Consider the following 518,527-nt stretch of genomic DNA (forward strand, 5'->3'; position numbering starts at 1 on the left):
TAGAGGGAACGACTGCATGGGGGATTAATCTGTTTTAGCCAGCTCCCTGTGAATGAACGTGGTACCAATGGAACAGAAGAGGCCTCCACTTCTACGCCCCTCCCAGATTTCTCTCACATTGGGAGACTTCTCAGCGCCGCGCCTGTAACTCTCCCCGCCCCCCACCTCCATGAATGATGGAAGCGGTCCTGTAGCATGAAATATAAATCTCGTATTTTGCTTTCAGTGTGTACAATATGCAAAATTAACCAAGTTTTTCTTCTTTCCTTTCACGTACTTAACCATCCGAAAAATAAAAATTAAACGAAAGATCTAAGTTTCAAGAGTTAAATAAAATAAAATAATCTTCAGTATTCTAAACTAGACATTATTTACACAATTCTATTATTTACATTCTAATTCTCATATTCTGAGTTCTATATTTTCACCTATCATTTCCAATGGCCTTTCTTATTCTGACTCTCAATCTTAATAATTGTTACTACTAATAAAAATATTCTAGTTTGTTAACATACAATAGTGCCCAGCAGTTCACCCAGGTGTGGACATTTCAGGCTTTTGATTATTTTTAGGTATTGTAAATCAGTTATAAATGTCCTCCAAAAATTAGAAGTTTAAGAAAATTTTTGTATTATAGTAGTTGAAAGGTAAGATTGCCAGTTGAAATGGTATAATAGTTAAGAATTAATGTGTTCTTGGATCTTGAAAATGTTATATTTAAGCAAAGCTCTTGGTAGGGGTTGTATGTGGGTGTTTTGTCTTTTTTGTTTGTTTGTTTTTTGTTTTTTGTTTTTTGTTTTGGTACAGGGGCTCACTCTGCTGCCCAGGCTGGAGTGCAATGGTGCAATCTCAGCTCCCTGCAACCTCTGCCTTCCCGGTTCAAGTGATTCTCCTGCCTCAGCCTCCCGAGTAGCTGGAATTGCAGGCGCCTGCCACAACACCTAGCTAATTTTTGTATTTTTAGTAGAGACGAGGTTTCACCCATGTTAGCCAGTCTGGTCTCAAACTCCTGACCTCAAATGATCCACCCGACTCAGCCTCCCAAAGTGCTAGGATTACAAGCGTGAACCACTGCACCCGACCAAGCAAAGCTGTATTTAAACTTCAGAATATATCATCATCTTTTTAAAATGTTCTCATTATGAGAAGATTTAAAAAAGATTATGGTATATCATTAATAATCTCATTTAATCTCATTAATCTCATTTAATAAATGTAATTTTTTTTTAATTGCAAGGCTGTATATCTCTGACTGCAATTTTTTTTTTTTTTTTTTTTTTTTTTGAGACAGAGTTTTGCTCTTGTTACCCAGGCTGGAGTGCAATGGCGCGATCTCGGCTCATCGCAACCTCCGCCTCCTGGGTTCAGGCAATTCTCCTGCCTCAGCCTCCTGAGTAGCTGGGATTACAGGCACGTGCCACCATGCCCAGCTAATTTTTTGTATTTTTAGTAGAGACGGGGTTTCACCATGTTGACCGGGATGGTCCCGATCTCTTGACCTCGTGATCCACCCGCCTCGGCCTCCCAAAGTGCTGGGATTACAGGCTTGAGCCACCGCGCCCGGTCTGACTGCAATTTTTTAGACAAGAAACATCTTCCGGGCCGGGCACGGTGGCTCAAGCCTGTAATCCCAGCACTTTGGGAGGTCGAGGCGGGTGGATCACGAGGTCGAGAGATCGAGACCATCTTGGTCAACATGGTGAAACCCCGTCTCTACTAAAAATACAAAAAATTAGCTGGGCATGGTGGCACGTGCCTGTAATCCCAGCTACTCAGGAGGCTGAGGCAGGAGAATTGCCTGAACCCAGGAGGCGGAGGTTGCGGTGAGCCGAGATCGCGCCATTGCACTCCAGCCTGGGTAACAAGAGCGAAACTCCGTCTCAAAAAAAAAAAAAAAAGAAAAGAAAAAGAAACATTTTCCTTAAATACTTCCCCATGATATCAGGAATTCTTATTGTATTTCCTAATGTCCTCTTGCATATAGCATTTTCTATTACTGAACCCCCACTGGTATTATATTTGAACCATTATAGTTTGTTTACTACTATAAAAACCAAAATACTTTAGAATTAGAAGAATGTATTTAAATATATAGTAGTATATATTAAATATTTAGTAATATATATTGACTTCAGAAAGGAAGTTTTTACCACTCTGGTAAAATCAGAGAAACTAAATGACTTACCCAGGATCACACATCATTTAGTGATAAAACCACTAACATATTTCAGTGATCAGTGATCTTTACATTTTGTCTTTGTGTTTTACTATTAGTTATGTTTTAATTACACTAATTCAGGCTGGGCACGGTGGCTCATGCCTGTAATCCCAGCACTTTGAGAGTCTGAGGTGGGTAGATAATCTGAGGTCAAGAGTTTGAGACCAGGCTGGCCAACATGGCAAAATCCCATCTCTACTAAAAATACAAAAATTAGCTGGGCATGGTGGTACACGCCTGTAATCCCAGCTGCTCAGGAGGCTGAGGCAGGAGAATCATTTGAACCTGAGAGGCAGAGGTTCCAGTGAGCGGCGATCATACCGCTGCACTTCGGCCTGGGTGACAGAGTGAGACTCTGTTTCAAAAAAAAAAAAAAAAAAAAAGCATAAAAAAATTAATTACACCAATTCGACATAATGAAAACCAATTAGTACCTCTGAAGATTAGAAATATTAACATGTTTCATAAATAAGAGCAGCTAATTAGTACATTTCACACATGGAAACCCTTTATTTCCCAGAAAACTGTGTTTGTATGGGAAGCATGGATGAGTATGGGACACAGGATTTTGTCTGTTGCTCTGGCATTGCTTTTTGTTAACAAGTACTGAACCAAATTGGTACCATTTTTAACGAAAGAATGACATCTTGTGGAATAATGCTCTAATTACAATAAAAAAGTTTATTATCTGAATAGCTGTAAGTAAGAGACGCTCCAGAGACCATGCTTCGCTGTCACTGACATTGTTCCCAGAGTAAAAAGTAAGGGCACTTGGATGTACTATGCAATATCAAAACAGAGTTGTTTTTTTTTAACCGTGGTATAACATGTATAACAAAATTTGCCATTTTTACTATTTTTAGGTGTACTCTTCAGTGACATTAAATACATTCACACTGTTGTGCAACCATCATAGCTATCCATCTCGAGAACTACTTTTTGTCTTCCAAAACTGAAACTCTGTACCCATTCCTCCCTTCCCCTAGCCCCTGGCAACCATCATTCTACTTTCTGTCTCTATGAATTTGACTACTCGAGGTATTATATAAGTGTAATCCCACAGTATTTGTCCTTTTGTGATCGGCTTATTTCACATAATGTGTTCAAGGTTCATCTATGTTATAGCATGTGTCTGAATTTATTTCCTTTTTAAGTCTGAATAATATTCCATTGTATGTATATACCACATTTTGTTTACCCACTTACCTGCTGATAGACATTTGGGTTGCTTCTACCTTTTGGCTATCGTGAATATGAACATTGGTGTACAAATACCTGTTCCAATTCCTGTTTTCAATTCTTTTGGGAATAAGGCTAGGAGTGAAATTACTGGACCACATGATAATTCTATTTTTGACTTTTAAAGGGCCATACTATTTTCCATAGTGGCCGCATCATTTTACATTCCTACCAGCTGTGCACATGGTTCCAATTTTTCCGCATCCTCACCAATATTTGCTATTTGTTTTTGTTTGTATTATAATAGCCATCCTATTGGTATGAAGTGACATCTTGTAGTTTTTATTGCATTTCTCTAATTATTAGTGATGTTGTGCATCTTTCCATGTACTTACTGGCCGTTTATATATCTTCTTTAGAGAAATGTCTATTCAAGTTCTTTGACACCACCGCACACACCTTTGTTTGAAGGGACAGAGTCTTGCTATGTTGCTCAGACTGGACTCAAACTCCTGGACTCAAGCAATCCTCCCACTTAAGCCTCCTGAGAAGCTGGGACTACACATCCAGCTCCTTTGTCCATTTTTAATCAGGTTGTATTATTAGTGAATGGTAGAAGTTCTTTACATATTTTGGATATTAATTTCTTATTGGATGTGTAATTTGCAAATATTTTCTCCCATTCTATGGATTGCCTTTTTGTTCTGTTGATAGTATGTGTGATGCACAAAAGTTTTTAATTTGATCCAATCCAAAGGAAATTAGTTTTTAAAATATCATGATGTGAGATGTGTGAGAAAATATAAAATACATATGTGTGTATATATCTGTATTTTACTATACTGCCCAGGCTGGTCTCAAACTCCTGGGCTCAAGCCCTTCTGCCTCAGCCTCCCAAAGTGCTGGGATTATAAGCATGAGCCACCATGCCCAGTGAAAATATATATGAAAGTTGCTAGGCCGGGCGCGGTGGCTCAAGCCTGTAATCCCAGCACTTTGGGAGGCCGAGGCGGGTGGATCACGAGGTCGAGAGATCGAGACCATCCTGGTCAACATGGTGAAACCCCGTCTCTACCAAAAATACAAAAAATTAGCTGGGCATGGTGGCGCGTGCCTGTAATCCCAGCTACTCAGGAGGCTGAGGCAGGAGAATTGCCTGAACCCAGGAGGCGGAGGTTGCAGTGAGCCGAGATCGCGCCATTGCACTCCAGCCTGGGTAACAAGAGCGGAACTCCGTCTCAAAAAAAAAAAAAAAAAAAAAAAAAAAAAAAAAAAAAAGTTGTTGTTTTTTTAATGTAGTTTGCATCAGCGATACAACAGATCTGTTTGGATTTCTACCATACACTACCAAACGCTTTATAATTTCTTGATAATTTTGGTAATTGTCTGCTTAGTCTTGCCCTGTGAATCTCACAAAGGAAAAACTTTACCGTAAGAAACAGTCTTTGTAGCACCTCTTTCCCTTCTTCCCCCAGATAAGGTAGCTGCTGCACCGGATACAACAAACTTCTGTGGCAGACAGGGAGGGGAGTTTCCTGCCTCTCGGTTTCTTAAGACTACGTAATTCTTCCTGCCTATAAAATTAGCTTTGCATTGTTTAATATTCATGTTTTCTTTGTTTCATGGGTATTAGCCTAATCTCTCAAATTATATTGTTAAACTTTTTAGACAAGGATCATTTTTTAGGCCTCTTTTGAACCTAATATAGTGCTCAAGGTGAAAAAAGTTGGTTGCTTGAACTCTCTTTACATTACTGATAGGAAGAAAAAAATAATACAATCATCTTGGAAAACTGTTTGACATTTTCTTATAAACTTAAATACACATCTACTCTATGATCCAGCCATTCTACTCCTAGGTATTTACCCAAAGTAGATAAAAACATATGACCACAAAAAGACACAGATATGAATTTTTATTTATTTTATTTTATTTACTTATTTATTTGTTTGTTTGTTTGTTTTTGAGATGGAGTTTTGCTCTTGTTACCCAGGCTGGAGTGCAATGGCCCGATCTCGGCTCACCGCAACCTCTGCCTCCTGGGTTCAGGCAATTCTCCTGCCTCAGCCTCCTGAGTAGCTGGGATTACAGGCATGCGCCACCATGCCCAGCTAATTTTTTGTATTTTTAGTAGAGACGGGGTTTCACCATGTTGACCAGGATGGTCTCTATCTCTTGACCTTGTGATCCACCCGCCTCAGCCTCCCAAAGTGCTGGGATTACAGGCTTGAGCCACCGCGCCCGGCAATTCCATTCTTTTTATACCCCATTTCCATTCTGGGGTAACCAGCATTTTATAAGTTTGGGGCAAATTATTTCAATCCACTTGTAATAATTTTATACTTTTAATCACACATATACAAAGTTCATGTCAAGTATAGTCTTATAGCTTTATGGATATTCAAATTGGAAAAACCTAAATATCAACCATCATGGAAATGAATAAATTATGTATTATCATGTAATAGAATAAAATCTGGAAATGTCAATAATTAATTTAAAAACCAAGTTTATAAAATGGTACTCTATGCAGCAAAATGATAACATGGACAGGAAGTATACATACAAACTTCGTAACAGTTATTTTGGGGAAGGTAGAGATAGGAATGAGGTTAAAGAGTAAAAGATGACTCCAATTACAATTTCTTGAAAATTTACCAGAAGAAAATACGAATAAATTTTTTCTTTTTTTTTTTTTTTTGAGACGGAGTTTCGCTCTTGTTACCCAGGCTGGAGTGCAATGGCGCGATCTTGGCTCACCGCAACCTCTGCCTCCCGGGTTCAGGCAATTCTCTTGCCTCAGCCTCCTGAGTAGCTGGGACTACAGGCACGCACCACCATGCCCAGCTAATTTTTGTATTTTCAGTAGAGACGGGGTTTCACCGTGTTGACCAGGATGGTCTCGATCTCCTGACCTCGCGATCCACCCGCCTCGGCCTCCCAAAATGCTGGGATTACAGGCTTGAGCCACCGCGCCTGGCAAATAAATTTTTTAAAATAAATTTTATTGTGTATATTTAAGGGATACAACACGTTATGGATACACAGAGTAAAAGGGTTACTGTAAGTGAAGCAAATGAACATATCTATCATCTCATATAGTTACCCATTTTTTATGTTTTTGTGGCAAGAGCAGCTAAAATCTACTCATTTAGCATAAATCCCAAATACAGTACAATTTTATTACCTATAGGCTCAGGTCGTACATTAGCTCTCTATACTTGTTCATTTACATATTTTCTAAGCTCTTAGCCACTTCTCCCCACTTCCTCCCAATTCTATCTCTATCCCTGGTAACCACTGTTTTAGTCTCTATCTCTGTATATTTTATTTTTTAAAGGTTTCACGTATAAATGAAATCATGTAATATTTTTCTCTCTGTGTCTAGCTTATTTCATTTAACATAATGTCCTCCAAGCTCATATGTATTTAAGCAAATGTCAAGATCTAGTTCTTTTTTTATGGTTGAATTTTCCTTTATCCATTCATCTGTCAATAGACACTTGGGTTGCTTCCATATCTTGGCTATTATAAATAATGCTGCAACGAACATGAAAGTGCAGACACCTTTATGAGGTGGTGATTTCACTTTCTTTGGTTATATACCCAGAAGAAAATGTGCTGGGTCATATGGTAGTTGATTTTGAATTTCTTTAGAAATCTCCATGTTTTCCACAATGGCTGTACCAATGTACATTCCCACCAAGAGTGTAACAACCCTTTCCCCACATTTTTGCCAACATTATCTTTTGACTTTTTGGTAATAGCCATCCTGACGAGTGTGGGTTTTGATTTACAATTCCCTGATGATTAATGATTTTAAGCACCTTTTCATATACCTGTTGATTTTTATGTTTTCTTTGGGAAAAGTGGATATTCATGTATTTTTGCCCATTTTTAAATCAAGTTATTTGTTTTTCTACCATTGAGTTTTATGAGTTCTTTATAAATTTTGGATAGTAACCCCTTATTTTATATATGGTTTGCAGATACTTTTTCCCAATCTGTAGCTGCCGTTTATTTGTTGATTGTTCTCTTGGCTGTGCAGAACGTTTTTAGTTTCATGTAGTACCATTTATTTATTGTTGCTTTTGTGGCCTGAGCTTTCAGTATGATATTCAAAACTCATTGCCAAGGCCCATGTCCAGGAGATTGTCTCCTACGTTCTCTTCTGGGAGTTCTATAGTTTCTGGTCTTACAATTAGATTATTTTTTCATTTTGAGTTAATGTTTGTGTATAGTGTAAGATAATGATCAAATTTCATCCTTTCCCATATGGAAATCTAGTTTTCCCAGCACTATTGAGACTACCCTTTCCCATTGTGTCTCTTGTCAAAAATTAATTGGCCATATATGTTTGAATTTATTTCTTGGCTCTCTATTCTGTTTCACTGGTCTATGTGTCTGTTTTTATGCCAGTACCATTACTGTTTTGATTACTATAGCTTTATAATATAATTTTTTTGAGACAGAGTCTCACTCTGTTGCCCAGGTTGGAATGCAGTGGCACAAAGTGGCATGATCATGGCTCAGTGCAGCCTCAAACTTTGGGCTCAAGCAATCCCCCCACATCAGCCTCCCGAGTAGCTGGGACTACAGACATGTGCCACAACACCTGGATAATTTTTTCTACCTTTTGTAGAGACAGGGTGTCACTATGTTGCCAAGGCTGGTCGCAAATTCCTGGGCTAAAGCAATCCTCCTGCCTCAGCCTCCAAAAGTGCTGGGATTACAGGCTTTAATATAATTTTAAATCAGGAAGTGTAATGCCTCCAACTTTGTTTTTCTTTCTCAGAATTGTTTTGGTAATTCATGGTCTTTTATATTTCCATACAAATTTTAAGATTGATTTTTCCATTTCTGTGAAGAATGCCTTTGGGATTTTTTTTATAGGGATTGTGTTAAATCTGCATATTGCTTTAGGTAGTGTGGATATTTTAACAATATTAATTCTTCCAATCCATGAGCATGAGGGAGCTTTCCATTTATTTGTGTCTTTTTCAATTTATTTTATCAATATGTTATAGTTTTCAGTGAAATTTTTACACCTCAGTTAAATTTATTCCTAAGTATTTCATTTTATTTTACTTTTTCATTCTATCATAAATGGGATTGTTTTCTTCCATTCTTTTTTCTGCTGGGTCATATGTATAAAAATGTGACTGATTTTTGTATGTTTATTTTGTATCCTAAAACTTAATTCATTTAGTAGTTCTAATGGGTTTTTGTGAAATTTTCAAAGTTTTAAAAAATAAGATAATGTCATCTGTAAATGGAAATAATTTTACTTCTTTTATAATTTGGATGCTTTTTATTTTCTTGTCTGATTGCTCTTGATAGTACTTCTAGTAATATGTTACACAGAAGTGGTGAGATTGGGCATCCTTGCCTTTGTCTTTTACCACATCTTAGAAGAAAAGCTTTCCGTATTTTCCTATTGATTATATGAGAAACTAACACTATATGTTAGCTGCGGGTTTTCAATAACAGCTTTTATTATGTTGAGGAACTTTCCTTCTATACCTAAATAATTGTGAGTTTTTATCAAGAAAAAATGTTGGACTTTATTAAATGCTTTTCCCAAATCAACTGAGATGACCATGTGGTTTTTATCTTTCATTCTGTTAAATGTATCACATTGATTGATATGCATATGTTACACCAGCCTTATGTGGCTCAGATAAATCTCATTTGGTCATGATATATAATCTGTTTTGTGTATTGTTAGATTTGGTTTGCTAATATCTTATTGAGGATTTTTGCATCAATATTTATCAGAGAGATTGCCCTGTAGTTTTCTTTTCTTGTGATGTCTTCCACTTAGGTATCAAAGTAAAGCTGGCCTCATAAGGTTTATCTGGAAATATTCCCTCTAGCTTTATTTTTTGGAAGAGTTTAAGAAGTATTGGCATTAATTCTTCTTTGAATGTTCGGTAGAATTCAGCGTGAAGCCATCTGGTCCTGGACTTGGCTTTTCTTTGTTGGGCAGTTTTTTGTTTTTTTGTTTCCTGGTTTTTTGAGATGGAGTCTTGCTCTGTTGTTCAGGCTGGAGTGCACTGGCTTACTGCACTGGCTCACTTGGCACATTTCAACCTCTGCTTCCCAGGTTCAAGCAATTCTTGTTCCTCAGCCTCCTGAGTAGCTGGGATTACAGGCACCTGCCACCACACCCAGCTAATTTTTGTAATTTAGTAGAGATGGGTTTTCCCCATGTTGGCCAGGCTGGCCTCAAAACTCCTCACTTCAGGTGATCTGCCCACCTAGGCCTCCAAAAGTGCTGGGATTACAGGCATGAGCCACTGCTCCCTGTTTTTTATTACTACTTGAATCTCTTTATTTGTTAGTCTGCTCATGCTTTCTATTTCTTCCTGACTCAATCTTGGTGGGTTGTATTTTTCTAGGAATTTATCATTTCTTCTAGGTTATCAAGTATTTTGGCATATACTTGTTCACTTGTTTATAATAGTCCTTTATAACCTTTTCTTTTCTTTCTTTTTTTTTTTTTTTTTTTTTTTTTTTTGAGACAGCGTCTTGCTTTGTTGCCAGGCTGGAGTGTGATGGTATGACCTCAGCTCACTGCAACTTTCGTCTCCCAGGTTCAAGCCATTCTCCTGCTGCAGCCTCTCAAGCAGCTAGGATTACAGGCATGTGCCACCATGCCCAGCTAAGTTTCATATTTTTAGTAGAGACAGGCTTTTACTATGTTGGCCAGAATAGTCTCGATCTCCTGACCTCGTGATCCACCTGCCTTGGCCTCCCAAAGTGCTGGGATGACAGGCGTGAGCCAATGCCCCTGGCCAATAGTCCTTTATAATCTTTTTTTTTTTTTTTAATTTCTGAGACATCTGCTGTAATTTCTTCATTTTGACTTTTTGAATCTTCTCTTTTTCTCTTAGACCAGCTAATGATTTATCAATTTTATTTATTTGTTAAAAAAAAACCAACTCTTAGTCTTATTCTATGGTTTTTCTGTTCTCTATTTGTTTTATTTCTGTTCTGATTGTCATTGTTTTCTCCCTTCTGTTAATTTTGGGTGCAGTTTATGCTTCTTTTTCTAGTTCCTTGAGACATAATGTTAAACTACTCTTTCTTCTTTTTTAATGTAGGCATTGTTACAAACTCCTCTCTTAGAACTGCATTTGCTGCAGATGTATTATGTTTCCATTGTTATTTGCCTCAAGATTTTTGTAAAGTTTTACAAATTTACCTCTAATTTCTTCTTTGATCCATTAGCTGTTCCAGGGCATGTTGCTTAATTTCCACATACTTGTGAATTTTTTAAGATTCCTTCTGTTATTGGTATAGTTTCATATCGCTATGTTCTGAAAAAATACTAGATATAACTTCATAAGCTTGTTAAGACTAGTTTTGTGGCCTAACATATGCTCTATCCTAGAGAATGTTCCATGTACGCTAGAGAAAAATGTGTATTCTGCTGCTGTTCGGTGGAAAATTCTGTGTATATCTGTTAGGTTAGTTTCGTCAAAAGTGCAATTCAAATCTAGTATTTCCTTCTTAAATTTCTGTTCAGTTGGCCGGGCATGGTGGCTCAAGCCTGTAATCCCAGCACTTTGGGAGGCTGAGGCGGGTGGATCACGAGGTCAAGAGACCGAGACCATCCTGGTCAACATGGTGAAACCCCGTCTCTACTAAAAATACAAAAAATTAGCTGGGCATGGTGGCACGTGTCTGTAATCCCAGCTACTCAGGAGGCTGAGGCAGGAGAATTGCCTGAACCCAGGAGGCAGAGGTTGCGGTGAGCCGAGATCGCGCCATTGCACTCCAGCCTGGGTAACAAGAGCGAAACTCCGTCTCACAAAAAAAAAAAAAAAAAAAAAAAAAATTCTGTTCAGTTGATCTATCTGTTGTTGAAAGTGGGATATTGAAGTCTCCTTCTATTGTATAGCTGTCTATTTGTCCTTTTATGTTCATTAATATTTGCTTTATGTATTTAGGTTTTCCAATGTTAGGTTCACATGTATTTGACTTGTTGTGTCCTCTTAATGGATTGACCCCTTTATCATTAAATCATGACCATTTTTGTCTCTTGTGACAGGTGTTGACTCAAAGTCCATTTTATTAGACATAAGTATAGCAACCTCTGCTTTTTTTTTTTTTTTTTTTTTTTGAGACAGGGTCTCATTCTGTTATCCAGGCTGGAGTGTAGTGGCACAAACATTGCTCACCACAGCCTGACCTCCTGGGCTCAAGTAATCCTTCCGCCTCAACCTCCTAAGTAGCTAGGACTACAATTGCATGCCACCACACTTGGCTAATTTTTAAATTTTTGTGTAGCAATGAGGTCTCCCTACAGTGTCTGGGCTGGACTCCAACTCCTGAACTCAAGTGATCTTCCCACTTTGGCATTCCAAAATGCTGGGATTGCAGGTGTGAGCCACCCCATGCCTGGCCTCCCTGCTCTCTTTTGGTTACAATTTGCATAGAATATCTTTTTTCATCTCTTTATTTTCAGCCTGTTTGTATCCTTAAAGCTTAATTCGATCTCCTGTAGATATATGGTTGGATCTTGTTTTAAAAATCTGTTTAGCAACTCCGTGTCTTTTGATTGGAGAATTTAGTCCAATTACATTCGAGATTATTATTAAGGGAAGGACTTACTATTTTTACTTTGTTATTTTATACCTGGTTGTTTTGTAGCACCTTTGTTTATTTCCTCCTCTCTCGTTTTCCTTTGCAATTTGATAATTCTCTGTAGTAAGAAGCTTTGCTTTATTTCTCTTTATTGTTTTCATAACTACTATGGTAATCATGAGGCTTATGTAAAACATCTTATAGTTATAGTCAACTGTTTTTAGCTGATAACATCTGTTGCATGAAAAAATTCTAGACTTTTCTCCTCTACATACTGGGGGTTTTGTTTCTTTCTTTCTTTCTTTCTTTTTTTAAAGGCTTGTTTTATTTTAATGGCTGATGTATGTAATCACGGAGGCCAGTATGTACAGACAAAGGGGGCGCTTTTATTTCTTGGTCTCCTCCTCCTTGGACAGAGTCTTGATGATCTCCTCCTTTTTGGCCTGGAGGCGCTCTTCACGGCGCTTTCGTGCTTCCTTGGTCTTAGACCTGCGGGCCTCAGCCTGGTCAGCCAGGAGCTTCTTGCGGGCCTTGTCTGCCTTCAGCTTGTGGATGTGTTCCATGAGAATCCGCTTGTTTTTGAACACATTCCCCTTCACCTTCAGGTACAGGCTGTGATACATGTGGCGATCAATTTTCTTAGATTCCCGGTATCTTCTGAGCAGCCGGCGCAGAATCCTCATTCTCCTCATCCATGTGACCTTCTCTGACATTCGGGCATTGGCTGTACCCTTACGCTTACCTATTCCCATGTGCCTGCCCTTCCGGCGGGCCAAGGTGTTTTTCCGGCAGCGAGCCGGGGAATGGACTGTCACAGGCTTGCGGATGATCAGCCCATCTTTGATCAGCTTCCGGATCTGCTGACGCGAGTTAGCATTGGCGATTTCATTGGTCTCATTCGGGTCCAACCAGACCTTCTTCTTGCCACACCGGAGGACACTAGAGGCGAGCCTCTTCTGAAGCCTAAGCATACTCATGGCTGCGGCCGCAGCAGCGAAAGGAAAGAGCCTTTCTTTCTTTTTTTAAAGAGAAGAGGTCTTGCCACATTGTCTAGACTGACCTTGAACTTCCAGGCTCAAGGGATCCTCCCATCACAGCCTCCTGAGTAGCTGAGTTTACAGGCACACACCATGTCCAGCTACACAATTTATGTTTTTGATGTCACAATTTATACCTTGTTATATTGTATATGATTATTATTAATTTATTTTTATTAATTTATTTTTGAGATGGAGTCTCACTCTGTTGCCCAGGCTGGAGTGCAGTGGCACCATTTCAGCTCCCTGCAACCTCTGCCTCCCAGGTTCAAGTGATTACCTTGCCTCAGCCTCCTGAGTAGCTGGGACTACAGGCACCCACCACAAAACCCAGCTAATTTTTGTATTTTTAGTAGAGATGGGGTTTCACCATATTGGCCAGGCTGGTCTCGAACTCCTGATCTTGTGATTCGCCTACCTCCACCTCCCAAATGCTGGGATCATGGGCATGAGCCACCACACCTGGCCCTTATATTGTATATTATTTAACAACTTATTGTAGCTTTTGTTATTTATTTTTTTAACCTATTTGATTTTTTACCTTTATACTAGAGATATGTATGATTTACATACCACTAGTACAGTACTGAAATATTCTGGCTTTATCTATACATTTATCTCTACTAGTGAGTTTTATACTTTCATTTATATTTATGATAATTATTATCATCATTTTGTTTACCCTAGAACTCCATGGATGGACATGGTGGCTCATACCTAAAATCTTAACACTTTGGGAGGCCAAGACAGGAGGATCACTGGAGCCTAGGAGTTTGAGACCAGCTTAAGCAAAACAGGAAGACTCAATCTCTATAATAAATAAGTAAACAAATAAATAAAAATTAGTTGGGCACAATGGTGTATTCCTATAGTTCCATCTACTTGGGAGGAATTCAAAGTGGCAGTGAGCCATGATTGTGCCACTGAATTCCAGCAACAAAGCAAGATCCTGCCGAAGGAAGGAAGGAAGGAGGGAGGGAGGGAGGGAAGGAAGGAAGGAAGGAAAGAAGGAAGGAAGGAAGGAAGGAAGGAAGGAAGGAAGGAAGGAAGGAAGGAAGGAAGGGAGGGAGGGAGGGAAAGACCTGTTAGGCGTTTCTTGTAGGGCGGGCCTAGTAGTGATGAATTTCTTCAGCTTTTGCTTCTTTGGGAAAAACTTTATTTCTTCTTCATTTCTGAAGGTCACCTTTGCTGAGTATAGTATTCTTAGCCAAGTTTTGTTTTTGTTTTTGTTTGCCTTTCAGCACTTTGAATATATGATCTTATTCTTTCCTGACCTATAAGGCTTTCTCTCCTGAGAAATCCATTGGTAGTCTAATGGAGATTACCTTATATGTGACTTGACACTTGTCTCTTGCTGCTTTTGAATTTCTTTTTCTTTAAATTTTGACAGTTTGATTATCATGGGCCTTGGTAAGGATGTCTTTGGGTTGTATTTATTGGGAGATCTCTCAGTTTTATGAATCTGCCTCTCTATATCTCTCAAAACTTGAATTTTTTTAAACAATAATTTTACTAAATAAGCTTTATTTTTCATTATCTCTTCTCCTTCTTTAATTCCCGTAATGTGAATATTTGTTAACTTAATGGTGTTCCGTAAGTTCCATAGGCTGTCTTCACTCTTCTTTGTTATCCCACTACTTCCTTCCCCACTGAAGCCTTTCAAAAGATCTATCTTCAACGTAACAGATTCTTCTGCATAATCTAGTCTTGATTCATGTTCTCTTTCAGATTTTTAATTTCATTAAATGAATTATTCAGCTTCAATATTTCTGTTGGTTCTTTTTATATCTACCTACCTCTGTTGAATTTCTCATTCAGATCATAAATTGTTTTCCTGATTTTATCAAATCATCTATTAGTTTTCTCTTCTATCTCACTGAATTTCTTTAAGGTCAGTATGATGAATTTCTTTTCAGGCATAAATTTTAATTAAATCAAAATTTAGTAGTACAACTAGTTTCATTTTCAACTCACAAATTTTATTTCATTTTATTTTATTTTTAGATAGAGTCTTGCTGTGTCACCCAGGCTGGGGTGCAGTTGCACAATCTTGGCTCACTGCAGCCTCTGCCTCCTGGGTTCAAGCGATTCTCATGCCTTAGCCTCCCAAGCAGCTGGGATTACAAGCATGCACCACCACAGCCAGCTAATTTTTTGTATTTTTAGTAGAAACAGAATTTTACTTTGTTGGCCAGGCTGGTTTCCAATTCCTGGCCTCAAGCAATCTGTCCGCTGCAGACTTCCAAAATGCTGGGATTACAGGTGTGAGAGCCACTGTGCCAGGCCTCAACTCACTTTAATAACGTCACTTTTTTCTTTTTTTTTTTTTGAGACGGAGTTTCGCTCTTGTTACCCAGGCTGGAGTGCAATGGCGTGATCTCGGCTCACCGCAACCTCCGCCTCCTGGGTTCAGGCAATTCTCCTGCCTCAGCCTCCCGAGTACCTGGGATTACAGGCATGCGCCACCATGCCCAGCTAATTTTTTGTATTTTTAGTAGAGACGGGGTTTCACCATGTTGACCAGGATGGTCTTGATCTCTCGACCTTGTGATCCACCCGCCTCAGCCTCCCAAAGTGCTGGGATTGCAGGCTTGAGCCACCGCGCCCGGCAATAACATCACTTTTATCATAAGTTTTAGCTTGCCTTTGTATTTGCTGATACCTGTTATTTTGAGTTATTTTGTTAATTTGCCTTCTCGCATTAAGTAAAATGTATGACTAAAAGATTTAGAAAGGAGCCTTTTCCTTTTCAGCTCATTATCCTCACTTATTTTGGTATGTAAAGATCCACAACTCATATCCATTTTTTAAAAACTTATTAGTTTTTTTTAAACTAGCATTAAACTAACATTAAATTTTTAACTAGCTTTAAAATTGTTAGCGAATTTGCCTGTCATCACTAGAAAACTTAAAATACTAATACAAATTCCTTTTAAGTTAAGCCATTATACTTTAGTTTACAGATGAGTTGTATGCAAATGTCAGCTAAAGAAACCCTAAGTCAGTGAGCAATTATAACATTTACAACTGTATAGCTTTTTGAAGGAGAAATACAGAACATTTTACAGACATTTTTAGGCCTCAGATGGATATATGATTTTGGCAGTTTACCAGGAGATTCTAATTTGCCCAGAGAATGGGAACTGAGTCTTGTTGAATGCATAGTTGCTTTGTGGCCCCAGACTGTTCCTCAGGTATGGGGAGAGATGATTTTTGGGAGGGGGGGTCAGTGTATAAGGGGAGAGATGATTCTTCTTAGCCTTATTCATGAATACGTTCTGTGAATATTTTTGTCTTCTAACTGAGCACTATAATGAACTAATGCTGTTACCTTGGTATTTTTAAACTCTTTTTTTTGTTGTTGTTGTTTTTTTTTGAGATGGAGTTTCGCTCTTGTTACCCAGGCTGGAGTGCAATGGCGCCATCTCGGCTCACCGCAACCTCTGCCTCCTGGGTTCAGGCAATTCTCCTGCCTCAGCCTCCCGAGTAGCTGGGATTACAGGCACGTGCCACCATGCCCAGCTAATTTTTTGTATTTTTAGTAGAGACGGGGTTTCACCATGTTGACCAGGATGGTCTCGATCTCTTGACCTCGTGATCCACCCGCCTCGGCCTCCCAAAGTGCTGGGATTACAAGCTTGAGCCACCGTGCCCGGCCTGTATTTTTAAACTCTTAACAGTAAATGGAGACAGCATGATATTTAACATATATATTTTAACATGAGAATGTCATAAAATTCCATAGTTTGGAGTCAGTTACTCAAGTATTATATTCCTTTTGTGGTATTATGTTTCATTGCTTCTTCGTGTTTCTTGTGTCCCTGTTGATGTCTGCAGATCTGGTGGTGCAGTCACTTCTAAACATTACAGAGTGGCTTTTGTACAGGGGATTTTCACCTACACATGGGCCTGAGGTTGGGCAGGGTGCAGTAATTTTGGTTCCATGAGGGTGCAATGCTGTAGTTTCCACACAGCTTCTACAGTTGTGCTCAATGTCAATGATGACTGTGGGTGCCTCAGTGGTCTAGGCTACAGGAGTTTGTGGCAGTGATGGTGGCTATGTAGATTATTAGGGCAAGTGTTTTAGGGGTCCTTCTGTTCTTGTCTTCTCCACAGTGGGGAATCTTAGCTAAGGGGATATCTCTTGGTGTTGAGTCTGACATGACCCACAGGCAGCCACAGGATCACTAGGATGGAGGGCAGAGGTGCTTTGAGCAGCTGTGAAGACAGGTTCCTGGGCTCAAGGTTTTGTCAAACTACTGTAGCATGTGAATCTTGAGGCAAGCACTTACTTTTCACTGCCTGAGTAGATGCAGTTTCTCTGTTAACCTGGGTCTGTTGCTCTGAGGCACATCCCAGAAACTTGGCTAGGATGTAGCTGTGGTTCTGTCCTGAGGAGGAGGGCACAGCACTGGCATGGCTCTGGGAAATAAGGGGTACTCTGGAGGCTCAGGCCCTGGAAAGAAGGGCACACCTGCTATTCTAAATTCAGAAGAATTATGGTAAAATATCCTTTTAAATATTATTCTACATCTTGCTTTTTTTTTTTTTTTTTTTTTTGAGACGGAGTTTCGCTCTTGTTACCCAGGCTGGAGTGCAATGGCGCGATCTCGGCTCACCGCAACCTCCACCTCCTGGGTTCAGGCAATTCTCCTGCCTCAGCCTCCTGAGTAGCTGGGATTACAGGCACGCGCCACCATGCCCAGCTAATTTTTTTAGATTTTTAGTAGAGACGGGGTTTCACCGTGTTGACCAGGATGGTCTCGATCTCTCGACCTCGTGATCCACCCGCCTCGGCCTCCCAAAGTGCTGGGATTACAGGCTTGAGCCACCGCGCCCGGCCTTACATCTTGCTTTTTTTAACTCAACTTATGATTTAGAATTTTGGCCATATTGATCTCTTGACCTCATGATCCACCCGCCTCAGCCTCCCAAAGTGCTGGCATTATAGGTGTGAGCCACCATGCCTGGCTGGAATTTTGGCCCTATTGATACCTACAGATTTAGTTTATTCACTTTACTGCCATTGGGTATTATTAGATGACTCAATTACTTTTTATTTATTCATTACTCTACAGATAGAAATTTCTATTATTTCCAGGCTTTCCAGATGATAAACAGCATTTTAGTGAGCAGATTTGTCGAGATGTTCTTATGTACAATCTCGTGCATCCCTAGATCAGTGGTCTCTGTATTTCTGAGGATAGCTTAAAACTTTTAAAGAAATGAATAGGCCTAAATAGTTTTGTTTGTTTGCTTTTAAGAATGAATTTCTAGATCCTGAACCTCCTCATTTCTTTTAACTGTATCCCTGAGTATAGTATTATGCTTGCGATACTATGTTGGTTATGCTTTTCCATCTGCTTTCACAATTGCCTTTCTCCCACTTGACTACAGAAAGGCATAGTTGTTCTCATCCATACCAAACTTCATTTGATATTTCATACATAAAAGTTAACAAATATGCTTTTTTATGTTGTTTTTATTTTTTCCATTTAACCTGTTAACCCACCTAAAATTTATTTTTGTATTTAACTGGAGGTGACAATATAAATATTGATCCAATAATGTTGGTGTAAAAGTCTAAGTAATTTAAATGGATAATCTATACTTTTTGGTCATATGAAAGTCTCTTTGATCATGTGAGAAGTATAAAATTAGAGCAAATGATATGGTTTGAATCTGTGCCCCCACCCAAATTTTATGTCAAACTGTAATCCCCATTGCTGGAGGTAGGGCTTGGCAGGAGGTGATTGGATCATGGGGGGGATCTCTCATAAATGGCTTAGCACCAGCCTTTTGATGCTGTCCTCAAAATAGTGAGTTTTCATGAAATCTGGTTGTTTGGCTGTGTGTAGCACCTCCCCTTTTTGCTCTCTGTCTTGCCCCTGCTCCTACCATTAAGGGGCTTCACTCCTACTTTGCTTTTCACCACGACTGTAAGTTTCCTGAGGCCTCCTCAGAAACTAAGCAGATACAAGCAAGCATCATGCTTCCTGTACAACCTACAGAACCATGAGCCAATTAAACCTCTTTTCCTTATAAATTCCCAGTCTCAGGTATTTCTTTATAGCAAAAGGGACCAGTACAGAAAGTATCACACTACTATCTTCCCAGAATTCCCTGTAGCTGTAGTGGATATGTGACATAGTTCTGGCCAATGAGATGTAAGTACAAGTCTGCTAAGAATTGATAGGAATATTTTTGTTCTCTTGAGGTAGACACAATCTCTTCTTCCTTCCTTTTCCTTCTTCTCCCTGGATTTGAGATGCCAGAGGTGAAGCAGCCATCTTTCTAGCTCTCTCAGTAAATCCCTGTTTCTCAGGGAAAGCTGACTCCTTGGTAGTTTAAGGACAATTCCATCTCCATTGCCAACGGATGGTTTAGTTATGGATATGAGCCAACTCTATACACTTTGAGAAGTTTAGTGTCAGCTTCTGAGAGAGTTATTCTCAGCTCTTAAAAGAGACACATGGAGGCCAGGTATGGTGGCACACACCTGTAGTCTCAGCTACCCAGGAAGCTGAGGTAGGATGATCCACTTGAGCCCAGGAGGATGAGACTGCAGTGATCTATGACTGCACTCCAGCCTGGGTGACAGAGTGAAACTCTGTCTCTAAAAAATACATATAAATAATGATACAAATAAAATAAAGAGATAACGAAAAGCCAGTCTTCCTCCCCCTTGTCTTGGATGTTTTCCTTATGCAACATGCAAGTTTTACAGTTTAGCGTGTTCAAGTTTATCTATTGTCTTTCCTTTTTTTTTTTTTTTTTTTTTGGAGGGACTGGTTCTTTATTTCAAAAAGACACTTGTCAATATTCAGTATCAAAACAGTTACACTATTGATTTCTCTTTCTCCCAATCGGCCCAAAGAGACCACATAAAAGGAGAGTACATTTTAAGCCAATAAGCTGCAGGATGTATACCTAGCAGACCTCCTAGAAACCTTACCAGAAAATGGGGACCGGGTAGGGAAACTTTAAAAGATCAGCAAACTGCCAGCCCACGGACTGCAGAGGCTATCACAGCCAGATGGGGTGGCCAGGGTGCCACAAATCCAAAGAAGCAGTTTCAAAATTATACAAAATTTTAAAAGTTTTGTACATAAGCTATTCAAGATTTCTCCAGCACTGACTGATACAAAGCACAATGAGATGGCACTTTTAGAGACAGCAGCTTCAAACCCAGAGAAGGGTAATGAGATGAGTTTCATATGGCTAAATCAGTGGCCAAACATAATCTTCTTTCTTTCTTTCAAGGAGGCAGGAAAGCAATTAAGTGGTCATCTCAACATAAAGGGGCACATGATCCATTCTGTGAGCAGTTGGGAGGGAGTAGAGATGGGACAAAAATTTGGTCTCAGAGATCTTACCATCTTAATTTGGTCACTTGTAATGAAAAAAATAGAAATAATGTTGTCCAAAGAGATCTTAAAAGCTGAAAACGTGAACAGCACACTTTTTTTTTTGTTGTTGTTGTTTGGCTAACTCCTCCTGGAATCACCTTTCTGGTTTAGCTGGTACTTTGTACAGAGCAATGAGGTTTCCCACAGTGGAGTCTTTCCCTGGGCTCTGTTTGGCTCTTAGTAAGGCAGGACTATACCTTTTCCTCTTCTCTATGGAGAGGGCAATATGCATTAAGCTGAAAAGTCACCTTCCAAAAGTGAGAAAGGGATTAGCTTGCTGCTTCAGGGCGTGGAATTATTTGGAATGTTTTACAAATGGTTGCTACAAAACAACAAAAAAGGTAATTACAAAATGTGTTTATCACGACATGCTTTTAAAGACATTATGCATTGTGCTCACATTCCCTTAAATGTTGTTTCCAAAGGTGCTCAGCCTCTAGCCCAGCTGGAATCTCCAGGAAGAGGCAGAGACAGTTTGGCGAATAAGACACAGGGGAGGAGGGGGCAGCGAAAGGAGAAAGCAGCCTTCCAGTTAAAGATCAGCCCTCAGTTAAAAGTCAGCTTCGGGCAGGCTGGCCTCAGGCGGAGTCAGGGTCAGAGGGAGAAGCAGCAGCAGGGTGGGACTGGGGCGTTCTACATCTCATTCAGGTCAAGCAGAGTCTGGTCCAGCATCCTTTGTGTACAGAGGTGCTCCTCTTTGGTGCATTTCAGTTTATCTTCCAAGTCATCAATTGTCTTTTCCAGCTTGGCTACCGATCTCTCAGCAAACTCAGCACGGGTCTCTGCCTCCTTGAGTTTATCAGTAAGAATCTTGATCTCTTCCTCATATTTGTCTTCTTTTTGAGAGTACTTTTCTTCAGCAGCACTCAGACACTTCAGGTTCTGGTCCATCAGTCTGATCTGCTCATCCATCTCTCGGCAACGGGACTCTGCCAGCTCAGCTCGTTCCTCTGTGCGTTCCAAGTCTCCTTCAATGATCACCAACTTACGAGCCACCTCTTCATATTTCCTATCTGCCTCTTCTGCAATGTGCTTAGCTTCTTTGAGTTGGATTTCCTGGAGTTCCATCTTCTCTTCATCTTTTAAGGCCCGGTTTTCAATAACCTTCATACCTCTCTCGCTCTCATCAGCAGCTTTTTCAGCTTCTTCCAGCTTTTGCAGGGCAGTGGCCAGGCGCTCCTGAGCACGGTCCAGCTCCTCTTCAACCAGCTGGATCCTACGGTTCAAGGAGGCCACCTCAGCCTCGGCCTGTTCCCGGGCCCGCCTTTCTCCCTCAACTTCTCGCTGGAGGCGCTCAGCTCGCTCCTCTGCATCATCTGCCTGCTGCTGCAGAACCTGGATCTTGCGCTTCACCGCCTCGATGGTGGTGATCCCAGCCATGGTGCCCACCCAGCTACTGCTCGCGCTCCGGCTCCTGCCTCCTCCGCGCGGCCTGTCTTTCCTTAATGTTAAAAATACCATTTTGTTCATTAAGAAATCCTTTCCTACCCTGAGGTCAAAATATTCTTCAATTTAGCCTCCTAGTAGTTTTAAAGTTCTGTTTCACATTTTTAGATCCTTAATACATCTGAGATATATTTTGGCATATGGTATCAACTAGGGATTTGATTTTTTCTTCCATGTAAAGAGCTGATTGTCCAACATTCTTTGTTCAACACTATATTGAACTGGACAACATAGTGAGACCCTGTCTAAAAAAGATTTTTTTAAAATTAGTTAGGCATGGTAATGAGTGTCTGTAGTCCCAACTACTTGGGAAGTCAAGGTGGGAGGATTGTTTGAGTTCAGTTTGAGGCTGCAGTGCTGCAGTGAGCCATAATTGTGCCACAGCACTCCAGCCAGGGTGACAGTGAAACTGTCTCAAAATAGTAACTGTAATAATTAATAATAATAGTTAATATTTAATAGTCTTTTATTGAATCATGGTCTCCCTCTGTCACTCAGGCTAGAGTACAGTAGCATGATCATGGCTTACTGCTACCTCGAGTTCCTGGGCTTAAGAAATCCTCCCGCCTCAGCCTCCTGAGTAGCTGATATTATAGGCACATGTCACCAACATCTGGCTAATAAAAAATTTTTTTTTTTTTGTAGAGATGAGGTCTCCCTATATTGCCCAGGTCAGTCTCAAACTCGTGGGCTCAAGCGATCCTCCCACATCAGCCTCCCAATGTGCTGGGATGACAGGCATGAACTACCATGTCTGGCTAATACTTAGTATTTTCTAAGGGTATCATGTATGAACTCATTTGATCCTTATGACAATTCTATAAGAACAGGTTCAGAATCTGTTATTTACAATTCTGAAATTGAAAAAGGTCTGAAAAACACACTTTTTAAAACTCACCTATAATCCCAGCTATTCATGAGGCTGAGATGGGAAGACTGCTTGAGCCCAGGAGTTCAACACCAGCCTGGGCAACATAGCAAGATGCCATCTCAAAAAATATATATTTGGCAGCAAATCCTTGCCTGAACTGGTATATGCCTATCTATAGTCTTTTACTTATTCCTCTTAGTATGGTTAGTCATACATTTTGCTGCAGCTCTATAAATATATTTGATTATAGAGTACTGCCCTAGAAGCTGTTGGGGTGTTGCATAATACAAGGTGTATTCATTGGATTACTTTTCAAAACCTAAAGAATTCTTAACTCAGAAAACCAGCTGGCAGGGGTGACGAATTGGTACAGACAAGGATAGTGAACCGGTAATATTATTATCCTCATTTCACAGCTGAAGAAATTGAGACTAGAAGTCATCATTTACTCAAGGTTACATTGTTAACAAAAACAATAAGCAATGTAGTTAATAATATTTTTGAGGGCTTCTTGTGGAAGTCACTTAGTTAAATGTTTTATGTGTATTAATTTAATCATCACCACAACCCTAGGAGTACTATTATTATCCTCATTTCCCAGATGAAGCTTAGAGAGACTCAAAAATTCCCCTGGAGATGCAGCAATTAAGTGTGATAAGAAGGGATTTAAAAACAAGTCAGTCCAATATCAATATATTTTATTATTACACTATGCTTTACAAATCTACACCATCACCCTTTAGACTATATATCCAATTATCTGATATAAACAAGATTTAAAAAATATAACTCAAGATCATTTTACTCACTTGCTTAAAACTCTGTGACTTTCTACTACATATAAAGTCCAAATCCCTTAAGGTGACCCCTTTCTACCTCTCCCATCTCATTTCTCAAGAGTAGACTTCCCTTAGGCCTTTGCACTAGGTATGCCCTCTTCCTGGAAGGCTCCCAGATCATCACACATTTAGCTACTTCTTGTCACTTAGGGCTCAGATTAAGCTAATCCTGTTTTTCCCTGATTTATCCAGTAAGAGTAGGTCTTTAATCACACCATCAATCCCATCATTCTCTTTACCTAACACATAAATATATCTTCAATGTTTATCTGTTTATTTTCTTTTTCCTTTCATTTGAATGTGAATTCAACCAGAATGGGCACCTTGTCTGTTCTGGTTTCTTCAGAAGTTCCAATCTCTCATATAGCAGGTGCTTAATTTTGGCTAAATAAATGAAGGTTGTACACAATCAGTAAGAAGTATCTGCTAGTTATTGAATGGTGGGAGATAAACTGAGGAGGCAGGTAGGTGACTACAGTGAAAATGTAAAGATACCTAGAATGTCAACTTGATTTGATTTTAATAGTATAAACACCACCAAGCAGAGTTTCTGATACAGAGAGATAGCAAACATTTGTTGAATGACTGGACAACAAATATTATTACTAGCTTGGATTTTGAGGCAAATTACTTAACCTTTCTGAGCTCAGTTTCTTTGTCTGTGATGATTAAAACTAACTTTACAGGGTTTCCCTACAAATTATATGTGATAATACATGTCATGTGCCCAGCACACAGCAGGTACCTGTTAGTTTCTTTCTCTTTACATACATAAATACTACTTTAAGGTCTACAAAGTTATTGTAAGCTCTTCTAGATTCATGATCTCATTTTATTCCCACAATCTTCTGCAATACTGCTCATTAGCCTCATTTTACAGATGAAAAACAGACTCAAGGATTGAGACACAGCCTCTGCAGGTAATGAGAAGCCAATGGGCATGCTTTATAAGCATAGGAGCAACATGATAAAAGCAGTGAGTTGTGTTTTTGTTTTGTTTTGTTTTAAGATTAATCTGTTGGTGGCCTATAAAAAGGACTGAATTGAAAATTGGAGAAATATTATTTTGACTACTAGCATAAAAATCAAGTTTAAGGGCCCGGCGCAGTGGCTCACACTGTAATCCTAGCACTTTGGGAGGCAGAGGCGAGCAGATCATTTGAGGCCAGAAGCTGGAGACCAGCCTAGCCAACATGGCGAAACCCCATCTCTACTAAAAAATACAAGAAATTGGCAAGGTGTGGTGGCACGCGCCTGTAATCCCAGCTACTTGGGAGGTTGAGGCACATTTAGAATTGCTTGAACTCGGGAAGCGGAGATTGCAGTGAGCCGAGATCGTGCCGCTGCACTCAAGCCTGGGCAGCAGAGCAACACTCTATTTCAAAGAAAAAGAAACAAGTTTAAGATGATAAGGGCCTGTACTAGGTAGCAGAAGTGTTTAAAAGCCTAATGAACTTAAAACTATTGAAAAGCCAGATAAGCCCCCCAAAAAGAACAAAAATTTAAAAACGTGAGTTTTCAAATCTGGCTGAGAAAATAATAGTATGAACAACATAAACAATTGAGAAATCCAACTTGGGAAAATCGTTGGTCAGAAGACCTTCTCTCCAGTACCTATACAGAACTTCTGGCAAATAATGGCAAACATCTAAGCCATTTCTTCAGCGTCACAGCAGATTCTTCTTTCGTTCACTCCACCCACTGGCTTCACCACCTGAGCAAGAGTATCTTAATTAAGGGCCTTCTGATCTCGCTTCCCTAGAAGCAGTTTGGTAGGAAGCAGACTGGTTGGGATGGAATTAGAAATCAAGGTTTTAAAGTTCCAGGACTTTGGCTAAATCGGCTTTTTCCTTCTCTGTCAAATAAAGGGACCCTTATTTCACCTACTTCCCTAGTTTTAAGACTGGAGATCCTCTCCATATCAGTACAAAGCGCTTTTACTTAGGCGCGTGTCACCAAACTGAAAACGCTCACGCAGAGCGGAGCCCCTGGCGGTGAGCTTACGTCACGTCCGGCGCGCTGACGCTCACTTCTGCGTGCCGACGCCTGCGTCAGCAAAGAGCGGAGCTAGGGGTACCCGGTTTGAAGTCGTGCGGGTCGGAGGACTGCCGCCTCCGCTACGGTCTTGGACCCCTGCTCCCTGGCTGCTGCGGGGAAGAGCTCGGGTAGGCGGCAGGGCAGATGCCCGAGGGCCTGAGCTGGAACTCCCCGCGCCGCAGCGGCCGCTCCCTTGTGCTCTGCGGCCTGGACCTTCACCGCTCCGCTCACTGGAAACTAGCGCCTCAGCTGCGCGGCGCGTAGGTCGCAGGGAGCTCTGAACCGCCGGCGCCCGGCCATGGCGGTTTCCAGGTGGGTCTTACTCCTGACGAGCGAACGGGAAGGCCGCTCAGGCAAGGCACGGTCTCCTCTCAGCGCCCTCACTGGTAGAGAGGAGCGGTTCTTATTGTCACTGGGCTCGGGCGCTTTCTTCAGTAGACTTCGGAGTTCGCCCCGTGGTTGGCGGGGGTTTGGGCTCGGGTTACCCCTGGGTAAATCGGCTCAAGAATGCCCCTTTTCTTGTTAAATAGACCCCTTGGCACGTTAGAGCTGGTTTTTCTCTCCTCACCATGTTTCAGTTCTCTGGTTTCTCTTCCCTCTTTCGGTTCTAGGAGAGTAAGTCTCTTATCTTTCTCTGTATTCTAAGGCTGGTCCCTAACCTCCATTTCATGGGAAAACTTGGTAGTTACTGTCGATTGAGGGGAAACCTGAATTACTGTTATCTAAGAGACCGTCTAATTATGTTAACAATTTTAATTTACTTTTTAGGGGCATGTTCTTTCCTGAGGTATTTTTAAAAATTAAGTATAATTTCTCTTTTTGTTTGGCAGTAAATATTCCAACGTCAGCGTTGTAACCTTAAGCAAATTACCGTATTAGCATCATCTTCCTTAGCTAAGGGATGAAAGATAAATCACAAATCTTGTATTCTTCGGAAATACTGCCTGTCAACAGGAAAGCCCAGGAAAACTATAGAAACTAATAAGATATTTATTTGTATAGCTATAGGAGAAACATTCTTTCTTCCAGTATGATAGAATGGTTGGAAAACTTTTGTAAGTGGATTTTGGTGGCCCTGTGTACATGTAATTAAGGGATAGTTCGTCAGTGATAGTGATGGGGTGGATTCACCAAGTTCTTTAGAGTTGATATGGTAACTTTTAATGAGAATTGAGTTCTTCTGTCACATAGACTGAAGGAATAAATGATGAAAACAAATACTTTTCATTCAATTTTTACGCATTCTTTGAGCATATTAAGTGCGCAAGTTTTATCTGTTTTGCAAGGGAAAGGATAACCCATTCCTTACAGACTCCCTCGATGATTGATGAAACTGTGTGTGTGGGAGAGGCCCATGAGAGTTGGGTGAAGGGGGTTGCTAGGTACCTGTAGTATGGGGCATCTGATTTTTATTTTATAGATTAATCTATTTAATGTGAGGAAATTCTTTTTTTTTTTTTTTTAAATAAAACTGCCTTAAGAATACAAGTGACATTTTACATTTTTGCAGATATAGAAAGGTACATATAGAAAGGTATATTTTCTTATTTATTTATCTGTTTATTTGAGACAGAATCTAGCTCTGTCACCCAGGCTGGAGTGCAGTGGCACAATCTCGGCTCACTGCAACCTCCACCTCCCGGGTTCAAGCGATTCTTCTGCCTCAGCGTCCCTAGTAGCTGGGATTATAGGTGCCCGCCACCATATCCAGCTAATTTTTTTTTTTTTTTTTTTTTTTGGTTTTGTTTTGTTTTGGTATTTTTAGTAGAGATGGGATTTCACCATGTTGGCCAGGCTGGTCTCAAACTCCTGACCTTATGATCCACCCACCTCTGCCTCCCAAAGTGTTAGGATTGCCACCAAGTCAGGCCGTATCTTCTAATTTGTTACCTCCTGTATAAATACGTGAATATATACATTGTAAATGCATTGATATATAAACTTAATATAACATTTATCATGTAATACAGTGTTTAAGGAGATGAGTACTTCCTTTCGTAGAGCAAGCTGTGTATTTTCACAGGATTGGATGTAGCTTTATAAAGACAAAATTAAAGTGTTTAAAGAGAACCTAATCTTCGTGTAACACTAATCTCTTTACAGAAGTTTAGGACACCTAATATTTCTGAATGACTGCATGGGTTTTGAAGGCACTGTCTTTTGTTCTGAATATTGTGTTTCAAAGAGTAGCACTTTTTCTGTAGATTTTTTTCCTTGTTCACATCTTTAAAAACCTGTCATGTTTTTATGAAAGAGCTATTTCTGTGCTTAGTTTCCTTGGGCTTACTAGTAAGCCCAAGGAAAACATTTTGAGACACTTTGTGTGTTTTGGGGGCAGTGTCAATTCTTGACTTTTCATCTGTGGATTTCTTTGAATGGCAAATTTTAGTTTCAAGCTGGCCTTCTCCATGCATGAAGCACAGTTCCGTGCTAACGAAACTTCCTCTCCTGTTGGTGTTTGCTTGTGGAATGCAGACTCATTTTAATACTATTTGTGTTAAATAGGTGGAAAATAGTCCAGGAGATAAAAATTATCTGGCAAAATCAAATCTAAAATACTTTTTGCACTGTTTATTTCATATGCATAACTGAAGAGAAACTATAATATTTTTAGGACATTTCCAACAGAATTTCCAACAGATGGGAAATAGTAAATTAGTACCATTATTGCCTCATCAAGAAATTTGAGATTGGGCACAGTGGCTCACGCCTGTAATCCAATTTGGGATTATACTCTGCCCCAGGCTGAGGGAGGCTGAGGCAGGAGAATCACTTGAAACGGGAGGTGGAGGATGCAGTGAGCCAAGATCCTGCCACTGCACTCCGGCCTGGGTGACAGTAAGACTCTGTCTCAAAAAAAAAAAAAGAAAGAAATTTGAGAATGTTCTTTGACTTCCCTTTTCCACCCTCTCACCATGTCCAGCCAGTTACCACATCCAATCTTGTCTATTCTACCTTTCTAATCTTTTTCCAGCTGATCTTTTTTCTTCCTATACCAGTTACTACAATCCTAGAACATGCCACCATCTCTAGTCCAAGACACCTTTATAGAGACACTTCCCTTTTGTCACTATGAAGCTACATCTAATGTTTTGAAAATAGACAGTCAATCCTAGGAAAGGAAGTACTCATTGCCTTAAAAATTGCATCACCTGATAAATCTCATATTAAGTTTATCTATCAGTGTATTTGGACTAGACATTTTTAGTCCAAGACAGAAACCTCTCTCCTTTTTCTGCCTTCCATGGCATCTTGTCCCAATCTGTTCTTTACTTCAGCCATATTATTTACTAATTTGCAAACTTGAACATGAACATGGTCATTTTGCTGATTAGTACCCTTTAGTTGTTTCCTACTGCCTTAGGATAAAGTCCACATTCCCAAACAAACATTTTACTAGATCCTTTGTGATCTGGTTCCTGCGTCACCTTTTTAGTTTCATCTTGTGTCAAGTTCCTTGGACTTCCCCTTCACTTTGTCTTTCCTATCCTCCACCCTCCCCAGAATTCATTTTCTTACCCCCTACTCTTCATCTTTGGAACACTTCTTAGCCCCATCTCAAGTACAGCTAGTTCTTACCTTAGTTTTTTGATCTAAGCATATGTATCACTTTGTTCAGGAAGTCTTCTCTGGTTTTACTTCATCTGAGCTATTTGCACCAATACATACCCCTGTCAGTCATAATATTTATATTTGTAATTGATTAATTGTTCTCTTGCTAGATTAACATAAACTCTGTGAAAGAAGGAAATGTGTTTTTGATTTTTCTATCCTCCAAATGCCTGGCTCCTAGTGGGTGTCAGTACATTTTTAAAAAAATGAATGAGTGATTTTGCTTCTTACTTTAATACCTTTCATGATTTTTACTGTAATTTGTATTTCCAGTGTTTTTCAGTGAGTGCTTTTGAGTTTACCTTTTATTTTTGCAGGAAGGAAAACTTTCATTATAGCTTTGAATATTGGCCATTTTCTAATTTTAAAAATAATCAATATTTTTTTCTTTTTAAAGTTATCTCCGACAGGAAGGAAATTATAATTTTTTAAAGTTTACAATGTAGTAAATTCTGTGATAGCATGACCATTTATAATGCAAATTGGATATGATGTATTTTGTGTGGTCAGATTTTTTAGACCCTGCTTAATATGCTTGGTTTTACTTTACTTTGAATTGTAAGAATATGGCAGATTATGAAATCTCTGGCCAACTCTTGATCTGTAGGTGAGTTAAATCTTGCAAAAACAACTTTGATACCCTGTAAAATTGCAAATACAATCATAGCATTTACAGTTCTCTGTAAAATGCAGTGAAATATCACTGGAAAATGTGTGACTCTTTTAGACCCCTAGCAAAAGACCCAAAATACAAATGTAGGAGTAGAGAACAATGTTGCCCTTAAGATGCAGATGCTGGAAAGTCAGCTAGTCATTCACTAGCTACTTGACTTGCTTCCACAAAGTCAACCTCAGCAAAAAACAAATTAGTATATGTTAAGAGGGTTTCAGTGTTTTCTTGTGAACAATTTAAATCATAATTGTTATCTTTGAATACCATTATTTTGCTTTATGAGTCTTTTTCTTAGTATCATCTGTTACTTATTTAGGGTTTTGCCACCAACAGTAAAAGCAACTTCAGATGGATTTCTTAGGCATATTCTTTTTTGTTGTTTGTTTGTTTTGGAGACGGGGTCTCACTCTGTCACCCGGTCTGGAAGGCTGCAGTTCAGTGGCACAATCAGTCTCAAGTGATCCTCCCACCTCAGCCTCCCCAGTTGCTAGGATCTGAGATGCATACCACCATGCCTGGCTAATTTTTTTGTACTTTTTGTAGAAATGGGGTTTTATTATGTTGCCCAGGCTGATTGCAAACTCCTGGACTCCAGCAATCCAGTACCTTTGCTGCCACCAAAGTGCTGGGATTAAAGGCATGAGCCACTGTGCCTGGTTTAGGTTTATTCATTGGTGGGGAATCTGTAGCTCTGCTGGGAACCATGACTTAATAAAAATTTTTAAACAGCTTGTTTTGCTGCATTAGCCTGTTTATGCCACAATTAATGGAACTGATTACTGTACATTGGCTAATTAATAGGAACATAGTTTTTCCTTAATCATTTACAGAAAGTTTCAAAAATAGAGAGTTTTCCCTCAGCGATCTATGCTCTAAAGGTCAAGTCTAAAATGTCTAGACAGTACTTGTGATATGACTGTTATAAAAGCCATACCTTAGATCTCTGACATATCTTTGCATTTGATAATGTTATAGTGTTTAGAAAGGATTCAGAAAAAAACAAAAACACATCCTCTTATGGAAGAAACAAATTGCTGCATATAAGCAGAACTGTGCTTAATTTTGTTCATTTTCTCTTTATTGATACTTCAGTGCAACGTTGTGTCAACAGGACTATTCTGTCAAAAGGTAGTTTCTTGATGTAGGGGATGTTCAGTGGATCCTTTCTATGGACAGGAAAGCATTAATATAAAAAAATTACCTTAATTATCAATAAAGGATAACACAGATTTGCTAGGCCTGTTCCTTTCTTACTGTTAATTTATTTTTAAAATACATATATTTTAAATAGAGATGGGATCTCACTGTGTTGGCCAGGGTGGTCTCAAACTCCTGCCTCAAGCATTCCTCCCACATTGGCCTCCTAAATGCTGGGATTAACAAGCATGAGCCACCTTGTGTGGCCCTTACTGTTAATTTCAATCCATTATAAAATGATAGAAGGGACTATTATAAATTATAATTTATCAATTATACTTAAAAAAAATTTTAGAGCTAAAGAAACCAGAAACAAGTAGAAGAGGCATTATCAGAGCTTTTCCACTTCGATCCTTATGGTAAATTCCTCCCCATTTCTTTGACTTATTTCTCAAAGTACTTGTTTGAAGTATTTTTTTTTTGATTTTTTAAAATTGTGGTGACACACACATAACAAAAAATAGACTACTTTAACCATTTAAAAATACACTTTAGAATGTATTATGAAGTTTACATATTAATACGTAATAAAACCACACATACTTCTGCGAAAGAACCTAGATTAGTATGTTTTGTCATTAAGATAAAAGTCATGTAAGAGGCTATAGGTTGTTCGATCAGCGATGGAGAGCAGAAAAAAATGTCTTGAAGGAAATAGCATAGCTTGGTTGAACATTTTCACCATTCTTCATTCATTTAACCAATATTTACTGAGTGCTTTCTATGTTATAGGTGCTAGAGGTATAGCTGAGAAAAAAAGTGTACTCTTCATTCTCATGGAGTTTATGGTCTGGTGTAGAGTGAGTTAACTTATCTAGTGTGCACCTGTCCTTACACCTGGCTTTGGTGTGGTTTCACATCTTCATATTGATTCTTAGTGTTCTGTGTGACATCTTTATGTTTAAAAGAACATAACATTAACGTAATTTCAAATTACCCACAACATGACCTAAAAAGTATATGTTTAAAAACACTAATCTAGAGAATTTGTTGGAAGTTGTTTCTTTTGACCGTAACTCTATTCCTTAATAATAATAAATGAGACTTAGTAGAGAGTATACACTGTGCACTGTACTAAGTTATGGCCATTATTCTCTTTTCTTATTTTCTAAGTAACACAGAAAAGTGAAAGTTCAAATAATCTATATTTAAAATTTTACTGTACTTTTGTGACATATTAAAAATATAACAAAACGAATACTCTTGACTGATCATGCTTTTTTAGTTAAGGCCACAGAACCATCTTTGTGACGTATTCTCTCAGTTGACCTTCTCCAATTTAGCAGAGAAGTTAAATTTATTTTAAAAATACCGGTGAGGTTTTCTCCATCCCCAGATGTTTTAGAGTGGAAATGCAGCAAGTATTTGTTTACTAACTATGAAGTAGTGATCTAGGACATGTTTTATTGTTCAAAATGCATGACATTTCTTTCTATTTTTGTGGCTTTACTGTTACGAATTAACATAATGCAAACATCTGGAGAAGAGAGGGGTTAGATTGCAACTGCAAGCATAACCTCTACACACTTCCATGTACTTTTTCCTTTTTCTAGGCACTGTTTAGACAAGTTGCCTGAAATCACAGGTTACATGAATCATGTCTTGTTTAGTGATTTCTCGGAATTGACATCCAGATTGAAAATGGACCAGACTTCTTATTCTCAATAAATGTATAACCAGTGGGTATTGTAAAATATAATTTTCTTATGTTTTACTTAAGTTATTCTTCTATAGTCTTTGGTACCTTACTTGCAACTTGACATCTGTTACTTTTGTCTCCTCCATCTGTCTATCAATCAGAGAATGAAAAATGTCATTTTTTCTTGCCTCATAGCTGGCTACCCTGAGATAACAGGTCAGACTGCCCCCTTGTCACATCCTTGTCTGCTCATCTGTTTGTTCTTCCTTTTGTGTGATATCCAATCTGCTGTCCTGGAGAGAGGAATGGAGAACTAGGAAAGGGGCTTTAAGTCAAGAGAACCAAAGAAGCATTTTTGTATCCCCATTCTTCTATTCAGGGAGGCAATTTTCGTTACCATCCAAGGTGGAAGAAGTGAGGATAAACAGGGTTGGAATGAATGAGAGAATGAGCTGATCTGCTACTCTAAGGGCATTTGGCTGGTGGGAGAGCAGAGGTGACATTACATGGCATTGGAATTAAAGGCTCTGCAAAAAGGAGAGGCAAGAGGGACTGTGTGGCTGTGGGACAGGATTAGCATTAGGTTAGAGAGGAGTCTTTGGGCAGGAGTTCTAAATGAAGCTGGGTAATGGGACCAAAGGAAAGTTGAGGCAGAATGGAAATTATTGAAGGAATACAGTGCCTGCTGCATGGCATTTTTCAGCTTGCTATTTGGGACAGGTATAACTGCCTTCTTCAGAATGCTGAAGTACTGCTGTGCTGGTCTTTTCACTTACTGAAACATTACCATACCAACTTGTTTTTTATGTAATACTGCTATCCCAGATTAAGCATGTCTCTCAAAGGAAGCAGGGGGAAAAAAGGTAATATAACATACTTTTTCTTTCCTTAAAATTGGTTCTTAAACTTGCCCCCAAGAAACTTGAACTTTTGCTTAACTATAGTTTTAGTTACAGTAAATATCAACTACATAACAAATATTTGAATATTGTGCAAAGTGTTGTGCTAGACAAGAATGATTGAAGGAGATGAAGCCTAATGAAGAAAATTAGGCATGATGTGACAAATTAATGTAAGAGATGCCACAAAAAATATAATAAAAAGTGGTTGTTCAAGATGAGAATTCATGTGGGTTTCAGAAAAGGCAGTAATTTCTTTCTTTTTTTTCTTTTTTTGAGACGGAGTTTTGCTCTTGTTACCCAGGCTGGAGTGCAATGGCGCGATCTCGGCTTACCGCAACCTCCGCCTCCTGGGTTCAGGCAATTCTCCTGCCTCAGCCTCCTTAGTAGCTGGGATTACAGGCACGTGCCACCATGCCCAGCTAATTTTTTTGTATTTTTAATAGAGACGGGGTTTCACCATGTTGACCAGGATGGTCTCGATCTCTTGACCTCGTGATCCACCCGCCTCGACCTCCCAAAGTACTGGGATTACAGGCTTGAGCCACCGCGCCTGGCCAAGGAAGTAATTTCTATTGCATAGTAGTTTGAAATGGTTTCAAGAAGGTGAAGGACTTCGCTGAATCTTGATGGATGGGAGCTAGCTGAAAAGTTGAACAAAGAGAAAATATTTTGTTTGTTTGCTGTAGCACATTTTATTCTCTTACAGAAAAGCAAGCTCAGGCATACCCGAAGCTCACCTCTGACAGTGAATCTGGTTAAATTCCAGATGGTATACCCATATTCTCAGCTGTTCCTTCCCCCGACATTTCCCAGTCACACACCTGGGGCCATTAAAATATCTGCACATCTGCCTGCTGTTGCAGTGAGGCAGAGTATGTACCCACCACAACCCCGACTGGTAACCAGTCTGGGATCTGTCAGAAACTGGCCAGGAAACCACCCCCTCGAGGAGGAGTGAGCCACTGTAACCCTACCTTGGAGGGGTATGAGAGACATTCTGAGTGGAGGAAACAGTATAGGCAAAATTGTGGAAACCAAAAGTATCCACATTTGGGAGATACATTTTGTTTTGGATTACTATCTGGTAGGTAAGTGTGAGCCATTGAAAGTTTTAGAGTAAGCTAGTGATTTAGTAAGAGGGGAGGGTGCTTTAGGAAGTTAATCTGGCAACAGGATGATAAGGCCGCTGGGAGTGTGGCATTGGCATTCTCAGATGGCCTAGATTCGGGGAATATTTGTTCTGGATATAATTTAAACAAATAACGGTATTCAGTTTCCTCAGGGAGAAACTGATGAGAGTTGAGCAGCCAAGGATTGAAAATCCATATTCTCCCAATATTAATATTAAGAGTAATAAGAATAAGAGAACTAAGGAAAGAAGTTTGGAGAACAGGGTGATATAATGTGCACCTTAGGAAGGAAAGTATTATAAGAATGGGGTGCTAGCTGGTTGCAGATGTCAAAGAAGTGTCAAGAAAAATTGGCCTTATAATAAAACTTGGATTTGGAGCCTAAAAATTCGTTGGTAACCTTCTGGTATTTCAGTATAAAAAGATGAAACCTTGATTTATGTGGATTAAATTGTGCTTAATGAGGAAATGTTATTGTAAACACTTGTTCAAGATGCTTGGCAATAAAAATAAAGTGTTCTAGAGAACGGAGATCAAGCAGTTTGTCTTTTCAGTAGAGAGAGAGCTCTGCATATTGGAAGAAGGGAATGGATTAGGAACACTGATTTGAGATATTGGAGAAAGGATAATTGAATGAGGATAGAAGGGGGATGGTATCAAGACAAAAGTAGATCAAGGAACCATTTTTTTGGTCCTACTATATGATTCACCATTCACCAATCCTATAGCAGAAACAAGGAATGGGTAAAGGCAAATGTTTAGATAGCCTTGAATGAGGAAGGAGAAATGTGTCAAAAAATGGGATATGTCTATGCACAGTGTATGTATATGTATAAAGTAAATCAATTTTGGCATGTCTTTAGAAATTAACTGTTTTATTACTCTCTTTGTGTCACTAGCTTCATAGTTTGAGTTCTTAAATTTAAGACTTTAATCTATTTTGATTGATTGATTGATTGATTGATTGATTTTTAAGACAGCGTGTGACTCTGTCACCCAAACTGGAGTGCAGTGGTGCAATCTCAGGTCACTACAACCTCTGCTTCCCAGGTTCAGAAGCAATTCTCCTGCCTCAGCTTCCCTAGTAGCTGGGACTACAGGTGGATGCTGCCACACCTGGGTGATTTTTGTATTTTTGGTGGAGACAGGGTTTCACCGTGTTGGCCAGGCTGGTCTCAAATTCATGACCTAAAGTGATCCTCCCACCTCAACCTCCCAAAGTGCTGGGATTACAGGTGTGAGCCACCACACCCAGCTGAGTTTCCTTCCATTTTATTTCATGTATCACACTGCTGCCAGATTAATCTTCCTACAGCATAGCTCCAGTTCCATTACTTTCTTGACCCAAGACCTTCATGGTTGCAAGTACATTAAAAGGTCTCCACAGTAGGGTTCCAGCTACTTCTGTAGCTGTATCTGCCACTCTTCTCTTAAGTGTACCCTGAATTACAATCAAGCTGTGTTATTCATTTCCGTAAATACACTTTCCCTTCTCTTATTGTTGTGTTCTTGTTTTCCTTCTTCCTGGTATTTCTTCTCCTTACCCTTTCACCACCTAATCTCCACCAGTGTTAAACTCCTTTTCTACCACTAAGATCCATCTCATATACCATTTATTTCATGAAGCCTTTTCAGTATTACATAGTTGGGGATATAATATTTGCTTTTTTCTTTCACAATCCTCAAAGCACTTTATTCTTTTTTTCTGCCACATATCTTACTGTACTTACCTGCTCCCCTCAACCCCAATAGCAAGAGTAGAGATTAGGTATCTCTTGTAGTCTAGCATAGGTCACTTTTTATTTTTGCAATTTAAAAAAAAAGTATTATTTTAGTTGACACATAATTGTACATTATTATGGGGGTGCAGCGTGATATTTTCATACTCATATACAATGTAATGATCAAATCAAAGTAATTAGCATATTATTCACCTCAAACATTTATCATTTCTTTGTGTTGGAAACATTCAAAATGCCTCTCTTCTAACCATTTGAAAATATACAGTAAATTGTTGTTACTTCTAGTCACCCTACAGTGCCACAGAACACGAGAACTTGTTCTTCCATTTAGCTGTAAATAGGTTAACTAGCCTTTCCCTATCTCCCCTGCCTCCTCTTACCCTTCCAGCTGCTTAGTAACTACTGTTCTGCTCTTGACTTCTATGAGATTAACTTTTTAGCTTCCATATATGAATGAGAATATGCAGTATTTATTTTTCTGTGCCTGGCTTATTTCACTTAATGTCCTTCCGGCTCATCCATGTTAGTGTGGGTCTTCATTCATAGCTTCTACTCGATACATTTATTGACTCAAACTCATACATATGAGGGAAAACATTTCAGAAAAACCACTGTATTTTTGTTATTTTAGGCTCGATCGCCTTTTTATTTTACTGGATACTGGCACTACTCCTGTTACAAGAAAAGCTGCTGCACAGCAACTCGGAGAAGTCGTGAAGCTTCATCCCCATGAACTAAATAATCTTCTGTCTAAAGTAAGAACTTTTTTTTCTTTTCGCATAATACAATTGTAGAGACTTATCCATGGATAGGAACACAAAAATAAAGGTAAACATCATCTTATTTTTTAAACATTTTTGCCCCCCCTTTTTTTTCCTGGTCACAAGACTTAAAATTCAAGTTTAGTAGTTTAAGGGATTTGGGTATAGATCGTTTCGCCTGTGGCACAGATTTGAATCTATCCCAATTTGGTAATGAACTAAGTTGTTAATCTGGTTTGTTAGTGGTCTAACTTGTTCTTAATGGCTAATAATTATGTCATAGTTAGTAGTCTTCAAATGGATGAGTACTCATGGGCAATGATTGAAATACATGAGACGCTAGAGTCTTATTAGTTATCAGCTGTTTGAAAATGGAGGCTTTCTACTTTGGTGGATCAGTGTTTTCATAATTCTAGTCCATTTTCTTCCCTTAAGCAATTGCTGTATTTTTACTGAACTCTGTGTGCTTATTAAAGTGTGTGTATATGGTAGTAAGTGGCAAATTCTACACATTTAATTTCCTGACATGCAAAGTAAAGCAGGAGTGCTCTGTGTAGGAAGAAGGGAGTTGGGGAGATAGAGGATATAGTAGGGGAGCAATATGATTGCCCAGATATTGGGAGCCCCAGGATATTGCTCTCCTTTCAGTCTGATCCCCTTCTTTCATTCCCATCTGTCCATCTCTGATGTGTATGAGTGGGAGTTCTAAACCCATTCTCAACATACACGGATCTGTACTGTGCGATTGCTATCCCAAGGACTAACAATGACTCTCTTTCCAACATAATTCCTGCTTAAATATTATCAGAACTTTCTAACTAGGATGTAGATGGAGAGACAGTGATTTGATACCTACAGTCTCCACATTCTTAGAATGAAGAAGGATGCATGTTAGGCAGTATTTGTGTGTAAGGTGGAGACAGAGAGAGGCAACACATTTCTTCTCCTCATCCCAAGGGAAGAAATGGAGGACTGAATGACCTGAAACTGGAAACAATGAACAGGCCCAATCTGTGCTGAACTGAGAAAAGTTTTCCAGCCTTCCAAGTGAGTTCTGGTCTTCTTAACTCAGACCTCAGCGTATTGGCTACCATCATCAAATCATTACCAAAGAGGCAAAGTTTGTCTTTAGCACTGTCTCACCTTCTTTCCTCTTTTTTCTGCTCTCAGTGTTTTTCTGTTGCCCTTTGGTTTTGTTTCTTAAACAGCTTTATTGAAATATAATTTATATACCATAAGTTTCACTTTAGTGGTATTTAGTATATTACCATTGTGTATAGCAGCCATCACCATACTCTAATTTTAAAACATCACCACAAAAAGAAACCTCATACCTACCAGCAGTCACTCTTCATTACTCCTTCACTCATGCTCAGATCCTCGACAATCACTAAACTAACTTTGTAGGAAGATTTGCCTTGCCCAAACATTTTATGTAAAATGAATGTGTAATCTATTGTGATTGATTGGTTTCTTTTGCTCAAATTAATGTTTTTATATTGCAGCATGTATATTCATTTCTATTGCCAAATAATATTCCATTGTGTGGATGTACATGGGTACGTCTTACTCATTTTTCAATTGATTAATATCTGGATTGTTTTCACTTTTTGGATACTGTATTATGAAACATACTGCTGTGAAAATTTGTGTACAAAATTTTGGATGTTTGTTTTCATTCTCCAGAGTATATATATATACCTTGGAGTAGAATTACTGTACTATGTGGTAACTGTATGAGGACCTGCCAAACTATTTTCCAAAATGGTTCCACCATTTCATTTTCAACAATAGTGTATGAGAACTCAGATTTCTCCACATCCTTGTCAATACTTCTTAACTGACTTTTTTTTTTTTTTTTTTTTTTTTTTGAGATGGAGTTTCGCTCTTGTTACCCAGGCTGGAGTGCAATCGCGCGATCTCGGCTCACCGCAACCTCCGCCTCCTGGGTTCAGGCAATTCTCCTGCCTCAGCCTCCTGAGTAGCTGGGATTACAGGCACATGCCACCATGCCCAGCTAATTTTTTGTATTTTTAGTAGAGATGGGGTTTCACCATGTTGACCAGGATGGTCTCGATCTCTCGACCTCGTGATCCACCCACCTCGGCCTCCCAAAGTGCTGGGATTACAGGCTTGAGCCACCGCGCCCGGCTCTTAACTGACTTTTTGATTGTAGCCATCCTACTGGATGTGAAGGGGTTTGGATTTGCAGTTCCCTGATGACTAATCATCAGGCATATGTATTTATTTTTCTTTTTGTATATCTTGATCTTAGCCAAAAAGCAGAGAAGCAATACATTTGTATATCTTCTTTGGAGAAATGTCTGCTCAGATCCCTTGCCCATTTGAAAATTGGGTTGTCATTTTATTATGGGTTGTGAAAGGTCTTTGTATAGGATAGTTCTTCATATACAAGTTATCCAAACTATACAAAGGTATATGATTAGGAATTAAGTATATGATTTGGAAATATACTCTTCTATGAGCTTTTTACTTTCTTGAACATCACTTCCTCTTTTGGTGTCATATCTAAGAAACCATTCCCTAATCCAGGGTGACAAAGATTTATCCCTAAGTTCTCATTTAAGAGTTTTATAATTTTAGCTCCTATTTATGGGTTCTGTTGTCAGTTTTTTAGCTAATTTTTATATATGTTATGAGGTAAATGTTCAACATCGTTGTTTTACATGTGGCTTTCCAGTTATGCCACCACTATGTGTTGAAAAGACTGTTAATTTCTCTATTGAATTGTCAACACCTTTGTTGAAAATCAGTTGACCATAGACACATAGGTTATTTATGAACTCTTAATTTTGTTTCACTTACTTGTATGTCTATCATTTTGCCAGTACCACACTGTCTATATCACTGCTGCTTTGTAGAAAGTTTTAAAGTCAAGAAGTGTATATTGCCAAGTGTGGTAGCACATGCCTGTAGGCACAGCGACTCAAGAGACTGAGTCAGAATTGCTGAGGCCAGGAGTTTGAGGCTGCAGTGTGCTATGATTGCATCGGTGATTAAGACACTGCATTTCAGCCTGGGTTATGTAGAGACCCTGTTTCTAAAAAATAAGAAGCGTGAGTCTACTAAATTTATTTTTTTTTCAAGATTGTTTTGGTAATTCTGAGTCCTTTGCATTTCCATATACATTTTAGGATTAGATTGTTCATTTCTGCAAAAAAAAAAAAAAAAAAAAGGCAAAAAAACCCAGCTGGGATTTTGATAGGAATTGTGTTGAATCGCTGGATTAATTTAGAGTATATTACTGTTGTAACAATCTTAAGTGTTTGAATCCATGAACACAAGGTGTCTATTTATTTAGATCTTTAATTGCTTCAATGATGTTTTTAGTGCTGTAGCTTTAATTGTACAAGTCATGCACTGCTTCTGTTGAATTTATTCATAAGTATTTTCTACATTCTGATGCTACTGTAAATGGGATGGTTTTCTTAATTTTATTTTCAGAATAAGTGTGAAAATACAATTGATTTTGTGTATTGATCTTATATCTTTTTTTTTTTTTTTTGGCATTAAACATGACACTGTTTACCAACTGAAATGATCTTATATCTTAGAACCATACTGAACTTGAGTTTTTGTAACTTTCAATTCTTCCTATTAAGTAATGGGACCTAATGAATAATATGTACTTTGCTTTTTAGTATGTTAAATGGGTATGTTATTTTTAAAATGCACTTAAACATTCTTTTATTACAAGTTTCTCTTTTTTTGAGACCAAGTTTTGCTCTTGTTGCCCAGGTTGGAGTGCAGTGGCACAGTCTTGGCTCACTGCAGCCTTTGCCTCCTAGGTTCAAGTGATTCTCCTGCCTCAGCCTCCTGAGTAGCTAGGAGGACAGGTTCGTGCCACCACGCCCAGCTAATTTTGTATTATTTGTAGAGGTGGAGTTTCGCCATGTTGACCAGGCTAGTCTCGAACTCCTGACCTCAGGTGATCTGCCCATCTCAACCTCCCAAAATGCTGGGATTATAGGCATGAGCCACTGCGCCTGGCCACAAGTTTCTTGAATCCTCTTTTTAAGATGGTAGTGATTTTTCTGTGAAAGATAGAATCTTGTAAATGTATTTAATAATTCTAAGGTTTTATATATATATATATATGTGTTTGTATGGCTGCTAAATTATACATTAATAACAAGTAAATTTGTATTCCTCTTTTCTGGCTACCTTGCGTAAACAATATTTCTGTATACGTAACTTTTATTTCATAATTTTTAAGGTGTTGATATATTTAAGGAGTGCAAATTGGGATACCCGGATCGCAGCAGGACAAGCTGTTGAAGCTATAGTGAAAAATATACCTGAGTGGAATCCAGTGCCAAGAACCAGACAAGGTGCTTTTAAGTGGAGAAAGTAGTTTTAAGTAAAAACCTAACTGTGGAATTAATTATAATATACATTTTATATTTTAATAATTTCCATTTTAAAGTCCTAATTTTCAGGCATTTAGGTACAGCTTTGTTAGAAATGATACTGAATACAGTGATTTCACCACACTTAAAAAATAAAACTACTTGATATACTAAATGTTTTCATATAAATTTTAAATTACAAATTCTACGGTGTGCTTGATTTACAAAGGTTATTACTTCCCTTCAAGTAATTGACATTCTAAAAAAAGAAGTTAAATCAGTACAATGTAAATATTTGAAAGTCTATTTTTTCTTGTTGTTGCTGGGAGAATAGTATAAAGCAGTTATTTTCTAAATTTAAGCACAATTATATAAGGATATTTAGAGTGGTAAGTGTAACTTGTTCTTTATGTGCCCTTTTTAAAGATTTCTTGTGGTGGAAAAAATGTGTTCTGATTGTAATTACAAATTACATGCTTTTGAAAAGCTGGAAAGTTGCACATTTTAATTAAATAAAAATTTAATGGTACAACTAGATCTCGTTTTAACTGACTTTAATTTATTTTTTGAGACGGAGTCTTGCTGTATCACCCAGGCTGGAGTGCAGTGGCACAATCTTGGCTCATTGCAGCCTCCGCCTCCTGGGTTCAAGCGATTCTCGTGCCTCAGCCTCCCAAGTAGCTGGGATTACAGGTACACATCACCACACCCAGCTAATTTTTGTATTTTTAGCAGAGACAGGGTTTCACTTTGTTGGCCAGGCTTGTCTCAGATTCCTGGCCTCAAGCAATCGGCTTACCTTGGCCTCCCAAAGTGCTGGGATTACAGGCATGAACTACTGTGCCTAGCCTCAACTCACTTTAATAATATCACTTTTATCATAAGTTTTAGCTTGCCGATACCTGTTATTTTGAGTTATTTTGTTAATTTTTCTTCTCTCGTTAAATGAAATGTATGAATAGAGAAGTTATAAGTTGTTTTAGAAAAGAGCCTTTCCTTTTCAGCTCATTGTCCCCACTTACATTGGTATGTAAAGATGCTATAACTTAGTTCCATTTTTAAAAGACTTAGTTGTTTTTTTTTTTAAGTAGCATTACATTTTTAACTAGCTTTTAAATTTTTAGTAAATGAGTTTGCTTGTCATCACTAGAAAACTTAAAATACGAATAGAAATTCCTTTTAAGTAGTTATACTTTAGTTTACAGATGAATTACATGCAGATGCCAGCTAAACAAATAATTAAGTCAGTGAGTAATTATATTTTAACATTTATAACTGTATAGCTTTTTGAGGAAAGAATACAGATCATTTTATAGATTTTTTTTAGACCTCAGATGGATATATGGTTTTGGTAATTTACCAGGAGATTCTTATTTGCCCAGAGTATGGGAACTGAGTCCTGTTCAATGCGTAGTTGCTTTGTGGCCCAGCCTGTTCCTCAGGTATCAGGAGGGATGATTCTTATTAGCCTTATTCATGAATACATTCTGTGAATATTTTTCTCTTCTAACTTAGCACTATAATAAACTCATGCTGTTACCTTGGTATTTTCAAACTCCAACAGTAAATGAAGACAGCATGATATTTAACATACACATTTTAACTTGGGAATGCATTTCTTTATCTAAATAATGTTTTGCTTTTGTGGTTGGACACAGTTACACATATACTGTACTCAGTAACATTCTGATGGTTTGTAGAAGAGGAGCCACCAACTTACTCACAGATAACTAAGAACTGATCATAAATAAATCCACAGAAGCTTTTCTACTTCCACTTTTACTTTTCTCAAAATATTACTGTCCAGGTACAGTGGCTCAAGCCTGTAAATCCCAGCACTTTGGGAAGTTGAGGCAGGAAGATTGCTTGAGCCCAGGAGTTTGAGACCAGCCTGGGGCAAGATGGTGAAAGCCTTATCTCTACAAAAATGAACACTCAGTTAGATGTGTTGTGTGCACCTGTAGTCCTAGCTACTCTAGAGGCTGAGGCAGAAGGATTTCTTGATCCCAAGAGTTCTAGGGTATAGTGAGCTGTGATTATGTCATTGCCTTCCAGCCTGGGCAACAGAGTAAGACTTCGCCTCTTAAATATATATATATATGTGTGTGTGTTTGTGTGTGTGTAACCCATGCAACCCAAGAAATGACATGCTATTTTCTTCATTCCACTCTTTGGCTATATGGTCAAATTAATATTTTTAAACCTCATGTAGAACCTACTTCTGAAAGTTCTATGGAAGATTCACCTACTACAGATCGATTGAATTTTGACAGATTTGATATATGTAGATTGTTACAACATGGTGCATCACTCCTGGGATCTGCTGGTGCCGAATTTGAAGTCCAAGATGAAAAATCAGGTATGTAGTGGTTATGTAGAAGAAAGTCTAAACTTTATTTTTTAAAACTAATTTGTCACTTGGTATGCTGTTCATTAGTCAAACGTAAACTAGTATGTCGTGAAATATAAATTAACTGAAGTTTGCAGATGGCGGGGGATGCTATGAGTGGAGAAGGTAACCAACAGTATTTAGTTTAAAGCTACAGTATGAGTATTTTTCTTCCTTTAAGTGAATATGTGCATAATTGATGCATACTAATATTTCAGCAATAATTTTTTTATGTAATACAGAAATTATAAAGTATTACCCAAGAATCCCAGTTTTATATATTATAAAGTCAGGATTAGTTCAGATTTTGGCAATGTTTTCGCAATTCTGGAAATTTGAGAGATTGTTTTGTTTTTATTACATGTTTCTGATATTATTGGGTTTACTCATGCTGGTGTCCAAAGCAAAAACTAAGAGTGAAAAATAAGACTTAAATAGGTATTATCCCAATATTTTTAAACTTACAGAATTTATCTGAATATAAAGTAAGTTTTTTGGCCATTCAAGATAATGGCCTGAAGTGAGGGAAAAAACCTTGATTTTTTAATGGATTTTTGTAAGTAAATAAGTTGCCTTTTTGACTAAAAGACGAAACAGAACAACACTCTGTTCTGTTGCTAATTAAATTAATAATCATTCAGAGCCTTATCTAGTTAAGTTAATAATACACTCACTTTTTTAATCATAAAAAATGTTAAATACCCATTTCATCTTGTTTAGTATGGTGTCTGTTAAAAGGTCTAGTTTAATTATTTTTGCAGAGAATTACGAGGATCATTTGCTTAAGTTTTAGAAAAGCATTTTCTCAAAATGAAGGTAAAACTCTTCAAAAACTTTGCATTTATATCACTAAACAGTAAGTTTACTAAGTTTACTAGTGTACTCATATACATTATCAGAGATCATTGGCTCTTATCCAGAGTAAAAGACAGTATTATCCCTGCCACTTAAATATATATATGTATGTATATATGTGTGTATGTTTTGTTTTGTCATATTCTGATTTCATAGATCTATGAAGAAGTTAAGATAATTGTATTTAAAATGAAAGTCTGGCCAGGTGTAGCAGCTCAACGCCTGTAATCCCAGCACTTTGGGAGGCCAAGGTTGGTGGATCACCTGAGGTCGGGCCAACATGGTGAAACCCTGTCTCTACTAAAAATATGAAAATTAGCTGGCATGGTGGCGGATGCCTGTAATCCCAGCTACATAATCCCGGCTATGTAGGAGGCTGAGGCAGGAGAATGGCTTGAACTCAGGAGGCAGAGGTTGCAGTGAGCCAAGGTCATGCCATTGTTCGCCAGCCTGGGTGACAAGAGTGAAACTGTCTCAAAAAAAGAAAAGTCTCATAGGTGATTCTGATAGGTAATGAGGATTGGGAACTGCAGTGTCTTAGGAAGTCAGTTTTTTAGTGCTAAGTCACAGTTTGCTGAACAGTGCTTCTTTAAACCCTGTAGTTAGGTTTTCTTTTCCTTTTTCTTTCTGCCTTTCTTTTTTTTTTTTTTTTTGAGATGAGTCTCTGTTGCCCAGGCTGGAGAGCAGTGGTGATCTAGGCTCATTGCAACCTCTGCCTCCAAGGTTCAAGTGATTCTTCTGCCTCAGTCTCCTGAGCAGCTGGGATTATAGGCTCCTGCCACTACGCCTGGCTAGTTTTTGTATTTTTAGCAGAGACGGGCTTTCACCATGTTGGCCAGGATGGTCTTGATCTCTTGACCCTGTGATCTGCCTGCCTTGGCCCCCCACAGTGCTGAGATTATAGGTGTGAGTCACCACACCCGGCCTAGGTTTTCTTTAAATGTCTGATCTGTGTTTGTCTCCTCATATATGTTAATGATACTAAATATGATTAGTATACGTATTGGTCTGGATTTCCTTTCTTTGCATCTGGTTGTGTAGGTTATTTTCCTAAATAGGACTTCCCCTGGAATCAGAGGACCAATTTTAGGCTCTGTGTAAGTGTATTGGGGTTGTGAGCAAGCAGTCTTTTGGATGCCTAGTGTTTTTCCCTCCTGGTTAGAGCAATCTTTGAAAAATTTTCAAACAGCTTTATTGAGATATAATTTATACATTGTATAATTCATCATTTAAAGTGTACAATTCAGTGGTTTTTAATATATTCACAGATACGTGTAACTATCACCACAGTCAATTTTAGAACATTTTCGTCACTTTAAGTTAAAGAAACCCCATATCCTTAGCTTATTACCCTTTTATCCTCCTACGTCCTTCTCTTCTCCCAGCAACCACGAGTCTACTTTTGTCTCTTTAGATTTGCTTATTCTCAACATTTTATATTTGGTCACATACTCCATAACAGCATTTCAGTCAACAAACTATATATATACAATGGTGGTCCCACAAAATTATATTACCATATTTTTATTGTACCTTTTCTACGTTTAGATATATGAATATTTACAGTTGTGTTACAGTTGCCTACAATATTTAATAACATGCTGTACAGGTTTGTAGCCTAGGAGCAACAGGCTGTGCCATACAGTGTAGCTGTGTAGTAGACTCTACAGTCTAGGTTTTGTGATGTTGACACAACCACAGAATCACTGAATGACACATTTCTTGGAATGTACTCCTCATTAAATGACATGTGACTGGTAAATGGAATCATACAATATGTGGTCTTTTATGACTGGCTTCTTTAACCTGAGAGAAGATTTTCAAGGTCCATCTACGTGATAGTGTATATCAGTACTTTTTTTCTTTTCTAAATTTTATTATTGTTATAGAATTTATCAGGTTTTTAATATTGTGGTAAAATATGCATAACATAAGATTTACCATCTTAAGCATTTTAAGTACAGTCACATTTTTGTGCAGCTGGTCTCCAGAAGTCTTCATCATGCAAAACTGAAACTATAGCCATTAAATTTCAAATCCCCATTTCCCCGTTTTCCCTGTCCCTGGCAACCACCATTCTTTCTGTCTCCATGAATTTGACTACTCTAGATGCCTCATGTAAGTGAGTCCTATAGTGTTTATCTTCTTGTGACTGGCTTATTTCACTTAACATGATGTCCTCAAGGTTCATCTGTGTTGAGTGTTTATCTTCTTGTGACTGGCTTATTTCACTTAACATGATGTCCTCAAGGTTCATCTGTGTTGAAGTATAGGACAGAATTTCCTTCCTTTTTAAGGCTGAGTAATAGTCCATTATATGTGTATAAATTTTGTTTATCCATTCATCCATCAGTGGACACAGGCTTATTCCACATTTAACTATTGTGAATAATGCTGCTGTGAACATGGATGTACAAATATCTGTTTGAGTTACTGCTTTCAGTTCTTTGGATTATATACTCAGAAGTAAATTGTTGGATCAGATGGTCATTCTATTTTTAATTTTTTGAGGAACTGCCATTAGTTTTCCCTGATAGTCTCATCATTTTACATTCCCACCAACAGCACACAAGGGTTCCAATTTCTTGCCAATTCTTTTTTTTTTTTTTTGGAGACGGAGTTTCGCTCTTCTTACCCAGGCTGGAGTGCAGGGACGCGATCTTGCTCACCGCGACCTCCGCCTCCTGGGTTCAGGCATTTCTTCTGCCTCAGCCTCGTGAGTAGCTGGGATTACAGGCACTCACCACCATGCCCAGCTAATTTTTTGTATTTTTAGTAGAGACAGGGTTTCGCCATGTTGACCAGGATGGTCTCGATCTCTTGACCTCGTGATCCACCCGCCTCGGCCTCCCAAAGTGCTGGGATTACAGGCTTGAGCCACCGCGCCCGGCCCCAATTCTTCTTATTTTCTATTTTTTGATAGTTGTCATCCTAATGGACATGATGTGGTAGTATTTCATTTTATAGCCAAATAATATTCCATTGTATGAAAACCAGTTTTTAAATCTTTTCATCAGTTGATGGACATTTGAGTTGTTTTTTACCTTTTATCTGTTTTGAAAAATACTGCTATAAAAATTCACGTACAAGTTTTTGTGTGGACATATGTTTTCATTTCTTCCAGGTGGATACCTAGGAGTGGAATTTTTGATTTACGTTTCCCTGATGTCTAGTGATGTTGAACATCATTTCATGTATTTATTGACCATTTGTATGTCTTTAGAGAAATGTCAATTCATATAACTTGCACATTTTTCATTGGGTTATTTGCCCTTTTATTATGAGTTGTAAGAGTATATATATGCTCTCGGCTGGGCACAGTGTCTCATGCCTGTAATCCTAGCACTTTGGGAGGCTGAGGTGGGTGCATCACCTGAGGTCAGGAGTTCGAGACCAGCCTGACCAGTATGGAGAAACCCCATCTCTACTAAAAATCCAAAACTTAGCCGGGTGTGGTGGCACATGGCTGTAATCCCAGCTACTTGGGAGGCTGAGGCAGGAGAATTGCTTGAACCCTGGAGGCAGAGGTTGTGTGAGTCAGATCGCACCATTGGACTCTAGCCTGGGCAACAAGAGCAAGAATCCATCTTCAAAAAAAAAAAAGTATATGCTTGCAAATCAAGCTTCTTACCAGATATATGACTTACACGTTTTTGGTTTGTTTTTTTTTTTCTTTTTCTTTCTTTCTTTCTTTTTTTTTTGAGACAGAGTCTCACTCCATCACCGAGGGCTGGAATGCAGTGGTGCGATCTCTGGTCACTCCAACCTCCACCTCCCAGGTTTGAGCGATTCTCCTGCCCCAGCTTCTTCCCACAGTAGCTGGGATTACAGGCACCCACCACCACACCTGGCTAATTTTTAAATTTTTTGTAGAGATGGGATTTCACCATGTTGGCTAGGCTGGTCTCAAACTCCTGACCTCAGGTGATCCACTTGCCTTGGCTTCCCACAGTGCTGGGATTTACATTTCCCTGATGTCTGGTGATGTTGAACATCATTTCATGCATTTATTGACCATTTGTGTATCTTTAGAGAAATGTCAGTTCATTTCTCTACAGGCATGAGCCACTGTACCCGGCCTGATTTACATATATTTTCTACTGCTCTATAGGTTGTCTTTTCATTTCCTCTGTGGTGTCCTTTGAAGCATAAAAGTTTTTAATTTTGATTAAGTCCAATTTATGTATTTTTTGTTTGTTTCTCAAGCTTTTGGTATTACATGTAAGAAACTTGCCAAATTCCATATCATTCATTTACCTCTGTGTTTTCTTCTGAGACTTTTATAGCTTTATTTTTTATTTCTTTTATTGATTTTGTTATTTTTTGTATATGTTTTGGGTCCAGCTTCACACTTTTGCATGTGACTATCCTGTTGTCTCAACACTTTTTGTATAAAATACTGTTCTCTTTCCCATTGAATTGCTCTGGAACCCTTATCAAAAATCAGTTGACCAATGACACATAGGTTTATTTCAGGACTCTTAAATTCTATTCTGTTGATGTCCTTTTTTACACATGTCCCACACTGACTTAATTGTTGCATCGTAGTAAGTTTTGAAATCAAGACACTTGAGCCTCCAACTTTGTTTCTATTCTTCAAGATTTTTTTGGTTATTCTGAATCTCTTGCATTTCCATATGAATTTTAGGACCAGTCTGACAGTGTTTGCAAAAAAAGCCAGCTGGGATTTTGATAGCAATTGTGTTGAATCTTTATATGTATTTGGAAAATATTAGTATATGAACAATACCTACTCTTACGATGCATGAACATTTTCATTTACTTAGTTTTTAAATTTTTTCACTATATTTTATAGTTTACAGAATACAAGTTGCTATCATAAATAGAATTTTTTTTTAATTTCATATTTGGGCTTTTGTTTCTTTATATCTTTTCTTCTCTTTGTTCTTTAGATTGGGCATTTTGTATTGCTTTAAGTTCACTTGCACTTTGTCCTGTTATCTTCCATTAAGCTGTTAAGTCTATCCAGTGGTTAAAAAAATTTTTTTTCAGATATTTTCAGTTTTAGAACTATTTATTATTTATTTGTTTTTTAATAGACTGGCTCTCTGTTGTCCAGGTTGGAGTTCAGGCTAACGTCATAGCTCACTGCAGCATTGAACTCTTGGGCTCAAGCAATCCTCCCATCTTGCTAGGACCATGAGCATGTGCCACCATTAAATTTAAATTTAATTTAATTTTAATTTAAAAATTAAACTTCTTCATTTAAAAAAATTTAATGTTTTTTCAATTTTTTAATTAAAACAATTTTAAGTTTTTTTTCTGTAGAGATGAGGGTCTTGCTGTTTTATCCAGGCTGGTCCCAAATTCCTGGCCTCAAGTGATCTACCCACCTTGGCTTCCCAAAGTGCTGAGATTACAGGTGTAAGCCACTATGCCTGGCCCAGAACCTCTTTTTTTAAAAAAAAAAAATTGTAGCAGGGTGCGGTGGCTCAAGCCTGTAATCCCAGCACTTTGGGAGGCCGAGGCGGGTGGATCACGAGGTCAAGAGATCGAGACCATCCTGGTCAACATGGTGAAACCCCGTCTCTACTAAAAATACAAAAAATTAGCTGGGCATGGTGGCGCGTGCCTGTAATCCCAGCTACTCGGGAGGCTGAGGCAGGAGAATTGCCTGAACCCAGGAGGCGGAGGTTGTGGTGAGCCGAGATCGCGCCATTGCACTCCAGCCTGGGTAACAAGAGCAAAAAACTCCGTCTCAAAAAAAAAAAAAAGAAAAAAATTGTATTGGCTTTTTTTTTGTTGTTTTTGTTTTGTTTTGTTTTGTTTTTGAGACGGAGTTTCACTCTTGTTACCCAGGCTGAAGTGCAATGGTACGATCTCGGCTCACCGCAACCTCCGCCTCCTGGGTTCAGGCAATTCTCCTGCCTCAGCCTCCCGAGTAGCTGGGACTACAGGCATGCGCCACCATGCCCAGCTAATTTTTGTATTTTTAGTAGAGACGGGGTTTCACCATATTGACCAGAATGGTCTCCATCTCTTGACCTCGTGATCCACCTGCCTCGGCCTCCCAAAGTGCTGGGATTACATGCGTGAGCCACTGCGCCCAGCTTGTATTGGCGTATTTTGTACATTATTTAATTCACTCTTTTAAAGTTTATAATTTTTTATTTTTATTTTTATTTTTTGTATGAATAGAATTTAGCCATGTTGCCTAAGCTGGTCTTGAACTCCTGGGCTAAAGTGATCCTCCTCCTGCAGCCTCCCAAACTGTTGGGATTATAGATGTGAGCCACTGCGCCCAAGCTGGTTCTTTTTTATAGTTTCTGTTTCTCTACTGAGGTATCCTGTCTTTCATTCATTGTGACAGTATCGTTTACATTGAGCATCATTATATTAGTTGCTTACGAATCTTGCATTCTGGCTGGGTACAATAGCTCAGGTCTGTAATCCCAAAACTTTGGGAGGCCAAGTGGGGAAGGAAGATCTCTTGAGCCCGGGAGTTTGAGACCAGCTTGGACAATCTAGAGAGACCCCACCTCCACAAAAAAAAGAAAAAGAAAGAAAAAATTAGCTGTGTGTGGTGGCACATGCCTATGATCCGAGCTACTCAGGAGGCTGAGGTGAGAGAATTGCTTGAACCTGGGGAGGACAAGCCTCCAGTAAGCCTAACCAGCACAGCAAGACCCTGTCTCAAAAAACAAACAAAAACCCTGAAACCTTCTAATTCTAACATCTGAGTCATCTCAGAGTTGGTCTCCGTTAATTGTCTTTCTTTTGAAAATGTATTGCATTTTCTTTGCTTTGCTTTTGTTTAATTTTGTCTTTTTTTTTTTTGAGACAGAGTTTCACTCTTGTTACCCAGGCTGGAGTGCAATGGCGCAATCTCGGCTCACCGCAACCTCCGCCTCCTGGGCTCAGGCAGTTCTCCTGCCTCAGCCTCCTAAGTAGCTGGAATTACAGGCACGTGCCACCACGCCCAGCTAGTTTTTTGTATTTTTAGTAGAGACGGGGTTTCACTATGTTGACCAGGATGGTCTCGATCTCTCGACCTCGTGATCCACCCGCCTCGGCCTCCCGAAGTGCTGGGATTTCAGGCTTGAGCCACCATGCCCAGCCCTAATTTTGTCTTTTATTCTGTACATTATGAATGTTACGCAGTGCAGACTAGATTCTGTTATATTCTTCCATAGATTGTTTTGCTTGTTTTTGCTTGCTTGTTTTAGCAGATACTTAATTTGGTGGAACTCAAAATTGCAAACTCATTGTTCTTTGCTGTGGGCAATAGCTCAAATCTCAATTTTAGCTTTTTAGATTTTAGCTTTAGCTGCATTGTTTGGAGCTGTGCATGCATAGTTCAGGGATCAACCAGAGATTTGGGCTGAGTTTACAAAGAATTTTGGCCACCTTCTCTGTGGCCTTCTCTTTTTGGGGTTTTCCTTTTCTACCTTCCTGGGGTTGTAATGGCCCCTAACTCTCTCCTCATTCTTCAAGCCAGAAGGACTGTGGGTTTTGGCCAGGTGCAGTGGCTCATGCCTGTACTCTCAGCACTTTGTTAGGCCAAGGCAGGAGGACTACTTGAGGCTAGGAGTTCAAAACAAGACTGGGCAAACATAGTAAGCCCCATCTCTAAAAATAAAAATTAAAAAAAGAATTAGCCAGGAACGGTGATGTGTACCTATAGTCCTGGCTATTCAGGAGGCTGAAGCAGGAGGATCACTTAAGTCCAGAAGTTTGAGGTTGCAGTGAGCTATGATTATGCCTGCTGCACTCCAATCTGGGTATTGAAGTGAGAGACCTTGTCCTTTGGTGGGTGGGTAAAAAAAAGACGACTAGGTATTAAATTCAAATTTTAGCCACCACATTTCATGAACTAGGTGTATCTTCAGGCTAAACACTACAAAAAGGGGAAACTTATATATATATGGCTGCTTTTCATGCCATTTCCATCTTTTTAAGTACTGACAACTCACCTAAGCAATGCCTTTTTTTTTTCCCTAGTGCGTTTAGGTAGTCTGTTTTTTCCGTTTTGGCCAGAGTTTGTTATGTGTAAAGGTTAGTCCAGTAGGAACTAACTTAGCCATTATCAGAAGCAGATCATTATTTTTTAAATGTCAAATTTTTTTCAATAAGGTATAACTGTCTTTTACAGCTTAGCTGTTTTAAGGCCAAATTTCTGTTTTTTTTTTTTTTTTTGAGACGGAGTTTCGCTCTTGTTACCCAGGCTGGAGTGCAATGGCGCGATCTCGGCTCACCGCAACCTCCACCTCCTGGGTTCAGGCAATTCTCCTGCCTCAGCCTCCTGAGTAGCTGGGATTACAGGCACGCGCCACCATGCCCAGCTAATTTTTTGTATTTTTAGTAGAGACGGGGTTTCACCATGTTGACCAGGATGGTCTCAATCTCTTGACTGCGTGATCCACCTGTCTCGGCCTCCCAAAGTGCTGGGATTACAGGCTTGAGCCACCATGCCCGGCCCCAAATTTCTGTTTTTAAATGCTCTTTGGTATGTCCTGTTTTATCTGTTTTGCACTGAAGGATTGAGGGTTTTACTTGAGACATTTAAAAACCTGTCTACTTTCATTCTCTTATCTTTATTATTTGGGATATTAGGGCTATATCAGCTCAGAATACATAAAGGCTATCCTTGGAATAAGCATTTGTTTGTTGAGCTCTTTTACTGTTGAACAAAATCTAGATGTTTTTTCAGCCAGGTTAGAGCTTTCATAGGACTTATAAGGTGTAGCTGTAAAAGGAAATTGATTTGTTTCCATAGGGATGAATTTTTTTTTTTTTTTTAAAGGACAGGGTGTCAATCTGTTTGTTTCCCAGGCTGGAGTGCAGTGTTTTGATCACAACTCACTGCAGCCTTGACCTCCTGGGCAGAAGCAAGCCTCCCACATCAGCCTCCCAAGTATCTGGGAATACAGGCGTGCACCATCATGCCCTGCGAATTATTTTTTATGGAGATGAGTGGGGGGGGGGGTCTCCATACATTGCTAAGGCTCGTCTCAAACTCCTGGACTCAAGTGATCCTTCCACCTTGGCCACCCAAAGTGCTGGAATTACAGGTGTGAGCCACTGCACCTGGCCTAGGAATGAACCTGAATCTTATTATTTTGTATATATTTACTAATTGACAGTTGGGGGACAGGGGAATCTCAGTGAAAACTTCCAGAATGTTTTGTTAACTAGAAAGAACACCGTTTTTCTGATGTGATTAGGTAACAGAGTTTATGAGATGTTCAGAGATTATCATGAATATGGTTTGTTGTATTGGCAGAAGGGTGTTTTAACAATGTATTTTTTTATTTTGATGGAGTCTAATGTGCACATATTAGAAAACTTCTTGGCCAGGCGCAGTGGCTTACGCCTGTAATCCCAGCACTTTGGGAGGCCAAGAGGGGTGAATCACCTGAGGTTGGGAGTTCAAGACCAGTCTGGCCAACATGGTGAAACTCTGCCTCTACTAAAAATACGAAAAATTAGCCAGGCATGGTGGCAAATGCCTGTAATCCCAGCTACTCGGGAGGCTGAGGCAGGAGAATCACTTGAACCCAGGAGGCAGAGGTTGCGGTGAGCCCAGATCACGCCATTGCACTCCAGCCTGGGCAACAAGAATGTAACTCTGTCTCAAAAGAAAAAAAACTGAAGTGATTTGGAGAAAATGTATTTCTTTTCTGTTGAAAGGCGAAGTGGATCCTAAAGAGAGGATAGCACGCCAACGAAAATTATTACAGAAGAAACTTGGCCTTAATATGGGAGAAGCAATTGGAATGAGTACTGAAGAACTTTTCAATGATGAAGATTTGGATTATACCCCAACTTCAGCAGCCCTTGTAAACAAACAACCTGTAGGTAAAACGTTTGGTTATTTGATTGCAAGTAATAATACAAAGGGTTTGCTTCATTTTGCTTATGTAATTATAGTTTAAGAAAATGTTATGCTTAGCTCTGCTTGTTGCCACTTAGTGCCACCATAATTTAACATCTTTTTAAACCGGATTTCTGATAACAGATTCTTTTTTTTTTTTTTTTTTTTGAGACAGAGTTTTGCTCTTGTTACCCAGGCTGGAGTGCAATGGCGCAATCTCGGCTCACCGCAACCTCCGCCTCCTGGGTTGGCAATTCTCCTGTCTCAGCCTCCTGAGTAGCTGGAATTACAGGCACACACCACCATGCCCAGCTAACTTTGTATTTTTAGCAGAGACGGAGTTTCACCTTGTTGACCAGGATGGTCTCGATCTCTTGACCTCGTGATCCACCTGCCTCGGCCTCCCAAAGTGCTGGGATTACAGGCTTGAGCCACCGTGCCCGGCCTGATAACAGATTCTATAGAGGCAAGCTCAACCCTCCTCCCAGACACTGGACTGTTGTAGTAGACCTTTTAGGAGTTACTGGTATTGAAAGATTCTAGTTGCTCCAATTGCTCTTTTTTTGTTTTGTTCTTTGATGTAGGGAAAAGGAATTTTTTTGGAAGAGTGAGAGATAGTAAGGGCCATCATAGTTATGGTAGTAGAAGTCTTTAGTGTTACGATCTGTTCTTTTTTTTTTTAAGTGAGAAATATAACAAGACTTGTGAACAGCAAGAAAGTAGTATACAATATGGAGTAAAAGGAAGTTTTTTGCCAATAGGACACACATTTCCATGCCCCATAGGCAACCCTTTTTAAGTTACTTGTGCATCATTTCTCAAACTTCTGTATACGTACAAGTGCGTGTGTATGTGTGTGTATATACATATATATATGTATACACTTTTTAAGCCATATTTGCCTTTTCTCACTTCATACAGCTTAATATATCAGTATATTCAGCTTGATCATATTCTTTTTGGATAGCTTCATGCTGTTTTGTTTTGTGGCTATACCATAGTTTCACTCTTTTCTTCCTCCTCTATTCCAGTTCTCAGTGGATACATTTGTGCTTCTTAACATTTTTGTATGCCACAGACTCTTTTGAAGCGCTAGTAAAAAGCTGTGGCTCTCTTCAGAAAAATGCACATATAATGAGATATTACATCTCAAGGGGTTCAGTACTCTTTTACCTGACTTCCAGTATTGTTTTAGGGGTCTATGGGCTGCATTAAAAATTCCTGCTTTGCAGTTATGAATTTCCTGTCTTGTCATTCTCTTGGCTATTTCCTTTGCTTCAGTGGAGAATGGTTCTATTTGCTTTTATACAAGAGGTACTTTAAACCATTAAAATTTGTAAAGTGTATTTTTTAGGGTTGGGGGCATCTGTGATGATGAATAAGTTCTGCAGAATAAAGGGGGAAAAAGGCAGATACTAGAAAAGGAAAAAGAAAGATTATGAACAGGCCAAAATATAGCAACACCCTGAAACAAACAAACAAATGGGATAAAAAGGAAAGCGTAACATGTAACTAGAAGATAAAGAGGAAAATAGAATAAAATAAAGCAGAATAAAAATGCAATCACATGATCACAGTATGGGTAATTGAACATGGTGTAAGAAAATGAATGGGCAGGTGTATTAGAGAAAATGGGCTGTACGTATCAGATTAATTGGGTGCGGGATAGGCAACGCCAACTTGAGGTTTGCATTATCCAGGTTTATTTGGGGTAAGTTGCTTAAGGTTTATTATTGCCATAGGTCATTATAGCTGCATTGCCTTGTATATGTCCAGTGGTTCTTAATCAAGACTGCAGCAGAACATCCACACCAGTGACCTTAACTGGTTGCAGAAGTATAGATTTCAGTTGAATCTTACAGTTAGGCACAGAAGGGATTTTTAGGCTTGAGCTTAAAAATCTAACGCACAGGCTTTATAGCGTCTTGTGAGAATGGAAAAGAGAGCAAATGGAATAGGCAGTAAGCAGTTAAGAGGAAAGGGGCATATGGGCTAAGTTGGACTGTAGCATGCTGGACCAATCACCTAAGACTATAATAATTTATTTCAGCAGATGGTGATGATCAGTTTCTTTTGTTGACATTTATTCTCATAACTTTTTGGTGATATTTTTATTTTGAAGTCTTACCTCTTCAAAGCCTTCTGTGGGTTAGGCTAATACATTTGTGTCTCATAATGTAGCATAAAAAAGTTAAGAAGCTTAGGTGTATCCATTGGGAGTTGGAATAATAGAGGAGGAGGAGGAAGAGACTGAAATTATGGTATGGTCATACAGCAGAAGAGTGTGAGGCTGCCAAAAAAGAATGTGATCGACATATATGTATTGAAATTTATACACTTGGTCGTCTTCTGAGGCTGATGGTATGTATTCTATTCAAAAATTCCAAGTCATCGTTCTTTTATTCTTTTAGACTCTTCAGGCAGCTGAATTGATTGACTCAGAGTTTCGAGCAGGAATGAGCAATAGACAGAAGAACAAAGCTAAAAGAATGGCGAAGTTATTTGCAAAACAGAGATCCAGGGATGCAGTGGAAACTAATGAGAAGAGGTAGTAAATTTTTTTCTGCTTATTCACTTAAAACAGTAGTGCTGTGTGCCTTTAATATGTGTCTGCTTGATTTATAGAAACATTCTGTTGACATTGTGTTTAACTGGGGAGTATTGTTTGGATTCTCTTACTCAGTTGTCAGAGAGTATTGTTACTACGGACTGAGACTACTGCCGCAGAAAATCCACATGTGCAGACTTTTTTTCCTTCTAATTATCAGTTTTGAATGAGGGCTGAGGATCTCCAAAGGGGAGAGCATTCCAGGCAGAAGGAACAAGTTTAATGCCTTAAACATGCAATATTCAAGAAACAAATAGAAGGGCAGTACAGCCTTCTATACTGGGATGGGTGCACAGCACAGTGGTAGAGAATGAAGTCAGAGAGATGTCTAAGGACCACAAGTTAAGAATACTGCATTAGGCAGGCGTCAGAACCGGCCCTCAGCTTCGGGTCGTGCCACTGAGGCTTTCACCATCATGGTGCGGAAGCTTAAGTTCCACGAGCAGGAGCTGCTGAAGCAGGTGGACTTCCTGAACTGGGAGGTCACCAATCACAGCCTGCACGAGCTGCGCGTGCTGCGCCGTTACTGGCTGCAGCGGCGGGAGGACTACACGCGCTACAACCAGGTGAGCCGTGCCGTGTGTGAGCTGGCGCGGCGCCTGCACCACCTGCCCGAGCGCGACGAGTTCCGCGTGCGCGTTTCTGCTGCGCTGCTGGACAAGCTGTATGCTCTCGGCCTGGTGCCCACGCGCGGTTCGCTGGAGCTCTGCGACTTTGTCACGGCCTCATCCTTCTGCCGCCGCCGCCTTCCCACCGTGCTCCTCAAGCTGCCTTCAGGCTGCCGTGGCCTTTGTGGAGCAAGGCCACATGCGCGTGGGCCCTGACGTGGTTACCGACCCCGCCTTCCTTGTCATGCGCAGCATGGAGGACTTTGTCACTTGGGTCGACTCGTCCAAGATCAAGTGGCACGTGCTGGAGTACAACGAGGAGTGCGATGACTTTGGTCTGGAAGTCTAGCGGCTCTCCCACTTTCCACAGCTGTCTTCTACAGATGGGAGAACTGAGACCTGATGCTGGAGATTCTCTGAAGGTGCTCTCCCCAAGGGTGTCAGACGGTTGTAGGTTCTTAAGAACTTGATACATCAAGGCAGGCCGTGCACAGAGCCACGGGAGGTGTGTCCTTGTTTTCCAGGAAATGTTCTTAGAACTTGGACTACTGATTTTTGTGCCTTGGGAAACAGTGGGAAGTAACTTGGTGCTGCTCTGGGGTATTGTTGGCTTCTTGTGTTGGAAACTTTGTAATGTAAAAGCAAAAACTGCGAATCCCCACGCTCTGTTTCCCTTCATTGTCTTGTAGCTGCTCGAATTGTTGCTCCTGGCCATGGGGTTAAGCTCTGTAGAGATGATGGGGAGTTTGGCAGGTTCGAGTTTTTATAAACTCAGTGAGACTAGTGTGTTCAGGATCTTCTTCCTTGTTTAAAGGAATTCTTTCCTAATGCCAATAAATGAGTCAGCTGCTTTATAAGTGCAACTTAAAAAAAAAACCAGAATACTGTGTTAGTAAAATGGGAGGTAATTGTCATGGTATTACCTCACCTGTTCCCTAAGCTGGGGATGTGCTAAATAGCCGTTGATAATCTAGGCTAGTTTCTGTCCTCCTGTTGAAGAAAAGAACTGTGGGTAAAATCACTGTTCTCAATTTCTTCATGAGTTACTAAAAGTGATCCTCTATGCATGGCTTAGAGCAGCATTTCTCAAAGGGTGGCTCAAAACTATTTTCTTCAGGGGTTCTTTGAGGGGCTTATAAAAAATATGCAGATTTTTTTTTTTTTTTTTTTTTTGGGGGGGATACAGTCTCTGACACCCAGACTGGAGTACAGTGGCACAGTCACAGCTCACTACAGCCTCAAACTCCCAGGCTCAACCAGTTCTCCTGCCTTAGCCTCCCAAGTAGCTGGGACTATAGGTGTGCACCACCATGCCTGGCTAATTTTTAAATATTTTGTAGAGATAGGGTTTCCCTGTGTTACCTATTCTGGTATCGAACACCTTGGCTCAACTGATCCTCCTGCCTCGGCCTCCCAAAGCATTGGGATTATTGTTAGCCATCAGACCTGGCCAAAAATGCATGTTCTTGGGCCCCACTCAGATCTGTTAAATAAGAATCTTTAATGGTGTTTAGGAAATGTTTGTGTAAATGCTGGATTAATTAAAAGCCTCTGAAAATAGGGTTTGCAGATAACAGAACTTTTTGTTTTATGTATTCAAATAAAGCTAAAAAGTGTTTAGTGTTTAAAAGCTAGGCACAAAGGGGGATAAATAAACATCTACTTGGTAGAAATTTCTACTTGGGGTTAAGTCTTTAACTGCAGACTTTTTATTTAGCTTGTTAATGACAAGATTTTTTAGAAGTTAACAGATCATTAAGATCATAGAGTAACCTAATAAGTGTTTCTACTGGTTTTTATTCATACAAGCACTTTTTTTTTTTTTTTTTTTTTTTTTGAGACGGAGTTTCGCTCTTGTTACCCAGGCTGGAGTGCAATGGCGCAATCTCGGCTCACCGCAACCTCTGCCTCCTGGGTTCAGGCAATTCTCCTGCCTCAGCCTCCTGAGTAGCTGGGATTACAGGCACGCGCCAACATGCCCAGCTAATTTCATACAAGCACTTTTAGCCGAAGATTTGAATGTTGGAAATATTAGACATTATTTTTCAGAGTTCATGAGTCATTCATTTCACAAACATTTATTAAATACCTTCTGTATACCAGATATTGTTCTAGGCCCTGAGGACACAAGTGAATAAACTAGATAAGAATTCCTGCCTTTGTGGGTTATAGTCTGGAGGGAGAGAAAGATGGGAAATAAATAAACAAAATATAGTATGTGTGTATGTGTATATATATAAAATATAGATCATGTTAATGATAACAGTTAAAGAAAAGAAGATAAAAGAAACGTGAAATATGTTTAGGGTATAGAGTTTGTAATTTTAGATAGGATGGTCTGGGAGGGCTTCATAGACGTGACTTTTGAGTAACAATCTGAAAGAAATGAGAGTGCTAGTCCTGTAAATATCTAGGAAAAGACATTACGAATAGAGGAAATTACAAGGACAGATGCCTGGCAGGGGAAACAAGCCTAACAAGTTCAGGGACTTAAGGTGACCTACTAATGTGGCTAGATGTGGAGGTAATTAAGGGAAGAGTAATAGGAGATGAGGAGAAGGAGGCTCAGATTTCTTTTATCACCTTATGGAAAAAATGGCTGACCGAATAAATTTCAGTATTAAGGTGGAGAGAGGGGAGATGTATTTGTAGAAAATAATGTTGTATGTGCTTTAAAATGTGCTAAGTTTTTCTTTTCTAAATACTGAATAAAAGTTGCTTCGCTTGTCCTCTCCTTTCCAATATTAGGCTAATCTCAATATTTTTGTTTTTTAAGTCATAATATAACATTTCCTCAAATTATGTGCTTTTTTCATTGGTCAATTGTTTATCTCTCCATATTTTTCAAGAACTGGTTAGATTATACTGTATTGTTTAGTATGTTAGTTTTCTCTAGTATGCAAAAGCCTATGAAAGTTAGTATTATTCTGGGACAGATTTAGGTTATAAAAAAGATAAGCAGCTGATTAAGAGGAGGGAAAAATGGCCTATTAAATTCAAGATCCAATTTGAAAGAAATAATTCACCAACCTATAGTGTTGTTAGGATATATTTTGCTCAAAAAATTTTAAGCAGTGAATCTTAGTCATTTGATACATGGGATTTTAAGTAAATCATATAAGCAGAATATAGTGTAAAACATTTGTTCAAATGATAGATTCTCTTAAATTCATCATGATTCATGTTATCTATTGTGGTTCATATTATGCTTTATTCATTTTCTAACTGGCGACTTTTATTTTTTAGCAATGATAGCACTGATGGGGAACCAGAAGAAAAGAGACGAAAAATAGCAAATGTTGTCATTAATCAGTCTGCCAATGATTCCAAAGTCTTGATTGATAATATTTCAGACAGCTCTTCCTTAACTGAAGAGGTACTCTTGAAAGGCTCTAAAGTATCTATTAAAATTGCTTATAATCTTTTTCAAACTAATGTATCAGAAGAAAGTATTGAATAATCTGTTGATTGAAAGAAATTTTATTAGTAAAAATGTATCTTCGTTAAACTTAATTAAAATTTTAAAAGCTTGATTGCTACTACTAGACCCACAAATAAAATTTATTGAATTACTTAAATTGTTAGCATAAAGTAGACCTTTTGAACTAGTAATAATTCTGTTTTTCTTATTCAGACAAATGAATGGCCTTTGGAAAGCTTTTGTGAAGAACTTTGCAATGACCTTTTTAATCCCTCCTGGGAGGTAAGATTTCTTCATTACAGTTTCTCTCAGCTGTATTTTCTGTCCTAATGAAGGGAACAGTGTCAAGAGCAATATGCTTTGTCAGAATCCCTGTTCTTCTGTATTCGTCTCAGGACTCAGGGCATGTCATATTGACCTAAATAGAAAACTATAAATTAATTTTCACCTTTCATATCCTTTCAATCATATTCTTTAGTGAATTATTTCTTTTTGTTTTTCCTTTGTTTATAATCCAAAGGCTTGCATATCTCTCCCAGGCAGTAAAAAATACTTCCTTTCCTTTTGGAAGTGGACCATTTTTATTGATCAAGAGCAGTAGTTTCCAAACCAGCTTTTTAGCCACTGAAATCTTTAGAGAACATCTTGAGCAGGTCCCAATATGTAGAAGAGGAGAAAGAGTGAAGTCCCTATGCTTGACATTGAGGATTGGTAGTTTCAAACCATTGTCTCTCCCTTCTGTTGGCCTCTGTGTAATTTTTAAAAAATTTTTCTTTTCTTTTTTTTGAGATGGAGTTTCATTCTTGTTACCCAGACTGGAGTGCAATGGCACAATCTCGGCTCACCGCAACCTCCGCCTCCTGGGTTCAAGCAATCTCCTGCCTCAGCCTCCTGAGTAGCTGGGATTACAGGCATGCGCCACCATGTCCAGCTAATTTTTTGTATTTTTAGTAGAGACGGGGTTTTATCATGTTGACCAAGATGATCTTGATCTATTGACCTCGTGATCCACCTGCCTTGGCCTCCTCCACCTGCCTTGGCCTCCTAAAGTGCTGGGATTACAGGTGTGAGCCACCGCACCCGGCAAAAAATTTTTCTTTATAATTCTTTTAGTTGCCTTTCCTTGGTGTAATTCTGTCAAAGTTCCTCAAGTCATAACACATGGAGTCTTAATAAGTGGGCACAGTGTCAGTGGCTTGTTTTTTTCCAGATGACACCGTAGAAAGTATCCTCACCTTCTCAAAGAAAGGTGATTTATCCTTAGGAGTACATTAAGTGATAACATTAATCATGAGACATTTTATTTGTGTTGTCTTCTTTTGGGATTCACTTGTCATTGGTAGCTTTGGAGCTAGGTTTTTTGCTTTTTGTTTTTTTTTGAGATGGATTCTCACTCTTGCCCAGGCTGGAGTGCAGTGGCACGATCTTGGCTCACTGCAACTTCTGCCTCCCAGGTTTAGGCAATTCTGGTGGCTCAGCCTCCCAAGTATCTGGGACTACAGGCACACGCCACCATGCCTGGCTAATTTTTTGTGTGTTTTTAATAGAGACCAGGTTTCATCATGTTGGCCAGGGTAGTCTTGCTTAGACTCCTGAGCTCAAGTGATCTGCCCACCTCAGCCTCCCAGAGTGCTGGGATTACAGGTGTGAGCCACCACACCCAGCTTGGAGCTCAGTTTTGATACACATATTTTGAAAATGCATGTATTAGGATTATAAAAAACACCTTGAGCTGGTTGCAGTGGCTCATACCTGTAATCCAAGCACTTTGGGAAGCTGAGGTGGGCAGATCACCTGAGGTCAGGAGTTCAAGGCCAGCCTGGCTAACATGGAGAAACCCCATCTCTACTAAAAATAGAAAAACTAGCTGGATGTGGTGGTAGGCGCCTGTAATCCCAGCTACTCGGGTGGCTGAGGCAGGAGAATCGCTTGAACTTGGGAGGCAGAGGTTGCAGTGAGCCAAGATCATGCCACTGCACTGAAGCCTGGGCAGTAGAGCAAGACTCACTCCCCCCCCCCCCACCCGCCGCCAAAAAAAAAATAGAAGAATATATGATACTTTCTTTTCTCTTCCTTGCTATGGATAGTGCTAAATGAAGGTAGAGGGTTAGAGAGTGACAACAATGTGGATTTATATCTCAGAAGTATTTTAGAATAGCTGTTTTCTTGCTTGATTTTTTAAAAAAATTCCGTATAACCAAAAACAGTCTGAAATTTATATGTGTAATTCTTCTGTTGAATGTATTTTGAAGAAAAATACATTCTTGTAAAGTACCACTTAGTTTATTCTAATTTCCTAAAAACCCAGTATCCCTATTTCATATTGAAGAAAAGTTAAACAACTTTTCTTAAACATTTAACCACTGACATTTGCTTCTTGGTTCTTTTCAGGTTCGACATGGTGCCGGCACTGGACTAAGGGAAATTCTTAAAGCTCATGGGAAAAGTGGTGGTAAAATGGGTGACAGCACTTTAGAAGAGGTAAGTGTATTAATGCAACAGTTATTACCAAGTATTAATAGCTGGCGTCTTTTTCCAATGTAGAGAAGTAATGAGTATGTGCCATGAAGTAGGAATGAGAGGTAAATAAGAGGAAGAGATATGAAAAGGTAAATATCATACAATGGATTGAAAAGTAGAGTAAGATGAATAAGAGGCTAGTTGAGAGGTCAGTGAGCAACATAATTGGTATAGCCTGGAGACGCTGGTAATAGGATAGATAGTAGATATGTGACAGGTGTATTTGATAGGAGAACAACGTCAAGTAATTAGTTTCTTAATTTCTCTTGGAGTGCAAGTAACAATATAATCCGTAAATTTTAAGAATTTTGATATATCTGAATTAATACTCAAATGGTATATGGGATATGTTTAATATTAAAAACATTAATTGGGACTATTCTACTTTTTGGTGGTTCGTACAACTAAAGTAAACTGTCCCAATATTTTATTTTTGATTTTGGACCTAAGGTGTCCCCCCAGACCCCAGTACAAAGTGTGATCTTTGTTTTTAAAAAAAAAAGTTAAAAAAATATATATTATGTTTTAACAGATGATTCAGCAGCATCAAGAATGGTTGGAAGACTTGGTTATTAGACTCCTTTGTGTTTTTGCATTAGACAGATTTGGAGACTTTGTTTCTGATGAAGTAAGTATCATTTAAGGGAGGCTTTGCCCAGTTAAATTTCAGATTCTACAAAATACGTTTTTTGCAAATACAAGTTTTCTTCCTTTTTCATCTGTAGGTTGTGGCACCAGTTCGTGAAACTTGTGCTCAAACATTAGGCGTGGTTTTAAAACACATGAATGAAACAGGAGTTCATAAGACTGTGGATGTGCTGCTAAAATTACTTACACAAGAACAGTGGGAAGTTAGACATGGTGGTTTGCTGGGAATAAAATATGCTTTGGCAGTCCGTCAGGTAAATACTTCACGTTTTGAAGCGTATGTGGGAGAGTTTTTTCCCCTCGTAGCTTATTTCACTAATTAGATGAAATGGCCTTAGATTCTTACTGTTAACAGAGAAACCAGTCTTGAAAGATTTACCTTCTTGAGACAGTATCGTAGAGATAGGTGGTGCTCATAAGAATTTACATATAAATCAAAAGATGATTAGTTATGTTGTTTGCTCTTAAGGTCAAAGATTATTTTACCTTTTAAATTCATTGCTACAGTTAATTCAGTGCTCTTCATGATTTGGTTTCACTGTTGTAACTCATTTAAGTATTGAATACATGTTCTGAGGGCTACACGACATGGTGCCAAGTTATGCAGTATACGTACAGCAGTATACATCAAAGTGTAAATCAAGCAACCTATAATATGGCCATGCACTTTTTACATAAACTGTTTTTTCTTTCTACCTTTATGTCAAGGCTTATAAGAAGAAAATGCATGTAGTCTTATTCTTTTCATATAGGGAAATAAGTTCTGAAAAATTAGATGCCTTGCTGAAGGTCACAAACTAGTTAGGGTTAGTACTAGAACGAGAAACTAAATGGCATGTCTTAAAGAACAGTGTGTATTGTAATGTTATACGTCATCTAGGATGAAAACACCTACATATGTACATAATCTCCTACTTAGAAACATTTATGTTTCCTTAATGGGTTATTAAAAACTCTGATACATTCTGGCTAGGAATTTGGTTCTTAGGTTGGCCCACAAAAGCCTATTTCATATATAAATATATCTAAAGTCCTTTACTAAACTAGTAAGTGCTGTGTAATCTGTATATACACACACACATAACGTTTTTGTGGAAAAATTGATTATGATTTCCAATATGAGATGCCAGTAAAACATCTCTTTTCTCCTTCTCCCTACTTGCCCACCATAGATCTAGTAACAGAATTGGGGATTTCCACAAACAGTTGTCTTGACTGAGGATAATGGGTCAACAAAGAGTGAGTGTTGAGGAAAAAGAATAGATGTAAAAGTAAAGGAGAGGTTATGAATGAGGAGCCAGAGAGAGACCAGGACCTTTTCTTACCAGTTTAATTTCCCTGAATAATTTCCAGTCAGGACCAGCATTGTCAGAGTGTTAGGCGTTGGCCTATGCATTTCACTATCCATTATGGCTACTTAATGCTCTGTTCCAGCTTTTCTTCTGTTCCCTTGCTCATGTCTAACAGATTGGAACCTCCCTTTCTGTCTCTAAAGGCAAGCCCAAAGGCCTTTTGAAATTTTCTGAGATTGTCTCTTTTTTTTTTCCTTTCTTTAACTGCCAAATAACAAAACATTCTTTTGTGACTGCTCATAGACCTGAGCTCTCTTTCCAACTCTTTTCTCCCTCTGCTCCCTTCCCTGCTTTTCCTGGCCCCTTTAGTTCTCTTCTTCCCGTGGCAGCCACCCTCCCCACCCCCAACAAAACCTTTTTTTCTGTGTTCTGCGCTCTGGCCTGTGTAGATGACAGCAGAATTATATGAACACAGAAAACACCTTACTGGTTTTTGAAATGTTATCTCTGTTTCATAGTGAGACCAGTTCTCAGTGAGATTCCTAGTATATGATCACAGAAGTAACCTTTGGGGGCTGGCTCTGTTGGGGGAAATGAAAAGACATTGAATTGGAATAATGAGAAGCAGGAAGATAATGGCTTTTCTTTCACTCTCATTCCCCCTTTGGTTTTTGGCGGCACTGAATGAGATAATGGAGGCTAGGGTTTAGCAGAGGGGTTTGTATGTGTGTGTATTCACACAGAGAATTCATAGTTTTACCTGTAAAACATGTTTTGATGTATTACATCTCATAAGGTACTTAATGCCCTTGTAGTCTTTTTCAAGAGGGATTATTTAGGCTTCTGTTGATGTTACATTTTTGTTTATGTGATTGTTTTCTAGAAGGTACAGTCATAACAATGTTTCGGTCAATGAGCCATATATGAGATGGTGGTCCCATAAGATTATAATTATTTTTATTGTACTTATAATACTTACTGATTATAAGTATTTTTATTATACCCTTTCTATATTTAGGTATACCAACACTTACCATTTTCTTAATAGTTGCCTGCAATATTCAGTTCAGTAACATGCTGTACAGGTTTGTAGCCAAGGAGCAATAGGCTGTATCACATAGCCTAGGTGTGGTGTAGGCCATACTGTCTAGGTTTGTGTAGGTACTCTCTATAATGCTGACACAGTGACAGAATTGCCTGATGTACTTCTCAGAATCTATTCATATCTATTCATTGTTAAGCAGTGCATGACTCTAGGTATTGAAATTTAGCTATCATGTGGCAAATTTAAATTTTAAAATATTTAAGCACAATACAACATACTATAGAAAATTAATTTATTTTCATGTACTGTTTTGCAGGATGTAATTAATACTTTATTGCCTAAAGTTTTAACTAGAATAATTGAAGGACTCCAGGATCTTGATGATGATGTCAGAGCTGTTGCTGCAGCGTCATTAGTGCCTGTAGTAGAAAGCCTTGTCTATCTTCAGACACAAAAGGTAAATTATTTTTACAATTTCTTCCTATAGAGTTTGTTTACATTTGAGATATATAAAGTATTATATATATAAAAAGTACATTGAGTACTTTTTCCTCCTTCATCTTCAATTTTTTTTTGACCAACAGCCCTCTGATGGATGCAGTCTTGATTATATATTGTACTTTGGAAGAGTGAATTGTATCCGTTTGTCTGCTTTCCCTTTATGTACATAATATATAGGGAACTTCCTTGGGAAGAGAGCAGCCATGTCTTCCTTATTTTATTTCTGATTTTTAGATTTATTGGGTGTTTGTTTATTTCTATTTTAGTTTTTGGATTTGATTTTTTAATCTAGTTTCCTTCCTCCCCTCCCATCCCCTTCCCTCTCCTCCCTTCCCTTCCCCTTCCCTCCCCTTTACTCTCCTCCTCTCCTCCCTACTCCTTCTCCCCCTCCCCCCCTCTGCTGTCCTCTCTTCTCTTGCCTCTCTTCTTTCCTCTCCTCTTCTCTCCTTTCCTTTTCTTTTCTGTCTTGTCTTCACAGTTCTGTACTATTCTCTTTTCTTTTTCACTTCTCCTTCTCCTTCTATTCTTCTTTCTAGGGTCTCACTCTGTCACCCAGGCTGTAGTGCAGTGGGTGACATGTAGCCTCACTCTCCTGGGCTCAAGCAGTCCTTCCTGCCTCAGCCTTCCGAGTAGCTGAGATGACAGACACATGCCACTGTGCCTGGCTAATTTTTTTTAAATTTTTTTTTGTAGTGATGGGGGGTCCCCCTGTGTTGCCCAGGCTGGTCTCAAACTCCTAAGCTCAAGAGATCTTCCCAGTCTTGGCCTTCCAAAGTACAGGGATTACTCGTGTGACCCTTCATACCTGCCCCTCTAGTCTCATTTTTTGAAATGACTTTTTTAAGGTCTAGCGGACTTTTCACCTTACTAAAATCAGAACACATAGTTGGAAATACACCAAGCAGTATTTTAAGAGCTTAAAAACTAAATTTTGGTTTTTTTTTAAATGATGATTAATGTCATTTTAAATGCAGTAGAATTACATAGAGTGGCATGTCTTGTGTCTCCATGCTCTGTTGTTTTCAGAGTTTAGTTTTTTACATGAAATAGTTTTGGCTATTTTGTTTTCTGAATTCTCCTACCCATTATGAGGCTGATCAGGAAGGAAAGTAGAGTTGAATGGTGTTAAAAAGAGGGAATAGAGAATTGTTAAAGGCAAACAGTGTTGTCTCCTTAACCTTGCTCAAAACTGACACTGTCCAAGGTCATTGGAATTGCATATGTTGTTGAATCGTAGTAACCCCTGAGATACCATTTGGCAGGGCTTGTGAATATCTTGTGCAAAATTAATAACTTTTCTTGAAAACTGATCTTATAGGTACCCTTCATTATAAATACATTATGGGATGCTCTTCTGGAATTAGATGATCTAACAGCTTCAACAAATAGTATTATGACTCTCCTTTCATCCTTGCTAACTTATCCTCAGGTCCAACAATGCAGGTAATTATTTCTAAATAGTGGAATAAAGTGAAAAGCCTTTACATACCTCTCCAGATAATTCAGACTAAACATACAATATTTTCGCACCTTTAAGAATAGTACTGTGTAAGTTGGAGATGCCAAAGATTGCTATTTTCAGAAGGCCTTGTCTTTTTTACTCTCTAGCCATTTGGAGTAGGAGCTTACAAAGATCATTTTCTTTACCCTTGAATTATTTCAGTTATATAATTCATCATCTTTTTCTTTACTTTAGAAATATAATTATTGAATAGTATTTCCAGTTCTAGTCCTGGAATGTGGAATTTTAGCTTTATTTAGTAACATTTAGTTAACAGAATTATCATTGAACATCAGCTTTACATTTTCTAAAACTTGCTTCTCTGTGAACTTTTTTTTGATAATGTTCATTTCTTCAACTCTTGTTCTTGATTTCATTAATTACTCATGAGGAAGGGAATACATGATAATGTAATGTCCAAAGGCAGAGATCAAATGAAGCCAAAAACATTTTTCAAAAATTTAGTGTCACCAATTTTTCTGTCCTGATACATGAAGCTCAGCTAAGCTGATTAACACATTCTCTACCTTTTAGAGTGGCCCTTAAATATTATTAGAGATAAGTGTCCTTAAAGAATAGTTTCCTTAGAGACAGAAAAGAAAAAATTATTATGCAACTTTAAAAATTCACAGATGAGAAAATTAATTACTGTTCTTACCCTAGTGAGGATGTTCAGTGAATGTTCATATAATTATGCTTATACATGGTTTCTGGCTCTGAGTATCCCCCATGAAACCCCTAGATGTATAAAAAACCTGTAGAAAATGTTTCAAATAATGACTGACCTACTGGTGGTAATTTAATGCTAAGTTTAGATTAGTTGGACAGCCCATAAGAAGGAATACCAAAATAGATGCTTATAAAAGCAAAAGAAGAGAAAAATTGAAGTGGTAGTACATTTATAGGGTTTCCTAATTGTCAGTGCTTCATTACTAATGAAAGTTGCACAAACTAAATGATTTAATCTATGTGAAAGCCCTCTTTAAGTTGCAAGATGAAGGGGTTTTTAATTACCGTAAATCAAGGATGGGTAATCTTTTTCTGCAAAGGCTCAAATAGTGAGTATTTTTATTTTGTGTGCCAGACAGTCTGTCAAAACTACTAAGTTGTCACTGTAGTGTGAAAACAGCTATACGTAGGTAATGCATAAGAGAATGAATGTGCCTGTGTACTCATAAAATTTTCACCTAAAAACAAAAATGAGTAATGAATTTGGCCTATGGGCCTTAGTGGACAGTGTCAGAAAAACTGGATAATATAAGAAAGAATATAGTGAAAATTCTATTAATGCATTGTGAAATAATGTAGTTTCCCATCTTTTTTGTTTCATATTTGCTTCATATATTGTAATACTTGGCAGATACTTTCTTCTAGCTTATGTAAGAAGAAATGCAGCATGTTACCTGGAGCATGAACAGTTACGCACTTAACAAGACTTTGTTATAATGCTTTTATGTATTTTGTGGTTTTTTTTATATCTGTGTGTGCATGTATTTAAGTTAGAATTTTATAAATAAATTTGCTAAATATGAAAATGAATACAAGAAGTAATGTTCATACAAACTTGCAAGTAATGAAAATAGTGTTAAAAGATAGGCCGCTGGGGAGGAACCACAAAAGACCAAATAGTTAAGGGTGGCTTATTATTTTTTGTTCATGTCTTTTTCTATAGAACCATATATTTCAAATGCTGCTTATGAATCATCTCCTAATTCCAAGTAACTTTTACAAATAGCTCGTGAATGTGACAGGAATCCTATGGCCCAAGTTAGTCTAGACTTGGCTTTGTTTGCTTCCCCATTTAAAACTTAGTCTGTGAGAAGGAAGAAATTTGAGTTTTCCTAACTTAGTAATGCTACACCAGGATAATAAATTTCAAAGTTGCTGTCATATCACCACTTGCTCATTTAATACATGACAGAGATGGCCCCAAAAGGGGATGGAAATTATATATATCTGCCTATTGGGATTAGCCATGGGGAAGGAGTAAGGATTAGCAGTCCTGATCGTATGTAGGCTGACTGCCAGCTGGGATACATGTCCCATTTTCCTAAGAACAATTATATTGGAAAGTTCTAACTTAATAAAGGTGACTCATGGCAATAGTGCCATAGAGGAACCTGATGTTAGTATATCTACCCTTCTTTTTGACTCTATTTGCTCTCACTCTTCTAGTGCTACAGTAACAGTTATGAAGGGCATTGTTACATGAATGTTCATTTGAAAACTGTATTATAATCTTCTAAGAATTTATTCATCAAAAAAGTCGCATGATGTCAGCATCACTGCATCCCATGAGAATGATATTTAGATAATGTATCTACAGAGTTTCAACTTAGAATAAGTGAGATTAATTTGTGTCTTCTTTATTAGTATTCAACAGTCACTCACAGTTTTAGTTCCACGTGTCTGGCCTTTTTTGCATCACACTATATCATCAGTTCGAAGAGCAGCATTGGAAACTCTGTTTACATTATTATCAACACAGGACCAGGTAAGAACTGATAAATAATAGCTATCGTGAAACTTATACAAATTAATTTTATAAAATAAATTTGATCATTAGCTTACCCTTGTTGTATCTGTATCCAAAGATCAGCACAATGTTGGGCCTAGTGGTATGGTAACCATGTAAATGAATATAATCACTGTGAGAGCAGAAATATTTTAATATTTTGTTCTAGGTTATATTCTCAGCACGTGCTTATCACATAGGAAGTTCTCAGTAAATATTTGTTGAATGAATGAATGATTGAATAGTCTTTTCCTGCCAGAGACCTGTTAGTCTTTGCATGCCCTTTGTATGGTTGACAGTTGGGTGGTTGGCAGAACCCATGGCCCAGCTTAGAAGGCTGCATTTGAAGCTCTAGATTACAGCTTTTAAAGACTTACCATGGAATTCCCAGGCTCTTGCCTTTATTTAAAGATTTTTTAATCTTAAGAGCATGCTATTTTCAAGGATAGTGTACTTAAGGAGTCACACACTGAAATGCCTACAGAGATCATTCAGTTACTATCAGTGTGTAAATGAACCTCTGGTGAGCTGAGTCCTTGCCCTGTTTTTACACGGCTTCACATAACACCCCCCCTGCCCCCCCCCTTTTTTTTGGGGGGGGGGAACAGAATGTTGCTCTGTCACTCAGGCTGGAGTGCAGTGGTGCGATCTTGGCTCACTGCAACCTTTGCCTTCTGGGTTTAAGCAACTCTCCTGCCTCAGCCTCCCAACTAGCTGGGACTACAGGTGCACACCACCCTGCCCAGCTAATTTTTTACATTTTTAGTGGAGATGGGGTTTCACCATGTTAGCCAGGATGATCTCAACCTCCTGACCTCGTGATCTGCCTGCCTCGGCTTCCCAAAGTGCTGAGATTATAGGCGTGAACCACTGAACCTGGCCTGCACATTCCCATTCTTTAAATAACCTTATAGGTCAAACAAAATACCTAGATTTAGGGAGCTATCAAGAAGAAATTCATTCTTCTAGCATGCTGTTAATACATAGGTACTAAACTTTGGGCCTGTCATCTTTTAAAAATAGTGACTAAGTAGTTAGTAAGTGCCTCGTTTGTGTTTACTAACCACACATTCTCATGTGAATTAGGAACATTTTGTGTAGACTTGCTTTAACATGCAGCATGATACATACTGTGTTGAACTTCTGTGAATAAACATCTGTAAATTTTTTATGCATTAATTATCCTTTTGGTTTTGTCTAATCCACATCTCTGAGGAACAACCGTCAAGTCTGTTTTATAATTCTCAGTTGATCAGGCGTGGGCTGATAGGACAGTTGGCGTGGGTTATTCTTAATTTTCATTTTATTTTTTCTTTAATTTTATTATTTTTGCCTAAACGCTTGTGAATTCTTTTTTTTTTTTTTGAGACGGAGTTTCGCTCTTGTTACCCAGGCTGGAGTGCAATGGTGCGATCTCGGCTCACCGCAACCTCCGCCTCCTGGGTTCAGGCAATTCTCCTGCCTCAGCCTCCTGACTAGCTGGGACTACAGGGATGTGCCACCATGCCCAGCTCATTTTTTGTGTTTTTAGTAGAGATGGGGTTTCACCATGTTGACCAGGATGGTCTCGATCTCTTGACCTCATGATCCACCCGCCTCGGCCTCCCAAAGTGCTGGGATTACAGGCTTGAGCCACCGCGTCCGGCCTTTGTGAATTCTTAAAGTCATTTTATATAGACCTCTTGAAGTTACCAGATTTGTTCCTTTCATGTGGTTCTTTTAGTATAAATGGACTTTATTTTTAATAGCAGTCTTAGATTTACAGGGAAAAATGAGGGAAAAGTACAAGTTCCTATATACCCTTTTATCCCTCCTACTCACACATAGTTCCCCTTAATAATATCAGACATTAGTGTGGTACATTTATTACAACTGATGAGCTAATACTGATACATTAACTAAAGTCCATACTTTACAGTAGGGTTCATTCTTTCTTCTGTAGATTCTATAGGTTTTTCAAATGTACAATAATAATAATGTATCCACCATTACAGTATTATACAAAGTAGTTTTACTACGCCCCAAATCCCGTATTCCACCTATTCATCATTCCCTCTTCCTGAACCCTTAGCAGCCACTGATCTTTCTTACTGTCTCCTTAATTTTGCCTTTTCCAAAATATCACATAGTTGGAATCATATATGCTGCCTTTTCAAATTGGCTTCTTTAACTTAGCAATATGAAATTAAGGTTCTTCCATGTCTTTTTATGTCATGGTAGCCCATTTCTTTTTATCACAGAATGATACTCCATTGTCTGTACCAGTTTATTCATTTGCCTTCTAAGGACTCTTAATTGCTTCCAGTTTTTGGTAATTATGAAAATAAGTTATAAACATTAATGTGCAGGTTCTTCTGTGGGTGTAAGTTTTCAGCTCACTTGGGTAAATACCAAGGAGCACATCTGCTGAATTGTATGGTAAGAGTATGTTGACTTTTATGAGAAACTGCCAGCTGTCTTCAAAGTGGCTGTACCATTTTGTATTTCTGCCAGCAGTGAGTGAGAATTTCTATTGCTTCACATTCTGGCCAGAATTTTTTGTCAGTATTTCGGGTTTTAGTCATTCTAATAGGTGTGTAGTAGTATTTCATTGTTGTTTTAATTTGCGGTTTCCTAGTGACACATGATGTTGAACATCTTTTCATATCCTTATTTGCCATCTATCTCTCATCTTTGGTGAGGTGTCTGTTCAGCCTTTGCCTATTTTTATTTATTTACTTTATTGTATTTTTGCGACAAGGTTTCACTCTGTTGCTCAGGCTGGAGTGCAGTGGGCACAATCGTAGCTTATTGCAACCCTGAACTCATGGGCTCAAGTGATCTTTCCATTTCAGCCTCCTGAGTAGCTGGGACTTACAGGCACACATCACCATTTTGGACTAATTGATTTTTAAAAATTTTTTTATGTAGAGATGAGGTCTTGCTATGTTGGCCCAAGCTAGTCTTTTGCCTATTTTTAAATTGGGTTGTTTTCTTATTGTTGAATTTTAAGAGTTCTTTGTATATTTTAGATACCAGTTTCCCATTGTTTTTTTAAAGCCCTTTTATTCCTTATAGTCTGCCACCTGCAGACTATATTTAACTTGTAACTTTATTATTTATTCAGTAACATCAACTTTATATTACTAGAAAATAAGGTATTCTGTGTAAATGAAATTTTCAAGTAATTGAAATATACTTTTTTTTGGCCATAAAAAATTTAACTATTAAAATGATTGCCACAGTAGATCATCCTTTTAGAGTATATTAAACATAAGCTAACATTTTTTGGTGAATTAGTCACCAATATTATTTGTTGGTTATTAGTTTCTATACTGTATTTATTATGGCATACTATGGGACTATTGAGATACATGAGTCACTGCTAATTTAACTGTTCTTTTTCAGTGGCTTTTGCCTAATTTTTATCTCCTCTCAGCTGTCAATTGTGACTTCTCACTTTTGTTAGTCTTGTGATGTGATGCCTCCTCCCTTGTCCTAAAATTTTTACTATAAATAAGATTCCAAGATTGTTATAAATCCCCATCTGGCCTGGTGCAGTGGCTCAGGCCTACGATCCCAGCACTTTGGAAGGCTGAGGCAGGGAGATCACTTGAGGCCAGGAGTTCGAGACCAGCCTGGGCAACATGGTGAAACCCTGTCTTTACCAAAAATACCCAAATTAGCTGGGCATGGTGTTGTGTGCTTGTAACTTCAGCTGCTTTGGAGGCTGAGGCATGAGAATCGCCTGAACCTGGGAGGCAGAGGCTGTAGTGAGCTGAGATTACAACACTGCACTCCAGCCTGTACATCAGAGTGAGATCTTGTCTCAAAAAAAAAAAAAAATTCCCTTCCAATGTTTAGTCCCTCAATGTTTATGAATGCTGACTATTAAAATTTCCTGGTTGTGAAAACATCTCTGTGTTCTTTGATGTTGATTTTCATGTCCAGGGATTGATTTTTTTTTTTTTTTTTTTTTTTTTTTTGCCTTTTGAATTTGCCTTTGCTGGCTCATAAATGAAGGCTTTGGTACTAGCCTTCATTTGTTTATCATTTAATAATTACCTTTTATCATTTCCTATAACAGAATGCCATTGTCTTTGTGTGTAGTTTGTGGTATGTCAGCCACCTCTTAAGCATAAGCCCTCAATGTTTTTTAAGTAAATTAGTGTGAATTCTGTGCCAGGTTTTATGGGAAATAAAAAAAAAAAGAAATCCTATTTATTAGTCTGTTTTCACACTGCTGACAAAGACATATACCCGAGACTGCGCAATTCACAAAAGAAAGAAATTTAATTGGACTTACAGTCCCACATGGTTGAGGAAGCCTCACAATCATGGTGGAAGGCAAGGAGGAGCAAGTCACCTCTTATGTGGTTGGCAGCAGGCAAAGAGATAGCTTGTGCAGGGAAACTCCGGTTCTTAAAATCGTGAGATCTTGTAAGAATTATTTATTATCATGAGAACAGCACAGGAAAGACCCATGCTGTGATTCAGTTTTCTTGCACTGGGTCCCTCCAACAACATGTTGGAATTATGGGAGTTACAAGATGAGATTTGGGTGGGGACACAGAGCCAAACCATATCATCCTAGATGTTTCTTACCTTGGAAAAGTTTACAGTGTGGATGTTATAAGACTATTACATGGTAAGTTTAATAACCTCTGCGGAGAGTTAAATAACAGGAGACCAGTATGTGAGAGGTGTCAGACAACAGCATTAAAGATAAACCAAGCTGAAAGGTCAGGAAGATTAGCTAATGTGGTTAAAAAAAAACTATTACTCCCTCACTTCTCTTTGATTCATATCTAGTATCTTTCATGTGTACATTTACAAACATCTCATTTTATTGAATGTCAATTTCAAATTAGACAAGTGTACAGAATGTTTTGAACAAAAGTGCTTTTCTAGTCTACTCCTTTTAGACTTTTAAATACATTCTGCTTCCATATTTTTCTTCCAGTTATTCTGACATATTTGTGGTCCTTTTTTGTTGGAGTCTCAATATTTATTGTGTTGTATCCTTTTGTGTTGCTTGTCTATGTCTTTAGCTGCTTTTTCGTAACTTTTTAATGGCGTCATTCATGAAATTTCACTTGTGTCTACCCTTATCTCTTTGCTGAAAGAGATGCTGTCAGTGAAACTTAATATTGATGCTTCTAGATTTTGTACTTGGTCACTGCCCTGATCCTTGCTGTTTATTATCCTCACCACCACAGACTGTGATTGTGGCATTAATCACCCATTCTTAGCAGGTTCTTAGCTCCAGCCTCCGTGACAGAGTGAGACTCTGTCTCAAAAAAAAAACAAAACACCAAACTAGTTTTATTTCATAATGATTTATAATCAAGGTGTGACTTTTTTTTTGCTAAACTAGCAGCGTGATAATCAAAGTGAAGGCATTTACCATTTGTTTGTCCTTTCTATATTGTCTCTTTAGCCAGTATGTTTGTACATGCTAGAGTATACCTATTAATGTATATGTCTATCAGTGAACTGCTGAAATACCCAGATTAACTAGTGTGGATAACTGGTAACTGTTGTTGCCAGACGAACTCCTAGACATGAATCTCCTATTTTGCCTTGTTTACTGACTGGGTCAACTTTTCCATTCCATTGCATCTCAGTCACTTTGTGAGTCATTCCAAAATTTCGATTACCAATATATTGACTTTTGTTTGAAGGGCAGGCTTAGTTATTACGTGAAGATATACATGAGATTGAGTTGAAATCTGAAGCATAATTTAGAATATTAGAAAATTTAACATACACAAATAAGTAGGAAACAAAGACCAAAAGAATAGACTAAACTAAGATTTTGGCCTTAGAGAATGTTAGCATAATTGGGTATTGCCAAATTTTATAAAAATATGAAAAGGAGAGAAAGAGCAAAGTTGAAATATTTAGCTGACCTTCAATAAATGTTGGTTGGAGAAATAAATAAAACTAGGCATTATAAACTGTCTACATAAGAAAATTTTCTTGTCCTTTGGCTTGGATCAAAATAGGATTTCAGACCAAATTAGTAAAAGAAGTCTATGTGATTCATCACTGAGTATTAGGTTCTCTCCTGATCTTTTTTCCTGCAGTCCGAGAATATTTGATATGCTGGTAGAAATGAATTGGTCTGCAGGCAAGAATCAGATGTTTGTGGAAATGATCAGATTGCTCCTCTTTTTGAGTGTACCCATTTTGTGGAAGATAAAAGAGGGAGCATAACAAAAGGGTATGACAAGATCTTATCCCCCCTAAGATGCCACGTCTGTCAGTTAGGGATCTGTTGCTGAGCTATTTTTACAATACAACATTTTCTGACACTAAATGTGTCGGTTTTTTTCCCTCACACCAACCAATTCTCCAACTCCCTGGACGACAACTGGGTATCATACAATTCAATTCAATTCCGATAGTCTATCTGGAGTTAGTGTCAGCTCCCACAAGTTAGAGGGCCCAGCCACACAACAGATACGAATTGCAAGTCTTGGCCCTTCCAACTTCTGACTTGCCATCTGATATTGGGTTCCTCTGACCCTCTTCTCAGGTTTGATAACTGGCTAGAATGCTTCACAAAACTTAGGCTGTTAAACTGGTAATTACAATTGCCAGTTTATTATAAAGGATACAGTTTAGGAATAGCCAGGTGGAAGGAGATGCACAAGGCAAGGTATGGGGATGAGGTGCTTGAAGCTTCTATGCCTTCTTTAGGCATGCCACCCTGAGCACCTCTGTGTACTCACCAACCCATAAACCCACAAATTTAGGGTTTTTATGGAGGCTCTGTTGTGTAGTCATAATTGATTAAATTATTAGCCATTAGTGGGGTGATTAGCTTAATCTCCAACCCCTCCAGCTCTGGAGGTGGGGAAGAGGAGGCAGGCCTAAAGTTCTAGCCTTCTAATCACATAGTTCCTCTGGCAACCAGCCCTCATTCTGAAGGTGTCTTGGGGCCTACCAAGAGTCCCTTCATTAGCACAACTAGATTTTGGTTATTGTGAATAACCCCTATCACTCAGGAAATTTTTTGGGTTTTAGGAGCTCTGTGCCGGGAGCTGGGGACAAAGATGAAATATGTGTTTCTAAGACCCTGGACGAAATGCTGAAAAAAAATTCTTATATTACAATATCACAATTTTTGGAAATTTTGCATATTGGCAGCTATTCCTTATGATATAACTTCGGATCATTTCCAGTGGCCAAGATGGATTTCAACAACTATTTAAGTGCCTGCTATGTACTTGGAACAGTTTTCTAGATAGTAGTAAGAGAAAAGGTCATTGCCCTCCTGTAGTGCTTAAAATAGGAAACTGACAGGAGAAGACAAAGAACTAAAGGAGAATAACCTAATGAGGTAACTATCTGATATGGGCGGTAGAAGACACTATTCGATCCCTAGTGAGATGGATGATGGACCGGGAAGGCATCTTATTAGAAGTGAAGTTTAAGCTGAAACCTGTAGGATAAGTGGAATTTCACCAGGTGAAAAGAAGGGTAAGAGTCAGAGGAGGGAATATAGTATGTGTACTTCTGGGGGCAGGAGAGAGTGGGATGGCACTAAATTAGTAAGTGACAGGAAATTGATTTGGTGGAGGGCAACATGGAAAGGGGGTATAGATGATTAGAAGTTTTACCTTGATTTTCAGGTACAGTGAAATGTCCATTAGTCTTTTTTCTGTTTGCCATCAACTCTCTTTATGCTAAGTCTCAGAAAGGCAGATGAGAGGAGGAAATACCATCCATTGATCTACTGAAGGACGTCTTGCTTGTTTCCAAGTTTTGGCAGTTATGAATAAAGCTGCTATAGGCCAGGCACGGTGGCCCAAGCCTGTAATCCCAGCACTTTGGGAGGCTGAGGCGGGTGGATCACGAGGTCGAGAGATCGAGACCATCCTGGTCAACGTGGTGAAACCCCGTCTCTACTAAAAATACAAAAAGGTAGCTGGGCATGGTGGCGCGTGCCTGTAATCCCAGCTACTCAGGAGGCTGAGGCAGGAGAATTGCCTGAGCCCAGGAGGTGGAGGTTGCGGTGAGCCGAGATCGCGCCATTGCACTCCAGCCTGGGTAACAAGCGAAACTCCATCTTAAAAAAAAAAAAAGGAAAAAAAGCTGCTATAAACTTGTACAGGTTTTTGTGTGGACTTTTGGTCTCCTTTGAGTAATACCAAGAAGCCTAATTGCTGGATGCTAAGAGTATTTTTTATTTTTGTGAGAAACTTCCAAAATGTCTTCCAAAGTAGCTGTCCCATTTTGCATTTCTACCAGCAATGAGTGGGAGTTCCTCTTGCTCCATATCCTGGCCAGCATTTGATGTTGTCAGTGTTCTGGATTTTGGCCATGCTAACAGGTATAGAGTGCTATTTAATTGTTGTTTTAATTTGATTTTCCTGGCAACATATGATGTGGGCCGTCATTTTCATATGCTTATTTGCCTAGACTTTATTTTTCAGAGCAGCTTAGGTTCACAGCAAAATTGAAGGGAAAAGTACAGTTTCCATATACCCCATCCCCCATCCTTAACACTGCCTCCCCTCCATCAGTGTCCCATACCAGACTAATACATTTTTATAATCAGTGAACCTACATTGACACATTATTCTCAAGCAAAGTCCATAATTTACATTAGGATTCACCCTCAGTAGTATACATTCCGTTGGCTTAACAAACATGATGTCATGTATCCGCAGTTACAGTATCACACAGAATAGTTTAACTGCCCTAAAAATTCTGTGTTCTACCCATGTAGCCTTTCCTTCTCCAGCTGTTTTTAATAATTATAAATTTAGTGGAGTAACGATGTTTGTAGCCTGAGAAGACAACTACAGTTTATATCACATTTTTCGGTCATAAATATAGGGGGAAAATCTTGCTCTACAAATGTGACTTTTGGGGATCTACAGGTAACTGCTTGAATTGACAGTGCTAGGATTGAGGGTTGAGGAATAGAGTTGGTAAATATGTTGCAGGGAGTATCAGAAATTAAGAGACATTATGGAAGAGTAATACTAAATTATTTCCTTATGTTATTATAGCTTTCCTAATTCTGTTAAGATTGTCCCTAATTCCTTCCAATGAGAAAAGAACTTTTTTCTTCCCAGCTTCCCTTTCTTTTTCAATAAAAAGTAGAGTTAAGACATAACGAAGTAATGAGAATGCTCCTCCAATTGATGATTTATGGCCTGTTTTTTTTTTTTTTTTTTAAACTTTCATTTTTGGTTCGGAGTACAGTATCAGTTTGTTACATAGGTAAACTCATGTCACAGGGGTTTGTTGTACAGATTATTTCATCACCTAGGTACTAAGCTTAATACCCAATAGTTAGCTGGGCACGGTGGCTCACGCCTGCAATCCCAGCACTTTGGGAGGCTGAGGCGAGCAGATCACCTGAGATCAGGAATTTGAGACCAGCCTGACCAACATGGAGAAATGCTGTCTCTACTAAAAATACAAAATTAGCCAGGTGTGGTGGTATATGCCTGTAATCCCAGCTACTTGGAAGGCTGAGGCAGGAGAATCACTTGAACCCAGGAAGCAGAGGTTGCGGTGAGCCAAGACTGCGTCATTGCACTCCAGCCTAGGTGACAGAGCAAGACTCAGTCCCCAAAAAAAGAAAAATATCCAATAATTATTTTTCTGATCCGTTCCTTCCTTCCCACCCTCAAGTAGGCTCCAGTGTCTTTGGTCCTTTGTTGTCCATATGTTCTTATCATTTAGCTCCCACTTAAAAGTGAGAATATGTACTTTTCTGTTCCTAGGTTAGTTTGCTGAGGATAATGGCCTCCTGCTCCATCCATGTTCCTGCAAAGAACATGATCTTGTTCTTTTTTAAGGCTGAATAGTATTTCATGGTGTATGTGTACCACATTTTCCTTATCCAGACTACCGTTGATAGGCATATAGATTGATTTCATATCTTTGCTATTGTGAATAGTGTTGCGATGAGCATACTTGTGCATGTGTCTTTATGATACAATGATATTCCTTTAGGTATATACCCAGTAGTGGGCCTGCTAGGTCAAATGGTAGTTCTGTTTTTAGCTCTTCGAGGAATCATGTGGCCTTTTTAAAACTTGTTTCAAACCACGTCGAGAACATAAAACCCTGGACCTGCCTTTGTCATTAGTTTTCCATTGGCTGCAAATTATAGGTAGTTTTCTAATTTAAACATGTTTTGTCCCTAGAACTTGTAGATTTCTAGAATTTCAGTTAAAATTTTCAAATTTATCTTCAGTCTCTTTCAAACACTGTATTTAGTGCTTTAAAAAAAAAGTCATGTAGAGGGCAGGGGCTGATAGGTACTATGAACCAGTTAGTGGAATTTCTCTGATGGACATTTCTATCCAGTGAGCTTATAATTATTTGAATAGCAGTAGACAGCATGGGATTTCTTTTTCTGGGAATTCTGGACACACAATAAATACTTGGTTAAGCACTATTTGGTTGCTTGATTTGGGTGGGCTTTTGAATTGTTGGGAAATTCCTGAAATTGAGGTTCTTAATCCAGGCTTTAGGAGATCCCTGAATCCCGTGAGATTGGAACCAAAATTTTATACTCGTTTGTAATTATATGTTTTTCTAAGAACATAGTGTACATAGTTTTCATCAGAGTTTTAAAGGGTCCCTGACCCAAAATAGATTAAGAACCTTTACCTTAATTTTGTAGTGAACTCCAAGTAGAAGTTTCTAGATTGGGTGTTAATATAATTTATTACTTCGATTATTAGTGAGCATATAGAACTTAAGCTCTAATCATCTAGCACAACAGCAGTAACCTAATTATTTTCCAGATTTTCTTGACAAAGCGATAATGTAGATATAACCAGAGAGATGTTGCTGGTTAGAGATTGGTTCCATATGGAGGATGATTTCAAATTTGAGGCAAAATTATGTTGTTAATGATAGTCAGACTTTTTCCAGCTCCCCAGTGATTATATGCTGTTATTTCTTCAGACCCTTGGTAAGATAAATATGGTGTTTGTTGCATCAAAATCTTGTCAAAATTTATCACCTGTTGAGCCTTTTTAGTGAAACCATGCAATCTTTTCATGGTGGTACTCTGTTACTTGATATAATATTCTTTATGTAAGCTAACATCCAAGAATTATATGCTACAGCTTTTAAATGTGTTTTTGTTTTCAGAACTCTTCATCTTGGCTTATACCTATACTACCTGATATGCTCCGACACATTTTTCAGTTTTGTGTTTTGGAAAGCAGCCAGGACATTTTGGACCTTATTCACAAGGTACACAGCAAATGTATTTTCCTAGTAACATTTGTAGATTTTTAAAAATTTTCCTAATTGCTCTTCTGTTGGTTATTCATACCTCTTGGAGATTTGAAAAGTCTGGCAGTCTGCAAGATGAGACAGGGAACTAGGCTTTTTACAGCATGTAATAGTTTTGATTGGCCATGTGTCTTCCTCTTACTATGTAACCTACTAGGCGTGTGTTTTATGCACTTTCTGTTAGTCTCAATACAGAAAATGAAATGAGAGAAAGATTGCTTTTCTCCAGCCCTCTTCTTGCTGTTTATCAGTATGCGTATAGATCCTGCTGAGTACCTTTTGGGATCTTGTGGTAATATAGAGTCTAATTATTGCTGAAACTTGTACTTTTTTCCCTACTTAGAAAGAGTGATCATATGTGTTAGAATCATGAAAGGAGGAGCCATTTGATAGATTTAATAGCATTTATGGAGGGAAATGGCACTTTTGTAACTTTAAAATCTGTTAAATTACTCTTGAATTGTTAGCCCCGTTTTTTAAAAACTCGGTTCCAGTGTAAGATTTTTTTTTTTTAAATTCAGAATTGTTGGCCTCTAAAGTGACTCATTGTTAACAGCCCAGCATTAGCAGTGGTGAACTTTCCATGGCTAGTCCTTGTCCATTAAGTGTTAGACATCAAGAAATCTACCTTATCCTTATTAAGAAAGATCATGAATCAAGACTTATACTGTTTTAAATTTATACTAGGATGTTAGAGAATATTAGGAACTATTTTTAAGTGTGTTGAATAGAAGACTGCATTAATATTGAGTCTTATGGTATATGCAAAGGATTTATTTCAGTGACTTATTGAGATTTTGACAATTTTATATTACTTTTATGGGCATATTTTGTTTAAAAAAGAGAATTGTGATCTCTTTTTTTAAAAAAAAAACTTTCCTTTTGGTTTAGTATACAAACCTATTAGAAAACAGTTTTATATTTCAAAATGAGCTTCTATGTTGAATTTCTAAATTAATCTCTGTGCTATTTTCTACTTTTTTAAAAAAACTCAGTATTCCTAAAGATAAGTGTTAATCATTTATTAGAAAAAATTCACTTTCATGTCCCCCTTTTACTCTGCAGGTTTGGATGGAACTGTTAAGTAAGGCTTCAGTTCAGTATGTGGTAGCAGCTGCTTGTCCATGGATGGGTGCTTGGCTTTGCTTAATGATGCAGCCTTCTCATTTACCTATCGATTTAAATATGTTGCTAGAAGTAAAAGCTAGAGCCAAGGTAAGTGTAGAGGGATATAATGTATTTGTGTGTTCAGCATCTAATTATTAATACAGTAACCATATTTAAAAATCTGTATTGCCTTATCGTATGTGATTTAATTAATTTAAGGAGAAACTTATTTTATTAGGACCCTGCTAAAATGAATAGTAATGTTTATCCATTAAAATTTTGTGAAAAGAACTATTTTACTGGGATTATTTTTGAAAGATCATATTTGTTGTTGCCTATTCAGTTTTAATGATTAATCTTTAATTATTATTATATTTTGGCTCCCTCTGTAGGAAAAAACAGGTGGTAAGATGCGTCAAGGCCAAAGCCAGAGTAAAGAAGTACTTCAGGAGTATATTGCAGGTGCCGACACCATTATGGAAGACCCGGCCACTAGGGATTTTGTGGTTATGCGGGCCAGAATGATGGCAGCCAAGTGAGTGTACATTGTCAGGTAGTTACAGATTTACAAGTCTGGCCTTCAAAGTTTATTTAACCAACAGACGATTTCTCTGATGTCTCTATCAATCCTTCCTTCCTTCACCACACTAATTATAGCCTAAGGAAAAATCAGAGTGAGTAAATTTTTGGAATTATTTTGAAGCATTAAAATAGGATTTATATCTTCTTATGAAGATAAGGTAGTCGTTATATCTACTATGGGAAAAGTTCTGGCTTCAAAAAGCCATATTTTACTTCAAGTAATTTCTTTTTTTTTTTGAGACGGAGTTTTGCTCTTGTTACCCAGGCTGGAGTGCAATGACGCGATCTCAGCTCACCGCAACCTCCGCCTCCTGGATTCAGGCAATTCTCCTGCCTCAGCCTCCTGAGTAGCTGGGATTACAGGCACGAGCCACCATGCCCAGCTAATTTTTTTGTGTTTTTAGTAGAGACGGGGTTTCACCATGTTGACCAGGATGGTCTCGATCTCCTGACCTCGTGATCCACTCACCTCGGCCTCCCAAAGTACTGGGATTACAGGCTTGAGCCACCGCGCCCGGCCTACTTCAAGTAATTTCTATAGTAACTTCCTTTTTCTCCCTCTTAGGTTGTTAGGAGCACTTTGTTGCTGTATTTGTGATCCAGGTGTAAATGTAGTAACTCAAGAAATTAAACCAGCTGAATCCCTGGGCCAGTTACTACTCTTCCATTTGAACTCCAAATCTGCTTTACAGAGGATTAGTGTAGCTTTGGTAATCTGTGAATGGGCTGCTTTACAAAAGGTAAGATTTTGCCCCAGAAGTAATAAAGACAAGTAAACCAGTTTTCATTAGCTGTTAGGATCAGTATTATTTACATTATAATTTACAATAGAAAAGGGAAAGTTTTCGATGTATAAAAATCCAAGTTATAGAAAAGTACCCAATTACATTGAACATTATTTCTCTCCCTTTAATTTTAACTCTGGACTTTGTCTTAGAACCCCTGCCCATACCTCAGACTACTAGTTATGCTCATAATTAATATTTCTCTTGACTGTTTAGTCTTTTAAGAAATGTCCTTAATAAAAATCATATATATGTGAAAGTAGTCCAGAAACTATTGGTCATCCATTCCTCTATCTCAGGTATCACTGAAAACTACAAAAGATGAGGCTTTGAATATTGGAGATCCATTTGTGTGGGTGGTAGCAAAGGCAGAATTTTTGGTCACAGAAAGTATAACATCTCTGTATTTAATCCAAAATCTTCATGTTTCCAGATAAACCATTCCCTTCCACCTCTTTAACCTTTAGCTTCTAGGGAGATGTATGATTTTTGTATAAGACATGCTTCTGTAAATTGAAGAAACTTTCTGCTGGCTTTGTGTATTCCATTGACTGGAATTCTGGAAATTTAACTGTCTGCACTTGCTGTGAGAGTTACTTGTTACTGCCTCTTAGCAGTTTGTCAAAGCTGTATCTAAAAGTAACTGAGCCATTGCACCTGACACCCTGCTTTGCCTCTGGAAAGAAGCAAAGCTCATCTGTTTTTAGGCAGGAGTTGGTGTGCTGGAGAGGCAGTGATGCTATGTTTTTGTGCCTCTCAGACTCAGCAACAAGTGTTGACAGTTCGGTTTCTGGACACTCATAGAGCTTCATGGACTTACTCTGTGAAGCCCAGGCTGATCTCCCAGATCCCACAGAACCCCTCATGGCTCACCACTGAGGCCATTTCCCCTCGGTTTGGGGCAGGCAGCAACCAGAGAAAGTGGGAAGGGTTAGTTAAATTTGGGGGCAGGTAAGTAGCTTTTAAATTTTATATCCACTTTTACAGTATGGCATGTGAAGCTTAGGGCTCAACTGTTATCTAATAATGAGTTTTTAAATAACATTTTTTTTTTTTTTTTTTTTTTTTTTTTTTTGAGACGGAGTTTTGCTCTTGTTACTCAGGCTGGAGTGCAATGGCGCGATCTCGGCTCACCGCAACCTCCGCCTCCTGGGTTCAGGCAATTCTCCTGCCTCAGCCTCCTGAGTAGCTGGGATTACAGGCACACGCCACTATGCCCAGCTAATCTTTTGTATTTTTAGTAGAGACGGGGTTTCACCATGTTGACCATGGTTGGTCTCGATCTCTCGACCTCGTGATCCACCCGCCTCGGCCTCCCAAAGTGCTGGGATTACAGGCTTGAGCCACCGCGCCCGGCCTTAAATAACATTTTTAAGTAGTGCATGCTAGATGTTTTTCTTCTGATTTGTTTTTTACGGTAATATACTTTAAAATCTGATATACATACCTGTAAACTTTGGATAAATTCGGAGTTAAAGAGGAATTATTAAGTAGAAAATGAAATTGTAATATTTCCATATGCATGTTCTGTAATCATTCATGTTAAAAGTTTAGAATAATTTGGGTGTAATACCTTTTTTTCTGTGCAACTAACTGTGTGGTTTAGAAAAGTAGCAGAACATAGATTCAATATAAATAAGAATTTAGCACTTGGTAGTCTGTAGATGAAGATTTCTGTATGTATAAAGTTAATGTTTATATACTTGCCCTATTTGTTGTCTATTGTATTTTAGGAATGTAAAGCTGTTACTTTAGCTGTGCAGCCACGTTTACTTGATATCCTTTCAGAACATTTATATTATGATGAAATTGCCGTTCCATTCACACGCATGCAGAATGAATGTAAACAGCTTATATCATCATTAGCTGATGTACATATTGAAGTTGGTAATAGAGTAAACAACAATGTTTTAACAATAGATCAAGCTAGTGACCTGGTGAGTAAAGAAACAACTTTCTTAATTATCAATAGAACATGAAATTTAGGTTAAAAATTTTTTCATGACATGTTTACTATAAAAAGACATTAATTTGTTGAGTCCGTGTGTGGCTTGGTAGCCTGTCATCTCTACCCTTTAGAAAGATTATTTCATTGTATAGACTTTCTTGAAATAAGAGAGTAAGGAAGGATTTTTTTAAACAAAAATTCTGATAAATCAATGCACCTTTATTAGAAAAAGCTATTACATTTTGTCATTTCAGTTTTGCTTAACACTGCAAAGTATAGAAAAAAACTGCTTCTACAAGTTCATGGGTACTTCTTCCTGCTCTCAGCCTATAATGAAAGTATTCAAACATATAGAAAAAGTGATGAAATTACATAATATAACACTCATACTCAACAGCTAGATTTTACAGTTAACATTTTACCAAATTTCTTTTATCACATATATATTCACCTACCTACCCCTCTATCCAGCCATGAATCCATCCAGGGCAGTTTTTTTTTTTTTTTTTTTTTTTTTTTTTTTTAATGCATTTCTAAGTTTCAGATATCAGTATACTTCAGCAGCTTAAATAATTAACTAAAATTCAATATTTGTGATTTTTTTGCTGTTTTGAGGCAAAATTTATATACTAAAGCACACAAATTTTAGGTGGATCATTTGATGAATTTTAACAGATGCATATGCCTGTGAAACCTAAATCCCTATCAAGATGCAGAACATTACCATCACCAGTTCCCAGTAATCTCTGCCTCTCCCTGCCTCCAAGTAACCATTATTCTAATTCCCCCTGACCCAAAGACACATTACTTTTGCATCTTCTAGAATTGAATGTAAATGGAATCTTACACTGTGCTATTCGGTGTAAGGATTTTCTTTGCATGATGTTTCTGCAACTCATCTGTGTTATATATATCAATAACTTACTCTTTTTTATTGCTTGAGTTTTATTTCATTGTATTATTTTATCACAACTAGTTTAAGCCATTTTCCCTTTGATGGACACTTGGGCTGTTAAAACTTTTTGACTATTACGAACAAAGCCACTATAAACCTTCTACAAGTCTTTGTGGACATCTCTGTTTTCATTTTTCTTGGATAAATATACATGAGTGGAATTGCTAAATCATAAGGTAGGTGTAGGTTTAGCTTTAGAAAAACTACGGACTGTCCCCAAAGTGATTGTATCATTTTACCCTCTGACCATGAATCTGTGAATTCTGGTTACTCCACATTATCATCAATGTTTGATGTGGTCAGTCCTTTTATCCATTTTAGTGATTGTGTGATGGTGTCATTGTGGTTTTAATTTGCATTTCCTTGATGACTAATATGTTGAATACTTTTTAATTTTTTATTAGTCATTTGTATATTCTCCTTTCTGAAATATCTTTTCAAAATCTTCTCTACTTTTAATTAGGTTGGTTGTTACTAAGTTGTGGGAGTTCTTCATGTATCCTGGATTCCAATCCTCTGTCAGATAGATGCTTTCTGAATATTTTCTGGCAGTGAGTGGCTTGCCTTTTGATTCTCTTGATGCTGTCTTTGGATGAGCAGATATTTTAATTTTGGTGAATTCTAATTTATCAGTTGTTTTCTTTTTTCTTTTTTTCTTTGAGACAGAATCTTGCTGTTGTTGCCCAGGCTGGAGTGCAGTGGTGTGATCTCAGGTCACTGCAACCTCCACCTCCAGGGTTTAAGTGATTCTCCTGCCTCAGCCTCCTGAGTAGCTGGGATCACAGGCATGTGCCACCACGCACAGCTATTTTTTTAAATTTTCAATAGAGACAGGGTTTCTCCATGTTGATCAGGCTGGTCTGGAACTCCCATCCTTAGGTTATTCACCCGTCTCAGCTTCCCAAAGTGCTGGGATTACAGGCATGAACCACTGCGCCCCAGCCATCAGTTGTTTTCTGTCGAGGCTATTATATTCTGTGACTTAAGTAATCTTTTTTTTCTTTTTAATTTCCAAGCGGCAAAGGTATTCACATACATTTTCTTTTAAAGTTTTGTCATTTAGTTGTTTGTTTTTTTTTAAATTACTTTAGTGTATGATTGTTATTTAGTTTTTATGTTTAATGTGTATAGCATGGAGTAGAGGTTCAGGTTTGTTTTCTCTTGTAGATTTCTAATTTTTCCAGCATTATTTATTCATTTCCCTGTTGAATTGTTTTGGCACCTTTGTCAAAAACCAACTGAAGTGTAAATATGGCTGTGTTTATGGGCTTCATTTGTTTGAACTATTTGTCTTTCCTTATGCCAGTATCCGTGCTTCATTACAGCAGCTTTGTACTTAGTAAGTCCATGATGTTATGTAGTATAAATGAGTTCTTCTTTTTTTGAGTTATAGGATCAGAAATTGAGCAACTTCATTTGTGTTGGTCCCCATGAAAATAGTAATTTTCATTTCGTATCCCTATTTCTGGTTGAAAAATAATGTAGTTGAAATTTTTTGTTCTCACTTTTGAGAGAAAGCTAAAATTGCTGCTTTTTCCCCCGGGATCTCTTCTTTTATAAAGTTCTTTTCCTGACTGTTGTTATTCTGTAAGTTTTCCTTTTTGCCTCTTCTCCCTACTTTTTTGCCTGCCTGAAATTAAATCTCAAATTTTCTTTATAGTCTAGGTTCTCCTACTACTATTTCCGGGAACTTTTCTTTCATACGCTCATCAAATGGCCCATTCTTCTAAGATTTTCTTATTCAGATTCTTTTCTCTCCAGTGAAACTACTGTTCTGCTTCATTAGTTTTATTAGTTCAGTTGGTTTGACTTGGGCTAGAAGACAAGCATAAATATCAGAATCTCTGGAAGAGTCTTGCCTTCCTCCCTTCCTTCCAGGTGCCTTGGCTAGGAGCCACTGCCTTTTCTATCTTTAAATGAATCCCTGTTTTCCTGTTACCTGCCAGTTATGGGCATTTCCCTGTGCTCTATCTTTGTCTCTTTGACCATTCTCATGATTGAGTTCCTACCCATGTACTGTGTGCTATCTACTCTCAGTCTTTCTCACATTCTTTTAGTCATTTTTACTTAAATATCTCACTGTCACTTCACACTGAGCACAACCAAAACTGGCTTTAAAAAAAAAAAAAACAAAGATACTCTTTTTATTCCCGTCACAAATCTTGTCAGCATTTTCTTTCAGAAAGTCTCATGTGATTAATCTTTTCTCTGTTTCAATGATCAGAGCCCAGTCAGATCTTAGTACTTTATATCCAGGTCCTGACTCATCTCTAGGGCTCCAGGCAGCGTCTGGTCCATTTCATTCTGCATGCTGTGCTAGACTAGCAATGATCTTTTTGTGCCATCCTGAACATCCCTCCCCTGCTTAAGAACATTATTTTCCTTTTCCTTGCTTTTTCATTTTTATCTTTCATCTTTTCATCACCTTCTAAATTATCCATCTCTTATCTCTTCATTATTTCTCAGACATTCTCCACTCATACCCATTTAGCTTTCTTCTTGCAGAAGTACGCTACACTTATTCACTTCTCATTCTTACTTCTGTGGCTGAGTTTGTTTCCTTTGCTAGGAATTCCCCACCCCTAACCTTCTGTGCTCTTCCAGAGTTCATCTCTTGATACTCCTCTTCTGCATGTTGTACTCAAGCTATGATAAACTTTTTAGTTCCATGGACAGTGCCCTGTTTTCCACTCCCTACCTCACTTTGTCTGTTTGCCAAGATGTCACTATAATCCCTGATTGGCCTACTCTTTAAAAACCCAAATATAAGTGTTACCCTCCTCTGGCAAGTCTCCACTAATCTCTTCTTCTAAGAAAAGATTAAGCAATACTCTGTATTCCTACAGCTACTTGCATTTACTTCAGTTACATGTTACGTTTTCTTAATTCTTTATTTATATTTCTCTCTCCCACATTAGTATCTGCATTTTTTGAGCATATGAAGACATTATGTCTTATTTATCTTTTAATATTACATAATAAATATTGGTTGAATGATTGAATTAATTTGGGGGTAACTGGGAGACTTTTCCTCAGTTGTCTGCAGTCATTGAAAAGTGACATAAGCATAGTGGATTTAGGACAGTGTTTTTTAACTTTAGCATTGTAACCCAACATTTCAAATGGGTAATTTTTATGATATGCAAATTATATCTGAATAAAGTTGTTAAAAAAGATGGACTGAACAGTCTTTTAATGGGGCTTGTCAAGTAGTCTGGTACAACAGTCCTGTAGCCTTAGCTCTTGGTAATTAAATGAATGATAACTGCACCATTTTGTTCAGTTTTGTTTTGTTTCTTTTTCTTCTTCCATCACCTGGGCATTTCCACCAGAAGGGAGGTTAAAGAAAAAATGAGAATGTTTCAGTTAGCAACACTGAGCCACTTAGTAAACAGCCACTCCAAGTTTTTATGAGTTTTAGAGTTGAAAAGAATACTTTTTCCAAAAAGAAGTTTGTTGAGTTTCTGCATTCCTTAATGAACAGTTAGTTTATATGTGCTTATAGCTTTCTCGTTTCACCAAAGTACTTTGTGGGTACTAAATGTGATTTTCCTCAAAGTCATTAGACATATTTATAAGTTAGGCAATTTTATTCTTCTCAAGAGAATGTCTTTCTTAAACAATATAATGCTAATGTTAAATTTTATTCAGATTAAAATTAAGTTTAGTTGGGAGGTTTTAGACATTAGCGTACGTAGTACTAAAACAATATTACATATTGTGGAAATCAAAATTGAAACAGAAAGCTTACTGTCTACCCTTTAGAATCTTACAGTCTATTTGGGGTTGATAATGATTAATGATTTTTAATTTCTTTTTTTTTTTAATAGGTCACTACTGTTTTTAATGAAGCCACATCATCTTTCGATTTAAATCCTCAAGTGTTACAGCAGCTAGATAGTAAACGACAGCAGGTCCAAATGACCGTTACAGAGACCAACCAGGAGTGGCAAGTGTTGCAGCTGAGAGTGCATACTTTTGCTGCATGTGCAGTTGTGAGCTTGCAGCAGCTTCCGGAGAAATTAAATCCTATCATAAAACCATTAATGGAGACAATTAAGAAAGAAGAGAATACACTAGTGCAAAACTATGCAGCTCAGTGCATAGCTAAACTACTTCAGCAGTGCACAAGAAGGACGCCCTGTCCCAATTCAAAAATTATTAAAAACCTCTGTAGCTCACTTTGTGTGGACCCATATCTAACTCCTTGTGTCACATGTCCAGTACCAACACAAAGTGGCCAGGAAAATTCTAAAGGTATATTCCTAAACTTTTATTTGGGGTAGAGAAATAACCATTTAAATTTGTTTTCATTTACTTATGGGTATAATTTAAGCACAAATCCAGTTCATGTTAGAGTTTTTTTCCCATTCTGAGAGAAGAGGCTTGATTATAACAAAACGCTTTGTTACATGAATTTGCACATACTTCGTATCAGTCACCCTCTAAGTTCAAATAATCCATTCATAGAAGATCTTACAGCTGATTATAAACTGACTGAAATCTGAGAGACAGGTGTTTATCTTCCCTTTGCCTTCAAAGCCATAATTATATGGTTTACTGTAACAAGCTAGAAAAGTTAATTGTATCACGTTATTTAATGAAAGCCTTTTTGTGTGTGTGTGTGTTTTTTCTGCCCCTTAACCAAAGGAGCAACCCTATTGACTGGAAAAAGTTACTGTAAAATCTCTGGTTACCTTAATTTAGTGCATGTTTTATGAGATTAGTGAACTCTGTTTCTTTTAGTACTTTCAGTAAATAATACTTAACCAACTTTTTTGCTTTCAACTGGAGAATTTATATGGAAAATGAGAACTTCCATCTGGTCTCAAAGACAAGTGTTTTCTTACACAACTCAGTCCTGTATGATTTTTGTATGTGTGGTTGTTAACAAGATTTTGGAAAAACAAATTATTTGAAATATAATAGACTTACAACTTTGGCACAGTATAGATCTTGAAAAATACGTGAATGGACTAGTAGAAGAAAAGTGGACATTTTGAATTATTAACATCTTAAAATGCAATGGGGTCATTCTTCCGCCTCACCCCTCTCAACCCTCATCTCTACTAAAAATAGAAAATTCACCAGGTGTGTGTCTGTAGTTTGCCCCATTGCTATGTAAGACAGTATTATTTTGCAGTGGCCAATGTTTTTTTTGAATTCATGGTGACTCTGGATCTTTCTTTTAGAACTTGCTTGAGATATTTTTTAAAATGTTTCTCATTATGCTTAGGTGCAGTAAGTTTTTTAAAATTAATAGGCCAGGCTGGGCATGGTGGCTCATGCCTGTAATTCCAGCACTTTGGGAGGCCAAGGCAGGTGGATCACCTGAGTTGAAGAGTTTGAGACCAGCCTAACCAACATGGAGAAACCCCACATCTACTAAAAATACAAAATAGCTGGGTGTTGTGGTGCATGCCTGTAATCCCAGCTACTCAGGAGGCTGAGACAGGGAAATCGCTTGAACCCAGGAGTCAGAGGTTGTGGTGAGCCTAGATTGCACCATTGCACTCCAGCCTGGGCAATAAAAGCGAAACTCTGTCTCAAAAAAACAACAAACAAAAATTATAGGCTACGGGCTGGGCGCGGTGGCTCGTGGCTGTAATCCCAGCACTTTTTAAGAGATGAAGGTGGGCAGATCACTTGAGATAAGGAGATAGATCAGCCTGGCCAACATGGTGAAACCCCTTCTCTACTAAAAAAAAAAAAAAAAAAAAAAAAATACAAAAATTATCCGGACTTAGTGGCATGCACCTGTCATCCCAGCTACTCAGGAGGCTGAGGCACGAGAATCCCTTTAGCCTGGGAGGTGGAGGTTGTAGTGAGCCGAGATTGCGCCACTGCACTCACCTAGGCAACAGTGTGAGACTCCATCTCAAAAAAGAGAAAAATAATAGTATGTGTACACCTGTAATCTCAATAGTTTGGGAGGCTGAGGTGGACAGATGGAATGAGCTCAGAAGTTCGAGACCAGCCTGAACAAAATGGTGAAACTGCATCTCTACAAAAAATATAAATAGCTGGGTGTGGTAGTGTGCGTCTGTAGTCCTAGCTCCTCAAGAGGCTGAGGTGGGAGGATTGGGTCACTTGAGCCCGGGACGTGGAGGTTGCAGTGTGCTGAGACCATGCCACTGCACTCCAGCCTAGGTGACAGAGACCCTATCTTAAAAAAAAAATATATATATATATATATATATGCTTTAACAAGTCACAATAATTTTTTTAGGTGCTGTTTCTGACTATTCAGATGACTGTACAGCCTAGATTGTATTAGGTATAAATCCAATGGAAACAGACTATTTTGTTGCCATTTCATTCTCTAAAGAAAATACTGGCCTATGAAAGTTGATGCCCAAAAGACATAGTTTAAAAATACATTATATCTTTTATGGTGCTGAAAACATTTGGTATCGCCTATATCATGACTAAAAGGTTATTTAACTTTTTTCCTTTTTAGGATCCACCTCAGAAAAAGATGGAATGCACCATACTGTCACCAAGCACAGAGGTATAATTACACTCTATAGGCACCAGAAAGCTGCTTTTGCTATCACAAGTAGACGAGGTCCTACCCCCAAAGCAGTAAAAGCTCAAATAGCAGATCTTCCTGCAGGAAGTAGTGGAAATATTCTTGTTGAACTTGATGAGGTAAATAGTTTTTTTCTTTGAATGCTTTGATTTTTAAACAAATACCTGACTTACAAATTGAGATCTAAGTTGTATTAGCTTCCACAAGTTTTTAAGTGAAAGGACTGAGATTAACTTTTGGAGTACTCCAACAATATGATCCAGAAAAATAGCAAACCTCAGATTTCTCATGTCTCTTGTAATTTTTACCAACTTTATTTTCCTAGGCAAGACAGCCTTATGATAGAGGGTACATACATTATTTATAAATATAAACTAATTCAGTCCTATAGCAGTGACTGTAGAGAAGGTGTTAAATAATAGTGAAAGCTAACTCTTCTCTGTCCTTTCAATGCACAGATGTAATTAATTGCCACCCACCTGACTTTCTTATCCAATTTGAAATATATTACATGTGTAGTGTGAGGTAGGGTTCTAAATTTATTTTCCATGTGAACAGCCAGCTATTCTACTATTAAATCCTTTTCTCCCTGATTTATAATGGCACCTCTGTTTATATTTGTGAGAGTTTATTCAGGTTTTCTGTTATCTCTGATTGGTCTACCTGTTATATAGTACAGTCCTAATAACCAGTTTTTTTAGCAAGTGTTTCATTTTGAAAATCTCACAGTCGCATTATTAGCAATGTAATGAATGCTTTAGTTAGTCCTTTGGATTGCAAGACAGGAATTTACCTGGTTTCAGCAGTAAGCCATCAATACTAAAAGATGTGTTAGTAAAATACAGGCCTCTTTTAAGTTTCTTTTTAAAATCAACAGCTTATTATCAATATTTCTCTTAAAACATTCTGTGAAATTTTTTCCACTGACAATATTTCCCTATAATTTAATAAAAAATTTTATTTTGATATTTATCTCTAGAGTTTGCATAGTTATTCCTCCAGTTAAATGTAATTTAAAATATATATATTAATATCTTTTTGGGGGAACAGATTTATGGACTGTTAATTACTTCTGAATAAGAATTACTAATCTTGGGGTTAGCTTAATCTTGTTCTATCCCTTAAGTGAATGTAAGTAAGGACAGATCATTTCATATATCTTCTCCCTAACTGATAAATTTCTTTGAGGCAGAGAGAAGAAGGGGGAAAAAATGTCATTTAGGACTATCTCTGGAAACAGCACATGTCCTTCTATTCCTTATCCTCAACCCCAAAAAAGTGTTTTACTTTGGACACAAAAATCTAATTAGGTGTTGTAAGCCCCTGTAAATTTAATTATTGGGAAATGTTTATAATTGTGATAAACGTGTCTAATAATTGCTTACTTGGTTAATGGTAGCATTGTGAGTTCTTAAATGGTTACTTTTAAATTCTCTTGATAAAATTTTAAATGCATTATAATTTTTTCTGAAATTCTGTTTTTATCTAACATTTAATTTTAAGGCCCAGAAGCCTTACCTGGTACAACGGAGAGGAGCTGAATTTGCTTTGACAACTATAGTAAAGCATTTTGGTGGTGAAATGGCAGTGAAGTTGCCACATCTCTGGGATGCCATGGTTGGCCCATTGAGGAATACAATCGACATAAACAATTTTGGTATATGCATATTTTTATGAGTCCAGTTTTTAACAAATTTTAATGTATATTAGTTAAATATATCCTTATAAAATAAAAATGCTTCTCTGCCTCTACCTAGTTATTCCAGATCAGCTGGTTAGTTTTAAAATGGAAACTTCGTTTAAAATAAAAACACAAACACACTCCTTATTTAAAAAAAGAGATATTTGGGCTGAGCACAGTGGCTCACACCTGTAATCTCAGCACTTTAGGAGGCCCAGGTGGGCAGATCACTTGAGGTCAGGGGTTTAAGACCAGCCTGGTCAATCTAGTAAGATACAAAAATTAGCCAGGCATGGTGGCACACGCCTGTAGTCCCAGCTACTTTGGAGGTTGAGGCAGGAGTTGATTGAACCCTGGAGGTGGAGGTGGCAGTGATCTGAGATTATGCCACTGCACTGAGGCCTGGATGGAGCAAGATTCTGTCTCAAAAAAAAATTTTTTTAAAGAGATATTTGAAATGGTTCATTATGTTTATAAGTTATTGGGTTGCTTTGCATGTGGTACCCCAGCATTTAAATTAAGGTCATGGCACTTAATTTTAACACTAAAAAGCAAAACTGACTTTCCGGTGCTAGTTGAGAATGTGCTAAAAGTTTTTGTGGACTCTAGATTTTGAAAAATTATTTGCCAGATAATGCAGACAATATATTTTAACAGATGGAAAATCCCTTCTGGAAAAGGGCGATGGCCCTGCTCAAGAACTGGTGAATTCTCTGCAAGTTTTTGAAACAGCAGCAGCTTCAATGGATTCTGAGCTACATCCCTTGGTAACTTAACTAATGCAAGTGTAATATTTCTTCAAATAAAACATGTGGTCTTATTTAACAAGTCTTAAGGTTTGAAAGGTACAGCTTTGATGTCATCCTTAGTAATTACATTTTTCTTTGCTGTAGTATAACTAGATACCTCCTTTACTAACAGTGCAACTCTTGTGGGCTTTGATGTAGACCTGGCTGCTTGAATTTGACTGAAAACCCAACCTGGAAGCTTAGAATGTAGGGACATTGAGGAAAGGACTCTGATGGCACAGGAGCCAGGTATAAATAGGAAAGAAAACTGCAACCCTGTTTATCGAGATCATCTTAATAATATACTTCCAAGAAAGGAAAAGCACACATAATGAAACCTGTTTCCTAGTTAAGCATAAAGATGAAAGGAGTGACCTGCCTATGGTGATGCTGGTCAGTGGCAAAGATAGAACACTGGTTTGTGATTTATCTTTTTAACTATTGAAATGTGTCTTACAAAAGAATTGGGACAGAGGGAGGAATAAATAGAGAATAATCTTTTTTAAATAAGAGAATATTTTTCTTTTCATATATGTGCAATAAGAAGCTCTCTGCAATTTACACCATTTTTTTTTTTTTTTTACATTTGTGATTTTTTTTTTTATTGCATTTTAGGTTTTGGGGTACATGTGATGAACATGCAAGATTGTTGCATAGGTACACACATAGCAGTGTGGTTTGCTGCCTTCCGTCCCCTCACCTGTTTTAGCCCCAGTTCTCTATCGATATCTAACATAAAAGGGAGAATCTAGGAGAGGGTGAAGAGGAATGGATTTTTTTTGTACATAGTAATGAAGTATGTCCTATTACTTGTTAAAGTTTTGCTGATTTACTATTAGTAAAGAAAAGTTGAGTCCATTTGTATGCTCTTACCCTCCATAATTAACAACATGCATTCACCTGAACTGTAAAGCTCATCAAATTGTTTAACAGATACCTGGCTCTCATCAGCATTAATCCTGGTGTTCCATGTAGCAGACATTTAATAATGTGCTGTTGTAATGCTGTTGTGATTATAACACCTATCATAAGCCAGGAAGCTACAGAGGAAGATACCTACCAAAGTATGGTGCTAGAATAAAATCAGTAACACTCCAGCCACTGGATAAAAATTATGTAACCTTAACCTAAATTAGTGCTGCCAAATTTGGTAGGGGCTGGTGATGTGTGGTGGTATTTTCCCAGCCTCAGTAAGATTTTCTCAGTAGGAGAATCTTACCAAGTACCTTTTGGTTTGTTTCCTGTTAATTTTGGAAAGAATTAAGTGTTCTTGTATGCCTAAGAGGATATGAGCAGAGGAGGGGTTCTGTACCTTTTTTTTTTTCCTTCTTTTTGAAAGATTTGTAATACATTAGTTTGGATTTGGATTAGTTTTCTATGGAGAATGTTTTGACAGTAATGTTTTGAAGTATTTGGAGATACTTTTAGTTAGGATATTGAGAACTTTCCTGAGCATGGGCTATCATAGTTACATATTAAACAGTATTTCCTGATGACAATTCTGATTGCCTTTAACTTTTTGTTTTTAGTTGGTACAGCATTTGCCACATCTTTATATGTGCCTTCAGTACCCCAGTACTGCAGTGAGGCACATGGCTGCTCGTTGTGTAGGTATCATGAGTAAAATAGCTACCATGGAAACAATGAATATTTTTTTGGAGAAGGTTCTTCCGTGGCTGGGAGCAATTAATGACAGTGTCAAACAAGAGGGTGCAATTGAAGCACTTGCCTGTATCCTTTTTTATTTGACAAACTGTTCAGGAATAATATTCATTTACTTAAGGATAATTAAAATTGATGTATTCAAATATGTATATAAATAACCTGCCATGTTACAAAAAATAACTTTTTACATCTTATTTTGAAATACATATATATTTATTCTTCATCGTTCAACTTGATTGAAATATTTTTATATTTTATTACATACGTTACAAATTGATTTACCTTTTATGATAACAATTTTCACATGGAAACTTCGGAGAATTACTATTAATTTTAAAATAGATTTTTAATAGGCAAAATAGTTTTATGTACTTTATGAACTATATATCTTGTAAATGATTTACTTATTTATAATCAGTGTCTTATTAATCAGGTATTATATAGGTAGTCCCTATGTTATACACATACTGTGTTTTTAAAGTATATTCATTACTTGGGTTGAAAATGACCAAAGTATACTAGATAATTAGAAATATACAAGCAAGCCCTTTGCTAAGGATATGGCAGCAGCTAACATTCTTTAACTCAAAGTATCTGAAAGATATTTCACAGAGCACAAAAGATGGATGAAGATCAAATCAGTAGAAACTCTGGTTCAAAAATACTGAAGATTACAGGAGAACTGCGCTTACTAGGCTCACTATATCCAGCTGGTGATTGTCAAGATCCTGGTGGGAAATTTGGAATTAATCTTTGAGTGACACTGAATTGGACTCCTTTATTTACAATGTGACTTGTTTTATTTTGACATTGGAATTCCGGAAGCTTGTAGCAATTTCTTTATGAAAAAAATCTTGTTAGTAAAGCTTCCTCCAGCCTTCGTCAGAGGAAAAATGTAATTTTATATTCCTAATCATGAGAAAGTTACATAATATTTTCCAAGGAGCCACAAAATGGGCAAATAATGTTATAATTGGATCATATAGGCCTGGAGGGTCAGTCTCTTCCCTTATAATACAGTTGAGAAAATCATGAACCTTTTAAAAAGTTACAATCTTGGTATCAGTTTGTTTGTGAAAACATCTGCCTCAGAACTATTTCAGAATTTCCTTAATCACTTACTCAGGTGTAATGGAACAACTGGATGTTGGTATTGTTCCATATATTGTCCTTTTAGTTGTTCCTGTGTTGGGAAGAATGAGTGATCAGACAGACAGCGTGAGATTCATGGCGACGCAGTGCTTTGCAACGCTCATTAGACTCATGCCACTTGAGGTAAGTCAAAGATACTTGCTTTATAGATGTAACGTTTTCTATAACTTTATCCATAATAATTGTAACCTTTTTTAGGGCCAGGTACAGTGGCTCACACCTGTAATCCCAGCACTTCAGGAGACTGAGGTGGGTGGATCACCAGAGGTCAGGAGTTTGAGACTAGCCTGGCCAAGATGGGTGAAACCCTGTCTCTACTAAAAAAATAAATAAATAAAAAAAATTAGTTGAGTATGGTGGTGTGTGCCTGTAGTCTCAGCTACTCAGGAGGGCAGAAGAATTGTTTGAACCTGGAGACAGAGGTTGCAGTCAGCTTAGATGGTGCCACTGCACTCTAGCCTGGGCGACAGCAAGACTCTGTCTCCCCCCCGCAAAAAAAAAAAAAAAAAAGGTAACACTTTTTAAAGAATATGTCAGGCTAAAATGAAGGCATTATTTCAAAAATATTTCTATTACAATAATTAAAAATTTTAGGCCTTTAATAGGTACTTTTTTAAAAAAACACATGGAGTTTTAAGTAAAACAAGAAATCTGACACTGTGATTCCTAAAATAATTTACTGATGCTTTTCTAGAAATAGAATTGTTCATATTTCTGTTCGTAATTCTGTTTCTAGGAATATAATTTTTCTAGTAACATCTAGGTGTAGACTGTGGGCTAAAGTTTAGGCAAAAGATAAATTTGAGAGATGGTAAATAAGACTGTAAAAAGCAAATGAGGTTTCAGTGAGAGTATGAAATAGACTAGAAAGATCATGTAGGAGCATTTTGGAGTACATTCACGGGGACACAAATAATGTGTGTCCAGTGCAGGAAACTAAAGTGGCTTGAAACACAGGAAGAGCCAGGATCCCACCCACAAGTTGTTTAATCATATTTTGATGGGGTTTACATGATTCAGGAAATAGTAGGTATGGCATGTCATCCATGTTGTAACATGTGTAAGTACTTCCTTTTTATTGCTGAATAGTATACCATTGTATGGACATACCACAGTTTGTTTATCCTGTCACCAGTTGATGTATATTTGGATTGTTACCAGCTTTTACTAATAGTTATTATGGGCTAGGTAAGGTGGCTCATGCCTGTAATCCCAGCACTTTGGGAGGCCATGGCGGGTGGATCACTTGAGGTCAGGAGTTCAAGACCAGCCAACCAGCCTGACCAAAGAAAAATACAAAATGACGAAACCCTGTCTCTACTACAAATACAAAAATTTGCCAGGTGTGGTGGTGTATGCCTATAATCCCAGCTACTCAGGAGGCTGAGGCAGGAGAATCACCTGAACCTGGGAGGCAGAGGTTGCAGTGAGCCAAGATCATGCAACTACACTCCAGCTTGGGTGACAAAGTGAGACACTGTTATGAATAATGCTACTATGCATTTGCATTTATAAGTCTTTGTGTGGATGTGTGTTACTTCTTTTGAGTAAATACTTAAAAATGAAATACTGAGTCATATGGTAAGTTTAATGTGTTGAAGTTTAATTTTTTATAAAACTGCCAAATTGTTTTCCAAAGTAACTGTATCATTTGACATTCTTACCAGCAAAATAGTGAGTTGTAAATGGGATAGACTCTTTGAAAAACTTTTGGTTTGGTTTGTTTTTATGCCAGGATCATACTATTTTGATTACTATAGCTTTGTAATATATTTTGAAATCAGGTAGTGTGATCCCTCCAACTTTGTTCCTTTTGCACAAGATTGCTTTGGCTATTTGGGATTTTTGTGGTTCCACTTGAGTTTTTTTGTTTTTACAGAAAGCGTATTCAGAGAGATAATAAGAGAACCATTTGAGTTTTAGGATTGCTTTTTCTAAGTCTAAAAAATTTGACTGGACTTTTGGGGATTAGCGATCCTCAATACAATTTAGGGAATTGCATTATATAGGTAGTATGAACATTTTAACAATATCAGTTCTTCCAGTCCATGAACATTTATTTTCCATATTTCCATATTTTCCATATTTATGTCAATTTATTTGTGTCCCAAGCAGTTTCTTTCATTGATGTTCTATAGCTTTCAGTGTGTAGATCTTTCACCTCCTTAAATTTTTTCCTATTTTATTTTTATTTTATTTTGTTGCTATTGTAACTAGAATTGCTTTCTTGGTTTCTTTTTTCAGATAGATTGTGTCAGAACCTCATTACACTCTTAAACATTGAAGACATCAGAGAGCTGTTGTTTATAATACTTTCTGTAACAGATAGTAAAACTGGGAAATTTTTAAATAATTCATTTAAATAATAAACCTACATGGTAATATAATTAACTTTTTTGATGAAAAATAACTTTTCTAAAACAATGTGTTAGAAGAGTGACATTGTTTTATACTATTGCAAGTCTTTTTTATATCTGGTTTTTGTTTTTTGGTTTTTTGTTTTTTGTTTTTTCTTGAAACAGGGTTTTACTCTTGTCACCCAGGTTGGAGTACAACAGCACAATCACAGCTCACTGCAGCCTCAGCCCGCTGGACTCAAGTGATCCTCCTGCCTTAACCTCTCAAGAAGCTGGGACTACAGTCCCATGTCACCAGACCTGGCTAATTTTTTAAATTTTTTGTAGAGATGGGGTCTTGCTGTGTTGTCCAGGCTGATCTCAAACTCCTGGGTTCAATCCTCTACCTCACCTGGCCAGTGTTTCTAGTTTAATGGTAGATAGCAGGATTCTCATGTTTGCTTGGGCGTTCTGTCTGTTGCAGTATGTTATTTTGGCTCAGAGGTATGTAATGGAAGTCCAGCCTCACGATGATAGTTAGAAAAGGGAACAATATTTTGACAGCCGTCTCAAATAATGGTGAATATTTTATCTGATAGCATACCAGAACTCGAAAAGAGAAAGTTTAATGTTATTAGAATCTAAAATCCTATCAATGAATGTTTCATACTCTCTTACATTAAAATTCATTTGTTTGTCTTACACTTTTGTGATCATGGCATCTCCCCTGCCAGGTTAAGTATGTCTTACACTTTTGAATTGATCCTTTATTACCCATACTTGTTTTTTTTTTTTTTTTTTTTTTTTTTTTGCGGAGTTTCGCTCTTGTTACTCAGGCTGGAGTGCAATGGTGCAATGGTGCGATCTCGGCTCACCGCAACCTCCGCCTCCCGGGTTCAGGCAATTCTCCTGCCTCAGCCTCCTGAGTAGCTGGGATTACAGGCACCCGCCACCATGCCCAGCTAATTTTTTGTATTTTTAGTAGAGACGGGGTTTCACCATGTTGACCAGGATGGTCTCGATCTCTCGACCTCGTGATCCACCCGCCTCGGCCTCCCAAAGTGCTGGGATTACAGGCTTGAGCCACCGCGCCTGTCCTCCATACTTGTAATATTATGCATCAGTCATTTGGAAAATACTGGTTTGTTGAGTTATGTAAATCTTCTACAATTGGACACAATTCATTATATTTTTTAAATCATATTTATTAACAGCAGAAAATTGTTTTTATTGGAAACTGTCCATTTCTCTTGAAAATATGAATTTTATCAGTGACAACAAGTTAATGTCAGTTGTTTTCCTTGAAGTGACAGGTTCATTTTTGAGAAAAAGTCAGCCAGATACCAAAGTCAGAATAACCATAGTTTATCAGTGCTTTTAAAATGTTACATCAAAAAATGGCTACATTAACACACTTACTTTCTCCTGGGCACAGTTTGTCTAAAGAAAGTAATAATTATTGTCTGGTGTTTCCAAGTTTAATAACCATAAATCTTTAAGAATGTGAAAAATTAACCAACAACAAAACATATGGTTGGGTACATCCAGGATGGATATATAATGTAAGCACTACAGAGTTTGTCAAGGAAATTCTTGGGAGTATGAAAAGACTTCATATTTGTGGATATTTTAAATGGCTATTTCAGCTCCTCAATATGTTGTACTTTGATAAGCAGCAGAATTCACATTTTTTTCTCACAGAATGTTAAAAAAGATGTGCATTAAAGGGTTGAAATTTAATAAAATCGATCACTACTGCTTTATCAAGGTTTTTTTTAATTTTTAATTTTTTTTTTATTTATTTTTTAGATGCAGTCTTGCTCTGTCACCCAGGCTGGAGTGCTGTGGTGCAGTCTCAGCTTACTGCAAACTCTACTGCCCAGGTTCAAGCAATTTCTCCTGCCAGCCTGGCAGTAGCTGGGACTACAGGTGCACACCACCACACCCAGCTAATTTTTGTGTTTTTAGTAGAGGTAGTGTTTCACCATGTTGGCCAGGCAGGTCTCAAATTCCTGACCTCAAGTGATCCACCTGCCTTGGCCTCCCAAAGTGCTGGGATTACAGGTGTGAGCCACCATGCCTGGCTTATCAAGGACATTTTTAACTAACACTGGCTATTTGAAAAAATGCTACTGCATGGTTCTAAGAAATACAGTGGCTACTAGCACATTTTGATGCCATTGCCTTGATTCTTTCTGAGATACAGGCAGTTTTCTCTGTTATAACTTTAGCAACATCTGTGCAAATGACAACAGTGATTAAAAGCAAATAATGTTTTCCTTTTATTGTGAAATAGTTGAAAAGGTCTTGGAGATCCATAAAGGGCCTTGCAGACCACATTTTGAGAACCAATACCTTAGGGTTATCAGAACACTAAAATTGAGAAGTGCCAGTAACAGCATTTAATTCAGAATAAACTATACAACTTTATATACCTGTTTATTAAATAAGGCATGGTGCAGGAAAATGAAGTTGTAGATTGTGGTCTTTCAGATATTCCATATATATTTACTTAGTAGTCTAATTATAGTACTTTTAATGCTTGTTAATTTCTTTAACCTTGTTTGTCTTTATGTCTTTATACAATTTGCAGTATTCTTTTTTCTGTGTGTTTATGTTTTGTTGTGTTTATTTGATCTAAGAATGAAAATTGTGAGTACATAGTTTTAATAACTTAAAAAAAATCATTTTAGGCAGGCATTCCAGACCCTCCAAACATGTCAGCAGAATTAATCCAATTGAAAGCCAAGGAGCGACACTTTTTGGAGCAATTGTTAGATGGGAAAAAATTGGAAAATTATAAAATTCCAGTACCAATCAATGCTGAACTCAGAAAATATCAGCAGGTAAGTTTTATACTTATCTTGTAAATAGGCATAGTGAATTTTCCTTTCAAATGAACCTTGCAGTATTGTGAGTTTAGCGGCGGGGAAGGGCGTTGTTTTTTGAGACAGGGTCTTGCTCTGTTGCCCCGGCTGGGGTGCAGTGGCATAATCATGGTTCACTGCAGCCTCAAACTCCTGGACTCAACCCGTCTTCCCACCTCAGCCTCCCAAGTAGCTGAGGCTATACATGTGCATCACCATGCCCAGCATTTAAAAAAAAATTTTTAAGTAGAGGCAGGGGGTCTCATTTTGTTGACCAGGCTGGTCTTGAACTCCTGGCTTCAAGTGATCCTGCCAACTCAGCCTCCCAGAGTGCTGGGATTAGAGATGTGAGCCACCATATCTGGCCTTAAAGTAATTTGTAAAATTCATTTAGTAAAATCTTCCATTTACTGTCTTATACCCATATATTTCTCTTTGGCCTACAGAAAAATTTTTCTTTTGTGCAAATGTGTTTTTTGTTTGTTTGTTTTTTTGTTTTTTTGTTTTTTTTGCCACAGTTCTTTTGGCTAGCAAACATGTTTTTGATAAGAAAAATAAATTTGTAATACATTCACATTTATGATTTTTCTCTCTCTCCCTAACAGGATGGTGTGAACTGGTTAGCATTTCTTAATAAATACAAACTTCATGGAATTCTATGTGATGACATGGGTTTAGGAAAAACTTTACAGTCCATCTGCATTCTAGCAGGAGATCATTGTCATAGGTAATTTAAGATGTTATTTTGAAATAAGATTTCCAGATTTGGAGAAATGTAAACAAGCTGGTTAATTTATTGTGTTTTGCTATTGTAAAGGGCCCAGGAATATGCAAGATCAAAATTGGCAGAATGTATGCCACTTCCTTCCTTAGTGGTTTGTCCGCCTACGTTAACAGGCCATTGGGTGGATGAAGTAGGTAAATTTTGCTCTAAAGAATATCTCAATCCATTGCACTACACTGGACCTCCCACTGAAAGAGTAAGGTAAGAGGTGTACAACAATAACAAAATATTTCATCTTTTGTTATAAGATAAGGAACAATGAAATTTATTAAAGTGAATTCTAATTAGCTCTTTTGGTTGTATGACATAGAAACTTCACTTATGAAAAGTGAGTGTACTTTGGGAAGGTATAATCAGTAGGCTTATCAAAATGAGGAACTTCAACCATTGTACTATAAGTTGAGCTTTCCTGGAGCTGGGGAACTTACAGGAACCAAAGCCATTTCGTATGCCCCTTTTGGTGCTTAGCATCTGGTGCTTCTGCTTTATTCTCTTTTTCTACCTACTTTTCTCAGAGCTCTCCTTTGAGCCATATGCAGGGGAGCATGCCTGCAGTGTTAACTGTTCAGGAAGCTGGGGCAGAAGGATCACTTGAGCTAAGGAGTTCAGGACCAGCCTGGGCAACGTAGTGAGTCCCCCTCCCTTAAAAACAAATAAAAAAGAGTTCCCCTTTTCCTTGCTTCCTTTACTTTACTTCCCTCTCCTCAGAAGTACTTTTGGTCCACAATGGCTGCTTTAGCTGCAGCTGCAGTCATGGCTGCACTAAATTCTAGTGTTCTTTCACCTCTGCACCTTCCCTGTTAACTAATATATCTCTTATGTTCCTAATTATACATTTTTACAAGTGGAAGCTCATTGATTTTAGCTCATTTTCTAAAGATTGGATAGTCATAGTTGCTGATTAGTCCATAGATTTACCACCTCCTGTGCTAATAATAGCATACAATATTATTAAATAATGTTATTAAAATTTTTAGTTTTTATCTTGAGCACTTACTGGTCAGGCACTGTTCTAAGCATTTTTTCTTTTATGTAAAATTGTGTATTATGTATAGAAGGAGGATTAAAAAAATAAATAAATGTGTATTATGTATTCTCACAGTCACTTCATGAGGTACGAATACTGTTATTCCAATTTGCAAATAAGGAGTCTAAGGAATGGGGTATAGGTCCAAGGTCACTCAGCTAATTAAGTGGACAAAGTGAGGATTTGAATAGAGGCAGCTTTCAAAAGCTTGCAGAGTAAGGATTTGCTCAAAAGCTCACACTCTTGAGCAGTTACTGTAGTGTGCCTTTGATAGAATTCATTCATTTATAAGTGATAGAAACTCAACCCAAACTAGCTTAAGCAAACAGAAAATTCATTAATTCACTAACTTGAGAATTTCAGGGATAGATTGTTGCTTCAGGCCAATCTAGATTACTCTCACTCACTTTTCCTCCCTTTATATAATTTACTGTTACTATTGGGCTTCAGTCTACAGTTGGTAGATAAGATGAAAATGGGCAGTCTCAGGCCCAAATTCTCTTAGCTTGGCAACTATAGTAAACACATCTTCCCTCCCTCTCATGAACATACCAGTATTGGAGATGACTGGCTGCCCTTGTTTAGGTCATGCTTCCAAAACAACCTTTGTGGTTAGAGGATTAAAAATTGTCAATAGCTTACCCTGGTTCAAATGCTTCATTTCCTTGGTGATTACGGGGGCATGTGATGTTGGCAAATAAAGTTGAAATGACCACCATATTTTCAGTCTGGTGTTCATCTCTTTTCTAATCAGACTGAGTAGGGCAACACAGCCAAGTCATCAGAAGAATAACCTTTCAGAGTCAGGTATGTAAAGTAAGCAGAAGGGAATGCTGGGCTTAGTGGGCAAACTGAAAGCACTTTATATGATGGTAGCTGTAGTTTTACCTTTGAAATTGTATTAAGAACTTTTCATGGTCTCTGTTTTCTAATTTTATTCATTTTTAAATACAGGTTACAGCACCAAGTAAAAAGGCACAATCTAATAGTGGCTTCATATGATGTTGTGAGGAATGACATAGATTTCTTTAGGTAGGAATTAAAAATTTTCTTTTAGAAAAATTAATATGAAATTTGAAGACTCTTAATATTTTCCCACTTTAAAGATTCTTCATATAGTTCCTGACATATAGTAAAAGTTGTAAAATTTTCTATATATTCTCCCTTAGAAATATTAAATTTAACTACTGCATTCTTGATGAGGGCCACGTCATCAAAAATGGAAAAACAAAGTTGTCAAAAGCAGTAAAACAACTGACTGCTAATTACAGGATTATTCTTTCTGGAACACCGATCCAGGTAATTATGTACTATTCTTTAAAAAAAAAAAAAAATATATATATATATATATATATATATATATACATATATTTGCCAGGTGGAGGGTAGGCTTGGTATTTGGCAGTGAATTTTAGAAGATTTTCTTTTTTTTTTTTTTTGTTATAGGAGTGATAATTTTCCAGTATTTAATTATTGCTTGCTTAATGGTTCATTGGTATGTAGTACTATCTGAACAAACCATGTTTTAAAAGTCATTTTTAAAATTTAATTTTAGACTATGTAAATAGAAATCTTGTGTCCAAATTATGAAAGACATAAAAATTACACTCTACTCCACACTGGCCATTCTCCATCTTTAGTAGTACACTGCAATCTGATTTAGCATTGAAAAGCTAGAGCTGAGTCACAGGTGATTCATCATATAGTAGAAGTGTGAATACCTGATGTCAGGAGGAAACTGAAGGCAAATGATTGTAGAAGTTTATCTTGGGAAGGGAAGAAGATAGGTATGTAGATATCTTTAGATACTTTTGAGAAATTCTGTGGTCCTCCAAAAGAATTGGTTGTAAATGTTCACATCTAGCTTGGATAGCCAAATTTGGTGGGAAGACCTTCAATCATTCTCTACTTAGAAGTAAACACTACGTGACCTCTAAGGTTCCTTCCAACTTTAAAAATTGATGGTTCTTTATTTATGTACTTACCTACTTTTTCCTTTTTTGTTTTTTGAGACAGGGCCTCCCTCTCTTAGGCTGGAGTGCAGTGGTGTGATTTCAGCTCACGCAACTTCTACTTCCTAGGCTCAAGCAGTCCTCCCACTTCAGCCTCCCAAGTAGCTGGGGCTACAGGTCCATGCCACCACACGTGGCTAAATTTTTTTGTATTTTTTGTAGTGACAGAGTTTCGCCATGTTTCCCAGGCTATCTTGACCTCAAGTAATCTGCCTGCCTCCGCCTCCCAAAGTACTGAGGTTACAGGCATGAGCCACTAGGGCTGGCCACTTTTTCTTTTAAATATATTTTTGGTGATGGACTGATTATTATAAGGTTTAGTGTTTTGTCCATTAAGTGAACACTGCAGATTTTAGTAATCACACGAGATAATTACAAGGCTTTCTAAATTTATCAAAAGTTTAAAAATACAAGGCCGGGCATGGTGGTTCATGCTTGTAATCCCAGCACTTTGGGAGGCTGAGGCAGATGGATCACCAGAGGTCAGGGGTTTGAGACCAGCTTGGCCAACATGACAACACCCTGTCTCTACTAAAAATACAAAAATTAGCCAGGCATGGTGGCGCATATCTGTGATCCCGTCTACTTGGGAGGGTGAGGCCGGAGAATCATTTGAACCCATGAGCTGGAGGTTTCAGTGAGTCAAGATCGCGCCATTGCACTCCAGCCTGGGCAACAGAGTGAGACTCCATCTCAAAAAAAAAAAAGTTTAAAAATATAATTTTAAGGGAAAAAAGACTATTTAGGCTAATTACCAAGATTTATTATGCTTCAATTTAAAGCTATGGAAACATCATAGTAATTTAAAATAATGTTATTGCTTTTACTTGGTTCCAACATCAAAAGAAGTTTTTTGGTTTTTAGTTGTTTGCTTAAAGGCCCTTTTCCTCTTCCTTACAAAAGCCACAGTGGCGCAGAGTCAGGGTGCAGAGCCTGAGTAGGATCGGAAGGGTGTCCAAATGAGAGGACAGCCTAACATGGTGAGCCAGAGCCTGAGCAGGGTGAGGAGGGATTCTGAAAGAGGAAGGTGGGTAAAAGGATGCCTTAGGACCTGCACCTATCAGGAAAGCATCTGAGATTAAAAAGTGCTGGTTTCAAAAAAAAAAAAAAAAAAAAAAGTGCTAGTTTCTTTTTCTTTTTTTCCATGAAACTTCAATAGTAGAATTGGAAAGAATCTGTACCTTTGCATTGTGACCCATAAATACTGAGTGGGCTTGACTTATAACCAAATTCTAATAGGTTTCTGTTGTTGTTGATGATGATGATGATGATGATGATGATAAGGTGATATTTGCCACATTCCTTAAATCTTGCTGTTGAGTGTCAAAGATAAAATGATAAGAAACTTATCTTTGTGCTCTTCTGTTACTACTCTGTGAATGCCAACAGTAAATTACAAACACTATAGAGCAAGGCTTATTGTAGTGAAGGAGACTTGAGGATTTCCCTCAGGCAGGATAGAGTGTTTTCTCCAAGGATATGGACCGGAATTTTATACACTAGAATAAAGACTTACACCATATGCCTAAAAATACAGTGATAATCTCTCATCTATATCATTGTAATGGGCTTTCATTAATGTTACCTTTTTTTAGTTGTAAGGAAATAATCCCAGTACAAAAGATAATTGGTTTTTCTGTTTACAGAACAATGTTTTGGAGCTGTGGTCATTATTTGATTTCCTCATGCCAGGATTTTTGGGTACTGAACGCCAGTTTGCTGCTCGATATGGTAAACCTATATTAGCAAGTAGGGATGCTCGAAGCTCCAGTCGAGAGCAAGAAGCAGGTATGAAAAACATACAATTATAACCTTGTGTAAGTGAATATAATTTTTTCTTAACTTTTTTGAAGTCATTCTTTCTTAACTGTTAACAGGTGTTCTTGCTATGGATGCACTGCACCGACAAGTACTGCCATTTCTTTTGAGAAGAATGAAAGAAGATGTTCTGCAGGATCTTCCACCTAAAATTATTCAAGACTATTATTGTACTCTTAGTCCTCTGCAGGTTAGAAATCTCATGTTTATCATTTTTGGTGGTATGTTTATTAGCAGATTGTTTTGTATGAGCCACAAAACTATTGAGTAAAGGGGCTTAGCCTTTGGCTTTATCAGATGCAGATAGTCTAAATGATGTGGATATGAGTTTGAGTGTATGCATATTGAATATAGCATTAAAACAAAACTCAGTATCATAGTTGCTTTAAAAAAAAAAAATTTTAAGAGACAGGGTCTTACTCTGTTACCCAGGCTGGAGTGCAGTAGCACAGTCACGACTCACCGCAGCCTCGATTTCTGGGTTCAAGCGATTCTCCTGCCTCAGCCCCCCAAATAGCTAAGACTACAGGCATGTACCACACACTTGGCTAATTTTTTAATTTATGTAGAGACTGGGTCTCGCTGTGTTCCCCAGGCTGGTCTCAGAATCCCAGGATAAAGCAGTCCTCCCACCTGGGCCTTCCAAAGTGCTGGGATTATGGGCATGAGCCACAGCACCTAGCCTATAGTTGCTTTCTTATGTGTCTAGTTAATTGAAAAGATTGCAAGGTTAAATTGATAAGGAAATAAGCCAATGTTTACAAAGGCCAAAAATTTGCCTCTGTGTTATCATGCTGTCCTCACATTATAGGTATTATTAATCCCCATTTTTGCAAATAAAGTGACATTCAGGAAAGTTACATAGCTTGGCTATGGTCATATACAATTGTGCAGTGCTTAATGGCATGGGTAATTTCTCAGAAATGCATTAGACGATTTTGTCATTGTGCAAATATAGAGTGTACTTCCACAAACCTAGATGGTATAGCTGATTGTTCCTAGGCTACAAACCTGCACAGCATGTTACTGTACTGAGTACTGTAGGCAGTGGCAACACAATGGTATTTGTATATCTAAGCATAGAAAAGGTATGGTAAAAACACAGTATTATATCTTGTGGGATGACCATTTTTTATATGTAGTCCATTGCTGACTTCAATATCCTTGTGTAGTGTATGACTATATATCAGAGCTGAGTTTCAAACCTTGGTCCTCATTTATTCCCTTTGAAGTGTTATTTTTATTTTTTTATTATTTTTTTTTTAGTGGGCAAGCATCTCAGTCAGAAGTATGAAGTATTATTTTATTACTTATAAATATTCAAAATAAATTTTGCCTTCTGCCCAGTTCTGATTTTGTACATAAAGACCATTATTAAAGGAATTTATTGTGAGCTTTCGTTTTTTTGTGTGTGTTTTTTTTGAGAGAGAATCTCACTCTGTCACCCAGTCTGGAGTGCAGTGGTGCGATTTTGGCTCACCACAACCTCTGCCTCCCAGGTTCAAGCAGTTCTCCTGCCTCAGCCTCCTGAGTAGCTGGGATTACAGGCACCCACCACCATGTCCGACTAATTTTTTGTATTTTTAGTAGAGATGGGGTTTCACCATGTTGGCCAGGCTGGTCTTGAACTACCAGCGCCAGGTGGTCCACCCACCTTGGCCTCCCAAAGTGCTGGGATTACAGGCTTGAGCCACTGCACCTAGCCTGCCTTGTACTTTTCTAAGGAACTAAATGGAAACTTTTCTTGTCTTAGTAAGACATGGTCTCTGGGTCAGAATTTTCTCTTTGACAGCAGGGCGCGGTGGCTCAAGCTTGTAATCCCAGCACTTTGGGAGGCTGAGGCGGGTGGATCACGAGGTCGAGAGATCGAGACCATCCTGGTCAACATGGTGAAACCCCGTCTCTACTAAAAATACAAAAAATTAGCTGGGCATGGTGGCGCGTGCCTATAATCCCAGCTACTCAGGAGGCTGAGGCAGGAGAATTGCCTGAACCCAGGAGGCGGAGGTTGCGGTGAGCCGAGATCGCGCCATTGCACTCCAGCCTGGGTAACAGGAGCGAAACTCTGTCTCAAAAAAAAAAAAAAAAAAAAAAAGAATTTTCTCTTTGAAATTTTTTTTATCGTGTAGGACTGTACATGTCAATCTATCTTACTATTAGGATTTGATTCACTATGGTCAAATGAATAAAAGATATACATACACAGAAGTTTTCCTTTTCCCCCTCCAGTATAGATGGTTAACTTGTTAGCAGATACTCATCTATTCAACTTGGACAGGAAAAGAGGCTGAGAGTTCTGCGATTCTTCTATACTATCTGCCTCATCTCTGAGGCCCCCCACTTTCTTCATTTGAAAAAATTAATATTTCTTAAAAGGAATATTTAGAAGTAATGAAGACTTCTTAAAGTAGGTACGATAAAGAAAAGATGTCATGTGAAAAATATCTGTGGTGATATACTAGTGGTGGCACTATAACGTAGGCATAAAACACATTTAAGTAATCAATCTAGAGAAAGGGAGCTCCAAAGAAAAGTGGCATTTTGGCTTTGTTAAGCATTCACAGGTTTTTTACTATCTGACATATGTTCCCCTTTTAGGCTAGCAGTAACATTCTTGTAAAATTTGGTGTCCTGGTACATATATACAGATTCTTGATAATGTAACTTCATTTAAGGAAGATTTTTCTCATTTGCCTCTAAGGGTTCAGATTTTCTTCTATTGGTAATGTATTTATTTTCCTGCACAGTAGAAAAATAGAGTCTAGGACTACTGACTTGTATTTTTCATATTTTTTAGCAGCCGAACTTCATGTGTTTATACTTGTTTTCTAAAGGTAATTTTAAAGGAATTTACCAAGATGGAGTGGATAATCTGTAATTCCTATAGTGAATTGGAAATATCACAATTTATTTTCATTAATGAGGGCTGACTTAAATTACTGTTGTTTTGGCCTTTGCTAGTTACATGTTTTGAACAATTGAAAGAAAATAAATATACTCACAGCTTCTCTCATGGTGGTCATTTTACAGGTTCAGCTCTATGAAGATTTTGCTAAGTCTCGTGCCAAGTGTGATGTTGATGAAACAGTTTCTTCAGCTGCACTTTCTGAAGAAACTGAAAAACCAAAGCTTAAAGCTACAGGCCATGTATTCCAGGTATAGATTACATTCTTTTTTTTTTTTTTTTGAGATGCAGTTTCACTCTGTCACCCAGGCCAGAGTGCAGTGACGCGATCTTGGCTCACTGCAGCTGTTGCTTCCTGGTCTCAAACGATTCTCATGACTTAGCCTCATGAGTAACTGGGATTACAGGTGTGTGCCACCACGCCTGGCTAATTTTTGTATTTTTAGTAGAGATAGGGTTTCGCCATGTTGGCAAGGCTGGTCTCAAACTCCTGACCTCAAGTGATCAACCTGCCTTGGCCTCCCGAAGTGCTGGAATTACAGGCATGAGCCACTGCATCCAGCCCATTCTACTTTTTAAATGTTGAAGAATGATTTTTAATGAGGTATTTTTTATATGGAACAATAAAATATGGATCTAAGTATATATATTTCAATATTATGTATATATTCATTCTTGAAAATAAGTTAAATACCTATTTAGTATTATCTTAAGTACTTTAGTATTAAAATTAAATGTACAGAATGCAATATATGTTTGTATATTACATGAAAAGAAGGGGTTTTAGAATCTAGAGCTTTTTGCTTTTTCATTCAGAAAATATTAGAACACCTACATGCAGTAATTTTTCAAAGCTCTGGGGTTACTTAAAACAGTGGATAAAACAGACAGACTCCTTCTCTGGTAAAGATGAAAAATACCAAAGTATGTATTATGTAAGACAAAGCAGGTAATGTGGTTATTGAGTATCAGAGTCCAGGGTAGGTTGTGGTTTCTTAATCGAGGGGCTAGGGACTGCCTCACTGAGAAGGTAACATTTGAGGAAAGATCTGAAGGAGGACTGAGGCATGCAGGTATATAGGGGGAAGTGATTCCAGGCAGAGGATGCAAAAAGTACAGTCAAGACAGATCATGCCTCATATGCTTGAGAGAATAGCAAATGAAAAAGAGGTGGCAAGTGTCACTTTTTCTTTCCCTCTTGAATATTCCATCACAGAAAACCTCCTGCCAATAGATTAAGTACTGTAGCATTTTTAAAGATGGAAGAAGGAAAAGGTAGTTGTGAAGACCTAATTTTTTTTTTTTTAAGAGAAGGGGTCATGCTTGTTGCCCAGCATGGAGTGTGGTGTTGCGATCATAGCTTACTGCAGCCTCAGACTCCAGGGCTCATGCAATCCTCAGCCTCAGCTTCCTTAGTAGGTAGGACTATAGGTGGCACACCACCAAAACCTGGCTAATTTAAAAAAATTTTTTTAGTGATAACGTCTCACCATATTGCCCAGGCTGGTGTTGAACTTCTGGCCTCAAGTGATCCTGCCTACTCAGCTTCCTAAGTAGCTGGGTTTATAGGTGCGAACCACCACACCTGGCCTCTCCCACAATTTTTAATCCTAGTGTTCAGCACTGTCTTGAGCCTTGCCGATGGAGCTTACTAATAAAAAACTCTGTGTCAAGGATGAGACCCAAATCTTAAGCCAAGTAAGAGGCAGAAGAGAAAGTGTGGCTGAGTCAGAGAAGAGACCATATAAGGTTCTGTTTCACAAACATAACCAGTTGAGACAATCACCTAGCTCCCCTTCCCTCCTCTCTTCTACTGAATCAGAATAATGTGTAGAAGGGAGAGAATTTCCGGTTTATAAGGTCCTCAAGACTTTTTTTTTGAGACAGAGTCTTGCTCTGTTGCCCAGGCTGGCATGATCTTGGCTCACTGCAACCTCTGCCTCCTGGGTTCAAGTGATTCTCCTGCCTCATCCTCCTGAGTAGCTGGAATTACAGGTACCCACCACCATGCCCGGCTAATTTTTGTATTTTTAGTAGAGGCAGGGTTTCACCATGTTGTCCAAACTGGTCTCAAACTCCTGACCTCAGGTGGTCAGCCCACCTCAGCCTCCCAAAGTGCTGGGATTACAGGGGTGAGCCACCACGCCTGGCCAGAAATTTTTATACTCACTGAAGTTCGAGCAACTTTTCTGTCCAAAATGATGCCTGGTTCCAGAAGCATCTGTCTGCATTAGCAGGTACTTTGAGTGGGAAAGAGTTTTAAAGAAAACAACTAAGACACCCAGTTTGCCATGAGAAGCTCATTGGTGGGGGAGACATATATAAACAGTACAATTTATATGTGTTATAAATGTCTGCATAGAAATATATACAAACTGCACAAGAATCTCAAATGAGACATTTGAACTGGTTCTTGAAGAATGAGTAGAGATTTGCTAAGCAAGAAGAGGGAGAAAGGCATTCTAAACAGCATAGGAAATAGCACAGGAAAAGATACAGAGATAAAAATGTGTGGTATGGGAAATTTGACCAATACATATGTTTTTTACCTCTTAAAGGCATTACAGTACTTACGTAAACTGTGTAACCATCCAGCATTAGTCTTAACACCTCAACATCCAGAATTCAAGACCACTACTGAAAAACTGGCAGTTCAGAATTCTTCTCTACATGATATACAACATGCCCCTAAGCTCTCAGCTTTGAAACAAGTATGTATGTCTTTTAAGTGCTACGTATGTTACACACCAGGAATATAAATTCTTGGTAAATTTGCTTAAAGATTACTATGTTTACCATTTATTTTTAAATTTGGATCTGTTAAGTTTTTGATACAGCTTTTTAAAAAAATGTGCTTAAAATATATACAGCACAAAATATGCCATTTTAACCATTTTAAGAGTGTAAATCTGAGGCGTTAATTATATTTACAATGTTGCGTAACCATCACTACTATCTTATTTCTAAAATATTTCCACCACCAAAACAGAAACTCTGTATCAAGCAATAATTCTTCATTCTCCCTTCCCCTGGCCCCTGGCAATCTCTAATCTACTTTCTATATGAATTTGCCTATTCAAAGTATTTAAGTGAAATCATAAAATATTTGTCATTTGTGGCTTAGTCAGTTTTATGGATATGCCACATTTCATTTATCTGTATATGTCAGGGGACACTTGGGTTGCTTTCACCTTTTAGCTATTGTGAATAATGCTGCAGTGAACGTTGGCTTACAAGTATCCATCTGAGTTACTCTTTTCAGTTCTTTTGGCTAGAGACTAAGGAGTGGAATAGGTAGGTCATATACCATTTTGTGTTTAACATTCTCAAGAACTGCGAAATGAGAAGAACCGTTTTTCACAATGGCTACATCATTTTACATTCCCACCAACAACCCTGTACCAGGGTTCCACGTTCTTCATATCCTTGCCAACACGTTAATTTCTTTTTTTAATTACAGTCATTCTACTAGGTATGAAATAACTCCTTGTGAATTTGATTTGCTATTCCCTAATGACTAATGACGTTGAGCATCTTTTCTGTTCTTATTGGACATTTCTATATCTTCTTTAGAAAAATGTCTATTCAAATTCTTTACCCATTTTCATTGGATTGTTTCTCTTGAATATGAGTTTGAGAAGTTTTGTTTGTTGTGGTGGTTTTTTTTTTTTTTCCTTTTATTTGAGATGGGGCGTCTCACTATGTTGCCAGTGCTGGTCTTGAACTCCTGGCCTCAAACGATCCTCCCACCTGGGCCTGCCAAAGCCCTGGGATTATAGGCATGAGCTACCACATCCTGCTGAGAAGTTCTTTATAATTCTGGATATTAAAACCCTTATCAGACATATGATTTGCACATATTTACTTCCATTCTATAGGTTATCTTTTTACTTTCTGGATGTTTTCCATGGTTTCTAATGAGAAATTAGATGTTATACTGGAAATATAACGCCTGTTATTGGATTTTTTTTTTTTTTTTGAGATGGAGTCTTGCTCTGTCTCCCAGGCTGGAGTGCAATGGCATGATCTTGATTCACTGCAACCTCCGTCTCCTGGGTTCAAGTGATTCTCCTGCCTACGGATGTGTGCCACCGTGCCCAGCTCCTTTTTGTATTTTTAGTAGAGACGAGGTTTTACCATGTTGGCCAGGATGATCTCGATCTGTTGATCTCATGATCCACCCACCTCAGCCTCCCAAAGTGCTGGGATCACAGGCATGAGCCACACTGTGCCTGTTCTGAAGATCCCTTTTATGTGGCCATTTGCTTTTCGCTTGCTGCTTTCAGGATTCTCTTTGTCTTTCAACAGTTTATATGTGTCAATGTGGATTTATTTATTTTACTGGGAGCTGCATACTCTGTCATTTGATGTTACCCTCTTGGTGTTGCTCTTAAAAATGAATTTTTTAAAAAATTCTAATATTTCTAAAGATTAAGATAACCAATTTCAAGCACCAAAATGTTAGCACTAATGCCATTTAGTACTAACTACCCTTATGAATGACAATTTCATTGTAAAATCTAGACTTTAGTAATTGTTTTAGCTTGTAGTCAGTAGTTATTTTGGCCTAAAGCTTATTGAGAACAACTAATGAACGAAGATTTTAGATTTCACATAGGTTAATGTGGAAAATGTTATCTAATAGTGTATCTGGCATATATATCCAAATATGTATTCTTATGTCACTAAACATAAAATGGACTGTTTACTTTCACACCATAAAATTGACAAATGAGTGTTACATTTAAATATATGGAATGGCTTTCCTGTTTAACCAAACCTTGCTGTATAGGCCTTTATATAAAATGTTCATGGTTTTCCTAACATAGCTAATATATTAGGTAAAGCTGTAAGATACACTTAGTCAAGGAGTCCTCTAATTAGATCTGTTTCCAAATAACATAGGCTCTTACAGGTTTTTTTTTCCAGCAGTTGCTACTTAAATTGATCTCTTAGAGTGTGCTGCTTGTCACCCTGACAGATCTCGAATTAAGATGCTTAGGAAGTCTGCAACTTAAAGAGGTCCAAATTATTTTTGGCTGTCCTCATGGAAGAATTTTCTAGTAGCCTTCTTTTCCGTTTTCTTGTTTTTTTTTTCAGCCAGAGTGAAGGTTCTGTCTCAGGAAGGATACATTTATTTTTTTAATCTAAATATGTATATGCAGTGAAGTTAGAGAAGTCGTCTTACTTGATTTCTAAAAATCTGTCAGTAGAAACATGTTTAGTAGCAAGTAGTGCTGGGAGAAGTATCTAATATTGCCAAAGCTAGAATGAAAAATTCCAGGAAGCTGTAATGATTAACTAAAACTCCAGGTTAAATTTAATGGAGATAAGCAAAGTCAGTTTTAAAAGAAAATACTTAAGTATATTTTGATTTTGTGGGACTTAGCAAATATTTTACATGAGGAAAAGTTGAATTTGATTTGATGACAAATTCACTGTAAGAACTGTGTTAATTAGTTGCCAATAAAACCAATAGGATCTTGGGTGGGATTAATAACCATATAATGGCCAAAATGAGGGCATCATACTTTGATTGTATTTCATACCAGTCAGAACAAATTTTGACTATTACAGTTTTGACCACTATACTTTAAGTGGAAGAACAAAAAGGTAAAACATCTAGAAGTCATTTTATATGAGGAATGATTGAAAAAACTGAGTTAATTGAGCCTATGCTGAAGTTAGGGCAAGATAAAATTAAAATGCTCTCTAGGGAATCAGCTGGCCTCTCAGACACCATTATTAGATGGCCTTGGTAAATGTTTGCTAGAGTCTAGTAATCAACTTTTCAAGGCCCTGAACTAGATCAGTGTCTCAGGGCAGACTCAGGTTATAGATTAGTAAGAATACCAGAGTATCAGTTCTCCTCCCAGACAGGAATACTCATGTCAAATGAATGAGTATTTAGTAGGATAGCTGCACCAGGGAAAGATTGCGTTAGGAAGAATGTCTGGTAAGTATGGACTTGGAGAAGTCCTAGTTGGATATCCTTAAACTGGTTATCTTTAATGTTTTGACATTGCTATGGGACTGAGATAATTGAGTGTGCATGACACAGACATTACTGATAAAATTTCACTGTCTGGAACTCTTGAGGGATCTATATAGAATGTCCCACTGATGGTATCACTTCTTTTTCTTCTCCTAGAAAGAGGGTCACTCTGTCACCCAGGCTGGAGTACAGTGGTGTGGTTCTAACTCCAACCTCAAACATCTGGGCTCAAGCAATCCTTTCACCTCAGCCTCCCAAGTAACTAGGACTACAGGCGTGTGCTACCACACCTGGCTAATTTTGTTGTTTTTTTTTGTTTGTTTTTGTTTTTGTTTTTTTTTGAGATTGGGGTCTTCCTGTATTGCCCAGGCTGGTTTTGAACTTCTGGCCTCAAGCAGTCTTCCCACATTGGCATCCCACAGTGCTGGGATTATAGGCATGACCCACTATGCTCAGCCAATATCACATTATTTATACTGGGTACCACACAGTCACATCTCTCCTGAGACACCTTAGATAGGACTTTTAAAAAGAAACAGCTTGAATAGTAATTTGATTGCAGATTTAAGGGCAAGACGTAGGGATAATTACATTGATCAGACTTCTTTATTTGGAGGAATGCCTCCCTCATATACCATATGCCTACTATATAATAAAAATTAAACTTTAAGCACTGTTAGTTAGGTAGAAGAGTGAGAACATGTGCTGTTCCGCAAGCATTGAATTGTAACAATAGAGGTGAAGTGTCACCTACCAGGTAAGATTATTAGAGACTCAGTGCCCAAAGTTTTTATTGGGGGCTGGTCACATATACTCCCTTTGCCTAGCATGAATCAAAATTCCAGACCCTCAGAAGGCAGGTTTCAGCCTAAATTACATTATTTGCACAGTAGTTTAGGTACACTAAACTGTCATTACCAGATAGGGACTGATGGGAAGACTCCTGAAATCCAAGTTCCAAACTTCAACCTTACAAAGACGACTTTCTGAGGAAAACTGTGTCCTTTTCTGTACAATACCGTGTTTTACATTGAGTTTGGAGTCTGCCTGGATGGGCTTTTGGTTATCTTTCCTATTGGAACTTTTGGTTTTTTGAGTAACTTCTGTTAGTAGAAAGGAGAAAGCATCCTGCATTAACATCTTAGATTGGCCCGATGCAGTGGCTCATGCCTGCAATCCCAGCACTTTGGGAGGCTAAGGTGGGCAGATTACCTGAGGTCAGGAGTTTGAAACCAACGTGGCGAAACCCCATCTCTATAAGATTACAAAAATTAGCTGGGAATGGTGGCGGGCGCCTGTAATCCCAACTATTTGGGAGGCTAAAGCAGGAGAATCTCTTGAACCTGGGAGGTGGAGGTTGCAGTGCTCCGAGATCATGCCACTGCACTTCAGCCTGGGCAATAGAGGAAGACTCCAGCCCCTTCCTAACACCTCCCCCGCCAGAATCTTAGATTTTGTTTTTGCAATCTCTGCCTTCTGGGTTCCAGAGATTCTCCTATCTCAGCCTCCTGAGTAGCTGGGACTATAGGCATGTGCCACCATACCTGGCTAATTTTTATATTTTTAGTAGAGATGGGGTTTTGCCATGTTGGCCCGGCTGGTCTTGAACTCCTGACCTCAAGTGATCTGCCTGCCTTGGCCTCCCAAAGTGCTGGCATTACAGGTGTGAGCCACCACCCCTGACCCGGATCTTAGATTTTGAAAAGACTTCAGTAGGTAAAATACTGTGGATGAAGAAGAGTACTATGTGGGTATACTAGGTTTGTCAAATGGATCTAAACATGATTCTCTTGGATTTTATTCACTCATTTATTAATTGTACTTGCTATGTGCAAGGCACCAAACCACTTCAGGAAGAAGTATAAATGATCTATAGCAAAGTGTGGTTTCTGCCATTAAAGATCTTGGTCTACAGATACAGTAATAAAATAAGCTCTTTTGTCAAGAATCCAAATCTAGCTAAATGCTTCTTTTCTATAATTTTGTTTTCTACCAAATGTGGCTACTCCATTGTTTGCTTCGTACATTTTTGAATAACCCTTTATGAACCAGTTTTCCTGTGGCATCTTCTTTATCATTACTCTCAATAAATATTTATTGAGGCATTAGTGACCCTCAAGGATTGAGGAAAAGGAAAGTAGGTTTGTTAGATAAACTTCTGGACCAAGCATGGTGGCTCGTGCCTGTAATCCTAGCACTTTGGGAGGCCAAGGCAGGAGGATCATTTGAGCTCAGGAGTTCAAGTCCAGCCTGATGAGACCTTGAGTCTATAAAAGTTAAAAATTAAAACTTCTGAAAAGGTGACCGGGGAACTCTAAGCCTGAGCACCTCAAAAACCAGTGTGCCACAGGGTGACAGATAGCTGCAGCCCAAAGTGCTAATCTGCTTTACAGGCTTCAGGTACATTTAACCTTTTCTTGCCACAGAGAGAAATATTTGTCACCATGAGATTGGTTACCTACTTTTATTGAACACTTATGGAGTGATTTTTTTTTTCTTCCTAAGTTGCTGTTGGACTGTGGTTTGGGAAATGGCAGCACTTCTGAGAGTGGCACAGAGTCTGTTGTGGCTCAGCACAGGATACTCATCTTCTGTCAGCTGAAGAGCATGCTTGATATAGTAGAGCATGATCTCCTCAAACCTCACTTGCCCTCTGTCACTTACTTGAGATTAGATGGCAGCATACCTCCTGGTCAGAGGCATTCCATTGTTTCCCGGTAAGTGGTTTCTAAGACTCTTATTTATAAATAAATCTATTATTACTTACATAGAAGTTTGCCCTATGAAATATTTTCATTGGCTAAATATCTGCAAATGGTTTGTGTGATTCACCCCAAATAACCCTCTTTTAAAATATAGAACTACAGAAATATAATCGAATAGATTATTTGTTCAGTAAATGAAAAGGTATGACTGTAATAGGAATGCACTCTGAAGAGCATGAAAGAAATTTAAGGCATAAACCAACAGTAGAGATGACTCCTTTCCCCCTTACGTTTTTGGGAGAATTAGGGTAAGAGGAACCAAACAAGTGGCTTAGCTAAAATCTGCATCCTAATCCCCGTTTCTGTGCTGATAACAAGTTGGAATCTAGCCCAGCTAGGAAGGAGAACTGGTGCTGCAGTGTTTACATGTGGTCTGCAGCCTCTACTTTTAAAATCTCAGGGGTTGCTTTCTTTTAAGTGCATATTCCTAGGTTCTGCTTAGTCCCAAAGATGATGACTTCAAGAGTAGGCATTTTTGTTGTTGTTGAGACAGAGTCTTGCTCTCTGGTCCAGGCTGGAGTGCAATGGTACAGTCTTGGCTCACTGCAACCTCCGCCTCCTGGGTTCAAGCGATTCTCCTGCCCCAGCCTCCTGAGTAGCTGGGATTACAGGCGCCCTCCACCATGTCTGGGTAATTTTTGTATTTTTAGTAGAGATGGGGTTTCACCATGTTGGCCAGGCTGGTCTCAAACTCCCAAACTCATGATCTGGCCATCTCGACCTTGCAAAGTGCTGGGATTACAGGCGTGAGCCACTGCACCCAGCTGAAGAGTAGGCTTTTTAAACAAGCATCGCGGCTGGGTGCGGTGGCTCACGCCTTTAATCCCAGCACTTTGTGAGGCTGAGGCGGGAAGATTACTTGAGGTCAGGAGTTCAAGACCAGCTTGGCCAACGTGGTGAAACACTGTCTCTACTAAAATACAAAAATTAGCTGGATGTGATGGTACATGCCTGCAATCCCAATTATTCTGGAGCCTGAGGCAGGAGAATGACTTAAACCCAGGAGGCAGAGGTTGCAGTGAGCCAAAATCATGCCACTGTACTCCAGCCTGGGCAACAGAGTGAGACTCCATCTCAAAAAGGAAAAAAAAAAAAAAGTATCCCTAAGAGATCATTAGGCATAATAAAGTTAGAGACCCAGGAAGGGGCTTTGAAGGCCTACATACCCACACTCAGGTTTGACTCCTTACTGTGCTGTTTAAGCAGTGTTCTCTTGAGCCTGTTTATCATTCACACAGCCTCCGTCTAAAATAGGGATATTGGTAATACCCTTATAGAGCTATTCTAACAATAAAATAAAATAATGCATATAAAGTACAAAGCCCATTGCTTGACTTGTAGTAGGGTAATACATCATAGCTTGGTAGCTGCTATTTTTAATGTTAGGTTTTTCTTTTTCCTACAAGTTACCAGATGTCCTTTGTCGGTGTCTTCTAGGACTAGTACAGTAGTAGCAACCCTAATACTCTCATTTTCTGTCTTCCCTGAATGAAAGTGTGGCTTGTTCTCACATTTATCTCTGTCTCCATACTTTAAAGGTTCATAGTTTGGTTTTATCTTAAGTATAATTAGCATTTAGTTATATTTTTGCAAGTTAGTCCTTACCTGATGTTACTAAATTCAATGCAGTTTGCCTTATTTTGTGCTTATGAAATTCCTGACTTGCTTGGGAATGCTCTTTTTTTACTAAAAACATTATGCATATTGAGAGGATATTTTCCTCAGGTGATCATAGAAGATCCCCATCGTGGATTTTTAAAGCAGTGTTTTCATTTGTGCTCTTTAATTTTTATTTAACAGTTTTTGTTACAGGACTTATAAGGAATGGACTAATTTTATTTTTGTTATCTATACTTTTAGGTTTAATAATGACCCATCTATAGATGTTCTGTTACTTACCACTCATGTTGGTGGCCTGGGACTTAATTTGACAGGCGCTGACACGGTAGTATTTGTGGAGCATGACTGGAATCCTATGCGAGATCTACAAGCCATGGACCGGGCCCATCGCATTGGGCAGGTAAAAGTCCATTTTACCTCACAGATGTTAACCTGTGCACTGGAAAAATACTCCCCCAAAAAGACAGGAAACCTTGGTGCAGACTGTGCTCTGGTGTTAACAAGTGTTATCACCTTGGACAGATCACTTATCTCTTCTGTGGTGCCACTTCCTCATGCATTAAATGAGGTGCTAGCACTAAGAAAACCTGGATCACTGTCCTTCCCTAATACTCTGTGATTTGCTGCACACATTTTGAGCTCTTGCAGCCAGACAAAACAAAAATCCAACCCTAATTAGGTAGTAGAAAATAACAAGTCTACAAGCCCTCTGACTTGATGGAAGCTTAAAGCTTAATATATGTTACAGTTGGCTTAACTGTTTTTCTTATCCAGAAACGGGTGGTTAATGTATACCGACTGATAACCAGAGGAACATTGGAAGAAAAAATAATGGGGTTGCAGAAATTCAAGATGAACATAGCGAATACCGTTATTAGCCAAGAGAATTCTAGTTTGCAGAGCATGGGGACTGAGCAGCTTCTTGATCTGTTTACTCTTGATAAGGTAAAGAACTTACACAATTTGTCATATCTGTGACTGCTAAGTTGAAAGTATTAAAGGAGCAGCAAAATGGATTCACTTTAGTATCCATGAGATCACCCTTGGAGGGAATTTTTGGTGCCTGGGATAAACTCTGCAGCATACTAGGGGATGTGTGAAGTTTTAAATTTTTTAATTGATGTCTTCATTATCTTGCCTCAGGGTTTCTTTCCTTAGTCCTTTTCTGCTAAAGCACAGCTTATCCTTGGAGTCAGTAAGACTCATGGTTCTTGGCTTTGCCTCCTGTTAACCGTTTACCTTAGGCAGATTATCTCCTCTGAGCTTCTATACCTATTTTACTACATGGTTGTGAGGTAAAATAATATATATATAAGCAGTCAGAAAGGATACCTAGTTTAGATTCTCAATAAATAGTAGCCATTGTTATTATTGCAGATGATGGAACTAATGTATCAGATAACAATCTGTAATCAAAAGGATGCACCACTTGGAAGTATTAGTGAATCTAATATTGTAAAAACCAATATAGTTGGATTTAAAGTCCTATGTAGATTCAGAAAATCCATAATTTATGTATAAATTATGGTATGAAATAGCCATTTATGATGAAATTAAAACTAGCTGTAATAACAGACATGTACTTTCAAGAGGAAATCATTCTGCCATACTCTGTATATGTTAAACCACATTTGAATTTTGTCTAATTTGGGGTGCTACATTTTAAATGGTAACAAATTAAGTCCCTGGTGGCCAGAATGGAGGCAGGTTCTTCAATCATGTCATATTGAAAGTTGAGATACTGAAAGTAAAGATGAAGCTGGAAGAATGAGACATGTTTAACATAGAAAAAAGAAGGCTCAAAGAAACATACATAGTTGTCTTCAAATAGCTTCTATTCTGTTTGAAGGAATATTCTTATGGGTGACTTTCAGTGAGCAGAACTGGGATCAGAGGGATGGTTTAGGGAAATGGCCTATTGCCATAAAGGCCACTATTTAGACAGTTGTCAGAATTTCAAAACAGACTATATTAGAACATTTTAATATCAGTGTTAGATTTCCTTAACCTGATCTTTATATGTTATGTAAGAGAATATTCTTGTTCTTAGGAATACATGCTGATTCAAGGGGTAAAAGGACATGATGTCTACAACTTTCTCTCAAATTGTTAAGGGAAAAAACTGATAACTTTATTTCTGACATCCATATATACATACACACATATATATAGGGAGAGAAAATGATAAAGCAAACAAATTCTTAGTTATGTTCTTATAATTCTTCCATAATTTTGAGTTTCTTTCCAAATAAACTAAGAACAAATAAATATGTTTGGAGAGCATGAATTTCCCCATCACTTGAAGTGTTCAACTCTGTTGAATAATTGTAGTAGTAGAAACAAGTGTGATTTTAAAGGAAAATGTAATTTCTGAAGTTAACCTCTCATTTTATTTTTTTTGCCAATTTTAAGGATGGCAAAGCAGAAAAAGCTGACACCTCCACTTCTGGGAAAGCAAGTATGAAATCAATTCTTGAAAACCTGAGTGATCTTTGGGATCAAGAGCAGTATGATTCAGAGTACAGCCTGGAAAATTTTATGCATTCTCTCAAGTAACTATCAAATATTATAAATGCAATTGCTGCTAGTTCAGTTACATTTCTGCTGATATTCAGCAAATTTCTAAGTTTATGGTGAACTTTTAACTCAATGTGTAAATAGATCTAGAGAATATTCAGCATAATGCTGGCTCTTGTTTCACTGGGGGGAACAAGTTATTCTCCAATATTTGCACTGTATTAAATTTAAATGTTAATGTGAAATGGTTTAAATTTTACATGCTGAAAAGCTGCAGAGCAGAGGAACCAAACCAGGTTTATTTGTGCTACCAGGAGGTGTTCTTACTGGGAATGAGCCTCCCATCTTTAGTCACTTTGTACAGGATAATATCCATGAGTACTTTAGTGTTTATGTATGTTTTTTCTTTTAAATAGAACTTGTTTTTATAATTGATTTAAAATAGGGCTTTTTTTCTATAAAAGCCTTAATGAGCCATAATTTTAAAAATATAAGAATAATGACTATGATATTGGTCAGTCTTAGAACATGAAAATGTCAAGACAATGAATTTAATCGGGCCCTTGGTAGAAACCTTTATATATTTAATGCAGATGCATAGTGTTTTTCAAATCTTTAACATCATTTTTTCAACTTTTAAGATATAATATCAACTATTCTAACTACAAGTAATGGTATATTTAAGGCTACCATAACATCCTATTTAGAGGGTGTTGTTTTTTTTTTAATTTATCTAATGGCTACGATATAGCCAGATTCAAAGAACATATGTACTCAATAGGTTTCAATCATATATATAATATATTTTTTGTAACTTTGAACATATACAGTTTTCCAGTAGATTTTACACTGTTTAGAATTCCAACACTTACGGTGGAAAGACTGTTTATTGGAGTAATGCATGACTGAAGCATAAAAGGGAGAGAAAATTTCTTTACATACACAAACATACATGAACATGCATATCTATATGCGTAGATGTACCTATCCTGCAACCAAAAAGGTGCCTCATATTGGCACTAAAATCATGTAGTTATACTGGGCAGCAATAATAATTGGGCATAAGGCTGATTACTCAATGGTGAGGGTAGGTATATGTAGATAGATGTGCATGTATGTGTTTGTATATATAATTTTGTAAGTTTCATGCATAAATTAATACATGCCTGTGTGCATACATGTATGGGATATATTTGTATATATATGTACAGGTAATAAACATCCCCAAGGTTTGTGGCTGGCCATACACATAGGCATCAGTTAACAACCATCAGACCTCAGCTGTACAATAACAGGTGTTTTGTTTAAAATCATTAAAATTATACCGTTCTGCAGCATTTAGACATTTGTCACATTTCATTAGCTTTGACGAACATACTGTAACATTAAACCTAGCATTCCACAAGAGAATAAATATAAGATTGAAACTGTAAAATATATGCAACTGTGTGTTATTTTAGGAAATGGTCACTAGAAAGAACAAAAGATTATTCAGGTATACAGGTTTTTTTTTCCATTGTTTAGGATTTTAACTCAAGACTTTATGTAGAAGAACATTTCAGTATGAGTTGAATGTTTTTTATTAACTATTTATTTGCTAGTTACATAAACCAGCTCTTTAACATAGCTCATAGTAATTGATATTTTCTAAGAATAAGTACAGAGCAATATATCATTAAAGGGCTATGAAGGAGAAAAAATTCACACAATAAATATTAGTACTTTTTCCCCAATTTGAAATGTCAAATAGAACTAGAAGTCAGATATTTAGGCTGTTTAAACATTGTAAGAGTTGAATCAAAAAGTGTGTATTTCTAGAAGGATGGCTATGAAAATGATGAGTGGTTGCTTCTGAATGGGAAACAGGAGTCAGGGCTGACAGGAAAACTTAGATTGGCTATAACATTTCTAAAATAATTTTTTGAGTTGTGAAATAGTAAATCACACATTCCAACTTTTCCATAGAAAGGAAAACACATACACCGGTAAGAACTAAGTATTCTCAATTAAGTGACCTGGTCACTGTAGGGTATCTTAAGAATAATGGAGAGATGTGGAGAATTGAACTGAGTAATGAATGATATTAAAGAACTGCTGTAATTTTTTGGATGTGATGATTGATTTGGTAGTTGTTTTCTTTTTCACTGTATGGGTATGGGAAATAAAACAAGCATGACAGAATGTTAACTATTTTAAACTGGGAATTGGGTTCATGGATATCCATTGTACTATTTCCCTCGGTTTTTGTTTGATAGGAAAATCACAAATCGTTAAAAATAGATTCAGAGATTGTTAGTCTCTTAATTTGGGTTTTTCATAGGAAAATCTTAACATTTCGGGGCCTGGATATAATTTCTGTTCATATATGCTTATTGTATATGCTTATTCTATAACCATTTCTCCAAAAAATATTCTAGTGAAAGGGTAAAAGTCTTTGGTGTTGGGACTGATTGAACTGGTATAGCCTTATTCCTTCTGGATGGTTTATATGAACTTATTCAAAGTAAACATTCCACTGAAGCTGTTTGAGAATGTGATCACTTAGAGACAAAAGTGGAACTTGAACATAATAGAAATTATAGAAAAGTAACAAGTATTCCATCACACATCTGTTCTAAATGTTTAATCCTAATAGAATCTTCTACCTCCTGCAGACCACCCATGCAGGCACCAGTGGAGTCTAAAATGAAATTGGGCTGGGCATGATGGCTTATCCCTATGGGAGGCCAAGGCAGAAGAATCACTTGAGCCTGGGAGTTCAAGACTAACCTGGGCAACATAGCAAGATCCTGTCTCTACAAAAAATAAAAAAAATTAGCCAGGCACAGTGGCATGCTTTTTTAGTCCCAGCTACTCAGGAAGCTGAGGCAAGTTTGAGGTCACAGTGAGCTATGACTCCACCACCTCATTCTAGCTGGGTCACAGAACAAGACCCTGTCTCAAAAAAATAAATATTAAATAATGTGAAATTTATTGTAGGAACACCTGTTATTAAATGCCAGACTCCTCAATGTGAATCAATAAAACAGAGTTATATCAATTAATAGAAAATGTTTCCTATTTATACATTTTTTTTTTTTAACTTTTGTTTTTTTTGAGACAAGAGTTTTGCTCTTCTCACCCAGGCTGGAGTGCAGTGGCACCATCTCAGCTCACTGTGACCTCCACCTCCTGGGTTCAAGCAGTTCTGCCTCAGCCTCCCGAGTAGCTGGGACTACAGGTGCCCACCACCCTGCCCAGCTGATTTTTGTATTTTTAGTAGAGAGAGAGTTTTGCCATGTTGGCCAGCCTGGTCTCGAACTCCTGACCTCGGATGTTCGAGGCCTGCATAGGCCTCCTAAAGTGCTGCGATTACAGGCGAGAGCTACTGTGCCTGGCCTATACACAGCACTTTCAGCCTCCATCTCTAAGGAGATACAAAGTGCCTCCTGCTTCAAGAAAGGGTTCCTATGAGTCTATAGTAAATCCACTCAAACCAGTGAAGTTCTGTTAAATATAGGGGCTGAGATCCTAATTTCCATATAGAGACAAGACACTTAGTCCCTTCCATAAATCTGCAGAGAGATCACATATTCAAGTAGGACTAGATCTGTGAGCACATGCACAAAGCTAGCTATATGAGATCAGAATCCCAGGCCTTCACCACAGGTTTACTGTAAGGTCTGGGTTTATGCCAAGTGTTTTATACTGTAAGAACAAAAAGTTAAGAAAATAAAATCAATCCTGGCACCGCAGCAGAAACAAATATAAAAATTGCCCTTTAGGGAGACTTTCAAATAGGGTGCCATAGGATTATCATAGAAGGAAAGATAAAGCCTACATACATACCATCTACAGGAGGAAAAGACAGCAGCTACAAGTAGAATTCTTTAAGAAGTACAAATAATCAAGTATCATAAAACAGATATGAAAATAAGGAAAATACTATGAAAGATTAGACATTTGGAAACCAATAAATGAGAAATAGTTCCCAATGCATTTTACACAAAGTTGAAGAGAGAATTTGTGAAGTGGAATGCTGAACAAGTGAATCTTGTTAGGAGGTCCAGAAGGAAAGGAAGATCATGGGAGCAGACAAGTCACCCTTATGACTATTTTTTTATACACCCCTGCATCTAATCCATCAACAGTTTCTGCTATCACTAGCTACAAAATGTTTCAAATCTCTTCACCTGTCTTCATCTCCACCTGCTCCTACTGTAGTTCCCACCCCCACCTTGCCTCTGCTAGACTGCTGTCTTGGTGGTCTTCCTGCTTGCCAGACAGATCCTTCAGTATCTTCCTGTCATCTTCAGACCAAATCATAATTCCTTACTATAAGCCCTACAAGTTGTAGCCCCTGCCCATCCCTCTGACTTAGTCTCTTGTCATTTCCCACTATATTTACCTCCAGTCAGGCCAGTATGTCCTCCTTGCTATTCCTCAACAAAAAACCACATTTCCATCTTAGTTTTGGTTCTGGTACAGCTGGGTAAATGGTATCATGGGAGAGACTGTGAAGAGTAAATTGGGGGTGGATGGAGATGGAAAGTAGGAAGTCAAGAATTCTGTTTTGTTCATGTTAAATTTGAGGTGCCTGTTAGATGTACCTAAGTCAGGATATAGAGTAGGCAGGCAGATGCAGGAGTCTGGAGCTCAAAGGAAAGGTCAAGACTAGAGATATAAATTTAGAAGACAGTATTTTCAGGCATGGGACTACATGAAAGCTCATGGGGTTTACTTACATAATGGAATACTACAGAGCAGTAAGAAGTCAATGAGTAATAAAACATTGTTGAATCTCAAAACAGCAGTGAGTTTTTTTTTTTTTTTTTTTTTTTTTTTTTTTTTGAGGCGGAGTTTCGCTTGTTACCCAGGCTGGAGTGCAATGGCACGTTCTCGGCTCACCGCAACCTCTGCCTCCTGGGTTCAGGCAATTCTCCTGCCTCAGCCTCCTGAGTAGCTGGGATTACAGGCACAGCTAATGTTTTGTATTTTTAGTAGAGATGGGGCTTCACCATGTTGACCAGGATGGTCTCGATCTCTTGACCTTGTGATCCACCCGCCTCAGCCTCCCAAAGTGCTGGGATTACAGGCTTGAGCCACTGTGCCCAGCTAGCAGTGATTTTTTTTTAAAAGTATACTTTTGAGTCCATTTAGATAAAGATCAAAAACAAAACATTGTTTATGGATATACAAAAACAATGACATATATTTTACATTTAAGAATAAAAAATTGTCAGTCATATGAACATTTACTGATTGTTTCCTACTATGTACTAGACACAGTGGGAGAAGCTCAAAGACCAGTGAAGGAGGATACTGCAGCCACTAGTTGGCACTGTTAAATTAATTTCAGAAAAAATAGCCTTCAGGCAGAAAGTATTACTTGGAGTAAAGAGGGTATCTCCTGAAGATAACATATTCAGGCCCAGATGCAGTGGCTCACATCTGTAAATTCCAGCACTTTGGGAGGCCAAGGCAGGTTGATCACCTGAGGTCAGGAGTTTGAGACCTGCCTGGCCAAACGATGAAACCCCATCTCTATTAAAAATACAAAAAAATTAGTAACGGTGGGGCACACCTGTAGTCTCAGCCACTTGAGAGGCTGAGGGTGTAGAATCTCTTGAACCCAGGAGGTAGAGGCTGCAGTGAGCCAAGATCACGCCACTGCACTTCAGCCTGGGTGACAGAGTGAGACTCAGTCTCGAAAACAACAACAAAAACATCCATCCAAAAATTAAATAAATAACAAATTCGGTTAACCAGGAGAATAGAGCAATTCTAAATTGATATACACTTCAAAAACATGAAGCAAACATGGACAAAACTACAAACAGAAACAGAGAAGTCCAAGGTTATAGTGGGATTTTTTTTTTTTTTTTGAGACAATCTCACTTTGTCGCCAGGCGCTAGGCTGGAGTGCAGTGGCACAATCTTGGCTCACTGCAACCTCCGCCTCCTGGGTTCAAGCAATTCTTCCGCCTCAGCCTACCAAGTAGCTGGGACTACAGGCGCACACCACCACGCCCAGCTAATTTTTGTATTTTTAGTAGAGACGGGGTTTCACCATGTTGGCCAGGATGGTCTCGATCTCTGGACCTTGTTATCTGCCCGCTTCGGCCTCCCAAAGTGCTGGGATTACAGGCTTGAGCCACCGCACCCGGCATCCCCCGTTTTAAGAAAGATTATAGGCATGCGCCACCACGCCCAGCTAATTTTTTGTATATAGTAGAGACAGGGTTTACCATGTTGGTCAGGCTGGTCTCAAACTCCTGACTTCAGGTGATCCGCCCACCTCAGCCTCCGAAAGTGCTGGGATTACAGGTGTGAGCCATTGTGCCCAGTGGAGAGATACTTAACAACTTCAGGATACATTCTACATTCTTTAGAAGCTCATTTGGAACATGGACCGAAAGTGACCGTTATGCTGAGCCATAACTTCTGGCAAATATCAAGACATTGAAATCATACATATTGTCCTCTTTCTCCACTCCTATTCGACAATACATCTGAGATCCTAGCCAGTACAGTAACACAGTAAAAATATGAAGACAATACAGATTAGAAAGAATGAAGGCTTTCTTTACTCACAAACAACATGACTATGGAAAATCCCCAAACAGCTTCTAGAATTAAGTGATTTAGCAAGCAATAAAATCCAGGAAATAGATACAAGTTTTATAAAATATGTAAAAGATTTGCTGAAAACTATAAAACAGATAAAAACACCTTCAAAAATAGATGTACCATATTCATGGTACACTTAGAAGTGATTAATTTTATTTGTTTACTTAAAAAATAAAGAGAGATGGAGAAAAACTAACAAAAATCAAAGGAAAGCTGGGGTAGCTAAAGGAATTCACAACAAGAAAATTATTAGTGATAAAGAGGGATATTAAAAGGGACCAATTCTCCATGAAAACAAGTTTTAATGTGTATACACTGAACAATAGAGCATCCAAATACGTGAGGTAAAAACTGACAGAACTGCAAGGAGAAATAGACAAATCTGCTACTACAGTTAGAGGCTTCACACATCTCAATCGACAGATCCAACAATAGTCAACAGAAGAGTAAACATAATTCTCAAGCTGACATGGAACATTGACCAAGGTAGACCCTATTTTGGGCCATCACACCCCAATAAACTTAAGTATGCTGTTAGACTACAATGGGATTAAACTACAGATCAACTAACAAAGATAGCTGGATCATCTCCAAATATTTGGGGATCTAACCCATGGGTCAAAGAAGAAATCTCAAGAGAAATTAAAAAATATTTTGAAGACAGTGAAAATACAACTTGATGGGATGCAGTAAAAGCTCTTCAGAGAAATTTATAGCAATGAATGTAGTTAGTAATGACACATCTAAAACCTAAGCTTCCACTTTAGGAAATTACAGAAAAAAGCATAATATAAAACTAATGCAAAAAGAGAAAAATAAAAATAAGAGCAAAAAAAATCAATGACATTGAAAATAGGAAAAAGAAGCATTTAATGAAACCAAAAGCTGGTTATTTGAAAACATCAGTAAACAATAAATATCTAACCAGGCTAACAAAGAAAAAAGAGAAGACATTGCAGAGAGGCCATCCCTACTGAGAACACAGCATTAAAAAGATAAGAAAGGGATATGATTAACAACTCTGTGCCCACAAGTTTGATAACAGATGAGTGCCTTGAAAAGCATAATCTACTAAAACTGCCACAAGGAGAACTAGACAATCTGAACAGGCCCATATCTACTAAAGAAATTGAATCAATAATTTTCCAAAATAGAAAGCTGCAGACCTAGATGTTTTTACTGCTGAATCCTACCAAACACCTAAAGAAGAAATCATAGCAATTCTCCAGTCTCTTCCAGTAGATGCAGAAGAAATTCTCCCTGCTCACTGTATGAGGACAGCATTACAGAAGCATCTCTCTCACCACCAATTCATGGTTGCTTGCTTCCCGCCTCCCCCCACCCCACCCCTCCCCCCGCCCCCGAGACAGAGGTTTGCTCTGTCACCCAAACTGGAGTGCAGTGACACAATCTTGGCTCACTGCAACCTCTGCCTCCCAGGTTCAAGGGACTCTCCTGCCTCAGCCTCCTGAGTAGCTGGGATTACAGGTGCGTGCCATATGCCTGGCTAATTTTTGTATTTTGTATTTTTTTTTTTTTTTTTTTTTTTTTTGAGACGGAGTTTCGCTCTTGTTACCCAGGCTGGAGTGCAATGGTGCGATCTCGGCTCACCGCAACCTCCGCCTCCTGGGTTCAGGCAATTCTCCTGCCTCAGCCTCCTGAGTAGCTGGGATTACAGGCACACGCCACCATGCCCAGCTAATTTTTTGTATTTTTAGTAGAGACAGGGTTTCACCATGTTCACCAGGATGGTCTCGATCTCTTGACCTCGTGATCCACCCGCCTCGGCCTCCCAAAGTGCTGGGATTACAGGCTTGAGCCACCAGACCCGGCTGTATTTTGTATTTTTAATTTTTGTAGTAACAGGGTTTCACCATGTCAGGCCAGGCCGGTCTCAAACTCCTGACCTCAGGTGACCTGCTGCCTTGGCCACCCAAAGTACTGGGATTACAGGCATGAGCCACCACCTGGCCTCCTCTTGTTAGCTGTGGTCAGCTGTGGTCTGACAGTATTAAATAGAAAGTTGCAGAAATAAACAATTTGTAAGTTTAAGCACCATCCTGGGTAACATCATGAAATCTCATGCCATCCTGCTCCATTTTGCTGGGGTGTGAACAATCCTTCTGTCTAGCATATTCACCCCGTACATACTACCACCCATGGTCGCTGATACTGTCTGCTCCTGACATCTGGTCATTAACATCCTTGCAGCTTGATGATCCAGGATCACATGAAGCAGATGATCCCCCTGTGTTAATATCATCAGGCTAACAGTGGCCTAATCACAATGCCCACATCATTCACCTCACTTCCCCTCCTCTCATAGGCATTTTATCATCGCGTTATCACAAGAAGGATGGGTATGGCAAAATAAGGTTTAAAGGGAGACCACATTCACATAACATTATAATATATAGTTGTTCTATTTTATCAGTAGTTATTGTTAAGCTCTTACTGTATCTAATTAAATTTTAAACATTATCATAGGCATCTATGTGTAGGAGAAAACATAGTATATATAGGGTTCAGTTATATGTAGTTTCAGGCATCCCCTGGGGGTCTGGAAACATATCCACCAGCAATAAGAGGGGGGACTGCTGTGGACTACTATACTCTAATACAAAACCAGATAAAGACATTACAAGAAAGAAAAACTATGGACCAGTATCTCTCATGAACATAAATGCAAAAATCCTCACTGTAGAACTTCTAGAAGATAACATACAAGAAAATCTAGATGACTGAGGATTTAGTGATGACTTTTTAGGTAGAACACCAAAGACACCATCTATGAAAGAAAAAACCTGTTAAGTGAAAGATGCTAGAGTGGGAATAGTGGCTCACACCTGTAACCCCAGCACTTTGAGAGGCCAAGGCAGGCAGATCATTGGAAGTCAGGGGTTCAAGACCAACCTGACCAACGTGGCAAAACCCCATGTCTACAAAAAATTAAAAAATTAGCCAAGCATGGTGGTGCATGCCTGTGGTCGCAGCTACTTGGGGTCTGAGGCAGGAGAATCCCTTGAGCCTGGGCAGCAGATGTTGCAGTGAGCCAAGATCGCACCACTACACTCCAGCCTGGGTGACAGAGCAAGACTTCGTCCCCCCCGGGCAAAAAACAAACAAACAAACAAAAAAAGCAGCTGTCACAAACTGGGGAAAATATCTGTAAAATACGTAAACGACTTGTATCCAAATTTTACAAAATAAATAAAACCCTCTTAAGACCCAACTAAAGAAAACTGTTAACCCAATTTAAAAAGTGGCAGCAGGTCTGAACAGACACCTCACCCAATAAGATACACAGATGGCAAATAAGCACATGAAAAGAGGCTGTATATCATATATCATTAGGGAATTGCAAATTAAAACCACCAGCTATCACTAAATACTTCTTAGAACAGGGAAAATGCAAAACACAACACCAAATGCTGAAAAGGATGCAGAGCAACAGGAACCCTTTGCTGGTAGAAATGCAAAATGGTAGAGCTACTTTGGAAGAGTTTGGCAGTTCCTTACAAAGCAATACAAAGTCTTATAAAGTCAAGCACCCATACTCATAGATATTTACCCAAATGAATTGAAAACTTATGTTCACACAAAATCCTGCACATGGATATTTACTTTGTCAGACCAGAAGAACTTGAGCACATGGATATTTATAGCAGCTTTATTCATAACTGCCCCAAACAGGAAGCAACCAAGATGTCCTTCAGTAGGTAAATGAATTTTTTTAAAAGGCACATTCATATAATGGAATATTACACAGTGATTAAAAAGAAATGACGGAGGAATCTAGGAAAACCCATGGAAGAACCCTATATGCATGTGCTAAGTGAAAGAAGCCAGTTTTAAAGGCTGCATACTGTGTGATTCCAACTATATGACATTTTGGAAAGGGCTGAAACTATAGTGACAGTCAAAAGTCCACGGGTCCAGGGGAGAGAAAAGGAATGAACAGCTAGAGCACATGGGGCTTTTAGGGCAGTTAAATTATTCTGTGTGACACTATATAATGGTGGTTAAATTATGCATTTGTCAAAACTCAAAAATATACAGCACAAAGTGAACCCTAATGTAAACTATGTATGTTAGTTAATAATAATGTATCCATATGAAGTAATTGCCGATTCTTTTTTTTTTTTTTTTTTTGAGACGGAGTTTCGCTCTTGTTACCCAGGCTGGAGTGCAATGGCACGATCTCAGCTCACCGCAACCTCCGCCTCCTGGGTTCAGGCAATTCTCCTGCCTCAGCCTCCTGAGTAGCTGGGATTACAGGCACGCCCCACCATGCCCAGCTAATTTTTGTATTTTTAGTAGAGATGGGGTTTCACCATGTTGACCAGGCCGCGCCCGGCCTGTAATTGCCGATTCTTAAAAGTGTACCACATTGGCCAGGCAAGGTGGCTCATGCCTGTAATCCCAGCACTGTGGGAGGCTGAGGTGGGTGGATCACGAGGTCAGGAGTTCAAGCCCAGCCTGACCAACATAGTGAGGCCCAGTCTCTACTAAAAATACAAAAATTAGCCAGTCGTGATGGCGCACACCTGTAATCCCAGCTACCCAGGAGGCTCAAGCAGCAGAATCGCTTAAACCCGGGAGGCAGAGGTTGCAGTGAGCCAAGATCGCACCACTTCACTTCAGTCTGGGCAACAGACTAAGACTCTGTCTCAAAAATAAATAAGTAAGTAAAGTACCACATTAGCTGTTACTTTTCCAAGCATAGCTGTATTTAAAAAACAAAACAAAAAGTACCACACTAACGCAAGAAGATGTTAACAGGAAAAACTCGGGGAAGGATGTTGAGAGGCTCTGGGGAACTCTGTACTATCTGATCAATTTTCTGTACCATCTGAGCAATTATAAACTGCTCTGTAAAATAAGAATAGCCACATGGGCCAGGCGCAGTGGCTCACACCTGTAATCTCAGCACTTCGGGAGGTTGAGGCAGGTGGATCTGTTGAGGCCAGGAGTGCAAGACCAACCTGGCCAACTCAGCAAAGCCCTGTCTCTACTGAAAATAGAAAAAAATTAACTGGGCATTGTGGCACAGACCTGTAATCCCAGTTACTGGGAGGCTGAGGTGGAAGAATCACTTAAACCTGGGAGGTGAGGTTGCAGTGAGCCAAGATTATGCCAATGCACTCCAGCCTGAGTGACAGAGTGAGACTCTGTCTCAAAAAAACAAACAAACCAAAAAAAAAAAAAAAAAAAAAAAAAACCACATGATAAAAACAATCCAATCAGAAAATAGATATAGAGACGTTTCACTGAAGAGGATATAAAAGTGGCAGATATGCACATGAAAAAATGTTCCCCATTATTAGCCAGTAGAGAAATGAAAGTGAAAACCACAATGGCATATTACTACACACCTATCAGAATGACCAAAATAAAAAGTGACAATACCAAATCATGAGGATTCAGAGAAACTGCATCACTTATATATTTTGATATATTTTGGTGAGCATGTCAAATGGTACATTTGCTCTAGAAAAGAGTTTTCATACTTTCTTAAACTTCAGACTACTCTATGAACCTGCAGTTGCCCTGCTGGGCATCTATCCCAGAAAAAAATGAAGGGATGTTCACTTAACCACCTGTACATGACAGTTTATAGCAGCTTTATTTAGTAGCCCAAAACTAGAAACAATCCAGAGTCCTTCAACGAGTAAATCGTTAAACAAACTGGTGCATCATACCACAAACTATTTGGCAATAAAAAAAGGGACAAACTATTGATACATACAACTGGGTTGAATCTCCAGATAATGATGCTGAAAAATGAAAGCCCCAAAGGTTATATATTGCTATTTCCATTTATGTAATATTCTTGAAATAAAGAAATTATGGAACTGGAGAACATATTAGTGGTTGCCAGGAGTAAAGGAGCATGGAATGGAAGTGGTATGACTATAAAAGGGAAACTGGAGTGTTGGTTGTGGTGATGAAATGTTCTGGATCTTTACTGATCCATGTTAATATTCTGCTTGCGATACTGTAATACCGTTTTGCGAGATTTTAGAAGGAAACGATAAAGAATACATGGGATCTATCTTATTTCTTATAGCTATATACGAACCTATTTCAAAATTAGTTTAACATTTAATGTTATGTCAAAATTAATGTTTAATCAGACTATAATATAGAAGTGGGACCCATAGATCTTGGATGTTAAATAAGGCTGTATAGGCCAGGTGTGCTGGCTCGTGCCTGTAATCCCAGCATTTTGGGAGGCCAAGGCGGGTGGATCACCTGAGGTCAGGAGTTCGAGACCAGCCTGACCAACATAGCCAAACCCTGTCTCTACTAAAAATACAAAAATTAGCCAGGCATGGTGGCATGCACCTGTAATCCCAGCTACTTGGGAGGCTGAGGCAGGAGGATTGCTTGAACCTGGGGAGTGGAGATTGCAGTGAGTTGAGATCGCACCACTGCACTCCATCCTGGGTGAAAGAGCGAGACTCTGTCTCAAAAAAAAAAAAAAAAAAAAAAAAAAAAAAGGCTGTATAGGTGAATCAGCATAAGTACTGTGAGAGTCATTGACTTTCAGTGTTTGATGCTTACTGGTCAACAATCAACTGCAGAGATTAATTGATGAAATTTAATTTTATTTCTCTCCTCCATGCCTTCTCCCAGATTGTATAAATTTTTTTCAAAAACTCCTTTGGGATGTTGGTAGGCTTAAGGAAGAACAGAAAGGAACCTGAAGGTGGGGAGAGAAGAAAACTGGGAGCAGGGATGTTGCAGTTTGGGTGACTGGGAAAACAGGCCAGCCTGGGTGGGCAGCTGGTAGCAGTGAGAAGCCAGAAAGGAAATCTGGTTATTCAGGAGTATAAAAAGTGAATTATATGGCCGGGCGCGGTGGCTCAAGCCTGTAATCCCAGCACTTTGGGAGGCCGAGGAGGGTGGATCACGAGGTCGAGAGATCGAGACCATCCTGGTCAACATGGTGAAACCCCGTCTCTACTAAAAATACAAAAAATTAGCTGGGCATGGTGGCACGTGCCTGTAATCCCAGCTACTCAGGAGGCTGAGACAGGAGAATTGCCTGAGCCCAGGAGGCGGAGGTTGCGGCGAGCCGAGATCGCGCCATTGCACTCCAGCCTGGGTAACAAGAGCGAAACTCCATCTCAAAAAAAAAAAAAAAAAGTGAATTATATGGAAGTTGCTTGGAAGAAAATTCCATTATGTATAAGTATCTGCTTTTAACGTTCACAGGGCTCCTGTTTTCTTGTTTTAATGCTCCATTGAAACTTATAAACAAGTACACAGATCACAATGTACAACTCGATGAATATTCATAAAGTGAACACACTTTGTATATCCAACACCCAAATCAAGAAATTCACCAGCCCTCTAGACACTGCCTTCAAATCCCCTCACAGTTACTCCTTTGCACATTTGTATAAGTGGAATCATACACTGTGTACTCTTCCTGTCTGGCTAATTTGGACCAACACTAAATGTGTGAGAACTTCCTGTAATGTTGCATGTTTGTTGTATATCTTCATTCTCCCTGTTGGGTAGGGATCCATCTGTGGATATGCTATAATGTATCCATTCTAATACTGCAGGGCACTTGGATTGCATTCAGTCTGGGGCTATTCAAATACTGCTGCTGTGATTATTCTTGTACATGTCTTTTGAACACACATATTTTTGGTAGGCATACACCAATTAGAGGAAAAGGAAGTCACAGGATATAGGCAAATTCAGTTTTTATAAACGTTTTCTAAAATGGCTGTACCGTGCTGTGGTTTGCATGTGTGCCCACAGAAATGCATGTGTTGGAAACTTAATCCCCAATGCAATAGTGTTGGGAGATGGGGCCTGAGAGGTGATGAGGTCATGAGGGGAGAACCTTCATAAAGGGATGGGTGTTGTTATCTGGAGAGTGGCTTAGTTATTATGATAGGGGGTTGCTATAAAGCAAGTCTGGCCCTGGTGCCTTTCTCTCTGTCTCAAGTGCTCAGTTGCCCTTCTGCCACATTATGACACAGCAAGAAGGCCATGCTCTTGGATTTTTCGACGTCCAGAATGGTGAGAAATAATTCGACGTCCAGAATGGTGAGAAATAAATTTCTTTATAAATTAGCCACTCTGGAATTCTGTTATAGCAACAGACAATGGACTAAACATACCACCTTCCACTTTTACCAGTACTTAACCTAGATCCTCCCTAATGTGGCATTTTGTGACTTTTAACTTTTAGTCATTCTAGTGGGGGGGGGAGATGTACTGGAATTGCATTTTGGTTTTATTATTTATTTATTTTGAGATGGAGTTTTGCTCTCGTCTCCCAGGCTGGAGTGCAATGGCATGATCTTGAATCACTACAACCTCCGCCTCCCAGGTTCAAGTGATTCTTGTGCCTTAGCCTCCCAAGTAGCTGGGATTACGGGCATGTGCCACCATGCCTGGCTAATAATTTTTCTGGTTTTCTTTTCTTTCTTTTTTTTGAGACAATGTCCTGCTCTGTGGCCCAGGCTGGAGTGCAATGGCACGATCTTGGCTCACTGCAACCTCCATCTCCCAGGTTCAAGTGATTCTCCTGCCTCAGCTTCCCGAGTAGCTGGGATTACAGGTGCCTGCCACCACACCTGGCTAATTTTTGTATTTTTAGTAGAGACGGGTTTCCCCAGGCTGGCCAGGCTAGTCTCAGACTCCTGACCTCAGGTGATCATCTGCCTCAGCTTCCCAAAGTGCTGGGATTACAGGTATGAGCCACTGCACCTGGCCTTTTGTGGAGATGGGGTTTCACCACGTTGGTCAGGCTTGTCTTGAACTCTTGACCTTAGGTGATCTGCCCGCCTCTGCCTCCCAAAGTGCTGGGATTTCAGGCATAAACCACTGTGCCTGCTGTACTTTGGTTTTAATGATGAGTAATGAAATTGAACAAAATGACCCTGTCTTTTAAGAAGAGATCAGGTGCACAACTCATCACCTTAGGGACTAAGACTTGCCAAGGGAGTTTTTCTTCCATTTACAAAGAGAGTCATTTGGTTTAGGCCTGCACTGAAGGTGACACGTTGGATGTTTCCCTTAGGCTTAACAGTTGAGGCCGGATGCAGTGGCTCATGCCTGTAATCCCAGCAATTTGGGAGGCCAGGGAGGGTGGATCGCCTGAGATCAGGAGTTTAAGGCCAGCGTGGCCAACATGGTGAAACCCCGTCTCTACTAAAAATATTAAAATTAGCTGGGCATGATGGTGGGTGCCTGTAGTCCCATGGGGACTCAGGAGGTTGGGGCAAAAGAATCGCTTGAACCCTGGAGGTGGTGTTTCAGGGCGCTGAGATTGCGCCACTGCACTCCAGCTTCCAGCCTGGGCAAGAGTGAGCAACTCCATCTCACAAGAAGAAAAAAAGAAAAAGAAAAAAGAAAATGTGGAGCCCAAACCAGCTTAACCAAAGATTTGAGCAATAACAGCGAAGAAAATAGCATGAGTTGGACTGACCCTTGAGGGCCAGAATTAAATGTTGAGATGAGTGCCTTTGCAGTTACAGCGAAGTCTTCTTTATCTAAATACATACAATGTCCAAACCTCAATTTTATCCCCTCCACACTACTGTGTAATGGGACAGAATTCAGATAAGTTTCAGTTATCTGTTCAGTAAACATCAACACTCCAGCCTGTGGGGACCCACTTGGAACACCAGACTTGATAGGAAGATTATTTTAAACTAAAGACATTTGAGATTCAACAGATGCAAAAACGAGCTTTTTCAGAGCTTCCTTTATCTGAATAAATGCAAAAAGTTCTGAGAGTGAAGCTGCCGTAAATCCCCTCCCAGCGAGCTTTAGTGGGCAGAAAAGAGATGCAGAGCACTGGCACCTGCGTAAACAAACATCCCCAGATACGTTCATATCTCCTAAAACTCATTTCTCTTTCCGAAAGAAACCACTTGATCTTCCTACAGACGCCCTTTTCCGTGAGAGAACTCCTCTTTCGCTTATTGTTAGTTATATAAATCCCTGTCTCTAATTATGGAGGAAATCACTTTTGTGCACTTCCATGTGCATATGCATAAACTTTGTCTTTTCTAGTTAATTAGACCCCCAATCAAACCTAGCTGGTAGAGAAAAGTGTTTCCTCCTGACAATCCTTTAAATGGCAGCAGGACCTACCAATTTGGGCTCACCTCACCCCCTTACTCTCCTCAGCTGTTAATACCCTTTGTCGTAGAACAGTTCTCGTTAAAATATTTTTAAAATCATATATTTGATTTAAAATTTATGACTCTAGCATGGGAGGGCTTATGTAAATACCACTTCACATGCACGTGTCAAAGGTCTGGTGAAACATCACGGCCGTGCGCGGTGGCTCACGCCTGTAATCCCAGCTCTTTGGGAGGCCGAGGCAGGCGGATCACGAGGTCAGGAGTTCGAGCCCAGCTTGGCCAACCTGGTGAAACCCCGTCTCTACTGAATCTACAGAAATTAGCTGAGTGTGTTAGCGCACGCCTATAATCTTAGCTGCTCAGGCGGCTGAGGCAGGAGAATTGCTTGAACCTGTGAGGCGGAGGTTTCAGTGAGCCGGGGGTTTCGGTGAGCCGAGATCGACCCACTGCACTCCAGCTTGGGTGACAGAGCAAGACTCGGTCTCAAAAGAAAAAAAAAAAGAAAAAGAAAAAAGAAAAAAGAACTGCACCATGCCCCAGTGTTAAAGCTTGATGGGCATCAGCACTGCTGGTGATGAGTTTTCTCTTCGGTAAAGCCGGGACCTTAGACATAACCTCTGGCCTCCTCATGGGGCATGTTTCACACAGCCATGCAATTAGCAGGCGGGCTGTCGCAGACCTCCGGAACAGGAATCGGTTTTCCCCGCTCTAAATACACTAGTCATCATACCGGCACCTAGTCCCTCTTCACACCAAGAGTTAGGACATCAGAACCTTTCTTTTTTTTTTTCTTAAATTAAGGAACAAATGCGGGCTCCTAGTCAGACCGGCCCTCTGAAAGGATTCCAATTGTGGCCTTAATGTATGTTATTTCTAATAAAAGGAGACTTAAAAGGGGCTCAAACACATATTTCTCCCCTTTTGGGTCGGGGTAGAGGGTCCAAAGGGCAAAGAGCTCCAAACGCTGCCTCCGATCCCAGCCGCACAGGCGCTGAGCCTTCTGATTTCCTTTGGTGGATAGGGGCACCTGCTCCGGGCAGGTGAAAGCTCATACTGAATCTAGCAAGGAGGAAAGCGGAGCCCCGCGCAGAGCAGTGAGCGACTCCCCCAGCGTGGGCCCTGAGCTGTCCTTCAGGCCTGGTGGAACTGGGCGTGGGGGCTCGCGGCGCACCGGCCCGGGTGAGCTTACCTGTAGGGCTGCCGCGAAGATGAAATGCGCCACAGCCCAGGCCAGGGCCCCGGGTGCGGGAGGGGCAGAACGTGGGACCCCGAGCGGGGACCGAAGGAGTGCGGGCGGGAGACTGCGGGTGGGCGGCCTGGGAGGGAGCCTGAGATGAGACCCGACGCCCGCAGCCGCCCCACGTGGCCCTGCCGAGCGGCTCTGCCTGGCGGGCGTCTCTGGGCGGAGCGGCCCCTTCCTATTCAAGGCATCCTGTAGGAAGGCGCTGCGCAGGCCCAAGACGCCTACACAGCGGTTTCCTATCCTGAGGGTGATAGCCAGGGAGTCTAAAAACACATGCGGCCAGACCCCAGCCCAAACCAAGTGAATCCATCTTGGGAGCCAGGCTGGGGAGAGGGACGCTGGTCCCTGCTTGTTCTGAAAGCCCTGCCAGGGATTCGCTGGTGCAGCCACTTGTGATCCGTTTTCTAAATGGATTAGTCAGTGCCCAGGAGATGGCTTCTAGCACTTCCAAAAGCGATAGGGATTTTTAAAAGACTCATTTTCTGAAAAAATCGGAGAGCCAGGTGTGAAAGATAAAACGAAGTGGTGCACACCTACCTTCCACTGCCAGTTTTGGTTGGGATTCTGAGAACTGGTTTCACGTGGGAAGTCTGGCGTAAAAACCCAACTGCACTTCTAAAAACATGTGTTCACATGTGTCAACAATCAAATACTTTGTTGCAAATATATTTGCCTGTTTTTCGTAAATGAGTGTTATTTGTGTCAGAGAAAGGGTGAATTTTGCTGTACTCTGCTTTAAAAGGGATGTGTTTAATGGTGAAACCCCGTCTCTACTAAAAATACAAAAAATTAGCTGGGCATGGTGGCGCGTGCCTGTAATCCCAGCTACTCAGGAGGCTGAGGCGGGAGAATTGCCTGAACCCAGGAGGCAGAGGTTGCGGTGAGCCGAGGTCGCGCCATTGCACTCCAGCCTGGGTAACAAGAGCGAAACGCTGTCTCATTAAAGATAAATAAATAAATAAATAAATAAAATAAAATAAAAGGGATGTGTTTAAAAAAAAAAAAAGCTAATCAAGCAAACTGTAATGCATCGATGTTCCCAAACGTGAAGCATACTCCAAGCTATTCCTCAGCAAATGCAAAGGATGACAAGTGTCAGTACTTCATACAACTAGATTTAATAAGTTGTTATTACAGAAAAAAAATGAAGTCCAAACTACAAAGTTTAAGCGTTGTAAGCAATAGCTGCACTGAGCTCCATGTTTAGTCACAGTACTGTAGTTCCATACAAGCAATAGTAGTCCAAGCCCCAAAGGCAGAAGCTGAGTAAGGGTTACTAGCAAAAAACAATCTAAGAGAACAGGTAATAAAAGATACAATACATTTAAAATTAGTTGTTAGTTGAAAAACAAATACAGAGATCTTAGCTGTGAACACTCTAAAAGTTAAGTCCATTATTTTGACAGCGAAAATACAAATATCTAATACTTTATACCCCAACAGAACAATATCCAGGAAAGAAAAAGAGCAGAAGTTATCCTGTATTAGCACCCAAGTTTTCTACTTGTTGCAATTAACTTTGTCATCATACAAATTTAAACATCCCCGAATCATATATCCACTTCTTGACCCATTTTGGGGTATAGAGTAAAGTCAACAGCATTAATTATAAAATACTCTGTGGTAAGATGGAACACTATTGCAGCTGAGATAGAGAAGTTTGGTAATAAAAGAAAAAAAAAAAACAAAGAAATGTTAGCTGACATACCATACAAGCTAATGAAAAGCAACAATCCATTCAAATAAGCCAGTTTTAACAAAAAGATACATTTTTTTCACTAATCTGTGACTAATCTTTCACTCAAACCTTGCAAGTAGAGATGTCACAATACTCAGATATTTAGGTAGGAGCTTTACCCAGTTAAATGCCATTTTGTTGCTAATATAATAGGTAAAATGAAAACTAGCGTTATTTGCTAATTGCATAAATGCAGTACATTCTGCATTAGCCCATGCCTCACTAACAAGCTATAAAAAACAAGATAGAGGCAGAAATCTAAGCATAATCTTTATACCACTAAGCAAGAATTTTCCAATTTCTTTTCTTCTGTTCCTAATCATTTATTTGTAGTTAAGGTAAAATTCCAACCAGTAGTACCCAATTTGAGTTAAAATTTTACATCACAACTTGATCTAATCTATATATTATTTACAAAACTGAATACACAGAGCGTACCCAAGACCAACTCTGGACACAAGTTTCTCTGAGTTATTGATTAACCTCGCCTCCATAGCAATGGAGGTGGAAGAGGCCGTCAAGAACTAGTAGAAACATTATCATCTATCTGGAGCAAGTCATTGGCTGTTCTGTTTACGCAACACCAGTTTTGCAGTTGTAGTTTTTGCTTTGACTGTAGGTGCTATTGCAATGACACACTGCCTTACAGCACAGCTTCCAGGTGAGGAGGGTGTTGGCAAAGCAGCAGCAGAAAGGCAGACAGATCATGCACGGAGTTGCCACAATGAAAGGCAAACAAGGGACACCGGAAGAGGAAGCAGGCATGGGTGTGGAGGAAGATGCAGCCTGACACAGACAGGGTCCACAGACAGTGGTGACATCCGAGTGTGCGTCCTCGGGGCCACCAACAGCCTTACAGGGAGGAGCATGTGTGAGACACTGCAGCTGAGGGCTGCACTACACCACGAAGGCCGTGTCCTCTTTGCAACTTCCTATGACTCAGACATCACCACTGTCAGTGCACATCAAGGATTCGGCCTGGGAGAAAGGCACTGTCTCACACAAGGACAGCAGTTGGTGGCAGGTCTCTCTCTCGCTCGCGCATGCACACGTGCACACACACACACACACACACACACACGAAATAATGAAGAGTTAGAAGGGAAAAGCGATGACACACTCTGTTGACTTAGCCAGATTTGAAACCTGGTGGTATTTCAGCTGGGGTGACTTCATTCTCAGGGCCACAGGTTTGGCTGCACCTGGTGTTGTATAAATCCACCGTGACATCCCTAGAGAACTGCACTGTGACATCCCTAGTCTTACACTAAACCACTGTGATAAAGGAAAAGGCTTCTCAAAATCTCACATGTTCTGCTCATTCTGTCATTTTATTACCCAATTATCCATGACATTTCCAATCACTTTACATAACCAACCATTTTCATCGTTGTCACACTATTGTAAACCACATCAGCAAGTTAATACATAAAGCTTTGCATTTCAAAAAACTAGACACTTTAGTAACAATATTACAAAGGTTTTAGCTTCAAAAATAACTGAAAATGAAAAAAATAAACTTTTAAAGAATTAGCATCATAAAATTAATTTATTCCAATAAAAATACAAAATAATATTATGACATTGACCAGATATGAAAGTCCCTCCCAGAAACAACTCTATTAATGATTGAGAAAGCACTCCTTAAAGAAAATACGAAATAAAATGAAAAATATGTAAATATGTTTAATTTTTTTCTTAGCAAAAAATCTTTCTAAAAATAACAATGAAAATTTGTCTCAGTACAAAGGCTACATTACTATTGAAAAAATACCAGCATGAAGAAAAGGTACATATTTGACAGTAGAAAAATGATTTCAGTGAATCACAATGTCTAAAGTTGCAATGAAAATAAATCTGCAATAAAGATTTATGCCTTTTTTCTTTTCTTTTTTTTTCTATTTTTTATACAAACAGTACAAACAGTATTGCACATAACAACAAATAGTCGAGGTTAGGTTATAGCCTTCAAAAAATCGACTAGTTCAAGTGTCACACCAAGGAAAGGCCACAGCAGGACCTGTGTTACCCAGGGGCTTCCCAGTCAAGTTGCAGGTCAGAACACCTCTGTGTTTTAAAAAATAATTTTTTTGAAGGACCCTCTCTTTTAATATAACATTAACAACTTGGGGGCACATTTATTTACAAAACAAAAGGGAACATGTTATAATTTAATAAACTAAAAAAGTTCTCTTTAAAAAAATACAAACAGAAGAACTCTTTCACAATCCTGGTCAGTCGTGCACAATCAACGCTTGATTATAAATATACAAATTAAGGGAAAGTAGTTTCCACCATCTAGTCACAACTTTCAGCACCAAATGGAATTTATTTTTTGTAACCTATTCTTCAGGACAATGGTTTTTTGCCTTCACTTTAGCTTTATGCTGTACAATCTTCCAGCTTTTAAAAAAATCTCTGTTATTTTAATACATGAAAGAGGGGTGCTTCTTCAAAAAGTTTTGCTTCTTTCACATAATTAGGTAGATTTCTGTAGGTTAGATATGATCTTTAATATTATAGTTATAAAGCTCTAACTTCTTCATTTTCAAAAAACACAAATAAGCATGAAAAAAATAAAGTTACCCATCTGTTAAATCATTTTCTTGCAGAATTAAATTAATATATATTTTTCTGAATAAACTTACTTAGAAAATATCATTTTCTTTCCTATATTTCAAAATTGAGGTATTGCAAAAGATCATGTCAGTCAGAAAGCATGCCTTTTTCCTTAAAAACAAAAAAAAAAAGTCTGCCAACTTTTGAAAACTGTCTAGAATACAAAAAGTAGTAGTGCATAACAAAATTTCTTGTACAGATGAAAAAAAAAAACCCACAAACATAGAAAAAAACAAACAAAACCACACCTGGGCTGGAAAAAAAGCAATTATTACCAAAAAGCCTCAGAAGGGGAGGATTCTAAAATAAGCATTTTTAATCCAGTAAAAAACTATTTTGTTTTTCCTTTTTGAAAACAAACTATAGCTTGAGAGCCAGTAATTGCAACTAAACATGGGAGAACAGAACAAAACAAAAACAAGCAACGCTAACTTAAGACAGTACAAGGACATCACAGCACAGAAAACACAGCGACTGAAATCTATTCTGCAGTGTCATATCCAGTCAGATTGTCCCCAGAATTCCAAAACATAGGAAGAAGATTAAAAAAAGATTTACATAGTCTTGCAATCATTGTGTGTGTTTCTATATTACTATCTGCAGCCCAAGAGTGAATGCTAAAAAAATGTCCACGCTAGTACTAGCAGGTCTTAATTCTATTCAAGCTTAACAGGATAAATCCAGGGAATTAAGTAGTTAGTTTCTCACCCAGACAACCAACTCTGCCCAAGCCATCTTCTCTTGTACAGACATTTCTTTAGCATCACCATTACACAACTTTCTTAAAAATGTGCCTAGTTTGTCAATCTGACAACTTATCTCTATATACTGTATATATTCTTAGTGTTTGTAAGCTAAGATGAGCTCTTTGGTTTTCTGGACAAGGTCTGAAGCTATGTAAAATGGTGCAAGCACTAAGAGATTGTAACTAAGAGCTCATGTGTTAGTTAATAATATACCAGTTAGGAACTGTCAGGTTCGTTAATGTCTGACACAGAGGCTTTAGACAGTTAAGTCTGATCACAGTTAGACATAATCACTTTACTATATAAAATAAATTGCACAATATATAACAGAGCACCGCAAAGTACTTCATCTACCATCCACAAATTTGCTTGAAGAATATCCTACACCTAGGTTTTCTATTGGTTGTAATATAGATCATTCTGTTATGGGCTCTTCCCATTCAGAAGCATTCCATTTATTGAGGCATGCCTTCCTCCGGTCAATTACCAATTCTTTGAATGAAAAAAACCTTTTTTAAAAAAAATGAGTATTTTATAGCTTATATAGTCTTAATTTGTGCATTGTGGGAACGTTTTATACTAGACATTGGATATAAAATTTATTGCATGCAGCAACCTGATTAAGTAAACATGCAGTCAGAAATAGTGACCTTCCACCGGAGCTTTCTGAAGTCTATTCTCATCTCCTTTCGGCAGCTGACTCTATCCCTAAAATCACAAAAGTGTGTTGTTGGGTTTTTGTGTCTTTTAATTGATATCTTAGCCTGAATAGTGTATTATGGTATTAAAAATACCATTTTAATAGCAGCAAAAGCTATTGCAGCATAAATTTACATAATACTAAAGGATCTAACCAAAATCCTCAGCAAAACAAAAATCAAACATGAAGGAAAAATAAAAGATCCAGCTCATGAGGTATCCTTACAAGTCAAAATAGAGAGCAACTAAAGGCTTATTTTCATGAAGGGTTATCCTTACTCTAAGTGACCCCAACTAATGATTGCTGAACTGTTGTGAAGTTTTGCTACATCTGCCACCTACTCACGAGTATTACCTTTGGTAAGTCTTGTCCTAGGGGCGACTCTCTAAGTTTCTGAAAATAAGTGCATGCTCCAGTTCAAAACAATCAGAACACCACCACCACAACAACAAACAGAAGAATCACAGACAGTAGCCTGACGGCCGCTGATGAGAATGGCAGTCTACATACTGTCACAAGTGACAAATCAGGTATAAAAAATTAAGGTACCAAGCAGACAAAGGTGTGAATCAAAGTGCAAATCAGTACCGTCCTACACTCTGCAATTCTGCATTATACTGGACACTGAGTTCAGTAATATGACTGTAAATAATAATAATAATAAAAAGACCCAATTCTTCTTTAAAAATCGAGAACAAATGCACAGATTTCCAGAACACTGTAAGCCCTGAGGCAGTGCCCTCTCTTTTCCCTCCTTGTCATCTACTCCAGTACTTGTGGCTGGGACGGCCCATGGCTCAGCTCCAGCGGAACGGGACGTGCCGAGGGCGGTCGCCTCCCTCCTTCACCAGCGGTTTGTGGAACTCCCGCCCGGCTCGGGAATGTATGCTCGCCCAGCAGTATTCACAGTAATACTGCAGACAGGTGACGTTGGCACAGAAGAATGGGGCAAACTTCCCACCACAGCGCGTGCCCTGGCACTCATCACACATCTGATCATCCAGCACATATGGCTTTACTTCGACCTGGACGCAAAGAGGAAAGACAGAGAAAAACGGTTTAGCAAAGCTTCCACACATTTCTTGCTTTGGAGAGCTTATGGCAGGCGTCCCCAAACTACAGCCCGTGGGCTGCATGCAGCCCCCTGAGGCCATTTATCCGGCCCCCCACCGCACTTCAGGAAGAGGCACCTCTTTCATTGGTGGTCAGTGAGAGGAGCACAGTACGTGGCGGCCCTCCAACAGTCTGAGGGACAGTGAACTGGCCCCCTGTGTAAAAAGTTTGGGGACGCCTGGCTTACGGTATAGCTTCATGGTACATCTCAATCAGATGCTGCTTTGAACTCTACTGATACTGGATGATAGTTGAGAGGATGGACTTTGGAATAAGCTCCTTGATTTACTTCTTATGTGGATATTAGACAAATTCTTAAAATCTCTCTGTGCCTATGTTTGCTTTATCGCTGTATCTGTAAAATGGGTATAATGTTTACACACACGTTACACACACACATTTGTGTCATCTGTGAATGGGTATAACAGTGTTTACATCAGAGGGTGCTGGGGAGGATTAGGAGGGGCTATGCATGTCAAAGCATGGGAGCTGAATCCTGAAAGCTGGACAGCACGTGACAATGCAGGACAAAGAAGAGCACTGCAGGGAGAGGAAGCAGCCAGGATAAAGGCCATAAGCAGAAGGCAGGCACAGCCTTGGGAGGCGGTGTGGCTGGAGCCCCGCCTGAGGGCAGGAGGCACACTGAAGATGGGCGGGGCTGAAGGGAGAGCGGCTGTGAGGCCGCCCCCTCAGCGTTGTAATGACAACGCTCCCAGAGATGAACACCCCAATACTGCAACCATGGACTGGAGAGGAAAAGGGACTCAAAGCTGAGGTGTTAAGAAGCCACTATAATAACTGAGGCTTTTCTATTTTTGGAACTTTCTCTGTTGCCTTAATCTCCCCTCAACACTGGAAGCTTCAACAGAAGACAACTTTCCATCATAGCCTGTTAGGGAACATTTTTTAATCGAAATGAAGCAAATTTGTATGACAGAAAACCAAAAGAAGAAAAAAGTTACCACATTCTCACCCACTTTCCTTTCCTAGAACCTTAGAAAAGAAATATCATTAATTTTTTCTTTCTTTCTTTCTTTTTTTTTTTTTTTTTTTTGAGACGGAGTTTCACTCTTGTTACCTTGTTACCCAGGCTGGAGTGCAATGGTGAGATCTTGGCTCACTGCAACCTCCGCCTCCTGGGTTCAGGCAATTCTCCTGCCTCAGCCACCTGAGTAGCTGGGATTACAGGCATGCGCCACCATGCCCAGCTAATTTTTTTTTTTGTATTTTTAGTAGAGACGGGGTTTCACCATGTTGACCAGGATGGTCTCGATCTCTTGACCTCGTGATCCAACTGCCTCGGCCTCCCAAAGTGCTGGGATTACAGGCTTGAGCCACTGCGCCCGGCCCATCATTAATTTTTTCATCCCAAACATTAGGAACTGGCGGGAAGGTGGAATCTGTGGTGGGCGCCTCCCACACCTCCAGCACCATCCTGGGAAGAGCCAGCCCTGTGGCTTGTGGAGACAAGGGCAGGTGGCCGTTTGAGAGGCGCTAACCACCTGACAACGCGGGTGCCTGTGGATGTGGTCAAGAGGGCCTTGCCAGGTGTGAGCGGGGTACACAGGAGGGGCAGTAGGTGGGAAGTGAGGGGAGTGGGACTTCCCTGGCCCTCCTTCCCTGCTGAAAGCCCCTTTGCTAGCCTCCTGAAGCTTTCTCTCTAGCCATGAGCTCTAGTCTCCAAGTCCATCTGCCAGCAAGAGATGACTGAGTGAAGGCCCACCTGACAAGGCCTACGCCAACCTTTGATTACCTAGGGGGAAAATGTCTTCACTCTGGCTCTGCTGCCCCTTCCTCCAACCTCCCCCTCCTCAACCTCACAAGCTGGTGAGTAGGCATCAAAACAATCTCTCATTCATTTTTGCCTCACAATCAAAATGTCAGCAGCTCTGGAGTCAGTCTGTGTGAGTTCGAATCTAGGTCATGTTACTAGCTGCACAACTTTAGGTGAGTTTCTCAGTCACTCTGAGGCTGTTTCTCCTGACCTGCACATTGAGGAGAAACAGTTTCTATTTGATAGAGTTGCTCTGAAGAGTCAATCTGTATGAATCAAATCATATAAAACAGTGTGTGGCATGTCCGCAGCACTGAGCATGGCTATTGCTCCTACTGCTTCCTCTCTAGGCCACCACGCCCTGTGCCTGGATGTGTTCGGTATCACTGGCCTATACCCTGGGCACCAAGCTCCAGGCCTGCCTTGCTTGGTTCAAATCTCCTAGATACTTATTGATATTTCAATAATTCATCTCACAGTGTTCCTCTCCTGGTCAAAAGCCACTCATTCTCCATTGCCTATAGGGCTAAGGATTAAGTTCAGCCACCTTAGTAAATAGGGCATGCCCTCTCTCCTATGTCTCAAATATTAAATATAAGCCAGAGCCTTCATGATCTGCCCAATCTCTCTCCCAGTGACTCCCTAACTCAAACTCTAATCAGTCAGCTTTTTTTTTTTTTTAAGACAGAGTCTTGCTCTGTTGCCCAGGCTAGAGTGCAGTGACACAATCTCGGCTCACTGCAACCTCCGCTTCTTGGGTTCAAGGAAGTCTCTTGCCTCAGCCTCCTGAGTAGCTGGAATTACAAGTGCATGCCACCACACCTGGCTACGTTTTTTATTTTTAGTAGAGATGGGGCCTCACCATGTTGGCCAGGCTGGTCTCGAACTACTGACCTCATGATTCACCCACCTGGGCCTCCCAAAGTGCTGAGATTACAGACATGAGCCACCACACCCAGCAAACAGGTCTGTTTTTACTTTCATTTTTCTTCCCACCTTAACTGCCTTCCCTAGGCTTCTTCGGTTCATCTGAACATTTCATGCACCCAGTGAGAACCAGCCTTTCTTTCCTTTTTCTTTCCTCACATAAAATTAACAATCTTAAAGTCAACAATTCAGTGGCATTGAATACATTCACAATGTGTGCAAACACTGCCACTATCTAGTTTCAAAATATTTTCTTCACCTCAAAAGGAGATCCTGTACCCACTAAGTAGTTACTCCCCTCCCGCTACTTTCCAGCCCCTGACAACACCAATCTGTTTTCTGTCTCTACAGATTTATGTGTTCTGGATATTTCATAAAAATGAAATCAGGCCAGGCGTGGTGGCTCACACCTGTAATCCCAGCACTTTGGGACGCTGAGGCAGGTGGATCACCTGAAGTCAGGAGTTCGCCAGACCAGCCTGACCAGCATCGTGAAACCCTGCCTCTACTAAAAATACAAAAAATTTGCCAGGTATTGTGGTGAGCACCTGTAATCCCAGCTACTTGGGAGGCTGAGGCAGGAGAATTGCTTGAATCCAGAAGTGGAGGTTGCAACAAGCCAAGATCATGCTACTGTACTCGAGCCTGGGAAACAAGAGTGAAACTCAGTCTAAAAAAAAAAAAAAAAAAAAAAAATCACATAATATAAGACCTTGTATGTCTGGCTTATTTCGCTTATCATGATTTTTTTTTTCTTTTCTTTTCTTTCTTTTTCTTTTTTTTTTTGATACAGAGTCTCTCTCTGTGCCCAGGCTGGAGTGCAGTGACATAATCTTGGCTCACTGCAACCTCCACCTCCCGGGTTCAAGCGATACTCCTGCCTTGGCCCCCTAAGTAGCTGGGACTACAGGCATGTACCACCACGCCTGGCTAACTTTTTGTATTTTTAGTAGAGACAGTTTCACCATGTTAGCTAGAATGGTCTCAATCTCCTGACCTCGTGATCCCCCCGCCTCGGCCTCCCAAAGTGGTGGGATTACAGGCGTAAGCCACCGCACCCGGCCTTCTTTTTCTTTTTTAAGAGATGAGGTCTCAAGCCGGGCACGGTGGCTTAAGCCTGTAATCCCAGCACTTTGGGAGGCCGAGGCGGGTGGATCACAAGGTCGAGAGATCGAGACCATCCTGGTCAACATGGTGAAACCCCGTCTCTACTAAAAATACAAAAAATTAGCTGGGCATGGTGGTGCGTGCCTGTAATCCCAGCTACTCAGGAGGCTGAGGCAGGAGAATTGCCTGAACCCAGGAGGCGGAGGTTGCGGTGAGCTGAGATCGCGCCATTGCACTCCAGCCTGGGTAACAAGAGCGAAACTTCGTCTCAAAAAAAAAAAAAAAAAAAAGATGAGGTCTCACTATGTTGCCCAGGCTGGTCTTGAACTCCTGGGCTCAAGCAATCCTCCCGCCTCAGCCTCCCAAAGTGCTTAGATTACAGGTGTAAGCCACCGCGCCCAGCCTCATTTGGTTCATCTACAGTGTAGCATGCAGAAGTACTTTATTCCTTTTCATGTATATCTAAATAATATTCCACTGCATGTGTGTGTGTACACACAGCACATTTTGTTTATCCATTCATCTGTTGATGGACATTTGGGTGTTACCACCTTTTGGCTATTATTGTGAATAGGGCTGCAATGAACGTGCATGTATTTATATTGGTTTGAGTATTTGTTTTCAATGATTTTTGCTCTATACCTAGAGGTGGAACTACTTGAGCATATGGCAATTCTATGTTTTTTTTTTTTTTTTTTGAGACAGAGTTTCGCTCTTGTTACCCAGGCTGATCTTGGCTCACCGCAACCTCCGCCTCCTGGGCTCAGGCAATTCTCCTGCCTCAGCCTCCTGAGTAGCTGGGATTACAGGCATGCGCCACCATGCCCAGCTAATTTTTAGTAATTTTAGTAGAGACGGGGTTTCACCATGTTGACCAGGATGGTCTCGATCTCTTGACCTCATGATCCACCCGCCTCGGCCTCCAAAAGTGCTGGGATTACAGGCTTGAGCCACCGCACCCGGCGCGGCAATTCTATGTTTAACTCTCTGAGGAATTACCAAATTGTTTTCCAAAGCAGTTGTACAATTTTATATTCCTTCCAGCAAAGTACCAGTGTTCCAATTTCTACATATTCGCCAATATTTGTTTCTCATTTTTGTGACTACAGCCATCTTGGTAGGTGTGAAATAATATCTCATTGTGGTTTTGATTTGCATTTCTCTAATGACTGATGATATTTAGCTTTTTTTTTTAATGTGCCTGTTATCCCATTTGTATATCTTCTTTGGAGATATACAACTCAATGGGGAAATGCATAGAGAATAATTCACATAAGAATTCACAGACAATTCACATACAAGTGCATTAGCTGGTTGTGATAGAAAGCATCTGTAATCCCAGCTACTCAGAAGGCTGAGGTGAGAGGCTCACTTGAGCCCAGGATTTCAAGACCAGCCTGGGCAGCATACTGTCTCCCTGGCTCTTTTTTTTTTGGAGACAGTCTTGCTCTGTCACCAGGTGCCAGGCTGGAGTGCAGTGGCATGATCTCGGCTCACTATAACCTCCACCTCCTATGTTCAAGCAATTCTCCTGCCTCAGCCTCCTGAGTAGCTGGGACTACATGCGTGCACCACCATGCCCAGCTAATTTTGTATTTTAGTAAAGACAGGGTTTCACCATGTTGGCCATGATCTCTTGACCTCGTGATCTGCCCGCCTCAGCCTTCCAAAGTGCTGGGATTACAGGCATGAGCCACTGTGCCCGGCCATTTCCCTGGATTTTTTTTTTTTTTTTAAAGATGGCTACTTGGCCCCAGGAAAAGAAAAAAGTAAAAAAAAAAAAAAAAAAGAAAGATGTTCATATTTATTAGTCAGGAAAAAAATTGATGCTATTTTATTCTTATCAGACTGGCAAACATTTAAAAGAGTGATAACTATTTCTCATCATTTGCTGACAGAAATATGAATTGCTACAACTTTTTTTTTTTTGAGATGGAGTCTCACTCTTGTCGCCCAGGCTGGGGTGCAATGGCACAATCTAAGCTCACTGCAACCTCCACCTCCCGCAATCTCCACCTCCTGGGTTCAAGTGATTCTCCTGCCTCAGCCTCTCAAGTAGCTGGGATTATAGGCACCCACCACTATGCCCAGCTAATTTTTTTATTTTTAGTAGATGTGGGGTTTCACCATGTTGGCCAGGCTAGTCTCAAATTCCTGACCTCAGGTGATTTACCTGCCTTGGCCTCCCAAAGTGCTGGTATTACAGGCGTGAGCCACCACACCTGGCCTGCTACAACATTTTTTTTTTTTTTGAGATGGAGTTTCACTCGTTACCCAGGCTGGAGTGCAATGGCGTGATCTTGGTTCACCACAACCTCCACCTCCTGGGTTCAGGCAATTCTCCTGCCTCAGCCTCCTGAGTAGCTGGGATTACAGGCACATGAAACCATGCCCAGCTGATTTTTTATATTTTTAGTAGAGACGGGGTTTCACCATGTTGACCAGGATGGTCTTGATCTCTTGACCTCGTGATCCACCTGCCTCGGCCTCCCAAAGTGCTGGGATTACAGGTGTGAGCCACTGCGCCCAGCCTGCTACAACATTTTTGAAAAGCAAACTAGCAAATTATTCAAATTAAAAATACTTATACCCTTCAACACCAAAATCCCACTGTTGGAGATTGTTCCTGTTGTAATCCCAATGCTTAGAAATATAACCACCAGATGTGAAGATATATGTAAAGTATATCTATTGCAAGACTTGTCCATAGTGGTAAAAAATCAGAAACAAAGTAAATGTCTATCTACAGGGAAACAGTTGAATAAAACATAGTATATCTACTCCCATGGAATATCATGCAGCCATGAAAAAGACTTAATTAGTGCTCCATCAGTTGATGAGAAGAGATTCCATTACACGGTGATGTTAGGACCAAGTGGAATGACGGATACAAGTATCTACCGCAAGCTGTAAAATGCTGAATGAACATATGTGAGGTCAAGTAACACATTTGTGCTGACATTTGAAAATGCAGTATTAATAAAGCAACACCTTCGGTCTATTTAGGCTTCCAACCAAGCTTGGAAGCTCCTTACTGGCTGAGGGGCTTTGAGGAATCTCATCAACACAGTACTTCAGAAGATATATCATGAAGACTTTCTGACTGCCTCTCAGCCAGAGGCACACAGTGATGCCTTATTTACTAGCTTTCTTAGGGAATAACATATACCTCGTTATTTTTCTAGAAACCAGGCACTTCTCCTTTTCGGTGCCAAAATATCTTGAATGTTGGATATTTTTTGATGAAAATTTTGCTAAAATGTACTAGTCCCCTACCCGCTCTTAAACAGGAGACATCAAGAACATTTTTCATAAGGAATGCCAAGTAATACAATGCAGTGGAGTTTTCACTTTTTCTGTCGGCTCCCTTCAAAATCTGGCGGTCTGCTATCATATCTGAAACACCTTCCAAACATCTCTTTTAAGTTTGCAATTTCCAATCATTTTCATTTTGCCTGGAAAGCAAGAATCGAGTTTGCGAAGAGCTGCGCATTAAATACCAACAGATATGACTCTTAATATAGTGGAAAAAAGTAAGTTGGGTGCAGTGGCCCACACCTGAAATCCCAACACCTTGGAAGACTGAGGTAGAAGGATCTCTTGAGCCCAGGAGTTTGAGGCTAGCCTGGGCAACAGCAACGACAAAATTAGCTAGGCATGGTGGTATGCACCTGTGGTCCTAGCTACGTGGGAAGCTGAGGCAGGAGAATTCCTTGAGCCCAAGCGACAGGCTGCAGTAAGCCAAGATAGTGTCATTGTATTCCAGCCTGGTTGACACGGTGAAACCTTGTCTCAAAAATATAACATATATATAATAATAGTAAAAATAAACAAAGAATGTGGCTTTTGGATTGCTACTGTGCTCTCAGGGGCCTTTCCTGAAAGCTTCCAGAGGGCAGTCTTCCCGATGGGTATCTAGTGCTGTTCCTGCAGAGCTGCTCCAGCTCCTGTTTATGAGGGGTTATCTGAAGGGCAGAGGCTTGCCCAAAGACAAGACACACACCATGAGTATCCACAAACAGATGTGCAAGTTAGCTACTATGACCTTTCAAACAGCAACAGTCAAACTGTATTTCCAAATTTAAATCAACCAAAGAAAGGCAGAGCAAGACAGAAGAACAGACATCTCCACCATCCACCTCCACCCACCCCCTGCCCCACAAGAACATGAAGTTAATAACTATCTACACAGAAAAAAACACCTTTGGAAGAACCAAATATCAGGGGGGCCCTCATAGTACCTGGTATTATCTTCTTACTGCTGAAAGAGGCACTGAAGAGATAAAATAGTCCTGAATCACAAAGCATTTAAACCAGCCCAGCCTGAGGGGAATCTCTGATTCCAGCAGTGGGAACTTGAGCTCCCCCAAACCTCACCACTGCAGCTACAAGTGCTGTGTCTCCAAATCGACTTGAAAGTCAGTCTAGGCCATAGGGACTGCAACGCTGAGGGAGTCCTAGTGCTGACCTAGGCCCAGAGACAGTGGACTGGTGGGGCACATGGCCCACAGGGGCATCAGCCAAGGGAGTACTGGCAACACTCCTGCCCTAACCCCAGGCTCCACAGCTCATGGCTCCAAAAGAGACCCCTTCCTTCAGTCTGAGGAGAAAAGAGGGAAAAGTGGGAAGGGCTTAGTCTTGCATCTTGGATGCCAGCTCAGCCACAGGACAGGGCACAGTCAGAACTGTGAAGTCTCTTTTCTAGGCCCTAGCTCCCAGGTGACATTTCTAGTCACACCTTGGGCCGGAAGGCAACCCACTGCCTTGAAGGAGGGACCCAGTTTTGGCAGCATTCATCAACTGCTAACTCAAGAGCCGTTGGGCCCTGAAAAACCAGCAGCAATACCCAGGTATTTCTTTGAGGTCCCTGGCTGAGCCTCTGAGACTTGCTGGCTTCATGTACCAGCAAGGCCACAGTTAGGTAGAGCACTAAGCAAGCTCCTGGGGTCCTCAGCTCCAGGACTTAACTCTTGGATGGCATTTCCAGACCTGCCTTGGGCCAGAGGGGAGCCCAGCACCCTGAAAGATGGGTTGCAGGCCAGATATTGTTCACCATGAGTGGACTTGAGAGCCCTGGGACCTTAACGGGATGCTGGAGGCAGTCTGGCAGCACTTCTCATGGCCTGAGGTGGCGGTGGCTGAAAAGTGAGACGACTCTGCCTTTGGAAAGGAGAGCGAAGAGTGAGAAAGATTACAATTGTGATTTGAGTGCCAGTTCAGTCACAATATAATAAAACACCAGGTAGACTTCTAAGGTTTTCGACTTTAGTACCTGATGCCTGGAGAGCATGTCTGAGTCCATCTGGGGGCCTGGGGAACCTCGCTGCCCTGAAGGGAAAGACACAAGCCTGACTGGCTTTGCCACCTGCTGATTGTAGAGCCCCAGGGCCTTGAGTGAACAAAGGCAGTAACCAGGGAGTGGTTACGGCAGGTCTCAGGTGAGAGCCAGTACTGTGCTGGCCTCAGGTCAGACCCAGCACAGTCAGAATGGTGGTGGCTACAGGAGTGCTTGTGTCACTCCACCCCCGGCTTTAGGTGGCTCAAAACAAAGAGACTGTTTGTTTGGGAGAAACTAAGGGAAGAGAACAAGAATCTCTTCCTGGTGCTGGGCGCTATGGCTCACGCTGTAATCCCAGCTCTTAGGGAGGCAGAGGTGAGAGGACAGCTTGAGCCCAGGAGTTCAAGACCTGCCTGGGCAATACAGTGAGATCCCGTTCTCCACAAAAAGAAAAAAACAAAAAGACAAAAAGAATCTCTTCCTGGTAATGCCGAGAATTCTTCCAGATCTTGCCCAAGACCATCAAGGCAGTACCTCTACAAGTCTGCAGGAACTACAGCGTTACTAGCTCGGATGCCGCCTAAAGCAGAAACAGCTTAGAAAACAGTACCCAAGTCCTTTCACGTATCTGGAAAGCCTTCCCAAGAAGGACAGGTATAAATAATCCCAAGTAGTGAAAACTACAGTAAATATCTAACTCTTCAATGCCCAGACACCAAAGAACATGTACCAACATCAGTACCATCCAGGAACACATGACCTCACCAAATAAACTAAGTAAGGCACCAGAGACCAATCCTGGAGAAATAGAGACATATGACCTTTCAGACACAGAATTCAAAATAGCTGCGTTGAAGAAACTCAAAACAGAGACAAAGGTCACTATGTAATGATATTAAATCACTGTATAATGATAATGATAAATTGTTAAATTGACAAGAGGATATAGCAATTTTAAACATATATTTGGGCCAGGCATGGTGGCTAGCACCTGTAATCCCAACATTTTGGGAGGCCAACGTGGGTGGGTAGATCACCTGAGGTCAGGAGTTCAAGAGCACCCTGGCTGACAGGCAAAACCCTGTATCTATTAAAGAATACACACACAAAAAAATTAGCCAGGCATTGGTGGCCAGTATCTGTAATTCCAGCTACTGAAGAGGCTGAGGCAAGAGAATCACTTAAATCCTGGAGGTGGAGGTTGCAGTGACCCGAGATCACACCACTGCACTGCAGCCTGGGTGACAGAGCAAGACTCCATCTCAAAAATATATATTTATATAAATAAACAATATATGTATATATATATATATATATATATATATATATATATATATATATATATACATATATGCACCTAACACTGGAGCACCAAAATACATAAAGCAAATATTATTAGTGCTAAAGAGAAAGATAGGTCCTAATACAATAATAGCTGGAGACTTCAACACCCCACTTTCATCACTGGCTACATCTCCTAGACCAAAAATCAATACAGAAACATCTTTATTGATGAAAGATGCACACTTAATCTGCACTATTGAACAAATGTAATAGATATTTACAGAACATTTCCTCCAACAGCTACAGAAGACACATTCTTTTCCTCAGCACATGGATCATCCTCAAGTATAAACCATATGTTTGGTCACAAAGCAAGTCTTAAAACGTTCAAAAAATTAAAATAATATCAAGCATCTTCTGTGACCACAATGAAATAAAACTACAAATTAATAACAAGAGGGATTTTGGAAACTATACAAATACACGGGCACAGTGGCTCACACCTGTAATACCAGCACTTTGGGAGGCCAAGGTGGGCTGATCACTTGAGGTCAGGAGTTCAAGATCAGTCTGACCAACATGGTGAAACCCCAACTCTACTAAAAATACAATTAGCTGGGTATGGTTGCACATGCCTGTAATCCCAGCTACTTGGGAGACTGAGGCAGGAGAATTGCTTGAACCTGGAAGGTGGAGGTTGCAGTGAGCCGAGATATCATGCCATTGTACTCCAGTCTGGGTGACAACAGTGAAACTCCATAATTTAAAGAACAAAAAGTAGGAAATTAAGCAATATGCTCCTGACTGACCAGTGGATCAATGAAGAAATTAAGAAGAAAACTGAAAATTTTCTTGAAACAAAGATAATGAAAACACAGGTTACTAAAACCTACAAATACAGCAAAAGCAGTACTAAGAGGAAAGTTTATAGTAAAAGCCTACATCAAAAGGAGAAAAAACTTCAAATAAACAGTCTAATGATGAAACTTAGAGAACTAAAAATGCAAGAAGAAATGAAACCCAAAATTAATAGAAGAAAAAAAAATAAAGATCAGAGCAGAAATAAAATGCAACTGAAATGAAAAAGACAATACAATAAAACAAAAAGTTAGGCTGGGCACAGTGGCTCAGGCCTGTAATCCCAACACTTTGGGAAGCAGAAGCAGGCAGATCCCTTGAGGTCAAGAATCTGAGATCACACTAGTTAACATGGGAAAACCCCATCTCTACTGAAAATACAAAAATTAGCTGGGTGTGGTGGTGGATGCCTATAATCCCAGCTACTTGGGAGGCTGAGGCAGGAAAATCACTTGAACCTGGGAAGCACAGGTTGCAGTGAGCTGAGATCACGCCACTACATTCCAGCCTGAGCAAGAGAGTGAGACCTTGTCTCAAACAAACAAACAAAAGCCAGACATGGTGGCACATACCTGTAATCCCAGTATCCCAGCTAAAATTAACAACAACAACAAAAAATTGTTGAAGAATAAAAGGACATAGGAACCAAAAAAAAAAAAAAAAAAAGAAAAAAGAAAGAAAGAAAAATCAACAAAAGAGAAGTAGCTGCATGAAGCTACTTCTTGCAGTGTTTAGGTTGCCTCATACTAAAGGGTGATTATTTTGGCTCAAGTGGATTCACCTACATGACTAATATTTACAGAGTGCCTATTCCTTGTCAGCCACCATATTAAAACTGAAATAAACTATAGCCCAAGACAAAGTTCTTCCCTAAAATTACTTATGGTCTATGAAAGAGTTTCTGAAAAGCATTCCCAAAACCATTTCTGGGTTTTGCCATATCCCAATGCCATCTATACTATTACCTAATATTTTAATAGATTATCCAAATTAACTCTATTTTTCCCAACAAATACATAACAAAATAAAAACTGGCTTATCTGTTAACCACCAAAATCACCTGGAGTATCATTAAGTATCATTTTAAACATACCAATCTGGTAGGATCACGTTACTGATCTATATTACTATTAAAGCTCAAATACTAGAGTCCCACACAGAGCTGATCACATCATTAAGCTGACTCTGTTTTCAAAGGGTCTTGCAGGCACAGGAAACATGAACTACCTACAGAGAGACACTTGGACTCATACCCATAAGCCTAATGGAGATGACTATACCCAAAGATGATAAAGAATACATGTAGTTTATTATAACCACTAAGGATATGATGGACTGATGTGAAGCCTTAGATAAGTGGCTACAGAAGATGGTAAAAGGATGTTATAGCAACAGAAAAAAAAAAAAGAGAGAAGATGGTAAAAGGAATAATATATTTAGTATGCTACAGACAAAGAGAAGAGCATTTATTTTTTAATTTTTAATTTTATTTTTCAGACAAAGTCTCACTCTGTTGCCCAGGCTGGAGTGCAGTGGTGTGATCTTGGCTCACTGTAACCTCTGCCTCCCGGGTTCAAGCGATTCTGGTGTCTCAGCCTCCCAAGTAGTTGGAATTACAGGCATGTGCCACCATGCCTGGCTAATTTTTGTATTTTTAGTAGAGATGAGGTTTCATCATATTGGCCAGACTGGTCTTGAACTTCTGGCCTCAAGTGATCTCGCTTCGGCCTCCCAAAGTGCTGGGATTACAGGCATGAGCCATCACACCTGGCCGAAAAACATTTCTAGAATGAATATTATTTCTGATCAATAGAGGAAAAGTTCAACCCCAGTTCACTATTTTTTTTAGACAAATTCCTGAGGTCTGAGAAAATCTAAGGGAACACAGCACCTCAAATAAGAATAATAAATTATAGTTAAACTACAATGGCACCATTTAAACAGTACATCTGGGACTAAGTGCTTCAACATGAGCCCATTTAGAATCAGTTCAAGTCATAGTTTAAACTCACACCTGGGTTTTGCCTGTCCTTTAAAATGTCAGCTTGGCTGGTGTGCTGGCTCACACCTGTCATTCCAGCACTTTGGAACGCTGAGGTGAGAAGATCATTTCAGCTCAGGAGTTCCAGACCAGCCTGGGCAACATGGTGAAATCCCATCTCTACTGAAAACACATAAATTAGCCAGGCGTGGTGGTGCACATCTGTGGTCCCAGCTACTCAGGAGGCTGAGGTGGGAGAATAGCTTGAGTCTGGAAGGCAGGGGCTGCTGTGAGCTAAGATTGCACCACTGCACTCCAACCTGGGTGACAGAGTGAGACCTCATCTCAAAAAAAAAAAAAAAAGTCAGCTCAGGCAAAATCTCCTAACAGAGATCAGTAATAATGTATCAAAGTTCTGTTTTTAAAAATATATATACTATGCAATGGCTAGGAAAAGAGTAGCACTAAAAACTTGGTTTTTAGAACTATTTAAGAGAAAAATGTTTTTAAAATTAAGGGTTGAGTTGAGTATGGTGAGATGTGCCTGTAATCCCAGATACTTGGGAGGCTGAGGCAGTTGAGCCCAGGAGTTCAAGTCTAGCCTGAAGAGCATCTCCAAAAATAACAAACAGATTAGATAGACAGATAAAATTAAGGGTTGAGTTTAAGTGTATCTGTTTTCAGGTCTGGCCTTAATGTGAACCTGGGCACCCCATGAAAGGGCCCTGGCTGATTTAGGAGGCCATTTCTTAACATCCAGAGTAACATAGCTTCTTGGAAAGCCCATTTTATTTGGTGTGCTAAAAGCTTTTAAACATAATGTAATCATAATCTTCTTGGCATGTGTTATAGAGTACATCTAGCCAGGCCTAAAAACCATAGTAACCTCGTTAACATTCCCACTAAATATGATGTCTTTCTAGTTACTAAAGCAGGGCCTCCAGCAACAGATAATACAAAGAATGTCTAAGTATAAATTTTGGCCAGGCGCAATGGCTCACACCTGTAATCCTAGCACTTTGGGAGGCCGAGGCTGGTGGATCACTTGAGGTCAGGAGTTTGAGGCCAGCCTGGCCAACAATGGTGAAACCCCATCTCTACTAAAAATACATTAAAAAAAAAAATTAGCCTGGCATGGTGGTGGGCATCTGTAATCCCAGCTACTTTGGAGAGTGAGGCAGGAGAATGGCTTGAACCCAGAAGGCAGAGGTTGCAGTGAGCTGAGATTGTGCCACTGCACTCCAGCCTGGGCAACACAGTGAGACTCCATCTCAAAATATAAATAAATAAATAAATATTAAAATTAAAATAAATTTTTAGTTTTTCACCTATGAGCTGGAATCCTGTTGTTTAGAAAGCAGATGACAGATGTCTAGAAAATTAAAGTGGCAATGTGAAAACAGCTTTTCCATAGCAACAAAGTTATCCACAAACTCTCAGATATAGCAAATCCACAGTTATTAATTTTAGAAGCAATCTAGGGTAGATTTTTAAAAATCAGAGGGGAAACAGATTGGATTTTATTTTCTTTTTACCTTACAAAGGATGAGACTTACCATTTTTCACATTCTCAAGTGCTAGGGGATGACAGATTTTAAAATTACCTTTGTGCCCTTCTCACAGTTTAAGAACTTACTTATTTTTCCATAGCAGGGCTTTTGCGTTAATGCCTCTGCCATATGTTTATGGAGTGCAAGAGTTCTGAGTGCTGCTCTGTTTAGCTTTAAGATAATGTTTTCATGAAACACAGAGGGACGGGCTGACAGTATCTGGCACAGTCTGGTTTCCTGTTACGCTGCTTGGAAACACGGCTGGAGGTAAGGGTATAAATCAGCCAAAAACCAAGTGGAAGTAGTAAAAAATTATATCATATGGAGAACAAAGGGCAAGAAAATCGTTAAAAATGTGAAATGCATTAACTATCATGGCATTACCCTTCAGGGTATAGAGAGGCAGAGCACCCTGGCTATACCACAACCTCAGGAGCATCTGTTTCCCATAGCCTATGAGGGGTTTGAACCAGCTCTTACAAATAGGAATAAGCACTTACCAAGAGACTGCTAACTTCTCACACCTGACTTCAAGAGTTGAATCTGAATGTTCTACCGAGATAAGTATTTAGAAAAAAGGCAATGGACTTTTTTCTAATTTTTTATCTCATAAACAACCTCTATGCTCATATTTGAGCAGGAAAGAGGAATATTTAAGTCACTGTAAAGAGTATTCATATTTAAAATGATCACAATTCCAAGAGAGGAGACAAGAAAAACAGAAAAGAACAGGAGAGTCAGAAGTCAAGGCTTGGAAGGACAGACTGGACAAAAGATTCTATTCCATTCAAAGAAGATCTTTATCTTCCTTTAGATAACCCAAACTCCCTTTAAAAAAATATTTCTAGTCAAATGCTCTGAGACTCCCAGTACTTCAAAATAAGCCCAGGTAGGATTAGTTCAGATGGTATTTGAACTCACTTCTTTTTTTTTTTTCTGAGGCGGAGTTTCGCTCTTGTTACCCAGGCTGGAGTGCAATGGTGCGATCTCAGCTCACCGCAACCTCCGCCTCCTGGGTTCAGGCAATTCTCCTGCCTCAGCCTCCTGAGTAGCTGGAATTACAGGCACGTGCCACCATGCCCAGCTGATTTTTTGTATTTTAGTAGAGATGGGGGTTTCACCATGTTGACCAGGATGGTCTCGATCTCTTGACCTCGTGATCCACCCACCTCGGCCTCCCAAAGTGCTGGGATTACAGGCTTGAGCCACCGTGCCCAGCTGAACTCACTTCTGACTGTTGCTTCCTCTAGGGTCAAGTCAAACATAGATAAAGACACAGCTAGGACGCTTTCAACCCAGGTCAGGCAGGGACCACTAAAAGCAGCAAGATAAAGGCTGGGTTGTATGATTCCCGACTAAGGACAGGAGTAGAAATAGTATGAGAACAGGTCATCTCACCCTCACTTCTTTTTTTTTTTGTTGTTTATGTTTTTTTTTTTTTGTTTGGTTTTTTTTTTTTTTGAGACGGAGTTTCGCTCTTGTTACCCAGGCTGGAGTGCAATGGCGCGATCTCAGCTCACCGCAACCTCCGCCTCCTGGGCTCAGGCAATTCTCCTGCCTCAGCCTCCTGAGTAGCTGGGATTACAGGCACGCGCCACCATGCCGAGCTAATTTTTTGTATTTTTAGTAGAGACGGGGTTTCACCTTGTTGACCAGGATGGTCTCGATCTCTTGACCTCGTGATCCACCCGCCTCGGCCTCCCAAAGTGCTGGGATTACAGGCTTGAGCCACCGCGCCCGGCCCATCTCACCCTCACTTCTTTTACTATTGAGTCATTGTATATATTTCTGCTGTGGTCAGGAACAACGTACATTATTATCAGCATTTCTGTTAGTATGGTTCCTAATGGAAATATGGGTCATATTAATCTTCATGTAGGCTAAAAATATAAAGCCTTTGGTAGTCTAGTAAATTCATGCCCAGCATGTGTCCACTAAACAGAGACAAAAAAAAAAAGATTAAATATGTTAAGTACTTAAGGTACTTGCAAAGAATGGTACAGTGGATAACATGTCGTTAAATAAAACATTGACTGTTCTAGCTACTCAGAGTAAATATTATGTTCTTAGCTATCACAACGCCTTTTTTTCTTTTTGAGACAAGGTCTCACTCTGTCACCCACAATGGAGTGTGATGGCACAATCTTGGCTCACTGCAACCTCTGCCTCCCTGGCTCAAGTGATTCTCCTGAGTAGCTGGGATTACAGGTGCGTACCACTACCACCTGGCTAATTTTTGTATTTTTAGTAGAGATGGGGTTTCACCATGTTGGCCAGGCTGGTCTCTAACTCCTGACCTCAAATGATCCACCCACCTCGGCCTCCTAAAGTGCTGGGATTACAGGCATGAGCCACCATGCCCAGCCACAATGTTCTTTAAATAAAAAGTATTAGAAAGCCCCAAATTGGCAAACTGAGTCTCTCTGGTTCCCAACATGAAGCTAAAATAGAGTCAAGGTAACACTTCGTCCATGGTACACTGATTTCAAAAACGATTTTTCCTTCTTATATAGAGACATTTTAGATGTGACAGATAATCTCAAAAAATCAAAAGATAAAGAATTATAAATACTAAAGGGAATATCAACCACAACTTCAATGCCCCACTACTACCATGGATATGTAGTTGCTATTTCCTTGCCCTGTCCCAAACCCTCTGTAGATGGAAAATACATGGTAGATGGGACTCACTTGGAAAAAAGGGACTAAAAGGGAAAAACAATCAACTGCTTATTAGCCTTCTGAATTTGAGCATGAAAGAAGGAAAGAAGCTGAAAACGCAGTGTTTTTCTCAACTGGGTTCTCTAAAACATTATTTCCAAGAAATGACACATTTTTCCATGATCAAAACAAATTTATAAAAAATTGCATATTGCCTCCTTCTTGGGTCTTCACAATGAAGATTAGTATATGAAAGATTCTAATATGTCAGAGAATAAACCAGCTTTCTTTAAATAAGCATTTCTAAACTCATTTGACGCAGCAAAATTTTTTACATAAAACAGATATTAAAATCCCAGGAGCCTCATGTTTTATGGAACACCCTTTAAGAAACATAGAGGAACTAATTCTAGGGACATTTTCCCTAGAAAATGAGTAGAGAAGACCTGCCTGCTGAGATCTCTTCCTGTTTAAAGAATTCATATATGGCAGCCGGGCGCGGTGGCTCAAGCCTGTAATCCCAGCACTTTGGGAGGCTGAGGCGGGTGGATCACAAGGTCAAGAGATCGAGACCATTCTGGTCAACATGGTGAAACCCCGTCTCTACTAAAAATACAAAAAACTAGCTGGGCGTGGTGGCGCGTGCCTGTAATCCCAGCTACTCAGGAGGCTGAGGCAGGAGAATTGCCTGAGCCCAGGAGGCGGAGGTTGTGGTGAGCCAAGATCGCGCCATTGCACTCCAGCCTGGGCAACAAGAGCAAAACTCCGTCTCAAAAAAAAAAAAAAAAAAAAAAAAAGAATTCATATGTGGCTCAGACCTGTAATCCTAGCACTTTGGGAAGCCGAGGCGGGTGGATTACCTGGGGTCAGGAGTTTGAGACCAGCCTGGCCAACGTGGATTATCTGGGGTCAGGAGTTTGAGACCAGCCTGGCCAACGTGGATTACCTGGGGTCGGGAGTTCAAGACCAGCCTGGCCAACATGGAGAAACCCCATCTCTACTAAAAATACAAAACTTAGCTGAGCATGGTAGTGGGCACCTGTAATCCCAGCTGCTCAGGAGGTCGAGGTGGGAGAATTGCTTGAACTCGGAAGGTGGAGGTTGCAGTGCCACTGCTCTCCAGCCTGGGCAACAAAACAAGCTCCGTCTTGAAACAACAACAACAACAACAAAAAAGAACTCATATGAGCTTCAAGTCAGTGACAGGTTTAAAAAAAAAAAAAACAAAACAGAACTCAAATAATCAACCAACTTTACCCCGATTCTACCTGAAATATTTAACTCCTTTTGTCACCACAAATTCCAATTCGATTGTTTTTAATAAGCATCTTCTAGAAGAGTTCAAATATTAGTCATCCATGGTTTCACACAAATTAATGTGTTACCACTGCTACTGTATACTGACAGAGTGCTTTACAGTTTTCAAAAACACTTTCATTTACACACACACACACCCTTCCTTCAAGCTATATAATAAGTGGTACAGTCAAGACCAAAACCCCAGATCGGCTGATTCTAGTCTAGTATCCTTTGTACTAGTAAAAATATTTCTATGGGATGAATTGGAGAAACTATAACCAATGTCTACTGCATGATCCATTTAAAGTTATAAACGTCTGAATTACAAATTTCTAGGAGACAACATGACTGAGCTGAGCTAGACTGTGGTTCTGCGGGAGGCAGGGGGGTACGCTGCCTCAGATTTTTATAAACAAATTGTTCATATCTATCAAGTCATTTGTTTTTGCTAGGCTAAGGGAGATTCAACTGATTCCACACTTTAAAAATTTTCTCATGAGCATACAGAGTTGATAAAGGGGTAGAAAAACGGCCATGTAAAAGGATTACCCATTTTCAATGATCTCATTTTCACAGTACAAAAATCTTTCATATGTAAATGACCTAGACTTACATCACATTAAAAAAAACCTGAATTTAGCAAAGCTTTCACATCTTAAGAGTTCATTTGGCATCATTTCTAAAAATACCAATATAAAAAAAAAAGAATGAGTACAGGTACCACCTTGGGCTCTTATTGTGTTAAAATACTTTAAACTCAGTTTTTCACAGAAACACTATTCAAAGGAATACAAGCAAAATTAATCCTAAACTGTATTTCACTTCAGGTTCAAAATATTTTCATTATCAGAGAAAAGATACTGGTAAAAATACCACTTTCAAGACTGAAGTGAAAAAAGTCTTTGATTCTTAAAATGAAAAAATGTACCCAGTTATCTGTCTCTATAAAAAGAACTTAGTCTTTACATGCGTGTCTTGACTAACATCCAACCAGAATGTTGACAGATTGGCACATAAGTTAACTTTTCTTTTAAAGTATCAGCTTCAACTATTTCATTTTCCTTATATCAAGGATACTTAGTGGAACTAAATAAATTCTTTAAAAGGGAAAAAAAGGAGCCAACTATCAGCCTTGGATGTATGATAGGCCACAGCACAATTTAAATAGGCCAGGCTCAGCAATAATACAAATCAATATCTGTCTATACAGCCTAATAACTTCCCAGAGCACTCCTTTAACTGTCATGGTTTATCTGTGCAATAAAGTGTGAGGTAGTTAGGCTGGTGTTCTTATTACTTCAGGATAATGAAATCAAGCCTCTAAAGGTTAAGTAGCTTGCCCAAGGTCATACCACAATGGAAAACAGCTAGGAATAGACCCAGATCTCCCAATTCCTAAGCCAGTACTCTTATTTTTACTATAGCAATGATGCTTTGGAAGATGGGGATAGAGTTGAGTATGGGATGTATCCCCCACTTACATACTAATGGTCATGCCCGAAACCGCTCCTCTCTATTATAGTTCTAGGGAGCCTCTGTTATTTATAAGGATAACATATGCCTCATGTATGCAGAAGTGGAATAAATGCTGAGAATTATGTGCTGAGTATCATACAACCTTGACACTGTCAACACAGGGACAAATTACCAATTGAACAATAACTACTGAACATGAGCCATAACATATGCAAAAGGTAAGCCTTAACTGATTTATTTCCCCAGATGCTAATACTTTTTTCCTCAGAAGTAAAAATTGGGCCGGGTATGGTGGCTCACGCCTATAATCCCAGCACTTTGGGAGGCCGAGAAAGGTGGATGACGAGGTCAAGAGATCGAGACCATCCTGGTCAACATGGTGAAACCCCGTCTCTACTAAAAATACAAAAATTAGCTAGGCATGGTGGCACATGCCTGTAGTCCCAGCTTCTCGGGAGGCTGAACCCAGGAGATGGAGGTTGCTGTGAGCCGAGGCCGCACCATTGCACTCCAGCCTGGGTAACAAGAGCGAAACTCCGTCTCAAAAAAAAAAAAAAAAAAAAAAAAAGGTAGTAAAAATTAAGGCATGAATTATACCTATGTCTTTTTTTTTTTTTTTTTTTTTTTTAAGGTGAGGTCTCACTGTGTCATCCAGGCTGGAGTTCAATGGTACATTCATAGCTCATTGCACTCAAACTCCTGGGTTGAGGCAATCCTCCCATCTCAGCCTGAGTAGCTGGGGCTATAGACATGTGCCACTATGCCGGCTAATTTTTTTTATTTTTTATAGCGATAGGGTCTCACTATATTGCTCACGCTGGTCTTGAACTCCTGGCCTCAAGTGATTCTTTCACCTTGGCCTCCCAAAGTGCTGGGATTACAGGTGTGAGCCAGTGTGCCTGGCCCTATCTATATCATTTACAGCAAAATGTTTCAGAGGCTGGGCACAGTGGCTCATGTCTGTAATCCCAGCATTTTGGGAAGCCAAGACGGGCAGATTGCCGAGGGTCAGGAGTTTGAGACCAGCCTGGCCAACATGTTGAAATCTTGTCTCTACTAAAAAAAAATACAAAAAATTAGCTGGGTGTGGTAGCAGGTGCCTGTAGTCCCAGCTAGTTGGGAGGCTGAGACAGGAGAATCGCCTAAACCCCATAGGCGAGGTTACTGTGAGCCAAGATCACGCCACTGCACACCGGCCTGGGTGACAAAGCAAGACTTCATCTCAAAAAAAAAAAAAAAAAAGTTTCATAACACTAAAATTTCCAAACATCTTTACTAAATTATAAAAAAAAATTAAAGAGATGGGATCTTGCTCTGTCACCTAGGTTGGAGTTCAGTAGTGCAACTCCAACCTAGGTGACTGGCTCACACTGTAGCCTCAACCTCCTGGGCTCAATAAATCCTCCTGCCTCAGCCTCCCAAGTAGCTAAGACTACTGGCATGTGCCACCACACCTGGCTAATTAAAAAAGAAATTTACTTTTTTTTGAAGAGATGAAGGTCTTGTTATGTTGCCCAGGCTGGTCTTGAACTCCTGGTCTCAACCTATCCTCATACCTCAGCCTCCTAAAGCATTAGGATTATAGGCGTGAACCCCTGCACCTGGCCTTCATTAAATATAATCCAAGGAAGTCACATTGACACCTCCAGATTATACTTTTTCTTTTCACTTTTATGTTAAGTATTCATGTAAAACTTTCTCAATAACTTGAAAAACATAAAAGTGAAAAACAAAACAACTGCACAAAGCACAGAAAAATTTCAAACTCATTTAGTGACTGTTCAAAATCACCTATAGGCATACCAGAAAATCCTGATAAATTCCAGATGTGCCCCTGCTCCATGCAGTATATGTTCCTGAAAAGTTATTTGAAATATTAAAACATACACACAATTTGATATGGGAACTATAATTTCAGAAGTTCCTAACCTAGGTCGATGGAAAAAGGAATTCAAGGACAGAGTTTGAAGAAACATTAGTCCCTGCATGAGCAGCAAGGCTCAGGAAGGAAGTCCAATGAAGAGAGCTCTGTCCTCGATTGTCAAGTATCTTGAGAAAGTTTCCAAACCTCTCCTAGATTCTCCTGTGTTGCAAAACAAATGGGGTTGGACCAGGTCATGACTAAGGTTAAGTCCAACTTGAGTCTATTATTAGTGCCAAAAAATACTTTTGCTATTCTAAACAGCCAAATCTAAATTTATTATTTGAGTGTTCTTAACTAAGTAGAAAAAGAAAGCTGTGCAAAGTGCCCTCTGGTGCACAGCTGGATATGTGAAAGAATGGTATAAAAGGTCTTCCCATCTAGACCACCTCTCTTTTTATTTACTTTTAATTTTTTTTTAATTAAAAAAATTCTTTTAAGAGAACAGGTCTTGCTATATTGCCCAGACTGGTCTCAAACTCCTGGCCTCAAGCAGTCCTCTCAGCTCAGCCTTGCAAAGTTCTGGGATTACAGGCATGAGCTACTGTGTCTGGCCTCTTGGGCCACCTCTCAATCATCATTCATTCACTGTAATAACTCATTCATGCATTAATTCAAAAATAATTGCCGGGCGCGGTGGCTCAAGCCTGTAATCCCAGCACTTTGGGAGGCCAAGGCGGGTGGATCACGAGGTCAAGAGATCGAAACCATCCTGGTCAACATGATGAAACCCCGTCTCTACTAAAATACAAAACATTAGCTGGACATGGTGGCGCGTGCCTGTAATCCCAGCTACTCAGGAGGTTGAGGCAAGAGAACTGCCTGAACCCAGGAAGCAGAGGTTGCAGTGAGCCGAGATCGTGCCATTGCACTCCAGCCTGGGTAACAAGAGTGAAACTCTGTCTCAAAAAAAAATTAAAAAAAAAAAAAAATAATAATAATAATTAATGTGTGTCCACTAGGTGTCAAGCATTGTGCATACAGTAGTTAAACTGAAAGACACAGTTATTGCCCTCCTGAATTTTTATCATGTAACAGTAGATGGACATTAAACAAAGCATTATTTCATTATACTGGCATTTAATGGCACAGATAAATGGCAATGTGTATTATGACAACAATCTATGGGGAAGGTGTAAACTCCAATGTAGAAAGGATTCTTAAAAATATCACAATTAAGCTGAGACCTGAAGGAAAAGTGGGTATTAGCCAGGCAACACATGTATAATGACCCTGAGAAATAGCTCAAGATAATGAAGGGAGAAGGGAATGCTAAGGCAGAAGTACATACTACATGAAGGGTCATTTAGGTCATTTGAAGGACTTTGACCATTATCCTAAGGGCAGTAGAACATAATCAAAAGGTTTAAAGGAGTGAAAAGACATGATTAAATTATGATTATAAAAAGCTCATTCTGGTTGCTATGTAAAAAAGGCTTGGAGATGGGATAAAATTGAAGTGGAGAGCCCCAGGGGAAAGATAATCTAGATGGATAGGTGAAATGATAGCAGAGATGAAAGTACCAAATCTACAGGATAACATAGATGAATTAAATAATAATATAAATGTTGCATACTGACATACTTCATAGTCATAAGCAAGCCAAAAAGTCTCTAAGATGGTGAGAAGAAATAAAATCCATAAAGCTTGTATTTCTCCCCTAAAACACTCTATCTAAAAGCTTTGCCAAAGATCAACAACAATAAACAAATATATAAACTCTCAAAAGAGGTATCTTTTGTAAAAAGGTGGTTGGATACAAAAGAGGTAAAGGAGATATACCAGTCAATTTCTTCGTCATGTACCTCCCACAGCATACACAAGAAAGATGCAACCCGAGAGCACACACCTCATGTGGCCCTACTGCTTTCACTGTTCCAACACTTAATGAATTGTCTCACTGGATTGTCAGGCACTGCTGCTCTGCAGGCAGTCCCCTCCCACTCTTCTTAAGGGATAAGGGCTGCAAACAGGAAGTAAGTGACCCTTAAATGCCATCTCTACTTTTAAAAATTCACTGCATCTATATTTATAATGATGCAGACAGCAAGGGAGGATACTTTGGGTAAAAAGGTAACAAAGGTTGATGCTACTTAACATAGTCAAAGTATTGGTTTAAAGGCAACTCTGGGCTCACATCAGAAGGAAACAGATTAATGCTATGACCAAAGACTGAAGTTCTCTATAGAGTCTCTAGCACTCAATAGTGCTATATTTTCCTGAGGAGATACAAGACTTAGCCACTACATGATCATGACATAACAATCCATGATTTATTATTATTTTTTGAGACAAGGTCTTGTTCTGTTGCCCAGGTTGGAGTACAGTGGCATGATCACAGCTCACTGTAGCTTTAACCTCTTTAGCTCAAGCAATCCTCCCTCCTCAGCCTCCCCCCATAGCTGGAATCACACAGGCATGTGCCACCATACTTGGCTAATTAAAAAAAAATTTTTTTTGTAGAGATGAGGTCTCCCTATGTTGCCCAGGTTGGTCTTGAATTTCTGGGCTCAAGCAATCCTCCCACCTTGGCCCCCTAAACTGCTGGGATTATACACATAAGCTGCTGCGCCTGGCCTACTCATGTTTGTTCTTATGGGAAAGTAAATAAATGTCTCAAAGTAGAGGAAGAAGAAAGAAGGAAAAAGAAGGAGGAAGGAGAAAAATGAAGGAGAAAGAGGAGGAAGAAAGAAGAGAGAGAAGAAAGGAGTAAGAGGGGACAGAGGAGGGGAGAAGGGGGAGGGGAGAAGGGGGAGGGGAGAAGGGGGAGGGAAGGAGGGGAGGGAAGGGAAAGGATCTCCATATTGGTCAGGGCAAACAACGAAGTTGGAGCTGGCCCAGCAGGGAGTGGTGGCTCACACCTGTAATCCCAGCACTTTGGGAAGCTGAGATGGGTGGATCATGAGGTCAAGATATCGAGACCATCCTGGCCAACATGGTGAAACCCCGTCTCTACTCAAAATACAAAAATTAGCTGAGTGTGGTGGTGTGTGCCTGTAGACCCAGCTGCCCGGGAGGCCAAGGCAGGCGAATTGCTTGAACCTGGGAGGCAGAGGTTGCAGTGAGTTGAGACGGCGCCACTGCACTCCAGCCTAATAACAGAGCAAGACTCCGTCTCAAAAAAAAAAAAAAAAAAGATGGAGCTCATCTCTGAGGGGCAAAAGGGAGAGTAGGGACTTTGCCACTTTCAATGACTTCCAATATTCCCACTCAGATGGCTCTAATCCCGAGGCACTGAAGGAACTGTTGGGCCCAATTCTAACATCACATGGAGGTAGCATTCTTGTGCCCACTGCAACAGTCCCACCATACACATAAACACTGTACACACTGCTTTCTTGAACAATATCTTTCTGGGCTTCTCACCCATCTCATGGGACACCCAAGGCTATTACTATTGCCTTCACTGTACCCTGAAGCTCAGAATTTAAGTAACTTGTCCAAGATCATATAACTGCAGGGGGAACAAGACCAGATCTAGACCCAGGCTATCTGACTCGGGAACAGTGCTTTTTTCACTAACCAGTGTACCTTTCTGCTACTTCTTCAGTAGAGCAACTATTAAAACTCAACCTACATAATATTAACAAAAATCAGTATTAAGTACAATTTGTAGCAAGATGAATACTTGCTGGTTAAATACCTGTTGACCTGCCATAAGGATCTGGCTTTTCAGTAGTAAAATTTCATTTAATCTTCAGACCATCCCCAGGAAGGAGTTACAGATGAGGACCTGAAGCTGCTGGCCTTAAGTAACCTGTTTGGGGTCGCCAGTGACTGATTGAAGCAGCAAAGGTTTAAATGTATTGGAATCTGTTCTTACTCCAAATTCCCTACAACTAGCTGCTACCTTAAATGTTTACCAAGGACTATTCTAAGATATAGATATAAAATATATGGTTAACCCAATTACAGAAAAGTCAATGACTTTCCTGAGCCCTGAGAAGTTTGATGTTCCTCATAGCATGTTCTACAATCATGCTAACAAAAGCAAAGCCATTTCTCTCATTTTTAACCTAGTTCTAATCTTGTGGGAAGAAATACTGAAGGCCTGAGCCTGCCTCAAAGTAGCTGTGAGAACAGGGATAGGCAACGAAACAAACATATCTGAATTTATTTTTTTGGGGGGTGGAGTGGGGTGGGTGAAGTCTTACTCTGTCGCCCAGGCTGGCATGCAGTGGCGTGATCTCGGCTCACTGCAACCTCCGCCTCCTGGGTTCAGGTGATTCTTCTACCTCAGCCTCCTGAGTAGCTGGGACTACAGGCACGCGCCACCACACTCGGTTAATTTTTTTGTATTTTTAGTAGAGTTGGCGTTTCACCATCTTGACCAGGCTGGTCTCAAACTCCTGATCTCATGATCTGCCCGCCTCTGCCTCCCAAAGTGTTGGGATTATAGGTGTGAGCCACTGTGTCCAGCTATTATGATTCTTAAAGGGGCTCAATGACTACTACAAATCTCTAGGGCAAACATATCTCCCTCTAATAAGGAATAAGCCAGGAGGTCGGTAGGATGGAGGCAAAGAGAAGGTAGAGACATGGGGAAATGGAGACCTCCTCTAGGTTTTCTTTTTCCAGGATCTACCTCCTGTACAGTCACTAGTTCTGGCTGTAGAGAAGAACAAAGAAAGCTACTTCCATATAGATAAGAACCCAAGGCTCTTCAGGTTAAGTTCACTGCCTAGGTTCACCAGTGATGGTTGCAATAGAGGTCTCAATGTAATAGAATCTGGTACGTGACTCCCAAATGTACAGGCACAAGCATGTCTACCAACAACAGCAGCAGAAGTTAAAAGAACCCTCCAAGTAGCAACATGTGTTAATTCAACAAAGGTTTATCAAGCATCAGTGACTGAATCGAGCAACAGGTAAATACTAGGGACCAGGCAGGGAATGAGACAGCTACCATGCCCATCTTTGTGGAGTTTACAATCTCACGTCTATAATCCCAGCACTTTAGGAGGCCAAGGCGGATGGATCACAAGGTCAGGAGTTCAAGACCAGCTTGGCCAAGATGGTGAAACCCCGTCTCTACTAAAAATACAAAAAAATTAGCTAGGCATGGTGGCAGGCACCTGTAATCCCAGCTACTCAGCAGGCTGAGGCAAGGAATTGCTTGAACCTGGAAGATGGAGGTTGCAGTGAGCCAAGATTGCGCCACTGCACTCCAGCCTGGGTGACAGCAAGACTCTGTCTCAAAAAACAAAACAGCCGGGCGCGGTGGCTCAAGCCTGTAATCCCAGCACTTTGGGAGGCCGAGGCGGGTGGATCACGAGGTCGAGAGATCGAGACCATCCTGGTCAACATGGTGAAACCCCGTCTCTACTAAAAGTGCAAAAAATTAGCTGGGCATGGTGGCACGTGCCTGTAATCCCAGCTACTCAGGAGGCTGAGGCAGGAGAATTGCCTGAGCCCAGGAGGCGGAGGTTGTGGTGAGCCGAGATCGCGCCATTGCACTCCAGCCTGGGTAACAAGGGCGAAACTCCATCTCAAAAAAAAAAAAAAAAAAAAAAAAAAAAAACCAAAACAAAAGGGCATGCTCAGATTGCTATGGATACTTAAAAACTGGAAATGGAGTTGAATCTTTATTATGCCTTTGAATCTCCATGACTTCAAAGAGTGTTTCAAAATTCTAAATTATTTTATTCATTTTAATTAAAAACCAAATCGCTACCACTTACTCTTAAGCAGTTCAGTGAAGTAGCAAAGAGAATATTTATTCTTAGCCTGGGCCCTTGTAGTTTTTGATCAGATACATGTCTTTACAAAAATATAATCTTGAATATAAAAAATCCATCACCAGTTAAAATTTTTACCTCAGAAACTTGCCTGCTACACAAAATTAGTCAAAGTTGGATGCAGAGGATATAAGTGAAACTTCATATAAAACATATTTACTACTTTACTAATTCTAGTCCAGTGTATGCCCCAAAAACATTCTTTACTAGAAGAATTAATAGTCATAGCACAGTTGCACAGGCAGGCGTTCAAGACTTGGTGCTATTCCCCTACTTGCTCTTTTCATTTATTAATACAGGGTCCAGATTGGCTCTTACTGGCTTCCATATCCCTAAGCTTCCAAACAGCTGTCAAAGCTTGGGTTCAAGGAATTTAAACTCATGTTTATCTGCAAAACCAATTATGTACACCAACTGCCTAAACTCTACTTCATGCCCCCTCTTTACATCAGATGTAGCACTCTTAATGTCACTAGAGGCTAGGCAGGTAATACCCACAAACAGTGTGGCAGGTAATGTATATGCATATACGATGTAAGCAGGAGAAACAGAAGAAGGGAAAAGCAGCTTTTGGCTCCAGTGATTGCCACAGTGTATGATCTTGCAATTTTCAAGCCAGAAGTTCAACATCTCATATATACTCCTGAATGTTTAAATGTAAATCTAAGTTTCTTTGTTGTTTAAGAGCACTATGTAGGTCAAGTAGGTCACCAGCTCTCCATTTCTGTTAACACACTGTTAGTGTCATCTTCTGAACAGCACTAGTTTGGTATGCTAAATTTTGCAGGATTATTTTAATAAGTGTAACATCACTCTGGGGATGGGCGAGGCAGAATATTCCTTAACGCCTTAAATACCAACAGTGATCTCTTTTTCAGGCAGCCTAGATGGACTCATGGACTAATGTCATCCAAGGTAGAGCAGCTCACTTATGATCACAAGGTGCCTTTCTTCCCAGGAAACCACAGAAAAAACTTCTTTTCTTTCCCATAGCAGTTCCACCCTAAGTAGGCGCTTACCCGTTTGTCAATGTCATTGTGCTGAAGCTGCACAAAGCGAGCACTGATGGCTGCAATGTAACTCTGCTGATTGGAGAATGCTACGCGACCAGCACCTTTGGGGTACTTCAGCTCTGGGTCTGTATCAATGCCAGCATAGCAGACACCACCGTACAAACGGTCCATAATCATTGCCAGCTCAACTGCAAAGAAACAAAACATGGATATGTATAAATATTTGGGAGGTACTCTTGCCCAGGAGAAGGAAGAATTATTTGAAGATCATGCAGTGTAATTAAGAAAAGGAAAACCCATGTTAAATATCATGAAGAATGTCCACACCAGTCTTACAACTCAAGTAGGGAAGGTCCTCAGAGGGTGTTTTAAAATAAAATGGAAAGAAAGAAATTAGGAATTTACAGACGCACACACAAGAATTTATATAATCAGAACTTTAGCAGTAGTACCAAAGACATGAACTACCAGTAATCCTCCTGTTCTAATTTCTAACTGCTTAGTCCAGTGGAATGCGCCCTGGGTAGGCAAGGCATTTCATGCTGCCCTAACAAGTTAATAAGAAACAGTCCTACTTACTAACCTCTAAGACTAAAAGCAATTGCTAGTGTCACATTGCTATATTAGGACTAAGTGATAGAAAGGATTAACTGTTTGTTTTAACTAGAGACAATTAGTTTACAGCCTTAAAGTAAATATCCACAATTTTAAAAAAATAAAGATTTAGAGTATATTCTATCCCAACTGAGAATCCTCTATATTAACCTCTCCTGTTGAATTCTAAATAATAATACTAGTAATGATAATAGCCACAACAAACATTTACTGAGCACTGACAACATACCACAGAGCACTAAGGTGCTACACAAATAGTAAAAACATACCCATGCTGTACCTTGCTATAGGTCCAGAAGTCTGGCCTATACTCTTTGTCGCAATTATTCTAAATGTGCTGTAGTTTGTTTGTTTGTTTACTGAGACAGGGTCTCCCTGTGTCACTCAGGCTAGAGTATAGTGGTGTGATCTCAGCTCACTGCAGCCTCCCTGGCTCAAGTGATTCTATCTCAGCCTCCCAAGTAGCTGGGATTATAGGCATGCATCACCACACCTGGCTAATTTTTTGTATTTTTAGTAAAGATGGGGTTTCACCATGTTGGCCAGGCTCGTCTTGAACTCCTGATGTCAAGTGATCCGCCACCTCGGCCTCCCAAAGTGCTGGGATTACAGGCGTGAGCTACCACGCCCAGCCTAAATATGCCTTTATATTGGCATATTTACAGAACAATAAAGATACCATTAGAAAAACATGTAGCACTTACCTGCAACCAGATTGTCTGAAGGTAATTGTTTACTTGATGCTGGACAGCACCTCCTCCAGGTATGACCATTCCTTTTAGGCTACTCACATAGTATAAGTCCAAAAGACTCAGCACTAACCCTGGGGAGTGACCCAAAAACCTGTTTCAACACCTATATATGGTATTTGGAAAGGAGAAGACAGGGAAGACAGACAATGACCTGGGCCACCGCCAGCGTGCAAAGATCATCACATAGCAGAGCTCTACAGGAATCAGTATCTGGGGAGATGGAGAGCAGCACAACTCTTCTCTTCTGGGAGAACAGTTCTGCAGAAGGTACAAAGGCTGAAGGGCTGAACAGTATAAGAACTCTACTAGACTTCTATGAACAAAAGGAAAGCCAAGTATCACTGGTTCCTGTAATATGAAACTGCTGAGGCAGTAAGAAAAACTGTGTTGCTATGTCAGAAGACTGCCAATTGGTAATTGTTTTCTAAGGGCCTATTTTTAATAGGAAGGACAACCTACCACCAACAAGTGACATTCAGAAGGTGTGAAAATAAACTAATAATAACTAAGCCTAAGAGTAGGTGCTATTAAAGACAGAGCAGCAGAAGACTATCTCAATTATACCACTATGGTCAGAACTACTAAGTCATATCAGCGAAGGGAGCATTGCCTATTAAAGCCAAGTAAATGCTAACTGAAGTCTTGGGGCAGGATCCAGGAATCACATTCATTCAAACAATCTCACAGGAATTGTGCACATACCCTGAGTATGAGAGGCCCTTATACTTCATCCCAAGAACCTCTGATGGTTTGAGGATCTTCTCATACAGCTAACGTTACTGTAGTAACAGAGACCAAGAAACTGAGACAGAATTCATTGTTAATTGCAATCATTAATGAATTTCCCTTATTGGTTGAATGGATTCAGTGAAATAAGTAACCTCAGGACCCTGTAAATTAAATACTAATTTTCAAAAGACAAGGCTTCTTCTGTAGTGAAATAAGAGAGGAACAATCTCTAAGCCTGGTGAATGGTCAGGAAAAGAATGCTGGCAAGGAACTGAATGGCACTTGTCTTCCACAACAGCAAAGACTCAGTAAAGTGCCTGATTTAGAAAGAAGGCACATGAGAGGTAAGCTTGCAACTCCAGCTAAGCAGGAGAGTTACTGTAACCACAGATTCTTCCACACCACAGTGGTCTCCAAAAACATCTTCAGGATCTTCTGATGCCAGAGAAACACAAACATTCCATTACTTTGTGAAGCTATCTGTTTGAAATCATTTGCATGTTCCAACGATTAGATCATGACTAATGTTGCTGGCAGTTAAATAAGTTTGATAGAAGCAGAAACCCTCATTGGCTTGTGCTCTTATGAAAACCAGTTATAAATAAATCATTTCCATTTATGAGCTTATATACAGTCGCTGTTTTGGCCACCAAAAAGTCTGCAGATATTTGAGTCAATTAAGTCTCATTTAAGTGAAGGGCAATTCGTTGAGAAGATAGAAGAAACCAAGGTAACTGAAGAAGAAGTTTATGGGAGAAGAATATGAAAATTTCCCATCTCTCTCTCTCTACCCTAATCTGCATTTTAACTGCAGAAAGTCCAATATATGACCACCCTTAAAGAAAAGTAAACAATAGTCAAACTGCTGTTTGTATTTTGTCTTTTGCTCAACCAGTGGGTCTTCATTCAGCATACTTTCTGCAGGCTGAACTCATTTAAGTACTAAACAGAATTTCTAGTCCTCATTTGAAACCATCCTCTGCAGAGTGCAGAGACAAAGTAGCTCCTAGGACCATGTTCTTAACATTTAACCTGAGGAAAATGAGGGTACCAGAGCAGGGCATACAGGTGAAGAAACCCAGAGTTCACACAGAGGTGAAAACAGGTAAACAGTCCACAAAGAAGTCAAGACTTTTCAAACCACTTTTTATATTCTTTCCCATCCACACAGTGCTCACAGGTCTGTCTGGTCATGGAGGGAAGTTAGCAAGTCTAATAGCTATGGTTCAAGGGTATACTGTACTTTGGACAAGATGCTCTGTCATCCTAAGACAACTTAAGTTATCTCATAAACAACTTCCATGATAGCAGCAACACAATGAGTCTAATCCACATGCTGGATCTTGTGATGAGCGTCACTGTGCCACAGACTGGAGGGGGAAACCAGAATACTGCAGCAACGTGGAGCATATAGCATCCCCATGAATTCCTTTGGATTGTGATGGCTACATCTGTGAAGCTGAATATAAGCTTCAACTGTGATTCCTTGAGTTTGCTCCTGATGCTTTTTTTTTTTCAGACATAATCTTGCTCCATCGCCCAGGCTGGAATGTAGTGACACAATCTTGGCTCGCTGCAACCTCCACCTCCCAAGTTCAAGTGATTCTCCTGCCTCATCCTCCCAAGTAGCTGGGATTATAGGTGCACAGTCACCGCACCCAGCTAATTTTTATATTTTTAGTAGAGTCAGGGTTTTGCCATATTGGCCAGGCTGGTCTTGAACTCCTGACATCAGGTAATCTGCCTGCCTTGGCCTCCCAAAGTGTTGGAATTACAGGCATGAGCCACTGCGCTTGGCCTGATCCTGTATTTACAAAGATGTGAAAGGGTCTTCAATTCACCAGAGAGGAAACCCATGATGACTCCTCCCAGTCCTGCTTCACCTCAGGGCCCTATTTATGTCATTTAATTATAATACATTTTAAAGCCAGCTAAGGCAATGTGTGAATCTAAGATACTGGACAGCCAAATGGGATAGAGTAGAAATGAGGATTCCAGAGGAAAATAACATATTCATCTTTACAGATTCTAAACTATGAATCTAGAATCCATATTTCTTCTCTTTGGAAATAAGGACAAAACAGGAAAGAGGCGTAGAGCACCTTAAGATATCAAAGAGGTCTTAACTTCTGAAAGAAAGGAAGATTAAACTTGAAGCCTTTCTAGGTTTACCACAATTGTCAAGTTGGTTCAAGGCAATTCACACGCTCCAAGTGGAAGAAATGTATGCATAAGATTCTGCTCTGCATCAGGTATGTTGGGAAGTTAAGAACATTTTCAGACTGAGTGCAGTGGCTCATGCCTATAATCCCAGCACTTTGGGAGGCCGAGGCAGGCCGATCACCTGAGATCAGGAGTTCGAGATCAGCCTGACAAACATGGAGAAACCCCATCTCTACTAAAAATACAAAATTAGCCAGGCATGGTGGCGCATGCCTGTAATCCTAGCTATTCAAGAGGCGGAGGCAAGAGAATCACTTGAACCCAGGAGGCAGAGGTTGCAGTGAGCTGAGATAGCGCCACTGCACTCCAGCCTGGGAAACAAGAGTGAAACTCTGTTTCAAAAAAATATGTATTTTTTCAATTAGATGGTATGAACAATTAACTAAACCACAGAGTGCACTGGTACCAAGTTGACTCTCTACTGTTACTGAGACAACATCTCAGATCTCAGCTTAATAAAGTATCTTCCTTTTGACCTGAGAAAGATCAATTGTTCTATCTGAACTTTGCTTCCTCACCTCAAAAGAGCAGTCTACAACTTACAATCTTGCAGGATTATTGTCAGAACTATGAGAGTTCTGAGCGCACTGCTGAGGACAGAGTAGTATTCAAATATTTCATTTTGTCCAGGGTTCTCGTCCTGCTCCCACCCTTTGAATCTCTGCTTAACATTTAAGTTGGCCTGGTTTCTGCTCTCTAAGAACCACGTCATCCCCATATTATTTTGGCTGTATGCTAACATCAGACAGCCTGCTACTGGTATGACAAAGTTTGACATAAGCTATGGATGAGGGTTTGCTTTTGGTGCAGAGGGAGGACACAAACACATACTTAACATTAGAAAGTCCTTAGCTTTACCTAAAGGTAATACAGTTAATCAATTCAGTATGCCAAATCTGGAGTTTATCCGACACAACTCATACTGAACTTAGAACATGGTGAAAAAGCTTCTACTGTTAAAAAAAACTTGATACAGGATGGTTTCTGCCTGCAACCACTTATTAAAAAAACAATAAAGGATAGTGTTATAATATTCCAGTTTCCTAAATCACAAATCAGGATATGGTTCCTAAACTATCAACTGTTTATACAAAATGTCTAAAATCAATGATCTTAGAAAAATTCAGGATACATGTTCTCTAGATATATGCCATAGATCTCTGAATATTTACTTCACAAATTCTTACCCCACCCAGAAAAGCCATCCTCACAACAGTCAGAGCAGGTGGGGAAAGACAGAGAAAAAAATTTCAGGATCCATCACAAAATACAAGTAGGGGGAAAAAAAGGGAAAGAATGATCAGAGCAATTGTTAGGAAAGAAAGGACCAAAAGATGAAAAAGCAAACCATAGGCTGTGGGGATTCAGGTGAACACTCTCTCAAGATTGATCTGTTTTGCAGGGCCTGCTCTGATAAACTGTCAGAAGGAAGTCATGAAGTAAAGAACAGTTCATATGCTTCTAATGAGAAAGACTGAAGGTTTTTCCAATGTGATCAAGGTTGGGGATGAATAGATCCCAAAGCTTAGTCACTGAGGCCGTCCTCCAATCAGATGCTAAAGCCAAGAAATTGGGGTCAGAGACATACTCATGTTAATCAACTGGGGAAGAGTACAGAGACCACATACTTCATATTTTTCCTGGTGATATCATAGCCCCCAAGCCTGGCACTTGAGTGAAGAGGTCCTAATGCCATAGGGATATGCAACAGAGCTATTTCTGTATGGTGATTCAGGAAGACATGTTGCTCATATTACGTGAATGAAGAGTGACAACATGTACTTCCAGGTGGTAGCAAGGAGAGAATCAAACTGCCCATTTCTCTATACAGACTGAAGAATATGTAACCTTTAGCCACATGGTGGCATGGCCAGTCTACTTACACACTTTTCTAGTGTGAGGGTAGGGTGAGGTGGAGAGTAGAAAGAAAACAAGATCTGATAAACACTGGGAGATTTCAGGCAAACCATCTTCGGCTTGCAATTGTCACTGATGGGAGTGATGAAAGGAAGAGACAGTAAGAATGTGTATTACTTGATATATAAAAACCCACAATCAGGCAGTGAGTAAACTCATCTAAATTTTCCACTGATATGTTTCCATTTTCAGTTTTTGTTTTCTTTTCCTTTCCTTTCTAGGACTGTGCTTTTTTCCAACCTATTTTTTGTTGTTATAGTTGTTGTTGTTTTTTGAGACGGAGTTTCGCTCTTGTTACCCAGGCTGGAGTGCAATGGCACGATCTCGGCTCACCGCAACCTCTGCTTCCTGGGTTCAGGCAATTCTCCTGCCTCAGCCTCCTGAGTAGCTGGGATTACAGGCACACGCCACCATGCCCAGCTGATTTTTTGTATTTTTAGTAGAGACGGGGTTTCACCATGTTGACCAGGATGGTCTCGATCTCTTGACCTCGTGATCCACCGCGCCTAGCCCCTTGTTGTTTTTTTGAGATAAGGTCTCACTGTCACCCAGGCTGGAGTGCACTGGTGTGATCTCAGCTCACTGTAGTCCTAACCTCCCTGGGCTCAGGCGATTCTCCTGTCTCAGTCCACCAAGTAGCTGGGACTACAGGCGTGTGCCCCAATACCCAGCTAAGTTTTATATTGGTTGTAGAGACAGGGTTTCAGCATGTTGCCCAGGCTGGTCCAACCTGAGTTTTTAAAAGGGAGGCTTGCCAAAGAACCAGAAACTCAGGACACTACTACTTAAAACAGGTTGCCTTTTTTCTTTAGAGGTGTTTGTATATTTCCATTTAAAGGAATAAGGCCTGTATTCAGAATAACCATCAGTGATAAGGGTCTCTGTCTTACAATGAGGAAATATCGAAGATTTAAAAAAAAAAAACAAAAAATTCACAAGATCCAAAGGAATAAACTTCTATGATATTTTAGTCACTGTGACATATTAAGTAATAGTTTTTGGCCCTGAATAGGGTAAAAATCCACCTGGACATCTAAAATCTCACCTGTTGAGGAGGGTCACCCATATCTAGTCCAGGATCACTCTGCATATAATGTTTAAAATGGTTTTAGACTTTTCAAAATTCCGTAACTACAATATCCCTTGGAAATAATAAAAAATGCTCTAAAGTGTTTCAAAACCAAATGTGAGAATCATGTTAAAGAATATAATGTGGCCTCCAATTAATTCTGAGTTCACATTCTATGAATACATTTGTTTTCTTCTGATACATTTTGACTCTCTGTATATGATGACCTCTTTAACATGATACTGGGATATTCAGTTTTGCATGACACATACTTCGCAGTGCCAGTAATACAGTAGATGCTCAATAAATGTTCATCATTCAAGTGAACTGTACTGTATTCAATTTCAGATTGTCTACCAAAGTCACAATGAATTCCTTTAAAAATGGTCTTCCATTCCAAGGTATACATCAGTTCACAAAGCTCAGTATGTTTCAGAGAAACCCAATTCCTATGATCACAGATTAAAGTTGCAGATGTTTACTCTTTTCTTGATAACATGGTCCTCTAAATTAGAGTTTTGGGATGAATGGTAAAATTCTAAGACACTAATATAGATTACTTTGCCACCTAGAAACTAGCCACACTTGAGGGAAGTGTTGGCAAAAGGGGAACATTATCAATAGAACAAGTAAATTTAGATTACTGTCCACATAACTATAAAAACAAAACAATTTTAAAATGAAAAATGTTAGCTTAGTTAAAAAATAGATAGAGAGAGAGAGAGAGAGAGAGAGAGAGAGAACTTCAGCCAGGCACAGTGGCTCACACCTGTAATCCCAGCACTTTGGGCGCCTGAGGCAGTGGGATCACGAGGTCAGGAGTTTGAAAACAGCCTGGCCAGCATGGTAAAACACTGTCTCTACTAAAAATACAAAAATTAGGCCAGGTGCAGTGGCTCACACCTGTAATCCCAGAACTTTGGGAGGCTGAAGTAGGTGAATCACAAGTTCAGGAGTTTGAGACTAGCCTGACCAAGATAGTGAAACCCCATCTCTACTAAAAATACAAAAAAAAATTGTACCACTGCACTCCTGCTCAGGAAACAGAGTGAGACTCTTTCTCAAAAAAACAAAGAAACAAACAAAATAGCCAGGCATGGTGGCACATACCTGCAGTTCCAACTACTCGTGAGGGTGAGGCAGAAGAACTGCTTGAACCTGGGAGGCAGAGGTTGCAGTGAGCTGAGATCGCACTACTGCATTCCAGCCTGGGCAACAGAGCAAGACTCGGTCTCAAAAAAAAAAAAAAAACTTTAAGAATTATGAAAGGTATAGTATCTAGTCAGGGAACACAAAATCCCATTTCTTACTAGACAACTAAATATAATTCTTGTTGAATCCTAGAATTTGTGGCATCTTGCAGACGCCAAATGTTAAAGAATACAATTTCATGTCCTGGGATTCACTTCTTGCAATGTCAGCGTGATCACACAGGAAGTGTGTAAAAGGTATCTTCAAAGGATTTACAGAATAAAAATGATATACAGGCCCTTAACTATCTTTCCAAATCATTAAAACAGGAAGAACAGAGTGAATAATACAAATTGAAGTTTAATTTATAAGCTTGTATGTCTGTGACTTGGATAGACATAAGAAGTTAAAACCAGTTCTATTATTTTTATAGCTATAGGACTTTTTCTTTCAGAATATTTTTCCAGATTTCTATCTAGGAAAAAAGGAAAAGGGCTAGAATATAAAAACTACTTTGTGGCCAGGTGTGATGGCTCAAGGCTATACTCCCAGCACTTTGGAAGGCTGAAGTGGGCGGATTACCTGAGGTCAGGAGTTTGAAACCAGCTCACCAACATGGCAAAACCCTGTCTCCACTAAAAATACAGAAATTAGCCAGGTGTGGTGGCATACACCTGTAGTCCCAACTACTTGGGAGACTGAGGCTGGAGAATCGCTTGAATTTGGGAGGTGGAGGTTGCAGTAAGCCAAGATCGCACTACTGCATTCCAGCCTGGATAACAGAGTGAGACTCTGTCTCAAACAAACAAACTAACTAATTTGTGCTTGTGGTTTGTTGCAAAAGAAATAGCTAGAATATTAGCAATGATTGTCTATTTGTAAAATGTGAAAAAGGATTTCTGTCCCTTCCCATTCCTAAACATAACACTATTAGAAAAAGTCAGAAATGGCCGGGCACAGTGGCTCACACCTGTAATCCCTGCACTTTGGGAGGCTGAGGTGGGTGGATCACCTGAGGTCAGGAGATCGAGACCAGCTTGGCCCAACATGGGGAAACCCTGTCTCTACTAAAAATACAAAAATTAGCTGGATGTGGTGGCGGGCACCTGTAATCCCAGCTACTCAGGAGGCTAAGGCAGGAGAATCACTTGAACCCAGGAGGCGGACATTGCAGTGAGCCGAGATGGTGCTGCTGCACTCCAGCCTGGGCAACAGAGTGAGACTCCATTTAAAAAAAAAAAAAGTCAGAAATATTCCACCCACCATTTTTTTAAAAGTACAGTTTATAAACAAGGGCTGTATTTGCTCTCCTTTCATAATTATTTTCATGTTTGAATTAGCCCTTCTTAGACAGAAGGGCTAATAATTCTCCAACTGCAGATAAAAGGGAGGCATCTATGCAGCTTTGTTTTCTATCTTCTGACAGTTTTCCATTAGAATGAAGAAAATAAGACCCAATCAGAATAAATATGTTTAAAAGTCCTTCAAAATGAAATTATGAATGTCTTTATATAGGTCTAATGTTATCCTTCAGGTGTAGGCTGGCGTTGGGATTCGGATAAATGTTACGAACGTTAAGGAACTTTCAGAATTAAGAAGTCATTAAAGTCATACACCCAAATAACTTTACGTTACATTTTATAATTCTGTTTCACAACATGATTTTAATGATCTCTGCTTTTTGTTTTAATTTTTAGGTAGAACTAAGTCTACTTGTATATAAATAACACAAAAGAAATGTACTTTCGCAACAACAGTGGCAACAGTAACATTTTTGTCTTACTTTAAAAAATTAAACTCAATTATTCTAAGTTCTTCAAAAACGTAGATTTTAGAAATATTTTTGTTATACTCCACTGGCATGAATACTGGTTATTAGGAGGCTGATGCACAGCTGATTGGATTTGTCTTTGGATGTAAATACATACTGAAGTCATCAGTTCGGCACCACTTCAAACTCTCCAGTCAATTATGATTCTGCTCAAATCCAGCAGCACAATTATTTCATCATTGGAAAGGAACTTTAAAAAAAACATGGAAGCTTTAAAGAAGACAGATTTCTGTCATACACAATAATGCTGACTGGCAGAAGAACGCACATTGCCAAATGTGTTATTTTTTTTATATAAGTGAGTAAATAGGAAAGCACTAAATAGAAATCATTTTTTCAACATAATTGTCTAATGAAATTACTTTTGCACCATAACAAAATAGAGCATTTTGAGAGAAAATCTTTAATCCTGAAAAAGCTCACTGAAAATGACAACAGCCTTCTTTTTGGAGACTCTGTATAGCTGACTAGAAATCTAGAAAATATTTAAGACTAAAGGCATTGGGGATTTTGTTGTTGGTTTTGTCATTGTGGTGTTACTATTTCCACTCACCAGCTCGAAGGGGTCGTGGAACTCCCCCAACAAAGATAGTTTTTCTGGGGTCCAAAGGCTGAGAACCATCCATTACAAAGTCACTGTCACTTAGGTTCCATGGTCGAATTTGCACCTGAAAAAAAGTTGTTTACTTGGTCCTTACTTCATTTCCATCAACCCCAAATGAGAATAAGATGACTAAAGACAAACCCATTGATTTGTGCATTTCACAATGAACATGACCCAAACAAAATCCAGTTATTTAGTTGTAATCTGCTTTAAGTACCTTTCAATAGAATGCTTGGAGAATCTACTTACAGCTACTGTACTCAGCACTCTAGGCAAATGACATATACTATGAAACCATCGGAAACCACCTCTGCCTGTGGGGTTTGTTTGTTTGTTTGTTTACTTTAAGACAGGCTTTTAGAGACAGAGTCTGTATTTTGAATTAGATTCATTTTAATGCATGATAGAGACTGTTTACAATGTGTCAGAGTACACCACTTCGTTTGTTTTTAAGAATTCACTTAAACCACATTAGGAGTATTTTCTAAAAATTATCCATGTCTGACTTTTTAATTCTCATCATCCTCCAAAATTCAAATGTATCTTTCAGCAATGTGATTTAATACAGATTAACACTCAGCAAGTTAGCATAGAATTACCAGAGATAACAATAAAGCACAGAGAGCATTCTCTGGGGTCGGCCCGGTGGCTCACTCCTGTAATCCCAGCACATTGGGAGACTGAGGCAGGCAGATCCTTTGAGGTAAGGAGTTCGAGATCAGCCTGGCCAACATGGTGAAACTACGTCTCTACTGAAAATACAAAAATTAGCCAGATGTAGTGGCTCATGCCTGTAGTCCCAGCTACTCAGGAGGCTGAGGCATGAGAATTGCTTGAACCCAGGAGTTGGAGGTTGCAGTGAGCTGAGACTGCACCACTGCACTGCAGCCTTGGTGACAGAGCAAGACTCTGTCTCACGCAAAACAAAAAACAAAAAAAAGTTATCTCTTTTTTATTTATCTGATTTTCACAAACGAGGCTGGTTGAATAAAAGCAAGACTCCAAATTGAAGTAAATTTTTTTAAAAGTAGAAAAAGAAATCTTTATGGAATATTTCTATTTGGTCATTTTTCTTAACTGGGACTCTGACTTAGTGCCCGTAGTTTGTCCTATTTTATCATACAGTAAAAAATGAGTTATTTCATTAGAATTTTAACTTTAAAACATAAACCTTTATGTACATGGTTTTATGCATAAAACGTCAAAACATTATCAAAGAATAGCTTAAAACAAAAACAGGGCCGGGCGCGGTGGCTCAAGCCTATAATCCCAGCACTTTGGGAGGCCGAGGCGGGTGGATCACGAGGTCAAGAGATCGAGACCATCCTGGTCAACATGGTGAAACCCCATCTCTACTAAAAATACAAAAAATTAGCTGGGCATGGTGGCACGTGCCTATAATCCCAGCTACTCAGGACGCTGAGGCAGGAGAATTGCCTGAACCCAGGAGGCGGAGGTTGCGGTGAGCCGAGATCGTGCCATTGCACTCCAGCCTGGGTAACAAGAGCGAAACTCCGTCTCAAAAACAACAACAACAACAAAAAAAAAACCAAAAAACAAAAAACAAAAAACATCCTTCCACACCAAAAGGCAAATTTTGCACTGCCTCAAAACCAACCAGTTAGGCAGAGCCAATATGCTCTGAGAAGCGAGCTGGGTGCAGAACAGGAACCTGCTATCTGTCCTCCAGGAACATGCCATTCCCCCTCCCCTCCACCAATGACTAAGACAACAAAAAAGTTGACTTTTCATTTCCTTATTATTAACAAAACTGTTCATTTCCCCCATTACTTAGACATCAACACTTAATGCATGGAAACATGTGGGATAATTTTTTATGTGGCTTGGCTTATACCCAAGAGTACTTCCACTTGAAAGGCAGCACTTGTGGCAATTATACTTTTAAAGCATTTTGAATGAACTTTAAAATTGGCATTGCTCAGTTAGAAACAGTCTACACATTCTTCTTCTTCTTCTTCTTTTTTTAAGATGGAGTTTCCCCCTTTTGTCCAGGCTGGAGTGAAGTGGCACGATCTCAACTTGTGCAATCTCTGCTCCCCAGGTTCAAGAGAATTCTCCTGCCTTGGCCTCCTGAGTAGCTGGATTACAGGTGCCTGCCACCACACCCAGCTAATTTTTGTATTTTTAGTAGAGACGGGGTTTCACCATATTGGCAAGGTTAGTCTCGAACTCTTGACCTCAGGAGATCCTTAGGGGATCCACCCGCTTCAGCCTCTGAAAGTGCTAGGATTACAGGTGTGAGCCACCGCACCCAGCAAGTCTACACATTCTTTAAGACTGCTACAAAATTCACTCTCACCTTTTTGCCTTTATTTTTATTTTTTTGAGACAGAGTCTTGCTCTAATGCCCAGGCTGGAGTACAGTGGTGTGAACTTGGCTCATTGCAACCTCTGCCTCCTGGGTTCAACTGATTCTTGTGCCTCAGCCTCCTGAGTAGCTGGGATTACAGTGTGCCACCATGTCCAGCTAATTTTTGTATTTTTAGTAGAGATCGGGTTTTGCCATGTTGGCCAGGCTGGTCTCAAACTCCTGACCTCAAGGGATTTTCCTCCTTCAGCTTCCCAAAGTGCTGGGATTATAGCAGTAAGCCACTGTTCCTACCCACTTTTTGCCTTTTATGACACTCTTGCCCTCAACAGTTAGCCAGAAGACACAAAATCTCCATTTCTTCCTAGAACCTGAAAATTTGAACCTGTTTACAACATTGTTAACATTCAGGCATTTGCTCCATCTTTATTGCATGAAAACAAATGCAATTCTTTCCTTGTAAACTTTCATCTGTTTGAAGTATCATTCCCTTGACATTTACTATAAAGGTAGGTTCACTAATACCATAAAGCATCACTTATAAATGCCTTCATGAGGACCTATTCCCTATTACTAATTTTTTCATTTAATACACAATAATTTCCTGACATTGTGAGAACAGGGATTCTAATATCACACATACATACACACAGGTGTATCTTTTTCTACACACAATCTCTCTTCTAATCTCATTCCTAATAAAGCAGTTAAGGCAGGCAGCTTCAGGACCTGGTAAGGTAATTCCAATCATTTTATGTTAATTGCATTTGATCATAAATCACTTTAAGAAATGAAAACCATTCTTGTGTATTATCCAGTGATCTGCTTTCAATTAAATCAGAAATACAGGAAATGCAGCCTTTTATAACGGCTGTAGGTTACCACTGCTCAAAACAATTCTGCAAAGGATCTCAAGCCTTCCTGCTGAGAGCTTTAATTATCACCTACTGCCTTTTCTGCCCACTCCCCAACCCCCCACCTCACTTCATCACATCCCACACAATCCATTCCTTTATTGTTGGCAGTATAGATTAGGTAAAAATACAGGAAGAGGGCTCAGGACACAGTGCTGATTAACCCTACCCATGAAATCTACATTTCCTGATGGCCACCAGAAAACAGTTGCTCAGAGATGTCACCTCTGCAGAATCAGAGAAACATCAACATAGAACAATATCAGCAACCTATTATAAGCATACGAAACAAAAAATAATATTGTGGTACTATTTGTACGAAAAGATCCACTCACACTCCGGCTTCTCTCTGAAATATAATCCCATTCTCACACAAGGCCTGTTTCTCCAGACCGCAGGTCCTGATATCCATGTTCTATCCTTCTGGACTTACTCTTTGGATATTTTCTGGTCCTGATTACATATATATGTGTAAATATATATATATATGTGATTATATATGATTTTATACACATAAAGTATATATATACATATATATATATATATATATATATATATATACACACACACACACACACCCCTTATTGTAATATCATACTTTATAAGCTAATTGAAATATCTTGTGGAAAGGCTTAGAGTATAAATAAAATGACAACTTTTTAATTACCTTTGTTTCTTTAATAATTATTTTTGAGAATAGATGAAATTAGAATTCTGTCCTAATTCAATATAAATTTCCTCTGGCAAAATATGCATGTGTATACACACACACACACACACACACACACACACACACACACACACACACACAGTTGGTCCTCTATATCTGCGAGCTCTGAGTCTTGCAGGGTCAGCCAATCTCAAATAGAACTTTTTTTTTTTTTTTTTGGAGATGGAGTCTTGCTCTGTCACACAGGGTGGAGTGCAGTGGTGCAATCTCAGCCCACTGCAACCTCAGCTCACTGCAACCTCCACCTCCCAGGTTCAAGCAATTCTCCTGCCTCAGCCTCTCAAGTAGCTGGGACTATAGGTGTGTGCCACCAGACCTAGCTTTTTTACTTTTCTTTTTTTTTTTTTTTTTTTTTTTTGAGACAGAGTTTCGCCCTTGTTACCCAGGCTGGAGTGCAATGGCGCGATCTTGGCTCACCGCAACCTCCGCCTCCTGGGCTCAGGCAATTCTCCTGCCTCAGCCTCCTGAGTAGCTGGGATTACAGGCACGTGCCACCATGCCCAGCTAATTTTTTGCACTTTTAGTAGAGACGGGGTTTCACCATGTTGACCAGGGTGGTCTCAATCTCTTGACCTCGTGATCCACCCGCGTCGGCCTCCCAAAGTGTTGGGATTACAGGCTTGAGCCACCGCGCCTGGCAACTTTTCATTTTTTTATAGAGATGGGGTTTCACCATGTTGACCAAGCTGGTCTCATAGTCCTGGCCTCAGGTGATCCACCTGCCTCAGCCTCCCAAAGTGCTGAGATTACAGGCGTGAGCCACTGTGCCTGGCCTAGAAAATATTTTAAAATAAAAATAACAACAGTAACAATAATACAAAATTTAAAACTATAGTATAACAACTAATTATATACCATTTACATTGCATTAGGTATTATAAGTAATCTAGAGACAATTCAAAGTATATAGAGAGGCACATGGGTTACACCCCTCATATAAGGGACTTGAGCATACGTAGATTTTGATATCTGAGGGGGTTCCTGGAACCAATCCCTTATGCAAACCTAGGAATGACTGTATAGGGATAACTCTCTGTGTGAGTGAAAGAGAGAGAGAGGGTGTGTGAATGAAACAACTTTTCCAGTATGTTGCCAAGCAGAAATAGTGAAGATTCCCTTATATTATCCTGACATGATTCCAATACTTCTTTCCAGAGCAGCCTGACCACATTTGCTTGTAACGATGACTCTAAAAAGAGGTTGCTGGCTGGGTGCAGTGGCTCATTCCTGTAATCCTGGCACTTTGGGAGGCCGAGGTGGGCAGATCTTATGAGGTGAGGAGTTCGACACCAGCCTGGCCAATGTGGTGAAACACTGTCTCTATTAAAAATACAAAAATTAGCCGGGTATGGTGGCAGGCACCGGTAGTTGGGAAGCTGAGGCAGCTACTTGGGAAGCTGAGGCAGGAGAATCATTCGAATCCAGGAGGCAGAGGTTGCAGTGAGCCAAGATAGTGCCACTGTATTTCAGTCTGGGTGATAGAGACCCTGTCTCAAAATTAAATTAAATTAAATTAAAATTTACAAAAGAGGGGCTATAGTATCCTTTGGGAGGCACCAGCCCTTGGGCCATGCCATGTCTTTACAGTAGGGGTCACACAAACATAAAAGACCATAGAGTCAAACAGGTAGCACAAATGTGTCAAGCCATATTTGGGTTAGTAGGTAGGCAGTAGCACACTGGAGTAAACTATTTCTCAGCTCCAGCAAGTAGTTCCCACTTGCCTATGCATTGTCAGACTTTTTCCATTTTTCAAGAGTGACTAGAAATTCAGATTTCTATGTGAAACTTCAAGATTTTAAAATGGGAACTAATTCAAATGTTAAAAATCACTATACAGGCTAAATAAAACTATCTGCAGACCAGATCTATCCCATGGGCCCCAGTTCATAATCTTTGGCTTGAAGGGTTTAGTTACCGCACAGCTCACAATGATAGAATGTTTTGTTCCATTAGCACACATTAGAGAAAATACAAAAATCGTTTTTCTTTAGTTTCTCTCTAAAGCACATATTCCTATAGAAGCTCTCACGAGGACAACTTTTGGCTGAATTATGTGTCTTCTAAATTCTTATCTTCTGAATCAGTAATCTGTTTAATATAACTGCTTATCTCCAAAGGCAAAATCATTTTAGGAGTAAAGACAAAAACCAAACATAGAGCTTACTGGTATAAATGTAATAATTTATACCATATAGTGACTTTAACATCAGCCTTCAAGAAATCTAAAAGAATTTAAACATTAATAATATCAACAGTTAGTAGTGAAATCACTAATCTTCCTTTTCAAGGTTTCCCAAAGTGTATTCTGTAGAACATGGGTCCCTAGGACTGGTGTGCCAGATAAGCAGTGTTTGGGAAGAACTGTAGATTATCTTTTCCTTCTTGGAGTTTCATGGCACCCATTACTGTACTTAAATTAAAGGCTCTAAGAAATTCTAGAGAAATCTGTTCAGACGGACACAATGGCTCACACCTATAATCTCAGCATTTTGGGAGGCTGAGGCGGGTGGATCACCTGAGGTCAGGAGTTTGAGACCAGCCTGATCAACATGGTGAAACCCCATCTCTACTAAAAATACAAAATTAGTCAGGCATGGTGGCCCATGCCTGTAATCCCAACTACTTGGAAGGCTGAGGTAGGAGAACTGCTTGAACCCAAGAAGTAGACATTGCAATGAGCCAAGATAACACCATTGCACTCCAGCTGGGCAACAAGAGCAAAACTCCATCTTTTTTTTTTTTTTTTTTTTTTTTTTTTGAGACAGAGTTTCGCTCTTGTTACCCAGGCTGGAGTGCAATGGCGCGATCTCGGCTCACCGCAACCTCCGCCTCCTGGGTTCAGGCAATTCTCCTGCGTCAGCCTCCCGAGTAGCTGGGATTACAGGCACGTGCCACCATGCACAGCTAATTTTTTGTATTTTTAGTAGAGACGGGGTTTCACTATGTTGACTGGGATGGTCTCGATCTCTCGACCTCGTGATCCACCCGCCTCGGCCTCCCAAAGTGCTGGGATTACAGGCTTGAGCCACCGCGCCCGGCCAAAACTCCATCTTAAAAAAAGAAAAAGAAAGAAATCTGTTCAATGTTGTTTAACTCAGCATTTCCAAAATTATTTCCATATACCCTATTTTTTTTTTTTTTTTTTTTTTTTTTTTTTTTTTTTTTTTGAGACGGAGTTTCGCTCTCGTTACCCAGGCTGGAGTGCAATGGTGCGATCTCAGCTCACCGCAACCTCCGCCTCCTGGATTCAGGCAATTCTCCTGCCTCAGCCTCCTGAGTAGCTGGGATTACAGGCACACACCACCATGCCCAGCTAATTTTTTGTATTTTTAGTAGAGACAGGGTTTCACCATGTTGACCCGGATGGTCTCGATCTTTTGACCTCGTGATCCACCCGTCTCCGCCTCCCAAAGTGCTGGGATTACAGGCTTGAGCCACCGCGCCCGGCCCATATACCCTATTTTTTTCATGACACCTATTAATACCTACACTTCCTTTTTTTAAAAAATTTTGAATTGGGGTTTCAATCTGTTGCCCAGACTAGAGTGCAATGGCGCGATCTCAGCTCATCACAACCTCCGCCTATCAGGTTCAAGTAATTCTCCTGCCTCAGCCTCCCGAGTAGCTGGGATTACAGGCATGCACCACAATGCCTGGATGATTTTGTATTTTTAGTGGAAACAGGGTTTCTCCATGTTGGTCAGGCTGGTCTTGAACTTCCGACCTAAGGTGATCTGCCCACCTGAGCCTCCCAAAGTGCTGGAATTACAGGCATGAGCCACCATGCCTGGCCAATACCTACACTTCCAATAATACTGTCCTACTATACCCTACTCTTAAGGTGTATGAAAATTTGGCATAATAAGGTAATGATTAATAAGATAAAACATTTCAGAAACTTCACTCCATTCCAGGCCTTTTTCTCACTTATTTCTTGCTACTACTCTGAAAAATTCACTTCCATAGAGATTAACTTTAAATGGTTAAGAGTATAATAAACTGAAATATTAGACAGCTGTTCAAAGAACTGAAAGTTTTCTGGCTAAACTGTATAAAGGATATGTGACCAGACCAGTTTGACTGTTTTTCTTTTTCTTCTTTTTTTTTTTTATTTTTTATTTTATTTTAGTTTTTTAGAGACGAGGTTTCACCATGTTGATCAGGCTGGTCTTAAACTCCTGACCTCGTGATCCACCCGCCTTGGCCTCCCAAAGTGCTGGGACTACAGGTGTGAGCCACGACACCAGGCCTACTTTTCTTTTTCTTTTTCTTTTTTGAGATGGAGTCTTGCTCTGTCACCCAGGCTAAAGTGCAGTGGCACAATCTCAGCTCACTGCAACCTCTGCCTCCCAGGTTCAAGCGATTCTCCTGCCTTAGCCTCCCGAGTAGCTGGTATTACAGGCACCTGTCAAAATGCCCAGTTAGTTTTAATGTTTTTAGTAGAGACAGGGTTTCACCATGTTGGCCAGGCTGGTCTCTAACTCCTGACCTTAAGTGATCCGCCCACCTCAGCCTCCCAGATTGATGGGATTACAGGCATGAGCCATCACGCTGGGCCCAGTTTGACATTTTTCTATCAAAAGAGTAAAATAATTATACCTCCATATAAAAACTACAGTTTCATCCTACTTAAAACTAAAAGTCATTAATAGGGATAAGATTAGGTCAAGGGCGAGGAAAAACAAGACGTGCAATATGGGTCTTTCTTTTCTTTTTTTTTTTTTTTTTTGAGATAGGCTCTCACTCTTGTCACCCATGCTGGAGTACAGTAGCACATGGAGTACAGGCATGTGCCACCATGCCCAACTAATTTTCATATTCTTTTTAGATACAGGGTTTCGCCATGTTACCCAGACTGATCTTGAATTTCTGGGCCCAAGCGATCTGTCCACCTTGGTCTCCCAAAGTGCTAGGATTACAGGTGTGAATCACTGTGCCTGGCCTCTATGGTAGGTTATTTCTTTAAACAGAATGCTGTATGATAACATCATTTCCTAAAAAGAAAATTTTATCATTGACAACTGACCAAAACCTTTTAGTTAAAATTAAATATAAAATGTATTTTTGGTCAGGTGTGGTGGCTCATGCCTGTAATCCCAGCACTTTGGGAAGCCGAGGCAGGTGGATCACCTAGGTCCGTAGTTCAAGATCAGCCTGGCCAAAATAAAACATTAGCTGGGCATGGTGGCAGGCACCTGTAATCCCAGCTACTCAGGAGGCTGAGGCAGAAGAATTGCTTGAACTAGGAGGGGGAGATTGCACCACTGCACTCCAGCCTGGACAGCAAGAGTGAAACTTCGTCTCAAAAAAAGAAAAAAGCAATTTTGGCCAGGCATGGTGGCTCATAATCATAGCACTTTGGAAGGTTAAGGCTGAAGGACCACTTGAGGCCAGGGGTTTGAGACCAGCCTGGGCAGCATAGTGAGACCCTGTTGCTGTGAAAACCTTTTTAAAATTTGCTGGGTATGGTGGCTAAGGTCGAAAGATCAGCCGGGCGCGGTGGCTCAAGCCTGTAATCCCAGCACTTTGGGAGGCCGAGGCGGGTGGATCACGAGGTCAAGAGATTGAGACCATCCTGGTCAACATGGTGAAACCCCATCTCTACTGAAAATACAAAAAGTTAGCTGGGCATGGTGGTGCGTGCCTGTAATCCCAGCTACTCAGGAGGCTGAGGCAGGAGAATTGCCTGAACCCAGGAGGCGGAGGTTGCGGTGAGCCGAGATCGCGCCATTGCACTCCAGCCTGGGTAACAAGAGTGAAACTCCCTCTCAAAAAAAAAAAAAAAAAAAAAAAAAGAAAGATCATTTAGGCCCAGGAGTTTGAGGTTGCAGTGAGCTGTGATTAAGCCACTACACTCCAGCCTGGGCAACAAAACCAGACCTTGTATCAGGGAAATATTTTTGTTGTATCTAATTTAATTACATGATAAGATAAAACACAATATTTTAATTTTGTTTTTTCCCCCTAGCAGCAAGGAGAAAACGTAGTTTTAATAAGAGTAGTTTTTGTTTTAAGACAGAGTCTTGCTCTTGTCACACAGGCAGTGCAAGGCATTGTGCAATGTCAGATAGGGTCTGCAGCCTGCTGCAATGGAGCGATTTTGGCTCACTGTAACCTCTGCCTTCTGGGTTCAAGCAATTCTCCTGTCTCAGCCTCCCAAGTAGTTGAGATTACAGGTGCCCATCACCATGCCCAGTTAATTTTTGTATTTTTAGTAGAGATGGGGTTTCGCCATGTTGGCCAAGCTGGTCTCAAGCTACTGACCTAAAGTGATGCACCCACCTCGGCCTCCCAAAGTGTTGGAATTACAGGCGTGAGCCACCGTGCCTGGCCAATAAGAATAGTTTTTAACACGAACTTTAGGGCTTCAAATTGCTTAACATAACCACATCTCCCTACAGCTAGGGTTCTCTCAGTTTAGACTACAATTTACTATTTAGATATTAATCTACCAATACATAATATCATCAAGCTCATTTTTAACATCTCACTCTGTATGGTCCTATTTTAGGTTACAACACCCATCACATGAACAACCTACTGCACAGTGCCTTCATTTTCACCTGTTCTTCTCAAGGCAGCTCCAAAAAGCAAACTGTTCAGTGTCAACAGTGCAATCAGGTAGCCCGCTGGGGAAACTACCTGACCAAAGACCCCGTCAAAGCCATATGTTTTTTTTTTCCGTAAAGGACCTGGCTCAGAGCTCAGCTACTTTCCCCCATATTCTGATTTCCTTTTCTTCTTTTCAGTACCCTTCAAAATCAAGCTCTTTAGGAAAAAGTCTCCATTTTTCTCTCCCTAATCCTACAGTTCTTTTAGTCTACACGAATCAAAAAAACAATAATGTAGAACCATCAAGACTGCACTCCCCAACAAGCAGTAGCACCCCAGCTCATCCCAATAGCCAGGATGAGTCAGCTAAACCCAGGTCTGCTGACTACAGCTGCAACAGCTCAGTTGTAGTAGTGATGAACTCAGACACACCCCAGCTGTCAGCAATTCTATTTTAAGCATCACAGACTTCACAAAATGACTGGATTGCCCCAGCAATATCAGAAATAAACTAGTTTTTGGCCTGGTGCAGGGGCTCACACCTGTAATCTCAGCACTTGGGAAGCCAAGGCAGGTGGATCACTTGAGGTCAGGAGTTCGAGACCAGCCTCGCCAACATGGTGAAACCCCCATCTCTACTAAAAATACAGAAATTAGCTGGATGCGGTGATGTGCACCTGAAATCCCAGCTACTCAGGAGGCTAAGGCAGGAGAATCGCTTGAACCTGGGAGGTGGAGGATGCAGTGAGCCGAGATCGTGCCACTGTACTCCAGCCTGGGTAACAGAGCAAGACTCCGTCTCCAAAAAAAAAAAAAAAAAAAGAAACTAGTTTGTGGTTTGTGAGGCATCTTTATCTCTTATGGTATAAGGAGTTGGTCTGTTATTAATCACCAAAACTCAGAGCCACAACAATAATTGTGGTTTGGACTCTTCACAGCACACTGATACTGGCATCTCATTTCGACATAATTTTGACCACATAGCTCCCTAACAAATAGGTCAGCCAATTTCTAGGAGTTGAGATGCTATCTATCATTCTCAAGTACTGGAGAAGAAGAGATGCCTTCCCTGCATCTTCTGGAGATAGTGGAGAGAAAGGAACCTAATAGCTAATCAGAGTCTTTAGCCATAGTAAGACTTCTATATCCTGGGTATCCCTGGGGGCTTCAGTCAGCCCTCTGTCAAGCCTCAGGGCAAAAAGCTGTAACTTTCACATTCAGACTTTTCCTCCCATTTCCTAGACATGAATCCTTTCCAAGTTGAAATAGAAAATCTTTGTCAAAATAGCCAGGATTCTTCCTAGGCAGGGAGCCAAAAGCAACCCTGGGAAATTCTTTCACGTCCTCCCTGTATGCTCCAGGTCCACCCTCAGATTTACGAAACAGTCCAGGTACAAAAAGGATACTCCTGCCACCCGAACCATGCTGCAGAGCCTATCTGACGCAAGGAAACGAAAGGCTTTACAACCCCTTTGGGACCTTCAGTTACTGATGAACAATTCAAACACAGTATTCAGTATACTGTTTCAAAAGGGCACTCAGTACAGAAACAGAACATGCATAAACTGCCCCATGAAAATGGTTATGTATATCTTTGCACTATATTTGATTTAATAAAGCTATTATCAATTAAATGCTATATCCAGAAGACTCAAGTCAACACCTTCTCTCTAAAGGCTTTTCTGACTGCCTCAGAAACACCTGACTACTCTGCCCTTTGAGCTCTCTCCCCATCACAACAACTCCCTATAATACTTTTATCAGAGCATCTGTGGCTCCTTAGGTCACTTACTGGTCATATGTCTATTTCCCTCCATTGTACTCTAAGATCCTCTAAGGCTGAAACCATATATTTGTGTGGATCCCAACTGCCCAGCACAGTGTCTAACCATTAGTGAGTGCTCTGTGCAAGTTTGGTGTGTAAACAACTGTTTTCCTGAGGGGCAGACACTGGTGTCACAAAACATGTCCACCAGCTGCTCTTCTACAGCTCCCAGATCACTCTCGTCACTCCACTGAGAGCCACCTTCCAGGGGTAAGGAAACAGGATCTATTTAGTCACCAATGGATGCCCAAGGGCTTGGGCTTAATGAGTGCAAATTTCTGATGCCACTAGGTGAGACCCACTCAATGATCAGAATTACCTAGTGGTCATCATCACTGTTGATGCTGCTACATCACTCAGAAAGCATATAAATGATGGCCGATTCCCTTTTGAAAGAAAAAAGAAATCACCAGCACTTTTGAGCACTTATATCGCACTACCGTGCTAGGCATTCTACACAGTCACAAACAGCACCACAATATATGCTTTAAAAATTATTCCTGCTTTAGAGATAAGGAAGCTAAGGATCAGAAGAGTGAAGTCATCTTGGAACTGAACTCCAGGTTTATAAAACTCAAAATCTGCATGTACTCTTTCCACTACAATCAAGTTGTGTGCCTGCAAGGCTCCCTGTCCTCCATGCTACTGGCCACCAGTCACAGCTTCCAGATAGGCTCCTGGACAAGTCAATGTGAATTTCTACCAGTGAGTGATTAGCCACTCTTTTTTCCTCCAAACTCTTTATGCCCATTTACAATGTATCTAGAAATGACCAATGGAGATTTGTCGAACATACTAACTAGCAGTTAGCAAAGCTTGAGAAAAACGAGTTAGCCTTGAAACTAGCACTATATTCCTCTATTTTAACTTTCAGCTTCACAGTCTCAGGCAATCTTGTACTCCAGCCAGACAACTTTGTCCAATGTCTACATAAACGTGAACTTTCAGCTCCATGGTACAGGGACAAGGATGTTGTTACTGGCATGGTGATTACTAAAACTCTTGAGAGGAATGTACACATAAAAAGTTCAGGTTACCAAAGTTTTTCCTGGGAAGAAGACTATTCTTTGAATGAGCTTCATGGAATACTAATTATACAGGAATCTGCATGAGTATCATCCCCAAAGCACATATGTAAAATGCTGGATTAAACAATTTTATACAAATTTATATATTGTAAGACTTCTCAGAACCTTAATATATCAATGTTTCCCAAATGATTTTGGATAAGGAAACTTTAATTAAAAGACAAAATGAATAAACAATACACAAAGTAAGTGCTCAAAAAATGATACCTATTATCATTAAGGGAAGCTTTTGTCAACAATCCTCTGAAGAGATTAGTCTTTGATGGGACAAGTATTGTTCAGAACACATTCTGGAAAACACTGAATATCATCCCTTAAGGGACGGCATTGACTATTTTGTCCACTAGCTACCATTTAGTACAATGGAAATGCAACATTTTTTAGACCTCCCTGGAAAAAAAAAGTACAGCTTCCAAAGATTCAAGCACTAAGAAACTCTGGACCAATCTGCAGATTCAGAGACCCAGGACCAAAAAAAAAAAAAAATCAAATTTATTATCAATAGGAGATACTTCTCTCACTTTGGAAAAGAAATTCCTTCTTTTAAGAAATTCCTAGGCCGGGCGCGGTGGCCCAAGCCTGTAATCCCAGCACTTTGGGAGGCCGAGGTGGGTGGATCGCGAGGTCAAGAGATGGAGACCATCCTGGTCAACATGGTGAAAACCCCTCTCTACTAAAAATACAAAAAATTAGGTGGGCATGGTGGCGCATGCCTGTAATCCCAGCTACTCAGGAGGCTGAGGCAGGAGAATTGCCTGAACCCAGGAGGCGGAGGTTGCGGTGAGCCGAGATCGCGCCATTGCACTCAAGCCTGGGTAACAAGAGTGAAACTCTGTCTAAAAAAAAAAGAAGGCCGGGCGCAGTGGCTCAAGCCTGTAATCCCAGCACTTTGGGAGGCCGAGGCGGGTGGATCACGAGGTCGAGAGATCGAGACCATCCTGTTCAACATGGTGAAACCCCGTCTCTACTAAAAATACAAAAAATTAGCTGGGCATGGTGGCACGTGCCTGTAATCCCAGCTACTCAGAAGGCTGAGGCAGGAGAATTGCCTGAACCCAGGAGGCGGAGGTTGTGGTGAGCCGAGATCGCGCCATTGCACTCCAGCCTGGGTAACAAGAGCGAAACTCCGTCTCGGAAAAAAAAAAAAAAAAAAAAAAAAAAGAAATTCCTATGATGGAAAGAGTCCAAACCATGATTTCTTTTCTTTTCTTTTTTTAGAGACAGGGTCTCACTATTGCCTAGGCTGGAGTACACTAGAGTCATCATAGCTCACTGCAGCCTCGGACTCCTGATCTCAAGCAATCCTCCTGCCTCAGCATCCCAAAATGCTGAGATTATAGGTGAGGGCCACCATGCTCAGCCTCAAACTACAATTAAGACCAAGAATTCAAGAAACAAATAAATAAATCAAGATCAGAAATGCTAAAGATTTCTGAGGTGGGATATAACACACATGATGATACGGCTTAGCCATGAATTCTAAGATGGACATACAAAACCAGATTCGAATGGGCCAAGATAAAATTATAGTTATGTCTTAGGAGGTACTAGGTGAAGAATAAAATACCCTTAGTAAATACATCACAAATGAAGGACTAAGGCAATCAGGGTGCTCTATATCTATAACTTAGTCTCTATTTTGCCCCATTCAATTTATCTCTATTACCTTTCATATATTTGTACTCCATCTAACCAACCTAAATATTCTCCATTCATGTCACACCATTTCCCATTTCTGTGTTCATGTTTTTGCCTTTCCCTGAAATTTCTATTCCCTATACTTCCACTCTTTTCTTGGCCAACTCCACATTCTCCTCATCCTTCAAGCCTAATTCAAATGACACTTCATCCAAGTTTTCTCTCATCATTCTAGGTATAGATGAACTCTCCAAAGTACATAATCGGTATCTTACTCTCTTGTTTTATCTTTGTTAATTTGGCAAATATTTGATAATCTCTTATGTGCTAGTTTCTATAGACACTGTGTATTTATATACTTGTTTTGTGGAATTTTTTGTTTGTTTTGTTTTGTTTTGTTTGAGACTGAGTCCTGCTCTGTTTCCCAGGCTGGAGTTCAGTGGCCCGATTTCAGCTCACCACAACCTTTGCTTCTCAGGTTCAAACGATTCTCCTGCCTCAGACCCCAAGCAGCTAGGATTACAGGTGCCCACCACCAAGCCTGGTTAATTTTTATATTTTTATTTATTTATTTATTTATTTATTTATTTATTTATTTATTTATTTTTTTGAGACGGAGTTTTGCTCTTGTTACCCAGGCTGGAGTGCAATGGCGCGATCTCGGCTCACCGCAACCTCCGCCTCCTGGGTTCAGGCAATTCTCCTGCCTCAGCCTCCAGAGTAGCTGGGATTACAGGCACACGCCACTATGCCCAGCTAATCTTTTGTATTTTTAGTAGAGACGGGGTTTCACCATGTTGACCATGGTTGGTCTCGATCTCTCGACCTCGTGATCCACCCGCCTCGGCCTCCCAAAGTGCTGGGATTACAGGCTTGAGCCACCGCGCCCGGCCTATTTATTTATTTTTGAGATGGAGTTTCACTCTTGTTGCCCAGACTGGAGTACAATGGCGAGATCTCGGCTTACCACAACCTCTGCCTCCCAGGTTCAAGCAATTCTCCTGCCTCAGCCTCCCGAGTAGCTAGGATTATAGGCATGTGCCACCACATCCAGCTAATTTTTGTAGTTTTTAGTAGAGATGGGGTTTCACCATGTTGGCCAGGCTGGTCTCGAGCCCCTAACCTCGTGATCTGCCTGCCTTGGCCTCCCAAAGTGGTGGAGTTACAGGCATGAACCACTGTGCCCAGCATATATTTTTATTATTTATTTATTTATTTATTTATTTTTGGTATGGAGTCTCACTCTGTCACCCAGGCTGGAGTGCAATGGTGCAATATCGGCTCACTGCAACCTCTGCCTCCTAGTTCAGACGATTCTTGTGCCTCAGCCTCCCAAGGAGCTGGAATTACAGGCACCTACCACCATGCCCAGCTAATTTTTGTATTTTTAGTAGAGATGGGGTTTCACCATTTTGGCCAGGCTGGTCTCGAACTCCTGACATCAAGTGATCCACCAGCCTCAGCCTCCCAAAGTGCTGGGATTACAGGCATGAGCCACCATGTCCAGCCTATACTTGTTTTATCTATGCATTATACTTTTCTGGGGGGAAGCTATTCCCTCATTACCATTTAATTAACTTTTGGACACACACAAAACAAAAACAAAAACAAAAACAAAAACTTTTGGACATAAGATTTTATGTCAACTCATAGGAGGTTCTGATTCATAGTAACCAGTACTGTGCCTTGACCATGGTAGGTACTCAAACATGGTCTGAAGGAAGGCACACCATTTAAAAAAGACAGTTCTATACGGGGCTGGAGATAGCCACAATAACAGGCATTATTCACCATACATGATGTGGTGATCAGGGAAGGATTCATGAAAGAGATGGTATTTGTGAGGATTCTTGAAATAAGGGTAGGAATTAGAAATTGAGATGGGAGGTTGGGTGTGGTGGCTTATGCCTGTAATCTCAGCACTTTTGTAGGCAAAGGTGGGTGGATCACTTGAGGTCAGGAGTTTGAGACCAACCTGACCAACATGGTGAAACCCCGTCTCTACTAAAAACACAAAAATTACCAGGTGTGGTGACGTATGCCTGTAATCTCAGCTACCTGTCAGGTTGAGGCAGGAGAACTGCTTGAACTGGAAAGTGGAAACTGCAGTGTGCCGAGATCGCACCATTGCACTCCAGCCTAGGAAACAGAGCAAGACTCTGTCTCGAAAAAGAAAAAAAAGAAATTGCGATGAGAGCATACATATTTCAGTTTGGTTAAAATACAGGGTTCAGAAGGAAAGCAGAAAAAGGCAAAGTTGGAAAAATATTGAAGCCAGACTGGGAAGGTCTTAAGTCACTGGCAAAAGTATCTGGACTCCTTCTGTAACAAAAGAGGTGTGACTGAAAAGTGCTACAGATCCCACTGATAAATAAACAGGGGAAGAAAAGACCAGAATGATAGACAGATGGAACAGAATTAAAAACTAAAAAATTAAATTGGCCTTTATTTCCAAATTCCTTTTTCTTACCATTCTTTTCCATTTTTGTTTTTCAAGGGTTAAGTGGATGACCATATTACCTGAGCAGTAACATAAAGAATGGAACCCCACATAAGCACACTTTAGTTTGGTAATATGGTTTTAAAATTTATAGCAAAATCAATGTCATATTTCAAGATACACATATTGTGATTGTGCTATAAATCATAAGAAGCAGGAAGCAGGAAAGTCCTCTGATACTCCTTTCAAGGTGTTTGCTATCCTACATCTCTGGCCAACATGTTCTAGAACCTTAAATATCTCCTTCCCCATCTTCTTTTCAAGATTACTCTTTTTCAGCCCTTATCTCTGCTAGACTCACTAGGTGTCTTGCTCTATTAGCTTGCTGTCTTGAACCTTCAGGTTCAATCTATTCATAGATCCAAAAAGTAGAGTCACTCTGATGAGAGGGGCCACTGTGCACAATGTCTGCCTTTTTCACTGGAACCCTTGCACATGGACAAAGCTGTCTTCTAATACGCCCAGGACACCTGAGCTACAAAACTCCTCTTACTAGAGAAGGAAAAGAAAACCCCATAGATCTAGAAGCTCTGCAATACCTCCTCCTGCTCTTGCCAATTTGTCTTCCCATTCTTTGGAACTGAGGAATCAGTTAATCAGGCCATAAATACAGTTCCTTGTGCAATCTTGCAGGACCAGATCTATACACAGAATAGTCTTGAGTTGAGTCATTTAATAAAAGGTAGTTATTGACCAAAAATATCTCCCTAATACAACCTGAAATCCACAAATTTGGAATTCATTTGAGTTAAAAAACAAATATGATCCTGGACAAGATGGGTGAAAGGGGACCTCAATATCAGGTTCTGCATTAGAAAAACAATCTGATTAATCTGTTCCAAAGGTAATAGGAGTTTGAGAGGAAACAATGAGAAAGAAAGACAAAGGGTAGAAAATCTGCAGGGTCATTTTGGAACATGGTATATTTCCAAGAAGAAATCCAGGGAGGTTCAGAAAGAACAAACGAGGGCACTGGGATCCTGAAAAGTAGGAAATAAAGGCTACCCAAGCCAAAAGCTGGGAGCAAGGAAGAGCCATAGCTCAAAAACGTTTGGTGAATGAGCTCCAAAGGTTGACTTTGCCTTGAGCTACTGCCAAGGTCCTCATTTACTTCCGAAAGCTCAACACAGTTCTTACTTTTTTTCCCTTCATGGGAGCATGCACAATAAGGTGGAATGTACCATAACCTTGGTAGGGACGTATGGATAAATGAGTCCGGGCAGATGTGGAACTAAAACCAAGAAAGAGAAGGTTTTAAAATAGAGCCAAAAGAGTGGAACCCAAAACAGGATCCAGTTCATTAAAAATTACAGGTGTTTGGGGACTTTTAAGTTTCCTATCCTCCGTTTTACTCAAACTGTTTATACTGGAAATTCTGAGTATCCCTGGGTCAAAGAAATGTGTGATTGGCAGTCCCCATTCAGAATTCACCAAGCTACAATAAAACTGCTCCACTTGAGCCCGGAAAAATGAAAACTGTAATAAGGCAGAATTTGCCAAAACACAAACAGTGAAAGTTAGTTTCCCGAAAACATAATTCTACTAATTATTTTCAAATGTCCTTCAATCCAAGAGTAATACACGTATTTCGAGTGAAAACACTCAAGAGTAATGGCACTGCCACCACACCACCTCCATCTGATCCTATTGCTGCTCACTCCCTGCTCAACAGACATCCTGTCCAGCTGAAGGCTTGTCCCCCAGGGCATATTACTCTCCTTCCCTACAGAGCCAGTGACATTCTTCCAAGGTCTATAAACTCTGTGTCCTCTAATCTAGCTCTAGCCTCTTAATCTACATGGACATAACTACCTCAATGTGTACCACCATCCGCCTCTTTATGTAGAAAAATATATTTCTAATCCTCTCCTACAGTGTGTGACCTTAAACCTTCCCAGCTCATTCCTACATTTTTCCAACTGACATGCCAGTAGCGGAGGCTCTCTAGTGGTTGAGAATTTACCTCTCAGATATCTGACCCTATCAAACTGGGTATAGATTTTGTGTGTGCATGTGTGTGTATGGACGCGGGGCTTGTTTCTTCCTTGGGTACAGACTTTCTAAACTCATACTACTCCAAAATTTGGCAACAGACCCCCCAAACTTGAACATTACAGTGGCCCTTTTATACTGGCTAAAATCTTTGCCTCTTTTTCTGCATCATTTGCTTACTCTTAAATGAATACTCTCAATATTCCCATTCTTTAGTAGTTCTCTCTTCTGCTCTAAATGCTGCAGTCTCACTCTTATAGATGGCCACGTCCAACATCATTTTTTGGCAACCAGCTGTAAATCCTGTTCAGGATGTCATCATCCTCCTCAACAGATACTGCCATGTAGCTGAGTTTTAATCTTGCTTTATTGAAACCTATGTAGGACTGATAACATTAGCCAGTTAAATTTGTGTACGTATCTGACCTCTACCAGGTGCTTTCACATTCATTTGCCTCTCAACAACCCAGAGAAGAATGACTACTCTTCCCATTTTCCAGGTGAGGAAATCACAGTTCAGCAAGGATTAGATGACTTATTCAAAGCCAAGCAGATATTTAAATGCAAGAGTCAACACTCAAACTTCTATATTCAATCCAACTATTTCCCCATGCACATTTCTGAAAATAACTGCTGCTAAGTAGGCCCCACACCTCTGGTGCTAGTCAAACAGAAGCCACTGCAGGCCCTGTGGTATATGTAGCTTTGGTCTCTTGCCCACTCTGTGTCGTATTTTTGCTCTATTTGCCACACCTAGCACCAAGCCTGGACACGCAAGCTCACCTCTACCCAACCGCTGCCAACTTCCCACAGATCCCTACTTCTGTCACATAAACAAAGTTCTTTTATTCTGCTCTGAACATGATCTTGCCCCTTCTCCACTGATATCTCTTCTGCTGGAGAAAGGACACAATCTTCCTCCCTTATCCAGGGACTTACTCACTATACTCTGGCTCAGAAGCCACAAACTCTTCACCAGAAACTCTGTATTATAGTTTTAGCTCCATGTTCTCTGCCCTTTCCCTCTCCTGCTCTGTTGAAACTATCCGTTTTAGAGTGTAAGTGCCTGACCCAGACGCTTTATTTAACTAGCCGTGGGTACTACTCAACACAATGCCTTGCATTCAGAGGCATAAAAACATCAACAATTATGACCTTTTTCAAAAATAAATTCCTGTCCTTGATCTGACATAATGACGGAAAACAGCTGCCAAACCGCTAAGAGCATTATTTACTTCAATTCAGAATTTCTGAATAGGAATTAGCTTAAAAGAGCTGTAAAGTAAAAGACAAGGGGATATTTGTTTACACATAGTCCCAAAGGTATAAAATGAAACACTGAGTAATTTGTTATTAGCTTTCCATCACCAACAAAGTCCAACTCTATTGCATAGCGAGGTCAAGCTGGTTAAGAGGATCCTAGTCAACAGCATTTCCGTTATCAGAAGGAGGTGGTCAGCTATTCCATTCGCATATGTGCTCTGGAAAAGCAACAGCTGGCCGTGTATTACTTACTGGCTTATCCTTGATAGTGGGGCTTGACACACACAGGTACAGTTTCCCGTCTTCTTCTAGGCAGGCATCTATCAAAGCTTGTACTGAGCTTTCCTCCTGGAACAGCAGAAAGGCATAGCCTTCGGGAGAGCAAAAACAAAAGGGTGGAAGAAGAATCAGTACATTAAATTCCAAGTACCGATTACAAATTACCTGTTGTTTCATTTTGGCAAATTCTTACTAAAATCTAAGACTTCAATTGGGACAAAGGGACTTTGTCCAGAAACTACATTAGGTGCTCATTGATATTACCTTGTTTAATTTTTACTATTAAAGGAGCAAGTTTAGAACCCATCTATGGAATTTCCACTAAATACATCTGGTTATTCTTTTTTTTTTTTTTTTTGAGACAGAGTCTTGCTTTTTCACCAGGCTGGAGTACAGTGGCACAATCTCACTGCAACCTCCGTCTCCTGGATTCAAGCAACTCCCCTGCCTCACCCTCCTGAGTAGCTGGGGCTACAGGCACCACCACACCTGGCTTTTTTTTTTTTTTTTGTATTTTAGTAGAGACAGGGTTTCACCATCGCCAGGATGGTCTTGATCTCCTGACCTCATAACCTGCCCGCCTCAACCTCCCAAAGTGCTGGTATTACAGGCGTGAGCCACTGTGCCTGACCATCTGGTTATTCCTAATGAGGGCAGTGGACTCACCATTGGCCTTAGCCACAACTAACAAGTAGCCAAGAAATAAGCACCACTTGCTTTCCAATTTCTACCAAGCTCTAAGTTGGCTACACGTTACAGAGATAAACCTTGAAAATATTATGCCAAGGGAAAGAAGCCAGACAAAATATGTCCAGAACAAGCAAATCTATCAAGACAAAAAAAACGTAGATTGGTGGCTGCCTAGGACAGGGAGGCTGGAAGGAATAGACACTGAATTTCTTTTTGGGATGAGAAATTTTCCAAAATTGATTGTGGTGATAATTGCACAACTCTGTAAACATGCTGAAAACCACTGACTTGTACATGTCAAATTGGTGAATTGTATAGTACGTGAATGATATTTCAACAAAGCTGTTTTTTAAAAGGCCAACAATAAGCTGGTGTGCTTTTGCATGCTGTCACTGATGACAGTGCTCTGCGTCTCTAAGGGGTACCCTCTTGGCAGAATACCGCAGGTCTAGAACAACAGACGCTAGCTGCAGGATTTCCACAGACATAGCCAGTTTTGTTCAGTTTAATTCCATAAGATTTATTGAGTAACTGATACAAGTCAGACATATCTATGATTTATGAGAATACTAAAACGAGCAAGACCAGGTTCCCTTTTTTTTGAGATGGAGTCTTACTCTGTCACCTGGTTTCAGTGCAAGTGACACAATCTCTGTGGTACAATCTAGGCTACTGCAACCTTTGTCTCCTGGGTTCAAGTGATTTAGCCTCCTAAGTAGCTGGGATTACAGGCGCCCGCCACCACAGCCAGCTAATTTTTGTATTTTTAGTAGAGACGGGGTTTCACCATGTTGGTCAGACTGGTCTCAAACTCCTGACCTCAAGTGATCGCCTGCCTCAGCCTCCCAAAGTGCTGGGATTACAAGAATGAGTTACTATGCCTGACCCTAGGTTCCTCTTGTAAAGAAACTTAAGAAGTAGATGAAACGAACATTTAGACAATTAACTACTCACTACAAAGTTGAGAGAGAAAAGTGGGGACAAAATGTGCCACTGGAATCCTACGGAGCAAGGGCCCAACTTGGGAGTATCAGCAAAGACTTTAAAGAAAACAACAGAGATTCAAGGGGCCACCTGTGGCACTTGCGGCCACACTGACATTCATAAATGGAGACTGGGCAAAGGCCCATCATGAATTAGTCTAAGCCTTCAACTTCTCTGCAACCCTGCTTGCTTTACTAAATCTCTCAGCTGTCATTTCTCAACTCTCAACTTTGCTACTAACCTCAAAGGAAACCATCATCAATACTATTCTTCTCTGGCACATTGCATATCAGAAGAATGTAAATGGTGGAGAAGGATAAGAATCCCTACATACAGTCCAGGCTGGGTGGCTCACACCTATAATCCCAGCACTTTGGGAGGCTAGGGAGGGTGGATCACTTGAGGTCAGGAGTTCAAGACGAGCCTGGCCAACATGGTGAAACCCCTGTCTCTACTAAAAATACAAAAATTAGCCAGGCGTGGTGGCGGGTGCCTGTAATCCACGCTACTCAGGAGGCTAAGGCAGGAGAATCACTTAAACCTATGAGGTAGAGGTTTCAGTGTGCTGACATTGCGCCACTGCACTCCAGTCTGGGCAACAGAGTGAGAGTTCATCTCAAAAAAAGAATCCCACACACAAAAGATTCTCACACATCAGAAGTGTTTAATTCATAATCAACTGGCTAAAAATAAAGCTCTCTGAACATGTAATGATGGTGGCAATGGAAAATGGCTATTCTTATTTGGTCTTTTCTCCAACTCCCCATTTACTATACACATCATCTAAGCAAATACAGCAGCAAAAAAAGACCAGCCACTCCCCAGCATAGCAGGCAGAAACTAAACACAGGAGAAGACACCAAACTGAATGGGCAACCATGTAGCTGCAAGAGAGAGACTGCCAAGGTTTTAGGACCCAGAACTGTTTTCTGGGCTTTGGTCTCAGGCTGTATAGGCCAGAGGATTCTGTTGGTGGCTAGTAAGGAAAAATAAAACCTGACTGCAAAATTAGAAAAGATAATATATCATATCTTCATATCCTCTTTTGCAAACAGTATTGAACTATCACCAGGTATCAGGGCATCTTAAAAATTCAGTGTTTTCACTTAATATGAAAACATTAATTCTACTTGCTAAGGATGATATTAGAGATAAGTGAGTTAAAAAGTGCAAATATCACAAAGAGAAGGTCTTAGCAGGTTCTATCAAACCTCTTGTCCTACCAGGTAAAATACTGTTATAAATATTAAACAAAGATCATAAGCATATTGAGCATCTTGCAGTCAGAGTACTCCATCTATGTATATACTGTACCAGGCACACATCAAGAAGGCCTGGTGATAGGGCATGCCCAGTGAGTTGGGCTTTCTCTTATTCTTTGCCTCTGGAAGGCCTCCAGGCTGACTCCATCACACTACTATCCACCCTCTGCAATCTTCCACATCAAATCCAATTTTGAGTTAACTGTGGGCATCCAAAGAAAGGGTGGTTGTCTTCCTACAGCAACTGAGTTGCTACCACAAAAGCATGCAGATTTTCACTTAGGCCTATCTCACAGCCATAAATATCTACATTGGGAAAAGAGAGAGTAAAAACAACTGGGAGCCACAAGTAAAAACCTGCTACAAATACTATTACCAAGGGAAATATCTACAAACAACTTCTTTCCCAGGAAATGGCTCAAAACAGTTTACCAATTCTTCAGGACGACTCTTTTACTATAAATAATCTTGTGTCAAAATAATTACCTTTATTCTGAGGTAACCAGTCATGTAATGTAATGGCAGTATTTTCTCAGCAATGTAGATAAGAGATAGGGCTGAACTTCCCCCAACCCCCAAAATCTGGGCTGCAGTTCAACAATTTATTTCAACTCGTCCCACTTTAGGCCTTCCAACCAAAACAGAGTTCACCAGAAACACCCAAATCACTCTTGAAAACAACTTTATATCTTGACCTGCTAAAACACCTTCTGATACTTCAAGGTCAAGCAAACCCAGATGACAACAGAAGTCAGAGGATTTTTTTTTTTTTTTAAACAGAGTCCCAGGATGGAGTGAAATGCAGTGGTGTGATCTCCACTCACTGCAACCTCCGCCTCCTAGGTTCAAGCGATTCTCCTCCCTTAGCCTCCTGAGTAGCTGGGATTACAGGCACTCACCACAACACCCAACTAATTTTTGTATTTCAGTAGACACGGGATTTCACCATTTGGCCAGGCTGGTCTAAAACTCCTGACCTCAGGTGATCCTCCTGCCTTAGCCTCCCAAAGTGCTGGAATTACAGGCGTAAGCCACCATGCCTGGCCCGAAATCAGAGAATTTTTAAAAATAAGGAAGACTCGGCTGGGCACAGTGGCTCATGCCTTTTAATCCCAGCACTTTGGGAGGCTGAAGCAGCTGGATCACCTGAGGTCGGGAGTTCAAGACCAGCCAGCTTGAACAACATGGAGAAACCCCGTCTCTACTAAAAAATACAAAATTAGCCGGGCATAGCAGCACATGCCTGTAATCCCAGCTACTCAGGAGGCTGAGGCAGGAAAATTGCTTGAACCCAGGAGATGGAGGTTGCAGTGAGCCAAGATCACACCATTGCACTCGAGCCTGGACAACAAGAGTGAAACTTCTTCTCAAAAAAAAAAAAAAAAAAAAAAAAAAAAATCAGGAAGAATCTTTCAAACACATTTCCCTTTTGATCTTGAGAAATTTAAAGTTAAAGTAAACAAAGTAGAAAAAGATCCCTTCAAGAATAACAAGGTCAATGTGAGGTGGAAATTCAATCAATGATTTACTGAAAGATAAATTGCAAATGGTACTATGAAAAGTGTTCTGGACTAGGAGACAGAAGGTCTAGATTTGGGTACAAGTCCTAACATTTACTAACTGTGTGGTAATAACAGCTAATAGCTATCATTTGTTGAGATTTACTATGAACCAAACACTGTTTGTTTCATCTTCACACATACCCTGTGTGGTAGGCCCTATTTTTTGTTTTGTTTTGTTTTGAGATGGAGTCTTGCTCTGTTGCCAGGCTAGGCCAGAGTGCAGCAGCACAATCTTGGCTCACTGCAACCTCCGCCTCCCGGGTTCAAGTCTTTCTCCTGCCTCAGCCTCCTGAGTAGCTGAGACTACAAGTGTGTGCCACCACACCCAGCTAATTTTTGTATTTGTAGTAGAGACGGGATTTCACCATGTTGGCCAGGATGGTCTCAAGCTCCTGAACTTGTGATCCGCCTGCCTCGGCCTCCCAAAGTGCTGGGATTACAGGCATTAGGCATTGTGCCTGGCTGGTAGGCCCTATTTTAATTCTGCTTTATATTAAAGGAAATTACAGAGTAATTAAGTGACTCGTTTAAGATCACCCAGTAAGTGGTAGAACCATGAACTTGAATATTAACATTTCTGAATCTTGGCTGTCTTCTCTGTCAAATGAAGAAACCAAGTATTTGTCCCAATTACCTTACAGAGATGTAGCTTATAAGATAATGTATATAAAGGTGTTTTGTACACTAGAGAGTCATGTAAGTCTTGATTTTTCTTTTACTGCATTTTCAATTATTTCCGTAACAGGTAAAATTAAAGTTGAGTTTTTGCATATGGTCTCATTATAAAAATTAGAATTCAAATTAATGATACGCACTTTCCATTTTGCATTTGCAAGCATTTAGTGAATAAAGAGAAGTAACCTAGATACTGAAGAAAAGCCTTAATTAAAGTTACTTGAATGACAGGCTGAATATTACTGCAAACAAACAAAGTGTCTGAATATCTGCTTTCCTATATGATTAGCCATTTCCACCACAAGAGTGTCAGATGTAATATTTTCTGATTTTAGTACGTTTTAAAAATAAAAGCCAATTATGCCTATAAACAGAGCTTCTCTATCTATTAGTCTGAAAGGTATTTAAAAAAAAAAAACACGCACACACTTGGCCAAAAAATTATCAGCTTCCTCTGTTCTCTTGCCTTCTGACCCAGTAACAGATAATATGATTATAAAACTCTTCTGTTGTTCTCTAGTGGATTCCAAAGGAATAAAAAGAAAAGGGGGGGGGAAAAAAGGAAGAAAAAAAAAAACTCTCCCAGTTTCAGAAATGGTAACCTGAGGAGTATGTGGGGGCTTCAGTGATGTGGCGAGCTATGGGAGGTCCTCAGCTCACAGCCAGTCTATGAGAGCAGACAGGGCTCTGGAGGGAACAGGAGGAGCTCCTGGTCACTGTCACCATCACAACCTCCAGTTATAGGTAGAATGGATAGCTGAAAATTCCTTACTTTCCCACTGATGCCAAACAGGTTGGAGAAGAAGGATAGAACACTGAGGGATTTTTTTTTTCTTTCGACAATTCTAAATTGACTAATGCAATTTTCTGGGAGAAAAAGGAACACCAAGGTTGGGGGACGAACTTAATTAGACAATTCCATTTCATTTGGCCAGGTGTGTGAAGTCTAAATTTAATTTAAAGATTTTTATTTTATTTTATTTTATTTATTGAGACAGAGTCTTACTCTGTTGCTCAGGCTAGAGTGGTGCAATCTCATTCACTGTAACCTCTGCCCTCCAGGTTCAAGCAATTTTCCTGTCTCAGCTTCCCCAGTAGCTGGGACTACAGGCACGTGCCACCATACCCAGATAATTTTTTGTATTTTTAGGTAGAAATGGGGTTTCACCGGGTCAGCCAGGCTGGTCTTGATCTTCTGACCTCGTGATCTGCCCGCCTCGGCCTCACAAAGTGCTGGGATTACAGTGTGAGTCACTGCACCTGTCCAAGATTTTTTTTTTAATACCTGAGAACACATTAAGTATAACCTCCAAAATGTTCTCAGCTATCTTTCAAAAACAAAGCTTCCTGATCTCTTAAATACATAATTTTTCACGTTATAATTTTTTAATACTTGATTCCTAGTATAAATAACAATCATCAACAACTGTACTACCACAACTATCATGTACTAAATGCTCACAATATTCTAGGCACTTAGCTAATAAATATTTTACATGTTAGCTCATTTCATCCTCACAGTAACTCTATGAAGTGAATACAACTGTTACTATTACCATTTTACAGATGAGGAAAATGAAGCTCCAAGAGGTTAAGGGAATTCTCAGATTGAAACCTAGATATGAAATCTGTAATTAAAACCTAGATCAGTTTCCAGAGCCCATTAATTTATACCATCTCATCTAAAAGTGGTAAGATAAATTTTTCAGTATCACCAATAAAGAACTTGCCTTTAAAATGTCCTTGTGACAGTGACCATTTAAATAGTGTTTTAATAGCAGTAAGTAGTCACTGTGTGCTTTAGTCTTATAATTTAAGGCCTATGCAGACATAATTGCTCTAAAGCACACAAAAACAATATTAAGGGTTATTCTCTAAAACAATGGGCATGGACTCTTCTAATGATATAAAAGACAAAAAGCCTAGGGAACTGTCTGAAGTAAAGAAGATTAAAGATATATAACAATGAAATGCAGAACCCAAGATGGCTGCACTCTTGCTGAGATATGTTGGTCATTATTGCCTCCGAGCCCACTTTTGCCCAAAGCTCTGTGTCAGAAATGCTATTCCTCTGGGAACCACGGCCAAAGAAAAGATGGAGCAGTTCTGAAATAAGAACATAGGCTCAAACAATCCCGTTTGAACACATCACTGTCTAAACTTGGTCTCTTCCCATGGTCATGTCCATCTGTCACCATGGCACTGGCATTGCTTTGAGTGCAGGGGTCTCTCTTTTTGGCATATCGGCGCTGTTACTCCCTGGGAACTTTGAGTCTTATACGCAACTCGTGAAGTCCCTGTGTCTGGGGCCAGCATTGATCCATGCAGCTAAGTTTGCACTTGTCTTCCCTCTCATGTATCATGCCTGGAATGGGATCTGCCACTTGATGTGGGAACTAGGAAAAGGCATGAAGATTTCCCAGCTATACCAGTCTAGAGTGGTTGTCCTGGTTCTTACTGTGTTGTTCTCTGTAGGGTCGGCAGCCATGTGAAGAACAGAGGTTCCCAGGATCATCTTCCTGTACATTATTACATTCATCTATCTTTCTGTTTGTCACTTTTACCTCCAGCCTGGGAAAAGTTCTCCTTATTTGCTTAGATTGTTTTGCACTTTCAGATCCCCTTGGAGCAGTAGAGTACCTTGTAGACCATAATAGTGGAAAAGGGTGTAGTTTTCCCCTTGTTTTTAAAGATGGGGTGGCTGCAAAAACTTCCATTTTTTTGCCCACAACTTACCTACTCTGGGCCTGGAAGCAGTTATTCCCTTACCATATTGGGCTTTGATTTGTGCTGAGGGTCAGCTTTTGGCTCCTTCTTCCTGAGACAGTGGAAACAATGCCAACTCTGTGGCTTCTGCCCTGGGGACTGGGGGTGAAGCTTTTAGTGCCACTGCCTGTGTGTTGCTGGCTTAAACAACAATTTTGTTCACTGGTGAGAGCCCAGGCCATTAACACCTATGTAGTGTTATTGAAAGAAGAGAGGTGAGTGTGGAAAGGAATTAGTCTATGCCAGCTAGAGGGAGATAAAGAGGACTAGTTAGTTCTCGGAGCAGCTGCTTTGAGGAAAAACTATATAGCTTTTGACACAAGAGGAAGATACAGCAAATTATCACTGAACCTATTAAAGGTTATTTCTTTCTCTTGCATTTCCAGAAAAGCCTCTTAATTTTATGCTTTCTTATCCAAGTCATGTACCATTTTTTTTTCTGAAACGGAATTAAAATATTCTTTAAAAAAAAAACCACTAAATCCAAGTTGTTATATCTTTTGACTCTGAGTGGATTGTGAATTTTTAAAAATGCTCTAAAGGACATTATTGAAACAGTCCGGATATGTCTTGTTCTCAGGAGAAATGTGCTAAAGTATTTAGGAATGAGAGATCTACAACTCGCTTTTTTTTTTGTTTGTTTGTTTTGAGACAGAGTCTCACTCTACTGCCCAGGTTGTAGCGCAGTGGTGCAATCTTGGCTCACTGTAACCTCCGCCTCCCAGGTTCAAGTGATTCTCCTGCCTCAGCCTCCTGAGTAGCTAGGATTACAGGCAAGTACCACCATATCCGGCTAATTTTTGTATTTTTAGTAGAGACAAGGTTTTGCCATGTTGGCCAAGCTGGTCTCAAACGCCTAACCTCAGGTAATCCACCCGCCTCAGCCTCCCAAAGTGCGGGGATTACAGGTGTGAGCTACCGTGCCCAGCCTACACCTACTTTAAATGAGTTATTAGGGAAATATATACATAGACAGAGACAGAGAGAGAGAACATACACACACAAATGTGGCAAAATGCTAATAATTGGTGAATCTAGAAAAAAGCTATATAGGTGCTCACTGTATTATTCTTAGAGCTTTTTTTTGTAGGTTTGACATTTTTCAAAATAAAAATTTGTGGGGGAAAAAAGCCCTACAAGGTCTCCCATTCTAGAAAGAGGGGTGTGTGTGTGTATGTGTGTGTGTGTGTGTGTGTGTGTGTGTGTGTGTGTGTGTTTAAAAAGAAACATTAGTGAGCCGGGCGCGGTGGCTCAAGCCTGTAATCCCAGCACTTTGGGAGGCCAAGGCGGGTGGATCACGAGGTCAAGAGATCGAGACCATCCTGGTCAACATGGTGAAACCCCATCTCTACTAAAAATACAAAAAATCAGCTGGGCATGGTGGCACGTGCCTGTAATCCCAGCTACTCAGGAGGCTGAGGCAGGAGAATTGCCTGAACCTAGGAGGCGGAGGTTGCGGTGAGCCGAGATCGCGCCATTGCACTCCAGCCTGGGTAACAAGAGCGAAACTCCGTCACAAAAAAAAAAAAGAAACGTTAGTTCTTCAAATCAGCTAATACTATCAGTGACGTATATGTTTCAAGTACCAAGTAAAAATGGAAAAAATATTCAGCTTGTGGAGCTGTGCCCTGAACCACTTCAGCTTTCATAAAATGGCAGACCAAAGAATGGCTAGTTTCAGACTAAGACCAACCCTGGAAGGAAAAGTCCATGGCCTGGACAGATAGGCAGCTCTCTCTTCTCACAAAATCAGGCTTCCTATCACCAGTGACCTTCCTAGAGAGACCTAAAGGGCACTGCTGCCCAAGTTTAGACTTTCTTTGCAACAGGCAGTCTGTTCTAAACAATGTCTGACCTTGGCTTTCAGGTCAGAGGACTTACCTGGTTTGCCTCAGGACACTTTTTTTGGACTCAATTCAAGAATACCAAAAAGATTTAAGAAGTGCCAGGTATGATGCTAAGTACTGATGTTACAAAAATGAATAAGCCAAAGAAGAACTCTGACCCAGAAAAAGTCAGACTGTAAATAAATAACCAACAAGCAACATTAAAAGTGGTACGTTGGGGTTATGTCCTGCAGGACACTGGCAAGAAAAAAAGGGAGCAGATTTGCCCAAACATCAGGGAAAACCATAGAGCAAAGGCCATATCTGAGCCAGAGGCTGATTACTTTTCCATAAAGTAAGTGCATTCCAAGTTCAGTAAGGTACACAGGCCAAGGCATGGAAAGGCCAAAGGGTCAGCTCACTTGGAGAACAGTGAGCACAGTTCATTAGTTAGAGGATTGAGAGTGGTGGGTGGGAAGAGTTGAAGCAGCTCATCAATCCCTGTCTGTAGCTAGAGAACACTGTAGGTTTCTGAACTGGATCTCTTATTCATTTTCCTCTTGAATGAGGATACCTTATTTCCAATATTCACTCAACACTTACTATGTAATCTACACACTGCAGGGGAATACTATCATGAGCAAATTCTTTTTCTTAAGGAATTTATGTACTAGCACTAGCAGATCATAAGGAATAAATACACAGAGAACTCTAACTTAGGAACAATGCATTAAGGATCCTAAGAAGTATTTTTGTAAACATATTTTTTTTTTTTTTTTTGAGACGGAGTTTCGCTCGTTACCCAGGCTGGAGTGCAATGGCGCGATCTCGGCTCACCACAACCTCCGCCTCCTGGGTTCAGGCAATTCTCCTGCCTCAGCCTCCTGAGTAGCTGGGATTACAGGCACGTGCCACCATGCCCAGCTAATTTTTTGTATTGTTAGTAGAGACGGGGTTTCACCATGTTGACCAGGATGGTCTTGGTCTCTTGACCTTGTGATCCACCTGCCTCGGCCTCCCAAAGTGCTGGGATTACAGGCTTGAGCCACCGCACCCAGCCGTTTGTAAACATATTTTTAAAAGCTGGACAGCACAGAAAGAAGTAAGATCACTTTCAGAGAAGACATGAATAGAGAAATCAGTAAAGGCTTTCTGCAGGTGGCAGCACAGGGGCCAGACCTCGATGGTATGACATAGGTGAAAACACTGAAGACACGGAGGAAACATTCCAAGGGAAACAACTAACCTAAGTTAAAATGTAGAGGTTGGCCAGGTGCAGTGGCTCACGCCTGTAATCCCAGCACTTGAGAGGCTGAGGTTGGTGGATCACAAGGTCAGGAGTTTGAGACCAGCCTGGCTAACATGGTGAAACCCCATATCTACTAAAAATACAAAAATCAGCCAGGCATGGTGGTGGGTGTCTATAATCCCAGATACTCGGGAAGCTGAGGCAGGAGAATCACTTGAATCCAGGAGGCAGAGGTTGCAGTGAGCTGAGACAATGCTACTGTACTCCAGCCTGGGTGACAGAGTGAGACTCTGTCTCAAAAACAAATGTAGAGGTAGCCCTGCATGTAGATACAGCCTAAGTGCATGGATTCCTAAACATTCCCCTTAGATTCAGAACTAAACATGTTTCTTTAACAATATTTACTGTGTGGGACTAAGACTTGATTCTAGACTGTTTTGTATTTTCTATGACACTAGTAACTTTTTTGTGGGTTTATTGCTTGGCGGCAGGGATGGGAATAGTTGGGAATGGGCAAAAAAAAAAGCTAGCAGAGTAGAACTACCTCAGAGTTGAAAACTGGTAATCTTCCTGTGTTCTTAGTGAAGTCTTGCAGTCCAGGGCAGTGACCTGGGTTATTTGGACTTAAAATCTGTTTACGTAATCACACATTCTCTATATAAAGAGGTCCTTGTGAAGTCTGCCAATCTGTCAGTTCTAGTCACAGTCAGTTCAAACAAGCACCTGACTAAGGAAACAGAGACCAGTCTGGGGGTGTGGGACAGAACTGGTCAAACTAGTTGGGTAATTTTATTATTATTGAGCATGACATTTCCATCACAGGCAGGGATACTAAGATTATTTAACACCTAATAAGCCTAAGTATTGTGTTGGTGCTTATACACACTGGCCTCACATAATCCTCTAAACAACCCAACAAGTAGTATTAACTCAGATAAGTAAACTGAGGCTTAAAGGTTAGATTACTTGCTCAGTGTCATATAGCTAGTCAATGATGGTGCCCACACCTGAGTCCACAAACCTAGCTTTTGCCCCACTGTTTGTTGCTCTCCCTCAGTCAGCAAACAACTGGGGAACTCTTGTTTCAATCCAGGTGATGCTCTCCTATAGACAAATGAAGCTTTAGTCTGGCCTTGTGCACATACTGCCTGAGCTTTGATAATCTAATTTTTTCTCCTCCCTAGACTTTAACATTCCTCTGATCAGTTCTTAATGATGTTTCCAGTGAGTTTTTTCCGTGCCACCCTTCTCAAGAATAAAGTGGATCCACTGTCTTTTCAAAAACAACCCAGGTCTCTGGCCTCAGTTTTCAAAAAATTTCACGAGACCCTCCCAGCTGGCTTCTCATTCCTAACTCTTCAATTAACATATCCTGTCTTGGTCTCACCTGCTCATAGCCTTAGCCCTATCTAACTACTGTCAGCAAGTCCCAGCCCAAGCTATATCCTCTTCTAAAACATCCTCTCTGCCTCAGTCTGCCAGATTTGCACCTTCCATTTCAGTTCCTAACGTCTATTTTTTCCTCAAAAAGTTCTCATCAGGAGGAGTTACGGCTTCTCTGAACTAAACAAGCAACTCCCCCATCCCGTCACCTCTGCCTGGGCATAGCACAGTGTGTACGGATGTGACCTTGAACAAGATGTGTCTGCTATTTATGTGGCTGCTCAAGCTTTGTCCTGTGGCCTATATATTCTTAATGACTTCCTTCTGTACAGTCCCTCAAACTATAAATGCTTTGAAAGCAAAGTCTAACTTTACAGTTCATCTTCAATACAATGCTGAAGAGAAAAGCATTTATAAAAGTGTAAAGTGAGAGTGTGCTAAGCTTTTAAAAGCAAAGATAGATGAACTCTATCCGTCAAAACAGCACAGAACAAAACAAAAAACCCACATTTGCTATCACACAATACAGTTTCCATGTTTTTACAAGAAAATCCTTTCTGGGTATGACAACCACAATCAAGTAAAATATTAAAATATAGGAGTCATAAATCACCAAACAGAGTGAGCACTATAAGCCAGGACCTGATTTTTTTTTTTTTTTAAAGACAGAATGTTACTCAAAAGATGAAAAACTTACCTGAATTGAACCTTAGAAATTAATTTTATAATTATAAAAAAGAAAAAAGATGACAAACTGCAAAAGGTTAAATACAGGCTAAAACCCTTGGCTTCTCAACTTGATCAGTTTACATAACTCAGAAGGTGGAAAAACTTGGAATTGGGCCTAAAACAACACTGACTTATTTCCATTCAAGTTACGCTACAAGAGGAAAAATGTGAAGTTTAAAAACTTTCCTTTCCTTTCCAAAAGCCAGATTTAGACAAGTTGAAGGAAAAAGAAATAAATGCTACACTGCAGCCCACTGCAGCTCCACAATGGCCTGTTTTTGCTCATTCAAAGTAGATTCCTTTTCCTTGTTCCTCAAACATTTTCTCCTTAGCTAGCTGGCTTGTGTTCAATCTGAATAGTATGTGGCCTGGCTTGTGCCAGGTTCACAAACCATGCTGGTATTGCAAAAAACTTCCACAACTACATGACCTTGGTCAAGAGGACCAGAGGACAAGCCAGCCTAGCCAGTGCAGAGAACATACATGATCACCAGCAGAAATAGCCATTCAGGAATATACACTTTTCTAAAGGTGGGCAGGAATCAGTGCACAAGGGTTTGGTCACTCATATAAAGCTGTGTGCCTATTACTATTTCTTTTCATCTGGACCCTGTGCCCCTAGACTGCTGAAGCTAACACTGTGAGCTGCCCAAGTAAGCTGAGAATGGCAGCCTCTTCCATTCCACTGCCAGCATCACTGGCTTCTGAACACAGTTTCAGAGCCACATGGCCAACTCCTGTACAACATCTGTAGCTGGCTGCCATAATTGCCTTTGCCCAAGAGGCCTCAATAGTGGTAGCATAGCTGTGCTCATTGCCCAACAGATGCTACCTCCTTTCCCTGGGCTCATATTCTCTGTACCCGCTCTGAGAGGTGAGGCTATTGCAGCATCAGGATCGGCTCTTACTGCAGAACAACGGGTGGAAGGTTCAGGGTGGATAGGCATTTTTTGGTAGTTCCAGTGACAGCAACTTTGGACATGGGATATTCTCCCGGTGAGCAATGAGGGAGGTTATGCTATCTATCATCAAGCTTGTCCATCTTATCTTTCTAGTGGCCACATTCACAGCTGCATACTAAAGGAAACAAAATCTTTTTTTTTTTTTTTTTTTTTTTTTTAAGACAGGATCTCACTTGGTTGCCCAGGCTGTAGTATAGTATGGCACAATATCGGCTTACTGCAGCCTTTATCACCCCAGGCTCAGGTGATCCTCCCACCTCAGCCTCCCAAGAAGCTGGGACTACAGGCACATATCACCACGCCTAGCTAATTTTTGTATGTTTTGTAGAGATGCCATTTCACCATGTTGCCCAGACTGGTCTTGAACCCCTGGGCTCAAGTGATCTACCTGCCTCAGCCTCCCAAAGTACTTGGATTACAGGCATGAGCCACTGCACCTGGCTCTAGAACTTCTTTTATTAAGTAATCAAGGATTCTAGGGCCCTATCATTAGGATGACCTATGTCATAGATAGGTGTTAAAAGATGAACTGGGTCAAACAAATTCCCTCTCTGGAATTCAACTAAAAATATGAAAACTAGGCCGGACGCGGTGGCTCAAGCCTGTAATCCCAGCACTTTGGGAGGCCGAGGCGGGTGGCTCAAGAGGTCAAGAGATCGAGACCATCCTGGTCAACATGGTGAAACCCCATCTCTACTAAAAAAATACAAAAAATTAGCATGGTGGCACATGCCTGTAATCCCAGCTACTCAGGAGGCTGAGGCAGGAGAATTGCCTGAACCCAGGAGGCAGAGGTTGCGGTGAGCCAAGATGGCGCCATTGCACTCCAGCCTGGTAACAAGAGCGAAACTCCGTGTCACAAAAAAAAAAAAGAAAGAAAAGAAAACTATTCAAACTGAGTGAATGGTGGGAGATTGCAATGGATAATTAGTAGCCTTCATTGTTTAAATCCCTGCAGCTTCCCATACCCTGGTACAGCCACCATGATACCTGGTTATATTACAGTTCCTGTTCAGACTCCCCTTGTCACTCATAACCACACACCTGATTTAAGGTAGCACAAAAGAACTTACCATCCTTGCAGTCAAAGAACTCAACTACCAAGTAGTTCAGCCATGTCCAGAAATAGTATGGCATCATCCAGGAGGCAGAATTCCACAGTTAAGTTATGGCTAAAGGGCAGCTCAGACCTACAGCCCCAGTCTACACCACCTCTTTGGAAATACTACAGCTGTGTGAGTATGACAAATAAAATACAAAGGCTCAGGAAAAAGTCAAGGACCACTTCTGTTTTCGAATGTTAAACTGTATCTTGGATCATATAGCTTAAGTTGCTAATTTTAATATAAAATCCAGCCTTGTAAATAACAGCATAATCTATCAGATTATATAGCTTAAACCTGTCTTCCTTTTCCACAAATCATACACAGCAGCAAAACAAATAAAAATAACTTTATTATCCACCAGTTAAAATAGTACAAAATATTGGTCAGGTTCAAGTCTGTCTAATAAAAGCTGTACGTTCTTATGAAAAGATACTTCACCTCTTTCAGTCTCAGTTTAAAATAAAGGTTGAAAAAAAGCTCAATATCACTGACCACTAGAGAAACGCAAATCAAAACCACAATGAGATACTATCTCACACTAGTCAGAACGGCTATTATTAAAAAGTCAAAAAACAACAGGTGCTGGCAAGGTTGCACAGAAAAAGGAATGCTTATACACTGCTGGTGGGAGTATAAAATTAGTTCAACCATTGTGGAAAACAGTGTGGAAATTCCTCAAAGATCTAAAAACAACTACCGTTTGACCAAGCAAACCTATTACTGGGTATGTACCCATAGGAACATAAATCATCTGTCATAAAGACACATGCACATGTATGTTCACTGCAGCACTATTCACAATAGCAAAGACATGAAATCAACCTAAATGCCTATCAATGGTAGACTAGATAAAGAAAATATGGTACATATACACCATGGAATGGTACATGGTCACTAAAAAGAACAAGATCTTGTCCTTTGCAGGAACATGAATGGAGCTGAAGGCTATTATTCTTAGCAAAATAGTGAAAAGAAAACCAAATACTGCATGTTCTCACACGTAGGAGCTAAATGATGAGAACACGTGGACACATAGAGGGGAACAATAGACACAGGGGCCTATCAGAGGGTGGAGGGTGGGAAGAAGAAGAGGATCAGAAAAAATAACTAATGGGTTATTTAGTGTGTTCTGATAGCCATTGTTACTTCTTTGTACTTCTTTGAGTCTTTACATCTCCTCCTGCTACATTTTAAAGCATTTTTATAATGTGTAGTTTGGCATAATAAAGCAATTTTATGGCAAAAAAAAATCATACTAGGCTTAATACCTAGGTGATCAAATAATCTGTGTAACAAACCCCTATGACCTATATAATAAAAAGACTGGAAGGAGATAGAAAAATGATGATGGTTGGTTCTGCTGGGATGGCAGGATTATTCTTGCTTACAAAATAACATGTTCAATGAGAACCAGATTGCTTTGTTTTGGTTCTACTACTTCATTATAATATTAAGGTCTAGAATTAGAATAACAATAGAAAATACTGGGATCAGGTAACTCACAAGAGGGCCTTCATATCTACTCTCTCTGGGAGACTCGATCAATTTAAGAGAAAAAAAAAATCCTTCTTCTTCAAGCCTCCTTCTTTCATTTTTCTTCTACCTCACAACCCTGTTGGGCATGGTAGCTCACACCTATAATCTCAACACTTTGGGAGGCTGAAGCAAGAGGATTGCTTGAGCCCAGGAGGTCAAGGCTGCGGTGAGCCATGACTGCACCACTGCACTCCAGCCTGGGTGACAGAGCATGGCCCTGTCTCCAAACAAACAAAAAACCACATTACAGCCACACTTCCTTCATTTCTCTAAAGGCACTAAAGCCTTTTTCATACTTAGTTCTCCCCATATGATAGTCCTCTGCTTGAAATTTGCTTCTCTACATGTTCTAACCAACCCCTCAATTTTCAGGTCTGCTTAAAGGCCATTTTCTCAAACAAGCTTTCTCCATACCCCCAATCTAAATACCCACTTTTTAGTCTTCTCCTGCACTCTATTTTTCCTTCAGAGAACTTATCGGTTTGTAATCATATTTAATTTTGTGACTATCTGATTAATTTCTTGCCTCCCCGATAGGACTCTAAGTTTGTGAGGTTCGGGACCAAATCATGAAAACAGACATTGTGACTTTTATGCCCTCCTTCACCTTCGATGGTCTTAGTGGTGTTCTGAAGCATTTCCTTACTCGTGGCCCACAGACAAATTGAACCGTAAGGCTCTGTATATCCTCAACGGGTGATTAAATGTCTTAATGGACCTTGTGCTAGAAGAGCTGCAGTCTGCATGGCCTCCCACTCTTCTGGCTCAAAAACATACAACCAGACAGTCCATGCAACTGGCCACCTGGCCATTCTTTCCCTATGTGGATTTTTTTTTTTTTTTTTCCATCAAATGAGGTCTATCTATGTGGATTTTAAGCTCTCAACAATCCACTGAAAATGGTCACGCTTTTACAAACCCTACTTCAAATCTGTACCAAGGTAAACTTGCTAGATGAACAGATGCTGTCTATTTCATTACATATACACTATCTGAGAGAAAGGCTGAAGGGCTCAATAGTGGCTGGTTCATGTTTTCCTTTCTATTTACACATAAGCCTAATACAGCCAAACAAACTGTACCTAATAGCCAATGTGAAGTGACCTAAGAAAAAGTGTAATCAGCAAGAAGGGGGCATTATTAGGAAGGCACTGAACAATTTGAGGTGAACAACGGAGATATTCCTAACATTTTAAGCAATGAGCATGGATTCTCAAAGCTAATTCAATCTTGGAATAACATCAAATTTCTTTAGGCTCTCCCAAAATAGGTCAACCTTCAGACTTTAGCTGAGAGCAAGACACAACAGGAGCCAATAGTCTAATAATTATTTCTCCCTGACCTCAATCACCAAGAAGGCAATCTGCTCTCTGAGGATGCAAGCCTGAGGACCAGAATCAGGAGATCAGATTCTCTTCTTGGCATAGCTCTCACTGGTCCATCTCAACACTTATCCTCAGCTATAAAATGAGAGCACCAGCACTAATGTACTATAGTTCTATATTTAATGCTGTTATATTGGACTGTACCGAGAGCTATCTATGGAGAGTGTAGAGGTGCTAAACTCTATACTGCTCTGACCAACCCTCACATTCTCTTCAATTCTCAGTTAACAATTTAAGTAGGATGTTATAAAATGCGGCATATACACAAAGGCAGAAAAGCAGAATGGTGACCCAGAAACTATAGACATAACATATAACTGAGAAAAATAGTTAGCTTGGAGAGAGAAATCGATAGTCCTTTACGTACCAAGAGTTAGATGTCACAATGATGACTTATTCCGTGTTACTTTATAAGACATCACTGACCAAGGAGTAAAGATTGCAGGGAAGCATTTGACACAATAGAGGGAAGCATTTAATAACTAACTAGGTCTACAAATATAAAGAGTTCTTCTGAAATAAACTTCCTTCTTTGTCACGGGATATCTCAAAGCAAAATGAGCAATTCTGTAGGCTACTTTAGAGCAGGAGTCAACCTACATTTTCCGTAAAGAGATGTGGAGCAGGAGTCAACATACCTTTTCTGGAAAGGGATGTGTGTGTCATATAATTCCTTAAAGATGTAAAAAAAAAAAAAAATCCTTAAGCTCACAGGCCATACAAAAACAGGTGGTTTGCTGACCCTTGTTCTAGAGAAGCACTGTCTAACAGAAATGTAATATAAGTCACATACGTAATTTAAATTTTTCCAGTATCCATATTTTAAATGGTAAAAAGAAACAGGTGAAGTTAATTTTAATATCTTATTTAATCCAATACCTCCATAGTTATTTTAACATGCAAATAAAATTATTAATGAGATCCTCTACATTAAAAAAAAAGAAAACCAAGCCTTTTAAATCCAGTGTATATTTTACACGTAAAACCTATCTCAAGTCAAACTAATCATATTTCAAGTGCTCATTAGCTACATACTGCATCAAGTAGTTCTGGATAAACTGTGCATATCTTGAGAAACAGAAGACATGATCTTGCAATCCATATTTAATTCTAACAATTAAAATCGATGAGGAAAAAACTGGACTAGCCTATAAACTACTGGGGCATCTGTCAAGCTACCCGAAAAAAATAAAGATCCTTTCTCATGCCTTACTCCAGTATAAATTCCAGACCAAAACAAGGATGTCAATGTAAAAAGTAAAGTAATAAAAGCCACAACAACAAAAAGAAAAAAACATGTGTAGTATTTTCTTACTGTCTTGCAGTAGGAAAAATCTTTTAAAGCATATTCAGAAACCATAAAGATATTAATAAATTTACCCATATAAAAATTTATGTTAGTACTATTAAAAAAAATTTTAAAGGTTCAAAAAGTAAATGACAAATGGGGGAAATATTTTAAACACAGGCCAAAGTGTGATATGGTTTAGGTCTATGTCCCTGCCCAAAGCTCATGTGGAACTGTAATCCCTAGTGTTGGATGAGAAGCCTTGTAGGAGGTGATTGGATCATGGGGCCAGATTTCCCCCTTGTTGTTCTCATAATATTGAGTGAATTATCATGAGATCTTGTTGTTTATGATAGCGTGAGGCACCTCTCCACTTTGCTCTCTCTTCCTCCTGTTCTGGCCATGTAAGACATTCCTCCTTCCTCTTTGCCTTCTGCCATTACTATATGTTTCCTGAGAACCCACCCCAGTCATGCTTCCCGTTCAGCCTATGGAACTCTGAGCCAACTAAACCCCCTTTCTTTATAAATTACCCAGTCTCAGGTAGTTCTTTACAGCAATGCAAGAATTAACTTATACCAAGTGTTTTTTAAAACTCTTTTTTTTTTTTTTTTTTTTTTTTTGAGACGGAGTTTCGCTCTTGTTACCCAGGCTGGAGTGCAATGGCGCGATCTCGGCTCACCGCAACCTCCACCTCCTGGGCTCAGGCAATTCTCCTGCCTCAGCCTCCTAAGTAGCTGGGATTACAGGCATGTGCCACCACGCTCAGCTAGTTTTTTTTGTATTTTTAGTAGAGACGGGGTTTCACTATGTTGACCAGGATGGTCTCGATCTCTTGACCTCGTGATCCACCCGCCTCGGCCTCCCAAAGTGCTGGGATTACAGGCTTGAGCCACCGTGCCCGGCTAAAACTCTTAATATAAAAAGGAGTGTTTACATTGCAGTGACCAAAGACTTAGATCGGAACACTCAATTTCCTTTGAATATTTGCAAAGCCTTCTCAAGAAGGATGGGTACCAACCAGCCCAGACAGCAAAGATTACAACAAATACCTAATTCTTCAATGCCTAGACATCAATGAACATCCACAAGCATCAAAACCATTCAAGAAAACATGATCCCACCAAATAAACTAAATAAGACACCTGGGACCAATCCCAGAGTGACAGAGAATTCAAAAGAATTGTTTTCAGGAGCTCAGTGAAATTCAAGGTAACACAGAGAAAGAATTCAGAATACTATCAAACACATTTAACAAAGAGATTAAAATAATTTTTTAAAAATCAGGCAGAAATTCTGGAGTTGACAACTTCAATTAACAAATTGAAGAATGAGGGAGAGAGATCCAAGATGGCTGATCACTAGCAGCTCGGGATTGTAGCTCCCAGTGAAAGCGCAAAGAACGAGAGGACGCCACACCTTCACATGAATTCCTGTTGCTCATGCACCAGGAGATTCCCAGCAGAGGAGCCCCACGGGTGGCCAGCGCGACTCTTGTGACCGGCGAGGCGGTTTTGCGAGTGCCTCGGAGCATCGGTTCTTGGTGCAGAGTCAGAAAAGCACCATCAATCTTAACGCCACTGATTTAGTCGGTGGAGTGGGTTGCTCAGATTTCGGCGCTGAGAATCAGTAAGTTAGACGTCCACTCAGAAACCCAATTACAAAGACGGTAATTATAAGACCACAGATGGATAAATCTACAACGAAGGGAAGAAAACAGACAAAAAAGGCTGAGAATACCCAAGATCAGAATGCCTCTCCCTCAGCAGGGGATCACAGTTCCTCATCAGCAAGGAAACAAGCCTTGATGGAGAACGAGTGTGTTCCAATTACAGAAGCAGGCTTCAAAACGTGGATAATAAGAAACTTCTGTGAATTAAAAGAACATGTTCTAACCCAATCCGAAGAAACTAAGAACTTTGAAAAAAGGTTTGACGAAATGTTAACAAGAATACACAATTTAGAGAGGAATATAAGTGAATTGATGGAGCTGAAAAACACAATACGAGAACTTCGTGAAGTATGCACAAGTTTTAACAGCCGAATTGATCAAGCAGAAGAAAGGATATCAGAGGTCGAAGACCAACTCAATGAAATAAAACAAGAAGACAAGATTAGAGAAAAAAGGATAAAAAGGAACGAGCAAAGTCTCCAAGAAATATGGGACTATGTGAAAAGACCTAATCTACGCTTGATAGGTGTACCTGAATGTGACGAAGAGAATCCATCCAAGCTGGAAAATACGCTTCAGGATATTATTCAGGAAAATTTTCCCAACCTAGTAAGGCAAGATAATATTCAACTCCAGGTAATACAGAGAACATCACAAAGATATTCCTCAAGAAGAGCAACTCCAAGGCACATAATCGTCAGATTCACCAGGGTTGAAATGAAGGAGAAAATATTAAGGGCAGCCAGAGAGAAAGGTCAGGTTACCCACAAAGGGAAGCCTATCAGACTTACAGCAGATCTCTCAGCAGAAACCCTACAAGCCAGAAGAGAGTGGGGACCAATATTCAACATCCTTAAAGAAAAGAACTTTCAACCAAGAATTTCACATCCAGCCAAACTAAGCTTCATAAGTGAAGGAAAAATAAAGTTTTTTGTGAACAAGCAAGCACTCAGAGATTTCGTCACCACCAGGCCTGCTTTACAAGAGCTTCTGAAAGAACCACTACACATAGAAAGGAACAAACAGTATCAGCCTTTCTAAAAAATACCAAAAAGTAAAGAGCATCAATATAATGAAGAATTTACATCAACTAATGGGCAAAATAGCCAGCTAATATTAAATGGCAGTATTAAACTCACATATATCATTATTAATTCTAAATTTAAATTGACTAAATCCCCCAATCCAAAGACAGACAGGCAATTTGGATAAAAAACTAAAACCCATCAGTATGCTGCATCCAGACCCATCTCACATTCAAGGATACACAAAGACTCAAAACAAGGGATGGAGAAAGATTTACCAACCAAACAGAGAGCAAAAATAAATAAACAAAAAGCAGAAGTTACAATTTTTGCCTCTGATAAAATAGTCGTTAAAGCAACAGAGATCAAAAGAAGCAAAGAAGGACATTCTATAATGATAAAAGGATCAATGCAACAAGAAGAGCTAAAGATCCTGAATATATATGCACCCAAAACAGGAATACCCAGACATACAAGACTAATAAAGAGACTTATACTCCCACACAATAAGAGTGGGAGACTTCAACATTAATATTAGACAGATCAATGAGACAGAAAATTAACAACGATATCCAGGACTTGAAATCAGATCTGGAACAAGTAAACGTAATTAACATTTATAGAACTCTCCACTTTAAATACACAAAATATACACTCTTATCAGTACACAGTTGATATGATATGATACCACATCATATCAACTTAGAAGTTTAAACGAAATGTTGGTTGGCTCCTTGTTTGTTATTCTCTTCCCTCATTTTCTTTCATGTCTCCATTATTAAGGACAATTATAGGAATACCCATATTTAGACTGCATTCTAGCCCGGGCAATTAAAGCAATACCCCTATTCTCTCTCCCTCTTCCTCTTTCTCTTTCTTCTTCTTCTTTATTCTTTTTATTATTATTTTTTCTTTCTAAAAAAAAAAAAAAAATGAAGAATGAGGCCAGGTGCAGTGGCTCACACCTGTAATCCCAGCACTTCAGGAGGCTGAAGCAGGCGGATTACTTGAGGTCAGTAGTTCAAGACCAGCCTGGCCAACCTGGAGAAACCCCATCTCTATTAAAAACACAAAAATTAGCTGGGCGTGGTGGCATGCACCTATAATCCCAGCTACTCAGGAGGCTGAAGCAGGAGAATCACTTGAATCCGGGAGGTGGAGGTTGCAGTGAGCTGAGATTGTGCCACTGCACTCCAGCCTGGGCAACAGAGCAAGACTCTGTCGCCCACCGACCATCAAAAAAAGAAAAAAAAAAAATTGAGGAATGCATCACAGTCTCTCAACAGCAGAACTGATCAAATAAAAGAATTAGTGAGCTTGAAGACGGGCTATTTGAAAATACACAATCAGAGAAGAAAAAGGCAAAAAGAATGAAAAAAATGAAGCACACCAATGAGAACTAGAAAACAGCTTTGAAAGGGCAGATCTAAGAGTTATTGGCCTTAAAGAAGAGGTAAAGAGAGAGGTCAGGGCAGAAAATTTATTTGAAGAGATAATAACAGAACTTTCCAAACCTAGAGAAAAGTAACAATATCCAAGTACAAGAAGGTTATAGAATACCAAGCAGATTTAACCCAAATAAGACTACCTCAAGACATTTAATAATCAAATTCCCAAAGGTCAAGAATAAAGAAAGGGTCCCCAAAACAGCAAGTGAAAAGAAACGGCATACAATGTAGCTCCAATATGTCTGGCAACAGACTTTTCACCGGAAGTCTTACAGGCCACAAGACAGTGGTATGATATATTTAAAGTGCTGAAGGAAAAAACTTTTATCCTAGAATAGTATACGCAATGAAAATATCCTTCAAATAAGGAGAAATAGGACTTTCCCAGACAAACAACAGCTGAGAAATTTCATCAACACCTGATCTATCCCACAAGAAATGCTCAAGGAAGTTATGCAATCTGAAAGCAAAGGACGCTAATGAGCAATAAGAAATTATCTGAAGGTACAAAACTTACTGGTGAGTACACACAAAAATACAGACTATTTTAACACGTAATAGTGGTGTGTAATTGTGGTGTGTAAACGACTCATATCTTGAATAGGAAGACTAAACGATGAAATAACTACAACTTTTCAATATATAGTACAATAAGATATAAACAATAAAAAGTTGAAAACCTGGGGGGAATTTAGTTAAAATACAGAGTTTTTATTCATTTATTCTTCACCTACTTATTAGTTTATGCAGTCAGTGTTTTCATCAGTTTAAAATAACGGGTTAATAAGATGTTATTTGCAAGCCTCATGGTACCCTCAAATCAAAAACAGATATACACAACAGATACACGTAAAATAAAAAGGAAGCCAGAAAGGAGGTCTGGGAGTCACGAAAGAGAGTAAGGAGAGAGGGAGGGAGGGAAGGAGAGAACACAACAAAACTAGAAAACAAATAACAAAATAGCAGTAAATTCTTACTCATCAATAATAATATTGAATGGATTTTTTAAAAATGCCCCATCTGTTGCCTACAAGAAATATACTTTACCTATAAAGAAACACATAGACCGCCGGGCGCGGTGGCTCAAGCCTGTAATCCCAGCACTTTGGGAGGCCGAGGCGGGTGGATCACAAGGTCGAGAGATCGAGACCAACCTGGTCAACATGGTGAAACCACGTCTCTACTAAAAATATAAAAAAATTAGCTGGGCATGGTGGCGCGTGCCTATAATCCCAGCTACTCAGGAGGCTGAGGCAGGAGAATTGTCTGAACCCAGGAGGCGGAGGTTGCGGTGAGCCGAGATGGCGCCATTGCACTCCAGCCTGGGTAACAAGAGCGAAACTCCGTCTCAAAAAAAAAAAAAAAGAAACACATAGACCGAAAATAAATGGATAGAAAAAGAAATTCCCTGCCAATGGAAATAAAAAAAGAGCAGGAGTAGCTATACTTATATCAGATAAAGTACATTTCAAGACCAAAAACATAAAAGGAGACAAAGAAGGTCATTAATATAAAGATAAAGGGGTCAATACAGCAAGAGGACATAACAATTATATATATGCATCCAACACTGGAGCACCCAGATACATAAAGTACATATCATTAGAGCTAAAGAGAGATACAGACCATAATACAATAATAGCTAGAGACTTCAATACCCCACTTTCATCATGGTACAGCTCTCCCAGACCGAAAATCAACAAAGTAACATTGGATTTAATCTCCAGTATAGACCAACTGGATCTAACAGATATTTACAGAACATTCAATGGCTGCAGAAAATACATTCTTCTTGTCAGCATATGGAACACTTTCAAGAACAGACCATATATAAGGCCACAAAACAAGTCTTTAAACATTCAAAAAAATTGAAATTACATCAAGTATTTTCTATGACCACAATGGAACAAAACTAGAAATCAGTAACAAGAGGAGCTACACAAACACATGAAAATTAAACAATATACTCCTAAATGACCAGTAAGTCAATAAAGAAATTAAGAAGAAATGAAGTTTAAAAATGTCTTAAATGAAAATGCAACAAAAACCTATGGGATCCAGCAAAAGCAGCACTAAGATGAAAGTTTAAAAAAGTAGAAAAACTGCAAATAAGCAACCTAACAATGCATATTAACTAGAAAAGCAAGCACAGATCAGAACTGAAATAAATAAAACTGAAACAAAAAAATGAACAAAATGAAAAGTTGGTGTTTTGAAAAGATAAACAAAATCAACAAATCATTAGCTAGACTAACTCAGAAAAAAAGAGAGAACTCAAATAAATAAAATTAGAGATTAAAAAGTAAATAACTGATGCCCCAAAAATTCAAAGGATCATTAGAGACTACTATGAGCAACTGTAGGCCAATAAATCAGAAAACCTAGAAGAAATGGATAAATTTCTAGACACGTACAACCTACCAAGATTGAACCATGAAGACATTCAAAACCTAAATGGACCAGTAACAATGAGATCAAACCCTTAATAAAAAATCTCCCAGCAAAGAAAAGCCTGAGACCTGATGGCTTCACTGCTGAATTCTACCAAACATTTAAAGAAATAATACCAATCCCACTCAAACTATTTCAAAAAAAAATAGTGGAGGTGGGAGTATTTACAAACTCATTCTACAATGCCAATATGACCCTGACATCAAAACCAAAGCCACAGCTGGGTGTGGTGGCTCATGCCTGTAATTCCAGCACTTTGGGAGGCCAAGGTAGGCGGAATGCTTGAGGTCAGGAGTTTAGGACCAGCCTGGTCAACATGATGAAACTCCATCTCTACTAAAAATACAAAAATTAGCTGGGTGTGGTGACACATGCCTGTCACCCCAGCTACTTGGGAGTCTGAAGCATGAGAATTGCTTGAACCTAGGAAACGGAGGTTGTAGTGAGCTGAGATCATGCCACTGCACTATAGCCTGGGCAACATAATGAGACTCTGTCTCAAAAACAAAACAAAACAAAAAAACAAAAAAAACAAAGACACATCAATAAAAGAAAACTGCAGACCAATATCTCTGATGAACAGATACAAAAGTCCTCAAAAAAGTACTAGCAAACTGAATTCAACAACACATTAAAAAGATCATTCATCATGATCAAGTGAGATTTACCTCAGGGATGCAAGGATGGTTCAACATATGCAAATCAATCAATGTAATACATCATATCAAGAGAATGAAAGATAAAAACTATATTATCATTTCAATTGATACCAAAAAAATATTTGATAGAAGTCAACATTCCTTCATAATAAAATCCCCAAAAAACTAGGTATAAAGAACATACCTCAACACAATCACAGTCATACATGAAAGACCCACAGCTAGTATCATACTGAATGGGTAAAAAAATGAAAGCTTTTCCTTTAAGATCTGGAACAAGACACAAGGATGCTCACTTTCACCACTGTTATTCAATATAGTAATGGAAGTCCTAGCTAGAGCAGTCAGACAAGAGAAAGATAAAAAGGGCATCTAAATAGGAAAGGAAGAAATCGAATTATCCTTGTTTGCAGGTGATATGATCTTTAAAAAAAAAAAAAAAAAAAAAAAACCCAAAACCTAAAGAAGGTCAGACGCAATCCACACCAGTAATCCCAGCACTTTGGAAGGCTGAGGCAGGTGGATCAGAAGGTCAGAAGTTCAAGACCAGCCTGGCCAAGATGGTGAAACCCCATCTCTACTAAAAATACAAAAAAAAAAATCAGCCGAGCATGGTGGCAGGTGCCTGTAATCTCAGCTACTCAAGAGGTTGAGGCATAGAACTGCTTGAATCCAGGAGGCAGAGGCTGCAGTGAGCCAAGATCCTGCCACTGCACTCCAACCTGGGTGACAGAGCAAGACTGCATCTCCAGAAAACAACAACAACAACAACAACAACAAGAAAGAAAAGAAAAACCTGAGAACCTAAAGATGCCACCAAAATACTATTAGAACAAATTCAGTAAAGTTGCAGGATACAAAATCAACATATAAAAATCAATCGCATTTCTATATACCAATATTGAACAATCTGAAAAAAATTTTAAAGTAATCTTTTTTATAATAGCCAAACATAAAATTAAATACCTAGGAATTAACCAAAGAAGTGAAAGATCTCTATAATGAAAACTATAAAACACTGATGCAAGAAATTGAAGAGGACACGTCACACTCAAAAAGGAAAGATATTCCATCTTCATGGATTGGAAATATCAATATTGTTAAAATATCCATACTACCCAAAGCAGTCTACAGATTCAATGTAATCCCTATCAAAATACTAATGAAATTCTTTATAAAAATAGAAAAAAAATCCTGAAATTCATATGGAATCATAAAAGACCTAGAACAACTGAACCCATCCTGAGCAAAAATAACAAAACTGGAAGAATTACATTCCCTGACTTCAAATTATATTACAGAGCTATAGTAACAAAAGCAGCTATAGTAACAAGCAGGCACACAGACTAATGGAATAGAGAACCCAGAAATAAATCTATACATCTACAGTAAACTCACTTTTTACAAAGGTGCCAAGAACCTATGTTAGGGAGAGGATAGTCTCTTCAACAAACAGTGCTGGAAAACTAAATATCTATAGGCAGAAGAATCAAACTAGACCCCTATCTCTTTCCATATAAAAAAAAAATCAAAATGAATTAAAATCTTCAAATTAAGTAAGATCTCAAACTCTGAAACTACTAAAGGAAATACTTTAAAAAAAAAAAAAGTCTGGGTGCAGTGGCTCATGCCTGTAATCCTAGCACTTTGGGAGGCCAAGGCAGGCAGATCACAAAGTCAGGAGTTCAAGACCAGCCTGACCAACATGGTGAAACCCTGTCTCTACTAAAAATACAAAAATTAGCTGGGCATGGTGGTGCATGCCTGTAATCCCAGCTACTCAAAAGGCTGAGGCAGGAGAACCACCTGAATCCAGGAAACAGAGGTTGCAATGAACCAAGGCCACTGCACTCCAACCTGGGCAACAGAGCAAGACTCTCTCTAAAAAAAAAAAAAAAAAAAAAAAAAAAAAAATGGGGAAATGGCAAAGTTGGTCTGGCACAAGCAAAGGTGACCAAAGCAAAAATAGACAAATGGGATCACATCAAGTTAAAAAGCTTCTGCACAGCAAAGGAAACAGTCAACAAAGTACAGAGACAACCCAGAGGATGGGAGAAAATAGTTACAAACTGTCAATCTAACAAGAGATTAGTAACAATACATAAGGAGCTCAAACAACTCAATAGGGAAAAAAATCTAATAATCCAATTTAAAAATGGGCAAAAGAGCGTTTCTAAGGATCATATCTGAGAATGAGGATTTCCAATACAGAGACAATGGTCCCAATGGGATGGAGCCTGAAGGCATCATTGAGAGTAACTGGAATGAGATTGTTGATAGCTTTGATGACATAAGCCTCTGGGAATCCCTCCTCCATGGCATCTACACCTATGGTTCTTAGAAGTCCTCTACCAACCAGCAATGAGCTATTCTCCTTATATCAGGTGTTATGATGTGATCACTCAAGCCCTATCTCGGACTGGGAAAATGGCCACCTTTGCATATCAATTCTGCAGGAGAGTGAATTAGATCTAAATGCTACCCAGGCCTTGGTCCTAGCACCCACTTGATAATTGGCTCAGAAGACAGAGAAGCTGGTCCTGACACTAGGAGACTACATGGGTGCCTCCTGTCATGCCTTTATTGGGGGCACCAATGCACGTGCTGAAATGCAGAAACTGCAGATGGAACTTCCCTATATCATCGTGGGTACCCCTGGCCACGTGTCTGATATGCTCACTCAGAGATACCTGTCTCCCAAATACATCAAGATGTTTGTACTGGATGAAGCTAATGAAATGTTAAGCCATGGATTAAAGGACCTGACCTATGACATGTTCCAAAAGCTCAACAGCAACATCCAGGTGGTTTTGCTGTTAGCCACAAGGCTTTCTGATGTGCTTGAGGTGATCAAAAAATTCATGATGGACCCCGTTTGGATTCCTGTTAAGAAGAAAGAGTTGACCCTGGAGGGTATCCACCAATTCTACATCAATGTGGAACATGAGGAGTGGAAGCTGAGTACACTGTGTGACTTGTATGAAACCCTGACTGTCACCCAGGCAGTCATCTTCATCAACACTGGAAAGAAGGTGGATTGGCTGAGAAGATGCATGCTTGGGATTTCACCATCTCTGCCATGCATGGAGATATGGACCAAAGGAATGAAATGTGATCATGAGGGAGTTTTGTTCTGGCTCTAACAGGGTATTGATAACCACTGACCTGCAGCCAGAGGCATTTATGTGCAGCAAGTTTCTTTAGTTAATCAACAATAACCTTCCCACCAATAGGAAAAATTGTATCTACAGAATCAGTCAAGGTGGATGGTTTGACCACAAGGGTGTGGCTATTAACATGGTGACAGAAGAAGACAAGAGTACTCTTTAATAAACTGAGACCTTCTACAAGACCTTCATTGAGGAGATGGCCCTCAATGTTGTTGACCTCATCTGAGTGGCTATACTGCTACCTAGTCCCAGCCAGGATTCAATATTAGAAAACTGAGGAAGAGCAGGAGGGAGAAGGAAAGGGAGCCAAGGGATGGACCTCTTGTCACTTTCTTTCTTTGAATAAATGTCACTTTTTGAGGCAAAGAAAAAAGTAAGTAAAAGATCTGAAGAGGTCTTTCTCGAAAGAAGACATACGAATGGCAAACAGATATATGATAAGGTGTTCATTATTACTGATCATCAGAGAAAGGCAAATGAAAACTACAATGTGATATCATCTCATCACAGTTAAAATCCAAAAGAAAGGCAATAACAAATGCTGGAGAGGATGTGGAGGAAAGGGACCCTTGTATGCTGTTGGTGGGAATGTAAATTAGTATAGCCACTATGAAGAACAGTATGGAGGTTCCCCAAAAAACTAAAAATAGAGCTGCCATGTGATCCATCAATTATACTGTTAGGTATATACCCCAAAGAAAGGAAATGAGTACATTGAAAAGATATCTGCACTCCCATGTTTATTGCAGCACCATTCACAATAGCCAGAATTAGGAAACAACCTTTACTCATTTGTTAACAGATGAACGGATAAAGAATATGTGGTACATATACACAGTGGAATAGTATTCAGCCATAAAAAAAGAGTCCTGTCATCTGCAACAGCATGGATGGAACTCGAGGACATTATGTTAAGCAAAATAAACCAGGCACAGAAAGACAAACTTTCCATTGCCTCATGCATTTGTGGGAGCTAAAAATCAAAACAACTGAATTCATGATGACAGAGAATAAGATGATGTAAGTTACCAGAGGCTGGAAAGAAGGTGTGGGGGAGGTAAAAGCGGGTTGGCATGGTTAATGGGTACAAAACAGATGGAATAAATAAGATCTAGTCTTTGATAGTACAAGAGGGTGGCTACAGTCAACAACAATCTACTGTATATTTTTAAATAACTAAAGTATAATTGGAATGTCTGTAATATAAATAAATGATAAATGCCTGAGATGAATACCCCATTAACCCTGATGTGATTATTACACACTGTATGCCTATATCAAAATATCTCATGTACTCCATAAATACATTAATACATATCTACTAGGTGCCTGTAAAAAATAAAAATTAAAAAGGAGTCTTTACAAAAGACAAATATCCCCAAATCAAAATGGATGAAGTATATAGTTAGCAAGATAAGAAAATCAAATGGCCACTAAAGAGAAAAATGCAAAAATAAAAATAAATAAATAAAAATAATTCAAGGAGATGTGTAAAATTAAAAAAAAAAATTTTTAAAGAAAAACGAAAAAAAAAAAAAAAGGTGTCATTTTTAGCCATTAGATTGACAAACGTTGAAAAAGCCGTTTCCCCAGACCCTTAACAAATCTTAGTTTTGGGCCAGGCATGGTGACTCTCATGCCTGTAATCCTAGCATTTTAGGAGGCTGAGGTTGGCAGATTGCTTCAGCTCAAGAGTTCAAGACCAGTCTGGGCAACATGGCAAAACCCCATCTCTGCCAAAAATACAAAAATTAGCTGGGCATGGTGGTGCACACTGTGGTCCCAGTTACTTGGGAGGCTAAGGTGGGAGGATCACTTGAGCCCTAGAGGGAGAGGTTGCAGTGAGCCAAGATTGTGTCATTGCATTTCAGCCTGGGCAACAGTGAGATCCTGTCTCAAAAAATATACATAGTTTTGCAAATTTGGTACTATCAATGAGAACATAAATGTATATGAATCTTCTCAGTGCATTTGGGCAATCTGCATGAACATGTAATTTGGGCTTCTAGAAATTCACTCAAAGAGGTAATTATAAAAGGGCAAAAAGATGAAGGCACAAAGATATTCACTAAAGCAGGATTTATGAAAGAAATCATTGGAAGCAACTTACATGCCACCAATAGGCTTTATTAAATAAACAAAGGTCATTAAGGATAATGCAGGTTTATTACAGAAAGATGTTAATATTGCTAGGGAGAGAAATGTAGGTTATAAAGCAGCATATATAGTCTGATCTCGTTTATATGAAATTCAAAATTTCACATAAATGTATATATTTACAAAGATATTTCAGAAAAAAAGATTTTGGAAGGATATTTAGCAAAATGTATACAGTGATTATCTCAAGTAGAGGTAGATTTGGGATAATTTCCTTTAAACATGACCACATACATGTTTATCTTCATATTTACTTTTTACAGTGATCAGCTGAGGGTTTTTATCTCAGAATTATTTTTATGACTTTTTCAGCATTTTTTTGTCCTTTTTTTTCTTTGAGATGGAGTCTCACTCTGTCATCGAGGCTGGAGTGCAATGATGTGATCTCAGCTCACTGCAACCTCCGCCACCCAGGTTCAAGCGATTCTCCTGCCTCAGCCTCCTGAGTAGCTGGGACTAAAGGCATGCATCACCATGCCCAGCTAATTTTTGTATGTTTAATAGACAGACACGTTTCACCATATTGGCCAGGCTGGTCTTGAACTCCTGATTTCATGATCCGCACACCTCAGCCTCCCAAAGTTCTGGCATTACAGGCATAAACCACAGTGCCCGGCCATTTTTTCATAACCATCACTCTCAGAAAAATATTTTATACATGTCATTTTACAGAGTATGTTACCTACACCACAATGTGGTGAACACATTCACTCACTGAAAAAAAAAAAAAAACTGCCCTGATGCATCAAATAACTAGCATCACTAGAAAAATATTTCATACATGTATCTTTACATAGTATAATACATGTACCACAGTGTGACGAACATACTCTTTCACTGAAACAATCAGCATGATATTTCTGATTACTATAAGCTTAATTTTTTAACTTATAAATTTGGGGGAATTAGCAAAAGAATATTAAGAACAAATAAGAGCCCTCTATATTAAGTAACTTATTTTACAGGTTATATAGAGAGTGAGACTGATAGAAGTATAACTGACAAAGAAACCTAATAAACTGGACATAAAAGGAAGCCACTTGCCTTCCTCAGGTTAAGCTATAATTTGATTCCTCTACAAGGCACAGGAAGGACAAGTATTTTCACTCCACATTTTTTGTGCTGAGTAATATTACACAATAATACGTATCAAAAAGCCATTTTTCTGAAATGAAACATATCCTTGAAACATATCTACAGAATGTAACACAAACAAAATCTTTAACCCAAAACTTTATTTATTTATTTATTTATTGACTGATTGATTGATTGATTGAGACGGAGTTTTGCATTTGTCACCCAGGCTGGAGTGCAGTGGCTCACTGCAACCTCTGTCTCCTGGGTTCAAGCGATTCTCCTTCTTCAGCCTCCCAAGTAGCTGGGATTACAGGTGCCTGCCACCATACCATGACCAGTTAATTTTTGTATTTTTGGTAGAGATGGGGTTTTACCATGTTGGCCAGGCTGGTCTCGAACTCCTGATCTCAGGTGATCAGCCCGCCTCAGCCTCCCAAAGTGTTGGGATTACAGGCATGCGTCACCTCGCCCAGCCTCAAAACATTCTTCTATATAAATCTAGGAACACACCCAAAGTAAATAGCTCCAGAAAAGTTCCCTAGATTTTGCAGAAATGATAAACTCTATACAAAGCAATATATTTTCATGCCCTCATAAATTACCAAATGAGCCTCCCCAAAATAAGGGAAGCAGGGTCATACGAAGAGTCTTGTGCTAGCTTGCCCTCCACTTCTTTTGTGGAATTTTTTGGTTTATTTTTATTTTTATTTTTGCCCTCCACTTCCAAACAGGCTAAGTCACTTAAGATACAGAAGTAGATAAAGATCATTTTGTAAGACGCCATTCTTTAGCCACTAGGTTTCCCAGGTTTAGGATTTATAAGATCTATAAAACCACAGGGCTATGGAATGCAAATAAAATCTGACCCTAAATAATCTTTTCCTTTATCATTGCTGACATTCTTCAAAAACCTAGATCTTTTCTTTCAAAATAAAGAAAATTAGCAGGAGGCTCATCCATAACAGACTCCCAGGGTCTCACTGTTAATAAAATCGGTGCCATGAAACAATCAGTGTGCTTCAGGGGAAGAGTCCCTAAGTGGAAACACAATATACAAAAGGATGATCGACATTAAAATGTTTTCCTAATTGGAAGAAAAAAATCAACATCTATTTCAAGAGTTAAAAGGCTGCCTTTTATTGAACTGTCATGCTACCTCTCCAACAGACAGGCAGTGAAGACATTTTAAGAGCATTACCTTTAGGAGGAAAATATGACTTGCTTTCAGCTTTGTGAGGCCAGTCTACCACGAGAGGTCCAAACCTGCGAAAGCTGGCAGTGATCTCATCTACAAAACAAAGAAAGAATCTTAGCAAAAGAGAAAAAATAATTGCAATCAGAAGAGCACAAAACATGTCTTTTTAGTTTAAAAAATGTTTTTTTTTTTTTTGGGAGACAGAGTTTCGCTCGTTACCCAGGCTGGAGTGCAATGGCGTGATCTCGGCTCACCGCAACCTCCGCCTCCTGGGTTCAGGCAATTCTCCTGCCTCAGCCTCCTGAGTAGCTGGGATTACAGGCACGCGCCACCATGCCCAGCTAATTTTTTGTATTTTTAGTAAAGACGGGGTTTCACCATGTTGACCAGGATGGTCTCGATCTCTTGACCTCGTGATCCACCCGCCTCGGCCTCCCAAAGTGCTGGGATTACAGGCTTGAGCCACCGCGCCCGGCCTAAAAAATGTTTTGAAGGTGATTTTCTAAAGCATTTTTACAGAAGTGAAACCTGCTTCTGTAAGTGAAATACCATTGCTTAAGTATACATTTGGTTATTCACTTTTAACCATGCAAAGCGTGTTTCTAACTATAATTCATCTCCTTTCACTGCCAATAAACTTGACATAAAGAATTTGGAAGAAAAACATCTCATATTAACTAAGGTGACTTCTATGTCAAATAGAAAGATTCTAAAAACAGGAATGTTCTCTGATTTTAGAAGAAAAGGTACAGAAAATATTTAAAATATTTAAAATATGGTTTCACTTGTATGGAACCTCTAAGATTATTTTAGAAATAGATATGATTTTTTTTTTTTTAAATAAAGACAGGGTTTCACCATGTTGGTCAGGCTGGTCTTGAACTCACGACCTCAGGTGATCCGCCTGCCTTGGCCTCCAAAGTGCTTGGATTACAGGTGTGAGCCACCATGCCTGGCCTCGATATGACTCTTTTGGTGAGGAGTAAGGGCAACAATTGCCCCTTTCAATAGTTTCTTATCATACAATTGATAAGAAAATGTTGAAAGTCAATGATCTCTTTCTTTAATACCTACATACTACACACCCTATATAGAAAATATATCAAAAATTATAGATCAATACATTTATCTTTTCCTTCTGAAATCTGACTCAAAGCAGAGGTTATATTTGGCTCCTACTCAGGTTTAGGGTACCACACTCTCAGCCATGATCTTAAAAATTGTCTTAGGCTGGGCGCGGTGGCTCAAGCCTGTAATTCCAGCACTTTGGGAGGCCGAGGCGGGTGGATCACGAGGTCAAGAGATCGAGACCATCCTGGTCAACAAGGTGAAACCCTGTCTCTACTAAAAATACAAAAAAATTAGCTGGGCATGGTGGCTCGTGCCTGTAATCCCAGCTACTCAGGAGGCTGAGGCAGGAGAATTGCCTGAACTCAGGAGGCGGAAGAGGTGGTAAGCCGAGATCGCGCCATTGCACTCCAGCCTGGGTAACAAGAGCAAAACTCTGTGTCAAAAAAAAAAAAAAAAAAAAAAAGTTGTCTTAAAGAAATCTAATCAATAGATGAGATTCACATGAATAAAAGAACAATTTGGAGGAAAATAAGTGTTCAGCTATGTATAACTTTAATGTAGTTAGTCTAGTCTAAAATAAAACTACTTTTTGAGACTTTTCTCCTCTTATCATGAAAAAAGGAAATCATGAGTAACTAGAAGTGTGTCACAGCCAGAATAATGCTAGAAAAACAATACTGTAAGAATATCAGACAATATTTTTATATCCGACCCAAAGCCTGCTGGAACTAGTTGTTTTTTGCTTAAGTTAACTCTGTCACAATTTTATTCCATTCATCCTTTCAACAAATATTTATTGACAATTTACTGTGTGCTAAAATAAACTGCCTTTAGGCATAAGTGAACACTCACTTTTAGACTGACAGCATCTAAAAAACATTATTAAGAAAAACTCGAATTCATCTCCATTCTTTTAAAGAGGGGAATTATGCTTTTTGTTAATAGGTATTTGTTTTTATTTGTTTATTATGAAACAAGGTCTCACTCTGTCACCCAGGCTGGAGTTCAGTGGTGTGATCATAGCTAACTGTAACCTCAAACTCCTGGGCTCAAGTGATCTCTCACCTCAGTCTCCTGAGTAGCTCAGAGTACAGGCATGCACCACCATAGCCAGATAATCTTTTTATTTTGTAGAGACAGGGTCTTGCTATGTTGCCTAGGCTGGTCTTGAAGCCCTAGACTCAAGCAATCCTGCTACTTGGCCTGCCAAAGTACTGAGATTACAAGCATGAGCCACTGCACTGGCCAGTATTTATATTAAAATGTGAAATTATTTGGTGTGGTGGACATGAGCAAAAGCTCTGGAATCTAATTGAATTTGAGTTGTAACTACATCATCAGCTATGTAACCCTGAACAAATTATTTCTCTCTGATCCTCAGTTTTCTTATCTATAAAATGGAGATGATAGGATATCCACATAAGATAGCGATGAGGATTAAATGAGATAATGTAACATGAAGTACTTAGTACAATAACTGGTAATACTACTACTTTCTAATCTACCAAATAGTCTCACCTCCTATACGCTAAGATATAAATGTCCTAAAATTTACTTGGAGAGAAGAGGCAGGATCAGACAACACAAAGAACAAACTCAGCCTTTTGTAAAATCATTAATGAATGCATAGTACCTTCATCAATATCAGGAGGAAGGCCTCCAACAAACACCTTTCTAGAGTAGCGTTCTACTCGTTCCCCATTTTGACAGCGAGTGGGAGAACTTAAGCCAGATGACAAGGCCTGATCGCCGTGGCTGTCGTCCAGGAAGGCATCTTCAAAGGGAAAGAGAGAAGATCGACCTGAAACAAATGTGGGAGTTTCTATAATTAAAATGATTTTCTAGGACAATAAATGCTCTATTAGAAGCCGGAAGTACAGAAAGAAGCATTCGAAAAATGTGTCCTGAGCTATGGCTTTTCCAAGATTACCAGGACTGAAGATTGCCAGGTCTAGATACATTTTTTATCATTTTTGTATAAGGATATGCACATCCTTGGGATGACCAGATTACTATCTAAAGAAACACCGGTGGGGCATGGTGGCTGACGCCCGTAATCCCAACACTTTGGGAGGCCAAGGTGGGTACATCACCTGAGGTCAGGAGTGGTCAACAGGGCAAAACCCTGTCTCTACTAAAAATATAAAACTTAGCCGGGCGTGGTGATACACGCCTGCAATCCTAGCTACTCAGGAGGCTGACGCGGGAGAACTGCTTGAACCCGGGAGTTAGAGATTGCAGTGAGCCAAGACTGCACCACTGCACTCCAGCCTAAGCGACAAGAGTGAAACTCGGTTAAAAAAAAAAAAAAAAAAAAAGAGGAAGCATCAAAATTGCAGTGGTTTCCTTGCTAAATCGCTGCATTTTACTTATTCAGTCTCTATCACAGCTACTAGGAGTATATTCAGCAGCTATTTTTCCTTTAGTAATTTCTTAAAATAAATGAAGCAATCTCTATCCACAGATTTTTATCTGCTCTTTATGGTTATCTCAGAGGTTTAGTTCTAAAGAATGGTCCTGACAGCCAAGGGAATCAGGTGAAACTGGTGATAGAGGCTGATAACTTCTTTTCTAAGAGCAGAACTAAAGATCATCAAGTTTTCCTTATCATTCCAAGCTACTCTAATTGGGAAATAAACATATGCAATAATAAAGGACAGGGTAAGTAAATGAAAACATGTAACTTAAGATGTGAGAGTAGAAATGTAGAGGTGATTAGGAAACCCTTAACCCTACTAATCTACGCTATATTTTATGCCACTCAAAAAATATATGAAAATAAATGAAAAAAATTATTTTCATTGTTAATTTTATAGCCAAATAAAGTTTGTAGAGCAAAAGTACCTACCCAGTCCACATGACTAAAAGAAAGATACCAGCAGTTAGACTCAGCAGTAAATTTACCAGGAGTAAATATAACACAATAATGCCACTTGGCATTACAAAATAAAATCTAAATTTAAAATCAAATCTATTTCCTGTTTGAGTCAGTGACTTCCTAGTAAAACTTCCCACTAGGTTCCACTCTAAAAATGAACCATTAGAGCACTCTAACTTTTTGGGGGATAAAAGGAAAATTCCCCTCTAAAATAAATTCATATACTCTTAAAAAAAAAAAAAAGGCAGTGTTTTCTCCATTTAGTCTATCCTATCTGTATTTCCCTGAAACCTAGGTTTTGTGTCACAACAGCCAACTATTGAAAACAGAATATAAAAAGGGCTTAGAAAAATACTGAACATGTATTTACAAAAAAGTTAAAGTTATAAATATAACTGTGGCTATTTTGTGAACAACGCAGGTAGTGTAAGAAAGACACTGTTTTAACGTTAGGAGTTAAATAAAAAGACCAAAGAATTTTTTGTTCAGTTTTTCCCAGCTTAGCTACAAAGAAACAGAACAAAATCTGTCACCAGATTTTGGTGGCAGCAACAAACAATAGACAGTAAATCTTTGTCCCTTGATGTTTGTTTTGATCACTGGCAGTAAAAGAAATAGATTTGCAGCAACCATAGGCAAAAAGAGCTTTCCAAAGACATCCAGAGATGTTCTCCTACAGCTGACAGGTTCACTTTATTCCATAACCCACACTCAGTGAATTACATGCCTACTCAGTGTCAGGCATATGTGCAAATCAGCATTTCCCACTGAAAGTTCCTAACTCTCCCTCTCACCTTCAACACTAGTAACATTATATACTCAGAAAACAAGAGCTGGGGAAGGGAAAGCAAAATAATCTGGGAAAATAATTAATACTTTATTCCTTTCCACCTCAGAAAATAAAAGGCTACAAAAAGTTCTACAGTAAAGAAACATTAACTGGCCAGGCATGTTGGCTCACGCCTGCAGTCCCAGCACTTTGGAAGGCCAAGGCTGGCAGATCACTTGAGTCCAGGAGTTCAAGACCATCCTGGGCAACATGGTGAAACCCTGTCTACAAAAAATACAAAAATTAGGTGGGCATGGTGACACACATCTGTAGTCCCAGCTACTGGGGAGGCTGAGGTGGGAGGATCTCTTGAATCCAGGAGGTAGAGGTTGCAGTGAGCTCAGACTGTACCACTGCACACCAGCCTGGGTGACAGAGTGAGACAGACCCTGTCTCAAAAAAAAAAAAAAATTAACTTACTCCAGCATTACCCAGATGTTAAAGGAATTCTTTACCATACAAAACTCAGTGGAAAACACTTTAGAAAATATTCACCCACATTTCAGTGACACCGAACACATGAATCACAGTCTGGTGGGAGAGGCAGGCAAGTACATAAATAATTATAAAACAGAGAAAGAAATACTAAGAGAAGACTTTACCAAGTGACACAGCACAATTTACTCCCCTCCTGGAGAATGGCGAGAAGAGGCTCTTAGAGTATTTTTACAGGACGGCAAGTTTGAGCAGAATCTTGTCAGAGTGGGAGATTCTGAGGTAAAGAACAAAAAGCCACAGAGCAAGTACTGTCAAAACAGCTCTTGATCTTTCCCTCCGAAATTGCTCCTTCTCTAGTATTCCCTAAAATCTCAATAAAAATGCTGATTATCCACATTGGATTCAATCCAGAAACCTAGAACTCACCCTTGACATCTCCGTCTCTTATACTCCATGTCAAATCCATCTCGCACTAAGTCCTACCAACTCAAGCAGACTAGTCTGTTTAGTCTACTGACTTCTACCTCATACCCCACAATGCTTTCTCCACATAACAGCCAAAGGCAGTTTTCAAACATTAATTTGAGCATATAAGCATACTCCTCACCCTATCCTCAAAAGCTCTCAATGACTTTCCACTGCTTTCTGATAAAGTGCAAAAACGTAACTGTGAACTACAAGGCCTCCGCACACCTCTTCATCGCAGTTGCTGCCTCTCCCTCTTGCTCACTAACCGCCAGTCACACAGATGTCTTTCGTATTTCCTGATTATTCCTCCTTGCTCCAGACCCTAAGGACAATGTGTTCCCTCTACCTAAAACAAACATACCCTTTTCAACTCTCCAATTTCCTAATTAATTCCTATTAATTCTTCAGGTCTCAGCTGAAAAGTTTCCTCAAGTTGAACTTTCCTAAGCCTTTAGATTAGGGTAGATCCCCTTTTCTACCCATAGACAGCCCCCTGTACTTCTTTCTAACAATTTCCCCAACAACCCTTATACCATTTGGGTGGGTTTTTATTATGTATCTCTTTCCCTAACCCTATTAAATTGTAAACTCTATTTAATCTTGTTCACCACTGTATCTTCCTGCCCTAATTAGGTCACATAAAAAGCACACCAAAAATGTTAAATGTGAGGCAGCATCCAGGAAAGGAAAACAGTATGTGCAAAGGCATGTCACTGCAAATCTATGATGAAACACAATACACAGAAGTGAGAATGGCAAGAGATGTAACCATGTCCTAGAAAATTGAGACCTTTCCTATTGCTTTTATTTGCTCAAGCTTAAAGTTCTATATTACAAAATAGAAAATTATTTTCCCACTTTTTGAATTTAATATTTATTCTAATATTAAATTAGAATTAGAACCTCCGCCTCCCAGGTTCAAGGGATTCTCCTTTCTCAGCCATCCCAGTAGCTGGGATTATAGGCATGTGGCACCACACCCAGCTTATTTTTCTGTTGCCTCAGCCTCCCTGGTAGTTGAGATTATAGGAGTGTGTCACCACACCCAGTTTATTTTTCTATTTTTAGTAGAGAGAGTGTTTCATAGTGTTGGCCAGGCTGGTCTCCAGCTCCCAACCTCAAGTGATTGGCCTGCCTCGGCGTCCCAAAGTGCTGGGATTACAGGTGGGAGCCACTGTGCTTGGCCCTAATACTGGCTTTTTTTTTTTTTTTTTTTTTTTTGAACTACACTAACTCCATAGAGACCATGATATTCTCACCTAATCCATTTTCTGTCCTGTCAGAATGACTTCTGTAAGATACCTATGGCCATGTTAGTCCTCTATCCAAAATCCTACCGTAACTTCTATTACGCCCATCAACATTTTGAACTCAGGGAGAGATGAGAGTCTGAAGAAATCTGTGACCAGCCAAAGGAGAGATAAGGAAGTGCTGAACCAGAACAATGAAAGAGAGAAGCAGATGCTGAAGACATTCTGAAACAAAAATAATTTTCTGTATGGCCAACATACCCACAGCTCAGAGTATTTTGGCAAAGAAAACAAAATCAAGAGTTGTAAAAATTTGGACAGTTTTATTAAGTGGTTATGGGTAATTAAGAAATTTCCCAAGGTTTTAAAACCAAATCTCTGTCTTAGTATTTAGAGTACTACAGCCTTCAGCAATAAAATAAAGTTGCCCTTGGAAATGAAAGTGCTAAGAACTAACACATAAATGATGTTTCTCTGTGGGTAAGAATTAAGAATACAGGTCTCAGAGCCCAGTCCCCAGATCTACTAATCTGAATCTGTGGGGTCAGGCTTGAAAATCTGTACTTTGCTCAAATTCCCGCAGTGATTCCTATGCTCGAGTTTAAGAATCACTGAAGTGGAGATTATTTGTCTGCTACAGGCGGCCACTGAAAGAGATATTTTGTGTGAAGTGTATGGAACCCTGGGAAATAGATCCAAGTTCAATCAAGTTAAGAAAAGTATATCCTCAACACTGGAATGTAAAATCTATAACCTTATCAACCTTACTGTAACATGACTGCCTGAAGTGCTGGCAGAACAGAAAGTCTGCAGAAAGCATTTAAAAGACAGAATTGCAGAGTAAGAGCTTGTAGTGTTCACCCAGAGCAGACAGACAGGAGACATGAGGACTTTATCATACTATGTAGGATTATTCCTCCAGGGGATAGAATGGTTCACCTGATATTTCCAGAGCCTGAACATAATCTATTTCCCTCTGCTCTTTCTTTCTTTTTTTTTTTAAATATACATATGGGGTCTCACTAGGTTGCCCAGGCTGTTCTTGAACTCCTGGGCTCTAGTTATCCTCCTGCCTTGGCCTCCCAAAGTGCTGGGATTACAGGTATCAGCCACTGCTCCTGGCCCCTCTGCTCTTACTACAAGCTCCTGGACTATTCTGTTAATAAATTCAGCACTCTGCTATTGTGAACGGGGGAACTCTTGAGCTAGTAGATCAGGCGTCCCCAAACTACAGCCCGCGGGCCGCATGCGGCCCCCTGAGGCCATTTATCCGGCCCCCCGCAGCACTTCAGGAAGGGGCACCTCTTTCACTGGTGGTCAGTGAGAGGAGCACAGTATGTGGTGGCCCTCCAACGGTCTGAGGGACAGTGAACTGGCCCCCTGTGTAAAAAGTTTGGGGACGCCTGTAGTAGATAGTCAGCTATTGAAATTTTATTTCCATATACATCCAGCTCCATCAGAAACCACTGGTATTCTGATTTGTCCAGTAATCCCTTGTGAGGATGGTATTCATGCATTCATTTGATTGGCGTAAATCCATCTCTAAAACAAATCATCCCTGAGAAGGTTAGTAAAATTTTAGTTCCTGGACATGTATTACTAGAAACTGAAACTTTAAGAGGCTGCACCTAAATTGTGCCCCAGGAGAAGTCTTGCTTCACTAACAACTCTCTGACATATTTCTTTTTTTTAAGAGAAACATTTCCAAGACCAAAATATGTTAAAAACAAATGACATTACTTATCAAAAATTATATTTCTATGTGAAGAGAATATAAACCTGCTTTAGAACATGATACTGCCACATAAAATATGTATATTCAATATTTCAATAAAAGCAGGAAAAAAGTTTCTTAAACGCTACAAGTTGATCATTTGGCTTTCCACCAATGGTCTGGTTCTCTGATATGTATTTCAATTATTATCTATAATTAGTTTATGGTCCAGCAATTGGAAAAATCATCTCTGAATGTGGAGATGGCTTAAAACCAAAAAAGCTTGCAGGAAAAGTGCCAAATAGAAGACTTGCAAAGCATTAGGTAAGCACAGAAGGCTTGTCCAAGATAGTTCCTCCCCAGAAGACTCCCTTTCCTTTCCTTCAGCAAATTATGGAAAAATAAAAGCCTACTGCCAAGCTATGCTGTCAAAGCTGCTGGGACCTCACCTCTGAGCTCCCACCATGGCCTCTGCCATCACTCCAGCAGCTCCAGGGTACCTCTAGCCAAGCACTTCTACACCAAGCCTGATCCTTTTCATTTTAGTCTTACAAGTAGCTCAGAAATTAGTCACTTTTGGGGTTTAAGAAAAAGGAATTATGAGGCATGATTCTCTCATAAAATACATGTGGAATGCATACACACACACACACACACACACACACACACACACACACACACTTTTTCCCTGGAAGTAAAGACAGGTTCCAGCCTAGTGTCCAGTATGTGACTTTGAAAAAAAACATTTCACTTATGGTTTCATTTGCATAATGAGAGAGTTTAACTAGATGAAAAGCTCTCAGATCCCTGGGGACAGCAGAATTCCTTTTATTACACAAAAATCTTACCTAAAAATACATTTGCTTCATATCAGTATCTGGTGTTTCCAAGTCAACTTTTGATATCTACCTTAAACCTATTCTCTCCCATCCCATTTCAGTATGTGGCATTACAATTCATCCAATTACTGAAGATGGAATCTGAAAATCATTTTTTTTATTTTTTTTATTTTTTTTTTTTTGAGACGGAGTTTCGCTCTTGTTACCCAGGCTGGAGTGCAATGGCGCGATCTCGGCTCACCGCAACCTCCGCCTCCTGGGTTCAGGCAATTCTCCTGCCTCAGCCTCCGGAGTAGCTGGGATTACAGGCACGCGCCACCATGCTCAGCTAATTTTTTGCACCATTAGTAGAGACGGGGTTTCACCATGTTGAGCAGGATGGTCTCGATCTCTTGACCTCGTGATCCACCCGCCTCGGCCTCCCAAAGTGCTGGGATTACAGGCTTGAGCCACCGCGCCCGGCCTGAAAATCATTTTTGAGTCTTCCTTCTTATTTACTCTCCAAGGTAAATTCAGCAACCTGACACCATCTGTTAAATGCTACTGCTGATTCCATTCTCCAAGACATTTCTTTAATTTGTTCACTTCTCTCCAACTCCACTGCCCTCACCCTATCCTAACTACTCTCATCTCTTGCCCGACATCACTTCCTCACTAGGCAACCCACTTCTCTTTTCACTCCACTCCAAACAGCAACCAAAGTGCTCTTTTAAAAACATAAATCCAATCATTTGACCTTGCTTTAAAGCTTCAAAACTTTCCTCTTGTACTTGGACCAAGTTGAAAATCCTTACCAGGAGCTTATGTCCAGCAAGATCAGATTCTCTTTCCTTCCTCCAAACTCATCTTAAGACATCTCCACCACCTACCAAGCATCAGCCATTCTAGGCTTCACTTACTTCCTCAAACTAAGCCTTTTCTTGCCTCAAACCTTTTTTTTTTTTAAGAAACATAATTTTTTTTGAAATATAATTCACATATCATACAATTAATCCTTTAATCCATTAGCAGTCACTCTTCTTTTTCCCCAACCTCTAAGCCCTAGGCTATCACTCATCTCTGTTTTGTCTCAATACATTTGTCTATTCGGGACACTTCATATAAATGGTATCATACAAAGATGTGACTCTTGACACTGGCTTCTTTCACTTAGTGTAATGTATTCAAGGTTTATGTTGTAGCATGTATCTGTGCTTTGCCTCAAGCCTTTTACAAATGCAGTTCCTTCCATCTTCCCCTTTTAAACTAGTCTTATATCTGAAATCTCCTTTAAAATATTCCGGGGGAAACAGGGAAGAGAATATATGAGATAAAACTGACAAAAATGCTGATAATAATTGAAGCTGATAATGGATATACTGGTGTTCATTAAACCATTCTACATTTTACATATTTTTAAATTTCCTTCATAAAAAAATTTTTTTAGATAGCTGTCTCTCCATCCTTTGAGTTTCACTTCTTCAGAGGTGACCTCCCTACCTTAGAGAGACTCCACTATTCTTTTCTGCCTAGTATTTATCACAATTTTTAAGAATAAAAATATTCGTTTCACTTACTTATTGTCTTTCTCCCTACTAGAGTGACCACTGAGCAATGTCAGAGACCACATCTGGAGTCTAGAAACAGCATAGGTATGCAAACACTTAAGGAGCAAAATTTGGGTTGAAGGCACAAAAAAATCCCTCCTTCAGTCTTTCTTTCAGCCCCTCCCAAATTAACTTCCCACAAAAGTGAAAAACTAGTGATCTTCCCCTCACTATCGTCTGTGCTCAACTTTTCCTATTACTATGAGCAGTAACATTTTCAGATATTGTAACCATGAACATTCAGAAAATCCTCAGATTCATGTCCATGTTTTATTCCAGAATCATCCATACCTTTAAACAAGCAAACTCATATAATTGGGTTTGAATTAGCAGGATGGCATGCTTTTACCATGGTCTTACTGGAAAAGCTGATCTCTCTTCCCTTGAGCAGGCTTTTGACAGAAATACTCAACTTTGCGCCAGGCACGATGGCTCATTCCTGTAATCTCAGCAATCTGGGAGGCTGAGGTGGGCAGATCACCTGAGGTCAGGAGTTCAAGACCAGCCTGACCAACATGGTGAAACCCCTCTTACTAAAAATACACACTCAAAAATTAGTCGGTCACAGTGGCACACACCTGTAGTCCCAGCTACTCAGGAGGCTGAGGCTGGAGAATCACTTGAACCGGGAGGCAGAGGTTGCAGTGACATGAGATCAAGCCCCTGCACTCCAGCCCAGGTGACAGAGCAAGACTCCATCTCAAAAAAGAAAAAAGAAATACTCAGCTTCATACACATACACATACACATACACACACACACACACACACACACACACACACACACACACACAAAGAAATACTCAACTTCAACTCAGCATACAAGTTTGTTTGGTTGGACTTTAGAACTTTTGTTATCAGTTAAGTAACACATTAATATCCATATATTTTTATGAACTAAATATATGCAGGAGTACATTTATAACAGTAACTCTAATCATTCTTTTTATTTTCTCATTTGCACTGTTTAAAGGACCTTTTATATTCTCCTTACTGCTCTACAACTAGGAAATTCTGTTAAACATCAAAAATACTGGTATGGGCCAGGCATGGTGGCTCATGCCTATAATCCCAGCACTTTGGGAAGCCAAGGCAGATAGATCGCCTGGGGTCAGGAGTTTGAGACCAGCCTGGCTAACATGGAGAAACCCCATCAATACTAAAAATACAAAAACTAGCTGGGCACGGTGGCGCATATCTGTAATCCCAGCTACTCAGGGGGCTGAGGCAGGAGAATTGCTTGAACTTGGGGGGTGGAGGTTGCAATTAGCAGAGATCGCACCACTGTACTCAAGCCTGGGTGATGGAGCAAGACTCCACCTCAAAAAACAAAAACAAAAACAAAAATACTGGCATAGCCAACATGTCTACTTATGGACAAGAGTTTCATGGAGACCATAGCAACTCATACTCGTGTGAAATGAAAAGCACAGTATATATTAAATGTGTAGGCAAAAACCCTAAATGCCACTACCTGGTAGGCTAGTTATATTTTCTCATTTGCATTGTTAAAAAGACCTTTCATATTCTCCTTACTGCTCTATAACTAGAAAATTCCGTTAAACACCAAAAATACCGGCATAGCCAACATGTCTACTTATGGGCAAGGGTTTCATGGAGACCATAAAAACTCATTCTCATGTGAAATGAAAAACACAGTATATATTAAATGTGTAGGCAAAAATCTTAAATGATACTAGCTGATAGACTAGTTTCTAACAGGGGTTGCAGTTGTTAGGAAGACACATGTTAAAGCTTATCAAAGGCAGAATACTCCCAAAGAATAATGGCAAGATTCTTTGGTGTGAGTCTTATTCCACAAATAAAATCAAGGTTTGTCCACTGAAACAAAATAAAAAATGGATATAAATGGGAAATATAATTGGGTATTTTTAAACTCTATATGTAATTGATATTTATTTTCAAATCTTATTCTTTCACATCTAATTCTTCTCTTTTTTTTTTTTTTTTTTTTTGAGACGGAGTTTTGCTCTTGTTACCCAGGCTGGAGTGCAATGGCGCGATCTCGGCTCACCGCAACCTCCGCCTCCCGGGTTCAGGCAATTCTCCTGCCTCAGCCTCCTGAGTAGCAGGGATTACAGGCACGCACCACCATGCCCAGCTAATTTTTTTTGTATTTTTGGTAGAGACGGGGTTTCACAATGTTGACCAGGATGGTCTCAATCTCTCGACCTCGTGATCCACCCGCCTCGGCCTCCCAAAGTGCTGGGATTACAGGCGTGAGCCACCACGCCCAGCCTTCTCATTTCTAATTATTACTGCTTCAACAATATTACTAGAAGTACTTGGTTTGCAGAGTCCACCTTCAATATCCCCATCCAAGCCTTGAGCTGATGTTCAAATTATCTCCTGCTTTCATTACTCGTATCATAAAACCCTTTTTCTAAAGCCTGACTGTGCCCAAGAGTTTCACCCTCTGTTTCAAAAACATTCATTCAGGCAGCATAGACTGTCTTACTGCCAGCTTCTCCTCTCCAGCTGGCCCCACAGGATACACTCAGAGATGTATACTCCAAGCATCTGGTCATGGTAATCTCATCTTTAAACTTTCTTCTAAGGAGAAACATACTAGAAAGTCTTACTTCCCATTCCTTTTCCATTATCCAAATAGGTCTTGAAATGCTACTTATCGCAGGAAACTTTTCCACACTTATCAGGAGAGGTGTAAAAGTCCACTGCCAAATTTGTGCTAACAGAACTCAAAACTTTCACATATATTATATTCACTTTATTTCTGCTCCTAGAAAATTTACTGATGTAGCCAGGCATGGTGGCTCATGCCTATAATCCCAGTACTTTGGGAGATGGGTGGATGGCCTGAGACCAGGAGTTCAAGACCAGCCTAGCCAACATGGTGAAACCCCATGTCTACCAAAAATACAAAAATTAGCCAGGTATGGCAGTACATGCTTGTAGTCCCAGCTGCTTGGAAGGCTGAGGCAGGAGAATCACTTGAACCCATGAGGTGGAGGTTACAGTGAGCCAAGATTATGCCACTGCACTCCAGCCTGGGCAACAGAGTGAGACTCTGTCTGTAAAAAAAAAAAAAAAGAAAAGAAAAAAGAAAAAAAGAAAAAAAAATTTACTAACATGTTTATGTAACACACAGAACATAATTTATAGCTCCAGTTCTATTCTTATTCATAGGTAGAGGGAGGTAACATACATCAGCAGGCCTAATTTTTAGGCTTTTTGAGAAAGTCTAAATGTAAATTAGAGAAAAGGGATCAAGCATTGATTTAATCCCTGATCACATGAATAAATGAGCATAAGGAAGGCTGCCAGTTCATCAGAAGTATACCATGCAGCGTTGGTTCAAATGAATACATCTCAGAGCATAAGAGTTCTAGATATGAGATCTAGACATGCCTTATCCCATATGGTTATATCATTACATTTTAAAAAGATGACTTCTTTTTCAGCTTTGGGAATGAAAGAGTTATTGAAAACATGGACAAATATTTTCTGTCCTTTTTTAGTTTCAGAAAGCCAACATTCAGTCTTTTAGCATTTGCACTTCTTTCTCTCTTTCTTCCTTTCTTTCTTCCCTCCCCCGCCCCTTCATCATTTTCTTCTTCACCTACAGCTATCAAACTGCAGAACAAGAGCAGGGACCAAGCCATTCTAGGAAATGTTTATTGAAGCACCTCATACTAAGATCGTGACTTCTGAGAATAATAAAGTCAACTTTACAAATAGATATGGAGAAAGTAACATGAACGAAGGAAGAGTATTTTTTTCAGAAGCTTAGAAACTATAGGTGACTTTATATTCTTGATATATAGTATTAATGTTATTATTTATAAAAATAATTTAAAAAATAAGATGCCAAACTGTGCTCTGCATAAATATATGGTGTTGTTTCCAATTAATCTTTATCAATAATCACTTAATAAGGGCTAAGTATACATAGGATCCAGTGTTAGGTACTAGAGACAGCTGTACTTAAAGAACTTACCCCAGCTGAAGAATCAAGGCATTCAGAAAAGACTGGAAGAATGCAAGACAGCAGAATCAGAGGTAAGGCTTGAACTAGTAAAATAAGGATAGACCTTAGATAAGTAGGTGACAAGAAGAGTGACCTGTATGGCCAGAGAGTGGGAAAGCAAACAGACTGGTCAAGGAAAGATAACATGGGAAAAAGGAAGATAATGAGGTTGGTGAAAGAGGCAGAGGCCAGATCATGGAGATCCTGAATTGAGAATGGGGGTGACACAGACAAAGTGGTATTTCAGAAAGATGAGGCTGTAGAAATGGAACAGGAGAAATAAAAACAGTAGAAATGAGAAGGACAAGGCCTGACAAAACTAGAGGGAAAATCTTGACAAGATTTGGTGACTGATTAGTACGTGAGAAGAGGAAAAGCGAGTCCCTGCTGTCTATTCTCCAGATGGTATCTATTTTCCATATAAAATAGTCCATTTCCTATTCTTTCCTGACAGTGATCATTTTTCTAGCAACATGAAAAAAGTATGGTACAAAATATTCCTTAACAACATTATTTCTAGGCTTTAACTTTTTAGAATTAAAAAAAAAAGGCAATAACATTTAATGATATTCATTTCCATGGATAGAAAATAATCATTTACATAAATGTTTTTCCATTCAATGATGATAAAAAGCAAAAGCGACTATATGATTCGCCATACATACATATTAGGTTCTGCCAATATTCACTCATTCAACAAACATTTGCTATGGAATAAATGATGAAAACATTGGTTGGGTAAGCATAGGCAGATAATATTTTTAATTTTTTTAAATAATAAAATACTATGAGTTTAGCATCATTATCTTCTCTTCGTAACTCAACTACAAAGTCAGAGACAGCTGATGAATGGTAAACATTAGCAGATAAAGAGCCAAAAGACACAGATTCTGATCTTGACTCCGACTTTAACTTGGTCACACAACAACTAAATTACTTTTTTTCCCTCAGCTTCTGCAAATAAGCACGAAAGTAACTTATATTTGTGGAATATTTTTAATTTATGTGGATAGGTTTTCATTTCCTTTTTTTTTTTTTAAACTAGAACTCCACTAATACTCTGAAGTAGGACAAGACTGGTTTGATTACCTCATAATTTATAGATGAGCATAGCAAGTCTAAATGATAAGGCAATGATTACAACCTACGTGTCTGACCCTAAGTCCCATATGCTTTTCACTACATCCGACTTCTCCTAGCTACTTTGCAAAATTATTTGAAAAACTACAGATATGGGAAATGCTTTAGAACAGTTACAGCATTACACAAATGAAAGTTGTATTATTTTGTTTGGGTAAGACCAGGAGAGAATGAAGATTTTCTTTTTTTCTTTTTCTTTTACTTTTTCTTTTGAGAATGAAGGTTTTATGGGGATCAAAGCTTATTTTGGGATCCCTCTTTAAGAAAAAGAACACAGCTGGGCACGGTGGCTCATGCCTGTAATCCCAGCAATTCGGGAAGCCGGGGCAGGTGGATCACCTGAGGTCAGGAGTTTGAGATCAGCACGACCAACATGGAGAAACCCCATCTCTACTAAAAATACAAAATTAGCTGGGGGTGGTGGCACATGCCCATAATCCCTGCTACTTGGGAGACAGAGGCAGGAGAATCGCTTGAATCTAGGAGGCAGAGGTTGTGGTGAGCTGAGATGGCACCATTGCACTTTAGCCTGGTGGGTAACAAGAGTGAAACTCTGTCTTAAAACACACACACACACACACACACACACACACACACACACACACACACACAAATTAGGTAGACTTTGGAATGGGTTCAAGCAAGTAAGAGGTCCTGAAGCTTAAGCTTCATTTACCTTCGGAGTAAATCTGCCTCTGGACGTAACAGAAAAAATTCATCAGACAACCTAATAAGATCAAGAATTGCCTTTCAAAACCCAAGTTCTGCCTTCTAAGTTGTATGAAAAGAACACAATGAATATAGGACAGAAAAATACATATGCTTGGCCTTTATTTCCTCATCTTTATTCACAATAAGCCATACAACAAAAATCTTCTAAGTAGAAAGTCTTTGCCATGTCTTTTTTAGAATTAAAAGAACAAATTACCAACAACAAAAAGTAATTGTAATAAAAATGATAAATTATTTTACTAAAATAATTAAGCTAGAACATCACACCATATAATAATTATTGGTTTACACACACACACAGGTATAAATACACACACACATAAACACACTCATATTTACTCACAATTTGGCAAGCAAAAGATCTCATTAAAAAAAAAAAAAATTTACCTCGTCTCCGCCCATAGCTCCTGGCTGCATGTAAACATAGAAGAAAACCATGGGTATTTGTATCAAAATGGTGAATTTAGAAATTAAAAAAAATATATTCACACAAAGCTTTTCTATGTATTCTTGGAATTATTTAATTGATATGAAGATACTGTTCAACTTGACTACAAACATTATACTTAAAAAAAAACTTTATGAAATACAAACTAAATCACAATATTAAAAAGAAATTTAACTGGATGTGGCAGCCACTGGAAGAGATACAATGGATGTTTCGGAAGTCTTATGAGGATTTATATTGGAGACTATTATCTATATCAAAGTATTTTAAAACTAATTTATAAATCTTCATTTGTACTTTATCTTGCCACCAGATAAGAAAAAAAATATATTCGTTCTAAATAACTAAAAGCTTACCATGCAGTGGTCACTGAATTTCTTAGGACACACACATTCCCCTCAAACACACACATACACACTCTCTTCATGGATTCCCCTGAAAAATGTATAGAAATTTTATATACAACTAGCTGTTACTTTACAGAACGTGTTTCTGTAAAATTTTCAGTAAAGCTTCTCTTATTGTCTCCATTTACTTTCCACTCAATATTACAGATGGGGGAATGTAATATCTCTTTCATCTACAAAATGAATTGCAAAAGTAAAATAAGATTAACGCACTGGGTACCCCTCAGGCCATGCTTAATAATACAGTGCATTAAAGGCCTTCTTCCTCTTCAAAACTCCATGCCTACAGAATGTACTGTTACAATGTTTAATAGAGCTAGACTGTGGTATCATGTATCACTAAAAGATCTCGTCATGTAAAATGATTTTCAGAGTGGAAAGTTTCTCAAATTTGAAACCTCAGGTTCTATTTTTAAAAATGATTTAGAACTTAATCCATTTTTTAAAAGTGTGACAGGCCAGGTGTGGTAGCTCACACTTGTAATCCAGCACTTTGGGAGGCCAAAGCAGGAGGATGGTTTTAGGTCAGGAGTTTCAGACCAGCCTGGCCAACATGGCAAAACCCCATCTCTACTAAAAATACAAAAAAATTAGCCGGGCATGATAGCTCATGCCTGTAATCCCAGCTGCTCAGGAGGCTGAGACAGGACAATCACTTGAACCTGGGGGGCAGAGGTTGCAGTGAACTGAGATCACGCCACTGACCTCCAGCCTGGGTGACAGAGCAAGATTCTGTCTCAAAATAAATAAGTAAATAAATAAATAAAAGCATGAAATGTCACAGAAGTAGCTTATACTGAAAAAGGAAGATAATTTGGGGTTACATTTACAGTGTAAGACAGTAAGCATTAAATAAAACGATTTCTGGCCGGGTGTGGTGGCTCATGCTTGTAATTCTAGCACTTTCGGAGGCTGACATGGGCAAATCACCTGAGGTCAGGAGTGGAGTTTGAGACCAGCCTGGCCAACATGGTAAAACGCTGTCTCTACTAAAAATACAAAAATTAGCCAGGTGTGATGGGAAGCACCTATAGTCCCAACTACTGGGGAGGCTGAGGCAGGAGAATTGCTTGAGCCTGGGAGATGGAAATTGCAGTTAGCTGAGATTGTGCTACTACGCTCCAGCCTGGGTGACAGAGTGAAACTGTCTCAAAAACAACAACAACGACAACAATAACAACAACAAAACAGTGATTTCTTCCACAGGAAAAGAATTCAGACTTTTTAGCGGGATAGTTGAAATATGACTAAGCCATTCTCATCTTCTATTTTCTTTTTTTCTTTTTTTTCTTTTTTTTTTTTGAGATGGAGTTTCACTCTTGTTACCCAGGCTGGAGTGCAATGGCGCCATCTCGGCTCACCACAACCTCCGCCTCCTGGGTTCAAGCAATTCTCCTGCATCAGCCTCCCTAGTAGCTGGGACTACAGATGTGTGCCACCATGCCCAGCTAATTTTTGTATTTTTAGTAGAGACGGGGTTTCACCATGTTGAGCAGGATGGTCTCGATCTCTTGACCTCGTGATCCACCCGCCTCGGCCTCCCAAAGTGCTGGGATTACAGGCGTGAGCCACCGTGCCCGGCCCTATTTTCTACTTTTCCTCAGGCATCAGACTTGCCCTCACTCCACACCTTTAACCTCTTCACTTTCCCACTACTCAAATATTAGAAAGAATTATCCAGCTCAAGCTCTATTTTTTCCTTCTCACTCCCCCTGTACTACAACCCTCAATGAAAAAAATCTGGTTCTTTTTGTTTGTTTGTTTTGAGATGTAGCCTCACTCTGTCACCCAGGCTGGAGTGCAGTGGCATGATCTTGGCTCACTGCAACCTCTACCTCCCAGGTCCAAGTGATTCTCCTGCCTCAGCCTCCTGAGTAGCTGGAATTACAGGCGCCTGCCACCACACCTGGCTAATTTTTGTATTTTTAGTAGAGATGGGGTTTCGTCATGTTGGTCAGGCTAGTCTCGAATTCCTGACCTCAAGTGATCCCACCTTGGCCTCCCAAAGTGCTGGGATTATAGGGGTGAACCACCATGCTCAGCCAAAAAAATCTCTTCTAAACTTAAATTGCTATTTCTGTTTACATCATTTACAAGAGCAGATGCATTCTAAAAACAATTTAAGGGACTTTTATGCAGTTTATTATTTGGAACCCAAAATTCCTCTTCTTACAAAAAGTATAATAAATTGTAGGTAGCCTCCTAGCTTGACCCCTCCTCCAAATTTGCTTCATCCATAATTACATGAATGGATTAATACTTAAAAAGAGATGAAATAAATTTTGACATCCCATGACTTGTCCCTTTGTCCCTTCTTCCCATCATCAATGTTATGCTGCCTGACACCCCAATGAAAAATCTCTACTGAGAAAGGAAATACCCCACATTTTAAAATTTATTTCTCTCTTAAGCAATAATTTTTTTCCCAATATATCCGATTTCTGACCATATATCCAATGAAGACAGATCTGACTGCAATACTAAGGTACAAATGATTCACTGGACATTAACACCCCTAGAGGATAAATGAGAATGTTGTTCATATAAGTCTTCAACCACTAAACATTCAAGTAATATAGATGAGGTTAATAGATCTAGACAGGCATAGGGGTGGAGGGGAGCATGTTGAATAGGAGAGAGAGGAAGAGTTACAAAAGCTCTATCTGGGAGTTTTGTTTGTTGGTTTGCTTTTTTGAGATGGGGTCTCACTCTGGCACAAAGACTGGAGTGCAGTGGCATGATCTCTGCTCACTACAACCACCACCTCCTGGGCTCAAGTGATTCTCCTACCTCAGCCTCCTGAGCAGCTGAGATCACTACACCCAGCTAATTTCTGTATCTTTTGTAAGGACAGGGTTTCATCATGTCACCCAAACTGGTCTCCTGGACTTCAAGGGATCTGCCGACCTTGGCCTCCCAAAGTGCTGGGACTATAAATTGGTTCATGATGGCTGGGGACACGATAACAGAGAGACAGGATGGTATATGGAATAGGAAGCCAATATCAAGTAGGGATCTGAGATGTTTAGATTTGTTTTTTGTTTTTTTTTTTTAGATGGAATTTCACCATTGTTGCCCCTGCTAGAGTACAATGGTGCGATCTCGGCTCACTGCAACTCCTGCCTCCAGGGTTCAAGAGATTCTCCTGCCTCAGCCTCCCAAGTAGCTGGGATTACAGTTGCCCACCACCTTGTCCAGCTAATTCTTCGTATTTTTAGTAGAGACATGCTTTCACCATGTTGGCCAGGCTGGTCTCAAACTTCTGACCTCAGGTGATCCACCCACCTCCACCTCTCAAAGTATTGGGATTACAGGTGTGAGCCTCCCTGCCTAGTGGCTTAGATTTGTTTTTATCAATGACTGTGGAATTTATTACATACTACCTTGATCCTGTTACAGCAATTATCATAGCAGCTAAAACCTAATGAATGCTTCCTATGTGTGGGGAACAGTTCAAAATGCTTGACATGTATTAGTATCATTTAAGACACCCCACAACTTTATGACATATCCTTATTTCTTTTTTCAGATGAGGAAAATGGAACACAAAAAGGTAAATATCTTGTCCAAAATCACACAGCTAGGGAGCAATGAATTTGGAACTTGAATCAAGCAGTCTGGCTCCACAGTTCACACAAACATCTCACTAAGGGTCAAGGTCCATATCTTGTATTCCTTTTAATACCCTTTAATATACTTGGAAGAAGGCTCTATACCAAGTTGGTACTCAACAAACACAGCTTTTTAGCTGCGTGCACAATCATGAACAGGAGTAATATATGCCTTGATGGCCTTTAAAATATAGGCCAACTCTGCTAGTGGTTTAACATTTGATCAAGTTGCTCATATGAGGGCCATTTATAAACAGTCTAATTATAGTCAAACTCTTCCTTATAGAAACACAGTGAAATGAACACCAAGGAAATAACGGGAGTACAAAAATCGTGGTTTCTGGTTTCCCCTAGAAACTCTGAACAAGAAAGAATGTTGAGTATATAAACCTATAGCAGCCAGCACAAAATCATTCCACTTTTTTTTTTTTTTTTTTTTTTGAGATGGAGTCTCGCTGTGTCTCCCAGGCTGGAGTGCAGTGGTGCCATCTTGGCTCACTGTAGCCTCTGACTCCCAGGATCAAGTGATTCTTCTGCCTCAGCCTCCCAAGTAGCTGGGACTACAGGTGCATATCACCACACCAGCTAATTTTTTTATTTTTAGTAAAGACTTGGTTTCACCATATTGGCCAGGCTGTTCTCAAACTCCTGACCTCATGATCTGCTCACTTTGGCCTCCCAAAGTGCTAGGATTACAAGCGCACCCAGCTGATTACATATTTTATAAAATGGAGTAATGTGACTTATTTCAACTTTCTAATATCCTATCTATGCTTACCAGATATAACAAAATACAATATTCTTTCAAATGTCTATCTACTTCCTCCAAGAACTTTACTTCTCAATTATCAACTATTACCAGGCTTCAAGATAGAATTCCTTTCTTTTTTTTGAGATAGAACTCTTTTACTGTTTCATATATATTCAGCAATTTAGAGCCATACAAATTATCTCTAATTTTTGAAGTCAGAGTAGTGTTACCCTTGGCTAGAGATAGTAACCAGAGCAGACCCTAGGGGTGTAGTCTGAGGTGTTAGTCATGTTTTGGTCTTAATCCAGGTACTAGTTACAAGGGTGTGCTCAATTTGTGATACTACATTAAGCAATATATTTATTAAACCTATGTATTTATGGTTTGTGTGCTGTTTGTATTTGAATACACAGTTAAAAACAAAACATTACAAATATTTTAGATTAGTTCACTGATTATAAAAATACTGCAGAAAATCCACAGCACTAACATTTTTGTAGCTTTTAAATCATAAACCTGAATAATTAAAAATTGAAAAAAATACTTATTTTCAATCCATCAGAATAAAAATTAAAAGGTATATGTATTTTACAGGGGAAGATATAACAATTATTCCAAAAGTGGATTGGTAGGGTCAGTGACAAGTATACTGTGAAAAGCACTCTCATGCTAATGATATGGTACTTTGCTGGGCATATGAAGCAACACTAAAATAGATCATCTGTTATTCCTTATGATTTGGCCTACACTAAGTTTTAATAGCTACACTCTTACACATGTGACTACCCAAGGGAAGGGCATGTTAGACTCTGCTTTGTTTTTTAAAGACTTCATATTTTTACAGCCTTTTTGGTTCACAGCAAAATGGAGAAGAAGGCTCAGAGATGTTGTACATTCCCCCTAGCCCCCACACTTGCATAGCTTCCCCAATTATCAACATCTCCCTCCAGAATAGCACATTTGTTAAAACTGATGAACCTATGCTGACATGTCATTATCATCTAAAGTCTACAGTTTACATTAGGGTTCACTCTTGATGTACACTCCATGTGTTCTGACAAATGTGTCACATGCATACACTGTTACAGTATCATATAGAAGAATTTCACTGCCTTAAAAATCCCCTGTGCTCCATCTCTTCATTCCTCCCTCCCACTCAGCCTCTGGAAACCACTGATCTTTTCACCATCTCCATAGTTTTGCCTTTTCCAGAATGTCATATAGTTGGAATCATATGAAACCTTTTTAGATTGTCTTCTTTTACTTAGTAATATGCATTTAAGGTTCCTCCAGGTCTTTTCATGGTTTCATAGCTCATTTGTTTATAGTCCTGAATAACAGTCCATTATCTGGATGTACCACAGCTTATTTACTTCTTGGCTGCTTCCAAGTTTTAGTAATTATGAATAAAGCTGCTCTGAATATCCATGTGCAAGTTTTTATGTGGATATATGTTTTCAACTTCTCTGGGTAAATATCAAGAAGTGCAACTGCTGAACTGCATGGTAAGAGTATGTTTAATTTTGTAAGAAATTACCAAATTTGATCTGGTGTTTAAATCTAAATGAACTCTTCTGTTATATGGATTCATCTGAATTTCAGGAAGTCTCTCAAGGTAACAAAGCAAGGTAACATCATATATAGATTCCACAATACAGGCTCGAAAAATGAGAAAGAGCAAGAAAAAAAGAGGGTAAGGAAGAGAGGGAGGGAATGGGAAGGAGGGAGGGAGGAACAGAGGTGTAGGTAGGTAGGTAGAGACAGATAGATAGATATTCACTCTTGTGGATCAAAGCAGCACACAACGTGTTTTCAAAACAGGCAAAGCCCCTGTGCCTGATGAAAAAAGAATGAAGATCCAAAGGCTTTAGTATAACATTTCATTAATGGACATGGAAGTTTTTGTCAAGACTATTAAAAGTCACTGTAAGAGAGGCCAGGCGCAGTGGCTCATGCCTGTAATCCCGGTATTTTGAGAAGCTGAGGTGTATGGATCACCCGAGGTCAAGTGTTTGAGACAAGCCTGACCAACACGGAGAAATCCCATCTCTACTAAAAATACAAAATTAGCTGGGTATAGTGGCATATGCCTGTAATCCCAGCCACTTGGAAGGCTTAGGCAGGAGAATCGTTTGAACCTGGGAGGCAGAGGTTGTAGTGAGCTGAGATTGTACCATTGTATTTATTCCAGCCTGGGCAACAAGAATGAAACTCTGTCTCAAAAAAAAAAAAAAAAGAAAAAAAAAAAGAAAGGAAAAGAAAAAGTCACTATAGGAACAAATTACTTTCCTTGTAATAAAATCAGTTAAGAAACATCTTGCTACTTTTTGAATCACCATTTCAGTAGGCATCATAAAATTATTCAAACATCTAATGCTCCCTTTCAGCTTCCCTTGAAGTATCAGTCATAAAAAAAGTTACTTAAGATGGGTTAAGATCTTAAAGCTTGAATCAAAATGTCCCGCCTTTCCCTTGTTAGACTGTAAATTCATTTTTTCTTTTTCTTTTTTTTTTTTTTTTGAGATGGAGTTTTGCTCTTGTTACCCAGGCTGGAGTGCAATGGCGCGATCTCGGCTCACCGCAACCTCCGCCTCCTGGGTTCAAGCAATTCTCCTGCCTCAGCCTCCCGAGTAGCTGGGACTACAGGTGTGTGCCACCATGCCCAGCTAATTTTCGTATTTTTAGTAGAGACGGGGTTTCACCATGTTGACCAGAATGGTCTCGATCTCTTGACCCCGTGATCCACCCGCCTCGCCTCCCAAAGTGCTGGGATTACAGGCGTGAGCCACCATGCGGCCTTAGACTGTAAATTCTTAAACAGCAGGAGTGATAGGATTTGTCTCTAAATCCTCCTCCTATATCTTTGTCTTATAATGGCAGATAATATACTTTTAACCCAATGTTTGACAGCATTTCTCAAACTAGGCAAGTTATAATTGAAAAGATCAATTTCTCCATGAACAACATGAAAGTAGCAGGTAAAAAAGATGCTTGAAGGGAAAGGATATATTTTCATCTGCTACATTTACATTAAGTATTTGTTTTTATTTTTATTTTGTTGTATACATATTATTTGGATGTCTTAAAACTCCTTCCTTCCCTTCTCTTTCACTCTTTCACATTCTTCTCAGAAAAATCTTCTTTCCATTGTATTTGCAAACCTAAAAAGTAATACTAATGACTGATAAGCAAAATAGTAGCATTGCTGAGATATTTTATAAAGAAGAATATCATGAAGTAAAATAACATAATAATCTACTGCTAATTTATCATATTCCAGGCATATGCTAAGTACTTAACATGTCTTCTAATTCCCAAGGCAGCTATCATTATATACATTTCCAGATGGGCAAACCCAGGGCCAGAGAAGATGACTGGCCCAGAGTTTTGCAGCTACTAAGCCGCAGAGCTGGGATTGAACCCAGGTTTAGTCTGGCTCTAAAACATCTACTTTAAGTAAAGATATTATTTACAGTCAATAAAATTTATCCACTTTAAGTATATAATCTGATTAACTTTGATAATTATATATAGACATATAACCACCATCATTATAATCAAGATAGGACAGACAGTTCAACTCCTTTGAAGATTTCTTTGTGTGCATTTGCAGTTGATCCGCTCCCCTAACCGATGGCTCCTGGCAAGCACTGATCTCCCTTCTTACCATAGTTTTGTTTACCTTTTCTATGATTTCATATTAATGAAACCAATATGTTTGACTTCCTTCACTTAGCATGTTTTTGAGATTAATCCAAGTTGTTATATGCATCAGTGTTTTGTTTCTTTTTATTGCTGAGTAGTATTTCACAGAATGGACACACCACAATTCATCCATTCACCAGTTGGTAAACACTTGAAAAACCCTCACTCTTATCCACTAAGATTGAAGAATCAGTATTTAAAATCTGTAAAGACCTCGAAAGTACAGAGAAATTCTCTTCAGAATTTCCGCAACTTCCATTATCCTGTTTTTCAGCGGACAATCCAAAATTCAAGAAAATAAACTTCCCACTCCAATTTTATTTTACTTCATTATTGCTAACATATTATTGTTTTCTACTAATTATTACACTTACAACTGTTATTTTATGAATTAAAATACAGAGATACCAGCCGGGCGCGGTGGCTCAAGCCTGTAATCCCAGCACTTTGGGAGGCTGAGGCGGGTGGATCACGAGGTCAGGAGATCGAGACCATCCTGGTCAACACGGTGAAACCCCGTCTCTACTAAAAATACAAAAAAAAAAATTAGCTGGGCATGGTGGTGCGTGCCTGTAATCCCAGCTACTCAGGAGGCTGAGGCAGGAGAATTGCCTGAACCCAGGAGGCGGAGGTTGCGGTGAGCCGAGATCGCGCCATTGCACTCCAGCCTGGGTAACAAGAGCGAAACTCCGTCTCAAAAAAAAAAAAAAAAAAAAAAATACAGAGATACCTCAGAGATACTACAGGCTCTGGGCTCCAAACAACTGTAATAAAGCAAACATCACAGTAAAGTGGGTCACACAATTTTTTATTTCCTAGTGCATACAAAAGTTAAGTTTACATTATACTGGAGTATATTAAGTGCACAGTAGAATTACATCTTTAAAAAAAACAATGTAGGCTGGGTGTGGTGGCTCACGCCTGTAATCCTAGCACTTTGGGAGGCTGAGGCAGGTGGATCTCATGAGGTCAAGAGTTTGAGACCAGCCTGACCAAAATGGTGAAACCCTGTCTCTACTAAAAATGCAAAAAACTTAGCCAGGCACAGTGGCCGGCACCTGTAGACCCAGCTACTTAGGAGGCTGAGGCACAAGAATTGCTTGAACCTGGGAAGTGGAGCTTTCAGTGAGCTGAGATTGTGCCACTGCACTCCAGCCTGGGAGACAGAGCAAGACTTCATCTTAAAAAAAAAAAACAAATGTATATCCCTTAATATAAAAAATACTTTATTGTTGCCCAGCACAGTGGCTCACACCTGTAACCCCAGCTACTTAAGAGGCTGAGGTAGGAGGACTGTTTGAGGCCAGGAGCTCAATGCTACAATGAGCCATGATCATGCTACTGCACTCTAGCCGGGGTGACACAGCAGAACCCTGTTTCAAAAAAAATTAAAAAATAAAAATAAAAATTACTTTATTACTAAAAATCTTAATGATCATCTAAGAATTCAGCGAGCTGTCACTTTTTTCTTTTATTCTTTTGCTGGTGGAAGGCCTTCCCTCCAAGTGGATTGCTGCTAACTGATCAGAACAGTGGTTGCTAAAGGCTGAGGTGGCTGAGGCAATATATTAAAAAAAGAGATTAGTGAAGTTCGCCACATCAACTGACTGTTTTCACAAAATATTTCTCTGTAACATGCAATGTTTCACAGCATTTTACCCATAGTAGAATGTCTTTCAAAACTGGATTCAAACCTTTCAAACCCTGCAACATCTTTATCAACTAAATGTATGTAATATTGTAAATCCTTTGCTGTCATTTCAACAGTATTCACAGCATCTTCATCAAGTAGACTCCACCTTAAGAAACCACTTTCTGTCCAGGTGTAGTGGCTCATGCCTGTAAACCCTGCACTATGGGAGGCTGAGGCGGGTGGATCACCTGAGCTCAGGAGTTTGAGACCAGCCTGGACAACATGATGAAACCCTGCCTCTACTAAAAATACAAAAAATTAGCTGGGCATGGAGGAATGTGCCTGTAATCCCAGCTACTCAGGAAGCTGAGGCAGGAGAATTGCTTGAACCTGGGAGGCAGAGGTTGCAGTGAATCGAGATTGCACCACTGCATTCCAGCCTGGGCAACAAGAGCAAAACTCTGTCTCAACAACAACAACAACAAAAAAAAAAAAAAAAAAAAAAAAAGAAAAGAAAAAAGGAAACCACTTTCTTTGCTTGTAGGTAAGAAGCAATTTTTTATTCATCACGTTTCATGATGAAATTATAACCACTTGGTCACATCTTTAGACTCCACTTCTAGTTCTCTTGCTATTTACACTGTATCTGCAGTGACTTTCTCTACTGACGTTTTGAACCCCTCAAAGTTGTCCATGAGAAATGGAATAGACTTCTTCAAATTCACTTTAATATTGATATTTTGACCTCCTCCCATGAATCACAAAATTTCTAAGTGGCATCTAAAATAAAGAATCCTTTCTATAAGGGTTTAGTCTCTGCCCAGGTTCATCAGAGGAAGCACAATCTATGGCAACTATTGCTTTACAAAATGTATTTCATTTTCTTTTTTCTTTTTGAGACAGAGTCTCACTTTGTTGCCCAGGCTGGAGTGCAGTGGCCTGATCTCAGCTCACTGCAACTTTCGCCTCCCAGGTTCAAGTGATTTTCCTGCCTCAGTCTCCCAAGTAGCTGGGATTACAGGTGTGCACCACCATGCCCTGCTAATATCTGTATTTTTAGTAGGGATGGGGTTTCACCATGTTAACCAGGCTGATCTTAAACTTCTGACCTCAAGTGATTTGCCTGCCTCGGCCTCCCAAAGTGTTGGGATTACAGGCGTGAGCCACCACACCTGGCCTACAAAATGCATTTCTTTCTTTTTCTCTCTCTGAGATGGAGTTTTGCTCTTGTTGCCAAGGCTGGAGTGCAATGGCACAATCTCAACTCCCCATAACCTCCACCTCCCGGGTTCAAGCAATTCTCCTGCCTCAGCCTCCCGAGTAGCAGAGATTACAGGAATGCACCACCATACCCGGCTAAATGTTTGTATTTTTAGTAGAGACAGGGTTTGGTCCACCGGCCAGAAAGTGTTTTCTTAAGGTGGAGTCCATATTGGTCAGGCTGGCCTTGAACTCCTGACCTTGTGATTCGCCTGCCTTGGCCTTCCAAAGTGCCAGGATTACAGATGTGAGCCACCGTGCCCAGCCCAAAATGTATTTCTTAAGCAAGATGGCTTGAAAGTATAAATTTTAACTTGATCCACAGGCTGCAGAATGGATGTGTTAGCAGTCATGAAAACAACATTAATCTCTGGTACATATCCTTCAGGTGCAGTGTCAATGAACAGTAATATTTTGAAAGGAATATTTTTTTCTGAGCAGTAGGTCTCAACAGTAGTTTTAAAATATTCAGTAAACCATGCTGTTAAACAGATGCGCTATCCTACAGGCTTTGTTGTTCCATTTATGGAGAACAGGCAAAGTAGATTTAGTATAATTCTTAAGGGCCTTAGGATTTTCAGAATGGTCAATAAATATTGGCTTAAACTCAGTCACCAGCTGGATTAGCCCCTAACAAGACAGTCAGCTTATCCTTTGAAGTCACACATTGACTTCTCTCTTGCTATGAAAGCCCTAGATAGAACCTTCTTCCAACAGAAGGCTGTCTCACCTATACAGAAAATCTGCTCTTTAGGGTAGTCACCTTCATCAACTATCTTAACTAAATCTGGGTAAGTTACTTGCTGCAGCTTATCCATCAGCACTTGCTGCTTCACCTTGCACTTTTATGTTATAGAGATGGCTTTTTCCCTTAAATCTCATGAACCAACCTTTGTCAGGTTCTAGCTTTTCTTCTACAGCTTCCTAACCTCTCTTAGCCTTCATAGAACAGAAAAGAATTAGGGCCTTGTTCTGAATAAGGCTTTGGCATAAGAGAATGTTTGGGCTGGTTTGATCTTTTATTCAGACTTTCTCCATAGCAGCAATAAGACTACTTTGCTTTCTTACCATTAGTGTGTTCACTGGAATAACACTTTTAATTTCTTTCAGAAACTTTTCCATTTGTATTCACAACTTGGTTAACTGGCACAGGAGGGCTAGTTTTCAACCTGTCTCAGCTTTCAACATGCCTTCCTCACTAGGCTTAACCATCTTTAGTTTTTTATCTAAAGTGAGAGATGTGTGACCTTTCCTTTCATTTGAATACTTAGAGGCCACTTTAGGGTTATTGATTGGCCTAATTTCAATGTTGTATCTCAGAAAATAGGAAGGCCCGAGGAGAGAAAGAGAGAGAGAGAGAGAGAGACAGACAGACAGACAGACAATAGGATGGCCAGCTGGTGAGGCAGACAGAACACATTTATCAATTAAGTTCGTATCTCCTTCAAGTGCAGTTCATGGCATCGCAAAACTATTACAATAGTTACATCAAGACAGGTGCTGTGGCTCCCACCTGTAATCACAGCACTTTGTGAGGCCAAGGCGGATGGATCACCTGAGATCAGGAGTTTGAGACTAGCCTGGCCAACATAGTGAAACCCTGTCTCTACTAAAAAATACAAAAATTAGCCAGGTTTGGGGGGCACACACCTGTAGTCCCAGCTACTTGGGAGGCTGAGACATGAGAATTGCTTGAACCCGGTAGGCAGAGGTTGCAGTAGGCTGAGATTGCACCATTGCACTCCACCCTGGGCAGACAGAGTAAGACTCCATTTCAAAAAATAAATAAATAAAATAGTAACATCAAAGATCACTAATTGGCTGGGTCCAGTGGCTCATGCCTGTAATCCTAGCACTTTGGGAGGCTGAGGTGGGTGGATCACCTGAGGTCAGGAGTCCAAGACCAGCCTGGCCATCATGGTGAAACCCCCTCTTTAAAAATAGTAATAATAATAATAATAATAAATAAATTTTAAAAAAAGATCACTAATCATAAATCACCATAACAGATATAGTAATAATGAAAAAGGTTGAAATATTGTGAGAATTAACAAAATGTGATATACAGACAAAAAGTGAGCACATGCTGTTAGAAAAACAGCACAACTATTGACACAAATTTATAATTTGTAAAAAACACAGTTCCATGAAGCATGATAAAGTGAAGCACAATAAAATGATATATGCCTATAGGTATTTTTGTGGATTGGTCAGAAAATTAAGTTGTTATTAGGAACATAAACTATATCCCGCATTCTAAGCAACTAAACTTCTCCAACATTCTGTTTCACTGCTTTCAATATCTTATAGAAAAACCCACAGGTATCTTAAGCAAAACAGGAATTATTTCTGTAACTAATAGAAAGCTGTTTTACCTGGTTCTGCTAGAATACCTTAATAAAGATATTATAAGGTAAAAAGTATGGGCTAGAGAGAGATCCAAGATGGCCAACTAGCAGCAGCTCAGGGTTGCAGCTCCTAGTGAAGGTGCAGGGAGTGAGTGGATGCCAGACTTCCAGACTAATTTTTGTTGCCTACAGACCAGGAGATTCCCAGAGGAGGAGCCCCACGAGTTGCCAGTGCAACTCTTTTGGCCAGGGCAACTCTTTCGACTGGCGTGACTCTTTTGGCTGGGCACAACTGTTTTGCTGGCGTCCCGGTACAGTGGTTCTCAGCACAGAGTATGCAGGACTGAGTGCCCTTTTAGTTGGCGTTTGGAGCTCCGGGAAGGCAGAGTCGCCCATTCAGCTGATTGAAAAGGGGACTGAAGCCGGGAGCCAGACCAGGAGATTCCTGGGCAGAAAAGCACCACAAATCTCAGCGCCGCTGTTTCAGCCAGCGCGGTTGCCACACGGGAAACTGTATAGATCCTGGCGCCTTTTCTGCGGGTGACTGGGGCACCTGGGAGAGAATCGACCATTCAATTAGGAAAAGAAAAAAGGGGGCTCCGAGGCAGGGAGCCAGGTGATCGGGCTCAGCTGGTCCCACCTCCACAAAAAAACAGCAATTGGAAATGCTGATGGTTGAGAGTTTCACAGCAAGCACAGCTGAACCCGGGAAGGTCCAGCTCTGTGGGGGAGGGACGTCTGCCAAAGGAAAACAAAGAAACAGAAATAACGTCACCACCAACAAGCTGGACGTCCACTCAGAGACCTAATCTGAAAGTCAGCAATTACAAAGACGACAGGTGGATAAATCCACAAAAATGGGAAGAAACCAGCGCAAAAAGGCTGAAAACATCCGAAATCAGAATGCCTCTCCTTCAGGGCATTGCAGCTCCTCATTAGCAAGGGAACAAGGCCTGATGGAGAATGTGTGTGATGAATTGTCAGAATCAGGCTTCAGAAGGTGGATAGTAAGAAACTTCTGTGAGCCAAAAGAACATGTTCTAACCCAGGCGTCCCCAAACTACGGCCCGCGGGCCACATGCGGCCCCCTGAGGCCATTTATCCGAACCCCTGCCACACTTCAGGAAGGGGCACCTCTTTCACTGGTGGTCAGTGAGAGGAGCACAGTATGTGGAGGCCCTCCAACGGTCTGAGGGACAGTGAACTGGCCCCCTGTGTAAAAAGTTTGGGGACGTCTGTTCTAACCCAATGCAAAGAGACTAAGAACCTTGAAAAAAGGTTTGACGAAATGCTAATGAGAATAGACAATTTAGAGAAGAATATAAGTGAATTGATGGAGCTGAAAAACACAATAGGAGAACTTCAAGAAGTATGCACAAGTTTTAACGGTTGAATTGATCAAGCAGAAGAAAGGCTATCAGAGGTCGAAGACCAACTCAATGAAATAAAACAAGAAGACAAGATTAGAGAAAAAAGAGGAAAAAGGAATGAGCAAAGTCTCCAAGAAATATGGGACTATGTGAAAAGACCTAATCTACGTTTGATAGGTGTACCTGAATGTGACGAAGAGAATGAATGAATCCAAGCTGGAAAATATTCTTCAGGATATTATTCAGGAAGAAGTTCCGAACCTAGCAAGGCAGGACAATATTCAACTCCAGGTAATATAGAGAACACCACAGAGATATTCCTCAGGAAGAGCAACCCCAAGGCACATAATCATCAGAGTCACCAGGGTTGAAATGAAGGAGAAAATATTAAGGGCAGCCAGAGAGAAAGGTCAGGTTACCCACAAAGGGGAGCCTATCAGACTCACAGCAGATCTCTCAGCAGAAACCCTACAAGCCAGAAGAGAGTGGGGCCAATATTCAACATCCTTAAAGAAAAGAACTTTCAACCCAGAATTTCATATCCAGCCAAACTAAGCTTCATAAGTGAAGGAAAAATAAAATCTTTTGTGAACAAGCAAGTACTCAGAGATTTCATCACCACCAGGCCTGCTTTACAAGAGCTTCTGGAAGAAGCACTACACATAGAAAGGAACAACCTGTATCAGCCATTCCAAAAATATACCAAAAGGTAAAGAGCATCAATATAATGAAGAATCTACATCAACTAATGGGCAAAACAGCCAGCTAGCATCAAATGGCAGTATTAAACTCACTTATATTATCATTAATCCTAAATTTAAATTGACTAAATGCCCCAATCAAAAGACACAGACGTGCAAATTGAATAAAAAGCCAAAACCCTTTGGTAGGCTGCATCCAGACCCATCTCAAATGCAAGGATACACAAAGACTCTAAACAAAGGGATGGAAGATTTACCAACCAAATGGAGAGCAAAATAAAATAAAATAAAAAGCAGGAGTTGCAATTCTCGCCTCTGATAAAATAGACTTTAAAGCAACAAAGATCCAAAGAGGCAAAGGAGGACATTACATAATGGTAAAAGGATCGACCCAACAAGAAGAGCTAACGATCCTAAATATATATGCACCCAATACAGGAGCACCTAGATATATAAGGCAAGTTCTTAATGACTTATAAAGAGACTTAGACTCCCACACAATAATAGTGGGAGACTTTAACACACATTGTCAATATCAGACAGATCAACGAGACAGAAAATTAACAAGGATATCCAGGACTTGAACTCAGACCCAGAACAAGTAAACTTAATAAACTCTTAATAGAACTCTCCACCCCAAATCCACAAAACACACATTCTTATCAGTAGCACATAATACCTACTCTAAAAGTGACTACATAATTGGAAGTAAATCACTCCTCAGTAATTGCATAGCATTTCACAGGTTTAAATGAAATATTGGTTGGCTGCTTGTTTATTATTTTCCTCCCTTATTCCTTCCTGTCTCCATTGTTAAGCACAATTATTGGCATAAAAAGAGGTTTTCAATACCCATTTTTAGACTGCATTCTAGCCTGGGCAATAAAGCAAGACTCCCGTTCTCTCTCATTCTTTTTCTTCCTCTTTCTTTCTCTCTTTCTTTCTTTTTCTCTCTCCACCACCCACCGCCCCCCCCCCCCCGCCAAAAAAATGTATGGGATAAAAGAATAAAGAGGTTTGCTTCAAGCCTCTTTAGCCTATTTCTAGTGTGTGTTTTTCAAACTTTTTCTAAATAGCTGGTATGGTTTGGCTGTGTCCCCACCCAAATCTCATCTTGAATTGTAGTTCCCAGAGTCCCCATGTGTCAGTAGGAGGTAACTGAATCATGGGAGAAATTACCCTCATGCTGCTGTTCTCGTGATAGTGAAGTGAGTTCTCGAAAGATCTGATGGTTTTACAAGTGGCTTTCCCTACTTTGATTGGCACTTCTCTCTCCTGCTGCCATGTGAAGAAGTATGTTTTTGCTTCCCCTTCTGCCAAGAGTGTAAGTTCCTGAGGCCTCCTCAGCCATGTAGAACTGTGAGTCAATTAAAACTCTTTATAATTAATTACTCAGTCTTGGGCAGTTCTTTTTTTTGAGATGGAGTTTTGCTTTTGTTTCCTGGGCTGGAGTGCAATGGCACAATCTCAGCTCACCACAACCTCTGCCTTCTGGCTTCAAGTGATTCCCCTGTCCCAGCCTCCCAAGTAGCTGGGATTACAGGTGCCCGCCACCATGTCCAGCGAATTTTTGTGTTTTTTTTAATTTTGCTTAAATATATCATTTCCAATAATGGCTATAAGCAAGAATTTTTGTATTTTTAGTAGAGAGAGGGTTTCACCATGTTGGCCAGACTGGTCTTGAAGTCCTGACCTCAGGTGATCCACCTACCCTGGCCTCCCAAAGTGCTGGGATTACAGGCATGAGCCACCAGACCTGGCCTCAGGCAGTTCTTTATAGCAGTGCAAGAATGGACTAATACAGTAGCAGAGACCTCTCTCACCCAACAAAGACAATGTATTAAAAAGCAAGGCTATTCAAGTTCAAGCATGGCAAGGACCCGTGGCCCCAAATGTTGGGTATCTTTCTCCCACAGTGGCACTTAGGTACCTCCTTAGAAGCTGGGATTTGATAGAACACAACTAGAAAATCAAAGATCTATACTCCATGGTAGGACCGTTTTTATTCGTCACGAAGTTCTTTTTTTTTTTTTGCACCCCCCTCCACAAAGTTCTTTTTTACACCCACCTGTCTGTTATTCTTACCCACAGACTCCAGCCTAATACCACTTTTATTTGGGGGCCATTACTTTAGCTCCTTTTGGTTTTCTCTTTTTTTACAGTGAATTTGATATTCTTCATTAAGAAATCATTTTCCATATTCCATATCAGCCTGAATATTCTCCTTTGGATAAACCTAATTTCCAATAAGACAATACTAGAGTGTCCAAGCTTCCTCATGGAGCATCCAAAGCCCTTCATCATTTGGCTGCAACCATCTTTCAGATCCTCATTCTCACTATTCCACACAGCAGACCCATACATTCCAGTAATTCCAATCCAACTTACTCTTCCAGTAATTCACTACAAGTAAGCACCTATTCAGAGAGTATAAAAATCTTGATACCTGCATATTTTGACATCTAGTCTCCACTCTCCCTAGGAAACCCCTAGTCCCCACTGTCCATTTCCGTCTATTATTATTCTTCCCATTAGTACAAAATGCAAGCTCAAGGCTTTACTATACCACCTTTCAGTGTCCCCACATACTTAGTACTAATTTACTTTCTGAATTACATTTAACATATAAGTTACTAATACGACTTCTCAATAAATATATAAGATGTTAACAAAGTAATCACTCTAGAATTTCCAAGTTCATTTCCTAAATTCCTCATCAAAACAGAAAAACATAATTGAAAATGTAAATATCAGACAAGATGTCTCTGGAAACAAACCTAGGTAAAGAATCCCTCTGCACACTACTACTATACCTTACTGGAGAGAGTGGGCATCCACACCCACTTACATCGGGTGATGTTTATGCACATCATACTTGTGGCCTCATAGCATTCCACTAAGAGTAATTAATTACCACCTTACTTTTATTTCAGTAGCATATTGCTAAATGAAACAATAACAGATAAAAGAAAGAGAAAAGAAGGAAGAAAGAAAGAGAAATATGGAGAATGAAAGGAAGGGAGGGAGGGAGAAAGAGAGAGGGAGGGAAGGAAAAAGAAAAAGAAAGAAAAGAAAGTTCTAAGGATTATGATCATATAATAGAGTATTTTGTATTTTATACTGACGGTGCTGTCCGATCAGGTCTGAAATTGCTTACTACAATGGTACACACTCAAATGTCTGGCATCTGTTTTCAACAAACTATCTTCTCTGAACCACTATGCCAAAAATCTCATGAGATTTCTATAATTTTATATAAAGACTCAATTCCTACACTATTCAGAACAGCCAACACTTGCTAGTTCTACATTTCTGAACTCCCAAATAATATAAAGAATGACACAGAGAGAAGAAGATGAACAAAATAGGTGTTGGTGTGTTCAGGAGCCTAAGCTGAACCAAAGACTGGACCTCTTGGTAGTGTTGTCTCCTCTCTATCAACAAGGCTCCACTCACGTGGGAAGGAGAGCTTCACAGAAGAAAGCTTACCTGAAGGAATTGACCTGGGAATTTGGGAAGGGCTACAGAAGCATGGAGAAGCTGCTCATTCATATCAGCCCTGCCCTGACCCTTCAAAAATATCTTCCTCTTCTGACCTGAATTTGGGAAAACTTCAGGGAAAAATAAAAGCAGATCAAGTCTTGAGGGAAAAGAAAGAACACTAGGATATGCACAGCATAATCCCTATACTACTTGATTCTTTCATCCTCAAATAAAGATAGATACACATCTAATTCTGGTTATTCCCATACGCCTTGCCCACCCTCAACCCCCAACCGGATGTCACCCTAGACCAATGAAATTACAATCTCTGAATAGGGCCCAGACATGGGTGTTTTCTATTTTGGCTCCTGTTTTGATTGTATAGCTGGGATTGAGAATTAGTGCAAACCCAAAAGGAAACAAAGGAAGAGGGGGTAGAATAGGGAAGAAACAAAGACTAACATTTGTTTGACGTGTACTTCTTTTTTTTTCCTTCCAGACAGAATCTCACTCTGTTGCCCAGACTGGAGCATAGAGGCATGATCCTGGCTCACTTTTGGTTTTAAGCGATTTGGGTTCAAGCGATTCTCCTGCCTCAGCCTCTCAACTAGCTGGGAGTACAGGCATGCACCACCATGCCCGACTAATATTTTTATTTTTTGGTTTTTTTTTTCTTTTATGCCTTCAACTTCATAATTTTTGTATTTTTACCAGAGATGGGGTTTCACCATGGTGGCCAGGCTGGTCTTGAACTCCTGACCTCAGGTGATCCACCTGCCTAAGCCTCCAAAAGTGCTGGGAAGTACAGGTGTGAGCCACTCTACCCGACTGTGGTGTGTATTTCTTGTCAGATTTGGTAGTAGGAGCACTACACACTTAACCTTACCAGTTGTAAAGAGTGGTTAAAGTGTCCATTTAAAATAGAAGACAAAAGCTCAGTGCAGTAGCTCACATTTGTAATCCCAGCACTTCGGGAGGCAAAGGCAGGAGGATTCTTTGAGCCAAGGAGTACAACACTAGCCTGGGCAATATAACAAGACGCTGTTCTGGCAAAAAATTTAAAAAGCCAAAAAATAAAAAATAAAAGACACAAGTAACTTGCCACAAGGTCACACAGCAAATAACTGATGAAATCAGGGTTTAAATTCAGATCTGGCCGGATGCGGTGGCTCATGCCTGTAATCCCAGCAATTTGGGAGGCCAAGGCAGGCGGATCACCTGAAGTTGGGAGTTTGAGACCAGCCTGATCAACATGGAGAAACCCCATCTCTACTAAAAATACAAAATTAGCCAGGCGCAGTGTCACATGCCTGTAATCCCAACTACTTGGGAGGCTGAGGCAAGAAAATCTCTTGAACCCAGGAGGCAGAGGTTGTGGTGAATGGAGATTACGCCATTGCACTTCAGCCTGGGCAACAAGAGTAAAACACCATCTCAAAAACAAAACAAAACAAAACAAAAACTCAGATCTGTCTGTCTCCCTACATTAAACTGCACTATTTCCACTATATTCAGCTGAAAAAATACACTTTAGATAACAAAAGAGTATGTGTGTGGAGGGTAATAAAGAAAAGAAGGCAAAGTTTCATCTACTTAAGTTTACCTAGGAACGATCTGTACTTCCTGTGTTCAAGTCTCAGACTTCATTCTGCATATACTAGAGCCCTGAGTGAAAGTGTGCTTAAAATTCCTGCTGCTATTGAGGGGGACTATGTTCTGAAAGTAAAACTGATCATGGAAATATATTGACTCTCCACAATCAATAAAGTATTATTTATTTGTCATAAAGGAGTTAAATGAAACCCAAGTTACCTTTTGGGAAAATCCAAAGGAGTAAAAATCACACTGGATTAGGAAGTGGTTGGCAGAATAATCTGTGTGTCTAAGCCTTATACACCTATTTGCTGGCTATATAACATTATCAACTTGGTGACATGCAATTTACCCATGTAACAAACCTGCACATGTACCCCCTGAACCTAAAAGCTGAAACACACTACTCTATCATACGGCCATGTTTTGTTCAAATAAGAGAATAGTCCTGGGGTAAAACTGGTGCTGAAGAAAAGTGGATTTTTTCCATGTTCTGGCAAACCATAGTAAGCATTAAAAAGGCACAGAGGTCTACGAGACCACTTCATAAACTGTGCATTGCCAGATCCATATGCATTATAACCACCTTTCAAAAGGAAGGATTAAAGCACATCGTTTAGGAAGAAATTAAGGTGGACTGGATATTCTCTAAGACTGTTCCACTGTGCTTTTCACAGTCACACTGAGGTATCTTCCTGCCTCCTTCCCTCTCTTCTGATCACTCATATTGAGTGCCTATTCAACAGGCCAGGCATTATACTTGAAGCTAGGGACCAACTGTGAATAAAAGCTAGTCTCTGCCCTCTTGAAGCATACACATTAATGAAAAACACCAACCCACGAAATAGTTAATTACAAGTGGGGTGAGTGCTACAAATGTGAAGTTCAGTTTCCACTGCCTACACAAGTGGAGAAAACACGGAAGTCCACAGGGAAAAGTAAGTAAATTTTCCGTTTTCTGTATCTTCATTATTGGGTTAGAACAACCCAATACTGTCAATACAAAGAACTTCTTCCAAAATACAGTAAAGTCAGTGAAGAACATTTCAGACTTCACTTACTGACAATATTCAATATCAGGCCATGTAAACAAGGTTTACTATTCTACTTTTCAGGAAAATAGAGTTTACTAAGGATTCAAAGCATAAACAAGGTGACTGATAATAGAAAAACTATTTTCCCAAAGACACTGAATTTGCATGGTTGTGTTAAGGCAGGCGTCCCCAAACTTTTTACACAGGGGGCCAGTTCACTGTCCCTCAGACCGTTGGAGGGCTGCCACATACTGTGCTCCTCTCACAGACCACCAATGAAAGAGGTGCCCCTTCCTGAAGTGCGGCGGGGGGCCAGATAAATGGCCTCAGGGGGCCGCATGCGGCCCATGGGCTGTAGTTTGGGGATGCCTGTGTTAAGGTAATGGTAGTAGTTGGCAGCAGCAGTAGTAGTAGTAGTAGTAGTAGTAGTAGTAGTAGTAATGATGATGATGTAACCACTCTTAACAATTAAATATCTAAAGTAAAAGTTACCAGCTTCAACCAAGAAGCAGCAGGTTCTGCTCCTGGTTCCATATCACCTGGGCCAATTCCCATGGCCTTTTGAATCTCAGCTTCCCAATCTGTAAAATTAGGTCAAAACAAAATAATCTCTTAGGTCCCTTACCATGTTCATGTGCAGAATCCAACCAGAATGGTTTGAAATCTGAGTACCTGGAAGTCATGAAAGATTACTTATCCCTCCAATTTTTTTCATTTTTAAATTAGCCATCCTTTACAATGTATTCATAGCGCAACCATCTATTAGTTTTGTTTCTAAACCTGTTCAGACAGAAAGAGACTGAATCATGTCTTCGAAAAGTTCAAAATTCCAGATAAAATGTCTTCAATCTGAGAATCTCAAGATAATTCCTTTACAATACTTTTTTATGCTACCAATAAATTATTTACTGACATCCACTCACGGTGAACAGAAATAACAATGTGTTATTCAAATTTTGGAAAATTCCATTTGGAATTCTAGCAAAGCTGGCTCTATTCTCATTCTGGCATCATGTGCTCAGCTCCCTCTCTGCCACTTCCTCTCAGCTGAGCCTCTCCCTAAGGAGTTCACTCCCAGCAGAGGATAAAGGGAGGGGGAAGAGGAGGCTCTGCCAGCCACAGAGAAGTCTCTGCCCAACACAAATGTTCATATTAATGCCCTTTCACATTGCCTCTTTTGATTCAACAAATGCACTGGCAGCCCTCAGTTGAAATAGAAACACAAGCGAAACCTTCTAAAATATTTTCAAGGCAGTAGGGTGCAGTGGCTCATGCCTGTAATCCCAGCACTTTGGGAGGCCAAGGTGCATGGATCACCTGAGGTCAGGAGTTCAAGACCAGCCTGCCAAAATGGTGAAACCCCATCTCTATTAAAAAAATAATAATAAATTAAAAAAAATATTTTCAAGGCATTAATAAGAGGAAAAACGTGGAATACAGAATAACCTAAAGTTCCAAGTTTTCTAGTATACTGCTATGTATACATTGTTTAACAATCAGTGACCTCAGAGCTTCTGAAGAGGTGTCTTTTTTTGGCTTAAGATAGCAACATTTTTATATACCAATTTATGAGCTATAGGAAAGAAAAAAAGAGGCCAGACATGCTGGCTCACCCCTAAATCTCAGCACTTTGGGAGGCCAAGACAGGGGGTCATGAGGTCAGGAGTTCAAGACTAGCCTGGTCAACATGGTGAAACCCGGCTCTATCAAAAATACAAAAATTAGCTGGGCATGGTAGCGTGTTCCTGTAATCCCAGCTACTTGAGAGGCTGAGGTAGGAGAATTGCTTGAACTGGGACATGGGAGGCGGAGGTTGCAGTGACCCGAGATCACACCACTGCACTCCAGCGTGGGCTACAGAGTGAAAAAAGAAAGAAAAGAAAAGAAAAAAAAAAAAGAAAGAAAGAAGGAAGAAAGGAAGGAAAATGAAAGAAAGAAAGATATCAAAAGTTTAAGACTTCAAACTATCTAGGTTTTATTCTGGAAATCTTCAATTTTGCAAAATTATATACTTTGATATGGAAGAGTGAGGGTAAACAATCATCCTTCCTTGTGAGAGGGGAAGTGGTACTTCAGAATGCTTATCTCCTTATAATTTGGAACAGACTCTAATTACAACCTCAAAGATCTCAGAAAAGAAATGACATGAAAACTTTTAAACAACATTGAATCTCTGTTATATTACAAAGCTACTATCTTTAAAAAAAAAAAAAAAAAAAAAAAAGGTAACTCCTTGGCAGTATCTTCTCTGAGTAAGACTATGCTCCCCACTGCGAAAATGTAGCAGTAATAATTAATACCTTATTTGTACATGAGCCTTACTTCATCTGAATCTCACAAAAACAATGAGATAGAGTGACTATCATAACTGCCCACTTATCAATGTTCAAAGGTTTAAAGAGATTCAGAAACTTGCTTAACTAGATGCCATCATTACATATGACTTCTCCAAGATGTAACCCTTCACTTTGTCCTCTGAAAAAAGAAGACAACATTACTACAAAAATTCCTTTCTTGAAGCTGTTGTATTTTGTCACAGTAAATTAGTTTACATTTTCTAGAACTACATATTAATAGGATCATCTATTATGTATTCTTTTGTCTAGCTTTTTAACAATTATTTTGACAGTCATTTATGTTGCTACATGTATTGATGGTTCATTACTATTCATTTGCCAAATAGTATTCCATTGTATGGATGTACCACAATCTGTTTATCCATCCTTCAGTTGATGGACATTTGGTTTATTTACAATTCTTGGCTATTAAGAACAATGCTGCTTTGAATATTCACATATATTTCTTTGTGTGGACATACATTTTCATTTTTCCTCTTCAGTAAATTTCCGGGAGAATTCCTGCATTATATTATAGTTGTATGTTTAACTTTGCAAGAAACTGTCAAATTGTTTTCCAATGTGGCTATATCATTTTATTAATATATTCCAAACAGCAGTGTGTGACACTTTTTTTAAAGTGCCAACATTACAAGATATTTAATAACTGAGAAAGGCCTGTAGGATCCAAAGACGGTGCATGATTGCATGTTCCAAAGTCAATAGATAGATAGAAAGCATTTCATCCAGAGAAAAAGATTCACACAAAAACAAATGAAACCACATGCCAACACAGCTACATTAGCTTATGTGATGACTTACAGGTAAGCTATCTTAAATTCCATCAGAAAAGCACCTATCTAAATGTGGCCAGGCGTGGTGGCTCATGCCTGTAATCTAGCACTTTGGGAGATTGAGGCAGGTGAGCTGCCTGAGCTCAGGAGTTCAAGTCCAGCCTGGGCAACATGGCAAAACCCCATCTCTACTAAAAATACAAAACATTAGCCAGGCATGGTGGCATGTGCCTGTAGTCTCAGTTACTCTGGAGGCTGATTTAGGAGAACTGCTTGAGCCGGGGAGGCAGAGGTTGCAGTGAACCAAGATCATACCACTGCACTCCAGCCTGAACAACAGAGTGAAACTTTGTCTCCTAAATAAATAAATACATAAATGTAACCAAATGACTTACAGGTATCCGGTCTTAAATTCTATCAGGAATATCTACCTAAATGTAACCAATGTGAGATACACTTATATTTTAGACACTAACATACACAGAAAGATCTTTAAAGGTAACAATAAGGCTGTTGCAAGCATTCACAATAGCAACTCATATGAGCGTTATTCACAAATCAGACACTATGCTAAGCTGTGTGTGTGTGTGTGTGTGTGTGTGTGTGTGTGTGTAACCACTTTACTGATTGCTACTCCATTTTACAGGTAAATAAATCAGAGGCAAAGAGGAGTTAAGAATGTGGTCCCAAGGCCACATAGCTTGTAAAGGGGGAATCAGATCTACCTAACTCCAGACAATGCTTTTGGCTTTGCTAATTCATTGCTGCGTCTTCAAGTTTCACATGCCTTCCAGTCTGCTTTGAAGATAACTTCCTAGAACTGAATGATACTATTCCTTAAGAAACACTTCCCCCAGTTTCTACTTTTGTACCTATTAAGCAACTTTCCAATATTTATCTGTTTTCCCAAGCCCATTTTCTACTTGGAAAAAGAGGAACTGACAAGTCAAATGGCGTAAAGACCAGGCATGCTGACTTCGAACATTAATTTGACCATAAATTTGGTTAATGTGATGAATCATGGAGGCACCAATATCCTTTTCTAAGGATCAACATAATAGAAGAAGTCACCAAGTCAGGCATCAATCCTACACAAGTCCACAAATGCTAAACCAATTCTACACCTAGAACAAACTTGTTGAACCTGCATCCCACAGGCTTCATGCAGCCCAGGACGGCTTTGAATGCAGCCCAACACAAATTTGTAAACTTTCTTCAAATATTATGAGATTTTTTGTGTGTGATTTTTTAAGTTCATCAGCTATCATTAGTGTCAGTGTATTTTATTTGTGGCCCAAGACAATCTTCTTCCAATGTGGCCCAGGGAAGCCAAAAGATTGAACACCCCTGACCTAGAATGTAAAAAAGAAAACACAAGCTACTATTAGTATTAGAAAAATATGGTCAGTAGAACTACTACTACATATGTAGCTAGAGTAACTCTTAGCAGCTTTCCTTCTCCAGTAGGGAAAATTAAAATATATTATGCAAATGCCAAGTGTTTTTCATTTAAAAGGATTATAATGAACAGAATTATTAAAGCATTAGGAAAAATATATTACCTGATTAAGTAAAAGGGGCATATTGCTTCAGAATTAACTATTTTGGAAATACTGGACAAGTAGCAGGTCTTACTGATGGATTATAGTTTCTTCCCCATAACTCCCTTTCTATATTCTATAATACTCGAGGACCTAATATTTTGAGAAAGGCCTAAATTTGGAATGTGCCTCTTAGGTTCCTCCACAAAGGCTGACCTGCCAATTCTTACTATTAATAGATTCATGGTCTTGAACAGGAAAAATCAGTAGACTCATTGGCTTTACACAAACCTTGCCAATTTTTCCACACCCTAAATGTCTGAGGGTTTACTGGTAACTCCTATTTGTTTTCCATAGAAGTAACCTATCTTTCTCTTCCAAGCTACATTTTTTGTCTTCTAAATGACATCAGGAGCAGTGATTCTCAGAGGAAGGTATAACTGGAGGGCATGTACTAGGAGCACCAAAAAAATGGGAATTCAAGCTGGAAAGTAGTACTGAGAAGATATGACATCTGCCTTTCCCATAAAGTCAGGAGAACTGAGATCTTATCTTTAGGAGAAAGGTTTTGGTGAGGTCAAAAAAGTAAAAAAAGGATGGAAGATTTTTGGAAAACATAGTGAATGGAAGCTTTCCATAGAGACCCAGGAAGCACAAATTTCACATAGCAAAAAACAGTAAGAACGAACGAACTACAACTGACTCACAATTCTTTTTGAAAAAAAATTTAAACTGCCTCAATTTGCTTTAATTTTCTTAGCGAATCCCTTCTTTTCTGAAAATACAGCTCAACTGTAACCTAGTCTCTTCCAATAATCAGAAATTCTTTTTTTTTTTTTTTTTTTTTTTTTTTTGAGACAGAGTGTCGCTCTTGTTACCCAGAGCTGGAGTACAATGGCGCGATCTCGGCTCACCGCAACCTCCGCCTCCTGGGTTCAAGCAATTCTCCTGCCTCAGCCTCCTGAGTAGCTGGGACTACAGGCACACGCCACCATGCCCAGCTAATTTTTTGTATTTTTTTTTTAGTAGAGACGGGGTTTCACCACGTTGACCAGGATGGTCTCGATCTCTTGACCTCGTGATCCACCCGCCTCAGCCTCCCAAAGTGCTGGGATTACAGGCTTGAGCCACCGCGCCCGGCTAGAAATTCTGAATTAACAATGTTTCAGTGATTTGTTACCTCTTCTCAACTTTCTCAATTATTCCTTTTTTTGTTTTTTTAAGATGGAGTCTCGCTCTGTCACACAGGCTGGAGTGCAGTGGCATAATCTCGGCTCACTGCAACCTCCACCTCCTGGGTTCAAGCAATTCTCCTACCTCAGCCTCCTGAGTAGCTGTGATCACAGGCATATACCACCACAACAGCTAATATTTGTATTTTTAGTAGAGATGGGGTTTCACCATGTTCACCAGGCTTGTCTCTAACTCCTGACCTCAAGCAATCTGCCCACCTCGGCCTCTCAAAGTGCTGGGATTATAGGCGTGAGCCACCGTGTCCAGCCATCTCAATTATTCCTACATGAAAGCTAAGAGAAAGGAAGAAGGATAGACCAGTCACAGGACAAAAAGTGTTAGGCCAACAAATGGTAGGCATAAAAAGAAAGACCAGGTGTGGTGGTTCTTGCCTCTAATCCCAGCCCTTTGGGAAGTCAAGGTGGGTAGCTCACTTGAGGCAGAGTTCAAGACCAGCCTGGGTAACATAGCAGGACTTTATCTCCACAAAATATAAAAAATAAATATATATTTTTAAAAGGAAGACAAAAATAATACATAGGTGTGTTTGTGTTTGTGCATATGCTTACATATGTAAGTTACCAGGTGGGCTGGGATTAACTATACAAAAGTGAAAAAAAGATTTATCCCAGCAAATTTGTCAAAGCCTGTAGGTCCCACAAGTACCCATTTTTGTTCTGATTATCTCAAGCTGGAGTCAACTTTGAAAGAAAACTGACAGTAGGTAATGTAAACGTCAAACTCTGGTTGTTTGTATGGTTTATTTTGAGAAGACAAGGTTCTTTGACCTTGGGCAGCAACCACAGAGACATTGAAAGACTGATGCACTCTGATATCTGTTGCAACTATGTGTAACTCATCAACATTTGTTATAGATATCAGCAAAATGACCCTTTGGCACTTAAAAAAATTACAGAGTAACAGTATGTTCATGCTCAGAACAATCATTAAGATCACCTAATGAGTCCCTTTCTCTCAAGAATTGGAGAAATTGAAGCTAAAAGTGGGATCTGCACAACATGGACAAAATGGAAAGAGCATAAATGAAATCTTTTATTTAAAAGCAGAGAATTAAAGAAAAACCAAAGAGAATAAAAAGTTTTAAAAAGAAAAATGTCTTTTAGCTCAATTTTTTTCCACAGAAAATTGCATATTATAACCTCTCCCTCTTGCAGAAGAGGATTCACATCATGTCAATTAGGTCTTTTTTGAGATAAACACTCATTCCTTTGGAAGACACATTACCATACTGCTCTTTTCTTTTGCATTCAACTTTAAATCTTATAATCTAACTGAAGTCTTTTCACAATTAATTACTGCTCAAGTTCAGCAAGTTAAGCATGTTTATTAATTCCCATCCCACTAGAAAAATAACTAGAGGCAGCATAACCTATTTTTGTGTGTGTGTGCTCCCTCTGTGACTCTAACTAAAGAAGCATAATCTAAATTTAAGGTGACCTTTCATTTAGAAGTTAGAAAATCAGAGGTAGATATTTTGGAATTTTTATTGTCCGTAAGACCCCTGCCCTCCCACTCCCGCAAAGGAAGGGAAACTAGCAATCTAGAAAAAAATATGTATGGAAAGGCTTAGGATCTGCATCATCAAGCACTGCCAGAGGTTCTCAGCAGTACTCACTGGTTCCATGTCAGAATCAAGATGTGAAATATATATTTTAGAGATTACATAAAACCTGTTCTAAAGGATTCCAATGACAATCAACATAACTACTCAAGCAAGAAGGAAAGAAATAAAATTGTACACAACTTTAGATTTACCCAGTATATCTGCCATGTGTATTGAGAGTCAGCTTGTATATCTGGGAGGATGAGAAGGGACAATCTGATATCACTCATTTACTAGAGAAGAAAACTTAAAAGTTAAACTTAAAAGATCCAATGGCTTATATAGGTCCTTTTGAAAATGAACAATTTCCATTTAGAGACTGTACTTCAGCAAAGCTATCTGATCCATTGACACTAGGAAGGAGAGCTGATGCCAGCCAGATATTTCTTCTGGTGTTAATTAATGTAATGACCTTCTGGTCAATAAATTTTTCCTGCTTTAGAACCTGATCCAACAATTATACTAAAAAAAAACTGTTTCAAACCTGTAAAGTTGCTGACATATATACAATGCAAATTCCATTAATGGCATACCCCTGGATGTCAAGCTTGAAATACCTGGCTATATACCACAATGAAAAAATTCTGAGTTATGTATAAATAAGTTGATTTATTCATTCATAGTACATTCTCTACCCCACTTCCTCTCTCCCTTCACCTACCTCCTTCATTCCTCCAATCCAATGGTATAGAGCAGGAGTTGGCAAACGTTTTCTGTAAAGGGTCAGATGGTGGATAGTTTGGGCTTTGTGGGCTCTGCCTTTGTAGCACAAAAGTAGTCATAGTCAATCCATAAACGAATCGGTGTGGCTATATTCCAATAAAACTTCATTACAAAAACAGATTTAGCTTGCAGAGCTATAGTTTGCCAACCCTGGTTTGAAGTAGCAATTTTCAAACTTTAGCCTGAATCACAATCACACACAGACCTCTTCAAACACAGACCTCTGGGCCTCATCCTTAAGTTTCTGATTCAATAGCCCTGTCATGGGGCCTGAGGTGTTAATACGCTCCCAATCAATGCTGATGCTGCTGGTCCAGGGACCACACTTTAAGAACCACTAGTATAGAATAATGGTCTATACTGCATTCAGCAGAAGGTTAAAATGTAACAAACAATCGAGAATGTAGAAACAACATGCTACAAACTTGACTGCTAATTTTATAGAATATTTCATATGAAGACTTACTGTTAAGTGCCATAATATTATCTGTTCCTGGATGATGGAAATTTATCCCCATGCGGCCTAAAAAATAAAATAATGTTAAGCACAAAGAATGCTTAATGTAATGATTTCAAATACATCTTAAAATATGAACATTACAAAAAGCTAGAACAATCTATAACAATGCTATCAAAGTCCAAAGCAGTTACAACAGTTTTTTAAATTAAGTAATAAAACATACACATGAAAAGTCTTAAAACAAAGCCAAAGTTTCAACAACAAACAAAACAAAACAAAACAAAACAAAAGCTTCTGTTATAATAGTCTGAGATTTAACACATCTCTTGCATTCCAATTTAAACATGCCAACTCCTTGGATTAAGCATTTTATTTAAACAAACATTTATACTGTCCTTCCATTCAAGCAGCAAAAAAAAATATAGATTTGAAAAAGTATATAAATTTGAAGCTTAGAGAGAATAAAAAGAGGTTTCATACTGGCTCAAAAATGCAATATAATAATCATAATGGCAACCAGATGAAGAGGATAAAATGTATATAATAGATAGAACAGAGAAAAATGATTGGCTTAAAAATCTAGAGTTCTGGTAGCTGTCTCACTAACTAGTTATATGACATAGAATATAATGCTAATCTCCATATATTCATCCTTAAGCCTATAACAGGAGTTGCAAACTTCTGCTGACAATGGCTGGCTTCCTGTTTTGGTATCCCTCTGAGCTAAGCATCATTTTTACATTTAGAACAGCTTGTGGGCTGAGCACAGTGGCTCACACCTGTAATCCCAGACCGAGGCGGGTAGATCACCTGAGGTCAGGAGTTCAAGACCAGCCTGACCAATACAGAGAAACCCCATCTCTACTAAAAATACAAAATTAGCCGGGCATGGTAGTGCATGCCTGTAATCCCAGCTACTCAGGAGGCTGAGGCAGAAGAATCTCTTGAACCTAGGAGGCAGAGGTTGAAGTGGAGCTGAGATCACGCCATTGCACTCCAGCCTGGGCAACAAGAGTGAAACGCTGTCTCAAAAAACAAAAAAAAGAAAAGAAAAGAAAAGAAAAGAAAAGAAAGAAAAGAAAAGAAGAAAAGAAAAGAAAAGAAAAGAAAAGAAAAGAAAGAAAGGCTTATAAACACAACCAAACCAAAAATAAAACAAAGAATAATATGTGACAGAGACCACATGGCCCATAAAACCTAAAATAGTTACTCATTAGCACCTCACAAAGTTTGCCAACCCCTGGTCTATAAGATGTCAGAATCGGATGCTTCAACTAATGGCCCCTAGGGGCAAGAATGGAAGATGCAGACATTCGGTAATTTTTTTCTTTAATTATGATGGGACAAGAAGGTAGATATATCAAAAGAAAAATTAGAAAGAATCTTATATGAAAAAAAAATGTACTTAGCTTTCTTAACCAAACTCCTTCAACAAAATAGTTATTGAAACAATGCTTGTGTGTAAAGGTAGTATCTATAAACTTGACTCTGCAAGGTTTTAATGTTCACTGGAGTTATCATGAAATTCTCAAAAAATGTTAATCTTATTTCACTACCATTGTTTAAATAAATGTCAACAGTATTTTGGAGACAAAGCAGTACTACAGAAAAAGCTAAAGATAAGGTTAAAATAATTGATTTTTACAACATATACTGTTTTATATTACGTAAGTGCAAAAGGGTCAGTCATTATTTGTTAGCAAACTCCATTATGTGCAACTGGAGGCAAATAGCATTATTAAGTTCTTTTTGCCCAAAAGGAAAGCATCATAGTGGACAAAACAGAGCATTTGCCTTAAATAAAAAGGGAGAATTATTAAATAAAGTTTCTTAAATAAATTTTCTTAAATAAATAAATTTCTTAAATTCTTAAATAAATAAAGTTTCGCCTAGACAGGACCAGCCTGATTCCTTAAGGATCCCCAGGCTACAATAATTTGTAAAATGTCATTTCATATTAAGAGGCAAGAAGGGCTGGCCACAGTGGCTCATGCCTGTAATCCCAGCACTTTCAGAGGCAGACTCCATCTCAAAACAAAAAATTTAAAAAGGCAGGGAAAAACAAAACCCTCACAAGTGAAATGTCACTTGTATTGGTGTATATGTATGTATTCAAGAATGGAAAGATCTTGCCGGGCGCGGTGGCTCAAGCCTGTAATCCCAGCACTTTGGGAGGCTGAGGCGGGTGGATCACGAGGTCAAGAGATCGAGACCATCCTGGTCAACATGGTGAAACCCCGTCTCTACTAAAGATACAAAAAAATTAGCTGGGCATGGTGGCACATGCCTGTAATCCCAGCTACTCAGGAGGCTGAGGCAGGAGAATTGCTTGAACCCAGGAGGCGGAGGTTGCGGTGAGCCGGGATTGCGCCATTGCACTCCAGCCTGGGTAACAAGAGTGAAACTCCGTCTCAAAAAAAAAAAAAAAAAAAAAGAATGGAAAGATCTTAAATACATCCATAAATGGGACAATCCATCAGAATTTGATGGATTCTGATGAAACTGTTCTAACTTCATCATGAAGCATTATAGAGCTTTCAATAACAATTTTTAGTTTTTATTATTTCAAACCTCCTTATTAGGAGAAAAATGTTTCATCTCTCTACTTTTGTGGAAACTATTTTGCTAGCATTTATAATATAAGTAAAATTCTTTTCTTAGACTCGATTATGTTTTCTATTAGAAAGCCATATGAGTAAAGAATCATCTAAGAGAATCACCTATTTTATTTTTTATAGATTTCATAAACCTTTTCATATTTACTAGAAGCTAATTATCAGGAATTTCAAAAACTACCCCATTGTTAAAAGATACATTTGACAGAAACGAAAAAAAAAGGACACATTTGATGTATCTATATATAATTGCTCTATGTGCCTTATGTTTTTCCAGTTCCTAAGTCATTTTAGAGACCCTGAAAAGTATAGTCTGCAACGAATTCTATCTCCTACCACCACCTTGATCAGAACCTATAATAGGAAAATTTGTCACCAGAACAAGGCTTTGATTCAGTAGGGAGAATGATATTCTCATTTCAATTAGCTATCTCAATGTTCTCGCCATCATTTTTGGATAATCAAGACCTTATTTGAATTCATTATCACCAAATACTAATAACCATGAAAACTAGATGTGATTTACTCTAAACTAGCTTTCATCCTTTTCTGGGGTATTCAAATATAATAGTAACTAGCCAGTCACCGGAAGTCTATCCAAAAGCCCTCTAGGCTTCAAAATCACTGCCCATCAGAACTTAAGGAAATCGCATATACGGAAGATCTTTTCAAACTTTAACCAAGGAATATTTAGAGAAGGGTGTAGTGTCTAAAAAATTAGCAATATTCACTAAACATTCCTAGAATAATAATAAAGGTTTATCGATGAAATCATGCAAACTCGAATTTAGCTGATCCTTATTTGACTTCTTTTCTGTGTCTACAACCATTTATGGTAAAGAATTATGTAGTTTAAAATCACTACATCAAAAAAAGTTTTTACATTTTCCTGTAACTACTTAGCTTCCCAAACATAAAGGGATCCCTTTTGTCCTCCAGAAGTTAAACACACCTACATGGATCCTTTTTGATCCTTTCCATGAGCTCCTACAACTTTTCAGCTTGGAAAGATGAAATTAAAGGAAGCTTGGCAGTTTTCAAATTATTATTCTCTATCTTACACTGATTACTTCCAACCTAAACTTTCTTATGATGCAGTAAAACAAGAGCCTTAGGCAGTGTTTTGCAGATTGAAAGTATCATTAATCAATGAAAAGCGGAACGTTTTTTTACCTTTCCTGGCATTCTCCCTAATTCTTCTTCTTTTTTTTTTTTAACGGAGTCTTGCTCTGTTGCCCAGCCTAGGGTACAGTGGCGAGATTTTGGCTCACCGCAACCTCCACCACCTGGGTTTCAGTGATTCTCCTGCCTCAGCCTCCCGGGTATATGGGACTACAGGCATGCGCCACCATGCCCAGCTAATTTTATATTTTTAGTAGAGACTGGGTTTCACCATGTTAGCAAGTCTGGTCTCCACCTTCTGATCTCAGGTGATCCACCCACCTCAGCCTCCCAAAGTACTGGGATTACAGGTGTGAGCCACCAGGCCTGGCCTATTCTCCCTAATTCTTTGGCCTCTGACTTCAACAGGTCTCTGGATGAAAGTTAGCAACAAAACATTTTTTTTCTTTGTTTTGAGATGGGTGCTCTGTCACCGGGCTGGAGTGCAAAGGCATGATCTCGGCTCACTGCAACCTCTGCCTCCCGGGTTCAAGCGATTCTTCTGCCTCAGCTTCCTGAGTAGCTGGGATTGAAGGTGCATGTCACCACACCTGGCTAATGTTTTGTATTTGTAGTAGAGATAGGGTTTCACCATGTTAGCCAGGATGGTCTTGATCTCCTGACCTCATAATACACTTGCCTCAGCCTCCCAAAGAGCTGGGATTACAGGCGTGAGCCACCGTGCCCAGCTAATTTTGTATTTTTAGTAGTGACGGGGTATGCCTGTAATCCCAGTACTTCTTTTTTTTGACAGAGTTTCTTATAATTCCAGCATTTTGGGAGGCTGAGGTAGACAGATCACCTGAGGTCCGAAGTTCAAGACCAGCCTGGCCAACACGGTGAAACCCTATCTCTACTAAAATACAACAAAATTAGCCGGGTATGGTGGCACCTACCTGTAGTCCCAGCTACTCGGGAGGCTGAGGCAGGAGAATCGCTTGAACCTGGGAAGCAGAGGTTGCAGTGAGCTCACACCACTGCACTCCAGCCTAGCAACAGAGCAACTCCATCTCAAAAAAGAAAAAAAAAGAAACTCTGGATCAAGAAGGTCATATGCATCAGAATCAATTACCTAATATATTCTAATTTTTCCCCCAACTAATAATGCAATTTTTAAAGTAAAATCGCTCACAGCATCTTTTAAGTTAGTTTCTTTGCCTCTTCCAAAAGTAATTTTTAGATTATAAAATGCAATATATTTTCAATGGAGAAAAATTAGACAATGCAGAAAAATGGAGAAAACAGGCCAGGCATGGTGGCTCACACCTGTAATCCCAGCACTGTGGGAGGCAGACCACCTCAGGTTGGGAGTTTGAGACCAGCCTGACTAACATAGAGAAACCCCATCTCTACTAAAAATACAAAATTAACCAGGCATGGTGGTGCATGCCTGTAATCCCAGCTACTCAGGAGACTGAGGCAGGAGAATCTCTTGAACACAGGAGGTGGAGGATGAGGTAAGCTGAGATTGCACCACTGCACTCCAGCCTGGGCAACAAGAGCAAAACTTTGTCTCAAAAAAAAAAAGGAGAAAACAAGATCACCAAAGATTAAGCATTGTTAACATTCTGATTTACACTCTTCCAGTTTAGGTAATGTGTATGTATAAAGATTTCTTTTCCAAAACTGAAATTATATTATAATTTTCCAACTTAATATATTGTGTATCTTAAGTTTTACAGTTGTTAAGGAATTCTGAAGGAAAAAGAAAACATATAACAGCAAAAGAAAAACTGATTCCAAATTCGTATGAGGTCATTTCTTTTCTCTTCCTTTTGTCCAACAAATACTGTTGTTTAATCAGCTGTGAAAATAGAATCAAGTGTGTGATATCTGGTGATTTTGTATAATGCACTCTGGTGCTGCCAGTGTGACATTTTGTCACCTGTCCATGGTCTGCTATTTTTAAATTGTTCTTGTCAGCTAGCTATCTTTTAAGTATAGTATAAAATATAAGGTTTCAAAAACTGGAATGCATACTTGGTTTTACTGAGTTAAATGATGCTGTGGAAATCTGAGACTGTGTCCCACTTTCCCCACTGCACAGTATCTGATAAATAGGGGTGAGAGGGTATGAAGAGAGAGGTTGGAGAATAGGGTTACATATAGTTATTCGGTCTGTCAAAATCACAGTCTCATAATCTCAATTCACATTCACATTTAAAACACTATAAAAAAAACTACATCTATCACAATTCAAAGTTTCAAAATCCAACTAAACTCAACCTTTTGAGAGTCCAAACATAAAGTGAAATTTGTATTAATTCATAATTAATTATGAAAGTCATCTCTTTTTTTTTTTTTTTTTTTTTTTTTGAGACGGAGTTTCACTCTTGTTACCCAGGCTGGAGTGCAATGACGTGATCTTGGCTCACCGCAACCTCCGCCTCCTGGGTTCAAGCAATTCTCCTGCCTCAGCCTCCTGAGTAGCTGGGATTACAGGCACGTGCCACCATGCCCAGCTAATTTTTTGTATTTTTAGTAGAGACAGAGTTTCACCATGTTGACCAGGATGGTCTCGATCTCTTGACTTCGTGATCCACCCGCCTCGGCCTCCCAAAGTGCTGGATTACAGGCTTGAGCCACCGCGCCCGGCCGAAAGTCATCTCTTTACTTCTACAGTATGTTATGAGATAGGGAACAACGGCCATACCTTCCTCTAATCATTCCTTTTGCTTTAAAAATGCAAGTACTTCAGAAAGCTTCATATAACAGAATGTTAGTGCCATGTTTCATAAAGACTTACAGGTAAAATGCATATTCTGCTGGGATTTATTTCCCACTAACATTCTCTATAAAGTTAGAGAGACATTCTTTCAGAAAAGTATCTTAAAATCGCAATAGTAATATGCAAAAAATACAGTAAACTGTTCTTTAAAACTCTTTTAAGGAAATGATAAAACATTGGTACTATAATATTCCAAATAAGTTCCAAATAACAAATAAGCAAAAGCTGTGAGCTCAGACGTGAGGTCAAATCCTAGTTTCTTCACATACTAGTAGTGAATAATTTTTGGCAAGTTGTTAAATATTTTGTGTCTCTGTTTCCTCATCCAAGGCTGCACTCCAGAACAATTAAATCACAACTCCCAGCCTGGCGTGCAGTGGTTCACGCCTGTAATCCTGGCACTTTGGGAGGCCAAGGCAGGCGGATGGTTTGAGCTTAGGAGTTAGAGACTTAGCCTGGGCAACATGGAGAAACCCAGTCTCTACAAAAAAATTTTTAAAAACTAGGTGGGCTGGGCCGGGCACAGTGGCTCAAGCCTGTAATCCCAGCACTTTGGGAGGCCGAGGCGGGTGGATCACAAGGTCAAGAGATCGAGACCATCCTGGTCAACATGGTGAAACCCCGTCTCTACTAAAAATACAAAAAATTAGCTGGGCATGGTGGCGCATGCCTGTAATCCCAGCTACTCAGGAGGCTGAGGCAGGAGAATTGCCTGAACCCAGGAGGCGGAGGTTGCAGTGAGCCGAGATCACGCCATTGCACTCCAGCCTGGGTAACAAGAGTGAAACTCCGCCTCAAAAAAGAAAAAAAAAAAAAGAAAAATCATTGGGCCGGGCGCGGTGGCTCACGCCTATAATCCCAGCACTTTGGGAGGCCGAGGCGCGTGGATCACGAGGTCAAGAGATCGAGACCATCTTGGTCAGCAAGGTGAAACCCCGTCTCTACTAAAAATACAAAAATTAGCCTGGCATGGTGGTGCACACCTGTAGTCCCAGCTACTTGGGAGGCTGAGGCAGGAGAATTGCTTGAACCCACGAGGCGGAGGTTGCGGTGAGCCGAGATTGTGCCATTGCACTCCAGCCTGGGTAACAAGAGCGAAACTCCGTCTCAAAAAAAAAAAAAAAAAAAAACCAGGTGGGCATGGTGGCATGCACCTATAGTCCCAGCTACTCACAAGGCTGAGGTGGAGGAGAGCTTCAGCTGGGAGGTGAAGACTGCAGTGAGCTGAGATCACGCCACTGTACTCCAGCCTGGGTTACACAGCGAGACCCTGTCTCAAAATAATAATCATCATCATCACCATCATCTTTGTCTTTTAAAATTCAGGTGACTTTTTTGTTGTTGAGATGGAGTCTTGCTCTGTCACCCAGGCTGGAGTGCAGCGGCACAAGCTTGGCTCAAAGCAACCTCCACCTCCCAGGTTGAAGTAATTCTCCTGCCTCAGGTTCCCAAGTAGCTGGGATTACAGGCACCCACCACCACGCTGGGCTAATTTTTGTATTTTTAGTAGACACAGGGTTTCACCATGCTGGCCAAGCTGGTCTTGAACTCCTAGCCTCAAGTGATCTGCCTGCCTCAGCCTCCCAAAGTGCTGGGATTACAGGTGTGAGCCATCGAGCCTGGCTGCTAAAAACTCAATGATTTAAATGCTATGCTTAAAGGATGACTACACAAATTAATGGGAGGTACTTATACAAATCACTCAATTTCTACTTTACTGTTTCTGCCCCCTAAGAATGTAGAAAACCAGAACCATCCTTCTTGCTGACTTAGAGCCTGCGCCATAACAGTTTGTGTAATCTGCAAACTTTCAAACAAGATAAACTGACATGGGCTAAAGGGAGATAACAGAAAAATAGAACTGAGCAATAATTCAAGCTACAGAAGTAAATAGACAGTATATTTTTCTGAAACAAACAAGCAAACAAAATGTAATGAAGGCATATTTTTCTAAAATAAGAAGACCTCAAAATTCCATAAGAGGGGATAAATTTTGTGAAAGGCTCTATAATACTAAATTTAAATTATGATGAATAGAGAAAAATGCCTCTATAACACCAAAGGGATGGCATTCTCTTTTCCAAGTTTGTCGATTTAAATGCTTTCAAGCACTATTACTGACAGATAACCTCTGTCAGTAATAGTTCCAGACACTCTCAGTATACCTTTGAAAAGCAAAGCTTTCAATATCAGTTCTCAACTGACACCTGTCAGTTCATTTTTCAAATCTCAGTTCTATGAATGGTTAGGGAAGAAAAAAATTCAAATACATAAAAATGTTTAACCAGGCACTAACCCCAAATAATCAGCCAGGCCTATTTTTCTGCTGTAAGAGGGAAACTGCATGGGATGAAGAAAAAGTAACTCCTCCCTGTTTTTGCCAAGATGCCATCTATACCGGGCTTCCCCGGTTAGGGTAAAGGATCTTACTTCTCTGCTCAATGTACTATAGTTGTTATTTCCTTATGATCCTTCTAGAGTCGGGAGAATATGATTAATCAAAGCTAATGACCGTGAGTTTTCAGAGTAGTTCCATAGGAGCTTGGTGAACCCTCATCACAGGTAGAAAGTCAAGGAACAGCTGTAAGGAGGGTAATAGGGATGAATCTTTTTCCTTATCTCTTCCACACCCACCTCTCTCAACACCTTTAATCCCTTTAATCTCATAGTTATGAAGAGAGTTGGATTTTCCTTCAATCCACTAAAAATGAGAACAGAGAACAATTGCTCCCTCCTACTCTATCTGCCAACCCACAGATTTCTGTGCTTAGAAAAGAAATAAGGAGCCGGGCGCGGTGGCTCACGTCTGTAATCCCAGCACTTTGGGAGGCCGAGGCGGGTGGATCACAAGGTCAAGAGATCAAGAAAATCCTGGTCAACATGGTGAAACCTCATCTCTACTAAAAATACAAAAAATTAGGTGGGCATGGTGGCACATGCCTGTAATCCCAGCTACTTAGGAGGCTGAGGCAGGAGAATTGCCTGAACCCAGGAGGTGGAGGTTGCGGTGAGCCGAGATCACGCCATTGCACTCCAACCTGGGTAACAAGAGCGAAACTCCGTCTCAAAAAAAAAAAAAAAGAAAGAAAGAAATAAGGAACAGGGCCAGGGCCAGTGGTTCATATCTATAAGCTCAGCACTTTGAGAGGCTAAGGTGGGAGAATTGCTTGAGCTCAGGAGTTCAAGGCCAGCCTGGGCAACATGACAAAACCCCGTTTCTACAGCAAACAGAAAAAATCAGCCAGGCGTGGTGGCCATGCCTCTAGTCCCAACTACTGAGTGGAGCTGAGGCAGAAGGATCGTTTGAGCCTGGGAGGTAAAGGCTGCAGTGAGCCAAGATCATGCCACTGCACTCCAGCCTGGGTGACAGAGCAAGACCCTGTCTCAAAATAATAAATACATAAAAATAAGAGAAGTTGTCATTAGAGTATTACCCTCTTCAAAAGTCTCCTTTCTCATCTTTGAGGCACTCTCTCAAACAAAAGGAAAAGTATAAGACATATTAAAAAAAAAAAAACAAAAAAGCCACACACACTTAGGAGACGATTATGGTATTCTGTTATACTCAAGCACTGTAGTTTGGTATCTTTAAAAAGCAAAAAAAGAAAAATAAATTAGTCCGGGTGGGCACAGTGACTCACGCCTATAATCCCCGCATTTTGGGAGGCTGAGGCAGGCGAATCATGAGGTCAGAAGTTCAAGACCAGCCTGGCCAGCATGGTGAAACCCCATCTCTACTAAAACATACAAAAAGTAGCCGGGCATGGTGGTGCATGCCTGTAATCCTAGCTACTCGGGAGACTGAGGCAGGAGAATTGCTTGAACCTGGGAGGTGGAGGCTGCAGTGAGCTGGGATTGCGCCACTACACTCCAGCCTGGGTGACAGAGCAAGACTCTGTCTCTCGAAAATAAAAATAAAAAAAATAAATTAATTAATCCAATTTTTATTTAAATACTCATTTTGTGATTTGATTAATGCTGTAGAAGGTATTTTTCAGTATGCTGTGAAGAAAGTTCAATTCAGCTTTTCTTCTATATAATTTTTATCATGGGGGATGTTCCCACAAATATTTTCAAGGCTGGTCAACTGAATACATGACCGAAAAACTATTAAAGCTTATTTACTTTACTAAAACAGAAGTCTCATTATCTCCTGAACTTCCTATTCTGTCATGTCCCACACTAATCCTTTTCTTCCCTTGAATCAGGACAGTTGAATAAAGGGATTTTTTACTAAATACATTTCTAAGATAAAATATAATTGTGAACATATTTTTACCACGTTCTTTAAGTACATCTTGAAGTACTTTATTCTCCATAAATTGGATATTCTATTTTATATTTTTTATGTTATTCAGATAATACAATTTTGGAAAGTCAAAATAACCAAAAAATTCTTTTCCTTTCTCCTTTAAGTGGCTTTGAAAATGATAAGACATTTATCCTTCAATAATCACTACTTATTTATGAAAAATATAAAATTTTGACACTTGTATCTGAAAAATTTCAACATTTAGCTGCAGTTTAGTTGGAAAGAAGCCAATATTGTAAGGATACCATGACTACTTCCAGCAAAAAATTGTGAATAGAATTCACAGAGCCAGAACTCACACACAGGTTTCACTGACTACAACTCAGTCAGAAAGGCTGAGTTGAAATTTCACCTCCTGTATGAAGAATATAAAATATCTGGAAGGATGTTAATAAAAATAATAACCGGTTACTTCTAGGTAGACAATCTCTGGTGATTTTTTAATAAACTTTCCTTTTTGTCCTTTTACATACTATTTGAGTTTCTTTGTTTTGTTTTGAGCAGTTTCTAGTGCCAGGGACTTCATTTGATCTTCAAACTCACTCTATAAAGTAGGTAATTTATTTTAACAATAAGGACATTGAGGCTTTGAAGAGGCTAATTTATCCAGAATAACAGACAGCCAGAGGCAGAGATAGAATTCACACCCAGGTTTCACTGACTGCAAAGTCAGAAAGGCTGAGTTGAATGGAGAATATAAAATATCTTGAAGGATGTTAATAAAAATAACCTTTTGGCGGGGCGCGGTGGCTCAAGCCTGTAATCCCAGCACTTTGGGAGGCCGATGCGGGTGGATCACGAGGTCGAGAGATTGAGACCATCCTGGTCAACGTGGTGAAACCCCGTCTCTACTAAAAATACAAAAAATTAGCTGGGCATGGTGGCACGTGCCTGTAGTCCCAGCTACTCAGGAGGCTGAGGCAGGAGAATTGCTTGAACCCAGGAGGCGGAGGTTGCGGTGAGCCGAGATCGTGCCATTGCACTCCAGCCTGGGTAACAAGAGCGACACTCTGTCTCAAAAAATAAAAATAAAATAAAAAATAAAAAATAAAAAATAAATAACCTTTTTTACCTCTAGATAAAGAGTCTCTGGTGATTTTTTTAACTTTCCTTTTTGTCCTTTTATGTACTACTTGAATTTCTGTTTTGTTTTATTTTGCTTGAGATGGAGTCTCACTCTGAAACCCAGGATGGAGTGCAGTGGTGTGATCTTGGCTCACTGCAACCTCTACCTCCCAGGTTCAAGCGATTCTCCTGCCTCAGTCTCTTGAGTAGCAGGGATTACAGGCACAAGCTACCACACCTGACTAGTTTTTGTATTTTTAGTAGAGACAATGTTTTACCATGTTGGTCAGGCTGACTTGAACTCCTGACCCACCTGTCTCAGCCTCCCAAAGTACTGAGATTACAGGCGTGAGCCACCACACCTGGCCTGGATTTCTTATGAGTAAAAATGTATTTTTTTCTGAAGAAAAAGGGAAAACAAAAACCAGTTACTCTGGGACTGGGTGCGGTGCTGACACCTGTAATCCCAGCACTTTGGGAGGCTGAGGCAGGTGGATCACCTGAGATAAGGCATTTGAGAACAATAGTCTGGCCAATGTGGTAAAACCCTGTATCTACTAAAAATACAAAAATTAGCTGGGCGTGGTAGCAGGTGCCTGTAATCCCAGCTACTCGGGAGGCTGAGGCAAAAGAATCACCTGAACCCAGGAGGTGGAGGTTGAAGTGAGCGGCGATCGTGTCATTGCACTGCAGCCTAGGCGACAAGAGTGAGACTTTGTCTCAAAACAAATAAACAAATAACAACAACGAAATAAAAACATTACACTGTACTTGAGTTTTGAGGCCCTCAAAACAGTGTCCCCATGTTCAAGTAGGAATAAAGGATATTGAAAGCATGAAGAAAAACAAGATGGTATAAAGGGAAGTGCTTCTGGACAGACTCATACAGAAGCCACATGGTAGTTCCTCTAGCCTACCATCCTTCTCTTAAAGCTCAATCCTCCTAAATGTTTATATCTTTTGACCCAAAGACTCTCACTATGAATTTACCTTAAGGAAAAGCTATGTGCAAGAACTCATTCATGGCAGCATTATCTATAATGGAGGCAAAACTGGAAACAATCTAAAAGTCTAAAGTCAAGGCCTACCAATAAATTACAAAGATCTGACAGAGCATGGACAATGTTTATTACATGGGAATCAGACAAAGAACACACCATTGTAATCTTCATTTTTTAGTTATCTTTTTTTATAATTTTCTCCACTTTTTTTTTTTTTTTTTTTGAGACGGAGTTTTACTTTTGTTACCCAGGCTGGAGTACAATGGTGCGATCTCAGCTCACCACAACCTCCGCCTCCTGGGTTCAGGCAATTCTCCTGCCTCAGCCTCCTAAGTAGCTGGGATTACAGACACGCGCCACCATGCCCAGCTAATTTTTTGTATTTTTAGTAGAGATGGGGTTTCACCATGTTGACCAGGATGGTCTCGATCTCTTGACCTCGTGATCCACCCACCTCAGCCTCCCAAAGTGCTGGGGTTACAGGCTTGAGCCAGCGCGCCTGTCCAATTTTCTCCACTTTTTAAAGTAAAAAATTATTTAAAATATTTTCCTTAAAATGCAAGTATAGGCTGGGCACGGTGGCTCACGCCCATAATTCCAGCACTTTGGGAGGCCAAGGTGAGCAGATCACTTGAGGTCAAGAGTCTAGGAACACACTGGCCCACATGATGAAATCCCATCTCTATTAAATATGCAAAAACTAGCTGGGCAAGGTGGCGGGTGCCTGTTATCCCAGCTACTTGGGAGGCTGAAGCAGAAGAATCATTTGCACCCAGGACAGAGAGGTTTCAGTAAGCCAAGATTGTGCCACTGCACACCAGCCTGGCCAACAGAGCGAGACTCTGTCTCAGAAAAAAAAAAAAAAAAACCCACCAGTATCATAATTGTTAGTAGAGGTAACAGGGATTAAACACTTGGCACAATAAATCAGATAGATCTAAAAGTCTCCCAGCTGAAAAAGGGAAGCAAAAAGCTCAAACACCCTAACCAAAGGACAGTGATCAGCAATGTCACTGACCACTGGGAAGCAGTCCATTCATGGAAAATCACTGTGGGTGATATGATGAACTGTGAAGTTGCAACCATATTGAAGCTATAAAAAAAAATACATACTAATTGCCTTCCAACTTACTGGGACATATCATCTGTGTGCAGCTTGTTTCTATAGATGAAACCTCATATTCACAAGTACAATGAAGAAAACTATGCAGTGACTAAATATAACAAAGTGAAAGTGACTAAATATAACAAAGCGTAAATAACATTTTTTTTCCTATGTCTGAAGGTCTTATAATCTAGCTTTCCAGCTGGGCACAGTGGCTTACCTCATAATCTCAGCACTTTGGGAGGCCAAGGTGGATGGATCACCTGAGGTTGGGAGTTCGAGACCAGCCTGACCAACATGGAGAAACCCCATCTCTACTAAAAATACAAAATTAGCCAGGTGTGGTGGTGCATGCCTGTAATCCCAGCTACTTGGCAGGCAGAGGCAGGAGAATCGGTTGAACCCAACAGGCAGAGGTTGCAGTGAGCTGAGATCATGCCATTGTACTCTAGCCTGAGCAACAAGAGCAAAAGAGAAACCCCATCTCGAAAAAAAAAAAAGAAAACTAGCTTTCCCCAAAATCCCTTCTTTTCTTTATAACTTATTAACTACTTTCTTTTCACTGGAAAATGGGGAAAGCAGAAGAAAATCATGAGTGTGACAAGAAAATGATGAAAGAGATTCCTGGTGTGGCTCAAGGAAATGAGCATCTGGTGTTCACAGTCATTCACACTATAATATGGGCCTAGAGAGAACCAGAGGGGATCACATTCCTCACGATTTTGAAAGACATGGTTCATACAAGATGGGCATCCCCATGGCTACCTCTTCACAGTTTTCAGAAATTTAGATCTTAACCCAAGTATAATGCCTATTTCCATAGGTAATTTTCATTACAGTATTTTAAAATATCATAAGGTCTCTAAAAAGTCCTATAATCCATAAAAAGATCTATAATTATTAATTCAACACCAACTTCAGTCCTGAATCTACATAGGCTCTAAAAACAGGAAGTCCTAATATTGCTAACTTTGAGCCTTTCTGCCTTATATTTAACCCAAAACATTTATATACTTTAAGATATTTTTTTCTTGTGTTTTAGCCTCAGAGAATGCAAAGGGTCACTGGCTGCCCCTAAGCCTGGGTAGTGATACTTCCTATACTAGAAAGGTGATTATGCTTTAATAAAATAGAAGTCCTTTATATGAAGCTTTCTGAAGCAATCTTTGGAGATTGGTTTACTAACTCTGACAGTTCCTTGCAGTATATATACATGGACTTAAACGAATTATCCAGTTTCAGCTGAGGATTCCAAATGAACACAGTCCAGAAAATCTGGCTGCTGGTCTCATGCTATAACTCAGGATGTGACTGACCTCAGCTACTCAATTCATGTTCCTGCCAGACATGACTGATTATAACCACCTTGATTATCATACATAGCTGAACCCAGGTTAAAGAAAAAAATCAACTTTAAATACATTCCACAATGCTTTACAGAAGCAAAACAAAAACAAGCAAACAAAAAACAAACGAGAAAAATCAAAATTATTAAGAAGCTGATTTTTGCTTAAAACACCAAGCAAGAAATGGACATATGAATATTCCTAACCTGCAAAATGATTCCTCCACATTATATCAGCGAAACTCATTGGTGGGCCACTGGGAGGGTAGTGTTTACCTTTCAGAGGCTCATGATCAGTCCTTATCATATCCATTAAGGAGTTCTCCAACGAGTGCAAGTTAAAAGTGTCATAGGGCCTACTCCGGTCCTAAAAATAAAAACACAAAAAAAGACAACACATAAAATTACTTCATAAAATTGACACCATATCATTTGCTTCCTACTTCGGATTGATGACATGAATGAAAGTTACAGATGGCTCTAATAGCATACAGTCCCTTCTTTTTATTTATTGATGTACTTTGTAGAAATGGGGGTCTCGCTATGTTTTCCAGGCTGGTCTTGAACACCTGGGCTCAAGCAATTCTCCTGCCTTGGCCTCCAAAAGTGCTGGGATTATAGATGTGAGCCACTGCACTCATCCTGCTCTTTTCATTAAGAATAATGGCTTGTTATGCCTGTAATCTCAGTACTTTGGGGGGCCACGGCGGGCAGATCCCTTGAGGTCAGGAGTTTGAGATCAGCCTGGCCAATATGGTGAAACCTTGCCTCTACTAAAAATACAAAAATTAGCCAGGTGTGGTAGTGAGCACCTGTAATCCCAGCTACTTGGGAGGCTGGGGCAGAAGAATCGCTTGAACCTGGAAGGCAGAGGTTGCAGTGAGCTGAGATTGCGCCACTGTAATCTAGCTGCAGCAACAGAGCAAGACTTCATCTCAAAAAAAAAAAAAAAAAAAAAAAGATTTGGCAACATTAAGTTTAATACAAGTTTCCATAATTAATTAAATTGTATCATTTTCCTGAATACTCTATAACCTAATACTCCAATACTTCAGAGCGACTTTCTTGCAAATGAACTAAAATAGTAAATTTAAAAGGAGAGTCAAGTGAATTGGCTTTGCTCTCTACACTCCATCCACTACCTCTATTGTCAAATGAACAGAGATGTTTCCCCACTAGAGGAAGACCCCAATTTTTTTTTTCTTGAGACAAGGTCTTGCTCTGTTGTTCAGGTTGAAGTACAGTGGTACAATCATGGCTTACCTCAGCCCTGACCTCCTGAGCTCAAGCAATCCTCCCACCTCAACCTTCCTAGTAGCTAGGACACGTGCCACCATGCCCAGCTAATTAAAAAAAAATTTTTTTTTGTACAGCTGGGGTCTCACTATGTTGCCCAGGCTGGTCTGGAACTCCTGGGTGCAAATGATAAAAACCACAATTAAGAATTCAAATGACTGGCCAGGTGCGATGGCTCACGCCTGTAATCCTAGCACTTTGGGAGGCTGAGGCGGGTGGATCACGAGGTCAGGAGATGGAGACCATCCTGGTCAACATGGTGAAACCCCGTCTCTACTAAAAATACAAAAAATTAGCTGGGCATGGTGGCGCATGCCTATAATCCCAGCTACTCAGGAGGCTGAGGCAGGAGAATTGCCTGAACCCAGGAGGCAGAGGTTGCGGTGAGCCGAGATCACGCCATTGCACTCCACCTGGGTAACAAGAGCGAAACTCCATCTCAAAAAAAAAAAAAAAAAAAAAAAAAAGAACTCAAATGAAATCATTTTCCTGAAAAATCAAAGGATAACTATAATTTCATGAAAATGTATTGGATATCTTTAACAGTTCTGACCAGTAAGTTGCATATATTAGATACACTTTTTAAAAATAAAAACATGTTCAATGTTGTATTCATGAAGATAATGGCAAAAAGAAAAAAAATTTAAGTGTCCGAAGTACTAAAATTACCTGTTGAAAAGCACTCACATGAAGAAACTTTAACCCAAAGTAGTATTTTCAAGATGTTATATTCAAAAACATTTTGAAACTAGAAATCTAACACAAACTTAGTGAAGAAAAAATAATTATTTTACCGTATTTCACTCAAGCCTGCAGAAGACTATCACCTACAAACTCTTCTTAGTATCTGAGCCTTAAGGGAAACACAACTCATATTCTAAGTTAATACTATAGAACAGATCAAGTTTGCTTTGGTTAAGAAAAGCAAGATGGCTGGGCGTGGTGGCTCACATCTGTAATCCCAGCACTCTGGGAGGCCGAGACGGGTGGATCACCTGAGGTCAGGAGTTCAAGACCAGCCTGGCCAACATGGTAAAACCTTGTCTCTACTAAAAATACAAAAATTAGCCAGGTGTGGTGGCAGGTGCTTGTAATCCCAGCTACTGGGGAGGCTGAGACAGGAGAATTGCTTGAACCTTGGAGGCAGAGATTGTGGTGAGCAGAGTTCGCACCACCACACACCAGTCTAGGCGACAGAGTAAGATTCCATCTCAAAAAAAAAAAAAAAGAAAGAAAGAAAGAAAGAAAAGCAAGACAGCATACATCTCAACAACCAAACCAAATTAAACTACAGTGATAAGAGATTATTTTCAGGGTCTTGAGCAGTCTTATCCAGCCTTGCATTTGATCATTTATCCTTTTCTATGGACAACACTCACCCATTACCTCTCTCTCCCCTTGGATAGGAAAGAGACATGGAATATTTCTTTGATTCTCTACTTTGGTCTCTATACAATATAAGAAAGTCTTTTCTTTAGCTTTGAAGTCTTCCTGCAAATCACTTGTTTTGCTTTGGGTTCAAGTTATTAGTGGAAACTCTAAGGAGTAAAGCAAATTTCCAGAAATGCAGCCTTATCTGTACCCGTAAGAGGTGTCCATCATAAACTCTGCCGAAAGAAAAAGCCAGAGGTAAAGAAGTATGCTGATGAGAAGGCAAAATGATAACATATTTCTGGCACTAACAATCCCAAAATGAATTATCTAGGAGCCCTCTATCATTACCTACACTTCTAACTGGAACTCTGAAGACATGAGAGTGTTTCAGAATTGACTGATACGGTAAGGGAACTATAAGAAAAGGCTATTTGAAGGCATTCAAGAATCTTTCCAGACAGGACAGTTTATTTTTTCATTTAATTACTGATAAGCCCTCAGGGTAGATAACAACATACTCATTTTATTCATGAAGAAGGCCAGGTTCAGAGAAGATTTAAGAACACTTGATGCCAAAACCTAAGAAGTATAAAAATCTGACCAAAGAAATTAATCAAATCCATGGTTACTTCTATAGAAAAAGAGCATTGCAACTAACTGCACATTCCTGGCAATGTGACAGTGAGTGCCTATCACAAATGGGTGTCAGACATTAGATGACTACCTGTCAGGAAAATTAAAGAGAATATTGGGAGGGAGGATTCATGTAACTAAATTGAAATGGTTCCCAAACCTGTCAGACTGTCAAAAATCACATGCAGAGCCAATTAAAACACAGATTCCTGGGCTCCAGCTCAAACCTACTTAATCATAATTTAAAACAAAATAAATTCTTATGACTGGCTAGACCCACTAAACTGGATGATTCTTCAAGTTAACCCTTTACACCCATGATTCTGTTCAGTAAAATTGGACAGTAAAGTGAGGGCAGGGATTAGTGTGAGCAGCAGGCAATCAACAAGCCTGGCCATCTTGCAGAGGGTCAGTTTTGCGGTCTTCTAATTTACTGTCTGTTAGAGAAGCAGTTGGCAGCCTATTTTTTAAAAGCACAAATTTTAAAATCAAAATCCAATTTTCAAATTCTGGCTCTCCCACTTACTGGCATGTCACTTTGAATACGTTTCTAAGCCTTGGTTATCTTCATCTAGAAAATGGGATAATTTTCCAGGTGCAGTGGCTCATGCCTGTAATCCCAGCACTTTGGATGGCAAAGGTGGGCAGATCACTTGAGGTCAGGAGTTCAAGATCAGCCTGGCCAACATGATGAAACCCCACTTCTACTAAAAATACAAAAAAAAATTAGCCAGGCATGATGGCAGGCACCTGTAATCCCAGCTACTCGGGAGGCTGAGGCAGGAGCATCACTTGAACCCGGCAGGCGGAGGCTGCAGCAAGCCTGGATCACACCATTGCACTCCAGCCTGGGTGACAAGAGTAAGACTCTGTCTCAAAAAAAAAAAAAAAAAAAAAAAAAAAAAAAACGGAATAATTCTTCATGGTTTCATCAGCACTAAATAACACAACGTATAAGCATCTGTACCATGGTGGCTACTGTAATATCAGGGAGAATACAGACTTCTGTGATGACACCTCAAGAGTACTAAAACAAGCCGGGCGCGGTGGCTCACGCCTGTAATCCCAGCACTTTGGGAGGCTGAGGCGGGTGGATCACAAGGTCAAGAGATCGAGACCATCCTGGTCAACATGATGAAACTCCGTCTCTACTAAAAATACAAAAATTAGCTGGGCATGGTGGCGCCTGCCTGTAATCCCAGCTACTCGGGAGGTTGAGGCAGGAGAATTGCCTGAACCCAGGAAGCGGAGGTTGCGGTGAGCTGAGATCGCACTCCAGCCTGGATAACAAGAGCGATACTCCGTCTCAAAAAAAAAAAGAGTACTAAAACAAAATTTTTTAAACCTAGCAGTTCACAGATGCTAACCTAACATGGTTCACTAATGCTCAACAGATGCTAACCTAACAGAGTTCACTAATGCTCAACAGATGAAAACATATGACATGTGAAAGGCATATCAGAATTTGCACAGGCTTCTTAATTAAACAAATTTCAGGCCTCTGAGAGTTCTCATTAAAATTAATTCCATCCATGCCTCATCAACTTATATTTGCCACATACCATTCATCCTTTTTGTTTTACAAGTAGTAAACATTGCTGAAATAACTGATTAACCAGGAAGCCTGCAAGAAACAGAACAAAAAGGATGGAAAAAAACAGAAAAATCTAGCGAAATTCATCAACATAAATTATGTATACAGAAAACTAGGCCATAATTTGTCATTCAATGACAAAAGTTACAAGTGGCAACTAACCTGTTAGGTCTTTTTTCATAAGTTTTGTTTCCCAAAATACAGCAACAGGAAAACTTCATTATTTGTTTTAATAAGCAAACACACCAAGAAGTATTAGAACATCTATAAATAATGCAGCCCATTATTGACTCTTTTTCTTTGATAATAACCAATGAAGATGTTGTCTGTCAGTTTTACACAGAACAGCTTATCTCCACTGCATTAGTTCCCTTTCTTTGCTCAGCTGGATTAATATTAATAAATTTATCAAGTATTTAATATGTGCCTGTCACTGTTCTAAGTATGCTATGTGCATTATCTCCCAACCTTATGAAGTAGGTAGCTTTTGTCCCATTTTATAAATTGAACAATTAAGTCTTGGAGAGAATAAATAACTGGCTCAAGGTTACAGGGCTGGTGAGTGGCAGAGCCAGGACTCAAATCCAGAGAAATTCAGACTATACTCTTAAGGACTCTTATTGTACTGCTTCCCTGACTTCCTCCTATTCCCTCTAGCCTTAAATTATTTTTACAAACATCCCCTTTAACTTAATCTGTCACAATCCAGAGAGAGGCTTCTTTGATCCCGCCCTGCAGCACAAGCAACCTGACCCTCACTTGCCCTTGGTCAATCACCTTTGTTCAACTGCCAACTAATTAACCTCAAGAAGTAGTTTGATCTATCTCTAGACAACCCCAGGCCCACCTGTAACAGCCCTATCCCATTCACCTGCCCTTTTCTTGGAAGAGGAATCCAGAACCCCTTGCTACCCTTTCTGGCTTAAACCCAGACATTTCCTCTCCTAGAGATACAAAGTGGAAGGCTGCAAGGGCCAACAGCATCTGTGGATAATAGCTGCTCTGGAACCAAATGATAAAGTTAACCATGTTGCCTTCTATGTGCTAGGCACTGGACTAAATATTTTAAAGTTCTATCTCTTTCCTCATCACAACCCTGCAGGGTAGGCATTACCTCCATTTCACTAAGGAAAAAAACTGAGGCTCACAGAGGTTTATGTAACTGCTCAGTCACAGAGCTGATCAGAAATCAGGACATAAAGTCAGGTCAGTGACTCTGGAGTCCATGCTTGTAATGTTCTAACACTTCACACTGACTAGCTGCAGTGTGGCCCATGAACAAGGGGGTTTAGTTGGGAAGAAAGGGACACAGAGAGGACCAAAAATCAAAAGGAGAGCAGATGTTTGAAAGAGCTAGGAAAGGATAAATGTGGTCATAGAATAATACAGAAAAACCTTTAAGAGGAATTCCTAAGGAAGGGTTATTTATCACATGACTGCAACACATGTACGGATAAAACATTCCAAAGTTAAATGCATCTAACGCATAAGAAAGGTCTAACTGGCCAGGTGCGGTGGCTCACCCTGTAATCCCAGCAGTTTGGGAGGCTGGGGCAGATGGATCACCTGAGATCAGGAGTTCAAGACTAGCCTGACCAACATGGATAAACCCTGTCTTTACTAAACATACAAAATTAGCCAGGCATGGTGGCACATCCTTGTAATCTCAGCTACTTGGGAGGCTGAGGCAGGAGAATAGCTTGAACCCAGGAGGTGAAGGTTACAGTGAGCCAAGATGGAGCCATTGCACTCCAGCTTGGGCAACAAGAGTGAAACTCCATCCCCCGCTAAAAAAAGAAAAAAAGAAAAGAAAGGACTACCTCACTTCTAAATTTCCATCCTACTGCTCTTATTTTCTACTCAGTATATGTTATTGGGAAAAATCTCAGGTCCCTGTTTACACTATAAACAGTTTAAGAGCAACGAATATGCCTTACCTATTTTTAAATGATATTCATTACATAATATATGAACCTCTTTTTCTCTGAATGCACACACAATTTTTAAAATAATTAGATAAATAATAAATAAATAATAATAAATAAAGCCAACATCTCCAATCCTGCCTCCACTCACTCTCTTCAGTCAATGGTAAATTTTAACCATTCCAAATGAGACTATTATATTTGCAGTCCTCTGGAAAACCTAATTCTCTGTTCTTCAGTCACTCAATGGCATACAAATGCTCCTTATATCTAACCTAGAGCCCTTATGAAGTTGAAACTTTTCTCCCTTTTCTATCCTGGGGAAAAATTAATAAGCATCTACTACAAATTTTAATTCTTTAAAATTGTTGTTAAACATGGTCTTCCATGCAATAAATTCTCAAGAACACTCAAAATAGCCCGGTATAAGATTAGGGCATACAGAGAAATTATGGATTCCCCATCTTTTTCTTCTGGAGGATGACTAATTCCACTTAAACCTTTTTATCAGGTTGTGTTTTTACTTGCTGTGTAACAGGAAACCAAGCTAAGGTTCTGGAGAGGTTAAAAAAAAAAAAAAACAAGGATAGTATCACCTGCTCTGAAGGATGCTCAAAAATCAGATAAGCATGACTCAACTTGAAGCACATTTTTGCCGAGTCTCCTCATGTTCTCCCTATTCCTAATGTTTCTTAACAGCTCTTTTTGTTTTAGCCAGGCAGGTCAGATAAGAGGCCCACTATATCAAATACAGAGAAACATGGCTCTTGGAATTACCTGATATGACCCTGTATTTTGAGGCTGGAGGAATTATCTGATACGACCCTATATTTTGAGGCTGGATTCAGGAGGGTAAATGCTAGAGCAGTTGATTATATAAAAAGTTCAAATGACTCCTGCTGCCATTGCTGACTGTGGTAAACAGTTCATAGTTAGGTACATATGCAATTTTAAAAAGAGTTATTTTCCAATCAGTGGTGTCTAGCTAAAAGAAAAATATTAAAAATAAAATAAAAAGGAGCTTGGCAGTGTGCTAGGGAAAAGGCAGAAATGAGGCAGACCCAGGAAGGACACAGAAAGGGAAAGCAGTGACTATAATGGTCAGAAGAGCAGGCATGAAAAAACTACAAAACTTAAAGTTGTACCTTTCCCTGGTTAGTGTGCATATGTGACTTCTGAAAGTAATTAGCTGATATTACCCCAAATCATTGGGTTGGTAGCTAAAAGAATATTATCTCAAGCAGTTTACTTGGTATAACAATAAAGGGGGAGTTTAAACTTTGCTATCAAAACCTATCTTAGAACTTTATGCAAAAGTATATGTAGCTCCCCATATTCTTTTCTTTTTACTGATTATAAATGCAAAATCTTTCTACAACACTGACTGCTTCCAGGTTTGGTTAGATACTCCTTCCCCATCCCAGACTGATTCCAGGTAATTAGAACTAAGATATCCTAATTACTTCTTTACATGTCTGTCACCCTCAATAAACTGTAAATCTCATGGGAGCAGAAATATATCTTATTTCTCTGCATTCCCATTATCTAGCAGAGGGCCTAGCACAACAGACATTCAATAAATGCTTACTTCACATTTAAATTGTTCTTTTGATGAATTCACCTTGCAAGATTTTTACTTTAAGAAAGAACCATTCATTTACTAGAATGAATAAACAAACACACACACACACTGACAACTCCAAATGCTAAGATGCAGAACAACCAGAATTCTCATAAATTCCTAGTAGGAATGCAAAATGGCACAGCCAGTTTGGAAAAACAGTTTGGCTGTTTCTTATAAAGTTAAATATACACTTAAGCACACAACCTAGCAGTCCCACTCCCAGGTATTTACCCAAGATAAATAAAAACACATGGCCACACAAAAACCCTCGGATCCATATACACTGATGTTTATAACAACTTTGTAAAACAACGTTATTTATAATTTCCCCAAACTGGAAAGTACCCAAAGGCCTATCAACTGGTAAATGGATAAACAAATTTTGGCACATCCATATAATGAATAACATTGAGCAGTAAAAATAAATAAAGTACTCTAAATATACCTAGTATGTACTCACAAAAATTATAAAATTAAAAATATAAAATTAAAAAATAAATGAAGTACTGATACATTTTACAAAATGGATGAACCTTAAAAACACTGTAAGTAAAAGAAGACAATCACAAAAAAATAACATATCATATGATTCTATTTACATGAAATGTCCAGAACAGACATATTATTTATAAAGACAGAAAGTAGATTGGTCATTGCCTAAAGTTGGAGAAATCAGGTCGAAATGCAGATTGACTTCTAGTGGGTATGGGTTTTTTTTCTTTTGGGGGTGATAAAAATGTTCTAAAATTAGATTATAATGATTGACACACAATTTTGTAATTATACTAAAAACCACTACATTGCATATTTTAAAAGAGTGAACTTCATGATATGTGAATTATATCTCAATAAAGCTATTATTTTTATTTTTTCTTACCTTTTTATGTTTCTTTCTTAAGCTATCATTTTTAAAAGGCATTTCTAAGACTTTAACAGAACTATGACAATTCCTGTAAATCATGTAACTTTAGGTATAAGACATAAGAAACCTAATACACACACACACACACACACACACACACACACGAGACCATATTATATATTTAGAGGTATAGCTGGGATTACAGGTGCCTGCCACCATGGCCAACTAATTTTTGTGTTTTTAGTAGAGATGGGGTTTCACCATGTTGGCCAGGCTGGTCTTGAACTCCTGAACTCAGGTGATTCACCCACTTCAGCCTCCCCAAGTGCTGGGATTACAGACATGAGCCACGCACTGGGCCCAAAGAAATTTTTTGAGCTCAAGGAAGGCAAAGTCTTAACTTCAGCTGCTCCATTCAGGAGCCACTGAAGAACCCCAGGAATTAAACCTAAACCAGACTGTAGTAAAACTCCCAAGGCAACCCTACTGCCAGTCAAATAACTAATGCCATCTATCATCACAACATGCATCATTTATATTTCTAAAGATGTCTTTAATATTTCTCCAGAAACCTATCAGCAATTATTAACCATATTACCCACATAAACAGGAACTTCTGTCTCTATTTCTGATGAGTTGCTTTTTTAATCCCATGGATTCCTGGCTTACAGTGATTTACTGTGTTCTTCAGAGACCCAGCTCATCGCATTTATGACCAGGGCACATTTTAAGAACGATGTGCTACAGAATCTCCCTAGAAGCATCACTGAGCCATAAAAGATACCTATAAGCCTGCCCTGCTGCTAATTTCAATTGCTGTTTGACTTGGGTGGTTGGGTAAGGAGACATACAGCAGAATTCGCAGATTCACCAGAATCTGACAGGGGCCGCGACGTGAACGCTTCTGCTGTGCCCCCCCCCCCCCCCCCCCCCCCGCTTATCCCCTTGAACCTTGAATTTAGGAACTAAGCAGCAGCTTTTATGCAAATCATCCTATGGCAATGAAAGCAGTAAATCAACAGCTGTGTCAATTTAGGCTAGCAGCTTTCTAGGGCTCCTCCCCATTTTAAAAACCAACAGATGATGCCCTGCCCAGTGTACACACAGATTAAGAGCTACAGATTATAGCTCTTCATTGTCACTCTCTGGCCACCACTGGAGAGGTCATCAATGTACATGTGCATATATTTTAAAACAGGGAACCTGGTAAGTACCAAAGAAATTCACTCCAAGTTCATGGTCTGGGACCAGAGAAACAGAAGCTCATTACCTATTTCTTTCTTTTTTTTTTTTTCTTAATTGCATTTTAGGTTTTGGAGTACACGTGAAGAACGTGCAAGATTGTTGCATAGGTACACACATGGCAGTGTGGTTTGCTGCCTTCCTTCCCCTCACCTGTATCTGTCATTTCTCCCCATGCTATCTCTTCCCACCTCCCCACCCCACTGTCTCTCCCCCATTTCCCCCCAACGGACCCCTCTGTGTAGTGCTCCCCTCCCTGTGTCCATGTGTTCTCATTGTTCAACACCCGCCTATGAGTGAGAACATGCGGTGTTTGATTTTCTGCTCTTGCGTCAGTTTAGAAAAAAACAAACAAGCCCATTCAAAAATGGGCGAAGGATATGAACAGACACTTTACAAAAGAAGACATACAGGAGGCCAACAAACATATGAAAAAATGCTCATCATCACTGGTCATTAGAGAAATGCAAGTCAAAACCACATTGAGATACCATCTCACACCAGTTAGAATGGCTCATTACCTATTTCTTAGTTTCCAAACTCCTCTCTTCTAGTGGAAGGAAAAGGATAAAACAAAAACAAAAAAACAAAAACCCTTGTATCACAAGTTTATTGTCCAACTCTAATTCCAGATTAAAAAGAGACTTAAATTAAAATGAGACAAATAAAACTGGATTAAATGACCAAAACAAATATAATAATAGAATATTACAATCAAAAGCCAAAACTGTCTTAATCACTTTTTTTTTCTTTTTTTTTTTTTTTTTTGAGATGGAGTTTCGCCCTTGTTACCCAGGCTGGAGTGCAATGGCGTGATCTCGGCTCACCGCAACCTCCGCCTCCTGGGTTCAGGCAATTCTCCTGCCTCAGCCTCCTGAGTAGCTGGGATTACAGGCACGTGCCACCATGCCCAGCTAATTTTTTGCACTTTTAGTAGAGACGGGGTTTCACCATGTTGACCAGGATGGTCTCGATCTCTCGACCTCGTGATCCACCCGCCTCGGCCTCCCAAAGTGCTGGGATTACAGGCGTGAGCCACCGCGCCCGGCCTTTTTTTTCTTTTTGAGATGAAGTCTCACTCTGTCACCCAGGCTGGAGTGAAGTGGCATGATCTTGGCTCACTGCAACCTCCACCTCCCAGGTTCAAGCAATTCTCTGCCTTAGCCTCCCGAATAGCTAGGATTACAGGTGCCCGCCACCACTGTCGGCTATCTTAACTACTTTTAAAGCTTTTATCATTTTTTAATTTAAACAGGCTTATGCCCAAACTGCTTTTGTGCTAAACCTATCCCTGACAAAGTAATCCTGGTTTATTTTTCAAAAGCTGCCAATCTGCCTCTGGGGAGAAGAAAATGGATATGTATATTGTTTTTCATAACAAGCTTTGTAGAACTGATTAAGTCATAGCTACTATATAATAGATAATTAATATGTGTCAGGACCTGTACTGAGGACTATCTCATTTAATTTGTATAACTGTCCTATGAAGTAGACATCACAGTATCTTTTTTACAGATGAAGAAACTGAATATTAAATTCATTTTTTCTTTTTTGCTTTGTTTTGTTTTCGAGACAGAGACTCACTCTGTCACCCAGGCTGGAGTGCAATGGCGCAATCTTAGCCTACTGAAATCTTCACCTCCTGAGTTCAAGCGATTCTCCTGCCTCAGCCTCCCCAATGGCTGAGATTACAGGCACATGCCACCATGCCATGCTAATTTTCATATTTTTAGTAGAGACGGGATTTCACCACATTGGCCTGGCTGGTCTTGAACTCCTGACCTCAAGTGATCCGCCTGCCTTGGCCTCCCAAAGTGCTGGGATTACAGGTGTTAGCCCCTGCACCCAGCCTAAATTCAGTTCTTAATACAAACCAAGTATCCTTGAAGAAGGGTAATGACACACAAATTATTTATTATGTAAGCATTCCAGAAAGAAAAGAAGGTAAGTCTTCAATCTTCCATTTAAATATTACCCCATTTAAGAGATGAACATGTTAATAAGCATCTAAAATGCAAAGCATCTAAATTTATTAAAGTATTTGGTATTTAGAAGGCTAAAAATTTTTGCTTAAAATAAAGACTGTATCATTCTAATAATGATACTTTAAGGTACTTAAATGTCATAAAGTAAAATGCTGTAAATTTTTTTTTTTTTGAGAGAGAGTTTTGTTCTTGCTGCTCAAGATCTTGGCTCACTGCAAACTCCACCTTCTGGGTTCAAGCGATTCTCCTGCCTCAGCCTCCAGAGTAGCTGGGATTACAGGCACATGCCACCACGCCCAGCTACTTTTTATATTTTTAGTATAAATGGGGTTTCAGCATGTTGGTCAGGCTGGTCTTGAACTCTTCACCTCAGTTGATCCACCCTCCTCAGCCTCCCAAAGTGCCAGGATTACAGGCAAGCTAGCACGCCCAGCCTCAGAAGGTCTTAATATATTCTGGTGATATTTGGGTCCAGAAAGAAAATAATATGTATGTACTTTTTCCTTTTTTTTTTTTTGGGGGGGGGGGACAGGGTCTCACTTTGTCACTCAGGTGGAGTACAGCGGCTCAATCACGGCTCACTGTAGCCTCCACATCCTGGGTTCAAGGGATTCTCCCACCTCATCCTCTCAAATATTAGTATTTAAGGCACATGCCACAACACATGGCAATTTTTTAAATTCTTTTTAATTTTTTAAAAATTCTTAAACCTGTATTTACGTTTATATATTTACATTCCTATCTTACTTTTTAGGCAATAAATGTTTCTATCACACTTGGAGAACATAATTAATTTTTGTAAAATGAGTCCATTTAATAACCTTCAGATAGCTATACTTAAAAGGAGGTCATACTTTAATTACTTTTCTAAGCAAATTATTCAAGCTTTTCACTTAAGTAAACTGTTTCCCCAAAATAGGGAAATAAATTGAAGTAAGTAAAATAGATTTTTTTAGTCCTTTAATAGGTCTGGGAGAGGGATTTAAAATTATACACTGAAAAAATGCTTTGGAATTAGTCACACTTTTGCTTTCCTTTGTTACTGTGGAATTCAGCTTAATGAATAAGAAACAATATGAAAAGGTACATTTCTTTTTTCCTTTTTTTTTTTTTGAGACAGGGTCTTACTCTGTCATCCAGGCTGGAGTACAGTGGACAGTCTCAGCTCACTAATAGTCTGGACCTTCCAGGCTCAAGTGATCCTCCTACCTTAGCCTCCTGTGTAGCTGGGATCACAGACACATGCCACCATGCCCTGCTAATTTTTGTATTTTTTGTAGAGACAGGGTTTTGTCATATTGCTCAGGCTGGTCTCAAACTTCTGGGCTCAAGCAATCTGCCCCCATTGGCTGCCCAAACTGCTGGAATTACAGGCACGTACCACCGTGCCCAGCCCATTTCTCTTTCACATACATTCACACACCACATACTAGGCTGAGTAGAAGGATAAGATAATGCTAAGACAATAGCAGAAAAGAAAATTATTAACTAGGAATAATTCTCAAACTGGAGACAGAAAGACCAAATAGTTATAAGGCTCTGAATTGCCTGGGCTTGAATTTGGACTCGGATACTTTGTATGTGATATCTTTGTGCCTCAGTTTTCTCATTTGTAAAATGGGATAATAATAGTACTTACTTTATACGCATTTGTGAGGAAGAAACAAGATATAACATGTTAAGTGCTTAAAACAGTATTGGGCACATAGCCAATACTGGTCATTACTGTTCTGCTATTATTTACTTTCAAAAGTTTTTGATAGTCCTACTGTTGCTTAACAAGAGAATAAAGGACCTGGGATATTTTGAAGTGGGACAGGGCATGCTAAGCAAGGCTCAAAACAGCACCTTAGCAAAGTTCTGATGAGCAAAGATGTGTGTGAAAACGCCTTAAGAGCTGTAAGTACTCTATAAATAAAAGGTAATAAGAGGAAATTTGATTATTTTGCATCCTGAGTATGCTAGAGAGTGAATATTTCCTTGTGTAGCTCAACAGATAATGGTCATATTTCCCTACAAATCCCCTAAGTTGAATACCAAGGAAAAGATTTAAGGCTACACATTTTAAAAGTCCTTAAAGTCAGACTCCTCTGTGGTAGAATGTTATTTTGAAATTCTGCATATTAATACACAAATTAACCAGATGCTGTCCTGGAGAAAGGGTCTACCAAGCTACATCCTTAATGTTAACAGTTTTCAAGAATTGAGTAAGTATTTCTGTAGAAATAACTTACAAATAAATCTTACCTATTTGCAGCCTATAACCTACATGTCCTTTGAGGACTCTCTTCTTGGGTCTTTCCTATTTATTTATTTAGAGACAGTCTCATTGTCGCTGGAGTGAAGTAGTACAATCTTGGCTCACTGCAACATCCACCTCCTCCAAAAGTGGAACCTCAGGCCGATGCATGGGTTCAAGCGATTCTCCTGCCTCAGCCTCCCAAGTAGCTGGGACTACAGGCATGTGCCACCACACCCAGGTAATTTTTGTATTTTTTAGTACAAATGGGGTTTCACCGTAATGAACAGGCTGGTCTCGAACTCCTGACCTCATGATCTGCCCACCTGAACCACCGAAAGTGCTGGGATTACAAGTGTGAGCCACGCCCAGCCCCTGGTCTTTCCAAATTTTAAGGAAGTTAGCCAAGTGCATCTGGCCTCCCTTTTTTGAAAGCCGTTTTTTTGTTTTTTTTTTTAAAGACAGAGTCTCACTCTGTTGCCCCGGTTGGAGTGCAGTCAGGGGGATCTCAGCTCACTGCAACCTCCAGCTCCCAGGTTCAAGCCATTCTCATGCCTCAGCATCCCAAGTAGCTGAGACCAGAGGCGTGCACCATCACACCTGACTAATTTTTTGTATTTTCAGTAGAGATGGGGTTTCACGACATTGGCCAGGCTGGTCTTGAACTCCTGACCTCAAGTGATTCATTCACCTCAGCCTCCTAAAGTGCTGGGATTACAGGGCGTGAGCCAATGCCAGCCTGAGAGCTTTGTTGCCTCCTCCTTTGTTTGTTCTCCCATAATTCCTAGCATATGGCTCTAGCATTGCATTTACCTGATTATATAATAATTATCTGTTAACTAGATCACTAGCTTCTTGTAGTCAGAGACTATGCCTCACTTAGTCTTTTTATCTTTAATTCTTGGTATATTAAAGTTCAGAATAAACATGTGGAATAAGTGAAGAAAGAGTGAAACAGCCCTCAAGCACACTTGGAAAAATTTTGTTATCACTAACACTTGAAAGTAATAAAGCTGCCTGGGCACAGTGGCTCACGCCCATAATCCCAACACTTTGGGAGGCTGAGGTGAGACGATCACCTGAGGTCGGGAGTTCGAGACCAGCCTGACCAACATGGTGAAACCCTGTCTCTACTAAAAATACAAAATTAGCTGGGCATGGAGGCGCATGCCTGTAATCCCAGCTACTTGGGAGGTTGAGGCAGGAGAACTGCTTGAACCCAGGAGGCAGAGATTGCAATGAGCAGAGATCACGCCACTGCACTCTAGCCTAGGCAGCAGAGCTAGATTCCATCTCAAAAAAAAAGTGGAATTTCAAGGTACAATTTCAGAAAGAAAAAAGGATAGAGAAGCCAGGAAGAAGTAAAAGGGAAAAAGCAGATAGAACTCACTATTTATATAATTATATATCCAAAATAATCAGTTTTTCATTGGCATGCCCAGTAGTAGCCAGAATTATAACACTCTGCTGCTCTTCAGATAAAAGTAAAAAGATGTAAATCACAGCACACTGAAAGCATGCAAATTTCAATAGAATTGAATAAGTTATTTAATCTCCCTGTGTATGAGTTTCCTCATAAGAGAAATGTGTATAATACTAATACCTATCTTACCTGGATGCTATAAAGACACAAAAGAAGGTGGTCATAAACTATGGTATATGGAAGTAGAAGGAACCTCAATTCTGTTTTCATGAAGAAGTAATAATGAACCAAAGTAAAATCAGGCATGATTTACAGGCAGCAAACCATGAAACTGTGAAAAAAGAAAGTGACAAATAAATTGCATTCAACTAAGTGGGACTGAATGTATATTAAAAAATTGATAGCAGGCCAGGCACAGTGGCTCACATCTGTAATCCCAGCACTTTGTGAGGCTGAGGCGGGTGAATCACCTGAGGTCAGAAGTTCAAGACCAGCCTGATCAGCATGGAGAAACCCCGTCTTTAAAAATTTTTTTTTAATTGATAGCAATTATTTTGAAATATCGGAGGACAGGAAAGTTGTTGGAAACCAAAAGAAAGGAAGAAAAATATTAAACATACACATACATATACCCCTTTAAAGGGTAACAAACTATTGAACAATCTGTAGTCTCTTGGAAAAACAGGGTATAATTAAATTCCAATGAATACATGACTTTAAAAACTACTCTTCATTTGAATAATGCTATAATTTTGTTGATAACATCTATACTATATAAAAACAATTTCATTTAAAGCTATAAACATGGTGGGGTGCAGTGGCTCATGCCTGTAATCTCAGTACTTTGGGAGACCGAGGTGGGCAGATCACTTCAGGTCAGGAGTTTGAGACCAGCCTGGCCAACATGATGAAACCCTGTCTCCACTAAAAATCCAAAAATTAGCCGAGCGTGGTGGCATGCGCCTGTAATCGCAGCTACTCCGGAGGCTGAGGCAAGAGAATCACTTGAGCCAGTACATATACAAATACAGGCAGAGGTTGCAGTGAGCCAAGATCACGTCACTGCACTCCATCCTGGGCAACAGAATGAGACTCCATCTCAAAAAAATAAGTCAATAAATAAAAAATGAAGCTATAAACATGAAAGCCCAAAGAAAATACCAAGAAATATCTTACGATAATACATGAGAATATACGTAAAATACTTTTGTCAACTGTAAAGAAAGCACCACATAAAATGAAAACAGTGATAGTAAACTATAAGCATTCAGTCACTTTTGGACAATGTTTAGAAAATTTGATGAAACAGACTACCTACAGGAAGTGAAGGCTTAGCCTGGTAGATAATTTATCAAGTATCCAAGAAAACTCTTAAATTCTCTTTGTAAATAATAGATTATACCTCTGTATATTTGTATTAATAATGGCATGCTAATGGAAGATCACAGATTTATGCATGAAAGTGAGAAGGGAAACAGAAACCACATAGAAACAGAAACTATGACTCAGTACAGATAAACTGTACCAAATCATGACATGGAACACAAACTATCCAAGCTCAAATTGTTTTAAACAAGAGCTCATTCAAACATATATGTTCTTTTTATTTCTTTGTTTGTGATGGAGTCTCACTCTGTTGCCCAGGCTGTAGTACAGTGGTACAATCCTGGATCACTGCAAACTCCACCTCCCAAGTTCAAGTGATTCTCCTGCCTCAGCCTCCTGAGTAGCTGGGATTACAGGAGCCTGCCACCACACCTGGTTAATTATATTTTTGTATTTTTAGTAGAGACAAGGTTTCCCTATGTTGTCCAGGCTGGTTTCGAACTCCTGACCTCAAGCAACTTCCTGCCTCAGCTTCCCAAAGTGCCAGGATTTCAGGCATGAGCCACTGTTCCTGGCTCAAATATATACATTCTAAGACAATATATCTTTTTTTTTTTTTTTTTTTTTTTTTTGAGATGGAATTTTGCTCTTGTTGCCCAGGCTGGAGTGCAAGGTGCAACCTTGGCTCACTGCAACCTCCACTTCCCAGCTTCAAGTAATTCTCCTGCCTCAGCCTCCTGAGTAGCTGGGATTACAGGCACATGCCACTATGCTCAGCTAATTTTTGCATTTTTAGTAGAGACAGGGTTTCACCATATTGGCCACCCTGGTCTCAAACTCCTAACCTCAGGTGATCCACCCACCTCAGCTTCCCAAAGTGCTGGGATTACAGGTGTGAGCCACTTTGCCCAGCCTAAAACAATATATCTTCATTGTTCAATATGGTAGCCACTAATCACATGTGGCTATTGAGCACCTGAAATGTTGTTAGAATAAATTGAGATGTGTTGTGTTTGTGAAGTGCACAATTGATTTCAAAGACTTTATACAAAAAAAAGTAAAACTTTGCAAGTGCCAGAGTTAAAACTTGAAAATTAAAAAGTAAAACATCCATTAATAATTTTTATACTGATCACATGTTGAAATAACATTTCATATAAAGAGGTTAAACAAACATATTATTAAAATTAATTTCAGCCAAGCATGGTGTCTATAATCCCAGCACTTTGGGAGGCCAAGGTGAGAGGATCACTTGCAGCCAGAAGTTCAAGACCAGCCGGGGCAATATAGTGGGACCCTATCTCTACAAAAAATAAATTAAATTTAAAAATTTCACCCGTTTCTTTTTACTTTTCAAATGTGCTACTAGAAAACTCAAAATTACCAGGCCAGGCGCAGTGGCTCAAGCCTGTAATCCCAGCACTTTGGGAGGCCGAGGAGGGTAGATCACGAGATCAAGAGATCGAGACCATCCTGGTCAACATGGTGAAGCCCTGTCTCTACTAAAAAATACAAGAAATTAGCTGGGCATGGTGGCGCGTGCCTGTAATCCCAGCTACTAAGGAGGCTGAGGCAGGAAAATTGCCTGAACCCAGGAGGCAGAGGTTGCAGTGAGCCAAGATCGTGCCATTGCATTCCAGCCTGGGTAACAAGAGCGAAACTCCGTCTCAAACAAAAAAAAAAAAAAAAAAAGAAAACTCAAAATTACCTATGTAGCTTGCAGTATGTTTCTTCAGACAGCACTGCCACAGATTTCATGGTAACTCTGCTTAAATTCCTGCATTCCAAAGTTAAGACTAATGACTATTTCAGCAACTAGGCCAGTTCACAAATTTTACTAATCCCTACCCAAATCTTGTTTACTTCTGCCCTAAAACCACCTTGTGAGTAACCCAGGCCCCAAAACCTTATTAAGTACCCTAACTTCTCCCATACTAAGACACTCTTCCTTCTAAGACACTCTTCCTTCTAAGACACTCTTCCTTCTAAGACACTCCTGAGGCTGTCAAGGTAGTGCTTGCTCAGCAAGTTTACAAAACTCAGTTTTATATAATGTTTAACAGATTTTCCTAGTGGTCTTTATATAGGGCTTTAACAAAAGTCAATGAATAAGAATTGTAAAATAAAATAAGCTGTGTCAGCGATTCATTAAGTTTAACAAACAATGAAGATTGCTTTGAAAAGGGCAATTTATAAATAAGTTGTCTGTCTAGTGATTTAAATTACCAAAATTAAAATCCATGCTTATAGCAATCTATCTTATTTCAGTTCCTGGGATGATAGAGTAGGAGAACATAAGATTAACATAGAAACAACAGGCATAATATATCAACTTCATGGAAGCTTGAATCTTAAGAACAGGCTGTAAACATGTCCTAAATTTTTTAACTTTGTAGAACCTTACGATATTTATGATTTGACACCTAACTCCTGAATGGGTCTTTAAAGCAGTAGATTTTAGGTGAAACACAAAACAAACATGGCCATCTCCACTACTTTTCCAACAGTCTCAGGACTCATTAGAACACTATGCTAAAGCCCAATGACTAGGGTAACTCTCCTAGTCTAGAGCTGATTATAATTTAGCAAATTAGCTGAAGGCCACCAAATCTCCCCAGTACACAGTAAATTACACCCTGCCATTTTGACTGCAATTGATGGTCAGATTTAAACTCCAGAAATATAGAAATAAAGGTCATACTTATAAAAAGCCAAATTTATCCCCCAAATCACCAAATAGAAAACTATACATATGACTCAACTTTCAACTTTCTACCAATGCAAATATATAATCTCAAGCAACACACAACCATTTTCATTTTCCCCCAAATAGTCACCCATCCCACCTGCTATGGTCTGAATGTCCCCTCAAAATTCACGTCTTGAACTTAATCTCCACTGTGGTGATACTAAGAGATGGGGGGCCTTTTGGGATGTGATTAAGTCATGAGGGCTCTACCCTCATGCATGGGTTAGTGCCTTATAAAAGGGCTAGAGGGAAGCAGCTTAGGTCCTTTTTGACCTTCTGTCCCTCCGTCATGTTAAGACACAGCATATTCTTTGGAGAATGCATCAAGGCACCATCTTGGAAGCAGACAGCAGCCCTTACCAGACACCAAACCCACTGGCAAGTTTGATTCTGGACTTCCAGCCTCCAAAACTGTGAGGAAATAAATTTCTGTTCTTTATAATTACCCAGTCTGTGGTATTTTGTTCTAGCAGCACAAATGGACTAAGACATCACTCTGTTTTTCTTTTTTTTGAGACAAAGTCTTGCTCTGTTGCCCAGACCAGAATGTAGTGGCATGATCTCAGCTCACTGCAACTTCCTGAGTTCAAGTGATTCTCCTGCCTCAGTCTCCTGAGTAGCTGGGATTACAGGCATGCGCCACAACGTCTAATATTTTTTGTACTTTTAGTAAAGACAGTTTTGCCGTATTGGCCAGGCTGCTCTCAAACTCCTGACCTCAGGTGATCCTCCTGCCTCAGCCTCTCAAAGTGCTTGGATAACAGGAATGAGCCACTGCGCCTGGCTCAAATTTGTTTTAACAATTTCTTTTCAACTTTCCCAGCATTTCCAACCTTAATAAAAGATTTTTATTTTAATTTTTAATTTTTTTTTTTTTTTAGACAGAGTCTTGGTCTGTTGCCCAGACTGGAGTGCAGTGGTGCAATCTTGGCTCACTGCAACCTCCAATTCCTGGGTTCAAGTGATCCTCCTGTCTGAGACTCCTGAGTAGCTGGAATTACAGGCATAAGTCACCATGCCTGGCTAATTTTTGTATTTTTAGTGGAGGCGGGGTTTTGCAATGTTGGCCAGGCTGGTCTCCAACTCCTGACCTCAAGTGATCTGCCTGCCTTGGCCACCCAAAGTGCTGGGGTTACAGGCACGAACCACCATGCCTGGCCAAGGATTTTATTTTATTTTTCTTGAGACAGAATCTCGCTCTGTCGCCCAGGCTGCAGTGCAGTGGTGTGATCTCGGCTCACTGCAACCTCTGCCTCCCGGGTTCAAGCAATTCTCCTGCCTCAGCCTCCCGAGTAGCTGGGACTACAGGCGTGCACCACCAAGCCCACCTAATTTTTGTATTTTTAGTAGAGACGCAGTTTGATCATTGTTTGCCAGAATGGTCTCGATCTCCTGACCTTGTGATCCGCCTGCTTCAGCCTCCATGCCCAGCCGATTTTTTCTTTTAATAAACAAAGATATCAGATGCTCTCTAAATCCTATAAAACCTCAACTAAAACATCAGAATTAAAAATCATTTTAAAAAAATATATTTTGGTGGCCAGGAACGGTGGCTCATGCCTGTAATCCCAGCACTTTGGGAGGCCGAGGTGGGTGGATCACAAGGTCAAGTGATCAAGAGCATCCTAGCCAACTGGGTGAAACCCATCTTTACTAAAAATACAAAAATTAGCTGGACGTGGTGGCACACGCCTGTAGTCTTAGCTACTCAGGAGGCTGAGACAGGAGAATCACTTGAACCTGGGAGGCAGAGGTTGCAGTGAGCCGAGATCGTGTCACTGCACTCCAGCCTGGTGACAAAGCGAGATTCTAAAACAAACCAACAAAAAATATATATAAATACACACACACACACACACACACACACACAGAGTAAAAATCCCAACTTGAGAGCCATGCACTGATGACAAAAACCACTATGGTGGCAACTGAATATTAATATATTTCATTGATTTATCAATATGATGATTCACAATAAATTCTGCAACTTTGGCAGCTTTCCTTTAATTTCCAACATGCCTCTCAAGTCTCTCTCTACCATCGATGAGTACTTCCGAAATCAAATTAAATTCATATTAACAACAAATGATCATAAATGACCACTGACAAAACAGTATTCTAAAATCAAAGAGGCTGGGTCTGTAATTCCAGCACTTTGGGAGGCTGAGGCAGTCAGACAGCTTGAGCCCAGGAATTCGAGACCAGCCTGGCCAACATAGCAAAACCCCATCTCTACAAAAATTACAAAAAAATTATCTGGGTGTGGTGGTCCACACCTATAGTCCCAGCTACTCGGGAGGCTGAGGTAGGAGGATCTCCTGATTCCAGGAAGTCAAGCCATCAGTGAGCCATGATTGCTCCAGCCTGGGTGAGTGAGACCCTGTCTCAAAAAACAACAACAAGGCTGGGCCAGTGGCTCACGCCTGTAATCCCAGCACTTTGGCAGACCAAGGCAGGAGGATGACAAAGTCAGGAGTTCGAGACCAGCCTGACCAACATAGTGAAACCCCATCTCTACTAAAAATACAAAAATTAGCTAGGCATGGTGGTGTGTACCTGCAATCCCAGCTACTCGGGAGGTTGAGGCAGGAGAATCAACCTTGAACCCAGGAGGTGGAGGTTGCAGTGACCCAAGACCACACAACTGCACTCCAGGCTGGGCAACAGAGGGAGACTCCGTCTTAAAACAACATCAACAACAACAAAAACCCAAAACAAAATCAAAGAGAAATTTTGACCTTTAGATCACTCATAGGACTTTGACATTACATGGTTTACTGAAAATGTCTCCTACTCCATCTTTACAGGATGCATGGATATATGTGTATATGTGTATGCCTAAGTATATAAAAAATGAAGACATCAGTCTGTGTTTTAATGGAAACCATTACAAGCATAGATACTGTTCTCCAGCCTACCCACAAGTGAACTACCCACAGCAGGCCAACATAAACTGTTGAACAAAGACTCTTTGTGAATCCTATGGAGTAAGAACAATAGAGATTGTTGTAGGGTGCACTATAGCATGAAGAGGTGCTCTCATTCACTCCAGGACCTGATCTCACAGCAGTTCCACTTCCCCCCTTTTCCTTTTTTCTTTTCAGACAGGGTCTCAATCTGCCACCCAGACGAGTGCAGCGGTGTGATCACAGCTCACTGCAGCCTCAACTTCCCAAGGCTCACGTGAACACAGACCTATAGTGCTTACCTCTTCTATACAGTTTATCTTTTTATAATACTGACTATTGTAAAAAGTCATCAGTCCAGATTATTAATAATATACGCAATGCAAATTATGCTGAACATACTTTCTTTGATAGTTTAGAACAAACATGAAGTGTCTTCAGGGCATCGTGAATATTATGATCATGCTGCAAAAGATTAAAAGATTGGATTTTGAACTTGCTTATGACACCCCCTAGAAGAAACTTCTTAATATAAATTCCTAATGTCAGCTTGCTTGCCTATGGCTTGCTTGCATAAAACTGGAATATAAAATGGGCAACTGCTTAACTTCTTGGATGTATAAAATGGCTGCCTTTTAAAATATTTAATTATTGTAACAAAAGCTGAAACATCCTTTTACCCATCTTTGTCATCTTTGCTGAAATCTTCACTGTCTTTCAATGGTCTTTGATGTCTCAGTATTCAATACATTGTCTATTATTTATGTCCCACTAACAGAATATGTCACCTCAACACCCTTGTCTACTTCAACCTCCCATTATACCTCATAATGTGAAGGAATATATTCACTAGCAAGAGATTTTTCTGCCTTTAATCCTCACCGCAGGCCTTAAATTTTTTACCTTAAGCTGTAATTTCCTAAAAGTTGTTTTCTACTTTTCACATATAATGAATCTCAGCCTAAATCAGAATATCAGATATCCTATTACATCTTAAAATGAAAATTTTGTGTTATACCTGCATGATTCACCTACCTTAAAATAGCTATTCTGGAATAACATTTCATATTCTAGATTACACCAGAACTGATAGGTAAAATAGAATCATCTACAATGGCAAATAAGTAGAAAACAGGCAATAAGCTCTAAAATGTTAACTAAATGATTTTATTACTGGCCAGGCGCAGTGGCTCACACCTGTAATGCCAGCACTTTGGGAGACCAAGGTGGGCGGATCACAATAAATAATAATTTTATTACCTTCTGATGAGCTCATGTCTTTGGAATGTTGAGAAATTCTAGATCAAAATATGATAAAATCAATCTCCAGGACAGGCACAGTGGCTCACGCCTGTAATCCCAACACTTTGGGAGGCTGAGGTGGGCAGATCACCTGAGGTCAGGAGTTCAACACCAGCCTAGCCAACATGGCAAAACCCCATCTCTGCTAAAAATACAAAAAATACAGTGAATGGAGTTTTAAATTCTACTTTCCTAGGTGTTACAAATTTAACATTTTAGAAGATTTGGGGCTGGCTGGAGACTGATTTATTCTTTTTTTTTTTGAAACTGGTGTGGTGGCACATGTCTGTAATCCCAGCTACTTGGGAGGCTGAGGCAGGAGAATCGCTTGAACCTGAGAGGCAGAGGTTGCAGTGAGTCGAGACGGTACCACTGCACTCCAGACTACTGAGTGACAGAGTAAGACTCCACCTCAAGAACAACAACAACAATAAAAACTTTATTTGTTCATCCGTAAGAAGCAACTCCTCATCCATTCAGGTTTTATCATGAGACTGCAGCAATTCAATCACATCTTCAAGTTCTACTTCTAATTCTAGTTCTCTTGTTATTTTTACCACATCTACAGTTACCTCCCCTACTGAAGTCTTGAGCCTCTCAAAGTCATCCACTGGAACCACCTTCTTTCAAACTCCTGCTAATGTTGGTATTTTGACTTTCTTTCATTAATCATGCATGTTCTTAATGGCATCAAGAATGGTGAATACTGGCCTGGTAGCTCACAGCTGTAATATCAGCACACTGCAGGGCTGAGGCAGGTAGATCACCTGAGTTCAGGAGTTTGAGACCAGCCTGATCAACATGGTGAAATCCCATCTCTACTAAAAATACAAAACTAACCAGGTGTGCCATGTCTTTCTTTAATCCCAGCTTCTTGGGAGGCTGAGGCAGGAGAATCACTTGAACCCGGGAGGTAGAGGTTGCAGTGAGCCGAAACTGCACCACTGCACTGGGCAACAAGAGCAAAACTCTGCCTCAAATAATAATAATAATAATAAGCATCTATTACAGCTGAAGCTTTCTGCTGTGGTCTGAATATAGTATATCCAAAATGCACATGTTGAAATTTAATCCCCAATGTGATAGTATTAAGAGGTGGGGCCTTCAGGGAAGTAATTAAGTCATGAAGGCTCTGCCTTCATTAATGGGATTAGAGCTTTTGTAAAAAAAAAAAAAATTAAACAAAAAGAAAAAAAATTGGCCGGTAGTCCCAGCTACACAGAAGGCTGAGGCAGAAGGATAGCTTGAGCCCAGGAGTTCAGGTCCAGACTGGGCAGCACAATGAGATCCCATCTCTTAAAAGAGGGAGAGGGAGAAAGGAGACAGATTGATTGAAGGGTGTGTGTTTGGTGTGTTTGCCCCTTCTGCCACATGAGGACACAAAAAGAGGCATCATTCATGAAGCAGAGAACAAGACTTTATCAGACAATGAATAGGTTAGGGCCTTTATCTTGGACTTACTAGCCTCTGGAATTGTGAGAAGTATTAAAATTTCTATTATTTATAAATTACCAAGTCGAAGACATTCACTTAACTGACTTTCCAGATTAACCTCTGAGTTTTATCTTCCCTATAACAAAAATCCACAGCAGATTCAACACTGGTGACCAATAAGCCCATAAATTTCTGTTCACCAGATGAATTGCAAGCTTACCTAGAGATAGTATAGGTTTGTCTCCAAACTTCTTTTGTTTGTTTGTTTGTTTTCATTTTTTGTAGAGATGGGATCTTGCTATGTTGCCCAGGCTGGTATAGAACAACTGAACTCAGTAAATCCATCCACCTCAGCCTCCCAAAGTGTTGGAATTACAGGTATGAGCCACTGCACCCAGCTCTAAACCTTTTTAATGACAGTATTACTGTAATTATATGACTTAAATATATGTAAACCAATGCAATGAATGCCAAAATAATTTTGACAAAAAGTCATTTGAATTTGCGAATTTGATTTTAGAAAAAGCTAAATCAAAAAAGCAATTAGTTTTCATTTATTCAAAAAGTTATCAAAGTTCAGCAGGAATTCTCTCAGCTCTGAAGAGAGAAAAAGGGAAATTTTAAGAGATGTCTACATTTTTTGTTTGTTTTTTGAGATGGAGTCTGGCTCTGTCACCCAGGCTGGAGTGCAGTGGTACAATCTCAGCTTACAGCAACCTCCGAAATTCTTTAAGCAATTCTCTTGCCACAGCCTCCCAAATAACTGGGATTACAGACGTGTATCACCATGCCCAGCTAATTTTTGTATTTTTAGTAGAGAAGGGGTTTCACCATGTTGGCCAGGCTGGTCTCGAGCTCCCTACCTCAGGTAATCCACCCACCTCAGCTTTCCAAAGTGCTGGGATTACAGGCATGAGCCACCACACCTGGCCAGATGTCTATGTTTTAAAATCCTGAAACTTTGCATTGGGTGCCATGTAGCAGTGCTTTTGCTCCTATAACTCTTAACCATTTTTAAATTATGAACCCCTTTGAAAATTTAATGAATGTTACAGTTCACCTCTCTCCCTGGAAATACAGAGGGACACATAAAATGCAGTTCTGGTGGCTCCTGTACCCTTCTCCCTAACTCCACCTCAAAGCTCATCAACCTATGACTCTACACACCCCAAGCTGCAAAGCATTTCATCATCTTTACACCCATTTAGAAAACTAAGCCCTGTATTAGAACAGCAGAACTAAATTCCAAAAGCTCTAATTTCAACTTTGGTAAGACCTTATTAACGATATCTCAGACTGGCTAATAACATCCACTGATTTCTCATCGAGTTTATTCCATTTAAATAATAAAGGATGGCAGGTTTGATTTCTTTTATTGCCTATGATCCTCCCACATGATTGATTGGTTGGAATTCCTTATTGTTCTCCGCAATGCCAGGCTATAACCCACAAACAAGATGACTAATCAACTAACACATACTCTAATTCTCAGGGTGTAATTTAGGAAAATCAGGCTAGAGTCAGAAAAAGCTCTTGACTTAGAATGGTATTTGTTTCCTCTCTAAGATGTAGTGTTCTAATAAGTAGTCCACAAAGTAATCTATCCTAATAAGGTTTTCCTTCCCACACATTAAGAATCACACAAAAGCATGGGTGGGTTAAAGCTGTCAAATCACTTGTTCAAATATACCCAACACAAGGCTTTCCTTTCTGAAATTCCTCCACTCTAAAACCCACCTGATTTACGAGTCATGAAAATTCCAATCTGCCCCTATTAACTATTTCCACCTCTAAATAATTTTCCCCAGCTGCCTAAACCAAAAACATTATCTCTCAGCCTTTCCCCCATAAACTCATAAACTTTACTGGTCTTCACTATTTTAATTCTCTGCATATCTAGGTTTTATTTCTCTGGTCCAAAAAAGAAAAAGAAATTTTTCACTTCACATTGCAAAAGAGAGGTGCTTCTGGGTACATTTACCTCCTGCCTCCTTTAATCGCTGCTTATCTGAAACCTAAGAACTAGGACTCGTGGAGTTTGAGTAGGGCGTTAGATTGTCAGATCACTAAGGTGTTTCCTCTGAAATATTCCCTCTCATCCCTAATCAGCCCTCAAACCCTACCATCTTTAAGATGGAAAATTATTTGCTCTTTACATCTCTGCTTTCCAATCTCACATGCCTGGAATTAATGACTGCCTGAATGGGCCCACTATAACCTGTTCTTTGTCCAACAAACCAGAAAATTCCCTCATTAATTTATTATTATTATTATTTTTTTTAAGAGACAGGGTCTCACTCTGTCACCTAGGCTGGAGTGCAGTGGCACAATCATGGCTTACTATAACCTCAAACTCCTGGGCTCAAGCAATCCTCCTGCCTCTGCCTCCTGGGCTCAAGTAATCCTCCTGCCTCTGTCTCCTGAGTAGCTAGGACTCAGGCATGTGACACCACGCCCAGCTAATTTAAAAAATTTTTTTAATAGAGACAGGGTCTCACTATGCTGCCCAAGCTGGTCTTGAACACCTGGCCTCAAGCAATCCTCCCACCTCAGTCTCCCAAGGTGCTGCAAATACAGTCATCAGCTACCACACCCGGTCTTCTCCTCAGTATTTCTAAGTTTTATTATCAGAGTTATCCTGACTCTCATTCTAGTCCGTTCCATTATTAATAACTCGACATGACAAGTTAGAAACAAACCAAATCACCATAAAAAGATAAATTAACTCCAAAAGAATGAGCTGATCAACGATGAAGAGATAAAGAAAAATCTAACTCTTAACATATAAGCTAGTGTTTCCATTTATTGGCGGTCATAAACTTTTTGTGTCAAAGCAAGAACTCTGCTTACTTCTTGGCATACCAAACCTACATATATGAAATCACAGGCCACAACTATGGGGTGTCCACAAAGTTTGGGAAACATAGTATTTTATATTTTCACACACTGAAGATGTCCTTTATAATATTATGTATATTCACCTATGTTTCCATATTCTATTGATATCTTGTACAGAAACAGCAGAATGGGCTAGAATGGGCTGAGTGCTATGGCTCACACCTGTAATCCCAGCATTTAGGGAGGCCAAGGAGGGCAGATCACCTGAGGTCAGGAGTTCAAGATCAGCCTGACCAACATGGAGAAACCCCGTCTCTTCCAAAAAAATAAAAAATTACCTAGGCATGGTGGCACATGCCTGTAATCCCAGCTACTGGAGAGGCTGAGGGAGGAGAATTGCTTGAACCCAGGAGGTGGAGGTTGTGGCGCCAAGATCGCACTATTGCACTCCAGCCTGAGCAACTAGAGAGAAACTCCATCTCAAAAAAATAAATAAATAAAAATACTAGAATGGAGAATCTGTTGCAAAAATGTTAAATATACCACATTGCAAAGATAAAGGACAAAATTATAACTTGTTTTAAATGTTCTTTCATTCATTTAATGAACACCTACTAAGTGTCAGACACTTCTAGGCACTGATTGACTTGATGACATTGACCATTTAATTAGTTGCACTGAGTTACTGCAGGCAGGGGGTTACTTGTTTTTGATCTTGACCTTGAAATGAGTTTGAATGCTTGAGGAATGAAGCTATTTGGCCACACAATAGTCCTATGCATACATATTCAGTACACAATGTTTCCTTCCCTTTGTGTGTATTAATTCTATGATCACTTCAAATAATATAAAGGCTGTTTTGTGACCATTTCTGTCTCTCTCCTCTGAGTCCTGCCAACAAGGATTTATATAATAATATTTATTATTTCTGAGAATTATATAATAGTGCTTCTTAGGAGAGAAAAGTAGGCTTTATTCCAAGATGCTAAGTTACAGTAGTACTTTAGTTCACTAGTACTTTTCTATTTCAAGTTAACAAAATGCAAATATCAGAATGGTTTCACATTAAGAAGTTTAAACGCCGAGAACCATAAAGAACACTAAAGGGTGTGAAAACTAAATATAGGAGAACCGAAGTATAACAGGTGAAATGCAGCATTTGAACCCTCACAGAAGAAGCTACTCACAAAGTATAAAAACCAGCTGTAGAAAATTCCTTGTGAGGCTGGTTTCTACTGCAAGTACAGCAACCTCCCCAGGAAAGCCTCCTATAAGTTACAGCTATATTACCTCAACTCTCAATATCAAAACCTGAAGCTCCATCCTGAATTCTCTCTGACAACCACACTGGCCCCTACAGAGAGTCAGGTATGGCCTCCAGGGAGAAGGTGGTAAGGAGCTTCAAATCAGACCCTTGATATCTCCAGAACGATCGAAATCAACCCAACCCTTATAGCAGTCAGAAAATTAAAGAGTTTAAGCATTTCTCCTATCACCACTTAAAATGTTCATGGATCCAGGAAAACCCTTACACTTACATTGGTGAGTCAGCCATAAGAACAAGCAGATAGTTACACATCTCCAATATTAGTGTGACGTAAGTCTATATATACTCCTAGTCTTCAGATCACCATGACTAGCCTTCTAGACTAGGCAGTCACCCTAACATACAAAGTGCCTTTTGATGTTCTTCCATGCCTCTTTCTAGCCCCTCTCCTTTATATGCCATCACCTAATGTTTAACTTTGGACTATTGAATATCAATAATATTTCCTCTTTTAAACTAATCCTGACTACAATTACAGAAGTTAGGCAGGCATCCAAGAGCCTTAACAGTATTCCTATAACAGTATCTAATTTTCAGAACACTTTGTACACATTCTTTCACAAAGCAAACCCTGAAGCTAGGCTCCCTCTCCCCTCACACCTCCTCATTTTCCCTTCCATCCACTCTCTCCCCTCCACTTCCTCCCTCCATTTTCACAGATTGGGAAAAAGAATCAATGGATAAGTGACTTGACCCCACCACTAGTGACAGAGTTAAGGCTTTAACCAGTGTCTTCCTTACTCCAAGCTTCATGGGTTGTCCACTACTGTATGCTCCCCCCTCCATCTAATTCATATTGCAGTAAACAAAGCACATATATATATTTTTTGAGATGGAATTTCAGTTTTGTCATCCAGGCTGGAGGGCAATAGTGCGATCTCAGATCACTGCAGCCTCTGCCTCCCAGGTTCAAGCAATTTTCCTGCCTCACTCTCCCGAGTAGCTGGGATAACAGGCACCCACCACCCCACCCAGGTAATTTTTATATTTTGTACTTTTTTGGTAGAGACAGGGTTTCACCATGTTGGCCAAGTTGGTCTCGAACTCCTGACCTCAGGTGATACACCCATCTCAGCCATTCAAAGTGCTGGGATTAGAGACGTGCCAGGCCAACAAAGTATAATCTTTTGATATCTGTGGACCAAAATACTATTTAAAAAATCAACTTAGCAATGAAAACCAGTTCCAACTGGACAAGTATTACACCTCACACAGCCCTTAAAATACATTAAAACAGGCTAACCAATGGAGAAAGCTCTGTAAGTAGAAATTTGTGTCTTTGTCAGAGGATATATAAATTAGATTTCTAAGAGGGTTCTTCTGTACTAACTCACAATGAGGTCATAAAGAGTTTAAACAAAGTTAACTACTTTACAGCATGCAATTTTGAAGTATATAGTTTTATATTATTAACGTTTCTAGTAGCACAAAAACCTAGTATTTCCTAACCAACCCCTCTTTTAAATAGTAAATAGATAATGTGGTTTTGCTGGCATTCATATCAACTATGTCATAACAGGTTCTGAAACAGTTTGTGGGGTTGAATGTACCTTAAAATGGTTTTGCATTGGGACAGTAGTTAAGAAATCAACTAGAGAAGAGTCTTAAATCTAGGTCATACTATCCTTATTCAAAAGGAATCGTAAACAAGACAATTTATATCACCTCCAGAAAAGATGGTCTTAGAAAAAAAGAGGAGCCAGGTGCAGTGGCTCACACCTATAATCCCAGCACTTTGGGAGGCCAAGGCTGGCAGATAACTCAAGGTCAGAAGTTCAAACTAAACCTGGCCAACATGGTGAAACCCCATCTCTACTAAAAATACAAAAACTAATGGGGCATGGTGGTGCACACCTGTAATCCCAGCTATTCAGGAGGTTAAGGAACGAGACTTTGTTGAACAGGGAAGGCGGAGGGTCCAGTGAGCCAAGATCATCTCACTGCACTCCAGGCTGGGTGACAGAGCAAGAGTCTGTCAAAAGTAAAGAAAAAGGAACACAAACTACTTGAAAAATATTGATATTTCCTAAAAATATGAGTAGGCATATTTGTTTTGTTTTTTAATATCATTTATATTCTCATGAATTCATGTAAGGAATTTCCTGTTATTGATCATCCATCAGCAAAATTAAATTATATTTAACTAGACATGTCATAAATATAAAACTTCCCACAATCACCTTTAACTTAGGAGTAGAAGGAAAAAGAAAAGGATAGGCAAGGTCGGTGGTTCACACCTGTAATGCCTGCACTTTGGGAGGCCAAGGTGGGCAGATTTTGAGGTCAGGAGTTCAAGACCAGCCTGCCAACATAGTGAAACCCCATCTTTACTAAAAACATAAAAATTAGCCGGGAATGGTGGCGTGTGCCTGTAGTCCCAGCTACTAAGGAAGCTGAAGAAGGAGAATCACTTGAATCCAGGAGGTGGAGGCTCTCTTGTAGCGAGCCAAGATCGCACCACTTCACTACAGCTTGGGCAAGACTGAGACTGTCTAAAAAAAAAAAAAAAAAAAGTGGATAGGGATAACGGGAAAGAGACAGAAAGAAAGCATGGAATAATTTGAATTTTTTTCCAAATTAAATTTGAATCCAGGCAATCTGCTGCTAAAGACTGCTTCTGTGACAAATTATCAACCTGAACCTGGGTAAGTCATTTTCCATGTTGGGACTTTGATTTCATCCTCTGTAAAATGAGCAAAAGTAAACAGAAAAAATCATAACTGTTGAATCTTCATGGTGGTATATTTACAGTTACTATATTTTTTTCTTCCCCCATTTATACAAATAGAAAATTTTTTAAAAACACAACTTCCATGCCAGGCGCAGTGGCTCACACCTATAATCCCAGCACTTTGGGAGGCCAAGGCAGGCAGATCACAAGGTCAGGAGTTCGAGATCAGTCTGGCCAACATGGTGAAACCCCGTCTCTACTAAAAATACAAAAATTAGTTAGCTGGGCATGTTGCTGCACGTCTGTAATCCTAGCTACTTAGGAGGCTAAGGTAGGAGAATTGCTTGAACCTGGGAGGCAAAGGTTGCAGTGAGCCACGATTGTGCCACTGCACTCCAGCCTGGGTGACAGAGCAAGACTGTCTCAAAAAAAATAATTGAGGCAGGTGGATCACGAGGTCAAGAGATCGAGACCATCCCGGTCAACATGGTGAAACCCTGTCTCTACTAAAAATACAAAAAATTAGCTGGGCATGGTGGCGTGTGCCTATAATCCCAGCTACTCAGGAGGCTGAGGCAGGAGAATTGCCTGAACTCAGGAGGCGGAGGTTGCAGTGAGCCGAGATGGCGCCATTGCCCTCCAGCCTGGGTAAGAAGAGCGAAACTCCGTCTCAAAAATAAAATAAAATAAAATAAAATAATTAAAAAAATAAAAACACAACTTCCAGTGTATCTCATAAGGTCAAGTACAGATTCAGTCCAGTTTCCTACATCAACACTGCATTGTTAAGTGATGTCTTAGAGGTAGTATAGTCAAGGGAATAGGAGCCATGGGCTCTGGAGGCAACTTTGCCAATCAGTGACTGTGATCTTAAGCAAATAGTGTGAATGTATTGAACCACAATTTATTTGTCAATATAACAAGGATAATAGGCCAGGCGCCATGGCTCACACCTGTAATCCCTTTAAGAGGCAAAGACAGGCGGATCATGAGGTCAAGAGTTCAAGACCAGCCTGACCAACATGGTGAAACCCCATCTCTACTAAAAACACAAAAATTAGCTGGGCATGGTGGCGCACTGTAATCCCAGCTACTCAGGAGGCTGAGGCAAGAGAATCACTTGAACCCAGGAGTCAGAAGTTGCAGTGAGCCGAGATCACAGCACTGCACTCCAGTCTGGGTGACAGAGCAAGACTCTGTCTCTAAAAACAAACAAACAAAACAAGGACAAAAATAGTCCTTCTATGCCAAAGGAGTTCCTATCTCAAAGGAGTTCCAGTGAGAAACTACATGTAAAGTGCTTAGCACAGGGTCTGGCCCATAGGTAAATGCTGGATCATCACATTACTACAATGACCAAAGGCTCTGGATCATGAGGGTACCAACAGGTAAGAAAAAAGAACAAATGGCATTACACTGAAGTTTGGGGATATTTAGAATGCACTGTATGAAAAACTGGTAATCCACTTTGGTAGGCCAAGGCAGCACATCATCTGAGGTCAGAAATTCAAGACCAGCCTGGCCAATATGGCTAAATTCCACCTCTACTAAAAATATAAAAATTAGCCAGGTGTCATGGCAGGTGCCTGTAATCCCAGCTGCTCAGGAAGCTGAGGCAGAAGAATCACCTGATCTCAGGAGGTAGAGTGTGCAGTGAGCCAAGATCACACTACCGCACTCCAGCCTAGGCGACAGGGTAAGATACCAACTCAAGAAAAAAAAAAAATCAGTAATCCATACTACGACAAGATCATGCAGAGCCTCTGGTCACCGTTACAGTAACAATAATCATAACCTCATAACCCTACATTTAAGGGAAACTCTACTATGAGCCAGGCACTGTGCTAAACACTTTATATTTAGTTTTACATTTTAACTCATATGAAGCAAGAAACTATTATTATTCCCACTTTAGAGGTGAAGAACTTGAGAGGCAGCATGTTTATATAATTTGCTCATGATTACAAAGCCAATAACTGGCAAAGCAGAGATCTGAATCCAGGCAATCTGCTGTCAAAACCTGCTTCTGATAGAAATTATTAACCTGAACCTGGATAAGTAACTTCACGCATTGAAAGACTTTAATTTCATCCTCCGTAATATGAGCACAGTGGTCTAAAATAGGTGTTCTCAAAAGTCCCTCCTAAACTTCTCTGGACAACAGCTATTTAAATCCAGATTTTCAACAAAAAACAAAGTATCTCTGCTGTAGTCCTTTTATTAAATTGGTGCATAAGTAATTGCGGGTTTTGCCATTACTTTTATGGCTACATCACCAAGACGCATCAGCCTAATAGAAAACTTCACTAAGTCCCTTTGCATGACGTCCAAAGAGAATCTTACTTAAAATGAATTCTATCTGACAGCACTTGCACTACATGGACACTAAGGACACATACAACAAAATTAGCCAGAGCTGTAGGATCTGAATTCAGTCATTCTACCTCTCAGGATTTCAGCTTCCTTATCTGTAGAAATGAAGTGACTTTTAGATACAAATAATCCCTAAGAAAGCAGCCTCCAAAACCCAAGGAAACCAATCAGCTTTACTAGAACAAGAAAGTATTATAGTTTGTAAAACCACATTCAAATACACTGATTGCTTTTACAATATAAGCCATGTAAGTAAAGCTCCTCAAAATCTATTGTGTTGGTAGAAACTGGCAAAAAAGAAGCAGTGTAGGACAGAATGGGTTTCTTTAAAAATTTTAACATATATTAGAGTAGATCACTATAGAAAGCCTCTTTTATTAATAGCTCAAAAAGTCTGTTAAAAAATAAAGTTGGTATTCTATGAAAAACTCTGATTTAAATAAAATTACATTTGCCAGAATATTTTGAAAAAGTCATCAGAACTTCTTAAGATATTTTCTTCCTTTTTTAGTAAAACTATTTCAATAAATGCACATACACAAAATTCTGCACACAAGACTCAGGTGTTCTTTGTTTCTTAGACAAACTTGATACAGTTATCAACACAAACCAAGTCTGATAATATTCCGGCCAAAACACAAGCAAGTTCCTCCTCTAATCCTAAAATTGCTTCAAAACCCTAAGCTCCATTTTATGAAAAAGAAATGAGACATAATGTATATGTAATTTTTCCTGAAGCCAAATAAATAAAACCCAATTTCCAATCAAATCTGTCCTCTTACAAATCTTTTGGCCATTTTTGCCTATCCAATAGTATCACCAGGGATGGAAAGAGAAGAGACCAAACTGAATCCAGTCCATTTGGCTCTTACTAGCATCATTGGTGAATGGTTTGCTGAGTAACAACTGGCAGTCCCTATACTACTTGTCAATATCAGGTTTGAGGAAATGATGTGGATTTAATCTCCCCTAATCCCCATTCCAGTAGATAATTCACCAATAGCTAGTTGTATTCAGAGTCATCTCCTAGAGAAAGATAACAAGATCTATCTACCGTATCAGCTCCCAAAACTCCCTGTAAGATTTTAGGTTATCCTGTAGGACTGAACTCCAGTAGGGTGTATGAGAATAAAGAGAGGGAATGTTAAAAAAAAAAAAAAAAAAAAAAAAAAAAGAGGGCCTCTCCTACCAAACGTAGCTTCCCTGCTCTACTACCTCTAAAAACAAGCACATAAATTCCAGAAAGCAAATTCCTCCTTTTCTCTATGAAACTAATCCCATCTTGCAACACCTCTTCATTTTATTAAAATAAGCAAATGTTAGGAGGAAATATACCTTAATGTTAACATCTTCCATTCCTGAAGGATCCTTGTGAAAATTCCTTGTGAAGATCCTCTCTCGTTAAAAACTCTCATATACACAATTTAGAGGTTTCAGGGACTCCCTTGAACTGTCAAAAGTTAAAAATCATTACTCTAGCCTAGAGAGTCATGTTCTTCTCAATAACCTCATCTCTTTTTCATGACTGGGAGCCACTCCAAACATCTGAAATGGAGAGATGAAGGCTGCAACTGTACCTGACACTATACCTCTGTCAAATAGTTGGTTCTCCCATCTTTTAGCACTCCTCGAAAGATTTCTGCTTCATTTCCTTGACCATCCAAATTGGGTCTTGTTGGAGGCTTTCTCCTCTCTCCTTTTTCTTTCTTTAACTGAGCCTAGAAGCTTACAGCCAAATCAACTTCTAAGTGAAGGATAAGTGTTTGCCTAGGAGCAAAAGCCACCCGTGAACACACACCCGTATTACGCCTTTCCCAACCCAAGATGCCCAGGACACTGCCAACTGCTATGGCTGTGAACTGGATCAGAAAGAAAGAACAGAAATAAGGACACTCTTCATTTCAACCTTTTTGTCTGGGGCACTTCTTGGGTTTTTCATTGGCATTTAACACCAAGACACAAGACTCATTTTTCATTAAAATTGCAAGACTTTCACTTTGCCCAGTTTCAAATGATGTAATTGATCTGTATTGTCTTCTTAACCCAACTGGTGAAGGACACTACAGCTTTAAATATTTCAGTGCTAGCTAGCAAATAGACTCCATTGCAATATGGCTCTGAAGGTCACGCCCTATTGTCTCTTACCTCTGGGGGGAAAAAAAATCCTTCTTGTAGGTAACATGGAAAGGATTGCCCTTAGAATTTCCACTCTTCCACCTCCTTCCCTTACACAGTTGCGGGTGTTTATTGGAATCTCACACTCATAATTTTCCCAGCAGGGGCAATATGCTGATTGTTATTAATGATTCTAGCACCTTAGCGAGACATAAACACATGTGTTCACATTAGTTTAATTGAGCATATGCAACCATCTGAAATAGCACCACTCAAGGGTTGTTAACATCTTTAAGATTAAAGCCAAGGTGGTTTGGGTGTGGACAGCTTGCAGGCGGCACCCTGAGCTCAGGATTGCATAACCTGCAATGTGTAGCTACTCAAAATGATAGGAATCTCAGCCTACTCATCCTGGAACTATGCCGGCACCTTGCCATACACTTGCAGCTTTACTGTCAAACGAAGTCAAAATAAGAGGTACAAACACCATGAGGAGAAAATAAAGTAAAAGAAAAAGCGTTTTCTACCCTGAAGGGACGAATACGATTCCTCCAGCAATCACAATGTTCTCCCAATCTCATCCCCCGAGAATGGAACAGCCCCAGAGAACTGGAGGCTTCGAAAGCGGGCAGAGGAGCTGGACATTGCTGCCCTTTTAAAATAAAAGCGGGTTGACGATTAAAGTCAGAGAAGGGGCAAAATGAGCGGGGCAGGGGAAGGAGTGTGCAGGTGCACCAGAGCATTACCTGAAATGGCAACAGATTGTTACCATTATCGGTCCGGAAAGCGTTATCCTCCATCCAGGACTTGGAGGTGAGCGGCGCCGCACGAGGGAACTTGGGCGGCGCGATCACGTTGCTGGAGAAGGGCTTTTTGAGCGGCGAGATGGGGTTGAGCGGGGAAGGCACCCCGACACCCACACCCACGCCCACACCGACCGCCCGGCGAGGGTCCCGGCCCGCCTGCAGGCCGCCCCAGGGATTAGACGGTGCGCTCCAAGCTGCGTTCACACTTTGGTGCGTGTTCCAGCTGGAGGAGGCCGACGAGGCGGCGGCTGCTGCAGCAGCGGCTGCAACCGCCGAAGACGAGGACGGCTTGCTGGTCATGATGGGCTGGTGGCCGTAAGCCGCGGCGGCACTCCTCTGCGCGTAGGGCGCCTGGCTGGGGCTGGCGGGTGAGCGGCGCTGCTGCGGGGGCTGCGCCTGCGGGGGCTGCGCTGGCTGTGCCGGCTGAGGCGCCGGCGGCGGCGGCTGCTGGTGGTGCTGGGTCTGCGCCAGGCCGATCTGCGGGGAGAAAGTGCCTCCAAAGACTGGGTTGACATGGTGCGGGAAGTTCTGGAAGAGCATGGTCCCGTTGACTGGGGTGATCCCCTGGAAGAAGCTGTCCTCCACCGCGTTCGTGGTCCCCGTGGACCAGGTGCTGCCGAAGGACGGCGACAGCGACGCGCCCGGCGCCGCGGGCTCCTGAGGCGGCGGCGGCGGCTGCTGAGGGGGCTGATGGAAACTCAAGCCTGGCAGGAGCGGTGATTCCATCTGCATCTTGTCCGGGCCGTTGGGGGCCGGCGGGGCAGCGGCTGGGCTGAGGGCTGGCACTGCGCTGTTTTCCTCCGGCTTGGGGGTCTCTGAGGAGAGGGGCGTGGACGGGGCTTCGGATATGCTGGACTCAGACTGGGGCTGCTGCTGCTGCTGCTGCTGCTGCTGCTGCTGCTGCTGCTGCTGCTGCCGCTGCTGTTGCTGGGGCTGGGGCTGGGTTTTGCTTTTGTCCATCAGTAAATCATCCTGCATGGTTTGCGCAGCTGAAACGGGAAAAAAGAGAGACGCGTTATTGTCAATGTGATCATTAATGTCCCTCGCTGAAGCGGGCGGGTGTTTTACTTGCGAAAATCCATCGCCACCGCTACTAGCCAATTGCAATGCAAATCCATAATCTCCCATTTAGAAGAACAGGTCGGGCTGTTGGGTTGGGGGTAGGGAAGGTGCCGAGCAAGGTCTCTAAAAATACTGTGAGAGCGTCTTCACCCTTTCAGATGTCTTGGTTCCTTTTCTGTATTAGTGAGAGATGTACTTATAAGACAGAAAGACAGCAATTTCGCCACGTCTCTTTTCCCTTCACCGGAACTCAGAGCGTTCGCCCTGCAATGAGAAACTGATTCTGGTTCCTGTTTTTTCCCAAGCACCACCCTCCCCCAGTTATTTGCATACGTCAATAAATACTGCTGCGTCCTTCAGCAAGGTTAAAAAGACACCGCACACAGGACCCTTTCTTCTCCCTTCCCCAGCTCGAACACTTTAAAAAAAAAAAAAAAAAAGTAGTATTAGCCCTCTTGATTAGCAAACTGCCTTCTTGCGTTGATAATTGTTTCATTTAGCTGCAGTGAACCACGAGGGAGGAAATCCTTGGCATTTGTTAGAAGGACTCAGCTGCACAATCATTCTCTGGCCTCCCAGTAGCTGCAGCTACTCCATTTTGTTAGGAGACGGTTAAAAATAATAATAATAAAATAAAATAAATAAAACGTTTTTAAAGAGGTAAAAACCTACTGAAATGTTTGGAACTGCCTGCTTCTTGTTACTCTAAGGATTATGGTTTTACTGCTTGTTTCCCAATTTTCTTGTGTTCAATTCTGCCGCACAAGAGATTTCTTGACATCTCAGTGCTTCAGGTCTCAACAGGAGCCTGAGAATTTCTCTGCAGAGTGAAGAAATGCTTCTGGTTGGATTTAAGGTCAGAGAGAGAGTGTGCCCCAGCAAGCGAGCGCCTGTGAGATAGGGTGGGGGTGGGGCTTTAAAAAAATCCCTCGGAGATTTAAGTAGACAGTCAAGATAATTCTGGGGTTGCCAGATTTTCAATTTTGAATCCTCCTGCTGCTGTCTTGGTCACAAGACTTTGGCAAATTTAGAAGCCATTCTCTTATCACTAGTATTAGCAGCGAAACGCTATGGGGTTTGAAGACCCTTAATTACCATATGCTAGCAAAAGTGTTAAAAATAGAGAGTACAAAGTCCCAAATTCTTATACATTGTAATTATAGTGCATTTCCATCACTGCTTCATTTAGCCATATAAGGAGTGTATGGTATTTTCCATTTCACATACAAGGGCTATATTCACCTCTACCATACAGTCTGTTTTCTTATTCAAGGATGAAAATTACTAATCACTCAAAGCCTGGAGATTGCCATACATGTAGTTAGCTTGTCTTTATAACATGTTAATTGCTTTAAATATGTGAATATTACGGTGCTGAGACCCTGAAAACAAATATTTTTGAAATGTTAAAGGAGTATATGACCAAACATATAATTATTTTTAGATGATGATTCAGTACAATTGCAACAAAGTTATTAATAAATATATGCAGTTAATTAACCCAGATACTTTTAGAGGAATCTTTCTCAGGACACTTGTGAGAAGGCATTCAGATACACAGACATCCTCATGATAATAACTATTGTTAAAATCAGTGTATCAGATAATGAAAATATTAACTTATGCAAAATTATCGACAAGAAATTGGATTAAAAGTAGTTATTTTATTAAAGACTATCATTAAAATGGTTCATTAATATCCTTTATTTCAAAGTTTCATACACAAAATATGAAGAGCCTTTAGCTCTTCATGTGAATGAAAATTCACAGCCACTTCATTCTCCCTTCTATTCCTCATCCCCCTGCTATTCCTCCCTTCGCCCTTTCCCAGGGAAAAAACCCAACTCAATATAATATACAACACAGATTGTCGGCTACTACCAATAAAATCTATTTAAGAGATTGCTTTTATGTTCCTCAGTTCCCTTGGTCTAAAACAATAGCTTTGATCAACATTGTAAAATACAATACAAAGAGGCAAATGAAGCTTGGATTTAGACAACACAAAGTTCCATTGGTGCCAAAGATGGTCATAGAAAGAGACATTTTCATACTTGGTTTAAACAGTGCTGCAGTAAACCATTATAATCTGGGATTTGAGTCACTTCCAGTGAGCTAGAATTGTCTCTATAATAGCCATATCATCATGGCTGAAATAGGCATTTGATTATAATTTTAATATCACTCTGCTTTTCCGATTGCTTGACTCAAGGCTTGTTGTTAATGCCTTCAGTTTAAACTACATGCTCTTCGTGGAAAAATTACTGCTGTACCTCAGCAAAAAAGCCAAAAAGTAAGTTGGACTCAGAACATTTTTAATTGCTTTAATCAATATTAATATATTCATTGAATTTTTAAAATTTTACACCAGGAACACCTATTTCTCTTCTCAACAATCCTTAAAAATGTAAATTTCACTTTCTGCATAAATTCACTCTGTCAAGGTCAAGACACACCTTTAATAAATTAGACCCTTTCAAACAAAAGGTAAGCAATAGATTAAGATAATATTTACAAAGGTAATATGCAGTGTCTCTCAGCACCTGCCTGTATAGTTTGTTTTGTGTTCTTGGGGTTGTTTCTTGGTTTTGGGGTTTTTTAAGTTTTGTTTTTGCTTATTTACAGCGAAGTGAGAAATAGATACCTTCTTCCCCTCCCCCACCACACACAATAGATACTCTTTTACATGCAATAACCCAATTTCAAGTAACAAAATCTTAGTAGCAGTTACCTTTGAGTGTCCAGTTTTTAAGAATCGATAAAATTTAAAAGTATACAGTATTTATTTTCTTCTTTCAGGTTGATTATGTGACCGCTCTGGCAAAAGCACTTTGACAACTGTAAGAAGAGAGGGCATGCGCAAACAGGGAACTGTGGGGGCTGAAGTCCTTCACAAGGTACTCGGTCTGACTTCAGCACGTTCAGCCGGGAAAGGAGGAAGTCTCACAAATACAGATTCCGAGGGGAAAAGGTTGTGTCCTGATTATAATATATTCTCCTAACCAATCTAAATCATGAGTTGTTGAAATAAAAGGGAGAAAAATAAACTGGTTTGTCAACTTGCCATAGGAAGCCAGGATAAAAGGAAACTGAATTGTAGTACTCAGAATAAATAAACCAAGCAGGGCTACCTTAAATGGTTAGAATGGTAATGACTGGGTAGCCAGCAATAGGAATCCTACTAGAAAAATACTGGGATGGAAAGGAACAGACAAGGGAGGGGTAACTACTGGAGAATCTTGGATACTTGAAATCTAACCATACTTAAAACACTTTAAAAAAATTTTTTAATTTTTCAGCAGAGATAGCATAAAAGAATCACTTTTAATATAGAATTAAAAAACACCTTAATATTAAATGTGATATTAACCTTGCCCTGGAGGTCAGGTGAAAATAGATTTTAGTCACAAATTTTTGATATCCACCAGATTTCTTTGTATTTTAGTTTTCAATGCAGGAACAAATCACTTATTTTAAAATTGTACCTGTTAAGCTCTGAATCAACTCATTTCTTTATTTTTACGTGTCAAAATAAAAGTTTATGCCGGTGTGGTGGCTCATACCTGTAATCCCAGCACTTTGGGAGGTCAAGGTGGGCGGATCACAAGGTCAGGAGTTCCAGACCAGCCTGGCCAACGTGGTGAAACCCTGTCTCTACTTAAGATACAGAAAACTAGCCAGGAGTGGTGGCACCCTCCTGTAAGCCCAACTACTCAGGAGGCTGAGGCAGGAGAATCGCTTAAACCCAGGAGGCGGAGGTCACAGTGAGCCGAAATCACACCACTGCACTCCGGCCTGGACGACAGGGCGAGACTATGTCTCAAAAAATAACAATAAAAAATAAATAATAAAAGTTTACCTTGCATTATTCATACAAACGATTACCTAAGTAAAATTCAACTCATTCTAAAATATTTGGTGAAATATTTAAAAACAATTGTATATGTGTAATATTTCACTGTATAAGGCAATAACTTTTTTCTTCAAGACGAAGAGTAGATACAATTTCTTTTTTTTTTTTTTGAGGCGGAGTTTCCGCTTTTGTTACCCAGGCTGGAGTGCAATGGCGCGATCTCGGCTCACCGCAACCTCCGCCTCCTGGGTTCAGGCAATTCTCCTGCCTCAGCCTCCTGAGTAGCTGGGATTACACGCACGTGCCACCGTGCCCAGCTAATTTTTTTTTGTATTTTTAGTAGAGACGGGGTTTCACCATGTTGACCAGGATGGTCTTGATCTCTCGACCTCGTGATCCACCCGCCTCAGCCTCCCAAAGTGCTGGGATTACAGACTTAAGCCACCGCGCCTGGCTACAATTTCTTATTCTTTTTTTTTTTTTTTTTTTTTTTTTTTTGAGACAGAGTCTTGCTTTATCGCCCAGGCTGGAGTACAGTGGTGTGATCTCAGCTCACTGTAACCTCCGCTTCCCAGGTTCAAGCGATTATCCTGCCTTAGCCTCCTAAGTCCTGCCTTAGCCTCCCAAGTAGCTGGAACTACAGGCCCATGTCACCGCACCCAGCTAATTCTTCATATTTTTAGTAGAGATGGGGTTTCACAGTGTTAGCCAGGATGGTCTCCATCTCCTGACCTGGTGATCCACCCACCTTGGCCTCCCAAAGTGCTAGGATTACGGGTGTGAGCCCTTAAGCCTGGCCCAGTTTCTTTTCTTTTTTTTTTTCATTTCATTTTATTATTTTTTTTAAAAAAGATGGGGTTTCACCATATTGGTCAGACTGGTCTCGAACTTCTGACCTCAGATGATCTACCCGCCTCGGCCTCCCGAAGTGCTGGGATTACAGGCATGAGCCACCGCGCCTGGCTGCCCAGCCCAGTTTCTATTAAAAACCTTTTTTTTAGTATGGTTTTTCCTATAACCTCATGGTTCCAAGGCTGGAATCTCAAAACATGTAAAAATCAACTGTTACTATCTATAGCTTCTAAGAGCAATAGTTCAAGAACTAGTTTGTTCTTGTAGGCAGAAGATATTTCTTGCGGGATTTGGTTCAGTGCCACTCACCCAAAGGGTTAGGAATAAATGTCAGTTGTTGACTATGCTGATTGAACTTGTAACTGAAAATGTTAAGCATCATTTAAAATTGTCTTAATTTTCTAATTCCCTTCTTCACCAATCAGAACTAAGTATTACGAGAAACCACTGATTTGTAGCATATTGAAATCTTTGTTTCTAGTTATTTCTTTAAAAAAAAAAAAAAAAAAAAACAAAATAAAACAGGTCAGGCGTGGTGGCTCACGCCTGTAATCCAAGCACTTTGGAGGCCAAGACGGGCAGATCAGGTGAGATCGGGAGTTCAAGACCAACCTGACCAACAGGGTGAAACCCCATCTTTTTTCTTTCTTTCTTTCTTTCTTGATCCCAGGAGGTGCTGAAGAAATTTTTTTTCTTTTCTCTTAAACACCGTCTTAAAAAAAAAAAAAAAAAAAAAAAAAAAAAACTAATAATTTAAGAAAAGAATCTTTTTTTTTTTTTTTTGAGACAAAGTCTTGCTTTGTCACCCAGGCTGGAGTGAGGTGTGTGATCTCAGCTCACTGCAACCTCCACCTCCCAGGTTCAAGCCATTCTCCTGCCTCAGACACCTGAGTACCTGGTATCACAGACGCATGCCATCATGCCCGGCTAATTTTTCTATTTTTACTAGAGATGGGGTTTCACCATGTTGATCAGGCTGGTCTGGAACTCCTGACCTCGTGATCCACCCACTTTAGCCTCCCAAAGTGCTGGGATTACAGGTGTGAGCCACCACACCCAGTTGAGAATCTATTTTTTGACCCCCTAAGATTCCAGCCTAAATCTTCAAGAAAAGAATCATTTTGAATGAATCCACCAAAAGATCTGTGTAAAATAACTGAATGCTTACTTATTCCTGCTGTGACCTTAGCTTCTATTTCCCTTTTTTTTCCTTCCTCTATCCTCCTAAAGAAAGCTCTACTTTTGGCCGGGCGCGATGGCTCAAGCCTGTAATCCCAGCACTTTGGGAGGCCGAGGCGGGTGGATCACGAGGTCGAGAGATCGAGACCAACCTGGTTAACAGGGTGAAACCCCGTCTCTACTAAAAATACAAAAAAAAAAAAATTAGCTGGGCATGGTGGTGCGTGCCTATAATCCCAGCTACTCAGGAGGCTGAGGCAGGAGAATTGCCTGAACCCAGGAGGCGGAGGTTGCGGTGAGCCGAGATCGCGCCATTGCACTCCAGCCTGGGTAACAAGAGCGAAACTCCGTCTCAAAAAAAAAAAAAAAAGAAAGCTCTACTTTTGTGAAGCTGCTATACTCACCATTTGCATTCCAGAATTTGCAAGGATCAACTCAAGGTTAATTTTATTCCTGAAGACTTTGCTACCAAACTTTTGCCACATTTTCAGCTACTTTAACTAAAATAAAATAAATCCTTCCTGACATCCTTACAGCTTTAAGAAATAGATTTTTGAGGCCGGGCGCGGTGGCTCACGCCTGTAATCCCAGCACTTTGGGAGGCCGAGGCAGGTGGATCACTTGAGGTCAGGAGTTTGAGATCTGCCTGGTCAACATGGTGAAACCCCATCTCTAAAAAAAAAAAAGAAAGAAAGAAAGAAGAAAGAGATAGTTTTTTTCACGCCTGTAATCCCAGCACTTTGGGAGGCCGAGGTGGGTGGATCAAAAGATCGATCGAGACCAGCCTGACCAACATGGCAAAATCCCATCTCTACTATAAAAATACAAAAATTAGCTGGGCGTGGTGGTGCATGATTGTAGTCCCAGCTACTCAGAGGCTGAGGCAGGAGAATCTCTTGAACTCAGGAGGCGAAGGTTGCGGTAGCCAAGATCGCACCACTGCACTCCAGCCTGGCGACAGAGCAAGACTCTGTCTCAGAAACAGAAAAAAAAAACAGATTTTTTAAATATTTGAAATTAGGATATCAACTTTTAATCAGAAATGTGGAAAATGTTAAGTTGTTCCTTTCAAAGTTATGACCTTGAAATGATTTCTCTGGGCTTTATTAATCCACCTGACTCCAAGTGCAGGTCTACTAATAATATGCACAACGAAAATAAACTTTGGCTCTAACCCTTGTTAAATCATAATTAACACTGCCCATACTTAAAGGGATTGTACTGTATTAAAAAATAAACTAATCTCTGCTCCTTTTTTTTCCTAAAGTGAGCCTCAAATGTAAAAAGAAAATTACTTAAGCATTAAAACCAAGGTATAAATACCTATGAAACAAAGAAAAAATTATAAGCAAACCCTCAACAAGGACAAAGCCCTTTTCGTTAAACCTTTTTTTTTGACAAAACCCTTTCTACTGAAATGTTTTTTACTTAACCATAAAAGAGGTACCTTTTTTTTTTTTTTTTCTTTTTTTTTGAGACAGAGTCTCACTCTGTCGCCCAAGTTGGAGTGCAGTGGCACAATCTTGGCTCACTGCAACCTCTGGCTCACTGCAACCTCTACCTCCCAGATTCATGCAATTCTCCTGCCTCAGCCTCTTGAGTAGCTCGGACTACAGGCACGCACCACCAGGCCTAGCTAATTTTTATTTTTATTTTATTTGTATATTTTATTTTGAGACAGAGTTTCGCTCTTATTGTCCAGGCTGGAATGCAGTGGCACAATCTTGGCTCACTGTACCGTCTCCCAGGTTCAAGCAATTCTCCTGCCTCAGCCTCCCCAGTAGCTGGGATCACAGGCATGTACCATCAAACCTGGCTAATTCTGTATTTTTCAGAGAGACAGGGTTTCTCCATGTTGGTCAGGCTGGTCTCGAACTCCTGACCTCAGGTAATCTGCCTGTCTTGGCCTCCCGAAGTGCTGGGATTACAGGCTAATTTTTATACCTTAAGTAGTGATGGAGTTTCACCTTGTTGGCCAGGCTGGTCTCGAACTACTGACCTCAAGATATCCGCCCGCCTTGGCCTTCCAAAGGCTAGGATTACAGGTGTGAGCCACTGCACCCAGCCAAAAAAGGAGGCACTTTCTGAAATTTTGTCTTCAAATCACAGAACTTCACCATAAACCATTGACCTACCTTTTTTTTTCTTTTCTTTTCTTTTCTTTTCTTTTCTTTTCTTTCTTTTTGAGACAGAGTCTTGCTCTGTCTCCTAGGCTATAGTGCAGTGGCTTGATCTTGGCTCATTGCAACCTCTGCCTCACAGCATAAACCCCTTTCAAGTAGCCATTAAAGGCCATAAAAATACTTCAGTTAACTCACTGAGATCTATAGTTATTCCTCAGTATCTTGCGGGCTTAGTTTCAAACCCCCACCCCACCAAATAATAAAATCCATGGATGCTCAAGTAAGTCCCTCATATAAAATGGCATATATTTTCATATAACCTATGCATATCCTCCTATATACTTTAAGTCATCTCTAGGTTACTTATAATACCTAATACAATGTGAGTGCTATGTAAATAGTTGTTATACTATATTGTTTAGGGAATAATGACAAGAAAAAGTCTTTACATATTCAGTACAAATGCAACCATTCACTTTTTTCCCAAATGTTTTTGATCTGTGGTTGGTTGAATCAAAGGATATGTGGAGATGGAACTCACAGATAAGAAGGGACAACTGTACATGGGTCATATATATCATTTTGAGCTTCCTTCCTTCTTTTCCTTCCCTACTTACATCCCTACCACAATGCTATGTCCTGGTAGTTGGTAAGTATATTATACATGCTTGCTGAGTATATGGATAAATGGATGGATGAATAAAGGAAAGGTTTTTTCTCTTTTTTTTTTTTTTTTTTTTTTTTTTTGAGACGGAGTTTTGCTCCTGTTACCCAGGCTGGAGTGCAATGGCGCGATCTCGGCTCACCGCAACCTCCGCCTCCTGGGTTCAGGCAATTCTCCTGCCTCAGCCTCCCGAGTAGCTGGGATTACAGGCACATGCCACCATGCCCAGCTAATGTTTTGTATTTTTAGTAGAGACGGGGTTTCACCATGTTGACCGGGATGGTCTCGATCTCTTGACCTCGTGATCCACCCGCCTCAGCCTCCCAAAGTGCTGGGATTACAGGCTTGAGCCACCGCGCCCGGCCAGCAAAGGTTTTTTTATTATTTAAAGCAGCCAAGTTGAAGTATTAAATTCATTTAGAAATATTAAATCCATTTAGAGAGAAATGAATTTTTCCTCAGCTGCAAGGATGAGAAGGGGAGTGGTATAAAACAGAAAACCACTTTGGCCCTTATGATGTTCAGACAAGAAAAAGGTAGACTATTTATTTATCATCATGAAATAACAGACACATACCCCACCCCTCCACAGAAATTGTTTCTCCAAGGTTGCAACAGACAATCGGAGCTAAGTCCAATAGATGCTTGTCAGTCTATCTTGCTTGACCTTGCAGCAACATTGACATAACTGACCACACTTTCTGGATATACAGTCATAAATAGCATTAACAATATTTCAGTCAAACCATATATATAATGGTGGTCCCAAAGACTATAATGAAGCTGAAAAATTCCAATCACCTCCTCACATTGTAGCTGTCAGTGTCATAGTGCAATGCATTAGTCATTTATTTGTGGTAATACTGGTGTAAACAAAGCCACTGTGCTGCCAGTTGTATAAAATTATAGCACATACAATTAGGTACAGTACAAAATACTTGGTAATTACAATAAATGACTGTTACTGGATTCATGTATTTACTTTTTACCATTATTTTACAGTGTACTCTTTAGTAGAAAGGTGATGCATGCCTGTAATCCCAGCTACTCAAGAGGCTGAGGCAGGAGCATCAGTTGAACTTGGGAGGTGGAGGTTACAATGAGCCAAGATCATGCCATTGCACTCTAGCCTGGGCAACAGAGCGAGACTCTGTCTCAAAAATAAAAATAAAAAAAAAAATAAAAATAATTAGAAATTGTAAGAGCTCATAAAAGTTTATAGAATAAGGGTATAAAAAATATTTTTGGGCCAGATGAGGTGGCTCATGCCTGTATTCCCAGCTCTTTAGGAGGCCAAGGCAGGCAGATCACTTGAGGTCAGGAGGTCAAGACCAGCCTGGTTAACATGGTGAAACCCTGTCTCTACTAGAAATACAAATAAATTAGCTGGGTGTGGTGGCGGGTACCTGTAGTCCCAGTTACTCAGGAGGCAGAAGCAGGAGAATCACTTGAACTCAGGAAGCAGAGGTTGCAGTGAGCCGAGATTGCACCACTGTACTCCAGCCTGGATGACAGAGTGAGACTCTGTCTCAAATATAAATATAAATATATAAATATATAAATATATATATATATATATATATATATATATATATATATATAGTACAGCTATACAATGTATTTGTATTTTAAGCTGTAATTACAAGAGTCCAATCTTTTAAAACATTAAAAATTTAAAAACTTGGCCGGGCGCGGTGGCTCAAGCCTGTAATCCCAGTACTTTGGGAGGCCGAGGCGGGTGGATCACGAGGTCAAGAGATCGAGACCATCCTGGTCAACATGGTGAAACCCCATCTCTACTAAAAATACAAAAAATTAGCTGGGCATGGTGGTGCGTGCCTGTAATCCCAGCTACTCAGGAGGCTGAGGCAGGAGAATTGCCTGAACCCGGGAGGCGGAGGTTGCGGTGAGCCGAGATCGCGCCATTGCACTCCAGCCTGGGTAACAAGAGCGAAACTCCGTCTCAAAAAAAAAAAAAAATTTAAAAACTTAAAAGATTACAATAAACTAAGGTCAATTTTCTTGGAGCAGGGGTCAATTTATTATCAAAGAAAAGTTATTTTTATAAATTTAGTGTAGCCTAAGTGTCAATGTTTATAAAGTCTACAGTAGTGTATAGTAAAATCCTATGCCTTCACGTTCATTCACTGCTCACTCACTGACTCACACCAGAACAACTTCCCTTCCTACAAGCTCAATTCATGGTAAATGCCCTATACATGTGTACCATTTTTTAAATCTTTTATACTGTTTTTGTTTGTTTGTTTTTTTGAGACAGAATCTCACTCTGTTGCCCAGGCTGGAGTGCAGTGGCACAATCTTAGCTTACTGCAACCTCTGCCTCCCAGGTTCAAGCCATTTTCATGCCTTAGCCTCCTGAGTAGGTGGGACCACAGGTGCCTGCCACCAAATATGGCTAGCTATTTTTGTATTTTTAGCAGAGACAGGGTTTCCCCATGTTGCCCCAGCTGGTCTTGAACTCTTTTTTTTTTTTCTTTTTTTCTTCTTTCTTTTTTTTCCTTTTATTATTATTATTATTTTTTTTTTTTTTTTAAGACAGGGTTTCATCATGTTGCCCAGGCTGGTCTTGAACTCCTGACCTCAGGTGATCTGCCTGCCTCGGCCTCCCAAAGTGCTGAGATTACAGGTGAGAGCCACCACACCCAGCCTGGTCTTGAACTCTTGAGCTCAGGCAATCCACCTGCTTCAGCCTCCCAAAGTGCTAGGATTACAGGCATGAGCCACCGTGCCCTGCCTATTCTGTATTTTTGCTGTGCCCTTCTGAAGTTTAGATATACAAATACTTACCATTGTGCTACAACTGCCTACCGCATTCTATAGGGTAACAGGCTGAATGGGTTTGTAGGCTAGGAGCAAAAGGCTGTACTATATACCTTATGTGTACAGTAGGCTATCCCATCTAGGATTGTCATAATTTTTTAAATTTTTCAAAAAAAATAAAAAGTTTAAAAAGTTAAAAGATTGCAATAAGCTAAGGTCAATTTTCATGGAGCAGGGGTCAATTTATTATCGAGGAAAAATTTTTATAAATTTAGTGTAGCCTAAGTGTCTATGTTTATAAAGTCTACAGTAGTATATAGTAAAATCCTATGCCTTCACCTTCATTCACTACTCACTCACTGACTCACACCAGAACAACTTCCCTTCCTGCAAGCTCAATTCATGGTAAGTGCCCTATACATGACAACTGACACAACAACAAAATCGCCTAACGATGCATTTCTCAGAAAGTATCCGCTTTGCTGTTAAGCAACACATGACTGTACCTTCCCCTTTCCTCCTTCCTTTATGCTGTCCTTTCTTGGTTTTCTAACATGTGGGATTGTATGTGCTGTCTCTGTCTTTTCTGCTAACTGACTTTAAATACTGCGTTCCTCCAGACTCTATTCCAGGCCCTCTTCTCATCCTTTATGAGTGGCTTTCCCAACTATAAAGAAAGAACCTCGCATATCTTATCTTATTGATAGCTGTATTTGCAACACTTATCACTGTGCCTCCAATAAAAGAAATAGGAATTCAGTAAATATTTGTTGAATTAAAATTTAAATGTATATACAAAAGGCCAAAAATGCCAAGGTAATCTAGGTGGCAAGAAACAAACCTAGAAGACTTAAACTATCAGATATTAAGACCTGTATATAGCCGCCAGGGGCAAGGGAGAGGCAGGGACCTAGGCTCTCCTCTTCTCTCCCCTCTCAAAAAAAAAAAAAAAAAAAGAGAGAGAGAAAAGACCTGTATATATTAAGATATAGATACATATACAGATGTTAAGACCCGTATATATTAAAATACAAATAAATAAATATTAAAACCTAAAGGACTTACACTATCAGATATTAAGACTCATATAATGTGTGGTTATTGGGACAGGATAAACAAATAGACAAACAGAACAAAATTAAAAGTCTAGAAATAGGTAGATCTATGTATGATCCCCAGAATTCCAAAAACAGTAATACTGCAATAATGAAAAGACTGTCTTTTCAATAAAGGGTATTGGAGTCAACTGAACAACCATATGTCAAAAAAGAGACCTTTATCCTTACAACACCATAAACAAAAATAAATTCCAGATGGACTATAGCCCTAATTGTAAAATATAATCACTAAAGCCCTTAAAAGAAAATCTAGGAGAATATCTTCACAATGTTAGGTTAAGCAACAGTTTCTTACACAGGTCACATCCTGGAACGGGACACCAATAGAAAGAAAAAAGGCCAGGTGTGGTGGTGGGTGCCTGTATTCCCAGTTACTCGGGAGACTGAGGCATGAGAATAGCTTGAAACTAGGGAGTAGAGGTTGCAGTGAGCCAAGATCATGCCACTGCACTCCAGCCTGTGTGACTGAGCAACACTCCATCTTAAAAAAAAAAAAAAAAAAAAAAAAAGTCACAAAACCAGTAATCATAATTAAGACAGTATTAGAATAAAAACTCACAAAATGGGAGAAAATATATGCTCTATCTATATATATAGAGATTTTTTTCAGCAAAAGACTTTAACCAGAATAAAGAACTTCTACAAATAAATAAATCAGTAAGAGTAAATATTCCCCCAAGAACAGGCAAAAGACTTCACCAAAACATATTCAAATGACCAAAAAACATATGAAAAGGTGCTCTATCTCACTAATCAACAAAAACAAACAAAAAAAAAAAGCAGAATAAAACTGGAATGGCTAAACCTGGAAAAGGCAGACAATACCAAGCATTAGCAAGGATGTGGAGCAACTCCCCCTTTTTTAAGCAACCATTTTTCATACACTGCTAGTAAAAGCATAATTTAGTATAACTATACAACCATATTGCAAAATCATGCAGTATCTATTAAAGCTAAACATTCACAAACCTTATGACCCAGCAATTTAGCCTCTAGATATACACCCAATAGAAATGCAGACATGTTCACCAAAAGATATGTTGAAAGCAGCATTATTCATAACAGCCAAACCTGAAAACAACCCAAACATCCATCTAGAATAAAATGGATAAATAAATTTGTGATAGACTCATATAATGGAATATGACAAGGCAAAGATAACAGATGCCAAGATTTTTATTTTTATTTTTTGTGGCTTGCACTACAGGTGCCTGCCACCATGCCTGGCTAATTTTTGTATGTTTTGGTAGAGATGAGAGTTTTGGCATGTTGCCCAAGCTAATCTCGAATTCCTGAGCTCAAGTGATCCTCCCACCTCAGCCTCCCAAAGTGCTAGGATTACATGCATGAGCTACTGTGCCTGGCCTGACTCCAACTATATAGAACCACATACATAAATTGCATGAATGCAATGCTGAGTGAAATGTCTAATGCAAAAAGTATATACTATATACTATATGTTTCCACTTAAAGTGATTCCACTTAAAGTTTCTTTTTTTTTTTTGAGACAGAGTCTCACCCTGTTGCCTAGGCTGGAGTGAGGTAGCATGATGACTGCTCACTCCAACCTCCAACTTAAAGTTATAATAAAACTAATTTATGGTATTAGAAGTTAACATAGTAATTACCTTTACAGGGAAATAATGATTGCTAAGGAACATAAAGGGGACTTCAGTGATGCTGGTGACATACTTACTGTTTGTTGAACTGAGTGCTGTTATACAGATGTGTTCACTTTGAAAATTCAGTTAACTAGGCTAGCTGCAATGGCTTATGCCTGTAATCCCAGCACTTTGGGAGGCTGAGACGGGCAGATCACAAGGTCAAGAGATTAAGACCATCTTGGCTAACATGGTGAAACCAAGCCTCTACTAAAAATACAAAAATTAGGCTGGATGCAGTGGCTCAAGCCTATAATCCCAGCACTTTGGGAAAGCCAAGGTGGGCAGATCATGAGGTCAGGAGTTCGAGACCAGCCTGGCCAACATGGTGAAACCCTGTCTCTACTAAAAATACAAAAATTAGCTGGGCATGGTGACAGGCGCCTATACTCCCAGCTACTCGGGAGGCCGAAGGAGGAGAATTGTTTGAACCTGGGAGGCAGGGGTTGCAGTGAGCCAAGATGGTGCCATTGCACTCTAACATGGGGGACAGGGCAAGACTTCATCTCAAAAAAAATAAAATACAAAAATACAAAAAGTAGCTGGGCGTGGTGGTACAGGCCTGTAATCTCAGCTACTCGGGAGGCTGAGGTGGGAAAATTGCTTGAACCTGGGAGGCAGAGGTTGCGGTAAGCTGAGATCACACCACTGCACTCCAGCCTAGGCAACAGAGTAAGACTCCATCTCAAAAAAAAAGAAAGAAAGAAAGAAAGAAATGTTATAAGTAATTTGCCCAAGGTGACATAACTAGTAGGTGTATAAGCCCAAGTCTATTTAGAGCTTATATTTATAGCTCATTTTCCAAGGCTTAACTCTTATCCCTCACCAACTGCCACGCCAGGCATAACTAGGAACAACTTCAGTGCCTACATTTTCTTCACAATCAGGCCTCTGCCTTCAGGTGCTTCTTCCTTAGGTAAACATATTTTTTCTCAATCAAAATTCAGGCTTAGCCGTGCATGGTGGCACAAGTCTGTAATCCCGGCTACTCAGGAGGCTGAGGCACGAGAATCACTTGAACCCAGCAGGCAGAAGTTGCAGAGAGCCAAGATCTTGCCACTGCACTCTAGCCTGGGTGACAGAGTGAGACTCTGTCTCAAAAAAAAAAAAAAAAAAAAATGGGGAAGGTGGCTCACACCTATAATCCCAGCACTTTGGCAGTCTGAGGCAGATGGATGATTTGAGGTCAGGAGTTAAGAGACCAGCCTGGCCAACACAGTGAAACCCTGTCTCTACTAAAAATACAAAATATAGTCAGGCATGGTGGAGCACGCATGTAATCCCAGCTACTTAGGAGGCTGAGGCAGTAGAATTGCTTGAACCCGGTAGACAGAGGTTGCAGTAAGCTGAGATCGAGCCACTGCACTCTAGTCTGGGCAACAGAGCAAGACTCCATCTCAAAAAAATAAATAGCCAGGTATGGTGGCTCATGCCTGTAATCCCAGCACTTTAGTAGGTCCAGGTGGGCAGATTACTTGAGGCCAAGAGTTCAAGACCAGCCTGGCCAACATGGTGAAACCCCATCTCCACTAGAAATACAAAAATTAGCCGTGTGCAGTGGGGCACACCTGTGGTTCCAGCCACTCAGGAGGCTGAAGCCGGGGAATCGCTTGAACCAGGAATGAAGGTTCAAGTGAGCCGAGATCGTGACACTTTACTCCAGCCTGGGCAACAGAGCAAGACTCTGCCTCAGAGAAAAATAAATAAATGAAAGCCAAAGCATGTGGTCTGACAATTTAAAATAAATTTCAGAAAAATCCAAGACTCATGGTTGTTGGGCCTTTCACCTTTCTCTCGAAGACCTCGTTACCTAGAACAACCCCTATTCAAATTGTTCTCAGCTTCTTTTTTTAGACCAAGCCTAGCTCATCTTAGTGCTCCACAGTTAAACCCATCTCCCAGGCAGAAGCCTCCACCTAAACTCTTCATCCAAAAGCCACAGTGTCTTAGTGAGAGATTTCAATTACTCTTAGCCTTGTGAAAAATGTCTCTCCGAAGAAAAAGACAAAAGGAAAAAATAGTTGTGTGTGTCTGTGTGTGTGTGTGTGTGTGTGTGTGTGTGTTTTTCAAATAGAAACGCTTGCTATGGTTTGAATGTTTGTCTCCTCCAAAACTCATGTTGAGGCCGGGCATGGTGGCTCACGCCTGTAATCTCAGCACTTTGGGAGGCCAAGGTGGGTGGATCATCTGAGGTCAGGAGTTCAAGACCAGCCTGGCCAACATGGTGAAACCCTGTCTTAGAAAAATAAAAATAAAAAATAAAAAACTCAGCCGGGCGCGGTGGCTCAAGCCTGTAATCCCAGCACTTTGGGAGGCTGAGGCGGGTGGATCACGAGGGCGAGAGATCGAGACCATCCTGGTCAACATGGTGAAACCCCGTCTCTACTAAAAATACAAAAAACTAGCTGGATGTGGTGGCGCATGCCTGTAATCCCAGCTACTCAGGAGGCTGAGGCAGGAGAATTGCCTGAACCCAGGAGGCGGAGGTTGCGGTGAGCCGAGTTCGCGCCATTGCACTCCAGCCTGGGTAACAAGAGCGAAATTCCGTCTCAAAAATAAAATAAAATAAAAAAAAATAAAAACTCATGTTGAAATTTAATCTCCAATGTGGCAGTATTGAGAGGTAGAGCCTTGAAGAGGTAACTAGACTATGTGGTCTCTCCCTTCATGAATAGATTAATCCATTCATTGATTAATGAGTTAATGAATTAATGGGTTATGATGGAAGTGGGACTGTTGGCTTTACAAGAAGAAGAGAAACCTGAACTTAGTGTCCTCGACATATGATGCCTTACACAGCCTCAGAACTCTGCAGTCTCCACCAGCAAGAAGGCCCTCAACAGATGTGGCAGATGCAGTACCTCAACCTTAGACTTAGCCTACGTAACTGTAAGAAATAAATTTATTTTCTTTATAAATTACTCACTTTCCAGTATTCTGTCATAAGCGACAGAAAACAGACTTAAAACAGCCCATAAAGCATTCCTTTGAAATATCCCACTCTAAACATCCCTGGCCTTTCCCAGGAAGAGACAGAAGGAGGAAAAGAGAAGTTTGTCTGTTCTCTTAAGGAAAAGGTATTGTTTTGCCTCTCCTTTCTTTTCTTTTTTTTTTTTGTTTTGTTTTGTTTTGTTTTTTCTTTTGCCTCTCCTTTCTAAAGAGAACAAAGAACAAAGAAGAAAGCACAAGCCCTAAACTTCATATGCAGAAATAATCTTCAAATTCATTCATTCATTTACTGAGCACCTATTATATGGTGGGCTCCCAACACTCACTATTTCTCACATACCTACATGTATGATCAAGAATACTCAAGAGCAGCAAACCAAAAAGACAAGCTCATTATACAAAGGGGAGAAGGAAGTTTGCTAAAAACAAAAATTAAAAGAGTTATCAGATGGGGCCAGGCATGGTGGCTCACGCCTATAATCCCAGCACTTTGGGAGGCCGAGGCGGGCAGATCAACTGAGGTTAGGAGTTCAAGACCAGCCTGGCCAACATAGTGAAATCCCATCTCTACTAAAAATACAAAATTAACCAGTTGTGGTGGTATGCGCCTATAATCCCAGTTACTAGGGAGACTAAGTCAGGATAATCGCTTGAACCCAGGAGGCAAAAGTTGCAGTGAGCTGAGATTGCACCACTGCACTCCAGCCTGGGTGACAGAGTGAGACTCTGTCTCAAAAAGTAAAATTAAATAAAATAACTGTGTGTGTGTATGTGTGTGTGTGTGTGTGTGTGTGTGTGTGTGTGTGATGGGTGTAAGCACCAGAAAGAACAAAAGGGTGATGTGACTGACAGATCTGGTAGAATGTTTAGATTAGATGATCAATAAAGGCCTCCTTGACCTAGATGAAACCTGAATTTAAAGAAGGAGCCATCCATATGGCTGGTGGTAGAGGATGCAGAGAGAATAGCTAATGTGAAAATCCTAATGCAGGAGTAAGGCTTTCAAGCTAAGGCTGGCAAATTTTTCTGTAGCGCCACACAGTAAATATTTTAGCTTTTGTTAAATCACAGAAAGTCTCTTGTTGCATATTCTTCCTTTTTGTTCTTGTTGTTTTACAACCCTTTAAAAACATAAAAACCATTCTTAGTTCTGGCAGTATAAAAATAGGACTCCAGAAAAATTTGACCTCTGCTTTAGTTTTCTGACTCCTGCTTTAGAGGAACATACAATCTACTGCAGCTAGAGAGTAAGTAGACCAGAAGGAAAGCAATACAAGATGAGTTGTGAAAGGCAGTCAGCAGCCAGATCATAGAGGGAACCTTTTAGGCTAAGTTTGCTTTTTTTTTTTAAGTGTGATGGGAGTCCCCTGCAGAGTTTTAAGCAGGGCTATGACATGATCTGATTTATGCTTTAAAGGTCACCTTGGCTCTGTGTGAAGAACAAACTGTGGAAAAATTAAGAGTAGAAAAACAGATTAGGAGATTGGTTATTATATCATCCAGGCAAGTAAGGACGAGTGTGATGATGGTGGTAGAGATGGAAAGAACTGAACAGGAAGTGAGCTGAACACCTTCAATGAAAGCCATGTTTATTACTCATTAACAAAGTCACGGAAGGATTCTTGAAATTTTCTTTAAAAATCAAAAGAGTTTGTGTTGACCTATAAATTTTATATATGTAGGTATGTCTCTCTCTCTCTCTCTCTCTCTCTCTCTCTCTCTCTCTGTGTGTGTGTGTGTGTGTGTGTGTGTGTGTGTGTGTATTTTTTTTTTTTGACATGGCATCTCACTCTCTTGCCAGGCTGGAGTGTAGTGGCACAATCTCAGGTGGCTGTAACTTCTGCCTCCCACGTTCAAGCGATTCTCCTGACTCAGCCTCCCAAGTAGCTGGGACTACAAGCATGCAGCACCAAGCCCAGCTAATTTTTGTATTTTTAGTAGAGACAAGGTTTTACCAGGTTGGCCAGGATGGTCTCGATCTCCTGAGGTTGTGATCTACCCACCTCAGCCTCCCAAAGTGCCAGGATTACAGGTGTGAGCCATCGCACCCAGCTGACCTATAAATTTTATTAAGTTTGATGCATAGGAAAATCTTGGCTAATAAAATTTTAAAATTTTTGCAATATTTTGACATGTTTTATTTATAGATATTTGAACTTTTCATAGATATCTTTTCCTCTCTTCCTAATGAAATGATTCACAGTTTTTCTGTGTATATCACCTGTTCCTGATATTCATTACTTTCCCTTCTTCACCTAAATGCATGATAAAGTATACTTAAAATGTTCCTCTAGGCCAGGTGATGTGGCTCACGCCTGTAATCCCAACATTTTGGGAGGCCGGAGGAGGAAGATTGCTAAAGCCCAAGAGTTCAAGACCAGAGTGGGCAACATAGCAAGACTTCATCCCTAGTAAATAAAATAAAATGTTCCTCTAATTTCAGAATGTACTGTAGTCAACCAAAAGAAAACTGCTCTTTTAAAATCTGAGAAACTTCCAACTTTCCTTGGCAACACACCCTTCTCTCTCAGTTTTCATCAAGAGGGAGTTGTAAACATAGGTTCATCTCACACAATTTGAACTCATTTTCCTTTTTTATTTTATTTTATTTTCATTTTCATTTTCTTGTTCTTTTGTTGAAAAAACACTTTTGAGGTCAGGCACAGTGGCTCACACCTGTAATCCCGGCACTTTGAGAGGCCGAGGTGGGTGGATCATGAGGTCAGGAGATCGAGACCATCCTGGCCATGGTGAAACCCTGTCTCTACTAAAATACAAAAAATTAGCTGGGTGTGGTGGCATGCGCCTGTAGACCCAGCTACTCAGGAGGCTGAGGCAGGGGAATTGCTTGAATCTGGAAAACGGAGGTTGCAGTGAGCTGAGATCCTGCCACTGCACTCCAGTCTGGCGAAAGAGCAGGACAGCAAGAACCCTTGTCAAAAAAAAAAAAAAACCACTATTGAACATTTTCAACAATTCATTGAGTATGCTTTTTTTTTTTTTTGAAATGGAGTTTTGCTCTTGTTGCCCAGGCTGCAGTGCAATGGCACGGTCTCGGCTCACCGCAACATCCATGGCCCAGGTTCATGTGATTCTCCTGCCTCAGCTTCCCGAGTAGCTGGGATTACAGGCATGTGCTACCATGCCCAGCTAAGTTCTTCTTATATTTGTAGTAGAGACAGGGTTTTACCATGTTCATCAGGCTGGTCTCAAACTCCTGACCTCAACCAGTTGGCCTGCCTCTGCCTCCCAAAGTGCTGGGATTACAGGCATGAGCCACCGTGCCTGGCCCAAGTGTATATTTAATTTGGGTACATTTTTGTATATTTGTTAAGATAAAATTTGGGGGAGGAGTGGTGGAACAAAAATAACAGACACAGAAAGAGGTTTCCATGATGGCAACCATTAAGGGTAGGGAGATTAACTGGTGAGTTTCATAGGTTGAGTTCCTAGTTTCCAAGGAACTCAACACTATGAGACCAAGATTTGCATGCAAGAAAGTTATTTCGGAGGACACAATCGGCAAATATACTTGCAATGAAATGGGGAAGTCAGGATTAGTCAGAGGAAGACACTGACCCCTACTATAGTTACAATTAAGTCCTCAGTTGATCCTGTGATGAGCTCTGGAGCTGGAATGATCCCTCAGTCACATCCTCAAATGAGCAAGGTAGCTGGATCTTTGTACCCTGCATCACCCAGTCACTGGCTATGGGCTCCTAGGACATAATCTTGGCTAAGACAGTTTTCTATGGGAAAAAAGCCTTCAAGATATCAACAGCTAAAATTCTCAGCAGCTGAGGGATAAGTACATCACCCATGAGGATGGGATTTGGTCTGGAACACCACAGTATCAACGATTATGGCACAAAGTGTTTTACCATGGGCAAACAGTATTTTTATTAAAATACTACAGGAAGTTTTAGTATACCAAATATGCTAATTAGCATACCAATTCATATTTTTTAAATACTAGTTTTTGCCATGGAATATAGCATTTCACCATGGATATAGAGTATTTTTAAAAAAATAAGCGGAGTCTTCATATTTGAATATTTGGGAACACTTTTTTATACATGCTGCTGGAAAAGTGACTCAGGTGTCATTTCAACTGTGCACCTTGACCCAGCTGATGATTATACCTGAGTTTTTGGTTTTGTTTTTTTGAGGCCAGGCTCTGCTCTGTTGCCTAGTCTGCAGTACAACGGCACGCTCTCAGCTCACCACAAACTCCACCTTCCCGGTTCAAGCAATTCTGCTGCCTCAGCCTCCTGAATAGCTGGGATTACAGGCACACACCACTGTGCCCATATAATTTTTGTCTTTTTAGTGGAGACAGGGATTCTCTATGTTGGCCAGGCTGGTCTTGATCTCCTGACCTCAGGTGATCTGCCCACCTCAGCCTCCCAAAGTGCTGGGATTATAGGCATGAGCCACTGCATCTGGCCAAACCTGAGCTGTTTTTTATTATTCCTTCTCCCTTATCAAATCCTAGGACTCCTTCTAGTATAGGACAGAATAGGATTCATCTATCCTTTTCTGTCACTGTCACCAATTCTGGTCCTCATCTTCATCTTCTCAAACTTAAAATTCTTCTATCTCCAGTTTCATCAAGTTGTTACGGGGGCTGGGGGGAGGTAAAAGGACGCTCATGGCATGCCTAGAATTAATTCCTCAGTCACTGAGAGCCTATGCAGGTAATAGGGAAATAATACTCAGCAAGAAGATACAATTCCTCCATCTCTTATGAACATTAATTTCAAGTGAATGAGAGACTTCAATTCTGTGACAAATAATTTAATGGCAGTTGTGATTAAAATACTATGAAAAAGTAGCAGACATATGAAACCCCTGGTTTAGGGGGTCAGAAAGGGTTTTCTGGAGTAATATCAGCCTTAAAGAATGAAAGGATAAAGTACAAAGGAAGTACATTCCATGCAAAGGGAATACATGCTTCTTCCTACCATTAGGATCTGAAGGAGAAGGAGGTGGTACATTCATGAAACTATAAAGAATATCGGTAGCCAGGTGCTAGAGCTCAGAGCTCAGAATTCAACTGGGAAACAGGAGTGGGTATAAGAGGGAAAAAAAGCCAGTAGGTAAGTAAGGGTAATACAAGGCCATTAAAAGTGAGTTTTTATATTACTTTTTTTTTTTTTTTGACACAGGGTCTCACTCTGTTGCCCAGGCTGGAGTGCAGTGGTATGATCTGGGCTCACTGCAGCCTCACCATCCCAGGCTCAAGGAATCCTTCCACCTCAGCCTCCCAAGTAGCTGGAACTGCAGGTGTACACCACCATGCCCAGCTAATTTATGTTGTTGTTGTTGTTGTTGTTGTTGTTGTTGTTGTTGTAGAGATAGGGTTTCACCAGGTTGCCCAGGCTGATCTCAAACTCCTGAGCTCAAGCGATCCACCCATCTCAGCCTTCCAAAGTACTGGGATTCTAGGCATGTACCACTGGGTCTGATCCTGTTTTACTTTTTAAAAAACTTGTGGCCAGACATGGTGGTTCACGCCTGTAATCCCAGCACTTTGGGTGGCCCAGGTGGGCGGATCACCTCAGGTCAGGAGTTTGAGACCAGCCTGGTCAACATGGTGAAACTCGTAAAAATGCAAAAATTAGCCAGGCATGATGGTGGGTGCCTGTAGTAGCAATCACTCAGGAGGCTGTGGCAGGAGAATCATTTGAACCTGGGAGGCAAAAGTTGCAGTGAGCCAAGATCCCACCACTGCATTCCAGCCTGGCCAAACAAACAAACAAAAACAAAAACCTTTTCATTTTGAAATAATTTCAGAATTACAAAAACGTATTCCCCTTCACTTTTTGCCCCATATTCTCCAAATGTCAACATCTAATATTATCACAGTATAATTATCAAAATCAGGAAATGAAAATTGATTCAATACTATTATCATGAGCTTATTTTACCAAATGACCCACTATTGTCCCACCCAAGAATCCAATTCAGGATCACATATTCCATTTACTTGTCAAGTCTCTGCAGTCTCTTTTAATCTGGGCCAGTTCCTCAGTATTTGTCTTTCATGACCTTGACAGTTTCGAAGAGTACTGGCCAGTTATTCAATATAATGCCCCTCAATTTTGGTTTATCTGATGTTTTCTCATGATCAAACTCAGGTCATACTTTTTTTTTTTTTTTTTGCAATAATACCACAGAAGTGATGTTGTGTCCTTCTTGGAGCATCATATCAGAAAGAACACAGTGTGGATTTGACCCACTGTGGCGATCTAACTTTGATTACTTGGTTAAGATAGTGTCTACCAGATTTTGCCACTGTAAAACAGCTGTTACATTGCCTTTTTTACTTAAATATCTTTAGGGAGATAATTTCTATGTGAATATCCTGTTGACATTCACCCACTAACTTTAGCATCCATTAATGATTTCTACTTGCATCATTTATTGTTGCGGTGTTTGCAAATGGTGATTTCATATTTTTATCAACCCTTCTACATGAATTAAAATGTTACTATAAGGAAGGGTTTTTCCTCTTCCTCTAATTTATTCATTTATTTATATCAGATCAGTAGATATAAATTATTCATATCAGTAGATATAATTCATATCAGTAGATATAATAATTCATGTTTATATTTATTCTATGGATTCATAATGGATTCTTATTTATTCTATGGATTATAATCCATTACTATTATTTCATTGCTCAAAACATCTGACTTGGTCATTGGTGTCCCTTCAGGTTGGGTTGTTTAAACATGGCCCCATCATTTTTTTTAAGACCAGTTAAGTGTGGTAGTGAGAGGGAGAGAAAGAGTAGAACAAGGTGTTTGATCTGTAACTGACTGTGAACAATCAATTGAGATAACTCACTAACTTTGGACAGACCCTAATCACTTTTTTTTCATTACTCTATTCTATCTCATCATTTCTTAAGCAATTCCTTTTCTGGCACCACAGATGTTCCAGGCTCAGGTAACTTTCCTGCCACAGTCTGAAATCAGCAAATTTCTCCAAAGATCTGTTTTCCTTTATTGGAGATAACACTAGACATATTTATTGGTTCTAAGGTGTCACTGCTTAATGTCCTCTCAACAGATAGAGGTAAAAACCATATATAGGCACATATCTCTATCTAGGTATCTATCTATAAATTCAAGAGTGTGTACTGATATCTTCAATCCCAATCCAACAGTACAGAGTTCATTCTAGCCTTAAAATGAATTATGCCGAGCTAGTTTATGGGTTTTTTTTGTAGAGATAGGGTTTTGCCAGGTTGCCCAGGCTGATCTCAAACTCCTGAGCTCAAGTGATCTGCCCATCTTAGCCTTCCAAAAACACAAGTGTCTTTTATTTATTTCACTAAATATTTAGTGAATACTCTCCATGGGCCAGGCTCTGTGATAGGCACTGGAGATAGAGTAGAGGACAAAACAGGTATAGACTCATCCTTGCCTTCATGAAGCTTAGATTCTAGCAAAGATCAATTTATGGATTGTTTCCCTTTTCTCAAAAATTGTTAAATTAGCTCACCAGGATTTAAATAGGTCACAGAAAGATTTTAATCAGGTGAGTAACATGATCAGGAGTTCATTACTTAAAAGGTCATTCTATTGGGTAGTCAATGGATCAGAGTGGACTGGAGAGGCCAATTGCCAAATCATTCAGAAAGAGGTCAAAGTGAATGTGGGGAGGCCAAATATGAGACTGGTAAGTAATCCAAGGTAATAATAGATGCTGGTCAACTGGATGAGGATAAAGGAAAGGAAAATGAAAACAATACGTAGATTTGAGAGATATTTAGAAGATAAACGAAGCAGACCTGGTGACTGACTGGCAGGCAAGGGGTTGTGGTAAGAGAGAAGGATGACTCCAGGAGAACGCTGAGGATTCTGAAAGTGCGTAAATATGTTGGCTCTGATTTTCATATATTACATTTTATTATTTTATTTTTTCCCATCTAGGTCCTTTGTCTAGATCCATATATTCTAAACATGTGACTGCATACTTGTCTCTTCTGTTAAACTGTATAACAACTATATAACTATTGATAATAAAAAGTTTATTAATATTTTTGTATCCCCAGTATCTCCTACAATATCTGGTATATATTTGAAGCTCAATAAATGATGTTGAATAAATGATTAATTGAATGGTCAATTGTCTTCAGACTTACCAAGATCTTAGCTTAATAAGGTCCAAAATTAGGCATAGAACTCCCTAAGTAGAGGAAAACTACTTATGCTGAATACTCATTCTCTAAAAAAGGTGTGTGTTGGTCTATCAGTTTATTATGTATACTTTCTCTTCTACCAATTTATTCATCTTACCCAAGATTTAAAATCCAGATGTCATAAAATGGAGGTAAACATCTGACTGTAATAAAATTTCACTTCACACCTATCAGATTGCCAAAAATTAATACCCATTAATTGCCCATTCCTGGCAGAGGGTGAGAAAGGAAAGGCCTCTGTTTCCTCACCTGCTACATGGAGCTATGATGCCTAAGCTAGTCCCAAGTAAACATTCAGGGAAGACTGACACTCTTCCTTGCTCTTTTACATATACTCCTCCTTTAAGATCCAGTTCAAACCAGTCTTCCCCTAGGATGTCTGCCCAGATCACTCTAAAATGCAGCAACTTCTTTTACCACCTCTTGAGCTCCTAGGGTACCTATCTGTAAAATTCTTCAGAAATTAATCATTGGTAGTCCTGTGATTGCTCTTGTAATAAATCACGTTTACTGTTAACAATTCACCTACTCTTACACTTTCTGAAGTCAGCTGATTAACATGTCAGCTATGCCACTTACTTGCTATGATTTCATTTTTCCAATGTTCAATTTTCTCATCTATGAAATGAGAGACATATCCACCAATCTCAAAGGGTTGTTGTCACGATCTGAGATCATGTATGTAAAAGGCTCAACATATGTCCATTGTAGATGTTCAGTCAGTAGATGCCAAACAAGTGTTCCCTGAGTGCAGCCGTCATCTTTTTTCAAATGTCAATCTCCTCCTAGTTATAGCATCTCAAAACTGCCTCACATATGGCTGCTCTTAGTATTTTATTTATCTATATATATTTCACCTTGGTTAGTATCTTGCCCACCTTATTACTTAAAGATTTGCCACAATTTAGCATCATATGAATACAAGCTCTACACGGGTATTTTTTATATTTTGTCCTATGCTAACCTCATCACCTAAATAGTACCTGGAATATAAGTATATGCTCAATAAGTATTTGATAATAAATACAGTTCTAGGGCTGGGCACAATGGCTCACACCTGTAATCACAGCACTTTGGGAGGCTAAAGCAGGCGGATCATTTGAGGTCAGGAGTTCAAGACCAGCCTGGCCAACATAGTGAGACCCCCATCTCTACTAAAAATATAAAAATTAGCTGGGTATGGTGGCACACACCTGTAATCCCAGCTACTAGTGAGGCTGAGGCAGGAGAATCGCTTGAACCTGGGAGGTGGAGGTTGTGGTGAGCCGAGATCGTGCTGTTGCACTCCAGTCTGGGTGACAGAGCAAGACTCCATCTCAAACAAAACAAAAAAGCAAAAAAAATAGCTGGGTGTGGTGGTGCATGTTTGTAATCCCAACTACTAAGGGAGTCTGAGGCATGAAAATCCCTTTGAAGGCGAAGGTTGCAGTGAGCTGAGATCAGCCACTGCACTCCAGCCCAGGCAACAGAGTGAGACTCCATCTCAAAATAATAATAATAATGATAATAAAATATGTAGTTCCTTCTGAAGAGTTTCCTTTGTTTAAGGTATACTGTCCTCACTTAACTAAATGGCAAGAAAGATTGATGAGATTTTACCTCCTTAGATTTTGAACTGTGAGCAGAATAAAAACAGTGCTGAACCCACTAGAGTATGGAATGTTCCTACTACCAAGATTCTCTGGGATGGCCACTACTTGACTCCTTCCAGCTAGATTCTCCTGCCTTACCCTCAATCCTCTGAGGTCACCCATGTCCTTCCAATAAATTTCCTTTTTGCTTAAGTGAGCTCTGGGTTTCTCAGTCTCAGCACTATTGATATTTTAGGGTACATAATTCTTTGTTCTGAGTGGCTGTCCTGTGCACTATAGTATGTTTAGCAGTATCCTTCGTCTCTACCCATGAGACGCCTGTAACATCCCTTAATGTAATAATCAAAATGTCTCCAGACATTACCAAATGATCCCAAGTCAGGACTCAATTAGCTGTGGAGTTGATTTCTGTGAAACAAACAAACAAAAAATCCTAAATGATGGATACTACATCCTGGGCAACTTTTCATTACTGGCCTATATAGAAATATCTCATTTGTTTACTAGCTCAGCTATCTCATGTTATATGGGCATGTCATAAATTAATGAGTAGTAAGTCTAATAGATTTTAAGGTTGTATCTGGTGTTATAACAGCTTTACGGAACTATAATTTACCCACTTAAATTGTACAAATCAGTGGCTTCTAGTAATTTCAGAGTTGTGTAACCATTACTATAATCAATTTTAGAACATTTTCATCAGCCCAAAAAGAAACCCCAACATACCTTAGTTGTCAACCCCAAATCTACAACTTCCCCAGCCCTAAGCAACCATTAATCTACTCTATTTGTAGATTTGCCTAGGCACGATAGGATATGTGATATTTTGTCTCCCATCACATAACAAAATGTTTTCAAGGTTCATCCAGGTTCATCCATGTTATAGCATGTATCAGTATTTCATTTATTTTCATTATCAAATATTCCATTGTATAGCATTCCACATTTTATCCATTCATCAGTTGATGGACACTTGGGTTGTTTCCACTACTATGAATAATGCTGCTATTAACATTCATATGGCTTCTTTGGTTTTCTTGTAAAATAACAAAAAGTAAAAACATTCATGTACAAGTGTTTGTGTATAGGCATATGTTTTCATACCTCAGGTATATACCTGGGGATAGAATTGTTGGGTGATATAGCAACTCTATGTTTAACATTCTGAGAATATACCAGACTGTTTTCCAAAGCAGCTGCACCATTTTACCTTACCACCAGTAGTACATAAGGGTTCCAATTTCTTCACGTTCTTGCCAATTCTTGTTATTAGCCATCCTATGATGGCTACTCATCCTAATGAGAGTGAAGTGGTATCTCATTTTGGGTTTTTTTTTTTTTTTTGAGATGGAGTTTCGCTCTTGTTACCCAGGCTGGAGTGCAATGGCACGATCTCGGCTCACCGCAACCTCCACCTCCTGGGGTCAGGCAATTCTCCTGCCTCAGCCTCCTGAGTAGCTGGGATTACAGGCATGCACCACCATGCCCAGCTAACTTTTTGTATTTTTAGTAGAGACAGGGTTTCACCATGTTGACCAGGATGGTCTCGATCTCTTGACCTCATGATCCACCCGCCTCGGCCTCCCAAAGTGCTGGGGTTATAGGCTTGAGCCACCGCACCCGGCCTCATTTTGGTTTTGATTTGCATTTCTCTGATTAATGATGGTGAGCATCTTTTCACATGCTTATTGGCCATTTATATATTTTCTTTGGAGAAATGCCTATTTAGATCCTTTCATTATCTCTATATTACTGAGTTGCAGAGATTTTTATATCTTCCCTTTCAGATATGATTTCCAAACATTTGCTCCCATCTGTGAGATGTCATTTCACTTTCTTAACATTATCTTTTCCAACAAAAAAGTTCTTTTTTTTTTTTTTTTTTTTTTTTTCAAAGATGGGGTTTTACCATGTTGGTCAGGCTGGTCTTGAACTCCTGGCCTCGAACTCCTGGCCTCTGGTGATCCGCTCGCCTTGGTCTCCAAACTGCTTGGATTACAGGCCTGAGCCACCATGCCCAGCCGACAAAAAAGTTCTAAGTCCGATTTATCTGTTCTTTCTTTTGCTGCCTATGCTTTTTGTTATTAAAAGACAGCTGGGCTGGGTGCAGTGGATCATACCTGTAATCCCAACACTTTGGGAGGCCAAGGTGGGTGGATCATTTGAGGTCGGGAGTTTGAGACCGTCCTGACCAACATGAAAAAAACCCCATCTCTACTAAAAATACAAAATTAGCCAGGCATGGTGGCGCATGCCAGTAATCCCAGTTACTTGGGAGGCCAAGGCAGGAGAATCGCTTGAGCTCAGGCAGCAGAGGTTGCAGTGGCCTGAGATTGCACCATTGCACTCCAGCCTGGGATACAAGAGTGAAACTCTGTCTCAAAGAAAAGAAAACGCAGTCTAATCCCCAGTCATGTAGAATAATATCGTAAGAGTTATATAGTGTCAGATCTTACATTTTGGTCTTTCATCCATTTTGAATTAATTTTTGTTTCTGATATGAGGTAGGGATGCAATATCATTCTTTTTTTTTATTATTTTTGTAATTTATGCTCCAGGTGTGCTGATTTTTTTTTTTTTTTTTTTTTTTTTTTTTTAAGATACAGAGGTTTCACCATGTTGGCCAGGCTGGTATTGAACTCCTGACCTCAAGTGATCTGCCCGCCTTGGCCTCCCGAAGTGCTGGGATTACAGGAGTGAGCCACTGCACCCAGTTGGGATGCAACATCATTCTTTTACAAGTGGATATATAGCTGTGCCAGCTTTGTTAGAAATATTATTCTTCCCTCCATTAGATTGTTTTGGCATCCTTGTCAAAAATCTATTGACTATAAAAGTAAAGGCTTATTTCTAGACGCTTGATTCTGTTCCATTCAACTAAATGTCTGTTCTTCTGACACCACCATGCTGTCTAGATTATTGCAGCTTGGTAGTAAATTCTAAAATCAGAACATGGCCGGGAGTGGTGGCTAACGCCTGTAATTCAAGCACTTTGGAGGCCAAGGCGAGTGGATCACCCGAGGTCGGGAGTTCAAGACCAGCCTGACCAACATGGTGAAACCCCGTCTTAAAAAAAAAAAAAAAATTAGGACATGTGAGTCCTCAAACTTTGTTCTTCTTTTTCAAGATTCTTACGGTGGCTGGGCACAGTGGCTCATGCCTGTCATGCCAGCACTTTGGGAGGCCAAGGTAGGTAGATCATTTGAGGTCAGGAGTTCGAGACCAGCCTGGCCAATATGGTGAAACCCCACCTCTATTAAAAATACAAAAATTAGCCAGGCATGGAGGCAGGCACCTGTAATTCCAGCTACTCAGGAGACAGAGGCAGGAGAATTGCATGAACCTGGGAGGTGGAGGTTACAGTGAGTTGAGATTGTACCACTGCACTCCAGCCTGAGGGATAGAGCAAGACTGTTTTAAAAGAAAAGAAAAAAAAAGATTATTTTGGCTATTTTTGGTCACCTGGATGTCCATACAAATTTTAGGGTTACATTGTCATTTTCTACAAAGAAGTCAGATGGAATTTTGATAGAGATTACACTGAATCTATAGATCAGTTTGAACAGTACTGCCATCTTAAAAACATTAAATCTTCTAATAAACATGAGATTCTAATTATATCTTTAATTTCTCACAATGACTTTGTTTTCATGTTTTGCACTTCTTTTGTTAAATTTGTCCCTAAATATCTGATTCTTTGTGATGCCTTTATAAATCAAATTGTTTTACTTTTTTATTATTATTTTTTTTTATTTTTTTGTTTGTTTTTTTAAAAGATGGGGTTTCTCCATGATGGCAAGGCTGGTCTTGAACTCCAGACCTCAGGTGATCCATCCACCTCAGCCTCCCAAAGTGCTAGGATTAAAGGCATGAGCCACCGCGCCAGCCAAATTGTTTTACTTTCATATCTGGATTGTTCATTGCTAATTTACAAAACACGGTACATTTTTTCACATTGAGCTTATATCCTACAACTTCGCTGAACTCATTTATTTGTCTTAACAGGTGTTTTTATTTTTTGATTCTTGGAATTTTCTAAACACAAGATCATTTCATCTACAAAGAGAGATAGTTTTACATCTTTCTTTCCAATTGTCAATGCCTTTTATTTCTTTTTCTTGGCTAACTGACCTGGCTAGAGCCTCCAGTACAATGTTGAATACAGGTTGTAAGAGGATACATTCTTGCCTTGCTCCTGATCATACAGGGAAAGCATGCAGTCTTTCACCATCAGGCATGAGGTTGACTATGATTTATTTATTTGTAGATGTACTTTATCAAGTTGAGGAAGTTACCTTCTATTCCTAGTTGTGTGGTCTTTTTCTCTTCTTCTTACAAGCAAACTGCAATTGGAAATAACAGATCAGTGAACACCTGGCTTTTGCTTCAGAGCCAAAAATGTTTAATACTTCTTTCTGACACATTTCCAAAATGTTGCTTGATTTTTCTTATTTTTCAGTAAATTATCTTCCTATTTGTTTAAGTTCTGGCTAACTCACAATGGCTATAGTCTGCGTTTTTCTAAAGCTCTATCTTCCCCCTTTGATAATCCACTTTCATTTTTCTTTCACAGTACTCCAGTGTATGTCTGTCTACAGCACTTCATACTTCAGGTTCATTGCCATAGTTACTCCTTCCAACAGAAGATCTGCCATTGTGAGCAGGAGGCACTACTAATTTCTGTAAAGCCTTGAGATAAACAGAGGTTCAGGGTAATAGCAAACTTTTAAAGTCTAAGTTTTAAGAGCAATAGCTATTAATTAATTTAGGGTAAAGAACATTGCCAGGAGGGAAAAAAAACAAAGAGCAGAAAAACAGGCAAAGCTACCAATAAAAATAAAAACTAGGGAGACTGGGATAGGTGGATCGCTTGATTGCTTGAGCCCAGGAATTCAAGACCAGCCTGGGCCATATGGCGAAATCCCATCTCTATCAAAAAAATACAAAACATTAGCTGGGGCTGGGTGCGATGGCTAACACCTTTAATCCCAGCACTTTGGGAGGTCAAGGTGGGCATAACACTTGAGGCCAGAGACTCAAGACTAGCCTGGACAACATGGTGAAACCCTGTCCCTACTAAAAATACAAACATTAGCTGGGCATGGTGGCACACGCCTGTAATCCCAGCTTACTGGGGAGGCTGAGGCATGAGAATCACTTGAACCTGGGAGGTAAAGGCTCCAGTGAGCCAAGATTGTGCCACTGTACTCCAACCTGGATGACAGAGTGAGATCCCGTCTCAAAAAAAGAAAGAAAGACAGAGAGAGAGAGAAAGACAGAGAAAGAGAGAGAGAGAAAGACAGAGAAAGAGAGAGAGAGAGAGAGAGAGAGACAGACAGACAGGGCACAGTAGCTCACACCTATAATCCCAGCACTTTGGGAGGCTGAGGCAGGCGGATCACCTGAGGTTGGGAGTCCAAGACCAGTCTGACCAACGTGGAGAAACCCTGTGTCTGCTAAAAATACAAAATTAGTCAGGCGTGATGGTGCATGCCAGTAATCCCAGCTACTTGGGAGGCTGAGGCAGAAGAATCACTTGAACCCAGGAAGCAGAGGTTGTGGTGAGCCGAGAGCACCACTGCACTCAGCCTGGGCAACAAAAGTGAAACTCTGTCTCAAAGAAAAAAAAGAGAGAGAGTGAAAAAAGAAAAAAACTAGATCCTTAAGGGGTCCAAGGATTTCAGGCTTTAAAAATCCCTGGCCAGGCATAGTGACTCATACCTATAACCCCAATACCTTGGGAGGCAGAGGTAGGTAGAACACTTGAGCCCAGGAGTTCAAGACCAGTCTGGGTAATGTGGCAAAACCCCTGTCTCTACAAAAAACATATAAAATAGCCAGGCATTGTGGTACATGCCTGTAGTCCCAGCCACTTGAGAGGCTGAGGAGGCAGTGGTTTCAGTTAGCTAAGATTGCCAAAAAAAATAAATAAATACATACATACATATATATATATATCCCTGATCTATGTATATACAGGCAAATGATGGTGAACATCAGATCTTTTTTTTTTTTTTTGGAGATGGAGTTTCGTTCTTGTTGCCCAGGCTGGAGTGCAGTGGCGCGATCTCAGCCCACTGCAACCTCCGCCTCCTGGGTTCAAGGAATTCTACTGCTTCAGCCTACTAAGTAGTTGGGATTACAGGTGTGTGCTGCCACATGTGGCTAATTTTTATATTATTAGTAGAGATGGCATTTTACCATGTTGGTCAGTCCGGTCTTCAACTCCTGACCTCAGGTGATCCACTCGCCTCAATTTCCTAAAGTGTTGGGATTACAGGAGTGAGCCATCACACCAGCAATAGTGAGCATCTTTTCATGTGCTTACTATTTGTTTATCTCGGGAGAAATGTCTTTTCTAATTTCTTTTTCCCCAATTTAAAAACAGACAAAGGGCCGGGTGAGGTGGCTCAAGCCTGTAATCCCAGCACTCTGGGAGGCCGAGGCGGTTGGATCACAAGGTCAAGAGATCGAGACCATCCTGGTCAACATGGTGAAACCCCGTCTCTACTAAAAATACAAAAAATTAAAAAAAAAAAAAAAAAAAAAAACAGACAAAGGACCCAAAAAGACTTTTTTTTTTTCAAAGAATTTCTTGGGGAAGAAATGTCTTTTTAGGTTTTTTGTTCATTTTTTTCTTTTTTTGTTTTGAGATGGAGTCTCACACTGCAACGTCTGCATCCCAGGTTCCAGTAATTCTCCTGTCTCAGTCTCCTGAGTAGCTGGGACTACAGGCACACGCCACCACGCCTGGCTAATTTTTCTATTTTTAGTAGAGACAAGGTTTCATATTGGCCAGGCTCGTCTCAAACTCCTGATCTCGTGATCCACCCATCTGGGCCTCCCAAAGTGCTGGGATTACAGGCGTGAACTACCATACCCAGCCTCTTTGTCCATTTTTATTTTGGTTTGTTGTTGCTGTTGTTTTGGTTTGGTTTTTGGGCAGCGTATTTGGTAGAGACAGAGTCTCTCTACGTTGCCCAGGCTAGTTTTGAACTCCTCGCCTCAAGTGATTCTCCTATCTTGCCTCCCAAAGTGATGCATAAGCCACCATGCTAGCCTTTTTAAAATTGTTGAGCTGTAATAAATTTTTATATATTCTAAATATAAGTCCCTTTTCAGATACAGGATTTCTCAAAATTTTCTCCCATTCTGTGGGTTGTTATTTCACTGATACGGTATCCTTCGCAGCACAAATATTTTAAATTTTGATTGTCAGTCTCTCAGGTAAAAATAGTGCGCCACAAAAAAAACAACCAGTTCAGTTTGCATCTTAATTGTACCTACTACCATACTTTGGATACAGAAGTATGCATACATCCCATTTTATCATATAGATTATTAAAAATATGTGTATCTAAAAGCCGAGATTAATGAATATCTTCTGTTTAATCATGGACATTAAATGAAACCAGTTTTTTGTTTTGTTTTGATTTTGCATGCACATGGTAATGCAAACTTTATGATCATTAGCAACATTTAGTGCCAATGTCTTGAATGGTGCTAAGGTGCAGAGTTTTATCTACTGTTGCCAGTCCCATCAGTATAAATGCTAATGCAGTGAAAAATGCAAATAATGTTTTACGATTATTATGAAATAGTCTTCACTTCACATGTTCCATGGAAAGGGTCTCAGAGAACCCTGGGGTCTGCAAGGCCATACCTTGAGAACTGCTGCTCTATGAAATCCACGTTTCTTTAAAAAGGAAAATAATTCTTTATATATATATATTTTCTTATAAAATTGATACTCCAGGAACAAGCTACAGAAAGTTTCTCTACCCCTGACCACTGCATAGCCAAAGGATACATAAAGCCAGAGAGAGGAATTTAAGCAAGGATAATGAAAAGTAATGGCTCTTCTACCACATTTGTGAGGAGAAAGCAAAATTGGTAGATGACGATGATTTGTGAAATTATCTTTTGTAAATATCTACCCCATTACAGTGAATATATGCAAATAAGATTCTATTCTCTGGGTAGCAAATGAAGACAGGTTTAGACAGTCCTCTATAAGTAGCAAGTGAAGCCTCTGTCTAGAAGGAAGAAAACAAAGTCAATTCAAAGTAATCCTGTAGTTGCTAAACCAGTAAAACACATTCTGAGGACTGAAGCCTCCTCCTAACATCCTTTAGAGAGTAACAGGGATATTATCTACTGCAACTACTTAACCTGTTTAAGGATTGTCAAAAACTAATAACCATGTTAAAGCAAATTTCTGAAAATGCTTACAGACCATGGTCAAGTTACTGAGACCTAGCTGAGGCCTAACTTATTTCTGTTTCTAACCCACCATACATACCACTTCAAGATTAATTTCCTAAATGAGCCAGGCACAGTGGTTCATGCCTATAATCCCAGCACTTTCGGAAGCCAAGGCAGGTGGATCACTTCAGCTGAGGAATTCAAGACCAGTTTGGGCAACAACATGACATGGCGAAACCCTGTCTCTACAAAAAATATACAAAATTATCTGGGCATGGTGGCACGTGCCTGTAGTCTTACCTACTCAGGAGGCTGAAGTGGGAGGATCACCTGAGCCAGTGGACAAGCCCGCAGCCGTGATTGCACCACTGCACTCCAGTGTGGGCTACAGAGTGAGATGCTGTCTCAAAAAAAATCCCCTAAACCAGCTGGGCACGGTGGCTCACATCTGTAATCCTAACACTTTGGGAGGCCGAGGTGGGCAGATCACCTGATGTCGGGAGTTTGAGACCAGCCTGACCAACATGGAGAAACCCAGTCTCTACCAAAAATACAAAAAATTAGCTTGGCATGGTGGCGCATGCCTGTAATCCCAAATACTTGGGAGGCTGAGGCAGGAGAATCACTTGAACCTGGGAGGCGGAGTCTGCAGTGAGCCAAGATCACATCATTGCACTCCAGCCTAGGCAACAAGAGCAAAGCTCCATCTCAAAAAAGAAAAAAAAAAAAAAATCCCTAAATCACCCTCATCTTTACTGAAGAACTCTCAGTAATAATGATTAAGAGCTCTTAACCACATGTCTGGCCTTGTACTGAAGAATTTAAAGGAATTTTCTCATTTATTCCTCCCAGGAATTCAAACAGGTAGCTTCTTTAATTCTCTTCCTGCCCCCACTGCCACCACCCCAGAGATGAGGAATATGACTAAAAGACATTCTGTAACCTGCCCAAATTGCCAAGCTTCTGACTATCAATGGTAAGATTCAAACCTATGTTATCTCTGCAGAGATTCTCTAACATTAATAATCATTTAGAGAACTTGTTTAAAAGACAGCCAATTAGGCACCACTGCAAGACACACAGATTAAAATTTCCAGGGCAGTTAATCTGACTCATAGCAGGTTTAGGAACCACTACAAGTTAACTTTCCAATTCCTACAGAATGGAGTTTCTTTCTTTCTTTCTTTCTTTCTTCTCTCTTTATCCCTTTCTTTCTTTCTCTCTTTCTCTCTCTCTCTCTTTCTCTCTTTCTTTTTTGAGACAGGTTCTCACTCTGTCGTCCACGCTGGAGTGCAGTGGCACAATCTCGGCTTACTGCAACCTCCGCCTCCCAGGTTCAAGCAATTCTCCTGCCTCGACCTTCCAAGTAGCTGAGATTACAGGCATGTGCCACCACACCCAGCTATTTTTTTTTTCTATTTTTAGAAGAGATGGGGTTTCACCATGTTTATAATGCTAGTTTTGAACTCCTGACCTAGGGTGATCCACCCACATCAGCCTCCCAAAGTGCTGGGATTACAGCATGAGGCACTGCGCTCGACCCAGAATGGGGTTTATTTCTTATGCCTAAACCCTCCCCACAAGCAGCTTCCTCCTCTCCTAGAATAGGGCAAAATTCCCTAAACTGGCCTACAAAGCTCTTTGCTTCATAGTCTGTCACTTACTGATATTTTTGTTTTTTTCTTGCCCCAATATCTTCTTTTTGTTTCAGTTTCTTCTAGTCATAATTTCCTTCACAAGGTATTTGCACATGCTGTTCTTTGCCCTGGAATGTTCTTCCCTCTTCCCTTTATCTAGTTAATTAATGCCTGTACTTCTTCAGGCCTCAGTATAACACATTTCCTCAGAGAAACTTTCCATGACCCCCTGGTCTAAGCCAAATCCTAGTTATAATCTCTCATAATACTATGTACCACATTTGCAATTTGTTAAGTTTATTTATGTGATAATCCTTCCCACGATAAACTATAAACCCCACAAAAAAGGTAAAGACTGAGCCGGGCGCGGTGGCTCACGCCTGTAATCCCAGCACTTTGGGAGGCCGAGGCGGGTAGATCACGAGGTCAAGAGATCGAGACCATCCTGGTCAACATGGTGAAACCCCGTCTCTACTAAAAATAAAAAAAATTAGCTGGGCATGGTGGTGCGTGTCTGTAATCCCAGCTACTCAGGAGGCTGAGGCAGGAGAATTGCTTGAACCCAGGGGGCGGAGGTTGCGGTGAGCTGAGATCGCGCCATTGCACTCCAGCCTGGGCAACAAGAGCGAAACTCCGTCTCAAAAAAAAAAAAAAAAAGGTAAAGACTGCCTATTTTTGCTCATCATTGTATCTTCAATGCCTAGCTTAATGCCTGTCGCAAACATTCAGTATTTGTTAAATGAATTAATTCTGCAAGGCTTTTAAACTATTCTCCCTATTTAAACAGTTGTCTTGGTCCATTTTATGCTGCTATAACAGAACACCTGAGAATAGGTAATTCATAAAGAAAAGAAATGTACTTGGTTCACAGTTCTGGAGGCTGGGAAGTCCAAGACCAAGGGGCCAAAACCAGTGAGAGCCTTCCTGCCACACCGTAATACAGCAGAAGGAATCACATGGTCAAAGTGAGAGACAGAGACCAAAAGACCGAACTCACTTTTATAACAAACCTGCTCTCAAGATAATGAAGTCACTCCCTTGTTAACTATATTAACCCATTCATGAAGGCAGAGTCCTCATGACCTCATCACCTCTTAAATATTCTACCTCTCAAGACTGCTGCATTCGAGTTTTTAAGTTTCTTTCTCTTCTTTCTCTTTTTTTTTTTGAGACAGAGTCTCACTCAGTTGCCCAGGCTGGAGTGTAGTGGCATGATCTCAGCTCACTGCAACCTCTACTTCCTGGATTCAAGCGATTCTCCTGCCTCAGCCTCCAGAGTAGCTGGGATTACAGACACACACCACCATGCCCGGCTAATTTTTGTATTTTTAGTAGAGATGGGGTTTCACCATATTGGCCAGGCTGGTCTTGAACTCCTGATCTCAAGTGATCCGTCTGCCTCGGCCTCCCAAAGTGCTGGGATTACAGGTGTGAGCCACCACACCCCACCTTAGAATTTAAGTTTCTAACACATGAACACTGGGGTATATATTCAAACCATAGCACCAGCCCTTCATATTTTCCATTTACATACTAGAGATCTATAGTTCGAGTCATAAAAAATAACTTCTTTCTTTACATCCTTTCATCCTTACCCATATCCAAGATTCTTTTCTACCTCTTCACCTACATAATTACTACTCTTGCTACAAAGTAGAGCCTAGATAGGTTTTACAAAGCTCTCTTTAACACACCAGTCCACAACAATTTCCCGTCGAACTTCTACATCACTGTATACTTCTATACCATTTATTTGACACTTTCTCAAATGCTATCATGCCATGTTATCATTATACAATATTTCATTATTATACCATTTTATTTGCTTTTATTTTTCTAAATACAAACATTTTTAGGTATATAGAGTGTATGTCTCTGAAAGGTAGGTATAGGTCAGCTATCGGGCAGATATAGTAGCTCATGCCTATAAGCCCTGTACTTTGAGAGGCCAAGGCAGACAGATCACTTGAGGCCAGGAGCTCGAGACCAGCCTGGCCAACATGGAGAAACCTCATCACTATTAAAAATACAAAAATTAGCCAGGCATGGTGGTACACACCTGTGATCCCACCTACTCTAGTCGCTGAGGCATAACAATCACTTGAACCTGGGAGTTGGAGGTTGCAGTGCAGTGAGCCGAGATGGTACCACTGCAATCCAGCCTAGGCAGCAAGCAGAGCAAGACTCTATCTTAAAAAAAAAAAAAAGGTAGGTATAGTTTAATTTGCTACTAGCGTATCTATGCATATATTTTCTGGAAACACCTGCTGAAGGAACTAATGAAAAAAAATTTTTTGTAGCTTGGAATGAGGGCTCGGTCTGCAGTTTATCACCAAATTTGGTAATTGACAGTTCTCCTTAGAGGGTCCTAAAAATATTATACCATTTCTCTAGGGAATACTTCAGGACCCTTTTTGGTAAACAGTTCAAAACAAATGTAATGGAAGAACATTAGAGTGATATATTATTCTAAATTTTCTGACATATTTAGAGAAATTCATACTCAGGTACCTCTAAATCCATTATAGAATTATTAAAATATTCCGTAACTCTTTAGAACTCTACATTTGTCCCAGTTACTTTAGGAAACTTTAAATATTTTCAGTAGGTTAATTTCTATTTCAAAATATATCTCTGAGGAAAAGAAATGTTTTTGGCTGTAGTCGTGCTGTTTAGTTACTCTCTTGGCTGAATATCATTAATCATAGATTTTTTTTTTTTTTTTTTTTGAGACAGAGTCTCGTTCTGTCGCCAGGCTGGAGTGCAGTGGTGCAATCTCAGTTCACTGCAACCTCCCCTCCCGGGTTCAAGCAATTCTTCTGACTCAGCCTCCTATCAGCTGGGATTATAGGTATGCACCACTATCATAAACTTCTATACACTTTTAACCCTATATAAATGCAGGAGTACATTTCAATGCGGTTTGGGTCAGACTAATCTCTAATTAATCAAGACTTTTTTCCTTCAAAATCAGAGAATATGTTATAATTCCAATTATTCTGAGTCTTATCAGAAAATACAAGAGCCATAAAAAAAAAGTTGGCAAACAATATTGAAATTCAGACTATATGTGTCACCCATTTCAAATGTTAGGATTTATTTATTTCCCGAGTTTTATCAATCACTATTTTTGCTGATACTAATAAAAAACAAGTTTGATAATAAAGAATTATCAGTGATATGTTTCTTTTTAGATACCCTCATGAACATTTTATACAAAGCTAATTGCTTTTTTTTCCTTTTTTTCTTTTTTCTTTTTTTTTTTGTGACGGAGTCTTGCTCTGTTACCCAGGCTGGAGTATATCAACTTGATCTTGACTCACTGCAACCTCTGCCTCCCAGGTTGAAGCAATTCTCTGCCTCAGTCTCCCAAGTAGTTGGAATTACAGCTACTTGAGAGACTGAGTAGCATCCACCACCACGCCCGGCTAATTTCTGTATATTTAGTAGAGACGGTGTTTCACCATCTTGGTCAGGCTGAGTCTTGAACTCCTGACCTCATGATCCACCCACCTTGGCCTCCCAAAGTGCTGGAATTACAGGTGTGAGCCACTGTGCCCAGCCGCTAATTGTCTTTTAAAAGCTTTATTGCGATGTAATTTATGCAACATTAAAATTCATCCATTTTAAGTGTACAATGGGTTTTTTGAGTATATTTACAGAGTTTTGTCACTATTACCATAATCTAAATGTATCTTATTTGTGATATAATTAACAAAATTCTATAACCAAACCACTATCTAATTCTAGAACATTTTCATCCCCACAATAAGGAACCTCATACTCAGTAGCAGTCACTCCCCATTTCTCCCCAACCCCTTCAGTCCTATGCATTTACTAATCTACTTTTTGTCTCTATGGATGTGCCTATTCTTGACATTTCATGAACATAGAATCATACAGTATGTGATCTTTGTGACTGGCTCCTCTCACTTGGCATAATGTTTTCAAGGTTCTTTCATGTTACAGCATATATCATAACTTTATTCCTTTTCTCCTAATAATATTCTATTGTATGATATACCACATGTGGCTTATTCACTTATCAGATGATGGATATTTGGGTTTCCACTTTTTGGCTATCAAGAAAAATGCTGTAGGCTGGGTACTGTGGCTCACGCTTATAATCCTAGCACTTTGGGGGGCTTAGGTGGGATGGCTTGTGCTCACAAGTTCAAGACTAGCCTGGGCAACATGGCAAAATACCAACTCTACAAAAAAAATTTTTTTTAACCCAGGCATGGTGGTGCACCCCTGTAGTCCTAGCTACTTTGGGGGGCTGAGGTAGGGGGATGGCTTGAACCCCTGAGGTCAAGGATGCAGTGAGCTGGTGCCACTGCACTCCAGTCTGGATGACAAAGTGAGACCCTGTCTCAAAAAAAAAAAAAAAGAATAATGCTGCATAAACATTCACAAACAAGATTTTGTATAGACAGATGTTTTCATTTCTCTTGAAAATACTTAGAAGTGGAATTACTGGGTCATGTGCTAATCACCCTTTAGATGAGTAACAGGATTTTTTTTCTACTTCAGAGGGTTTTTGACACAGCGAGGAGGCTTTTTCATAAAAATGCAAACATAAAATCCATTTGTTGGTATAATAAGGTCCATGTGCACATGTCTTTGCTATCAACAAAAGGTATATTTTCCAATTTCAGTTGAAATAGAAATTCTGACATTGGATAAGATCTTAGAATCTTGGAGTCTGTACTAATCCACTTCATCCACATGCTGGGATAAAATTCTGTTCTTAAGCAGGAAGTATATATCCAACTCCTATGGCTGACAATTGCTTAAGAGATAAGTACATGATAAGGTTAGACTGACACATAACCAGGAGCAAAAAGTAATAATTTAAAATGTTAAGACACTGGGCTGGGCGTGGTGGCTCACATCTATGATCCCAGCCCTTTGGGAAGCCAAGGCAGCCGGATCACCTGAGATCTGGAGTTCAAGATCAGCCTGGTCAACATGGTGAAACCCTGTCTCTAGGAAAAATAGAAAAGTTAGCCGGGTCTGGTGGTACAAGCCTGTAATCCTAGCTATTTGGGAGGCTGAGGCATGACAATAGCTTGAACCAAGGAGGTAGAGATTGCAGTGAGCCAAAAATCATGGCACTGCACTCCAGCCTGGACAACAAAGGGAGAATCTGTCTCAAAAAAAGAAAATAGGCCGGGCGTGGTAGCTCAAGCCTGTAATCCCAGCACTTTGAGAGGCCAAGATGGGCTGATCATCTGAGGTCAGGAGTTCTAGACCAGCCTGACCAACATATAGTAAAACCCCGTCTCTACTAAAAAATACAAAAAAATTAGCTGGGCATGGAACACACTCCTGTAGTCCCAGCTACTTGGGAAGCTGAGGCAGGACGATCCCTTGAACCCGGAAGGCAAAGGTTGTAGTGAGCCATGATTGAGCCACTGCACTCCAGCCTGGGCAACAGAGCAAGACTCCATCTCTCAAACTAAATTAACAAAATAAAATAAAATATTACACATCAACCATGTGTGGTTACTCACACCTGTACTCCAAACACTTTGGGAGACCAATGTGGGCAGCTCGCTTCAGCCCAGGAGTTCAAGACCAGCCTGGGCAACATGGCGAAACCGCGTCTCTACAAAAGTATATATATATATGTATATATATACACACCCTGATTGTTAGACACCCTGATTACTCATTTTCTTTCCCTAGGAGGAGTGTTTGTGTGTGTTGGGGAGGTGGTGCTGTTTCTCAAAAGCATTTTTCAAAAATTGTAGGCCAAATAAACTTCTGGTCACTATTCTGGAGGTTTGTTTTCTCCCAGTAACAAACACTCTAGTTCAAATATATTTTGCAAATTTTGAACAGATAATGAAAAGCTGATTGTAAAATTCTACATTTAAAAAAGACTTTAAAGACACATTTTCATTTTTTTAAAAATCAAACATCTTGCAGCAGAAATTAGACATAATCAAGGGAAAACTACCAGACGTCCTACCAACCACAGCCCTAGAGAAAACGCCACAGGTCGTCCAAAAAACGCATTCGTTGGAGTCAACAGCTCTTTCCTCCCGCCAAAGCTATCCCTCGAACGTCAGAAGCTGACCCTACGAGTGACTGATTTGATTTCTCCTTTTTGATTCCCCCCACCCTGCCACTCCCAATCCACCTGCTTGAAGGTGTCAACGCGACTACAAACGGTTAACAGTGACCAGCAGCAGAGAGAGAAACAAACATCCCTGACAACCCACAGCTGAGTAAGCAAGAGCCGTTTATTCACCAGCGTGTTCCATTTGGAGACTGTCGGCGAGCCCTTGAAAGCCCAGGCACATTTGAGAAGGTTTCTGGCGAGGGAGAGAATCATCTTTTCTTCCCCCACTCCCGAGCCCCAAACACACAGGGAGAGACTCGGGTGGAAGCCGTCTGGTCCGGGCAGTCCCGACTTGCCCGCCCCCTCAAGAAAAACCTCACGCACCCAACCAGCCGACCCCTCGAGGGGGGTGGTGTAATTCCCCCAAAATGGGCTCTGCTGCAGAAGAGGCTGGCGCCAGCGCCGGGGGCTTCAGAAGGAGTTTCTACCACCCCCACCTCCGCCACTGCCCGCCCCGACGCCACGGCCGCGGCTGAGGACCCTGATGAGAAATGGCCCTTCAGCCCCCTCCCCTCACCTGGCTCGGTCCCACCTGAGGGCAAGAACGGAGGCGAAAAGAAACAGGCAGGGAAGGCTGACCTTGTTGCTACTGACAGTGGAGCGACGCATCCTGCTGCTTCCTGGAAAGCCGCCCGAAGGACATTTTTTCTCCCAGGAGGAAGGAAACGGGAGGGCGCCGGCCGGACGGCGGCGGGCGCGGAGGCGTTAGTCCGGGCGGGCTGTGCAGCCTCGAGCGGGGACGGTCCGAGGACTACATCTCCCAGGCTGCTCTGGGCCGCCCTGCGTCGTGACCCCGGCGCGCACGGAGGCGGCGACTCTTACCTCACAAAGGTAGCTCCTCCGCCGGCAGTAGCTCGGCGCCCGCGGTCCATGGACCGGAACCTCGGGCCGACGGGCAGGAACCCGGGCCGCGATCGCCGCCTCCCCGCCTAAGGCTCCTCCTCCTTGCTCTCCGCCGCCTACCCCGAACGCCCGCAGGCTCCGCACAGCCGTCGCCTGGCTAGCCGAGCTGCCCCAGGAAGCTGGGTGGCGGGTTCGCGACTGCCGCGGGACTGAGGCCTACTCTGCCGCCTCTCAGTGCTATTGTCCCTGGGCCTGGCCCTGAGCAGGTCTACTGGGGAGGGCCGAGTGCGCCGGCTCCGCGGAAGATGCCGGATCAAGCCCTACAGCAGATGCTGGACAGGTACGGGCCGCTGTGTAGGGGACCGGGAGCCGCCGACCCTCGCTCTCGCCCTGCCCGCGCCCGCCCTCGAGGCTCTTGGTGAGCAGAGCCCGGCGTGCCGAGAGGGGTTCCACGGCCAGGGGGTTGTGAAAGACGCAGAAAGTTTTCAGTCTAGACTTGGGGGCGGACGGAGCAAGCGGCCTGGGTCGTAGACTTTGGGTGAAACTTAGCCAAGGAGTGGCGTCTGGTTTCTTTGGAACCCCGTTTTGACGTGAGGGGGACTTAGGTTAACCCACAAGATTAGTTTCTTTTTCTTACCCTCTTCCCCTCCCCCCACAACTTGTAAAGTGTGCGTCAGTGATGTCACTGGCAAGAAGAACCCAGTTATCTTTCAGGGGAAGGACCCCCTTCTAATTTTAAGTCTCTAAGAACCAGTGATAAGCATTCTTTTAGAAAGTCTGATTGGCTGATTTCATTCTCCCCGTTTTCCCCGTCCCCGCACCCCCTCATCCCGTCCCCACCTCCGAACTGTAAGGTCAGAGTATTCGCAAGGAAGCTTTAACGGTCAGTCCAGAGTAGAGGTTATGGAAAACAGCCAACTGAGTCCAACGCTGAACACTTAGCGTACTTGACGATCGTTGAGTTCATTGAAGACATTTCAGCTAGTACAGGAGTCAGTTGCCCATTCTTGTGGGCCCGGGTCGGCGAAACTCTTTGTGAAGTCAGCTGTACCGCCCTCTGCTGTTGAAATTCTAGTCCGTGGGTTCTACCCTGAGTTTTTGGAGACTCTAGATCCACATTTCCCCCCAGCCAAGTCTTACTTCCTGGCATAGCAAGTTGTACAAGCTAATTCATGATATTTGTGGTCGCTTACAACTCTCAATAGGCATCACTTGCCATCCATTTCAGCAGGTGGTACCAACTCTTTGTATTAAGTAAAATTCCAACTGTAAGGTGTTAAATGAAGGGCCTCCCTTAATTGAGTTTATATCTAATTAAATGCTGTTTGGTTCTGCCACACCCAGAACACAAATGACCCAAATGTACATATCCTTCCAGGGTGACCGACATTTTTTTGGAGCTTAGAATTTTGAGCCGTCTCAATTGATAGAAATTATGTCACTGATTTTTTTCAGTTGGGATAACTGGTGATTCATCCAGCCCTTGTTTCAGGTCAGCATTCTGCCAATTGTATTGACTACCCTTTTCTATGTATGTGTGTGTGACGTGTGTGTGATTTACAAGCTCTTGGAAGGCAGAAACTTACTATTGTTTATCTCGAATCCCAGAATAGAGCCTGGTACTCAGTAGGTAATTAAGTATTTGTTGTAAACTAATGCACAAACTTATTTGTCAGTTTCCCCAGTCGTCTAGGGGTCTGATAATTTACCAGGTATTCCTTTCATTGTAAATTGGCGAATTGTGGCAAATTTAATTATGCATAGAGGGGACCACCTGCCACTGCCAATTCTAAGCTGTTGAGACCCTGTTCTGATGCAGGGTATTTTGTAATTATTTTTTTTCCTCTGAGGACCTCCTGCTTTCGTTTGTACATAGTGACTTTTTTTCTTTTTTCTTTTTTTTTTTTTTGAGACGGGTTCTCAGTAACCCAGGCTGGAATACAGTGGCAGTGGCATGGTCTCAGCTTATTGCAGCTCCAGGGCTCAGGTGATCCACCCACCTCAGCCTCTCTAGTAGCCAGGGACTACAAGCACATGCCACCACGCCCAGCTAATTTTTTGTATTTTTATAGAGCCAGAGTTTTGCCATGTTGCCCATGCTGTTCTCAAACTCCTGGGCTCAAGTGATCCTCCCACCTCAGCCTCAGAAAGTCCTGGGATGTCAGGCGTGAGCCACCGTGCCCAGCCTAGAAATGCTCTTATGTCCAACAGCTAACCTAGCTTTTCATATGCTCTTTGGAGATTTCCCTAAAAGTAAGAAGCCAAAGAGTGAGGTCCAGCACGGTGGCTCACTCCTGTAACGCCAGCACTTTGGGAGACCAAGGCAGATCACTTGAGGTCAGGAATTCGAGACCAGCCTAGCCCACATGGTGAAACCCTGTCTCTACTAAAAAAAATACAAAAATTAGGCTGGCATAGTGGCGCATGCTTGTAGTTCCAACTCTTGGGAAGCTGAGGTATGAGAATTGCTTGAACCTAAGAGATGGAGGTTGCAGTGAGCCAAGATCGCGCCACTGCGCTCCAGCCTGGATGACAAAGTGAAACTACGTCTCAAAAAAAAAAAAAAAAAAAAATACTAGTGAGGCATTTAAAACTTCTCAACAGAAATGTGAAAGTTTTGGCTGCCATTTACTGAAGCAGGTGACTATGACACTGGCTTACTCTCATCTTTGTTCTTTTGACATACCTTAAGGTAGATTTTTAACATGACTATCAAAGACCTTTATTGTCTGGATTAGTAGTTGGTAGCCTACTTCCATGTTAGAATTACCTGGGGAGCATTTCAGAACATGCCTGGATGCTGGATCCTCTCTAAGACTAATAAGATCAAAATTTTCTGTAGGGTAGATCCTGGACATCTATAAAGCTTTTTAAATGTTTCGGCTAAAAATGATTGCCCTAAGTCCTAAGGCAGTGGTATCATGGTAAGAGATAGTAGGGTATGGTGAGTAAAGCTTGGGCTTCAGAGATAGCATGAAATTTGAATTCTGCCGCTTACTAGCTATGTGACTTTGAACTTAGATTCTGACACTATGTATATCATCATTTATAAAATGGGAATATCCTACTTCACAGGGTTACAGTAAAACGAAAACGTAATCTCTATAAAACAACAAAACACTCTGTGTTAGCCCATTAGAAGGCACTTAAGACTAATGTAAACCAGTTTGGCCATTTTTCCCTATCTACTTTATGTTTACAATATGCTTCATCTGGGCTGGCCCTACTGCAAGTTGAACACAAAGATACTCAATATGGTTCACTTGAAGGAGTATCTACAGACCCAAGAGACTAAGATATGTCAGCCTATTAGGACCCAGAATTCTTTTCATGAATTTGGCTTCTCCCTAACCTGGTTTTTGGTGCCAATCTTTGAGGGACAGAATTTAGCTCAGAAAATTGTTCATGTGCTTGTTTATTTAATGCAGGTTTTAACTTTGTAAAGACTAAGGAAATATGTGTGATAATATTGTTCTGTCCTTTTAGGTTAAGTTATGTATTTTATTTAGGCCAGGCACAGTGGCTCACGCGTGTAATCCCAGCACTTTGGGAGACTGACATGAGAGTATTACTTGAGTCCAGGAGTTGGAGACCAGCCTGGGCAACATGGCGAGACTCAGTCTCTACAAAAAATTGAAAAATTAGGCCAGGTATGGTGGCACATGCCTGTGGTCCCAAATAGGAAGCTGAGATGGAAAGATTCCTTGGGGGTCTTGGCTGCGGTGAGCCATGTTTGCATCGCTGGGTATTCCAGCCCAAGTAACAGAGCAAGACCCTGTCTTAAAAAAAAAAAAAAAAAAAAAAAAAGGTGTTATTTTACAATGAATCAATTATTAAACATTTATATTTATTGAATTTATTTAACAAATACTGAGTGTCTACATAGGCCCAATACCATTCTAGGCCCTTGGTATATAGTGGTGAATTGAACATTTAAAAAAGCCCTTATGGAGCTTTAATTCCAGTGGTGTTTGTGTTACCTAAACTGTCAAAGACTCTTTCAATGGTAACATGAATGGTATGTTCAATTTATACCACTTAATCTTTCAGGGTTTTTAAACTAGTGGCAACTTTTTTTTTTTTTTTTTTTTTTTTTGAGACAAAAGTCTCACCCTGTCACCTAGGCTGGAATGCAGTGGTACAGTCTCTTGGCTCACTGCAACCTCTGCCTCCCAGGTTCAAGCAATTCTTCTCCTTCGGTCTCCCAAGTAGCTGGGACTATAGGTGTACACCACCACACAGAGCTAATTTTAGAGACAGGGTTTCACCATGTTTGCCAGGCTAGTCTCGAACTCCTTACCTCAAGCAGTCCACCAGCCTCGGCCTCCCAAAGTACCTGGATTAAAGGCATGAGCCACTGAACTTGGCCAACTAGTGGCAACTTCTTAATAGCTGAAGTTGAATTCCCTTGTCTTTTGCAAATAACTCACTTTAGTTTAGCTATTATTTATATTGATAAATTTAATTACTATAGTATTTGTAGGTGGAAAGTATATATATGGATATACTTTTGATTGCCTTTTGTTTTTATAAACTGTTTAAGTGTTTTATATAAATTTATTATTTGAACTCTTTTTTTTTTCTTTTTAAACAGTTTCACTCTTGTTGCCCAGGCTTGAGTGTAGTGACTTTATCTCAGCTCACTGCAACCTCCACATCCCGGGATCAAGCCATTCTCCTGCCCCAACCTCCCGAGTAGCTGGGACTACAGGCATGCGCCACCACACCCGGCTAACTTTTTGTATTTTTTTTTCCTTTGGCTGTAGATCTTTTTTTTTTTTTTTTTTTTTACCCTTGGCCATAGACCAACTTTTTGTATTTTCAGTAAAGACAGATTTCTCCATGTTTGTCAGGCTGGAACTCCCAACCTCGGATAATCTGCCTGCCTCAGCCTCCCGAAGTGCTGGGATTAGAGACGTGACCCACCACTCCCGGTCTTGAACCTTTTAAATTATTGTGGGTAAACAAGAATGCTGGAAGGGGGGGTGATTTTTCTAGTGTCATGAAGGTTTTAGCATCACAAATATCATTTCCCTGAAATTATAACCACTCGTAAGCCCAAACCCTTTATATCAAGTTTTTTGAACCTTAGTTAGGTCTTCTGTCTTTTTCATTGCTTCAGTTCTTTAGTAAGAAGTTGTTATGTATTACTTTCTCTTTCACCACCACCTTTCTTATTTTTCTGTAAAACTTCTCAAAGTTAGGATTGAATTTTCAGAGAACAATTCAAAGAATATAACAGACTGCAGGAATGGACCTCTGATTTGAAGCCTGGACTTACTGAGAAATGCTTCTGGAAACTACTTTTGCTTCCCTGTCTTAAAATAAGCACGTATTAATTTGTTGAGGTTGTTTTGCATTACTTACTTGCATCTAGTGAATGAACAGGGAATGTAGCCAGAATGTCCCCAGAATGATCAGATGGGAGAAAGAGCAGAGAGAGTGGTCTATTCCTCTAACACCCTCCTGCAGTGGTAAACTGAATTAGAATTCTGCCTCTGTGAGAGTGTTATCCACAGATGTATATCCCTTTGGAAACCAAGGAATCTATATTCTGATAGGAGCATGCTGTGTAAACAATTTCACATTGTCTTTGTCAGTTGACCTCAATCACATCACCATTTTGGCAATTATAAACCAATGCCCAGAATTAAAAGCCATCATCAGTTAGTTATATTTGCTTCCAGCTATATGTGTAAAAAATGGAAACATTACAAATAAAATGAAAATCTCCTTTGACCACTGTCCCCACTGTCTCCTTTGACCACTGTGCATCTTCTCATCCCCACTCCATTATCATAAAATGGGTTTGTATTTCATCCTTCTTGGTTTAATGCCTTTATATATAAAAGTATATTAATAGACCACTTTTTTTTTTTTTTTGAGACAGAGTGCAATGGCGCGATCTCGGCTCACCACAACCTCCACCTCCTGGGCTCAGGCAATTCTCCTGCCTCAGCCTCCTGAGTAGCTGGGATTACAGGCACGCACCACCACGCCCAGCTAGTTTTTTGTATTTTTAGTAGAAACGGGGTTTCACCATGTTGACCAGGATGGTCTCGATCTCTCGACCTCGTGATCCATCCGCCTCGGCCTCCCAAAGTGCTGGGATTACAGGCTTGAGCCACCGTGCCCAGCCAATAGACCAGTTTTATTATTTTTTTGATACAGGGTCTTTCTCCGTTGCTTAGGCTAGAGTGTGTTGGGATTCACTCAGGGTGGCTGGCAAAATATTAGGGAAATATTGGGGAAAATTACAAGATTATAGTCTCAAACCTTATGGAAGGCCAAAAGATTTTAATGGAACAGGCTGAAGGCAGCCAGTTCTTACCTTAGAACTTTAAGTCATAGGGTAAGCTTAGGGTAATAAAGCTTCCCCAGTTAAGTCTGTTTACCCCACATCCCTTTGTCTCTACTCTGTTTACTCAAGTAAACTTTGTGTTAGATGGTCCTCTCAGGGGGAGGTTGAAGGAGAGTTACCAGTTAATGGTGTTTACTCTGAGCTCCAGAACCAAGACATTTTATCATCTTAAAACCACTGTTTTAACCACGTGAATTATCCACAAGTATGTTGACTTAGAACCTCTGTTATTAAATGTATTTGAATAAATGTGAGGAGGAGCAGCAGCAAGTGGTGGTCAGTTAGCTGCAATCACCCTCTAAAAGCAGCTGACAGCCATCCCTAGTCCACTCAGATTCACTGTATTCTGATGTGTGTGAGTGCATTTTATTTGTCTGGTGTTGAGTCAGGGTCTGCAGGACAGATCTCTGCAGTTCATGATCAGTGGTCTCAGGTAGTGACCCTGACATGATCAAGGTGTCAGGAGTGGAATAGCACAATCATGGCTCACTACAGCCTTGACCTCTCAGGCTCAAGTGATCCTCCCACTTCAGCTTCCAGAGTATCTGGGACTACTGGTGTGCACCACCACACTGACTGATTTTTTGTACTTTTTTGTGGAGATGGGGTTTCAGCATGTTGCCCAGGCTGGTCTCAAATTCCTGTGCTCAAGCGATCTTCTTGTCTTGGCCTCCCAAAGTGCTAGGACTACAGGTGTGTGTCACCACACCCAGCCTTCGTCATTTTTTTTTTTTTTTTTTTTTTTGAGATGGAGTCTCACTCTGTCACCAAGGCTGGAGTACAGTGGCATGGTCTTGGCTCACGGCAACCTCTCCACCTCCCAGGTTCAAGCAATTCTCCCACCTTAACCTCCCAAGTAGCTGAGACTACAGGTGTGTGCCACCACGCCAAGCTAATTGTTGTATTTTTAGTAGAGACAGGGTTTTACTATGTTGGCCAGACTGGTGTCGAACTCCTGACCTTTGACCTGCCTGACTCACTCAGCCTCCCAAAGTGCTGTGATTACAAGTGTGAGCCTTTGTTCTTTTTTTTTTTTTTTTTTTTTTTTGAGACGGAGTTTCGCTCTCGTTGCCCAGGCTGGAGTGCAATGGCGCGATCTCGGCTCACCACAACCTCCACCTCCTGGGTTCAGGCAATTCTCCTGCCTCAGCCTCCTGAGTAGCTGGGATTACAGGCACACGCCACCATGCCCAGCTAATTTTTAGTATTTTTAGTAGAGACAGGTTTCACCATGTTGACCAGGATGGTCTCGATCTCTTGACCTCGTGATCCACCCGCCTCGGCCTCCCAAAGTGCTGGGATTACAGTCTTGAGCCACCGCGCCCGGCCCTTTGTTCTTTTTTAATCTAGTCTCCTTTATGACATTTAGCTTCTTATTTTCTCTTTATTATTTCTCCTTATAATTTTACTTTCATTCCCCTTTCTTGCCATTAGCACTACTAAAAGTATACTGAAGGGCTGTGTGCAGTGGCTCACACCTGTAATCCCAGCACTTTGGAAGGCTGAGGCACACCAATCACCTGAGGTCAGGAGTTCAAGATCAGCCTGCCAACATGGTGAAACTCCATCTTTACAAAAATTAGTAGGGCATAGTGGCATGCACCTGTAATCTCAGCTACTCGGGAGGCTGAGTCAAAAGAATCACTTGAACCTGGGAGGCAAAGGTTGCAGTAAGCTGAGATAGTTGCACTGCGCTGCAGCCAGAGCAACAGAGCGAGACTCTGTCTTAAAAACAAAAACAAAAAAAGCATACTAAACATTGCCAGTAATTTCTTAGTTAGTAAATATAATGACATTTTCTTGAGGACTTTTTATCCTTAAGTATCACATTACCTTTTCTTCCTTCAATTTTTATGTATGGTTCAATTCTTGTTATTTACTATTCTGAAAAACTATACTCACTCATGCTCTTTCCTCTTTATTCAAATGACTCCCACATCTGTCTTTATTCCTGACCTCTTTTCCTCATTTCTTTTAGCACCTAATTTCTACCTGCCCTGTGGACATTTCTATTTGTGTGTACATGATATTGCCAGTCAATCTAAAACTAAGCTGCTTATCTTCTCAATTTTTGTTTTTTTTTTTTTTTTTTTTTGAGACGGAGTTTCGCTCTTGTTACCCAGGCTGGAGTGCAATGGCGCAATCTCGGCTCACCGCAACCTCTGCCTCCCGGGTTCAGGCAATTCTCCTGCCTCAGCCTCCTGAGTAGCTGAGATTACAGGCACGTGCCACCATGCCCAGCTAATTTTTTGTATTTTTAGTAGAGACGGGGTTTCACCATGTTGACCAGGATGGTCTCGATCTCTCGACCTCGTGATCCACCCGCCTCTGCCTCCCAAAGTGCTGGGATTACAGGCTTGAGCCACCGCACCCAGCAATTTTTGGTTTTTGATGTTACCATTCTTCTTGTCCACCAGCTATAAAACAAATTTTGTTTGTTTTTGAGACAAGGTCTGGCTCTGTCACTCAGGCTGGAGTACAGTGGCCGATCTCTGATCACTGCAACCTCCATCCCCCACCCCTGGCTCAAAACATCCTCCCACCTCAACCTCAACCCAGCTAATTTTTGTATTTTTAGTAGAGACAGGCTTTCGCCATGTTGCCCAGGCTGGTCTCAAACTCCTGGGCTCAAGTGACTTTCCTGCCTCAGCCTCCCAAAGTGCTGGGATTACAGGCATGAGCCACTGTACCTGGCCAAAACTTATGTTTTTCTTGTTTTGTTTGTTTTTTTTTTAAAGAGACAAGGTTTTGCACTCCCAGGATAAGGCCTCCCAGGTAGCTAGGAGCACAGCACAAGCTACTGCGCCCAGCTAATTTTTTACTTTTTTTTTTTTTGGTCACAGAGGTAATGATGAGTCTCACTATGTTGCCCAGGCTAATCTCAAACTCCTGTCCTCCACCAGTCCTCCTACCTTGGCCTCCTGAAGTGTTGGGACTACAAGCATGAGCTACCTTGCCTGGCCTTTTTACAATTTTTTGCTTTCTTCTTTCCTTCCACATCTATTTTTCATCACATATTGTTGATTTTCCTTTTTGTAGCTTTAATTTTTCACTTGGTCCAGTTTGGCCTGCAGAGTGGCACTAGAATTAGCCAAGGCACAATTATCATGCCATTTCCATACTTGAAAATCTGCCAGTCTCTGTGTCACCTAAAAGGATAAAATGTCAACTTCCAACAGGGTGATGTACTTTGATCTGTTGCCATAATCCAGCCCCAGCCTACCTTAACCATCCTCTCCTGCACTCCTCTTCATTGTCCCCTAAACATATCCTGGTCTTTCATCTCTTTATTTTTGCTTTAGGTGCCTTCCTGTCTCCTAACACCTGGCCAAGTCTTACCCATATTGAATTCTGCTGAAATATCACAGTGAAGCCTTGCACAGCTCCCCCACAGAGTTAATAACTCCTTTCTGTGTTTCAGTAGAACCTTTATGCATTTATTAGAGTATCACATTATACTGTAAATTTTTGAATGTGATTGTCCCATATCTCAGAGCTTCCCCCACACACATACCCTTACCGCCACCACACACGTTCATCTGGAAGTTCATTGAGAACAATAACTGCCTGTATTTCCTAGCCTGTTTTCCCACAAGGGACCTTGGCTCCCTGCAGCCTCCACCACCCAGGTTTAAGCAATTCTCATGCCTCAGCCTCCCAAGTAGCTGGGATTACAGGAATGTGCCATCATGCCCAGCTAATTTTTTGTATTTTTAGTAGAGACAGGGTTTTATGCACTCCTGGCCTCAAGCAGTCCTCCTGCCTCAGCCTCCCAAAGTGCTGGGATTACAGACATGGGCCACTACACCTGACCTGCCTCCTAATTCTTAAGTGCTGTAGTTCACATAGATGAAAATATATAATTTTTTTTTTTTTTTAAAGATGAGGTTTCACCCTGATGGCCAGGCTGGTCTTGAACTCCTGACCTCAGATGATCCACCCAGCTGGGCCTCCCAAAATGCTAGGATTACAGGTGTGAACCACCGCGCTCAGCAGATGAAAATATTTATGTGGCCTATTGCAGTAAACTGAAAGGATTTGTATCTCTGGAGGAAGCTCCTTATGGCTGCTTTAAAGTACCACAGTAAAATGAAACACATGCCTTTTTGTACTGGCTGTCATTTTCTGGGAAATGTAAATGTAAATTTTTATATATATACACTATAATTGGGCAGCATGGGGTAGTGAAAAAAAGGTGATGATTTGGAGTCATGCCCCAGGTTGCATCCATGCCTCTCTGCTTACTTTGTGGCCTTGGCCAGATCACTTAACCTTTCTGGGCTTTTGGTTCTTGTTTAAGATGGTAATAATTATGCTTTCAGAGTTTACGAATATCAGAGACAAAAGATACAGCATGAATATACTATACTCAATAAACGATTGCTCAGTGTTCATGGGGAATTGGTTCTGGGACCTCCCAAGGATGCCATACTCTGGATACTCAAATCCCTGATATAAAATGGTGTAGTTTTTGCATATAACCTATGTACATCCTCCTGTATACTTAATATTCTTTCTAGATGATGTGTAATACCTAATACAGGCTGGTGTAGTAGCTTACACTTATAATCCCAGCACTTGGGGAGACTGAGGTGGGTGGCTCATCTGAGGTCAGGAGTTTGAAACCAGCCTGGCCAACATGGTGAAACCCTGTCTCTACGAAAACTACAAAAAAAAATTAGTTGGTCATGGTGGCAGGTGCCTGTAATCCCAGCTACTTGGGAGGCTGAGGCAGAAGGATTGCTTGAACCCAGGAGGCAGAGATTGCAGTGAGCTGAGACCACACCATTGCACTCCAGCCTGCGGGATGAGCAAGAAGACTCTGTCTCCCAAAAAAAACAAAAAAATAAGTACATAAAATCTAATATGGTGTAAATACTATGCAAACAGTTGTTATACTGTATTGTTTATGAAATAAGGAAAAGTCCATACATGTTCAGTACAGACGCAATTTTTTTTCCAAATGTATTTTGCCTGAGATTGGTTGAATCAACAGATGCAGAACCCTTAGATGGAGGGCTGACTGTATTTCTCTTCACTTTTTTTTTTTTTTTTGGTAATGTGTCATGACTATGGTTATGTTTTTAATAAATCTGGGTGCTTTAACTTCCATTCCACTTGGATAGACAATGTATTAGTCTCCTTGATGGTGTGCTTTCTGTTTCAGAATTCTTGGGTGTAATATTTTTAATCCTGAGACAAAATAAGCAACATGTAGTTGTTTTCACTGTCAAACAGAACCTTCCTTACATTAACCAGAGTATGAATCTTCAAATTTGTTCTGAATTGAGTGCTTGTTCTCTTTCCTTAGAACAGTCATGTAAATACACTATTATGGCACCACATATAATACAACAGCAGCAATTTAAAGCTTATTCCACACTTGCGTTCTATGTTCTCAGTTTTTCTATTCTGCTGCACTCCAGTTTTCATCACAGTGATTTCTCAGGCAGGAGTCTAATTTCCCAGAACTTCCTAAGATTCCAAAATAAACACCTACAATTTGAGTCTGCACAGAAAGGCTTTACTACCAGCTGTTTTGTTTGTTTGTTTGTTTGTTTGTTTTGAGACGGAGTTTCACTCTTGTTACCCAGGCTGGAGTGCAATGGCGCGATCTCGGCTCACCGCAACCTCCGCCTCCTGGGTTCAGGCAACTCTCCTGCCTCAGCCTCCTGAGTATCTGGGACTACAGGCACGTGCCACCATGCCCAGCTGATTTTTAGTATTTTTAGTAGAGACGGGGTTTCACCATGTTGACCAGGATGGTCTCGATCTCTTGACCTTGTGATCCACCCGCCTCTGCCTCCCAAAGTGCTGGGATTACAGGCTTGAGCCACCACGCCTGGCTGCCAGCTGTACCTATCTTGCTTAATTTAGTGCCAGTGAGAAACTATCTTATTGATAAAGCCCCCTCACTTTTTTCTACATACTTTAAAAATAATTAACTTGTTTGACCAGATAGACTATAAATTAGTCACAAATGAACCCTATGAAGGGAGATTGTCCTTGTTATTCATCCTTTCCCAACTGGTTTGTAATACCTAGCTTCATCTTAATAAAATCTTTCTACTCCAACCACATTGGTCCATTAACTATGTTCATTTCCATCTCTAAGCTTGCTTATGCTGTTTTTCTTACTTCAGATAATCTTTTCTTTCATATCTAACTTGAATTCTCATCGGTAGTTCTCTCCTTTTATTGAAACCTAAGCTGTTTCATCCTGTTTCTTGGTCTCTCATTACATTTCTGTATTAAGGTTACTAACACCTTTTCTTGACACTTAATGCTTGGTATGGTGGTTTTTTGGTGATACTCATGTGCATGTTTGTTTATTAACTAGACTGTAAGTTCCTTACATCTAGTTCCTTGTGGCATCAGATAACGAATGTACTTATTAGGTACTCAGTGGATTTAGGAGGAGATCTTGAATAATGCTATATTTAGGGCAACTTTGTCATGTATATTTCTAAAATTGTTTATAAATTTTTCTGTTTACTCTTTATAACTGGCAAAAACCATCATAGTTTTAAAATCACATGGAATTATATTACCAATACCTGTAAGACTCTACATCTATTCTTAGGAATAAGTCATTGTCCTTAGATTTGTCTAGTTTAATTCTCTTTTTTTGTTTTCACATAATGATAGTGATTTGTTCTTTGATCCCTGAACCAATCATGATACTTCCCAGATTCTCCCTTTACTTTGTAAATGAATATGCCCCAACTGGGTGAATGGGATGGTATCAGAGTACATATATATACATCAGCAAGTAGGTAGCATTTAGAAAAGCTAGCAAAAGGATAATAAGGGTGAAAGAAAATGAATTGAAAGGGTTTAAATGAATCTTGAGTAATGATATGGCCTATTGAAAAATTGGGGAATGACGAGGAATCCAGAACATCTTCCACTGAATGCCAGGGTGCCAAGCAGAATTGCTTTATGTGATAACGGTAAGAAAACTGCATCCGTAAGTTTTAGGCATAAATGGAAAGCTGACACCATCACTGTCATCATTGTCAGTGTTGTTATTGCCAGTAGTTACATGGAGGTTATATATGTGCCAGGCAGTTCTTAAGCAGTCTCTTGATCGTGTTTAATCTTTTACAGTAGGGGACCTTAACATAAAACATTTTTTATGCTAACACTCCTTTGGTGGCCTGGTTAAGTCTATGGGTTCCTTCTCAGAATGTTTTTGAAAGAATGAAACAAAATACAGAGCATTAGAAATGAAACCAATTATGTTAAAGTATAGCTATCAAAATATTAAAATTCTAACATAGTAATATGAGCTTTAACACATTAAAATATAAGAGTTATCGGTTGACCTGATAACTAATTTCAAATTACAATGAGCTAAATGTTATTTTGGGATCTGCACAGCTGTAAAGTAATATGAAAATTTCTGGTTGCTATACTAATTTCTAATTGCTACACTGCTAATATTACTGTGGTTTGCTTGCATTCATTATTGAAGAAAAGCTAGATTTTATTTAGAGCTTAGCAAAAATAAACATATAATGGTTTTTCTCCCCTCATCCAGATTTACCAATCCCCGTCTCCTAAATTTTTCATAGACTCCAGATTAAGAACCCCTGTTTTGCAATACCTCTGTGAAAGAGATTCTATCATTAAACCTATGTAGTTAGCAGGGGTTTGAACCCACACAGTCTGGTTCCAAAGCCCAGATTCTTTAACCAGCTAGAATATCCTGAATTCACTTTATCTTTTTCCCCAAATTAATTTAACCTTGTTTCCTTAGGAAAAAATACCTTAAGCCTTTTACGTATTATTTAAAATTAAAAACCAAATGTTTAGAGTGAGCATAAAATGGAATTTTATTTCTGTGTTATGGTGAGTTAAAAATATTTGCAAAAGGGAAATCAGAAAAAAGAAGAGAAGAATGGCTAGAGCAGAAGTTTTCAAATTTTCAGGATCTTTATCAGCTGAAGGGCTTATTGAAACAAAGTGCTGAGTACCACCAGCATTTCTAATTCTGTTGGTCTGGGGCAGGGCCTAAAAATTTGCATTTCTAATAAGTTCCCAGATGATGCTTATGCATCACACTGAGGACTGAGTTCTGAGAGGATTGGAGAAAACAAGAGAAAAAAAATTAGGAGAAACTCTTAGTTTGGTGAGAAATTACAGCTTCCTCTTTCCTTGGGTGTGGACTTTGGTGAGTGTTTCAGTTTTTGGCTAATAATTAACTGGTATTTTCCATTTCAAAAGACAAAACCGAAAACTAGTCCCATCTACTCAGGAGGCTGAGTTGGGAGGATCACAGGAGCCCAGGAGGCTAGGCTGCATTGAGCCGTGATTGTGCCACTGCACTCCTGCCTGAGCAACAGAGTGAGACCCTGTCTCAAAAATAATAAAAACTCTTTGAGTTTACGTTCTGTGATTGTACTGAGGCCATCTCTTAGTACCCAACACAGTATCAAGATCGTTTTGGTTGCACATGACTTGTATGATGATGCAAACTGGTTAAGCAAAAAAAAAAAAAAAAAAAAATCTACTGGTTTATGTGAGTTAGCAGTACAAGAATGTATTTAGCTTTAGGCACAGCACAGCTTGATCCATGTCTCAAACAGTGCTGCCAGTTTTCACTTCCTCTGAATTATTAAGGTTCCACTTAGTTGGTGACTCTCCTGGCAGCAATAGCCTCACATTCTCTGCCTCTAAGCCCAGCAGAAGGGAAAAAGTCTGTGTACCACTTTTCCCAGCAAAAATTCTGAGGTTCACTAGACCAGCTTTAGGGGCCCAGCCACCCAATGGTGTAGTCTGGAGGATGGGTTACACTGGCCAATCTTAGGGTTTCTGGAGTTGGTTACAATATTAGCTGCCTAAACCACATACATGGCTGATGTTGGAGGGAAGAATGATTTTCCATTGAAAGTGTGGGATACTGTTTGCTCCTAGATAGTAGGAGGACTTGTATATACATTAAACATCAAATTTCTAGACTCCCCTCCATTCTGAGATCTTGAGAAATTGTAAATGCATCATTTTCAAACAGTTATTCTCTGTCTTGAAGGAGGTGGAGAACTGGGGAATAAATAGTTGAAATAGATTGGAAATAGTTGGAGGTGTAGAGTATGGAGAAGCAAAAAGGGAAAGCATAATTATAAGACCTTCTCAGATGATGTTCCTGGTCAGTCTATCAGAGGTTTAAAAAAGGGGGTGGGAGACAGGTACAGTGGCTCATGCCTATAATCTCAGCACTTTGGGAGGCCAAGGCAAATGGATCACTTGAGATCAGGAGTTCGAGACCAACCTGGCCAACATGGTAAAACCCCATCTCTACTAAAAATACAAAAATTAGCTGGGCATGGTGGTGGATGCCTTTAGTCCCAGTTACTTGGGAGGCTGAGGGAGTCTGAGGCAGGAGAATAGCTTGAACCTGGGAGGCAGAGGTTGCAGTGAGTCAAGATTACACCACTGCACTCCAACCTGGGTGACAGAACAAGACTCAGTCTCAAAAAAAGGTGGCGGCAGTGGGGAAACAGGAAGTTAGACTGTATGCCTGCAGTTCTGGGTAATCAGGAAACTGGGGCAGAAGGATCACCTGAGCCCAGGAGTTTCATTGGAGTCCAGCCTGGACAACATAGCCGGACCCATCTCATAATAAAAATAAGGAAAGAGAGCATTTATTGTGTGTGTGCCCTCCCCTCCTTTTTTTCAGCTCTTTTTTTTCTTTTGAGACGGAGTTTCGCTCTTGTTACCCAGGCTGGAGTGCAATGGCGCAATCTCGGCTCACCACAACCTCCATCTCCTGGGCTCAGGCAATTCTCCTGCCTCAGCCTCCTGAGTAGCTGGGATTACAGGCACACACCACCACGCCCAGCTAGTTTCTTGTATTTTTAGTAGAGACGGGGTTTCTCCATGTTGACCAGGATGGTCTCGATCTCTCGACCTCGTGATCCACCCGCCTCTGCCTCCCAAAGTGCTGGGATTACAGGCTTGAGCCACTGCGCCCAGCCTTTTTCAGCTCTTAAGACTAATCACACTATCTTATATGCTGATATTGGCCTAAAGACATTCATGTGACCATTTTTACATGCTTTAATTTCCTCTTTGCTCAGCCCTCATTTCACAGACTAGTATTCTTTCCATACTAGATGGGTTAAATTTAAATACCTAGTAAGATCATAAATCAGTTAAATTCTTTTTTTTTCTTTCTTTTTTTTTTTTTTTTTTTTTAAGGAGAAGTTTTGCCCTTGTTGCCTAGGCTAGAGTGCTGTAGCACGATCTCGGCTCACTTCAGCCTCCACCACGAGTTCAAGTGATTCTCCTGCCTCAGCCTCCCGAATAGCTGGTATCATAGATGCCCACCACCACACGCAGCTAAGTTTTTATACTTTGGGTAGAGATGGGGTTTCACCTTATTGGCCAGGCTGGTCTTGAACTCCAAGACCTCAGGTGATCCACCCACCTCAGCCTCCCAAAATACTGGGATTATAAGCATGAGCCACCGCTCTTGGCCAGTTAATAAATTCTTTATAACAACATTTTTGACCAGGCACAGTCGCTCAATCCTGTAATCCCAAAACTTTGGGAGGCTGAAGCAGGAGGATTACTTGAGCCCAGGAGTTTGAGACTAGCCTAGGCAACATAAGGAGATCCTGTCTGTAATAAAAAAAAAAAAAAATTTTTTTTTTTAATTAGCTGTGTGTGACTGGGCTCAGTGGGTCATGCCTGTAATCCCAGCATTTTGGGAGCCTGAGGTGGGCAGATCACTTGAGGTCAGGAGTTCAAGACCAGCCTGGCCAACATGGTGAAACCCCATCTCTACTAAAAATACAAAAATAAGCGGGCATGGTGGCGGGCACCCTGTAATTCCACTACTTGGGAGGTCAATGCATGAAAATCACTTGAACCAGGGGGCAGAGATGCAGTGAGCCGAGATGGCACCACTGCACTCCAGCCTGGGTGACAGAGCAAGACTCTGGGCTGCTGGTTGCCCATTTTTATGGTTATTTCTTGAAGATATGTTAAACAAGGAGTAGATTATTTTTGCCTCCCCTTTCTAGACCATGTAAGGTAACTTCCTGACATTGCCATGGCATTTGTAAACTGTCATGGCACTGGTGGGAGTGTAGCAGTGAAGATGACCAGAGGTCACTTGTGGCTATCTTGGTTTTGGTGGGTTTTAGCTGGCGTCCTTACTGAAATCTGTTTTATCAGAAATATTTTTATGATCTCTATTTTGTGCTGACCTCATATCTCAGCTTGTGACTTAGAATGCCTTAACCATGGGAATGCAGCCCAGTAGGTTTCAACGTCATTTTATTCAGCGCCTATTCAAGATGGAATTGCTCTGTTTCTCACAAATCTGACATTGCTATTTCAACTGAAAGCCTAACTCCTGATAAGTTCCCACTATAAATCATCATTCAACTATTTCATTTACCTTAGTTGTGAAATTAATTAGAAAAAATCTGAAAGTATATGCTTTAAATGTAAGTTCTTTTTTTTTTTTTTTTTTTTTTGAGACGGAGTTTCGCTCTTGTTACCCAGGCTGGAGTGCAATGGCGCGATCTTGGCTCACCACAACCTCCGCCTCCTGGGTTCAGGCAATTCTCCTGCCTCAGCCTCCTGAGTATCTGGGATTACAGGCACGCGCCACCATGCCCAGCTAATTTTTTGTATTTTTAGTAGAGACGGGGTTTCACCGTGTTGACCAGGATGGTCTCGATCTCTTGACCTCGTGATCCACCCGCCTCGGCCTCCCAAAGTGCTGGGATTACAGGCTTGAGCCACCGCGCCCGGCCTAAATGTAAGTTCTAAAAAGTAAAGCCATACAAGTATTTAAGGCTGAAGTATACTGATGCCTGCAACTTTGAAATGCAGCAAAAAAAAAAAAAAAAAAAAAAAATGGATGGATGTGTGAGAAAGGAAAGATAGCAAAATAAGAATTATAGGATCTAAATGTTGGTTATATGGGTATTCACTTAACAGTTTTCAGCATTTTTTGGAAAGTTTGAAATTTTTCATAATAAAATGTTGGGGGGAAATCTTATCTAGAATTTATGAGGAATATAATAGCTATGTAAATATTCTCATTAGATTGAAATATGAAATTTGACCTATCATTTCTCTAGGTCAAAAACAGATTCATGTAAACTATTTCAGTTGATTCAACCTAGTACTAAGGTTGTATGAGTAGGTGTATTTTATTTTTCTTTTTTTTTTTTTTTTTTTTTTTTTTTTGAGACAGTTTCACTCTCGTTACCCAGGCTGGAGTGCAATGGCGCGATCTCGGCTCACTGCAACCTCCGCCTCCTGGGTTCAGGCAATTCTCCTGCCTCAGCCTCCTGAGTAGCTGGGATTACAGGCACGCGCCACCATGCCCAGCTAAGTTTTTTGTATTTTTAATAGAGACGGGGTTTCACCATGTTGACCAGGATGGTCTCGATCTCTTGACCTCGTGATCCACCCGCCTCGGCCTCCCAAAGTGCTGGGATTACAGGCTTGAGCCACCGCGCCCGGCCGTATTTTATTTTTCTAATGACTGAAATTGAATTAATTTAAAATTTGATTCACCTTAATACTGATTAGTTATGCCAGCATAGCCATACTTAGCTACATATGTGTTGAAATAAAGTATGAGAATAAAAAGTCTAGATATTCTGCCAGTATTTTGTTGCTAAAATGATATATTCCATTTCGTAGATGTATACAAATATGTTCACCAAGTTACCTCAGTTGTAGGGAAAAATATATACTAGCAACATCTCAACCAGTCTATGTGCTAGTATACTTAGCAATTGAAGTTTTATGCAAAAATTATAGATTAAAACCCAGTCCTACCATGGGTAGTCTTGGTGGTTGCACAACAGTATGAATATACTTACTGCCACTGAATTATAAAACTAAAAAATGGCTAAAGTAGTAGATTTTATGTATATTTTATAATGATACATTTTTTAAAAAAAAGAAGATATTGTTTGGGAGGCCGAGGCAGGTGGGTCAAGAAGTCAGGAGTTCAAGACCAGCCTGGCCAAGATGGTGAAATCCCATCTCTACTATAAATACAAAAATTAGCCAGGCGTGGTGGTGGACACCTGTAATCCCAGCTGCTCGGGAAGCTGAGGCAGAGAATTGCTTGAACTCAGGAAGCAAAGGTTGCAGTGAGCCGAAATCGCGCCATTGCACGCCAACCCAGGTAACAGAATGAGACTCCATCTCAAAAAAAAAAAACAAGGTATTTTTGGACAATCATAAGACAGTGTGAATGCCCAGACAGCTTAGCTAAAGTGGGTCACAAGGGTCAGAATGCTAAACAAATGCTACCTGCATTCTAATTTTGCTTAGATCCTATGAAACCTGACTAAATTTTAAAGCCGAATAAAACCACAATTTTAAATACCATTGCCATGGATTTAGTTCAACTTTTTTCCTGTTAGAATTGAAAATTTTTAATTGGATCACACAATTGAAATTCATGTTGTTCCACAAGGACTGGAGACCTCACCCATCTATAACACCTGACTATATAGTCTTTCCCACTGAACATAGTTAAGCTAGTTGTTCTGATAGAAGCCACTTATCCAATTAAGTGAAAAGTGCATAGTAGGTAACGTGCTTTAATTAGCAGTTGTTTCCACTAGTTCGTATTTTAATGGAGGGAAGGAGAGAATGGTCTCATTGAACTGAACTGTATTTGTCCTAATGGAAATCGATGTCAAAACTTGTGTTAATTGGTAGAAAAACTGAGGAATTGCAACCTTATTCCATAAGAAAAAAATTAGACTTCATGAAGTACCCTTAAAAGCAAAGTGGGAAAATGTCTTAAAATTACCCATCTCGATAGAATTTTACTTTTATTAACATAAGCATCCCAGAGTTGATACTTGTAGATTTCAAATTTCAAGCATATACACCCAAATTTATCATATAGCTACCCTAAAAAAAAAAAAAAACTTGATATCTTTATCTCCTTTGTGCTTTTTTGAAAATGTAATATTTTTTCTCATCTATTTCTACTTTACCAGAAAGATAAATGGGTTTGTTTTTCCTCAGCTGAAAATGGAATAAGACCATATGTAAAATCACTTGTGTAATACTTTGTTTTTTTCAAGCGCAAGAGATTGGTGTTGTTGAACTGGGGAGAACACTGAATCTAAAATATTACTGTGCTTACTTTTCTTGAAAGAATTATTAGGTCTTATAAAACAAAAGCAGCTTGAGGTATGTCTTCTTACACTCTGGTTCATTAGAGAAGGTGAAGAATTACTGAAAAGATAGAGATTACATAAAAACAAAATTCAGAAAACATAAGATTCTGTAGAGGAAGACAAGGAAAAACAGAAAAGGTAGAAACTGCTCTAGTGACAATGTATTGGTTGTTTTGTCTCCATAGTCTTTTAATATAGGACAGAGATTATGTAATACAACATAGTAGGCTTATCCCATTAAGTAAGAGCTGCAGTATGGAGGAGGCTGGAGTCCTATAGATAAATGCGGTCATTTTCTCTTTTAACTTACAGAAGTTGCTGGGTCTGTTTTGCTACTGATGAAGATGATAGAACAGCTGAATGGGTGAGACCATGCAGGTGCAGAGGATCTACAAAATGGGTTCACCAGGCCTGTCTACAACGCTGGGTGGATGAAAAGCAAAGAGGAAACAGTACAGCCAGAGTGGCATGTCCTCAGTGCAATGCTGAATACCTAATAGTTTTTCCAAAGTTGGGTAAGAATATCTTTAAAAACAACACAGATATATTTACGTAGCTTTATGGTCTCAAGTTTACTTTAAAATGACCCACCTGTTTGGTTTTGTGGGGGGGTGTGTGTGTGTGAATTTCTATATTCTCTTTCTTTTGTTTCCTCTCTGAATGTCAGAGACATTTATTTGTTTTGCTGACAGTTTACGGTATCCTTAATATATCCCCGGACTTATCCATTTGTCTGTATACTGTCTTTATTTGATAGAGAACTTGCATACTTGGGTGGATATAATTGAATAACAAAGCTATAATAAAAAGCTGACTTAGCTTAATTCTCTGGAGACGGTATAAGAGAAAGAAAGCAGTAGTATATTCTAATACTTCTTAATTCTTCCTATTAAGTAGTAAAAGTAGAGACATTAAAGATTTAATAAGATATGAAGTTAAACTCATCTTTGGAATCCAATATGTGTGCTTTCTTTCATGAATACTGCTGTCCCTTTTCTATGAAGTGGCAGATAAGAAATAACCAAAGATCTTGGAAAACAGGCCTAACATGGGAAAAAAAAAAAAGTCTAACAGACTGCTTATAAGAAGCAGTATAACGAAGGCTGAGGTTGAGTGAGCCTGTTCCATTACAGCCATACAGTTACAAATTGGTGTCAATCTCTTGGCTTGGTGTTTATACCATGCCAGTTGTTAAACATTTTTTTTTATAACCCTTGGCTGTAACCAAGAGGTATAGGAAGGCAGCTTGGGTTCTGGGAAGGTCATAAGGAAAGAATGGCTTTGGGGGCAGAGGAATTCAGGAAAAATTTGAAATAATTATTAGATAGATTGGTTTTGTTTTTGTTTTTTTCTTTGTTTTTTGAGACGGGTTTTACCATGTTGGCCAGGACGGTCTCGATCTCCTGACCTCGTGTTCTGCCCGTCTCCACTTCCCAAAGTGCTGGGATTACAGGTATGAGCCACCACACCCGGCCTGATACGTTTTTTTAATAAGTGCTGTTCATACTGAAATCAGACCAATGTTTTTGAAAATGAGGCAACATAAATGTAGATAATGAAGTGCTTTTCTAATGTAAGAAGATTAATAAGGGCAAACAAAATTTCCATGGTTGTCTGTTTTTCTCTAACATGCACAGGAAAAAATGATCGCTTCCTATGAAAGGAAAGTAGTGTATTAGAGAAAGTAGTGTTTTCAAACATTTGGAAATTTGTGGACCATGTGATGGGTCTTCAGTGCATACCACTGATATTAGATAAACACAGAAGAATAATCCAAAACGTTTTTATTTTAAGATCAAAGCAGTCTTTTTAAACCACTATCAGAAAAAGCAGGGCCGGGCACGGTGGCTCAAGCCTGTAATTCCAGCACTTTGGGAGGCCAAGGTGGGTGGATCACAAGGTCAAGAGATCGAGACCATCCTGGTCAACATGGTGAAACCCCGTCTCTACTAAAAATACAAAAAATTAGCTGGGCATGGTGACACTAGCCTATAATCCTAGCTACTCAGGAGGCTGAGGCAGGAGAATTGCCTGAACCCCGGAGGCGGAGGTTGCGGTGAGCCGAGATCGCGCCATTGCACTCCAGCCTGGGTAACAAGAGCGAAACTCCGTCTCAAAAAAAAAAAAAAAGAAAAAGAAAAAGCAATGATTGCTACAGTCTTTCACCACGTTAATTTCACCACCATTAATGTGGTGAAAGACTCAAAGTCCAAGTTAAGGTTTCCTATTTAACCAATTTCTTTTCTTGCTCTTAGTTTTACTGAATTAGATAGCCCCATCCTTGAATTATAGATTTGGGAAAATCAACAAGTATATGGCATTTCTTTTAGATGATTTAGATATTCAAATGGGCACAAAAATTATCACAAGAATTCTCACTGAAAACTACATCAAGTTGACAAATGTATGGCACTCAACAGGAAAGGTGAACATTTTAATTTGGGAGATGGCAATGTGTAGATCTGTCCTTTTGGTTGAATTCAGTTCTAGTAACTGTGTTTTCAGGTTCAGTGCAGTAATTGAATATGATTTCAAGTCTATCTAGTTGTTAGAAAAGAGCAAAATTCTTTGGTTAAGCCATTTGTATCATGATTTAGTCTGCATATTTTGCTGCTAAGAATTGTGACTGGCACAGTGACTCACCTATAATCTCAACACTTTTGGAAGCTGGGGTGGGTAGATTGCTTGAGACTAGCCTAGGCAATATGGTGAAACTCCATCTCTACAAAAAAAAGAAGTAGTAGTAACTGGGCTTGGTGGCACATGCCTGTAGGCCCAGCTACTCAGAAGGCTGAGGTGGGAAGATTCCCTGAGTCTGTGAGGTGGAGGCCGCAGTGAGCTGTGATTGTACCACTGTACTCCAGCTTGGGAGACAGAGTGAGACACTGTCTCAACAACAGCAAAAAAGAATTGTAGCCAGCCATGGGAGCTCACAACTGTAATTCCCACACTTTTGAGGCTGAGGTGGGTAGATGGCTTGAGGTTAGGAGTTCAAGACCAGACTGGGCAACATAGTAAGACCATGTCTCTACAAAAAAAAAGAATTAGCCAAGTATGATGGAGCACACCTGTAAGTCCTAGCTACCTGGGAGGCTGAGGTGGGAAGATCACTTGAGCCCAGGAGTTCGAGGCTGCAGTGAGCTATGATTGCACCACTGCCCTCCAGCCTGGGTGACAGAGTGAAACCCTATCTTTTTAAAAAAAAAAAAAAAAAAAAAAGAATTTTACCATCAAATGGTATGTTCAAGCTAGTCACTCTACTGTCTGTCATAAAGGTACGGCACTTGAGTTAGCCACTTAAAATCATAGATATGTTTTAATGACATCATCAGTGTTATAAAAAAATGAGTTTATCTGCTGAGCACAGTGGCTCACACCTGTAATCTCAACACTTTGGGAGGCCGAGGCAGGCGGATCACCTGAAATCAGGAGTTCAAGACCAGCTTGGCCAACATAGTGAAACTCTGTCTCTACTGAATATACAAAAATTAGCCAGGTGTGGTGGCAGGAGCCTGTAATCCCAGCTAGTTTGGAGGCTGAGGCAAAAGAAATGTGTGAACCTGGGAGGCAGAGGTTGCTGTGAGCTAAGATCACACTGTTGCACTCCAGCCTGAGCGACAGAACAAGAGTATATCAAAAAAAGAAAAGAAAAGAAAAAAACAGTGTATCCTTCGAGTAGGTATTGTTAGCATATTTTCTCTTGACAAAACAGAAAAACAGAGTCTTTATTTGCTGCTGCTTTCTTTTTTTTTTTTTTTCCGCCAAACAGAGATGGGGTTTTGCCATGTTGTCTAGGCTGGTCTCAAAACTCCTGGGCTCAAGCATTCCATCCACCTTGACCTCCCAAAGTGCTAGGATTACAGGCATGAGCCACCGTGTGCCCAGCCTGCTTCTGCATTCTTAACATACTGAAGGTATCTGCTCAAGGGCTGCAATTTTAATTATATTCACAATTTTCCATGCAGTTACTAACAATGACTCAAGCCAGCTGTTGTCTGTAAATGAAGCCATGTGTGAATTGGCTTTCAGGTTTTGGGCTCTTTATTGCTGCCCACAGAGCTAGTGCTCTAGCCATGCTGATTCCAGCACAACTTTTCACATCAAGTTTCAAAAATAATTGTTGGTTAAAAGAAAATGTCTTCTAAAAACTTTTTAAAAGTTGCTTGTATTTCTTGATTAACATACTACAGTTGTATATGCTAACAGTTGATTCATACTCTGTACACTAGTGGCTTCATGTAGCCATAAAACAAAATACTTAAGAGCATACATCTGTAATAGTAATTGTTCTTCCTCTCTGTATAACATGCATAGCATATTATGTCCAGTAGTGTCATCTGATGATAGAATTTTGCCAGTAGATTGTTTTGTTTCTGTCTGAGCCTGTTTGTCATTAATTTTGCAGCTGATAGTAGTTAAACCTGTTTTGTTTAAAAAAAGTTACCTTTGACTATTATTTTGCTGTTTCAGTGACAGAATTCATACTGGAGGCTTTGCTTGGTTTACTGGAGTGGTTGAAAATGATGTGAACACTTCAGTGGCTTCTTGTCCCTATTTAATAATGTATCACAGTACAGTGGGAAAAAGGATGTCTCCTAGTACAGAGTAATCACTCCTAGCTCACCAGCCCATTTTAAGTTCAGTCTTCACTATAAAATCATACTGTTATCATTTATGGCATTCTGAGTTAAATGTATTTTTATTTTTCAGTTTTACTCTTCAATTTTTTCCTTTTACTCTTTTGAACTATTGATTGATTTCCCTAAATTTGAGATTTAACACAATATGATACAAACAACAAAATTTGTATCTAACCAATGTAAACAGTTCACAGGTTGTGGAAGTATGTTAGCCCTTTCCTTTTCATTTTATTATGATAGTCTTTCTTATCCTTGTGTAAAGCTTGGGTGGTGCTTACAGTATAACAGCATTAAAGAACCTAAAAGGATTTCTGTGAAAGTCATAATCTTCTCAAATTTGTGAAAGGTTTTAATCAAAACTTTTATCACTTTTTTCTCAAACTGTCTATAGACCAGTTAATAGATTGCCAGGGATTGCCATTGATCCCCAAACACACTTGATAAACACTGACTAGAGGAAGGAAGAAAAGACACAAAGTACAGAAAGGGAAAGGTAGTGATGGTTAATATTCCATGGGATGATCTCTGTGCAGCAGATTTTGTGGTTTTTTTTTAACTTTTCAAATGGATTTAGTCCCAGTCTGGCTGGCTGGCTGGCCAGTTCTGTATCTTTTCTGGTACTTAGTCATGGCAGGAATGAAGAGGTAGTAAAAGTGTGTGTTCTCCATTGTGAATAGGGAATTACTTATTATGCTCAGATGTGAAAAACTTAACAGGATTCATCAGAGTTTTATCCTTCTCACTTTTTGCCACCATGTTACCGTTTGCTTTTTTCTTGTGAGTTAGGCTAGTTGTATGTATGCGTCTGCTTAAAACCTTGCTACTCAAAATAGGATCTGAGGACCAGCCACGTTAGCATCATCTGGGTGTAATCAGGAATGCAGAACACACCTTTACTACACCTCCTTTTACTAAATAGAATTCTGCTTTTTCTTTTTTCTTTTTTTTTTTGAGACGGAGTTTCGCTCTTGTTACCCAGGCTGGAATGCAATGGCGCAATCTCAGCTCACCGCAACCTCCGCTTCCTGGGTTCAGGCAATTCTCCTGCCTCAGCCTCCCGAGTAGCTGGGATTACAGGCACGCGCCACTATGCCCAGATAATTTTTTGTATTTTTAATTGAGACGGGGTTTCACCATGTTGACCAGGATGGTTTCGATCTCTCAACCTCGTGATCCACCTGCCTTGGCCTCCCAAAGTGCTGGGATTACAGGCTTGAGCCACTGCCCCTGGCCTTTTTTCTTTTTTTTTTTTTTAAAGACAGAGTTTTGCTTTGTTGCCTACACTGGAGTACAGCAGCGTGATCATAGGCTCCCAAGTAGATGGGATTAGAGGCGTGTATCACCATACGCAGCGAATTTTTTTTTCTTTTTAGAGAAGGGGAATCGCTATGTTGCCCAGTCTCAAACTTCCTGGCCTCAAGTGGATCCCCCTCTCAGACCCCCTTGGCCTTCCAAAGTGCTGAGAATGTAGGCAAGAACCACCATGCCCAGCTGAAATCTGCATTTTAATGAGATCAGTGAGTGATTTCTATGCACATTAAATTTTAAAAGCATTGCTTTAAAACATGAAAGGAGTACCAACTGAAAAAAGTTTGTTTTATAAATAAAAGCTGTCCATAAAACTTGGTGATAACCTTGTTTAGGCAGAAGAATTCAGAAGAGAGCATCTCTAAAAAGGTCGAGAGATCTTAACTCTCAAGGGACTGATTCACACTAGATTTATTTTCTTTTACTTTTTTTTTTTTCTTTTTGAGATGGATCTTGCTCTGTTGCATAGGCTGGAGTGCAGTGGTGTGAACTCAGCTCACTGCAGCCTCTGCCTCCTGGGTTCTGTCCATTTTCCTGTCTCAGCCTCCTAAGTAGCTGAGATTATAGACATGTGCACCACACTCAGCTAATTTTTGTATTTTTCGTAGAGACGGGTTTTCACCATGTTGGCCAAGCTGGTTTTGAACTTCTGACCCCAAGTGATACGCCTATCTTGGCCTCCCAAAGTGCTGGGATTACAGGTGTGAGCCACCACACCCAGACAAGATTTATTTTCTTTAACTTCTTTCAACATTGTTTTGTAGTTTTTAGCAGGTCTTGTACTTGTTTTCTTAAATTTGTTTCTAAATATTTTGTTTGTTTTTGATACCATTGTATAAATAGAATTATTTTCTTAACTCTATAGGTTTTTTTTTCTCTTGGAAGAGAATCAGCAACAATTGATTTTTGTAACTTGACCTTGTATTCTGTGACCTTGCTGAACTTCCTTAATTCTGATTTTTGGTGGATTCCTTAGGATTTTCTAATATAAGATCATGTCATCAGTGAACAGAGTTGTTTTTTTTTTTGTTTTTTTTTTTTTAATGGAGTCTCACTGTGTCACCCAGGCTGGAATGCAGTGGCACAATCTTGGCTCACTGCAACTTCTCCCTCCCAGGTTCAAGAGATTCTTCTGTCTCAGCCTCCCAAGTAGCTGGACTATTAGGCGTGTGCCACCAAGTCTGGCTAATATTTATATTTTTAGTAGAGACAAGGTTTCACCATATTAGCTAGGCTGGTCTCGAACTCCTGACCTTATGAGCCACCTCCCTCAGCCTCCCAAAGTGCTGGGATTACAGGCATGAGTCACTCTGCCTGGCCAGCAGGATAGTTTTACTCCTCCTTTCCCAATCTGAATGCTTTATTATTATTATTATTATTATTATTATTATTATTTTAATTGAAATGGAGTCTCACTTTGTCACCTAGACTGGAGTGCAGTGGGGCAATCTCAGTTCACTTCAATCTCTGCCTCCCAAGTTCTGTCAATTCTTCTGCCTCAGCCTCTCCAGTAGCTGGGATTACAGGTATTTGCCACCATGCCCAGCTGATTTTTGTATTTTAAGTAGAGACAGGGTTTCACCATGTTGGCCAAGCTGGTCTCGAACTCCTGACCTCAGGTGATCTACCTGCCTCAGCCTCCCAAAGTTCTGGGATTACAGGTGTGAGCCACCATGCCCAGCCCAATCTGAATGCTTTTATTTCATTTTCTTGTCCAACTGCCCTGGCTATACTCTTGTACAGCATTAAATAGAAGTGATAAAAGTAGACATCCCTAGCTGGGAGCAGTGACTCGCACCTGTAATCCCAGCACTTTGGGAGGCTCAAGCAGGCAGATTGCTTGAGTCCCAGAGTTCAAAACCAGCCTTGGCAATGTGGTAAAACCCCATCTCTACTAAAAATACAAAAAATTCGCTGTGCGTAAGAGCACACCTGTAGTTCCAGCTACTTAGGAGCCTTTGGCACTAGAATCACTTGAACCCGAGAGGCGGAGGTTTCTATGAACCAAGATAATGCCACTGCACTCCAGCCTGGGTAATTGGAGTGAGATCATGTCTAAAAATAATAATAATAATAATAATCCCAGCAGTTACTTAAGCCCAGGAGTTCAAGACCAGCTCGGGCAACATGGCAAATCCCAATCTCTGCAAAAAATGCCAGAAAAAAGCCAGGTATGGTGGTATGTACTGAGGTCCCAGCTAGGAGAGAGAGAGAGAGATTTTTTTTTAACTTAGACTCTTTTGTAGTAACAGTTAGATTAAAACACATATAGTACAGCTGTGTAAAACTTTATTATCCTTTTTCTATAAGCTTTTATATTTTTAAAACTTACTTTTATTTTTAAACTTTTCGTTTAAAAACTGAGAAACAGGCCGGGCGCAGTGGCTCAAGCCTATAATCCCAGCACTTTGGGAGGCCGAGGCAGGTGGATCACGAGGTCAAGAGATCAAGAACATCCTGGTCAACATGGTGAAACCCCGTCTCTACTAAAAATACAAAAAAATTAGCTGGGCATGGTGGTGCGTGCCTGTAATCCCAGCTACTCAGGAGGCTGAGGCAGGAGAATTGCCTGAACCCAGGAGGTGGAGGTTGTGGTGAGCCGAGATCGCGCCATTGCACTCCAGCCTGGGTAACAAGAGCGAAACTCCGTCTCAAAAAAAAAAAAAAAAAAAAAGGCCAGGCGTGGTGGCTCAAGCCTGTAATCCCAGCACTTTGGGAGGCCGAGGCAGGTGGATCACGAGGTCAAGAGATCGAGACCGTCCTGGTCAATATGGTGAAACCCCATCTCTACTAAAAATACAAAAAAAAGTAGCTGGGCATGGTGGCACATGCCTGTAATCCGAGCTACTCAGGAGGCTGAGGCAGGAGAATTGCCTGAACCCAGGAGGCGGAGGTTGCGGTGAGCCAAGATGGCGCCATTGCACTCCAGCCTAGGTAACAAGAGCGAAACTCCGTCTCAAAAAAAAAAAAAAAAAAAAAAACTGAGAAACAGATACACACATTAGCCTAGGCCTACACACTCAGGTGATACAATCAATTAATATTAATTATTAGTCATCAGTTAATATCACTGTATTCCATCTCTACATCTTGTCCTGCTAGATCTTTAGGGGCAAAAACAAACATGAAGCTGCTATCTCCTATGAGAATAATGCCTTCTTCTGGGCATTATGATTTGCCTGAGGCTGTTTTAGTTACTTTTTTTTTAAGTAGAAGTATACTCTGAAATAATAAGAAGTGGTTGGGCATGGTGGATCATGCCTGTAATCCTAGCACTTTGGGAGGCCAAGGCAGAAAGGTCGCTGTAAGTCAGAAGAGAGAAACCAGCCTGAGCAACAAAGCAAGACAGTGTCTCTACAAAAAATAGCCAGGTTTGGTAGTATGCACCTGTAGTCCCAGCTATTTAGGAGGCTGAAGCAGGAAGATCACCTGAGCACAGGAGTTCAAGGTTACAATGAGCTATGATCATGACACTGCACTCCAGCCTGGGTGATACAGTGAGACCCTGTCGATAAATTTTTTTTAAAAGTTTAAGTAATGATAGAGTACAGTAGATACATACACCAGTAACATAGTCATTTGTTGCCAAGTATGATATACTGCACATAATTGTTATAGGTTACACTTTTTTTTTATTTTATTTTTTTTATTTATTTTTTTTTTTTTTGAGACGGAGTTTCACTCTTGTTACCCAGGCTGGAGTGCAGTGGCGCGATCTCGGCTCACCGCAACCTCCGCCTCCTGGGCTCAGGCAATTCTCCTGCCTCAGCCTCCTAAGTAGCTGGGATTACAGGCACGCGCCACCACGCCCAGCTAGTTTTTTGTATTTTTAGTAGAGACGGGGTTTCACTATGTTGACCAGGATGGTCTCGATCTCTCGACCTCGTGATCCACCCGCCTCTGCCTCCCAAAGTGCTGGGATTACAGGCTTGAGCCACCGCGCCCGGCCTACACTTTTTTTTTTAAATTGCATTTTTATGTTTTGGGAAACGTGAAGAACATGCAAGATTGTTGCATAGGTACACACATGGCAGTGTGTTTTGCTGCCTTCCTCCCCATCACCTATATCTGGCATTTCTCCCCATGCTATATCTCTCCCCAACTCCCCACCCCCTGCTGTCCCTCCCGTTTCCTCCCGACAGACCCCAGTGCGTGATGCTCCCCTCCCTGTGTCCATATGTTCTCACTGTTCAACACCCGCCTATGAGTGAGAACATGTAGTGTTTGATGTTCTGTTCTTGTGTCAGTTTGCTGATAATGATGGTTTCCAGGTTCATCCATGTCCCTACAAAGGACACAAACTCATCGTTTTTTATGGCTGCATAGGATTCCATGGTGTATATGTGCCACATTTTCCCTGTCCAGTCTATCATCGATGGGCATTTGGGTTGGTTCCAAGTCTTTGCTATTATGAATAGTACTGCAATGAACATTCGTGTGCATGTGACCTTAGGTTACACTTTTATATGACTGCCAGTACAGTAGATTTGTTTACAGTTTCATCCCCACAACTAGGTGAATAGTGCATTGCATCACTATGTTACCACAGCTACAATGTCACCAAGTGATGGGAATTTTTTGGCTCGATTACAATCTTATGGAGACCACCACTGTGGTCATTATTGACCAAAACTGTAGTTATTGGTGAAAAGACTGGCTGGGTGCGGTGGCTCATGCCTGTAATCCCAGCACTTTGGGAGGCCAGGGCGGGCAGATCAGAAGGTCAGGAGATTGAGACCATCCTGGCTAACACAGTGAAACCCCGTCTCTACTAAAAATACAAAAATTAGCCACATGTGTTGGCACATGCCTGTAGTCTCAGCTACTTGGGAGGCTGAGGCAGGAGAATCACTTGAACCTGGGAGGCAGAGGTTGCAAGGAGCTGAGATCGTGCTACTGCACTCCAGCCTAGGCAACAGAACGCGACTGTCTCAAAAAAAAAAAAAAATAGTATAAAGTAGTCTCTTAGGCCTTCACATTCACTCTTTACCCATTCACTGACTCACCCAGAGCAACTTCCAAACTTCCAGCCTTTCAAGCTCCATTCATGGTAAGTGTTCTATACAGGTATACTATCTTTTATCTTTTATACCATACATTTGCTGTACCTTTCCTGTGTTTAGGAACACAAATACTTACCATTTTATTATAATTACCTACAGTATTCAGTGCAGTAACATGCTCTCCAGGTTTGTAGGCTAGGAGCAGTATGCTATATGCCATATAGCCTAGGTGTTTAAATAGACTATACCGTATCTACTCTGATACTCAGAAAATCACAAAATGGCCTAACAACACATTTATCCCTGTGCGTGGATCCCCGTCATTGAATAACACATGAGTGTATGTTAACTGGGTTTTTCAGAGATGGCCTTTATCAGGTTGAGGATATTCCTTCTATTCCTAATTTGTTGAGGGCTTTTGTCATGAAGAAGTGTTGGGTTTTATCAAATGCTATTTCTGTGTCTATTGATAATCATGTGGCTATTGTTCTGTATTCTATTATGGCATATTACATTAGTTGATTTTCATATTAGACCGGCCTGGGGTTCCTGGGATAAATTCCACTTGGTCATGTTTGCTAGTACTTTGTTGGGAACTTTTGTGTCTGTACTCATAATGGATATTGGTCTGTAGTTTATTTGTGATATCTTTGGTTTTGGTACTGGAATCATACCAGCTTATAGGATAAGTTGGGAAGTGATCCCTCCTTTATATTTTTGGAAGAGTTTGTGAAGGATTGGTGTTTTAAATGTTTGGGAGCAGTGAAGCCATTTGGTCCTGGGCTTTTCTTAATGGGAAATTTTTTGATTACTAATTCAGTCTCATTACTTACAGGTCTATTCAGATTTTCTATTTCTTTTTGAATTAGCTTTGATAGTTTATATCTTAGGAATTTGTTCATTTCATGTATATTATCTCATTTGTTGGCATACAGTTATTTATAGTATTTTTTAATCCTTTTCATTTCTCTAAGATTGGTAATAATGCCCCTTCCTTAATTCTTGATTTTAGTCATTCAAATCTTTTCATTTTTTTCTGGTCAGTCTAGCTAATGATTTATCAGGGTTTTTTCTTTTATTCTTCTACTCTCTGTTTCATTTTTATCCACTCTAATCTTTATGTCCTTCCTTCCTTCTGCTTGGTTTGGGTTTAGTTTAGTTTTCTCCTTCTTGTTCCCTAAGGTAGAAGATTAATTTGATGACCTCAGATCTGTCTTTTTTTTTTTTTTTTTTTGAGACAGAGTCTTACTCTGTCACATGCTGGGGTGCAGTGTTAAAATCTCAGCTCACTGCAGCCTTGACCTCCTGGGCTCAAGTGATGCTCCCACCTCAGCCTCCCAAGTAGCAGAGACTGCAGGTGCTCATCACCATACCCACCTAGTTTTTGTATTTTGTTTATAGAGATAGGGTTTTGCCATGTTGTCCAAGCTGGTCTCATACTCCTGAACTCACAGAGTCTCGCTATGTCACCAGGCTAGAGTGCAGTGGCACGATCTCAGCTCATTGCAGCCTCTACCTCCTGGGTTTAAGAGATTCTCCTGCCTCAGCCTCCCAAGTAGCTGGAACTACAGGTGTGCCCCACCACACCCAGCTAATTTTTGTGTTTTTAGTAGAGATGGGTTTACCTTGTTGGCCAAGGATGGTCTTGATCTCTTGACCTTGTGATCTGCCCTGGTGAGCCTCCCAAAGTGCTTGGATTATAGGCATGAGCCACCCCACCTGGCCCCCTTCTTTATTCCTTTTCAGAGTCTTGCCATGTTGCTCAGGCTAGAGTGCAGTGGCTGTTAACAGATGCAATCATAGTACACTGCAGCCTTGAACTCATGGGTTCAAATGATCTTCCTGCCTCAGCATCATGATAAGCTGGGACTGCAGGTGCACGCCACTGCACCCAGCTCCTCTTTCTGTTTTTTTAGAGACAGGGTTTCACCATGTTGGTCAGGCTGGTCTCGAACTCCTGACCTCAGGTGATCCACCTGCCTTGGCCTCCCAAAGTGCTGGGATTACAGGCATGAGCCACCGTGCCTGGCTTGTTTTTGTTATATTTAAATAGATGTTACTTTTTAGAGTGTTTTTAGATTCACAGTAAAATTGAGCAGAAAGTACGGAGTTTCCATATGCCAGTCTCCACCTCTGACCACACACAGAATTCTCACTACTTTCCCCACTGTCAACATCTTGCACCAGAGTGATATATTTACAATCAATGCACTTTTTTTTTTTTTTTTTTTTTGAGACGGAGTTTCGCTCTTGTTACCCAGGCTGGAGTGCAATGGCGCGATCTCAGCTCACCGCAACCTCCGCCTCCTGGGTTCAGGCAATTCTCCTGCCTCAGCCTCCTGAGTAGCTGGGATTACAGGCACGAGCCACCATGCCCAGCTAATTTTTTGTATTTTTAGTAGAGACGGGGTTTCACTATGTTGACCAGGATGGTCTCAATCTCTCGACCTCGTGATCCACCTGCCTCGGCCTCCCAAAGTGCTGGGATTACAGGCTTGAGCCACCACGCCCGGCCCAATCAATGAACTTTTGTTGACACATCATTACCACCCAAGGTGTCCATAGTTTACATTAGGGTTTACTCTTGGTGGTATACATTCTGGATTTTGACAACTGTATAATGCCATGTGTCCACCATTATAATATTATACAGAATAGTTTCACTGCCTTAAGTATCCCCTATGCTGTGTCTGTTCATCCTTCCCTTCCCTGAGTCCCTGGCCACCATACATCTCTTTCTCCATAGTTTTTCCTTTTCCACAGTGTCATATAGTTGGACTCATACAGTATGTAGCGTTTTCAGATTGTCTTGCACTTAGTAACTACATTTAAATTTCCTCTATGTCTCTTTGTAGCTTGATAGATAATTTTATTTTAGTACTGAATACTGTTCCATTGTCTGGATGTCCCACAGTTTATTCATTCACCTACTGAAACACATCTTGGTTGCTTACAAGTTTTGGCTGTTATGAATAAAGCTGTATACATCCTTGTGCAGGATTTTGTGTGGACGTAAATTTTTAATTCATTGGGGAAAATACCAAGGAGCATGATTGCTGGATTGTATGATACAAGTGTATTTACTTTTGTAAGAAGCCTTGAAACTGTCTTCCAAAGTGGCTGTACCATGTACCATTTTACATTTTCACCAGCAGTGGATGAGAGTTCCTGTTGCTCCATATCCTTGCCAGTGTTTTTTTTGGGGGGGGGCAGGGGGTGAGGGGGTGCATTCTGATAAATGTATAGTGGTAAATCATTTTAATTTGCAATTTTCTAGTGATATGTGAAATATCTTTTTTTTTTTTTTTTTTAAGACGGGCTTTCACCATATTGGTCAGTCTAGTCTTGAACTCCCAACCTCAGGTGATCTGCCCGCCTTGGCCTCCAAAGTGTTTGGATTATAGGCGTAAGCCACCACGCCTGGTCTGTGAAACATCTTTTCATATGTTTATATGCCATCTATATATCATCTTTGATGAGATGTACAAGTCTTTCACTCATTTTTAAAATCAGAGGTAGAGTTTTTTTTGTTTTTTTTGTTTTTTTTTGGGACGGAGTTTCGCTCTTGTTACCCAGGCCGGAGTGCAATGGCGTGATCTCGGCTCACCGCAACCTCCGCCTCCTGGGTTCAGGCAATTCTCCTGCCTCAGCCTCCTGAGTAGCTGGGATTACAGGCACGCGCCACCATGCCCAGCTAATTTTTTGTATTTTTTTTTAGTAGAGACGGGGTTTCACCATGTTGACCAGGATGGTCTCGATCTCTTGACCTCGTGATCTGCCCACCTCGGCCTCCCAAAGTGCTGGGATTACAGGCTTGAGCCACCGCGCCCGGCCGAGTTTTTTTATTGTTTACCTTTAATAGTTCTTTGGATATTTTGGATAACAGTTCTTTGTCAGATGTCTTGGGCTTTCTCCTTACTTTTCTTTTCATTTTCTTAATCTTTATTCTTTTCTAATGTTGACATTTACAACTATAAATTTTCCTTTAAGCACTGTTTTAGCTGTATATCATAATTTTTATTGGGTTTTCATTTATCTCAAAATATTTTTCAATTTTTCTTGTGATTTCTTTGACTCACTAATTATTTAGGCTGTGGTTTTTAATTTTCACATATTTGTGAATTTCCCAGATATCCTTCTGTTGCTGATTTTATTTCATTGTGATCAGAGCGCATACTTTGATTTCTTAAATATATTAAGACTTTTTTAATGGCCTAACATAGGTTTATCCTGGAGAATATTCCATGTACACTTGAGAAAAACATGTATTCTGCTGTTGAACTTTAACCAGACATGGTAGCACATGCCTGTGGTCTCAGCTAGCTCAGGAGGCTGAAGCAAGAGGATTGCCTGAGCCCAAGAGTTTGAGACTGCAGTGAGCTGTGATTGCACCACTGCACTCCAGCCTGGGCAACAGAGTGAAACCCTATGTCTTGGTGAGAGAAAGAGAGAAAGAGATAGAGAGAGAGAGACAGGCATAGAAGTCTCCAATTATTGTTAAATTGTCTGTTACTCCAATTCCATACATCCTTGCTTATTTTGGGGCTCTGTTAAGTGTGCATTTTTGTAATTGTTATGTCTTTCTGTTGGATTGTCTCTTTACCATTATAAAATATCCTTTATTGTTGCTAATAGCAAATTTTGTCATAAAATTCTTGACTGATATTCCTATAGCCACTTCAGCTCTCTTAAATCTCATTAAGAGTAAATTCTACGTTTTCAAATTTTTGTCACAGTTTTGCTTTTTATTTTTATTTTTTTATTTATTTACTTATTTGAGATGGAGTCTTGCTGTGTCGCCCAGCCTGGAGTACAGCTGTACAATCTCGGCTTACTGCAACGTCCCCCTCCCGGGTTCAAGCAATTCTCCTGCCTCAGCTTCCCAAGTAACTGGGATTACAGTGTGCACCACCATACCTGGCTAATTTTTTGTATTTTTAGTAGAGACGAGGTTTTACCATGTTGGCCAGGCTGGTCTCAAACTCCTGATACCCAGTGATCCACCCACCTTGGGCTTCCAAAGTGCTGGGATTACAAGCATGAGCCGCTGTGCCTGGCTGCTCTTATTTTATTGTTGCTCTCATAACTAGACAGTAATTGAAACTTCTTGTGTAGAAGTTTACCAGTAACCATCCTCAAAAAGTAGTTGTCAAATGTTAAGTGGAGTGTAAAAGCTTAGAAGGGAAAGGTGTTCACTAGGGATGAATAGGACCAGTTCCTGGGAGAAACCTTCCTAGAGCATCTAGGATATAAAATTAATAGTTGTAACTATTTTATTTTACAGTATTTTATTAAGATCAATGGTAATATCAATAGCTATCATTTACTAATAGGCCCCTATTATTTGCCTGTTCTTCCATTCTCTCTTTTATTCTAGGCACTATGTTGATCACTTTGCCTATATTATTTAAACCTCTCAAAAGCTCTGCATAATAGATATTGTCCTCATATTATAGATAAGAAGTAGACTCAGCAGATTTATGTAATGGAAGCCCATGGGCTTCCAGCAAATAAAGCAAGGAGCCAGAATTTTACACTGCCAAATTTCTTGTTACTGTCACTCAATGAGTCAGCTACCAGGCCACACATGGATAAGTACTTTCAAGTACCATAAGAACTAATAGGGATAATGTGAATTTGAATTAATTTGAGATACTGTTAATAAATTGCACAAATAATGGATAAGTAACAAAAATTTTATGAGTTGATACCAATAGAATTAAAAGAGAAGTGTATAGCCAAGAAGCAAAATGATAGGTAGGTGCTTGCACTAACAAATTGCCTATTCTCTTTTCTTTCTTTTGATATTTGCTTTGCTGAAAATGGAAAGGAATAGCAAATACATCAAAGAGAAGATGGAGCAAGTACAATAAGCAGTTTTGTTTTGTTTTGTTTTAATTCATTTGATGTTTAAGTTTATATTTTTTCCCCCAGGTAAGGCATTGACATGGTCAAAAATTCAAAGACATGAGATACAGTAGGATATTTAATGAAAAGTCTTTCTACCCTGTCTGCCAGCCATGATGCCAAGTAAGTTTTCTTACTTGGTTATAAATTATAACTATTATTACAAATTTCTGGTATTTCATTGCAGTTTGTTTCTCTCTGTCTTCTCTCTGTCTTTCCTTCTTCTCCTCTCCCTCTCTCCCTACACTTAACACAAAATCTACAAACATGAGAGTTAAAGGAACGACAAGGGATAGGGAAGTACTCAGGGATTGGCAACCATAGAAAATTGTTACCACTTTTAGATCTGATAGTACAAGGGAAGGGAGCTGTTAACAAGAGCTGGCCGGGCGCGGTGGCTCAAGCCTGTAATCCCAGCACTTTGGGAGGCTGAGGCGGGTGGATCACGAGATCAGGAGATCAAGACCATCCTGGTCAACATGGTGAAACCCCGTCTCTACTAAAAATATAAAAAAATTAGCTGGGCATGGTGGCGTGTGCCTGTAATCCCAGCTACTCAGGTGGCTGAGGCAGGAGAATTGCCTGAACCCAGGAGGCGGAGGTTGCGGTGAGCCATGATCGCGCCATTGCACTCCAGCCTGGGTAACAAGAGTGAAACTCCGTCTCAAAAAAAAAACAAACAAACAAAAAAAAAAAAACAAGAGCTGTAGCAGAGAGAGGGAGCTCCTTAATAAGACCTGTGATCTTTCATAGAGGAATGATAACTGTTTGCAGTGAGGGAACAAGGGAAGAAACTAACACTTTTACCATTCTCTGATATTCTGGTCTCTCCTGTCATTTGAACACATCAGCTAGAGGGCAGGGTTGCCTGAAAGATGCAGTTTCTTTAATCAGTCACCAAATACACAAAGTAGGATGAAGAAATAATAAGGAGTAAACCTGGAGAGACAGATAGAATGTCCAGCACAATTAGGTTATGTATTGAGTATTCTAGACTAACATGCTATAGAACCTATTATAAACTTTTTTTTCTTAGCAGTATATTGTAGATACCATTTTGTATTCATGTATAGAGAGCTTTTTTTTTCCTTTTTTCTTTTTTTTTTTTTTTTTTTTTTTTTTTTTGAGACGGAGTTTCACTATTGTTACCCAGGCCGGAGTGCAATGACACGATCTCGGCTCACCGCAACCTCCGCCTCCTGGGTTCAGGCAATTCTCCTGCCTCAGCCTCCTGAGTAGCTGGGATTACAGACACGTGCCACCATGCCCAGCTAATTTTTTGTATCTTTAGTAGAGACGGGGTTTCACCATGTTGACCAAGATGGTCTCGATCTCTTGACCTCGTGATCCACCCGCCTCAGCCTCCCAGAGTGCTGGGATTACAGGCTTGAGCCACCGCGCTCGGCCTTACAGAGCTTTTTTTTTCCTATTAAAAGTAGTCAGCCTGGATAAAGAGCTTTTTACAAAAACAGCTGTGTACACACACATAAATGATTACTTATATAATTAATCACTCTTCCATTGATGGGCATATTGTCTTATTTCCAATCTTTGACAGACAGTACTTTCATAAACAACTTTGGGAAATAATTTTATGCATGTGTGCAAATATATCTGTAAGATAAATGACTAGAAATAGAATTACTCGGTCAAAGGTATGTGCATTTATAACATAATAGATATCCTATAATTGGCTTTTGTAGAGATTACAGCCATTTAATCTCCCAACAGTGTATTAGAGCGCCTGCTTCCCCATTGCATTTGCCAACATACTGCTATCAATATGCAGAACTAATTATATCTGCTGTCTTAGCATTGATCAAAGCTCAGCAGAATGCTCACTGAGGTTTTTTTTTTTTCTCTTTTATTAGGAAATATTTCATTTGTGGAAAAGGAATATATCCTAATTTCATATGAGGAATAAAGACTTATAAGCCATCCCTTATTTACCTAACCATTCAGGTTTAGCAATAAAATATCCTGGTGAGGCCAGGTGCTGTGGCTCATGCCTGTAATCCCAGCTCTTAGGGAGGCAGAGGCGGGAGGATAGCTTGAGCCCAGGAGTTCGAGATCTGCCTGGGCAATATAGTGAGACCTCATTCTCCACAAAAAGGAAAAAAAAACAAAAAGATGAAAAAAAAAAGAAAAAATCCTGGTGAGTTGAACCTTTTATCTCTAGTGACTGTTTTATCCATAAACAATACCTTTTTGTCTTAAAATTGTGTATAATATAAACATGATAATAAATGATAGACATAACATACCTACACCAGATTTTTTTATATTTTTTCTTCTTTTTTTCTTTTTTACCTTCAAAGCTACTGCAAATCAATACACAAGATTTTTTTTAATTAAAAAAAATTTTTTTTGAGACAGAATCTCACTGTGTTGCCCAGGCTGGCCTCAAATTTCTGGGCCCAAGCCATTCTCCTGAGTGGCAATCAATTTTATTTTAAAACAATTTTTTATTTACAGACTAATTGCAAAGATAATACAGAGAGTTCCCGTATGTCACACATCCAGCTTCATCTGTTATTAACATCTTACATTAGTATAGTGCATTTGTTATCATTAATGAACCAATATCAATTAGTCCATGCTTTATTCTCATGTCTTCATTCTGTTTCAGAATCTCATCCAAGATACCACTTTATATTTAGTCAGGTCTCCTTATACCCCTCTTGACTATGACGGTTTCTCAGACTTCTTTGTTTTTGATGACCTTGACAGTTTTGAGGAGTACTGATCAGGTATTTTGTAGAATATCCCTCAATTGTTATTTGTCTGGTGTTTTCTTATTGTCTCTTGGAGTTACGAGTTTTAGGAAAGAAGACCACAGAGGCGAAGTGCCATTTTCATTGCATCATATCAGAGGTACATAACACCTACATGAATCATTACTGGTGATAATGACCTTGATTATTTGGCTGATGTAGGGTTTGCCACTTTTCTCCCCTGTAGAGTTACTTTTTTTTTTTTTTTTTTTTTTTTGCCCTTTTATGCCAGCTTTTTCAATGGGGGTATTGACTTTGCCCTCTTTATCTCTTCTCATCCTTTTATTTTTAATTCTTTTGGGTTCTTTTTTATATTTATTGTGATACTGATAAGAGTTGGATTTTTATTTTCAAATTTTGTGCATTCTGTTTGTCCTACTTTTTCCTTTAAGTTTTATGCTCTGTTTCTCTACCTAAGTGGTTATTCTTGAAAAGTCTTGGCTTTTATCTCTTCAGATACTGCTTCTCCCCATTCTTTCCATTCTTATCTTGTAGAACTCTGGTTAGAGTTATATTAGACATTTTCCCTTTTTTGTTGTTATGTTAGAATTTCTCATTTTCCTAGGTTTTGTTAGGTCATTCACTACAAACACTTGTCTGTTTCATATGTTGCCCTATCCCTTGCATTTTATGTAAATGGATATTTGATCTTCTCAATGAGGTTGCCATATATATGTATATGTGTGTTTATATATATATGCACATGAACTATCAGCTATTCCTGTAACCAAATATATATATATGTATATATTTGATAGTTTATGTGCTTCTTATTGCATCACATCACAAGACACTTAATGTCTTTCTTTTTATAAAACTGATCAGCAGGTAAAGGTGTTATCAGCCTGATCCATTCAATAAAGTTTCCTATTCATTTTCACCTAATGGTCCTGGCAGAGATTGATAATTTATCATTCATTGCCTCTAGATCTGTTGTTTCATTAAGTAATACAAAGCATTGTTATTTCTTTCTTTCTCCATTTATTGGCTTAGAATATTTGTGTTATTATCAATCAAGAAGAGATTGCTGAGTCAGAAGGTAAATTGCACATAGAATTTTGCTGGATATTGCCAGATTTCCTTCTACAGGCGCTGAACCATTTGTGTATCCATCTGCAATATGTAAGTGTGCCTATTTCCTCATGCTTTGCCAGTAGGATGTATTAGCAAACTAAGATTTTAGCTAGTCTGTTAAGTAAGAAAGATAGCTTATTGTAGTTTTAATACACATTTCTTTATCAGTGAGGTGGCTAAACCATTTTAAAGTAAGAATAATTAGACTGTAAAAGGGTACTATAGAGTAAGACATATATTTTCCCTGAACTTAAAACTGCATGGTTTCAATTTTATGGGGATTTTACATTTTTGACTGGTAACAGTCCAAGGTATCAGTTATTCCATAAAAATACTCTGCATTGTTTTTCCTCTAGCCACATGGCCTTTTCTCACTCACATGAACTCAAACCTATTTCTTTTCTGCTTGCTCATAAATATATCACTGGCTTATTTCACTACCTGAAAAACAAATAGGGACTTAAGAACTCAAGTACTCTCTCCATATTAATAAAACTTTCTAGTAATATTTACACTTAGTCTTCAGAGAAATGTTTCTTTTTACTTTGCTTTATATGTAAGTTCCTATGTATGATCAAAATAAAGAAAAATTTTAAAACCTAAGTCCTATTCCATAGGATTTTAGTCTTTGAATAATTTTTGTCAAAGTTTATTGTTAGAGAACTGATTTACTCTTTTGTAGCCCTCATTGGTATACCTTCTTATGAGGCAAATGACCAGGATTCCTTCAGAGTAAGAGTTTGTTGTGTTTACTGCTGGGTTACATTTGGTCTTGTCCTCTTAGATTTAAAAGTAGATTAATTTTAAGAAGTAGCTTTCAACAGTGTTAGGCTTTCTGGGTACATACTGTATATGAATACAGTTAGCTGAATTACAGGTCCAAAACATAAGTATACAATCTTTCTTTAAAAGGAGGGGAGAGGCCGGGCGCAGTGGCTCAGCCTGTAATCCCAGCACTTTGGGAGGCCGAGGCGGGTGGATCACGAGGTCAAGAGATCGAGACCATCCCGGTCAACACGGTGAAACCCCGTCTCTACTAAAAATACAGAAAATTAGCTGGGCATGGTGGCGTGTGCCTGTAATCCCAGCTACTCAGGAGGCTGAGGCAGGAGAATTGCCTGAACCCAGGAGGCGGAGGTTGCGGTGAGCCGAGATCGCGCCATTGCACTCCAGGCTGGGTAACAAGAGCGAAACTCCGTCTCAAAAAAAAAAAAAAAAAAAAAAAAAAAAAGGAGGGGAGAATAGCCGGGCGCGGTGGCTCAAGCCTGTAATCCCAGCACTTTGGGAGGCCGAGGCGGGTGGATCACAAGGTCAAGAGATCGAGACCATCCTGGTCAACATGGTGAAACCCCGTCTCTACTAAAAATACAAAAAAATTAGCTGGGCATGGTGGCACATGCCTGTAATCCCAGCTACTCAGGAGGCTGAGGCAGGAGAATTGCCTGAACCCAGGAGGCGGAGGTTGCGGTGAGCCGAGATCGCGCCATTGCACTCCAGCCTGGGTAACAAGAGCAAAACTCTGTCTCAAAAAAAAAAAGGAGGGGAGAATAACTGCCCTTTACAGAATCTAAATTCCTTAAGTCTGATGTCTTCATTTTCCCTTTGTATTTCCAGATTTCTTGGCTCCATTTACTCCTTCCTTTGCTTTTAGTCCTAGATCTTTAAGGAAAAGGGCATCTATTCTTTATTTCTCACCTGAGGATTTCCTAAAATTGTCTTATTTTTATTCCAGAGCTATATACCAGAAGTTTTTTCTCAGACATCTCCGGCCTTTGATTATGCCTTCCACTCCGCTCTCCTATCGTATTTAATGTTGTTTGCCATTTTGGAGTGTCCATATGGTTTACAACTGGAAGAAATAATAGCTAACACAGATTGTTACTATATAACATTACGTACTAAGAGCTTCATATGAATTATTTTAATTTATACAAAAACTGTTATACATAACACCTTCATTGTACAGATGCAGAAATTCAGGCCTAGAGATGGTACTTTGTCCCAATTCACACAGAAGACTTAACCTAATCCTTACCCATCTTGTTTTGTTGCTGCCTAATGAGCCTAATATACAACTTCCTCATACACAGAGAAGAAGAAAATTCATTGGTAATGTCAGGTTGCATTCCTCAGGGTAATGGTTACCTGAATTTTGTAACTCATTTTTCTTTTCTGAAATACAGTTTTTCTTATTAATGAGAATAATTATATATATAAATTATATATATATAAAAATAAAACACTTCAAAGACTTCAAGTTTAGGTCAAGATTCATTTATTTAAACAAAAAAAAAAACAATTTTTAAAAACTTTGTATCTTTACCCCCTCTATAATCCTTACCTAAAATTTTCTTAACATTTATCTGTATAGTTTGTACCATATTATCATATATTTATTAATTGTGCCTTAAAGTTTTTCAGTTGTTCTGTGAATATTGCTTGTCCCTAACTAGATTGTAGACTTATTGGGGGCAGCAGTGAGTGTGTTGAATATAATTTACATTTATGTTAATACATAGTAAAATGTATTTATAAGAGATGCTTAATAAATACTTAGTAGTTGACTTTATAGCTCACAAGTATTCTTTAGGCTATTCTTTTATGAATATAAATTTAAATTTTCCCTTGGCACAAATTATGTAATCATAAGGAACTACTGTGGTGATCTTCAGTGACTAATCATGGAAATACAGTATATAAATACATAGATATGACATATATAGTTATGTAATAGATACAATCACTCATCTGCTTTGACCTTAGACCTTTTATTCTTCAGGGTTGTTTGGGTTAGTTGGTTTGTTTGTGGGGCTTTTTTTTTTTTTTGTCAGATGCTATTATTTTGAACCAGGCATGGGTCTCATGCATATAATCCCAGCGCTTTGGGAGGCCAAGGCAGGAGAATCCCTTGAAGTCAAGAGTTTGAGACCAGCCTGGGCAACATACCAAGATACCATTTCTACTATATATATATATATATATATATATATATATATATATATAGTATATATAATTAACTTAGTTATCTAAAAATGTTGTCCAAGAACATATCCCTTCTGTACAATCTAATGATTAACCTTTTGTTGTTAAGCAAAGTAACTTACAGCCTAAGTTTGCTGGATGTTTGTTCTTACAAAGAGATGGTAAAATCTGAACCTATCAGCAGAGTAGTCAGAGATGAAACTTATGTAAGCTTGTCTGGGGCTCTTGGACCTAGCCTCCAAAGTATAGTATTTAAAACAGTGGGAAATGCTAGAGAAAGAGGTAAAACTCTTCACTCTCCCATTAGGATTCCACATACTTTTAATCAAGTTTGTTGTATTACTTGCAATAAAATTCACATTTGTTGGCTTGGGACCATATAATTAATACTTTTTTCTTTTCCTTAAAGTGTCTGTTTAAAACAGATTGAGTCAAATACTTACCACAGAGTACGGTGGCTAGGTCCTGTGCTATTATATTGCAGTGCCTTGTAGAACAGGCTGAAGTGCCCAGTACTGCCAAGTACCATGTGCTGAGATAGCTGTGGCCTTTGAAGGTTCTTGAGAGTGATGCCAATCATCATTAGAAAGCATTTTTTAAGCACCTATCTGTACATGGTTCTATCCTAGGCACTGTACAAAACGAGTTAAACAGACATGGCCCCTGCCCCCTGGGAGTTTTCAGTCTAAGATGTTGCTGACATGGACAGACATAAAGGATATTGAGACAACTGAACAAACATTGAACAAGAACATAAAGTACTAACATTATGCACAAGTGAAGGGGTAAGTGTATTTTGTGGGTAGTATGTAAAGGAAGGCTCATGGGACATGGACAGGGTGGGGTAATTAACCTCTATCAAGTTAGGTTAGTCTTTGCTGAGAAGTTGGGTTTTTATACAGACTTAATCAAAGTAGAGTCAGGACATTCCAGGCATGCAACAAAAAGACTTTGAGCAAGAATAAAAGTTTATGTTATTAAACTGTCAGCAGCCTCAAAAATCTGCACTTCTGGATGGCTCTGAAAATAGGGTTGGTGTCTTAGCTTTAGAAAGTTGGCATTTGGGGGCCAGGCTCAGTGCCTCAGGCATGTAATCCCATCACTTTGGGAGGCCAAGGCAGGTGGATCATTTGAGGCCAGAAGTTGTAGACCAGCCTGGGTGACACGGCAAAACCCCACCTCTACTAAAAATACAAAATTTAGCTGGGTACGGTGGCATGTGCCTGTAGTCCTAGCTACTTGGGAGGCTGAGGTGGGAGGATCACTTGAACACAGGAAGCACAGATGGCAGTGAGCTGCCATCGTGCCACTGCACTCCTGCCTGGACGACAGAACAGGACTCTGTCTCGAAACAAAGAAAGTTGACATTTGGGTTTGCTGTAGGTCACAATCAGTTCAATGCAAAACAAAAAGCAAACAGAAAAAAACCTGGGAACTTGAGTGGCTTCCGTGAGCAGTCTGTCTTGCTTATTGAGTCTCTTTTATTTTTTTTATTTTTTTTTTTTGAGACGGAGTTTCGCTCTTGTTACCCAGGCTGGAGTGCAATGGCACGATCTCGGCTCACCGCAACCTCTGCCTCCTGGGTTCAGGCAGTTCTCCGCCTCAGCCTCCTGAGTGGCTGGGATTACAGGCACGCGCCACGATGCCCAGCTAATTTTTTGTATTTTTAGTAGAGACGGGGTTTCACCGTGTTGACCAGGATGGTCTCGATCTCCCGACCTCGTGATCCACCCGCCTCAGCCTCCCAAAGTGCTGGGATTACAGGCTTGAGCCACCGCGCCCAGCTTTTTTTTTTTTTTTTAATTTTTTATTTTTTATTTTTATTCTTTGCTGGAAGCAGATGGAAGAATCTCTTTTATAAATTATTGGCCACTTAACAAGAGGAACTTGTCTTCTCAGGAACTTATACCAGATTATCTTGTAAAGCACCTGCATATGCTCATTAAATCATGTTCTGTGTTAGAAACTTTGGCACAACAAAGTATAGGATTAGTTTCTCTGCCAGTTCAAGTGTATTGGTATTTACAACTAATCAATCATAACCAGTTACAGTTTTGTTTCTTCTCCACTCCAACAGCTTCACTTGACTAGCCTCTGGGAATTCTGGGTATTATTATAAACAATGCCAGCAAATGTTGAACATTAAGTATTACCTACCTGCCCTTCAATAATTGATGTCTGAACTTCCCAGGTATACCTTTAGCAGCCAAAATATAAATTTTAATTTATATTACAGTGACAGCAAAAATCTACTTTTGTTTACTATGTCTGCCAGACAAAACTGATTACTTCTTTTTTTAGTAGACATGGACTTTCCCCAATAGTTTCAGCTCACTTTTTGATGTCATTCAGGTCTGAAACATGAAAACTGGAATTTACCCAGAATATTAGGGTGTAGTGGTTCTCTTTACAAAAGCCTCTTTACTATACAAAAGAAGTTAACAATAGTTTCCCTGTTAATTGCAAGCTTCTCTGGTGTCCTTTAAATGAATAGATTTTCAAAACTTATACAAAGCTTCTTCAGTTACCATCCCTTGTGTAAATACAGTGCTATTGGAAACATAAGTGGTGAGACCCACTGAGGCATTAAAAATTCAACAATGCCTTTTGAAAATATTGAAACTTTCTTATGCCCTTATATATTTAACTTATAAGGTACATTTATTATACTTCTTACTCTCCACCAGAATTGAGGTGTTCAAAGGCTGCTGTCTTCCCTTTTTCTACTTCTCATAACTTTTTGTGCTGTAGTCTGACAGTAATAAGAATCTAGTAATGTTGCTTTTTTCATAAATTTACGACCCCTGACTCCAAGTCATGAGATAGTAGCACATAAGCTGCTTCTTTCGAAGAGTATAAGTTAGGGACTGTCATCCAAAAGCTTTCAGTGATTGTTGTTACTCACCAAATAGCTTGCCAGATAATCTTTAGCTCTCAGAAATATCTCCCCTGGGTGGCAGGTTATTATTCTAATGCTATACTTTACAGTAGGCTTTTACCCTTTCTTTCAAATATTAAGCTAATTTTAGACTAGTCTGTCTGGAAAAGCCTTAAGAGATTTAGACAAAGTAAACTTAAGACACAAGCCAAGACAGAATTTTGTCAGAAAAACTAGAATTAGTTGCTATAAAATACAACCTGTGTCTCCATTTTATCTGGTATATCTTTTGCCTATAACACAGGAGATGAGTAGAAAATTTCCAAAAGAGAAAATGTGAACATTTTTTTCTTATACAAAAGGCTTCATACCCAAGATTCACAAAGAAAACTGAGCTTGTTAGAACCTTCTGAGATCTTCCAAGGAAAAACAAGAAAAATAATTTAAACATCTGTAGGTTGTCACTGTTCATGATAGATAAAAGTAATAGTGATGGGTTATATTTTAGGAATTCTGCTTTCATTCAAATATTTGATTTTTTTTTTTTTTTTTTTTTCAAGAAATATATTGCTTTACTCCATCAGTAGGCAGTTCCAAATACAAGAGAATTCAGTTCAACAAATACTTGAGAGTAGTAGGAACTTGGGATAGATCAGTGATCAAAACAAAGATCATTTTCCCTTTGGAGCTTTTTTCCTTTTTTCTTTTTCTTTTCTTTTCTTTTTTTTTTTTTTTCTTTTGAGACGGAGTTTTGCTCTTGTTGCCCAGGCTGTAGTGCAATGGCGTGATCTCGGCTCTCTGCAACCTCTGCCTCTTGGGTTCAAGCAATTCTGCTGCCTCTCAGCCTCCCGAGTAGCTGGGATTATAGGCACGCACCATTATGCCTGGCTAATTTTTTGTACTTTTAGTAGAAATGGGATTTCACCATATTAGCCAGGCTCTTCTCAAACTTCTGACCTCAGGTGATCCAGCCACCTTGGTCTCACAAAGTGCCAAGATTGTACTTTTAGTAGAAATGGGATTTCACCATGTTAGCCAGGCTCTTCTCAAACTTCTGACCTCAGGTGATCCAGCCACCTTGGTCTCACAAAGTGCTGAGATTGCAGGCGCAAGCCACTGCACCCGGTCTGGAGCTTATTTTCTAATGCAAGAATCAGGAAACCTTTCAGTAATGAACCAGATAGTAAATACTTTAGACTTTGCATGTGCCCATGTTCCAATAAAACTTTATTTACAAAAACAGGCAGCTGTCTAAGTTTGGCATACAAGCCCTGGTTTCCCAACCTCTGTTATAGTAAGTGGAAGCATAATTAATATGTAAATTAGAGTATGTTAGGTGATAAGTGCTTTGGGAAAAAGAAAAATATGGCGAGATAATCAAATAGGGAGTGTGACAAAGTAGGGATTCGCAGGGTGGGCTTCATTGAAGTCAGGAAGAAGAGGAAGGGGCATAGCAGCACACACCAGTATTCCCAGTTACTCAAAAAGCTTAGATGAGAGGATCACTTCAGCCAGGAATTTGAAGCCAGCCTGGGCAATATAATGAGACTCCCATCTCTAAAAAGAAAAAAAAAAAAAAAGGAAGAAACAGCAAAGGAGACTGAAAAGTGAGTAGTGAGATAGAAAGAAAAACCAGAGATGTTTTCTGAGCTTGGCCCAGTGGCTTACTCCTAGTAAATCCAGCACTTTGGAAGGCTGAGGGGGGCAGATCCACTTGAGCCTAAGAGTTTGAGACCAGCCTAGGCAACGTGGCGAAACCTCATCTCTGCAAAAAATACAAAAATTAGCAAGGTGTGGTGGTACACACCAGTAGTCCCAGCTGCTTAAGAGGCCGAAGCAGAGGATTGCTTGAGCCCACGAGGCAAAGGTTGCAGTGAACCAAGATCATGCCATTGCACTCCAGCCTGGGTGACAGAGCGAGACTCTGTCTCAAAACAGTTCTAGTTAGGCCAAAGAAGAGGAAAATTGATTAGATTTGGTTAAATGGAGGTTGTTAGTGACCTTGATAAGCAGTTTTGAGGGAGTGGGTTCAAAACTAAGGAGAGAGAGAGAGACAATTCTAGGTAATTTTGTTGCAAAGGGAGCAATGAAATAAAGCAGTGGGGCAAAAAGGCTCAAGTAAAGAATTTGTTTTTACTTTTTTTTTTTTAACACAGATCATAGCAAGTTTGTTTGAAGATCTAGCAAAGAGTAAGGGAAAATTATGTAGAGGAGTGAGAGAAAATTGCTGGAGCTGTGGCCTTGAGTTGGTGAGGGGTTAGGATCATCTGTATAAGTGAGGGGATTGACTTCAGATAGGTGGAATATTGGTTGATGGGTATATGTGCTGTAGAGGGCCGTTAAATGTTCTCTTATGGCTTCAGTTTTCTGATTAAAAAATTACTAGGCCAGGCATGGTGGCTCATGCCTATCATCATAGCACTTTGGGAGACTGAAATGGGAGGATTGCTTGAGCCTAGAGTTCCAGACCAGCCTGGGCAACACAGGGAGACCCCGTCTCTACAACAAAAAATTTTAAATGAATAAAATTAACTGAACATGGTGGTGTGTATCTGTGGTCACAGCTATTTGGGGGGCTGAAGCAGGAGGATCACTTGAGCTAGGGAAATCAAGGTTGCAGTGAGCCATGATCATGCCACTGTACTCTAGTGTGGGCAACAGAGCAAGACCCTATCTCAAAAAAAGAAAAAAAATCAGGCTGGGCGTGGTGGCTCACGCCTGTAATCCTAGCACTTTGGGAGGCCAAGGTGAGTGGATCACCTGAGGTCAGTAGTTCAAGACCAGCCCGGCCAACATGGTGAAACCCCATCTTTAAAAATAAAAATAATTTAAAAAAAGAAAAAAGAAATCGAATTATCAGTCAAGGATATGAAAGTTGAAGTGCTGAGGTTTTATATATACCTACAGTCTTTAACTTCTAGTACCAGCATTTGAGGGCTCTTTGGTGACTAAGATGACTTTTATTGTGCTTTCTGAGGGAGTTATAGACGTAACCCAGCAAATTTGTATGTTTTGAGAATTCAGCAGTATATGCTGTGGTCAAATAATGATGCATGTAATGCCTGTGGCACAGCTCACAGTCTCATGTAGACACTCAAGAAATGCTATTTATTAGAAGATGTAGAGTTGGTATGCACTGAATTAGACTTATTTCATCTCTTTGGTCCCAAAAGATACCTTATCATTGTTTTAAATGTTATGTAAGTTAGAACTTGACAATAATAAGTAAACATGCTATATGTATTACAAATCACAGGTCCTTTAACATCTCCCCTAATGTTCTCTCTACTTTACAATGTATATATAGTCTGTTTTCATACAATGATGTAATCATATTATTGGCTCCAATGATCAGCAGGGAGTCTTGGTCAGAGGCTCCATAGATGGATGCTTTGTTCTTACGTGTTTAATTATTTTATCATGAGATTCCTATATTAATTTCTTTGCGTAGTAAAAATAAACTATTTTTGTATATAGCATTGACCTTTAGATTATAAGCTCCTAAAAGGGTAAGTAATAATTCTTACACATTTCTAAGAAGTTTTCATATTCCTCTGGTGGCTCACACCTGTAATCTCAGCTGTTCAGGAGTCTGAGGCAGGAAAATCACTTGAACCCAGGAGGCAGAGGCTGCAGTGTGCTGAGATTTCACCACCACATTCCAGCCTGGATGACAAAACAAAACTGTCTCAAAAAAAAAAACAAAACTTAAAAATTAAATTAAAAAAACTTAGGGCCGGGTGCAGTGGCTCATGTCTGTAATCCCAGCACTTTGGGAGGCCGGAGTGGGCGGATCACCTGAGGTCAGGAGTTCAAGACCAGCCTGGCCAACATGATGAAACCCCATCTCTACTAAAAACACAAAAATTAGTCAGGTGTGGTAGTACGTGCCCGTAATCCCAGCTACCTGGGAGGCTGAGGCAGGAGGATCACTTGAGCCCAGGAAGCAGACGTTGCAGTGAGCTGAGATCACACCATTGCACTCCAGGCTGGGCAACACAGCAAGACTCGCAACTCAAAAAAATGAAGTTAGATATTCAGTTATATTTTGCTTTACTTTATTTATTTATTTTTTGAGACGGAGTTTCACTCTTGTTACCCCAGCTGGAGTGCAATGGCGTGATCTCGCCTCACCACAACCTCCACCTCCTGGGTTCAGGCAATTCTCCTGCCTCAACCTCCTGAGTAGCTGGGATTACAGGCACGTGCCACCATGCCCAGCTAATTTTTGTATTTTTAGTAGAGACGGGGTTTCACCATGTTGACCAGGATGGTTTCCATCTCTTGACCTCGTGACCTCGTGATCCACCCACCTCGGCCTCCCAAAGTGCTGGGATTATAGGCGTGAGCCACCGCGCCCGGCCTTTGCTTTACTTTAAATCAAGCAGGAGACCCTTACACTCTTCTGGAAAAATCTGGAGCTAAATTATATTGGGCTTAGTAGTGGTCAGAATACCACCAAATGTTGGAGCCAGGCACGTTGGCTCACATCTGTAATCCTAGCACTTTGGGAGGCCAAAGTGGGTTGATTGCCTGAGCTCAGGAGTTTGATACCAGCTTGGGCAGCATAGTGAAACCATGTCTCTACTAAAATACAAAAAATTAGCCACGCATGGCAGCATGCACCCATAGTCCCAACTATTCAGGAGGCTGAGGCAGGAGAATTGCCTGAAGTCAGGAGACAGAAGTTGCAGTGAGTCCAGATAGTGCCACTGTAAACCAGCCTGGGGTACAGAGCAAGACTGTCTTTCGGGGCGGGGGAATATTTTTAAATGTTTCTTTTCCAAATAACTTCCAGAAAGAAATAGTAGTCAGATTTCAGAGTAAGCATATAATAACAGAAGCATAATTGACACATACAGCTGTTGGAATGCCATGAAAACTGGCTTCATAATCATAAAAAGAAATTTGAGAATAATAACCAATTAAATATAACATAGTGAAAATGAAAAAGAGATAAATTGACTTTATATAAATAAAAGAAAATGGTCCTGGTTACCTTCATATACCATATCAAGGTATGCAGTGAGTGAAGTCAGAGAAATTATATTCTTACCAAATACGAGAGAATCTAATTGTTGCCAGGAATTCGTTGGAAAAAGCAAGCTGAAACGACCATTTCATTGTACCTTGGCTAGTATGATTAAGAGATGAAAGTGAGGCCGGGCACGGTGGCTCAAGCCTGTGTAATCCCAGCACTTTGGGAGGCCGAGGCGGGTGGATCACGAGGTCAAGAGATCAAGCCCATCCTGGTGAACATGGTGAAACCCCGTCTCTACTAAAAATACAAAAAAAATAGCTGGGCATGGTGGCACGTGCCTGTAATCCCAGCTACTCAGGAGGCTGAGGCAGGAGAATTGCCTGAACCCAGGAGGCGGAGGTTGCGGTGAGCCGAGATCGCGCCATTGCACTCCAGCCTGGGTGACAAGAGCGAAACTGTCTCAAAAAAAAAAAAAAGAGATGAAAGTGAGAGGACTGTTTCCTTTATAAGAAGCAACTGTATTTGAGACTCTAATTTTAGGCTCATTAATAAATATAAAAAATTGAGAAGGCTATTTCCGAAAATTTATGAAGTGATATTTAGCTATTCGTGCAAATGACTGAGAAATTCCAAACTATTCTAGTCGGGGTTCCCATCAAATTTATAACAGTTACTTCTAAAGCATCGAAACATCCAACTTCATCAAAGTATTTAAGGCTGGGTGCAGTTGCTCATGCCTGTAATCCCAACACTGGGAGACCAATGCAAGAGGATCACTTGAACTCAGAAGTTCAAGGCTATAATGAACTGTGATCATGCCACATGCCACTGCACTGTAGCCTGGGTGACAAAATGAGACCTTGTCTCTTGTGGGGGTGGGGAGAAAGGTATCTTAGATCTATAGAAAACATCAAACAAGTCATTTTAAAAATCCACCCTGTGTTGAACCTTTACTTGTTTTCTTTGTATTATAGGTCCAGTTGTTTACGTCTTGGATCTTGCAGATAGACTGATCTCAAAAGCCTGTCCATTTGCTGCAGCAGGAATAATGGTCGGCTCTATCTATTGGACAGCTGTGACTTATGGAGCAGTGACAGTGATGCAGGTTCACTATTTTACCTATTCAGTGATTTTACTTGGTGTGAAGATCTATTAAGATATTAAGACATTTTTTGTTAAACGTTTAAAAGTGTATTATTTTGAATGAGAAATAACATTCTCGTGTTCTTTCTAAATATGTCTTTCCCCTACTTTTTCTTTACACAGAAAGAAGTGTATTTTTTCTGTATCTCCCTTTTTTCATAGTGAAGCTTGGAGATCATTTCATATAAGCATGCAGAAATCTGTATAATATTCTGTCTATAGAATAGCCATTTACTAACCAACCAGTCTCTTGTGGATAGACATTTAGTTAGTCCAGTGTTTTGCTATTAAAACAGTGCTATATAGTTTGCAATCCCAGCACTTTGGGAGGCCAAGCCAGGTGGATCACCTGAAGTCAGGAGTTCAAGACCAACCTAGCAAACATGGTGAAACCCCATCTCTACTAAAAATATAAAAATTATCCAGGCATGGTGTCACATGGCTGTAGTGCCAGCTACTCAGGAGGCTGAGGCAGGAGAATCTCTTGAATCCAGAAGGCGGAGGTTGCAGTGTGCCTAGATCACACCACTACACTCCAGCCTGGGCAGCAGAGCAAGACTCCATCTCAAAAGAAAAAAAAAAAGAATGCTGCATAGAACTTGAGGATAAGTGATCAAAATAATAATAAAAACAGTGCTGTAATCAATAACTACTGCCGAAGATTAGAGGCATAAATTTCAAAATTTAGTCCCAAGCTCTTGACTCATCTTTTTATACCTTCTTCTTGAAAATTTCCAGCTATCAAGTTAGTTCTTTGTGTGTTCAGGTCGTTTGTCCTGTTCTTTTCTCAAATCCAATGCTGCAGTTGCAGCTTGACCCTTCTCTGTGAATGACCTCTTGTGACTTCACACCCAAAATTAGTGAAATCAACTTGTCATGTCATTTCTTCCATTTGAAACCTAAATTTATTCTCCATCATAATTCCTTTGTTTCAGTTTCTATTTTCCCATCTGTAGTTTACATCCTAATTTTTGGGGTCTCACTGCAGCCTCAATTTCCTGGGCTCAGTGATTTGTCCACCTCAGCCTCCCTAGAAGCTGGGGCTACAGGTGTGTGCCACTACGCTGAGCTACTTTTTTCTAGGGATGGTGGGGTCTCACTGTGTTGCCAAGGCTGGTCTCAAACTCCTAGGCTCAAGTGATCCTCCTGCCTCAGCCTCCCAAAATGTCCCAAAGTGCTGGGGTTGTAGGTGTGAGCCACTGCACCCAACTCATCCTACATTTTTAGAATTACATCTGACTCTTCACCCCTCTCAACACTCCCCTCCACACCCACCCACCCATCCCCAACCTCCTACAAAACAAAGTCTTACTTTGTCACCAAGGCTGGAGTACAGTGGCACAGGGCACAGTCAAGGCTCACTGTAGCCCAACTCCTGGGTTGAAGCAATTCTCCTGCCTCAGCCTCCCAAGTAGCTGGGACTACAGACACACACTATGCCCAGCTAATTTTTATGTCTTCTGTAGAGATGGGCTTTTGCTATGTTGTGCAGACTAGTCTCAACCTGCTGGTTTCAAGTGATCCTCCCACCTCAGCTTTCCAAAGTGCTGGGATCACAAGCATGAGCCTCCACACCTGGCCACGTCTTTCCATTTTATAGCCCTCTATTCAGTCCACTGACCAAATCCAAGCAGTTTTTCCATTTTGATATGTCTTGCATCTGTGGCTTCCTTTCCATACTTTTACCGTCTGACTTCCTGCCACTTCATCATACCTGAATGGCTAAGGGAGCTTCTTGGTTTATCTGACTTCATGTTCTTCTGTCAATCCATCCTTCCAAATGAATCCTCTTAAAATAATACTTTCATAATCTTACTCCTTAGCTTAACATCTCCATTGCCTTAAGTAGTAGTCTTGAAGAGCAGCATCTGTATTGGTTAAGTGTTTCCCAAGTAACTCTGTTCTTACACTGTTTAGTTTTTTACCTCTGTCCTTTGGCTTATGTCACCCTCCTTACCTAATACCTGCCCTTCCAGTCTTCTGTGTACTTATCCAATCTAAACCCTCCTTCCAGGCTTAGCTGGTTTTCCTCCATAGAATTTACAGGCAACTCCTGCCTGCTGTGATTCCTTCTTCGTCTGCATTCATGACATTTTTATTCCTCAAATGGCAGCTAATCTTGCACTAATGAAGTAACATTTCTTACATAGATTATCTATTTAACTTGTTTTGTTTTTAGGCCTTTTCCTGTTAGGGGATAATTTCCTTGAAAGCAGAGTCCATTTTATGCTTCTGTATTCCCTTTACAGCATCTACACAGAAACTAACACATTAAAGGGTTTCATAAATCTTTGGACTTTTTGGTTTGGTGTGGTTTTTTGTTTTTGAGATGGCATTTTGCTCTTTGTTGCCCAGGCTGGAATGCAGTGATGCCATCTCAGCTCACTGCAACCTCCACTTCCCGGGTTTAAGCAGTTCTCTTGCCTCGGCCTCCCAAGTAGCTAGGATTACAGGCATGCACCACCATGCCCAGCTAAATTTCGCATTTTTATTAGAGACGAGGTTTCATTTTGTTGGTCAAGCTGGTCTTGAACTCCTGACCTTAGGTGATCTGCCTGCCTCTGCCTCCCAAAGTGCTGGAATAACAGGCATAAGCCACCGCACCCGACTATCTTTGTGTGTGTGTGTTTTGTTTTGTTTTTTTTTTTTTTTTTGACAGAGTTTCGCTCTTGTTACCCAGGCTGGAGGGCAATGGCGCGATCTCGGCTCACCGCAACCTCCGCCTCCTGGGTTCAGGCAATTCTCCTGCCTCAGCCTCCTGAGTAGCTGGGATTACAGGCACACGCCACCATGCCCAGCTAATTTTTTGTATTTTTAGTAGAGATGGGGTTTCACCATGTTGACCAGGATGGTCTTGATCTCTCGACCTCGTGATTCACCCGCCTCGGCCTCCCAAAGTGCTGGGATTACAGGCTTGAGCCACCGCGCCCGGCCTGTTTTTTTTTTTTTTTAAACTTAGTCTCGCTCTGTCACCCAGGCTGGAGTGTGGTGATGTGATTTCGGCTCACTGCGACCTCCGCCTCCTGAGTTCAAGGGATTCTGCCTGAGCCTCCCGAGTAGTTGGGATTACAAGCACCCACCACTACGCCTGGCTAATTTTTGTATTTCTAGTACAGACAGGGTTTCACAATGTTAGGCTGGTCTCAAACTCCTGACTTAAGTTGATCCACCCGCCTCAGCCTCCCAAAGTGCTGGGATTACAGGCGTGAGGCACCTCGCCCAGCCCATCTTTATGTCTTCTGTGTGACCAGTTCAAATAATGAGTGTTAGTACATCACCTGAGGAGGGAGGTTCAGGATGATTTACTAAGACCGAGAAAGACATAGAAACTTAGAGCAGATTATACATTATTTAATGTACAAATATATTATATAGATTATATCTTGCAAATGAGATTGAGTTATTTTCTTAAGAGTTTATTGACCATAGGAAGTGAGATGCCTCTTTTTTAAGAAAGGCTTTTAGGCTGGCATAATGTTAAAAGAAAAAGAATTTTGATAAATAATGAATGGTACCCCATTGTATCCTCTAAAAACTACTACCAGCTACATTTTGGCATTTTGAAGCATATTGGTGTGATTTGTTAACACTTAGTAAGGGTCTTACAAAACATGAATAGGCTGGGCATGGTGAAAATCACGAGGTCAAGAGATTAAGACCATCCTGGCCAATATGGTGAAACCCTGTCTCTACTAAAATGCAAAAATTAGCTGGATGTGGTGGCGCATGTCTGTAGTCCCAGCTACTCAGGAGGCTGAGGCAGGAGAGATGCTTGAACCTGGGAGACAGAAATTGCAATGAGCTGAGATTGCGCCACTGCGCTCCAGCCTGGCGCCTGGCAACAGAGCAAAATGCTGTCTCAAAAAAAAAGGAATAAATTGAACACTCTGATCCCCAGCATCAAGGGATATGTCCAAGACAAGACGTTCGTAAATGAAACCACTGGAGAACAGTTACAAGTTAGATAAGTAAATGTGAAGAGGGCAGAAGACTATATAAACAATATTTTAATTTGATTTGAAATTATGAGAAAAGTCTTCAGCTAACCCTTAAAGGAATTAATTTAGATTGATAGAATGAAATGATATAAGCAAGGAAGAAAAACTGTAGTACACATATATTATATGTTACCATTTAGAAATAACCTTCACATGTACTGTCTCACTTGAAAAGATTTTTTTTTTTTTTTTTTTTTTTTTTGCTTTTTGTTTTGAGACGGAGTTTTCGCTCTTGTTACCCAGGCTGGAGTGCAATGGCGCCATCTCAGCTCACCGCAACCTCTGCCTCCTGGGTTCAGGCAATTCTCCTGCCTCAGCCTCCTGAGTAGCTGGGATTACAGACATGCGCCACCATGCCCAGCTAATTTTTTGTATTTTTAGTAGAGACGGGGTTTCACCATGTTGACCAGGATGGTCTCGATCGCTTGACCTCGTGATCCACCTGCCTCGGCCTCCCAAAGTGCTGGGATTACAGGCTTGAGCCACCAAGCCCGGCTTTTTTTTTTTTTTTTAAGCCCAGAAATGAGACTAGCTATGAGAGTGGGTAGGTAGGTGTTGTGATTTAAGAGTGTTGGGAAGATGACTTTTACCTTTCTGAGCACAAATGATAGAGAATGTGCTCCTCCCCACCATCAGTAGTATTTAGGGTTTGCCTTTTAATACTCTACTGTTTTTCTTTGGTTACTTAACAACTCTGGAGTACAAGTAAATCAAATTAAGGGATCAGACCACTGTTCTTTTCCCATTTATTTCCTTTCCTTCTCCATGGTCCTGTCGTAGAATCAATACCTTTTAGGTGTGGGGAACTTGATTAGTACCTTCCTCTTGCATTTTTATTGAAAAGACGACACAGTAGTTGATTTTTTTTCCCCCCAGCAGTGGATTGAACACTTTTTTTTTTTTTTTTTTTTTTTTTTTGAGACAGAGTTTCACTCTTGTTACCCAGGCTGGAGTGCAATGGCGCGATCTCGGCTCACCGCAACCTCCGCCTCCTGGGTTCAGGCAATTCTCCTGCCTCAGCCTCCCGAGTAGCTGGGATTACAAGCACGTGCCACCACGCCCAGCTAATTTTTTGTATTTTTAGTAGAGACGGGGTTTCACCGTGTTGACCAGGATGGTCTCGATCTCTTGACCTCGTGATCCACCCGCCTCGGCCTCCCAAAGTGCTGGGATTACAGGCTTGAGCCACCGCGCCCGGCCCTTGAATTGAACACTTTTTAAGCACTGATGCGTTTAATCCTTGCAGCAATTTTTGTTTGGATTATTGTTATTATTATAAATTATTCCTAGTTTACTGGTTTAGAGAGTTTCCATGTCCAGTGCCACAGAGCAAAGAAGCAGCATTAGGAGTCCTGTCCCTTGGCTCCTTAAGTGAAGCCTGGTCCCAGAGGCAGCTGGAACATTTTATCCTGTAACAGTGGAACCTTAATATTTAGCCTAGTTCCCACTTTTGCCTCTAGTGTAAAAACAACCCCTATTAGCATTGCCCATTCTTTTTTTTTTTTTTTTTTTGAGACGGAGTTTCGCGCTTGTTACCCAGGCTGGAGTGCAATGGTGCGATCTCGGCTCACCGCAACTTCCGCCTCCTGGGTTCGGGCAATTCTCCTGCCTCAGCCTCCTGAGTAGCTGGGACTACAGGCACACGCCACCATGCCCAGCTAATGTTTTGTATTTTAGTAGAGACGGGGTTTCACCATGTTGACCAGGACGGTCTCAATCTCTTGACCTCGTGATCCACCCGCCTCGGCCTCCCAAAGTGCTGGGATTACAGGCTTGAGCCACCGTGCCCGGCTGCATTGCCCATTCTTAATTACAGTACTTATCCTTAATTTTGAGTAAAAAAAAAACTGTTATTGACTGGGTGTGGTGGATCATGCTTGTAATCCCAGCACTTTGGGAGGCCAAGACGGGTGAATCACCTCAAGTGGGGAGTTCGAGACCAGCCTGACCAGCATGGTGAAGCCCCATCTCAAATTTTTAAAAAACTGTTATTTCATCACTGTTTCATCCTCATTAGGAGTCTGACCAGGCCAAGTGCAGTGGCTCACGCCTGTAATCCCAGCACTTCAGGAGGCCAAGGCGGGTGGATCACGAGGTCAGGAGTTCGAGAGCAGCCTGACCAACATGATGAAACCCTGTCTCTACTAAAAATACAAAAATTAGCTGGGTGTGGTAGCGCACGTCTGTAACCCCAGCTACTCAGGAGGCTGAGGCAGGAGAATTGCTTGAAAACTGGGACACAGAGGTTGCAGTGAGCTTGAGATCACACCACTGCACTTTAGCCTGGGCGACAGAGTGAGGCTCTGCTTCAAAACATAATAATAAATAAAAGGATTCTGGCCAGGTGCTGTAGCTCATGCCTGTAATCCCAGCACTTTGGGAAGCTGAGGCGGGCAGATCACTTGAGGCCAGGAGTTGGAGACCAGCCTGGCCAATGTGGTAAAACCCTATCTCTACCAAAAATACAAAGAAAAAATTAGGCATAGTGGCACACGGCTGTGTACTCCCAGCTACTCTGGATACTGAGGCATGAGAATCACTTGAACCTGGGAGGCAGAGGTTGTAGTGAGCCAAGATTATGCCACTGCACTCCAGCCTGGTTGACAGAGCAAGACTCTGTCTCAATTAATTAATTAATTAATTAATTAATGTAGGATTCTAATAGTGCTTTAAAGGCTCAGACCTTGATAAAACTCTTAGCCTTTCAGCAGCAGTGAACTACAGGCCTACCTAGTTATAAAGGTCTAGCTTTTAGCCCTTCTGTGGGAAAAAACAAAAAATCCTTTTTCTCTAAACCTACAATTCTGTAGATTTGTTTTTCATTGTTGTTTTGCTTTGTTTTTTGAGACAGGGTCTCACTCTGTTACCCATGCTGGGGTGTAGTGACATAGTCACAGCTTGCTCCATCCTCAACCTCCCTGGGCTCATGTGATCCTCCCACTTCAGCCTCCTGAGCAGCTGGGACTATATTCACATGCCACCATGCCCTGCTAATTTTTATGTTTTTTGTAGAGACAGGATTTCACCATGTTGCCCAGACCAGTCTCGAACTCGTGGACTCAAGCCACCCACCCACCTCAGCCTCCCAAAGTTCTTGGATTACAGACGTGAGCCACTGTGCCCAGCCAGGCCTTTATTTTATACATAGATAACAAATTATTAGACATTCTATATAATTCCTGGCTCTCACCCCAAAATTGAAGTCTTAAAAATAATGTTTTTAAATCTTGGGACAAGAAAGCAGAATGTATATGATATACACAGGTTGACTGACTTTGTAATGGGCAAAATTAAATCAGGCCTGTTGCTTATTCAACTTTCATTTATTGCCCCTGAGCATGACTATTTTAGCAGGTGGTGTACTGCAGTTGTTATACTACCTTATTTCTTCACAGTATATGTATTTGTACACTTGTTTGATTTTATTTTCTCTGACTTCCAAAAGACATCTGCTTAACCTGCTATTTTAGCCCCAGCTAAAAATCAGTATTCATTGAATGAATGTATGTGTGAATGATGAGCCTCATCCCACTTCTAACTTGCTTGAGCACAAGCAAGTTATCGCTTCACTTTAGTTGTAAAAAGTGAGCTACTGGACCTTTGCTCTTTGTCCTATTTCCTTTTTTTTTTTTTAGGTGGAGTTTCACTCTTGCTGCTCAGGCTGGTGCAATCTCAGCTCACTGCAATCTCCACCTCCCTGGTTCAAGCAATTCTCCTGCCTCAGCGTCCCAAGTAACTGGGATTACAGGCACCCGCCACCACACCCAGCTAATTTTTTGTATTTTTACTAGAGACAGCATTTCACCACCTTCGCCAGGCTGGTCTCAAACTCCTGACCTCAGATGATCCACGCACCTCAGCCTCCCAAAGTGCTGGGATTACAAGTGTGAATCACAGCGCCCAACCTCTACTTCCTTTTTGTTTCCTTATTCTTAAACACCTTATAAGGTTTCTGCTACTACCCCTGAGGAACAAACTTCCTCTGCTCTGGTCTGTGCCTGAATATTCACTCTCCTTTATTTGTTTGTTTGTTTATTTATTTTTTAGAAAGACAGAGTCTCGCTCAGTCACCAGGCTGGAGTGCAGTGGTATGATCTCAGCTCATTGCAACCTCTGACTTGCTAGTTTAGGCGATTCTTCTGCCTCAGCCTCCTGAGTAGCTGGGATTTCAGGCACATGCCACCACACCAAGCTAAGTTTTGTATTTTTAGTAGAGATAGGGTCTCACCATGTTGGCCAGGATGATCTCTATCTCCTGACCTTGTGATCCCCCTGCCTCAGCCTCCCAAAATGCTACGATTACAGTCATGAGCCACTGTGCCCGGTCCCTTTACATTTTTAAGCCCAAAAAAAGGACGCATAACACAATAAAATATTTTTTCAAATGTTCTGAATTTATTTGGTAACACTTTGAGAATATTTAATCATATTTTGTTATAACTTTAAAATGATCATTATATTAAAATTTTTAATGATATGAAAATATGATTTCCTAGCCGGACATGGTGGCATGCATTTGTAGTTCCAGCTACTCAGGAGAGTCAGGTGGGAAGATTGCTTGAGCCCAGGAGTACAAAGCCAACCTGGGCAACATAGCAAGACCCTTTTTTTTTAAAGGAATTTCTTTGCCAGGTGCAGTGACTAATACCTGTAATCCCAGCACTTTAGGAGGCAGAAGCAGATGGATCATCTGGGGTCAGGAGTTTGACACCAGTCTGGCTAACATGGTGAAATCCCATTTCTACTAAAAATACAAAAAATTAGCTGGGCGTGGTGGCACATGCCTGTAGCTATAATCCCAGCTACTTGGGAGGCTGAGGCAGGAGAATCACTTGAACCCAGGAGGCAGAGGTTGCAGTGAGCAGAGATGATGCCATTGCACTCCAGCTTGGACAGCAAGAGTGAAACTCTGTCTCAAATTTAAGTTAATTAATTAATACATAATACATAAATAAACTTACTGAAAAATCTATAGGTAAAACCGTCTGGGCCAGCCAACTTTTGCTACCATTGTGGAATTGGAGTTTATGAAATATCATGAACCAGACCATTTCACTATAGGACAACTCAAAAGGATCACCTTCCACAGGCAAGATAGGAAGTTGTTAAGTTTTACCTGGAGACACAGAAGAATATAAAATTCAATGACATTGTTGACCATTAGGAAGAGGCTGGCCTCCTGCTCTTTAATATTACATCTTAGTTCAATAAATTAACCAAATGAAAATATGAACTATGTTCATAGCTCAGATTTGGTCCTCTCCACATTTTTGGCCAGGCGCGGTGGCTCGCACTGTAATCCCAGAGCTTTGGGAGGCCGAGGTGGGCAGATCACCTGAGCCAGGAGTTTGAGACCAGCCTGGCCAACATGTTGAAACCCCATCTCTATCAAAAAACAAAAATTAGCTAGGCATGGTGGCATGCACCTGTAATCCCAGCTACTCAGGAGGCTGAGGCAGGAGAATCACTTGAATCCAGCAGTTGGAGATTGCAGTGAGCCAAGATCACACCACCGGATTCCAGTCTGGGCAGCAGAGCAAGACATCATCTCAAGAAACAAACAGAAAAAAAAAAGTGATAAATTTAAGGCCAAGATTGATCTGGAAGTGAAAAGGATTTTGGAGAGAGGGGAAGGACAGAAATTCACAAATGCCAATTTTGTACTTCTTGCCTTCTGGTATCTAAACCAATTGAGAAATAACCCCAAAACTTGGATAGGGTAAGGAAAGGATTTTATTAGCTTCATTACCCTCATAGATAGGTACCCTAGAGTTCCTGGATTGGGAAAAATGCCTGGGATCTGTAACCAAAACTGGACCTCCTACTACAGTTCCTCAGTTCTAGACCTTGGAAGTGCACTTAAGGAGAGTTAGGTATGTAGGGTAGACTTTTAGCCATACAGAGGCATCACACCCCATCTTACATACCACTAAGTGAAGAAAGAGCCAAAGAGAAATGAGCTTTCAAGCCATCTGTTGAAGGCCAGTCCTGCCCCTTGGCTGGCTATGCTTAATCTCCAAGAAGAAAGATAAGGAAAACAAATGTTCTTCTTGAGCACAAATAGGACCTAGAATTACGTCCCAGTTCCACAGCCCAGTCTAACCAAATCAAATAAAGGAATAGAAGCCACAACAGAGGTTCCTGCCCCTCTATTGTAATAATCAGTCTGTGTCAGCCATTTTAAAATCTTTTATATTCCTGTGTGGTATGAAATGGCTTGGGAACTTTGTTTTTCCCTTGAATAAGACATTTCTTATAAATAAATCAGGACTGATAGCTTTCCAGCTTATTTCTAAAACTTTTTTTTTTCTGCATTCTTTTGAAATTAAGCATTTTCTATTTAAAAAATAGAGCTTGGCCGGGCGTGGTGGCTCAAGCCTGTAATCCCAGCACTTTGGGAGGCGGAGGCGGGTGGATCACAAGGTCAAGAGATTGAGACCATCCTGGTCAACATGGTGAAACCCCATCTCTACTAAAAAATACAAAAAATTAGCTGGGCATGGTGGCGTGTGCCTGTAATCCCAGCTACTCAGGAGGCTGAGCCAGGAGAATTGCCTGAACCCGGGAGGCGGAGGTTGCGGTGAGCCGAGATTGTGCCATTGCACTCCAGCCTGGGCAACAAGAGCGAAACTCTGTCTCAAAAAAAAAGATCGAGACCATCCTGGTCAACATGGTGAAACCCCGTCTCTACTAAAAATACAAAACATTAGCTGGGCATGGTGGCGCATGCCTGTAATCCCAGCTACTCAGGAGGCTGAGGCAGGAGAATTGCCTGAGCCCAGGAGGCGGAGGTTGCGGTGAGCCGAGATCGCACCATTGCACTCCAGCCTGGGCAACAAGAGCGAAACTCCGTCTCAAAAAAAAAAAAACCAGAGCTTAATATGCAACACTTCTGGAAAAAAAATGCAACACTTCATTCGAAAAAGAGGTAATTCCGGCCGGGCGCTGTGGCTCATGCCTATAATCCCAGTACTTTGGGAGGCCGAGGCGGGTGGATCACGAGGTCAAGAGATCGAGACCATCCTGGTGAACATGGTGAAACCCCGTCTCTACTAAGAATACAAAAATTGCCGGGCGCGGTGGCTCAAGCCTGTAATCCCAGCACTATGGGAGGCCAAGGCTGGTGGATCACGAGGTCAAGAGATCGAGACCATCCCAGTCAACATAGTGAAACCCCGTCTCTACTAAAAATACAAAAAATTAGTTGGGCATGGTGGCACGTGCCTGTAATCCCAGCTACTCAGGAGGCTGAGGCAGGAGAATTGCCTGAACCCAGGAGGCAGAGGTTGCAGTGAGCCAAGATCGCGCCATTGCACTCCAGCCTGGGTAACAAGAGCGAAACTCTGTCTCAAAAAAAAAAAAAAAAAAAAAAAAATTAGCTGGGCATGGTGGCGCACGCCTGTAGTCCCAGCTACTAGGGAGGCGGAGGCAGGAGAATTGCTTGAACCCAGGAGGCGGAGGTTGCGGTGAGCCGAGATCGCACCATTGCGCTCCAGCCTGGGTAACAAGAGCGAAACTCCGTCTCAAAAGAAAAACGAAAAAGAAGTAATTCTAACATGCTATCTGTTTCACAGGTTGTTGGTCATAAAGAAGGTCTAGACGTTATGGAAAGAGCTGATCCTTTATTCCTTTTAATTGGACTTCCTACTATTCCTGTCATGCTGATATTAGGCAAGATGATTCGCTGGGAGGACTATGTGCTTAGACTATGGCGCAAATACTCAAATAAACTACAAATTTTAAATAGTATATTTCCAGGTAAGGCCCTGAATTGTGGTTGTAAAGTGCATACCAAATTGATCTTATAGAAGAACTGTAACATGCCTTTTTAGCAATGTTTGAAGATATTCTAGCTTTTCTGATTTATTAGCACTAATGCACTGCATTTTTTTCCTCTAGGGATTGGTTGTCCTGTTCCTCGAATTCCAGCTGAGGCTAATCCTTTAGCAGATCATGTCTCTGCTACTCGAATTTTGTGTGGAGCCCTTGTCTTTCCTACTATTGCTACAATAGTTGGTAAATTGATGTTCAGTAGTGTTAACTCTAATTTACAAAGGACAATCTTGGTAAGATGGCTTTTATATTACTTATATTACCTTGCAATAGAGAATGAACTGTTTTCATTTTTAAAAGATGGGGAACTGTGTAAATATTCAGTCTGTGGCTCCTATGCATTAAGACTCTATTTCAGCCTCACTATCATTCAGTAGCTTGAGTGGAAATAAAAAGAGGAAGAACCACTGCAGCAGTTCAGGCCTTTTGGAACTATATTGTAGGTGATTCCTCTCCTGGCATATGCGTGAATCATCACACCTGTCCTTCTTGCCAGTGGAATTATAGTGAAGAGCTTTTGCTCTAGGGTCAGACCACCTGGTTTAAATCCCATCACAGAAATTGCCTTGCTATGAAATCTAAATCAAATGTCTGGACTTTTTCTTCCTGTAATATGGTGATGGTAATGATAGCTACTTCAGGATTATTGTGAGGATTATATAAGTCTTAGCATATAGTAATCACCATGTTTGCTACTATTGTTATTCCCACTTCTCCCCTCTGGTGGCAGTGTGCACATAGTGCCCTAGCATTCTTCTTTGTATATCAAAGTATATGTAGAACTACATGGAAGAAATACTAGTCAGAAAGGATAATGGAGAACGCATCTCTGTCCTCTGTTACCTATAGTAACAGTGTGTAGTCTCTCTCTCCCTGTCTCATCTCCTAGTAGAAAAGGAAAACTATTTCATTTGCGGTCATCTGAATTAGTTTAGTGTCAAAACCTATGTCTTTTGTGATCTAAATAAAATTATTTTTATTATTATGTTTCTGTAAATCTGCATTATAAAAAGCTAATTTTCCTTTTTATTTTAGGGTGGAATTGCTTTTGTTGCCATAAAAGGAGCATTTAAAGTTTACTTCAAACAGCAGCAATATTTACGACAGGCACACCGCAAAATTCTAAATTATCCAGAACAAGAAGAAGCATAAAACTGTGACTTCTGGTTGTCCTGCAGTCCTCTCATTCTTATGAATCTGTTTTGTTGTTTTGATTCCATCATTAATGCACTTGTGAAGACTTGTGATAAGCTGCTGCTCCTGTATTTTTTAAGAAATATAATAAAGCACTTAGGGCAAGGGAAATCATCTCGGTAATCACGGAACCTAAGGATGTGATTTGTTTTCATTGTTTGTATGTACTACTTTTATGGCAGTCATATGAACTGTTATCTTAGCATGGTAAACCTGGGTTTTGTTCATATTTTCTCCAGACAGAAATGTAAAGATCAAACTGCAAATATTAAAAAAATGGACATGCTGTTTTATTCAAATGCCTCTTTTGTACATGTTCATGTCTAGTTGTTTTCTTAGAATCAGCAACTCAATGAAGGTACTATAAGGATTTTTCTCACTGACATAATTTGATTACATACTAAATAAGAGGCTATGTTAATATGAGGAAATGTAAATTAAATTAGTTATAAATAAATAACCAAAAATGTATGTAAACATTCAAACGATTATCTGAACAAATGAGATTTTGTGGTATTTTCTTTAACCCATGTGATGTCCTCTAAAATGTGTAGGGTAAAAATTCACAGGGCTTCCAGATCACTTTTTCGCTATTAAATTTTATTTATATAATGTTGACATCTCATACTTCATGAAGTAATTTTGACTCATGGAGTCTTGGGGTTTGTGTGAATGTTGGGGGTGTGTGTCAGTCATCAGGTCCTTTCATCTTTGAAGTTTTTTAAATCCATATTTCTAGAAATTAGAGCTCCCTGTTTATAGTAGTTTGAGCAGAGAATGATTTACAAAAAAATAGTTTTCTTTCCTCTTTCATTGATTCAGTTATTGAGATATTGTTGATCACCTTCTATTTCCCAGGCACTGTGCAGAGTGCTGTGGGAAATAGTGGTGAACAAGACAGACTTGGTCCAAGCTCTTACAGAGTTTACAGTCTCGTTTCAGGGGATAGAAAATCAGCAGTGAATAAACCAAGGTGAAGCCTTGAGCTCTGTGCTTTTATATTAATGAGGAGAAAAGTATGAAAACAAGAGGTCTTGAGTAAATATTGAGTTCATTGTTTTTGGCTTAAGTTTATTATAGAAAACCAACACTAATGTTTTTAGATTTTAATTGCTTGTCATATTGATGAAGCTAGCACCTTAATCACTGTTTGACTAGTTTTGTGTTCATTTTTCAAAAGCAATTATTTAAGCCATTTTCAATAGATTGGCCATTTTAACCTGAATGGTTATTTTCATTAAATTTTTAAGAGATATTTTTAAAAACCTATTTATTTTCTTGTTCACAGCATCTAATGCATGACAATAGTAAATGTTTCCCCTTATTGATAAGTGGCCACTTTAGGAGTGTAGCAAATATAGATTGAGCTATGTTAGTTTGCAATAATATATGTTAACTTTAGTAATTAAAGACTGATACTTTTCTGTAATATGAATGTCTTAATTTTGAGTTACATGATGTTTATTTGAATGGTGAACATTCAAAGTTGTATTTGGAGAGGAAGAGAAGATTTGACAGTGAGCCTTATTACGAACACGACTACAGGGCCAGGCGCAGTGGCTCACGCCTGTAATCCCAACACTTTGGAAGTCCAAGGCGGGTGGATCACGAGGTCAAGAGATCGAGACCATCCTGGCCAACAGGGTGAAACCCCGTCTCTACTAAAAATGCAAAAAATTAGCTGGGCATGGTGGCACATGCCTGTAATCCCAGCTACTCAGGAGGCTGAGGCGGGAGAATTGCCTGAACCCAGGAGGCGAAGGTTGCAGTGAGCCGAGATTGCGCCATTGCACTCCAGCCTGGGTAACAAGAGCAAAACTCCGTCTCAAAAAAAAAAAAAAAAACACTACTACAAAAAAAAAAAAACAACTACAGTACTGAAGGGGAAATATGAAATCTATGATTATATATTTTAAAAACTTAGATTATATGGCTGTAATTATAAAACATTGGCTTTTCTTTTTTCAATGTGAAAAGTTGTATTAAATGGACATATCTTGCATAATTTTGTTATTTAGAACAGTTTTTAGGCAGCCTTTACTAAAGTTATGCAAGCACGCAGTTCCCCATTTGCCACTTTTAATGCCCTTGATGTGGGGAGTAGCTGTTCGGGTTTATAGGGATCTGGGCTAATGAAGGCCGGGGAACAACAACTCTAATCCTTTCGGGGCAGGAGGGAGGGGTTTTTTAGGGTTGTGCGGAGGGAACTGCAAGTGCCTGAGGACCAGAATGACCTCTAGCCCTGGGATTGAACACTTTTAAACCTAAAGAGCAGGCAGCCCCCTGAGGCCATTTATCCGGCCCCACCTCACTTCAGGAAGGGGCACCTCTTTCATTGGTGGTCAGTGAGAAGAGCACAGTATGTGGCGGCCCTCCAACAGTCTGAGGGACAGTGAACTGGCCCCCTGTGTAAAAAGTTTGGGGACGCCTGCTAAAGAGCCTTATTAATAGCTCAAGAAATACCACGTGCCTGTCTTTCCATGAAGGTGACCTACCTGACCGTGAAGTAATAAAAGAGCATAGGCAGACTTCAAGTTGGATAGACCTGGGTTCAAGTCATGGATAACTCTATGATTTTGGCTAACGGTCTTGACTTCCTCTTGGCTGCAGTTTTCTTAATCTTTGAAATGCAAGTAATATTTATCTCAGAAGACTTTGTAGGATTAACTGAGATTAAAGGAACAAGGCACTTTAGGCTCAAAATGGCCCCTACAGAGCAGTAGTTGTTTCTTAATTGCTGAGTAATCTGTTTGTACTCTAGGAAAAGTGAGTGAAGAAGTAAAAGAAAGGCATTAGGGGACAAACTCAAGAGATGATACAGATTTTGGGGATGGGTGGGTATATTTTCCAGTTTATTTTCATATTGCTTTACTGTGTTATTTCTAGAAACTTAAGTGTTTTAAGCCTCTTTTATAAAATTCAATGATTAGTAGAATTCTATTCAAAAGTTAACTCATCTCCATTCAAAGTGGCTGAAAATATTGTTTATCATTACATGATTATGAAATGACTGTGAAGAATATAAAATTAAACTTAGTGACTTAATTAGTCACTGCCTTGCTAACTCTTCCGTTTTTTAAATGTCTTGTTTTTAATATACAAACTATCTCAATACTGGCTGGATTAGGTTAAATAAAGAATTTTTATGTTCTCTAGGTGTACTTTGTCTGTTAAACAAATCTCAAAACATTCTGTGGATACATTGTTTTGTTTTTTATATCCCATGGTCCTATGGAATTAGCAACTTTTTTAAAATTATAATTTAGTTTTTTTAAGTAAAAGTAATCTGAATTTCTAAAAATCTGTATAGAGGAATTTGTCTTAATTTTGTAAGCAGGCTAGCCTAAATTCTAAGTATGTTCTAATGACTAAAATATATCCCCTCAAAGCCTCTTGGACTGAATATAATTAGATAAGCAACTAGACAAGATCTATGGGTGGTCTCATGCCATTATACCTTAAAGTATATTCAAGGCCTGGCACGGTGGCTCACGCCTGTAATCCTAACACTTTGGGAGACCAAGATGGGTGGATCACCTGAGGTCAGGAGTTCAAGACCAGCCTACCCATCATGGTGAAACCCATCTTTAAAAATAAATAAAAGTGTATTCAAGTGACCTGGAAACACAAACTGCTTCTGAGACTTTTTTTTCCCCCACCATTTTGTCTCATGATCATGCCTGTAATCTCAGCACTTTGGGAGGCCAAGGCAGATGGATCATGAGGTCAGGAGTTCAAGACCAGCCTGGCCTAGATGGTGAAACCCTATCTCTACTGAAAATACGAAAATTAGCCAGGCATGGTGGCAGGTGCTTGCAATCCCGGGTACTCAGGAGGATTAGGCACAGAATTGCTTGAACCCAGGAGGCAGAGTTTGCAGTGAGCTGAGATCACGCCACTGCCCTCCAGCATGGGCGACAGAATGAGACTCAGTCTCAAACACCCAAGTTTCTGAAGTAGAAGATTAGAATCTTCTAGAATGAGTTAAAGGTCTTTCATTATATCCATGGGGTATTATACTGGTTCTAAGTCATTTCATTACCCAATCTGAGAGACGCTAAGAGGAGAAAAGGTACAGAATTGAACAGTCCTGAATGCATATGCTAACTGTCACTTGATTAGCTGTAGGGCAAGTCACTTTACCTCTCCAACCAGTTTCCTTATCAGTAAAATGAAGATTATAAAGTCTATCTCCTGGGTTATTGTGAGGATTGAGGTAACATTCTAGTACAGTTTGATATAGGGAAACTAAGTCTATCCATTTGACTATAGCCTTTTTTGGTCCGCTGGAATCAAGGTTGCTGTTTCTGAGCTACCTGCCACTCAACATGCCCATTAGAAATGGTAAGAGATGGGCCGGGCGCGGTGGCTCAAGCCTGTAATCCCAGCACTTTGGGAGGCTGAGGCGGGTGGATCACGAGGTCAACAGATCGAGACCATCCTGGTCAACATGGTGAAACCCCGTCTCTACTAAAAATACTAAAAATCAGCTGGGCATGGTGGCACGTGCCTATAGTCCCAGCTACTCAGGAGGCTGAGGCAGGAGAATTGCTTGAACCCAGGAGGCGGAGGTTGCGGTGAGCCGAGATCGTGCCATTGCACTCCAGCCTGGGTAACAAGAGTGAAACTCCGTCTCAAAAAACAAAAAAAAGAAATGGTAAGAGATGGAATGTCTTGTTTAATTGCCTTCCTGAAGCAAGGATCCTGAGCAAGGGGAATAAATGAGGGGTTTGCATCTGAATACCTGCAGAAGCCTTGTGGACAAGCGTCAGAGACTAGACCATCATTCTGGTCAATCCCAAGTGGATTTAAGCATTTTTCTGAAAACAGCCAGGCCAAAGTTACTGTATGCCAACAACATACACAACTCTAGTAGATATTTGTTGACCTATATAAATGGCTACATATTGTGCTCGGTCCTAGGATTTTAAATAGTGATTAAGCCTGCTTTGAGATTAGAGTTGTAAAGTGCATTAACAGATCTTTCTTAGTATGATGTTACTGTCATAAAAGTGTAAGATCTGGCCGGGCACAGTGGCTCACACCTGTAATCCCAGCACTTTGGGAGGCCGAGGCGGGTGTATCATGAGGTCAGGAGATCGAGACTATCCTGGCCAACATGGTGAAACCCCGTCTCTACTAAAAATACAAAAAAATTAGCTGGGCATGGTGGCACACACCTGTAGTCCCAGCTACTTGTGAGGCTAAGGCAGGAGAATTGATTGAACCCAGGAGGCAGAGACTGCAGTGAGCCGAGATCGCGCCACTGCACTATAGCCTGGGCGACAATGTGAGACTCCATCTCAAAAAAAATTTAAGATCCATAAGAGTAAAATGTTCTTTGTTTAGTTTACTTTTGTTTACTACTCTCCCCACACTAGAACACCACTCGCACATGGTAGGAGCATGATTGAACATTTTATGAACTTAGGAAAACATTCCTTTTTAAGATCATAGTATCTATCTTGATCCTAGGTTTTTTGTTTTTTTTTTTTTTCTCCAATCCTACAACAAAAGATCCTAGTTCTTTTTGTCTCTTGAGTTTCTAAAAATTTAAATATAGTTACCCCTTTTTTGCCACTTTTTTTTTTTTCTGGCAACAAATCAACTTTGAAAAGGCACAGAACTGCCTATAATCTCAGCACTTCAGCAGGCCGAGGCAGGAGGATCGCTGAAGCCCAGGAGTTCAAGACCAACCTGGGCAACATAGTAAGACCCTGTCTCAAAAAAAAAAAAAGGAAAAGATACAAAAGCACTTTAAGTTAGGTAATTATGAATACTACAACATTAATCAGCAAGATTACCTACGAAGGAACAGCATCGACCTGACACAAAACTGCCTATAATCTCAGTACTTCAGCAGGCCGAGGCAGGAGGATCGCTGAAGCCCAGCAGTTCAAGACCAACCTGGGCAACATAGTAAGACCCTGTCTCAAAAAAAAAAAAGGAAAAGATACAAAAGCACTTTAAGTTAGGTAATTATGAATACTACAACATTAATCAGCAAGATTACCTACGAAGGAACAGCATCAACCTGACCCCTTCAGAGTTAGTTTTTCATCTTGAACCCGGAACCAGCATAAACAGCAAATGAGTACCTGTGCACTAGCTTGTTTTCTGGAAGCCACTAGGACACCTTTAATAAAAGTCACCTAAGAGAAAATGAGGCACTGTCACACTTTGCTGCGCTTATGGTTCATTCATGCAGAGAAATCAATTTATTCACTGGGATCTACTTGGTAGCTCACAGACCAGTGTGAATGTCAGGAATCTGGGCATGCTGTGGTTGAAGGGCTTAATGTTTAACCAAGTCTTCCAGTGGAGAGTGCACACTATAATAGAAATCTTTCAGCAATGTCATCTTCGCCTCAGTGAGCTCCTTCACACCGGATAAAAATTTATTGAACAATAGTAGGGCTTCGGTTCCAACTTTTGAAAAATGTTGCCACCTCAAAGCCCATGGACTCAATACCTGCTAAAGGCAAATAGGAAAATGAAAGAGGATTTTTTTTTCCCTCAAATTCAAACCCACCATTATCTTATTCAAAAGGAAAGACCACAACTGTGTGGACACTTTACTATTTCCATCATTAGAACCCTGACCACTTGGCAACACACTTATTCCAGAAGCCCACACTACAGATATTCAGCAGAACCTCTGCAGCATGACATGAGTAAGTAATGAAGTACATATTTTTAAATAAGTTTTTGCAAGTTGAAATATATATATACCTGCACAATTATATGTGAAGCTCATAGCAGTACTATTTACAATAGCCACAAAGTGGGAACAATACAAATGTGCATCAACTGATAAGTGGATAAACAAAATATGGCTTACCTATACAATGGAATATTATTCACGCATAAAAAGGAAGTCCTGATACATGCTGCAACATAAATGAGCCTTGAAAACATCTTAAGTGAAGAAACCAGATACAAAAGACCACAGATATGGTTCCATCTATATGAAAAATCCAGAATGAACATAAGGACATAAAAGGGCAGCAAAGTGTGATAGTGCCTCCTTGCAAATCCAGGAGACAAATTAGTAGTTGCCAGAAGCTGGAGTGAAGGGAAAAGGGGAATGACTGCTAATGGGTACAGGGTTTCTTCTGGGGATGTTGAAAATGTTCTCAAATTAGTAGTATTGGTTGTGCAATTCTGTGAATACACTAAAAACCTCTGAATTTTACACTTCAATTAAAGTGTGAACTTTATGGAATTATTTCTCAATATTGTTTTTTAAATTTTATTAGTATTCGTGGGTACATAAGTATGCATATTTATGGGTTACATGAGATATTTTGATATAGTCGTGCAATGCATCATAATCATATCAGGGTAAATGGTGTATTCATCACATCAAGCATTTATCATTTATTTGTGTTACAAACCAATCCAGTGATATTCTTCACTATTTTTTAATGTACAATTATTGATTATAGTCACCCTGTTGTGCTACCAAATACTAGGTCTTATTTATTCTATTTTTTGTGGCCACTAACCATCCCCACTTCCCCTCACACTTCCTCCGCTACCCTTCCCAGCCTCTGGTAACCATCTTTCTACTCTGTATCTCCATGAGTTCAATTGTTTTAATTTTTAGCTTCCACAAATAAAAACATGCAAAGCTTATCTTTCTTTGCCTGGCTTATAAATTCGCTTAACATAATGACCTCCAGTTTTATCTGCGTTGTTGCAAATGACAGGATCTTCTATTTATGGCTGAATAGTACTCCACTGTGTGTAAGTACCATATTTATTTATTTGTTTGTTTGTTTATTTAAGACGGAGACTCACTCTGTTGCCCAGCTAGAGTGCCATAATGAGATCTTGGCTCACTGCCACCACTGCCTCCCAGGTTCAAGCTATTCTCCTGTTATTTTGCCTGTGCTTCTCACCCGCCAGCCCACTTCCTTGGGTTCTGTTAATTTGCTACAGTGGCTTGCAGAACTCGCAGAGAACACTTAAGTATGTTTACTGGTTTATTATAGAGGATATTACGGTCTGGGCATGGTGACTCGTGCCTGTGATCCCAGCACTTTGAGAGGCCGAAGCAGGTGGATCACCTGAGGTCAGGAGTTTGAAACCGGCCTAGCCAACATGGTGAAACCCTGTCTCTAATTTACTTATATAACAAACCTGCACTTATATCCCTGAACCTAAAGGGCCAGTGGCAGTGGCTCACACCTATAATCTCCACAGTTTGGGAGGTTGAGGCAGGCAGATTGCTTGAGCCCAGGAGTTCGAGACCAGCCTGGGCAACCTGGAAAAACCCCATCTCTACAAAAAAATACAAAATTAGCTGAATGTGGTAGCGCATGCCTGTAATCCCACTCACTCGGGAGGCTGAGGCAGGAGAATCGCTTGAACCCAGGAGGCGAAGGTTGCGGTGAGCCGAGATCGCGCCATTGCACTCCAGCCTGGGTAACAAGGGCGAAACTCCGTCTCAAAAAAAAAAAAAATTTTTAAATAGAGACAGGGATCTCACCATGTTGCCCAGGCTGGTCTTGAATTCCTGGGCTCAAGTGATTTGCCTGCCTTGACCTCCCAAAGTGCTGTAAGCTACTGCACCTGGCCTCTTACAGTACTTTACACACTTGTGCAAGCATTCCTCAAGTCTAGTATAGTGGTCATCAGAATGGACTCAAATTAAACTGCCTGGGTTGAAAATACCAGCTCCAAACTTCACCACACTATAATCTTGGGGGCAAGTTACAAGACCTCCTTTGTACCTCAGTTTCCCCATCAGTAAAGTGTGAATCATAACAGTTCTTATATCATAGGATATATTTTAAGAATTAAATGACATTGAGTATGTAAAAATGCTTAGCTCATTGCCTAGAACATCTAAGTACTCATTAAATATTGGTTCTTAATATTTATTAGTATCAATAAGAATAATCATTATTATAATAAATGTCACTTCTCAAGAAAGCAAAAACAGGGTAAATTCAGAGAGCAGTAATTAGTTAAGAGTAATGATATCATTACAACTTATAGCCAATTATTTCACTAGACACGTTAATTAAGGAAAATTTATCTTAGAATGTAAAGAATTTTACATTAAGCTAGTTGCATTAGAAAATCCAAACAATTTGCATCTTAAATAACAGAGAACAGGCCTTCCAAGGCCCAGAAGGGAAGACATTAAGTGGTAATTAGAAAAATCAGTTTCTTAGCTGAAAGTTTTAATAGCTTCATTTGCTCTTGTATCCCAACATTTTACCCCGTCATAAGCAGAGGCTGGAGGAAGGGTGGGGCAGGAGCATTCTGTGAGTCACTCTAGCAAATTCATTTAGGACTGTGTAGGAACTGGCAGCACCTCAGGGCGGGCCCCCATCTTGCTCACTTTTATTTTATTTTTTATTTTTTTGAGACAGAGTCTTACTCTGTTGCCCAGACTGGAGTATAGCGGTGCAATCTTGGCTCACTGCAACCTCTGCCTCCCAGATTCAAGTGATTCTCCTGCCTTAGCTTCCCAAGTATCTGGGACTACAGGTGCATGCAACTGGACCTGGCTAATTTTTTGTATTTTTGGTAGAGATGAGGTTTTGCCATATTGGCCAGGCTGGTCTCGAACTCCTGACCTCCTGACCTCAAGCCATCCAGCCTCCCAAAGTACCGGAATACAGGTGTGAGCCATTGCACCGGCCTTGCTCACTTTAATATCATGGGTATCATTTAATGTCATGAATCTCCACTACAGATGACTGTCTCACTTTTATAGCTTGGGAAACTGAGGCTCAGAAACCAGGTAATTTAGGGCTTCTGGTTCGCATCCTCAGAAACCAAGACAGACTGACTGAAGGGAATGGGAGGGGGCTTAGGCAGGGCTGTTGGGAGATCACAGAGTGGGAGGGCTGGCTCAACAGCCTGGACCAGAAACGAGCAGGATTCCACAGGTGCACAGGGGACAAAGACAGGAAGCAGTCAAAGAGCAGGAAAATCTGGTCTGGGCTCTGCCAGTTTTTTCTTTTTATTTATTTATTTATTATTATTATTTTTTAAGATGCAGTTTCACCATATTGGTCAGGCTGGTCTTGAACTCCCGACCTCAGGTGATCCACCCGCCTTGGCCTCCAACATGCTTGGATTACAGGCGTAAGCCACCGCGCCCAGCCTCTGCCAGTTTTTTCAACACTCTACTTAGATTCCAGTTCCAGGGAGGAAGTGTCCAACTGCCAAGTGCTTGAGAATAGACACACCAGCCAGCAGCATCGTCATCACATGGGAACTTGTTAGAAGTGCAGAATCTCGGCCAGGTGCAGTGGCTCACACCTGTAATCCCAGCACTTTGGGAGTCTGAGGTGGGCAGATCACCTGAGGTTGGGAGTTCCAGACCAGTCTGACCAACATGGAGAAACCCTGTCTCTACTAAAAATACAAAATTAGCAGGGCGTGGTGACGCATGCTGTAATCCCAGCTACTTGGAAGGCTGAGGAAGGAGAATTGCTTGAACCTCAAAGGCGAAGGTTGCAGTGAGCCAAGATTGGGCCATTGCACTGCAGCCTGGACAAGAGCAAAACTCCGTCTCAAAAAAAAAAAAAGGGGGGCGGGGGGCCCGGCGCAGTGGCTCAAGCCTGTAATCCCAGCACTTTGGGAGGCCAAGGCAGGTGGATCATGAGGTCAAGAGATCGAGACCAACCTGGTCAACATGGTGAAACCCCGTCTCTACTAAAAATACAAAACATTAGCTGGGCATGGTGGTGCGTGCCTGTGATCCCAGCTACTCAGGAGGCTGAGACAGGAGAATTGCCTGAACCCAGGAGGCGGAGGTTGCGATGAGCCAAGACCACGCCATTGCACTCCAGCCTGGGTAACATGAGCGAAACTCCGTCTCAAAAAAAAAAGAAGAAGAAGAAGAATCTCAGGCTCCACCCTGGACTTACTGAGTCACGACCTGAATCTTTTTTCTTTTTTTTTTTTAGACAAGATCTTGCCCAGACTGGAGTGCTATGGTGCCTTCTCTGCTCATTGCAACCTCCGCCCCCTGGGTTCAAGCATTTCTAGTGCCTCAGCCTCCCAAGTAGCTGGGACTTACAGGCGTGCACCACCACTCCCGGCTAATTTTTGTATTTTTAGTAGAGACAGTGTTTTACCACGTTGTCCAGGCTGGTCTCAAACTCCCGACTTCAAGTGATCTGCCCACCTCAGTCCCAAAGTGCTGGGATTATAGGCATGAGCCACCATACCCCGGCCAGAGCCTGCATCTTAACAGCTCCCTCAGATCTGTGCATGTTACAATTTGGGACATACTGTGAAGAGTCCCTAAGGAACACTTCATGCCTAATCAGCTTCCCACGGGGAAGGAGATGTCGATTCCTCAACAGGAAATTTATGGTGCTGCTTCTAGAAGTGTCACAGTCTGACAGGTTCTTACTGCCCATTGCCCCCCACCTCACCCCAAACCAATAAGAACAGTAAGTGTTGCAGCAAAGGAAGAATTTAATAATTGCAGGGCAGCCAAATGAGAAGAACAGGGAGAAAATTCTCAAACCTGTCTCCCTGAGAATTCGGAGGCCATGATTTTTTAAAGAGTACTTTGGGCCGGGTGCGGTGGCTCAAGCCTGTAATCCCAGCACTTTGGGAGGCCGAGGCGGGTGGATCACAAGGTCGAGAGATCGAGACCAACCTGGTCAACATGGTGAAACCCCGTCTCTACTAAAAATACAAAAAATTAGCTGGGCATGGTGGCGCGTGCCTGTAATCCCAGCTACTCAGGAGGCTGAGGCAGGAGAATTGCCTGAGCCCAGGAGGCGGAGGTTGCGGTGAGCCGAGATCGCGCCATTGCACTCCAGCCTGGGTAACAAGAGCGAAACTCCGTCTCAAAAAAAAAAAAAGAGTACTTTGGGGGGCAAGGGGCTGGGGAACGGGAACAATTGATTGGCTGGGGATGAACTCACAGGGGCATCTAAAGCTGTCTTCACGCAGCTGAGTCAGTTCTCAGGAGGTGGGGGCAAGGGTTGGGGTGGGGCTCTCAGGACAAGGTGGCATCCCTTGGTCTGCCAAAATGTGAAATCTGAAAAAGATCTCAAAGACCAGTTCTTCAGGTTTCACAATAGTGATATTATCTATAGGAGTAGTTGGGGAGGTTCTAAATCTTGCAACAGCCAGTTATATGACTCTGGAGAAGTCGACAACTTACAGGAAAACACGCTAAGCAATGGCAGGTTGAATTGAATTCTGCCTATTCTTTAGCAAATTCCAATCCTCTACCATAATTCTAACCTTGGCTTATGAATGTGACTTCAATCTCTGAACAAGGAGGGACAATGGTTTCCCTTGCCTCAAAGTTTTTTTTTTGTTGTTTGTTTGTTTGTTGTTTTGTTTTGGTTTGGTTTGGTTTTTTGAGACAGAATCTCGCTCTGTCACCAGGTGCCAGGCTGGAGTGCAGTGGTGCAATCTCGGCTCACTGCAACCTCTGACTCCCAGGTTCAAGCAATTCTGCTGCCTCCCAAGTAGCTGGGACTACAGGCACGTGCCACCATGCCCAGCTAATTTTTGTATTTTTAGTACAGACGGAGTTTCACCATGTTGGCCAGGATGGTCTCGATCTCTTGACCTCGTGATCCACCTGCCTTGGCCTCCCAAAGTGCTGGATTACAGGTGTGAGCCATTGTGCCTGGATCCTCAAAATTTAACTATGAACTAAATTCCTCTCATTGTTTTCTTGGCTTCTATGATACAATAAGCAAAAAACAAAAACAAAAAATAATGTAGCCTGTGAGGTTAGAAGCAAGACGCAGTCAGTCATGTAGGTTTTTCTCATTATATGTAATTCTGCACAGGTGGTTTCAGGAAGAGACGTGGATGCTAGGATACCCCATAAAAGGCACTCCCTGGGATTCCAGAACAGGCTAGTCTCCCACCACACTGCCTCCTGGCAGCCCACATGGTATGTGCACAGACAATTCCTATTAGCGGTCCGACAGGTTTTTTTCATCTGGGTTGAATTTCTTAAGGGTTGCTGACATCTTGAAGATCTGAGAGAGAACTCAGCTGTAAAATCCTTGATCTCTTTCAACTGCTGAACATTAAAACCCTTTTTTCCCCTCTTACACAACTTTTTGAACAATGGTTGGATGTGAAGCTAGCAGCTGCATCCCTTTTTCTCAGTGCTGCCTTTTTCCCAGGAACCAGCTATAGATTTACTGCTATTTTAAGGGGATGATGAAGATGAAAGTTTTGCAAGGCCTTGTATCCAGGTGCCGGGGACAAAGGAAGCACCTGGCTTTGCCAGCACAAAGGATCCCGAATGGGAAAAGGGAGCCATGAACAGTGGAATGACAAAGAAAGGCAACTTCACTTTCCTTCATCAAGCATTGCCTTGACAAGGTGACAAGGGGTTTTACAGGGAAGGCCCCCTTTGGAAATTTTCCCCCCTCCAGGAGTCCTGCCTCTTTCCACTCAGGCCCCTCCTTCATGGGTCTAGCCAAGCCCACACACCACCTGTCAGAGGAGTGGAGCATATAGACCGCTATCCTTGGTCCTGAATTGTCATTATGATTGGAGCAGTAGTTCACAACCTGGCTGCCAATCAGAATCAAGGGGAAAGCATGATAAAAGCACTGACTGCAAAGTCCCACACCCTAGGTATGCTGACGTGGTTGGTTTCTGTGTTAAAAAAAAAAAAAAAAAAAAAAATTCAGGGCAGACGCAGTGGCTCATGCTTGTAGTCCCAGCACGTTGGGAGGTCAAGGCAGCAGGGTAACTTGAAGCCAGGAGTTCAAGACTACCCTGAGCAACATAGTGAGACCCCTGTTTCTACAAAAAATATAAAAATTAGCCAGTCATGCCAGGCGCGGTGGCTCACACCTGTAATCCCAGCACTTTGGGAGGCCGAGGTGGGTCGATCACCTGAGGGCAGGAGTTTGAGACCAGCCTGGCCAATAAGGTGAAACTCTGTCTCTACTAAAAATACAAAAAATTAGCCAGGCATGGTGGTGGGCACCTGCAGTCTCAGCTACTCAGGTGGCTGAGGCAAGACAATCGCTTAAGCCTGGGAGGCAGAGGTTGCAATGAGCCGAGATCAGGCCATTGCACTCCAATCTGGGCAACAAGAGCAAAACTCCATCTAAAAAAAAAAAAAAAAAAAAAAAAATAGCCAGGCACGATGGCACATTCCTGTAATGCCTGTAATCCTAGCTACTCAGGAGGCTGAGGTGGAGGGATGAGTTGAGCCCAGGAGTTGGAGCTGCAGTGAGCCATGTTCACACCACTGCATTCCAGCCTGAGTGACAGAGCAATACCCTATCTCAAAAAATAAGAACTCAGACAAAACTGAGAGTTCCTGGATGACAGCTTGAAAATCCCTCTGCTATGGCATGCTTACAGCTCTGAAGCCCATGCCAGGCACATCTGCTACTGCTTTTGTTTTCCTGTTAGTATCCTTTTTTTTTTTTTTTTTTGAGTTGGAGTCTCACTCTGTAGCCCAGGCTGGAGTACAATGGTGTGATCTTTGGCTCACTGTAACCTCTGCCTCCTGGGTTCAAGCAATTCTCCTGCCTCAGCCTCCTGAGTAGCTGGGATTACAGGTGCCTACCACCATGCCCGGCTAATTTTTGTATTTTTAGTAGAGATGATGTTTCACCATATTGACCAGGCTAGTCTCGAACTCCTGACCTTATGATCCTCCTGCCTCAGCCTCCCAAAGTGTTGGGATTACAGGCATTAACTACCATGCCCAGCCGAACACTATTTTCAAATAATCAGTTACCGGCCGGGCACGGTGGCTCATTCCTGTAATCCCAGCACTTTGGGATGCTGAGGTGGATCATCTGGGGTCTGGAATTCAAGACCAGCCTGACCAACATGGTGAAATCTTGTCTCTACTAAAAATACAAAAAAAGTAAAAAAAAAAAAAAAAAAAGTTAGCTGGGCATGGTGGCAAGTGCCTGTAGTCTCAGTTACTCAGGAGGCTAAGACAGGAGAATTGCTTGAACCTGGAAGGCAAAGGTTGCAGTGAGCTGAGATTGAGCACTCTGCACTCCAGTTTGGGCAACAGAGCAGGAGTCTGTCTTTTAAAAAAAAAAGATCATTTGACTGAAGAAGAATAAAGAAGATGGCTGGATGTCCAGGCACAGTGTCTCATACCTGTAATCCCAACACGATGGGAGGCCAAGGCAGGACGATCACTCAAGACCGGGAATTCTAGACCAGGCTGCACAACATAGTGAGACTCTTCCCTAAGAAAATCTTAAGGCCAGCCATAGTGGCTCTCACCTGTGATCCTAGCACTTTGAGAGGCTGAGGTGGGAGATCACCTGAGGTCAGGAGTTTGACACCAGCCTGTTGAACATGGTGAAAGCCTGTCTCTACTAAATATACAAAAATTAGCCAGATGTAGTGACAGGCACCTATAATCCCAGCTACTCGGATAAGCTGAGACAGGAGAATTGCTTCAGCCTGGGAGGTGAATCTTGCAGTGAGCTGAGATTGTGCCACTTCACTCCAGCCTGGGCGACAGAGCAAACCTCCGTCTCAAAAAAAGAAAAAAAAAATTTTTTTTTTTTCTAAATTGGCCAAGTGTGGTAGTGACCACCTGTAGTCCTAGCTACTCAAGAGGCTGAAGTGGGAGGATCACTTGAGCCCAGGAATTCGAAGCCGAAGTGAGTTACCATTGTGCCACTGCACTCCAGCCCAAGTGACTGAGTGAAACCCTGTCTCTAAAAGAAAACAAAACCAAAAACCCTGTCTAGGCCTAAAGAGTCTGATATACCACAAGCAGAGGTGTCCAAGGCTGAGCGTCACCAAAGTGCTAACAGATTTTGGGAGGAGGGGAAGCGGGGAGACAAAGTCTCACTCAGTCACCCAGGATGGAGTGCAGTGGTGATACCTCAGCTCACGGCAGACTCACTCCTGGGCTCAAGTGATCCTCCCACCTCACCCTCCTGAGTAGCTGGGACTACTGGAGAGCACGATTTTTTTTTTTTTTAAAGCTCAGTAAAAATGTTGCTGCTTTGACTCTGTCCCTAGTCTCTTTAATTTATGCTACATGGTTTCCATGGTTGAGCTCACTGCAACCTTGTTTCTGACATTTATAATGCTTGTTCTCTCTGAGGAGTTGGGGCAGTGTGAACCAACCCATCAGCATGCTGAGCTCAAGGTTCACTCCCTCCTATGGCGTTGTGGGGTGGCCATTCCTTTTTTTTTTTTTTTGAGACAGAGTTTCACTCCTGTTGCCCAGGCTGGAATGCAATGGCACAATCTTGGCTTACCGAAACCTCTGCTTCCTGGGTTCAAGCGATTCTCCTGCCTCAGCTTCCCATGTAGCTGGAATTACAGGCATGCGCCACCATGCCCAGCTAATTTTGTATTTTTTTCAGTAGAGATAGGGTTTCTCCATGTTAGTCAGTCTGGTCTCAAACTCCTGACCTCAGATGATCTGCCCACCTCGGCCTCCCACAGTGCTTGGATTAGAGGCATGGTCGTTGCACTCTCAGGAGTATGATACCGGTAACCAAAACACAGAAAGGTCAAAGGGTCTTTAGGACTGTAGGGAATAACCCCCAGTGGTGTAATTCCCAGACATCATTTCTCTGAGTAGGAGGTACACTTGGGGTTAGGGAAGCATGACAAAAATGCCTGTAACCACTTCCATGTGGTTTTGAGAGTATCTCTGTCTGGCCAGAGTAGGAAAAATGTGTTCATGGGCATTGAAGTGGGTCAAAGTTTGCACTATGAGAAAAGAGAGAATTGCCTGGAAGAGGTTCCAGGGTAGAGGTAATTAGGCAGAAGGCAAGAGCCCAGATGAGAGACCAATGGGGAGTTCTGAAAAGCTAGGAGAAAACATAAAAGGAAGCTATTTTTAGGAATGTGAAATCAGACTGTAGGACAAGCGGAGCTAGGCATCTGAAAATAGTCATTAGAGAAGGCTTGAAAGCAAAAGAGAGTTAGGGCAACGTTATGGTATTTCAATGACTGTCAGGAAACCTGCAATTTTGATCAAATTTGGAAAGTGGGGGAGTTGCCTCTGAGCCCAGGAAAATGATCTGCGCCTTTCTGGGAAAACGTTGCCCCTCTCATATGGTGCGGTCAGTAGACCATAAGCATCATATTACACTGACCTTTCAAAATGTTGTTGCTCAAAGGCAAGAGGAGGGAGAAAGCACACGGTGAATACTGGGGCCTGGTTTGATCTGATTTTTCTCCTGGAAAATGATTACAAGAGAGCTCACTTTTAATTACTTGTTATGCCAGGTGTGGTGGCTCATGCCTATAATCCCAGCACTTTGGGAGGCCAAGGTGGGTGGATCAGTTGAGGTAAGGAGTTCAAGACCAGCCTGGCTAACATGATGAAATCCTGTCTCTACTAAAAATAAAAAAATTAGCCGGGCGTGGTGGTGTGTATGTTGAGGCATGAGAATGGCTTGAACCTGGGAGGCAGAGGTTGTAGTGAGCCAAGATTGCAACACTGCACTCCAGCATGGGTGACAGAGTGAGACACTGTCGCAAAAAAAAAAAAAAGAAAAAGAATGCTATGGTCTGAATGTTTGTGTCTCTCCGAAATTCATACTTTGAAACCTAATCACCAATGTGATAGTATTAGAAGGTGAGGTCTTTTTGTGGTGATTAGGTCATGAGGGTGAAGATTAGTGGTCTTACAAAAGAGACCCCAGGCCGGGCTCAGTGGCTCACGCCTGTAATACCAACACTTTGGGAGGCTGAGGCAGGTGGATCACCTGAGGTCAGAAGTTTAAGACTAACGTGGCCAACCCCCATTTCTACTAAAAATTCAAAAATTAGCCAGGTGTGGTTGTGGGCACCTATAATTCCAGCTACTCGGGAAGCTGAAGCAGAAGAACGCTTGAACCTGGAAGGTAGAGGTTGCAGTGAGCCAAGATCATGCCACTGCACCCAGCCTGGGTGACAAGAGCAAAACTCCATATCAAAAAAACAAAACAAAAAAAAAAAAAAAAGAAAGAAACTCCAGAGAGCTGCCTTACTCCCTAGAGGACACAGCTAGAAGGTGCCATCTATAAAACAGGATATTTACAATCTCTTTTTTTTTTTAAGTCCCCACCCAAATCTCAGATATTTACAATCTCTATTTCTCAAGATGCTTTTCAAAAAAATTTAGTTAGTTATTTATTTTTTGAGACAGAGTCTCACTGCACTTCAGCCTAGATGACATCGTGAGAGACTCTGACTCTAAAATTCACACACACACATACACACACACACACACACACACACACACACACACAGCCTGAATTCAACCATCAGGTAACACAAACCCAAACTGAGAGACAGTCTATAAATTATGGAACAATGCTTTTCAAAAAATGTCAACATCATGAATGAAAAAAAAAGACAGCAGAAGTCTTCCAGACTGGAGAAAACCAAGGAAATTGGAAAACTAAATATAATATATGATCCTGGATTTGATCCTGGACCAGAAAAAGATCGTTAGTGAGATAACTGGAAATATTTGAATAAGGTCAGTAGATTACTGAATAGTATTGTGTCAATGCTAATTTCCTTGTTTTGATCATTGTCCTGTGGTTATTTATAATATGAACACGTTGGGGAAAGCTATGGAGATTGTATACAGGAATTCTTTGTACTAATTGTGCAATTTTACTTTTTTTTTTTTTTTTTTTTTTTGAGACAGAGTTTCGCTTTTGTTACCCAGGCTGGAGTGCAATGGCGCGATCTCGGCTCACCGCAACCTCCGCCTCTTGGGTTCAGGCAATTCTCCTGCCTCAGCCTCCTGAGTAGCTGGGATTACAGGCACGCGCCACCATGTCCAGCTAATTTTTTGTATTTTTAGTAGAGACGGGGTTTCACCATGTTGACCAGCATGGTCTCGATCTCCTGACCTCGTGATCCACCCACCTCGGCCTCCCAAAGTGCTGGAATTACAGGTATGAGCCACCGCGCCTGGCCTCCAATTTTACTTTTAAACCTGGCTTTCTCTTTCTTTCTCTCCTTCTTTCCATCCTTTTTTCCTTCTTTCCTTCTTTCTTTCTTTTGAGACAGAGTTTTGCTCTTGTTCCCCAGGCTGGAGTGCAATGGTGTGATGTTGGCTCACCGCAACCTCTGCCTCCGGGATTCAAGCAATTCTCCTGCCTCAGCCTCCCGAGTAGCTGGGACTACAGGCATGCACCACCGCGCCCAGCAAGTGAAGCCTTTTTGAGAGAAGTTTAACTGCTAGTATTAAAACCCAAAATTTGGGCTGGGCGTGGTTGCTCATGCCTGTAAATCCCAGCACGTGGGAGGCTGAGGCAGGAAGATTACTTGAGCCCAGAGTTTGAGACCAACCTGGGTAACATATTGAGACCTTGTCTCTGTTTTTTATTATTTAAAATTTTTTTCTTTCTTTCTTTCTTTTTTTTTTTTTTTTGAGATGGAGTTTCGCTCTTGTTATCCATGCTGGAGTGCAATGGCGCGATCTCGGCTCACCGCAACCTCCGCCTCCTGGGTTCAAGCAATTCTTCTGCCTCAGCCTCCTGAGTAGCTGGGATTACAGGCACGTGCCACCATGCCCAGCTAATTTTTTGTATTTTTAGTAGAGACGGAGTTTCACCATGTTGACCAGAATGGTCTCGATCTCTTGACCTCGTGATCCACCCGCCTCGGCCTCCCAAAGTGCTGGGATTACAAGCTTGAGCCACTGCGCCCGGCCTATTTTAAAATTTTTTTTTAAAATTTGCCAATGTGTAACTTCCAGCTATGGCACTATAAAGAGGTCGGCAAATCCTCTCTCCCAGAAAATAAGAATGAAATTATCAAAAACAATTTGAGGCCCCTGAAGATCAACCAAAGGCAAACAATACATCGAGAGGCATTCATGCTGGGTGTGGTGGCTCATGCCTGTAATCCCAGAATTTTGGGAGGCCAAGCCAGGTGGATCACTTGAGGTCAAGAATTCGAGACCAGCCTGGCTAACATGGTGAAACCCTGTATCCACTTAAAATACAAAAACTAGCTGGGTGTAGTGGCAGGTGCCTGTAATCCCAGCTACTCGGGAGGCTGAGGCAGGAGTGAGCCGTGATTGCACTACTGCACTCCAACCTGGGCAACAGAGTAAGACTCCATTAAAAAAAAGAAAAAAAAAAAAAAAGGCCGGGCGCGGTGGCTCAAACCTGTAATCCCAGCACTTTGGGAGGCCGAGGCGGGTGGATCACGAGGTCAAGAGATCGAGACCATACCGGTCAACATGGTGAAACCCCGTCTCTACTAAAAATACAAAAAATTAGCTGGGCATGGTGGCACGTGCCTGTAATCCCAGCTACTCAGGAGGCGGAGGCAGGAGAATTGCCTGAACCCAGGAGGTGGAGGTTGCGGTGAGCCAAGATTGTGCCATTGCACTCCAGCCTGGGTAACAAGAGTGAAACTGTGTCTCAAAAAAAAAAAAAAAAAGAAAGAAAGAAAGAAAAAGAAAGAAAAAGAAAAGAAGGCTGGGCACGGTGGCTCACGCTTGTTATCTAGCACTTTGGGGGGCCCAGGAGGGCGGATCACGAGGTCAAGAGATAGAGACAATTCTCGCCAACATGGTGAGGTCTCTACTAAACCGGAGGTCTCTACTAAACCGGAGGTCTCTACTAAAAATACAAGAATTAGCTGGGTGTGGTGGCACACGTCTGTAGTTTCAGCTACTCAGGAGGCTGAGGCAGGAGAATCACTTGAACTCAGGAGGCAGAGGTTACAGTGAGCCAAGATCACGCCACTGCACTCCAGCCTGGTAACAGAGTGAGACTGTCTCAAAAATAAAAGAAAAAAAAAAAAAAAAAGAAGAAGAAAAGGAAAGAGAGGGATTCAGGAAGAACTGCTAGAACCTTAGGAATAGGAGTCGGCAGTCTTCTTTCAGAAGACCTGCTTCCATCTGTTCCCTGCCAAGCTGGACAGCTGCAGTCACTGCACCAGGGCAGGCTAGGACTAGAAAAGCAGCTTGGCTGTGAGAGACAGCACACTTGGTTTGGAACAGAGAGGAAAGGTCACGCTCGACACTGTTGTCAGTGAAAGCAGCAAGCTCCGTAGAAGACGAACATGGGAACCTGCAGCTCTGCCAGCCAGAGCCTGTGGCCCTAGATGGGGTGAGCGGCCAGAATTTCAATGGGAAGATTCTGGAAATGATAGAGCAAGAGAAGGCCCAACTAAGCTCTCCACCTGTCACCCGTGTCTGGCTGATTGGGAAACTACACACACCTGCAGGGAGAAACAAGTGGGTCTGGAGAAACGTGAAATCAGAGGTAGGCTAGAGAACTGCCTGAGCTTGGGACGCCCTGCCCCCACCCGCCTAGCCTCAGCAGTGGAGGATGAGGTCTCAGGCTCAACCTCTGTCTTAATTAGTGGCTGACCACTAAGCAATGCAGACACAGGGTTGTCTCTTAGAAGTCAGACTAAAAACAGTACTAAGAATAAAAAGCTGGGCCAGGTGCAGTGGCTTATGCCTGTAACCCCAGCACTTTGGGAGGCCGAGGCAGGCAGATCACCTGAGGTCAGGAGTTTGAGACCATCCTGACCAACATGGTGAAACCCTCTCTCTACTAAAAATATAAAAATTACCCATTCTTGGTGGTGGGTGCCTGTGATCCCAGCTACTCAGGAGGGTGAGGCAGGAGAATTGCTTGAACCTGGAGGCGGAAGTTGCAATGAGCCGAGATCACACCACTGCAGTCCAGACCGGGCAACAGTGCAAGACTCCTTCTCAAGATATTGAACTCGAGTTGGAAGAGGTGAGTCCGGTCTCAAAATGGAGGGCCATGATCCAAAGGAACCAGAGCAGTTGAGAAAACTGTTTATTGGTGTTCTGAGCTTTGAAACTACAGATAATTTAAGGGAACATTTTGAGAAATGGGGCACACTTACAGATTGTGTGGTAATGAGAGATCCCCAAACCAAACGTTCCAGGGGCTTTAGTTTTGTGACTTTTTCTTGTGTTGAGGAGGTGGATGCAGCAGTGTGTGCTGAACACACAAGGTTGATGGACTTGTAGTGGAACCAAAGAGAGCTGTTTCTAGAGAGGATTCTGTAAAGCCTGGTGCCCATCTAACAGCGAAGAAAATTTTTGTTGGTGATATTAAAGAAGATACGGGGCTGGGCGCGGTGGCTCAAGCCTGTAATCCCAGCACTTTGGGAGGCTGAGGCGGGTGGATCACAAGGTCGAGAGATCGAGACCAACCTGGTCAACACGGCGAAACCCCGTCTCTACTAAAAATACAAAAAATTAGCTGGGCATGGTGGCACGTGCCTATAATCCCAGCTACTCAGGAGGCTGAGGCAGGAGAATTGCCTGAACCCAGGAGGCGGAGGTTGCGGTGAGCCGAGATCGTGCCATTGCACTCCAGGCTGGGTAACAAGAGCGAAACTCCGTCTCAAAAAAAAAAAAAAAAAAAAAGAAGATACGTAAAGTATAATTCGAGAGACTACTTTGAAAAGTATGGCAAGATTGAAACCATAGAAGCTATGGAAGACAGGCAGAGTGGAAAAAAGAGAGGATTTGCTTTTGTAACTTTCGATGATCATGATATAGTTGATAAAATTGTTGTTCAGAAATACCACACTATTAATGGGCATAATTGTGAAGTGAAAAAGGCCCTTTCTAAACAAGAGATGCAGTCTGCTGGATCACAGAGAAACCGTGGAGGTGGATCTGGCAATTTCATGAGTCTGGAGGAAACTTTGGAGGTGTTGGAGGTAATTTTGGCTGTGGTGGAAACTTTGATGGAAGAGGAAGTTATGGTGGTGGAGGTGGTGGCAGCAGAGGTAGTTATGGAGGAGGCGATGGTGGATATAATGGATCTGGTGATGGTGGCGACTATGGCGGGGGTCCTGGTTATAGTAGTAGAGGGGACTATGGTGATGGTGGACCAGGATATGGAAACCAAGGTGGTGGATATGGTGGCGGTGGTGGAGGATATAATGGTTACAATGAAGAAGGAAATTTTGGCGGTGGTAACTATGATGATGGTGGGAACTATAATGATTTTGGAAATTATAGTGGACAACAGCAATCAAATTATGGACCCACGGAAGGGGCAGTTTTGGCGGAAGAAGCTCAGGCAGTCCTTATGGTGGTGGTTATGGATCTGGTGGTGGAAGTGGTGGATATGGTAGCAGAAGGTTCTAAAAGCAGCGGGAAAGGGCTACAGTTCTTCTCAGGAGAGAGAGCGAGGAGTTGTCAGGAAAGCTGGAGGTGACTTTGAGACAGTCATCCCAAATGCATTAGAGGAACTATAAAAATCTGCCACAGAAGGAGCGATGACCCATAGTCTGAAAAGTTACTGCAGCTTGAATAGGAAACGCTTGTTCAGTACTGTCATAGCCACAGTTTACAAAAAGTACAGCTATTGATTAATGCAATGTAGTGTCAGTTAGATGTTCATTCCTGAGGTCTTTTATCTGTTGTAGCTTTTTCTTTTTCTTTTTCTTTTCATTGCATCAGGTATATTGCCCTGTAAATTGTGGTAGTGGTACCAGGAATAAAAAATTAAGGAATTTTTAACTTTAAAAAAAAAAAAAAAAAAGAGACTCCTCAAAAAAAAGAATAAAAAGCTGAGCAGAGGTTTTTGGTCTGGCACTGAAGGAGCTTGGCAGTCACCAATCTGTACTAACAACAAGTAAAAAGCTGAACAAACTGAAAAATCAATTCTTTTTAGATGCATAAGGCAGGTGAGGTCACTCAAGCTGATGTGCAGTGAGGTGATCATGACTTACTGCAGCCTCAGCCTCCTGAGCTCAAGCAATCTTCCCGCCTCAGCCTCCAAGTAGTTGGGACTGTAGGCATGTGCCACCAGATAATTTTTAAAAAAATTTTTGGAGATGGAGTTTCACTCTTGTTGCCCAGGCTGGAGTGCAATGGTGCGATCTCAGCTCACTGCAACCTCCGCTTCCCGGGTTCAAGTGATTCTCCTGCCTCAGCCTCCTGAGTAGCTGGAATTACAGGCATTTGCCACCATACTCAGTAAATTTTGTATTTTTAGTAGAGATGAGGTTTCTGCCTGTTGGTCAGGCTGGTCTCGAACTCCTGACATCAGGTGATCTGCCCACATAGGCCTCCCAAAGTGCTAGGATTACAGATGGGACCAGCTTAAATTTTTCTTTAGAGACAGACAACAATATACTTTTAAATAACCCATGGGTTACAGAAGAAATCACAAGAGAAAAGTTTCCTGAAAGGTCACTGTGTAAGTCCTTCAGTCTTAACAAGGTTAAGTTAAATTCCCTCTTGGCTGGTAAGTACAGTCATTGATCTGTGACTCACACAGAGGTCTGCCCAGCCCTGAGAACAGCACTCGGAACACTTACTTCCCTGCAGCTATGGACTGAACATTTGTGTCCCCCTAAATTCTTAGGATGGACTCCTGATCCTCAGAGTGATGGTATTAGAAGGTGGAGCCTTTGGGAAGTAATTAGGTCATGAGGGTGGAGCCCTTGAAACCACCTTTGCACAATTATGACTCAGGCAGTGGAGGAGATCTAACTTAATCGACTCCATCTTGCTTCTAACCTCCAAGCTTTGTTCATTCCTGGGCATAGGCTGAAATAATTTTGGGAGAAACTTAAAATTTATAGTTTAAAATAAAGACCTTAACAGCCCTTTTCCTTAGCAGATCTCCTTCTTGCCTGGGGACTAGACTGCCTTTGTAGGACTAACAGCCACAAGATGAGAAATTGTGGTTTAGGAGTCATGCAGCTGGAGGCTATAAGATTCTGACCCTCCCTAAACTTCTCGTAAGATCAGTGCTTGTGATATTTTGCAGACCCTGCACTTGATGGATCAGCTGGCACCGCCCAGACTGATAAACTGGCTCGTCCGAGCTTGTGGCTCCCCCTACCCAGGAACTGACTCAGCACAAGAAGACAGCTCCAACTCCCTGTGATTTCATCTCTGACCAATCAGTACTCCTGGCTCACTGGCTTCCCCCCACCCACCAAATTGTCCTTAAAAACTCTGATCCCTGAATGCTCAGGGAGACTGATTTCAGCAATAATAAAACTCCGGTCTCCTGCACAGCTGGTTCTGCATAAACTACTCTTTCTCTACTGCAGTTCCCATGTCTTGATAAATCTACTCTGTCTAGGCATCGGGCAAGGTGAACTCACTGGGTGGTTACACCTTCATGAATGGCATTAGTGCCCTTGTGAGAAGAGTCACAAGAACTTGCTTCCTCTCTCTGCTCTCCACCATGTGACGATACTGATATAGGCGTTCAGAAATTATTTAGGCAGATAGTGACAGTAAGAAAGTCCTTGGTAAGGTTTTCATTTTAATGAAAAGCAGCTTTAAAATAATTTCTTTTCTAACAAAGAGCAGACTATAAAATTGAGCTTCAGACATGGGCAAGCTGGAAGCTTATACGGGTGAATGCCAGCAGCTGTGCCAATAGGAAAAGGCCACCTGGGGGGCAGGCATGTTCAACATGGCGGCTCTATCCTCCCTTTTCTTTGTCAACCATATGTACAGTAAGGAACAGACAACATGGTACTGGCCAGGTAGAGACCCCATCTGCACGGTAAAAGATTAGGGTGGGATGGCCAGCTTCTTACCTGCTATGCAAATGTCACACCTGGTCATCCGACCAATCTCTTGGGCCTTATGTAATTCAGACACTGCCTCCTCAAGCTTGTCTATAAAACCCAGTGTATTTCACCACAGAACCAGAAGATACACTCAGGTACCCCTCTTTCTCTGAAGGAGAAAGAGCTATTCTCTTTTCTCTTTTTCTTTGCCTATTAAATCTCTGCTCTGTTTTTTTGTTTGTTTTTGTTTTGTTTTGTTTTGTTTTTTTGAGATGGAGTCTCACTCTGTCACCCAGGCTGGAGGGCAGGGGCTTGATCTTGGCTCACTGCAACCTCTACCTTTTGGGTTCAAGCAATTCTTCTGCCTCAGCCTCTTGAGTAGCTGGGATCACAGGTACACATCATGACGCTGGGGTAGTTTTTGTATTTTTGTAGAGACAGGTTTTCACCATGTTGGCCAGGCTGGTCTTGAACTCCTGACCTCAAGTGATCCACCCACCTTGGCCTCCAAAGGGCTGAAATTAGAGTCATGAGCTATTGTGCCCGGCCGATAAACCTCTGCTCTTAAACTCACTTCTTGTGTGTCTGTGTCCTTGATTCCCTTGGCATGAGACAACAAAGTGTGGGTATTTACCCCAGACAATGATGCTGCTTCAATGCAACGAGAAGATGGTCACCTGCACACCAGAAAGCGGGCCCTCTGCAGATATCAAAATCACCTTGATCTTGGACTTACCAGCCTCTTGGTAACCAAGCATGGTGGCTCATTCCTATAATCCCAGCACTTTGGGACGCTGAGGTGGGAGAAATGCTTGAACCCAGAAGTTCAAGACCAGCCAAGGCAACAAGGCAAGACCTCACCTGTACAGAGTTTTTTTTTTTTTTAAAGCAGGATATGGTGGTGCGCCCCTGTAGTCCCACCCACTCTGGAGGCTGAGGTAGTAGAATCGCTTGAGCCACGGAGGTTGAGGCTGCAGTGAGCCATGATTGCACCACTGTACTCCAGCCTGGGTGACAGAGATCATGTTTCTAAATAAATAAGTAAATAGGCCGGGCGTGGTGGCTCATGCCTGTAATCCAAGCACTTTGGAGGCCAAGGCGGACAGATCAACTGAGGTCGGGAGTTCAAGACCAGCCTGACCAACATGGTGAAACCCCATCTTTATATTTAAAATTAAAAAAATAGCGCCGGGCGCGGTGGCTCAAGCCTGTAATCCCAGCACTTTGGGAGGCCGAGGCGGGTGGATCACGAGGTCAAGAGATCGAGACCATCCTGGTCAACATGGTGAAACCCCGTCTCTACTAAAGGTGCAAAAAATTAGCTGGGCATGGTGGCACGTGCCTGTAATCCCAGCTACTCGGGAGGCTGAGGCAGGAGAATTGCCTGAACCCAGGAGGCGGAGGTTGCGGTGAGCCGAGATCGCGCCATTGCACTCCAGCCTGGGTGACAAGAGCGAAACTCCGTCTCAAAAAAAAAAAAATAATAATAATAATAATAATAAATATAAATATAAATAAATAAATGTTTGTTGTTTTAAACCACCCAGTCTATGGTATTTTTGTTGTAGTAGCCTGAACAGATCACAACACCTGTGGAGGCTACGGAGGAATATGTGAGTAAAAGATCCTACACTGAGGTTCTATTTCTCCTCCTATTCCTACTAAAGATTGGCTTATTAATGACACACATGGACACATAAAAATCCATGTGAAGGGCTCAGGAGGCTCTGCTTTCTAGAGAAATTCATTTATTCCCCCAAGAAGAAAGCTGGAGGTGACAAAAAGGAATGTAACGTCATATTTAATTTAATGTTCCAATTCACAATTCATAATATTATTCCATGAGAGCCTATCCTTCAAAATGTCTCATATCCAGGAATAAATTATTATTTAAGTAGGTGTTCAAACCACGCTTCGGAAGGATCCATTCATAATACATCACAATACTCTCAAAATGAGAATGTGGGTCATTGGGCATTTTCTTTGTACTGCTTTTCACTGCAGCTATTTCTCAAAGCCCATGTGCTAAGGGTTGGCATGAAATGTCCTCATCCAGAAAGAGTCGTAGCCTACACTGGGCACGGTTACAGTGTTGGGACTTAGAGATCTGCACCCCAGCCTCTTGATTTTCAGAGAAGGAAACTGAAGTTCAGCAAGTTACAGTGGATCTATGTACAACAGGAGGCAGTTTTGTGCCTGCTTAAGAGCCCGGGCTTCACGAGCCTCGCTCTGCTGCCGTGTCCCTGTGCAGCAAATCCCTTACCCTCCCTGTTTCCTCTCTGTGAAATGAGGACAATGAACTCTACCTTGTAGGGCTGTCGTGAGGACACTGGCATGTGTGGAAAGTGCTTGGAAGAGGGTCTGGCCTATGTAAGTGTGGGAAGTAGAAAAGTTCCTTGTTCAAGTTTCCTTTCTTGTTAAAGAATAAATCGTAAGTGTGCTAATAACTCTTTGTTAGGCACTATCCTATGAAGCTGTTAGACATGCCATGCTTACAGGCACATAGTACATTCTATGTCCTTGTACTTTAACCAAGATATCTGTTCTGGACGTGCTCACAGGCATGTCCCAGCTCTCCATTGCTTTTACCTGTTCAGAAAAGTTTTAAATTATTAGCCAATCAGGTTTTAGTTTAAATTGTGAGGTCTGGTTCCAGTGAACAGAGATCAGACACAGCAGTAAGGATGACCCCAAATGTGTAAGGTATACATTTGTGTGTTTTCCTTTGTTCATTGTACTCTTGTGGCACAATGGCTAGTGAGGGTGGGTACCCTTCCTGCCACAAGTAAAAATGGCATTGCTGAAAGATCCTGTGTCTCAGTGCTAATTTTTCTTTGTGGCACCGAGCATCTATTTCCAACAACAGTAAGTGTTGTTATTAACATGTGGCAGATGTGTATTAGGCTTTGATTCCTGGGTTCCCAATCCAACATCCTGAGCTCTTTATCTTCCCCCATTCATCCCAGCTTGTTGTCCTCACCTCAGCTAATCTCCACTCTTCCAGTTGCTCACTCCCTAAATCTTGAAGTTTTTTCTTTTGCTTCTCACACCTAATCCATCAGCAGATGCTGCTGGCTCTACCCTCAACATATGTCTGGAATCCAACCACCTCTCACCACACTGCAGGCTCCTGCCTGGCTTGAGCCACGGTCTAAACCCCTCTCATCTTCCGCCTCCCGCCCAGCCTCCTGCTCTGCCTGAGCTCCCTCGCAGTCTCTTTTTCACTCAGCAGCCACAGTGATCCTATTAAAATGTGCAATCCATTTCTGCTCTTCTTGAAAGCTCTCTAACGAAAACAGTTTGGCAGTTCTTAAACCTTCCAGGTTTAAGCCAGGGCAGATCCTGCAACAATGGTGGTTCCTTGACCCAAGAGGGCTGGGAGAGACAGAAATGTACTAGGAGGAAGTTGAATTTGGGATCCGAGCTTCCAGAGGCCCAGGCTGCTTCCTGGGCCCTTGAAGCAGCATGGCCATCTAGCAGGCTTCCCGAGAAAGAGAGTAGAGGCATGGCCCAGGTTCCCAGGCTGAGGGTGAGATCAGGGCTTACCTTTGTCCTCAGCATCTGCTCCTGGGACTCCAGTATTCTCTCCAGGGGCCACCCTTGTCTCCCTACCCGTAAGGGAAAGAAAAAGGGAAACTGGCCTCATGACAGCCCAGGAGCCAGCAGACAGCTGAGTCAAAGCCCTTGGCATAAGGTTGTATGGGAAGAACTGGCTCCTCTGCAGCAGGGGCAGGTGAGAGAAGACCAATAGCAGCGCTGGGAAGAACACAGCTGGAGCACACAGCACTGACGGCCCCGAACCTTCATCTCAAGGCTGGCAGGGGCGCAGTTACCTTGGAGCTGGGGGAGAGATGGTGTCAGGAATACAGGGAAGAAGACTATTAAGAACCCAGAAAAGAAACCAGAGGAACTAAGAACTTTCTTTTTTTATTTTATTTTTTCAAGACGGAGTCTTGCTCTGTCACCTGGGTTGGAGTGCAGTGGCCTGATCTCAGATCATTGCAACCTCCAGCTCCTGGGTTCAAGCAATTCTCCTGCCTCAGGCTCCCGAGTAGCTGGGATTAGAGGCACCCACCACCACACACAGCTAATTGTTGTATTTTTAGTAGAGACAGGGTTTCACCATGTTGGCCAGGCTGGTCTCAAACAACTGACCTTGTGATCCACCTGCCTTGGCCTCCCAAAGTGCTAGGATTACAGTGTGAGCCACCGCGCCTGACATGGAACTAAGAACTTTAGATGTTTCTGTCTAACTTCTCTAAGGATTCGATGGACTTTGTGACCAGGTTCTCCTCATGTTTCGGTTAGTTACTGCAATATAATAAATCACTTCATAACTCAGTGGCTTAGGCCAGGCATGGTGGCTCATGCCTGTAATCCCAGCTGTTTGGGAGGCCAAGGCAGGAGGATCACTTGAGCCCAGGAGTTCAAGACAAGCCTGGGTAACATGGTGAAACCCCATCTTTACTGAAAATATAAAAATTAGCTGGGCATAGAGGCAGGCGCCTGTAATCCCAGCTACTCCGGAGGCTGAGGCAGAAGAATCGATTAAACTCAGGAGGCAGTTTCGTGCCACTGCACTCCAGCCTGGGTGTCAGAGCGAGACTCTGTCTCAAAAATAATAATAATAATAAATAAATAAATTAGAAATGCTGCAAGGCTGGAAGTCCAACTCAGCCAGTATCAGGATGAAGTTCTTAGTTAGATTTTAAGCACTCTCAGCCCTGTGGCCACAGGAGATAACACATAAAGAACCTTTCAGGGGCCGGGCGTGGTGGCTTACGCCTGTAATCCCAGCACTTTGGGAAGCCGAGGGGGGTGGATCACGAGGTCAAGAGATCGAGACCATCCTGGTCAACATGGTGAAACCCCGTCTCTACTAAAAATACAAAAATTAGCTGGGCATGGTGGCGCACGCCTGTAGTCCCAGCTACTCGGAAGGCTGAGGCAGAAGAATTGCTTGAACCCAGGAGGCGGAGGTTGCGGTGAGCCGAGATCACGCCATTGCACTCCAGCCTGGGTAACAAGAGCGAAACTCCATCTCAAAAAAAAAAAAAAAAAAAAAAAAAAAAGAACCTTATATGGTGCTTGTGCTGGGAATTTCAATCCCTGAACTTATTCTTTTCTTTCTCTAATTTGTTTTTTTGTTTTTGTGTTTTGTTGTTGTTTGTTTTTTGAGACAGAGTCTTGCTCTGTCACCAGGCTGGAGTGCAGTGGCATGATCTTGGCTCACTGCAACCTCCACCTCCCAGGTTCAAGCAATTCTCCTGTCTCAGCCTCCCCAGTAGCTGGGAATACAGGCACCTGCCACCACTCTCAGCTAATTTTGGTACTATTAGTAGAGACGGGATTTCACCATGTTGGTCAGGCTGGTCTCCAACTCCTGACCTCAGGTGATCCACCCGCATCAGTCTCCCAAAGTGCTGGGATTACATCAGTGAGCCACTGTGCCCAGCCTCTTTCCCTACTCTGTCCAGCAACATTGAGAGCAACCAGCTATCTCATTATATTTGATAATTTGCCAAGAATGTTTGGAAGTAAAATATACACAATCACTTAGCTACTTGCTTCTTATTACTGATTGATGAGGATAACCCAATGATGATATTTTGCTACCTCCATTGCTAGATCACACCACAGCCTATCTGTGCTCTCTTCCGGAAATCATCTGCATCTTTAATCAGATTAGAGAGCCAATTCCAGAAACCCCAGAACCAATTCAGAAAACTCATCCTTAAAATTCTTTCTCTAGAATCAGTCTCAGTACCAAAATCTGTGTGAGTCAAGGTTCTTCAGAGAAACAGAAAAGTGGAGTAAAATATCTGGTGAAGACCCTCCTGTATCCTCCATGTTGAGTGTAATTGTGCACTCATAAAGGCATATAAACCAGCCCTTGTCTTTATTTACTCCTTTATTTATTTATTTATTTATTTTTGGAGACCGAGTCTTGCTCTGTTGCCCAGGCTGGAGTGCAGTGGCACAACCTTGGCTCACTGCAACTTCCACCTTCCGGGTCCAGGTTCTAGCAATTCTCCTGCCTCAGCCTCCCAAGTAGCTGTGATTACAGGCACGTGCCACCATGCCCAGCTAATTTTTGTATTTTTAGTAGAGACGGGGTTTCACCATATTGGCCAGGCTTGTCTTGAACTCCTTTTTTTTTTTTTCTTTTTTTTTTTTTGAGACGGAGTTTCGCTCTTGTTACCCAGGCTGGAGTGCAATGGCGCGATCTCGGCTCACCGCAACCTCCGCCTCCCGGGTTCAGGCCTCCTCAGTAGCTGGGATTATAGGCACGTGCCACCATGCCCAGCTAATTTTTTGTATTTTTAGTAGAGACGGGGTTTCACCATGTTGACCAGGTTGGTCTCGATCTCTCGACCTTGTGATCCACCCGCCTCGGCCTCCCAAAGTGCTGGGATTACAGGCTTGAGCCACCGCGTCCGGCTCTGTCTTGAACTCCTGACCTCGTGATCTGCCTGCCTCAGCCTCCCAAAGTGCTAAGATTACAGGCGTGAGCCACCGCACCCGACCAATTTCTTCCTATTTTACACAAAAAATATTTCCTTTTTTTTTTTTTGAGATGGAGTTTCACTCTTGCCCAGGCTGGAGTACAATGGCATGATCTCACCTTACTGCAACCTCCACCTCCCAGGTTCAAGCAAATCTCCTGCTTCAGCCCCCAAGTAGCTGGGATTATAGGCACACGCCACCATGCCTGGCTAATTTTTGTATCTTTAGTAGCGATGGGATTTCACCATGTTGGCCAGGCTGGTCTCAAACCCTTGACCTCATGATCCACCCACCTCAGCCTCCCAAAGTGCTAGGATTACAGGTGTGAGCCACTGTGTCTGGCCCACAAAAAATATTGCAATTGCTTGTTTCAATTCTCTACCAAACTATTACTTTTGAGGATATCTCTTTGCTCATTGCCAGACATTGTGAGCTGTAAAGTGTATTCCTTGGTCTGAAGAAATGACTCAATGGACCAAACTGGCACAAAATTTTCTGTTCTGGTCCCTCTATAGTATTTTGGGCATTCGCATCTATCACCAGGTATGCAAAACCTGGACCAGAGTGTCTATTCCCATCAGTATCCATACGTAACCTGCAGGGAATACTTGCCAGCTATGTGCAATGCCTCCCCACTTGGGAATCTGCCCCCACAGCCATCTGCAGTCTCTGCCTTTTGTTGGCATTTTGCATTTCGGAGAGTAAAAGAATATGTCTACATTCAGCCCATCTCTGTATTGCTGCAGTATCCACTCGTTTCATGGATCAAGGTGGGCCTTTCACGTGAACACAGCAGGTTATCCATTTGCCATCTCCAAGCAACTTCCAATTCTGAAAGGGGGTTCTTCTGATGGACATTGATATGTCCTAGTTTAATGCACCCCTTCAATTTTTATTTATTTATTTATTTTGAGACGAAGTCTCTCTCTGTTGTCCAGGCTGGAGTGCAGTGGCGTGATCTCGGCTCACTGCAACCTCTGCCTCCTGGGTTCAAGTGATTCTCCTGCCTCAGCCTCCCAAGTAGATGGGATTACTAGGCACGTGCCACCATGCCAGGTTAATTTTTTTTTTTTTTTTGTATTTTTAGTAGAGATGAAGTTTCACTAGGTTAGCCAGGATGATCTCAAATCTCCTGACCTCATGATCTTCCTGCCTCGGCCTCCCGAAATGCTGGGATTACAGGCATGAGCCACTGCGCCCCACCTTCCACCCCTTCAATTTTTGTGGTAACTTCCACGGGGCTGTGCCTTTAAGCTTCCCTTTAATAGAGCAATTTCCATTGCCCTCTTGAAGCTGCATCCTTGTCTGGGGTAAATATCCGAGGGCCATCATCCAGTGCTGCCGAGATTAACAATGAGGACACAGACACATGGAGTGGGTTAAAGAGGGAAAGCTTAATAAGGCAGAAGAAAGGAGAGGGGAGAGCAGCTGTCTGGTGAGAGGCGGATGTCTAAAAACAGGGAAAGGTGGCCGGAGGCGGTGGCTCATGCCTGTAATCCCAGCACTTTGGGAGGCCCAGGTGGGTGGATCATTTGAGGTCAGGAGTTCGAGACCAGCCTGACCAACATGGTGAAACCCCATCTCTACTGAAAATACAAAAATTAGCTGGGTGTGGTGGTGGGCGCCCGTAGTCCCAGCTACTCGGGAGACTGAGGCAGAAGAATCGCTTGAACCCGGGAGGGCGAGGTTGCAGTGAGTCGAGATGCTACCACTGCACTCCAGCCTGAACGACAGAACCAGACCCCAACTCGGAGGAAAAAAATCATAGGAGAAGGTAGCAGTCAGACCGCAGCAGATTTTATAGGCGGACTTGAGGCGGCAGCATCTGATTTGGATAGGGCCCACAGATTGGTTCCACCAGGTGTGACGTTTACAATTATATAGCACGTGGGAAGGCTGGTCCCCCCCCACTAATCTTATTATGCAAATGAGCTTTCCCCTTGGCCGGCGCCATCTTGTCTGCTCCTTCCAGTACTGGCGACTGGGAAAGAAAAGATGGAGCTACGGTTTTGATCATGCCTAGTCCCAGGTAGCGTTTTTTTCCTGTTGGCACCGTTGCTGGCGTTCACCCGTAGAAGTTTCTAGTTTATGTCTGCAGCTTGTTTATGTCTTGCTTGTTTATGTCTGCAGCTCGATTTTACGGGCTGCTGTTTGTTAGAAAAGAAAATGGATTGGGGGCTGCTTTTTGTAAGGTTGACGGAAGGGATGGAGAGGCAGACTCGGGGTCAGGTTTAGCAAGTTTCTTTCAACCTGGCTGTTTTTAAATTTTTGACTACTTCACCACAGGCAGTGAAGGCAGCAGCCCGGCTTACAGACTACTGGGTTATATAGGGGGTTTGCAGGTGGTCGGGTGCTATTCTAAGAAAAACCGCGTCTTGGTTCCCAGGGGCTGACGTTCTGCTTCACTGGGTCAGCATCCTGGGTTCCAGAGCCGAAGGACCACATCCTGGAACCTAGATGCCTTGTTTACAAGGCTTTGAGGCTGTTTTTGTTATGAGCTCGGCTTAGCAGGGGAGAACGGGGAGGGGGTCTATGGCTTGCCTTGCTGTGATCCTAACATCCCAGCCTTTTGTTATACATGTAAAAGAAAGGGAGAAGGGCACCCTTCGTTTCCAGCTGCTTCATGCTGAGCAGGGAGGGACGCTGGTTGGGGTGAGGCTGGCTTGCAGGTTGGTAGTCCTGGAACACCCTCATGGCTTGTATTGTGCCATGGGTAAAAGCTTGTAATGGATTCTGCAAAAACTGGGTGAAAAGGTGTAAGAGGGAAGGGCAAAGACTGAGAGGTGGAGGAGAAGAGTTACAGCAGAGCCCGGGGGGAAAGCAGCCACGGGCCGGAGCTGAGAGAACAGCCGGGCCAGGTAGAAGAATTGTTTTTTTTATTTTTTATTTTTTTATTTTCTGAGTTTGGTCTTTGAGCCTTCTGATAGTATTTTGTACTCACCTAGATTTACTGAGGTAGAAACAGCATTGTTTATTTAAAAAGAGGCACAGACTTTTTCTTTCCGGCAGTGAAGAGGTCTAGGTCTCTGCGGTTTTTGTAAGGTGACTGCTGTTAAAGGGTCTACTGGGTTTTGGAGGTGAGTGGTAGTTTGCTTTTTCTTAAACTTTTTTCTTTTTTGAAAGAAAGAAGGAGAAAGAGAAAGAAAGAGGGAGAGAGAGAATAGGAGTCTTGCTCTAGTGCCCAGGCTGGAATGCAATCTTAAAAAGGTATTAAAAACCTCTTTTATGCCAATAATCGTACTTAACAGAGACAGGAAGGAATAAGGGAAGAAGATAACAAACAGCCAACCAATATTTCATTTAAGTCTGTGAGATGCTTTGCAAATACTGAAAGGTAATTTACTTCCAATTATGTGGTCACTTTCAGAATACATATAATATGATACTGAGAAAAATGTATGTTCTGTAGACCTGGGGTGGAGAATTCTATCAATATTCCCTGAGTTTACTTATTCTAGGTCTAAATTCAAATCATAGATGTCCCTATTAATTTTCTATCTGATTGATCCGTCGAATATTAACAATGCGATGTCAAAATCTCCTGCTATTATTGTATGGGAGTCCAAATCTCTTTATAAGTCAATGAGAACTTGTCTTATGTATCTGGGTACTCCTATATTGGGTACATATATATTTATGATCATTAACTCCTGTTGTTGCCTGATCCTTTTACGATTACATGTCCTTTTTTGTTTCTTTTGGTCTTTGTTATTATTAAAGTCTCTTTTGTCAGAGACAAAAGTTAGAACTTTGTGTGTTGTTATGAGTTAGATCTGGATACAATGTACTAATAGATTTTAACTTTTTATTCCATTTGCCTGTGTCTTTAATTGGGGCATTGAATCCATTTAAATTTAGGATTAATATTAATATTTGTGAGTTCAATATTGTAATTTAATGCTAGCTGGCTATTTTGCCCATTAGTTGATGTAAATTCTTCATTATGGAGATACTCTTTATGTTTTGGTAAATTTTTGGGATGACTGATACTGGTTGTTCCTTTCTGTTTGTAGTGCTTCTTTCTGAAGGTCTTGTAAAGCAGGCCTGGTGATGAAATCTCTGAGTGCTTGTTTGTTCATGAAAAATTTTATTTTTCCTTCATTTATGAAGCTTAGTTTAGCTGTATATGAGATTCTGGGTTGAAAATTCTTTTCTTTGAGGATATTGAATATTGACTCCCACTCTCTCCTAGATCGTGGGGTTTCTGCTAAGAGGTCTGCTGTAAGTCTGATAGGCTTCCTTTTATGGGTAACCTGACCTTTGTCTCTAGCTGCCCTCAGAAATTTCTCCTTTATTTCAACCCTAGTGAATCTAGCGATTATGTGTCTTGGAGTTGCTCTACTTGAGGAATATCTTTGTGGTGGTCTTTGGATTACCTGGAGTTGAGTATTGTCCTGCCTTACTAAGTTAGGAAAGTTTTCCTGAATAATATCCTGAAGAATATTTTCCAACTTGCATTCATTCTATTCATGACATTCAGGTACACCTATCAGTCGTAAATTAGGTCTTTTCACATAGTCCCATATTTCTTGGAGACTTTGCTCATTCCTTTTTACTTTTTCTTCTCGAACCTTGCCTTCTTGTTTCATTTCATTAAGTAGGTCTTCGACCTCTGATATCCTTTCTTCCCCTTGATCAATTCAACTGTTAAAACCTGTGCATACTTCACAAAGTACTCGTATTGTATTCCTCAGTTCCATTAATTCACTTATTTTTGTTTCTAAATTGTCTATTCTCATTAGCATTTCATCAAGCCTTTTTTCAAAGTTCTTAGTTTCTTTACATTGGGTTAGAACATGTTCTTTTAGCTCACAAAAGTTCCTTATTATCCACCTTTTGAAGCCTAAATCTGTTAATGAAACGCACTCGTTCTCCATCAGGCCTTGTTCCGTTGCTGATGAGGAACTATGATGCCCTGTAAAAGGAGAGGCATTCTGATTCTGGGTATTCTCAACCTTTTTACGGTGGTTTCTTCCCATCATTATGAGTTTATCCACCTGTCGTCTTTGTGATTGCCAACTTTCAAATTAGGTCTCTGAGTGGACGTCCAACTTATTGATTCCCAGCACCGAAATCTGAGCAACCCAGTGCACCGGCTAAAACAGCAGCATTAAGATTCGTGGTGCTTTTCTGCTCAGGAATCGCCAGTCTGGCTTCCCTCTTGAGTCCCCCCCGCCCCTTTTTTTTTTGAGACGGAGTTTCGCTCTTGTTACCCAGGCTGGAGTGCAATGGCACGATCTCGGCTCACCGCAACCTCCGCCTCCCGGGTTCAGGCAGTTCTCCTGCCTCAGCCTCCTGAGTAGCTCGGATTACAGGCACGTGCCACCATGCCCGGCTAATTTTTTGTATTTTTAGTAGAGACGGGATTTCACCATGTTGACCAGGATGGTCTCGATCTCTTGACCTCATGATCCACCCGCCTCGGCCTCCCAAAGTGCTGGGATTACAGGCTTTAGCCACTGCACCCGGCCTGAGTCCCTTTTTCAATCAGGTAAATGGGTGACTCTGCCTTTCCGGAGCTCCAAACGTCGATCAAAAGGGGACCCAGTCCGGTTTACTCTGCACCGAGAACAGCCGTGCCTAGATCCCAGCAAAACCGCCACGCCGGCTTCAAGAGTTGCGCTGGTGACCCGTGGGTCTCCTCCGCTGGGAATCTCCTAGTCTGTGGGCAACAAAAATTCGTCTGAAAGTGTGGTCTCCTCTCTTTCTGTGCGCTTTCTCTGGGAGCTACAATCCTGAGCTGCTAGTAATCGGCCAACTTGGATCTCTCTTTTTTTTTTTTAAGTAATAATTGGAAGTTTTGGGAGAGTGACAGGAAATATGATAATGAGGTTTTTAGGCTTCTTGCTTCTAACCTGACACCAGTTGTGACTTTTAAGGGCTACTAATAAGGGAATGAACTGTATTGTTCTTTTTTGGGCAGGCGTGTAGTGTGGCAGGGACAGGGAGTTCTTGGTTCAGAGTGACGAGGTTAATGTTGGGGTAAAGTACACGAGGGTGCCAGTACCTGTGTGGTTGGTAAGGAGACAGAAGTAGGTTGTGGGTCCTCAGAGGAAGTTGCTCACAGTGTTAATGTAATCAGACAAGAGGGCTGAGAACAGGTGTTGGGGTGTGTAGGCTGTTTGGAGGGACTCGGTCCAGCTTTAGTAACCTAGAGTGAGGAGCGGAGAGACAGAACCCTGTGAGAGCTCCTGTCTGGGGAAGGGGTTTCCATGTTTGAGAGGCAGGAGAGGAGGTAATGCAGAGGGGCTGGGTAAAGAGGCCGTTAGCTTCAGGGGAAGTGGGATAATTTACTTGGAGGGAGGGATGGAAAGAGGGATGGAGCTGCTTTGAGCGGAGCCACAGGCAGAGGGAGGGATGGTGCTTACGTGTATGTGTTTGTTGGAAAAGGTGACACATAAGGGGGCTTGGCCAAGTTTTGGGGTGTGGTGGGTTATGGGACTTTGGATGGCATAGTGAGGGAGTTTTGCTTGGCCGTAATTGGCAGATATGTGAAGAGAAGTTTGGTAGCTCTGTTAGTGAAGGCAGTGGGATGGTTTCTAGTGAGGGTGAGGGCTCTGTCTACAAAGGCAGAGCCTTTTTGGACGGTGTGTGAGAAGCAAATGGAAATATGGTCCCAGGGTTGAGAAATTGGGATGGCTGAGTAGACAGGAGAGGAAAGGGAAAACAAGGTCCAGAAACGGGAAGCCAGTGTAGAGTTAGAGTGTAATAACAAGGAGTGAGAGAGATTGAGAGATTGTTTTGAGTCTTGTAGGAGTGAGAAGGGACTTCGAGAGAGCAGAGGCAGCGGGGCTGACTATTGAAAGAGGAACTTGAGGAAGAATCGGAGTCTGTATCTGGGGGAAGGAGTTGATGGGGGTTGTATGGGGAGGTGGCCTCTTTTAGAGGGTTGACGAGGTGGCTGATAGAGTCTTATGAATAGTCAAACTCTCTTTGCAGATGAGCAAGGAATAGGCGAGTTAAGACCTTTTTTTCCATGTGGGAATGGGGAGAGAGGAGAGGATTTCTAAAATTTGGTATGTTATGGGGAGAGGGCTGTTCTTAGCTGATGTGTAGGGATAGGAGGAGAGCACAGGGCCTCTTGAGAGGAAGTGACAGCAAACACCACAGCTTGAGGTTGTTTTTTAGTGTGGTAATTAGGTAGGGGGAATAGAAGTAGGCAAAGGAGAAGGTACAGGGGCGTGCACCGATATGGAAGGAATGGTGAAGAGTTGTTAGAATTTCCTTGGTTTGTTTTTGAGGGAGGATGAGTTTTTTTTTGTTTTTAAGTATCCAGTTCCCTTGGAAGGAGGCTCCTTGTAACAGTGAAGATTTTTAGGTGGGGGAATACTAGGGTTGGATTGTGGGGGTGACGAGGAGGAGAGTGGCAGGGGCAGAGGAAAGGGAGGCTCTTTTTGCTACCTCGTTGGCCTTTCTGTTCCCTTTGGAGACTTTTTTTTTTTGAGACGGAGTTTTGCTCTTGTTACCCAGGCTGGAGTGCAATGGCGCGATCTCGGCCCACCGCAACCTCCGCCTCCTGGGTTCAGGCAATTCTCCTGCCTTAGCCTCCTGAGTAGCTGGGATTACAGGCACACGCTACCATGCCCAGCTAATTTTTTTTTGTATTTTTAGTAGAGACAGGGTTTCACCATGTTGACCAGGATGGTCTCGATCTCTTGACCTTGTGATCCACCCGCCTCGGCCTCCCAAAGTGCTGGGATTACAGGCGTGAGCCACCGCGCCCGGTGACTTTTTTTTTTTAGACGGAGTTTCGCCTTGTTGCCCCAGCTGGGGTGCAGTGGAACAATCTCTGCTCACTGCAGCCTCTACCTCCTGGGTTCAAGCGATTCTCCTGCCTCAGCCTCCCAAGTAGCTGGGATTACAGGTGCCCACCACCACGCCCGGCTAATTTGTATTTTTTAGTAGAGACGGGGTTTCTCCACGTTGGTCAGATTGGTCTCCATCTCTCGACCTCAGGTGATCTGCCCACCTCGGCCTCCCAAAGTGCTGGGATTACAGGCATGAACCACCGTGCCCGGCCCCCTTTTGAGATTTGATCTGATTTTGTTTGGTGTCCTCAGCAGTATATAACTCCTGCCTTAGTTGGGAGGTGTGCAGTTTGGAGGAGTTGGGAAATAAGGGGACCATTAGTGATGGGGGTTCCTGCCTAGAATGGGAGTAGGACAGCGAGGCATGATAAGGAAAGAGTGTGAGAAAATGGTATTAGATAGGGAACAAGTGAGGGGTTTGGTGGTGTGTGGGCACGAGATAAGTCCATCACCCTCCACAACTGAGATCTGTGAGGGATGAGTCAGACCTGAAAATGCAGGTAAAGCCGAGTAGGTGGCCTTGGTACTGATTAAAAAAGAGACTGGCTTACCTGCTACTAACAGAGTTACCCTGGGCTCTGATACAGTGATGGCCAATGGGCGGGGGGCCCTGGGCGGCTAAGCCAAGGAGCTGTGGGAGCGCAAGTGATTCTTCACCTTTTGTCTTGGCGAAGGGGTTATGGGTTGGAGGTACAGGCTTTTCTGTCTGCCCCTTGAGAGGACAGACTTCCAGTGGCTTGTCTGTTGGCAGATGGGGCAAGGGCTCTTTGGCGCCCATGGATTGGGGACATGCCTGTGCCCAGTGGCCTTCCTTGCTGCACTTGAAACATGCCTCCAGAGGTGCTCTGCTCTTGCGTGTTTTGTGCCTCTGGGTGCCATGGCCAGGCTGTTTAGGTTGGTGAATGGCTGCTGCTAGAAGCTGGTATTTAGCATGACCTCTTTGGGTCTTGTCTATTTTACTTTGTTTATTCTTGTTATTGAAGACTTTGAAGCCAGGTTAAGGAGGTCTTGTTGTGGGGTTTGAGGGCTATTTTCAGCCTTTTTAAGTTTGTGCTGGATGTCTGGAGCAGACTGGGAGACAAAATGAGTGTTAAGAACTATGGTGGCGCCAGGCGTGGTGGCGTGTGCCTGTAGTCCCAGCTACTCGGGACACTGAGGCTAGAGGATCGCTTGAGTCCAGGAGTTCTGGGCTGTAGTGTGCTATGCCAATTGGGTGTCTGCACTAAGTTTGGCATCAATATAGTGACCTCCTGGGAACAGGGGACCACCATGTTGCCTAAGGAGGAGGGGTGAACCGGCCCAGATCGGAAATGGAGCAGGTCAGAACTCCTGTGCTGATCACTAGTGGGATCGTGCCTGTGAATAGCCACTGCACTCCAGCCTGGGCAACATAGCGAGACCCCGTCCCTTAAAACAAACAAACAACAACAAAAAACAAACTATGGTGGCTTCTTGAGCACAGGATTAACATCAGTTTGTGTTTGGAGGGCCTCTGTAAGGTGAGAAAGAAACTGGGAAGGATTTTTGTCTGCCTTTTGGGAAATTTCTTTGAGGTGTTTTTTTTTTTTTAATTCACAGCCTTATGGGCAGCTTTGTTAAGGCCTGCAATAAGGCAAGTAATTATATGGTTACAGGATGCTCAGCCTGGATCTCTGGGCCGGTATTCCTAGGCTAGCTTTTCTCAAGGGACCGTGGCAGCTTCTACGGGCTTAGTAGGATCTTGCCAATGAATATTGTTGGCATGTGCCTGGGCTGTGAGCCACACTCTTTCTTCCTCTTTCAGAAGGAAGGTAGAAGAGAGGATAATATATAGAGAGATCATGCCAAGTGAGTTCATAAGATTGAGTAAGATATTTAAATTCTTTGATGTAAGTGTCTGGATTGGAAGAGAAGGACCCGAGGTGCTTTTTGATTTGGGAGAGAGCAGATAGAAGGGGACATGAAGGTGGACAGTGCATTCCATCTCTGCCACTTCTTGAAAGGGGAGTAAGGGAGCTGGCTGAGGGGGATGCCGGGTCCGAGAGCGGGTGTCGGGTGGAGATGGAGAGGAGTCAGAAGGGGGAGGCGATTAGGAAGGGTACATGGGGAGAATGGAGCAGGGGGTCAGGGCGTAAGGCGGAGGTTCAGGATGTCCTGGCGGAGGCTCAGGGCATTGGCAGGAAGGAGGGAAGTCAGCCGGGTTGAAAGAGGACGCATCATCCTCCAGGGCTGTGGGAGGGATTGAGCTGGGTTTTGAGCAAGCAAGGAGGATTTGGAAAGTGAAGCAGGACTGATAAAGGGGTGGTTACAGAGGGTAAAGAAAGCCTGAACACAGAGAACCTCAGACCATTTACCACTGCGGTGGCAGAAATTGTCATGGTCCTGGAGAATGTTGAAATTGAAAGTACCATTTTTGGGCCACTGAGAGCAATTATCTTATTTATATTGGGGCCAGGCTATATGACAGTAGAAAATTAATGTTTTGGGCCTGACTTCAGATTAGAGACCAAGGGTGTCCAGATTCTGGACATCCTAAGGGGGTAGTTTTAGATGGAATGGACTGTCCGGACTCTGTGGTAAAAGGCTGGAAGAGGAAGAGGAGGAGGCTGCCAAGAAGGAAGACAGGAGAGAGCATCTTCCTCCCAGTTTCCTTAAGACAGTGAATTCAGAACAGTTGCTGTTGAATTAGGCATCTCCAAGATGACAGGACTGAGGCCCCTGGGCTGGAAGAGTGTCCTTGGCCCAGCGCTGGGACTTTCAGACAGAAAACAGACAGTCGAGGAACCTGGATGGAGGCAAACCTCTATCCATCTTACCAGCTGGGAGATGATGATTTGGATGGAGATAACCGTAGTTGGCAATGGAGGTCTGGGGTTTCCCCGCTGGTTCTGGAAAGTGGTTCAGGATAGGGGGCTAGCTGCGGGAGCAGAGAAAGAGAGAGAGAAAGAGGGGCCAGCACCTACTCCTGTCCAGGTTTCGGCACCAAAATGTAAGGTTGACGGAAAGGATGGAGAGGCAGACCCAGGCTCAGGTTTGGCAAGTTTATTTCAACCTGCCAGGCTGGCTGCCTCACCACAAGCAGTGAAGGCAGCAGCCTGGCTTACAGACTATAAGGGTTATATAAGGGGTTTGCAGGTAGCTGGGTGCTATTCGAAGAAAATCTACGTCTTGGTTCTCAGGGGCTGACATTCTGCTTAATTGGGTCAGCATCCTGGGTTCGAGAGCTGAGTATGACCACATCCTGGAACCTAGGTGCCCTGTTTATAAGGCTTGAGGCTGTTTTTCTTATGAGTTCAGCTTAGCAGGGGAGAACGGGGAGGAGAATCTTGCCTTGCTGTGATCCTAACACTTTTCATTAAAAGGAAAACCTTACTGATGACTTCTGTACCCTCACTGTCTGCCTAATTTTTTTTTTTTTTTTTTTTTGAAACAGAGTTTAGCTCTTGTTACCCAGGCTGGAGTGCAATGGCACGATCTCAGCTTACCACAACCTCTGCCTGCTGGGTTCAGGCAATTCTCCTGCCTCAGCCTCCTGAGTAGCTGGGATTACAGGCACATGCCACCATGCCCAGCTAATTTTTTGTATTTTTTTTTTTTTTGAGACGGAGTTTCGCTCTTGTTACCCAGGCTGGAGTGCAATGGCGCGATCTCGGCTCACCGCAACCTCCACCTCCTGGGTTCAGGCAATTCTCCTGCCTCAGCCTCCTGAGTAGCTGGGATTACAGGCACGAGCCACCATGCCCAGCTAATTTTTTGTATTTTTAGTAGAGACGGGGTTTCACCATGTTGACCAGAATGGTCTCGATCTCTCGACCTTGTGATCTACCCACCTCAGCCTCCCAAAGTGCTGGGATTACAGGCTTGAGCCACCGTGCCCGGGCGTGTTTTGTTTTTTGAGATGGAATTCTGCTCTGTTTCCCAGGCTGGAGTGCCGTGGCACGATCTCGGTTCACTGCAATCCCTGCCTCCCAGGTTCAAGTGACTCTCCTGCCTCAGCCTCCTGAGTAGCTGGGATTAGAGGTGCCTGCCACCACGCCCAGCTAATTTTGTATTTTTAGTAGAGATGGAGTTTCACTATGTTGGTCAGGCTGGTCTTAAACTCTTTTTTTTTTTTTTTTTTTTTTTTGAGAGACGGAGTTTTGCTCTTGTTACCCAGGCTGGAGTGCAATGGTGCGATCTCGGCTCACCGCAACCTCTGCCTCCCGGGTTCAGGCAATTCTCCTGCCTCAGCCTCCTGAGTAGCTGGGATTACAGGCACACGCCACCATGCCCAGCTAATTTTTTTTGTATTTTTGGTAGAGACGGGGTTTCACCATGTTGACCAGGATGGTCTCGATCTCTTGACCTCGTGATCCACCCGCCTCGGCCTCCCAAAGTGTTGGGATTACAGGCTTGAGCCACCGCGCCCGGCTTAAACTCTTGATGTCAGGTGATCTACCCGCCTCAGCATCCCAAAGTGCTGGGATTACAGGTGTGAGCCACCATGCCTGGCCTCCCTTACTTTTGTCTGAGCTACTATACGTAACTGGAAATTGTGTATTTTGCTTTTTGTTTCTTTGTATGGCAGACCCCAAGGTTATCCATAATCAAAGGTCTTTCATTCCCTGCCCTCCCATCCCTTCTCTTGCCAAGCCACATTTTGAGAGTCAGCATTGTTCTAATGGATACCATTTGTCTTGACACTACCTGAAGTTAGCCAGACTTCAAAGTTTGAGAGCACAGTCTCCCTGACTGCAAAGTTTGCCCAAGCCTCTGATACCACCTGCAAGGAGGTAGGGCTCCACAAGGTTATAGGCATGGTTTTAGGATTTCCCTGACTTCTGACCCAGCTCCAAGATCAGGAAGTTTCCAAAATGACCTTCGGGTTCAAAAATTCACCAAAAAGCGGCGGGGTGGCGGGGGGTTGGCTCACGCCTATAATCCAAGCACTTTGGAGGCCAAGACGGGCAGATCACCTGAGATTGGAAGTTCAAGACCAGCCTGACCAATGCGGTGAAACCCTGTCTTAAGAAAAATAAAAATAAAAAAATTCACTAAAAAGAATCACAGAACCCTTTGAAAGCTATTATACTAATAGTTTATTTCAGGGAAAGGATACAGATCAAAATTAGCCAAATAAAGAGCTACATAGAGCAGAGTCTGAGAGTGTTCCAAATTTGAAGCTTCCGGGGTCCTCAGAATGCATTGCCTTTCTGATTTGGACAACACATATAGAGTACTACTGATCAGGGACACTCGGCTGAGCTTCAGCATTCAGAGTTTTTATTGGGGCTTCATTACATGGAGTATGAAGGATGGATTTATTGTCCATGTGGTTGAACTCTGTCTCCAGCCCCCATCCCACTCTCTGGAGGTCAGGCTGATATCACCTGGTCTAAGAGGTCTAATATGAGTCACCTTGCTAGCCACACTCTTAATATATTTACATATATCCAACAGAGCTATATATGTCTCCCCAAAACCTGAACAAGAATGTCTATGGCGGCCGGGTGCAATGGCTCAAGCCTGTAATCCCAGCACTTTGGGAGGCCGAGGCGGGTGGATCACGAGGTCAAGAGATCGAGACCATCCTGGTCAACATGGTGAAACCCCGTCTCTACTAAAAATACAAAAAATTAGCTGGGCATGGTGGCACATACCTGTAATCCCAGCTACTCAGGAGGCTGAGGCAGGAGAATTGCCTGAACTCAGGAGGCGGAGGTTGCGGTGAGCCGAGATCACGCCATTGCACTCCAGCCTGGGTAACAAGAGTGAAACTCCGTCTCAAAAAAAAAAAAAAAAAAAAAAAAAAAAGTCTATGGCAGCACTATAACATCTAAAAACAGAACTACCCAACTGCCCAGTAACAGTAAAATGAATAAACAAATTGTGTTACAGTCACACAATGAGCATTTAGAAGAATAAACAATATGGATGGATTTCACAAAAATATTGAGCAAAGGAAGCAGACACAAAGGATTCAATAATGTGTGATTCCATGTATGTAAAGTTCAAAAACAAGCAAAATGAATCTATACTGTCAAAATACGGAACAGTGGTTATCACTGCAGAGAAGGTGACTGGAAAAGGGGTATGGGGTCTTCGGGGGCTGTAATGGCCTGTTTCTAGACCTGTGTACTAGCTAAATAGATGAGTTCAATTTGTGAATAGTCACCAAGCTGTGGGCTGATGATTTGTGGTCTTTTCTGTATATTTTTCTTCTGTATATAAAGCGTTTTTAAAAACCACGTAGAGGCATCTGGATTCTCCCCACTGAGGTGCCAGTGATGGGTCCAGTACCTGGAAGTCTCTATCCTATGTGAAATGAGAGGCGCACAGAACACAGTGGATTATTCATTTAAAAAAGAGTTAGAAAATATGCTTTCTCAACTCACAGCTGCAAACTCTACATTGAAAGATGCTGAGACTGACGTAGCAGCTCATGAAGACAGGAGTCTATGCAAATGAAACTGGGCAAAACTTTAAATGAGAAAATATGATGAAAGCTCTCTTCCCCTCAGTGCCATAGATGGTAATAATGAACCTTATTATGTCTTATATAACAGAACATACTTGTACGTTATCATAATGCCAGCTAAGCTGTGGCATCATTTTGAGACCAATCACTTAGAGTTTAAAGAAAAAAAATGATATATTTTAAGTGCAGATATTGTGGGCTCTTTAAAGGCCAAACATTTTTATACCTTTTCTCCAACTCCTGACCTCAGGTGATCCACCCACCTTTGCCTCCCAAAGTGCTGGAATTACAGGCGTGAGCCACCACACCTATTCTGTTATCTTTTCAAACTAGAAAAGGCCATTGAAGCATCCTAGAGGTTTTAATTTCTAATAAGGTAAGTATTGATAACTGTAACCCACATCAATAAAAAAAGCTCTTTGGGGTCCTCAATATATTTAACAGTAAAGAGTTCTTGAGACCAAAACCTGAGAAAACCGCTTAGATTATCCTCAGCCTTGTTACTAGGCTTAGTTCCTCCTATGACCTCATAAGGAACCGCTGCTTTGGAATTCCAAGCATATATATAAGTCCCTGGCTTGGCTGAGGTTACTGGTTCTTGTTCTTTTTATTTTTCTAATTTTTTTTTTTTTTTTTTTTTTTTTTTTTTTAAGACGGAGTTTCGCTCTTGTTACCCAGGCTGGAGTGCAATGGTGCGGTCTCAGCTCACCGCAACCTCCACCTCCTGGGGTCAGGCAATTCTCCTGCCTCAGCCTCCTGAGTAGCTGGGGTTATAGGCACGTGCCACCATGCCCAGCTAATTTTTTTTTTTGCATTTCTAGTAGAGACGGGGTTTCACCATGTTGACCAGGATGGTCTCGATCTCTTGACCTCGTGATCCACCTGCCTCGGCCTCCCAAAGTGCTGGGATTACAGGCTTGAGCCACCGCGCCCGGCCTTTTTTTTTTTTTTTTTTGAACTCAGCATTTCCTTTTCTATTTGTTGCCTTTGATTCTTTTTATTTTTGTCCAGCGTTGTTTTGATTCCATTATAGAGATCAGTTCTTCAGGTGAACTATGGAAGTGATTTTCTATTCAGGTGGTTTGGATCAAGCTTCTCACCAGCTTTTCCCAAATTTAAGCTGACCTGGGACACCCTGACTCCAAGACCAGCAGTAAGTTTCACAGGGGACTCACAGGGCCTTTCAGCCATCTCTGCCAAGGAGGGGCCCTTTATTGGCAGCTAGGATCCTTGAGACAATTGTCAAGGACAGTCTGGCTAAGGTGAGGTTGGCTCAGGACATCCTGACTAGAAAAGCAGCAGCCGTGAAGTTCATTGATGAGATTCAGCAGATCTCCTCCAGCCGCTAGACACCATCCACAAAGTAGGAATCATGAAGGCTCAGATTACCCCAACATAGTGACATATTTGCTGCAATGGATAGTAAGGAATCTCTGCCTCATCACGAGTCACGCTAGCAAGAACTTTATAGATATCTGCTCAGCAGGAAAGAGGCCTGAAGTTGTAGGTGTTCTTTTTTTAGAAAGTGGTATAATTATTATTTTTTATGTAGAGACAGGGTCTCACCATGTTTCCCAGGCTATTCTCGAACTCCTGGACTCAAGCAATCCTTCCACCTTAGCTTCCCAAAGTGCTAGATTTACAGGCTTGAGCCACTGTGCCTGGTCAGGTGTTCTTTATACTGTATTTTAATCCTTTTTTTTTTTTTTCTGTGGTAAAGACAGGGTTTCACCATGTTGACCAGGATAGTCTTGATCTCTTGACCTGGTGATCCACCTGCCTTGGCCTCCCAAAGTGCTGGGATTAATAGGCATGAGCCACCGCACCCGGCCTTAATCCTTTATTAGATACATGAGCTTGCAAGTATTTTTCTCCCATTCTGTGAGTTGTCTTTTTACTGTCCTGATAGTGTCCTGTGATGAACTAAAGTTTTTTATTTGAAGTCCAGTTTATTTTTTCTTTTGTTGCCTGAGCTCTTAGTGTTATATCCAGGCTATCATTGCCCAATTAATGTGATAAAGATTTTCCCTTTGTTTTCTTCTAAGGGTTTTACAATTTTAACTATTAAGTCTAGGTCTTTGGTCCATTCTGAGTTTTCGTATATGGTATAAGGTAAGGGCCCAACTTCATTCTTTGCATTTGGATACCCATTAACATTTGTTGAAAAGTTTGTATGTCCCAAATTGAATGGTCTTGGCACCCTTGTCAAAAAGTAATTGATCATATATAGGAAGGTTACTTCTGGGCTCTCAGTTTTATTTCATTCATTTATATATCTGTCCTTATTTCCCTCATGACTTCTTCTTTGACCTGTTGGTGGTTTCAGCATGTGATGTTGTACATATTTGTGAGATTTTCAGTTTTCCTTCTGTAATTTTTCTTTTTTTGAGATTGAGTTTCGTTCTTGTTGCCTCGGCTGGAGTGCAGTCTTGGCTCATGCAACCTCTGCCTCCTGGGTTCAAGCAATTCTCCTGCCTCAGCCTCCCAAGTAGCTGGGATTACAGGCACCCACCACCATGCCCAGTTAATTTATTATTATTTTTTTTAGACAGAGTTTTGCTCTTGTTACCCAGGCTGGAGTGCAATGGCGCAACCTTGGCTCACCACAACCTCACCTCCTGGGTTCAGGCAATTCTCCTGCCTCAGCCTCCTGAGTAGCTGGGATTACAGGCACGCGCCACCATGCCCAGCTAATTTTTCGTATTTTTAGTAGAGATGGGGTTTCACCATGTTGACCAGGATAGTCTCAATCTCTTGACCTCGTGATCTACCCGCCTTGGCCTCCCAAAGTGCTGGGATTACAGGCTTGAGCCACCACGCCCAGCAATTTTTGTATTTTTAGTAGAGATGGGGTTTCACCATGTTGGCCAGGACAGTCTTGAACTCTGTACCTCAGATGATCGATCCATCCACCTTGGCTTCCCAAAGTCCCGCGATTACAGGCATGAGCCACCGTGCCTGGCCGCCTTCTGTTATTGATTTCTAGTTTCATTTTATTATGATTGGAAAATATATGATATGATATAATACAATATGATACAATATTTTATTTTAAAAAATAGAGAGGGGGTCTCATTATGTTGCTCTGGTTGGCCTCAAACTCCTGGGCTTAACCTTCCTTGGCCTCCCAAAGTGCTGGGATTACAGATATGGACCACCACACCTGGCCCAATCTTTTAAAATTTGTTAAAATTTGTTTTTTTGGCCTGATGTATGGTCTCTCTTGGAGAATGTTCCGTTTGCATTGAGAAGATGATGTGGAAAACACTGTGTATGTCTGTTGGGTCTCCAATGTGCTGAAACCCCATCTCCACTAAAAATACAAAAAGTAGCTGGGCGTGGGGGTGGGCACCTGTAATCCTAGCTACTTGTGAGGCTGAGGCAGGAGAATCTCTTGAACTCGGGAGGTGGAGGTTGCAGTGAGCCGACATGTGCCATCACACTCCAGCCTGGATGACAAAAGTGAAACTCCATCTCAAAAAAAAAGAAGAAAATTATAGAAAAAAAAAGTATGAACACAAAGAGTGACCTCTAAAGTGAACCCTGAACTTTAGTTCACAATAATATGTCAATATTGATTTATCAGTTCTAACAAATATGCCATACTAATGCAAGATGTTAATAGGGGATATTGCTAGGCACGCTGGCTCACGCCTGTAATCCTAGCACTTTGGGAGGCTGAGGCAGGCTGATCGCTTGAGGTCAGGAGTTTGAGACCAGCCTGGCCAACATGGTAAAACCCCATCTCTACTAAAAATACAAAAACTAGCCAGTCATGTTGGCAGGCGTCTGTAATCCCAGCTACTTGGGAGACTGAGGAAGGAGAATTGCTTGAACCTGGGAGGTGGAGGTTGCAGTGAGCCAAGATTGCTCCACTGCACTCCAGCCTGGGTGACCCAGCAAGACCCAGTATCAAAAACAAAAGGGGGTAGGGATGGGCATTCCGAAACACTCTGTACTTTCTGTTCAATTTTTCTTTTTCTTTTGTTTCTTTCTTTTTTTTTTTTGAGACGGAGTTTCACTCGTTACCCAGGCTGGAGTGCAATGGCGCAATCTTGGCTCACCGCAAGCTCCGCCTCCTGGGTTCAGGCAATTCTCCTGCCTCAACCTCCTGAGTAGCTGGAATTACAGGCATGCGCCACCATGCCCAGCTAATGTTTTGTATTTTTAGTAGAGATGGGGTTTCACCATTGTTGACCAGGATGGTCTCGATCTCTTGACCTCGTGATCCACCCACGTCGGCCTCCCAAAGTGCTGGGATTACAGGCTTGAGCCACCGCGCCTGGCCCCTCAATTTTTCTATAAACCTAAAACTACACTCCTTCCCCATAAAATCTATTTATTTAAAAGTGAGGTTGACTTTTTAACACAAAATGAGAAGTTTTAGGCAGGAAAGCCACATGGTCAGATACAGGTCTTTTTTTTTTGAGATGGAGTCTTGCTCTGTCGCCAGGCTGGAGTGCAGTGGCGCAGTCTCGGCTCACTGCAACCTCTGCCTCCCGGGTTCAAGCGATTATTCTGCCTCAGCCTCCCAAGTAGCTGGGACTACAGATGCATGCCAAACAGCTGGCTAATTTTTGTATTTTTAGTAGAGACGAAGTTTCACCATGTTGGCCAGGATGGCCCCAATCTCTTGACCTCGTGATCCACCCGCCTCGGCCTCCCAAAGTGCTGGGATTACATGTGTGAGCCACTGTGCCCGGCTTTTTTTTTTTTTTTTTTTTTGAGACAGTCTTGCTCTGTCGCAAGGTGCCAGGCTAGAGTGCAGTGACGCAATCTCAGCGCACTGCAATCTCCGCCTCCTGGGTTCAAGCAATTCTGCTGCCTCAGCCTCCCGAGTAGCTACAACTACAGGTGCGCGCCACCACACCCAGCCAATTTTTGTATTTTTTAGTGGAGATGGGATTTCACCATGTTGGCCAGGATGGTCTCCATCTCTTGACCTCGTGATCCACCTACCTCGGCCTCCCAGAGATACAGGTCTTGAATAAAGCTGCCTGGAAGCAGTATGAAAGGCCACGGTGGCCGGGCGCAGTGGCTCAAGCCTATAATCCCAGCACTTTGGGAGGCGGAGGCGGGTGGATCACGAGGTCGAGAGATCGAGACCATCCTGGTCAACATGGTGAAACCCCGTCTCTAATAAAAATTTAAAAAAAAATTAGCTGGGCATGGTGGCTCGTGCCTGTAATCCCAGCTACTCAGGAGGCTGAGGCAGGAGAATTGCCTGAACCCAGGAGGTGGAGGTTGCGGTGAGCCGAGATCGTGCCATTGCACTCCAGCCTGGGTAAAGAGCGAAACTCCATCTCAAAAAAAAAAAAAAAAAAAAAAAAAAGAAAGGCCACGGTGGGGGCGGGTAGAGTGAAGCAGAAGGGGAAAGTGTACAAAGCTGACATCAAAGAGTAACGCACGGTCCAAGTAGAAGATGGTGACCGTCTCAGCTAGAATAATTAAGAAGGGAAAGAGGAGGTGGGTTTGAGAAATATTTAGGGGGTCAAATAGGCAAGATGAGGTGACTGGTTTTATTTGAACAGTAAGAGAGGGAAAGGAAAGGATGACACCCAGTTTTCTAGCATGGGTGATTAGGGGTAAAATTTTACTTGATTAGATCTCAAGTTCCCTTTTGTGCTCTTGGATGGCACTCTCCTCCATTCCTTTATCATCATAGATGGAAAGATGTGTATGTGTTTGCTTTTGAGACAGGGTCTTGCTCCGTTACCCATGCCGGAGTGCAGTGGTGTCATCACAGCTTATTCCAGCCTCAACCTCCTGGGCTTCTAGCAATTTTCCCATCTCAGCCTCCCAAGCAGTTGGGACTACAGGCAGGAGCACCACACCCAGGTAATTCTTAATTTTTTTGTAGATACAGGGTTTCACTATGTCGTCTAGGCTGGTCTCAAACTCCCAGGCTCAAGCAGTCCTCCCACTTTGGCCTCCCAAAGTGCTGGGATTGCAGGCCTGCGCCACCGTGCTGGGCTGTGCTTATTTGTTTAGTGGCAAGATTGAAAAGGCCACTAAACAAATAGTGTTGTAGAACCATGTCTCGTCTTGCTCATCCTTCTATCCCAGCCCTAGCACAGTGAGTGGCATAGAGTAGGCACTTGATAAATAGTTGTCAACAAATGTAGACTGTGTCAATTATATCTCAATAAATCTGGGGAAAAAAATTAAATGGACGGAGAAAAGGAACGTACAGGAAGAAAAGACACTTTAAGAAGTTCCGGCCGGGCGCGGTGGCTCAAGCCTGTAATCCCAGCACTTTGGGAGGCCGAGGCGGGTGGATCACGAGGTCGAGAGATCGAGACCATCCTGGTCAACATGGTGAAACCCCGTCTCTACTAAAAATACAAAAAAGTAGCTGGGCATGGTGGCACATGCCTGTAATCCGAGCTACTCAGGAGGCTGAGGCAGGAGAATTGCCTGAACCCAGGAGACGGAGGTTGCGGTGAGCTGAGATTGTGCCATTGCACTCCAGCCTGGGTAACAAGAGCGAAACTCTGTCACAAAAAAAAAAAAAAAAAAACAATAAAACAAACAAACAAACAAAAAAATTTAAGCCGGGCGCGGTGGCTCAAGCCTGTAATCCCAGCACTTTGGGAGGCTGAGGCGGGTGGATCACGAGGTCAAGAGATCGAGACCATCCCGGTCAACATAGTGAAACCCCATCTCTACTAAAAATATAAAAAATTAGCTGGGCATGGTGGCACGTGCCTGTAATCCCAGCTACTCAGGAGGCTGAGGCAGGAGAATTGCCTGAACCCAGGAGGCGGAGGTTGCGGTGAGCCGAGATCGCGCCATTGCACTCCAGCCTGGGTAATAAGAGCAAAACTCTGTCTCAAAAAAAAAAAAAAAAAAAAAAAAAAAAAAAGAAGTTCCTTTTGGGACATGGTGAGTTTGAAATGACTGTGCTTAAAAGTCTAGGTGGAGACAGCTGGGAGGCAGCTGGAAATCAGTCTGAGACTCAGGGGGAGATTAGGTTTGGAGATAGAAAGTTGAGGGTTAACCAGCATGTCATAAAAGCAAGAAAGGAGCGTGCAGGAGGAGACCCCAATGAAGTTCAACAGTTAATGTCACTCACTTCCTCCTACTTCTTAGTCACCTGTGCTTTATCTGAGTACACTGTCACTGTCCCCTCACTGCTCACAGGGATGGCATATGACACTGCCCCAGGGGACACATTACTATGTTGTGCTCCAGGGAGGGCCTGCCTTTGCCTTCGAGACCTTTTCCAAGGTGACGTCATGTGCCTATAGTATCTTTTCCCCATTTGCCAACTCGGTTTCCTCCAGTTCTTTAAACGGCCGGTGAATCCATAGAAATCCTCTTCCATTAAATCCTTTTGCTGCAGACCACAGAATAGCAACTATCCTGAATATCCTGACCACTGAATAGCAAATGACCACTCTGCTGAATCAAAATGTGGAACTCTTACTCATTCCCAGTTCTTTTTCCAATTAAATGCCTTTTTTTTTTTTTTTTTTTTTTTTTTGAGACGGAGTTTCGCTCTTGTTACCCAGGCTGGAGTGCAGTGGCGCGATCTCGGCTCACCGCAACCTCCGCCTCCCGGGTTCAGGCAATTCTCCTGCCTCAGCCTCCTGAGTAGCTGGGATTACAGGCACGCGCCACCATGCCCAGCTAATTTTTTGTATTCTTAGTAGAGACGCGGTTTCACCGTGTTGACCAGGATGGTCTCGATCTCTTGACCTCGGATCCACCCGCCTCAGCCTCCCAAAGTGCTGGGATTACAGGCTTGAGCCACCGCGCCCGGCTTAAATGCCTTTTTTGTTTACTCTTAAAATCAACTTCGGCCTTTGATTAATTATTTATTTATTTTTGAGACAGAGTTTTGCTCTGTCGCCCAGGCTGGAGTGCATTGGCAAGATCATGGCCCACTGCAGCCTTGACTTCCCAGACGCAATCAAGCCTCCCAAGAAACTGGGACTACAGACATGTGCCACCATGCCCAGCTAATTTTTATGTTTTTTGTAGAGACAGGATCTTGCCATGTTGCCCAGGCTGGTCTTGTCCTGGGCTCAAACCATCAGACCACCTCAGCCTTCCAAAGTACTGGGATTACAGGTGTGAACCACCATGCCTTGCCCAAATTAGGCCTGTCTTGATGCAAACACCTTGTTGTCTGTTGCTGTTCAGTTTATTGTTTCTGTCTCATTGTCCATGTGTTCAGCCATAGCAGTGATCTGTGTGCTTATCCTGAAGAATTCATAGGCTGTGTCAGGTAGAGCTATGGACAGTCTGGATTATCTAGCACAGTTCTGTTGAAAATATTCGTTTGATATGTCAAACTATGCATTTTGTTTTTTCTTTGCTTTATATAGAGTCAGGGTCTCACTATGTTGCCCAGGCTGGTTTTGAACTCCTGGCCTCTCCAAAGTGCTGGTATTTCAGATGTGAGCCACCATGCCCAACCCAAACTATGCATTTTGGCTCAGAAAATGTTGTTAGGGCAGGAACACTTGGCATATTTCATGGTATTTATAGTTAGGCACTTAATACATGCTTTTTAGAAATAACAGCAAAAAAGGAACCTGAGCTTCTCAAGTCTTCGCTTTGTCTAAAGCCCATAGGGCCTCTTTAGAAAGAATAATGTGGCCGGGCGCGGTGGCTCAAGCCTGTAATCCCAGCACTTTGGAGGCCGAGGCGGGTGGATCACGAGGTCAAGAGATCGAGACCATTCTGGTCAACATGGTGAAACCCCGTCTCTACTAAAAATACAAAAAAAATTAGCTGGGCGTGGTGGCGCGTGCCTGTAATCCCAGCTACTCAGGAGGCTGAGGCAGGAGAATTGCCTGAACCCGGGAGGCGGAGGTTGCGGTGAGCCGAGATCGCGCCATTGCACTCCAGCCTGGGTAACAAGAGCGAAACTCCGTCTCAAAAAAAAAAAAGAATAATGTCTAAAGTCAACATTATAAATATATTTATGGGAGACTGATTTGAATAATAATAAAACTCCAGGCCAGACGTGGTGGCTCACACCTATAATCCCAGCACTTTGGGAGGCCAAGGCAGGCAGATCATGAGGTCAGGAGATTGAGACCATCCTGGCTAACACAGTGAAACCCCATCTCTACTAAAAATACAAAAAATTAGCCAGGCATGGTGGTACGTGCGCCTTTAGTCCCAGCTATTCGAGAGGCTGAGGCAGGAGAATCACTTGAACCCAAGAGGTGGAGGTTGCAGTGAGTCGAGATTTCACCATTGTACTCCAGCCTGGGCGACAGAGCAAAACTCCATCTCAAAAAACAAAGAAAAAACCTCTGGTCTCCCCCAACACAAAAATTTAAATAAGTATGGCCTGTATGTCAATATAGTAACATTTTGGTGATGAGTCAGTAAGGGATAAATTACAGCATGCATTAAGTGTCTAATTATAAATACCAGGAAATCTGCCAAGTGTTCCTGTCCTAACAATATCTGAGAACAACAGGAAGCCTGATCAACAGTGGCTTTTCCCCTCATAGCAAGTATAGGGATAGGCACTCCTCGATCAGCATAGAAGCTGCCCATAGTAGCCATCTAAGAGGGACCTGGGCTCCTTCCACCTGTCCGTTCTGCCTGCCTTAGTTACACCGGCTTTTGTCCTCACACTTGTCATCTCATGGACAGTGGAGGCTGCTCCATTCCCACGTCTCATGTCCTCAGGAAGACAGAGGTGGGGGTGGAGGGAAAAGGGAAAAAGACATTTCTTGTACTGAGGTATTGTCATTTTATTCAGGAAGGGAAGCCCTCCTTAGTGATTTCACTTACATCTCATTGACCATCTCTCCCTACAAGGGAACAGAGAGATGGAGTTTGTAGCTTTTATAGCTTCTATGACAGAGCTAGACAAGTGAGATGGGAGAAATGAGACTGGGAGCTGCCAATCAAGTACTTCAAACCTAAGAATAAATCGAAAACACATTATTGCATCTGCATATTTCCTAAAATCCTGTGAGCAACACATCTTATGCTAATTTACTTGTGCTGATGTTGATTTTATCTACATAAATCAAGAATGATCTCATTTCAAAACTTTCCACTCCATAAAATATGAACAATATTACGCTCCTTTCTTATTTTCAGTTTTGGTGTCAGTTTATGTGGTCTGTTTTATCAAAGTGAACTAGGAAAGAATGGAAAATATTTCTAGATGCTAATTCAGGTAATTGGGTAAATAAGAGATTTTTATTTTTTTTGAGACAGAGTCTAGTTCTGCCTTGGCCTCCCAAAGTGCTGGGATTACAGGCATGAACCACCGTGCCTGGCTGATTATTATTATTATTATTTTTTGAGATGGAGTCTTGCTTGGTTGCCCAGGCTGGAGTATGGTGGCACAATCTTGGCTCACTGCAACCTCAGCCTCCCAGGTTCAAGCAGTTCTCCTGCCTTAGCTTATAGGTACTCACCACCATGACCTTGGGGTCACCTGAGGTCAGGAGTTCAAGACTAGCCTGACCAACATGGGGAAACTTCGTCTCTACTAAAAATACAAAATTAGCCTGATGTGGTGGTGCATGCCTGTAATTCCAGCTACTCGGGAGGCTGAGGCAGGAGAATCACTTGAACCCGGGAGGTGGAGGTTGCAGTGAGCTGAGATTGCGCCATTGCCTCCAGCCTGGGCAACAAGAGTGAAACTCTGTCCCCCCAAAAAATGAAGAAACCAAATTGGAGTAGGTGTACACATCCAAGTCAGAGAATGGGTTTTGAGTGTGTGGAGACTGTTTCCCTGAGAAGCGCTTTATCTCCATCTCGTGGACAACCTTATCTTTGCAACATCAGCAGTAATTCTCTGGCCTTACCACACGTGAGGATCACGAGGAGTACTTGCAAACAATTCAATATCCAGTCCTCTCTACCCTACCCCCACCAGCTCAGTCGGTATATACATATATTTAAGATCTGTAGCTGGGGGACAGGAGGCAGGAAAAAAAAGATCTGTAGCCAATTATAATATGCAATTATAGTTAAAAACCAGTAAGTTAGAAGAAACTCTAAGTAAGTTATGAATACTGGAACAACCATTCCTTCAATAAGACTCCCATAAAGTAAAGAGTCATCTCTATAGATAAATTATATAATCTTCCAAAGGTCTTTTTACAACTTGCAGAGAGGAAATCATCAGGGAGTTGCTACCAGTATGAGAAATCTAAATCTAAATTGCTTCCTGTGCACCTCTCCCTATGATGAAGCAGAAATGTGCTAAGCAAAGAGACGTGCAAACACACACAAGATCAGACTTGTGCCTGGGCCAAATTGTGAAGTAGTTTCCACCTGATTTTGGTATCTTACGTATTTACTGATGTCCTTGTTTGATTCTGCTTCTTCCCATGAATGCCAGTACTCGCCTGGAGGGCCTCAGGGGCCCACCCAGATCTTGATTTTTCCCTCCATCTTTTCTTTCTTTAAATTTTTTCTTTCTTTCTTTCTTTCTTTTTTAAGAGACGGGGTTTCACCATCTTGGCCAGGCTGGTCTCAAACTCCTGACCTTGTGATCCTCCCGCTTTGGCCTCCCAAAGTGCTGGGATTATAAGCGTGAGCCACCTCTCCCCACCAATCTTTTCATTTATTAATTTACCTCAGGGATGGGCGAGGTGGCTCACACCTATAAACTCCAGCACTTTAGGAGGCCGATGGATCAGGAGGTCAGGAGATCCAGACCATTCTGGCCAACACGGTGAAAAACAAAAAAAAAAAAACCAAAAAACAGAAACACCAAAAAATTACCTTGCCAGTCTTTCTTAGCTCACTATTGTTTTAAAAAGTTCTTGGCCGGGGTGGATGGCTCACACCTATAATCCCAGCACTCTAGGAGGCTGAGGTAGGCAGATCATGAGATCAGGAGATGGAGACCATCCTGGCCAACATGGTGAAACCCTGTCTCTACTAAAAATGCGAAAACAATGAGGCAAGCGTGGTGGTACATGCCTATAGTCCCAACTACTTGGGAGGCTGAGGCAGGAGAACTGCTTGAACTTAAGAGGTGGAGGTTGCAGTGAGCTGAGATCATGCCACTGCACTCCAGCCTGGGTGACAGAGACTCTGTCTAAAAAAAAGAAAAAAAAAAAAGTTTCTTAAACTAATTCCCACTGAGGATGGCTCAGTCTTCATCATGATGCACACATTACTGTAATATTTTTTTTTTGAGATGGAGTCAGCTGGGCACGGTGGCTCATGCCTGTAACCCCAGCACTTTGGGAGGCTGAGGTGGGCAGATCACCTGAGGTCAGGAGTTTGAGACCAGCCTGACCAATATGGTGAAACCCCGTCTTTAAAAAAAAAAAAAGAGAGAGAGATGGAGTCTCCCTCTGTTGCCCAGGCTGGAGTGCAGTGGTGTGATCTCAGCTCACAGAAACCTTTTGCCTACTGGGTTCAAGTGATTCTCCTGCCCTCAGCCTCCTGAGTAGCTGGGATTACAGGTGCATGCCGCCATGCCCAGCTGAATTTTCTATTTTTGGCAGAAATGGGGTTTCACCATGGTGGTGATCTGCTCATTTTGGTCTCCCAAAGTGCGGGGATTACAGGCGTGAGCCACCATGCCTAACCTGGAATAAAATTTAGTCATTAAAATAAGAGACTAAGTTCAGCTTCTGGCAATGGTTGACTGGATGGTGCTGAATCCTCTCACTGAAAACAAACTAGGAAAGATGTACAATATATACCATTAAGAGTGAAAAAGCAAGCCAAAGAGTGATAAATAATAAAAGCAATGAAAGAGCTCAGACCCAAAATATATAGTACTCCTACAAATCTAAGGATTGGCAACACAATTAAAAAATGGCTGAGAGGCCAGGAGTGGTGCCTCACATCTGAATTCCCAGCGTTTTGGGAGGCCAAGCAAGATCACTTGAGGCCAGGAGTTCAAAATTAGACTGGGCAACAAAGCAAGACCCCTGTCTCTACAAAAAATTAAAAAATTAGCTGGGCGCCAGGCACAGTGGCACGTGCCTCTAGTCCCAGCTACTCAGGAGACTGAGGTGGGAGGATTGCTTGAGCCCAGGAGTTCTGGGCTGTAGTGTGTTATGCCAGTCGGGTGTCCACACTAAGTTCGGCATCAGTGTGGTGACCTTCTGGGAGCAGGGGACCACCAGATTGCCTAAGGAGGGGTGAACAGGCCCAGGTCGGAAACAGAGCAGGTCAAAACTCCCATGCTGATCAGTAGTGGGATTGCACCTGTGAATAGCCACTGCACTCCAGCCTGGGCAACATAGCGAGACCCCGTCTCTATTAAAAAAAAAAATCGGCTGGGCATGTCTGGGCA

At 40.6% G+C, this 518,527-nt stretch overlaps 5 protein-coding genes and 4 pseudogenes across 13 annotated transcripts; 6 read left to right on the forward strand and 3 right to left on the reverse strand.

Annotated features, from left to right (window-relative positions):
* Nucleotides 1–12,355: 12,355 nt before the first annotated feature.
* LOC101053268 (large ribosomal subunit protein eL19) lies at nt 12,356–12,991 on the reverse strand. The gene has a single exon (XM_010333284.3). It carries the CDS (start codon nt 12,964–12,966, stop codon nt 12,376–12,378), a length of 591 nt encoding a protein of 196 aa, XP_010331586.1. The 5' UTR covers nt 12,967–12,991; the 3' UTR covers nt 12,356–12,375.
* Nucleotides 12,992–19,818: 6,827 nt separating this feature from the next.
* LOC101052619 (tropomyosin alpha-3 chain) lies at nt 19,819–21,869 on the reverse strand. Of its 2 annotated transcripts, XM_010333283.3 has the most exons (2): nt 21,684–21,869; nt 19,819–21,549 (listed from the first exon to the last, which is right to left on the reverse strand). In XM_010333283.3, exons 1-2 carry the CDS (start codon nt 21,749–21,751, stop codon nt 21,069–21,071), a joined length of 549 nt encoding a protein of 182 aa, XP_010331585.2. In that variant the 5' UTR covers nt 21,752–21,869; the 3' UTR covers nt 19,819–21,068. The 2 variants fall into 2 exon arrangements, with proteins under 2 accessions (XP_010331585.2, XP_010331584.2); XM_010333282.3 differs by having other exon boundaries at nt 19,819–21,869.
* A 3,751-nt stretch (nt 21,870–25,620) lies between these two features.
* On the forward strand, nt 25,621–128,606 carry BTAF1 (B-TFIID TATA-box binding protein associated factor 1). Of its 2 annotated transcripts, XM_003922395.2 has the most exons (38): nt 25,621–25,940; nt 37,155–37,278; nt 41,522–41,636; nt 43,867–44,013; nt 54,550–54,713; nt 57,145–57,281; nt 61,196–61,325; nt 61,584–61,652; nt 63,762–63,851; nt 64,423–64,518; nt 64,616–64,792; nt 67,192–67,332; nt 68,695–68,819; nt 71,251–71,371; nt 82,505–82,609; nt 83,717–83,866; nt 84,151–84,293; nt 84,906–85,080; nt 86,859–87,062; nt 91,859–92,285; nt 94,489–94,679; nt 96,064–96,217; nt 96,899–97,008; nt 98,559–98,760; nt 99,821–99,969; nt 104,876–105,028; nt 105,655–105,776; nt 105,867–106,034; nt 107,815–107,892; nt 108,030–108,159; nt 110,519–110,660; nt 110,750–110,880; nt 113,721–113,846; nt 116,154–116,306; nt 122,096–122,307; nt 124,216–124,375; nt 124,750–124,920; nt 126,388–128,606. In XM_003922395.2, exons 1-38 carry the CDS (start codon nt 25,927–25,929, stop codon nt 126,529–126,531), a joined length of 5,550 nt encoding a protein of 1,849 aa, XP_003922444.1. In that variant the 5' UTR covers nt 25,621–25,926; the 3' UTR covers nt 126,532–128,606. The 2 variants fall into 2 exon arrangements, with proteins under 2 accessions (XP_003922444.1, XP_074238674.1); XM_074382573.1 differs by lacking the exon at nt 25,621–25,940 and having other exon boundaries at nt 37,207–37,278; nt 38,242–41,636.
* LOC141580627 (U3 small nucleolar ribonucleoprotein IMP3-like) lies at nt 57,290–61,189 on the forward strand (annotated as a pseudogene).
* A 16,958-nt stretch (nt 128,607–145,564) lies between the features above and the next one.
* Nucleotides 145,565–392,704, reverse strand: CPEB3 (cytoplasmic polyadenylation element binding protein 3). 7 transcript variants are annotated; one of them, XM_074382575.1, is made up of 11 exons: nt 392,535–392,704; nt 347,875–348,923; nt 310,098–310,257; nt 294,565–294,621; nt 263,891–263,914; nt 249,255–249,422; nt 246,554–246,643; nt 212,267–212,385; nt 191,130–191,244; nt 180,256–180,437; nt 145,565–151,293 (listed from the first exon to the last, which is right to left on the reverse strand). In XM_074382575.1, exons 2-11 carry the CDS (start codon nt 348,910–348,912, stop codon nt 151,066–151,068), a joined length of 2,181 nt encoding a protein of 726 aa, XP_074238676.1. In that variant the 5' UTR covers nt 348,913–348,923; nt 392,535–392,704; the 3' UTR covers nt 145,565–151,065. The 7 variants fall into 7 exon arrangements, with proteins under 7 accessions (XP_074238676.1, XP_074238677.1, XP_039321031.2 ...); XM_074382576.1 differs by lacking the exon at nt 392,535–392,704 and adding an exon at nt 392,473–392,514; XM_039465097.2 differs by lacking the exon at nt 392,535–392,704 and adding an exon at nt 351,728–352,294 and having other exon boundaries at nt 310,167–310,257.
* LOC101051329 (succinate dehydrogenase cytochrome b560 subunit, mitochondrial pseudogene) lies at nt 219,451–219,958 on the forward strand (annotated as a pseudogene).
* Nucleotides 241,561–242,347, forward strand: LOC104650506 (eukaryotic initiation factor 4A-I-like; annotated as a pseudogene).
* Nucleotides 392,705–392,778: 74 nt separating the features above from the next.
* Nucleotides 392,779–462,115, forward strand: MARCHF5 (membrane associated ring-CH-type finger 5). Its single transcript, XM_010333278.3, has 6 exons — nt 392,779–393,138; nt 413,649–413,851; nt 445,858–445,988; nt 457,599–457,782; nt 457,924–458,090; nt 458,893–462,115. The coding sequence occupies exons 1-6, from the start codon at nt 393,104–393,106 to the stop codon at nt 459,007–459,009; spliced, it is 837 nt and encodes a 278-aa protein (XP_010331580.1). The 5' UTR covers nt 392,779–393,103; the 3' UTR covers nt 459,010–462,115.
* Nucleotides 462,116–480,721: 18,606 nt separating this feature from the next.
* Nucleotides 480,722–482,170, forward strand: LOC101050494 (heterogeneous nuclear ribonucleoprotein A3-like; annotated as a pseudogene).
* The last annotated feature ends 36,357 nt before the right edge of the window (nt 482,171–518,527 follow it).

This window comes from Saimiri boliviensis, chromosome 12 (assembly GCF_048565385.1).
Source record: "Saimiri boliviensis isolate mSaiBol1 chromosome 12, mSaiBol1.pri, whole genome shotgun sequence".
Taxonomy (NCBI): Eukaryota; Metazoa; Chordata; class Mammalia; order Primates; family Cebidae; genus Saimiri; species Saimiri boliviensis.

Coding starts and splice junctions, on each gene's coding strand:
- LOC101052619 (XM_010333282.3), bottom strand. CDS start 21,815: ATGGCTGGGATCACCACCATCGAGGCGGTGAAGCGCAAGATCCAGGTT.
- MARCHF5 (XM_010333278.3), top strand. CDS start 393,104: ATGCCGGATCAAGCCCTACAGCAGATGCTGGACAG. Junction 445,989..457,598: donor GAGCAGTGACAGTGATGCAG/GTTCACTATTTT, acceptor TCTGTTTCACAG/GTTGTTGGTCATAAAGAAGG. Junction 457,783..457,923: donor TTTAAATAGTATATTTCCAG/GTAAGGCCCTGA, acceptor TTTTTCCTCTAG/GGATTGGTTGTCCTGTTCCT.
- BTAF1 (XM_003922395.2), top strand. Junction 61,326..61,583: donor GCTCTTCCTTAACTGAAGAG/GTACTCTTGAAA, acceptor TTTCTTATTCAG/ACAAATGAATGGCCTTTGGA. Junction 84,294..84,905: donor GCCAGAATGATGGCAGCCAA/GTGAGTGTACAT, acceptor TCTCCCTCTTAG/GTTGTTAGGAGCACTTTGTT.
- LOC101053268 (XM_010333284.3), bottom strand. CDS start 12,966: ATGAGTATGCTTAGGCTTCAGAAGAGGCTCGCCTCTAGTGTCCTCCGG.
- CPEB3 (XM_074382575.1), bottom strand. CDS start 348,912: ATGCAGGATGATTTACTGATGGACAAAAGCAAAACCCAGCCCCAGCCC. Junction 294,622..310,097: donor GTGGAGGAATCATTTTGCAG/GTTAGGAATATT, acceptor TTTATTTTTTAG/GCCGCATGGGGATAAATTTC. Junction 212,386..246,553: donor GTCATATTTTCCTCCTAAAG/GTAATGCTCTTA, acceptor GCTCTCCCGAAG/GCTATGCCTTTCTGCTGTTC.